This window comes from Neofelis nebulosa, chromosome 6 (assembly GCF_028018385.1).
Source record: "Neofelis nebulosa isolate mNeoNeb1 chromosome 6, mNeoNeb1.pri, whole genome shotgun sequence".
Taxonomy (NCBI): Eukaryota; Metazoa; Chordata; class Mammalia; order Carnivora; family Felidae; genus Neofelis; species Neofelis nebulosa.
In genome coordinates, this window is record NC_080787.1 from 22,055,128 (window position 1) to 22,631,843 (window position 576,716).

Sequence of the window (576,716 nt, forward strand, 5' to 3'; positions counted from 1 at the left end):
ACGCACACACACTCTCAAAATAAATGAACATAATGAAAACATTAAAAAATAAAATTAGATAAGCATTTTCTTTTGAGTTATCGGGGCCACTGCTTGACCTACTCAAGTATGGTGATAATTACCTCCTACATGTTCCAACTATGTGCTTTTTGGGACCGTAGAGATACCTTGGCTATTCTTTAGGTTGGGAAGAAAGTCTTGGAAAAGAAGAAATGAGAAGGCTTGGTGGGGGGTGGGTCTCAAGCCAATTAGTAGACTGTACATGAACTCAGAGTAGAATGATGTAACAAACAAAGCCTCAAACATTAATCTTAGGTAGAACATAGGCTTAGATGCTTAATTTTCTCTGCTTTCTTAGATAGTTTGGTCTTACAGGCTCTGATATTCTGGGTGCTGGGATTCTTTGCCTTTTCTTCTTACTCATTTCCAGAATACCTCTGGGTTGAGCCGTGCTATAGCTTTGCGTTCCAAATGTCAGATCCTTCTGGGAGGGGCCAGTTCTGGGTGGTTCTCAGTTCTTTTTTTTCTGCCAGGTTTTCAAACCAGCTCAATTTCCAGCTTACTTTTCATCCCACATTTAATGGGGTAATGGCATTGAGTTCTTGGGCTTTTTCACCTTAGCCTGAGGGGCCTCCTGCCTGAGAATTTAAATCTCTAGTGAGCTTCTCACTGTAGCTCTAATGAGATGATCAAGAACCACCTGAGGCCACATCCTAAATTATGGACTACTGATGGGAAAGGCCTGTCAGTTGGCCAGGCCAGGGGACACCCTACCTGGCACCTTTTTAACGTTTTACAAAGCTGATTGGTGCGACCTACCTCTAATTAGCATTTAACTACTTGCAGTTGAACTATAGGCGAGCTGACGGTACATAAATATGCACACAGGCAGAGCTTAGGGAAAGATTGAAGCTTTTTGAAAACTGTTTTAAAAATTCACCTTGTACCTTGAAATGACTTGGACCTTGGAACCCTGGTTTTCACTCCCATGACTTCGGCCTTTTCTCTCTCCCGATGCATCTGACAATGAAGTTTTGTTGGTAAAATAAATGAAGGCAATTCACTTGGATTCTTTCCATCTTTTCAGGCTTCTTATCAGGGCTTTTGGTGGTCTCAAGTCCCCCCGCCACCAGGATGGGAGTAGTGACTCAACCGAGGGAGCGGAGTGGGTCACAGGACAGCCCCTTACCTCTCCAAGACCAAGACTACTTGGGAGTCTAACATCACTGTTTTCTTTTAAAAAAGTTTTTGGAAAATGTTTATTTATTTAGAGAGAGACAGAGAGTGTGAGCGGGGAAGGGGCAGAGAGAGAGGGAGAGAGAGAATCCCACTGTTAGTGCAGAGCCTAATGCGGGCCTCGATCCCACGAACCACGAGAGCCATGAGATCATGACCTGAGCCCAAATCAAAAGTCAGACACTTAACCAACAGAGCCACCCAGGAGCCCCTCTTTTATTTTTTATTAAAAAAAATTTTAATGCTTATTTATTTTTGAGAGAGACGGGGGCGGGGGGGAGGGGCAGAGAAAGAGGGAGACCCAGAATCTGAAGCAGGCTCCAGGCTCCGAGCTGTCAGCATAGAGCCCAATGCGGGGCTTGAACCCACGAACTGTGAGATCATGACCTGAGCCGAAGTCAGATGCTTAACGGATTAAGCCACCCAGGCGCCTGTCATTTGTTTTTTTAGATTTCACATATAAGCTTATTATTCAGTGAAAAATAGTAAGATCATTCTCTAACTCAATTTAGCACTTCTAAGATGGCCCCGATCTTTAGATGCATTTACTCTGCTTTACTTTGGGTTTTTTTTTTTTATTTTGTAATTTTTTTTTAATGTTTACTTATTTTTGAGAGAGAGAGAGAGACAGTGTGCCAGCAGGGAGGGGCAGAGACAGAGAGGGAGACACAGAATCTGAAGCAGGCTCCAGGCTCCAAGCTGTCAGCTCAGAGCCCGATGAGGGGCTCAAACTCACAAACCATGAGATCATGACTTGAGTCTAAGTCGGATGCTTAACCAACTGAGCCACCCAGGCACCCCCCTACTTTGGGGTTTTTAATGTCATGTCCTCTCAGATAAGCCTCAGCCCGTGGGCTTCTATGAACAGTGTCAAAGGGGAAGAAGTGAATCTCCCATCAAGTCCTAGATACTGGGAAGTGTGTTTGGCTGTTCTGATATTGCTTCTGTGTTGATCCTTGTCTGCCAGCCCCTTCCAGTCCCTTTGCTGGACATCTGAAAGATGTCCACAGAACGTCTTGGTGTTCGTGTTGAAGGCAGAGACCAGAGAAGAGGAGAGGAAAAAAAGGGAGTGGAGCAGAGTCCCTTAAAGGAAGAATGGGATCTGCCAGGAGGTGGGGTCAGGAACCCTGAGGCTTGTTCACCACCTGGGAAGAGGGGTTTCCCTCGAGGGCCCTTTGGAGGCTGCTTGGAAGTTGATGCTGACCTTAGCCTTGAGTAGGAACCCACTTAGAGGTGATGAGCACCGTAATCTCTCCTTTTCTCTCTCTCTTTTTCCAGCCCCATCCCTGCCAACAGAGCCCTGGAGCTGAAAGGGACGCGGATGTGGAAGAAAGGGTAGGGAATGAACAAGGCAGGGCTGATGCCTTGGGCTGATGATAAACCGAAGCAAAGACACTCTGGGGAGATAGGGTGGGGGAGAGTAGGGACCAAGGGTTCATCTGTCCTCTCCCCCCTTGGAGATCTCCAAGCTCTTGAGGTCCCTGTGGGCCTATGACTGGAGGTCTCTCCCCCAGGCCTGTGAGGAAGGCACTGGCACTCTCTTAGGTCAAACCCACACTGCACACGGTAGATGTTAAGAAAGTATCTGGACCAAAAAAAAATAAACAAAAACAAAAAACAAAAAACAAAACCCCCAAAACGAAAAAACAACCACAATTTTTTTAAGCAACAATAAAATTGGAAGGGAAGGATGAGAAAATCTTTTCCTTCTTTATCGAACAGAAATATTTACCTAGAGAACAGGTTTTAGTTTCTTTTCAAAGACTCCAGAAAAAAAAAAAGAGTAACTCATACAAAAATGCTTTGTGAAACTTACAAAAAAACCCCACAACGTATTTGGTGAGGAAGTTCCTCTTCGTGCAAAATATATGGATGTGGACTCCTTCTAAATTTCTGAAAGGATGATTGAAAAAATGAGGTTTTCTCAAGCAATGAAGTAAATCTGAATCGCTCGTTTAAAATCGGGGGGAAGAATAGAAACGTCAGCAATAATGAAATGAGTAAAATAGCTCTTAATCCTTATTCACTGAAGAGAAAGGAATATGTTGCTTTCCCTTCACCCCTGTCTTTGGAAGCGGCTAAAGTCATAGACTTTATGACTTTTGAATGAATTTCCTTACCACAAAAGACATCCATTCAAAGAAGGGCATATTTTTAAAGGAAAGGCATACAAGCAGAGAGAAGACAGGTAGGGCCCAATGCCTTCTGCTTCTTATGGTATACTTAAGAAGCCTGAGATCAGATCACCTCTTATCACGGGCTTCCGCTGAAATTAGTGTTCCACGTACAGTCACCGTGAGGGGCACCCAGCTTCGTGTGACGAAGGAGCAGCCACCTTCTGGAACACATCCAGCAAGGACGCCCTGACTTGAATATGGGGGCAGGTTTTCCATTGTAATGGAGCATCTGTCGTAATCAACAGATGTACTAGAGAGGTTTCTGCTGTAGGAAATGTATCATTATTTATATTATCCCTAAATAGACCAAACAAAACCAGAATAAATGCGAAAAAGATAAATCCACTCTGTGTCTAAGAAAAGGTGGAAGGAAGCAGCTTAGGGTTATGTGTCTTGCAGCCCTGACTTTCGGTCTGGTCTCACACGGGAAGGTCATGAAGGCAACATTCCTCCTCTTTTGTCCAGAAAAGTACCAAAGATTTGTTCATGCCCCTGGCAAAACTGAGTGAACCGGGTCTAGAAGTTTCAGGTAAGTTAAGTGATGTCTTCCCAAGAAGGCCAGGGAAAGGAAACGGTTTATGATGGTGGCCGGACTGTGCCTTTTCTCTCTCTGTGCTGTCCTTTCTGTCTCAGTGTCAGAGTGTCTTATATTGGAGTCAATTTTATTTGATTAACATCATTTTGAATCTACATAGGAGTTGTCCACCAAAATTATTAGTGGTGCAGAAAAGAGTTTGCTCTGGCTTTCTTTTCTTCTCTTTGTTCTCTCTTCCTTCCTTCCTCCTTCCCTGCCTTCCCTCCTCTCCCTTCCCCCCCTTCCCTCCTCTTTTTCTTCCTTCCTTCCTTCCTTCCTTCCTTCCTTCCTTCCTTTCTTTTTCTTTCTTTCCTTCCTTCTTTTTTCCTTCCTTCCTTCCTTCCTTCCTTCCTTCCTTCCTTCCTTCCTCTTTCTTTCTTTCTTTCTTTCTTTCTTTCTTTCTTTCTTTCTTTCTTTCTCTTATTTTTGGCTACTTTGCTCTGTCCTTTGAGTGACTGTATTTTATTGGAGTCCCTGCTTATGTGCATGGTTTGCTCTGAGCATGTGGTCTGGTGCATAATCTGTGTCCTTCTCTGTCTCTGGTAGCCACCCGACTTTCCCGAAGTTCTGTCGCCTTCAGCTCCTGTCTGTGAATAATGGTGTTTGTTGACAACCTATGTCAAAGAGAAGTTGTGAAAAAAATGTGCAGGGTACTTACAGAGCACTCTGGGCGTCTTGGAAGAGACGCACAATGTAAATACAAGGGAGCCTTAGCTTGGAACCAGTCTCTGAGCACTGCTCAGGCCTCACATATAATTTTATCTCTCCATCTAGGGCCAGAGTGCTTGGCAGGACAGTGAAAGACAGTTTCTGGATTGCATATTCCAGATGGTGTGTGTGTGGTGCTATTGTGTGAAAGGGTGTGCCTTCACGTACGGCCTCCTCATGACTTAGTCATGGAAGTCCTCATAGAGGAGGGTTTTTAGGAAGCCTTTTATTTATTTACTTATTTATTTATTTATAATTTTTTTTCAATGTTTATTATTTTTGAGAGAGAGAGACAGAGAGCAAGCAGGGAAGGGGCAGAGAGAGAGGGAGACACAGAATCGGAAGCAGGCTCCAGGCTCTGAGCCATCAGCCCAGAGCCCGACGCGGGGCTCGAACTCACAGACTGCGAGATCATGACCTGAGCCGTAGTTGGCCGCCCAACCGACTGAGCCCCCAGGCGCCCCTAGGAAGCCTTTTAAAGATGAGAGGAAGAAAGGTGTGCAGTGAATGCAGGATGGAAGGGACGCTTTGCGAATGTCAGGCGGGATTCTAAAAGCGGGGACAGAAGAAATGGGGATCACTGTGTATTAAAGGAATGAAAGTGAATTGTATTCACTTAGGAAGATGAATTTTAACATCCTTCCAGGAATCTGATCTGGGAGGGAGGCTTCTTCTAACCTCAGAGCTGTGAAAATGATCATTACTCCTTTGGGTGATTCTGAGAAGGAAAACCCCAATTTACAACTACAGGCAGGTGTTGTGGCAAGTTTATAATATATTCCAGACAGTTTTGCTTTTAACTTGGAGGATGATTATCAGTTACGACTTATGGGAAGTGAATCACCCTAAAATAAAAACTGCAGCCCAGACCTCTACAGTCCTGAACATATCTAACCTTTCATACGTTTTTGGTTAATCAAACGAGTACGTAAGTAACTGTGTGACACAGAGGCTGCTTGTGACCTTGTTTGATGAAAATGGTTATAAAAAATTAAAGACAACAAAAACCTACAAAGTGGAATTGGCATTTTGCTCTGCCTTAAGGCCGGTCCTGAATCTAAGGGATGAAAGAAAGAAGACAATGATGGATTCACAGAGTGTGACAAAGAGCCAACTTTGTCACCAACACGAATTCCGTGGCAGAGCACACCCCCCCCCCCCGCCCACTCTCAGGCCAGTTTGGTTAAATTCCCGGGCCCGAAGGTGGAGGTGTCTCCCGAGCAGGGGCTCAGGCTGGCCCTGCACCATCACCAGGCCAGAGAGGCTAAGGAAAAGTGGAGAATTTTCAGCGCAAAATGGAACTTGCCGTCTGAAAGCAGAAGATCTGTGTTTACATCTAGAGCCACCATTTATTAGCCAGGGTGAGTGTCATTTTTAAAATCCAAGCCTCACTTACCACACCTGCAAAAGGTAGACAGTTTCTCACCAGGGTTATTGTAAAGATGAAACAAAAAAGTAGGTTTGAAGGGCCCCTGGGTGGCTCAGTTGGTTGAGCATCTGACTCGACTTCAGCTCAGGTCATGATCCCAGGGTCATGGGATCAAGCCCGGTGTCGGGCTCTGTGCTGAGCGTGTAGCCTGCTTGAAATTCTCTTTCTCTCCCTCTGCCCCTCTCCCCCACTTGCATACGTATTCTCTCTCTGTCTAAAATAAAAAAAAAAAAGTGAAAATGGAAACTTTTTTTTTTAAACAGAAACAAAACACAAATTTTTGCTTGACTTAGTGACTAGAAGTGTAGGCCAATATTATCCTTGTTTTGAGTTAAGATACAGAGCCAAGGGCTCTGTATTTAAGGTCCAAAAACGAGACATAATTAGAAATCCTTTGAAAGAGGGATCTTGGGAAAAAAAAAAGGTATGGTATCAATACAAGTATTTCATCAAAAATCTATTATTTTGGCAAAATGTTGGGTTGAATTCTGGAAAGGCTCCTCTGGTTTTTTTTCTGAAGGGCCCCCCCCCCCCCTACCATTCCCAGCCGTGGTGAAACTGGGCATAATCGCTCCATTATGACACATGCTTTCCTGCTACATTAAAGCAAAAATGAGTTTGCCAAGAAAAAGCAGCTTTTCTCAGAGGGCGTAGCACATGTTGTGGGAAAACTAGTCTGGCTGGTTCTACCTCTGCTCAATCTTTGAGTGCAATTTTTGCTGTCAGCCATAGCAAGGAATATTGGAGCAACCGTTGTCGTGATGCCAGTTCCTCATTTGGGAAAACACACACAAACACACACACACACACACACACACACACACTCATTCTCAGAGTCACTGGAAAATTATAAATTGACATAACTTTCTAGATGGCCCGAGGACTTCAGAGAGTTAGAGAAGCATCAATCAGATAAAACCTGTGTGTGTCACCTATGTTTTAAAATGTTACAGTCATGTTTAAATAGCTAGCAGGTCAGTCTTTTGTAAAAAAATTCTTTTTCTTTCTTTTCTTTTCTTTCTTTTTTTTTTTTGAGTATGCAGCAACATAGGCTTTGATACACTGGAGAAATACACTTCGTTTCCTCTGTTCGTTTTGTTTTGTTTTGTTTTAATTTTTTGCTGCTTTCGTTTATCCTGGAGGTGGTCCCAGTCTGGTCTGTCACCAGACCCAGCGTACTGGGCGGGGAGACAGGCCGCCCAGGAGGGAATAACTGGGGCAGCTAGGTAGGTAACTGCGGCAGATTTTTCTCTCCCATCCCCTGCTCTGTGCCCGAAGGCCGTGAACACGACCTTCAGCACACCTTGTCATAGGAGGAACTTTCTGGAAGCCAGCCAGCTGAAAGGCCCAAGGTCAAGCAACAAGCATGACTATCGGCCACGAGAGGAACCTGGGGGGACCCAGGGAGGTGACGGCAGGTGGAAAGGCAGTTAGTGAGCCCCGCCAAGCTGCTCGCTCGCTGCTGTGGCTCAGTCGACGGCAGCGGCTGCTGTGACCGCTGGGAAGGTTTTATCTACTGATCAACACGGTGTGCCAGAGGGTTGATGGGAGAGCCCGCTTTGGCAGAGGGTTCCAGTTGTAGCCTGCAACCAGGCGGCAGAAGGAAAAGCGGGGGGGGGGGGGGGGGGTTCGGGAATTCCAACAAGAGACCATCAGGATCATTTCTTTGGAGCACAGACACCGGGTCCGGGCTTTGCCTGCTCCATCCGGGCTTTTGCAGCCACGACTGCCTGCTTGCATTAATTAATTACCTCTGGTTCCCAGACACATTTACTCCAAACTACCTTTAGGGTTCAAAGTGCAGGAACAGAACGACTTGGGTGGAAAGCAATTAACAAACAGGTCATTTTAAATTAACAGACACTTTTACCAGCTGACCCAAATAGCTGGTTTACATATGTCATGGCACAGCCCAGCGATGCCATATATCTGGTGAATGAATGAATGAATGAGTCATGTGCTCTCCAGTCAGGTACAGTGAGTTTATGTGGGGATTTAAATATTTCATCCAGACATAGTTGCCAGAAAGCTAAACCAAAGCGGGGGGGGGGGGGGGGGTAGAAAATAAAAGTAAAAGCTTACACAAATTTTAATATCAGTCACCTTTATTTGGATATAAAAAGTATGTTTGAATTTCTGTAAAAATGCATTATTCATTTGCTGTCAGTTTTTTTTCCCACTGTGAATTTTTCTAGTATCCCTAGAATAGTCGTTATAATTTTTGGAGTATATCCCTTTTCCCCTGCATGATAGGTATCTATGGCTTTTTACTCCTATTTTGAAAAGAGGCACTCTGTTTTATATTGCCTCGATGATAGTGGGGATTTAACAACGTTGAATGAAACAAAAAATGAATTGTATATATTCCCGGAATTCAAAATAAATGACTACAGAGAAAACCGCAGAATTTTATACCAAATTTCAGTAAGTTAATAATAAGCTACCTATTGCTTCGTAAAAGGGTTCTTCATTGGATAATGGGTTCCTTGACAGCATTTAACATTATTTGATTTACGTGCAACTTTTCAGGAACAGTTAACAACATAAAGTGGGAGAATGCCCATTGGGTTATTGTGGGTGGTAATGACACCTGGGAAGTAGCTGTGTTTTCATGTAATTTACAGCAGCAGTAAACGCATATTGATTAAAATATATCCACACGTGCAACCTGTTCTTCAATCTATTATTTAGATAGAATAAGTAGAGGTGATGCTCCTTTTGGTGTTTTGTGTAGTGCCTAGAGCACTGTTAACACTCATTAAAAGTTAAGGATAGTAACGTCTGGCTAGCACGCGACACAAATTTTCCATTTTACAAAACATTGAACAGAAATGGCAAGGCATGAAATGCCAGGCAAAATGCACAAGAGATACTATAGTGTCTTTAGCCTGCTAAAGACAAGTTGAGTATATTTGGTAGACTTTTCTCACCCAAGGTTTACCACTCAATACCGACCCCTTATCACAAAGGACCAAGAGAAAAGGCTGACGGGGTCCTATGTTAAGGTAGATTAAACAGGCACCTCCAAAAAAACTGAATAATTCAGGGGTCAAAAGTAGTAGACTGAACTAAAGAATTGAAATGTAGTAAATAAAATAAGACATGAGGACTGGTTCTAACCAAATTATTATTTATGTCTTTTTAAATTTTATTGTAGCCAGATTTTTAAAGTGGGATATCCTGAATTTGTTATGAACCAAGTTCACTACTAATGAATTTTGAATTTTATTTTCCCTATGGAAATCTCACTGGGGAAATTCAGGCACTTAGGGAAATGCACTGAATTCTTCCTGTATAAAAAAAAAAATTGGCATCCTGGGGGGACAACCTTCTAAGATAAAGCCTTGGAATGAGAAGACCTAGGCTCTGGCTCGGTGCTGTTGTTAATAACTATCTGACATTGATAAAGTGTTGTAGTCGTTTGTACTAGTTTACTTTGGTTACTTCCTCTGTAGGTGAACAGCACTTTCCTGCAATGAAACTTCTTAGGCCTGATGGCCTGTGATGCTAAATAAGCAACTTTCTACCAGGAAGTCATTGCGTTCAACCGACAGATGGCCAAGATCACCAGAAAAATGTATGGATAATCCTAAAACTAGTACGAAGAGCCCTGGAGTAGGAGGTTAGGAGACTTGCAGTGTGCTTCTGCCTTGCTTTCTGCCTGTATTTCATTTTCCACTTTAAAATATGAAGCAGAGGACAACCCTTACCTAATTTGCCTGGGTGCTATAAAAAAAATATGCAATTTCCTATATTAAAAAAAACCTTATTTTTTGAGAAATACAATATAATAATTATACACATATAATATATAGTAGATACATATACATATATAATATATAGTATATACATATATAGTATAGTATATAGTATATACATATATAATATATAGTATATAAAATTATTATATTGTATTATATAGTGTATATAGTATTGTATATTGTATATATTGTGTGTATATTGTATATATAGTATATGTAAATATAATATTGTACATTATATATAGTGTATATGATTATTATACTGAATTATATGTTGTATATTATATATAGTATCTATAACTATAATAGTGTACATTATATATAGTATATATGATTAGTATACTGAATTATATATTACATAGTGTACATAATATATAGTTTATATGATTATTATACTAAATTATATATATTACATATTATACATTATATATAGTATATATGATTATTATACAGAATTATATATCTTACATATTGTACATTATGTAGTGTATATATGATTATTATACAGAATTATATATATTACATATTGCACATTATATAGTGTATATAATTATTACATTGAATTATATATAAATATTATACATATTATACAAAAATTTTACCTAAGTTTCAGTCCTGTGGGGCACCTGATGTTGCAGTTATTTGCTTCCAAAACACACCGAATTTCCTTTAGTTGTCCTATGTTTTCTAGAGTGTAATACCTTTAGAATTCTAAACTCAATAAAAACAATGTCTCCGAGTCAGCCCCTGATTTTTAAAAGTTCCATGAACAGACTTCCAATCAGTAGGACATGATTGTTTTCCCTTGTTTCAGATAAATAGAAAGCCAGTACACTGATTGAAATACAGCCAGAAATAAAATAAATAAAATCCACCTTTCATCAATTCATTTCAATGTTTTTATTTATGTGACAATATTATTAAAAAGCATCTCAATAACTTAAGCAAACAGGCTGGAGTGGTTGAAATACCACGACTTTTGAAAGGGAATCACATCTTTACAGGGGACTTTCCACATCTGTCCTACACAAGATACCAGTTGACTTCAGAGCAATGTCTTCCAACATAGGGGAAAGGAAAACAGAAGCCACAACAATGAAAGAAATGAACAGTCAAGTGAGCCAAGTGCCCGGATAGTGGGGAAACTGAGGCCGGATATATCACTTTCTCAAAGTCAAACAGCTAGGAAGGGCCAGTCTTGGAGCTGAATCTTAGCTTCCAGATCCTGGGCTCTTTCCACCGCCCCTGCTAGTCCGGACACAGCTCTGTTGCCCCAAGAGAGAAGGAAACTGGCCGGGGATGGGGGAAGAGGTCAGCACGTGTTCTACTCTCCAGATAATGCAGCTCCTCGCACAGTCTGTTGGCGAACCTCCAAGTTTTACCAGTTTGCTCTGCAGATTTTGTGCTGTTCCTTCCCACTGTGCATCAGCTCCAACTGCTACACCCTTGCCCATCCTTTTCCAGGTATGATGTGGCTTCGGGAAACGGAACAAATGCTTTCATCCTGGGACACGTTTGGAAATTCCTGCTTTGCATACTTGCAGCCTTGCTCTCTATTCTGATCAAGCAGGAAACACATCCTAATATCAGCAAAATCTATTCTAATTTTCACAGGGGCCCCTCCCGCCTAGAGACTCACCACAGCACTTTTCACCTCCAGGAATCCGATAATAAATACAGTACCCTCCCTTTTTCATCCAGGGCTCGTTCCGTAATGACAATAACAACATTCACTCTTCCCTGTTCTAAAGAGGCCGCGTGTATGGTCAGTTCCCTGTGCTATCCACCTGGCTGGGGGCTTGGAGGGCTTCATTCCCACATTCCAGTCTCTAGGGGACACCTGTCTTATTCCAGGACCCTTGCGTTTTCTTAAAGACAACGTATTGTAAATCCACTCTGCTTAAGCAAACCCAAGACTTGTAAGAGTGAAAAGGTTGAGTCTCTCCTTCTGCCACCTTGAGCAATAGTCCATTCTGGGCAATCAGTTGTCCGATTCCGTTCAGAGTGTTTAAGATATTTTTTATTTATTTACTTTCCATCTATTTATTTATTATACTTCGGAGGACTCCAAGAAACAAAGAACTGTTGGTGTTTTATAAGAATATAAAAAGAGGAAACCATTAAGTAATTTTATAAAAATTAGAATTCCAACATTCTAGTTCAATGTTGTTAGTACTTCTGAACATTCTCCTTTTCTTTTAATTTTTTAAAATGTTTATTTTTAAGAGAGAGAGAGAGAGAGAGAGTGTGTGAGCAGGGAGGTGATGGGTAGAGAGAGGGAGAGACACAGAATCTGAAGCAGGCTCCAGGCTCTGAGCTGGCAGCACAGAGTTCGATGGGGGTCTCAAACCCACAAACCAGGAGATCATGATCTGAGCTGAAGTCACACGCTTAACCGACTGAGCCACCCAGGCGCCCCCTGAACATTCTCCTTCTAAGTATCAGTAGGTGGTGCTGAGATTAGCAACCACAAGACTGCAAATTACTAATACTTTGTGCTGGAAATGTCAACTATGAAATTAATTTGGCTGGTATTAAAAACGTCGGTGCTAATTGTAGGCTCAGTAGGCACAATACGTTTTATCAGCACAAGTCACACTATTGTGTAATTATTATTTACTCCTGATCATCCTATCAGTTTGCCAGAATTGTTTCTCCTCTGCAATTTTTTTTCCTATTACTCATTAATATCACTATAGTAGCTGAGCCATAAGCAAAATGATGTGTTTGAGAAGCGTAAATGAGGAGGTAAAAACAATTGCAACTTTTTTTTTTTTTTTTAATTTTTTTTTTTCAACGTTTTTTATTTATTTTTGGGACAGAGAGAGACAGAGCATGAACGGGGGAGGGGCAGAGAGAGAGGGAGACACAGAATCGGAAACAGGCTCCAGGCTCCGAGCCATCAGCCCAGAGCCTGACGCGGGGCTCGAACTCACGGACCGCGAGATCGTGACCTGGCTGAAGTCGGACGCTTAACCGACTGCGCCACCCAGGCGCCCCCAATTGCAACTTTTAAATGATGAGTTTTGTGCTCTAGACTTAATGCCAGAAATCACAACTTTGAGGGATCACTGATAGAATTTAAAAATCATCAGATTTTGAGACTGATTTTGGAGGATAGTTGCTCTACACCTTGACTGAGGGAGGCTGAAACTGCAGCATATAAAATAGAAAGTGGTCTGGGCTGCGCTGTACTGTGAAAACATCCTAGGCTTGTTTCCCACCACTGTCAGGATCAGATGGGGTGAGCTTTAGAACTTGGTTCTCTAAACAAGCCTCTCACAGTTTTGTCAGGGTGAGTAGCAAGGAGGCTTCAAAGGAAGGAGGTTGCCACGAAAGACAGCAGAAGAGAAGTAAGTTCTAACTGATCTAAAAAAGCTGGGCTAGAGAGCCATTTTATAGGCCGGCTTTCAACAAAACGCAAGTTTCAAGGATCGAAGGGTTTAATAACCAAACTTGTTTGATTTTGCTGAGGACGGAATGCGTCTTACGAACTGCACCTGAAAGCAAACACTATGACTCTTAGAAGTAGAAATACAGAGTTCCAGGATGGGTCTGAGGACAAACAGCGTCAGGAAGTGCCCAAGTTGTCAATTTCAAGACAAATACCTTCAAGTAATAGAGTTCAAAGACGCGGCTGGTTTTGAACATTTTGCAACTCAACCAATATGGTAAGTTCTCTTATTCACGTGTGTATTGACTTGAAGGCAAACATAAAAATGTTTTTCTAGAAGACCCTATAGGTTTTACGTATGTATGTATGAATTTTACGGCATGATTCACACATAACCCTATACTCGTTTTGGATGTACCCCACAATGGTTTGATATTTGTATCTATTGCAAAACGATCACTACAGTAAATCTAGTTAACAGGGGGTTATAGCTTTTAACTTTGAACCAGTGGGAGTAGTGGTTGCTTTTATTTTTAAAAAAAATTTTAATGTTTATTTATTTTTGAGAGAGAGATAGAGTGTGTGGGGGAGGGGGCAGAGAGAGAGGGAGACCCAGAATCCAAAGCAGACTGTCAGCACAGAGTCTGACACGGGTCTCGAACTCACGAACGGTGAGATGATGACCTGAGCCGACACTTAACCCACCAAGCTACCCAGGCGCCCAGCATGGTTACTCTTTAATTACTTCGGTAACTATGGGAGATAAAATTGGAAGGAACCGTAAAGATTTCTAGTTCCTAATCTAGCCTTTCTGGACTTAGATGATGAAAATTAATGATCAGGAAATAATTTTTCAGTAGTAGAGGTCTCAAAGTAAGTAATTCTTATTTCTATCACAATACGCAGGTCAAAAAAATACAATATACGGAATTACTTGTATAATTTCCTACTTGCAAAGCATAATTTCTCTTCTTCCTTCCTTCCTCCCCCCCCCACCTACTCCCCCCACCTCCACCTCCCCTTCCCACCTACTTTATACGCAAGTCAGCTCTCCCTTTTCGATGCACAATGGACTGCCCATGTACTTTTCAGTAACCGTCTCTATTCTCTTGCCTCCAACAAGGCCGTGAGAGTCTTAACTATCACAGCAGGACATAAAGATAAGGGCCAAGGTTGGGCACAGAAGAGGTGCTGGCTGATGTTTTATTATAAAGCTGCCTCTCTGACAGGGGCTATGATAGATAAATATGGAACATGATCTGTTTGAACATGGAAAAGGAAAACATCCATTTGAACAGTGAAGACCTATTATCTACACATACCTTAATTTAATAGTTTATTTCTTTGTGTCTATCAGATTTACAGCTGAACATATATTACATACACTTATCTAATATATACGAATGTAAACCTAAGGCAACATTTTATTGAGAATCTCGGGAATTCCCTTTTCTAATGGGGTAAGAATGGCCCAAATGATGGCCTAAATTCTTACCAAACCTGAAAATCGAGTCACTGCAATTTTACTGAGGTAGGTGCTAAAATTCGCATTTTTTGCAATCCGGTTTCTTTGTGGTAGGTCAAAGATTGTCTTTGGTTGAGGGAAAAAAAGCTTGGAGAGAGAGAAGATTCCCCCTATCAGTTTGAACAACTGACTCTCTAAGAGTCAAGCTGGAAAATGCCTCACGGTGTTGTCAGAATCAAATGGAAACATTTGTTATATAAGGCCTAAAAAAAAATCTTGTGAAAATTACTGCAACTTCCCTACTGGATTCATAGATACAGATTTTTGAAACAGGTAAAGTCCACAGGTGTGGGATAAAGGCTCAGTCTATACAATAAAATAAAACGTTTAAATGTATAGGTAAAATTTGAACTTACTGTTTTTTATCTGCCCTCAGCTTCAGATAGTGGCGTCTAGTTCATGAATTTCATATTTAGGGGCCACTCTGAAAGCTTAAATTGTGAGTTTTTTTGGAAAACCTTAAAAATCCATAAAACCTTTAAGAGATACAAAGGTGTATTATTATGTTGGCTAATTTCTATTTGGTAGTAGCTTCATCCTTTATAATGTGAGTATTTATTAAAGTGCTTCTATACTTTATTGAAAACTTTTTTTTAATGTTTACTATTTATTTTTGAGAGAGAGAGACAGACACAGCATGAGCAGGGGAAGGGCAGAGAGAGAGGGGGACACAGAATCCGAAGCAGGCTCCAGGCTCTGAGCTGTCAGTGCAGAGCCCAACGCAGGGCTTGAACCCAGGAACCACAGAGAGAAAGACAGAGCATGAGTGGGGGGAGGGGCAGAGCGAGAGGGAAAGGGAGACACAGAATCCAAAGCGGGCTCCAGGCTCTGAGCTGTCAGCGCAGAGCCCGACGCGGGGCTTGAACACACGAACCGTGAGATCACGACCTGAGCAGAAGTCAGACGCTTAACAGACTGAACCACCCAGGTGCCTTGAAAGTGCTTCTATACTTTAATAAGGAAAAAGTTTGTCTGCTTATTATTCCTTTAAAAGACACCTTTGAAAGGGGTATATTTGCTCTCTTTTCTTCATTTTAATACTTGGGTGAATATATTCTTTCCTAAATTAAAGATAGTAAGTGGTATAAAATTTGATAATCTTCTTCCAGAAATAAGCTGAGATACTCTGAAGCAGACCTCTCTGACATACTCACACATGTTTGTAAATTCAGACAAATCATGGAAACAGCTTGCAATACTCATGTATTACCTTTTGATGAACTGATACTTTTCAGCGTTGTGTGTTTTATATGGTCCCCACCCAGGAAGGCACGTTGTTGGCTTACTTCGTCAAGCCTCTCTTTATTTAAATATTCACTTTCTTTTTGAAATGACGTAATTCCATTTGGTGTTCACTATGCGTGCCGAATGCCTCTCTTTCTGGGGAGGAGGAACGGAAGGGGTGGGTGGGAAGAAAGAACCATGATTTCTTCATGAACTGTCTTCCTATATTCCAATTACCAGCTTGTTCCTCTGTAACCACATTGATCACTGCCTGTCTTTTTTTTTTTTTTTTTTTTTAAGTTAATTTATTTATTTTGAGGCGGTGGGGGAGAGGGGCAGAGAGAGAGGAGAGATAGAATCCCAAGCGGGCTCCTAGACTCAGGGCTCGATCTCAGAAACCATGAGATCATGACCTGAGCCGAACTCAAGAGTCGGATGCTTAACAGAATGAGCCACCCAGGCGTCCCTATCACTGCCTGTCTTGTGTTATTTATGTGTCTGTTTCTTCACTCGGAAGAGTTTGGTTGAACTCTGATAAGCAGCCCTCGCTGGATCTTCTAGGTTTCTCTCTTTTTCTCTGGATGCTCCTGTGTTTATGAGCATCACAGGCTCCTGACTTCTCTGGAACCATTGCTTTCCTTGTCCAGGATTAGGGTTACTGCCTAAAAGCTGGCCGAAACTCATCCCATCATTAACATTTCTCAGAGAATTCTTGGGCCAACGGGCTTGGGAACAGAGAGTAAGAGAGGAAACCCCTGGGAGAGAGATTTCTGCTTTAGTTCGGGACAAATGGGTGTCAGGATGAGGCCATAGCCCATTCCACAGACGGTGTCCTGCACAAATTCTATAGCCGTAGGCATCCCGGTCTTGCCTGGATTTCTCAAACCTCATTTATATCAGGTTGTGAGTAGGTTGAGTGTTCAAACGAAGAGGCCCCTGAGGCTTCCAGAAACTTTCCATTCCTAGAATGTCAGCTTGATGTTTCCTGGTATCTTGAACCAAGCCTACCTTTTAATCAGGAGCCAGTGTGGAATATGATGCAAGAGTACAGGCTCAGATCCCAGGTCCAGTGCCAACCTTGTAACCTTGTTGTTTAACGTCTCTGTGCCTCAGTCTCCTCCTCTGCTACGCGGGTGTACTCATAGCGTCCATCTCACACAGCTGTCACAAGCATTAAATGACTTAACACACGTAAAACATTGAAAACAATGACTGATATCTCTGACATCTAGAAAGCCTGGATTTTTAATCTAGCTGCATTTAGTATTTATTAGTTTTATTACTGTGTGGCTTCTTTGCTTTCAAAGTTTTTTGACTTTTCCTTCCACTCCAAGAGGTTAATCGAATGCTGCAAATGACTCATACTCCCATGTTCCTTAAGGATACAGATACTGACCGGTCATGAGGTGAACAGGAAGAAACAAAACAATAACGTTGCTTTTCATGATGGTGCCTGTGGATACCTCTGTTCTTGATGACCTAAGGCCCCTAAAGTCTCTCACCTGTCTACTTTGAATTCCTACCAAAAAAACTAAAACAAATAGTACCCCCCCGCAAAAACAAACAAACAAACAAACAAAAAACCCCTCTATTCCAAGACCTTATTTTGTCTTAGAGACCTGCCTTCAGGCAAAAAATTGAGAAACCCTATAGCGGTAGCACATGAGGTAAAATATCTCTGCTGTGGTCAGTTTTTAAGGTCAAAAAGGTGAGATAAATATTTTTTTCATGTGCCTTTCTGGACTGAGTAGTTTAGCCAGGAGGAAAACGTGTGTATTTACACACATGCATACATGTATACGTGTGCACACACATACACACATTAGAGTAGTGAAGACAATGAGACAGTTATAAGACAAAACAAAACAAAATTCCAAGGGTGCCTGCCTGGCTCTGTGGGTTTAGTGTCCGACTCTTGATTTCGGCTCAGGTTAGGATCTCACGGTTCACGGGCCCGAGCTCCGAGATGGGCTCTGTGCTGACAGTGTGGAGCCTGCTTGGGATTCTCTCCCTCCCTCTCTGTCTCTGTCCCTCCCCCCCTCCCATGTGAGCACTCTCTCTCTTTCTCTCAAAAATAAAAAGATAAAATAAATAAAACCTTAAAAAAGTTTCCGAGAATAGGCGAGTCACCAGATGGTCACATATTTGAGAAGAGGAAGAAGCACATTTGGCTACTTTATTTATTTATTTATTTATTTATTTATTTATTTAATTTTTATTATTTTTTTAAATCTTTCTTTATTTTTGAGAGGGAGACAGCGTGTGAGCAGGGCAGGAGCAGAGAGAGAGAGAGAGACAGAGAAGGAGACACAGAATCCGACGCAGGTTCCAGGCTCTGAGCTGTCAGCACCTAGCCCGACGCGGGCCTCAAACTCACAAACTGTGAGATCATGACCTGAGCCGAAGTTGAACGCTTAACCGACTGAGTCACCCAGGCGCCCCAATTGGCTGCTTTAATAATTGTCTCCACGTACGTTTTTTTTTTTTGTTTTCTTTTACAAAATCACCATGAAACTCTCCAAGTGCCTTCATCTAACAACCCAGCTTCCCGGGGGCTGTTCTACAGGCAGTGAAGCCTCCAAGTCATCTCGGCAGGCACGGCGTCCTGCCCGGTGGCTGGGGGACATAGACAAGACCAGCCAGACCAGGATAGCAATCATTGCGGTGGGACCAGAGGACCAGAACGTGTAATCCACTGATTGTGTGAAATTGGGCCATCCAAACAGCCTCTCCCTGCCTCTGTTTACTCCTTGTTAACCAAAAGAATTGCGCTAAATGACCTTAAATGTCTTTTCTGCATCCAAGATAGAAATATAAGAGGCAAGGTTTCCTTCATAGACATTGGCCAAAAACCTACCTACAGAGCAAGATAATTGCGTGCCTCCCCCAAGATTTCCCTTTTGCTTGTTTTTCATGGGTTTTGACCATTTTGTCATCTATTATTCCCGACTCTGAGAGATGGACCAGTCAAGTGGGAGAATGATTGAATGAGCCAAGCCATCACTTATATATTTATCCTTGAGGGCAGCTGTTGGATGGTTCTTATGGGTGAGGTGGTTTATCCCACTGATTGGTTTATTGATATATTTTCTTCTTCTAACCCTTTGGATCCCTTTACCACTAGCAGTAGAGAATAAAGAATATCTCACATTTCATATGTGTGTCCTTTTATTACACACGCACATGAAACACATACACTATGAACAATTCTAAGAATGAAGGTAGATAGAGTGCTTTTCAGCCAGGTTGTTTACATGCACAATAAAAAAGGGAACAGCGTATAATAAATTTTTAAATCAGTTTTTTGTTTTTGTTTTTGTTTTTTTTGGTAGGGGAATCTAAAGTCCCCTCCCCTCAGTCGCTAATGCATTAAAACTGAAAAGCAAGTTGTCATTAAATGACAAGTAATTGACTCATGATGACACTTGGCTTCTCCTCTCCTAATGGCTATTATTGTTGCAGGATGGGCTCATTAGTTCCTAGGTGTGGTTTTCCAACCGGGGCCAGATCAGTTTATCAGAGACCAAATAAGCACATGGGATATAATTAGAGATGTGTGAAGGGCCAAAGCATCCACTCTTCCCATTTAGAAGAAAAATACTCACTTTTTCTTGGCAGCCACACCTTCTAATTACTTGCAAATGTTTAAGAGTCATTATCTTCAAAGTTTGGGGCAAGACAGGAAAAGAGGGGAAAAGCACTGATAGTGGAAACACCGGAGGATCAAAGGCCTTGGTTAACCACCAACTGGGTTTTCTTTTGGGCGACGCAGAAGCCCCACCAGAGGGGACCAGTTGACAGCGAGTTGGCCGAGCTGGCTGTCCAGGTGGCCTGGAGAACTGTGTGCAGTCTCCCTGCCCATGAGCTACCCTTTCCACCCATCTCCTTTGAAGCCCTTCCGTTGAGCAAGAGGTGGTGACGGTGGTGGTAGGGGGGGGAAGGATGGGTTCGAGTTTCCAGGGGTGAAGCGGTTAAATACTGCCACCTTTCTTTCCCTCTGCCACCCCACCTCTAGCTCCCCGCTGGGCAGGGTTGAGATGACCTTCTTTACCTTCAGACCTTGGCATTTCTCCCTGGGAGTCTGTTTGGTTATTGAAGGTCATCACTACAGGGGCCTGTAGTAGGGGCCTCCCTGCTAAGGGAGGGCCTGACGAGAAATTTTACTTCCACTGCTGGCATGGCCCTGGGCTTCATTATACCTCTGTTTAGGCATTTTCTATAATTTCTGCAAACCGTAAGAGCTACCTAGTTTCTCCCTGTTGAGTGTTCAGCAAATGGGAGGCAGATTAAGACTTCAAAAAGGGATAGCGTCAGGGCACCTGGGTGGCTCAGTTAATCGTCCGAAGTCGGCTCAGCTCATGATCTCCCGGTTCGAGCCTGGCGTCGGGCTCTGTGCTGACAGCTCAGAGCCTGGAGCTTGCTTCAGAGTCTGTCTCCCTCTCATTCTGTCCCGCCCCCACTTACTCTCTCTCTCTCTCTCTCTCTTTCAAAAATAAATAAATATTTAAAAAATTAAAAAAAATAAGTAAAAAGGGATAGTGTCCATGTGGGGCTCAAACCCACAAACCCTGAGATCATGACCTGAGCTGAAACCAAGAGTTGGGTGCTTAACCAACAGAGCCATCCAGGCACCTCCTAAGGGCAAATCTTAAATCTCCTTGAAGGTGTTTGGCCTTTGGACAAGAATACCACAGAACTTCTTTGACTATGGTAGTCCATTCAATTATGGAAATGCTTCTGGAAGTTTCATGAATGAATTAAGATGACCTAAGAATGAAGGAAGCATATACTTTGGTCTGGAGTTAATTCATAGATACAATGTTTCTTTTCTTCCTTTTTGTTTCTTTGCTCCCTCTCTTCCTCCCTCTTTTCCTTCCTTCCTTCCTTCCTTCCTGCGCTACCACAATCACGCACCCTTTTCTACTTGTAAACTATTCGAGAAAATATTTTCTCAGTCATTCAAATAAATCCTGGTGGTTTCTCTTTCAATCTTCCATTCTTTAAGGAGCATAATAAAATTCAGAAAATGCTGCACAATTTTGAATTACTTTAGAGAGAAATATTTCCAAGTAGTTTCCTCTGTCTCAGGAATTTTTGTGTTCAGGATTATCTTGTAAAAGCTGCCATTTTGCCACTTAACGTTCAGTCAGCCATATCCAGCTTTTACTAGAAGATGCTCTAATTAACCAAACAGTGCCTCCATTTCTTTGAATTTTTATGCCACTTAAAACCCTTTAAAAGGGACTGGATTTTTAAACGTCTTCTCTCTTAAAGTTGAAAAACATTTTTAGTATCTGTTAAGTGTTCATGTTGTGCTCAGCACTTAACCGGTGCTATAAATGTTGGACTATATGAGAACCATATGATACAGAGTCTCTGCTAGAGGTTTTGATATCCTGAAAGAGAGCAAGGGACTCATTGCATGTGTGTATGTGTCCCTATGTTGAGTATATATGGTATTTGTACATCCACATATATTTCTCATATATATGGACATAGACACGCATACACACACGCCTATTTTTTTTTTAAATTTTTTAACGTTTATTTATTTTTGAGACAGAGAGAGACAAAGCATGAACGGGGGAGGGTCAGAAAGAGGGAGACACAGAATCTGAAACAGGCTCCAGGCTCTGAGCTGTCAGCACAGAGCCCGACGTGGGGCTCGAACTCACGGACCGCGAAATCATGACCTGAGCCGAAGTCGGCCGCTTAACCGACTGAGCCACCCAGGCGCCCCACACACATGCCTATGTTTTAAACCAATGCGATGCACATGCATGCATCCAAAGACGCACAGACAGAGCAGTCCCTTCCCAAATCCGAAGTCCTTGAGACCAGAGGAAAAATATATGGTTGAGGGACTGAAGTCAAAAGTGACTTTTAGGGGCGCCTGGGTGGCGCAGTCGGTTAAGCGTCCGACTTCAGCCAGGTCACGATCTCGCGGTCCGTGAGTTCGAGCCCCGCGTCAGGCTCTGGGCTGATGGCTCGGAGCCTGGAGCCTGTTTCCGATTCTGTGTCTCCCTCTCTCTCTGCCCCTCCCCCGTTCATGCTCTGTCTCTCTCTGTCCCAAAAATAAAAAAAAAAAAAAAAAAAAAAAAAAAAAGTGACTTTTAAAATGCTATGGAGGTCATTAATATAAATAAACACCAACGTGACATAAAGCCCAAAGCAGTGATATTCTGCAGTACAGGATGTGGTATTGTGCATTTCACTTGCTATCCTTTGCTTACTGAGAAACTGCTCAGCAGCCCCCTTCACTGAATTTCTAGTGAATCCGGGATGAGTGAATCGCTTTGTTCAAATCGGTATGGTGCTGAGCCTAGTCTGCCCCGCCACCCCAGTGTCTCGTGCCTTCCTGGCTTTGTGCGTCTTTCCTCTGAGTCTCTTTTAGGGTCCGACTGAAGCCTTGTGATGTCCAGCCTTTTGGCTGCCCACGAAAATCTCCCACCGACACCTGAGCCATTTATCCCTCTATACGTCTCTCAGCTCCCTCGTTTCTGACTGAACGTAAGGAGAGATGCTCAAAACCACAGTCTTCCCCCCACCCCCCATCTTCTTTTATCTCCTCCAGACTTCATTTCAAAAGCCAGCGCTCCTCTTTTTCATTTACCCACTTTTTTATTATTATTATTATTATTATTATTAACATTTGGTGAGTTGCACATAGAGCTCCGCATATATTCTGTTTTGGTGGCTATAACACATTTAAGAAAATACGAGCTACCATGTCATACTTATTATTTAGTCCTTTCGCAAAGACCAGCCATGTGTCAGACACACTGAAGCATTGAAGGAGGAACAAGGCGGGTATGGTTCTCATCGGCATGGAGCTGTGTGCCAGGCGTTGTGCTAAATGCGTCGGTACACACTCCCTTCTTGTATCAACTTTACAAAAGAAATCTGCCCATTTTATGAGGGAGAACACTGAAGCCAAGTGGTAGAGTTACGAGTCAAGCTGAACAGTCTATCTGAGGCCAAACTCACTTTATTTGAAACACTACATGGCGTTGCTTTCACCTTATTCTACTCCAGATCTCTGGCTCTTGCCACTGGGTAAGCAGAAGAGAGGTAGTGTGACCCTGGAGGTAACCACAAAAGAGCAGATGATGGAGACTACGTCTTGGGCAGAACTCCAAGATGGCTCCCAAGATTTCCCTGGTGGGTATACGGTGTGTGGTTCCCTCCACTTGAACGAGCACAGAATCTGTGACTACGATGAGATGTCCACCCTTGTGGTTAGGTTACATTATATGATGGATGCATGGCAAAGGTGAAAGGATTTTGTAGATGAGTTGACTTTGAGTTCATTCAAAGGGATATGATTCTGGGTGACACTCCATCAGTTGAGTCCCCAAGAGTAGAGATTCTCTGATGTAAATATTCTGCTATGAGATGGACTATAAGCTGGGAGAATCTAGGGACTGAGAGCCACCCACAGCCAGCAGTCAGCAAGGAAATGGTGACCTCAGTCCCACATCTGCAAGGCAATCAATTCTGGTTGCAACCAACCAGTGAACTTGGAAGAGGACAATGAGCCCCAGACGAGGTCAAGCCCCCACCAACAATTTGATTTCAACCTGGTGAGACCTAGAGCCCATATCCATAAAAATTGTGAGATAATACATCTTTGGTGTTTTAAGCCCCTAATTTTATAGTGATTTGTTGCCCAGCAATAGAAAACAAATATAACACAGGGTGCCTAGGTGGCTCAGTTGGTTAAGCGTCCGACTCTCGATCTCAGCTCAGGTCTTAATCTCAGGGTCTTGAGTTCACCACACCTTGGGCTTCGTGCTGGGTGTGAAAAAAAAATACGACATGCAGGAAACATTAAGAAGGAATAAAGATCAGAAGTTGCCTTCTTCCCAATAAAAAACAAGAAAGTTGGTAAATCTCACTTAAACTTCAACTCTAATCACACTTTTTTCCTTTTTCTCCTTATACTGCTTATTTCTCCTGAAGTATGTTCACTAACTTGGGTGTTTTTTTTTTAAATAAAACTTCATTTATTATGAACTTGACCACAATTGTATTAAACTAGGGATGAGTCTAATCCCTTTAGAGGGATGCCAAAATTCACTAGACTATAATAAGTCTCACTAGGATATGAATGCCACAAGAATGTGGGCTTCCTCCTGGCCAGGATTTTTGTCTGGCCCATAGTAGACACTAAATAAATATTTGATCAGTGATTCATGGAAACTCGTTTTGTCCACCTTAGCTCTCTGCTGCAGTTTGCTGAAGATTTACTTATCTCCTAGTTTCAGAGTCTGAACTCCTTGCTGATCTGCCCACCAACAACCATTCCTTGATTGAAGCATCCAGTCTTACTTCTCTGGGTTTTTCTAGGTGACACATCCAAAAAAAATTTTTTTTTTTTTCAAAAGAACCCTCCGGAAACCCACTGCTGTGGATTTAAAATACAGAAATACCTTCCTGTGCAGTCATAATAATTGATCACCTTTGATCCAAGAGCCCATGTGTTCTAAGTGAGCATTTCCAATTTATAAAATCAGAAAGGAACTGGAAATATTCAGACATGCCCTAAATCTGGAAAGGAAGACATATACACTGGATAATAGTTAAATGAACACGGTAGACTTTACACTATTGGTGAGAAGACGTTATTCGAGCAGCTTGATTTTTCTTTTTTCTGTGTTTCATAGATTAATGCAAGGTAATCAGTATCAGGCATTCTAGTGTCTTTTTTCCCTCAGTGCAAGCACATTTTCATTCATTGAAACAATATGCATGCATCAAAAATGCACCTTGGAAACCCATTTGTAATGAGTATTCAACAATTACTGTGCCTGTAAAGGAATCTACTATTATCAGAACTCCAAACTCTTGGGAATTTATTGGGCACGGAAGAATAATTTTTTTTACTGTAGATAAAATGGCAAAATGGAAGTTTTAGAAAAAAAGCTTTTCTCCCTGTAATCACTATTTCTTTCTGACAGCTATCTCTTTGGAGAAAACTATCTAATGGCCTCTCTTTACCAATCAGATCATTATAGTAATGGGTTCATGTCCTAAAGACATCACATTAAAGAAGGAGCAGTAGCTGAGCTCACAGATTTCATGGAATATGAATTTAGACATTTCTCTGTTTCATGCAGAAGGTTTTAAAATAAAAAGAGAGCATCAAAGCATCAAGAAAAGGTGCTGTTTTATTCATGTAGATCAAACTTTTCATTTTTCCTTTTTTATATGTTTTTTTTTCATAGTCATACACACATACACACACTTAAAAATTTTAATTAAAAAGTTTTTTTAATGTTTATTTATTTTCGAGAGAGAGAGAGAGAGACAGAAAAAGTGAGAGAGAGCGTGAGTGGGGGAGGTGCGAGAGAGAGGGAGACACAGAATCAGAAGCAGGCTCCAAGCTCTGAGCTGTTAGCACAGAGCCCGACACAGGGCTCGAACTTATAGACTGTGAGATCATGACCTGAGCCGAAGTTGGACGCTCAACCAACCGAGCCTCCTAGGTGCCCCTAAAAAATTTTTTTTAATGTTTATTTCTTTATTTTGAGACAGAATGCATGTGGAAGGGAAGAGAGAGAGGGAGAAAATCTGAGGCAGGCTCCAGGCTCCGAGCTGTCAGTACAGAGCCTGATGCAGGGCTCGAACCTAGGAATCGTGAGATCATGACCTGAGTTGAAGTTGGACGCTTAACCCACTGAGCCACCCAGGCGCCTCATCACTCACCTTTCTTGATCATGATATTTCTATGTGAGGCAAATGAATTTCTTGTTCAAAATGCCTCTAATTCATTACCATTCATCCTTTCAAATGGTTCAACTTGTAAGCACAGGAAAAATGCAGGACAAGAATCATAGGTCTGTGTAAGCAGTTTCATAGGCGGCCGATCAGGACAAAATGAGGGGCTTGCTCTGCCCGGGATGCAACAGGGATGTGGTTTGGAAACGTTTAGGAGCCTTGCAACCTTGTGAGAGAGGGAAGGGAAAAACAAGAGAGAGTAAGTTTGCTCCTGCAGCATCTCTGTAACTTCTGTCTAAAACATGTGACGTCAGAAGCTTGAGCTGAGGCTCAGTACATTTTTGTTGGGTACCTGGGGCTGCCTGACAGCTGATACCTATCAGTCACGAGAGGCAATGTGCTCAAAGGTGGAGAGAAGAACCACTCTCTGAAAGACCACTTTCCATCTTTATTATACACAAGCGAGCCATTCTGGTTTGAAGCTTCCCCTCACTGTGACGAATGGACCAATTCAGAGTTCATTTTGCTGAATCAGCTTGCTAGAGCAGTCCCATTTTGCCATTAAGAAGCCAGTGTCTGCACCTGAAGAATCAATTGGTTCCTTCATGGAATGAAAACCAACTGTTGTTTTCAAATAGATCATGGCAATTGGCAAGAGAGATTGTACTACACTATATGTGTATAGTGAGACTATACACATATATATGTATATATACATATACATATATGTACACACATATGTGGGTATATACATATATCTATATATGCATACCTACATGCCTAGGTATACATGTGCACATACATGCACACATCGCAGTGGTTACCTCCCGATGATTGTGGTTTCAAGATCGACCCGGGACCACAAACAAACCAAAAGCAAAAAATACAGTCTCAGCTTAGGAACTTGGCCAAAATGGCTTTTCGTTCAACCTAAGTTTTGTCATCAAAACCACTTCCCCACAGAAGTATTCATCCTAAAATGAAATAAAATCTCTCAATCTTTTTTAAAAAAAAATTTTTTTTTTAACGTTTATTTATTTTTGAGACAGAGACAGAGCATGAACGGGGGAGGGTCAGAGAGAGAGGGAGACACAGAATCTGAAACAGGCTCCAGGCTCTGAGCGGTCAGCACAGAGCTCGACACGGGGCTCGAACTCGAACTCACGGACTGTGAGATCGTGACCTGAGCCGAAGTCGGCCGCTCAACTGACTGAGCCACCCAGGCGCCCCAAAATCTCTCAATCTTTTAAAACTTGGTCATGCTCGAGTTCAGAGATGCTGCCATAGTTCTAGATACAAGCAAGTGTGTGTGTGTGTGAGATCGGCATCATCGACAAAAATAAATCCATTGAAAATGCAGAAAGGAAGAAACAAATGTTGGCGAGGATGTGGAGAAACGGGAACCCTCTTGCACTGTTGGTGGGAATGCAAACCGGGGCAGCCACTTTGGAAAACAGTGTGGAGGTTCCTCAAAAACTTAAAAATAGACCTACCCTATGACCCAGCAATAGCACTACTGGGTCTTTACCCAAAGGGTACAAAAACCCTAATTCAAAGAGATACGCACACTCCTATGTTTATTGCAGCCTTTATTTATTTATTTCATAGTTGGAAAGCAATCCAACTATGAAAGCAACTATGAAAGCAATCCAAGCGCTCATCGATAGATGAATGGGAGGCTTAAAAAAGAATGAAATCTTGCCATTCCCGACAACACGGATGGCGCTGGAGAGTATAATGCTAAGCAAAATAAGTCAGTCAGAGAAAGACAAACACCATGTGGAATTTAAGAAACAAAACAAACAAGCAAAGAAAAAAGAGAGACAGAGAGACAGAGAGAGAGAGAGAGAGAGAGAGAGGCCAAGAAACAGACTCTTAAATATAGAGAACACACGGGGCACCTGGGTGGCTCAGTTGGTTAAGCGTCTGACTTTGGCTCAGGTCATGATCTCACAGTTTGTGGGTTCGAGCCGCGGGTCGGGCTCTGTGCTGACAGCTCGGAGCCTGCTTCGGATTCTATGTCTCCCTCTCTCTCTGCCCCTCCCCCATTCATGCTCTGTCTCTCTCAAAAAAATAAGTAAATGTTAAAAAAAAAAGTAAAAAAATATATAGAGAACAAACTGGTCCTTACCAAAGGGGAGGTGAAACAAGTGATGGAAATTAAAGAGTACACTTACCATGATTGAAAAAAAAAAACTGAATTAAAAAATGCAAAAGTACACAGGACTAATGATACAAGTTACTGAAAATATCTGACTTACAGATAACAATTCTTTGCAAATGGATTAAGAGAATGTGGAGAATCTAATATTTTGACCCATGTATCTCCCTTTGTTTGGACACATCATAAAATGATAATCTTAACATTCACAGGCCAGAGGGAAGTCAGTGAAGCAGAAACACACTGAGAATTGCAGGGAGAATTCAGGACACTCAGGCACAACCCAAAGAAATGTCTCAATTATATAAGTATTCAGTGCTCTCCCCCATGCAAATTTGCCTTGTCCATGGCGCTTGGGTGGCTCAGTTGGTTAAGCCTCCCACTTCAGCTCAGGTCCTGAGCTCGAGTTTCATGGGTTCTAGCCCTGCTTTGGGCTCTGTGCTGATGGGTCAGAGCCTAGAGCCTGCTTCAGATTCTGTCTCCCTCTCTCTCTCTCCCTCCCCTGCTCACACCCTGTCTCTTTCTCTCAAAAATAAAATAAACGTTAAAAAAATTAAAAAAAAAGTTTGCCGTGTCCAAATTCAGAATACCTGGTACTCCATAAGCAGTAAATCTCATAAAATTTAACTTATTTTTCTGCCCCTTCTCCTCCTCCCAGGTAGGACACTTGAAAGAATCTAATTTTGCTATAGCTGAAAAAAAGAAAAAAGAAACAATATGAGCTGGGTGCTATCTCTGAATTGATCCTATAGAATTAAAAAAAAAATCGCCATCAGTGTAATTCTTGCTGTGAACTGAATCGTTTCCCCCCCAAATTCATATGTTAAACCCCTGACCCCTAATGTGGCCATTTTGGAATAAGGAGGTAATTAAGGTTAAGTGAAGTCCTAAGGGTGGGGTCCTGATCCTGTAAGGTTGGTGCCCTCACAGGAAGAGGAAGAGACACCAGAACTCTCTTCTCTTCCCTATTTGTGAGGTCACAGTGAGAAGGCAGCTGAATGCTAGCCAGGCAGAGAGCCCTCACCGGGACCCGAATCAGCCGACACCTTGATCTTGGAATTTTTGGCTTTTCAGAACCGTGAGAAATAGCCCTTCAAATAGCCCTTCGATAGCCCTCCAAAAAGATCATCAGTTTCCTCTTATAATAATTCTGAGACTGTCCCCATATTGAGACAACAGAGGTACATAGCTGTTAATTAAATGATTGCTCAAAGGCATAGCCCAGGCATCTGGATGTTCTTTCAGAGTACCCAGCATTCCGGGGCTTCCGGGGGACCACACTGGTCATGGGGGCTGGGCAGATGACCCTGCTGTCCTGCCCCGTCCTACAGTGTCCCAACCCAAGTCACCCACTGCTGGCGAGTGAGATCTGCCATGTCCTTTAGGCAGAAAAGGCCTTTGAGAAGCGTTGAGGTATCCCTGGAAGTATTAGTTTTAGGGCGCTTGTCATGGAAAAGGAAGGTTGCCCTTCATTTTCTTCCTGCTTGAAAGCCAGGGGTAAATACTAAATACTACCGTATCCCCTGACTAGCTCTGTTTCCCTGCCTCCTCGGACAGAGCCCACAGACATGAAGCACCCTTTCCTGATGCCTCCTGAAGATCAGCAGGTGTACTCATTGTTACAGAGTTCTAGAACCGTAGTGGTTCCAGAGAGAGAGATTTGTTGGGCTGTTTCTATAGTGAATGAAACCAGACAGCCTTTTGTTGTTTTTATTTTTACCCATGCCAGCAATAGGTTTAGAAATTTTTAAGCACTTTCTTTGTCTTAATTAGATGGCATTATGATACTCATTATAATAGATAATAGTTGACGTTAATCAAAACAACCAACTTTCTAATTGAATTGATAAACCAATCAGTCCCCTAAGGCACTTTATAGCATACTATGTGGCGTGAGAATAATTAGATGTATTTGTACAATATGGTGAAAATTAAAAGTAATATATATATATATATATATATATATGATTTGTAACTGTAATTTAAAGTGTTGATTTTTTTTTTCTCAATAATAATTATCATCAGTGGTTCTCCAGGGAAATTGCTAGTGAAATTCATTTGGACTTTTATGATCTGAAGAGCCTAAGCCCCAAATTAAGCGAACACATACGTATCTATTTTTAAAAGAAAACAGGCACATTTGCTTATTTACTTAAACTGGATTTTCTTTTCTCATCCAAGCAATAGAAAGACACACTTTGAGGGGGGCTTATGCCGGCAAGAAATCCACATCTCCCTCAGATGCCCAGATTTTAGTCTGTTTGATCTTTTGAAACTTAGTCTTTTATATCATGAGGTGAACAGAGAGTTCTGAGCAAGTGTTGATGTGGAAAGTGGGGTGTAGTTAAGGGAAATGATTTGTCAGCCTTGGAGAGCTGAGGAGACTTGTGTTATCACTTCTGGGACTCGGGTGTCCGTGTGGGCTCAGGTTACTGTTAAAATACAGCTTCCTGTGGAAGGCGAGTTTCGGTAGTACAGTGATTCCCAACCAGAGTCCCATGGAGGGCTTGCCTGGGGGGGGCCGCATCCCCAGAGTTTCTGCAGGTCGTGGGGTAGGGCTAAGGATTTGCCTGGCTGACAAGTTCCTCATATCGCTGCTGGCTGCTGGTCTAGGAGTGACACCTTTAGAACCACTCCTATGGTGCTGTGTAATACAATTTAATAAAATGTATAAGTGGGGTCCTCTATATTTTCCAAGGTCAAGTAAAACCCTGTAATGGGCAGTCCTTTGGTAAGCACAAGAAGGCCGGTTGCCATAATACCCTCTAAGAGATCACACAAAATATGCCTGAGTACAATTTATAAGGTCTTAGGACAAGCCTCTCAAATTTTAAAGCTTTCCAAAGCAAGTATCCTTTGCTTTACAAAAACATATGTGTTTGCAGGTATGTTTGTGTATCTAGGAAGTTAGATGCCTTTCCACTAGTTTCCCTGCTTTGTAAACTTATTTGTTGAAAAAATGTTCAAGGATGAGCCCCCAGTGACCCTGGTCTCATCATGGTCCAAAGTAGAAGACTGGTCAAGAAGAATAAATAAGGTATTTTTTAAAGTCATACAGAAGGAGATCTAAGAATGGAATCTAAATTTCTTATTATGAGTCTCATTTTTCATATGTATTCCAGAAGAATCTTGGGAAAAATAATTATACTTACTGTAGTCCCTGAAATCAAGGGTCTTAACTTAGGGTTTTTGTGTATCTAGGAACTTCATAGGTAGGCAAAGAGGTCTTTTAACTTTTCTGAAATTGTACATGCAATATCATATACATGTAAATTGTACATTTTCCAGAAAATATTTTGTACATTACTTCTAAGAGCTTCCCAAAGCTATACAGATTTTTTATATATATATATATATATATATACATATATATGTATACATATGTGTATATATATGTATACATATATGTATACATATATATGTATATATATGTATATATGTATATATATGTATATATGTATATATATGTATATATGTATATATGTGTATATATACACATATATATGTGTGTATATATATATGTATTAGAAAGAAAATATATACCTATAATATACAAGAAATATTTACTTGCTAATTCTGGCTATCTTTAAAATCACAATATTTATTAAAATTATTTATTTAAACTATTCACCTGGACATATTCTGGACTGTATCTCACAAATGAATCAAAGAGTGGTAGTTGCTAACTTACTTTTCAAAATCAATGTGGAAAAAAATAAAAGATCATAGGATATATGGTTGACACTATAAACAACGGCCCAGTTCAGAAACCATGCCAATATCTAAGACATTTGCATTAGAGACAATGGCACCACTGTATTTTTTATTTTTATTTTTTTGCAGTGAGGGAAGAGGCAGGCATGTTGCGTGCTCAGACAGAGTTATGTTGGGTAGAAATCAATACGCCATTTCCAGTTTGTCAAGATGGCTTCATAGAGATTGTGAGTCTTCTTCATTCCTCCTACCTGTTTCATGACCGAGATCTCAGCTTAGTCTTGAAAATGGTTCAGAGGGTGATTATGTTCAAATAACACACATTTAAGGGCATCTGGGTGGCTCAGTCAGTTAAGTGTCTGACTCTTGATCTCAGCTCAGGTCTTGATCTCAGGGTCGTGAGTTCAAGCCTGGTGTTGGGCTCCACGCCCAGCGCCCACTTAAGAAAAAAAGAATAACAGTCATTTAAATGTTTACATTTTATGCAGTGACGTCTTTGATTGATTTTTCAAATAGAAAATAGGTCGGCCATAGGCTTTAAGTGGGGTCACAACCAACTTACCTTCATGCGGAAACAGACTGGGTCTTATGTGGTGGGCCTTTGCTATTGTCACATTGTCATGTACTGAATGGAACTCAAGACCAAGTGATGGGGACTAAAGATTCTAAAAGGATACTATTATAAAAGAGATATTTATCAGGCAAGTTCCACAGCATCACATTCACCCAGGGAGGGGGGCATTCACTCACTGGATGGTGAGTTGGCCTGGCTTTTAGAATCTACCAGAACTCTGAAAGGGTCACTCCTTTCCGTCGGCACAAGGTGCCGCCTGCGAATTCTACGCAACCATAGTAGATTCGCCTTATGTGACTTCCAAACTTCAGAATAAAGTCTTCAAACTTTAAAGCTCTCTAAGGCAACTGTCTTCTGATAGAAAAAAATTAATGAATGTGATGCCTTCTCTCTGCTTTCTCCTTTGTAAGGCAACATTGCAGTTACATCACACAAAAATGGTGGCTTATCCTACCCTCCACTTCGTAGCTCCTTGAAAAGAAAAAGACAGTGACCTAATCTAAGCCTCAACCGGTTTCTTTTTCTTTCTCAAGGATTTCAAAAATGGCACTCAAGTGAAACTCCTTTACGTTTTAGTCTGAATCACACTGTGGTAGTATCGATGGATGAAATATTTAGTGACTTTAATTCAAATATTGTTTCTCATTTCAGGAAATCATCTACCTGTCAGTGTATTACGCATGGATTAAAAAGATAGCACTATTATAAAGGAGAGGTTTTTTTTTAGAAATTATATTGTCTTTATAAGTATTGAAATGTAATACATTTCAAAAAAAAAATAAACAGGGAATAGGTGTCATTGTTTAGTGTTTTGTGGGCTGGGATATTATTCCTAATTTGAAATCATTGGAGTGGGATGCTATTCCTTAGATTGGAGATTAGCCTCCAGGGGATATTTGTACACTCTCATGTTTGGGGGAATATGTTATTTACCACCTGTAAGTTGCCTATCTTGTTATTTTTGTTGGGAGTAAAAGCTGTAGCCTTTACCTCCATTAGGTAGTGTAGTTTGGTTAATGGATGGGTAACAGGAAAGAGTGTAAAGGGAAGCCAATGTTAATGTGAACTCCTGCCGTTTTTATTATAGTGGCACCCGCAATAGTTAAGGTTGAGCAGCTGTTTCCATTATGAACTCCTATTTCAGGGGTTTATAACTGAGCTGTAAAAATTTGCTCTAGGCGAAAACTCCGCTCATCGGGTCTTAGCCTGGGAGAAATTTTTTTCCCCTACCATTTTTTTGAAAAGAAGAAATCAATTTAGCCATTTAAAATAAATAATCTAAAAACATGGTAATTTCAAAAGTGTTGAGTTTTTATCCTGTTAATTCCAGATGTTGGGATTGACGGTAATTACATTCATGCTACTTCTAACAAGAAGTAAGTCTCAAAATCATACCTTTCAGACGTACACTTCAAATGTCTAATGCAGACTGATGTAGCAATTTACCAAGACAAGCAATTTCTTAAGCCATAAAGCTAGTCATTATGCGTTAAAAGTATACCAATAGGCTTCTTATCTTAACAGTATTAATTTCCTTATTAATCAGATCTGGCTATAGAAATTGGGGTAACTATTTCTAGAACTTTAAATTCCTTTGCATTTTAACAGATCAATACAATGACATGTGAGGCTGATGTAGGGTTATTGAAGGCATTGGTGACATTTTTATTCCTATGTTTAAAAGTTCTTGACAGATATAGGAGGCTTTTACCTACCTGGCCAGAGCAGGCTTTGTATACACATGATGACAATAGGAATCTCTATGATCGACAGAAAGACTACAGATATTGACATCACAGCATGTTTTAAAACATAGGTTTCATTACTATTCGAATATGGTGAGACCAATAGATCAGGAGACAACTGCCATTTGAAGACATTGCTTGTTATACTCTTAGATCTCAAGAGAAGGGGCACACCATAGCTTGGAGGGCCACACAAGGAAGCACCAGGAGTTTGAGGTGGCAGAGGGAGAGGGAGAAATTTGTGGAAGAGGTTTTATTGCGGTTTCAGTGGGAAGGAACAGAAAAGGCAGAATAAGCACGTTTAGGATTGTCTAATCTGAATAATTTCAGCAGGCTCTGGGGGCATAAGGGTCCTCCCTAACTGGTACTTGACCCTATGGATCCCCGGGCAGGTGGATAGTGATCCGGCAAGTGAGAGCATGACAAAAGAGGTGGCTGGGGATATGGGCTCTGGATTGGTTGGATTGTACTTGAGAGGTGCACTCATTGGCCAGTTTACTCTTTCTAGGAATTGGCTCATCTTGCGAGGAGCAGTCCCTCTAGGGTCAGCAAAGCCCAGATGTCAACATTTTTAGCAGAGGAATTACTAAAGAGTAGATAGAGTCCGTGAGACATGTTTCCCTATTGCTTTCCAAAATCACGTGTTGTCATCAGTGATGCATAAATATTACAACTTCTGTTTTAGTCTAGACCAGCCATGAGTACAAGCTATGTGCTCTGGGGCAAGTTACTAACCATCTCTGTTTTGTAGTTTGCTCATCTTTAAGATGTTGAGAATAAAATTGTCTATGTCGTAGGGTTGCTGTGAATATAAAATGAAACCATCCATGCAAAACAATCAACACAGCCTGACACATTGCAAACCCTAAATAAATGGTAGTTTTGCCATAAAGGTAATTTCCTTGGAAGCCAACTCTCCATTGCACAAGCCTATGGACTTGGAGTCTAATGATTTTGAAAAACTGTTCTGAATCTAGTGGTGTAGAGAGAAAAAGCATTCTTGTTCTTGTTATGCATTGGCTATTATGTTAGCGTTGTTGTCACCTTTAAGGATAACTAAATATGAGAAAGAGAGCTCCAGTGAGTCCCCAGGCTGCTCAAAGCAATGGCAAGATATGTGGATACCCCAATGGGGGTTGATAAACAGATGATCGTGCTTATTGTTCTTCCACCATTGTCCTCCTTGGTCTATCTAGCTCCGTCATTGACTGTAGAGGTCACTGATGAGGATCCAAATTCTTCCTACCCATGGCTAACATGGCCACTTAGAACCAACATGATAACTCTTATCCTTGTAGGCTGGACAACAGGTAGTTCTTGTTGCTGTTTTTAAACACTTTGTTTTGGAAGAAACACAACTTCACTTGCTACCTTCCTTCTCCTCAAAACAAACCCTTAAACCTCCAAGAGAGAGTAGCAAACCCTAGCCAAGAACAGAGTAATGTACAATCCTACCATCATTTTCTTCAGTCATCATGGGACTTCTTACACACATTTTTCTCATAGGGAACAATAACCACCGATGCAAAATATGTTTTTCATGTAACACACAACATATGTGACGGTGGATCTATTATGTCTTTCCCAAATTTATCTGGAGTTATGTGATTCAATTATTTTTTTAAAAAATGTTATGTGTTGGCTTTCATAGGGATGTGGGTATTTGAAGTTAATAGAAAAAATAGGTACTTTTTCTTTTGGGTGAAGGAAACAAATTCTTCCAATAGTTGTGGTTCACGCAAAGACTCCTACAATCAAACAAGGATATGCCAGTTGTATTGAAGGAATCCTTTCCCAAATTGTGTTCCTAGTGTCCCAGGAGATATTAACAGATTGATATTCCTAGTGTCCCATAGACAGTAAGAGATTGGTCAGAAATCAGTAAGAATTTCTGACAGTCTCAGAAATTGTTGAGTTAAAATAAATCTATGGTAAAGAGTGTTGTAACATGAAATATTTTTCATTGTATTTAGCTTCTAACCACATCACTTTTTAAGGATGCTCATGTACACAGTGAGGATCATTAGTATTCCACCGATCAGTGTTTGAGAAATATGAAAATTGAACTAAAGAGCCCCACGATTATTAGATCATTGCCTCATTCTTTGCATGGACTTATGTGATAGTTTCGGTCTACTTCTGTCCTTTGGAAGTGTTCATGGATTCATTTAGCTTCCTGGATGCCCAGTAGCATACCAATAAAACTAACCTACACTGCCGGTACTTTGTATTTTTAAAGTATTTAATATCAAAGATGTCATATTCTAATTGTTTTCTTTCCCATTTATCTATTAATTCACACATCCAATTACTAAAAATTTTTAGAGTGCATTAAATTCTTGATATTAGTTTATTTTCTCAACTACACTTTCTTTTTCTAGTAAAAGTTTAGCATCTATTTCGATAGATTTAAAAATGAAAATGCTTATCTCTATCAAAATACCGCCAGCATTTTTTCACAGAGCTAGAACAAACAATCCTAAAATTTGTATGGAGCTGCAAAAGAATAGCCAAAGCAATCCTGAAACAGAAAAGCAAAACTGGAGGTATCACGATTCCGGATTTCAAGCTATATTGCAAAGCTGTAATCATTGAGACAGTATGGTACTGGCACGCGCGCACACACACACACACACACACACACAAAGATCAACGGAACAGAATAGAAAACCTAGAAATGGACCCACAACAATATGGTCAACTAATCATCAAAACAGCAGGAAAGAGTATCCAACCGAGAAAAAAACAGTCTTCAACAAATGGTGTTGGAAAAACTGGACAACGACATGCAGAAAAATGAAACTGGACCACTTTCTTATACACAAAAATAAATTCAAAATGGATGAAAGATAAAAAAAAGGATGAAAGACCTAAATTTGAGATGGGAAACCATCAAAATCCTAGAGGAGAACACAGGCAGCAACCTCTTTGACCTTGACCGGAGCAACTTCTTACTAGACACATTGCCAAAGGCAAGGGAAACAAAAGCAAACAAGAACTATTGGGACTTCATCAAGATAAAAATCTTCTGTACAGAGAAGGAAACAATCAGTAAAACTAAAAGGCAGCTTACAGAATGGGAGAAGATATTTGTAAACAACATATCTGATAAAGAGTTAGTATCCAAAATCTGTAAAGAACTTATCAAACTCAATACCCAAAAAACAAATAACCCAGTTAAGAAATGGGCAGAAGACATGAATAGACACTTTTCCAAAGAAGACCTCCAGATGGCTAACACACACATGAAAAATTGCTCAACATCACTCATCATCAGAGAAATACAAATCAAAACCATGATGAGATACCACCCCATACCTGTTAGAATGGCTAAAATTTACAACACAAGAAACTAAGTATTGGTAGGATGCAGAGAAACGGAAAATCTCTTGCACTGTTGGTGGGAATGCAAACTGGTGCAGCCACTATGGAGAATAAAATGGAGGATCTTCAAAAAACTAAAAGTATAACTACCCTATGATCCAGCAATTGTACTGTTAGGTATTTACCCAAAGGATACAAAAATACAGATTTGAAGGACTACGTTCACCCCAATGTTGATAGCAGCATTATGTACAACAGCGAAACTATGGAGTGAGCCCAAGTATCCTTCAACTGGTGAATGGATAAAGACGAGGTGGTATATATATAAAATGGAATATTATTTAGCCATCAAAAAGAATGAAATCTTGCCCTTTGCAATGATGTGGTTATAGCTAGAATGTATTATGATAAGCAAAATAAGTCAATTAGAGAAAGACAAATACCATATGATTTCACTCATATGTGGAATTTAAGAAACAAAACAGATTAACATATGGGAAGAGGGTGGGAAGAGAAGAGAGAGGAAACAAACCACAAGAGACTCCTAATGATAGAAAACAAACTGAGCGTTTGGGTACCTTTGGGTACGAAGGAGGGCACTTGTGATGAGCACTGGGCATTGTGTGTGAGTGATGAACCACTGAATTCTACTCCTAAAACCAATATTGCACTGTATATTAACTAACAAAAATTTACATTAAAAAAAGGGAAAAAATAAAAATAAATATTCTTGAGAATAAGAAACTAATAAGGGCAGTTAAGAATCATGGCTACTTTTCTAGAAAATAGAAAACAAAGTGATCTCCAAGATCAGTTTTGAGAATGATTTTCACAAAATCCTTTTTTATTTATTTTTTAAGTTTATTTCTTTATTTTTGAGAGAGAGAGAGAGAGCACGTGAGCATGTGTGCAAGTGGGGGAGAGTAAGAGAGAGGGAGAGAGAATCCTAAGCAGGCTCTGCACTGTCAGTGCAGAACCCAATGCGGGGCTCGAACTCATGAACTTGAACCATGAGATCATGACATTAGCTGAAGTCGGATGCTTAACTGACTGAGACACCTCGGTGCCCCACCAAATCTCTTTTTAAATTACATGGTAGAATCTTCAAGTGTTTGAGGACCATGGAATTAATACTGAGCAAAGCAATGCCCCATCAACAGCAATAGATAGCACAAGTTTTGTGTGGCTAAAAACAACAACTTTATATGTGTAAATTTAACTTTATACTTGCAAATGTGTATTATTATTAAAATGTAATTTATGTAGTCACATTTGTTACACAAATATCATAGCCACATGAATGGATTTCTACACAAAGAAAAGACAAAAAAAAATCTTAACCTTAATGCCCAAACAAGTTTAGTCAATAGGAGTCTGAGGTTTTTCTCCCCAGGCATATCCTTAAGTGTACATAATTTCTACATATATTATATATGTGTATATATATTTATAATTACTTATTATACACATTTATATATAATATATATAATTTATATATTATATAATATATATTATATGTATTATATATAATATATATTATATTATATTATATATAAATATATATATACAGAACGATATATATATTGTTCTGTACATATATATACATATATATGTGTATGTATATGTATATATACATACACATATATATGTATATATATGTATATATGTATATGTATACATATACATATGTATATATATATACAAATATACATATATATATATATATATATATATATATATATATACAGAACAATACTTGTTCTGAGTTTAACAAAATATATAAACTCAGAACAAGTATTGTCTTACTACAAGCCTTCAAAATTATCTTTTTAATGTCTTATATTTCCTAAGTGTACTCTGATTTGTTGAACTACTCATCTACGGAATTATTTCCAAGTATTTGTAAATAATTCTGGACTAAACATTTTTTTGTATGTAGTTTTTCCCCATGTGTTGGTTTAGGCAACATTTTCAGCTGTGGAATTACTATACCCAAGAGTAGAAACACTTTTCCAGTGCTTGAGCCATGTTTCCATATTGAATTCCCAATCCATGCTGGGTTGCACAGTTATCAATGATGCATAAATATTACAATTTCTATTCTAGTCTACTCTAGTGATGAACATGAAAACAAAATAAAATTTTGCTTATTTATTTGATATAACATATTTTGGTGTTGGGCTAATTTGTATTTCATTTCATTTCATATTTTATTTTATTTTATTTTGAGTGAAAGAGGGGGTGAGAGGGGCAGAGGGAGAAGAGGGAATCTTAAGCAAGGTCTATGCTCAGTATGGAGCCCAACATAGGGCTCGATCCCAAGACCCTGGGATCATGACCTGGGTTGAAAACAAGAGTTGGATGCTCATCCCACTGAGCCGTCCAGGCGCTCCTAATTTGTATTTATTAAACTCTCAGGTTAGGCCTTTCTTTTTATGTTTCTTTATTTATAAATTGTCCTTCAAGTAGTTAAGGTGTTTGGTAATTTCCTATTGTGGTCTTAATATTTCTTTTACAAACTTGTATGTGCTCTTTAGGTGCTTCGGTGTTAACTAATTATAACAAAAACATTTAATCTCCAATTTCTCTTTTTATGTCAGTTATTCACCCATTTTGTTACCCAGAAGTCTCTACTAAATTTCAACATGAGAGAAATAAAGGTATTGTGGGTTTCATTGCTCACCATTGGGATTATTCCAAGGAAGAAGATTTTGACCTTACACTAAGTTTTCCATGTTGTCTCTATCAGAAAGTGAGTTCTGGTTTAATAAATCCAGCATAACAATTATGTTCTTCCTCTTATCTTCTCATAATGAAAAAACAATTATGTTCTTCCTCTTATCTTCCCATAATGCAAAAATTCATGCCTTCCTGGGTAAACAAAAAGACTCAGTTACTGTCAGTCCTGATTCCCCCCTCTTCTTTCTTCTTTCTTGTTAGGTCTGCTCATTATAGGAGCTCTTCTGTGCTAGTCCAATTCTTGCCTCTGGTGCTCATTGGTTCCCACTCTGGTTCTTTTCAATTGTCTTTATTGCTTTTTATCATCTATCTCCTCCCTGGTTTACGCTGTGAGTGAGAAGTCATCCTCTATTGTACCCTGTGTTTCAGTGTAAGGCAAAGAAATCTGATTCATCAGAATTCCTCTTAGGGACAATCACTTTAGTTACTGTAATGACTGTGTAGTCAGACATTTGGGTTAAAAACCTAGACCAGTCTTGAGTGTGTCTGTCACCTACGTTTCTGAGAAAAAAGGATGCTGGTAGTGGTAACACTGTTATTTATTAGAATAGGAGATGTGGGAGCTGGTCCGGATTTGGGAGTGGGGGAGGAGGCAGAATTCTGGTAGAGAAAAGGATGCTGGTTATTTATTGTGACCCCTCCTTATAATTTGAGAACATTTTATTAACATTCACTTAATACTTTGTGTGACATTAAACGGAAGAAGAATTAAACTGGGAAGAATTTTGTGCCTAGGAATATGTGAAGCCAAATAGAGTCCTCTCATGTGGGAGAAGGGGCTGGGGGTAAAGGAAAAGGTCGTGGCCCTCTTGGTCACATCCAAATTCACAGAATTCTACAGTTACCTGCTCAGCACTCAAAGTCAAGTCTTTTCAAATTTACCCCATAAAAAAATGATCAATCATACAATTTCTCTGCATTTTATAGATATTTGTTTAAAATTTAGATACCCAGATCTTTTCACCTGCTCAGTGACTTTTACCTTAAAGAAATTAACTTATTTGATAGCACAGATTATTTGGGGGCCAATAACTTGTGATTTTACTCTATTTTGAGACTTGGTTCTTGTACTTCTACATACAAAATTCCATGCATAAAGTAGGCTTTCAGCAATCAAGAGCTCTTAGAGGTCTTTAAAAGAATGGTCATTCATAGCAGCATTATTCCCAGTAGCTGGAAACAGTTCATCAAAGGATGAATGGATAAACAAATTGTGGTATATCTATACAATGGAACATTATTCAGCCATAAAAGGGAATAAAGTACTGATACATGGTACAACATAGATGAATCTCAAAAGAAAAGAAACCAGATATAAAAGGTCACATATTGTATGATTCTATTTATGTGAAACATCCAGAATAGGCAAGTCCATAGAGACGGAAGGTAGATTGGTGGTTGCCAGAGGCTAGCAGGGGGCAGAAAAGGAAAGCAGCTGTTAAATACATATAGGTCTTTTTGGAGTGATGAAAATGTTTTAGAACTAGGTAGTGGTAGTAGGGGTACAATATCGTAAATATACTTTGCTACTAAAATAGTTTTCACTTTACTTCACTAAGTAGATTCTTCACTTTAAAATAGTAACTTGGTTTCTTTTTTATTTTTTTCAATTTACATCCAAATTAGTTAGCATCTCATGCAACCATGATTTCAGGAGTAGATTCCTTAGTGCCTCTGACCCATTTAGCCCATGCCCCCTCCCACAACCCCTCTGGCAACCCTCAGTTTGTTCTCCATATTTATGAGTCTCTTCTGTTTTGTCCCCCTCCCTGTTTTTATATTATTTTTGTTTCCCTTCCCTTATGTTCATCTGTTTTGTCTCTTAAAATCCTCCTATGAGTGAAGTCATACGACTTTTGTCTTTCTCTGATTGACTAATTTCACTCAGCATAATACCCTCCAGTTCCATCCACGTGGTTGCAAATGGCAAGATTTCATTCTTTTTGCTTGCCGAGTAATACTCCATTGTATATATATATACCACATCTTCTTTATCCATTCATCCATCAATGGACATTTGGGCTCTTTCCGTACTTTGGCTATTGTCGATAGTGCTGCTATAAACATGGGGGTGCATGTGTCCCTTTGAAACAGCACACCTGTATCCCTTGGATAAATGCCTAGTAGTGCAATGGCTGGGTTGTAGGGTAGTTCTACTTTTAGTTTTTTGAGGAACTTCCATACTGTTTTCCAGAGTGGCTGCACCAGCTTGCATTCCCATAAAATAGTTACTTTTATGTTCTATGCATTTCACCTCAATAAAAGAAACAAGAATTAAAGAATGTGCTGGAGACGCATTGACCCTGGTTCTGATCCTAGCTCTTCCATTCACTTGTTGATTGACCTTGGATGAGTTACTTCACCTCTCTGAAACTCGGATTCATTTTCTGAATAAAAGTACCTACTTTACAGGATAGGTAACTGGCAAATGTTAATCCTTTGTCTCCAATAATATCTGAGTTCAGCTACCTAATTCCATTGAAACCATTAGAATCAATTACTTAGAAAGAATGTATTCCTTTGTCTTTTAATGATAGAGGTACATACATCTTACAGAAAATATGAAAACTAAATGAGTGGAAAGAATAAAATAAAAATGACCTGTGACAACACAACTTCAAAATAAACACTACTGATAAATTTAAAAATATTTCCTGTGTCTTTCGCTCTTTGTATGCCCCAATCCCTACTCCTTTTTCTTCATACTGTCTCATCATCACCCTTTTCTTTCTCCTTCCTCCTTTTCCTTTTAATTAGATAATAATATAACTCTAACTTCCTCATGCTTTTCTCGTCCATTGATCATTATATTATAAGCAAGTCTCTATGTCCTTGATATGCTTCCAAATATATTTTTATGATTACATAATATCATTTGTAGATTCTCCATCATAATTTATATATTGCTTCTCCTATAGCTTCACATTTAGATTATTTAAAAGTTTCTAATATAAATATTGCCACAAAAAAAGTCATATGTCACATTTTTTAGAACATAAGCTATGAGATCAGAGTGATTTTGGTTACTTAACTTTTCCACTTTCAGAATTTTCATGTCATAAATAGGCATAATTATATTTACTTCTGTTTTAAAAACATATTTATTATGTAAAGAAAGAGAGAGCATGAGTGAAGGAGGAGCAGAGAGAGAGGAGAGAGAGAATCCCAAGCAGGCCCCGTGCTGTCAGTACGGAGCCTGACACGAGGCTCAATCCCGTGAGCTGTGAGATCATGACCTGAGCCAAATCAAGAGTGGAATGCTTAATTGACTGAGCCACCCAGACACCCCAATATTTACTTCTTAAGATTGCAGGATCAAATGAGATATTTAATGTAAAACAATTAGCTTAACGATGTAAGATGAATTTGAAGACGACTGTCGTGTTTCCTCCACAAAAACAAAACAACAACCTTATTGGCATTTGAATTCAATTTCATTAAAAACCAAATTGTTAGGAAGAATTGACATTTTTATTAATTCATAGACTTCATTCTTCTCCTTGCACTGTGGTCATCTTTTAAAACCCAGATGATAGGCTCCTGGGGGGCTTAGTTGGTTAAGTATCTGACTCTTGATTTCAGCTCAGGTCATGATCTCACAGTTCATGAGTTCAAGCCCCTTGGAGCCTGCTTGGGATTCTCTCTCTCTCTCTCTCTCTCTCTCTCTCTCCTTCTCTCCCTCTCTCTTATAATAAATAAATAAACAAACTTTTAAAAGATTAAAAAAATAAAATCCAAATAAAATGCTGTCACTTCTCCATGCAAATTCTTCACTGGCTTGACATCTTTTAGTATAAGGCCTTCTTCTTCTTTTTTTTTTAAAGGGGCTTTGCAGATGTGACTAAAATCATGGCCCTTTAAAATGTTTATTTAGTTATTTTTTGAGAGAGAGTGCGAGCAAGCAGGGGAGGTGCAGAGAGAGGGAGAGAGAGAGAATCCCAAGCAGGCTCTGCACTGTCTGTGCAGAACGAGATTCAAACCGTGAACTGTGAGATCACAGCCTGAGACAAAACCAAGAGTCAGACGCTTAACCGACTAAACCACCCGGGCGCCTCATCTTTTAGCCCATGTTCTTGCAATTGACTTGTAAATCCACTTTTCTGGTAAAATGCCCATTAGATTCTTCCTGAATTGCAGTGTCCATAATTACCTACCACTCCATAAAGATATGAGGTCTTTTCGGTCCCTCTGTCCTTATTGGGGAAATACTGTGTCCTTTCCCTGCACTGCCTTTCCTCAAATTGTTTATCTGCCAAATTATTATTTGGTTTTTAAACTTATATACAAAATTTACATCACTATAAAGTCACCCCTGATCACTTTTCCAGTCCGACCATTCTGCTTCTATAATGTAATTACTCCTTTTGTTTATATATCTTTCTCTTCCATTAGCTTTTTGGCCCTTGGTAACCGGGACTGTTTATTTTTTAAAATCTCCTGATTCCCTGGATCTAGAGTAGAACCCGAACATGAAAGGATCTCATAAAAATTCACGAATTTTGATGATGGTATGGACCCTGTTCTAGAATATTGGCACACTTTCATGTTTCTAACCATGAGAAAATTTATCAAATAGTAAGTTTATAATACTAACTAATCACTTTAGAATGATATACATATTGAAATAAAGAAATAGCATTCCCGGTCTTGTGTGAGAAATGTTATAGTTTACCAGCTGTATTCAAATATATGCAATCTTTGAAGAGTCTATTTTTCCAACATAAACTTTATGTCAACAAGGAAACCCTCTGGAAACCCTGAAAAATCTTTTTAACATGTTAAAAAAAAAAACCTTTTTTTTTATAATCCATGGCAGTACTTACTGTGTTTGATAACCTCATGACGTTAAATATGTTACGGGCATAATCAGCGTACTAGGTTCTGAAACCACTAGCCAGTTTCTTGAGTATAATTTCACTGTGTGCTCAGTTAAATGAATCTGTGTTGATGGCATTCCCTTTCATGTCACATTAGATTAAGCAATTAAATTAGATATTTGAATTGTTCTGCAAGGAGTTTGCAGCAGGCAATTCTACTTGTACTTTGAGTTTGTCCTCAGTAAAAACAGAAGAAACACAAAGTGCCGCTTTCAAAGTTTATGCTTTTTCTGTATCCGAAAAATTATAGATCAATCTCCTCTCGTAGGGACTTAGGAAATAAGACATGTAAAATATTTTTTTTCTGACCTGCATAGAAAGGGAAATGTGTGTATTATCGTTCATACACCCTACGTAGGAGTTCAAAGCTTTGGTGTTTTCTAGAGGAGTAGTTTTCTCAGTTTTTTCCATGACCACACCTAGAAGAAATGACACTTATCTGATACACGTGGTCTCTGATGCAGATAAGATTAGCTTCCGTGTTTCCCCCTGCGAGTCCCTGCGAGTTTACTGTTGCTCAACATTTCTTTTCCCCTCAAGAAAGCATATTCACAATCAATGAGACAGACCTTAATTAAGAGCTTGAATAAAGAATGAACTCATTTGTAAACTATTATCAATAGTGGGTTATATCCAATCAAATGTGTTCTGTACACTGAATGGGAGTGTGGGGGGGGGGGGAAGCCAAAAATCTACCCAATAGTTTAACAAATTATGGAAATAGTTGAGAAGCTTAAAAGGCATTTTTGCCTTTAAAAGAGAAGCGTAATTCTGAAGGAAATGCTAGAAATTTTTGGATAAATTGTGATTATAGGAAAAGAAAGGTTGTAAATTTCATAGAACGTAGGAACTCAGCCTTTATAAGGCTGTTATTTCATCTATTATGTGAGTCTACTCTAAAATTAACATTCCACTGGACTATGGAAAGAGAATAATGGATTAATGGCTTTTAGGGCCTAATGTTTTTAAAGTCTTGATTAAATTATGTTATAAAAAATACTTTACATTAGTGGTTAATGAAAGAGCAGACTCTATATGTTCCTGCTTTCGTGTGATTACACATTTCTTTCTGGAATGTCCCTCAGTCTCTGTATATTACAATCTTATATATGCTTTAGAACTCATCTCACTGCTCAAATAACTTTAGCCTTGGTCTACCCTGAGGGCTCTTAATCTGTATTAGTCAGCCATCCGTTCTTATCTCTACATGGTTGTCTCAAAGGCAGCTCGAACTCAACAGGTTCAAAACCAAAGACGTAGCCTATCTTCTCTCCCTGACAACCCGGTCCTTGTCCACTGTCCCTGTGGGCCATCCATGCCATTCTGTGCTGGAGTGTCATTGTCGAGTCCTTTTTATCTCAGGGACATTTTCCATTACCTCTGATGTGGACCAAGTCATTGCCTTTTTATTCAGGCCACATGTGTCCTCTGTTCTTTCTCCACGTCCCAGTCAGCGTGATTGAATTGAAGCGCAAATATAATCATGTCCAATGTACAATGGGAGAGTGTCCACATGGGCATACACACACAGACACTAACCTAAAACTTTCAGTGACACTCCCTGACTTCCCTGCTGGCCTGACCTGGACTTGCTTTGGGTCATTTCCCCTCAGCTGTGTGTGTTCCAGCCTCACGAACTTTCTCTCGGACACGTCATACTCCTCCTGGCTTTTGCCATCACAGATACTTTGCCCTCAACCGTACTGTCCCCATTGCTTCCACTGTCATGCTCCCCAGTTAACCCTTTGTTGGCTGACTCCTACTCCCCCTTTCAAGCCCAACTCAATATCACTTCCTTAGCTAAGTCTTCCCTGACCCTGTAACCTAGTTTACGGTGCATTGCAGTCTCCTACACTATTCTCACTTGACCCTGTACCATTAACAGATACACATTTGGAGTAACATCTGTCTCCCAGACTTGACTGTGAAGTTGAGGCCCTTATATTTTTCCCTCGTAATTTTATTCCCTCAATATTTATTCAGGTCAGCATCACCCAATCATACTCAAACGCAAGTCTGATTTTCAGAATGATAGTTTTTATTTCAGTTATTTAACTGAGGTGGATTTAGTCTTGGAATGGTATCGGCAACGAACAGCTTCAAAAACATTTTAACTTGGCATTCATTTTGCTCATTTTTGCTGAAGATAATGTCTTAAAACCATACCGGATGCCAAGATGGACAAAAACACAGCATTGGGATATAAATGCACTGTTTGGAGATGACACATTCTCGCCCCTGCTCAGGTAGGAAAAAAGTAGGACTCAATTCACCCCAATGAACAACTATAATAATAATGGTGGTATTATTCTTTCGTCTCCCCCTTTGCAGCTGCTAATGGGCTTTGACAGTTAGCTTTGCTCTTTTATGAACTCTCCACCAGCTGTAATCAGACATGGGGAAGTCAGGCAGCAAAATTTGCATGTGCCAATTCTCACCCTAGCTTTCGGAAAAAAAAAAAAAAGAGCATTTGAATGTAGAAAACATTTTTGAATGAGAGTTTTTCCAATGTTCCAATGTAGAATTCCATCTTTCGATATCATACTGCAGGCTTTGATTGTAACGTTAGTTTTCACCTCAGGACAAATGGGTGCTCTGCTCTTTCTAGAAGGGAAATAATGGCACTTTTAAAGAAATAAAGATTTGCAATACAATGCCAGATGACCAATTGACTTGTGGACACATAAAAAACATGCATACAAAGGCTTACTGTTGCTGCTCAAGAATTTAGCCATGTTGACATTATGCACATTCTGATGAGAAGCCAAGTGGGAAAATAATATTTTAGTGAATTCTGCTAGCACTCACTCAGGCTCACATTTATTTGCTCTGATGTTCGGTATTAAAACCTGGGCAACTAGTGGCTTATTTGAAAGCTGATGACGAGAATGGAAGTTTCCTTGAAGAAAAAAGCTATAAGGGAGGTCAAGACCTCACTGTGACCTCAAATGTAACTATTACCCTACTGGTTAGTTGAAATTGGAGATCAAAGCCTGAATGTGCTAAATGTATGGGGCTGTGAACGGTTTCTTGAAAAAGGTAAAAGGAAGTACTTGATGGCGTGGCATTTGTTTTTATTTGGGGGAGTGGGGAAATGTATTTGCCCTCTTTTAAAACTAGAATTGTGCACAGTGTAAGAAAGGAATACTTCATAAAACATGCACTGCTTGATCTTTTTCATTCTTTGGAAGTGAAATGATCTGCACAGATTCTATGAAAATTGATTTTTAATGTACACAAGAGGCGGATTACGTTTACCTGAGTTTTTGTCACATTTTTGGTTCTTACGTATAGTTTTAAGGAGTTTAGATTGGGGGGGAGGGAAGAGAAAAAAAATCTCTTAATATGTAACATTTTACTTTCATCTCTCTCTTTCTCCGTGTCTGGGAAAAACATACCCATCCTATGTGTTTCTCTTAGTCTTTCAGTACATTTGATATCAGCTGTTTGGGTTCTCCATACATCAAGCAATTCTCCGTGACACCAGCTGGGTGTCCCATAATTCCATTCAGTTATGACACTATCTGCCTGGAGATAGTGTCAGATCCCGCAGGTGGTGAAGGGCTCAGTCCCACAAGACTGTCCCCGCCTCGGATGCCCATCCCAGGTCCCAGGCGGTCACCTGTATTTCTGACTCACTGGCTGTCAATCAGTGTTCCCAGAATCCCCTCTTTGGGCTCAATAATTTGTAGGAGTTTCTCACAGAACTCAGGGAAATATGTTTACTGTTTATTAGGATATAATGAAGGAGTCAGAAGAACAGCTAAAGAGACACATAGGACAAAGGACTAAGGGAAGGGTTTCACGGCTTCCATGTTCTCTCCAGGTATATCTCTCTCAGCACCTGTACCAACCCGGAAGCTTTCTGAACCCCATACTTTTGGAATTTTTATGGAGCCTTCATCAGGTAGGCTTGATCGATCATTAACTCAGTCTCCAGTCCCTCTCTCCTTCCGGAGGATGAGGGGAGGGGTGGAAATTTCCAAGCTTCTAATCATGGCTTGATCTTTCTAGTGACTGGTTCCCCATCCTGACCAAGACCCCAGCAACAGCTGCCTCATTAGAACAAAAGACACTCCCATTACCTAGAGAATTCTGAGGGATTTAGGAACCCTGTATCAGGGATGGGGTCAAAGACCAAGTATTAGAAATTAGAACAGAAGAGGTTCCTACGGTTCTTATCAGTTAGGAAATTACCAGGATGTTAGAAGCTCTGTGCTGGGAACAGGGGGTGGAGAGAGAGAAATATGTACTTTTTCTATCATTCCGTACTCCCCTTCTCATTTCCTCTCTTCCTTTCCAGTAATGGGTCGTTTTACTGTAGAACATACTTTTCAAGCTATAGTCATAAGATTACCTGGATCAGAATCATCACCTAAAAAAAAAAAAAAAAAAAATCCAGATCCCTGAGCTTCACTGAAGATGTGTTCCATCGGCATTTCTGGGGGAGACTTTGAAATCCAATATTTAACTAGCTCCCCAGGTGACTCTTATACACCCTTAAACTTTAGAACCACTGTGGTAGAAGATGCTAAAAAAAATAGGATGAAAGGTAACATAATCTTAGCGGTTAGCCCTATTCCTCTGCAATTCCTGATCCCTGTAAAAATAAATGCTGACGTCTTTCCAGTAAACCATTTGCCTCTCTCTCGCACCCCGCACTCATTTGGTCTATGTCTTATTCTGTATCCTGCTGACCATGGCCTTGGTTCCAGCAGATGGGGACAGATGGCTATCCAGCAAGTCAAGAAGGAGCCCCATCCTTAGGTAGGTTCCCATTTTTCTTCTTTTTCACTTTTGCTTGTTCCTCGTTTTGCTCCATTTCTGTTCGGTTCTATTTTTGCTCTTAGAGGTTCTGGAGGAGTATGGCGTTCAAAGCCAATCTTTGCCATTCTTTTATGAACGAACACAGAGAACACGGCAAAGACTGGTCAGACGATGATATCAACGAGAAAGCTAATATTGCCTGGTTGCAGGCGGCCGGTAGAGTTTTAACTGTGAACAAAAGGGCACAAACAAAAACGCTTTCTGCGGGAGAGAGAGTGACTTTTGAGTGGGCAGTATTCAACTCAGATGTTTTTCTTTTCTCTCCCTGAAAGCAGGGGAAGTGTTTAAAGACCCGTCTTAGTGCAAGCAACCCAGAAGACATTAGCCTGCAGGCACTTGCAGACACATTCACAAACAACGGTGTTCATTATGCAGCTAGGAAATAAGATCGGAGATAGCAGAATTTCAGGTAGGTACCTGGGTCTGTGTATTTTAAAAAATGAAAGTGTTGGGGTGCCTGAGTGGCCGTTGGTTGGGCGCGTCTGACTCTTGATTTCAGCTCAGGTCACGATCTCTCAGTTCTTGGGATAGAGCCCCATGTTGGGCTCTGCCCTGACAGTGTGGAGCCTGCTTGGGATTCTCTCTCCCTCCGCCTCCCTCTGCTTCTCCCCCACTCATGCACGTATGCTTTCTCTCAAAACAAATAAATAAACCTTAAAAAAAATGGGTGTGTGAACGACTGCAACCTAAGAAACTTATTTGAGAATAGTGTTTCACTTCTGATGCAAGGGAGATTTCAGAAACGCCCAAGGAGAGTTTGGAAATAGAAGTTAGTCAGGAGACAAACAGGAAATTGATGAGAGAGGAGGAGGAATTAGAACCAATCAGAGATATTTCCCTGACATTCCTTTTTAAGGGCTTCATCCGTACCTTGGCTGGGATGGAAGAAACTGGTTAGAGTCACAGCCACACACAGCCTGTCAAGGAAGAGTCCGTGGTTTTTCTCAACATACCTTTTTTTTTTTTTTTTTTTTTTTTTTTGTCTTTACAGATTTTCACATCAAACGAACCCTTCAGGCATCAGGTAAAGGGAAAGGGAAAGGTCCAAGTGACATGGATGGTCCTGATTTTGATCCTCAGAACTGAAAAGCCTGAGTAGCAGGATCTGTAGAACTGTGTCTGAGGAAGGACAATTCTGGTTTGGGTTACTCGCCTCGTCCAACGGCATTTCGTCACATTTAAAGTCGTTGGAGGAGAAGGAGAGTAGAAGTGAAAAAGGACTGGCCTCTGGTCTGTCTGGCAGGGAGAGACCCGGTAAGACCTTGGAGCCTCCGCTGTTGCTGTTTGGAGTGAAGGATGGCGGGCGGCAAGGAGACCATTGCACAATGATGCTGAGCGAACCTGTTCTCAAAGGTCCCTTCCAGCCCTCAAATTCTTTTAAATCCTTTCATTTCCTTAGGTGTTCTATAAATAAAAATTTTAAAGGTTAGCGCTGTTCCTTCTCTTTCCAGTTCTTTGCCTTAAGAGTTTTGATGGAGTGCCACGGTTCATACCTGGTGTTTTTAACTCTGCTCCCACCTGGATATGGCCAAGAGAGGGGCTGGAATTCATTGCCTCAGTACCCGCATGTGCCCCACCAGACTGTGGGCTGCTATAAATCATTTTACTAGGTCCTATTTCCTGAATATTTCTTTTAGGTAGTGGGGGAAGGGCGGGCTGTAGAATTCAAAACAGATTTATTGCAAAGTCTTTGGAGAATAAACTGCGAGGGATGACCCAGCCTTTGCTGCTCCTGCATAACACGGTAAGGGACTCCCAGCGACAAAGACAAGTAATTAGTTTCATTTGTAGGTGAAAGAGGGTCTTTGAAGACGTCTGGCATTAATTATAATGGTGGTCACTGTGGCTGGTTCCAAATCCTGCTTTTTAAGATCGTGCACTGTCAGTTTAGAGAGGAGTCTGGGGAGGAAGGGAGTCATTAATGGAGCACAAATGGTAGACGTCTGAGACAGATCGCATGGGCAAGGGGAAATGACGTACCATGTCCCCTCCTTGGAAAACCCATTCCTGAAAGTTGAGTGAAAGGCTCTGTTTTTTCTGTATCCTAGGGACTTTGCCCTCTGTCTCAAGAAATAAGCCACCATTCCAAATGTTGCCACACTGCAAACGGACCTCAGCCAGCTCTTGTACTCGGTCATTGACCCAACATATCCCTGATTTCTTACCACCTGGTGGATCTCACATGCTTTTGTGCAAACCCCACACAATCCTAATTTCCATCCTTCTCAGGATACCATTGGAATCACTACTGAACTCTGAACTCACGCTTTGTGGGATGAGCAACTCCAGAGACTCTACCGAGTGCCTTTCCTGGCCGCTAGGTTATCTCCGGGTCCTACAGATCCTGGGGTCCACGGATCTCAGAACCTTCTGTGACTCTCCAGGCTCCTCCGGGTCCTGCAACTTTAACATACGGTGGGTTCCGGAACCCAACAGCACTCCAAGTGTTATTCTCACAAATCCTCGTTCTATTCTGTCCGTGTTCTCCTACGGTTCTACTGCTACCCCTGCTAATTGTAGGCACTGGCATTTGTTGACCTTTTGGTATATGGTATCATTTTTAATCCTCACAAGAATGTTGTGAAATTCTTTAATATTTGCATTTTACACATGAGGAAACTGAGGCACAAACATGCAAAATCATCTGCAGATGTTACACAGCAAACATCAGAGCTGGAGGTTTAACCCAGGAGGTCCTGATTCCGAGGCTTGGCTCATCACCACAAGTACCGCCAGCCATGGGGCGCCCCGGGAAGCCATAATCCAGTGTTCTCTTCGCCTTCTGAGCTTGAAAAATGTCCTGCTTCTCTGTGTGTTGAGCAAGGCCCCAATTATGGGACCTTAATTTATTTGCCCTATTTCTAAGAATCAAAGGCTCTGACAAGCACATAGATTGGTTGTCTATTGCTGTACAATGAATTACCCCAAAACTTAGCGGCTTGCAGCAATCATTTATTATCTCATAGTTTCAGAGGCTCAAGAATTCAGGAGTAGCTTAGTGGGGTCCTCCTGGCTCAGGGTCTCTCATGAGGTGTAGGCAGGATATAAACCGAGGCTGTGCAATCTGATGTTTGACTACATCTCCTGAAAACGTTCACTCACCCAGCTCTTGGCCTCAGTTCCTCTCAAGAGTCTCTCCACAAGTTTTCCTGGGTGTCCTTAGGGAAAGGCAGTTAGTTTCTCCCAGAGTGAGTGACCAAAGAAAGAGCCACAGTCTTTTCATAACCTAATTTCAGAAGTGATGGGTTTTCATTTCTGCGTGTCCTATTTGTTAGAGGCAACTAACGAAACCCCGCCCACTCTCCGGGAGAGGGGACTCCAACCCCACCTCTCAAGGGAAGAAGTATCATAGAATTTATGGAAATATTTTTACAACCGTCACATGCAGGTACTTGAGAAGTTACTTCATGCAAGGTCCTATTTACTGCAGTCCCGAACTTCATTGTTTTAGGCACCTGTGGTACAAAAGAATCTTCTGCTCTCAGCCATGTCAGATTGTTCCAATCCGAGCCTGATCGGGTACGAGGTGTAGGAGCTTGGGTGCTAGCTAGTACCTCAGTTTCCAAACCTGAAGAGTGGAGATAATAGTCCTTACTTCATATTTGTGTTATTATGAGAATTTAAAACTTAGGATTTCTGTGAAAGGCCTGTGGGAAAAAAAAAACTATGCAAATAGAAAGAATTTTTGAATAATTTTGAATATTAGAAAGCTCAACATTGTGTTTGTTTTTTAATGTTTATTTATTTTGAGAGAATGAGGGAGAAAGAGACAGAGAGAGAGAACACAAATGGGGGAGGGGCTGAGAGGGAGAGACAATCTCAAGCAGGCTCTGGGCTGACAGCCAACTTGGGGCTTGAACCTATGAACCATGAGATCATGGTCTGAATAAAATCAAGAGTCAGATACTTAACTGACTGAGCCACCCAGGCGCCCCTCAACATTGTGTTTATACCTCCTGGATAATATGGAAATTATAATTTTGGAGCCAGGAATATATCTAAAATTCTCCCATTCTTCTTCATTTTGCAGAGCATTTGTGAAGTTAGTAAAACAGTTAAAGTTAGCTTTCTAATAAACTCATGGCATAAGCTCCACTGGATGGAAGAAAAAGAATATTATTGAGTGTATAACAATGCACACATTTTGATCAAGATAAAAACAAATAAACAGAGTCATTAAGACAACAAAAAATGAGCCAGCTTATAGAGTATAGTTGCGTGTTTGACTCTTTAGAGGGAAGACAGACATCAATACTAATTAACAAATTATGAAACTCACACAGTGTTAAGGACAATTTTGTGACACCTATTTCTTGTTATAAGAATACTGCTAACAACAGTTCCTGCCACCAAATATTAATTAAAACTTCCCCCCGTCCCCGTCTACAAAGTAACGTCAACAGCAGAAAAAAAGAAAAGTTGTGACTGTAAGGATGTTATTTGGAATCCCAACCACAGTGAAATTTGCATAAATTCTAATAAAGCAAAATTAAAATCCATTAACACTTGTCTCTGGTAATTAACATAAGCTTGCTGTTTTAAATGACTCTGTTTCAGACATATGGAGGGAAGGAAGGATGGGACAATGTGGAGCCATGGAAAAAATATGAAGATTATAAACTAAGAATAATGTTGCTTAGAAAGTCCCCAATTTTAGGGAGGAAATAAAAGTTATTTAGGCTTTTAGGAAACATTGAAAAATGCTTTCCCTTGTATAATGTATAGATTCACTCAGGAATTTCACCAGATGTTTGTTTTACAAGATACATATGACACTTACATTTATGTACATTAATGATAATTTACTACTCAGTTCTAATTACTACCCTCTGGAGAAAACAGAAATGTTGACAAATATTGATTATTTAAGACAAACTACAGAAAACCCGTATTTTCTGATCTCAAAACACAAGAGAATTTAAATTTTTCTTTTTCATGGATTCTCAAATATTTGAAGAGAATTAAGCCATAATGCATTGAAAGTGAATACTTCAAGCTCTATATTTTGGCTTATTGATTTGAGACGAAATACTTTCTGCTAAAGTGGAAAATAAGTTTCTCTGGAAAAAAGATAAATGATAAACTTTCCTCAAAAACAGCTTGTTGAGGATCATCGGTTGTAGTTGCTCCTAGACTGGAAGAAAAGAGAGTGAAAGGACAGAAAGACGGAAGGAAAAAAAAAAGGTGCATCTTAGTATTATGATGGTGATGGTGGTGATAATGATGGAGACGATGCACTGAGGTTTTTTTTGAGTGCAGACTGGATACCATGCAGTGGGTTAATGTGGATTATATTATTTTCTACTTGCAATAATTTACCTACACTAGTGAGAGTAAAATAATGACAATTACAATTTATCTAACATCTGTCATGCATCAATGTTTGGATGTTGTGCCAGGCGCTTCACCGAACCTATTTCTAATCCTTCCTAATCTAATCCTCCCTAATCTAATCCTTGTAAGAGAAGTATGATAGTAATTGTTTCTCATGAGAGGAAGTTGAAGCTCAGATAACAAAAGTACAGTGTTCGAGTCGCACATTTCGTAAGTGTGCGAATCAGAGTTCCAACACAGATCTGTCGAGTTCCTTAGCCTTTTTTTATTCTACCACTCTGAAAGGGCATGTTCTCCTAGAGTAATGACAATATTAATAACAGTGACGGTAGTAACACCACCACCACCGCTACCAATAACAATCTGTACCTATAAAGTGTTTTCCAATTTACAAAGTCCTTGGGGTGGGCAATTGTCATCCGATAGAAGGGTTGAGCTTTCTGTGAGATGAAATCTGTTTACTTTCACCTTTTGTTTTGAAATTGAAAAAAAAAAAAAACTATGGTAGAAAACATGTCACATAAAATTTACCATTGCAACCATTTGAAAATATATAGCTCAGTGCTGTTAAGTGCATTCATATTGTGCCACCATCATCAGCGTCCATTTCCAGAACTCCTCATCTTGCAAAACTGGAACTTTATAAGAGTTCCTCATTCCTCCTTCCCCCTGGTCCCTGGAGCAACCATTCTGCCTTCTGTGTCTATGAATTTGACTACTCTGGGTACCTCACATAAGTGGAATTATACAGTACTGTAATTTTGTGAATGTCTTATTTCACTTAGCAAAATGTCTTAAGGTTCAATCACATTGTGGCACGTAACAGAATTTCCTTCCTTTTAAAAGCTGGATAATATCCCATAGTATGCTTAAACAACATTTCATTTGTTTATTCATTCACCCGTCAATGGCTTATTAATTTCATATTTGCTAAATTATTGACAAATCCAATGTTGTAAAAAATTTTACTCTGAGTTTTCTTCAAGGATTTTGTGTATTTACCTCTTGCATTTAGATCTTTGATCTGTTTTGTGTTTGTTTTTGTAAAGGGAGTTAAGTAAGGATCCAACTTCATTCTTTTCCATGTGGATATCCAGTTTTCCCAGCACCATTTATTGAAAAGACTGTCTTTCTGCCACTGAATGGTCTTGGCACCCCTGTCAAAAATTTTTGACCATATATGTGAGAATGTATTTCTGGGATCTCTATTCTATTGGTCTATGTAAGTACTAAGTCGTTTTGATTACCGTAGCTTTGTAGTTAGTTTGGAAATCAAGAAGTGCGAGTTGTCCAATTTTTTTAATCTCAAGATTGTTTTGGCTAATTGGAACCTCTTGAGATTCCATATGAATTTAAGATAGATTTTTCAATTTCTGCAATAAAAGTTGGGATTTTGACAGGGACTGCATTGACTTTGCAGATCCTTTGACTTGTATTGACATTGTAATAACATTAAGCCATCCCAGGCCATGAATAGGAAATGTATTTCCATTTACTTAAGTCTTCTTTCATTTTTTAAGCAGTGTTTTGTAGTTTCCATTGTACAAGTTTTTCACTTCCTTGGTTAATTCTTAAGTATTGTATTTGATGCTATTGTAAGTGGAAATGCATTTTAAATTTCCTTTTCAGATACTTATGATTAGTGTATAAAAATGCCACTCACTTTTGTGTGTTGATTTTATATCTTACTGCTTTGCTGAATTTCTTCTTTTTGTGTGTGGAATCTTTAGGATTTGCTACATATAAGATCATATCATCTGCAAACAGAGATACTTTTATTTCTTCAGTTCCAATTTATAAGCTTTTTATTTCCTTTTCTTGTCTAATTGCTTTGTCTGGAACTTCCAGTACTAGGTTGAATAGAAGCTGCTCTAGGAACACATGCAGGGCTGCCTGCCTGGGCTAGAGGGCAGGATGTGGGAAGCTGCTACTGTGCTAAGAGCTTGCATTGACCAAAAAGAAGCACAATTTACTACTGAAGCCTTTCTGGAAATTACAAGTCTTTGAATAGACTTGAGAGTTCCCAAATAGTTACATCAGACGGATTGTGCCACTAATTGTGAGTTAGTTGGGTAGATAGATTCCTGGTGATTCCTCTTTTGTCATCTTTCCCAAATTGTCCTTTTATTTTTAGATGAGGGTGAGACATCAGCTGATTGATAAGTACAGAAATTTTCTATGTAATATTTGGTGAAGTCGTCATTCACATGGTAATTTTCTGCAATTTAATGACCTATAGACTCTGGAATAAAACAAGAGACGAATGAATGCACACACATTACATAAATCAAGGGGGTGTGCTCAATTTCTTCCTTTCTATGTTTTTCAGTTTGCTGTTGTTCTTTCTCTCCCCACCCCCCCCCCACCCCCCCCACCCCCACTTAGAAAAGCTGATAATGAAACAAGACTCCACTCCAAGGGGATGAATATGGTTTCTGCCTTTTTTGTGTATAATAACGAAAGGAATCATTCATGAATCCAATGTGAGTTAGAATTTCAGAGGATCTGGATTCTCACTCACCTACATATTCTTTTTTGGAGGGAAAAAAATGAGTTAAAACAAATGTTAAGTGCTGAGCCTAATTCTTAACAGCAGCTGTGCTTATGGTCAAATTTTGTGGCCGTTTCATAGATCTGGACTTGTTTATCTCATGATGGCTGGGTTTGAGGCTTTGTACTTCAGAAGCTCATGGTCCACATTCTACAAATTGTTATTTCTGCACCTGTGGCCAGCTTTAAGATTTTCTTCTGCCTTGCAGGTGTCTTAAGAGCTGGCTTCAAAAGTCACAACAGGTACCAAAGTGGTAATTTTCTTTCCAGAAACTATCCCATAAGTTGTGTTTCAGATTGGAAATTGCATTACATAAAACGTATTTTTGTTAGTGCTGAAATACCAGAGTCCCCGAAGGATCATGTGAATATGGAAGAGAGTCTCAGGCAATATTTAAGATATACCCATAGTTTTGAAATGTGATCCAGATATTTAGAAAGAATACCTAGGGTGCTGTAATATTTAGGAAAACATACATTTTGAAATCTGTACTTATACTCTCTCATTTTATTTATACAATGACAATCAATTAGGAATCTTTCAAATTTGAAATAGGGAGCAGTCAATAAAATATGCCATCCATACAACGAAGAACTAAGAAAATAAAGACATAAAAGAATCATATTTATGTCAACATGCAGGCTTGTATACACACATATGCATATACTTCCAATAGTTTACTTGGTATCTCATGAATTGATATTCCAAGATTTAAGATTTGCTGTTTTGAGGCACCTGGGTGGCTCAGTTGGTTAAGTGTCCGACTTTGGCTCACGTCATGATCTCACAGTGTGAGTTTGAACCCTGTGTCGGGCTCCGTGCTGACAGCTCAGAGCCTGGAGCCTGCTTTGGATTCTTTGTCTCCTTCTATCTCTGCCCCTCCCTCACATGTGCTCTGTCTCTCAAAAATAAATAAATGTCAAACAAATTTAATAAAAAATATTTGCTGTTTTGCCAATTTGACTTTCTTTCCATCCAAGTTAGGGAGTTAGATTTTGTAACATAACATTAAAAATCACTTATTTTTCTAAAAAACAAGTGTAGCTTCAACTACAAAAATTTCATTGAGCAGAATGAACGATATTTGGAATTCTTCTAATCATATTTTCCTGATTTTGTGTTTCTTTATGAGCTTATCAAAAGTAGAAAATTGGTTGCTTTATTTGCAGGCCCCTTCTAATGTTGTTCTTTAGTGGCCGAGTTAGCATCAATGACAAAGAAGCCATTGTCAATCACAAATATTATCTGACCATTATGCTTTCTCCAGGCACTGTACTTGGTCCAGGTGAAGGGATAGATATGGCTCCTGCCTGCTTGAAGCTTGGGGAGGATAAATAAACACATGAGAAATGAATAAGCGAATGCACACACAATACATAAATCAAGGAGGCGTGCTCAATTTCTTCCTTTCTAGGTTTTTCGGTTTGCTGTTCTTTCTCTTTCTCTGCCCCCCACCCCCCTTAGAAAAGCTGGTCATGACACAAGATTCCACTCCAAAGGAATGAATATGGTTTCTTCCTTTGGAGAATCACAACCCCATTACCGACGATAGTGACCCTGTAGACAGGAGAATTTCGGGATGTGAGGGAATAGATGGGTTCCAACTGACTTAAACAGTCACTTGTGAAGAGAGTTTGCATGAACTCATTCTTTCTACAAGTACTTACGGAGTACCCACTATGGGCCAGGCATTTGTTATTTCCTTTGGGTACGACTCTGAACGAAATACCTGCCTTCAAGGGCCTCAGCACACGGTGTAGAGGACAGAATTGTATGAGATAGTGTGGGGATTGCTACATCAGGAATAAGTACGGTGAATTATTGGGATACAGAGGAGAACATATAACTCACTATGATGGGGTGGGTGCCAGCAAAGGCTGCTGGAGGAAATAATGCCTAGGTTGAGAATAAGCATGGCTAGACATCAAAGCAAGGTGAATGAGAACACTTTAAGAACAAAGAAACAGAACATTCCTGGAGATCATGTCTAGAAGCTTAGGTGGCTTCGTTTTTAAAAATACTTTTAGGGGCGCCTGGATGGCTCAGTTGGTTGAGTGTCTGACTTCAGCTCAGGTCATGATCTCACCGCCTGTGAGTTCGAGCCCCACGTCGGGCTCTGTGCTGACAGCTCAGAGCCTGGACCCTGCTTTGGATTCTATGTCTCCCTCTCTCTCTGCCCCTCCCCTGCTCATGCTCTGTCTCTCTCTCTCTCTGTCATAAATAAATAAACATTTAAAAAAATTAAAAAAAAATTTTTTTAAATATTTCTTTTGAGAAAAAGAGAGAGTGCAAGCAAGGGAGGGGCAAAGAGAGAGGGAGAGAGAGAATACAAAGCAGGCTTTGCACTGTCAGCACGCTGCCCGACGTGGGGCTTGAACCCATGAAGTGTGAGATCATGACAGTAGCCGAAATCAAGAGTCAGACACTGAACCGACTGAGCCATCCAGGTGCCCCAAGAAGCTTAGGTGGCTTCTTAGCTGATGTGGGACAGTGGATAGGTCTGTGTGTGTGTGTGTGTGTGTGTGTGTGTGTGCGTGTGTGCGTTCTATGGTAAGATGCATACTGGACATCACAGAACTAATTCATGAAAGCCCTTGTTAATCATGTTAGGTTTTAACTTTTATGTTAGTTTTATCTTGCAAGTTTGAAGCTTGGATGAATGTGCATCTAATTTGTTTCTTACTTGATCCAGTGATAAAAAGCTACTCCATCAAAGTTATTACGTATTTTATCATAAATTAACACATTTTACCCAGAAAATTAGACAGGAAAGCATAAAGAAAAATGTAAAAAACCTATAAATCACATTAACATTTCATTTTTTCCCCTCCACTCATACCAGTTAGGTGTTACCTGGAACTCTTTCACTTTGCATTGTATTAGGAATATTTTACTCTGTCGGTGAGTTTACTAATTTTTTTTTTTTTTTATGGTAGCACAAGTCAGGAGATGTCTGTTTTTTTAGGTGCCAGTCTGCCAGGGATATTGGCAGAGATAAAGTGAGGCTTAAATGGGGACAGCAGAGGGGTGCCTGGGTGGCTCAGTCGGTTGGGCGACCAACTTCGGCTCAGGTCTGGATCTCGCGGTCCGTGAGTTCAAGCCCCGCATCGGGCTCTGGGCTGACGGCTCAGAGCCCGGAGCCTGTTTCAGATTCTGTGTCTCCCTCTCTCTCTGCCCCTCCCCCGTTCATGCTCTCTCTCTGTCTCAAAAATAAATAAACAGTAAAAAAAAAAAATAAAAACAAAAAAAATGGGGACAGCGGAAAACACTGTTTGGGCAAGGAAGAATTTTAGGATCTCGGGAGGCTACAGTTGGAAATAATCCTACTATCCCTATGCAAACAAATTACGACCTTCTGTCTTCATTTCACCCTCCAGTAGCAACTTGAGAGACCTTAAGTGAGTGCAAACCCTTCTGTTTACTATGAAAGAAACTGGAGTTTGGGAACATTAAGTAATAGCCAGGTAGAAGCAGATATAGAACCAAGATCTAGAGTGATGCTTTTTCCATTGCCCTTGGTTCTCCAAAAAAACAAAAAACAAAAAACAAAAAAAACCAAAAAAAACCCAATCAGAATGACAAAAACTTTCTCTCCCCTTGTTCATAGGCCTTCGTTTTTACCTTAAGTTTGCCCAGCTAAAAGGAAAACTCGCTTTGGAGAAGTCTATTTGTTCTGTATCATTTCTAGAACTGAACTCAATGCTATTTTCAAATATCTGCTTGAACTTTGGGATGGTTAAAGAATGCTCTACAAAAATTTTTAATGTTTGAGACACCTGGGTGGCTCAGTCCGTTGAGCATCTGACTCTTGATCTCGGCTCAGGTCATGATCCCAGGGTCGTGGGACTGAGCCTCGCATCAGGCTCCTCACTGAATGTGGAACTTACTGAAGATTCTCTCTCTTTCCCTCTGCCCCTCTCCCCAGCTCCTGTGTTCTCTGTCTCTCTCTAAAAATAAGTAATTTTTGAAGCTGGGCATTCCTTTCAAATATATTGTAAAGGTAAATAATCCTTTGAGATTTAAGATATTTTTATTGGGCTTTGATTTGTTACTAAAATGTATAATTTTCCCATCTAATTTTAGTCTTTAATTTTCTATGAGTGGTAATTAGAATAAAGTGCTATGTCAGGCATTTGGGGGAATACAGAAGAGAGAAACCAAAATATTTAAGTTGGAATTACTTTATAATAATAAGCTACACAAACATTTGTTCTAAACCTCAATTCTTCTATTGTCATAATTGGAAGCAGCTAGGAAAGTCTTCCTTTTGTTTGTCTTTGACATGTAATGAAGTTGAAATATAACTATTTATAGTGACTAAATCAATAATCCACTTCTCCAAATACGATATTTCCATAAAGTTTACATTTTCTCAACAGTAGACAAATCTTGATCATAAATATTATTTTTTCCCTCAGGAAAGAAATCAAAATCCATTTTTAAGGACCAGTTGAATGACTAGAGATTTCAACATGCCTAAAACTGAAGAAATATTTTGTGAAATACGAATCCATTGTCACTACCTGTCACCCAGACCCCTTCCCCCACAGCACTTAAAAATTTCAGCAGGAAGCTTTCAACCAACAGAACACAGTGATCGATACCACAAGCAGGGACTCACAGAGTCAACGGCATGAAACATTAATTGTCATTCTGACAGTTCAGGTTTTGAGACATGATACTCTAGTTGAGACGAGTCAATGCATCGGGGTGCTTGGGTGGCTCAGATGGGTTCACTGTCCAACTCTTTGTTTTGACTCAGGTCATGATCTCATAGTTTGTGAGTTAGAGCCCCCTGTTGGGCTCTGCGCTGACAGTGTGGAGCCTGCTTGGGATTCGCCCTCTCTCCCTCTCTCTCTGCCCCTCCCCTACACTCTCTCTCTCTCTCTTTTTCTCTCAAAAAAAAAAAAAAGACTAGCCAATGCATCAAGTATCATCAACCAGGCTGCTTCATACAGCTGCTCAGGATGTGCACTGCACACTTCCAGGGGGAGCCATAAAACAAAAACAAAAACAAAACAACAAACAGACAAAAAACACCCGTTGCCTTCTGTAGCAAACCAACACCAAGTATTTAAGAAGTACTGCTTTAAATAAATTAGTGAGTTTTTATTGCTGTTTCGAGAGTGTTTCATTTTATTGTAATTTTAACTGAATGTGTCCCCTGAAGCAGGTTGGTAAAGGGCCATTTCCAAAGGTGGAAAAATAAGTAAGTGGCATGACCAGGCATGGGGAGATGTGATTGCTGTTTCAAACCCTTCCGCTGGTTTGCCAGCGGATGTTGAACATGTTGTTTCGACACTCCTTCCCTCCATTTACTCTTCAAGAAGACACGGCTGGCGATGTTTGCTTCATATTTCAGATGGGATGCTTGACAATATGTGCCACGCCTTTTGCCATTCTCAGACAAAATGGGACACCCTAAATATCTTTAGCCTTTAATATCGGCAAAGTTAACACATCCCCCGGGCCTGCTGCGGACGACAGGAAGTACATTGAGCAAGTGAGCGTAAATCCACAGATCCCCTTAAAGGCAGGGGCAAGGGAAGGACGAGAGTTAGGGCTGGAAAGATTTAAGCTAAGTGCTTACCTGTCCTTCTGCGAGGGTTCAGCATTAGTGCATTCTGTCTTCCTTACTCTGTCCCCCTGTTCCACATGGGGGGACCTTTAATTACAAAATGGATTCGTGATGCTTTGAAATTGAGGGGGTGGGTGGGGGAAAGGAGACAAGCAAAGGCCTGCCGGAAATTAGAGATCACTGCACACCTTTCCATGCTTCACCTCCCTTGACCTGGGACTTTGCACTTAGGGCGAGGGGAAGGGTACTGACAAAACAGAGGTGCCAGTGAACCTATGTTTTGTTATTCTACTGAAAATGGTAGGTCCTTAATAAAGGCTAATACATTTCATCGTGCTTAGTATTGAGGATCCTTTGCTATACAAGTGAAAGGCGAAAAACGCTATTCAGGATACATTCTCGTGGTTTTCATATTTTCCAAAGACTGGTGACCTTTTCAGAGTGCAGAATCAGGTTGGCAACATTATGTTGTGACGATGTACAGATGGAGGTGTGAATACGTTACAATTCACAAGATTTTTCAGAGCCCATGGTGAAATTCCAGGCAGAGGGAAAAAAATATCCAAAAGACTAGCCCTGTTGACTTTTCTTGTAAAGCTTCCACAAGTTTTAAGGATGTAAAAGTTTTGTGTGTGTGCGTGTGCGCGTGTGTTTGAGTGTGTGTGTGTGTGTGTGTGTGTGTGTTTGAGAGTGTGTGTGTGTGCGATTGAGTGTGGGTAAGAGTTCCTGCCTGCTACTCTGAGTTCCATGAAGAATTTGCTTGTAGAAACAGGCCTTCTCTCCATACAATGTTAACATGTTGTTAAGTCTAATACAAAGGCAATGACTTAGGATATAATGACAAATCAATCTGAAGCATCAAATGAGGGCTTTTTAAGGACTTTACTCTGTCAAATAAATATCCGGCTTTGCATTAAAATCTGATTGAAAGAAATCACTGTAAGGGCCACATACCTCCACCTGCTAAGATGAACACAGAATGAAACCTTTGTCCCACACGCCCAACATTTTTCTTTTCTACTGGGCTATTATTTCACGTTTGTTGCCCCAGCTCTGGGCAGTGCATGCTGTCTGTGTTAAATTCAGGACTTTTGTTTATGGAATTCACCAGCACCTCCAAGAGGTACCCTTTTAGTTTCTTTTTAAAAATTTTTTAACGTTCATTTTTATTTTTTGGAGAGAGAGCGAGCGAGCGCGCGCACGTGCATGTGTGCGAGTGAGTCGGGGAGGGGCGGGCAGCAGACAGCCTGATCCGGGGCTCGAACTCATGAACTGTGAGGTCATGACCTGAGCCAAAGTCGGAGGCTTCACTGACTGACCCACCCAGGCGCCGCAAGAGGTGCCCTTTCAGTTAGTGAATTGCAGGACCTGTGCCCTGGGAGCACCCTAGCGCGTGCTGCTTTGTTTTGTAAGCAAAACCCACAAAGGGTAAACTCACTTGATACAGAGACTTCTCTCATCTGCCCCTTCAAATGTTCTTCTTCCCCTCGATGTTCTCCCACCCCACTCACTTCCTTGGAAATGTCTTTTTTTTTTCCAACTACTTGACTAAAAGTCAGAAAATGCAGAGTTTGGCACTGATGTTTTTTTCCTCCCGTCACCGGTAAGCCTTGGAACAGCGTTGACTGCAAGTGTTTTCGAAAGCAGATTTTCACGCCTTTATTATTCAGCAGTCGTACCTGACAGGTAAGTTCACTCATGTGTCACGTTTCTTACTTCTTTCAGTTTTCAGAGCATCATTTATGGCACAGAAGGAGGAAAAGGAAGTGGAGGAGGAGACAGAGTGGTTTTTGTTGGTGTTCCTGATTTATTCAACATCATTATCGCACACGTCAAGGTAAGTCTGTTTTGTTTTTTTTTTCTGGAGATAGACAACAATATCTGAATGTGTTCCTTTCAGGGAGTCAGCTGAGGTAGAGATGCTAATTTCTTTATTGATCATGATCGCGGTTCCTTCTTTTCCTTTTTCTTCCTCTTTCTCTCTTTTTAAAAAATATTTATTTGGGGGAGAGTACAAATGGGGGAGGGGCACAGAGGGGGGGACAGAGGATCTGAAGTGGGCTCTGTGCTGACCGCAGAGAGCCCGGTGTGGGGCTCGAACTTATGAACCTTGAGATCATGATCTGAGCCAAAGTCAGACGCTCAACAGACTGTGCCACCCAGGCGACCCTCTCTTTCTCTCTTTTTAATAAATTACCCCCTTAATGCTTCACTTATGATTTCCAGCTTATATTTCTTTAAAGTGGAATGTGATAAGTACAGACATTATCTAGATTTTATTTATTTTTTCTGATTTTTGTTGTTTTCTCCATCTTCACAATCTTTTCATCTGTATCTATTTTGACAGTTTTTCTTCCCCCTAATGACTTGCCTTGATTTGAACAAAGTACTCATCTCAGTTCTCTTTGAAAGCACTTTCTCTTTTTGCACTCATATTTAGTTCAATAAATACGTAAATCCGATCGTCTCATGGTAAGTATAGCACAAGTGACAGGGGCGCCTGGGTGGCGCAGTTGGTTAAGCGTCCGACTTCAGCCAGGTCACGATCTCGCGGTCCGTGAGTTCGAGCCCCGCGTCAGGCTCTGGGCTGATGGCTCGGAGCCTGGAGCCTGTTTCCGATTCTGTGTCTCCCTCTCTCTCTGCCCCTCCCCCGTTCATGCTCTGTCTCTCTCTGTCTCAAAAATAAATAAAAAACGTTGAAAAAAAAAATTTAAAAAAAAAAAAAAAAAAAAAAGCACAAGTGACAGGAGCAGATTTGAGGACTCTTAAGGAGCCAACCATTGACCTGGTGGGATCAAAGCCATGTTGGTGACTAGAGAGGGGCCGGGGGTATCTGGAGGGTCTAGTTTGAAGATCAGTGAGGGGAACTGGTATGACATTCTTGGGGACAGCCGCCACACAGAAAGCACCAGTTATAATTCATTGGGATATTGGGGTACTTGGTGAGAGACACAAGGAGACAAGCAGCAACGTGAAAGAAAAAAACAAAACGAAAAGATATGGGTATGGGGAGCTTCAGTGCCTTGATTCCCAAACCTGGATACATTTAAAATTTTTTCAAATGTTTTTGTTTATTTTTGAGAGAGAGAGAGAACAGGCAAGGGGCAAAGGGAGAGGGAGGCAGAAGATGTCAAGGAGGCTCCATGCTGAGACCAGAAAGCCCATACAAAGGCTTGGACTCACAAACTACGAGATCATGACCTGAGCTGAAGTTAGATGCTTAACCAACTGAGTCACCCAGACGCCCCATACCCGGGTGCATTTAAAATCACTGAGGAAGCTTTTAAAAGTACTGATGTGTTAGTTAGCATCACCCAGGCCATCAACTAGAATCTCCGGGGCTGGGACCCGGACATCAGTATTTTTAAGAAACTCCACACCCAGTAGCCTCCCATACAGACAGGATTGAGACCTCAGCTTTAGTATAAATGATTGGTTTAAGTAAAAAAAAAACACAAAAAAGATGATTCTCACGCAATTATCTTCGAGTGTTTCCTCCCAGCAGATGAAGGGAAAGGACCGTTTTGTTCTACCTTCAAAGTCCTGGAATCACTGTTGGCTGAACTTGACGAGGAAAGTCTGCTTGTCGCAAATGGGGTGATCTCACAATGGCCGGAAATGGGAGCCAAACCCTGTTAGGCAGAAAGCAGCCGGTCACGCTCGTGTATTAATCTGCGTGGACTTTAGCTCCTTCCCGACTTCTAGGAAGAAACAGTCTGCCACTCAACAGCAACAAGAATTTGTAAGTGTGTCTGTGGTGAGTACTTGTCCTTAGTGCATTTGCTTTTTTCTCTTTAATTTTTTAAAATGTTTATTTGTTTTTGAGAGAGAGACAGAATGCGAGTGGGGAAGGGGGAGAGAGAGAGAGGGAGACACAGAATCGGAGTCGGGCTCTAGGCTCCGAGCTGTCAGTACAGAGCCTGACGCAGGGCTCGATCTCACGAACCATGAGATCATGACCTGAGCCAAACTCTGATGCTTAATCAGCGACTGAGCCACCCAGGCCCCCCTCGTGTTTTTGCTTTTAATGAATACACTTTTAAGTATCCATTTCGCTATTGGCTTCCCTGGATGTATTCATTCCATCCTTAATTTTTTTTTTTTTTTTGTTAAATGTTTTATGCTATTTCCCAAAGAATGTTAAATCCCAAATATACACAGTGGAGGACTCAGAAGGGGTTCTTCTCGTTGAGGTGTTTTCTTTCATGAATTTTTATGCCCTTTTCCCAATTAATTTTTAACAAGTGTAATTTATCTCTTGTCCCTGATTCTCATTCATTTTTGGATTCTCCCCGATTGCTAAGAACTTGTAACCGTTTTACAATTTATGAAAGGAACTCGATCAAAGTTGAGCTATGCATGTAAAAAGCTAGAATTAGGATACAAATTTATTTCTGGCCTTTGAGTTTGACGTTGTTATATGTATGTGTACATACATTCCTATATAGATACATACATGTTTGTTTGACAAACAAACAAACAAAAAAAGCATAAAAACATTCTAAACAGTGAATGGTACCAGGTAGAAAATTTTTGCTGCTTCTCCAGAGTGAAACACTTTGTTTACATCAAGTCAGCTTTGCTGGTAAGTGTATATATGTGTGTGTGTGTGTGTGTGTGTGTGTGTGTGTGTTCATGTATTCTTACTGATTCATTTCATTGTTCTGACCAAATTATTTCCTTGACAATTTTATTTTTGCTTAAATCACCTATGATTTTTTCACTTAGCTAGCAATGGGTAGAGATGCAACTCAACCTTTGGAATCTCTCACTGAAAACCCTCCATGTTTCATGCTACAACATGGATAAGCCTTGAGGACATACGGTAAGTGAAAGAAGCCAGGCACAAAATGACGAGTACTGTATGATTTCACTTACGCGAAATCCCTAGAAGAGTCAAATTCATGGAGATAGAAGGTAGAAGAGGGGCTGCCAGAGGCTGGGGGTTTGAGAAATGGGGAGTTATTTTTTAATGGATACAGAGTTTTGGTTGAGGAAGATGAAAATGTGCTGGAGATGGATGGTGATGGTGATTGCACCACAGTGTGACTATGTTTAAAACCACGGAACTGTGTGCTCAAAACATGGTTAAAGTGGCGAATTTTATATTATGTATATTTAGTCACAATTTAAAAAACGAGGACATAAACCCATGTGTTTTCCAATTTAGCAAGCCTTTCATTTTATTTATTACAGATAATACATCGTTAATTTTTATTTTAACGTAGTCAATTTTAAAGATCTCTGACAATACGTCAGTAGTTTAATTCGTGAGAATGGCCTGAAATTGAAATAATTCCTGAAGAGAGGTGATTCTTGAAAATGATGATTGCCATTTGATTGGAAACTACATATATTATTTTTTTAAACTTTTTTTTTTAACATTCATTTATTTTTGAAAGACAGAGAGAGATAGAGCGCAAACGGGGGAGGGCCAGAGAGAGAGGGAGACACGGAATCCGAGGCAGGCTCCAGGCTCTGAACTGTCAGCACAGAGCCCAACGCGGGGCTCGAACTCACGGACCTTGAGATCGTGACCTGAGCCGAAGTCGGCTGCCCAACCGACTGAGCCACCCAGGTGCCCCAGAAACTACATATATTCTTAAATAAAAGATCCCTTAGTGTTTTCTTACATGTGAATAGGGTTGCACAGTTTACAAAATGCTTTTAGATATAAATTTATTTCTTTTTTAATTCTCAGGACCAACTTATAAGCATTATCCACATTTGACAGATTAGAGAATTAAGGTGAAGAGAAAATATCCCATAGAGATAAGTCACCAACTCCATGCTAATAGCTCCCGTAAGGAAACTTTACCAGTAGAAGCACCACACCCGAATTGCCACCTCTTTAGGGAATGTGACTCCTCACATGAAGGCAGACTAAAGACATTTGCAGGACAAGGGGTCAGGGAATGGAAGGGCAGAAAAGACAGAGGATGGGGATTGTGAGGAGCTGTATACAGGGTCAGTCCATAGCAATTTGGGTATTTGGTGCTTCCATTTTTGCAAATCTCCGTATTTCTGCTGTGAGGCACAGCAACACCTGAGAGAGTGTATTACATGTAATATTGGAACCTTAAATTAATAACCAGCAAACTCTGCTTCCTTCCCCTGGTTCCTTAAACCCTTAGTGTTTGTGATTTGCTTCTCATTCTTCACACACACACACACACACACACACACACACCTCTAAAGTAGACAACAAAAGCTAAGAACCCCCAAACACAACTAACATAAAACAAACCCTCCCTTTCTTGTTCGGATGGAATGTCTCCCATTTCGGTGTGGGTCTGTTGTCTTTGTGTTAGAATGTGAGTGCCCAGTGGGCGGGGACCCTGTCACTCTGGATTAACTCTCCCACGGGTTTAGTGAATCACTGCAGGCCGAGGTGTGCTTATTAAACTTGAATGACTGATAAGACAAGTAATTGCGCCAGAAGAAATGCTAATTTTAAAATGTCTCTAAATTCCTGAACTTCACACGTGGGAAGTCCAGTGACCTGGGGTAGCTCTTGGGAATTAGTAATCCGATACAGAATCTTTCCCCTTTGTGTCACCTGTTACAATTTGGCTTCCCTTTGCTGGGACTGAAAATCATTACCAGCTGACAGCTCTGTGAAGCCTGATGTCTGCAACCAAAGCGACGTGTAGAATGTTGCTGACGCCAGGCAGGTAAGGACCTTGATCCATACGTTTGTCTGGATTGCTTAGATAATCCAGATCACTCTGCGGAGTTCTGGAAGTCCGTTTCGATGGATATTTACTTTAGTAGGTTGCCAACTGAGTCTGAGGACAACAAATCTTGATTTTATCTGAAGCTGGGTCTAGAATTGTTGACTTTGCCTTTTACTAACGTTATAGGAAGAGGAAATGCCTATTTTGATTAATTGAATAGCCGTGGAGTGGAAAAAGATCTATTTGCGAACACAGCAGACTGACTAGTACTTAGAATGAAAAGAGAGTGGATCCAGACGAAACCAGGATCTCCCGGATCACACCATTCACACGGCAGCAGATTTTGGAAACCACATTGACTTTTTTGGCTGCACTCAAGTGATATCAACTAAGAGGTATGTAAGTTGCAAAACAAAACAAAATAGAGCTTAAGTGCGTATTGCTGGACTCCCACTAAAACACGGGACAAACCTTTGCTTACATAGAGATGCTATGGTGTCATGGAAAAATGGACGGGCTTGGAATTAGAAAAGCTGGTTCTGCAAGCTAGCTCTACTAGCTGTGTGGTTGGTCAGTGTGAGCCCAGTCCTCAGCTAAACAAAGGGAAACCGTTGTATGCCATTTATATTTTAAGTAATTAATTTGTTAATTAACTTTAAAGTTTTCCTTATTTATTTAGAGAGAGAGAAGGGCAGAGAGAGAGAGAGAGAGAGAGAGAGAGAGAGAGAGAGAAGCCCATTCTGCACTGACAGCACAGAGCCTGATGTGGTGCTCAGTCTCATGAACCGTGAGATCATGACCCGAGCCGATATCAAGAGTTGCTCGCTCAACCACCTGAGCCACGCACGTACCCCTTGTATGTGCTTTTAAAAGTGGTTGTCTGCAAAAGTTCCAAATACCGAATGAAGATACACCCCTTCTCCAGGAGTTAGAGCTTAATTTTTCTCCCTTTGGAGATGGACTGTATTTAATGACTTGCTTCCAGTGAAGCATAAGGAAAAGGGAAATTTGTACCCGTATTGTGCAGAAAAGCGGCAAATATGAGCTTAACCAAGTGATTAAGGCCAACATTACCAGTGATAAGTAACGTCCATAGTATATACCCAGTGAGATTATGTCATGAGTCGGGCACTTTGCTCTGGTGTTCTTCCCCACCAAACCATAACCCTAGTCTTGACATTGAACACAAATTAAGGGTCATTCTATAAACTGCCTAATCCATACTCTTCAAAAGATATTAACCTCTACAGGGAGCCGGGTGAAGGGTCTATGGGGACTCTCTGTGCTATCTCGGTGACTTTTCTGAAAATCCAAATTTATTCCAAAAGAAAAAGAAAAAGAAAACAGTGGTCATGATAATTGAGCTGATGTACATGACGGGAATTTGTGGACACACAGGATTCTAAAAATGTAGAGAGTATTATTATTATTAGAATAACTACATTTAATGCTTAGTGATCCACAAAGTATATTAATAGTCAAGTACTGGGCTGATAACTGATGTTTGGGGTTCTAGATGACCAGCACCCTCAAAGTACTGAGGATTTTTCAGGAAGAATTGAATTACTATCCATATAATCTACTTGTAGATGGCTCAGATCATGATTTGTGTATCAATAACCAAATAACTGATAGAGTACATAAATATGTTAATTTCACTTATACAAACTTGGATGAAATTGGGCAGCAAATTAGAAATTCAAAATCTCGAAGATGCCTATAAAGATTAAGGTAATTTTCCATTTCCTCCAGAATTGGCAGCACTAAGTAAAGCGAGATCAATATTAATTAAGAAACCTAGGGAGAAGAATAATAAATTATCGAAATTGGTTGGTTAACTGAAGTTGTTATGTCATTCAGAAGTTAGAATTACAGAATTAGACTTAAAAGGAATTTTAGAGATCAGTTGCTCAAATCCTTTTATTTTAAGGGGAAAGGAAGAATATTTAATTTGGAGATGCTGTAAAGCTTTTTCAAGATCTTCCCCTTGGTTGGCAAAGGCACAGAACGTGGATTTCAATCATTTCCCTCAGAGGCAGGGGCTCTTTTGCGGGGCATGAGCCTCTGGGATCTCTCGACCCCTGCAATTATATGCAAAAACTTACCTGTGTGTGCACATTTGAATTTTTCTGAAAGAAGTTCATAACAGCTTTCATCAGAGCCTTAACGGAGCCTTAACCTCCAGAAGGATAAGAGGAGCCACTGTTTAGAATTCAAAATATTACTCATTACAACTGCCCTTGGAACATTGCTAGAATAATTTTAATGTTTCTACAGCTTGCATCGTATATTTTTAATTTTTAATTTTTAAAAAATTTTTTTAGTGTTTTTATATATATATATATTTTTTTAATTTTTTCAACGTTTTTTTATTTATTTTTGGGACAGAGAGAGACAGAGCATGAACGGGGGAGGGGCAGAGAGAGAGGGAGACACAGAATCGCAGAATCAGAAACAGGCTCCAGGCTCCGAGCCATCAGCCCAGAGCCTGACGCGGGGCTCGAACTCACGGACCGCGAGATCGTGACCTGGCTGAAGTCGGACGCTTAACCGACTGCGCCACCCAGGCGCCCCAAGTGTTTTTATATATTTTTGAGAGAGAGAGAGGGAGAGAGAGAGAGAAAGAGAGAAAGTGGGGGAGGGGCAGAGAGAGAGAGAGAGAGAGAGAGAGAGAGAGAGAGAGGGACAGGGCATCTGAAGCAAGTTTTGTGCTGACAGGGAAGAGCCCGATGCAGAGCTCCAACTTGCGAACCGTGTGATCATGACCTGAGCCCAAGTTGGATGCTTAACCAACTGAGCCACCCAGGCACCCCAGCTTGCGTCATATTTCAAATAAAGAGTAGCTGGGTCCTGGTTCCCAGAAGTTATCACATTCTTTGGCAAAACCAGATGATACGATTTCATCTGGACATGTTATCCTTTCTTCTGCGAACAAGGTAGGCTTTTGTCAACTAGGTAAAAGGTAAATGATGTATGGAGCACCTCTGATGTGCTGATCTCTAACTATATTAGTCTAATATTAATACTAATATTCCATTTTACAAACGAGGAAACGAAGACACGAAGTAACTTAGTAGTTGGTAACTTGTCTGAAAGTGACAAAGCTGGTAACTGGTAAAACCATGCTTTTTGAAGCCAGATACCAGGGCTTGTACTCATAAACACCACAATGCACGTCTTTGCTTCTGATGTATTAAATAATTCCATGGTGCATTGGATGAGCAAGCTTATCATTGTGCTTTGTGGAGATTCTTAATTGGCAACAGTAAAGGCAGCAGAATGTGGAGAAAGAGGTATGGGCTCGGTAGGTTAAGATAATACAAACGTGAGGAGTTCGGTTTCCACTTCCTTCTAGCTCACCTTGGACAAGCAACGTGACCACCCTAAGTCTTGGTTGTCTTATCTCTAAAATGGGGATAATAATAGTATTTACCTCATAGGGTTGTCCCGATGATGCAATGAGATAATGCATGCAAAACACTTAACATTGCTCATGCCAAAGAGTCTATGCTCTTTAAATGTTAGCAATTATTCATATAACCGGATGTGCTAATTCTTCTTCACTTCATAATATGGTTTTCGTCAACCAGGAAAAGAGGAGCAAAAAGGTTGCCACATATAGTTAAACCTTAACATGGTTTAAATGAATTCCCTAAAATTTCAATTTATCCCGACACCGACTTTACCAATCTCTAAAAATAGCCAAATGAAATGCCATCCTGGCTGTGTGCAAATCTGTGGATACTCTAAAATCTACTGAATAGTACAGTTTAACATGGGCGATTTGTACCGTATGTGAAATATATCTCAATAAAGCAGATATATATTTTCAAAGTTATCATGGCTGACACAAGACACAGAGAAAACCCACTAAATCTAACCAAGCAGTTAATGAAGGATAGACACTTAATTTTTAGAATCGAGTGATGTCAAATGCCAGTAACTGCTCGTTGCCTGATGCTTTGATTCTTCTAGAAGTTGTAGAACTTGTTTTCCGTGTACTAATAGACTTCATTGTACTCATCTGGTGGCCTGAAATACAACAGTAAAAATGGCATGCAGCATATGATCAAGGGGTACCTTAATCAAAAGGAGTCTGTGCCTCAATGCGTCCAAGTAGGTAGGAGATATCAATATGTTACAGGTAGATAAATGATTTCTGTGGCACGTTTTATACATAAACATCATGAGTTATGGTACTTCTGTTGATACACATTCATATTCTAACATGGTATTCAGTGGGACTCGTCTATAAATTGCATGGAAATCCTGATTTATAAAACAGTGCTCCTCAGGGCTTCCCTCCGTTCATTTTTGCTTTTGCTTTTCGGTTACTATAACATTTTGCAGAGGATCAAAGAAACATTCATACAGAGTATCAATGCATGTCAGTGGCTTGGATTTGTAGATGTGCAGAATAATGGCATCTTGTTAAAAAAAAAAAAAGGTGTGTCCTCGGGAAAGGTGTTGAAAAGACATTGAAATCCACGATGTCAGTCTTTTTATGGATCCAGTTGTATTTTGAACAGACAAAATGCCCTCCAACTTTAGCATCTTGATGGCTGTTTTGATGCTGAGTGATTCCAGCTTCACAATTCAAAGGAAACGAAGGAAACATTACACGACCTATGCAAATTCTTCCTCACACATTTACTCCTAATATACTTCTTTGAGGTGAGACGTTGTGCCCAAGTTGAAAGTCTAAAAGCTGGAGAGAGCTATCGGCTTTCTGTCTGGGATCTACTGTGCAATCAAATGGGACATTTTTGATCTGGATTAGCTGTCATAGTCTCCTCACTTTTACAGTGTGAGTCAGAAGTGCACATTCATGAGACAATGGAACTTCACATTTTAGTGTAAGACTAACGTCTCATGTCCTAGACCTTCTCGTTCCTTATGAATTAACAGCATTAGATGATGTGGCCACGAAGAGTGTCAGCTATCAGTCGTGCCTTATCGAAGTAATATCAGGCGAGATCATCAAAAGTACTTCATTTGTTTTTAAAGTTTATTTATTTTGAGAGACAGAGAGAGACAGCATGAGCAGGGAAGGGGCCGAGAGAGGGGGAGAGTAGGAGAATCCTAAGAGGGCTCTGCACCATCAGAGAAGAGCCCCACCTCAGGCTCGAACGCACGAACGGTGACATCATGACCTGAGCCAAAATCAAGAGTCAGACACTTAACCAACTGAGTCACCCAGATGCTCCAAAAGTATTTCATTTTAAAAACTGTCTGTTGGGGCGCCTGGGTGGCTCGGCCAGTTAAGCGTCCAACTTCGGCTCAGGTCATGATCTCACGGTTTGTGGGTTCGAGCCCCAAATCGGGCTCTGCGCTGACAGCTCAGAGCTTGGAGCCTGCTTCGGATTCAGTCTCTTTCTCTCTCTCTGCCCCTCCCCCGCTCGTGCTCTGTCTCACTCTGTTTCTCAAAAACAAATAAACGTTGAAAAAAGTTTAAAAACTGTCTCTGTTATCGAACCATTGACTCTAGGTGAACCTAAACCAAAGGAAGAATTTGCAGTTTGAAATGTTTAGCGTGTCTTTTTCACTTAAAGCAAGGAGCTCTGAAGGCCCTAGCGGTCTGGGGGCTGGGGTGGGGGTGCGGGGGGAAGGGATTGTTCAAAGTCCTCTGTATTCTCTGAATTTAGTTTTTCAGACAGAAAGCTCTGTGTGCAGCACAAGTTTTCAGTGAGTCAGAGTCCAGAGGAAATCAGGCCTTTGGCAGAAAGTCCTGCGCAGGGGGTGGTGGTGGGGGGCTGTTCCTCAGGGGAAATTGCCACCTCTTTTCCAATTAGTCAGAAGCTTCGTGGAGGAAATCAGGCTTCAGAAGCTGTTTGAATGATGGCAGCAAGAGAATTTAGGACTAAGTGGGGCCAGTGGACGGCGCCAGGTGCTAAGTGCAGCTTGGGAAAAGCTTGCAAGGGGATATGGCGATGTGATCAAATGCTTCGACGGAATAAGAGACGCAGAGAACGCACACCACGTTGGTGAGCGTGTTCTGCAAGTGGCACCACGTGACGCGTGCTGCTTGTCACCCGCACGAGACTCCGCTCTACCCAAATCCAGTTTTCGGGCACACCGCCTCCTTCGGGCACAAGTACTAAGCCCATGCTTCCGGTATTGGAATCACGCACACCGGCTGGCCCTGAAAGCCGCTTCCGCCGTGATTTTGGGGGGATGCCGGAGATCTAGTTCGCAGGTTGAGGTTTTTTTTCCCTTTCATTGAGTCATTGAGTAACTCAATGAAAAATTCACATTTACCGAGAGGCAGTTACTGTGCTAGAGATATGGGACCAGACGGAGCGAGGTCCTGTCCCCTTAACTCTGCGGGACGGGCTGATGTCGAAGCTGGCAGTGGGCTCCGGGCACAGAGGTACCCACCCCCGACCCCCGGGGGGTAGTCAGCAGACCCGGAAGAGACGCCCAGAGAAAGTGGCAGGTGGAAATTCAGCCGCTCCTCCTGGGATGAGTGCCAGTTCGCTACAAAGTACAGACAACAGCGAAGGACCGATGGATATAAAAGGGCTGAGAATTTAAAAAAATCATGTACGAGGTACAGGCTGTCCCCGTGCGAGACGGTGGTGAACCCCAAACATCGCAGTTTTGTGGCTGGACAGGTGGCACTCGGGTGACACGATCTATACATTCGGCGGAGCTGAGCACAGTGGTGGGATATGGAAGGAAGATGAAAAGCATTGTCTTGGATGATGCACTTTTTGATCGCTAGTAAGCTAGAGGGCTAATCGCTATGTCTCAGATACTGTTAAAGTAATAGTTAATGGTTATTATTGTCTTACAGCATTTGAATCTAGCTTAAAAGAGAAGTGTGTGCTTGGAGCTAAATATGAAAGCTCATCACAACCACATGAGATGAAAACAGAAATTTCTATGACTATTGATAGCCGTGGATGACAGAGATGATATTTATTACCGCAGACAGCTAAATCTCTATGTATATCAGAGGGGAGGGGGAGGAAACTTTTGGAAATCAAATGCACTGACAGGAAATGCCCAAGTAAAAAAAAACCACGTCGGTTCAGAGAGGCGACCTTTATCTTTCACTCTCACGATTAAACACATAAGCAGCCTCCTTTGGGCCGGATTTGTGAGTGTCCCTCTCTAGTGTTAATTTCCACTGGTGTGTATTTGTTAATAAGAATCTATTCATATTTCTCAGGGGTAGAGTTCATTACTTCGGGAACATTACTTACGGAGATTTCCCATAATCGGAAATCTCCATAGCTCTTGTAAAAATCTTTTGCTTTTCTTTAAATGTGGACACCAGTTTAGAAAGATCAGCCACCGATAACTCAGGAAGCTTTAAAGTGTAACAAGTGGAAAAAGATTAATTAGCCTTGACTGAGTTTGATGATAACACAAAACAGGAATACTGCATATTCAAGGTTATATGGCAGGATAAGAGATTAGAACATGTTACGTTAAACTTTACTATGATTCATCTGCAGAACTTCTGGAACACCTAAGTATGTCTCACCCTGGGGTCAGGGACCATGTTACTGATTGTCTTTCTAATCCCCCTTAATACTCCCTGATAAAGGAGATCCTCAGCACTCTTGAGGAAATATTTTTAGGGAAATCCATGAAAAGCGTGTGATATGAAGAAGTGTTAATAATTGGAGGATGACTATTGCAGGGTCACATAAGAATAGAAGCATTTAATTATTTCTATTTTTTTGTGGTAAGAGGTACATGTGTATGTAATAATGCATTCAAACAGCATGGCACTCACAGAAACTGCTGACTGTCCAAAATTCCTTACTTTATAAAAAAACGTTTATTTATTTATTTTGAGAGAGAGAGTGCAAGCAGGGGAAGGGCAGAGAGAGAGAGGAGACACAGAATCTCAAGCGGGCTCTGCACTGTCAGCACAGAGACTGATGCGGGACTCGAAGTCCTGAGTAAGATCATGACCTGAGCTGAAATCAAGAATTGGATGCTTAACTGACGCCCCTGTCACTTAAAAAAAAAAAAAAAAAAAGTTTATTTATTTTTTTTTTGAGAGAGAGAGAGAGAGAGAGAGAGTGCGAGTGGAGGGGAGGGGCAGACACTAAATCCAAAGCAGGCTCCAGGCTCCGAGCTGTCAGCACAGAGCCTGTCATGGGGCTTGAACTCACAAACCGTGAGATCGTGATCTGAGCTGAAGTTGGACACTTTAGCCACTCAGGCGCCCCAACTTTTAATTTTTTAAAACAAGCTTACTATCTTTCAAGTCCTGGGGATCTCTTACAAATTCCTTTTTTATTCTTTGATCAAAAATGCTATCAACAGATTACCTTTGATTTCAGCTCGCTGTTAATCTAGCAGATTAAATCTAGCTGTAAATCTAGCAGATTCCGCTCGCTGTGAATGACTAATAGGAAATATCCACCAATGGGTATTTGCTCCTGAAAATGTGCATATTTTTAACCAGATCAAGTCTTAACGGGTAGAATGTTTTGAGGTTTTTGTTTTTGTTTTTTATTGTCAGGGAGGTTGCTTAAGGTGCTGCCCATGCCATTTGTTGTCTTACGCTCTTACCTCTAAACCTATTTATTTCCCTTGTTTAAAAAGTCTGTCAGGGAATAAAAGTCATATAGTAAACACTGTTTAGCAATAAGAATTGCATATACAACTTTATTCCCCTTTGTCAACAATGATGTAATTTTTTAAAAGAGAAAAATATCATCTCGTGATTTAACCTTGAGTAATTTTAATCACGTGACTTGTCTTCCATTCTTGGTTTATAGTCAGAGACGCATTTTGACATGGCTGCAGTCTGAACATAGGATGAGCTGTGTTGGAGAATTCAGTGAGGTGATGCTTGTAAGATGCAGCCACAGTATTTTGTTTTAATCTTTTTTAATGTTTTTATTTATTTTTGAAGGAGAGAGAGAGCATGAGCTGGGGAAGAGCAGGGAGAGAGGGAGGCACAGAATTCGAAGCAGGCTCCAGGCTTCGAGCTATCAGCACAGAGGCCGATTTGGGGCTCGAACTAACCAACTGTGAGATCATTACCTGAGCTGAAGTCAGACGCTTAACTGACTGAGCCACCCAGGCACCCCTAAATTCTTTGCCTGCATTTTAAAATTTCATCCTCACAAAGGCCCAGTGAAGCTGACGGAATCATTGCTCTCATTTTCCATTGAGGGAACTGGTGCAGTGAGGTTAAGTGACCTGGTCAAGGTTACTCAACTGGTAGGATGTGAAATCAGGCAGATCAGATCATCCTAAGGCTTGTTATTGTTATTAAAATGCCATGTGGTGATTTTTCACAACAGTGTGAGCACCGGGCATAATCATTAAGTGTTTTAAAGTTATTAGGTGAAAAGGTAGCTGTTTGCATCTTACAATCGCATCTGGCAATTGTTACTAACGAAGTTAACTTTTTTCCTTTTTTGTTTATGACTCCTGCTCTCTTACTTGTATAAACTGTAGGTTTACAAACGTTGTAAGCAACAAATAACATCTCTGGACAGATTGTCGTGGGTTTACGCAAAGTCAGGACAGTATGCCATTGTTTTCGCTTCGTGGCTTGATTCTACGACACGAAATGAAAAGATTCTACCTAAGAGAATTCCAGTCATATGGTCTGACATGTTCACAGTGGTTTAAATAGCCGTGCACTTAGCACGGAGAGAGAGAGAGAGAGACAAAATATGCGATTTAATTACAATTGCCGCGATGAATTCCGAGTTGATCTTGCTTCTCCCACATGAGTTGACCACAATTTTAAGCTTGGCATCGTCTGAAAGCTTGAGGAATGTATTTCCAGTAATTGCCAGGCCACTTCATTGTTCCTCTGTATACATAAACACTAGGCTGTGATCAGAGTCGTCATGCTTGAGCTGTGATCTGAAATTCACTTTTGCTATAAGGATTGACTAATCTGGTTCCTACTGACAGCAGTTTCCATTTACTGTATTAGCTCTCTCACTTCAGTGCCACGCAGCTCCAGTTAGGGAGAGGAAAGCAAAAACTGTTAAAAGTAGTAGACGTGTTAGTCATCACATATCAAATTGCTCAAACATCCGATGTCGTTGCGATCAGTGTCCCCCCCCTCCCCCCTCCCCCCGGCAAGTTAAAAAAAAAAAAGTTCAACAATCTCCACTTGTTGGAGACACAATGCCGCTCTGCGCTGAACAGGTTAAATGAGGGGGCTGCAAATTAATGATTCAATGGGAAATAGCGCATGCTGCAGAACTCTTGCAACAGCTTCCCCTTTTCTCCCCCGTGCTTCATCACTCTTGCATGGCTTGGCCTTTCTACCCTTCACCCCTGCCCTGTCATTATCTGCAGATGTTATCTGCCCAGCATATGTTGTAACCTATGAGATTCTGGGACTTGTTCCCACCCTGCTGCACTCCCCCTCCCTCACCCCTCTGTGCTGGGGCCCTGGTCCTTCCAAAGGGAGCCCTTGAGACTAGGAGAGACGGACGGACAGGCAAAAGGGAAGGAAAAAGAAGTAGATCTCTTACGTTAGCGTGAGCTACAGACTGTGCTTTATTGCCACCCCTATTTGATGAGAGCTGTTGCGACACAGTTGAAAAAGTAAATATTTATCTTATGAGTCTTAAGGAATTTGATTCCAGGCAGTGGACTGAAAGACACTTTTTTTCCCCCCTGTGTCAAGTGCACTCGTGTTTTATAAAATGAGACATCTCTGAGAAGAGAATAATGTGGCATTCTAGTGAGAGTACTAATTGAAAGGCCGTTTCATTTGCCTTCGTGCTTGTATTTATTGCTTCATCGAATTAATTTTGATTATTTTACATTTTCCTAAATATAGACAAAATAAACCAAGAGACAATGTAAAAAAGTAAAATTAGGTATCAAGATATACTTTTTAAAAATCCATATAAAATGGCCTGTCCATGTCTGACCTGATCTTCCCCGTTCGAGCTCAATTTTGTCTGTAGGAGGAAAATCTCTGCTACATCTCAGATGGTTCCACCATCACATATCAGCAATGATGGGTTTTATAAACCATTGGCCACGTCTCACCTTCTTCCCACGTCCACTGTATCGTGTTTATGGGGCAGTTGGGACTGAGGCAACTTCAGACTCCAGAAGCAATCCACTAGGGTCGCTCTAGAGAAAATCTAAGTTGGATTAATCTAAAATACCATTTGAGACTTTTCTGTTCCGTCCAGGCAACCGCGACAGTTTTGCTAAAGGCCCATAAAATACAGCGAATTGTTAAATAATATTCCCTTGGCTAAAACCAAATCGTCCTGAGAAATCTTTGGAACTATTTCTACCATATGTCTCTTAGATAAGATCACAAGTGTTAAGTAATGTAACTTTTAGCAGGTTAACAACCACAGCTTCAGTGTCATAAGATCTCTGGGTAACTGTCATGACCCAGAATCAAAGTCTTTGGTATTTGCTTTCACATACTTTCAAACAGTCAGCTCCATTAGCCATCTTCTCGGATAGTCTCAAGGAGTTTCATATTTGCAAGTGGTGATCAATGTTGTAAAAACATACATTAGCCATTAAATTGATATTTCCCTTTGGGAACCATTTTCATAAACATTTACATTTTCTCAAATAAAAGACCTGAGCTCTTTTATCATAATATTGTGGAGGGCCATTAATTGTGAAGCCAGAAAAAAACAAAAAACTAAATGAAAGTTGGAATTTGGGCTTTAACATATATCACTTAATGGGACTATTCTGGTTGCTGAAAATAAGGCTCTATATGATACTGGGCAAATGTCGTTCTTAAGGATTTATCATTTTATATTTATACTGTGTCCCACTTTATTATTTCTGGGCCTCATTTCTTCTTTATCTTCCCAGCTCTGTCACTAACAGGCCATGTGATTTGGGGTATTTAGCCAAATCTTGGCTTGATGTTGGAGTAATTGACCACTTGGTTGCTAAGATCTTTTCTAGCCTTGAGAGCCTTTGACACCGTGGTCTGTATCTTGTAGTAGTCCATCTGTTCCTAGACACAATCAGGGGACACTTCGATAGGAGACAGTACAAGTGTCGCCACCTATAGGTGGAAAATATACTTACAATAGCGAAAGAGAAGGACCATATCCTGGTCAAGAACACCCTAAAAAAAGAATAGGAATTCATTTTAATCCCTACAAATGCCCAACTCCACCTACCACCATATTCCTAAATGTTTCTCTTTTCTTTTTCTCCTTCTACTATTACTGCAGGTTTCAATCTATGTTATCACTACACAGTTAGCTTTAGTTTCCTTCCGTATGCTGTAAAAGCTTGACCGATGGATCTAGATTTTGAGATTTTTACCATGTCTGAAAAATTTCATGACTTCAGTATTATTAAAGACTTCTATTAACCACACGGCTTCAACTCTTCATGTTGAACCAAATTTCAGGTTAGGTACCCAGGGGAAAAAAGGATGAGTACAAACCACCTGGAGGAAAGTTTGAGTCACTTCGTAATTGAAGATGTTGTTGTGGCTTTATGGATTCAATTTTTAATGAAAATGAAATAAAACCATTGTAGTGTTGGTAGCATGAAGATACAGTAGATAAATTGAAACTCAGCTTCGACTTATTTCCCTCTTACGGGTAAGGGGAAATCTTCCCTCAAAGAAAAATGAACAATTAGAAGAAGAAGAAGAAGAAAAAAAAAACCTTGATAAATTAAGAAACCATCTACCAGTTAAACTGACACTCCATATGCAGAGGAAACAATTTCCATGCATGTTATAAAAAATGTGTTAAATCAACTAACATTGATATAACTTCAAGCAATTAGGAGAATGCTAATAATGATATGAGTCTTCAGCTGTAAATAATTATGCTGCCCCAAGGCTATGCTTTAATTCTGGCTTGCTGTATCTATAAACAATAATCAAACTGCAAAGCAAGTTGTGTTGTTTTTGTTCACAGTTTGTGAAATGATTTCTATACCCTACAGTGATGCTGATGGCTATTTTGACCTTCAAGAACTCCGGCCTGTGAGGCTAAGAGCTAATGTGCACTTTCATCGATGTGAGTTGGAGACACACAGCGGGTTGTAGTGCCTGTTTTCCATGAGTATAAAAGCTGCTCTCGTCAATCAGTGTGTGTTGTGAAAAGGGGGCTTGCCGCTGTGACTCAATAAATGGGGACATTAGGAGGAAATGTTCTAATTGCTGCTACCCACATCTTGTTAATGAGTAATGTACAGTGAGACTCCATGCCATTGCGGCTAAACTGTTTCTACAATTTATTCTTATGTTGCAACTAACATTTAACATAATGAAGTATCATAATTGCAACCATTAAAGTCAAGATTAAGATTTGTTTAATTAGAATTAAGAAAATGTAAAACAGAAAACTACTTTCCAGTGGTGGGTATACAGGATGGATTCAGGGAGACGCAGGGGAGACAGCTCGCGGGGTGCCCGTTGCAGACATTGCATATAGAAAATTGTTCACTGGAGGTCTCTTCCTTGGAATTTGTTGTTGTTGTTGTTGTTGTTGTTAATGCTCCAGTCACAAGTATAGAGAAAACAAAGTATACACGGCATTAACTTGGCCACGTATAAAGATAGTGTGTTATTATTCAGATCGTTAGAGTTGTAGCTTTTAAATTTCAGAATTTACATTACCCCTAGGCTAAACAAATAATATCTTAAAACACACAACTCACATTACCATCAGTGCAAGTTATCAAATGAATTAGGGAGGAAATAAGCCCCTGACTTTGTATAGGAAATGTCATAACTTTGTAAAGCCAAATGGACACTAAACCTCTATTTTAATTATCTACATGTCCAAACACAGGCGCTTATATAATATGATATTTTTACATAAGCGAAGGGACGAAACACGGTTAATGGAATGCTTTGAGGAAATATGCCTTGTCCAAATTCATTAAGTGAGACCGGTTTCATTTGGGTCACGTCGTGTTTTTCTTCCCCTCACGACTTTGTTAAATGCTTAAAGGTTCTAAGGTGCTACCAGCGATAGAATTTTGGATTTTCTCTCTCTGAGAACTGCTCTTCACCCTCTTCTAACACTCTCTTTCTAGACAACTCAAAAACTCCAGTCCCCCCCCCCCCCCCCCGCCCCCACCCTAGGTCTACATTTTATTATCAAGGTTCTTTACTTTGGGAAAGAAGTTCTCCTTTTGTCGCCGTGAAATCTACCAATAGCAGACTCTGCCATAAAGGGAGCCCCCTGGGGAAAGAGTACTAGGTTTGGGGAGAGACCTGGGTTCTATAAATCCTTGTCTGTCTTAAGCCAGTCAGCTGAAATCTTGTGCCTTCATTTTTCCCTAGACAGATGGGGTTAACTCTCTCTGTCCTATCCTCGCAAAAGTTTTGAGAGCATGTAATAAAGGCACACTGAAACTTGAATGTGTCCAAAAAAATGCAGCTTGGGGTTCACTTCATGGAGGTTGACCTATACTGATTTCACTGATTGTATTGATTAATTACCTTGAAAGGAGATAAGAAGGGGGGGGGCGACATTTCACTACTTCCAAAAGAAACTATCTTCTTTTCTTCTTTTTCTTGTATCTTATATGCATCACATTGAAGAGGTTCTCAGTATGAATCAAGTGACCAATTCCATAAAATAATATCAAGTTCTTTTTTTATGAACTTTAAGCTAAATTTAAACAAGCACTGCAAATTATCTGAAAAACAGAGATCAGGATGCCTTCTCACTTATTCTTTAACAAAGCTGTAAAATATTATGTGTACAAACTAAGCAAGGATCTGATTTTCATAGCAATATATTCGAAGATAATGGTGTTTGAGAACCCTATCTGATTGGCTGGCCGTTACAGTGTGCTAAGCAATTGTTGATATCAGATTTCTTGGCTTACTATGGAATTTATTTTTGTAGTCTTTTCCCTTCCTCTCCATTATTAATTTAAAATGACAGCTTAGCTTTTGTATATACTTAAAACTTTGGGGGTGCCTGGGTGACTCAGTTGGTTAAGTGTCCGACTTCGGCTCAGGTCACGATCTCGCGGTTTGTGAGTTCGAGCCCCGTGTTGGACTCTGTGCCGGCAGCTCAGAGCCTGGAGCCTGCTTTGGATTCTGTGTCTCCCTCTCTGCCCCTCCCCCACTTGTGCTCTCTCTCTCAAAAGTAAACATTAAAAAAAATTTATACTTAAAACTTTTGTATAAAATTCGAGTTTACCAATTTGTAGAAATGCTTAAGAACTTCAGCTTACAAATGCAATTACATTCATTTAATCCATGTATTTAATCATTCAATATTTATTGAGAATCCTATATGTATCCGTTGGTGGGCGGGACACTACTTATAAAGAACCACAAGGAGGAACAGGGTGATTTGGGAGGAGGGAGAGATAATGACTTGCACTTTGGACATAGTACTTTGGCTTTCTGGGGAACTTCCAGAAGCGTTGGGTCAATTGGTGGCGTTCAGAATGATCCTTGACTGATAATATGTTAAGATCTAGTGCCTTTCGTAAGAGTTTAGAACTTACACTTTCTATGCAATTGTGGAAAAAATTGACAGTGTTCAGTATGTGAATTTACAATGTTAGTTGACTCCTGCTGTTATGTAGGTAATTCAAAAACAGTTGACAATTATGTTTAACTTGATGATAAAGGAAAAATTGTGGTTGCTTGAAATAGGATATTCACATATATTCTAAACTTTCACCAGATCTGCACTAAATGATTATATGAGTGAAGGAATTTGTGTTAGCCTAATTCTTCTAGTGTTTAAAGCAAGAACTTCCCTTCCCTCCTTTCTTCCCCCCCCACCTCCCCCTTCTCACGGTGAATCATCTATGCCCTCACTAAGATGGCAACCACTGGCCACCTTTGAGTATCCTGCACCTAAAATGTAACTAGTGAGACTGAGGAACTAAATTTTAAATTGTATTTAGTTTTAATTCATCCAAGCTTAATATTTATTTATTTATTTATTTATTTGTTTGTTTATTTATTTTTGAGAGATAGAGACAGAGTGCGAGTAGAGGAGGGGCAGAGAGAGAGGGAGATAAAGAATCCGAAGCAGGCTCCAGATTCTGAGCTGTCAGCACGGAGCCCAACACTGGGCTCGAACTCACAAACCTCGAGATCATGACCTGAGCCGAAGTTAGACGCTTAACCGACTGAGCCACCCAGGCACCCCAATCTTAATTTTTGAAAAAGTGAAGCAGATTAGAATACTCTCTGCTAAACACAACGCTATTGTTTGGCAGGACTCCGTTTCTCTTCAACTGCTGAACTGCGTGAGATCTCAGTATTGCACTGTAATGAGTATTTGGGGCACAGGGGTTGTTTCAGTATCACTCAGAGCCACGTGATCAATCTAGTCAATGTCAATGGATGGATTCAATTTGATTTTTTTCCCCTTAGTCACCTAAGTAATGTTGCATTGTATTTATTTGAATATTTTATGAAGACAGCACCAATTACAGTGATAATGATGTAAATCATAACTGGTAATCACATGGATATACTTATTATTTAATTATCTCATAACAAAGTATGTTACCATTAAAAATTGAAGTATGGGCGCGTTTTGAGATTCAAAGCAGTGGCCTACCACTGATGCAGAATTGAGTGGAGATGTGAGAAGACTGAAATAGCAGATGAAAAAAGAGGTCAGAAGAAGATGTCATGGATTTTACCAGGAACAGCAAATACGGTTTACTGCAGCAGAGCAAATTGGAGATGCTGGTTTGTTTGCTGCGCAAACAAATTTTTAAGATGATGAAGTTGGCAACGTAAAAGGGCCGTTTTCTGAAATACACGGTGAATTGCTAATGAAATACATGGTGAAATACATGGTGAAATACACGATGAATTGCTCAATGGTCAAAAAGAATTGATGAAATTAGGTGCCTGAAAGCAAAATTAAATGTCCAGAAAACTATTTTTAGTTTTCTAACACCCTTTGAGCTTGGAAAATTGGCAAGCTATAAAACAGCTTGGATTCTCACACACACAGAGAAAACTCTCCATTTTTAGCTGGAGAGATGATAAAAGAATGTGTTATTTTAGTTACAAAAATTTTGTTAGAAAATGATGAGGGTAAGGCTAAACAATATCTTATACAAAGTAAAAGATCTTTAGTTAAGCTATCAAATAAATGCCTGTAAAGTATAAGACCTTGTTAACAATATTAGAGATCAATTTGTTCAAAATTAAAATTTTTTTTTTAACATTTATTTATTTTTGAGACAGAGAGAGACAGAGCATGAATGGGGGAGGGGCAGAGAGAGAGGGAGACACAGAATCGGAAACAGGCTCCAGGCTCTGAGCCATCAGCCCAGAGCCTGACGCGGGGCTCGAACTCACAGACCGCGAGATCGTGACCTGAGCCGAAGTCAGACGCTCAACCGACTGAGCCACCCAGGCGCCCCAATTTGTTCAAAATTTAAACAAAAATCTGTAAGTACTATTTTTAAGCTTTCACTGAGATGTGAGGAAGGAGATGCTGCCCTTTCAATACTTTGGGAGTAATTTGTCTCAAAGACTTCCAAATTTCTGAAGAAATGTTGTCAATTCATGGCTTAAAGAAAATCCAACTGATGATACAGATAGTTTTGAATGCTACATCTGTCAAAGACTTTCACTTAGATATAAAAAGTTTCGTTTTTATAATGATGGAGAGTGTTCTAGCAATGTTAGACCAAAAAACAAGTGTTGTTGGAATTTTAAAACAAGAGATTGATGTTTCTCTTATTTCTTTGTTTCATTGTATAACACATAGAAAATATTTGTGCAGGGGCACCTGAGTGGCTCAATCGGTTAAGCGTCCCACTTCGGCTCAGGTCATGATCTTGTCATTTGTGAGTTTGAGCCCCGCGTCAGGCTCTGTGCTGACAGCTCGGAGCCCGGTGCCTGCTTCGGATTCTGTGTCTCCTTCTCTCTCTGCCCCTGCCCTACTTGTGCTCTGTCTCTGTCTATCAAAAATAAATAAATGTAAAAAAAAATTTAAAAAAAGAAAATATTTGTGTAGGATTTTCCAAAACAGATTCTATGAAAAAATTGCATGGATATCGTTATTAAAATCATTCCCTGTAGATATGCAAATGTCATGAATTAACTCTAGTATGTAGAAATGCCGAAAGAAATGGAAGGCAGTAAATTTAATGATTTTTATGTTCTTCCAATGCTTACTGGTAGAGTCACAGAAGAGTTTTACAAATGTTTCCTGCATTGTTAGCTCCAACATCAAGAACACTCGGTGTATTCAATACTCAACAAAAATAGCAAAAATAGCAATGCAGTGTATGTTTTCTCACCAAAAATGCACAGCATAAAAATGAGCCAAATTTGGGGTGCCCGGGTGGCTCATTGGCTGAGTGTCTGACTCTTGGTTTCAGCGCAGGTCGTGATCTCACAATTCATGGGACAGAGCCCTGCGTTGGGCTCTGTACTGCCAGCACAGAGCCTGCTTGGGATTCTCCCTCTCTCCCTCTCTCTGTCCCTCCCTTGCTCATGTGTGTGGACTTGTGCTCTGTCTCTCTCTCTTAAAATAAATAAATAATTTTTAAAAATGAACCAAATTTGATTCCTTTCCAAAGAAAAGAAAGCTTATTTGTGACTTTGGTAGGCAAGTACAAGAATTTATGTCGAAATCAGTAATAATTATTTTATGATCAATTATAATGATTTTATACATTTCTTCCAAAAGAATCAATATGCAGAATACCTTAGCTGTAATCAACAGCATTGTATGAATTGGCTGAAGCAACTACAAAAAATTGAGGAATGCTTTGTTGATATTGACTAAAGTTGCTTTTCAGTTTGTATCTTTTTGAATTCAATGTTAGTAATACTAAGTTGACACAAGAACTGGTGGGTTTACTTCACTTGACAGATATAATTTTAAATTAATGTGCTTTTGATTTCAGTTAGATAAGCCCTTCCAAAAGAGCTGAACCAGACCACGTTTGTTAACGTAGACTTGAATGCTATAGGAAAATGATCTTTTTTTTGGTAGTCGATTCAGTTATTGGGAAATTTTTAAGTATGTTTGGAACAAAGGGATTATGTGACTCTACCCCAATTGTAAATTTTATGAAATCTAAATACAGTTCAAGTATTATCTATGGAAAGTAACATGCGATAGAAGTGTAAATCACATATCTGATTTTGAAGATTTTTGTACGAAACAAGGATGTTAAACAGCTTGTTATTTTTAAGTATTTATTCCATGCTGCAATGGTAATACTTTGGAAATATTGGGGAGATGAAATGTCTTACTAAAATTACTTGACCTATTTCCTTATACTTTTATTTAATGTGGCCACTAGAAAATTTAAAGTTATATTTGTGATTTACATCTCGCTTCTGGTAGACAGTACTGATCTAAGTACATCTTACCGTTCTTCATTCGTCTTTGCTTACATTGATGTCTAGGGTTGGTTTCATGAAAAAATCATCCCTCCTTTTTCAATGAAGAAGACATCCCAGGGGTCTTTCACACGGTATTCAGGCTGCAAAAATTACCTAATCCATTCTTAATCAGCTTAACCCATGTATTACAGGTGCCAACGAGATTCCTAATATACCCATACATCTGTTCTTGCTCTTTTTTATTTTATACCATATTAGTGCTTTTAGGTAGACTACCAAACCTGTAAAACTTTTTTAATATCGTGGTCGTGTTTGAACACTGAAATGACGTAGATGGTAAGCATCACTGGTGAGTTTTGTCTTTGATGAGTATATCTAGACCTGGTTCAGTGCTTGACTGCATTATTTAAACTCTATCCCTCTCTACTTAGTTGAGTGATTGAATGTAAGTATAATTTCATCTCTATCACGGTAAATGGAAAGGTCATTTGTGATTTGTAATAGATTCACCTTGACCACCTATCATTTCTCGATTTACCATAAATTCTCAACTATTCAGTTTTCCGTGTGTCTTCTGTGTAGTGTTAGCCAAAAATGGTTGACAGGGCTTGCTTCTAGGTCTATGATCAATAGTCTGAAGGGGAGTTTGTAGATCATTTGTAGAGATTATTGCACTGGGGTTTGGGAAAGTCTTGGAAATGAGAGATCTATGCTTGGTTTGTCTCTGAGTTCAGTCTCTCACTCTGTTTAGATTGTGGGTAGACAACCTTTGTTGTCCTTGCTAGAGTTAGGATGAACCCCGATGAATAGATGACATTCCTTGAACACATGTTTTCTTAATGTTTTATGTTCTCTGCCAACTGACCAATGAAACTACAGATGGAAAACTTGGGATAGTCTTTTTTCTTTTTCTTTTTAGTGGAGGGAATTAGTAGGCTGATTACACATCTTGATTAATGGGGTACTTGGGTGGTTTAGTTGGTTAAGAGGCCAACTCTTGATTTTGGTTCCGGTCGTGATCTTGTGGTTCATGGGATTGAGCCCTGTGTCAGGCTCTGTCCTGTAAACATGGAGCCTGCTTGGGATACTCTCTCTCTCTCTCTCTCTCTCTGCCCCTCTCCCACACTCTCTCTCAAAATAAATACATGTAAAAAAAGATTAAAATGGAAGTACTAGGAATGACAGTGAGCTCAGAGTACCAGAATCTGCCAATCATAAAGTGGGCAGGATCAGCAGAGGGAGAAAATGAAACTTAACGCGATGCCATAAGAGTACCTCTGTACAGTGAATTGGGTCTTTGTGAAAGGATCTGCATTTGTTTAGAGGTCACCCTGCTGTTGACTGGGGTTGAAGACCACAGTGTCACAAGAGAAAAAGATAACAATTGTAGCAAACGACCTGCAGCTCCTATACAATTGTCTATAAATTTTTGATTGTGAATGACCAATGCAAGTAGGAGTACACTTTTCTTTTTGTGTGCATGTCTCAGGATGGAGGTTGCATTTTAGGACTTCATTTTCTCCTTGAGATTCCTGTGGGTAATTTAAACCTGACTTAATCTCACAAAGATGTGCTGTGGGGAGAAGGCAAGACCTATACACCTCTAAATTTATGGGAATGTTCTTGGATGATGTCTGCTTTGACAACTCACTAGTCTTGGTGATAGCTACATTGTCTTTGCCCTCGAGGGACTTAGTGAAATGGAGAAGACACATGAAAACCCACAAATACAGTAATACTACAGGTGTTATGATTACTGTGTTCACGAAATGATGGTGGGCACATGTGAAAAGAAATGGTCATTCTGCCCGAAGAAGACAAGTGCCACATCAATAAGGACTTGATGTCTGAAGAGTCTAAAATGATGGCCAGGAGTCTGCCAAGCATACAAGGTAGGTGAGCACAATCTAGGATGAAGGAATAACATGGGCAGAGGTTTAAAAAATCACAATTTCAAGAGATAGAGAGTAGCCAGAACCTGAGATATGTGGCAGGGAAGGGTGGGAGAGGAAGCTTGAAAGGCAGGCCTGGGTCATTGAAGGGCCTTATGAACCATGCCAAGGAGTGGGGTCTTGTATATATAGGTGGGGAGCAACACTGTAAGATTTTAAGCAGAGGAGATCATAGCTTGGAGAAGCTATGGAGAGTTAATTGGAGGGGCAGGCAAGGGACGTGGGTAGACTGTAAACAGGGGCCATTTGGTCTGGCTGGGTATCACTATCCGTGAAAGCAGTGGTACACTGCACTAAATGGGCAACACCTTGCGTCCACAAGAAAAGAAAAAGCTCTGACTTGTAGCATTTGTTAATTTCTATGGTGCAAATGTTCTCACCGTAGTCTATTTGAAGCTATGGACACGGTATCACTGAACACACAGTAAATGATCTCAAGAGCAAAGACAAGGAGGTGTATCTGAGTCAAGGTGATGAGCATTCTGGGCAGAACAGCATGGTTGGAGGCTAAGGGAACTGAAGAAAATGAAAGACATTTGGCATAACTGTGGATTAGATTTCAAGGGATCAAGCATTTGGAGCTCAAAGATGAGAAATGAGCTTGATCACAGTATCATGTAGGGCGTAGGAGCTAAGACATTTGGATTTTATCCTAAGGGTAATAGGCAGCCATGTGGGTGTTTTAAGTGCAGGAGTAACATTTGGCCCATCCTGGGGAGACCACACTGGGCAGGGGGTTGAGGCATGATTAGTGGAGAGTGTAGGGGGGTGGCCAGTAGCGTAGGCAGGAGGTAATGGGGGATAATGCAGGAAACTGACCAAGGAGAGAGGAAAGTACAAAGATTTGAGAGACAGATAACATGTGGAAGTGACAGGTATTGGAAACTGATTGGAGTTAAAGATGAGTGAGAAGGATTTCGGGGTGCTTCTGTATAGAATATCTGTGCAGACATTTTTCTAGGGGAAGATGAAACCATGGGTCAGGAGTTCCACAGACAAGTTATGTGTAGACATACAGGTTTGAGTGTCCACAGGAATGGTGTTTGACGCCAGAATTATGGGTAAAGTCCTTCTTGGGGAGTGTGTGGTGGGAAAAAAAAAACAGACCATGGGAGGAAATTTGAAAAGCTTAGGAAACACTAGCATTTAAAGGCAGACCATCTGATTGGTGTTGTGCCAGGGAAGACCAAGTGAATATAAGGATATTAAACATCTATTCAGAACACTTCATTGCTGATTTCTCTCTCTTCACCCTGATCTGTATGAATGAGATAAAGTACAATAATTGCCTGAAGTCATCCCTGAGTTGCTTTTGTTTTTTTTTATTGTTTGAAAAACATTTTAAAATTTATTCTTATTTTTTAAAAAATTTATTGTCAACTTAGCTAACATACAGTGTGTGCAGTGTAGTCTTGGCTTCAGGAGTAGATTCCCATGATTCATCATTTACATGCAACACCCGGTGCTCGTCCCAACAAGTGCCCTCCTCAATGCCCAGTTTGTTCTCTGTATTTAAGAGAGTCTGTATTGGTTTGCCTCCCTCTCTATAACTTATTTTTACTTCCTTTCCCCTATGGTCTTCTGTTAAGTTTCTCAAATTACATTTATGACTTCAAACCATATGATATCTGTATTTTCTGGCTGACTTATTTCATTTAGCATAATACCCTCCAAATTCCATACACATAGTTGCAAATGGCAAGATTTCATTCTTTTTCATCACTGAATAGTGGTCCAGTGTGTGTGTGTGTGTGTGTGTGTGTGTGTGTGTGTATTCCATTATGTGCATATATATATATATATATATATATTCCATTGTGTGTATGCATATATATATATATATATATATATATATATATGCACATCTTCTTTGTCCATTCATCAGTTGATGGACATTTGGGCTCCTTCCATAATTTGGCTATCGTTGAAAGTGCTGCTATAAACATTGGGGTACATGTGCCCCTACGAACCAGCACTCCTGTATCCTTTGGATAAATTCCTAGTAGTGCTTTTCCTGGGTTGTAGGGTAGTTCTATTTTTAGTTCTTTGAGGAACCTCCACACTGTTTTCCACAGTGGGTGCAGCAGCTTGCATTCCCACCAACAGTACAAGAAGGTCCTGGAATTGCTTTTAATATGCTGACCATTACATTCTTATCAACAATAATATTTCCCTATATGTTCAGATAGGCATGATTGATTTTTAAAAACCTTAATTGAACACCTACTATATGCTGAGCTCTGTGTTGGAGAGAGCACATAAGTCAAGTTTCGGTAGCCATTTAGTTCCACGTACAGACTCTAGAGTTGCACTCTGAACCAACGTTACACTATAAAGTCTATTGTGCTATTCATGAAATTTGGTGCCATCAGTGTGACCATTAACATTTTGGAAGATCTGCTTCACGTAATTCTATAAGAAGGGGAACTTCCTAATTAGTTCTCATTGGGTCACATCTCCCTTATTTTCTTTTTTCTATTTCTTAATCTTCATCTTTTGCCCTTTTTTAAAACAATCATCTCAGGGTTCTCATACATACTTACACTGTGGAGAAAATGAAAGTTTTTTGTCAAATCACATAATATTGAAATTACTCCCCGTTAGACTCAACAACCTTCTTTCAGTTAAGAGGAAACTGTTGATCTAATGCTCACAAGGAGGGAGCACTAAGTAGACAATCTATGCGTTGTGTTGAGTACCAGCTCTCGATTCAAAACTGATTGTTTAAAGACCCTTTTACTTACAAGGATACTGAAATTATTTAAAAACATTGCTTTCAATAGGAGTTCTTTATTAAGATTCACATTTCTAGGGAAGGATGTCTCGTGTTTGATTTGTTAAAGGAGCTTCGCGGTGAGCTATTCCTTCTCTTGTGTTAGACATGAGAAAGCCATGGGTGGAGAGGGGGCCCGTGTCCCACCCCTGACACCTGATACCAACTTGCTATCTTTGCTGCAACGAAGAGACCTTATTATTATCACATATCTATTGCATGTCTCAAACAGGTTTGAAATCAAACAGGTTTGAACTCTTACAAGAGTTGCAAACACATACCTGTACCAAAACAAATAATGCCGAGTAACTGGATGGCAGCGTTGAAATCCTAAGTGTTCTCACACGTATTTACCTTATGTGTCGTGACAACAATCTTGTGAATTACTCGTCAGGTTTATGGTCCCCATTTTGCAGATGGGTAAATTAAGGCGGAGACTGGTTGTCACACGTAAAAGAGTGAGAGAGCCAATGAACAGGATTAGAGCTTGTACCTCCCACTGTGACTCAGAAGTGTGGGAAGACTTAAATCAGATAAGAAAGTGGGATTCATAGACAAGTGCAGGCACGTGCAGGTGATAGGATTGTAACTGTGTTACTTAATTATGGCTGAATTAATTTTAAAAAACTGCAAGGGTTTTGAGTCCCTCTGAATTTTCTTTTTTTAAAAAAATTCTTTTTAAGTTTACCTATTTATTTTGAGAGAGAGAGAGAGGGAAGGAGAGAGGCAGGGAGGGGCAGTGAGAGAGGGAGAGGGAGAGAGAATCCCAAGGACGCTTTGCACTCTCAGCACAGAGCCCGAATCGGGGCTTGAACTCACAAACCGTGAGGTGATGACCTGAGCGGAAACGAAGAGTCCGACGGTTAACCCACGGAGCCACCCAGGCGCCCCAAGTCCCCTCAAGTTTTCTATTCATGCGAATGTTGTCCGTGGCTAAGAAAGGTGGCCACAAAGAGTTAACGTAAAAACAAAAAGAAAACAAAAGTCCCTGAAATATTGAACCAAGGGTATAGAAACAATGTCCAGAGAAGAGCAATTTTGAAATTCCAGAGGGCAGATGACAACTGACTCATGAAATTGTTGTATACTAATTAAGCATTTTCTCGTTTTAATAGCCTCCTTCTGAGGCAAAATTCTGTGGCTGCTGGATTTGAAGCGAGTCCACACCAATCAATATCAATCTGCTGACAAATGTTATTAAATATCTCTCTGATACCTATTTACAACTAAGAAAATAATTTCACTGCCACGGGATTGTAAATGTGTGAAAAGAGCCCCTGACAGCTTACCTCACTCACTGTCTCCAGTCCCGCGTCTGGGCGCTAAAGCCAGGAGGAAGGACATAATTAAGGAAACATATGAAGGCTAGCACTGGGTTTGAGATTAATTAGCTGTGCGTCAATAATCTCATCAATATCCGATTAACAAATGACACATTGCCCAATGAAACATATTGATTCATGCACACTCCTCACTGCTAATAAATTGAAGCTGCTTGGCTAAATGAGAAAGCTGACAAAATAATAGGGGCTGATACGGCCCCTGCTATCGTGATAAAAAAAAACACAGAAAATTAGCCTGAAGTATACAGTACTTAATTTAGGAGGGCTGTCAGTCCGTTTCTGAAGCGGTGTTAACGAATGACTAGAAAAGGGAAAAGAATTTTATGGATAAGTTACTCAACAGGACCAGGAGAATTTCCCAAGGGCAGGCATTTGAAAAGTGGAATATGCGTACCGATGGCCCCGGGCTTGAATGCTTTTGTTAGCTGCTTTGCAGGAAGAAAGTTTTGTCGTTGCCCTTGTCTGGAGTATAGCGTTTTAATGGCAATACGCTTGTCTTAAATTTTGGAAGTAAGCCTTTACTGTTTATCCCTGGGAAATCATGTCGTTCATAACAAGGAATCCCTGGGTTCTCTGCCATGGAAGATTATGTAATGGAGTAAAAAGCAACCGGTTTCAAGCAACCTGATCGCATGTCAGTGTATGTGATGTGGTGTCTGTGCCTGTGTGAGTGCTTCCTGTGCAAACCGTTGGCCAGTAATTACTTTCTCTGCCCCTTGGGATCATCGTTGATGGTCCCCATCTGTAACGCAGGCTGATAGTGTTCTCCTTTTCTTACCTGTGGACACTTGCTTTTTTCTGGGCTCTCTTTCGAGGCGGGTAGTTTTCAAACCAGGCAGGACCTTCACACTGTTGTGAAGACTAGAGCAGTTACAATTTAGTTTTCATTCTAGCCCGTGACCAAGAAGTGGCGATAGGGTTGAGGAGGTGGGGATCCAAGTGCTAATGGCAAAGGTGAGCACGCAATGCATGTTGAGGAAAGCAAAGAACCCTGCAGGTGGGTGAGAAGAGAAGGGCTCTGCTAACGAGGGGGTGCCCGCACCCCTGCACGCCGTGGAAACCACGGCTTCTGCCCCTGAGACTCTCATGGCACCCCCTCCCCCCCCAGGAGCCCTGGCGTAGGAAGGACCCCCTCTGAGGAGGAAGTGGTTAAGAGTAGGAGACACCTGCTTGCAGAAAATGTTTTCTCAACACATAGTCCCCAGAAAGCGCAAGGAAGAAAGGCATTGGGAGTGTATTAACTGGTACGGGTCGTCAGGGCATTACCATAGAGTAAAGCCAGAAAGAAGGAGAAGTTTACTACCTGGACTCTCCATGGGACCCGATTCCCCCCTCCCTCTCCCGTTCTCTTCACTTTTAGGAGGAAGAGACAAACAAGAATGTAAACAGATGGCTGTCAGAGAATTAGTATATAACCTGGGCATTTCAGACTGAACGTAGTCCCTGGTCACATCTGTCCTGAACTCCTGAACACATGTTCATAATCCAGATGCCTAACCGGAAACCAAAGGCTTTTCAACAATTAGGGATCTTTAAAGAAAAACCAAAGCAGGAACACGATATAGGTAGCATGAGGAAACTTGAATTCGGACTGTTTCCTCGGCTATGACACAGCTGTGTGAGCTCCCACAATTGTTGGGCTTCAGCCTTCTTGGCCATAAATGAGCGATTGGAGTAGGTATTCTTTTTTTTTTTTTTAATTAATGTTTATTTATTTTTGAGAGAGAGAGAGAGACAGAGAGCGCACAAGCAGCCAAGGCGCAGAAGGAGAGGGGGAGACACAGAATCCAAAGCAGGCTCCAGGCTCCAAGCTGTCAGCACAGAGGCCCACATGGGGCTCGAACTCACAAACGATGGGATCATGACCTGAGTCGAAGTCGGATGCTTAACTGACTGAGCCACCCAGGAGCCCCTGGAGTGGGTATTCTTTGAAGTTCCTTGGAGCACTACGATTTAGGGGGCATCACTAAGATATATGTGCATATCCTCTGTGTTTAATAAGGTAGAAGTTATTTTCAGTATAACAACAATTGAAAAAAATAAAATAGCCCTCCTGTAATCAACTCACCAGAGTTCCCTATTTCCTCAGTGATTCTAGTGTTCGGGGCATGGATATTTAGTCTCTTGAATAGTGTGCCCTTTCTTACCATGGTGTCCAGAATGAGCATATGTGGCTCCTTAGGGTGTCCCTACCATGATAAGTAGTTTTGAGAGAAGCTGGGTCATTAAGTTGCATTAACTCTAATTAGTGATCAGAAGGGAATATAAATCAATAATTTTCATTAGACATCATGAGATATGTCGAAGCCCATTCCTTAAAGTCCAAGCTTTTCCTCTGGAACAAAGTAATGTGTTTGGGAATGAAATTTCTTTTTGTTAGGTCTCTGCAATGCAAATGAGCTGATTTTTTAATTTGAGGTCCACAGAAGAGAGGTTTATCTTGTGTGAATGAATTCTTAAGGACTTACATATTTTCAAAAGATGAAAAAAGGGAGCAGCTAAGTTTAGAACTTAGTGTCAGCAGGTTGACATCGTTGAGATCGTTTTACGCAGGAGACACCCTTGATTTTGTCCCACTGTATTCCTAAAACCAGTCTTGACTGTGTGACTGTTTAAATGTGAAAATGCTATCTATCTAATACCTTACATTATTGAGCTCTTTGAACATAGCAGGCACTTTTTATCCACTAGGTTAATCAACTCACACAGCAATGCCATGTGTTTAAAATAATATCCACTTGGGTGGCTCAGTAGGTTGAGCGTCCGACTTTGGCTCAGGTCATGATCTCGTGGTTCATGAGTTCTCGCATTGAGCTCAGTGCTGACAGTGCAATGGCTGCTTGGGATTTTCTGTCTCCCTCTTTCCCTGCCCCTCCCCCACTTGCGCGCCAGCGCACGCCCAACACACACACACACACACACACACACACTCACTCTCTCTCAAAATAAATAAATTTTTAAGAAAGAAATTCTCCCTCTGCGCCCCTCACTCTCCCCTGCTATCTCTCTATCTCTCTAAAAAATGAGAATAAAAAAATATGCAACCGTAGATCAGAGAGGTTAAGTAACTTACCCAGGGTCACCCAGAGATAATTGTTAGACCTGCGTCTATCCTAGACTGATTCCAAGGCCTGTGATTTTAAGCACTGTGGTATTCTGTCTTCAGTATATAATGGTTGCCCAGACCTGGAAGGGACTCCTGCAGAAGTAGGCACTAACCACAGGTAGTTTGGGAAGGTGGCAATCTTCAGATTTTCAGTGGGTCACCAAACTTCACTAAGGAACATTCTCTCTCATCGCTAACACAATGAGTTAGTGTATAAAAAGAATAACTCACTGTGCCAACAGGATGTCATGAAATCTACTATCGGGAGAAAAATACCTGGGCTCTCGTTTCACTTTGAGAAACTACGAGGACACACAAATTAGGACAATTCATTGCAGTGTGTGGTGAGAGCCGAGGTGACTCGAGTTCTGTGGAGCATCTGCTAGGTTAACGTGGGCCCATGTTTCATCCCACGTCAATTTCAGTCACTGGATGTGGGTTATTCAAGGGGTTCACAGGCAGCTGCTCTGTTGGCCGGCTCCAATATAACTTGTGCTGGTGAGTCAGATTTCATGCCCAATTAGGACACAAGGGGAAAGCTTCCCTTGTGTAAAGGACACAGCTGCTCTAGAATAGCAGCTTCAAGATGCTCAGAACAGTCTCCTAAATCTGGCTTCCTTACCCCTTTCTGCAGGCACAGACAGAAGTAAGGAAATCAATTCTTTACTCCTTGGCCTTGAGTCTATGCAATTTTTAACATGTATATTAATATGGTATATACATTAGTTTAAGATAATTAAGTTAGTTATAATAATACATAGAAGCACATATATGTACACATATATCTTAAACTAATGTATGTACCATATAAATATACATATTAGCTTACATACTGTGTACATGTGTGCATATGTATATTTGTATGTATGTATATATCTATGTATATACCTATTCATGGTTGTTACTGCTTTACTGTTGTACTCAAGAAACTCAAAGGCAACTCATGAATATACATATATATTTTAGACAATATATGCACACCATATAAATATATATAGTGTCGCTGTTGGTCTATACAGTAGGTGTGTGTGTGTGTGAGTGTGTGTATTATTGTGGTACTCATACAAATACATTAAATACCTTCCACAAGAGGTAAATGAAGGGAGGATCAAAGTGAAGAATACTGAACTCTTGTAAAACATGGTGGGGATGTTGGGTCTTCATTTTTTTACCTCATCTCAAAATCCAGAAGCCACATACAAAATTTTTCAGATAAATTACTGCCCTTGCCCACTCTATAATCCCAGAAATGGTGGACAGCAAATGGCTTAGTATCCAAATTATGCATGTTACTGATGTTGATGAAATTCGCCCAATTGCAACATTTTACTTCCCATCTCATATCCTCCATGGGGGCATGGTCAATTCTTTACTTTTGTGCCAGGTTTCGACATGCGTTTGTTTTTTGTTTTTCCCTTTGTTGAACTGCCTTCTGTTTCTATTCTTGTTTCAACTTGCCCCATGGTCATTCTAGTGACACTCCATGATTTTGTTTCTATTTTTTCATTGTTGCGACAACCCACATCCAGTTGGTTGTCAAGTCCCTTCCTCTAGATCTCTGAGATGTTTCTGAAGCCCTTGGTGATTTGCTACCCTTTTACTGCCATTTTCCTGGTTTAGTCGCTCCCCACCTCTGGCCAGGACGATGACTGTTTCCAGGACACTTTGCTTTACCTTCCCTCTCCTTGAGAACAAGCCCCCCTCTTGTAGCCAACTCACATTGAAGTGTCATTTGCTGGGCACCTACTAATTTATATAATTTAATCCTCAAAGCCTCGTTGTGAATCTGATTTCACATGTGGGGAAATGGGCCTCAGGGGAAGCTGGTCCCTTGATTCCAAAAGCAGTGTTTTTTCGTCTTTACGACGTATTTCTAAAACATCCACAGCATGGATGTAATCCGCGCCTGTTTACAAATGTTGGTGCCTCCCTCTTGCTTGTACGACACGCTCGATTCCTCAGAATGCTTTGCAAGACTTTTACAACCTGCCTTCGTGGTTCCTTCAGAACTTCTCTTCCTCACCATTGCTCACTCCATGCCCTAGGTGTACTTGTTCGTTGACTTTACTAAAATGTTCATGTACTTTAACGTGTCTGTAATTTTGTTCAACCTGTTTCCTTTGCTTGCAATGCCCTTGCCTGCCTGGTCTATACATGAAATTTTTGTCTAACAAGCCACCACCTTGTTAAAGCTGCCTTTTACTCTCCCAGATAGAATTAGGTGCCTCTTTATCTGTGTTCATATCATCAGTTATGACTTGCCTAAGGGTCCTGTCACATTGTTTTCCCATTTAATAATAGGAAAATGGTTGAATAAACAATCACATGTGCATTGAATAGTGGTGTGTGCATACGTTAAAAGTATGTTTTTCAAAGCATATTGTATGATTGTATGATTTTGGAAAATACAGTATAATGTTAGGTAAAAAAGCAGAATGCAAAATTGAATTATAGAAAGATGCCATATAGTATATATATGTTGTATATATGTGTATATATATATAACAAATTTATATGTACACATATATATACTATATGGCATCTTTATATATATATATATATATATATGCACGCACACATATATATACTATGTGAGAAGGAACATATATATAATAATTTACCAAAATTGACATTATCTCCAGATATCTCTTTCTCTCTCTCTCTCTCTCTCTATATATATATATATATATATATACACCATATATATATATATATATACATATATATATATATATACTATATGAGAAGGAACATATATACAATAATTTACCAAAACTGTCATTATCTCCAGAAGGTGGCATTAATGATGCTTAAGTAAGTTATTTTGCATTTTCTACTTTTTCTTTATGACCAGGATTATTTTTTAACAAGGAAGAATTATTATTTTTTTCACTCGAGTAGATTCTTCTTGTTTTAGATGGCTAGCAAAATAATAGTATCTAAAATGGTTGTTTAGTGCAGGGTGTAAAGAAAGCAAAGGATTGACTGGGTATATCTAAATCTACACCACATTTTAAAAACTAGCATTTTGGTATAAAAATAAAAAAAACATAAAAATAATAACAATAAACATTTTCAGGTAGTTTGAAAAAGTAAAAAGGGGGAAAGGAACGTTTTCCTACTTCTCTCCTCCTTCACATCTAGATCCACACACCATTTGTATGTGAGGTTTTTGTTTGTATCAGTCAGCTAAGTAATGCTGTGTAACAGACAATCCCTGGCTCTCGGTGACTTGCAAACACAAGGTTTATTTTTGCTTGCATATGGCTATTGCAGGTGGGCTGTAGATTTCCACTACACCTTCATTCCAGAACTCTGCCTAGAGGGAATTACAGCCAGAAACTTCCAGAACTGGGACCTCTGAAGAGTTAGGTGTAGGGCACTGCTTGCCTGATTCTAAGGGCGGTGTTGCATTTATCTTTACCGTAAATACATATGCAACCAATTACAAAAACTGTATTGTGGGACCCGATTCCATTTCGTTTCACCAGAAACTTGAAGATTTTTAACTAATGTAGCTTAAAGGGATTGTCTTGCTTCAGGTTTCCATCCTTTCAGCTTCTAAGTTCTTTCTGCTGACACTTTATCAAATTTGTCCCAGCTGACGTTTCCTGTGTCTCTTTGGTCTGTGCTGAGATGGCCACTTCCTTCTCTTCAGCCTCCTGTCAGTGTTTATGGGGCATTGTTACACTCTGCAGCTGCAATTGCTCAAAGCCCAGTTTTCAATTAAGATGCCCTCATCAACCCTACGTAAAAAAGGCTGCAGTTTTCGCGTTAACTGCTGTCAGTTATCGCCTTTGGAAAGCAGCTTTGTTTCCTTTGGATTGGGTGGTGTCTCTGCTTCAGCTTCTCCTGCTCTGCCCCACGTGCTGGTAAAAATTTTGGTTTAGGATCTTGATTTATTTTGGCAGATAGGACAGAGTCCAGATTTGGGCTGACCTTCAAAATGCTCCTCCGCAGGGAGAGCAACGCGTTTGGTAACACTTCCTGCGCACTACTATTAAATATGCTGTGGATCTTATTGCCCCACCAGTTTGGCAAGGCAGCCCAGTGTTAACGAGTGGAAGCATGAATTCTGAAACCAGACTGTCTGAGGTTAGAGCATGGTGTGCTATAAACTGGCCACATGTATTTATTTAATCTCTATTCCTGAATTTTTTCTCTCTCTCTTTTTTAAAGTTTATTTTATTTATTTTGAGAGAGAGACAGAGGGAGACAGAGAGAGAGAGAGAGAGAGAGAGAGAGAGAGAGAGAAAATCCCAAGCATGTTCCACACTGCCAGCATGGAGCTCGATGTAGGGCTTGAACTCATGCATCATGAGATCATCGCCTGAGCCGAAATCAAGAGTCAGATGCTTGAGCAACTGAGCCCCCCAGGTGCCCCCTGAGTTTTCTCAATGGCAAAATGGGAATGATAGTCACAGTTCCTTTATGCAGTTGTCTGAGAATTAAGTAATCAGATATAGGTAAAATAGTACAGTACTTGGTATAAGTAAGCATTCAATAATGTGAAATTTTCTTAGTGTTTCTTGTCCATTGTGTTGGCTGCTATTTTAGGACAGTTCAACTTATGATGTTTGGCTAAAGAGAATTGATGAATAGATATTGGGGGGTGGGTGGGATGTGAGTTTGGTATAAAAACATATTTTCTTACAATGAGAGCTAGCAAATAATGAAACGAGTCACCCCTCAAGATAGTGGACATGGTGATTGAACGTGTTCAGGAAGAGTTTGAGCCGTGATGTTCTATGAAACAAGGTCTTAAACCAACAAAATGCAATAATTATTTGCTAAGTAAGTGGTTATTGATAGTGTGGTTTTATTATGCTTCTCAATATTCTCCTTTAATGCCATAATTTAGAAATATTCATGTATGGGACTCAATTTTCGTCTTTGTTCATTGCTTCTTTGGCCTAAGTAGTGTGTTTTCTATATTGACATAGGAGTCAAATAACATCAAGGTGTAAATTTAGGTTAAAGAGAGAAACTGTGGCTAAGAAAAATAAGGCGGAAATTAGATTTGTATTTGTATCACTGAAGTTAAGTTACACAGCACTGGTTTCAGTTAGTTTTCCTGAATGAGGCTCATACTTCTGGAGGTTGCTTCAGATGATACATTTTAAAACAGAAAGGCTCAACTTAGGGGTACCTGGGTGGCTCAGCGTTGGTTAAGCGTCCAGCTCTTGATTTCGGCTCAGGTCATGATCTCACAGTTTGTGAGATTGGGCCCCATATTGGACTCTATGCTCGTAGCACTCTATATCTCAAAATAAATGAGCAAACATTAAAAAATAAAAGCCCAATTTATTGTCATGATATATAAACGTGTGTGTATATATTTGTGTGTATATGTATATATATATATATATATATATAGTCATATATAAAATATAAATCTTTCCACTTTTCACTAAAATTGGTGTAAAGTTTAAAAAAAACATACCCTTTAGGGGTGCCTGGGTGGCTCAGTAAGTTAAGTGTCTGACTTTGGCTCAGGTCATGATCTTGTAGTTCATGAGTTCGAGCCCCATGTCAGGCTCTGTGCTGACAGCTCAGAGCCTGGAGCCTACTTTGGATTCTGTATCTCCCTCTCTCTCTGCCCCTCCCCTGCTCGTGATCTCTCTGTATCTCAAAAAATGAATATATATTAAAAAATTAAAAAAGAAAATATACACTTGATAAACAGCTTGACTCGATATTAATTTCTGCCCCTTTATTTCTGTAGGTCATATCCCCTCAGCATTGAGATACCTATTTTTTACAATATTATTTTGCATATACTGTTTTATGATTATTCTTTGTGACTGATGGATGTGTAGAAGACGTCTAGAACTAAGCTATGAGGTCTTGGAGAGTAGAGAATACATCTTCTGCTTCTTTATGACTCCTTAATCTCCTTGTCCCCGTCACCATCTCAATGCACTTCATCTCTTGTCAGCCATAAATCAATAAATAAGAAATCAATAAATGCTTACCAAGTGGTTAAATTAGCAAACAAATTATCAAATGGCAACTAAAATTTAAAAAAGCTAATAGTCTATAAAATTCTTCCAGCTACCTGTTATTTAAACCTGTTTGTTTCCATTACCCTCAGAAGACTATGCATATACCATCGGGCTAATTGGTAGAGAGATCAAAGGTAAATAATTAATGAAAATCCCATTTTCCTACACTGCTAAGTCCACAGCGAATTATTCCCTGAGTCGTTTGGTTCCATGAGGTAGTTTAATTTTGATAATTGGTTTAAAGAATCTCCCTACTTGCTCACTTCTACAAAATCACAGCATAAATTCAATGTTAAAAATCATATAGACTAGATGCACACACGGGGCATGGTAATGAAAAGATCATTTTAGAATATGAGTTTAACCACAGGCATGCCACTGAAAGTAAGGCTAGAGATCTATCTGTATTGTTTATGACAGTTTGGAATAATGTTTTGTTTTGTTTTGTTTTTAACGGGTTCGACTGGTTGAATATGAACTTATACTGAGTGGTGTATTTACTGCAAAATTTAGCTGAGCACGTGCTATGTTATCAGGCACTGTTTTGAGTTTTTGCCTTTACGGTATCATCGGAAATTGATCCAGTAATGGAAAATACCATGATGTGTGAATGTGATCTCATAACGACCATCTGAGGTAGGAATGGTTAATGTACTCTTTTTACAGAAAATGAGACATCGAGAAATTAAATAACTTGCCCTGGGGCGCCCACTTAAGAGAGGGATGGAATTAGAATTTGAAGCAAGGCAACCAGATTCCAAAGCCTGTGCTTTTGCTCTGGACATCTTTTTATACAATCATCCCCTTTATAGATTGTTTCATAAAACCAAAGAGTCTTTAAAAGGTCAAAATTAGTCTCTTTGACTCAAATGTGCTATTCTTGCACATTTGAAAATTGCATTTCAATTTTTTAAATTTATTTATCTATTATTATTATTTTTTAACGTTTATTTATTTTTGAGAAGAGAAATAAATGCATGAGTGGGGGAGGAGCATGAGTGGGGGAGGAGAGAGAAAGAGGGAGCATGAGTGGGGGAGGAGAGAGAAAGAGGGAGACACAGAATCTGAAACAGGCTCCAGGCTCTGAGCTGTCAGCACAGAGCCCGACTCGGGGCTCGAACTCACGGACCGTGAGATCATGACCTGAGCTGAAGTTGGACGCTTAACCGACTGAGCCACCCAGGTGCCCCTCTTCCATTGCATTTTTAGCAGGATGACTGATTTACTTTTGGTACACTCCAAAGTACCAAGAAGATCCAGTTTCATTATTTTTCATAGCTATTATAATATTCCTTACAAGCCCCACCCTATAAGTAGTGGAGAAAATGAAATTAAATTCCATTTGGTAAACTTAGCAAAACTTGAAACGACCTCTTGGATAGCCAGTCGCTTTGGGATAACTTAGTTTTTCGCATGCTCTTCCCTTCCTCTTGTTCATCTTTAATCTGGGTTTAGGGTTTTTGGAGAGATGGTGTGATCTCAGGGTCTCTAGGGGTCCGGGAGCTGGTATCCACTGCGGTGTAGTTTGTCTGGTTGCATTCCTGAGTCTTCTTCAAGTTGCCTCCCGCTGTCTATTGTGGCTCGTGGCCTCTCTTCCCGACTTGGTCAAGACTAGGGTGCTTGGCTGATGTGGCTCCAGGTCAACTCCCCTGTGACTGTGCTGTCTTACTGTGCCATACCCTGTCCCCCATTTATTGCTGATTGATCACCCATGTCCACAGGGCCCCTTTACCCCATTACTAAGGCACTCCACCCCCAGAAGGTACAATCAGAAATTTCAGGGTGTGTGCACACCTCCTGAGAACCGAGTCTGACCCAGGAAGTCAGAATTAAGCTAAATTAAGCTTTCTCTATGCCTAATGATGGCTTCTCTAAGTTGTTGAGGTAACACTAGGCAGGTGGGTTATTGTCCTCTAGAGCTCCAAACAGGAAGGGGAGTAAACAGCTTTCTGCTTTTCTCTTTTCTCTCACCCTATATGAAATTCCTCTCCTTTCCAAGATTTTGGATCCAGTATGATACAGGGTTTTCCTACATCTCTGGCCTCTTTCCTCTAGAAAGGGTGAACTTTACCCTTCATGTTTTGGCTGGGGTGGACCAGTTGCCTACATCACAGCTGCCTTGTCCTCTCCCTTTTCCCCTGTGGCTACAGTTTATTTAACAAATGTTGAAGGGTAGGCCAGTCTTCTGGGCACTTACAAATATGAGCTCCTTTTGTTGAATTCACATAATCCTTCTAACATCTCTGTGAGATAAGTAGTACCACCCTTCCTCTGTAGAAGAGGAAACTGAGGAACAGGAAGTTAAGCAACTTGCCCAAAACCACACAGCTGCTATGTGTTAGAGCCAAGACTTAAACCTTGGCAGACCCAGCGTCCAGGCTTCCAGGCGCCATGCTACATTGACTCTCACGTAAAATCATGGCAGTTGGGGTTTGGGCAGAGAGGAACCGGATTACTGATAAGGAAATAGAGACTTGGAATGACGTCAAAAACATTACATCCATGACACGTTCATAAGTTTGAATTGGGCTCACCTGGAAAAATAGGTCTGAAAGGAACAAAGATCACTCAGAGAACACTTGAGTTAAGTACTTTAACGGCCAGCAATCATTCTGGATTTCAGGTGAAAAAGAAGTGATCTCTAGAGCTATGTGTCTGAATAACGTTGCTGTATAGGCTTATTAGTATTTGTGGCAAAGTTTTTTATTTTATTTTATTTTATTATTTTATTCTTTTCTTTTCTTTTTATAGGTATGTGGGGTAGAGAGTTTGTCTGTGTGTACGGTTTTGGTGTAAGTAGTCCTGGAAGGCCCATCTATCCCTAAGTATTTCCCTCATGGACTAAATTCCTTTACTTTATCTGAGCTCCTCTACATAAGATTTCACTTGGAGTGGGTGAAAGCTGATTTTGGAGTATGAAGGATTTGAAGGGGAGCAAACCAGTGTGATTTCATGCAGCTGGGCTCTCGGGGTCTGGACTGTAGAAAGGCGGTTGGCACCTGGGGCTGGGAAAGAGCACCAGAAAGATCAAGGTTGAATCCTATAAAATTGTCGTATTCACTCTTTTTGACCCACAAAAATGTCAGTCTCTTATCGTTCAACCCAAAGAGGGAATTGGATATTTAAATTATTTTGAAATTTTGCCTAGGATTATCCTAGACTCCATCTATACTCTTATTGTCCCCAGTCCTAACCTGTTCTATCCTAACCCTTGCATAAAAGCGAAAAATGACCTTAGGCAAATATTTATTTTTAACTTTTTAACTTCACTGGTCGATAAAAACCTCCTGGTGCCTCCTTGCATTTTTTTTTTTTTAACTTTCATTTTGAATCTGCTGTAGGATGCTTGTGGGCTATCTAGCGTTGATGGGTTGCATTTTCTAAATCTGTATCGTGCAATAAAGGCCATAATATACCTATTTTAAGACCGGAGTAATTAAGACCTAAGTAATGATATGACTGCAATGTTCTCAGCAAAAGGTGAGAGAAAGGCTTTGCTTGTATCTTATCTTTTCTAAGGCTATCAATTGCAAAAAGAAATGAAATGTGACTTTGAGTTTTGGGGGAAGTGGGTGTTGGGATAGTATTGCTTCGTGTGTATCCGAAAGCATATGATGCAAGAGTTTTGTTTGATTCTAGAAAGAACCCCAAAGAACTAAGCTTCTTAAGGTTAAGCAGATATCTTCTTTAAGATCAGAAACAAATTCAAGAATAATATGGATCTTTTTTTTTATGAATTAAATGTGGAAAGAATTTACCATGTTGACTTTGCAGTCTGAAGTATTTGAAGGCAAGCCAGGCCTTCAAAAATGTGTGGGTTTCTGGACTACAGTGAGGTTAACTTTTTCTAAGTTGTGTGGATTCTTATATAGCGTTTTCAGCAAGTGCATGATAATGGCCAATTCTCTTTATCTGCTTTTCCTACAAATTGTTTTCCACTAATGTTAGCATACTGTCAGAATATTTCAGTAAATTTCAGCTATCTTAAATATATCAAATAGAGACTTATTTCAGTTGTTAAACTGTGCCTTTGATTCTCCCAGAGTTTACATATCTAATAAAATTTTAATTAAAAACTAGGTCATCAGGATGGTTTCTCATATATTTAGAGAGGAATTGCTTTTACACTTTATTCAGATCTGCTAACGGGACTCCAATCACTCTTGAGTACCCAACAGTAGATAAAGCAATAACATTATAGTTCCCTTGACCCGAGGCTTTACTCAAATCTTCATTCTCAAGGCAAACAAGAAGTTGCTCTCATTTTGAACCTCTGTACTCAGTATTAATAATGTAAATTTAAAAATCTACTTGTATTCAGAATTACAGCATTGCTAATTTCTATTTAATCATTGAGACAAAAGTTCAGGTTTAAATTTGGTTCCAAAAAGGGGTGCCCGGGGGGCTCAGTTGGTTGAACGTCCGACTTCGGCTCAGGGCATGATCTCACGCTCCATGAGTTCGAGCCACGCATTGGGCTCTGTGCTGACAGCTCGGAGCCCGGAGCCGGCCTCGGATTCTGTGTCTCCCCCTTCTCTCCGCCCCTCCCCTGCTCATGCTCTGTCTCTCTCTTTCTCAAAAATAAATAAATAAATAAAACATTTAAATTTGGTTCCAAATGTATCATAGTCAATACATAGAGAACTCATTTCAATGGTTTTCTAGTTAAATAAGAAGAGCATTTGTGGAAGGTTTATAGTTAGTGCTATTCAGAATCCACTGCACATGTTAACTCATCTGATCCTCCCCACAATGTTATGAGGTAAGAAATTTTTATTATCCTCATTTTACTCATGACAAAACTGAGGTCCCTGGGATTAAATCAAGGCCATACTGCCAAAGAGTCACAGAACCAGGGTCTGAATTTTGGAAGTCTGGAACCAGAGTTTGTGCTATTACCTACTACCCTGTTTTGTTTTATTTGAAATAAATATTTTATAATAGTCACACAAAAATAGAGACCTGTATGTTTTCCTGAGACGGAGTCAAGTTCTTGTTCCTTGGTAGATGTCTATTGAATCGGTTTTGTTTTTGAATTTCATGGAAGACCAAAGATGTCTACATAAGCTGGTGTGTTTTAATGTTGGATTAAGTTAGACACTATTGATAATATTAGACATTTAAAATAAATTCCCAGTTGGCTCAGTCGGTTAAGCGTCCGACTTCGGCTCAGGTCATGATCTCGCGGACCGTGAGTTCGAGCCCCGTGTCGGGTTCTGTGCTGACAGCTCAGAGCCTGGAGCCTGTTTCAGATTCTGTGTCTCCCTCTCTCTCTGACCCTCCCCCGTTCATGCTCTGTCTCTCTCTGTCTCAAAAATAAATAAACATTAAAAAAAATTTTAAATAAATTCCGAGCAATATGGAAAGTGATAAGCCATCTTAGATGATCACTTCTTAAGCACTTAACTTGTGTTGGGCACTCTGCTGTGCAAATTTTATACTTTATTTCACTTAAACCTCACTACCGTCATTTGAGATAGGCAATATTATTTATGGATGAGAAAATGGACTCAGGGTGACTTGCCTGAAGACAAGAAATGGTCATACTGTGCTTTTAACGGGAACTACCACACTCCGAAGCATTAACCCAGTATTTGCAAATTGTAGTCAGATGTCCAGCTGCATCAAAATCATCAAGAGTAGAATTAAAAATATCTCTTGAGTTAAAATTTCTGGGGAGCAAGTCTCATTGAATCAGAGTTATTAATGTGCATCTAGTGATCTTTATGGCACACCCAGAATTTGAGAACTGTACTAGGGCCAAAGTTTCTCAAATTTAGCAGGCAAGGGCCTCACCTATAGGATCTGTTATGACACAGATCGCTGGTCCCAGAGTTTCTCATCCAGGGAGTCTAGGGTGGAGACTGAGAATTCACACTTACAACAGGGTCTCATGTGATGTTGACTTTGCTAGTCCAGGGGCCACACTTTGAGAAACACTGTGCCAGGCAATGCTGCTATAGGGTGATGGGCACAAAGAATATGTCATTTTTAGGTTAAAATAATTTCCATAACATCCTTGCATTCTTTTGCCTTTTTAATTTCATTATACGTTCTCTTTACGTGCAGATAATTTTAATCATATCTATTTTATTTTTACCTACAACGTTCTGGTTGCTTCTGCGTGTGTGTGTGCGTGTGTGTGTTTTACTGACATATCCACCTATTATATATTTAAAAGTGTGAAGGTGTGAACCTTTTCTTTGAGTCCTAAGCTGCACAAATAATGCTTGTTACCGCTTTGCTTAGATTAAAAAACGAGGTAAACAATTACTGAGCCTTCTAATCATTTAGGAAGTCGAGAGATAGCACTTTTCAAATGAAAAGCAACATAATCTAAAATCACATGCATCTTCTGGCTGTCACTCCAGCCCCCACGGACTCCCTATCCCCGTCAATGGATGGTTGCTTGAGCATAAAGCCAGGTACAGTAAAATGCTTTGACTGGAGTATGTAGCAATTATTCTGTGAGTCGGTAAAGTCCTGCCTCACCGGAGAAAGCCAGCTGACGCAATTCTGCCTGAAGGGCTTTTCAGCAGAGCATCTGTTTTTTTGATACACTTTGCCTATTAATTTTTATCTCCAATGTGTTGGAACTGAGAAAAAAAAATTCTCCTCCTTGATGCCTGTCTCTGCTCATTTCTCATGTAGGTAGTGTTGATGTTTCTGTAGTGCATATTCCCAGGAAGCAAGAAGTGTTCTTTTTTTGCTTTAACATTCTCTTTGCTTAACTGTGTATTTGTCAACAGCAGATTAGATAATCTTGAAGACATCTCCCAACCTTTTGTTTCTAAAATACTACCTCATGTGTATGCATATATATATATATATATATATTTATATAATATTTATATATATAATTTATATATGTATACATATACATATATAATGTCTATTGACATATATATAATTTGGGCGGAAAGGAGGGTTTATTCCTTCAAGAGAAACATAACTTATATTCAAATGTATTCTAAACTTTTTTTCCCTAAGTCATACCTATTTTCATTTCCTGCAAGGTATAATTAGGGACATAATTTTCAAAGATCATCTGTTTCTTTCATGTCACAGGACCCTATCAGGCTTGAAGTGCATTGCCACAGTGAAGCTACTTCCGCTTCTATTGAAAACACCATCTCACGATGAAACTCAAACCCAATTGTCACTATGGAAACCACAGTAAAGATAGGGATACAGTTTCAAAACGAAAACTCTGCCTGGAACTGGGAGACAGGTAGGATTTTTCTACAACTCTTCTGTCATAAATTAAACTTTGGTGATGGTGAGGAATTTTTAAGAATCGTTTTTGAACCTGCCTAGGGGTAGAAGAAATTAAACTTTGACACTTTTCTGAATTGCTTATATTACCTAATTCCCCTGGGGTTTTCAGAAAGGATTATACTATGTTAGATCTTGTTGAAGATGGCATTTTACAAGCCACCGAGATCAGCAAGTAGCACTAACATTGCATTGAAGTTGAAAAAAATCTCGATTTTGCAATTCTGTATGCAGGAAACCAGTCATTTAATCATTAGGTTTGTTATGAAGGGACAAGTAGTCATTCTCCTTAAATATTTTAGATTATATGGTGTTATGTCGCCTGTTTTATTATCAGTTGCATCTTGCCTTCTTTCTAATAACCTTTTTTTTTTTTTTTTGAGAAAGCCATGGTGATCGTGAGACTCTGAATCTTAAGTAATCGTTATATTCTTTTGTTTATCAAATGTCATGCTTTTAGGTTGGTTCAGTGTAGTGCTGAGGAAGTAAAACAGTATCTACTATCTCTGTCTACCTAAACTAAATAATCTATGAATTACTGAACAGCCTAAGTAAAGGGAGAGCGTAATGAAGAAAGGCAAACACAGAAACTGCTCTCGCATGGCATGCCATGCCACTCAACCTCATCAAAATCAGTAGGTATCACTTTCTTTTGCGTTATCAACACAGTATGGAACCCACCTAGAAGGATGGCGTTAGACAAGCAAAGACACAGAGCAAATTACCTACCATTCAGTCTTATTCTTTCCTCCCTCCTTGCCTTCACTTACTTAGAGTTCAAACAGAAGACGATGTAATTTACATACTGTTGATGCCCAAACGAATTTTGGCTTCAAATAGTTTCCCATGTCTCATCCTAGAGTAAATAGTTGATTTATGTGTTCATTGAAATAAATGGGCAAAGAAATTATTAATGATTAGTGAGTTATTGTGGAGTATCGCCCAAGGGAAGAGAGAACAGGATCAGAGAGCTCTAGTCCCTCCGTTCTACAAGAGCTTCTGATGAAAAGCTCTTGGCATTGTTGACTCTTTATAGCCTTTTTTTGGGGCTATTCATGCATTTTATTACTAAAAGAAATTGGAAATAGCACAATTTGCAATAAATGGAATTTTAGCGCAGTAGAGCCTTGAGCACTGAATTCTGGAGTTAATTTTATTGGCATGAGTCACATTTCTCACTAGAACCCACTTCTAAGAAGCACTGTGCCTGCAGATCAAATCTTACCTTGGACTTATTTGACTTGGTGTTGTTTCATTGCTTATTACTAACTCTCAATTACAAACACCACAACAGTAAAATCTGGCTTCCATAAATGCCTGCTAGAGAAATGAAACTGGAATAGTGTTTCTAATTTGGGGTACATGCTTCTTTGAACATTTATGGAATTTTAAATGGTTTGGCGGATATTGGAATAAAGAGAAGTCAGCACTGTGAGGAAGTGTGGAAGAAACTCTTTTGTTTGAGTTTGCAAAGCTGAGATATCTGATGGATAGGAATGGACTCACTGACTCATCATCTGACTTTGGTCAGATGCTTTCCTGACGGAAAACACATAACATAAGCTGATACACACCCTAGGAATTTCAACTAGAAATATGCCATCAAGTTCTCATATGTTTCTATGAGTGTGTGATGTTAAAAACAATTAAGTTTATGAGTTGATATAAACCATTCAATTTCAAGTAGGCACAATTCATCAAGTTCTCATATGTTTTCATAAATGTACTGTGAAAAAGATCAAATTTATGAATTAATGTGATTCATCCAATTGATATATTAAAAGCAAGAAGGAGTTTTTATTAATTCTTACAGATGGCCTCCTACTAATGAATTTTGTATAAAACCAAAGAGGAAGATACACTGACTGCCTTAACCATCTTCAGGAAAACAAATTGAATTAAAGAATTATTGAATGAATGAATACATGAATGGCATAGGATTTAGATCATTGGTACTTGGAGTGCAAGGAGCTGGACATAATAATTCTTTTAGCGTGAAGGGACATTTGGAAAAACTTGCACCATAATGCCCTGATAGATAGCTCAGCATTTCCATTTGTAGATGCTCAAATTCAAGTTGAAAAATAATTTTTTAATAGAATAATTGTCTGGTGTTGACTGTTGCCAGTTGCTGCCCACTTGTCTCTTCCTTTTACCAGGAAATCCAGGGCATTTAACACAGTGCCTGATACACACACACACACACACACACACACACACACATATATATATAGAGAGAGAGAGAACAAATGGATAAATAAATGAGCATAAATAAGTAAATATATACCCATGCTGGCAGTCTTGTTTTCTACTTAAATTGCATGCTCTGGACAATGGCACAATGTATCTCTTAGAGATGCCACATTCAAGTGTCCTAGGAGCCTTCTCCCAAACTCCTCCCTTCTTCTAAAATGAGCCCTCCCATGCTGTCTTGCTTCCTGCTGATCTCAGTTGCATTTTTCTTGTCTCAGGGAATTGTCTTCAATTTTTCAAAGGCACGCAGTATTTCTCAGAGGCCCTGTGTGCTGTGAAGGGCTATAATAGTGACCTCCTATAAAAAATGGTAAGTCTTTTCGCAGATTATGATCACTTGATTAGGAAAATGTTGGACCATGACTGCTCCAACATAATTTACTAGTTTTATCATTCTTGCTCACAGGTAAAACATTTGTGGGGCTTTCCTGTCCTGTGTGCTTGGTTCTGCGTCTAGCCGGGAAAGAGTAGGCACACATTTTGGACTTCTTCCTTTGCCAAGTGACCGTGATTACAATTATGCTTAAAAGAAATTGAGGCAACAGTGATTCTAATTTTCTGAGTTAAGCCAGCAAATTAACTCAGTTGATCTCGACTTTAGTGCCCATGAAACACACTCAAATCTGAGTTAAGAAAGCAAATTAACTCAGTTGATCTTAAGCGAGTGCCCATGAGGCATCCTGGCCCATTATGCAAATCAAACACGCAGAGAAAAGCCAGGGACTTGCGTCAAACCCAACAGATTGCAGGAGTGTCCACAAAAGGAAATCGAAAGTGACAGAGAACGTAAAGGAAAATGTTTTTCTTTTCTCAACATGCTATTAATTAAATTATTATACAAAGTAATGCCTTTTGAGGCCCCCATTTGTTTCTGTTTTCCCTTCAAACAACGCTGGCTTTATTGTCTTAAAAGGTGTCTGGAAAGTGTTTTCTTTGGAATCTGATTTTTATCTCTACAATAATTATAGAAGAAACACACTGTCCTGTTAGGGACATATATATCTTGTGACTAAAAACTATTTGGGGATCAGGAGCGATAGGTTGTATTTAATAGGTTCTGGCATTGCAATTGGAAGAGTGGTTTTAGGTGATTTATCTCCGGAGCTCCTCCTTTTCTATCTGTAAGACGAAATGACACCATTTCACATAAATGAACTTAACTCAGATAGATGTAGCCAAAAGCAACTAATGCAATCCTAGGCACACACAGTGGACATTCTTTAAATACTGGTGGGTTAATGAGGAACAAAAGTACTTCACACACCAAGCGCTTTGGCTTCCTGGAACAGCACAGACCAACAGAAATATAATGCAAGCCATAGCTGTAACTTCGAATTCCCTCCGAGCCATGTTAAAAAAGTGGAAAGAAAATTGGACTGGATTATAATGATATATTTTATTTAACCTAATATATCCAAAATATGTTCATGTCAACATGTAATCAATGTAAAACTTTCAGTGAGATGCCTAACAATTTTTGTTTTATCAAAGTCTTTGGAGTTTTGTATTTGTTTCACACTCCTAACACATCTCAGTTCAGACTAGCCATGTGTCAAGTGCCGATAGCCACATGGAGCTGGTGGCTACCATATTGAGAAGCACGATCCTAGAAAGCAGGTGGGTATTGCTATAGATATAGAAATGGTCATCACTCATGACTTCAAGTACATGCGGGGACTCGGCCACCAAATTGGTTGAGTTTTTACCAATAGTTCTCGACGGAGGCTACTTTCCAAGAGGACACTTGGCAATATCTGGGATATTTTTGGTTGTCATCACTGGGGAAGGGGGTTACTACTGTCATCTAGAAGTCAAGGATGTAGCAAAACACCCTATAGTTTATTTATTTTTGAGAGAGAGAGAGAGAGAGTAAGCAGGGGAGGGGCAGAGAGAGAGAGGGAGACACAGAAACCGAAGGGTTCCAGGCTCCTAGCTGTCATCCCAGAGTCCAACGTGGGGCTCGAACGCATGAGCTGTGAGATCATGACCTGAGCAGAAGTTGGGCACTTAACCGATTGAGCCACCCAGGTGCCCCTGAATTATTCAGCTTTCAATATCAGTAGTGCCAATGTTGAGAAACTAGTTTATACAGAATTGAGTGTTAGATGGTAAATTCTGTGACACAGGGTTTCTATGGAGCTGTGTTTTATCTTCTTTAGTGGAAATTTCTTGAAAGACGATGAGTATCTATATTCTGTGATGGTTTCCCTGCAGTCCTTTGAAGACCAAAGACTAGAAAAGATCTCGAGTTCTTTTCTGCCTCATAAATATTTTAGATGCTTTGATAAATATTATACTTCTTTTAAAAATGAGAAACAGATTATCCAGTTACCCACTGAGCCCAAGTGACACATGTAAAATCAAAAGACAGAGAACGTGTCAGTGAAATCCTTAAGAAGCTTTGACTCACAGTACAAAGTACTGTATTTGGAGAACCAAGTAGTTGAACCAAGTAGTCTTTTGGTCAGGTTTGTGGATTCTGTGGGTAGCTGGCTTTAAGACTCTAAAAGGAGTTCAGAGGAAGCTACCAAGTTCATAGTTCTGACTTTTTAGGCTAATGGAATGTCTGTAAGGTTTAGCCATATACATTTCTCTTTCTTTCATAACTTCCACCTTCGTAAGTCAAGGGGATTTCGTAATTCTTTGTAAGCGATTTTGTGAGGAGCAAAGGCCTTTATTGACTGGTGGACTCAGAATGAGTCCCAGCTAAAAGCAAGTTGCCTGAGCTCTGCAGTAGGAGTTTTTGGGGGGCTACCTTTGAGCATGCATCATGTGACTTAATAATGTTATCTCTCTAGTTCACGTGATATTAATCTCTATACTAATCCATTAAAGTCAGAAAATAATGATCATTTATGCTAAGAACACATAAGAGGAAGCGTCGTTGTAAGCAGATTAGTAAAAATAAAATCAGGAAAAAGAAATAAGCCTCCTTGTGTTAAAGATTGTGCTTTAGTTTTCTATTCTTGTGTAACAAATTACCACAGGTAGAGTGCAGTAAGGCAACTCACACTTAATATCTCATGGTTTCTATGGGTCAGGAGTCTGGGCACGGGTACCTGGATTCTCTACTCAACATCCCAAAAGAATGCACTCAAGGTGTTCACTGGGGCTGCAATCTCATCAGAGGCTCAATATCCTCTTCCAAGCTCACTGGTCGTGGGCAGACCAGTGATTCCTTGTGGTTGTTACATTGAGGCACTCGGCTCCTGGAGGTCATTGGCTGTTCCCTGCCACAGGGCCCTCTCAACAACATGGAAGTTTGCTTCATCAAGGCCAATGGGAGAATATCTTCTGCTGCTTCAGCTCTTTCTGATTTCTCCTGTGACACCTCTAGGCTGTCTTTTAAAGCCAACATGATTATGTTCGTCCAACCCAGGATAATCTCCTTTTGGATTTTCATTAACTCAGCTGGTTAGGGACTGTAATTACCTGCAGATCCCTTATCCCTTGCCATATAACTTAACCTATCTGTAAAAGTGAGGACTCATTAGGGTCACAGGTCTCTCACACAAGGGAGTAGGGAATTTTTGGTGCCATTTTTGGATTCTGCTTACCAAAGATAGAATAATTTAGTTTCTGTGTGTGTTAGGTGTTTTAAACTTCCAAATGCCATTGGAGTTTATAAATAGAAACAAATATTTTAATATAGAATATTCTCTATTTTTTCCTTTTCCTAGGATTTCTTGTCCAAAATTCTTTCTTCAAATTTCTAATATAGTCAGATTCCTAACTGAGCTCAATCATCTCTACCCATCTTTTTGGGGGATTTCAATCTGTTTACATTTAAGTTTATTATCCTTCATTTAAATTTAAATTTTTTCATTTAAATTTTTTTTATTGTTATCTTTTACTAAATGTTTTACTTATGTCATTTTTATAATGGATATTAAATTCTTCATTTCCCTTTAGGTCAAAAATTAATTTTATTTTTAAACACATTTAAAAATGTTTATGTATTTTAATACACCTGTTGTATTTATATATATATGTATATATATACATATATATATATATATATTTGCAATAAATATTAGCAAGTAAGTGAACTTGAAATTCCACACAAAATCACACATCTATATGCACATGTGAAATCTAGTCTCTGGATTGAAAGATCTCCTTCTCTATAAAGCCTCTCTGAAGCACTCTCCAAAGTTGGTAAATTTCACTTTGGTTCCACTACTGGGTTCCTTATTTTGAAACCATGATTTTAGCAAAAATGTGTTTGCTTAAAAACTCTGAAGACGGAGACAAATTATTATTCACCCCTGTATCTTTAACAGAGTGCCTAACCTATAATAGATTCCTAACAAATGTTTATCTCATTAATTGAAAGCACCGGTAGAAACAAGATGTTATGCCACAGGGTATCAATGTAGGTTTATCAATGGGAACAAATGTCCCATTCTGGTGGGGGGTGCTGATAATGAGGGAGGCGGTATATGTGTGGGGGCAGGGAGTCTATGGGAACTTTCTATACTCTCCTCTTAACTTTTGCTGTGAACCTAATACTGCACTAAAGAAGCCTTTAAAAATAATAATAAAGTAAAAATGATAAAGTAATAAATTAATACAATAGCAAGAAATTTCAAATAAGTGCTATGAACCAAAGAAAGGGGACGAGGGTGGTAATGTGTCTTGAGGGCACTTCAGTTTGGGTAACCAAAACCAACCTTGATAAGAGGTGAACTTGAGTTGAGGTCTGGATAAAGAGGGGTCAATCATGGGAAGGTCTGAGAGAAGAGTGGAAGAATCAACAAATTCAAGGCTTTGAGTGGCAAGAGAGCTTACCGTGGTCAAGACAAGAAGAAAACTGGGAAAAGGGCAAAGGAAAAGAGTCATGGGATGGAATGAAAAATGAGTAGGGCAAAATGCATGTGACACGAGGTGATTTATGGAATGCTCTGGTCCTCTGTTGCATGTAGCACACAGTTTTTGTCAATTTATGTTAATCTCTGATTGACATAAGCATTTAAAGTTATACCATTAAGGGTGCCTGGATGGCTCAGTTGGTTAAGCGTCTGACTTTGGCTCAGGTCATGATCTCACAGTTTGCGGGTTCAAGCCTCGCGCCGGGCTCTGTGCCAACAGCTCAGAGCCTGGACCCTGCTTCGGATTCTGTGTCTCCCTCTCTCTCTCTGGCCCTCCCCCCTCACTTGCTCTCTCTTTCTCTCTCTCTCAAAAATAAAAAAAATTAAAAAATTAAAGTTATATCATTACCTTTCCTTTTGTTAATGTCCTAAACATCTCTTATTTGTCTTAAAGAATTTTCATGTATCCTCAGATGTCCATTCATCTTTGCTGCTGCGGGTTTGCTATTGTTTTCCATTGTTTCGCATTGGGCTTAGAAGGAAAGAGTTGCCCCTGTGCTTACAGAGATGTCCTTCCTCAGTCACTGTTCTTGTGGCCTTACCTCCAGTTCTCTTGGCTTTCTTTTCATAGCTCTCAGCGAATAAATTCCACGTTACTTTTATTTTTTAATTCTTAAGGCTTTCCCTCTTATTGGCGGCTGATAAGATTTTTATCCTTTAGGTTAAAAAATTGGCAAAAAGGTGATGCCTTCCTTTTGGAATTGTTCTTGGGTGGATTTCTGGACCATCTCTTACAGTATTGCAACTGTCTTTCAATTTGGAAAAATAGGTTTTAATTTTATTTCAGGTCCCTTCCATTTCATGTAATGTGTCTGTTAGGAATCACTTTAATCAAGTAAATCATTGTGGGTTATTTAGAATCATTTTCTCAGTTTCCCTTGCATGATTACTACCACTTTTGCAAATACTTGTGATGTAAGGATGTGGTGCTTTAAATGTCTTTAGCATAACTAACAGGTTACTCCATTGTGTTATTTTTTCCTCATCATAGCTCTGAATTAAGTTTATGATAACATCTAAAAATTATTGTATTTACAATGTTTCTTGCTCTATGTGAAGGGCTCAATCAGCATTATCTCACTTAATTCATATGGTAATAGTCCTTTTGCCGTGTTGTGTTTTTTCCATTTAACAGGGGAAATGGAAACAGAGCAGAGGTCAAGGACTTGGCCAAGATCACAGAGCTAGAAAGTTATAAAACAAGTATCTCTCTACTGCTTCATGATGTGTGGATGTGTCCACGTGTGTGTATGTGTATTTAAAATACAGTATGTTCCTTACTTTGGCTATCATTACTACAATTTAAAAAATAGAGTGAATTTATTTGTATTTGTTCAGACTCTTGGTATTTGTACTTCTATCTTTATTTAGTCTACTTGCATCTGGACCACTTGCTTTTTAAATATTTATTTATTTATTTACAAAAAAATTACTTTGTTAACATACAGTGCAATATTGCTTTTAGGAGTAGAATTCAGTGATTCATCATTTACATACAACACCCAGTGCTCATCGCAACAAGTGCCCTCCTTTTTTTTTTTTTTTTTTTCAACGTTTTTTATTTATTTTTGGGACAGAGAGAGACAGAGCATGAACGGGGGAGGGGCAGAGAGAGAGGGAGACACAGAAGCGGAAACAGGCTCCAGGCTCCGAGCCATCAGCCCAGAGCCTGACGCGGGGCTCGAACTCACGGACCGCGAGATCGTGACCTGGCTGAAGTCGGACGCTTAACCGACTGCGCCACCCAGGCGCCCCAATAAGTGCCCTCCTTAATGCCCATCACCCCTCTAGCCCATGTCCCGCCCACCTCCCTCCGCCAACCCTCTGTTTGTTCTTTATAATTAAGAGTCTCTTGTGGTTTGCTTCTTTCTTTTCTTCCCCCCACCACGTTTCCCCTTTTGCCATCTGTTTTGTTTCTTAAATTCCATATATAAAATCATATTGTATTTGTCTTTCTATGATTGACTTATTTTATTTATCATAATACATTCTGGCTCCATCCATGTCATCGCAAATGATGTTCTTTTTGATGAATGAGTAATATTCATACACACACACACACACACACACACACAGGCAATATCTTCTTTACCCATCTATCTCCATAGTTGGGCTATTGTTGATAATGCTGCTATAAACGTTGATGTGCATGTGCCCTTTCAAATAAGCATTTTTGTATCCTTTGGGTGAATACCTAATAGTGATATTGATAGATTGTAGGGTCTATTTTTAGTTTTTTTTTAAGGAACCTCCATACTGTTCTCCAGAATGGCTGCACCCGTTGGCATCTCCACCAGCAGTGCAAGAGGGTTCCCCTTCCTCCACCTCCTCGCCAACACCTGTTGTTACTTGTGGGGTTAATTTTAGACATTCTGACAGGTGTGAGGTGGTATCTCATTATGGTTTTTATTTGTGTTTCCCTGATGATAACTGATGTTGAGCAATTTTTCATGTGTGTTGGCCATCTGGATGTCTTCTTTGGCAAAGTGCCCATTCATGTCTTCTGCTCATTTCTTAACCGGGTTGTTTTCTGGGTGTTGAATTTGATAAGTTCTTTACAGATTTTGGATACTAACCTTTTATCAGATATGCCATTTGCAAACATCTTCTCCCATTCTGTAGGCTGCCTTTTAGTTTTGTTCAGTGTTTCTTTCACTGTGCAGAAGTTTTTTATCTTGATGAAGTCCCAATAGTTTGTGTTTGCTTTTGTTTCCCTTGCCTTTGGCGACGTGTCTAGTAAGAAGTTGCTGCAGCCGAGGTCAAAGAGGTTGCTACGTGTGTTCTCCTCTAGGATTTTGATGGTTTCCTATCTCACATTTAGGTCATTCATCCATTTTGAATTTATATTTGTGTATGGCGTAAGAAAGTGGTCCAATTTCATTCTTCTGCTGGTTCCCATCCAGTTTTCCCAACACCATTTGTTGAAGAGACTGTCTTTTCTCCATGGGATATTCTTTCCTGCTTTGTCAAAGATGAGTTGCCCATATAGTTGTGGGTTTGTTTCTGGGTTTTCTATTCTGTTCGATTGATCTATGTGTTTTTGTGCCAGTTTCATGCTGTCTTAATGACTATACCTCTGTAATGTAGCTTGAAATCCAGATTTATGATGCCTCCAGTTTTGTTTTTCTTTTTCAGGATTGCTTTGGCTATTCAGGGTCTTTTGTGGTTCCATACACATTTTAGGATTTGTTTGTTCTAGTTCTGTGAAAAATTCTGGTGGTATGTTGATGAGGATTGCATTAAATGTGCAGATCGCATTGGGTGATATAGACACTTTAACAGCGTTTGTTTTTCCAATCCATGAGCAAGCGTTTTAAATTTAGTTTTCCATTAAGTTTATCTTGGTTCTTATTTGCTTGTGTATTATGTTTCTTTCTCCCTCATTTTGACCTGTCTTATTTCTCTTGCTTCATTTTGCTTCCTAGATGCTAACTCCCATTCTGAATTATAACATTATTTGCATCAAGGCATTAACTGGTCTTGGAGTGAAAAATAAAAATGGCAAAATGTCTTTGAATATATATTACAACAATAATTACAACAACAATGACAACAATAATATATATTGTTTTGAATATATATGGCCAGGTGTAGTATAACTCAGCTTTTGAAGAAAGAGCCTAAGATCGTATCAGAATCAGGCCGCTCACGCTAAATCCGTGTGACGTCTAATTTGTGACATAATAATATATAACTTACCATTCTTAGAGAGAAGCGAAGGGACGCACAAAATGCGATTGTGAACCACAGAATTATAGTCAAATATTTTCCGAGCTCAAAGATGCAATTCATCTAACCTATACATTCAAGTCCTACAGATGGGTTTTTCTTCAGGAAAAGGAAAGATGCTCAAAGTGATCAAATATCAGAGAGAGACATACATGTGATCTCTTGGTTATTAATTAGTCTTTTTTGTGTGACTCAGATAATATTCTATGCACGTATTCTTTGACTTTGCTTAAAGATGTGATACTTCACCTAACGTACACCTAACCAAGTTAATACCACTTTGTATCGGTTTGGGGTTTTCCTTTCGTAAAACATAAAAACACAGAATTTGCCTCACTTATGCACTTCCAAGAATTTTATACTTTTGTAGCATTTGGTATTTGTTGAAGCATCAATACAAATACCAACACAAATAGTTGATAAGTACAGATGGTATCGTGTATTTAAATAAGGTTAGCTAGGGGAGCCTGGGTGGCTCAGTCGGTTGAGCGTCCGACTTCGGCTCGGGTCATGATCTCACGGTTCATGAGTTCGAGCCCCGCGTCGGGCTCTGTGCTGACAGCTTGGAGCCTGGAGCCTGCTTCCGATTCTGTGTCCCCCTCTCTCTCCGCCCCACCCCTGCTTGTGCTCTGTCTCTCTCTGTCTTTCAAAAACGAATAAACATACAAAAAATTAAAAAAAAAATTAAAAAAATAAATAAGGTTAGCTATTTTTTTTTTGAGCCAAAGAATGACAGCAAGATGATAGCCTTGAATAAAGAAAGGATGACGGAATGAAATAATTGTAATGCAGCAACTCTGCTTTGTAACATGGTTGTGTGGTGAGTAAGAGTGCCTGTGTGCCTGTGTGTATGCATGTATTATTTTAAATTCTGTCCCGAAAGGCAAGATATACTAGTTAGACTGGTTCCTAAGTACTATCATGTCATGGATTTGCTGTTAATGCAACATATAACTTTACCAAAATTGTCTTCAGTAGTCACTACACTACTAAGGTCATTAGCTGGGGGTTGAATTTTATCTTCCGTCGCAGGTTCTGCTAGGTAGATACAACTTTGTATTTTCCTACAATGTGTTTCTTCCCCCCTATTTTATTCATCTATAATTGAAGTCCCATAAACTACACCTAATTGAAGTTTTCAGTATCAGCACTTTTGACATAGGCACACACCCTTGAAGTCATCGTCACGATTAGGGTAGCACAAGTTTCCTCTCCATATTGCTGTTCCCACCAACCTCAGGAAACGCTGACTCGCTTCCCAGCACTACAGAGTAGTCTGCGTGTTCTAGAATTTCAAACGAATGGAATCGTACAGCACGTAATCTTTCTTGACTGTCCCTTTTCACTTAATGTAATGATTTTGAGATGTATCCATGGTATTGCGTATATTGACAGTTTCCTCCTTTTTGTCGCTGGGCGTTACCCTCTATGGAGAGGTCGTAATTTGGGGCTGTTTCCAGTGTCTGGTGTTTGGAAATAAAGCTGCTATACCCAGAAACGTAAAAGTCTTTGGACACGAAGACTTTTTGTTTGTTTGTCTGCTTGTTGTTTGTTTCTCATGGGTCGGTGGCTAGGATTGGAATGGCTCTGTCACGTGGTAGACTTGCTCAAGCTTGACATTTTAGGAAATGACCACGTTGTTTTCCAAAGTGCTTGTCCCATTCTCCTATTAGCACTATCTGAGAGTTGCAGTTCCTCTACGTCCTTGCCAACACTTTGGATGGTCAATTTTCAAAATTTCAGGCAATCTAACGCATGTGTAGTGCTATTTCCTGGTGACCGTAGCACCGCATCTCATATGTTTTTCCACATTTTACCTACAAATATTTGAGGGACAAAGGTTTCCCTTAATATTCAATATCTTTCAAGTGTGTCACTGCTCCCAGCATGCTTTTGTGTCATCAGGACATGCTCTGTGGCGAATGACTTATCGGTGGTGGAACTCAAAGGGCAGGACGCCACGATCAGCTACATGAGAGACGTTATTGGTAATATTTATTGAGGCAATTCTTTCACACTCAGTGGGAGAACAATCTGCTCTTGAGTTTCTTCTATGACTGAAGGAAGTTTGGAACATTTCTCAGCACACTGAGTAATTAAGAAAAAATAGAACTTGGAGGCACAGAAAAAAAAAAGCCTACTTCCTTTAAGTCTGTGGTTCTCAGTGGGGAGAAAGGCTGATTTAGAAGCCCAGGGAGGCAGTGCAGGGGACATAATCGGTCCTCACCAATGGCATCTAGTGGGTATAGGGCAGGATGCTGCAATATATCCGAGCATGTGAGAGTTCCCCTCCTTCCCTCCCCCATATCAAGGAGCTACCTTAGCTCAAATTTTAACAGTGCTGCTGTTGAGAAACCCTACTCTAAGCATCCGATACTTAGATCCAAATCTGGCCCAGAAAGTATTCTATCCCTCCACTGCCTCTAACACTTAAGTGACTAGACATGAGATGGCCTTATGATTTCTTTTGAACGAGATGGCATTTGTTCCTGAGAAAATCTTTGTCACTATTTTCATCTATGACCCCCTGGGGATCCTACGTTTAATTGGTCACCTATGAGGTGTGTATAGAGGACTAGATCTGGGTTAAGGGACGGACTCCATTTATCCCTCCATCACTTTCAAGATACATTTGATGTAAAATGACCAGATGGTTTGCATCTAGGCTGCCTCTGTCACATACTGGCCTCATGTTGTTGGAAAGCCTCTCAAATTTGCTGAGTTTCAAAGAGGAATTTAAAATAAAAAAAAGAGGGGCACCTGGGTGGCTCAGTCGTTTAAGCTTCCAACTTCAGCTCAGGTCACGATCTCGCGGTCCGTGAGTTCCAGCCCCGCGTCGGGCTCCGTGCCGACCGCTCGGAGCCTGGAGCCCGTTTCGGATTCTGTGTCTCCCTCTCTCTCTGCCCCTCCCCCGTTCATGCTCTGCCTCTCTCTGTCTCAAAAATAAAAACAAACGTTAAAAAAATAAAATAAAATAAAGAATATTTAAATAATTTAAATATTGACAAATAATTTAAAACTGAGCTTTAAAGTGGGAATAACCTCATGCGCTGTCGTGAGGACCAACTGAGATAAATCCCTCGTCATAGTGCTTTTATGATGTGATATTTGTGATTAGTACTCAACCATGTTCAGTGCAAACCCTGGGTGCCACTGGGCGTGAATCTTGCAAACTTTTTGGTTCTTCCCGTGGTTCTGAAGGATCACAGTTTGATTTAATAAACGCCACTCGTGAGGGGCTTCTGATGTCGAAAATAAAAAGGGGTGGCATTCATTTGCCACATGTTAGAATAAAAGCTTAGGGCTTTCATAACTTGGGATGTTTTATTTATGTATTTGCAAGCTCATTAATGCAAGTCTGTGATGAAGTAACTCTTAGAAAAAAAAGCAAACAAACCTACAAACAATTGTAACGCTTGCTCACTCTGTGGACACTTCTAACTAATTTATTTTGTTGTGGAAAATGTTACTGCACTTGGGAGAAGTCAGTGCACCCCTGGGGAACCTCATAAACGTTCTGATTCCAGACTTGGCAGCTGGTGACGTTTCTTTTGTCGCCCTTTTTCTCCTAACCGGTCATTACCTGTCCTCGCCCTACAGTCAGCTAGTTCGAGGACTGGGATACCTCGAAGTAGTTGATTTAACTGGCAACTCAAAAATAATATTTGTGAAAATACTCATCACCCAGGGTCAAAAGAGCTAGAGAAATTCAGGGAGAAAACCAGCAGGATTTGGTACCGTGAGTGCATTTTGAGCGTTTTGATGCTGATACGCGATGCGTCAGCAACAAACGTTTAAATGTTAATTTTTTAAGGTGCTATTGTCTGGGGACAGGGAAAAAAATTCCCTGCTACCTCCTAAGGTAGTGTAGCGGGGAGTGACACCCCCCATGACGGTGGAATATTCCCCGATGCAGGGGTTTGGTATGGATTCAGACACTGGAGATTTGAGAGGTTGGAAAGATCATTCTAATGCCATTAGGTCCCCACTGCCTCCTCAACTTATCTGATCCTTTTCAGAGTAAGGTCACCCCCCTTAGTGGTCCCCAACTGTTTAGACTGCAGCTGTGAAGACTTGGCATAGAAGGAAGTGAAAATTCTCCCAAATAAGCACAGAGGGCAGTGCGCTGAACATTCCCAAAGGTTTCTTTCTTCTGCCTTATACCCTCCTTTCTGGTTGCCTCTGATTATTTTGTTGTTCGTTTCTTCATCAGGACACCACGGAGCTTTAAGAAGGGAAAGAGAGACTTTCCTTTAGTATAGTTTGCCGAAATTACCGCACTGGATAAGAAACATGCGGCATGTTTACTGCAGTTGAATTGGTATTTCTTGTAGTTCAATTCAGTAAACAATTCACTTGTGAGCCTCACTGTGGGAAGGCGAGGAACTGGTTCTCATCAGTCTTTCACACACAGCTCGGTTTCAGTGTTGTAGGTAAGAGGTCTCAATCCCATAGGTAAACTCCGTGTGTGTGTGCGCAATGTGCTTGTGTGTGTGAGTGTGTAAAAATGAGGCGGGCACTCAGAGGCGGCCCTGTGAGTGGAAAGAATTCTGGATTTGGAGCCAGAAAATCTAGGCATACGCTAGGACTTGGTCTTACGGTTGAACTGTGCAGCCTTGAAAGTATCCGTGGACTTTCATTTCTTTGTCCAAGAAGTGGAAATACATTGAACTCGCATTTACTGATTGTGTTCTGTGTATCGAGCGTGCACTGAGGTAACAGCAACGATGTTTTGCCACTGGCATCGCTGAATGGTTAAAATGATAAAGGGGACGTGGTATGTTCGTGAGACTTGCAATCTCTAGGAAGTTTTCTAACGGACTTAATTATATGACAAGTTTGACTAGCGAGGCAATTATGTGCCACCTAATTGAAAGGCACAACCGCAAACAAAGATACACTCGAGGTGCGGTGGGAATGTGAAGGAGCTAACGAGGCAAGATTTTTCTGGATGAGTAGAAGCTGATCTAGATGTTGACGGATGGCTAGACCACACATAAGCAGGAAGCTGGGTAGAGAGAAGAACACGTGTCCCTCTGATTCTCTTTGGCAAGTCGGAGTCCTATTCTCTGGAAACCGAATCGTTTATTGATTCACCAGGGACTGCTTTGTGCTGCAACGCGAGTGCTGATTGCATTATGGTTGAAGTTTTCATTTTATTTCGTAGGTTGGCTGCTCGTGTTTTCCTCAGTGATATCCTGGTCTGTGGGGTCAACGCTTCACTTGGTCATAAAGGGGGGGCTTGTGTCCCCTGGACACTTTCTGCCTTCGCTGTCAGCCCTTGACTGTTTCTGAGCCCCTTCCCTAGGCCGGTATCCATCCGAGCCACTTGTCTCCAGCAAGTTTGAAGGTCGTGAGGTGGATCTCCACATTCTTGTGAATAACTGAGCAGTAGGTACAGACTCAAAGCTGCAGCAGCTGTTTTGTGTTTTTGCCTTGCAGTCTGGTGTCTTAACTGGAACCTTTTATGTCAGGACATTATCCACTTGAAAAAGTTTCCATTGATGTCATGAATCAGAAACTCGATCGCTCTTTACAATATACAGACAGACCTTTTGAGGTGCTTCTTCAGACAATAGGCTTTTTCCCCGGTGAAGAAAGTGGAACAGTGATCCTTTTACGCTTCTCATGAAATATTCACTCTTCGTATGGCTGTGAAAAAAATATAATTGGCAAGTTTTGTCTCCACTGTATTCACAGCATATAGTATTATTATATATCAAATGTGGTACTGAGGTATATCTTACAGGTTAGGTTTAAAATATGTGTGCTATGTGTATAAAATGGGTTATAACACACACACACACACACACACACACACACACACACAATCTAAGAGGACAGAGGGATGCCTGGGTGGCTCAGCTGGTTGAGCATCTAACTTTGGCTCAGGTCATGATCTCACAGCCTGTGAGTTCAAGCCCCACATCAGGCTCTGTGCTGACAGCTCGGAGCCTGGAGCCTGCTTCCGATTCTGTGTCTCGCCCTTTCTCTGCTCCTCTCCCACTTGCTCTCTGTCTTTCTCTCAAAAATAAGTAAACATTAAAAAAAAAAAATTAAAAAAAAAAAAAAAGAGGACAGAGAGTCTCCGAAAAAGTCCGTGCCTGGTGGTTTTAAGTTTAATGACTCCATGACTCATATCCTGACCATTGGGAAAAGTCATTGGGTTGTTTGAATCAATGGCGCACCACTTTGTCCCACCTCAATTCTTTTCTTCCTCCTCCGCGTTTCCTGGCTATATGAAGTCCACATCTTTTTCTAATCCATATCAACATCTACAAGCACCTATCTGTATCTGCCCAGACCTCACCAGTGGTCTGCTTCCTTGTCCTTTCTGCACTGGCTGGTTTTTAGGGATTCCTGAAGCAAAAGCAGATCCAGAAGAACCATGGATCATGCTCACACCACACAAAGGGCATCCCGTCCCTCTGTGACACAGAGACAATAGAATTGTCATCAGCACGAGGTGATGAACGCTGTTTTCACTAATTGGGTGAGCGGAGGACAAATAAGGGGGCCACTTGGCCTCATTCCTCAGCAATCCAGGCTTCAGGAAGCTTCCTTTTGGACTGAGGCTAGCTGCTGAACTCGGGGGAAATAAACACGTATCTCTCTTAGTTTTTAGCTTTGGTGATATTGCTTCTTGAAGTGACAATAAAACTCAAACGTGAAAAATATGGTTGCTGCAATAAGAAATTTCATGAATACTTTAGCAGTAACTAAACAGAGCCAAAGAGACAATTAGTAACCATGAAGATAAACATGAAGAAATATTGGGATGAGCACTGGGCGTTGTATGTAAGCCAACTTGACAATAAATTATACTTGAAAAAAACATGAAGAAATGAACTCCGGTAGAGCAAGGAGATTGACAATATAAATTGAGACTAAGAGACATGGAACATATCATGGGAAGATGTAGCATTTCAAATTGGAGTTCTGGAAAAAGATAATAAAGAGAATGAGGAGAGGAAATATGTAGATAGGTAGTGACTGATATATTTTTGATGTTGATTATACACTTGAATCATCAGAGACTAGAAGCACACATGATTCCGAGCAAGAAAAATAAAAAAAGAAATCTATACCCCTATGCACATTGTAGCACCAAAGACAGAGAAGATCTTCAAATGATTCAGGGGGAAAAGAGAGGACCAATAGTTAGACTGATAACAACCATGGATGCCGTGTTGAGATTTAGTTGTCAATCCTAAATTGTTCAGCCTGTGAAACTGTATTTCAAACACCAAAATCAAGACATACTTTTAGATAAACAAAAACTGAGAGTTTACCATCATAAGGCTCTACCCAAACTTCTAAAAACTATACTCCCATGCAAGAATAAAAATGACTCCAGAAGGCATGTTTGAGCTACAAGAAGATGCACAAAGAAATTAATAAACATATAGCTAAACCTAATCACTGACAGCAAAAAAAAAAAAATACTAACTATGTGTACTTTGTGGGGAAAAACAAGACAGAACTAAAATACTGAGTGACAATGGCTTCTAAGTCTGGGGGGATGGGTGACAAGAGTGAAAACATTCTATGGTTCCTGCCTTGTTTAGTTGGACAGTTAAGACAATGTGTTAAGACTTGTGACTTTGATATGGTATGCTAAAATTCCAAGGTCAGAATAGGTACGAATTCTGTTAGAGCAGTAGAGAAAATTTGAACTAAAAATTACTGTAAGATAGAGGGAAGAAAAAAGAGGAGACAAATAGAATGTACAGAAGAACAGAACAGAAATGAATGAAAATATACCACACAGTAAATGTAAATGGACCAATTTCGTCAGCAACAAGATGGATTGTCAGACTGGATAAATATAAGACATGGTTCTTGCTTTTTACAAGAAATACATCTAAACCATATGGAACTTGTACATGTTCACTGGGAGACAGCTGCAAAAATGTTCCCGGAAGCATTGTTTCTTCTAGAAACAAAGCAAAAAATAAAAAATAAAATAAAATAATAAAATAAAATAAAATAAAATAAATGAAATGAAACGAAACGAAATAAAAAACAAGAAAACTGCACACAACCCAGATACCCTTCAATAGGAAAATGTATAAATTCATTTCAAATACAAATGAATTAGTTGGCACAATGTAGGTAATGGAAAGAAACGACAACACAGATCAATGTGAACGAATCTTAAAAAACACGATGTTGTACATAAGGCATGTTTATAAACTTCAAACATACAAAAATAGAACATACTTAATGCCTGTGTAGTAAAGCCTCCTGAAACTATGGGATTCATATCTGGAAAATTTAGTGTAGTGATTTCTCTGTGTGGGTGGTTATAGATGAGTTTTCAAGGCCAGTTTTATGGACCTGTGACTAGTGTTGCTGCGCCGGTACCCACGTTTAGAAGGCCTTATGCTTGATCTCACCGTCTTGAAATTTTTGATAAATTTGGACAAGAGACCTTGCATTTTCAGTTTCCGTTGGGTTCCTCAAACCATGTAACCAGTCCTAAGGGTAGCAATGTAAGGGGTTGCCCAGGAACGCTTGAGTTGTACTGGTCATGTTCTTTCTCAATCTGGGTGATGAGTACTCATCATTTGTTTTATATACTTTATGTACCGCGTTACACATATTTACACATATGAAACATTTCATTTTACAAATTAATTTTAAATGTTACCTCCAGAGCCAACGGGTTTATAATACTCTCATCTGGAATACCTAGGCAAAAGAGTCACATAATCACTGCCTAGGTGGAATTGATATCTTATTTATATGGCTGCGATGTGGAAATTGGTCTGAGTTGTTGAGTAATTATACTTAAGCATATGCTTTCGACTCTATAAAACCCGGGTGAGTAATATCAGTTTGAGGGAAAAGAAGAGCCCTCTGTATTTCTTTACACAGTTGGATAACCAGCTGCTCTTGTTTTCATATTGCAAGTGCATTTCCTTTGCAAACTTGTTAGCTCCTGCATTATTTGGAGGCTCTGCCTTTTAAAAGCAGGCAGCACTTAAAAACTACAGGGCAGAACCTATCTGATTCGATTGCTGTCACCAGCAGCTGGTGCACCCAGCGTCCTCTGAGGAAGTGAGCTGCCCTCTAGCCACTGTGGATATTGTCAGACCCAGCACATCTGCTGTCGTCGGTGGCTCACTGCTCTTGGTGCCACTGTAGGGGCCAACGTGCCATTCATGTGCAGTTTGGCAGCGTCGAAACCCACACATAGAGACAGCTGGTGAAATAGTTTGCTAAGTGGTGCGCCCCCCTTTCATCTAGCCACCTGGATGATTCTGAGAGGCACAATGTGACCATCACTCTTTAATGCATTGGCCAAACTTCTTGGGAGTTTTCAAAAGCAATACAACATGCTCAGTGTTTCAGTACAGCTCCCAAAGCACTCTTGCTTGTTTCAGCTTAATTGTATCTCTTAAGTGCCTCTTGACTCTGACCTTCAATCCCCTCTTACCGTCTATCATTATGCTTCTGCTCTCTCAAGGGCAACGACGTTCAGGGACTCTGGTATTATGCATCCATTCCTTCAGTCACTCAATAACAGTTCATAGAATGTCTTAAACCTTAACTCTCACTCACAGATTTTCAAGTTTTGGTTTCCTTTCCCTCATCTATCTTTCTTTCTTTCTTTCTTTCTTTCTTTCCTTTCTTTTCTAGCGGCTCTGATTTATGGGTTGAAGGGCCTATGCTTCCTGGGTTTATTCTTTTTTTTTTGGGGGGGGGTAAGTTTATTTACTTATTCTGAGAGAGAGAAAGAGAGAGAGAGAGAGAAGCAGAAAGAGAGGGGGAGCGAGAATCCCAAGCAGGCTCCACCGTCAGCTCGGAGCCTGACACAGGGCTCCATCCCATGATCATGAGATCATGACCTGAGCTAAAATCAAGAGTCAGGTGCTTAAGTGACTGAGCTACACAGGCATTTATTCTTTATGGCAATGTTTTTCAAGCTCCGAACCACTCCCTTCTTTACACCAATCCATCCGTGATCTTTTCTGTTTTGTGGTGGATTCTGGAAGCTGCTGTGCTCCTTAGAGGTTCCTTGATGAATTCTCAGATGGCAGAAATTAAAACGAAATACAAAAAAAAAAAAAATACAACCTTTGGAAACCATAATTTATATAAAAGCAAGCCTCACCTGTACCTGTTGCTCTCAAATACAGTGATCGACCTACAAGGTAACTTCAAAAGTAATGAACACTTTTAGCTGAAAATGTGAGCTGCATTGCCAAAATATTACCAAAATGTTACCTGGTTGCCCAGGTAACTAGAACCACTTTCTAGTTCTTACTCGTTGGTCAAATTTGGTGAGTCTAGATAATCTTAGTGGCAGAAGTCTTGCCACGAATTAAACCAACAATGAGTTGAGTACTTATTTTGTGCAAGGCATTATGGGACATACAGGAGGTGCAAGATACAGTTGCCTCTTTTGAGGAACTTAAATCTCTTAGTAGAGATTTATGTATATAAAAGGATATTTATAACACGAGTGGCCGATGAATCATCCAGGTATTAAGTGCAGTAGGAAAGCAGAAAAAAAGAATGATGATTGGTGGCTGGGATCATCAGAGAAACATAGAGGCAAGGGCCATTTCTCCATACTAAATTAGACTCTTTAAAGTCAGGTAGGCTTATTATTTCTGCAGATAGTTCACTCTATACAGAGAAAACACTAGATTCCTCTATTCTTTACTTGTTCATTGCTTGAGACAGATTTATTTTGAATTATTGTTGGATGTCTTCCTCTTTTGTTTCTTTTAAATTGAGTGCACGTTTGCGGATTTAATTGCTTACTTGTTTCCTTGGAAGGTTAGGTCAATGAAATTTCTTCTAAGAATGGAGTCCTTATTTGGGGTTATGTGTTCTTTTTTACTGTTAATAATGAGTTTGATTCACTGTAAGCTAATTATACCTACGGGAGTTATTGAATGTCAGGGCATTGGTGGTGACAGGACCCCATGTCTTAGAAACAGATGGGCCAGAGTTTGTATCCAACTTCTGCTCACCCTAGTATTTATTCAATTTATTTAGTCTCTTAGCCTCAGTTTCTTTATCTGATGAATGAGGGAACATCTCATTGAATATTTATTTTATAGGATCACAGAGGATGATATATATACGATACTTCTGTTTGATTCGTATAGGGTGTCCTATATACACTAGCAACTATCGTTATTATTTTCCTTTTCTAGTTATCCCAATTCATTTCATATATGCGAGGGGGCTTCTGCTGAACACACAAAAGAAGTCTGTAATTTTAGGAAATATTTTGAGTTCGCTGGATTAAACTAAAGCCTTTTTAAAGTTAATGCTTTCAACAATTGTACTGGCTAGAGAACGCCTTTTTTTTTTTTTTTTCATGTTGTTTAGATCTTAAGGGTACTTCGTGGGTGGTCTGCCAATTGAGTTTCTTCTTGATTTTTTTTTTCTTTTTAAGCAGAGTATCTATAATGCCTAAAATGGGTATTTTGCCAATTTTCACATGCCTTGTTTTCTCTTCTCAAATCAACATGTCTCTGTATTTATACAATTCAGAGTTCAAACAACATTCATTACACTGCTGTCACTGTACATAAAGACAATCCAAACTTGTTATGCCCGAATAGAAAACACGATCCAACTAAGTGAGCAGATGTGTTATAGGAGAAAAGCCTCACCATGTTGTTCCTATTTATTCTCTGCCTGGTTTGGAGGGCGTGCCTGGTGCCGTGAGGTGGTGGTTAAAGGGTCTTGCCAATTGAGCTCATTTAATGAAACGTTTTATGCACATTTTGTTTCTCTGTTCTGTTGCACTGCCCTTGGGTGACAGAATGGTTTTTAGGAAGTTTGGCGAAACTTGTCCAGCCTTTGAAAGGACTTTAGAAAATGTTTTATAGTTACACAAATGAATTGTGTTTATTTCAGAAAACAAGACATGCTTTCCTAATTTTGCAGCTAAGACCGTGAGCTTTCAAAATGCAGGATGTTCCTGTGCGATCCCCTCCAGGTTTCAAAATTTACACCACGTTTTCCTCATGGTATTATACTTATCTTCTGTGTCTTTTTTTACACCGTTCCCTTATCACAGAATGAGAAAATACAAGCACTTGTCTGTGGAAAGGAGTCCCAGAATCCCTTGTCAGACAGAAGTCTTCATGAAAATGAAATTCAAATAATATGAGCCTTCTCCTTAGGCTCTTTCTGTGGTTAGTATTACTTCTCGGGATCAGGGGAAGGCAGGGGAGACTGTCCATCAGCACTAAGCCTAAGGAGTTCATGCTGCGGTCCTGCCCCAGTTCTCAAGTGTTGCTTGCTGATATTTCCAGGGTGTGCGCTAGGATTTTGAAGGAAGACGTCAGTTGTTCCGGTGTTTGTTAATACTTCATAATAACATTGAAAAGAATACCTGGTAATGATTGGCATTTGAGAAAGGAATGATTTCCAAATTCTGCATCCCTCCAGCCAGGTTCTGTTTGGAAAAACAGTCCCTTCCCCTCTGATTATTTGTTACAATATTGTTAGGAATTACTGTCCTGAGTCCCTCTCTTTTTCCGTCTTTCTGATTTTCCATTGGCCTGGGGTATGTTTCTGAACTCCTGACCAAAGACTGTTTACACTCATCAATATTTATTTGATGGGCACTACCCCCATGACAGGGGCTCCGGGAAGTGCAAAGAGCTTACACACGGAGTGAACAGCTTGCATTCACCCTCTGATTCTCTATTCATTCCCTGTGGCGATAGAGAAGGATGTCAGCCTCTTCTGATTTGTGATTCTTTACCTGAGCACACGGGGATACCTGCCATTTAGCACCTTCCTCCAAGGCCTGTGTTTTAGGACAACAGCGAAGTTATCAGCTGCCTCCTCCCTATGTAATGGGTCTTGCTTAACTTAAAAACAAACAAACAAACAAACAAACAAACAAATATGACAATGAACGTTCTAAGACGCAATGAGACAGACAACAGTCAAAGGATTGGGGGTGTTTGTTTCAAAGTGCCTGTGAAATACAGTATTACTCACTCTGCCTTCAGTCCCTTGGCAAAATGTGATTCTTCCTGTCTTGGGCGGGGAAAGACACCTACAAGGGCCCACTGGGTGGCCATGGTGGCCCCCGGGGAGTTTGTCTGCAGCACACAGGCACGCTCTATGGTGAAGTCCAGGATTTAGAAGATTTGCTCTTCCTGGGAATGAAGCCCAGAGTGCGAACCCTTGGTGACATCTAACTAACTTCAGGATCAGAGCTGACATCCAAACACAGCTAGCTCTCCTGATGCAGAAAACTGCAGGGCAAAGGTTGGCTTTTCCTTTTAATTCCTTAATTGACCCATGACAAAGGAGGCAAGTAAAATTTCACAATTTCTGGACAAGGAGGCTAAAGCCAGAGACACTGCAGGGATGCACGTTTTTCTCGAACCTTGCCGCAAGTGATTAGTTTGGTCATGGGACATAGGTATCTTGCTTCGCTTTGCTTAAGGGTTCTCCCTTGTATTAGCCCTGCATGTTTTGCATGAGGATATAAAAGGGTGTGGTTAGTGTTAAATGAGATTAACAACATTTAGCATGGTGTCTGGTCCTGAGTAGACTTAATAAATGTAAATAAAGACCCCTAGCCTCACTACCTCTTCCCACCACAACAGAGCTGCTGTTTAAATACCACTAGCAGTGGGTTCTCAAGCTTTCTATCTGCTGTTTTTCCCTGTTGCCTTTATGGAATCCTTCTTTTTTCACTTTGCTACTTCCCATATGGCTGATTATGCCACCGCGGCCACCGAATAAATATTCTGTGTATAACACCTGCTCCAAACCACCTTGTCTGGGCTGTGGTGGAGAGGGAAGCTTTAAACCCATTGAGTGTTCTTTATTTTTATTCTGTTTTTTAAACCCATTTGGTTTTAGACAAGGAGCAAAAATTAGTTTAAGAATGACGTGTACTACTCTCCCCTGTTTCTAAGACTCTGTTACCGTTTAATTCCTTCTCTCTACCTCCCTCCCTGACGGTGCCTGGTTAAAGGCTTCCTGTTTAATCATGTCATGTTTACTTCTACATGAGCTTATATGAATTATGTAGGTCACCAGTGTCGTCACTCTGCAGGATGAAGAGATATTTGGTTTGGGAAAGGATCCCCAAGACAACCTCGTTCCTGGGTCTCCCCACCACCCATCCCCAAGCAAATGCCGGTGTGTAATGAGACTTTCTTTGGACACCAGCGTTTCCCCTTAAAAGTGATTAAAGGCTACAGGCCTTCACCGCAGAGCTGGTTGATATAACATGACGTAGCAGAGCATTTTGAGTTTATACAATGTTATGTTTGAAATGAAAGGAGAAGATTGATTCTTAGTTCTTATTTGAGCTCTGGGGGTGTGTGCACGCGAGCGCGCATGTGTGCACACGCCTGGTCAGTCCAGTTCCCGAAAGCCTGGTCACCCTCGATGTGGATCAGGACCACACTCACCTATCTCAGAGAGGCCTGTGCGGCCACAATCGTACTTGTCAAGACCCAGCATGCATCCTCTGGCTGTTCAAGGTAGAACCCATCTCCTTCAGATCTGCAGGCACCCCAGGGAGGCCAAACCAGGAGGTGACCTCACGTGTTGGCTGTTTTTCCCCTGGATTACTAGTCTGTGTGAAGACCAATTTACTCAGAGCAACAAACAAACGAAACTTGTTTGCAGCCCCACCCTGACAACTAGAAAGACAGCCCCTAATCGGACAGCTCGCATCCAAAATACATACAGTATTTTGTTTTAAAAATTTTTTTTTCAACGTTTTTTATTTATTTTTTTGGGGACAGAGAGAGACAGAGCATGAACGGGGAAGGGGCAGAGAGAGAGGGAGACACAGAATCGGAAACAGGCTGCAGGCTCCGAGCCATCAGCCCAGAGCCTGACGCGGGGCTCGAACTCACGGACCGCGAGATTGTGACCTGGCTGAAGTCGGACGCTTAACCGACTGCGCCACCCAGGCGCCCCAATACATACAGTATTTTGAGACACAGATGATCAATTAAATGAATAGGCATGCATTTGCAGAATTTTCTGGATCGGATTGAACAGAATTTCTATATACCAAAACAAGTGGAAAGGCTGCCCTAAGTTAGCAAATCCAGTAGTCTTGATGAACATATCAATCATCGTAACTGCAGAATATAAACTGATTCTTTGGGGGAAGAAGAAAGAAGATAGTAATTCTATTTCTTTTCTTGAAAACCTACTTGGTCATGTATCTAATCGCTTGAAAAACAGTACGCATGCAAGGTCAAATGTTTTAAGAAGGTGGATATCTGCTGGATGCCCTGAAAGAATCAGTGCATTTATAAAGGAAATAAGGCCAAAATTGATCTCATACTTTGGGCCAAGGGAGTGGGGATAGAGAAACATACCGGTTGAAACCAACTCAAGAAGGTACAGAGCCTGAAGGCTAACCATTTCATGATGATTGTGTGGAAGATTTAGCACTGGAATATTTATTTTCTATTCCATACAACTTTTATGTTCCAGGTATGGTGTAAGCCTAGGTCTAGAAAAGACATCTACCTTCACTCAAATGGTTTACATCCTTGAAGGGGAGGAAAACAAACGAAGGATATGGAGCCATGCGGTGTTAAAACAACTGAAGGAAGATAGCTTGGGAAGAAGTAAGCATTAAGAGAGGGAAGAAAAGGATTCATAGACAATACAAAGGGAAATCTAATGGGATGTAACCTTCAGGAAACCAGCCAAGAGATTTGTATATAAAAACTCTACGTATTAGACACTAATCTTAAGCAAATAAGGTAGAAGGGGCTCTGAGTGTTTCTGAGTCATGTCCTAGTAATATTCACTGGGAATACCATAAAATGGGATTCAGATATCAGCCAACAATATTGGAGGATAATCGGGACAATCTGATAATCTGGGAAATTTGATCATGAGTATTTAGATTTCAGAGATTGAGATTGGCCAAAAGATAAGATTTCATATGAGAAACTCCCTGGAGATTATTCAGAATAATGATTCTCAGCCCCAGTTGTATATTTTAGAGTCACCTGGGGAGATTTTATGAGACCATTTTCATAATGGAAACTTCTAGAGATTCAAGGGAGGGGCATAAGCATATTATAAGTGACTCCAGTGTGCAATCAGATAAAATCACTGATCTAGAGTAGTTGGTCAGAAGTATAAAAAGGGGAGCAAGGAAGATCCCCCAACATAGAGTCTAGGTCAGTATTTTTCAAATTCAAGCATACGTCAACATAATTTGGATATTATAATGCAGGCTTGCTCTCCCTACCTTCAGAATTTCTGATTTATTAGATCTGGGGCGTAAGTTCTGAGAATTTGAATTCCTCACTCGTTTCCAGGTGATATTGATGTTCTTGGTCCAAGGACCACATTTTATTTTATTTTATTTTATTTTATTTTTTTAAAATTTTTTTTAAGTTTTATTTATTTATTTTTGAGAGAGAGACAGAGAGAGTGAGTGGGGGAGGGGCAGAGAGAGGGAGAGAGAGAGAATCCCAAGCAGGCTCTGTGCTGTCAGCACGGAGCCCGACGCGGGGCTTGAACTCACACACTGTGAGATCATGACCTGAGCCGAAACCAAGAGTCAGACTCTTAACCGACTGAGCCCCCCAGGCGCCCCAGCAAGGACCACATTTTAAGTACCACTAGACTAGGTACACCATAGAAGAGGAAGGTGGATTTACAATTGGGGGTAGTACAGGCATAATTGGCTCACTAGTTAGACCTTAGGTTCAAATGATGTTGTGACAACTTGGGGAATAGCCGTTGTGGTCAGTGCTATGATCTAGAATCTTGCTTGTCAAACTGGTGTCTTCAGGCAAACAACACAGAGTCACCTGAATGCTTGTTAGAAATGTAGACTCTAAGGGGTGCCCGGGTGGCTCAGTTGGTTAAACGTCTAACTCTTGATTTCAGCTCAGGCCATGATCTCACGGTTCATGGATTCGAGGCTCACGTCAGGCTCTGCACTGATGGCACGAAGCCTGTTTGCACTATTCTCTCTACCCCTTTCTCTGTCTCTCCCATGCTCACACTCTCTGTCTCTCTTTCTACAAATAAATACATAAAATAAACTTAAAAAAAAAAAAACAACGTAGAATCTCAGGCCTCACTCTAGAGCCAAAACTTTTATTGCAATAAGATCTTCAGATTATTTACATGCATTCTAAAGTTGGAGAATCATCCTCATGGTTCTTAGTCTTGGTTTCGTATTCCAGTTTTCCATGGTGTCTCACATCATAGTAATAAAATCAGATTCTCTAGGAGTGGAGCCCATTGTTAGTACTAGTATTTTCAGTACTAGTTATTTTCAGTAATTTTAAATATTAGTACTAGTCCTCGTATTTTTGAAGAGCTCCCTGGATGAGTCCAGTATGCAGAAGACTCTGATAACCACTGATCCAGAATTTAACTTGCAACAGTATACTCAGGCTTATTACTTTTCTTGGCTTGGGTTGCCATGACTCAGGAAATAGGAAGGCGTTGGAGCTGCACATCGTGGACATCAGGACACCCATAGTGGACATTAGTGTATCCAGTTGGGAGGTGAAGAGACGGCAGAAGCAGGGAAGATGATGCAGGGCATGACAGAACCGTATCCATCCCGCTTCCTTCACTCGAACATGCGCATCGCCAAGCTGAACATGCAGAACCAGTCAGCTGGCATTCTGCCGGGTTTTCCTAGGCCTCTTCCGAGCTACAGTCTCCTTATCTCACCGAGGTTAAATGGACCCCTTACTTGTACCCTCATGCATATAGATATAGATGTTTCCAGTACACAAATCTATCGTAGAACCTCCTGACGTCAAGTTTTGTTTCATTTAGTTTTGTGTTTTTCTTCACTCAGCAGATCATAAGCCTTTTAAGTGCAGGAAGACATCTTGTTTGTGTCACTCACACCTGGAACTGAAATCTATACACAAAAATATCCATACATACAGATGCACTCAGAGATAAAGCAAATATGGCAAAATATTAACAGTTGCTTAGTCTGGGCAAATGGAATCAGGTAGTTTATTGTCATATGGCTTCCCCTGCTCTCTAGATTTGAATATTTAAAATGTAAACATTATGAAAAAAGACATCTGAAATAGGCTTTGAGTTATTTTTTTTTAAGTTTATTTATTTATTTTGAGAGAGACCTCACGTGGGAGCATGGTTGGGGGGGGGGGCAGAGAGAGAGGAAGAGAGAGAATCCCAAGCAGGCTCCGAGCTGTCAGCACAGAGCCCAACATGGGGGGCTCCATCCCATGAACCGAACAGTGAGATCATGACCTGCGTGGAAATCAAGAGCTGGAGGCTTAACCAACTGAGCCACACAGGCTCCCTGAATTATTTATTTCAATTGACGGTTGTTACTTTGAATAAGTGTTAAAATAATAAAATTCACATTGCTATCGTTTGTATACATTTTGCAGAATATAATTTACTTCCCTTAGATATACTTTGATTTCTGAAGACACTTAGGATGGGTTTATACCAACCAAGATTATTTGAAACCTAAAGACATAACTGTACCTTACTGGTTAAAAGCTATTTTCTTATGAGAGAAATGTTGGTTTGGCAGAATTATTCAGATTGCCTATTTATGCTTATTTACTTATCTGAATCTGAATTTCCACATTAATTTCACTCAAAAAAGAAGGCCATATATAATCTTGGAAATTCATTTTGGTTTTCTTAATTTTTCATTTGATTATTTGTAATTCTTTAAAATGGCAATTTAGATGATAATTGATGTTATTAATTTATCTTTCTGTCGTATGAGGCCTATTCATCACCAGCCTGATAATAGTTGATGCAGAATTTCTCCTTTTTAGCCTAGAGAATGGCTGCTAAAATCAAAGCATTTCTGTTGATATTTTTGTTCTTTTTGAGCATTTAGAATATTTGCAGGGAGAATCTTTGTATGTGTCTCTGGAATCTCAACTGGGGACTTCCTAAGTACATTAAGGTAAGGAATTTTGTAGTTGTTATTTGATTTCTATGTAATTAGAAAAGTGATCTCCCCCTCATCCTAAAAATAGGTGAATAATCAGTGCATTTGAACTGGCCATTTAGTTTTTTTGGGACAGGCTGTTTTCAAGAATTCAGGCTTAAAATACAATGCCATAAATACTGTTAAGCCCCACCCTGACAGGACTGATGAAAATCCTCGAATCGTGAAGTTGTAACCCCACTGAGTCAGTGACATCCTTTTGGAAAAGAGAGGTAGGTAAGTAGCAGAGGTCTCGTAGAAATATGTGCCCAATGTCTAGTTTTCATTACAAATAGAGGTTAAGGGGACTTCTGGGTGGCTCAGTTGGGGAAGCTTCCGACTTGATGTTGGCTGAGGTCATGATCACGGTTCGTGAGATCAAGGCCCACGTCAGGCTCTGTGCTCACAGCACTAATTCTCTCTCTCCCTCTCTCTCTGCCCCTCTCCTGCTCACTCTCTATCTCTCAAAATAAATGAATAAATGTTTTTTTTAAAAAATAGAAGTGAGGATTTTACTCCATGTTGCTTGTTATTTTTTTCTTTCTAGCTGATTCCTAACCAATGAAGCCCTATTGTCTCTCAAAAAGCACCTGGATAATCAAAAGAAGCTTCCTTCAAGTAGCTTATTTTAATAGTTTTGTTCTCCCTTACTATCTAAAAAGCTTTTCCTTAATTTTTTATTTTCTTTTTATACATTCCTCTTATTTCTTGTTTTCTCTCTCATGGAGGATAACCAGCCAACTTCGTTCTCATATTAACTTCCGTTGACTTAAAAATGGTTCCTTTCTTCAGTATTTATTGAGACCTTGTAATATGCCAGGTACTGTTCTTGATACATTAGGGAGACATCAAAGATGCCTGTTTTCCTGGTGCGTGAGTACCTATGAGGGGGAAGACAGATGACAGGCATGGATAATCATGGTTAAAAGTAAATTATCTGGCATGGTCGGAGGGAATAAGTGCTGTGGGGGACACAAAAGCAATATAAATGGAATTACTAATGTAAGTATGTGTGTGTGTGCGTGTGTGTGTGTGTTGAAGAACACCTTACAATTTTTAAATAGGTTGGTTAGGGTGGGTCTCATTGAGGTGGTGACATTTGAGCAACAGCCTTGTGGCAGAGGTGGGACATTCCTGGCGTGTTCCAGGAACGTGACCGGCCAATGTGACACGGGAGCAGGAGAGATAGATGGTCTTTTATCCGGAATCAAATGTGCTGCCATTGGATAGCTTAAAAGGACAACAGTGGCAGCTTGTTCAAGAATAGCCTGGAGAGGGGTCAAGAGAGAAGTAGGGAGACTGTTTAGTTTTATTACCCCCCGGGGGGAGACGGCAGTGGGTTGGACTGGAGTATCGACAGTGGAAGTGGTGAGAAGTTTTGGGATGTTGATGTATTTTGAAGATAGAGCCAACAAGGATCTTCTGATGGACAGAGTGGGAGGTGTAAGTGCAAGAGAGGAATCGAGAAAAATTCTAGTGTAATTAAAAAAAAATTTTTTTTGGCTTTTCTTCTGGGTGCCTGAAATTACCCCAGCAAATTCTTCCTACACCTGTAGAAAAATGTTTCCATGTCTTTCATATTTCCTATGGCTGTTTCCTGAAAATCTTCATATTTTTCTTCTTTTTTTTTCTTACATTCTATTAAAATGTTTACAGTAAGTGTAGGGACACAAATCTGATAAAGGTCTTACCCAAGGGTAATCCGTGGGAAACTGCTTTCCATGTTTGAAAGTTTGGAAAGAGATAAGCACCGTGTTCTCTGATAGGTAACTGAGGAGAAGAAAAGGGGGAGACTTTGTTGAAAACTGGAGATTTCATGGACATGGTTCTGTATCACTGAACACCATCAGAAACTATCTCAGGCAACATTGTCACAGCCTTGATAAATACTTGGGTTGGCACCTTCCTTTGAAGACAGTCCAGGGTATCCCTTCCATTCTCATCTATGCTGTTGACTAATTGTACTAAAATCATGACTCTCTTGGGTCATTTCCCATCTAATTGACGTCACTTCTAAATGTATCCAATCCCATCTGTGAGAAACTATGGGAGATTTCCAATATTCTACATCTGGTAGTAACTCTAACATCAAAGTTTAGTAACTTTGTAGTTACTAACTACAACTCTAGTAACTCTAACATCGAAGCTTTAATACTTACCCTCAAGAGTACAATCGTCTTGGGGTGCCTGGGTGGCTTAGTGGGTAAAGCGTCAGACTCTTGATTTTGGCTCAGGTCATGATCGCGCGGTTCATGAGTTCGAGCCCCACATTGGGCTCCCTGCTGATGTCACTGAACCTGCTTGGGATTCTCTCTCTCCTTCTCTCTGCCTTTCCTCTGCTTGTGTGTGCGCACAAGCCCTCTGTTACTCTCTCTCAAAATAAATAAGTAAACCTAAAAGAAGAAAAGAGTACAATTGTCTTGCTAAACACTTGTTTTGGAATGAATGATAAATTAGGGAATTGAATGTGAGTAAGTCAGGGGATGATTTGAATACAGAGTGAATTTTGAGTTTGCTCATGCACATTTCTTCTGCAACGAAGTCACATAGAAATACACAGAACACACAGGTGCACCCACCTCAAATATCTTCCAGCTAGCATTATCCTTGAAAGTTAGTTATCTTTTCCTATTCTTTCACATTTGTAACATTCTTCTACATTAAAGCAAAAGAAAAGCCCACCTCATTCAACATCCCAGAAAAATCTAAACGTTCTGGTTCAAATTGCCAAGCAGTGCACACAACAGGAAAACACGATTTGTATTCAAAGACCTTAAGCAGAAATTGTCTAATTCTGCAGAAGTGATCCCTTTAGATGCCAGTGGTGGCTTGGTATAGTGGTTTTAAATGTCATTACAATTTCCAAAGCCCTCAGAAGTTAGGCAAAGTTGTGAGTGCAGATGACAAAGCCAGCCAAGAATTTCCAGCAGTGATATAGAAGTTGATTGAGGAAGGAGCCTACACATTGGATCCGATTTTCAATTTTGATGAACAGGTTTCTGTTATAATTGCATGTCTTGAAGGACCAACATCTCAGATTCAGGAAAACATGTCCCAGGGTTTAAGGCTGCTGAACTGAATTGTGATGTTCATGCTGACGCTCAATGGAGAACGAGGACCCACATGTACCCACATCTGCTGTTACAGCTTCCTGCCTATTTTCAAATCACTTTTTTTCCCTTTGCTTTGCAATAACTCACAAGCTGCAACTCTTCCCAGCCCATTTCCACAGCAAAATTCCAGTCTTTTTCAAGGTAACGTGCCACATCATTTGTACGTATTTATGTGTTTCTTAACCAGTGAACAGGTATGAAGCTCTGCCACTGTTTTTATTATGTTCCTATCTTTTTTCCCCCCTCTGAGTCCCTGATGACATTTTTGAGTGTTGCATTCCTAATCCCACTTTCCCCATAAGTCATGTTTTGTTTTGGTTTTCTCACAATTTAGCATAGTGTGATGATTTTCAGGAACACATATATGGCATTATTGCAGAGCTGACAGTGTGGGGTAATAGCATATATATATATATATATATATATATATATATATATATATATTTTTTTTTTTTTTTGTCTTGAAACACATGACTGTATTAGCTGTTAAGATCTGAACTCTCAAATTGTTTTGTATGCCCAGTAGAGTAGACTCTAACTTCTGGGTCAGGTGCAGAATTGTAACATGCTATGAGATTTTTATAATTATTTCAGTATATCATTTAATGGGGGAATGGAGTCTCAGAGAAGTCAAATGAATTTTCTAGGGTCACACAGCAAGCCAATGGTGGCAGGTCGAGAATCAAAGGCTGTGTCTCTTGACTCTTAGCCCAACACTCTTTCTCATTCAGATTGGTTTACAACTGGCTCTCATATGCTAGTCCTTGAACTTGCAGCACTAATATCATCTTCAAACTTGTTAGTAATGTCAATTCCGTGGGCTGGCCCAATGGCTCTCTGGGCGATTTGGATGCATACTAACATTTGAAAACCACTGGCTTAGAATAAACAGCCAATATCTGTGACGCAGGAGACACCAACACAATAGAAAGTGGGTGTAAAATATTAAGCACAGTTGGAGAAGGTTACATTGTTACATTATTCTTATGATTTTCATTGATTCAAAAAAGTAAGATATATATACAATATATATACATATATACAATTAGATATACAATATATGCAGTATACAATATATACAATTCTAAGATCTTGGTTGTATCCATTGATATAAGTAGATAATACAGCACAAAACAAAAATATCCCTTTAGATATATTCAGACAATAATATCCCTTTAGATAGTATTCAGAGGATAGAAAAATGCTACTTTTCCCTCACCATGATTGTTAACAGCAAGCCACCAAAAAACTACACATATGTGTGAAAAATCTATATATGTGAAAATCTATTTGTGTGTGTATAGTTATAATCTTGGGAATAACAAAATAGCAACCAAAGAAACAGTTTAATCAAACTGAATATTTTATAGTTGGAGAACTAGAAAGAGACAGTTTAAATAGCTGTGAACTGCCTTTCCTGTTTTCCCAGTTGGCTGCTGGAATACAAAGTTATGTGAGCCAGGAAGATCTGGAAACTTCCTTAAGTTCCTTACAATCCATGGAATTCTCAGTGGCTAATTTTAGTGAATACATACAATGTCTGGGGCCAGTTCAGAACTTTTACTGGGGAACTTAGAAACATGCATATTAGTCAAAATTCACTCGGGAATCAATGTAAGAGGTTTTAGATCTCCGTCAGTTATATAGAAGGATGACAATACGTTTTGCAGTCCTAACAAGCTTTTCATTTTTTTTTTTTCTTCCCATCTCATTTGGAGCAACGATAGGCTTTGATGCCAGTCAAAGACCAGAAGCGATGGGAGAGCCACTCAGCTAAGAGTTTAGTCTAGGCAGTTGGCTCTCTGCTTACTGGGTGGCTTTGGACATGTTACCCAACCTCTTGGAGCTCCAATTTCTTCATCTGTAAAATGGGGCTATAATATAGCCCTGCTCATGGGTTGTGGTAAGGATGAAATGATATCATATATGCAAAACCTCCGTCCCTAGTCATTCACCATGATGTTGATACATACCCTTCCAATGAGTTTCCTTTTTTTTTTTTTTTTTTCCGTGCCTCGGTCAAATTTTAGGCTTTGGTCAATTTCTCAGTAGTCTCTTGGTGATGAACTGTGCCAATTTTATCTCATCAGTTATGCTTTTCTATTTGATATTCCTGTCTTTTGTGTACCAGTCATTTCCTTATCTTAGTCTGTAATTGCCTTAGGGACAGGGATCCCCGTCACCCACTGCACTTAAAACTGTGTCTTTCATATGGTAGGTGCTCAATAAACATGTGTTGAATGATTGAGAGACTAGACAAGTCAGTGTGGACCTTGGAAATAAATGTAGCATATCCCAGCAATTAACTTGCTGGCTGAGAACATTTGTGCTTAGAGCAACAGTTCAGGTAGGGGGCACACTGAATAAGTCATAATGTGTGTTTCTTTTGGTAACAAAAATATCCGTTCATGACGTTAACTTCCCTTTACTTGTGAATCAACCTGTGTTTTGTTCCCAGACACCTGACAAAGAAATGTAAACCCACACTGATGTGTGTATTGATATGTATAGCCAGTGTCAAGTTGAATGTGAAGTAAAATGAAGGATAGAAATGTGACCATATAAACAAATAGCCCCTGTTGTTTCTTGCGAACCCATATGTGACACTAATCCAGAAATGCATGCCACGGGCAGTTGAAATATGCTTTGAATTACTGGCTGTGATGTTTCTGAAACCGTGCATATGGCATGATTTATACCCCAATGTTCTCAATCAGATTCTAGGGATCGATTAATCACGCTATCAATAACAAAGTAACAGGTGTGTTTTCTAAAGTCCTGTGCTTGCTAAAGGCAATTATTTCCCCCCTATTGGTGCTACCTCATAAACGCAGTTTGGAACTGCCCTTCTGTCCGGTGCTAGGAAAATTGCAAGTTGCATTTTTGCTTGGATAAAGCAGGGAACGGGATTCTATTCAGTGACCCTAACATTATGCTTCAGTCACAAACCAGACCGTCAGCGTAACGCTCCGTAGTTTGCGTTAGCCGAAGTTCATTTTAAGGATCAAAATGGCAAAGCTGAGCGCTGGTGAGAGCAGCTGATTGCCCCCGAAGAGGCACTTGACGGGACCTTTGCTGCTCTGGGTAGAACAGATTTTAGTGCTCCATTTACATTAGCTGGTGAATTAGACAGCCATTGATTAAGATCATTCTACGAGTTTTCAGTTCAGGCTGTATGTTTTTCCATATTTCTCTTGAGTTTTTATTAAAAGGCTAGTAAAAGACCAATAAAGCCATGTAGGATGAGGGGCCTGTGTGGCCCAGTCGATTAAATCGGTTAAGTTGGTTTAGCTCAGGTCATGATCTCATGGTGTGTGAGTTCAAGCCCCATGTCCGCATGGAGGCTGTCAGCGCAGAGCCTGCTTGAGATTTTCTCTTTTTCTCTCTGCCCCTCCCGTGCTCACACTCTCTCTGTCTCTCAAAATAAACAAAGTTAAAACAAACAAACAAACACGTAGGATGAGAGGGAAGGTGTCCACTGATAAAAGCTGACCACAAATGTTTGGAAAATAAAAAATAGTTGAACTAAGACTGGTCGATGAAGGAGGATAACTAAAGCGATAGCTCGGGAGGCACGGGCAGGGGAAAGGGCGCCCGGAGACCCAGCACAACCCTGGAGAGCTGGCCAGTAGAACAGGGCGGTGCAGATACAAGGCTTATTTCAAAGTTGAGAACAAAACCAGACGTCCCTCCCACCGCGGCCACCACACGCAAGACATCATTCTTACAGATAAAGGAGAAGGGAGGTTTTCAGGCACAGATGGCTTTAAAGTAATTAATTTCCAGATCCTCCTCTTCTATGTGTACTGTTTTTCTAAGGCTGATCTGTCTTAGAACCCACTGGGTGTCCTTTCCATCTCTGCGTTCACACCCGCTTCTCAGAAGCCAGGTCTCCCTCTCCCGTCCCCATCCTTACCGTAGCCACTTGTCCTGGTGCTAAATATCATCAGGAAGACCAGCAGCAGCAACAATTCTGAGGGGCCACACGTAGGTTATTAAAGTAATTTGATGATTCTGGGGCGCCCGGGTGGCTCCCCATTTAAGCGTCTGGCTTTGGCTCAGGTTATGATCTCACGGTCTGTGGGTTCGAGCCCTGTGTCAGGCTCTGTGCTGACAGCTCAGAGCCTAGAGCCTGCTTCGGATTCTGTGTCTCCCTCTCTCTCTGCCCCTCCCCTGCTCACGCTCTGTCTCTCTCTGTCTCTCAATGACAAATAAAAAAAAAAAAAAGTTAAAAAAAAGTGCACAAATTCAGATTGGTTTATAAGTGAGTTCTTCCAGTCCTTCAAAGAAAGATAATTCTTATGTATAAACCCTTTCCAGACATAGGAAAATATCCAAGGCTCCCCACTCATTTAACAGGGATAAGTATCAGTAGGTATGAAATGAATAAGGGTAACAGAATGAAAGGAGGGTTGGGGAAGAACAGAGGCTGCATGTTAGGGGTTTTGTTTGACCCACATTATTGGCTCTACTTACGAATTTTAACTCGTTGAATTTGTTGCCAACATTTAAAACCTGGGACATTTTTTCATAAATATTAGATTGAAATAAGACATATGCAATAGAGGGGTGCCTGGGCGGCACAGTCAGTTCAGCGTCTGATTTCGGCTCAGGTCATGATCTCACAGTTCATGAGTTTGAGCCCCGTGTCAGGCTCTGTGCTGACAGCTTGGAGCCCGGAGCCTGCTTCGGATTCTGTGTCTCCCTCTCTCTCTGCCCCTCCCCTGCTCATGCTCTGCATCCTTCTCTCTCTCCAAAATAAATAAACATAGAAAAAATTAAAAAATAAATAAAAAATAAAAAAAGACTGTTACAAATGATCAACAGTAACGAAGAGCTAGGGCATATATTTTGAAAATGGAAAATAGAAGTATCAAATACTTACTTACGAATTTAACTGCATTTAACTTTCACTAGATATATTTACAAGAGGAACAGTGATGTGAAAGGATTAACTAAAATTAAAGTATTTACAAATCATGCTTGTAGCCACTGTGTATAATAGAACATTTTGCATGTCAACTCAAAGTCATGTAAAGATAGATTATTTTTCAAATTTCTTTTTGGGGGGATATGTGAACAAAAAATAATTAAAAATCTTAGAATGACCAAGAGCCAGGCGTTTACCAAAAGGCAAAAACTGAGGAGATTCTTATTTAAAAATTTTGAAACAACTGTCTGAGACCATTTAGGCACATATTATGGATTCCAGTGCTTTCTTCTCACAGGGAGGAGGACAGGTTAGCAGGTGATTTCTCTTCTTCTCAACCTGGAATGAGACCTTTCCACCCTAAAAAGAAGACTCCCTCATATACACAAGAGTTCGCTAGCCTTTCGATACTCTTATGGTTAAATACGAATGGTCAATGGAGGATCATCAAATATTTGAGGAAAAACAGAAACGTGATATAGAAAGACCGTGGTAAGCAAACTGAAAAACGGACTCTGGGGAAATGGAGGTATTTAAGATAGCAGGGAAATTATAACAAAACAAATAAAAACTCAAACTCCTCTTGGAGAAATTAAAGAACGTATGACATCCCTAAAGCAATAATAAGGTGCCAAAAAAGGAAACATCAGATGGCAAAAAAGAACTCTTAGAAATTAAAAGTCTAACTGCAAAGACGTTTTTTAAGTCAATGAAAGAGTTAGAAGACAAAGTTAAAGAAATGTTCCAGAATGTAGGAAAAAAATGTCAAAGGTTCAGAAGATACGAGAGAGTTAAATGAAGTAGAGATTTGACCCAGGGAATCAAACATTTGATGAGCTGACTTTCCACTGAGAAAGAAGAAAGAAAATTGATGAAAGGGCCATTTAACCTTGATTTTCACTCAAGGTTCATTCAATGAAGCTTGGTTCATTCTCATTTAAATACCACAACGGCCATGGCACTGAAATAAGGAGAAAAAGAACTTAGCAAACTACATGTGTGTTCTTGCCATAAGTTTTATTAATATGTCATAACTATAAAGCTGTTCTCAGGCTTTCGTTGTTAGAATCAGTTTACAGACAAGGCACAAAATGTTTATAATTATTATAACAACATGTATATTTTTAAGCTTGAAAATTAAAAGAAGAGTAGGGGTACGGTTGATAGAGATTTGGAGACAGAAGATGGGAAGAAAGATGTGGGAAGAGTGTGGACCCTAAATGTTCATCTTAAAAAAAGTAGGAAGTGAGAAGATTCTTTCTGTAGGTTATGAAATAATAGATGTTCAATATTATTTAATACAACCATTAGAATGTATGACAAGGGTGATATCCAATTAAAGTTCCAGTTGGAGGTGATGAAGAGAGAAGGGAAAAAGCCGAATAGAATAAATGAGATTAATCATGTGCCGTGTATGGTTTACTAGGATTGTCATAACAAAGTACCATATATTGGGTGAGTACGTTCTAAGGGCTGGGGGTGGGGTGTGGAGGGAGAATATGTTCTTTCTTTTCTTCTAGCTTCCGGTAGCTTTGGGTGTTCCTTGGCACATCCTCCTGACTCTGTGTGTATCTCTCTTTGTGTCCAAATTTCCCTTTTAGATGAATTTGCCAGTCATATTGGATCAAGGTCCTATTTTCAGATAAGCCCATATTAATAGTTACGGGGAATTGGAATGTTAACCTTTTTATCTTAAGTTTATTTATTTTGAAAGAGAGAGAGTGGGGGGGGGGGGAGAGGGAGAGAGAGAATTCCAAGCAGGCGATAGCCTCTCTATCAGCTCAGAGCCTGATGTGGAGCTCGATCCCAGGAACTGTTAGATTATGACCTGAGCCGAGATCAAGAGTCGGTTGTTCAACCGACTGAGCCACCCAGATGCCCAGAATGTTAACATTTTTTGAGGGGATACACTTCAACCCATAACACATGGTGAGATTAAGAAAACAACATAAAGAGGGGTACCTGGGTGGCTCAGTTGTTTAAGCATCAGACTTTCGATCAGGTCATGATCTCACGGTTTGTGAGTTCGAGCCCCACATTGGGCTCTGTGCTGACAGCTCAGAGCCTGGAGCCTGCTTTGGATTCTGTGTCTCCCTCTGTCTCTGCTCCTCCCCTGGTCGTGCTCTGTCTCAGTCTCTCACAAATGAATAAATGTCAAAAAATAAAAGAAAAACAACATGGAGAAACATATAATTAATTTCAATACCTTGTTACTCTTTAATATTCATATAATATATATAAATATGCTATCAATTATAAATGAGATCAAGCGTCAGTCACTTAACTGACTGAGCCACCCAGGTGCCCCGGTGTTTCTCGTTTAAATTAAGATATAATTGATATGTAATAAAATTCACCCTTTCTAGAAAGTGTAAAGTTTTGTGAGTTTTGACAAATGCATATATTTAACTATAACTACAATCAATAGCTTAACCTATGATCTATCCTGAAATATATTTTATGTATGTTTGGGAAGAATGTGTATTCTGCTTCTGTTAAATAAAATGCTATATACATGTCTGTTAGGTTCATTTGGCCCACAGTGGTGCTCAATCCACTGTTCTCATATTCTGTCTGAACGATTTAGCTAGCATTGAGAGGGAGTATTAAAGTCCTCAACTATTATTGTATTGATGTTTATTTTTCCTTTCAGTTCAGTTAGTCTTTGCTTCATATTTAGGTGCCCTGATGTTGGCTGCATAAATATATTTTTTATATCTTCTTGATGAATTGATTGTCTGATCTCTTTGTCTTTTGTGGCGATTTTTAGCTTAATGGCTACTTTTTTTTTGTCTGATATAAGTATAGCTACCCTGACTTCCTATTGGTACCATTTTCTTTTTCCTTCTTTTAATTTTTGGTTTTATTTATTTATTTTGAGAGAGACAGAGACAGCGTGAGTGGAGGAGGAGCAGAGAGAGAGAGACAATACCAAGTAGGCCCCACACTGCCAGTGCACAGCCCCAGGTGGGGCTTGAACTCACCTAACTGCAAGATCATGACCTGAGCCAAAACCAAGAGTCGATGCTTAACCAACTGACCCACCCAGGCACCCTGTTTACCAATTTCTTGGAATATCTTTTTCCATCCCTTTACTTTCAAATCAATGTCTGTCCTTCAAACTAAATTGAGTTTCTTGTGGGTAGCAGGATATGGGATCTTATTTTTTTAAATCCACTTACCCACTCTATATCTGTGGATTATGGAATTTAATCCATTTATGTTAAATTTTATTTTTGAGGGGTAAGGACTTACTATTGCCATTTTGTTCATTGTTATTTTTGAACTGTTTTGTAGATCCTTTGTTTCTTCCTTCCTCCCTAGCTGACTTCCTTTGTGATTGATGACTTTTTATGGTGGTATTCTTTGACTCCATCATTATAATTTTTTATGTGTCAACTACAGATTTTTCTTTTGCAATTGGCATGAGGCTCATATAAAATATGTCACAGTTATAGTATCTTATTTTAAGCTAGAAACAACTTAACTTTGATAGAATACAGAAACTTTACATTTTTATTTTCCCTCTCACATTTTAGGTTTTTGGCGTTCCAGTTTATGTAATTGTTATCATTGTGGTATCCAATAATACATTATTATAGCTTTGGTAATTATTAATACGTCAATTTTTAACTTTTAAACTAGAGCTGTGACCTATGTATCCCCATTGCAATATTAGAAAACCTGATTTCAGCTATAACCTTATTATGAGCTTTATATATTCATGTTGTATGATGTAATTAACATATTTCCATTTCAGTTTATAGAATACCCTTTAACATTTCCTTGATTGGAGATCTAGTAGTAATGAACTCTCCAGTTTTTGTTTTTATAGAAATGTTTTTATCTCTCCTTCATATCTAAAGGATAGCTCCTCCAGGTATAGTATTCTTGGCTGACAGGCTTTACTTTCATTTAAATATTTTGAGTATTTCATCCTGCTCTCTGCTGGCCTGCAAGGTTTTTGCTGAGAAATTGTGCAGTAGTTTTAGGGGGGTTCCCTCTCAGATGATGTCTTATTTTTTTTTCCTTGTTGTTTCAAAACTGTCACAGTCTTTTGGCAATTTCATAATAATGTGTCACAGTGTAGCCTTTTCAACTTATTTGGGATCTTTTGAGCCTCATGAATCTGGATGTCGATTTACTTCCCCATGTTTAAGTGTTTCTCCATTATTTCTTTAAATAAACTGTCCTTTTCTGTTCTCCTTCATGATTTCCATAATGAGTCCATGGCTCCTTGTGCTGGTTTCTCATTAGCCCTACAGGCTTTCTTCACTCTTTCATTCTTTTTTCTTTTTGCTCCTTTAACTGGATAATTTCAAATGGTCAGTCTTGGAGTTCACCAGTTCCTTATTCCGCTTGGTAGAGTTTGCTGTTGTAGCTTTCCATCGAACTCTTCAGTGCAGTCATATTTTTGAGCTCTAGGATTTCTGTTTGTTTGGTTGGTTTTGATGGTTTCTACTTCTTTGTTGTAGTTCTCATTTTATTCATGCACTGTTTTCCTAATTTCAGTTAGTTGTCTGTGTACTATTGTAGTCTCCCTAAACTTCTTTTAGAAGAACATTCTGAATTCTTTAACAGTTCGTACATCTCTATTTCTTTAGGGTCAGTTATTGACGTTTTTTAAGTTTCCTTTGGTGGCACGACGTTTACCTGATTCTCCAAGATCTTTTTATTTTTGCGTTAGTATCTGCATATTTGATAAACGAGTCTCTTCTTCCAGACTTTACAGGTTTATTTTAGTAGGGAAAGATCTTCACCTGTTACCTCAGCTTGGGGTACTAGGCTGGTCAGCTGCTAGCGTACATGGGCATGCAAGCCTTACTATTTGGGTTTTTAGTTCGGCAAGCCTACTGTCCGTACTCTGAGGTGGGGGGTGGAGGAGGGGCGCCGCTGGCTGGGTTTCATGGGTTGAGCTCTGTGTTCAAGCCAGGCTACTTGGTGGGTCACTGGTTGGATGTAGCTGCTAGCTATTTCTATAGTAAGGCGGGGCCCCTACCTGGCTCTGCATTCCCTCTGATTGGGTTGGTTACAGGCTCTAATCCCTTATAGGGTAGTGCAACCGGTTGGAATCCAAGACTAGGCAAGGCTGTGGGTTGTGCTCCAACGTCTTGGTTGTGTAGAGCCTCAGGCTATGCTTTTCTACTGAATGGGACCACGGGTACTCTGTTCAGACAGGGTCATAGGTCAGGCTTTACGGTTGGATGGTGCCTCAGGCAGTGTTCTGTGATCAGCTGGGCCCACCCACTGTACTCTGGAGTTAGGCGTGGCTACAAGCTGGGCTTTGTGATCAAGCAGGCCCCTGGCTGTACTTTGCTGTTGGGCATGGTTGCTGGTCAGTTTCTCCGGTCAGATGGAACCTCCAGTTATGCCGGGCTGGAGACTGTACTCTACAGTTGGGCAAGGTCACTGTCTGCGATGCCTGGTTGGGTAGGCCCACAGGTGTTTCTCTGTGATTGGCCAGGGTCATTGCCTGGACTCTGCCTGGCTAAGGTCACAGTTCGTATTCAACAATCAAGTGGAACCATATGCTGGGCTTCACTGTTGGGTGAGACTGTAGCCTGGGTTCTGTGGCTGGGTATTACTGTAGGTTGGGATCTCGACTTCTTGGGGGTACTGTTCAGGCTTCTTGATTATGCAGGGCCAGAAGCAATGTCACCCCAATGTTTATAGCAGCACTTTCAACAATAGCCAAATTATGGAAAGAGCCTAAATGTCCATCAACTGATAAAGAAATTGTGGTTTATATACACAATGGAATACTACTTGGCAATGAGAAAGAATGAAATATGGCCCTTTGTAGGAACGTGGATGGAACTGGATAGTGTGATGCTAAGTGAAATAAGCCATACAGAGAAAGACAGATACCATATGTTTTCACTCTTATGTGGATCCTGAGAAACTTAACAGAAGACCATGGAGGAGGGGAAGGAAAAAAAAAGTTAGAGAGGGAGGGAGCCAAGCCATAAGAGACTCTTAAAAACTGAGAATAAACTGAGGGTTGATGGGGCGGGGGTGGTGATGGACATTGAGGAGGGCACCTGTGGGGATGAGCTCTGGGTGTTGTATGGAAACCAATTTGACAATAAATTTCATATTAAAAAAATAAAAATTGGGTAAGGCTGCTGGCTTGGCTTCCTGCCCAGGCAGGTCCTAGAATGTGATTTGCTCCTTCTAGACATCTGTGGCCATGCTTCCCTGTGGGGCAGAACTGGAGGCTTTGCTCAGCAGTTGGGTGGGCCTGCAAGTTTGCATCCTTGCCCGGTTGGGCCAGAGGATATGCCCCATGGCAGCACAGCCTTTTGGCTGGGGATTCAAATCAGGCAGACCTGCCAACTGAGATCCCTGGGCAGGTGGAGCCACAGGGATCCACAACATACAACAGGGATCCAACAACATTCAACAACTGACACAGTCCACTGATACCTGAGCAATGGTGACGATAAGCCTCACCCCCTTCTCCATCTCTGTCTGATTTCCCCAGCTTTTGAGCTCCACAGATTCCCCCAGGGATGCTCTTTAGGTGAGACCTAAGTGAGCCTCCCAGGAAGCATCCCTCAATGCTTGAAAAGTTGATGTCCACCGTGGTTCTCTTTTTCCCACTGGAGAAACTGCAGGCCCAGGAAATCCCTGTCTGTTAGACATTAGGCTGACCTGGGGGAGGGTTGATGAAGTCAATGAAATTACTCCTCTTATTTTTTTTTAAATACTTATTTAGTTTTGAGAGAGAAAGAGAGAGAGAGAGAGAGCTTGGGGGAGGGGCACAGAGAGGGGGGAACAGAGGATCCAAAGCAGGCTCTGCACTGACAGCAAGGAGCCCCACGTGGGGCTTGAACTCATGAACTGGGGGATTACGACCTAAGCCAAAGTCGGACGCTTAACCGTCTCAGCCACCCAGGCGCCCCTCTTATTTTTCTAATGGCATCCTTGGGCTCTGTTGTCTGGGGTGTACTTTGGCCTCACCCCCTGGGTTTTAAGATTTTCACAATGGTGTCTTGCCTACGGAGGTTGCTGGTTGTTCTTTTCCTGAGGGGGACTGAAGTCAGGGATGACCCATGTTGCCATCTCAGTGACGTCACTTTATCCAATTATTTTACATTTTTTTTAATGTTTATTTATTTTTGAGACAGAGAGAGACAGAGCATGAGCAGGGAAGGGGCAGAGGGAGAGGGAGACACAGAATCTGAAGCAGACTCCAGGCTCTGAGCTGTCAGTACAGAGCCCGAGGCGGGGCTCGAACTGACGAACTGTGAGATCATGACCTGAGCCGAAGTCGGACGCTTAACCGACTGAGCCACCCAGGTGCCCCGATCCAATTATTTTAAATTCTCTATCTGACAGATCCCACATCTTGGTTGTGTCTGAGTCCATTTTTTTATTGATCATTTTATCTTTTGGACAGAAGTGTTTTATCTTATTTTCCCTCGCTTCTCTGTTTGCCACCTAACGTTACTTGAAAGTAGGTCATCCTGGGCGGGACGGTAGAGAGTGAGGCAGATGTTATTCACAGCCAGCAACGGCCTGTCTTTTATTTTGCTGGTCTTTCCATGTGGGAGGCTTGGTCGGTCTAGCCAGCACTTGAACTAGGTTTGCATTTTTTTTTGTCGTTATGGTTATATCATCAGCGCCCCACAGGCTTGGGATTCCTCTGGCCTTAACTTATGCTTAGAATGGTTGGTGGTTTTTGAAATTTGCTCAGTGTCTCCTCCAGCTTCAAGTCGAAGTCTTTCCCTTGTGACTGCACGCGAGGGAGCATCTCTATTCATATCCTTTCTCGTCTCCCCACGGTGCTTTGATGTTACCTGCGGCTCAACGCCAGGTCACCTGATGGTCGGGGTGGGGGGGGGTGAGTAGTCCCCCCTGGAAGCTGCTGTGTCTCTGGGTCCCAAGGGTGGGGCCATCTCAGATCCTGTCCCTCTTTCTGCAATAGGACACTTCTAGTAGTTTGGGCCAGGATGTTTTCTTGCCCCCATCCCAGGGCAAGAGGGTATTTTTGTGTTCTCTTCTCCCAGCTGCAATGGGTCATAACCTTGTTGGGAGGTGGGGGGGCAAAAGCGTTTGCTGCTGTTTCCCAGAAAGTAAGGCTTTTGTGTCTGAGAGGAGAAAAAGGTGGAGTATCCAGGTGGGGCTTAGTGCTTTTCTGCAGTGGCCTCTTTCCATAACAAAGGAGAATTTCTCGGGACCAGTGGTTCTCAACTGCAGTTTTGGATTGGGTAGTTCTTTGTAATAGGGTGCTAGTCTACGCACAGCCAATGGTTAGCAACATTCCTGGCGTCTAACCACAGGGTACAAAGAGCACCCCCCCTCCCAGATATGTCAGTTAAAAATGTTGGGACGCCTGGGTGGCTCAGTCGGGTAAGCATCAGACTTTGGCTCAGGTCATGATCTCATGGTTTGTGGGTTTGAGCCCCATGTTGGGCTCTGTGCTGACAGCTCAGGCCTGGAGCCTGCTTGGGATTCTGTGTCTCCCTCTTGCTCTCTACTCCTTTCCCACTTGGACTCTCTCTTTCTTTCTCTCAAAATAAATAAATGAACTTTAAAAAATGTCTCCAGATGTTGCCTAATTTCCTCTTGGAGGTATAATTGCTCCCCGTTTAGCACCACTGCTCTGAACTCTTGCCTTGTTCCCAGTCTTTCTTCTAAGAACCCAGGAGGTCCATGGAGGAGTGTCTGTGAATGGGTGTGAATGCCCCTTGTATTTGATGATCCCTCAATCCCTTGAGTTCTATATTCTCACACTTGGTCACATTCAGACTTTAGAGACTTGTTTGCCATTGGCAGCTGAATTTTTACCGGCTTCTGTGGGGGCCTTGCATGTGCCTCAGTAAGCACATACCCGCATCCTGTTACTCCTTCGGAACACCTGCCTTTGCCTAGATTTGGGGTTAGGAGAGTATGCCATGACTTCAGCTCTCTGGTGGGTTTCAGAAAAGTTGTCAATTGGTAGATATTCAGGATATATCCTGCTTTATGTTTGGGAGCAACACCTTTCCAGCTTTCTATACCCTAAGTGGCAGCCAGAAGTCTGACATGCATAGTTTTTAAATTTTCTCAACCATTATGCAGAGTAATTGGAGACTTTTCGAGGTTAAGCACCTTCCCCAAGAGCAAGAAAGCTGAACCAATGCCTTTCGAGCTGTAAACACAAGTTCGTGCCACACTGTTATGCTATTTAAAGCAATAGTGTGTTTTAAGTTTCGTGACTTTCCAAGGAAGGTTTTGTATTCCACTTTTGATTTATTCTCTAACATAGATGTAGGCTGTGGTGCAGAACCTACTGAGCAGGATGAGGGGAGAATGTGGTAAGAGCAGCTTGGTATCATGGGTGGGAGACCTACTCCTATCTCTGTTCCAGAAGTTTCAAATCCAGATGCCTGCAGGCGCCAGACCAAGAAATATAAATGAGTGAAGTGTGCTGGGTCTGTGTTCACTCTCATTTGCCCTGATGCTTGTGGCCCTACTTTTTTGATAGTAGCAGGGATACAGAGAAATATTTCTTTATAAGAAAAACAGCAGGGCGAGCAGAATGATAGGCAGGTAGTTTGTCTCTTTCTGCCTGAGCACTGGCAGAATTTATTTGACCTGCAGAGATTAAAAAAAAAAAAATCTTTTTAATATTTATTTATTTTTGAGACAGAGAGAGACAGAGCATGAGTGGGGGAAGGGCAGAGAGAGGGGGAGACACAGAATCCCAAGCAGGCTCCAGGCTCTGAGCCATCAGCACAGAGCCTGATGTGGGGCTTTAGCCCACAAGCTGTGAGATCATGACCTGAGCTGAAGTTGGACGCTCAACCAACTGAGCCACCCAGGCGCCCCAATGACATGCATATATTTTTTAGATAATTTTTTTTAATGTTTATTTGTTAGATAGAGAGAGAAAGAGAGACAGAGTATGAGCAGGGGAGGGGCAGAGAGAGAGGGAGACAAGGAACCCGAAAGAGGCTCCGGACTCCGAGCTGTCAGCGCAGAGCTCGACGTGGGGCTCGAACTCACGAACTGTGAGATCAAGACCTGAACCAAAGTCAGATGCTTAACCGACTGAGTCACCCAGGTGCCCCCACAGATTTTTGTTTTTAACTGAGACATGTATTGTGACAATTCCCGGACATGCCCATTGTCTTTTTAAAAATTAGTTAACTATTATTATTTTTTTGTTTTTTTGAAAGAGAGTGTGAGCAGAGGAGAGGGACACAGGGAGAGAGAGAGAGAGAGAGAGAGAGAGAGAGAGAGAGAATCTCAAGCAGGTTCCATGCTCAGTGAGGAGCCTCATGCAGGACTCACTGCCCCGACCCTGGGATTGTGACCTGAGCCGAAATCGAGAGCAGGACACTTAACTGACTGAGCCACCCAGGTGCCCGTAGGAACATGCTTATCATTTTAATGCCACCCATTCAAGTTACCTGTGTGTCCAGAGATCATTTCATCCGACATTAAATATTTCTCGAGCACGCACTACTTGCCAGGCTCTATTCTAGGTTCTGAGGATGTAACAATGAATTAAATAAGTTCTGACCCTACGGAACTTACATTTTGGTTTGTGGGTTACAATAGGGAGAACGTGGACTGTAGACCAGGAGAGCACTGCCTAGAGAGCATGCTTCCATGGCTCACCATGGACGTTGACCCTCGCTTGCCAAATTTTTTAATTTTCCAGAGAAGCCAGGAGTCAGATTTTTACGGCAGTTTTCTTATTTTTAAATAGAGGCTCAATATGTTTTAAATCACTGTGGAGGTCAAACAAGACACGTTTGCAGACAGAATCTGGCTTGCGACCTGTGTCTAACACCATCTTTGCCCTTGCTGGTCTGCTTGAGAAGAAAAATGCAGTGGAATGACAGCTGTAGCCATGTTAATTCCCTTCTCTGGAAGCAATGAACCAGTTGTCAGAGATTTGGCAATTCCAGGATTTAATCTGCAATACAAGGTCAACAATTTCAGGGAAAGCCATTTTAAAATTGGCACTTAAACAAACGAACAACAACAACAAAAAACACCAGTGACTGTCCAAATTAGCAGGTGGTTATTAACCTAGGCTCAACAGAAGGTGGCCAACAGGTTCCTTATAAGCAGGTGATAGTGCAGTTATAAACCTGCTTGCAAGTTTGAGCCTGGCTTTTAAATCGATGGCCACGGTCGTTCACTTGGGTTGCAACTGACATGCTACACCGTGGTCCAGATTTGTAGTCACAGTGAGAAGTTTGTAATGGCGTCCATTAGTTCATTAAATCCAACGCCCCTGAAAGGCCTAAACCAAGGTTTTTGGGAAATGCCTAGTATTTATAACTGTTATTTATTCTCTTTTCCTCTTAAGAAGGAAGCTGTTTTGGGCTGTTCCTGAAAATGTAGATATACAGACAGTTCAGCAAATACATCAGTTCTTTGATTGCCTCCATTTTTTGCCACTTATACGAGTGATCAATTTTTTAGAGGGTGTGGTGGCGACTCAGGAATTACTAACTTGTTGAAATGATCATTTGCTGACAGATTCTACTCGCTGTTCTACGAACTTATTCTCACTTTCGTTTACCATTCTGTGCTCATAGTGTTTTTCCAACTCTCTTTTTCTATTTAACTCCTAATCCTGCCTGTTCCTCAGAGTCCGTTATTGCTGCCTGAGCATCTTTCTCACTGATTCAGCATCTGGGGCCCCTAGAACTTGCCTCACGCCTAGTTCTTCATTCACCAGCCCCCCCCCCCCCCGCCCACCCCCCCCCACCCCCACCCCACCTTTGCCACAGCACTTAGGAACCGACCTTTGGACAATTCCTTCCCATCTTGGAGGCCTGCGAGTTAAATTCTTAGAAATTGCACTGGGAACATGCATTTGTGTGTCAGTATTTAGCAAAGACACCTTGCCCACATCATTGTTATGTCCTACCGTCTGGTCACATGTTCACTGATAGGTCTCTGGTGCGGGGCGGGGGGGTGGGGTATGGGGGTGGGGAGGGGGTGACGATTGTTCTTCAATGCCTCTATTCTGCAGGTTGTAAGGGATCTGACCCAGTTGTGAGGGATCTGACTCCCACATTCCAGCTCGTGGATACACAGAGACTGAGACTCTTTATTGCAAATCATGCTTGATCTAAGCTCCCAGAGATTCCCAAGCAGAGAGGAATGCCAGGCCACACCCTTTTCTCATGAGACAGGGGAATATACAGTTTTACTTCTCCAGAGAGAGCTGCTTTTTACATGACACACGACTTGGTCCTATCAAACCACTTTCCAGGTTTAACGTCATAATTTTACATGAGACAATGTAAAGATTCTGACCTCGTTTCATGATGTTACTGACTCGTACTGTATTCTATCGCATTCTAAGTATCTGTGCATAGAGATGTCTAAAATGCAGCCTGCTGTGAAGGGAGAGAAGTGGTTTGCCTTACTTGAAAGTTTCCTGAGCACTATCTTGACGTGAGTAGAGGCACCTTGTGTTTTTTTGGCTCGTACAGTTTGGATTGTATGCCTGCAAGATACATTTATGATGACAATAACATGAGACAATTTACAAATCACAGGTATCTTAAAGACAAATCTTAACCCTTAGAATAACAGTGCTACTCCACATATGTTCTCGGAAATATGTGCTTTTGAATACACTTCGGTCCCTGTGCGGTGGCAAAAATAAGCAAATCAAACTCCAACTTCTGCTATTTGGCTAAAATTTCCTCATTTTGATGCGGACTCTTTTCCTTTAAAAACTTTTATACGCACTTCCCTCATTTTAGGACGTAGTCAATATAATCTTTGAATCTTTTATGTTACTCAGACATAAACGAGTACGTTTTACAATTAACACTGGAAGGACTGAAATCTTTCATTTTTCAACATTGTTAGCCATGGAAGAGCTCATACGCACACTGTGAAGTGACTTTTTAAAACTACGATTGAGAGCTCTCCAAATTAAAAAAAAAAACAAAATGTGTCCCCTGTATCATTCATACATGATGTACTCTGTTTTACTGCCAAATACTGATAACCATTTTGAAAGGGCAAATTCCAAGTTTAAACAGCTCTTTCGGCGAATGCTTATGATAATCTAATAAATGTTGGGACTACATTGCTCGTTAAAAAAATTCTCACTTATTATTATTTCCATGTATTTTTATAATCATCTGGTCCCAGACTGTGTTCTAGGGCAGTATTTTTCTCAACTGACACAATATCAAATGTAATCTCTGGCAGATTAAACCTGATAATTTATCCCACACTGCCTTTCACGAAAATTTGTGCACCCATCTTTGGTGGATGAAGTTCTCAGAATTTAATCTGCTTGGTCCTTAAGTGCACATACTTATCATGGACTTTATCAGACGTTATCTATTTATGACAGTTGCGACCCTGGATCCTGTTTTTTAAAGAGATACCGTAGTACAGCTAACGAAAGCCTCAACAGCACATTTTTAGCATAATTTCAGGGCAGTCTGAGTTAGTCACCTCTTGGCATACAACAGGAAGGTTGGACTGTCTTAATCAAGTCTGAATTTTTCCCACGCATTACCTTCATAAACCGTTTCGTGAATATTCACTGACTCTCAGTTTAGTAGAAGTCTGGAACAACAATAAAAACAGGACCCCAAATCAAAATCTGTTGGCTCGACACGGAGTGTTTAAGGGACCATTAAGTAACATCCTAGCTCTCCAGCCCCAAATTGCTTCATATCCCTCCTGGTCAGACCAATTTATTTTACTTAAAAAAAATATTTTTTCTTTTTAATGTTTACTTATTTTCGAGAGAGAGAGAGAGAGACAGAGTGTGGCGGGGGGGGGGGGGGGGGGCAGAGAGAGGGAGACACAGAATCGGAAGCAGGCTCCAGGCTCCGAGCCATCAGCTCAGAGCCCGACGCGGGGCTCGGTCTCATGGACCACGAGATCATGACCTGAGCTGAAGTCGGACGCCCAACTGACTGAGCCACCCAGGCGCCCCTATTCTACTTTTTAAATATTATTTGTCTTTTTTAGGGGAACTTGATTTAAATCTGTGCATCGCCAAGGGCAAGGGGCCGAGAACATGGATAGAGAGGTAAGATGGCTATAACCGTAGTTCCCTCTTCTGATTTTTTCCTTTAAAAGCAGCCTTTCAAGCTTTATTTTTCATAATATCATCCATGGACTTGAAAAGTACAGGAGGAGTGAGCAGAAATTTAGCCTCCTTGGTAGCACTCACGAGTAAAGAGGATGATTAACGAAGTGTAGCAGACAATGTAATAGCAAAAGAGAGTCTACGGAAGTCAAACAAAAGTGCCTTCAGAATTTCCAGGGATTCCCATGATCCATAATAGGACCTCACTGAGCCCGTCCACTGTTTCTATTTTTGATTAGATTTATAAACACAGCAGCACATATTTTCATGTGGCTTATCGCCCAGGGGCAGAATTAGGTTGACTGCCCTGAAAATGTGAGGCTTGTGAGTTTGGGGCAAGGGCTAGAGCGAAATAAGTAGTGTAATTGTTTTTGTGGCGAGACCGTGGGACCTCCTCTGTTCTGAATTACACATGGCTCAACCCTTTGACCTGACCAGACTCGGCCATGGCTGACAGAACTCCTAAAGTCGCATGAGAGGGTCCATCGCTGACGAGCTGGGACGTTATCTGTCAGGCAAGATGTGGGCCAGCAGCCACAGTAAACTATAGAAGTTATGAGTGAGACAATATTTGTGACCACCTTGGCTTCATTAAGCTTGTCGCCGTAGCAGTTAGCACTGTAACAGAAGGTGCCAATGTGAGGGATTTCTGGAATCCAAATGTCACACAAATATATCTATCTATCTATCTATCTATACACACACATATTATATATATATATATATATATATATATATATATATATATAATGTATATATATATCCTGTTATTCTGTTTCAATATATTTTCAATATATATTCTATATATATATATGTCTGTGTGGATATATATATATAGTTTATATATATTTAGCATATTACATTGTTCTCATATATATTCAGTATATATTCTGTGTATGTGTATATATGTGCATGTATATATTTAATTTATACATATACAGATTTTACTAAATTTTGGATAGTCTTCAAGGATATTTTGGAAAATTATCTGAACATTATTATTATGATTTAAAAAAAAATATCCACAAGGTTTGGGAATATGTCATAAGCCTTACTTCAAGTTCTTTCACTTAATTTACATTCTTTAAAAATAGATGGTGGCTCACTGATATAACTCCTCAGAGCTAAGGGGGCTGCAGAGGACTTCCAGAAAAGGTTGGAGAGAATCATGGGCTGGCACTTTTGTATTTGTGGAGAATGTGCTCTGTGATTTGCATGATGATATCACATATACATCTATCTAGGTATGATTTGGAACTCAGTCATTTGAATTTTTATTTTCCATCCAGTCAATTAAAAGTTCAAAGATAATACAAGCAGAGAGCGTTGGTTCACTTTCAGACACTCAGTATTATTTCCCAAACCAGTCCTTCTCCTGTAACATCCCCTAATTTTTTTTATCACCTTTTTTTTTCATGGCCAATTTTATAAATTAAGGGTCTCTCTAGGTATTTTGTGCTTACAACAATTTGGAAATAACCTAGCGTTTAAAGTTTTTCTCTCTCATCTGAGACAATTGAATGCTGATTTAATTCTTAGTTACATGACATTTAAATTTTCCTTTAAAGAATACACAACTTCACTGCATTTTTTCTGAGTTGCATTTTTTTTTACTCTAGGAATTCTAAAACACGAGAATATGGTGGTCCCTATCAAATTATTTAGAAAAGGGGAGAAAGCCCACTAAAATATCCTCTAGGTCTCCCAACAAAATTGCATTCAGCCTTACCCAGTCTTGTTCTCATTAGCAATGAAGAGTTTGCTCTCTATATAATCCAACATGGAATGTTCAGAGCAGACAGGTGCAAATTGCAAGCTGTTTCACTTTGGCTGTTATCCCTTAAATAGACAAAGTAATAGACAAAAAGGGTTCCAGCTCAAGCTGCATAAATGAAAGTCTTAACAGGGACCGACCAGCTGGCTAGGAGAACTCGGTGTAGTGAATACTAAATGTTACCTTTATGCCACTTGCCCAGGAAAATGGCTTCAATGACAGCCCCTGCTTTTTATGATTGAGATGCCATTCCTTCAAGACAGTCTTTTGCTTTATCGTAAAGGCAACAATGTGGCCCAAGTGGATGAGAACAGAAGCCAACATACCTGTTCCTGTTTACCATCATTACACTCCTCCCAGCAATTCAGGCATGATTAGGTTCCTGGAGGTGGACCAGATCGACAGTATTTCTATCCATGTCTTTTTTTTTTTTTTTTTTTTTGGTTTTGTTTTCTGGCTGATCCAAGCAAAGCCCCACAGCAGTGAAACAACTAAAACAATCTCCACCACTCCCTCCTCCCCAACAAGATGAATCTGCTGAGCTAGTCTGCTGGAAAACACAAAACAAAACAACAACAACAATGAAAAAACGCAGTTGTTCATGTCAGGAACACCTAAATTAATTTCATGGAAGAGACGTGCCCTGCCAGAATGTGTAGGAATCTAAGGCATGTTTCTGAAAGGAGGCCCTGACTCTGTCATTCCTAAGTGGCCTCACGTTGTGACTTGCCGGTCGTGCTCTGGAACCGCTGTCCGGAAGATGGAACTGTTTGGTGCGCGCAGAGGCCCCTGGCGAGGTCTGACTGTGAGGTCTCCCCGCGCACGCGAGGGGAGGCCGACAACCCCCAGCCGGCCTTGTTTACAGCCGGACAGAGGAAAACAGCTAGACGCAAATGAGGGCTGACGGTTTCATCACGCACGATCGGTTGATCCCAGATGCAATCTGACTGCCCTGAACCGAGCGATGATCTGTGCAGTATGCAGTATTCACTTTCTTGCTGGTCTGTGCCCACCAGGCTGGCCGCGCCCCTCGGCCATGGCTTTGACTGCAAGCCGAGCTGAGCGCTGCGCTGGGGGGGACCCCATTCCTCCCGACGACAATCACATTCTTTTAAAAACTTCCTACGTTTGGCTCGCCACTGGTTATAAATGAGTTTGTTGTTGTTCGTGTTCTCGACTCTGTCGCGGTATTATTACAATTATTATTTTTTCAAGTTGACCATGTTGCATGAAAAGGCATTTGTTGTTTTTTTGGACGAAGAGGATGTGTATTGTCCAAAACAATGTCAGATCTTACCAATTCCAGGCATTGGTATTTTTTTTTTTTCCTTCTTTTTTTTCTTTTCCCCTCTGTTCAAATCACAAAGTATTTCTTGCTTTCTTCCACAGTATGTATTCCATATTTAGGGGGATAACCTTAACAAAAAATGTTTGAAAGACCGGATTCAGCACTATTTAAGCACACACGCAAAATAAACGTGTTCCCAGAAACTGCTTGCTTTGATTTGATGTAGAGTTAGGTTATAGCAATGAAATAGCAACGTAAAGGGCGGAAAAAAAAAAAAAGACATCAGGCCTATCTGTGTTGGTTTGGTCAAGATTTCTAAACATTCTGCTTTTCTTCAGGACTAAGTAGGTATCAGTGAGAAGCAGGAAGGTACTGATGATCAAATTTTGTTTCTCGATTTAATTTTTGAAATGCCATATACATATTTAATAGGTTGATGTGAGCTTATTAAAAATAATAAAAAGTTCCATAAATAAGCTAACTTAACCAGTGGCAAAGAATGAAGGCATTAATGTGAAATAGAAGCAAAGGATTTGTTTGCAGGAGCTGAGGAGAGAAAATCTCATCAGGAAGGAGGGCATCTGAATCGAGGTGGGGTAGTTGAAGGTGCAATTTACCCCCTTTAAAGGTGCCCATGTGTAGAGAGGAAAGCGGAAAGGAATTGGCCAAGGAGAGCACTGGGAAATCACTGCCCGTTTCCTCTCGAACATGTGTTAGTAGTAAAGAGGTCACAAAATACAATCCCTCACTTGCTAATCCCCTCCAAGAATTTATCTCTGGTGTGTACAATCAGACTTGGCCTTCCTTTTAAATATGTGAACTCGTGAAAAAAAATATCTTTGAGACCTTTTTAAACATTCGAGAGAAAGCACATAATTTCATTTGAAGCCCTTAGTAAGGAAATGAGGTCTATTAATAGGCCACATCCATCTACTTAAAAGCGTGTTTAACTGGATCTGAAAGGAGTTGAAGTCGCAGGGTTACTGAACCACGTCAAGAAGACTCCTATCTGCTGCCACTTTAGATGGAAGCTGTGAAAAAAAAATCATACTTCACCCCCTGTCTTCCTAAATGTGGGAACAGTCTTGCAGTTCTGAACTACTGTTTGTAAAAGTTTATCGAGTTTTTAGTGCCTTTCGTCTTCTGCGTTTAATTTAAAAGTTGAGAAGGGATGTAAATTAGTGAAATGTATTGTCTCTTGTGATTCAGATGTCTCTTGTACATTTTCATTCTCGACCCTAATACTACACATCTTAGGATTTCTATCAGGCTGTGATGCTATTTTTATCTTTTAAATAGAGCAATTGCACAGAATACATCACGCTACTTTGACAGCGGATGTTAAAAAGAAATATCAGAATTCCTGAAAGCAAGAAAAAAGTCTTTACAATTACTGGACTTTTCTCTAAATAAGAGTTATTATGCATTTCCTTTAAAAGAAAATCTCGAAATACTAGCAATTTTTTTTTTTTTTGGTGGGGGGGATTGTGATTTTTCCCCCTGCGGGGCTCTCTTCACCACCTTTTTAGAAAAAAGATCTCTGGAGTACATGTTTTTCCTTGATTTCGTTTACAGTCACGTTAAATACATTTTGTTTTAAACGTATCGCACACTATTTGCCTTATGTTTCAAAGAGGAGATTCTCAGAAAAACAGGTCCTGCATTTGGGTTGGCTACGTGGACTATTTGCTCCTAAATCTTTAACATGCTTTTATGATACCAGGCTATTTATGCAACCTGTTGTATTGCGATTTAATTGCTTTATGATATTTATAAGAATAAGGAAAGAGGTTTTTAAAAAGAAGTCAGGTTTTTTCTAAACACAGTAACGCAAAATGGCAATGTTAGAAGCTCCAGGAGATCTGGTAAAAGCAATGACACAGGGTTGTAAAATGGACACGACATTTTGTTATTCTGAATCCAGTCATCAGAAACTTGATTTAATGCGTTGTCTGATACACCACCTTTACATGTAACCGTGGCTTGCTCATTTCTACATGCTTTATCTTTCTGGCTCTTTGGCTTAGGCTAACCTAAATTTTATAATTTAATCTGAAACTTGAGCATTTCCACCATGGATATTTTTAAAATTTAGTCTGACAGTTATCAAGGATTCATTTGGAACTTGTAGGAGTCTGAGGACTCTAATAATATTTCTGGCTATTCATTTTCATTTTTGAACATTTATTATGCATTCTCATATTAATGGCTTTCCCAGTCACGTAATGAATTCTGGTTTTCAGTGAGGTGGCATTTTATGAAATTTGTGTAAGTCCCAGGAGACTATGAAACTCTTGGCATTTCACATCATTTTGACTTTTGCTGAAATTTTGGATCAGATTTATCCCTGGTTAGATTTCAAGAAGGAATTAATTCACACGCTGGAACTTAGCGGTTTAAAACAAATATGGACACAAACAAGCACCAACCCTGGGCACGTTTTCTACAAGATCATTCTATCTCGCCGAAATGAAATGGCATCATAGCACTGTCCGAATTCCTGTCAATCCTGCAGTGCAAGCTCCTCTGTGCAAATTGGCTAGTGTCCTTAATTTGTTGAGGGCCCTTTGCATTAATTAAAAATGATAAAAACAAAGTATTTGAACGCGACCTTCATTTGGCATTTGTATTAACTTTTCTTATCCTCTTTTATTTAATTCTTCCACTTCTGTTGTTCAATTAGTGTTTGACCCCTTTAGGAGAGATGTAAATTAAATGACATTTCAATGCCATCCCATATTTAAAATCCTGTGTTAGTTGTGGATCACAAATGATGATCTTCATTCTTTAGCTAATTTATTCATTTAACAATTTCCCTCCAGAAGTTTCGGCAGAAGGCTCTGAAGCAAACTAAGCAGAAGAAATCCAAGTCGGCTGAATTTCTGATGGGTGAGCCTTGCTTGATGAGTTATTGCTCATAATTTGTGTAAGGATTAATTAACTAATTACAGACAAATGGCTGTGGGCGAAATTTTGCTCTTGCTTGTCAGGGTGCAATTTGTAATTATTTTAATCATTTATTCTTTTTTTTTTTTAAGAGTTAATTTTAACCTAATTCTGTTTTGGTGACATTTGAGGATGATACACTTGAGTCTTTCCGCACAAGAATTACGGGGAGGAATTTTCTGCTTGTCATTGGAATACATTTTGCTTTAGAATGATCTTCTGACCTCCTTGTTTTGCTCTAGTTAAAGAAGATAGAGAGGCTACGGAAGGCATTGGGAACCCAGCTTTTAACGTGAGCAGCCCGGATCTCTTAACACATCAGACTTCAGACAGGAAAGTTATTAGACGTGACACGCTGGATCGTACCCTTGCAGCTCACCAACAAAAATTCAGGCTGCTGGCCTCTGCTGAACCAAAAGGTGTGACTTCAGTCCTGATTATCTTCATACTCGCTGACAGTTGCCGTGCTTCTGATCTAACCTGGGCATCCTGGAGCCGGCATCAGGCATTCCATCCCAGCGTGTCTGCACAGGCTTCCTGAGAGGCTCTGGATGCCACGCGGAGGGCACACGTAGGATCTGTTTTGCCATTGGTATGCAGGCCATAATCTCATATGTGAAGGTTGCTGAGCAGTGAATCCAGTCCTGTCTCGGGGTGCTGAGATGGAACGGGTTCAATCTCAGGACATCATACTCTGGGGCAGATAGGGGATGAAATGCTGACACTCCCATTTATAGGATGCCATTGTGCCAGTATGTTCGTAAACGATGCGGGCCTCTCACTCTGGGGCCTTAAGACCTTAATGGCCCCTTCCTTTGGAAAAGGACGGTTTCTCTATAGGTTGAGACATCTGTGCTAGGAGCTTCACTTAACATCTGCTAAATGCAGAAAGCATGCCTTAGTAGTTAGGATTTATCTGCAGGAATCCACATTCACCCACAGTTTCCTCCGTTTTCTGGCATAGGGCTATTTCCAATAGTTAACTATTTAAAAGATTCTGCCCAAGCAAGGGGAATGCGTACATACTTAGCATCGGGCTGATACAAGATGGCAGACTCCTAGAGAGAGAGAGAGAGAGAGAGAGAGAGAGAGACAGCTCTTCTTCTAAGCTTGAGCCTCTTTGCTGCCAAGAGGGAAAGATTGTTTATTCTGTACCTATCGAGAAGGAAGTCATTAAAACTTGCTGTCTTTGCTCTCGTCTTCATCCATCGAACAGGACAAAAGACATCAGAATTGAATGACCAGATAGCTTTTTGAAAGGGAGCTGTCTGAAGTAATGAAGCATGAGCTGGCACAGATGTGTTTCTCTGCTGGTCCCACTTAGCAGCCTCATCGTGATTTCCACCTGTACAGAGCAGGCAATCCAGATCCCCATGGGTTAGCACGGTGTACAGAGCATTTATCGTACCAATTTTGATTCCTAAGGCTCGGGGGAAATTCTACCGGCCTCTAGATTTCTGCATTCTACGTCGTATCATGCGTGTTCTAATCCGTGAATTTGGCTTGGCTTATTCTCCTTGCATGTGTCTGTGTGCATTTTTCTGGAAGTCTGTAAAAAGTGGCTAGATGTAGGGCTATCGCTTATGAAAATAAAAGCCTCCGTTTGCAAGTGCTTAGTATCAGTTCGTCACTATGCTAAGCATTTTCTGTGCACTCTCTTCTCTCATTTTGTACTTCCTTGGGCATATTGGGATACATATCAGTTAATGCAATAGAAGCCTCAATAACAGAGGCTTAGACTGGCTCTAGTACCTTCTGTTTCATTGCTTTGGATTCCTTAAGCTTGTTCCCATCTGCATGATCCAACATGATTTGATATCAGCTCCATGTTCCAAGCTCTGGAAGGAAGCTGAAGGTCACAGACCCAGAATTACATGTATTGTTCCTGTTTATAACCCTCTTGCTGGAAACCGGTCACCTGACAAGTCTAGTCACAGAGACCGGAAAATGTTGTTACCTGGGAGTCAAGTTTCCAGCTGCAATTGGGGGGTTCGTGAATGTATATTGTATCCAACCGGTAGAGTCTACATCCAGTGTATTTTATTACTCTCCTCATTTTATAGACGAGGAAATCTAGGTTTTAACTTGACTGAAGTAAGAAAGAGAATAAATGGTGGAATAAGGGATTTAAGCCAAGTCTTGTTTGACTCCGTGATCTCCACATCTCACCCCACTGCCATATACCTTCCCTTTTTTTTTTTTTTTTTTTTTTTTTTTTTTTTTTTTATGGGACATGCCACAGGGCATTGTGCAGGAAGATCAAGACAACATCTTGAGAGGCTGCTGACATATTCAGAAGGGAGACTCTAGAGCTGGGTCAGACATTCAAGATCAGCGACCTCCCAAGCTGGCAAAGAAAATTCTGGCAGAGCGACAGATGTTCAGCAGCATGAAGGAGACTTAGGGACCCATGGCATTCGTCTGGCTTCTTCTTGTTCAACCCTGGACTCTGAAGGAAAACTTCTGGTACCTTCAGTGCAAAGATTTTTTTTTTAGGTCTTTGGTTCCTGTGGTGGGAAATTAGTCTTTCTTATGGAGCTAGGGTGTTTCACCGCAAGAGAGAGGTGTGTTCCTTAGCACAAATGAAGGCTGGAGCAGGCTTTTGTTTTGTTTTGTTTTACAAATTTATATTCAACAGAGGTGTTCAGGTTTTTTCAGTAGGAATTCTTATTCTCCGTGATCCCAGAAGACTAGAAGCCTACGTGGAAACCTTGAATTTTAAGTTTTTTGATGAATATTCAGAGCTGGAGTACCAACTTGATGGCTTGGCTGTTAGAAGCTGAATAAAGCCAGTCATGGAGAATAATTACATTTATGGTACAGTAAGTGTTGGTGAGAGAGGATAGGATGAGGTCTATGAAAAGGATGACATTTGTGATAAGTGTTGGGGCGGAAGTAATTATGGGTAAGTGTTATAAAGTAGGAATATAATGCGAGCCACACACATAACCTTACATTTTCTAATAGTTCACATTAATGAAAAGAAACTAGTGAACTAATTTTAATAATACATTTTATTTAAAACAATAGCTACAAATATCTACAAATATTATTATTTCAAGTTATAATCAATATAAACATTTAAAGATACTTCACTTTTTGGGGGGGTATGAAGTCTTTGAAATCTGTGTGTGTTTTACATTGACAACAAATCCAACGTGGGCTAGCCTTATTTCAAGTACTCCATAGGTGAATGTGGCTGGTGTCTCGTACTAAGCAATGTGATTGTAGCTAACTACTTCTGGAAGTTTAGCTGTGCAAATCTGCATGGTAGATTTTCAAGAACTCTTAGAGAGCTGTAACATCGCAACACCCCAAATGCCGCTTAACCAATATTGACCCACAATATAATATTCCCAACATGGTCTCAATTGTACTTGTTGTTTCTAATATCAGTTCTATGATATTAAAGAAGTCTGAACACAAAGGGTATTCCCGGACATAGGCTGAGTAAGTTCTGCGTGCCAGGAAATAGTAGCTTCTCCATGATTTTAAAGAAGGCCTATACCAAAGGCCAACTTCCTTGATGCTGGTTTTGTATGTAGGAGTTTCCACGAGAAGAGTATAATTGCTTAGGTAAACATATATTGCTTTATCACTTTTACATATGCCTAAAAATGGAATTTATGTTCCTCTGTTAGTGTTTATCAACCCTGGCTATATATGAGAATTATCTAGAAGTGAGAGACTCTTTGGCAGTCATAACCTTCAGGATGGTTGTTGGGTAGGTTTACATTCCAAGTTTTCTACAAGGCATTTTGATGGACAGCGTGGGTTGAGACCTGCCACTATGGGCCTCTTCCCATATCTGGGAGATAGAAGGTAGTAATTGTCATGAGTGACAGTTAGTTGGCCTGGTTCTGGAAGATGGAAGGAGAGAGAAAATTTTGTGACTCAAAGGTAGAGAGAGCAGAGTGGAAGGAACAAAAAGAAGAAACTTTAGATGGAAAATCCAGAAATGATTTACTATCATCCTGACACAATCAGCCAGACATTACATAGGTAAGGGTTATACCATCTGTCTTCTGGAACATGGTCAACATTTAGAAAATAAATTATTTGCAGGGTGCCTGGGTGGCTCAGTCTGGTAAGCGTCTGACTCTGAGTTTTGGCTCAGATCATGATCTCACAGTTTCATGAGTTCAAGCTCTGTGTCAGGCTCTGCTCTGACAGCAGGGAGCCTGCTTGGGATTCTCTTTCTCCTTTCTCTCTGCCCCTCGCCTGCTCACGCTGTCTCTGGCTCTCTCAAAAATAAATAAATAAATCAATAATTTTAAAAATTAAAAAAACAAAGAAACAAATTATTTGCTACATCTCTATTCAAACCCACCCTGTTTGCCTGCCTTTGAGAGACCCTCCAAAAAAAGATTCAATTGCGAATGAAATGTACAATTTTACGGTCGGTGAATGAAGAAGAAATATGTGATTTTAGAAACTTGAGATATTATAGAACACAGTGTTTCTTGTTAATATTAAAAAAAGAAAATTTTATATGATCTACCCATGTGATTACTTAGGCAAGAGGGTAATTAGATATTTCCCCCACGGTATTATTACAATGAGCATAAATTATCATCCCATAAGTAAATATCAGTATATTTCCACCTTTTAGATGCTTAACAAAAAAGCATTAGTAAGAATTATGGGATTTTTTTTGGTCACATGTCCTCTGTTCCATCATGCCCAGAACTTGTGCTTTGTGTATGTGGACTGCTTTTCCAATCCCAGCTCATCCTCTCTGTTCATTGCCAGCTATACACTGATCTGATGATGATGAGCCCGTGGAAATTCAGAATTATAGTACTTGCAAAGGGAGCGCCTGGGTGGCTCAGTTGGTTTAGTGTCCAACCCTTGATTTCAACTCAGGTCATGATCTCAGGTAGTGGGATCGAGCCCCACATTTGGCTCTGTGCTGACATTGTGGAGCCTGCTTGGGATTCTTTATCTCTCTCCCTCTCTGCCCCTTGACCATCCCCCTAAATAGTCATTGAAGAGTGAGAGTGGCAGAGAACCACTCAGTGTGTGTGTGTGTGTGTGTGTGTGTGTGTGTGTGTAGAATCCCAGTTTAGCTGATTCAAGTATGTTCAGTCTAGGACTCAGTGCATGTCTGAGGATTTGTGGTTTAAAGGAGCCCAAAATGAACATAGCTTTTAGTGACAAAACTGATACAGAAGTTTAGGTTTTCTGATAGGTCAGTGATTTGGTCAATATCTTAGCAGTTGGACAGAAATGCCATTTTTTAAAAACCTAGTTTCCTTTAAATATTGGGTGGAAATTTAAAAAATACTTTCTAGCCATCAGATTAAAGAGTTATACTCTATCAATGAAATTCCATATTAAATTCAAACGTTGCTAAGCTTTTCTTAGCTGCCATTTGGCCAGCTCATTTATTGCATTTCCATTTAAGAAAAAAGTAAGATGACTCCTAGGAAAGGGTTAATTCCAAGTAAGAGACAGTCAGGCACACAAGCTTGATGTCATGCCAACAGCTCAGGACCAGAGAGGAAGGGAAATTTTTTTTTTTTTTGATTTGACTTTGTCTTTTATTTTTTAAAATTTACATCCAAATTAGTTAGTATATAGTGAAGCAATGATTTCAGTAGATTCCTTAATGCCCCTTCCCCATTTAGCCCATCCCCCTTCCCACAACCCCTCCAGCAATCCTCAGTTTGTTCTCCATATTTATGAGTCTCTTCTGTTGTCCCCCTCCCTGTTTTTATATTATTTTTGTTTCCCTTCCCTTATGTTCATCTGTTTTGTCTCTTAAAGTCCTCATATGAGTAAATCATATGATTTTTGTCTTTCTCTGACTGACTAATTTCACTTAGCATAATACACTCCAGTTCTATCCACGTAGTTGCAAATGGCAAGATTTCATTCTTTTTGATTGCTGAGTAATACTCCATTGTATATATAAACCACATCTTCTTTATCCATTCATCCATCTATGGATATTCGGGTTCTTTCCATACATTGGCTATTGTTGATAGTACTGCTATAAACATGGGGGTGCATGTGTCCCTTCAAAACAGCACACCTGTATCCCTTGGATAAATGCCTAGTAGTGCAATTGCTGGGTCCTAGGGTAGTTCTATTTTTAGTTTTTTGAGGAACCTCCATACTGTTTTCCAGAGTGGCTGCACCAGCTTGCATTCCCACCAACGATGCAAAAGAGATTCTCTTTCTCTGCACCCTCGCCAACATCTGTTGTTGCCTGAGTTGTTAATGTTGCCATTCCGGCAACTGTCTCATTGTGGTTTTGATGTGTGTTTCCCTGATGATGAGTGATGTTGAGCATTTTTTCATGTGTCAGTTGGCCATCTGGATGTCTTCTTTGGAGAAGTGTCTATTCATGTCTTTTGCCCATTTCTTCACTGGATTATTTGTTTTTTGGGTGTTGAGTTTGATAAGTTCTTTGTACATTTTGGATACTAACTCTTTATCTGATATGTCATTTGCAAATATCTTCTCCCATTCTGTCAGTTGCCTTTTAGTTTCGCTGATTGTTTCCTTCGCTGTGCAGAAGCTTTTTATTTTGATGACGTCCCAGTAGTTCATTTTTGCTTTTGTTTCCCTTGCCTCCAGAGATGTGTTGAGTAAGAAATTGCTGCGGGCAAGATCCAAGAGGTTTTTGCCTGCTTTCTCCTAGAGGATTTTGATGGCTTCCTGTCTTACATTGAGGTCTTTCATCTACTTTGAGTTTATTTTTGTGTATGGTATAAGAAACTGGTCCAGGTTCATTCTTCTGCATGTCGCTGTCCAGTTTTCCCAGCACCACTTGCTGAAGAGACTGTCCTTATTCCATTGGATATCCTTTCCTGCTTTGTCAAAGGTTAGTTGCCCATACGTTTGTGGGTCCATTTCTGGGTTCTCTATTCTACACCATTGATCTGAGTGTCTGTTCTTCTGCCAGTACCATAATGTCTTGATGGTTACAGCTTTGTAGTATAAGTCTGCGATTGTGACGCCTCCTGCTTTGGTTTTCTTTTTCAAGATTGCTTTGGCTATTTGGGGTCTTTTCTGGTTCCATACAAATTTTAGGATTATTTGTTCTAGCTCTGTGAAGAATGCTGGTGTTACTTTGATAGGGATCGTGTTGAATATGTAGATTGCTTTGGGTAGTATCAACATTTTAACAATATTTGTTCTTTCTATCCAGGAACATGGAATCTTTTTCCATTTCTTTGTGTCTTCTTCAATTTATTTCACCAGCTTTCTATAGTTTTCAGTGTATAGATTTTTCACCTCTTTGGTTAGATTTATTCCTAGGTGTTTTATGGTTTTTGGTGCAACTGTAAATGGGATCGATTCCTTGATTTCTCTTTCTGTCTCTTGATGTCTCTTTCTGGTGTACAGGAATGCAACCAATTTCTGTGCATTGATTTTATATCCTGCAACTTTGCTGAATTCATGAATCAGTTCTAGCAGTTTTTTGGTGGAATCTTTTGGGTTTTCCATACAGAGTATCATGTCATCTGCGAAGAGTGAAAGTTTGACCTTCTCCTGGCTGATTTGGATGTCTTTTATTTCTTTGTGTTGTCTGATTCCAGAGGCTAAGACTTCCAATACTATGTTGAATAACAGTGGTGAGAGTGGAAATCCCTGTCTTAGCGTTGGGTCACTTGTATATGGCTTTTATCATCTCGAGGTATGATCCTTCTATCCCTACTTTCTTGAGGGTTTGTATCAAGAAAGGATGCTGTATTTTGTCAAATGTTTTCTCTGCATCTATTGAGAGGATCAGATGGTTCTTGTCCTTTCTTTTATTGATGTGATGAATCACGTTAACTGTTTTGCAGATATTGAACTAGCCCTGCATCCCAGGTATAAACCCCACTTGGTTGTGGTGAATAATTTTTTTAATGTATTGTTGGATCCAGTTGGCTAATATCTTGTTGAGGATTTTTGCATCCATGTTCATCAGGGAAATTGGTCTATAGTTTTCCTTTTTAGTGGGGTCTCTGTCTGGTTTTGGAATCAGGGTAATGCTGGCTTCATAGAAAGAGCTTGAAAGTTTTCCTTCCATTTCTATTTTTTGGAACAGTTTCAACTCTTCCTTAAATGTTTGGTAGAATTCCCCTGGAAAGCCATCTGGCCCTGGACTCTTGTTTTTTGGCAGATTTTTGATTACTAATTCGATTTCCTTACTGGTTATGGGTCTGTTCAAATTTTCTATTTCTTCCTTTTTCAGTTTTGGTAGTGAATATGTTTCTATGAATTTGTCCATTTCTTCCAGACTGCCCATTTTGTTGGCATATAATTGCTCATAATATTCTCTTATTATTGTTTTTATTTCTGTTGTGTTGGTTGTGATTTCTCCTCTTTCATTCTTGATTTTACTTCTTTGGGTCCTTTCCTTTTTCTTCTTGATCAAACTGGCTAGTGGTTTATCAATTTTGTTAATTCTTTCAAAGAACCAGCTTCTGGGTTCATTGATCTGTTCTACTGTTTTTGTGGTTTTGATAGCATTAATTTCTGCTTTAATCTTTATTATTTCCTGTCTTCTGCTGGTTTGGGGTTTTATTTCCTGTTCTTTTTCCAGCTCGTTAAGGCGTAAGGTTAGGTTGTGTATCTGAGATATTTCTTCCTTCTTTAGGAAGGCTTGGATTGCTAGATACTTTCCTCTTATGATTGCCTTTGCTGTGTCCCAGAGGTTTTGGGTTGTGGTGCTATCATTTTCATTGACTTCCATACACTTTTTTTTTTTTTTTAATTTTTTTTTTTTTCAACGTTTATTTATTTTTGGGACAGAGAGAGACAGAGCATGAACGGGGGAGGGGCAGAGAGAGAGGGAGACACAGAATCGGAAACAGGCTCCAGGCTCTGAGCCATCAGCCCAGAGCCTGACGCGGGGCTCGAACTCACGGACCGCGAGATCGTGACCTGGCTGAAGTCGGACGCCCAACCGACTGCGCCACCCAGGCGCCCCATATACTTTTTAATTTCTCCTTTAACAGCTTGGTTAGCTCATTCATTCTTTAGTAGGATGTTCTTCAGTTTCCACGTATTTGTTACCTTTCCAAATTCTTTCTTGTGGTTGATTTCGAGTTTCATAGCATTGTGGTCTGAAAATATACATGGTATGATCTTGATCTTTTTGTACTTACTTAGGGATGATTTGTGTCCCAGTATATGGTCTATTATGGAGAACGTTCCATGTGCACTGGGGAAGAATACATATTCTGCTGCTTTAGGATGAAATGTTTTGAATATATCTGTTAAGTCCATCTGGTCCAATGTGTCATTCAAAGCCATTGTTTCCTTGTTGATTTTTGGATTAGATGGTCTGTCCATTGCTGTGAGTGGGGTGTGGAAATTTTGATTACAGTAGCGTTTGCCAATCATCTTGTCCCATAATCTAATCCCCAGGCATTTCTTCCTGGTTTTTTGGGAGAGGGTCTTGGAATAAGAACTGAGATCTCTGTCAGTTGTTGAAGAACCACAATGGTTCTACCTGCTAACTTGTGTAATGTGGAGGAGTACCTTGTGGGCAAAGACTATGTATATCCCTTCACTTGACATTGCCAATGGCACATGGGATGGATGGAGGCACGAGTCTAAGGTCTGATCAGAACAAGAGAAGATGTTGGAGAGAATGTGCCATAGCCTAGAATGGGTACCAGCAAATATTAGTATTGGAGGCAACAGTGGTCACTGGAGGTGGCCCCAACGGCAGCTCTGGAATTGACAACAAGTGGTTTTCCTGTGGCTTCCTAGAATGGAGGTGCCACCATTGATTCCATGATAAGAATGGTTTGAAAAACTCCTCTGTTAGTAGAAAAACCTTTACATAAGCAGCAGCAAAGCAGAAGGCGGAGCAGTAGAGAAAGAAAATGGCAAATGTTCTAAAGACACTGAGGGAAATTAGTTTGGGCATATATGATCTAAGGCCTTAGATCCTTCCAGCAGAGATGAGGGGTAATTTGAAATAAGGGTAGGAGATCCATAATAGTTGTGCCTGAGCCAAAGAAATCATGGATTACAGTTATAAATGTGACTCTAAATCGAATTTCAGATTGGTGTAGCCATTAAAGTTACACCTGCACAAAAATTTGTAATAAAAATAACTTGTAGTGCACATGTAAATTGCATAATTCAAATTGTCTGAGCAAATATGTGATGAGAATTGTTTCTCCCCATAGTGCACATAGCCTAGGTTATTTTAGAAGTCATGTTGTATAAAACTGTTTACATCACTCTCACTTGTGGCTATTTTCCCCTTAAGATGGGAAACAAGTGTTATATGAAATTTATAGAACATTTAAAATTTTTTAATGTTTATTTATTTTTGAGAGAGAGAGACAGAGTGTGAGTGGGGTTGGGGCAGAGACAGAGGGAGACACAGAATCCAAAGCAGTTTCCAGGCTCCAAGCTGTCAGCACAGAGCCCGACTCGAGGCTCGAACTCACAAACTGTGAGATCACGACCTGAGCTGAAGCCAGACGCTCAACCGACTGAGCTACCCAGGCACCCCTAAATTTATAGAACATTAAAAAATATATATTATTTTTGCTTTAAGACATTTCAACTGTTATTAAGATGAAGGAAATAGACAGGCAAATCATTTGCTTTAGGTTTATTGAACTGACCTGGATTTGTGTCTGTAGACCCCATTTGGCTCCTAAGTGAGTTGAACCTCCTTCATTGACCTCAAAGCTAAAAATAAACACTCAGGAATGTATCCTTCTTTCTGAAATGAAGAAATATTTTATGGAGATACATGAAAGATAAAATATTTGGTCAGTTTACACAAATAAACACACATCAATTTAAGTTTACTTTCCTGGTTTTTTTTTTTTTTGTTTTTTTTTTTTTTAAATGGAGTAAGAGTTCTAGAACAACATTCAGTTTGGGAAAGAGCATTTTAATCAGATATTTGAGTTTTGAGAATTTCAATAGAATAAGAAAAGTTTCATTTATTGTCCTCTCAGAAAGAACTGCCTCCTTACAGTTAATCAGACAGATTTGCCCAGGAAATTAGGAGAACGTCTATTTGTGTTATCTTTTCCTGTTTCTGTTAATGCTAAAATTGAAATCATTGGTAACACTTTTTACCAACCATTCAGCACAATTATTTTCTGTGTTGTCTTCAAGTTGATGTTAGCAAAACCCCCTAATGGATAACTGTGTTCATAAGATAATATTTTATAAAATCATTCGTATATCGTTGGTTGGAGTAAGAATTCTTTTAAGAATGATTTTAACATTGAGAGATGTTGCGTTGCTACTCTGGTTCATGGATGAGAAATGGGCTCACACAGTTCAACCACTGGATCTATTTATACGCCGGTGAAATTTATATAGCTTTAACATAAAAATGTGAACATAAGAATGTATACGAGGGTGGAAAGGATGGTTAAAAATCTTAGAATCGTGGAAATGCTAGACCGGAAATCACAAATCTGGTATTGCAGAAGTCCAAGTCTTTTCCTAATATAAACAGCTGCACACTAAAAGGACAGAACAAAATGTGACAGAACAATGTTTTCTGCCACATTAGCGATGCGATCATCGTCTTAGCAGCAGGACGTGTTACTGGATTGTTTACCCACATCCTCTAAAATAGATGGTGAAATTTTTAAAGACATAACTTCCTATCAGAATAAGAAGTTACACCATACCAATGCAGTTTCATATACATTCAAACTTTGCAAGCCATGATGTTGACTAGAGTCAATGGTTGCATTTCCATTTTAAGAACAATTTTGTTAGAAAAGTTGTTCGTGACCTTAGTATTTTATGCTCTTAAATATAAATAAGTCCTTCATCTCCAAATAACTCCATTTAGAGTTTCTTTCAGATCACTTTTGTTTTCTATTAGAGAGAATTTAACAGCAAATTGACCAAAAACCTTATTTAAAAAAAACCCAGGGGAAGTCCTGAACCCTTTGCTTTAGGAGATAAAGTGTAGTTGTCTACAAATTTCCAGAGTTTTCAGAGAGAGGATTATTAATTAAGATTATTTAAACTAAATCTAATAATCCATGGTATTGATTGCTTCCATATTGAAATGTGCTGCACTGTGATGAAATCATTACTACCTGGGCAGCCTGGGTGGCTCAGTCATTAAGGTTCCGACTTCAGCTTAGGTTATGATCTCAGAGTTTGTGAGCTCGAGCCCTGCATGGGGCTCTGTGCTGACAGCCTGGAGCCTGCTTTAGATTCTGTGTCTCCCTCTCTCTCTACTTCTTGCCTGCTCACACTCTGTCTGTCTCTCTCTCAAAAATAAATAAACATCAAAAAAAAATTAAGAAAACATTACTACCTAAATGAAGTCTTAAACATAGTGCATAAATACAAGTAACCTTAGATCCATGAGGAAGACGTATTATTAAATGAATGATGGCGCAATAAAAAAGGTTAGGGTGGGGCTCTTGGGTGGCTCAGTGAGTTGAGCGTCCCACTCTTGATTTCGGCACAAGTCATGATCCCTGGGTCGTGGGAACGAGCTTCGTGTTAGGCTCTGCACTGACAATGCAAGCTTGCCTGGCATTCTTTCTCTGCCTCTGCCCCCCTTCCCTCTCCCCTGCTCACTTTCTCTCTCCCTATCTCTCTCTCTTAAAAAAGAAAAAAAGATTAGAGGGTGATTGATGTTTAATTTCAGGTAGGTCCTAATTTGAAAGGCAATATTGCACGCTATATACATCAATTTATTTACATGTAGAATCATGCTGCCAGGCTTCAAGCTAGAAAAAAAAAAAAAAGGAAATCCACCTTGATATTTTTGGAAGGACTTTGAAATATGTGTAAAAAAAATAGTATATTTATACTTCACCTTTGAATTATCGCCATTACTTAAGTAATGGAAAGATCTTCCAGTTTAGGAGCTAGCTACTTAGGGACACACTCTACCGCTGCGGATTTGAGGTCCAGGGGAGCACAGGATGCATTAATGCCTCGAGGTGCTTTGGGATAATGCCCTGCAGGAATTATGCACTCAACGGCACTATGGTGGTTTGAAAGTTAAGATGCCTCATAATCTACCACGAGGGAGGGCCTTCGGGGAAGAAAGAATATGGCTCAATTAATTAGTACTTGTTAGCAAACTTCTACTGTTACCCTATTTAGATTTTCAAATCACTGATATCTCAAATACCCACAAGATGTGGAAAGGAAGTAAGAATAAGCAGTTGAGAAGGCGAATTTGCCCAACAGGGCACCCGTTCTGGAATACAGGGTTAGTGGTCAAGTAATTGGCACAGGCTAGCTTTTCTGTAAAGATGAAAAAAGAACTATTATCCATTTGCTGTTTTCAACCCGGCTGTTAAAGAAATTCATGCCTTTCAGTTTGAATTTCTGAGTAAGACGAATACTCTTGATGACGACCAACGGACTCCTATGCAAAATCTAATATAAATAATTTAATTTTTGAGAGCGCTCTGGAGCTTTTCTGGGTGTTCCTTTTCTTAAAAAAAATTTTGTTTTAACGTTTATTCGTTGAGAGTGACAAAGAGACAAAGTGTGGGGGGGAGGGGCAGAGAGAAAGGGAGACCCAGAATCTGAAGCACGCTCCAGGCTCGGTGCTATCCGCACAGAGCTCGATGTGGGGCTCGAACCCACAAACCATGAGGTCATGACCTGAGCTGAAGTTGGATGCTTAACCCACTGAGCCACCCAGGTGCCCCTGGGTGTTGCTTTTCTATTCTCATTTTGTCTTCTAAGTGCCTATTGTTGGTATTTAGAAAAGTTAATGATTCTTGACGATTACCTGGTTATTTTCAAGCTATTGTGTCAATAATATCTCCTTTGTTCTAAAAGTTTTTTTGTTACATCTCTTATGTTTTCATGGTAGGGAAGCATGTCATCTTCAAATAATAATTGCATAAGATATAATGATTTTCAATAGTTTGAGCTCATCTATTGTTCTAACTGCTTTGGCCAAGATTTCTAAGAGAGTGCTGAATAATAGTATTGATAGTGAACATCTGAATCGTACTTTGAGTTCTTGTCATTAACTTTTATTTTTGGATGTTTATTTGGGTTGTGTTGTTCTGTTTAAATATTTAGCATAATACTATGCTTTATCACAGTAAGACGTATTCTTGTATCTTTAGTTGCCTTTAAGTTAAATGTAAAATATGTTTGGGGGTGCCTGTGTGACTGTTGATTAAGTATCTGACTCTTTTTTTTATTTTAAATTTTTTTTAAGTTTATTTACTCTTCAGAGAGAGAGAGAGAGAGAGAGAGAGAGACAGAGTGCGAGCAGGGAGCGAGAGGAGGGAGACACAGAATCCAAAGCAGGCTCCAGGCTCTGAGCTGTCAGCACAGGGCCCGATGGGGGGCTCAAAATAACGAACTGCGAGATCATGACCTGAGCCGAAGTCGGACACTCAACGGACTGAGCCACCCAGGTGCCCCAAGCATCTGACTCTTGATCTCAGCTCAGGCATTGATCTCAGCCCAGGCATTGATCTCAGCCCCACGTTGGGCTCTGTGCTGGGCATGAACCCTATTTAAAAAAAAAAATATATATATACACACATATATTTTATATTTTATTATATTATTCATTATATACATAATATATATTATAATATTGTATTTATATATTACAATATTAGATATTATATATTTACTTACATTTATTATTTATATTATATATATTACAAACATAATATATATGTGTGTGTGTATATATACACATATATGTATGTATATATATACATATATGTGTATATATATATAAAATGTTTGTAAATCAACCTTATAAAACAGTATTTGGATTGATTTAGTATGGTAAGGCATGTGTAAGTTTGACATCGTTTTCACTTTCTATATTCTATTACAGCCCCTGATTTCCACATATGTATATGTAAACTGGCATTGTGGACATTTAAACCTGAGTTCTTCATACTGGATTTTCAAAGAGGGGAAAATAGGAAGGTTTCCCAAATGTATTCATAAAGTGCATAGCAATTCAGTTTCATTATACTTACGTAGCCTTCATGCCTTTAAAAGGAATAGTGTTTGGGAGAATATCCTAGTTTGTAAAACGTTGGTGCATGGCTAGCATCATAGAATGTAAACCGTTTAGTTAGTGATTTAGTTTGCATGCAGTTCTCCTATTTTTATTTCACTGACAGTATATCACAGAAAACATGATGGTTGGTGATAAAAGGCTGAGCTGAAACAGGTGGATTCACAGGAAAAGGACAAGAATGGAGTCGATAAAAACCTCCCAAGGAACAGATAGATGCCTTCAGATTTTCTTCCTCGGGAGCTAATGGAGCTGATTTGAAAGGAAGTGATTGCCTCGTTGAGCCAAGACACTGCCATGATTCACGCTAACCTTCCTCTGGTGGGCAATTTCGTTCTCGCTCTTACAGCCCCCAAGGAACTGCATGGGTGCACACTGGAGTATTTCCTGACCAAAGTTCATGTACACTGTAATTTAAGTAAAAGCCCTGATTACATTCTGTGCTGCTCTGAGTTAAATGATAGGAAAACCTGATATGTGTGGAAGGGCAGAGGCAAGTACATATGTTCTCCACCCCCAGTTCAGTAAAAAAAATAGCACAAGAAATGAATCAACTGAGGCTGATTCTAAACATTGAATGGCTAATTCTAGGAAGTTGGAAACAAAAATAGAGTACCAAGAGTACCTGTTAGACCAGTGTCCTGCTTTATTAATTTATGTATCACATCCAATTGCTTCAATGCATCCTGTAAGATATATATTTACACGTGGGGCTGTCAGATTATTCATCTGAATATAACAAACAGTTAAATGCCAGAGAAATTAGAATCTGTTGTATGTATGTTGCTAGATGCCCTACTTTGAATTTCTCAGTGGGTCTATTAATTTTCCTGTGAGATGATTTTAGATATATCCAAATGCATATTCTGAATGACTAGGGCACTTTCAGAAATTTATCCTATTAGCAACCTACCTTCTGGTAATTTACACCCTATTCAAAAGCCATCCTACTTTATTATAGCCTCACACTGTCCAATGAAACTTGAGCAAAGGAGCTAGTAGTGTTAGGAGGAAGTCTGTTGTTTCCGAATGTATCATAGGTTTGCTGTGCTTTACTGTCTTAGACTACTGGATTTAGCCTATTGTATTCAGGTTAGTGGTTTATCAGGGCAGGACATAACCATAAAGAGGAGGAATTGTTCTGCCATTTGAGTGTAGGTTCTTATCTGACTCATAGGCTGATTTATTGTATAGCAAGAACTTGGCAAAATCATAAGACATTATAAATAATAGGTTATAAGTACTGCAGTATGGCTTCACTATCTCTATAGTCTTGAGAATATAGTGATTTGATCTTGAGTGTAATTCTTAGTGTGAAACAAAGGCATATGCAAAACACGTGACCCTTACTCGTCCTTGAGTTGCATCATCATCCTTATCTGGCTCTCATTTTTTCCCACGACACTTATCACCATCAAAAAAAAAAAACCCACAAAACCTATAAAATATACATATTTGTTTGCCTTGATTCTTCCACTCCCAGAATGTAAGCTCTGGGAGGGGAAGGATATTTGAGCATTTTACTTTACTGACATATTCACATAAAAAGCACTCAATAAATACTGGTCGAATGAATAGATAGGAAACATCATACCAGCAGAAAGTGCAAAAACGTAATAATCATTTGAACAAAAACATGAGTTAAACTCCATTCTGGGACTAGTGAGGAAGTCTGGACGCCATTACTTACTTTACAATATTGTAACTTCAGGGGACTGAGCAAAATCGAACAGCATCTGCTAATGAAACATGCTTCTTTTGTCTTTACGCTCTTTGCATCTTTTCGCCTTTGCCCATGCTTCCCCTTCCATGAAAAATTCCTTTCCCCGGTAGTTTTAGATTTGGCTAATTCCTGATCACATTTTGAAACTTAACGTCAGGTAGCAATTTCTCCGGGAGTCTTCTCTAAGTCCCCAGTATTATGGGTTAGATGTTCCTGCTATGTGCTAGAACAGAACTCCTTTACCACAGTATTAAATCTTACCAGATTGCATAGTTTCCCTTCCTTGTTCTCTGAGCTCATTGTGCTCTGAAGGCAGAGGCCATGGTGCTTTGTTTGTTCCTTGTTAAAATCCACAAACATAATATTTTGTTCCTAGAAAGCACTTAGTTAAAGAGCAAAGGGAAGAGGGATCTTGGAGGAAAAGATAGAGGGGGTGGGGAATAGAAAGGAAGAGACGAATAAAGAGTGGGAAAAAAGTCGTTCAGTTAATCAAGACAAATCATCTCAGACAGGGAAGAATTTGCAGTAGGTTTCCGAGAAGGGTTGATTTAACAAATGAATTCAGATGTTATGAGTACCTCTGTGTGCCAAGCACACTTCTAGACCCCGAGGGGGCTGCAGTAAACAAAGAGATAATGTCATTGTCCCCATGGAACAATTTTATTTTAGGTTAGTCTGAAAACATGTTTTTTAGGTTTTGATTTTTTTTTTTTTTTAGTAAGGGAGACAGACAATAAACAAACATAATATTATATATCAAGTATAATATATGTTATATATTATATTGTATATGTAACACAATGTACAACATGATGTAAAATATAGTGGAAAATACACAAATTGTAAAAATATATGAATTATACAACATATATGAATTTTACAAAGACATATGAATTAAGATATATGAATTATATAAAAAATGAATTATATAAATATATGAAATAGAAATAATGAATTCTATAAAATATATAAAATACATGAAATATATATTCATAAAATATATGAATTACATAAAATATAAGAAAAAATATATGAATTATATAAAATATATGAAATACAAAAAATATATGAGTTACATAAAATATGTGGATTATATGAAGGTATATGAATTATATAAAAATATATGAAGTTATGAAATATACAAAAATATACGAATTACATAAATTATATGAACTACATAATGATATATAAATTATATAAAGATATGAATTATATAAACGATATGAATTCCATAAAATTAATATAACAAGATAACATAAGATAAGAAAGATAAGATAAGCTAAACTTTGGGGATGCTAAAAGGGAACCCGTGGATTGCCTGTCTTACTTTGTAACGATTCCTTATTAGCGTTTACCTGTCCTCTCCCTGAATGCAGAGCACAACATAAATCACTCCAGGCATGGCATTTATAACTTACATGTGTGCCTCTGCCCAGAATGAATGTGGGAGGAACGATTTGCATAGATGTCAAAACCATACGTGGACCTTTGAGGGGCCCACCTCCCAGGGGCTTGTGGAAGCACCCAGCCTTGAGGGGACACTCGGGGGGGGGGGCTGGAGTCTCCCAGCAATCCCAGGGGGGCAGGCCCCCTTGCACAGCTGGGCGGGACCCTCATTTCTCCACTGACAGCAGGGATTGAAAAATGGTTACGAACCAAATAAATTTGGCTAATACATTTGGTTACAAAGCAAATCAACTTCTCCAGACTTCTGGTTAAAAATGACTTCCCTCTGTTTCTTTCTCCAAGGTCTTGATTCTCTCGGTGTTATTTACTAAGTCGTTTCAGGAGACAAAGAATTGAGTTTTGTACTTGATGGGGGGAGATTGCAGGATCTGGGCACCGATTGTTGACGGCTGTCGCTTCCGTTAATAGTAAGAAATAGACCACCCCTTGCGCTTTCATATAGGCGAGTTATTTTGCGAGCATATGGAAGACTGAGCTTAGGGTACCACAGTGCTTTGTAGTAGAGGGGGAAAAAAACCAAAAACAATCACAGTGAATGAGGGAGAACGGCTGTGTTATTGCAGTACACAAGACTTTGATTACATACTGCCAAGATTCATACCAGCCTAGTGGTTGTTGACAGATAAAGTAACAAAAATGAAACTCATTTATTTATTTTTTTCCTTTATTGAGACCTCAAGGAAAAGCAGATTTTCAGTTCTTGTACTTACTACGTTGATGGAACAGAGACTGACAGCAAAAATGTGCCGGTCCAGAAATATAAATTAAACCTCGGTTCATATCAAAATTCCATTTAGTCTTGGAAAAGGAAACGCTGGTTGGATTATTTTTGATCCTAAATCAAATATACCGTGGAGTATCACCGTGTGCCTAGTATATGTTAACCCTTTCCTGTGAACAATACTTTCAAAAGTACTATTGTTTTCAGACTACGATGCTTTATTTCTTGGACAGTGTTGGAGGCCACTTGAATTATCGTCAGAGTAGGTTATATTTTACTGAGTTCAAATTACTAGCAACGGACATGTACATTTCGGTCTGCAGGAAGTAAGAAACTAGATTTGGAAAATTGATAACAGGCCCTTTTCTCTCTTACAAAGTCATATTTGATGCTGCAGGTTGATTATCGAGATAAGGACAAAGGTAAGTGGGAAACATAAAGTGAGAGTTTTTGGTTAGTTTGTTGAGAGCGTTGATGTGTTTTGACCAAATTTCTGACTGCATCATTGGTACCTTCCCTTCATGTAACTTAACTTGACAGAACAAAAAAGACCTATAAGCAATACCATCTCTCACTTTCTTTTTTTTTTCTCTGTCTCTCTCCCTCTTCCTTCCTTCCTTCCTTCCTTTCCTTCCTTCCCTCCTTTTCTGCTTCCTTTCTCTCTTCCTCCCTTCCTTCCTTCCTTCCTTCCTTCCTTCCTTCCTTCCTTCCTTCCTTTCCTTCCCTCCTTTCCTCCTTCCTTCCTCCCTTCCTTCCTTCCCTTCCTTCATTCTTTCCTTCTTTTCCTCCTTCCTTCCCTTCCTTCCTTCCTTCCTTCCTCCTCTCTCTCTCTCTCTCTCTCTCTCTGTCTCTATTTTCTCTCTCTCTCTCTTTTTATTCAACTGTCAACATGGAAATTTTCTACAGTTTCTCATAATGAAGGTACTAGTAAGTCGATGACAGAATTCTGGAAACAACAACACTGTTTACTTTGGGAATGATATACAAGCAGGCAAACACAACGATCGGTGAACTTGAAACATCACTGTAATCCAACAGTGTCCATTTTTTGAGTCTATCCTAAACATAATTTTGCTTCAGTTTTTTATATTATTATTCTAAAGTCTACATTTGATAATTTTCTCATTAATTTTTTAGCAACCGAAAGATAGCATGAACTTGTTTCTTGAATTACCTTTTCTGACCTTTTGCAAGATGATAATTACAAAAAAGGAGGCCTGGAAGGACTTGTACAAAAATTAAGCTTATAAAGTAGCTAAAATGGCCCTTCTGTGCTGGTGTCGATTTCAAAATTAACATTTTGGTTCATGTGCTTCTAATAATCACTGACCCTTACTTCGTGTACTTTCCACAGGAAATGAATACAGCAGAAATTACTTTGACCCACTGATGGATGAGGAAATAAACCCAAGGCAGTGTGGGATGGAGGTCAGCAGAGAGGGTGAGCTAGAATTAAGTATGTAATTTTTGTGTCAGAATATTCTTTTCCATTCATGAAAATGAGGTGACAAAGATCACACATGCAGTTCCGTTTAGATTTTGCAGCTTACAATTTAAATGGTAAGTTTTAACCACTAACAACGTGATGGGCAGCAAAGGTAATTTTTGATCAAGGACAGCCAGCTGGTCAGATAGAAGCAGCAAGAATTTGCTTTCATTTGACACGGGGCCTTAAGCAGTTTGGTGTCATTATAAGGCCTGTGTTATGTATTTGAGGTGCATCATTCCTTTCCAAATGCCGCCTCTGCTCCTTGAGCTTAAAATGAGCATTCTTGGATGCAGTGCAAAATTCATCTAGCAAATGGAGCTTCCGTGCCTAGTGACTACTGAATTCCTTTCATTGGAACGCATGGAACCACCACTTAAGTTTTGAACCACAAGGTGCAGTGATATGACTTCTTCTTATTTCTTCTTCTGTAACCTTGAGTCTGGTTGCAGTTGTAAAATAACAAAGACCGTATTTCACCGTTGGGCGCCAGTCACAGAATCTGCACTTTTTAGTGAAAGAGAGGGGTAAATCCTCCGATAAAAGGGATCAAACACAGTGCAACATTTTTTGAAAAGACAGTTTTCAGTAACTATGCCTAATTTTAGACGATACAGAATCCACGGGTATCATCAAAAGAGACATGTACAAGAGAAGGCGAGGACTTACTCTCAGGATAGTTTTTAGCAGTAGCCCAAAGCAAGGTGAACTGAAAACTAAAAAAAAAATCCCAGCCTTTTATTTGCCCAATACACTTGGGGGATGAAAGGTAATCCCAGTGAATTCTGGAGAGGACTTATTGGTTGGATTCTTCTTGAAGTCTGTTTTAATTCCTCGGAGATCACAATATATAGTTGCATTGGGGGAATTTTTGTAATGTAAGGACGAAAGGACTTAATAAGATGTTCGGTAAGATATGAATGGCTCTACCCATGGACAAGTAAGTGTAATGGAATAAAATATTGTGGGTCACTCTCCCTTAGTCCGCAGTGATTGTCCAATGCCTATACTTCCCTCTGGGTCCTACATTTTCAAGCAGGTGGCCATCTTTACATCCAGTTTGCCGTCTATCTTCACCCTGGTTCAGCTTTGTTCTCATATTCATTTGTTTATCATTTGCTTTTTTCCCCCCCGAGTCAATACAGCTTTTATCGCATCTTGAAAATATCACAGATATGTCTGAAAAAAATCACCGGCATCTTGCTGTTTCTGTAGCTGGACGACTTAGATCTTACTCATCAGCCCTGGTGAACTGTTCCTTTCTCAGAAACATAGATAACATTCCCAAATTTTCTGACATCCTTGTTTTTAACGGTTGTAGCTTACCTAGTCAAAGCAACTGAGTTCAATCCAAGTTCAATGTCGTTTCCTTCAAGAATTCACTCATCTTTCTGGGCTTGAGAGATTGAACAAACAATGTCGGGCCTCATCGAAACCCAGCAGATGTATTTCTCACCCAAGAAATTCCGGATTCCAACAGGAGAACCATTCTCCTGAATAGCAATGTTGATGGGGAAGTGAGCATCCATAGACCTGATCTTGTAACGGAAGCCCAGTGTAACGCCCTTGACTGTGGTCTGTATGTGACTATGGATGCTGCAAACAGTAGCCAGTTTTTTCTTTTTTAAAAATTTTTAAAAAATATTTATTTTATTTTTGAGAGAGAGAGAGAGACATAGTGTGAGCAGGAAAGGAGCAGAGAGAGAGGGAAACACGGAATCCAAAACAGGCTCCAAGCTCTGAGCTGTCAGCACATAGCTCTACACGGGGCTCGAACCCACGAACTGTGAGATCATGACCTGAGCCGAAGTTGGACGCCCAACAGACTGAGCCACCCAGGTGCCCTGCCAGTTCTTTTCTGTTTCCCACCATTTGTCAAGTCAGAACCTCTTCCTTTTCTTTCCAAAGAGACTGAGCTCTGTATTGACCTGATTTAAGTCCCTTCACAGGATTCCTCCGGGGCCCTTCACGAGAACAGTGCTTCCCTTCAGAGTGATGTCGACATTTTCTGGAAGGTTGTCAGTCTCATTGCTGAGAATCGTCTTGATTCTTGCAGTAGGTGTGGCAAAGCTATTTATAATTTGTTCTCTACTTACTTCCAAAACAGTTTGAGGCAACGTATAATAGAAATGTAAATGTATGTGGTGAAAGCAGAGTTCAAATATAGATGAAAGAGGGATTTGGGGGCACCAAAAAAGGGAGAAGTAAATGTATGAGAAATAGAGGACGGTATTATACCTATACTCAAGCACTTATCTTACTTTGTGCTTCCTGGAATTTAAATATAAAGGGACATATGTTAGACAACGTTCAATGTTTCGTAGAATTTATGACTCTTTTTCAGTGTCAACAATCTACCAACACCACCACCATTTTCTCTCTTTAGCAATAAGTCCTGGCAGGATAGTATGTTAATTTTTATGTAACAAAGATTGTAGAAACAATGGACAATTGGTTCTTGGCTCTTGGTAAATACACTTTACTTAATATGGACTTCAGATCTCAGTGCTTCTATATAACATCCACTCCAAAGCTGCACAGCGTTTTATTATTTTACAATTGTGTATATGATTTGATGTAGGTAATATTAGCTTACGTGTCAGGGGTCTCCAAAGAAACAGAGCACAGAACCAATAAATAGGCTCTCTTTTTGTTTGTATGTATTACATAATAATAATATACATGTATATAATACATATATTTTATGTATATATATATGTGTGTGCATACACACACACACACACACACACACACACATACAGAGGGAGAGATAAAGAGTGACAAAAAGAAAGGGAGATTTATTTTTATTTTCCGCAATTGGCTCATGTGACTGTGGGGGCTGGCAAGTCGATCTGCAGGGCAGTAGGGCAGGCTGGTAGGATGGAGATTCGGGTAAAAGTTGATGTGAAATTCAGGCAAACATTGATATGCAGTCTTGAGACTGAATTCATCAGGGCAACAGACTGGAACGGAGGCATAGTTTCTATCTTGCCGTGTTGAGGAGAATGACTTCTTTGGGAAACCTGCATTTTCCCGTATGTCTTCAACTGATCGGATGAGGCCCACCCACATTATGTAGAGTAATTCGCTTTACTCAAAGTGTATCAACGTAAATGTCAATCGCATCTAAGAAATACTGTCACAGCAGTATCAAGACTGACGTTTGACCAAACCACTGGGCCCCACAGCTTACCCCAGTTGACACATCAAGTTAACCATCACATGTTGAATTTATTTAATAATAACTAACTAATTCATAATAATACCTTACAGAGTGTTGAGGCCCATGGATTTGACACACGAAATGTGTTTTCCCTGATCACCAGACTTTAATTATGCTTCTCTTTCTCTCATCACTCTTTTTTTTTCCTTTGACATGCATCCTAGTTATTATTTACATATTTATCGCTATACTTATTTCTTTAGCAGCTTTCTTTTCCACTAAACCTTAAAGGTCCTTAGACTCCAGCGTAATGTTTGGCTCATAAGATACATGAGATCTCGTTCTTTGTTGCCTCTCAGCATCTCTGCTGTTCCTACCCAGTCTCGAGTGAACACCAGCTCCTATCTGGAGTATTTTGGACTGCTTTTGTCCACATCCGTGCCTTCTCTCCTTTAATCTGTTGTCCACACAGCGTCTCGCCACTCCCTCATTGATGCTCTCTTATTGTTGCCTATTGCCTTCAAGGTAAAGACCAATATACTGTCCTTCTTCATCTCAGGTTCCTGCCACGTGCTCACTGCGCTCTGGCCACGTGGGACTTCTTTTTGTTCCTTATATTCATGGAGCTCTTTCTGGACACCAGACACTCACAGGTGCTGGGGCAGCCTCCTTACTGGCCATTGGACTCTCTTCCCGAAGTTTTGGCTTAAATGTCAATTTTCAACTCCTTTGACTAACCAAGGTGATGTTTCCCTGTATACCTGCTTTATCACACTCATACGGAATGATCACCAATCTCTTTATTAGTGAGGTTATCTGTGATATGTATTTCTCCCCATATTCTGAACACAGAGGGCAGAGATATTGCTTACCTTGTTCACTGATGAACTTTTTTAAGTTTATTTTTTTTTATTTTGAGAGAGACAGAGTCAGCGTGAGGGGAGGTGCAGAGAGAGAGGGAGACAGAGAATCCCAAGCAAGCTCTGCCCTGCCAGCACAGAGCTAGACAAGGGGCTTGAACTCACGAAACTGTGAGATCGTGACCTGAGCTGAAACCAAGAGTCGGACACTTAACCGACTGAGCCACCCAGGTGCCCCATGCTGATGAATTTTTAAATCTTACCGCAGCAGATGGCATAGAACATGAGCCGACTTGAGGAATATTTGTTGAGTTCATGTATAAATGACGAAACAAACGTGAAGTGCTAAGCATAATATCCAAAACCTGGCAAGTCTTCTGTAAACATTGGTTATTATGACTTACTGAGTGCTCAAGGGATGTCTTCAGGTGGGTATAGTAGCTCTGACCCACCAATGCAAAATCACCCAAAGTAGTTGTTATTATTTCCACTTTTAAGATGAAGAAACAAGCTTAGGAAGATTTAGTATTTTTCTTAAGATCACAGAGATCTGGCAAGCATGGAGGGGACCCCCATCTTTGGCTCTCTCTGTTCTCTTTCCCCTCAGGAGTTACATTTGTGCTGTTGGCTTTCTCTACCTTTCCCTTTGGGAAAATTTCTGGAGGGGAAAATAAGCAGATTCATCCAAATTGCTGAATTTGAGTTTGAAGGGGACATTCTCTTGTTTTCAGTTTCTGTCTTATGTAACCCGTTTGACTCTCCAGGGTTTTATTGGGGCATCACTGAGGGGGTTTCCCTACCGGGTCTGCCTGGTAAGGAAAGAAACCAGAACCTCTATAACAATTATTGGTTAGGGGTCTCTTATTCAGGTTTCTCTCATACAACACCCCAAAAGTGGTCTAGAATTCATTACTTCAGAGTGAAAACACAAACACTAATTCAGAATCACAGAATCTAAACTATTGAAAAAGTATGCACTTCATACACTTGCTAAATGGTTAACAAACAAGTAAAGGGGGTGGCTGCCCTTTACTAGGTACTACTCTATGCCAGGAATGAAGCGAGGTGCTTTACGTGTGTTATCTTCTTAACCCTCACAACCACTTCATCTTTGGGGCAAGGAGATTCGAGTTCAGGGACTCTAAGAATCTGCCTCAGGTTACAGAGCGAGTAAGTGGCAGAGTTGGGATCTGGACGTAGGTTTGCCTCTCTCTAAAGATATTATCTCTGTATTGATCCCATTTACCTTTTGGCTTTCCGTTCGTTTTAACATCCAAACGTATGTTCATTTATTCTTGTCTGTGACCCCCATCGGTGTGTCAGGACCACCAAGTCCTTATATTGAAGCTTTTATTACATCTGTAGGTATCTCCCCATCTATGCCTTTGCTAACTTCCAAATTGTTAACTTCCAAATAAGATTCTTTTATGAGCCATATATCAGCTTTGTAAGTTTTGTAACTGTTCCACTAAGAGTTATAAAGATCCAGGCAATGCTGGAATGCAAGTTCATGCTTCCCTGATGCAAAATTTGCAAAATGGCTTCCAGAAATGGCCCCTCTCCATTTTCCCAAAGTGTTGGGGTGGTAGGAGGTTTGTGCTGGCCCTTGTCAGGAAAAGAACGCTTGCAGGTCAACTGCTACTTGGGAAAGCCATCTGCAGGATTCAATGAGCAGAAGCTACTAACTTTAAAGACCTTTTTAGGTTGCCCTTTCAACCATTCTATCTGGCTCCAGCAACCTAAGCCTATGAGTATAGGCTACACTGGATTTTTTTCCCAACACTAGTGTTCAAAAGATCATAAGCATGGATAGAAAGGGGAGACCTGGAATTTTCAGGAGCTTCTAACTGGCTCAGTGAAGACCCCTCAAGGCTCTTCTAGACCACTTGGTGGTAGAGTTTCAGGTGTGAGTTCCAGAATTAATGACCATCTTCAGCATTGGCTCACCCATGGAGTGCAAAGAGAGAGATAAGTAGTAGGAATACTTGGGCTGGATTAAAACTACTACTGTAAAAGTGCAACCACAGTTTAGCTGGTTCACTTGCTTTCTATAGGAAGGGGAACATATTTGATGTATGTATGTATATTCGAATTCTAAGACTGGGGTGGTCATCCACATTGGCATCGTTTATGTTTGGTTCTTTCCAGCAGCAAATCTACCTGGATGATTCTTTAAACCCTCTTCCAGTGTCATGTTTTTATGATTATGTGTTTTTTTTCTTTGATTCTTTGGTTGTTTGTGTTTTTTGTACTGACATAACCTTTTTACTTTAGGTTCACAAAAGAACTAAGTAGCATTTGTATTTGCTATTATATTGCATTAGCATATATATGGGAATCTAAGACCACCTAACACCACCCAAGTTTGTTGTTTCTTATATACATTCAGTAAAAAATAAGTTATACGGCGAGTATTAGTAGAAAATGTTCATTTTGCTTAAATATTCTTTTCTGTGATTTGACAAACCATAATGGCTTGTTCTGAAATGACTCTTGTGTAGTATATATCATATTCCATTGAATATTAGATCACTTTTAATGGAGAAGAAGTCCTATTATGAATAGCCTGTGATATACATTTAAAAGTCCTTGTTCCAGTTATCATTGATTTACTAAAGGTTTTTTTTTTTTTTTTTTTTTTTTTAAATTTTTTTTTCAACGTTTTTTATTTATTTTTGGGACAGAGAGAGACAGAGCATGAACAGGGGAGGTGCAGAGAGAGGGAGACACAGAATCGGAAACAGGCTCCAGGCTCCGAGCCATCAGCCCAGAGCCTGACGCGGGGCTCAAACTCACGGACCGCGAGATCGTGACCTGGCTGAAGTCGGACGCTTAACCGACTGCGCCACCCAGGCGCCCCAAGGTTTTTTTTTTTTTAATTTCAGAACAAGGCAGCATATTGGATAGAATTTGTGTCTATGACCTATAAATAACTAAATAGCCATAATGGTTGATAATTTCTTTTTGTAATTAAATTAACTGATGAGAAAGTTACCATAAATATGTTCTTTTAGCACCCCTGCAAGTTGATACTAGAATTCTCAATGATCGATTAATGAAGCTGTTTGAGGAGAGAGGACAAGGAGAAGCCCAAGGTAAGAGACTAATTATTTTCAACCTTTTGTATTAACATTAGTTGCAAATTCATTAAGACGGTTTCTTGCAAAAGCTAATCTGTATTAAATATAACCATTGATTGGTGACCTATGTGTGCTTCTGATGGCTGAAAATCCCTAAATATAGCTAAAGTTGGGGGGAAAGCTAAACATGGCCCAATTTTCTATAAGTACATAGAATTTATAACCCTAAATGGCAAAAATGATTTACTTACTATTGCGGGATCTTACAATGGCATATGGCATATTTGGATTCTCTAATATGAAGCCATTCTTTTTAAAGAGTGTGTTTTAGCTTTTAAATAAGTGCTTTGGGTGATAGAAGACAAGTAGTATATTGTCTTCAATCTTAGCATGGGAGTTCATATTTATGAATGTTAGGCTCTTTAAGTAAATAATTCTCATGTGTATTAATCTAGGAATTTAAAGGTAATCCCTTAAAAACTAAAATCTAAATTCTTAGGTTAACACATACAAATTCATGCCAGAACCACACTGGAGTTTTTACCAAAGCATTAAGTGTCAGTTGTATACACATGCATTCAAATTCATGGGGAAAAATTCTATTTTTTTTCTTTAGTGTTTGCTTAGTTCTTCTCAAATGATCATTTTGTCTTTCTTATTTATTTAAAAAAATTTTTTTAACGTTTATTTATTTTTGAGACAGATAGAGACAGAGCATGAACGGGAGAGGGTCAGAGAGAGGCAGACACAGAATCTGAAGCAGGCTCCAGGCTCTGAGCTGTCAGCACAGAGCCCGATGTGGGGCTCGAACTCACGGACTGCGAGATCGTGACCTGAGCCGAAGTCGGCCGCTTAACCGACTGAGCCACCCAGGCGCCCCTTGTCTTTCTTATTTAAATAATTCTTTAAAATTCATGTGAGGAGGCAGGACTCATGGTTAAGCCCTCTATATTTTATGGTATTTTTCTATTGACTTTATGTTTAATCTTCACCATTTACCAACTGTGTGACCTTGGGCCAATTTCTTAACGTTTCTTTGCCATTTCTGTCAAAGGGACATATCATACTTGCCACAACAGGGTAGCTACGGGGATTAAATTATTAATTATTATGTGGTTAGACATCATAAGCACATACAGGTAATAATGAAGATAACTGATGATAACTGATAATTGATGAAATGATGGTGAAGATAATTGATGCTAATGAAAATATTAACACCAGCTAAACATTTACTGAGTTCTTACTAGGTGCCTGGCACTGTCTTAGGACCATTCTATTCTAAATAGTGTAAATATTAATTTATTTAAATGTCATAACAATTCTAAAGGTTAGGCCCCATATTTATTTATTTATTTATTTATTTTTTTTTAACGTTTATTTATTTTTGAGACAGAGAGAGACAGAGCATGAATGGGGGAGGGGCAGAGAGAGAGGGAGACACAGAATCGGAAGCAGGCTGCAGGCTCTGAGCCGTCAGCCCAGAGCCCCACGCCGGGCTCCAACTCACTGACCGCGAGATCGTGACCTGAGCTGAAGTCGGACGCTTAACCGACTGAGCCACCCAGGCGCCCCTAGGCCCCGTTTTTAAATCCCCATTTACAGAATAGCATCCCCTAAAAATTTTATTCCTGCCTAGATACATCTCCCCTTTGCTTTTTAATTATCAGATTGTGTAACTTTTTATTTCATTTTGTCTTTATAAACCAAACAAACTCATTTTTCAAGCCAGCTTGATCCCTTGTTTTGAGAAATTCTAACTTGAATAATCAATTAGTCAGGACTCCCCCGGAAAGCAGAATGCAGTAGAACCAATAGAAAGAGAGAGTTATGGGGGCTGGCAAGTCTGAAATCCTTAGGACACACTGGTAGGGTGGGGCTTCAGGTAAGAGTTGATATGAAATTCAGGCAGGAGTTGAAGGCTTGAGTCATAATCTCACAGGACAGCTGGCTGGAGATTCAAGTAAGATAGAGTTACAGTCATGAGATGGAAATCCACAGAGCAGACCAGCAGGCCAAGAACTCAGGCCACGTTTCCTAGCTTGCAGTCTTGAGACTCAAGTCCTTCCTTTTTGGGACACCCCAATCTTTTAGTCTTAGGGCTTTCAGATGACTGGCTGAGGCCCACCCACATCATGAAGGGTGATGTATGTTGCTCAAAGTCTACTGACCTTTTAAATGTTAATCACACCTAAAAATCACATTGGATGGCAACATCTAGACCCGAATGTGAACAAAGAACACACGCCACAGCCCAGCCAAGTGGACACATAAAATTAAACATCATAAATGGTTATGTTTGAGTAAGTGAGACTTCTATATTTTTAGTCTAATATCTGAGTCAGCAAATAGATATTGAATACCTTTTTGTGTGTGTGTGCTAAACATTGAGCAATGCACGTTTGTATCGATCATGTCCCTTCGATTCTGACACGTCTTTGCAACTTGGATCCTGGAAGCCACCCAGGTACACGTTTACAGGTAGCACCTAACAGGCTTTCGAAATCATTTGTGAGCTTACAAAAGGCTTATGGAACTTGCACAGTGAATAGTCAGGCTGCTTATCGGTTATATTATACACGAGGATATAATTGAGCTCTAGAAGGTTTAAAGACTCGTGCAAGGCAAGACAGTGTATCCGTGAACAAGGACGAAAGGCCAACAGGACTCTGGACACTGTAGTCCAGTGCTCTTCAGTTCCCCGCCTCACATCTTGCTGGAAACCAAGCTCTCTTCCTTTGGTTAAAAGTGCCTAGATTTGGGGCACCTGGGTGGCTCAGTCGGTTAAGCGTCCGACTTCGGCTCAGGTCACGATCTCACAGTCCGTGATTTCGAGCCCCGCGTCGGGCTCTGGGCTGATGGCTCAGAGCCTGGAGCCTGCTTCCGATTCTGTGTCTCCCTCTCTCTCTGCCCCTCCCCCGTTCATGCTCTGTCTCTCTCTGTCTCAAAAATAATAAAATAAACATAAAAAAAATTAAAAAAAAAAGTGCCTAGATTTTTGTTAAAATTCTAACTTTGGAAGGCGTGGAAAATCCCATATTTTATCTTCTGGCATTTCCGAGCCTGGAAGAGAGACGTTTGTTTTATATTTACAGTGTCCATCCAGCTAGATGAAGAAATGCATTTTGTAGATGCTACCGTTTTCAGATGATCGAGAGAGAAATAACGTACATGCAGCGTTTATAGGCATGCAGACATTTCTATGCAAATAAACAAGGCAACCCAAATAAAGCCCCTCTGTGTTTGCATAGCTTGGAAACTGTTCTCAGCGTTCCCCACTTGAAAAATGAACCCGGGGCGCCTGGGTGGCTCGGTTGGTTAAGTGTCTGACTTTGGCTCAGGTTCGTGAGTTCAAGCCCCACATAGGGCTCTGTGCTGACAGCTCAGAGCCTGGAGCCTGCTTCGGATTCTGTGTCCCCCCCTCTCCCTGCCCCTCCCCCACTCATGCTCCGTCTGTGTCTCTCTCTCAAAAATAAAGAAACATTAAAAGAAAAGAAAAATGAACCCAAGTGCACTGGCCTCTTCTGAACCTCTTCATGTCCTAAGTTGGTTTTAACAAAACAACAAGAACTGGTAGATGTTGTGGTAAACAACATGTAATATTAAGGCATAGAAACACAGAGTATCTACACTTCAGGATCTATATGGTAAGTGGGAAAAAAGGCTGGAATGCGGAACCTGTGCTTTACCCACTTTGTGAGCATCACAGGAAGAGGAACAAAAGTTGTTGGCGTTGTGGTTGTGTTTTAATCTTAAAACTTGCCCCGGGCTTTAGCGATTTCCTGGTACATTAGACAGAAAATAATTTGCTTAAACTGTAGATTACGGAAAACCAAGCTTTATCCCCTATAAGACAAAAAAGTGGTTAGATTACTGTGTGTTCAGCCAACGTTAAATTGACATAGAGAAAGTCAAGTTTCGTGTGATCCTTTTGGGGTAAATAGATGGGAGCTGCCAGGAGGAGATTTTGGATTCTGAAGAGACAGTGAATTCCAGAAAGAGACCGGAATCCCACAAAGAGGGCAGCAAGGCATCTGAAGGATATGTTCAGAAAAATACAATTCTGCGTGGAAGTTCTTCTTTGGAACAGGTCAGCATTCAAATATACATCGATAAATGTTAAAATAATCGCTCTCCTTTTTAAAAAATATTTATGTATTTTGGGGAAAGCACAAGTGGGGGAGGGGCAGAGACAGGGGGACAGAGAATCTGAAGTGGGCTCCGTGCTGATAGGCTGACAGAAGAGAACCCCATGTGGGGCTCGAACTCAGGAGCCCCGAGATCATGACCTGGGCCAAAGTCCCACACTCAATTGACTAAGCCACCCAGGTGCCCCAAGATCATCTTTTTCTAAGATAAAAGTTGAAATGTCGGTCCTGCCCATTGTCTCTTGATTTTCCCAACCCATGCCTGTCTAGAACGCATGATTCATGACTCACCCAAATCTTTTCCCTCATTTTTTGTGCACGTTGTATCATGCAGAACTCATGCTGTTTCTCAATTATCAATCCCAGCCCTCACACAATTTAGTTTTACTTCATCCGGTTTTACTTCATGCTAAGCTTGCTCACAGGTAGCATATTATGAACGGTCTGTAATGAAATCTGAAAACAGCATCAACATACTTGGATACAATTAAGAAAGTCCTTGGATCTGTTTTGCATGACACGTGAATAATCCGGTATTTGGGAAGTCACCGTTTAAAAGGGAACTTGGACATTTTAACTGTTGTGACTCATGCCCCACAAGGCCGTCTGTAGCCCATGGATTGTGTTTCCTTTGGAAACACTTTCCTGTTTTCTGTATGTGTTTCTGTTGATCCATGATGTGACATTATGTGCTCAGATCCACCAAAGAGAGAAGCGTTACACATGGGTAGTTCCAGAGGGGTGTGTGTGTGAGTGTGTGAGTGTGTGTGTGTGTGTTGTTGTTTGTGAAAGGTAAGCTGATTCAGGCCAAAAAGGAAAAAAATATCACGAGGGACAAGTTATATCCCCAGAAGGAGATGACTCATACATAAAATATCCAACACAAAGGAGGTACTCCTTAAATGGCAGGAAAGAAAGAATGGCGTTCTTCCCAGGGGAAAACCTAGTTATCTGCAACTGATTAAGAACAGGTACATCATATACAATAAATGATAAGAAATGTCCAGGAAGAGAGTTTAAAGATAAAATTATTTTATTTTTCATTCAATACTTATTGGAAAAACAAGGTATTGTTGCGCCCCTGAATTTCTTCTGTGATCAAGTTTGTTAAAGCTATGCACCTAATTGATTGGTTTTGTTTCTGGCTGGGTCATTCTCAGACCTAAGTCATTTCATGCCTTTCCTACAAGCTTTCTAATGTCTAGGAGATAGAAAACGTCTTCATAAAAATTCGTAGGGTTAGTTTATTCAATTAAGTCACCAGGCTTTTGGGAGGTTTTAAGACACGATTTATGTGTAATATGCCATAATAAGGAAAATTATTTTAAGTTTTTGTCTTGATTTTACAAATAAAATGTTGGATTTGGTGTAGTGGAGGAATAATATGCTAGTTTGAACCAGGCATCTTCCAGGGGCACATTCTAAAAAGCTTACCAGTGTGTAAGGTGCCTGGGTGGCTCAGTTGGTTAAGCATCTGACTTCTTGATTTCGGCTCAGGTCATGATCTCAGGTTCCTGGGATCGAGCCCTGTGTCAGACTCTCCAATGACAGTGTAGAGACTGCTTATGACTTTTCCTCCCTCTCTCTCTGTCCTTCACCTACTAGGGTGCTCTCTTTCTCTCTCTCAAAATAAATAAACATTAAAAAAAGCTTATCAGGGTGTATTAGCTACCCTTACTTTTTTAAATCCTTTTTTTTTTTTTTAAGTTTATTGACTTATTTTGAGAGAGGGGAGAGAGGCCGAGAGAGAGAGGGAGACTCTCAAGTAGCCTCTTCCCTCTCAGCACACAGCCTGACACAGGGCTGGAAATCACAAAAGTGTGAGATCAGGACCTGAGCTGAAATCAAGAGTGGGATGCTCAACCCACTGAGCCACCCCCTTTTCTAAATTCTTTACAACTGACTGGCATTTGGCAATGGGACTGAATCAAATCTAGTATTCTGCATGAGTGAAAGTCACATCTGAACCCTCATTCCCCAAATACGAGCAAAAGTGTAGAAGTGTAAAATCCATAATGAAATCTCCATAAATAAAAGACGGATTTCATAAGACACTTTAACAGATTAACCAGTATATTTTCTGTAGGCCGGACTGTACTTACCTCTGTGGTTAATATGGAAAAAGTTTTGGAGATGAAATGGATTTTTATTTTTATTTATTTAAAATAATTTTTTTAGATGTTTATTCATTTTTGAAAGACAGAGAGAAATAGAGCACAAGCAGGGGTGGGGCAGAGAGTTGGGGGGGGGGGACACAGACTCTGAAGCAGGCTCCAGGCTCTGAGCTGTCAGCACAGAGCCCAATGTGGGGCTCGAACTCATGAACTGTGAGATCATGACCGGAGCCAAAGTCGGCCTCTCAACCGACTGCGCCACCCAGGCGCCCCTGAAATGGATTTTTATAAATCGCTAAGGACATTTACATGAGCTCAACTTCTACATGATTACTTGAACCAATACAGTCGCTTCTGTATCACTCCTTAAATATTATATTAAATATAAATTAAGATATCATGAATAAAATTATAAAGATAAACAGAACAACAGCACAAACATCATATCATGGTGAGAAAAAAAAAAGCAGTGGTGACTTTCCACACGTTAATTCAAGGGATTGGTTAAATCTACATAAGAAAAATTTACTGTCCAATTTATGGCACTCACGTTTCCTTCTTTAGCCTCCATTGTAGGTATTTAGTTTTCTTCCTCATTAGTTACCTGGCATACGTTTTTGAACATCCCAGGAAACAAAAGGTTTCAGATGGGGGCATTCTTGTCAAAGCTGACTGGCATTGAAGGAGAAACAGGTTACCATGCAGAATGAGTAAACACATTCCACTGATGTCATCTTTGCTCTGAAAAATCTTTATCTAATGCAGTCACAATCAATTGTTGATTTACTTACTGTCAGTTCACATTCCATCAGCACCTCCAAGTGAAAAGAGATTTGCAAAATGAAAACATGTTATTAGTTGTTACTTTTTCTTCATTGAGATTTCATATATTACCTTTTTTTTTTTTTGCTGTGATTGATAGTATTTTAGTTTTAGTTCCTACTAAAAGATAAAATTGTTTCCATCTTTTCTTTCCTCCTTTCCAATAGTAGGATCTATTAGGCAAGTGGGGTCACTGGAGAAATTTATGTCATTAAAAAACTTGTGGACACGTAGCAGAACAGCAACCTGAGAGTGACAAAGAAAACTAATTCTGCAATCAGGCAAAATTGGACAATCCGAGCATCTATCTCAGGTGTTGGACATGGTCTAAGGATATCTAGAGACTGAGTAGGCTGGTCATTCTTCAAAAAAAATCCCCATTAACATAATTTCTTAGAAATGAAAATTTAGCATCTCTAAACTCCCAGAAAGGTTGAGGTTCTGTATGGTATACAGATCTAAAGTGCAAAATTCTTTATTTCAGATCCATTTCTTTTAGTATTCAAGTAAGTCATAGGGTATGGTTTATGTGCTCCTATGAAAATCCAGGAGCCTACTAGGACATGCTCCAGAACAGGAAGCCACTCCACTTCTGTATGGAATTGAGTCATGGAAGGAGAAAGTGCCGTGATTTGGAGTACAGGTTCATATGTGCTGATACAACTATATGTACATAGGAAAAGACAAAGTAGGAGAGCTGAATAATCTTTGGTAGGTTGCCACGTTCTATGAATCTTCTAGATCCTTTTCTACATTCGCATATTTAAAATTGTAGTAAAGTGGTTCCTGACATCTCTAGCCTTTGTCTTTTATTAATATATAGTCCACCACCAATAACAATCAGGCTTCCTCAGAGTTCAAGGCAAGTTCCAAGTGGCTGTATTAGCATTTTGACCAGATATCCTTTTACCTGTAGTAAAACAGATCAACATTTCTGAAACAAAGTTATTGAGGCAAATCAATCACAAAACATGATTTTTTTAATGTATATTTTTAAAACAAAATAGGATCAGTTTGACACATTATTTAATAATTCTATTCTTTTCTTTGCCCAACTCTCCCCATTCTCATGTAAAGTTCCTTGTCTAACCAAATTTCCTTCAGAAACTCAGCCTTCAATTATATATCAGCAAATGAAAATTTGTGCTGAATGAGACAGAAATGAGAATAGTACATTATGTTCAAAGGAAAGGAACCCCATACATGATATTTAACACTGAAAATAGTACTTCAACAAATACGTCAAGATATGCTTTATTCCATGATCTCCTGTACAGAAAGGGTCATTTTTTTCTAATCTTCAAAACCAAGTACAGAGCCTGGCAGAAAACATAAATTATAGTCTTGTTAAAAATTTTTTTAAATGTATTTATTTGTGTGTGTGTGTGTGTGTGTGAGAGAGAGAGAGAGAGAGAGAGAGAGAGAGAGAGAGAGAGAGAAAGCTGTCAGCATAGAGCCTGATGCAGGGCTTGAACTCACAAACCATGAGATCATGACCTGAGCCAAAGTCAGAAGTTAACCAAGTGAGCCACCCACGGGCCCCAGTATACTCTTATTTTTAAATGAATGAATGAATAAATGAGTGAGTGCTGTCGATAACTAATAGGGCAAAATTATCATGGATATCATTAGCATAGAGATGTTCTCTGATATTAATTTTCTCTAATACAGTCTAATGTCATTATGTGGACATTATGTTAGGATTCGGTACTTTCATGCATATCATCTCAATTATATTGAAAAATATTTGTGTCGTAGGATAAAGAAAAATAGTTTTTATGTCTTATGAGCTTATTGAGGTATAGTTGAAAAATGAAATTGTAGTATATTTAAAGTGTGTACTGTAATGATTTGGTATACTTTTTGTTTGTTTTCATGAGAGTGCTTAAGATCTACTGTCTTAGCAAACTTCAAATGTACAATATACTATTAACGATAGTCACGATGATGCACATTAGACCTTTAGAACTTACTCAACGTACAACTGGAAATTTGTGCCTTTGAGCAACATTTCCCCACTTCTCATATTCCCCACCCCTGGCAATTACCATTCTATTCTGTTTCTATGAATTTGACAATTTGTTTTTGTTTTTGTTTTTTTAGATTCCGCATATAAGGGATACCATACACTATTTGTCCTTTTCTGTCTGGCATATTTCACTTATCATAAAAATCTGCACAAATTAGGTATAAAGAAATGTGTATCAACATGATAAAAACCATCTGTGACAAGCCCACAGCTATCATCACACTCCATGGTGAAAAGCTGAAAGCTTATTCTCTAAGATTAGAAACAAGACACAAATGCCACTTCCATGCAACATAGTACTGGAAGTCCTAGCCAGAGCGATTAGATAAGAAAAAGAAATAAAAGGCATCCAAATCAGAAAAAAGTTCTTAAATAATACAATAGTGAACATTCATTGCATACCTACTGATTCTATTCTAAACACTGCATAATTTAACCTTGTAACTGCCTTAAGAACAAATTATCATTTTCATTTTATAGAAGACCAACGTGAGGCACAGAGAGGCTAACACGTTTCTCAAGTTAAAGTTTTGCAGCTAAGTTGCTGAGTCAGGATTCAAACTTCAACAATTTTAACCATTACATTATGCTTTTAGTGGCAGTTCACAGTATTCAAAGAATATGGCTCTTTTACATAAAATGTTCTGTCATTTATCTGGTATTTTTGGAGGAAGGGACATTCTAGACCAATTAACTGCTTTTCATATCCTTTAAATTATTCCGTAGGGAATATACACCGATATATTTTGTGAAGTGAGTGATAACACTTTCATCTTGTACTTGGTAAAACCAAGAAAAACCAAGTTGAGGCATGTTTAGAATAGCTTAAAGGCTCAGTGACATTCTTTGCGGTGAAACTGGTAAAATAATGTCCAATAAAGAATGAATTACAAAATAATCATTCCATTATTTTTGAAAATACAGAGCATTAAAAATGGCTCACATCTTTACCCTACCTACCATTGAATTCATACACTTTCTTTCACCTTAAAAAAGGCCTTTCATTCCCCAAATATATACTGCACTAAAAATAAAATTCTTCTCCACTGTGTGGCCAGTTACATTCTACTGCCATTATCTTTTTTTTTTTTTTCAACGTTTTTTATTTATTTTTGGGACAGAGAGAGACAGAGCATGAACGGGGGAGGGGCAGAGAGAGAGGGAGACACAGAATCGGAAACAGGCTCCAGGCTCCGAGCCATCAGCCCAGAGCCTGACGCGGGGCTCGAACTCACGGACCGCGAGATCGTGACCTGGCTGAAGTCGGACGCCTAACCGACTGCGCCACCCAGGCGCCCCTCTACTGCCATTATCTTTAGGGAACCCAGTCTCTCCCTTTTCTTTACATTTTACCTTGTATTCTCTGAGTAAGTGCCATATCTCTATCATGTTCTCCTCACCTTGAAGTTAGGAGCTTTATCCTTTTGTGTTGTCTTTCTATCCAACACCCATCTTGGAGTTCAGTCTTTACTCATTAGATATTTGTTGAATGGGCATTTGATACATAGCATATTGGATAAAGGAATTATTGCAGACACGTCTGAACCATTCACCTCCTAACTTGTATCTTTATAAGGTCATGAATCCAATTAGAATTTTTATATGTTAAGACTAAACAAAGTCATTACAGCCTGTTGCTACTGTTCTTTGTATTCTTCAATTCTAGCTGCCATAACAAAATACCACAGACTGGGTGGCTTAAACAACAGGTGTTTTGTTTTCCCACTGTTCTGGAGGCTGCAAGTCTGAGATCAGGGTGCCAGAATGGTTGGTTTCTGGAGAGATTCCCCTCTCTTGATTGTAGGTGGCTGCCTTCCCCTGTATCCTCACATGGTGGGGAAAGAGTGAGAGAGAGGGTGAGAGAGCAAATCTTCGGCTCTCTTTATGAGGGCAGTTACCCCATCACGAAGGTTCTACCCTCACCACCTCATCTAAATCTAATTATCTCCCAAAGGCACCATCTCAACGAGAGTCACATTGGGATTAAGGTTTAAACAGATGGATTTTGCTGGAACACAATTCAGTCCGTAGAACTCTTCCTTAAAAAATAGGAGATTTTCATGAAAACTTTTCTGCATAGATCTTAGCTCATGAAAAATTCATTTACCCTGAGTACTGAAGAATGGACTTGTTTCAGCTGAAGTGCTTCTAGTGGCTGAGTGCTTTGTTTATTTTAGAATAGAGCTATGCATGGGAGAGAGGCCTCAGGCTGAGAAAGAAGGCTGCTGGGAGACAGGTGGATTGCCCAGGCTCCAAGAAGTTGTACTCCTTCTTGCCCATCAGAGACCCAAAGTGCTTCTAAATATTCCTGGAAGAAGATTTTTGACATGCGCTTTTAGGAGGGACAAAGTAAAATAAAATTGCCTACTTTCTCCCTAATATTTATAAGCTTTTCTTCAATCTTTTGAAGTCTGATTTGTACCATAATGACTCTGTGCCATCTATCCATTTTGAAAGGGTGAAATCTTTTCAAACAGGTGCTGAATATGTACCTTTTTTTTTTTTTTTTGCTATTCCAATTGCTCACTTTGAGTGTTTAATGGGTTAGAATATAGACAGTGAAACATGGTTTGAGAAGAAGCAGAAAACGCATTTATATTCCTGTGATTGAAAATTTCCAGCAAAACCAATGATTTGACTCTTAGGTTTTTTTTTTAATTTTATTTTTTTAATTTACATCCAAATTAGCATATAGTGCAACAATGATTTCAGGAGTAGATTCCTTAATGCCCCTTACCCATTTAGCCCATATCCCCTCCCACAACCCCTCCAGTAGCCCTCAGTTTGTTCTCCGTATTTCAGAGTCTCTTATATTTTGTTCCCCCTCCCTGTTTTGATATTTTTTTGCTTCCCTTCCCTCATGTGCATCCATTCTGTGTCTTAAAGTCCTCATATAAGTCAAGTCATATGATATTTGTCTTTCTCTGACTGGACCACGTTCTTACACCATACACAAAAATAAACTCAAAATGGATGAAACACCTAAATGTAAGACAGGAAGCCATCAAAATCCTCGAGGAGAAAGCAAGCAAAGACTCTTAGTTTCTTTAAATGAAAAATTGGATTACCTAATTTCCAAAGAAAACTGAAGTGAGTGTGTGTGTGCATGCGTGTGTGAGTGTGCATGTGCGTGTGTGTGTGTGTGCGAGAGAGAGAGAGAGAGAGAGAGAGAGAGAAGAATTGATTAAGGATCATTAAAATGAAAAAAAGGGGGTATAGAAGAAAATAACCTTAAATTTTTTTTTAATTTAAATTCAGATTAGTTAATATACAGTGTAGTCTTGCAGGAGTAGAACCCAGTGATTCATCTCTTACATATGACACCCAGTGCTCATCCCAACAAGTGCCCTCCTTAATGCCTATCACCCATTTAACCCATCCCCCCCACCTACCTTCCCCCGCCCCCCCCCCCAGCAACCTCCAGTTTGTTCTCTGTACTTAAGAGTCTCTTATGGTTTGTCTCCCTCTCTGTTTTTAATCTTAATGAGAACTTTTGATGCTGAGCCTTTTGTACCAAATCGGTTGAAATGTGAGTTCTTTGTAGAATTTGCACACATCCAAGAAAAACTCCCAATATGTGAAACCCTCTAAACCCAGGGTAGGTATATTTGCAAAGACTTCCCAACCAGAACCGTGAGACTACAGGAAGCCCATTTCCAATATGTCTGCATAACAGCAATTAATATTAACAAGAATTATATCTGAATATGGAGAGAAACAGCCTTCTTAACTTTTACCTCCTTTTTTCTCCCTAATAAGTTATTGCTGACCACAATGCTCATTAGTGGCACAATAAAAAGGACCTAGTGGTAAATAATAACAATTCTTTGTAGTTATACAGTGCCTTTGATCAGAACAGCTCAAAGCCTTCGTGACTCATTAATTTTTGAAATACCTCCGTGAAGTATGAGGGTGTCAAGGATTACTACCTTCATTTCATAAACAGAGAAAACTGACTTTTGCTAGAAACTATCCCAAGGTCATTCAATGATTTGGTGACAGTAGCAGGGATATAATCTATAAGCCAGAGATAATTAGAGCAAAGACCAACAGTGCTCAACAGAAACCAGCAGCTTCTGAGAGATTGCAGAGAAACTTTATGTAACGCTTGGAAATAATACTGCTTTTAGAAACATATTTCTTTTATTTGGCTTTTATTTGAATCACATCTTCTGTTAATAATGGAGAGCTCTCCACAGTTTCACATTTAGATCACTTAGTTTGGGGATATTTCCTTGGGGCTTTTCTGTATTTTTATTTCTTCTATTTGAAGAAAGAGTGTACATTTTCTTCAAAACCATTCAGATTAATTACTAGTAGAAAAAAAGAAGAAAATAACTATGTATATACACACACCTATGTATGCTTAGTCAAATGTTAATCTATTTCATCCATTGATTTTGAAAAACATAAAAAAATACCTTGCGCTCTGCTTCATTGTAATTCTTATCTGGGTGGAGTTTAAGATGCATTATTATCATTATTATTTTTCAAAAACACACTTCTCAGTTTCAATTGGAAATGACACTCAAAGGATGACAGATCATATTTTCTTTAAAACTTGTCTCAAAACCCCCTCCTTGTGTGGTTTATCGGAAGAATAAAAATTTATCTTTTACACGATTGCTTTTTCATTGCTCCTTTGCTCTGCTATGGTAATTCAAGCTTTCAAAGACTTGTGCCTAAGGATGCTTGTGGAGTGGCAGAGTCTATAAGAACAGGTATTATCTTGTTTGTACACACACACACACACACACACACGGGATTTTGTATTTTATGTTTTTGTCCCCACTCCCAGATTCCTAAGTATATCACAGTTTTATACATAGTAGACCTTCAAGATTGTCCATTGATTTCCTTGTCATTTGGCTGAGGGTTTACTTTTTTCATATTATCCATTTTGTTTTTATGACACACCAAGCCTCTCTTATTATTATCTCTTCTGGTCTTCAGAGGAAACTCAGTATTACTGTTTGTTTAAATGTGGTCAACCGACCTCTCTCAGGATACCTGAGGTGCTAACTAGAATGCATATTCTTGAGAACCAATACAGACTTACTGTCTCAAAATCTCTGTGACAGGACCCTTAGATTGTCTAGTTTAATGCAGACCTTCTAGAAGGTTCTATACACATTAAATGAAAGGTCTTGTCCTATCTTATAATCATACATAATTCTTCCATAGCACTCACTCTGTATCAAGCATTTTGCGGTGTTATGATTTTAAAAAAAAAGGTATCGTGCTAAGAACATAAATTCCTACTCTCCATATAAATTTGTAATGTATTAATCACATGTGAGATGACAAGACTTTTAAGATACGAGGTAGAATTTCAGATTTAATTGGCAATAAGTCATAAAATTAGTATAGAAAAGTCTTGACTGCCCTTCATTCAAATTGAGTTGCTTTTTAAAAAATTATCTTTGTTTTTTTTTTCTTCCCCTCCCCCATGGAAAGGAGGTTAGAGTGGGAGAGAGCCAAAGCATAAGAGACTCTTTAAAACTGAGAACAAATTGAGGGTGGATGGGGGGTGGGAGGGAGGGGAGGGTGGGTGATGGGTATTGAGGAGGGCATCTGTTGGGATGAGCACTGGGCGTTGTATGGAAACCAATTTGACAATCAACTTCATATATTGAAAAAAAATTATCTTTGGAGTGGCAATTTGATTTCATCAAGATCTTCTTTTTCTATGGTAGAGTGGTTTTATTCTATCTTTAGGTCTCAGTCATAGATAATGAGACATTTTTAGGAAAGTTTTGGACTTTATCATCATCCTTCCATTGTCAGTTTTTGTTCTTAGGTTCTTAAATTTTTCTCACAAATAAACTATCTCCAAGAAACCATTTTTTTTCAGGAATATTTTTGGGGCAACTGAGGAAGTTTGGCTATAGAAAGGATATTAGAAGATATGAAAAAAATTAGCTGCCACAGTACTCATGACAGTGTGGAATTGGTGAGAGAATGGACAAATGGATCAATGTAAATAAAAAGAAGCCCAGAAATAGGCTCACACAAATATAGTCAACTGAGTTTTGATAGAAGAGCAAAAAATTTGGTGGAGAAAGTCTTTTCTATGAACAGTGCTGGAACATGTGGACATCCACATGCCAAAAAATAAAAAAAATAAAAATAAAAATAAGAACAGAACCTAGACACAAACCTTATACCCTTTGCAAAAGTTAACCCGAAATTGATCATAGACTTAAATGTAAAATACGAAACTATAAAATTTCTAGAAGACAGCATAAGAGACATTTTAGATGACTTCAGGAACATTGATAACTTTTTAGATACAACACCAAAGGCATGATCCAGGCAAGAAATAATTTACGAGCTGAACTTGATTAAAGACTTCTGGTCTGTGAAAGACAGTATTAAGAGAATAAAGAGACAAGCCAGAGACTGGGAGAAAATATTTCCAGACACATCTGAAAAAGGACTGCTATTCATACTATGCAAAGAACTCTTAAAACTCAACAAGAAGAAAATGAACGACATGTTGGGCCTGTTAAGAGATGCTGAATGTCCTATGTCACTAGGGGCATGCAAATTAAAACAACAGTGAGGTACGACTACAAGCCTATTAGAATGGCCGAAACTCAAAACAGTGACAACATCAAATGCTGGTGAGGAATTGGAACAATAAGAACTCTCATTCCTTGCTGGCTGGAATGCAAAATGGCACAGCCACTTTGCAAGACAGTTTAACAATTTCTTACTAAACTAAACGTACTCTTACCGCACGATCCAGCAATCACTCTCCTCGATATTAACCCAGATGAGTTGGAAACTTATGTTTTCACAGAAATTTGCATATGGATGTTTATAGCAGTTTTACTCATAATTGCCAAAACTTGGAAACAACCAAGATGTCCTTCAATAGGTAAATGGATAAGTAAACTGTGGAACATTCTGACAACAGAATATCATTTAGTACTAGAAAGAAATGAGCTATCAAGCCTTTTCGTGAAAAGATATGGAGAAACCTTACATGAATATTACTAAGTTAAAGAAGCCAATCTGAAGAGGTTACATAATGATTCTCACTACATGATATTCTGGAAAAGGTAAGATAGGGAGGCAATAAAAACATCAGGGATTAGGTGGGAGGGAAGGATGATTAGGCAGAGGAGAGAGAATTTTTTGGGCAATGAAGCTATTTGGTATGATACTGTAATGGTAGATACATGTGACTATACATTTGTCAAAATCCATAGAATGTACAACAGCAAGAGTGAACCACAATATAGACTATGGACTTTGGGTGATAAAGATACGGCAATGTGGATTCGTTGGTTTTAACAAATATACCACTCAGGTGTGAGATGTTGACCATGTGTGTGTGGGGGGGTGTGAATCTGTCGGGGCAAGGGGAGTTTGGGAACGCTCTGTATTTTCTGCTCATTTTTACTGCAAACCTAAAACTACTCTAAAAATAGTCTATTTAAAAAATAGTGTTAATTTCGTATGGTGTCATAATGATATGGTTATGAAGAAAATGCACCCTTTCAGATGGATACTAAAATATTTAATGGCGAAATGTCAAAATGTTTTTGATTTACTTTAAAGGTTTTCAATTTGTGTGTGTGTGTGTGTGTGTGTGTGTGTGTGTGTGTGTGTAAAGCAAATATGGCAAGAATTAATCATTAGTAAATCTAGATAATGGGGATATGTTAAATTCATTATGTAATTATTTCTACCACTTTTATATATATTCAACATTCATAATTAAAAGTAAAAATAAACACTTTATCCAATTAACATATGTTAATTTTTAAAAATGTTAGATTGGTTCATGTTGATTTGTTTGACTAATGTGCCATCCACTGGGGCAGGAATTTTTGTTACCTCATTAGTTTTTCTGCACACAACCACAGAGAGATGTGTGATGATTGCCATGTTTCAGGTGCAGAAATTGCAGCTGAGATCTTCTTATCCTCTCCCGATTTTTCATCTGGAATTCCCAGATACCCCTTTGCTCTTGACTTCTCAGAGTTTCTTCCATTCCATTCTGTGAAGTGGATACTGTAGCCTTTTGTTGTAGGAGGTCATGTAAATATTCTTTCCCATCTTTGTATCTGTGGATTCTTACATTCCTCATGCCTTTCCCTTAGGGTCATTAAAACTCAAGCCTCACGATTGATGGAATTGACTAAAGTATATTTAAGCAGCATGTCATTCAAATTATTTTTCTTAAAAAAGCAATTTTCTACTGTTGATTTAGAGACCAAGAGATCTTCTTTAGCCTGCATAATTTCTGATTAACTAATTTCATCTGTACAAAATTACATAAGCAAACCTGAAACAAGCCTCCATCATTTTTTTTTTTTTTTTGCCTTTGGATTTAACAGTATTTTCAAAAGTGAACCAAATAGAGCAAATAACCCCCAGGCAGAGCAAATGACTCTAATGGCGATCTCCTACACATTGTTTTGGTGGAAAGACTGAAAATGAAGATAAAAATGTGACAGCCCAAAGGGTGAAGAACCTCCATGTGTTCTATTAAATAACAGTTTTGAATGTGAATATGTAGGATTATCTTTTCAGGAGTTCAGAAAGGGAAGAGAATTGAGAAGTCTTTTCTTTGGGCTGTCAAAACCTCTCTTCTGACGGACCATGTGATTTCCAGCAGTGCTTGGTGGTCTAAAGTTGCATGGAGAGACTTTTGTTTTTCAGTTTCTTTAATTAATTAAGTTTTTATTTGGTTTCAATTCCATTATTTGTGGTAGCATAAGATCACAAATAAAACATTATAATTGTAGTTGATGGGAATTAACCTTTTATGTGTCGGAGGTGTGAGTTCTGGGTCCCGAAGCTCGGACTAGCTCTGCATTACTTGGGTGAAACAGTCAAAAAATCTGGACCTTGGTTTTCATATTTGCACAATTCAACGGCATTTGATCACTTGTAAGTTTCTTTTTCAGTTCTAAAATATTAATGGTGCTACCTTACGTTTAAGTACAATAGTCATTAAAAAGATAGCAGGTAATCCCAAATTCATGAAATGTTGAGTATTTTCTTCTTTCTGGGTCGATTAAACTTCACATTAATACTTCTAAAATTTTTGTGAGCATTAAGGCCACCTGAGGTGCATGCTGAGGTGTGGGTTCTTTGTTGGTTTTGGAGTACGACCAGGAAAGGACATTTTCAATAATTCCTCGAAATGATTCTGCTGCACATTGTGCTCAGGTGGTATTTGGGTAACTGTGCATTATAAGTCGTGCTTGGGGACGGTGCTCACACTTTTCTGTCTAACGATCGTATGGAAACTGATTTCCTGACTGTTAACAGAAGCTCCCTTCTGAACTGATTCTTACCCAGGGAGAGGGCTTTGCCGGTGAGGATGTGGCAGAGTGATAAATATAAAAGCAGGGAAGCATGGTTTGAATAGCCTTCTAGGTGATTCGCAAATATTGCTTTGACAGGGCTGGCATGGTGGTGGCAGAAAACTTGACTCTGTCCACAATCTTGGCAGTTAAGAACACTGATTGAAATAACATGAGTACATATATGAAGCACTGTATAACTTGCTTAAAAATATTTTGACTTGGGGCCCCTGGATGGCTCAGTTGGTTAAACATCGGACTCTTGATCTCAGGTCAGGTGTTGATCTCAGGGTCATGAGTTCAAGCCCCGTGTTGGGCTCCATGCTGGGTGTGAAGCCTACTTAAAAAATTTATATATTTGACTGAATGTGTATATTATACTGTAAAGCATTCACAGAGAAAAAGGCAAATCAAAGAAGTTTTTTCAATGGAAGAAGAATCCCTGATCCTAATTCATTTTTCTTTACTGTGGGCCATAGCTCTCCAAATCCCCAGCTCTGAAGATCCCCAACTTCCCCCATATTCCATTCTAAGTTATTCCCTTTTCCTCATCTTCATGATCTCAAAAACTAATTTTTTACCTTTTGGGTTTTGTCTGTTATTTGTTCATTTTCTATGTAATTGATTTCTTCCCTTATATTCGTTATTCCTTATTGTATTACCCACAGATGTGCAATGGACCCCCACCCCCAAATCTGTCAGATATTGAGATTGATGGTTTCACATACACACAACCAAGAGGGCATGAAAAGATTTATTACTCGTCTTTTTTTAAATGTTTATTTATTTTTGAGAGAGAGGGAGAGAGAGAGAGAGAGAGAGAGAGAGAGAGAGAGAGAGACTGAATACGAACAGGGGAGGGGCAGAGGGAGAGGGAGACACAGAATCCATGAAGCAGGCCCCAGGCACAGAGCCTGACACGGGGCTTGAACCCGTGAACCACGAGATCATGACTTGAGCCAAAGTTGGACGCTTAACCGACTGAGCCACACAGGCGCCCTGGTCTAATACTCATCTAATGAGGCTTTCTGGGAGAACAGGACAGGTTTGCAAGTGGACCTAAGAATGGCTTGAGAGAGCGGAGAGAGGAGGTGCCTTGGCCTTTATCACTGTTAGGTGGTGGGGCTGGGGTGAAGACGTTCTATGCAGCATGTGCTAGCCTGGTTTGAACTCCCCACGGACACCAAAGTAGAGAGTACCTAAGCTTTCTTAATAGCTTGCCCACAGACGGAAGAGAGTGGGAGGAGAGAGGCTGAAAACTATCAACAATCAAACATCAAAAAAAAAAAAAAAAAAGAGTGAGATTTTTTATCACACCTCCATCTGCTTACTTCGGAGTTAATTTGCTTTTTAAACTTTTTTTTTTTAAAGGTTTAAGGTGAAAACATACATCGTTGATTTTATACTTTATACCTCTCTCTTACAATGTAGAATTTAAAAGCTATAGATTTTCTTCTATGACCTTCTTTGCTTCATTCCACTGATTTGACATGTTATACTTTAGCTGCCTAATTCATCATATTTTATTTTATTTTATTTTATTTATTTATTTATTTATTTATTTTTTTAACGTATATTTACTTTTGAGACAGAGAGAGAGAGCATGAACAGGGGAGGGTCAGAGAAAGAGGGAGACACAGAATCTGAAACAGGCTCCAGGCTCTGAGCTGTCAGCACAGAGCCGACGCGGGGCTCGAACCCATAGACCGTGAGATCGTGACCTGAGCCGAAGTCGGACGCTTAACCGACCGAACCACTCAGGCACCCCTAGTTCATCATATTTTAAAATTTCTCTTTTGTCCTCTGGGTTCTTTTAGAAGCATCCTGTTTAATTTCCAAATATTTGGGAAAATTTTCTAGACATCTTGTTATTGATTGCTAATTTAACACAGTGTGATTAGAGAAAGTGTATTACGTTAATTTTTTGAAATTTATTGCAACTTATTTTAAGACCCAGCGTATGGCTTAACTTATTAAATGTTCCACCTGCACTTGGGAAGAGTGTATATTATGCTGTTCTGTGTAGTGTTCTATAAATGTCAAATAGGTCAAATTGTTTGATGGTGTTGTTAAATTTTCTACATTTTTATTGATTTTTTTTGTGTGTGTATGTCTTTTTCCATGAGTTACTGAAAGGTATTACATTCTCCAAGTATGATTATGGATTGGTCGATCTCTCCCTTTAGTCCTGTCAAGTGCTGTTTCATATGTTTGGAAGCTTTATTATTACATGTCTGTACCTTTAAGTTTATTACTTTTCCTTTTATCATTATGAAATACCCCTCTTTACTTCTGGTCATACTCTTCATCTGGAGCTCTGCTTTGTCTGATGTTAATATAGACATATCTGATTCCTCGTGCATAGCATTTGCATGGTTTACATTTTTTTGTTCCTTTACTTTCAGATTTTTATGTTAAATGTATGTTTCATGTTAACAGCATATACTCTGGTTTTGGAGTTCTATTTAGTACAATAATCTCTGCCTTTGTATAAAGCATATTTAGACTATTCACAGTTAATGCAGTCACTGATATGTACGAGTTTAAATACATCGTCTTGTTATTTGATATCTATTTATCTTGTCTGATCTTTGTTCCTCTGTTTCTTTTTTCTTGCCTTTTTGGAGGGTGTGTGTGTGTGTGTGTGTGTGTGTGTGTGATCCATTTGATCTATTCTATTGATGTTTTATCATGCCTCCTTAAGGTATTTTTTTCTTTAATGGTGTTTTTGAGGTTACTAAATGCATCTTTAACTTATCCCAGTCTGCCTTCAAAAAATATTTTACTGCAGAGGCGCCTGGATGACTCAGTCAGTTAAATAAATGTCAGACTCTTGGCCTCAGCTCAGGTCTTGATCTCAGGGTCATGAGTTCAAGCTCCGTGTTGGGCTCCACACTAGGCATGGGGTCTACTTAAAAAAATATTTTGCTGTTTCACAAAACATTTAGGAACTTTCCAATAGCCTATTTCCAATTGTGAACCTCCCATGCTTTGTGCTCCTGGTCATACATATTCCATTTCTATAAATAAATGCTATAACCTCCAAAGCATTCTTATTATAATTTTGCCTCAGAAAGTTAATAGGCTCTTCAATGGATATTTAAAAATATGAATGGTAATATATTGTAAAGGCCTTTTTTAAATTTACTATCATATTTTATTTCTGGTGTTTTTTATTCTTTCCTGCAAAACTGGATTTTCTTCTGAGATTTCTAGTCAGACTAAGGAACTTCAGTTAGTAACTCTTTTAGTGCTGTAAGTGAATTCTTTCTGTTTTCATCTGGTTGCAAATATCTCTATTTTGCCTTTACTTTGAAGGATATTTTTGTGGAATACAGACTTCTCGATTGACGGTTTTTTCTTGAAGTGCTAACATATGCTATTCCATAGTCTTCTGGCCTCTGTTGTCTCATTTGTGAAATTGGCTTTCATTCTTACTGTTGTTTCCTTACATGAGATCCAGTTGATTGTCATTATTCATAGATTCCTGATTTGCAAATTCACTTGCTTGCCAAAATTTGTTGGTGACTTCCAAATCAATCATTGTGGCACTTTTGCTGTGATTCATGAACACATGCAGCGTGGTAAAAATGTTTGAGCTGGCTAATGTGCAAGTTGCTAGGTGCGATTGAATGAGGCAACACGCTACTTCCTTCTTTAGCTCTCATATTTAAACATGGGTTCTTTTTGGGGTCTATTTAATGCCTCATTTATTTTGTATTTCTTTCCCTTACTTTTGGTGATTTCACTATTTCAAGTGGTCCCCACATGTAGTTAAGTCTGTCCAGTGTTCCTAAGCACAAGGCTGTACCTTATGGAAAAAAATACATATATTAGATAAGCTTCATTCAGGTGTGAGCTGTGTGCCATTGGCTGTGAGTTGAATATTAATGAATCAGAAATACAGTACATCCAGAAAAAGGAAGAGGAAATTCACCTACGCTGCATGAGTCTGCTCCAGAGAGTGCTAAAGTGACTCATCTACTGTGTAGTGAAGCTATGGAAAAGATGGAAAAGTGACTAAATTTGTGGATTCGTGGGATGACCACTAATTTAAAAAGCATAATGGGCAGTATTTTTCTGCGACTGAAAGCCTGATGCATTTGTGGTCATGTTTCCGAGGTTCAAGAAAATGTTAAACCTATTGCAGGAAGTGCTCCCCTACTCTTGCGTTTCAAAAGGTGATACAGTATGAAAAATGTTAAACTAGCAGACAAGGCAGGCTCTATAGATCAGGAGGCTGTGGAAGAATTTTAGAAATACCAGCGACATTTTACATGAGGAAAGGTTATGTGGTGAAGGAGGGTTGCGTAATGAGACAGGCTTGTTTTATATGGATGTTGGCAATGAATATATGAAACAGGTTGTGTCTCTATTGATGAAATGTGGCTAGAGGTTCATAGGCACCCAACCCTGCATGTCCCCTAGGAACAATAGTTCAGTATTTACTAATTCAGTGTTTGCAGTGACTTTCTTGAACATAATGACCCTAAGTATCAAGAATTAGCTATATGTCGGGGCGCCTGGGTGGCGCAGTCGGTTGAGCGGCCGACTTCAGCCAGGTCACGATCTCGCGTCTGTGAGTTCGAGCCCCGCGTCGGGCTCTGTGCTGACAGCTCGGAGCCTGGAGCCTGTTTCCAATTCTGTGTCTCCCTCTCTCTCTGCCCCTCCCCCGTTCATGCTCTGTGTCTCTCTGTCCCAAAAATAAATAAAAAACATTGAAAAAAAAAATTAAAAAAAAAAAAAAAAAAAGAATTAGCTATATGTCTTTTCACCTGGGTATGTTCAAGATTTTTCTCTTTATTTGATTTCCATTGTTTTGATTATGATGGTTTTTAGATTAGATTTTTTTTTTTTTGTATATTTACCGAATGAAGTTTGCTGAATTTCTTGGGTCTGTGGTTTTGGTCTTTTATTAATTACGTAAAAGTCTCAGCCATTACCTCTTCAAATATTTCTTCTGCTCCATTCTTGTTTTTCTGGGACTCTTTGTGTGTTAGGCCATAAGATAACTATTTCATAGATCTTGGAGTTGACTGACTTTATTTTAACTTTTTTTCCTCCTTGAATTTTAGTTTGCATTTATATTAACTTGTCTTTAGTTTTACTGATTTTTCCCCTCAGCCCCATTCAGACTGCTAAGTCCACTGAAAGAGTTTTTGATCATTGCTATCTTATTTATTTTTTTAAGTGTCCACTTGACATTTAAATTCTTTGTAGTTTTCATCATCTGCTCATGAACACTGTTCATCTTTTTTTTTAACAGGACCCATTAACTTATTTCTTTTATCCTTATTATACAGGTCCCCATCTGATAATTTCAACATTTGGTAGATTTAGCTCACCACAGTGCTCAAATTATCTGATAATAAAACCAGAGCCTTCCTTTAAGTGGGGCTTCGGATCTGAATGCTGGAGTTTTTGTCTGTTTTCCTGCCCTCATTTGTCTGCCAAGAGCCTCTGTACTTGCAACGTGGGGGAGGTGGTCTCTCTAAGCATGTCTGTCCCTTCTCGGACCACTCAATGAAGGTTCTCAAATAGTTGTTGACTCCTCTCATTCTGGGTATTCTGTAGCTTTTGTGTCTTATGTTTGGGGCATAGGGTGTCTCAGCTTTCCTGTCCTGCTGCTTATCTCTCTTGTGACTACTCAGTAGGGACTCACGGAAAAGAGTTGGTGAGTGGATGTAGATTTTGTTTGTTTGTTTGAAGCTCCAAGGTCTTCTAAATCTTCATGCCAGCTCACTCTGGCTTTGTAAAATTAGGGAAATAGTTGTTTTCCTTCCCATGTCGATGGTAGCTTCCTCCTCCTATCCTTGCTCTGTGAGGACAAAAGGAGATATGGGACTCTTCCAGGAGAGAATCATAATTTTTCTGGATTTCACTGGATTATGTTTCTTTGTGACTTCAGCTCTCAAATAGGCTCAGAAAAAAAACTTATTGTTTTGTAGATTGTGCTGCTTTTTTTAATTTTTAATTTTTTAGGAAGGGAGAGACATTCTTCTGAGACTTTTTATGTCTCAAATGGAAGCAAAGTCTCTCTTGTATCTTTCAACTCTTCTTTTCCTTTGATTTTTCTCTTTATCATACTATTACTTCAAATCCTCCTCGGTTTAAAAACAAACAGGAAAGTCCCAGTAAGCTAATGGATAAGGCACTGGCCTCCACGACTCTTCCTTGACCATACATCCTTTTTTCCCCCTAAGGCCATCAATATTTATTCTCTTCTCCCCCAAACTAGAAATAACTTCCCCTTGCTTTCTCCATTTCTTTTGCCTTCTAGTCTTTTCTCAACTTACTGATGTTTAATTTCAAATGACTGTTTCTGTGACTTCCAATTACCAAGGCAACCACTTTTCAATTTGTATTTTATTTTGACCTATCTGCACTCAAAACATTTGAACTGTTTTTTTTTTGAAACTGCGTTATTGCCTGGTTTTACACCTCGGAAAAGTCCTCCTTCTCAGTGTATCTTCAGCATGCTGTTTTTCTAGAGTTCTTCCAACGAGTTCCTTTCACGCACTACACATTTCCTGTGGGTCATCTCATCTGTGCCCATCAGCTTCAGCTTTTCAGTGAAGACTCAACTTGTATCTCCAACTCAGATCTGCATCCTGCCCTCCAGTGTTGTATATTAAACTGCTTTCAATCATCAGATGCTCCTGCTATCGTATTGAAAACCACACTGTCCTCTATGTGGTTTTCCCAACTAGGAAACTGGAAATCATCCTCAGTTCTTACCTTTTCGTTAATCAAATCAATCACCTGGTCCTGTTCGTTCACCGCCCAAGCATTCCTCTAACCTCGTTCTCTTCTCTGGCCCCATTGCCAGCTCTCTAAAGCTACTGCACCTGACCCCTCGCTGTGGTTATACCTTCTTTACTGGTCTCCCTGTGTTGTGACCAGCCCTCCACTCTGCTGCCAGAGATACTTTCTAAAATGACAATCTGATTAGATTTCCCCTCTTTGAAACCTGTGATTGTTTCCTGTTCATCTATAATGCTTAGCACATAAGAGACCTTCAATAGTTTTGAAAGAATGAAAGGTAAAACTCAAAAATTATACTGAAGTGTATTCAATGTCTTGCTCTCTGATTCTTGTCCATTTTTCCAACTCTCCCCTCTATTTTTCTGCCCTTAGCCCTCCGTACTCTGGCAATGATCAAATCTTTTATAGTTTCAGGATTAAGCTTCTTTGCTGTTGACATGTTGTTCCTTTTTTTCCTGATACTTGCCTTGTTGACTGTCCCCAGGAAAACCAGGTGGTGTTTTCCTTCAGTTCTAATGAGCTTTGGTGAAATCTCCACCCTACCAATTCCTTATTGATTTGCTTATAGATTAGATTCCCATAAATGATACGCTCCTAAAAGGGGAACTTTGCCTTTCCTATTTAGTATCTCAGCATCTAGTAAATTGTCTGGCACATGATCAGAGCTCAAAAAAGTAGCAAGAATGGGTGTCAATTCAACTGAGGTTATGACATACTAAACCAGGAACAGGCTGTGACATGCCAGAGCCTGCCGTTGGCTTATGTATTATTTATTAAGGATACTTTTCTTTGATCGGAAGGAAATCATTTAAGACTGGAAAAATATTTAGGAAAGCAGTGATGAGGGGCGAAGATGATAGGGACATAATAATTGTTTTCTATTTTTATTTTGTGTTTCCTTTGCAGAAGAGGTAATGAATAAAGAAAGCATTGGAGAAAAATAGTTTTGAGACTTTTTTTTTTTTTTTTCCAGAATAGTTATATGGTGAGGGTTGAGCAGACAGGAGAAAATCTCACAGGTCCATCATTAATGTAGTTTAGGCAGCAGGAGGAAGTTTTGCTGATTTTAGAGCTTGCCAGAGGGTTTGGACGGTCTAGGTCAGATCAACAGCTGGGGGCAACGTAGGTAAAGAAAGTGCAGGGAATTGTAAGAGTAGAGAGAAAAGTCAAGGATATGTCAGCAATAACACAGTTGCAGCTGACTTGATGAGATAAGGTACTTTTCATGGCTCTTTAAATTTTGCTTCGTTTTATAACTTGATGCGTTTGTGAAACAGAGTAATCAGAACACCTTAATGATTGACTTTGTGGTTTTAATGAGGAGTTAAGTTTTTTTTTATGAAACACGTTTACAGATGCATTGTGGACCTCAGTTCTTGTGTGGTCTGTTTTCTCGGATGATATTGTTGTTCTGTTTTTATCCATCTGCAGGGTCATACCTGAGGCAATGATGGGAGGTATCCCAGGCTTGGCTCCTGGAAGGGAATGGCTTGTCTTTGGGAGGCTGCCCTCGTATTTCTGGATTAAAGAAAGATGTGGATTAACCAGAAAAATAAGAAAGCATGTGGGAATCAGTCATAATATCTTTAGGTAAAACAACTAAAGACATTTTGCCTGTTGTTTTCAAAACGAGAAACCAGCCCCAGCGGGCTCTCCACCATGTGATAAAAACAAGAGAAAAAATTTTTATCAAGTTACAAAATGTAACAACAATGTAGCAGGGATTCCTGCTGCATTGTGCTCCACTATGTGAGTCTTAAGTGAGTCTTAAGCACATAAGACTTAAGCACATGAGCACTCAGGATGTGAGTCTTAAGGTCTTGCTTGATGTCTCCGTAGCCTAGTGTTCTTGTCTGTAAAACAATAGGAATGACACTTGCCCTTCTTACTTCATAATGTTGTGAAAGGTAAATTTGATACAGTATCTGAAAGTATTTTTGAATAATTTAAAGTGTTACATGAAAGTAAGTTATTATTCTTGGGTCATTATATTATATTATATTATATTATATTATATTATATTATACTTTATTTATGGTCTAGATTCTGGTCTCACCCAACTTTCTTAGGTGGAGTTCTCTAGTTGCAAGACATGGAATAGGAAATTGGAGGCATGCCATGTAGATGAGATCACTAGCTTGAGGTCGGAGTCGGGGACAGGAGAGTTTGAACTCCAAGTATACAGTTTCATATTGGGTGACATTGGCCAATTGGCTTTTCTATGCCTCAGTTTTTTGTTTTTATTCTGTAAAATGGAAATAATAATAGAGCCCACCTCATAAGTTGGTGTGAGGCTTATATTAAAACATAAAATAATACATGAGATAACTTGGATGAACTCTTAATAGAGTGCCTGGGTCATTGTAGGCATGTGATAAAGATTAGCTTCAGGAAGGAAGATATCTCAACTACTCTGGATAAATGGCCGCAACCTTGGCAATGAGCTCTGGAAAGAATTGTTGCAGTGGTGAATATAAATTTTATAAAGCCAGGCAAGTGCTTCTTCTTCTTCTTTTTTTTTTTTTTAAGACTGGTAGATCCATCAAAAGCCTTTATTAAGATCTTTTCCCTCAATGGTTGTTATTTTCCAAACTGAAGACCCTGTCAGATCCTGAACGTAATTGTTCCTTAGTTAGGATTAGCCCAGAAAGCACAAGTGGACAACATGATATTATGTTCAGTAGGCATTGTGATTAGGGGAAAGACTTTATTCATTCATTCATAACCCTCTACTCATCTTACCATGTGAAAACAAGGAAAATAAATCGAGTAACAACAACAGAAGAGCCTACACACACACACACACACACACACACACACACACATACACACACATAAATATATATATGTATATTACATATAATATATATATACCTATACATACACATATACCCACATATATATCTCATACATATACGTAATCTTTTAAATATAAGTATATATGTATTCATGTGTATTTATATATGTAAATATACATTTACGGAGCACCCAATATTACCAAGTGTTACAGACAATATAGTGATGATGAATAACTAAATTAGACATAGATTTTTTTTTATTTACAAAGTGTTATGACCTATTCTGAGTATTTTATATATCTTAACTGATTTATTGCTCATATTATAAGGCAGATAAATGTTACCATTCACACGTTACAGGTGAGGAAACTAAGGCTCAGAGATATTCAGGAACTTGGTCACACAAATCATAAGAGTGGACTGGAATTTGAACTTAGCTGACCTAGGTATGGTGCCCACTCTATGAAGCAATAGAACTAATAGCTAGTTGTTAGCGAAAAGTAAGTGATGCAACAAATTCATATTGAGACGGAGAAGAATAGAACATCTGCTCAACCCAAATCTCTATCAAGTGAGATCTCTGACAGCTTAACAAACCAAGATTAATGGGAGGAGAATGTGAATTTTTGTTTTAAATGTTAATGTACTCAGTGTCCCCAGTGGATGATTAATAAAGTTGAATTAATTATTCCTGGAAAAACAAATATAGACATCCCATTTTCTATAACTCTACTGCTCTAGATCAAATGGAATTATCACATAGAGAATTGGAATAAAGGAATACATTGTTGTGCATTTTGCATGTTAATTTGCTTATTTATTTATTTATTTATTTATTACTGTTTATTTTTTGAGAGAGAGAGACAGAGCATGAGCATGGGAGGGGCAGAGAGAGACACACACACAGAATCTGAAGCGGGCTTAAGTATCCAAGCTGACAGCACAGAGCCCCACGCAGGGCTCGAACCCACAAACCGTGTGATCATGGCCTGAGCCGAAGTCAGACGCTGAACCCACTGAGCCACCCAGGTGCCCCTCATGTTAATTTGTTTTAATGCTTTCAGTTTAGATTATTCAAATATACATACCCAGGCATGTAGAGTTTAAAGAAATGTGAGAATTGGGATGCCTGGGTGGCTCAGTCGGTTCAGCATCTGACTTCGGCTCAGGCCATGATCTCTCGGTTTGTGGGTTTGGCCCCACGCTGGGCTCTGTGCTGACAGCTCAGAGCCTGGAACCTGCTTCGGATTCTGTGTCTTCCTCTCTCTCTTCCCCTTCCCCACTCGCAGTCTGCCTCTCTGTCTCTCTCAAAAGTAAATAAACATTAAAAAAAATAGAGAAATATGAGAATTGATAAGGACACAACATCCTGCTGTAAGTTTATGTGGGGTTATCCATAATCTCATCCACTTGAAGAAGACCTCACCTCATGGCTTGGAGAAATATATTAATTAAGGAGCAGAAACTAAAGGTAGTTTATCCATTTTGTGTGTGCGTGTGTGTGTGCGTGTGTGTGTGTACGTGTGTGTGTGTGTGTAACCCAAAATACATAGCAAATCTTGGAAGATATTTTATTTTTCTGAAGGGAAGGGTAAAACTTTAAAATTAAGTATTATGGAATCCAAGGTGGAACAAAAAATAAAGGAGAAATCAAATATGGCCAGGGCTGTAGAACTGAGGCATTCTGGTTGCACAGAGCATGGGTCTCTCTCCTTACAGGGTGGATGTCCTCTGTAGTAATCGCCTCACTGCAGTTGGGTCAAGAGAAATCAGAAGAGTTGAGCCACCCAGGACCTTTTATAATTCTCCGAGCCTGTTTTAATCTGTTTATTTGCCTCAAGGTCATATTCCAACATAATTTAGCACTCAATGTCAAACAATGGACAGACACTGCCATTGTCATTGAATGAAGAAATAAAAAGATTGCCTTTAGTCTGCTAAAATTCGTATGCGAGGTTTTTTTTTTTTTTTTTTTTTTTTTTTCTTTACTCAATGTTTCAAATGCCTTGTACTTCCATCTGATTGGACATTGTAGGCCTTGTGTTTGATCTCTGAATCCTCAGTGGGCTCCGACCTGAGATCATGTTGATTGGCTCAGTCCTGGATCAGATGTCCCAGCCTAGGAGTGGGCGGGCTTGGCCTCAGCTTCCTGAACCTGAAGGCTCCTGTGGGCAGCTGGGAAATATTCATATTTTAAGAACACTAATCCACCTCTTGTAATTTTCTAGAGATATTTATTTCCAATCTATGGTCCAATCTATGGACTAAAATAGTTTTTCAGCTTTCCTTGTGGGGAATGGTTTTTTGATTTGTGTGGTTTTTTATTATTATTATTATTATTATTATTATTTTAATGTTTATTTTTGAGAAAGATAGAGACAGAGCACGAGAGGGGAGGAGCAGAGAGAGAGGGAGACACAGAATCTGAAACAGGCTCCAGGCTCCGAGCTGTTAGCACAGAGCCCGATGTGGGGCTTGAACCCACCAGCCGTGAGATCATGACCTGAGCCAAAGTGGGACACTTAAGCAACTGAGCCACCTGGTGCACCCCTTCTTGTGTGGAATGGTTTTATTCCTTACGTTCTTTTTCTCCCTTCTCCCTAAAAATGTCATTTTACCTCTTCTTTTAGCATGTATTGTGATCATAGCTACTTGTAAAAATTTTGAGTGATTTGAGATACCATAATTTTTGCATGAATATATAATTTTTGAAGGACTGTTTGATGAAGGGTGGGGACTAGAAATGCATGATTGTTAAGAATGAGAAAGGGTGGGACAGGATGTGGAGGAAGGAAAAAAAATGTGAATTCTGTTCTAAAACCCATGCTGTTTGGACTCGCCTGAAATTACCGAAATTACTGAAATTACAGAAGATACTGTTTTCCTAAAACTCTTAACTAAGATAGAGATATGTAAATATCTGTTTTTTTCCAGTTACTTCCCCTCCCCAAGTGATTAAAAGAAAACATCATAATTCGGCATAAATACATTTTTTTAAATATAACACTTTCATTCCTTGCTGAACAGTTGTGCAAACATTAGCAAAAGGCTTCTTACTAAAGTACATAAGGCACTTTAACAAAAGCTTAGCTGTTCTCCTGGCTTCTCTTCTCTCTTTGCTCCTATCCATTCCAGAATTAGTGCTTAAGGTATAACTGATCATTTCACTTCCTTGGTCAAAAGCCTTAACTAGTTTCTCACAGGTGTCCCTGTCCAGTTAATTATATTTTGAGGGAGGCATCATGGGATGGTGGACAAACTTGTGTTTTGGAGTCAAAGAGTAATGGGCTCAAATAGCCTCCAAGTCTTACATCATATGTGGTCTTAGACAAGTCATTGAAACTCTCAGGGTATCAGTGTCAGTAATTCACATCATACCATGTTGTCACAACTATTATGTGTAACAAAAATATTAGCTATGAAATCGTATATAAATCATTCAGTATCTTTATTCGTTAGGAATGTCCCATTTTATCTGTTTTTGATCTTACAGTACGTTGTACCATTATTCAAATGTATTTTATTGCAAACTTAATCGCAATTTTCTTATGGACAAGGACTTTTTCTTATAGCCTCTACATGATAGGAACTTAGAAATATATGTTAACTTAATATTTTTTGAAAAAAATCTTATTTTGAGAGAGAGAGAAAAAGAGAGAGTGTGTGTGCACAGTGGTGGAGGGGCAAAGAGAGAGGAAGAGAGAGAGAAAATCCCAAGCGGTCTCTGTGCTCAGTGTGGAGACCCGGGCACGATGTGGGGTTTGTTGTAGGGCTTGATCCCATGACTGTGAGATATTGAGCTAAGCCAAAGTCAAGAGCCTGATGTTTAACTGGTTGTGCTATTTAGGCACCCTAACTTAAAATTAAAGAATACTTGTTTAGCTCCTAAAATGTAAATGTCATTTTATGTGAAATTAAGGCATTGAAAGAGCAGAACATACGTGTGTGTGTGTGTGCGCATGTGTGTGTCTGTGTATGTGTAAAATGTCTCACCATTGTTTCAAGTGATTCTTGTTTATTTGGTACAGATACCAGAGGGTCCTATTAAGATTTAACCTGGCTTGGGCACCTGGGTGGCTCAGTCAGTTAAGCATCTGACTCTTGGTTTTGGCTCAGGTCATGATCTCACAGTTTGTGTCCTTGAGCCCTGTGTCAGACTCTGTGCTGACAGTGCAGAGCCTGCTTGGGATTCTCTCTCTCTCTCCCTTTCTCTCTGCCCCTCCCTTGTTTGTGCTCTCTCTCTCAAAATAAATAAATAAATAAGCTTAAAAAAATTAAAGATTTTATCTGTTTCTATAAAAAACCTGCAAAAGAATGAACCTCACACAAAAATAAATTCAAAATGGATGAGAGACCTAAATGTGAGACAGGAGACCATCAAAGTCCTAGAGGAGAAAACAGGGCACAACCTCTTTGACCTCAGCTGCAGCAACTTCTTTCTAGATATGTCTTCAGAAGCAAGGGAAGTAAAAACAAAAAATGAACTATTGAGACCTCATCAAGATAAAAAGCTTCTGCATAGTGAAGGAAAAAAATCAAGAAAACTAAAAGATAACCTGTGGAATGGGAGAAGATATTTGCAAATGACATATCGGATAAAGGGTTGGTATCCAAAATCTATAAAAAACTTAACAAACTCAACACCCAAGAAACAAATAATCCAGTGAAGAAATGGGCAGAAGACATGAATAGATGTTTTCGAAAGAAGACATCCAGATGACCAACAGGTTCATGAAAATGTGCTCACTCATCATCAGAGAAATACAAATCAAAACGATAATGAGATGCCACCTCAGACCTGTCAACATGCCGAAAATTAACAATTGAGGAAACAACAGATGTTGGCGAGGATGAGAAATCCTGCACTGTTGGTGGGAATGCAAACTGGTGCAGCCACTCTGGAAAACAGTATGGAGATTCCTAAAAAAGCTAAAAATAGATCTACCCTATGACCCAGCAATTGCACTACAAGGTATTTATCCAAAGGATACAAAAATGCTGATTTGAAGGAGCACATGCATCCCAATGTTTATAGCAGCACTATCAACAATAGCCAATCCAGGGGCGCCTGGGTGGCTCAGTCGGTTGAGTGACGGACTTCATCTCAGGTCATGATCTCGCAGTTCGTGAGTTCAAGCCCCGCATCCGGCTCTGTGCTGACAGCTCAGAACCTGGAGCCTGCTTCGGATTCTGTGTCTCCCTTTCTCTCTCTGTCCCTCCCTTATTCGCACTCGGTCTCTGTCTCTCTCAAAATGAATAAACATCAAAATAAAATAAAAACAATAGCCAATCACAACGGAATACTATTTGGCAATCAAAAATAATGAAATCTCACCATTTGCAACAACGTGGATGGAGTGTATTATGTCACAGCGAAATAAGTCAGCCAGAGAACAAACAGACGGTTGCTGGAGGGTAGGTGAGGGGGGATGGGCTAAATGGGGGATGGGCCTTACGGAGGCCACTTTTCAGGATGACGACTGGGTGTTCTATGTGAGTGATGAATCACTGGGCTCTACTCCTGACACTAGTAATTCATTGTATGCTAACTAACCAGAATTTAAATAACTAAATTGAAAAACATAAAGATTTTACCTGGTTCTATAAAATAACTTATAAATTATCTCTGTGTATGCTTTTGAGGAATCTGTTTTTTTATTCTTGTGTTCACCTTGCTCCATAGTTTAGTTCTATTACTTCATTGAAAAGCTCTCCGTACTTGAAGCTTCTCAGTGATTCTCCTTGTTCTGTGATAAGTCCCCCCATGTTGGACTGTCCACCTGCTCATTCCCAGGGAACATCAAGCATTCGTTAACTGTTGATGAAAGTAATGTAAAATATTAAGAAGGCCTTAAGGTGAATGACATCCGTGCAAAAGGGGAGACAGATAGAGTGCCCCAAATAATCCGTACGTTTGAAAATGCCCACATAAATTTAATACTGGTGGAAAAATTGTATAACTGTTAAAGAAAGCTCCTCAGAATGCTTTCTTTCCCCCATTTATATTAAGTGGCTTTATTTTAGAAAATATAATTTTTTATAGTGGAAAAACCACCTGGAGATTTTTTTTATCACTTTTTTTTTTCCTATTGCTGCTACTTCCTAACTCCAGTGTCCCTAAGGTAATTAGTGGGCTGAAATTTACATCATCGGCTTTGAGATTCTGTGAATATGAAGGAATAGCATTGTATGGTGACATATTGTGATGAGCATAGCAAAGCATATAAACTTGTGGAGTCACTATGCTGTGCACCCGAAAGTAATGTCACATTGTGTGTCAACTGTACTCGGATAAAAAAAAAATTATTTTAACTATTAATGATGTGATTTTGGGTCGCTCAGTCAGTTAAGTGTCCCACTTCGGCTCAGGTCATGATCTTGTGCACTGGTTCAAGCCCCGGGTCAGGCTCTGTGCTGACAGCTCAGAGCCCGGAGGCTGCTTCAGATTCTGTGTCTCCCTCTCTCTCTGCCCCTCCCCACTCGCACTCTGTCTCTCTCTCAAAAATGAATAAACATTAAAAAAAATTAAAAAAAAAATTTTTAACGTTTATTTATTTTTGAGACAGAGAGAGACAGAGCATGAACAGGGGAGGGGCAGAGAGAGAGGGAGACACAGAATCTGAAACAGGCTCCAGGCTCTGAGCTGTCAGCACAGAGCCCGACGCGGGGCTCGAACTCACGGACCGTGAGATCGTGACCTGAGCCAAAGTCGGATGCTTAACCGACCGAGCCACCCAGGCACCCCAACATTAAAAATTTTTTTAAAAAAGATGTGATTTTTTAATGACAAGTTTTTGTCGAGTCCCAATTCTTACTGTACTGCCACAATTTCCAACAAAATTTTGGAGATTTATGCAGATGATGGGATTATTTGGGGGATGATGCTTTAAATACACATATATTTATATATATGTGTATATATGTATAACATATATACACATATATGTATAAACATAAACGTTAAATATATATATGTGTATATATATTTAACGTTTATGTTTATTTATTTCTGAGAGAGAGAGAGACAGAGTGCAAGCAGGGGAGGGGCAGAGAGAGAGGGAGACACAGAATCGGAAGCAGGCTCCAGGCTCTGAGCTGACAGATATTCCAACATTATGGAAGTTGTTCTAAAAGTGATGGTTGAGTGCAAGATGAATATCTTTGACTGGAGTACATCAGAGACAATACGGTGAAGTCCGTATTTTGCTATATCTAGAGATGAATAATATCTGGTCATTGATTGCTTCATTTTTGATGCTAAAATTGGTTGTTGGTTTATGGTGATGGTATCTTGACTCATCTGTGATTTTCCCTTTGAAATTAAAAAGTCTGTGTGATTACTTGGGTATCAAACAGCATTCACTTCCTCATCAACCAGTCACGTTTGACGGCTTTATGTCAATTGATAATCCTTGCCAGAAATAATTCATTAAGAATGGCAAGATGATGGCTTTATATTCTACCATTTTGTCTAAATTCATTAGCCGTAATTCTTCCATAAATAGAACTTGCTTTGACCAACTGCACTTATTTTCTTATCTTGAATAGCTTCTTCTAAATGACAGGGTACACGTAGAAACAGTTTTCACCGTATTATGTCATTGGTAGACACTTTCCTCTACTTGAAAAGCCAAAGGCATGATTTTATTTATTTTATTATTTTAGTTTTTAAAGGCATGATTTTACATTTAACATCAGAACCATTTTTCCCTCACAACTCTAAAATACATCTCAATAACACAGTTATTAAAAATACTTTGAAAATTAAATAAATTTAGGAAACTGGTATGTTAGGAAAGTTTTCATGAGTTTGTAAAGTGATGCATTGCTCCTCAGCTACTTCTCAATATCTTCCTTACTCTGGATCATACCAAATACTTCTTGCATATTTGATTTTATGTTTCTTAGAAATTTAAATTTAAATGTTCTTTCTTTCTCAACTCACGTCTCCAAAATTTTTATATTCCCCTACGTATTAATAGAAAACCCATTCTTTTTTTAATTTTTTTAAAATGTTTTATTTATTTTTGACACAGATGGAGACAGAGTGTGAGCAGGGGAGGGGCAGAGACAGAGGGAGACACAGAATCCAAAACAGGCTCCAGGCTCCGAGCTGTCAGCGCAGAGCCTGACTCGGGGCTCAAACTCGCAAACCGTGAGATCATGACCTGAGCCGAAGTCGGATGCTTAACAGACTGAGGCGCCCCTAGAAAACCCATTCTTATAAGGGTCTGGGATCTGACTCCCAAGAGCTTTAAGTAGAAGATGTGAAGAATGGAAAGACAAAGACAACTTTCATTGTTTCTTGATCAAATGTTGTACATGACCTTCACTTCTATATTTGTACATGTTGTACATGACCACAGATTTTTTTTCTTATTTTGTTTCTTTTTGGAGATTTTTATGTTTTCTGTCTTTTTAAGTAGCAGATGTAAAAGTTAAAAAGGCGTAACTCTTGTAGCCAATATGGAGCAGATAGTCCATATCCCAGTGTGTCAAGCTCCTCAAGGATGCTCTGTATTTGGAGAAAGGCTTCCGGGAGTTTTTTGTTTGTTTGTTTTGTTAACCATAGTGTATCCTCACTCTTCACTCTGATATTTGAGAAACATAATACAGAGTTTAAAGTACTTAAATGTTATTATGAGTTTCATCTGGCAAGATTAAGCTATTTAAGTTTTCCAAGGCATTATTTTTATTAAATTTTTAAAAATGTTTTATTTTTGAGACAGAGAGAGACAGAGCATGAATGGAGGGGGGCAGAGAGAGAGGGAGACACAGAATCCAAAGCAGGCTCCAAGCTCTGAGCTGTCAGCACAGGGCCTGACGCAGGGCTGGAACTCACAAACTGTGAGATCATGACCTGAGCTGAAGTCGGACGCTTACCTGACTGAGCCACCCAGGCACCCCAAGTTTTCCGAGGCATTATTGCCTATTATTCTTTAGTAATTCTTGCCAAACTGTTCCCTGTGTAATCCCCAATTATAACAAACCATCCCTTGTTCAGACTAGTAGGATATGGTGGACAGTCTGGGTGGCAAAATATTTTGAAACAAATTCTACACACACACACACACACACACACGAATTATTTTTCTCTAAAAGCAGATATATGACTAAAGCGGCAAGAAATAATTGTTACATAATAAAGTTGGGGGTAAAATCTTCCTTAATGAAGTGATACCTTTTAATTAGCTCACCGTTAATAAATCGTCCGCGCTTCCGGAGTCCTTGAGAGGATTTGAAAATAGTTGGCTCCGTGAGGGAATTCATCATCTTTGCAAACCATGCTTGCCCTGTTTGATCTTTTTTGGAAAATGGTTGGTGCAAAGGAAAATTTCCTAAGTTTTAATAAAGTATTACTGTTTAGCTCTCTGCACGCCTTTCCAAAGGACCATACACATCCATCGATGCAAGCCTTAATTGTTGGCACAAGGATGTTGATTTGATCATGGGGTAATAATAGAAACTATATGGAGTGAAGTGAGTGAAAAAACTGTCACCCTGTGCATGTAACGTCTAAAAAGGCAATGTGACTCTGTGCAGGGCCAATTACGTGGATTAAGATGGGTCTTTGTTGGGGCGCCTGGGTGGCTCTGTCAGTTAAGCGACTGACTCGGGCTCAGGTCATGATCTCACGGTTCCCAGGCTGGAGCCCCTGTGGGGCTCTGTGCTGCCAGTGTGGAGCCTGGAGCCTGCTTTGGACTCTGTGTCTCCCTCTCTCTCTGCCCCTCCCCCACTCTCACTCTCTCTCAAAAATAAATAAACATTTAAAAAAGAAAAAAAAGACTGAGCTCTGGAACCACAGAGAGCTGTCTCCAGTCTCCACCGGGTACCGGAATCTCAAGGTCTCTGAGCCTCAGTTTACCCATCTGCAAAATAAGTGTGACGCTCAGAGTGCATGCATTATAGGGCTGTTGCAAGAATCAAATGACGTAATGCCTACAAACGTGCTTAGAAGTGCCTCGCCAGGTGGCTTCATTAACTCCCATCACCTAAACTCCATCGTCTTGCTGGTGAGAACCAGAAGCTCTGATCTCTTCTGTTACTGTCAGACTCACGTAGTTCACTCCTATTTACCGTTGCCACGCGGGTATCACAAAAACACTGCACATTTAACAGGTGCAACCTGGAAGCTTGTATTTCGTTCCTCAAAACTGCGTTTGCATTTCCTGCCCCACCTTTCCTTTCTCAGTAAATGGCACCACAGACCATTGATTTGCTTAGGCCAGAAATCTCAAATTGGTTTTTCGTTTTTCATTTCCCCTCATCTTCCTCATTCAGTTCATCAGCAAGGCTTCATAGCTGAGTCAAGTGGTTCGCCCTGTGTAGGTTGCTCTACATACACCGTTTGCTCCTTGGTAAACTTGCGAGTCTAAATCTGCCACGTTTTCTGTCACACAAGACTAAAGTGTGAGGCCACACCTGTAGGGCTCCTGTACCCTATGCTTCTGGTTGCTTTCCATCAATGGGGAGTCTTGTTAAGGGTTAAGAAGGAGAGAAGAGAGAACTCATATAATAGTTCCTCCCTCCTCCTTGTGAGGTCAAGGCTGCCTTGAGCTGGCTCTGTCCCTCCACCCAGGGTCACTGTTCTACTCAAGAGAGATGACTTTATATGACTCTCCTTCCAGTGTCTGGTGATGGCTGTGTGTCCTCATCCCTTCACGCCTGATGGTAGAATCAGCCTGCTCCTAAATCCATAGCTCTTGATAAAACATTTGTCATCATCTCATTTTGAGAATGCCCGTATTTCTACTGGGACTTTTTCTGATACAGACCCTAAGCTTGGGCTTTCTTGGTGATTAACCACAGCAAAATTCCCATTTTGCGTATTGTGGTTAACTGGTTAACTAGCCTTACGCCCGCCATGTTGGAACATGGGGTTCATGTGTCTCAGAATTTTAACTGAAAGTCTGGCATGACCCTTCAGTTCCTTGGTTTCTCCTCAAATTGTCACAGACTTCTGCAGTTCCTGCAGGATTTCTGCCTTGGAGAGGAGGGGATGAGGTGGGAGGAAGCCACCATACGTGCACGTTTGGCTGCTTGATTTCCTTAATTTTACCTCCTTCTTCAGTTCCCACTCCACTTGGAGCAAAAGGGGGGAAGAGTCCCCACTGCCTCTTGCTTTCTGGTTGTGACTTCCTTTTGATGTTCTCCATCTTGAGAAGACATTTCTCCTCTCCAATTATCTGAAGCTGAATGTTACCATAGCTGAACTTTGCTGAGAATTGTGATCTATTGGAGGGAGGAATAAATAAACACACATCTAATAGTTTCAAAATTTCATCACTGGTTATACATAGGTCAGATAATTATAACTTATTTACTTAAACCTTCTAATGGCTTCCTAGTTGCATATAATATGTAGATTGGTTAACATCACCTGCATGTCCAGCAAGGTCTGGCTCCTATTTATATTTCTAACCCAAGTTCCCAGTATTCTCCTCTGGGGCGATACTTAGGTCACAGCCAAACTTCTTTCCTTTCCTTTCCTTTCCTTTCCTTTCCTTTCCTTTCCTTTCCTTTCTATAAAGCTATGTCCTACCTCAGGACCTTTGTACATGCTGTTCTTTCTGCCTGGAACAATTAATTTCTTTTGCTCTTTGCATGGCTAAAAATTTTTTTACTAGTCTCATTAAAAAAAATTTCTATCTTTCCTAACCTTCCCCCACAAACTTGTCCCTTAAAATTCTTCTCTATACTATTCTTTGGGTTCTTCTCTGCATTTTCCATTCTTATCATACTTGCCATTGTTTTATTCATTTCTCAAGTTTGTTTTATTTATCATGTCCAGTAGAAAGATGGTTTTATAATGTCAAGTATAATGTATATATTTGTATACCACTGTATTTCTGGCTTCTAGCACAGTGTCTGGCATAAAGCAAAACCATAATAAATATCTGTAGAATAAGAGGCTGAACAAAGTACAGGGCCTAGTACAATGAGTATCAATGCTCAATAAATGCACATTAGCATTGCTATTATGAAATTCCTTCTAATTACTATGTGATAAACGTGAGAAGATTTACTTACTATAATTTACTTACTAGAAGATTTACTTACTAGAATCACAATATATGACATGGCATCCTTTCAGTGGAAACATGTGGTAGGGAAGGTCTTCTCTTGAAGAGATTTGTGGGTTTGGTTTTTGTCTAACCAAGTGGACTCCACTAAGATTCACTGAAGACCTACACAGTTTTAAATGGAATTAGATAAGCAGACAAAGCACCTGCTTGGATTGAAAGAGACTGAGAGAGGGGCACCTGGGTGGCTCAGTCAGTTAAGTGTCTGACTTCAGCTCAGGTCATGATCTCATGGTTTGTGAGTTCGAACCCTGCGTCGGGCTCTCTGCTGTCAGTACAGAGCCCGCTTTGGATCTTCTGTTCCTTTCTCTGTGCCCCTCTCCAGCTTGTGTGCCACCCCTCCCCTCAAAAATAAATAAACATTTTTAAAAAAGAAAGAGACTGAGAGAGAACAAAATAAAGATGTCTTTGGACTCCCAAATTCTACCGGCAGAAAACAGGTTGAGAACACTATGTAGCTGCAAACGTGGGTTACCTTTCATTAAAAAAAAAAGCAGGGAAGATCCAAAGAGTGGAACCAGGCATCTAGAGGACAGAGCTGAGAGCCACAGAGAAGCATTCCAACCTTGAGACTTAATCAAGGAACTGCCAACATTTGCTTGTTTGGATTTCATCATTGTTGGGGACTCAGGATCCTGGCCTCCTTTTAGCAGCTTTTCATAGTTCCATCCCGCACTGTCTCAGGATTCATCTGTGTGGCCAATAGGCTGTAGCAGAAGTGCTGCTCTGTCATTTCCAAGGTTAGGTTGCAAAGGACAGCAGCTTCCATTCTGAGATCTTTCTCCTTCTTTCATTTCCTCATCATTCACTTTCACTAAATATGTTGATATTTGTCCATATGATACCCTTTCAGAACATCTGGATCAGTATTCTTAGAAGGGTTGCTGCGTGTTATATTTTGCATGGCGCAATCCTGAGTTATGCCTGTTTGTCCTAGAATAATTGTTTCCTCATTGACTACCCAAGTGTTCTGGATTGGATGATAAATTACACGATCACAATTATTATTAACATCTCTAGCATCCTACACATTCAGCCATATGTCCATTTACATTTTGTTAAACCGTACCATTGTGTGGTGTGTATGCAGGCACGTGTGTGTGTGTGAGTGTGTGTGTGTGTGTGTGTGTGTGTGTGTGAGAGAGAGAGAGAGAGAGAGAGAGAGAAGCAGAGACAAAGAAAGCTGGGTTTGCAGGGCACGTGGGTGGCTCAGTTGGTTAAGCGTCTGACTTCAGCTCAGTTCACGATCTTGCAGTTCGTGAGTTCATTCCCTGCATCGGGCTCTGTTCTGATGGCTCAGAACCTGGAGCCTGCTTCACATTCTGTGTCTCCCTCTCTCTCTGCCTTTCCCCCATTTGCACTCTGTCTCTCTCAAAAATAAATAAACATTAAAAAAAGCTGGCTTTGCATCTCTCAATTATTTCTCCTCCTTTTTAAATGTTTTTATAATTCTCTCCACCTTCCTGGCCAAAAGTAACTAAGCAGAGTTAGGAAAGTCATAGTCTATAAAAGGTGGCTGCAAAAGGTGTAAGTCCCATGTTCTCATTTGTCTCCTGGAACCTCAACCCTTATAGTAGCATATCCAGGTCTTACAAAAACCAACTTCTATATATAATGCTTCAAGTGTTTTTTTGACCAATTTTATTTCATTTCTTTTTTCTTCCATGCAGGACCTGAAATGTGGAGGGGAAGGACTCAGTCAGTACATTCCTATGTCATGTTTAAACACTGACAAAACATTTGACAAGTACGTTCCTTCATGGTGGATTGAATGCATTTTATTTTATTTTGTTTGTTTCACTCTAGGTTAAATATGGGGCAATTATAGGCACCAAGCAGCCCGAGTTTGATTCACCTTAAGGATCAGGTTTGTGGGAGACATGACCTCCCTTCCTCCTGAAATTTATCTGTGCCCTTCCATTCCTATTTGACTGTTGGGGATGGGGCCATCATAGTAATGGAAGTATAGCTTGGAACCACGCCTTACTTACCTCTCAGGAAGTATCTAAATTCTTGATCCAGTGTAGGAGCTTCCAAGATCAGGCTGTGGCACCTGCTGTTTCTCTGTGCCAGGAGAGGAAGTGCAGTAGTGGTGGCTGTGGGTTCAGAGGGGCTCTCAGGGTAGATGGTCTCCCTTTGAATCTCAGGCTTTTATGCCTTATGACCATGTGACCTCAAATAAGATGGTCAACATTCCCCAGCATTGGTTCATCAGTGAAGTAGAAATAATAATACCTCATTGGATTATCTGAAGGGTTAAATGAAATAATAGATATAATGTTTTCAAAAGAGTACCTTGAACATGCTAGGCATCCCATAAATGTTAGTTAATACTCTATATCAGTGGTTCTCAACAGGGATCAGTTTTGGCCTCAAGAGACATTTGGCAATGTCTGGAGACTTTTTAAAAAAAATGTTTTTATTTATTTTTGAGACAGAGAGAGACAGAGCATGAGCAGGGGAGGGGCAGAGAGAGAGGGAGACATAGAATCCAAAGCAGGCTCCACGCACGGAGTTGTCAGCACAGATCCCAACGCGGGGCTCGAACTCACGGACTGTGAGATCATGACCTGAGCTGAAGTTGGACGCTCAACCGACTGAGCCACCCAGGCGCCCCTGGAGACATTTTTTATTTATTATTATTATCATGACTGGGACTAGGGAAGGGTCTGTTAATGGCATCTGGTGGTCGGGGGCCAGGGATCTTGCTAAACATTCTACAATGCACAGGCCAGCCTCTACAACAAAGGATTATGGGGTTCAAAATGTCAATAGTGCAGAGGTTGAGAAATCCTGTTGTATATATCAATGCTGTTTGCTCATTGTAATTTTACTTAATTTCCAATCTGACTAGCAGAGAAAATAAGGTATCAGCTGGAGTGGGGCCTGTCTCTCTGCGAAGACAATTCAGTGCCTCAGGGAACATGCCAAGCAGGCAAGATTGTATTTTGCTGAGATGTCATTCAGTGCTCAAGGTGGTATCACGGAGGTATAGGGTAGCATGTTCCCAGCGCCCAACTTTTCTGTGTTAGGACTTCAGACCAGGAAAATGGCCAGGGATGTCTGCAGGACATTATATGCAAGGGAGTTAATTACAGACTCATTTACAGTAGTGAGAGTTGGAACAAACCTAAATATCCAACAATAAAAGATTATGCCATGGGGAAAAAAATCGAGCCACATGGAAAATGCCTATAATGTACAAAGTGGTAAATATGGGTTACAAAATAGTATTTACATCATCAGTCTTATTTTGTAAAGAATAAAAAGGTATATTTTGCTACCTGGCTATGAGGAACGGACCTCAGTATTTCATCAGTGTTTATATCAGGGGCGTGGACTAATGGATGACTATTGTGGGGCTTTTTATACAATTAAATTTTGCGTAATGTGCAAACATAAGCATATATTTCTATAATCACAAAAGTAATAAGTATTGTATATGAGGGGAAACAGAGAGTAATAATATGCCACAGGACCTAATTCAAAATGAGCTCATGTCTGGTCTGGTTCCTGGTCTAGGTAGGGTCTGACTACTCACTCCAAGGGGACACCAATCTCTAGACTTACCTCTACGTACCTGATAAGGTGTTAAAACTGTGTATTAACCTTTTGATGTGCATTGTGTTTCTTTTTAACTAAGGGAGGTATTCTTAGGAAACCTTTAATTACAAAGAACTACGATTGTAACTAAGGACCTTCCCCCCACCTTTAGGGTGATAATCATGAATTCAGCATCTAATTATTTAGATTAAGTTTTTAAGATATTTCATGAGTGCCTTACAATGCTTATCAAAAGAACAAAGAAAGAAACTGAGGAAACCATCTCACTGTGGTTAACACATCATGTTTGATGTTTACTAATGAAATCTGTTTACCTTCATAACTGTATAATAGGGCCATTAAAGACAATAGATACAGTAGTTTAAAAGTAATAAAATTTACAACAAAGTGTATTTAATTTGAAATTGAATTGCCAGCAAATGGTGTCCTAATGAACCCTTGTGTCAATGGAGCTCTAACCAAATTAAGGGAAATCATTTCTATCACAAGAAACTAAATCAGCTGTGAGATCCAAAAAGGCCATTCCTCTGGTGGGGGTACAGTCATTGTCACAGATGGCTCTGCTGATGGAATTAAGCTTAAGTTAGGAGAAATGAAATACAAGATCCTTCTTAATTCAAATGAATTTGGGAACGCAGGCAAATGTTAGAAGCTCAAAATTAAATAAATGAATGAATGAATGAATGAATGAATAAATAAATAAATAAGTGAGTCATAAAAAAGAACCTCAAATAAAGGCAGTAAATGTTAACAGGAGGAAAAAAAAAGCCTGGGGAACATTTTTGAAGGTAGAAATAGATCTTGATTTCTGGCCATTGCATTAAAAAAATAAAAAAGTTTATGTCATATCACCTATTCAGCTATTTGAACGATTCCTCTACTTCCAAGTTTCTTCATCAGTTTATAAGATTGAAGGAGTGGGGGGCTGAAAATGAAGTGGCAAAATGTCTTACCAAATATTTGATCTTCGGTAATTTCTGAAACGAGCCACATTTTAATTACTGGGAGATCAGTATTGACTACAGGGAGTCTTGAATTTTATAGAGATCACATTTCAAAAGCTACTCATCTCCCCAACTTTAATCAACGGTAGTTGTGTGGTATTTATCTAATTCTCAGTTAATCTGACACGATGTTTAAGGAAAACATCAAATTGTGTTGTGGTTCCAAAGGCAAACCTTTTCATTATCCCCATTGTCAATTTCTCTTCCTTTTATCTCCCCTCCTCTTGTACCCACTGCAGAGTGCCAAGTCAACCATTAATTGCACATCGAGATGTCTGGAAAGAAAACAGGCCAGCCAAGCTCTGTACTCTCACAGACGTAACTCACGAATCAAAGGCAGCAGCAGCAGGACCTTGCTGGAAGGTGAGACTCTCATGACTGACTTTTTCTCGGATGCAAAAATGTGAAATGATGAGATCAACAGTTCTTGGCTCGCTGTGCTGGTTGGCTTTTCCTCCTGCTGGGACCCTCTAGAGAAACAGAGTTTCAACAGGACTTGGTAAATATTTTTGAGGAGAATTCTACGCTCAAATAGAAGGGCTAAAATTCTCGACTGTAAAGCATTGGGAATTCCTCAAGAATGGTGTGCACAGTGCCAGGCTGGGTTCCCACTAGACAATGAGGCAGGACTGTCTCCATGCAAATGAGACAGGTTTGAGATTTGATGAATCTTCTGTCTTCTGTCCCTACTCATCTGACACTCGCTTTGAGGAAGGTTGTAAATGCAAGAGAGATTGTGGTATAATTCCTCAGACTGGCATTTCTGCCCCCTAGTCACCATTCGATTATCTTCCAAATTGCTGTGTTTCAGAGAGATAAAGATTTTTTATGGCTTGCTGACTTGAAACAACCACAAGAGCCAGCAAAGAAATGACTAAGCGGCCATGCATAGTAATTCCATTGGTAAATGACAAAATCTTTGTTTGTATGACATTTCCAAAATTACTACAGAAGATGGATCTAAAATACAAAATGTCACATTTGGCATGCAAAACTATCACAATATATTTCAGTATAAAATTCATAGAGGCGTTTAATTTAGAATGTGTTTAATAACTCGGTCTGCCTGCATCAGTAATCCTGCCTTGAGGTTTAAAGAGCTTGTGTTATTTATTCACATGGCGTTAATTTTTAAAAAAAAATATTTTTGGAAACCAACATATTAAGGTTAAGTCTTTATTGTTAATTAAGATTTTCTAATTAAGGCAAAAATAATTGTTATTCTGATTGGTTTTTAAGTATGACTTCTGTGAGAAAACAAAAGAAGTTTAGCAACTTCCACTGTTTATTTAGCTGTGATTTGATTCCAGAAGCATACTATCTATATGGAAATATATATTATCGCTCACAAAATAAAGTCTAGGCAGGATTAAAAGGTACTTAACCGTTGGCTGCAGATTAATGGGTAGCTACTAACTCCAGGAGCCAAGAGAGTACAGTAAACTGCTTCGAAGAACGGCATTATTTTTTGCTTAAAGCACAATGTAATAGAGAATTCTTTGAGGTCAAATGATTCCAAAGACTATTTGGGACTTGTGAGTATAGAAAACATGACTTAATGACATTTGAGTTATTAATAATCCCAGTTTAATTTTTGTTTAATCTGAAACAAGTCCATTAAAAAAATCTTATCCATTTGGATAAACTTTCCAGCACTTACTAAAAATGAAAATGGCCTATTCCTGTGAGTGGAAGGTAAGCAATGAAGTTCAAATGCCCCATAAAATATTCTTGACTCCTGTTCTTTAGTTACATACAATGTATGCTAAGTTTTAGGTTAAAGCACACACAAATGCTACTCCGTCCTTTAGGTTTTTTTTTTTTCTCTCCTTGGAAGCCCATGGGGTAAGTTGACCTCATGCTTAAATTGAATAAAAGTATCTATCAGGTGAAGGGTTTGTCTGACCTACTTTGTACTTGACTCATCAAGGTGGTATAGGGAACAAGGGCACGCTGCCCAAAATGTACCACAAGGGCACACGGACTATTTTGAATTGAAGCTACTTGAGAGACAGCCAGTGCAAGACCACTCAGATCCTCCTCCGTCCCCCTGAAAATAGGAAATAAATCTCCCATATGAAAGGTACCCTCCCTTTACTAAGAAGTGAAAAGACATCCTTATCACCAGAGGTTGGAACTTTGAAGCGAAGAACGCTGTAGAAAGCTTGTTATTATTATTTTTTTTACTGATCTACAATCTCAGCCCAGATTTTGCTTGGAATTACTTCCTAATTAAAACTCTTAAACACCCATTTTCTTTATCCTGTCTCTTTCTCGCAACATTATTTTGTTTCTTCCTAAAATGTCTAAAAACTGCTTTCCTTGGTCATTTCTTTATGTCTCGTTTTCATTATTGGGCCTCCTTGTGCGTGTCAAAAAACGTTGGCTTCTTTCTCCAGTTCATCTGTTCACGTAAACTTAATTTTCAGTCCAGCAAAGACCTGGAGGGGTAGAGAAAAAAGCATTTTCCTCTCCTACGGCATCCTGTGGTCTGTAATTAGTGTCAGAGGTAAGGGTTTTTGCCTTCCAAACTCTTGAGTTTGAAACTCACGGCCCATACTCGCCCTCCCAGATACCTCGAAGAGGCACGATGTGTGGTTTTCAGAAGTGTTGGTATCCTGTTAATTCTATCTTATTATAATAGATGAATGGTTTCTGATGTCACAGATCATTAACATACCATGCTTAAAAATTGGCTAACCTTTCCCCTGGCGTAATTGGCAGGCTTGCCTTTTGACCTCCTAATTATATATCGTGTGTCCTCCTCTGTTATCATTGCTAATACCTGACAATTACAGGTTGAGCGAAAATAATTGTCTATTTCCCCCCACCCCCAAGAAGTGCATTGTGGCTAATTGTGTGGTTTCATCCAGTTCCTGCGTATTTCAGGAGACCTGCCTTGTCTTTAGGTTGAGCGCGGCCAGGCACCTCAGCATCTTCAAGTACGGATGAAATGTGCAAGAGGCCTCAAGAACAAGGCTCCCCGAGGCTCCTACCGCCTCAGGGTGTCCTTGCTTGGTCGACCAGGTGGCTGTGTCTTCCAGTGGCAGCAAACGGAGCAGCTGAAGACCAGAACACACCCAGTGAGGCATGATGGAAATTTTTATGATCTGGGGCTCTATTTCCACGAAAGCCTTTATGTGGTAAGCTGGCCTTTTTGCACACATGTCCCTTTTTATGTAGCTTCCTCACTCTTCCTATCTATCCATCTTTTCGTCTCTACTCATTTGGCTTGAGATACTCAACTTTGCGGAGTGAACAGAAAGGGTTGCATTCATTCATTCGTTCCTTCAGCCAATACCCAATGAGCCCCCACTATGCACCAAGCATGTGTTGGGGACCATAAAGGGACACCCTAAGCCCCGTGTAAAATGGAAATGCTGTCTTTATTTAGCAACCACATATATGGTGGATGCTTGGTCTAGTTCTCCTCCTTTTTAGGATTTACATGCTGAGTGATTAATGATGTACTACATGGGCGTGTACTACATGGATAAGCGTGTAAGCAGCCAGGGATGCTGATTTTAGGTGAGAACCAAGCTTGAGGCCAGAAGAGAAGTTGGAAGGATTGTTCAGAAAATATATTATGGATATAGGGAGGGGTTCTAGAAGAGACAGTGCTGAGTAAAGGAGGAAGAAGGTGGGTAAGGTTAACCAGTGACCCTGGATGCAGGGATGAGAAACAGGCTGGAGACCATCAAGTTCCCTTTGGAAGCAGAGAGAAGGCTCAGCCTCGTCTGGGGCATGTTCCATGAAACTCTAGCCCTCCCCCACCCCACAAAAAAAAGAAAGGAGGGTGGGAAGGGGCATCTGGGGGCTCAGTAGGTTGTGTCTGGCTTCAGCTCAGGTCATGATCTCATGGTTCGTGGCTTTGAGCCCCTTGTCGGGCTCTGTGCTGACAGCTGGGAGCCTGGAGTCTGCTTCGGATTCCGTGTCTCCCTCTCTCTCTGCCCCTCCCGTGCTTGCGCTCTGTCTCTCTCTGTCTCTCAAAGGTGAATAAATATTAACAAAATAAAATAATAATAATAATAATAATAATAATAATAAAGGAGGGTGGGTTAGTCCTGGGATACTTACCACATGCTGGTGCATTGACGTTGAGCATGAGCACAGACTGTTCACAAATACAGAATTGCCTTTTACACTATTAATTTGAAAGAGTAAAACACACATCTTGAGGGTCAATATAGGTATCGCAGAGTGATATTTAAGAGAAAAGCTAATTTCTCTCTAAAATAGATAGGAGTGTGTTCTCTTTCTCCATTTCCCCTTAGGTTTTGTGCTAAAAGGTATCCTTTTAATTAATTTTAGCATGTGGTGTTTCATTAAGGGTTGTAATCCATTATTCACATGAATATACTCTGCAGATAATGTCTTGTATTTATTCTGACCAACTGAAAAAATGAAAATAAGAGGCAAGACTGTAAAAAATGAGCCATTCTGTATGGTAGATCTATAAACTCCACACGTAGGCTGTCATTATTTACTTGTTCTGAGAAGAGAATTATCAACCTTCATTTTTTTGCCACCTTTACTTTCTAGATATCTAAGACCCTTGAGGATAGTGTTTTTTTTGTTGTTGGTTGGTTGGTTGGTTTTTGTCTTCTGTTTTTTTCTTTTTAATGGTCAACAACTCTGTAGTGAATTTTAAAAATAGAAAACATATGGGGCGCCTGGGTGGCTCAGTCGGTTGAGTGTCTGACTTTGGCTCAGGTCATGATCTCATGGCTGGTGGGTTCGAGTCCTGTGTCGGGCTCTGTGCTGACACCCCAGAGCCTGGAGCCTGCTTCGGATGCTGTGTCTCCTTCTCTCTCTGCCCCTTCCCCATTTGTGCTCTGTCTCTGTCTCTTAAAAATAAATAAATGTTAATTAAAAAAAAAAAAAGAATAGAAAACCTATAGCATCCATAAAAGCCATGCCGTTGAATAATGAGTGCAAAGTCTCAGGTGACCTCTGTGTTTAGAAGTTGATGGGGCTTCAAAAACAAAGAAAACAAAGCCTGCTTACCACTGGGAGCCTAATAGACAAAATAGACATTTGGTGAAAGTCACAGCTTCATCCCAAGGTGTATCCACAGTCCACTTCAGACAGGATTTGTAGAATTGGCTGTGTTGATGGTGGTGAGAACACCAGAGGTCTCTTTCAAACAAGAGACCAGAACTCTTCCTGGGAAAGAATTCTTCCTGAGAGAAAAGGAATCCCCACTGAAAAACATTCACTGGGGAGTCAACTCTCAGTTGGCTCATCTGTGAGATGAGGTTAAAAATATGTGCCTCTCAGATGCATCGTGAGAAATGATGGAGATAATACTTGGGGAAATACATAGAATTCAGAGGCTTCTTTTATTATTGCTATCATCATTCTGTTTCTTTAATAGTGGAGCCCGTAAATGTTTCCCCAGTGGACTTTCATTTGAATATCTATGACATGTTCATATTTCAAGTAACTTTCAAACTAACCTTTGCTTGAGAACAATGTCGGTTAACGGTTTTTTTTCCTTTAATGACTGATCCCAAAGGCTTTGTGAAGAAATGTGGGATACTCGTGAGAGGAGTTAGTCTAGGGTGGGTAGGGAGAGGACATTTTCCCTGGGGGAACCCACTGTCTCTGTGGAACCAGACTTTGAGGACGTGTTCTAAGAAAGCAGCAAGCATAATTTAACCCCTGAGCTGAGGTCTTGGTTCCTACCTATCACCTCAGAGGAATTTCAGAAATGTGGTGTTACCCAAAATTTCAGCATATTATACAATTAATATTAATATTTATTTAGAGGATCTTAAGCAGGTCCACGATCAGCAAGGAGCCTGATGTGGGGCTCGATCCTATGACGCTGGGATCATGACCTGAGCTCATGACTGACCCTCAACTGACTGAACCACCTAGGGGTCCCTAAAAGACAGTGCGTGAGTGGGGGGAGGGTTAGAGAGAGAGAGAAACACAGAATCTGAAGGAGGCTCCAGGCTCAGAGCTGGCAGCACAGAGCCCGACACGGAACTCGAACCCTTGAACTGTGAGATCATGACTTGAGCCGAAGTCAGATGTTTAACTGAATTGGCCACCCAGAGCCCCAAAATGTGACTATTTTTTTTTTTAAAGAGTTCAATCAACACCTAACAGGCAGGTACATTCTTTTTGTGCCTTTTAATTAAGTATCTGAAAATGTAAAGCATGGAGATAGGTTACAAAACATATTATTCAGTTTGCTTTCTAGAGCCATCTTCATTAAGAACTGTTTTATGAGGCACCTGGGTGGCTCAGTCGGTTAAGCGTCTGACTTCGGCTCAGGTCACGATCTCACGGTTCTTGGGTTCAAGCCCCGCGTTGGGCTCTGTGCTGACAGCTCAGAGCCTGGAGCCTGCTTCAGATTCTGTGTCTCCCTCTCTCTCTCTGCCCCTCCCCCACTCACACTCTGTCTCTGTCTCAAAAATAAATAAATATTAAAAAAAAAAAAAAGAACTGTTTTCTGGTACGGGCACCTGGGTGGTTCTGTCGGTTGGGTGTCTGACTTCGGCTCAGGTCATGATCTCACAGCTCGTGGGTTCGAGCCCCGCATCTGGCTCTGTGCTGACAGCTCAGAGCCTGGATGGAGCCTGCTTCCGATTCTGTGTCTCCCTCTCTCTCTGCCCCTCTCCTGCTCATGCTCTGTCTCTCTCTCTCTCTCAAAAATAAATAGACATTTAAAAAAAATTTTAAAAAAATAATAAAAAGAACTGTTTTATGGTAAAAGGAGATATGAGCGTTTTTATCATTGTTATTATTGGTTTAGATGCCCATCCCGTCTGCCACCATCAAAGCATGAACTCTGAGTGCAGAAGCCACATATATTGCTGTGTTTGCTTTGGGAATATTCCATGCACGCTGTTGGAGGTTTCTAACAGAGTGTGCTACAGCTCAAATGCCAGGAGGGACTAGAAGATGAAGAGGTGCCCCAAGGACGCCTTCAGGGAGAAGGGCAAAACCACTATACGATTCATGTTGCAAGATCATTTACAGTGTTGGGGTGTCTGGGTGGCTCAGTCACTTAAGTGTTCGACTCTTGGTTTCGGCTCAGGTCAAGATCACGGGGTTGGGAGATCGAGCCCTGTGTTGCGCTCTGTGCTGACAACTCCGGAGCGTGCCTGAGATTCTCTTTCTCTCTCTCTCTGCCCCTCCCTCTGCCCCCTTCCCCCAAATAAATAAACAAACTTAAAAAATATTCACAGGGCTAAAAAGTACATTAAGTCTGCAGGGGAAATCAGAGCCTGGTCCTTCTTTCAATAGTAAAATGCATTTTTCCCTTCCTGCCAAAAAGAACAAAAAGTATCTTGGAATCGCCGAAGTAACAACCCCAAATTTTCTTCCCCTGTGTCAGAAGCAAACAAACAAAAATAATTACCTCCTGCCACAGCCAAGGAAAATTTACTCTTTAACAGCCTGACAAAATGTCACAGAATTACATCCATCCCTTGGTATCACCTAACAAAATCCTGGATCCCCAAAGAAATACACCAGGCTATTTCACATTCAGTGTATATAAGAAAAGTACACAGTTCAGGACAAAACCAACGCAAGAAAAGCACCAAAACCTCCAGAACTTGACAGGAAAGAGAAGTCATCGGAGGCTGTTTGATTTCAGAATAAAAATTCTGCTGCTCAAAGTCCTGTTCATTCCACTGGGCTCTACCCAATAACAGCAAATTTTTCACTAACCACACAATTCTGCCTGCCAGTCGCTCTGTTAGCAGTGTGTGGGAGACTGACAGTTAAAACAGCAAGTTTTCCAGAAATATAATACTTTTAATAATAGGAATACACATACGGGAATGCATAAATGTGCATTGTGTATGTAATTGATATAGCGACACTTAAGACATTTTTGTCCCTACTTTTAAAATGCAAGTCTAGGGGCGCCTGGGTGGCGCAGTCGGTTAAGCGCCCGACTTCAGCCAGGTCACGATCTCGCGGTCAGTGAGTTCGAGCCCCGCGTCAGGCTCTGGGCTGAAGGCTTGAAGCCTGTTTCCGATTCTGTGTCTCCCTCTCTCTCTGCCCCTCCCCCATTCATGCTCTGTCTCTCTCTGTCCCAAAAATAAATAAATAAATAAAAAAAACGTTGAAAAAAAATTTTTTTTAATTCAAGTCTAAGGGGCTCCTGGGTGGCTCAGTCGGTGAAGCGTCCGACTCTTGCTTTCGGTTCAGGTCGTGATCTCACGGTTCTTGAGTTAGAGCTCCGCATCAGGCTCTGCACTGACGGTGCGGAGCCTGCTTGGGATTCTCTCTCTCTCCCTCGCTCTCTGCCCCTTCTCCTAGTCACTCTCTCTGTCTCTCAAAATAAGTCAATAGACTTCAAAAAAGCAATACAATAAAATGGAAGTCTAAGACAGGGTCATCTCTATTGTAACTCCACGAACAGGAGAAATTGGCTTCATAAGGTCATTTGGGAGGGCAGGGTACCTTATAAATGCTAACTGGGGAGGGGGGGGGGGAGGAGTGGTCCCTTATTCCCATGCAGAAAGGAGGGACTGAGAAGGCATTGCCCCGAAAGGAGGGTAAATTACAGAAGCACCTAGTCTGCTGAGGAAATATCTGCATTACCCTCTTGTAAGGTTACACGGTTAATGGATATTGGAATGAGGGTACAATGTTACACATCACAGTTGGCTTCCCTTTCGGTGTCAGGCTGTGCCAGGAGGCAAATATTTGCAGGTTAAGGTGAAAAGGTTGCTCGTAGGGTTGGAGAAGTCTCCCGAGGGAGGTAGTGGACACATTGGCAAGCCCAAAGGTAGTATCACCCCCAAGCTCCCAAAATATGACTTCCAGATACCGTCACTCGGATTTTGTTTAAATAAATTTACATCTTAACATTGATTTTCTCCTTTTGCAGAGCGGAGGTGGTCAAAAATGATGAGTTAACTGACAAGTGTGAGCTCCAGTCCCCTCGTGTAAAATGTTTGAATACTCTAAATTATGGATTTTAAATGTGGGTTCGTTTTCTTTGAAGAGTTTGAATAATTCCTTGGTAGAGACGTTTGGAACCTGCTTGTCCTTTGACACTTATCCTGGAAATTTTTCATATAGAAAACATCGCCTTCTTTGTGGATCGTGGTCATTGACGACAAACAGGCTAGGGTCTTTGAGAAGATATATGCCAAAAAAATATGCCTTTTGTCTTTCAGTTTTGGCAAGGTGATAAACCAAGTTAAATAAGCAGATTATCTTTGTGTACTGTTCTGCCAGACATGGTTTGTTTTCAGATTAGGTTCTATGAACACCTGGAAATTCTAGATGTGATAAGAGCAAATAGCTCTGAGATGCACAGATAAACACCTAAGAGAGAAAAATGATTTCCTTGGTTATCAGAAATGAAGAGGAAATTGAAAATCAGAGAGGGAAGTGAGTAATCCGAGGTTATGGCTGCCTTGGATGGGGCAGGGGGGAAAGAGAGTATCAATCTTGGGTATCTAAAGTTTTAGGTTTCAGTGACCATTCAGGAGGTAAGGCCTTGGGCCCATTAGCTATGGAGTGTTGAAAGTCTCCTGCATAAATCAAGGATGTTCAAGACTGGTCTGAAAAGGACTAGACCAAGAAAAAAGTCTGCTCTCAATAGGGAAATAAGAAACTCCTCTTTCTCTAGGCTCTGCTGAAAATTTTATTTCTCCAGGGGTGCCAGGTGCCTGGTGCCTGAGTGGCTCGGTTGGTTAAGCATCCAATGCTTAGTTTTGGCTCAGTTTCATCATGATGAGATGGTTCATGAGTTCGAGCCCTGTGTCGGGCTCAGTGCTGACAGCATGGAGCCTGCTTAGGATTCCCTCTCTCTCCCTCTCTCTCTCTCAGAATGAATAAACTTAAAAAAATATTTTTCCTGTTAATCTAACAATAGAATTCCTATGATGGAAAATATATAGTAGTTGAAATGAAACACTCAAAAGGTATATAATATAGATTAGACCTTCTGAGGAGAGAGCTAATGGCAAGCTAAGACCTTGCTTGGACTGCACCACTAAGGGATAAAGAGATGGAAAAAGTGAAGTGATTTGGGAGAAGGTCTCACGTGCCTCTTATAATATTTCCGGGAGCAGAAAACAGAGAGAAAGAGGGAATAAACATTACATGAGTTAATTTCTCAGCGAAGTATTAATTTCCCGGACTTGCTGGAAAACCCAAGCTCTCAGATTCAAGGAGCAAAAGTCTGTGAGCAGGAGAAAATACAATCAATCACAGGTGGACACATTGTGATGAACGAGCAGACGGCAATATACAAGTCTGAGGACAATTGAACAACGTATTCAGTGCCGTGGGAGAAAATTTAAGAAGATGGTTACCTAACTTACCCTTCAAGAGTTAGGGTAGGGAATGGTCCAAATGAAGAGAAACACTGTTGCCTAAGAATACTGTATTAGCATCCTAAAGCTGCCTTAACAAAAGGCTGTAACCTTAGTGGCTTAAAAAAAAAAAAAAAGAATTTTACTGTCTTACAGTGCTGGAGGCGAGAAGTTTGAAGGCAGGATGTCAGCAGGGCCCTGCTCTCTCAGTCTGTGCTAGAGAAGAATTGTCCTATGCTTCTCTTCTCGCTGCTGGTAGCCCCAGGTGCTCCTTGGCCTGTGGAGGGACCACCCCAATCGCCTGTCTTCACATGACCCTCTCCCTGTGTGTCTTTACATCATCTTCCCTCTGTGTGCATTTGTCTTTGTGTCCAAATTTCCCCTTTTTATAATGACACCAGTCGTAATAAGTTAGGCCCCACCCTAATGACCTCATCTTAACTTGGTTAAACTTGCAAAGATCCTATTCCCAAATCAGATCACATTCTGAGATTCTGCGGGTTAGATTTCAATATAGCTTCTTTGGGGGGGACTTCGTTCAATCCAGAACCCATGTATCCTTCATAGAACCTTGCTAAAATAACTAACAAGGAATATCTCTCAAGAACAAGGAAGAAAGAAAGAACTGATGTCATCTTGTACTATTCTTTTGAATCCTCTATATTTGAAACGTTTTGTGATTTTCCAAAGGAATACTAAATAAACAGTATGCCTTTACTATTCAGTTCTGATAAACTATTAGGCAATTAAGAGCTTTTGGATAGCAGAGGAAGGAATAAATGATTGTATCATTTGTATAGTTACATGATTATTTCTCCAACTAATGAACTCAAAGTTAAATCAAGAGTTGTGGCTAAGACATCTCTACTTGCACAATAAGTACACCAAATTTGGAAAGCACTGATTTCAACCACTCATATATGCATGGAAATTCATTTTGTTTACAGCTACAAAGATGAGAAGCTATAGGAAATGGTACTATAGAAAACCACTACGTAAGGAAAATCTTATTCTAAGAAAATTGGACTGATCCTTTGAAAACTTGGTGAAAGATTTTACTGTCTTCTGTTGTACTTGGTTTCTAATCTTCTAATCTATATGGGTAAATAAACATGGAATCTTCAGAGCTGTAGGGAAAATTGAAGGAGAAGAGGAATCAAAGTACTTTGTAAAAATCTAAAGTCATAAATTAAGAATTGCAATGACTATGAGAAGCATTTTGCATTGTCACTTAAAGTATTATCACTATTTAAATATATTTAAATATGACAAAAACATTACTGTTGCACTTTAGCAACAGTATCTGAGCTGAAAGAACATTTTGTTAATTATTCAATAAAACTGCTATGCTTATAATTCTCATTTTCATTGGGTACAGGCATTGGCCAACTTAAACAAATGATACAGGGTTGCCCAAGTGACCCAGTCCATTGAACTTCTGACTCTTCATTTTGGTTCAGATCATGATCCCAGGGTTGTGGGATTGAGTCCCGCTGGCATTGGGCTCTGCTCCGAGTGTGGGACCTGCTTGTGATTCTCTCTTTCTCTCTCTGTCCCTTTGTGCCTCTCCCACTCAAGCACTCTCTCTCTCTCTCTAAAATAAAATGTAAAAAAATGATATAGATGGTAGGTTAAAGAAACAAAACCAGCAGAATTGAGGCAAAGAACATTGATTAATGAATTAAAAAACAATTCTGAAAGGTCATGTTCTCAAGTTGGGCTAAGCCTTCAGGCAGCTCTAACAAACGTGACCAGGCTGTCTGTATGGAGCAGGTAACCCATGCTGACTCCGAATTTGCTGACATTACAGGGTTATTATTTCTAGAAGGATGTAGCATTCTGGAACAATTTCTCTAATGATTCCATTAAGACCATGGTTTCCTTCAATTTGGGCTTCCATATTTCATTTTTCACATTACCCGACACCACAAAGAAAATAAAACCGGGTCTTGGGTAGAGTGTCTGTGTCACCAAGGGGGGAAAGAAATCACTCAATTTTGACGGTACTTAACCCCATTTTATTTGATAAGCACATCTGTTGTTTGAATCACATGTCAGCGTGTGCATGATGAAATTCTATGAATGCTAGTTTAAAGGCAAAAAAGTAATGTGCCTTACGGTAAGTTGTGGCAATCGGAGGATTTAAGAAAGAAGCCAGACACACGCCATCCTTTGATTGGATAGTATTTAAAAGCACACCACAGCAAAGAAGCTACAGGAAAAGAAATATCTAGAATAGAATGTGAGGACCACACAGGCTTCCACCTGACAGAATCGCAGTGAGCAGGCGATTATTAGTCTCTTACTTTCAAGAGGATCTGCTCTGTACTAATTTGTGACCGAATGAGGCTTTTTCTATGGATGAAGGTAAGGACAATACCTCTTAATTCCTCGAAAAGAATCTTTCGGAAATACTTCCAGAGAAAATTTTCTTGTATATTCAAATGTGAAGAATAAATAAAGGGAACCAGAACATGGTAAGGTGGTGGATAAGTGTGCGCTCTTTACCTGGAATTGAATTTTGGTTTCCAAAATCTGCTTAGCGATGAGACTTAGAGCAGGTGCCCAATCTCAGTTGGTTAAGCGTCCAACTTCGGCCTGGGTCATGATCTTCTCAGTCCCGAGTTTGAGCCCCGTGTCGGTCTCTGTGCTGACAGCTCAGAGCCTGAAGCCTGCTTCAGATTCTGTATCTCCCTCTCTTTCCTCCTCCCCCGCTCACACTCTGTCTCTCTCTCTCAAAAATAAATGAACATTTTTAAAAAACTTAAAAGGATAAACAATTGTGTACAATATTTGTATCTTAAGTCCACTCTTTCTAAAACCAGTAAAGTGTTTTATTTTTTTATTATTTTAAAAATGTTTATTTCTTTTTGAGAGAGACAGAGAGAGTGTGAGTGCGGGAGGGGCAGAGAGGGAGGGAGAGAGAAAATGCCAAGCAAGCTTTGTTGCTGTCACAAACCATGAGACCATGACCTGCACTGAAGTCAGGAATCGGACCCTCAACCTACTGAGCCACCCAGGTGCCCCCAGTAAGGTGTTTTAGACCAAGATAGAATTTTCTGTTTTCACTAATATTATGGTGTGTAACCTCAAAAGAAATAAGTGAGATAAACATAATATTTCTATTTCATAAATGAGAAACTGCATTTTGGAGAAATGATGCTAGTTACCCAAGATCTTATAGCTTAGTAAGGAAATGTTGGCAATGAAACCCTTGCTCTGTACCTCTGGCTACTCAACTACCTTCTGCCTCTAAAAAGGGCTTTCCACTAACCCCAGGGGCATGATCAATGTTCCTTTGGTCGTCATTAGGAAAAGCGGTCTTTCCATCACCTCACTCTAGCACATTCCTTTTAACACATAGGTTGACTTCCCATTACTCTTAAGATAAATCAAAGTCTTTGCCATGGATTCAAAGACACTGGTAATATGGCCTCAGCTTCTGTCCACAGTCTGATTACCCTCATTAATCAGAGCCAACTTCCCATTATGAGGCCAGGCACACTCTTAGCTCGGGCTATACTCAAGTTCTATATATCCTACAAGTTTGGTGTGCCATTGGGCATTTGTCCCCAATGGTAACTCCTACATATCCTTCAAATCCCAGACTCAATTACTTTTGTTATCATTTATACGCATGAATGAGCTCCAACAAGATTTCAGGTGTTTGAGGGCAGTGGGCGTATCATATTCTTGTGTCTTTTGAAGCATACAGTATTTGTACATAGATATTCTGTTTTTAGAAAAAAATTAATGTCTATTTTTGAGACGGTGAGAGACAGAGCATGAACGGGGGAGGGGCAGAGAGAGAGGGAGACACAGAATCCGAAGCAGGCTCCAGGCTCTGAGCAGTCACCACAGAGCCTGATGCGGTGCTCGAACCCATGGACCGTGAGATCACAACCTGAGCTAAGTCGGATGCTCAACTGACTGAGCCACCCCAGCGCCCCCATAGTATCAATAGATACTTCTAAAATACAAAATAAAATGAAATGTGAAACTCTGGTTATAGAGATGCAGCAAGGTTTATTGTAAACTCAGTTTGCCAAAAATGAGTACAAGGAAAGGTCAAGATAATCTTAAGAGTCAAATCTTGGTAACAGTAGCTTCTGAAATGAAAATAGACCTGGCTGAGAAGACCCATCAATTCAGAGAAAGAGATACTATTTTCACATTACCTATAAATGGGGAGCCCATCACTGGTAATGAATAAGAAAATACATATCAATGTTTTATGATTTTATAATTTTATGTTTATTTTTTATTTTCTCCCTTCTTTAATATTCAAAAGCAGTATTTTAGGCAAACCTTTTCTTTTTTTTAAAAAAATTAATATTTATTTACTTTTGAGATATATATAGAGAGAGACAGAATGTGAGTGGGGAGGGGCAGAGAGAAAGGGAGACAGAATCTGAAGCAGGGTCCAGGCTCTGAGCTGTCAGCACAGGGCCCTAGGCGGGGCTTGAACACTCCCACAGCAAGATCATGACCTGAGCCAAGGTCAGACACTTAACTGACTGAGCCACCCTGGCGCCCCATTAGGTAAAACTTTTCTAAAGAGAGAAGTGAGCTTAGAAACTCCCTTCCTTGAAGTATGGCCAAATTGGACAAAGCTCATTCTCAAGTAGAATGCCTTCTAAGAATTCCCAGGGTACATAGGCATGCATGGGGACCTCCACAAATGCATCTGTTTTCTGTTATAGTAACTGCAAACTTGGTTATTTTAAAGACCAAGTACACAGTTCTCCAGATTATTTTTGATATTTCTAAATGAAAATAGCTATATCGGCCTTTCTAATTATAGAATGCCACTATAAGCTCTTTATTAAGAAAATCATAGAATTTAAAAACTATATGTAAAAGTCTAGTTCTCAGAAAGCATGTGTGTCTATTCTGCAGCCATATTAAATGCATACACACTCACCTTCCTTTTATTAATCATTGCCATCTAACCTAAGTTGCTTAAATTATTCATTCACTGTAGAAATGAAAAATAGATTTAGTAAATAAATAGAGCAGCACTTCAAACTTGGGAGAAAATATACATAATAAAAGAGTTAAAAAAAATTGAAAACCTGGCAAGTAGTATTCTTGAAGTCACATTAGCTTACTTGAGTTACTGGAAATCTTTCATGTGCTGTTAATTCAGATGGAAGTTGCTGGGTTAGTCAAAGATCACTGCAATGTACACGGCCAAATAGATTAATTTTATTTGTATTGCATAATATATTTTGCATATTGTCGTTCATTCAATTACCAATAACCTGTTGTGGTAGATTAAAGATGGCTGTAACTTTTTTGCTGTTCCCCCCGCTGAAAAGTGAACTCCATGTTTTCTCCCCTTCAGTCTGAGAGGTGGGGGGAGAAGTCTGTGACTGCTTAATCGATAGAATATTATGGAAGAGATGCTCTCATTTTCTAGGTGTAAGTTCTGGTTTTAAAAGACTTGAAAGGACAGGTAGCTTCACTTCCTGTCTTACTGGAAACCATGCTCGTAGAGCCCTGAGGTGCTACATAAAAAAATTCCTAAGAGGCTACCTTGCTAGAGAGGAAGGAGAGGCCTTGTTAACAACAGGAGAGAGAGAGAGCCCCTGAACTGGGTCTACCTTTCCCTTTGTCTTTGCCAATGTGCTTGGCTTGTGAGAGAAGCCATCTTGGACCCTCCGGTTCAGGTCAGCCACCAGATAAATACCACCCAGTGGCCCCAGCTGATGCTGTGTGGAGCAGATGAGTCACTTTGCTGAATCATGCCTCTTTTCTTGATCCACAGAATTGGCAGATATGGGAAAATATTATTTCAAGTCACTAATTTTTGCATTAATTTTTGTAGCTGAAGAAATTATTTCTTTAGCCCCTTATATGATCAAGTATAAAAGACCAAGTATATCAAGAGCTGGAGGAATAAAGTCAGGACGTTCTCTGTAAATTGGCTATTACACACTGAAACTTGTGTGCTTAAAGGGAAAAAATCATTTTATTTCTAAGTTCAGCTTTGGATCCCCCAAAAGGCATTTGGATCTTGGCTAGTCCTTTAGTTATGCTATCTACACATAAAAAGGTAGGTGTAGAAGATGAAAGTGGATAGAGAGGGGGTCGTTATGGACTGAATTATATCTCCTGAATTGTGGCTGTATTTGGAGAAAGCGTCTTTAAAGTGGTAATTAAGTTAAAACAAGGTCTTTAGTGTGAGCCTTAATCCAATATGGCTGCTGTCCTATAGGAAGAGGAGTTTAAGACGCAGACACACACCCTGGAAGACCATGTGAGGGAGACTAACTAAAATTAACCCTGTCAACACCTTGACCTTGAGCTTCTAGTCTCCAGAACTGCCAGAAAATAAATTGCTGCTGTTTAAGTCACTCAGCCTCTGGTACTTTGCTATGACAGCCCAAGAAAATGAATACAGGAGCTCATGAACAACCGGTGACAGTGAATTATCCTTTTTTTTTTTTCCCAGTTGGAAAGAAGAAGTAATGATAGATTTTAACCTTTTAGAATTCTATGTGTAAATCCGGCATCATTGAAATAGGGTCTGGCTCTCCTATTCCTTTGGCATAGCCACATTATATGTAGGTAAGTTTTGGCTAATTGTAGGGCACAAATACTTACCTCAGAAATTCCACAGAAAACCTGACTTAGATTTACTGTACTATCAGATTATTTCATGTATCTATAGAATTTTAAGAAGTCTATCAACCAGTTAATATTTATACATCAGTGTGGCAAGGTATCATTATTATAGTGGTAGATGGGCACCATTTTTGTTTTACTGGAGGGAAATCCAATATGAATAAAATAGCAACTTTTCAAACATGACATTTAATCCATGCATGTAAATCAAACTGAGAATCTATTATTCATTATTAAAAGGGTGGCATATTTTTATTACATTGAGAATGAAACACAAATACTGTGAAAAATTTAGTGCCTCTTCTTGAAATTTTAAGACACTTATCATGTAGTCAGCTAACCGATACTGGCACTCGTTTTAAAATATAGCCATGAAATTAATAAGTTTGATGTTTTATGCCTGAAAAGAGGATGCTCAATTTCAGTGAACTAGGCAAATTTATTTTTTATTTAAAGCTTCCTAAATACTTAAGATGGTAAAGTACTTCAGTAACGTTCTGATTCCAATACGTATATGAAGAATATAGTTCATATTCTTGTCATTATTAGTCACGGCCACAGTGTTCTTCCCTGAAGTGCTTTCTGAAAACTGCATATATCAGAAACTGATTAAAATGACCTAAAGTATTAATTCTTAAAATATGATGAACCCAACATTTTGCAAGAGGTTATTTTCTGTGTGACATTTAATACCAAAAAAATAAAATGATTTTAGTAACTCATAAGATGGGGCAGTCTTAGGACACCTAGAGCCTGAGCATCATTGCTTTTATTGATTATTGATTATTACCATTAGTAACGAATAATCCTGGAGTATAGCATGCAGCTTTAGAAAGTTTTCCATTATATCAGTTGGAGGAAGGCTTTTTTCTCGTCAATTCTTGGACAGGTCACTTCTGTTGGTCAAGAGGGCCCCCAGATTTGTGGGAACGGAATTTGCAGATGGTTTTTCCCATATGGTGTGGTTGGTCGTGGGGCATCCTGCTCTTGTCCAAGGTCTGGCTCTTCTACTTACTAGTGCTCAGCACTTTAGGAAAACACTTAATCTCGCTGGCCTCAGTTCCCTCATGTGTACAATGGGAATCTAATACCCAATTCATAGGGGTTTTGTGAGCATTAAATAATAGGGTGCACAAATCGCTTAGTGTAGTGGGTTACATGTAGGAAATAATTGGTTGCTCTAATTATTTTTATCATTATGATAATAATCTGCCACGTAGAACGTTCTCTGTTTCCCTCTGAGTTAGGTTTCTGCGGCTCTTCCCTTCAAGAAGTATTAGTTAATCCATCCTTGATTTATTTAAGACAACTCAATTTTCGTTACATTTATTTGATGCTCTTTTGCCTCTGCTCCTTGCTACTAAGTAGTGTGCGGGGTTCAAGGCCATTAGTGTAGAAGGTCACTTTATCACTGTGCCTCATATCCTCTCGCAGAGAGGAAGAGTAAGTATAACTGAGTACCTACAGTGTGTCAGTTTCTTCACCGTATGCTTAATATACACTATCAATGCAAACTTCACATCACCCAATCTATTGTTAAACCCATTTTGCAGGTAAGAGAAACTGAGGTTTTGGACACGAGGATTTGCCCATACGTTTGAAGCTGAGATTGAAACCCAGGTGTGAATAACCCCACAGAGTAAACACCGAGGTTCACAATCCACCCTAAAGGAAGCAGCAAGAACTGATATATTGGTTTTTCTATCTCTCTAAATTGCTCATCAATGCCCATTATATTTCTTTTTTGCTTTTACCAGACTTATTTCTATTTCTAATGCCAAAACTCTCTCTCTCTTTTGAGTCTCTTCCCTGTACTTTTGGAGGACAGATCTTGTATCATGTAATAAACTAACATTTGGGAACGAGGCTGTTACAGTACATGCTAAGATCTTAAGAATATTTGATAACACTGGAACGGAAACCTTTTGGGAGTAGGAGTTGAGTCTATTTTGTTCACTGCTGTATCTAGCACCTAGAAATGTGGCTGTCTCAAATATTTCTTTTTTTAAAAAATTTTTAATGTTTTTATTTATTTTTGAGACAGAGAGAGACAGAGCATGAGCAGGGGAGGGGCAGAAAGAGAGAGGGAGACACAGAATCCGAAGCAGGCTCCAGGCTCTGAGCTGTCGGCACAGAGCCTGACGCGGGGCTCGAACTCACGGACTGTGAGATCATGACCTGAGCCTAAGTGGGACACTTAACTGACTGAGCCACCCAGGTGCCCCTCAAATATTTCTAAAATGAGCAAATCTAAAAAGTTCAGAGTCTCAGTGCAGACTTTAAATAGTCAGCTATTGCCTGCCTTTTAGTTGAAACGTTTTTAACTTTAAAACTGTTTTTGGTGTTTTATGCAGCTTCACATTCTTTATTTTATTGGAAATGATTCTGACGTGCCATAAATCCAGCCTTGCCCTTTGTGTCTGTTCTCTATATCTGTTCACATTTGCTGTATTCAGAGTTAAGAATGCCCTAGTTACAAAATAGTAGTTCTTCTCCACGTTGCATGCCATTCAACAATCAAATCATTCTGAATTCTCTAAAGAGGAGAAACTTGCTTCTATATTTGAACTCACTCACATTCAGAGGGGATATGTTTTAATGTTTCAACATCTACACAAAATGCTTTACAATTACTTTTAAGGCCCTAATTCTCATATGAACACCGAGTGGAGCCACAAAGGGCTGAGAAAAGTTAAGGAATTTCTCCAAGGTCGCATGTCCTGTTAAGTGTGAAGAAAAGGGCCAGTGATCTTTTCCTAGATCTTTTCCCCACTAGTCAGTGACTTTTCAACTGATGGGTCTCTGAAAGCTCATGGTGGGAGCAGGGAAATGATTTCTGGTCAAACAAAATCATCATTGGAACTCAAGGGCCAGTAAGGATCTATTTAGTAAACTGCAAATCAGATCATGGCAAGCCTTTGCTTAAGATCTCCCGGGGGCGCCTGGGTGGCTCAGTCGGTTAAGCGTCCGACTTCGGCTCAGGTCATGATCTCGCGGTCCGTGGGTTCGAGCCCCGCGTCGGGTTCTGTGCTGACAGCTCAGAGCCTGGAGCCTGTTTCAGATTCTGTGTCTCCCTCTTTCTCTGACCTTCCCCTGTTCATGCCTTCTCTCTGTCTCAAAAATAATAAATAAATGTTAAAAAAAAAAAAAAAAAAGATCTCCCAGTGGCTCTCCATTACATTTAGAATAAAATCCAAGTTCCTTGTGGGTTTCACTCCAGCCTCACTTTCCATTCTCTGAACACAACCAGCTCATTCTTGTCATAGAGCCACTGAATTAGTGGTGGCTTCCTACCTACTAGGGTTCCTCCTTCAACTGTGACATGGCTGGTTTCAGGTTAAGTATCACTGTCTTAGACTAGATTTTCTTAACAGATTTATTCCTTCTCTGCTCATTTTCTAGTGCATCACAATTTTATCTTTGTTATTTCAATATCAGTAGTGGTAAATTAGAGCATTTATTGCTATTAAAATGGTCTGATGTGTTATCGATTATCCCTTCCCGCATCAGATTATAGATTAACGAGAACTAGAAGCTTCTTTGTCTTTATTCAATTATTTTTATTCTCAGTGCCAAAAATGGTGCTTAAGTGCAGTATGAACATTTAACAAAATGTGTGTGAATGAATGAATGAATGAATGGAAAGAAATAGTGAAGTTGGATTATCATTTTTGATATAGTCAAATCAACAATTTAGTACCTGAGAAAACATGAGCCAATCATTACTTTCCTAAATCTTTTTTTCCCCATCACCTGTGAAATGGGCTAATATCAATTATATAAAAGGATTGACGTGATCAGATGTGATAATATGCCTTTAAGAACTTTGTAACATAGAAAATGTGGCATAGGTATGACTATTATTACTAGATGTCTTTGGTACAAAGTGGTTGCCCAAAGGAAAAATGTTGATAAGCAATTATTGCCAAAAGTTTTCTCCTTTCCAAATGATGCATTTGTCTGCTCCTTTGTAAAACCATTTGTGGTTAATTTGTTGGTCTTTGATCTAATCATGCTGCAGATGTTCAGAAATGCCATCTTTTTGTGCATTGAGGCTCAGTCACTGGGGTTTGTAAAAGTAATGGGCTGTGCCCAATTTTTCCCCAATGTGTTCAACTCTCAGGGACAATGAGGGGGAAATTTATCTTTTGCCTAACAAGGAGAAACTGAAAAGAAAATTCAACTTTTTGTTTTCACAGTCAGAAAAACGGGGGGGGGGGGTGTGGAAATCCCAGAACTGAATTTCCTAAATTAAAATATTCAATTAGATTTTGCCATCTCCCTGGAGTGAAATATTCTTAGTTGAACATTTGAGTAGCATGTAGAGATGAGTTATGACACATTGAGGTTGAGGTCAGGTAATGGAATTTCGATATAATGAGATGGCATGCCATATATTTCTTTTTGGTTTCAGTCACGTGTGATGGGAAATGGAGGAAATGTCATATTTTTTAGCCTGTAATTATTCAGGTCTGAATCAGTTTGATTTTTAAGAGAAAGGTGGTTGCCCTACGTTGTGTAAGTCACGCGATCAAGGACACACAAATCTGTCTTATCTTTGTGTCCATATTAGATGGTGATACTCAAAGTGTGGTCTGAAGGACCACCTGAATCACCTTACCTTGGCATGCTTGTTAAAATTCACATTCCTGAGACTCACCCCAACCTTATTGATTCAAGATGAGAACAAGGCCTGGAAATCTGCATTTTTCATCAGCACCCTTGGGTAATTCTTAAACAAATTAAATTTGGGGGACTGCTAGTCTAGAGCCTTGAGGATGTCATTGTATGATTGCTGATGTTTCTCAGATGATTACAGTTTGTTGTTGAGAAGTCAAAAAATTAGATCCGGGACTGGAGGTTTTGAGAGATCATAGAATTGTGACCCCGTTTCAGGAAGATTTTTGTTCAGAATTACTATTTTGTACGTTATCTGGTGAATCTAGCCCTTCAGAAAGAACTCATTCTTTAATTAAGGATCCTGCACAATGGGGTTTTATTGAAATAAAAAATGTTTTTTCTCGGTCAGTCCCATGTGTACTTTCAATGCCTGACCTCAAAGTGAACCATTTAAGAGAGAACAGGCCGAACCACGTGGAGAAAGAGCCCCAGCTCCTCAGTTTGTAGGAATCACGAAGAGAAGTAAATAGGACAGAGAAGAATCCCCTTGAGCCTTTTCTCCGTGAATCCAAGGCAGGCTTTTTGCTGTAGCACCTCCTCCATCAGGAAGCATATCCTGAATGGCCCTGCCGTAGACTGCCAAAAGTCAGATACTAGCCCTACCGTCGACATCTATTGTCTGTGTGACCTTGAACTCAATCTCTTTGTCTCATTTGTGTCCTTCACAAAATGGAGCTAAGAATAAAATCCTCTTCTTAGAATTATTGTGGTGATGGAGTTGACAAGGGCAAAGTGATTTAAAGGGTTCCTTGCATTTCATCAACTTCTGATAAATGTCAACTATTGACATACTACCTTTGAAGGAAAACCAAAGGAAATCAATTTTCTAAAACAGGGAACTAGAAATACTACAGTTGCACCTGAGAGCGCGTGGTTTTCCAGGGGTGTAGGAAGGAAGATTTTCTCTCGGAAACTATTATAGCTGTTACCACCCTCCGTCCTTGATCCCTAGTCCAAGAAAAGTTTCCAAGAGTCATTACTTTATTTTATCCCACAGCAGAAAGACTGGGGATTAGAACTAATGTGCCTATTTATTTATCTTGGCTGAGGGACTGGAAAGGAAAATAATGGTACTATAACACTTTCACTGGATCACCTAGGTTACCCTGGGCTGTGGCATCAGTTCCCAATCATCTGTCCAGAGTTGTCTGCCTCAGAAAGAACATGTTGCTATTTCTACTGCAAATTAAGTGTATTTCTTTACCTCCTGGACTCCCTTATTCTTTGAATGTTAGTCCTAGAAGACGCTGTTTAGTTCACTTCCCAGTCTGTGTAGCTGCCACCTTCCCTTTATCACCACTGTCCTCCCTCGTCTTCCACTACTAAATGCTACTATGGCCAGCATTTAATAAATGGCAAAATCAAGATCCTGAGATAGTAGGTTACCTATGTAAGTGATCAGTTGGTATTTGATCTCATGTTTGTTTGAGGCCAAAGCCCATGATTTTAACCACTAAGATATGTAGCTTCTCTTTTAAAGTTGGAAAGCACTTAAACGGAATGGGTTTGAACAATGAGGACTGAAGTAATCCATGTTTAGGGTCAAGTTAAAGTCAATGCACCTAAATGAACCATTTAAGGTGCATTTAGAAGAATTGGAAGCAAAGAAATGTGCAGATAGCCCCATTGTCGACCTACCTTGAACAACATAAGCATTATTGAGTATTCTGCTTCTCTACGGAGGTACACATTATATGAGTATCTGCATGTTCCTCAGCTATTGACTCGGTCATGAACCTGACAAAAACCACTACATCCCTGACTTTATCTTTGGTGACTGAGACTGGTGGCTCGAAGCTCTTTGGTCATAATAATCATCTTGATAGAACAGTGAAGACTGAACTTGAGTCAATACAAAGCAGGCCAATGAATCAGTGTACATCAGCTTGGTTATTCTACAGAAACAAACAAAAAACCCTCAAAACATCTCAGTGGCTTAATACAATAGAACTTATTTTTCACCTAAACTCCATGTCCACTTTAGGAAAGCTGGGGGTTCTGTTTTAGCCATTCTCATTCTGAGTCAAAGACTGATTGAAAGATCGCTGTCTGGAACGTCATTTGTCATTGTGGCAAAGGACAGAACAAGAGAACTCTGGAGGGTCTAGAACCAACAATAAACGCTCTGGCCTAGAAGCGATACTTGTTATGTTCACTCACAGATCATTGGACAGAACTAGTTCAAGGGCCCACCCACCCACAAAGGAGCTAAGAAGCGCAACCCTACCACATGTTTAGAAATATTTGATGAACAGAAAATATTAGAAATATTTGACAAACAGCATTAATGACAATATGGCTTCTTAGGAGTGATCGGAGCTTCCTAACAGTTAGAACTATTCCCGCAGGCATTAATTTACCTCATGAATTGGCAAACCTTCCCATCAGCCAGTGTAGGGTTCACATGGAGAATGAGCAACTGTCTTGCATGTTATACAACAGATTTCTAACGGAGCAACGGGTCGAATATAACACGGTTTCTCAATTTTTGTGTTGTATCTGCCACCTGTGCCTTTATTAGATTACCTGTATTCCTCAACAAAATTTCTAAAAATGCCCTTTTCTGAAGTCATTGTGTATTTGTCCCTCTTTTCTTATTATTGTTATTATTTCCTTTACATTTAGGGACTTTAAAATTCTGAGAACATCTTAGTAATTGTTATGAAAATGTGTAAGGCTACTAGCCCATGTCCGGGCCATCTCTGCCTGTACTTCTGCTTGAGAACCTGTAGATTAGAAATTGTTACCTCAAAGGTATTGTTCAAGATACTTTGGTTATAATGAGCAAAACTTGGGAGAGGAAGAAGGATTGCCTGACAAAAGGGTGTTGTGAGAAGATAACAGACTGTGTGTGTGTGTGTGTGTGTTTGTGTGTGTGTGATGGGCAGACATCTGAGAAAATAATTTTGACTATACTTTATTTGTATATATTTGATATTTTAATTATATTATTATTTAATTATATTTAATTAAAATAATATATGTTTATTGTGAAACAATGCTAGAAAGTTAGATTGCGGTGAGGGTGCATTAGGGCTTTTAATATGATGCTAAGGAACTACAAGTTATACGATAAATGTAAGTTGACAAAAAGATGTCAATTAGGTAAGAACCAGCCTACCCAAGAAGCAAAAAGTGGAGCTTATTCTTAACAGAAGTTTCTGCAAATTTTTTGTTTAGTGCCAGAGACCAAAGTAACTTTACATGACCAGACTACAGAACAACAACAAAATGAAAGTAGAATTTTCCATATGATATAAATATTTTTATTTTTATTTATTTATTTATTTATTTATTTAAAAAAAATTTTTTTTGACATTTATTTATTTTTGAGACAGAGAGAGACAGAGCATGAATAGGGGAGGGTCAGAGAGAGGGAGACACAGAATCTGAAACAGGCTCCAGGCTCTGAGCTTTCAGCACAGAGCCTGACGCAGGGCTCAAACCCACGGACTGTGAGATCATGACCTGAGCCGAAGTCGGCCGCTTAACCGACTGAGCCACCCAGGCGCCCCGATATAAATATTTTTATATGACATCCAGGAGTTCACAATGAGGGAATAAGGATACTTGACCATACTTCGCCCTTTGACAGCCAGTAATAAACTTTTCTGTTACATATCATAGATGACCCTACATTTTTAAGACTTTTATCTCTGATTTTCATCAGCTTGACTCTGATAAGCTAGGTATTATTTCCTTCTTTTATTTTGTCTTCTTGGGGTTTTCTGAGCTTTTTGGTTTTGTGGGTTGATGTCTTTCATCAATTTTGGAAAATCCTCAGCCACCGTCTCTTCAAAATTGTTCTCTGCACCATTGTCTTTCTCTTTTTCTTTCAGGACTCCGATTCCATGTGTTCATTATTATCCCCCGGGTCTTACATGCCCTGATCTGGTAATTTCTTTTTTTCTTTTTTCATTCTTTTTTTCTTTGTGCTTCAGTTGGGATATTTTTTTGATCTCTCTTAGAATTCATCCATCCTTTTCCTGCTATGTCCATTTCTACTGTGAAGTCCACTCAATAAACTTTTCATTTCAAAGTACTTTATTGTTTTTAAAGGAAATTATTATTAAAAAAGTAATTATTATTATTATTATTATTATTAATTATTATGTTACAGAACTTTTAAAAAGTTCCCTCTTGGAGTTTCTTCCTCCTCACGGTTTACTTCTATCTTTTCCTTTATTTCTTTATCCTAATTATGATTGTTTAATGTCTTTGTTAATTTTAGCAGCTGGGTCAGCTGTAGGTCGGTCTCCATTGGCTGTTATCTTTTATCCAGACATCACATGTTCCTGTTTCTGTGGCTGTATCTTGTGCCAAACATAGTGTATAAATGAACTGTAAAGACTGAAGTAGAAGATATTTATCCCCCACTAAAAAGCTGTCTCTGTCAGGCAGCTGTGGTGAGGGGATGATGTCTCTGGTTAGAATTAAGCTAAGTTGGGGTTAAGTTGTAGCTTTGGTTAGTGTTAATTCATTCTTGGTTTTCAAAAGTTTTGAGGTGTAAAAAATCCCTCCTTCTCGTCGGGTTTGGTTTCCAAGCACCATGCAACTATAGGCTTCTGCCCTGCTCCCTCGCCCTGCCTGAAAATGTCTGGGCCACTGGAGATCTCCCTTTGGCTCTCACCCTGGGCCCAATTACTCACAGGCGGCCGAGTGCTGGATACAAGTGCTAAGGTTGAGAATTGGTAGATGATGAGGACTCGTGCTGTGTCTGGGGCTCCTATGTGTTCAGTATTCCACATTAGGCCAAGATGGCTAAACATTCAGCTAGATTCTCCATTTACTCGCGAAGCCTCCTACCCAGTGACAAGTCTGCTTCTTCATCTATTTCCTAAGATTAAAAGCCACCTCTAGTCCAAGGTCATATATGAAGGGCTTACCCCTCTCTGAGGTTTAGTTTTCCCTAAATTTCTTTGTGCCCTAGTTCCCCAGAGGGTTCAATAATATGCATAATTTTGTAATTTAGCCGGCATTTTTTCTGTGTTATAGTGAGAATTATTGTCATTTCTGACCACCCTCCTCATAAAGCAGAAGCAGCACTTTGAAGGTCTTCTTTTGGTGAAATTACTTTGTTAATTTTTTTTCTAATCGTAAAAATAACAATCCTTCTCAAAATTTCAGAAAGTCCAGAAAATTGAAGAATACTTTATCGATATGCATTTTCATCATTTTGTAAGGCTTACCCTAATCCTCTCTGAGTTGCTTCAATCTCCAGGTATCTGGTGTCCAAGAATTTTACTTTCTCTTCCAATTTTCCATGTAGGCTTCAGCCTTCAAAATTCTTGTTTTCTTCTTGGATTTTGCTTGTTCTCTACTCTCCTTTCACATGTACCTTCTATCACATGGAAGGTGAAATGCATCACCTTTATGCTATACAGTGAACTTTAGGTCTGTAGTGTGTTTTCCTTCAAAAAATAGGCCCTTCTTGGTACTCAGAAAATAAAGGTATTATTCCAAGGACATTATGACCCCCAACCACCGGGACTGATGAGATGGCATTGGTGGATGACAGAGACCCATGCATTTATTTCCCTCATTTTATAGTACTCATGAAGCTATTGTAAAATACTCATGGAACTATCACACCATAAGATAGCTGTGGAAATATCCAGGTTCGTGGAGAGGATCCTCTGAGAGATACAATGAAATTTGGTGATCCTTTCTTGCTGAAGAGGAAAAGAATGAGTCCCAAGCTACACATTACAGAGCAACAGATCTCTCCTGTGATACAGGGCGAGGGAAAGAGACTACAAGAATAAATAAGATAAGACAACTGTTGTCAGATAAATTCCTTTATTTGATAACATATAGCTCTTTTCCTCCTTTTCAGTCAATATCAGTGACTAGATTTTTGTTCATATATTTATTTTTTTAGGGCTGTCAAGGTAGCTGCATGTGACTCTTCTATCTTGTAAAATAGGCTGCCATGGAATTTCCTTTCGTGCATGAGGACTGGCTTCTCATGGACACATGCTGCCTGGCGTTATTAGGTTTTGTTTAGCGGCCTTGAACTGTCGTTCCTCACGCAGAATGATACTGGTGTTTTACAAGGTTACAGATGAATTTCAACCTCGATAGGTTCTTTTCTTCTCTATTAAATACACTGTAATCTGATTCGTCTTAGAGATAATTAAAATAAAGTCTTAAAATAATAATAATACTAGTTATGTGCATTTCATGTTTTTATGACCTTTTTTTTTGTATTTATTGTCCAACCCAATGGTTGTATCAATTTACTGAGGAAGATGCTTATACCCTTGTCTTTTATTGAGGAGGAAACTTGAGTGCATGGAAACCTTGATTTAAAAAAAAAAAAAAGTGACTAGCCCAACACCACAGAAACTTAATGATAGAATTGGGTCAGTACTGGTCAAATTCTTACTTTATCTATTTTGGATGTATAGCTGAGTAAGATCAGGTTAGTAGTAGAGGGGCATTTTAAAGGCACCGATACGAGTAGAAGAAATTATTATAATGGCATCAGTTCAGCTTTATTTTTAAATGATGATTCAAAACAGGTTTCTGACTCCATTTCTCCTCCTCCTCCTTCTCAGTTAGCTTTGATTCTCTTATCACAAAGGTTACTCACAGCCAACTAGCCAAATGAAAAGTATGGCTTGATTAAGAATCTCTTTTGTCAGTAATTTGTGTCTAATGTTTTTAGCTTTCCCATGGGCTGTTGTAGAAAATGGTAAATCTGGTTTAAATGAAACCTGATCCTGTTAATGGTTTAATAGCAGCTGCCACAGGGTTATGGTATTTTTCAACAGATGCTTCTGTTTCATTTTAAACATAAACTGAGTCTTGGAATATTTACATAAATCATATAAAATATGCCTACACACTTTTGGCTAAATATATTGCTATAAAATAGTCTTAGGCAAGTCCCTATCTTTGTCCATTTACAATTATTCACATAGAATTTGAAAAAGAAACCCAAGCCTATGCTCTATTAAAAAAAAAAAATTATTCACTTTCCTGAAATTCTTTTTTAAAAGGCCAAAGGGCAAGCTCCATCTCTACATCTGGGGACCTGAACAATGATTTGGTCAATCGGATCATTTCATCCATCTTTATGCCTAACACTATTTATTTAGCATGGACAAATTGCTTATACAGTGGCGTGCAATACAGTTTCAACTGAAATAAACAGGAAAGTCACATAATTAAATGGGACACTATTTTTCCTTGAAGAGGTAGATGTAATAGTAATTTAAGCTATCATTATACCTAGGATTAGTTTCTCTGGAGTGCGATAGCTCAACCATTTTGTATCTATTTTATTTTTTTAAATGTTTATTTATTTATTTGGAGAGGGGAGAGCGAGGGAGGGGGGGAGAGAGAGAGAGAGAGAGAGAGAGAGAGAGAGACAGAGAATCCCAAGCAGGCTCTTCGCTATCAGTGCAGACCCCAACATGGGGTCGATTCCATGAACCGTGAAATCATGACCTGAGCAGAAATCAAGAGTTGGATGCTTAACCAGCTAAGCTGCCCAGGCACCCAAGTTCAACCATTTTTTTAAAGCATTTCTTCTGTGTAAAGGACTCGTTTGGGGTACGTGAAGACTACAAAGCTGAGTGGCAGGCAAGTAAAACGATGATGGTGACAACTGATAGAAATAGTTATATTATAGAAGCAGCAGCTCAAGCAAAAAGAACCGGAAGTTCAGTATACCATGTTAGGTAACTTATGAAGCGCAGAATCTTGAATGGGCAGGTTCAAGTTTGTTGCTTGGGTCACATTTTCATGCTGGCATGTTGCTCGATTAATTTGGGCTGGAAAGGTTATGCATGCAAATACATCCAACAGTGAATTTTTCTTCAATTTTTTTTTTTTTTTGATTTGGGTGTAATTGACACACAATGTTTCATCCGTTTCACGTGTATAACGTAGTGAACCAAGTTTACACCTGACGCTATGCTCCCCACACATGTAGGTACCATTTGTCCCCATACGCCCCTATTACAGTATCACTGACTACATTCCTTATGCTGTATCTTTTATTCCAATGACTCATGCAGTCTGTAACTGGAAGTCTGTATCTCACTCTCTCCTTCACCCATTTTGTTCATCCCCACCAGCCGCCTCCCCTCTGGCAGCCATCAGTTTGTTCTCTGTGTTTCCTCATCTGATTCTGCTTTTTGTTTGTTTATTTCTATGTTTTTTTTTTTCAGAGTCCATGCACATGTGAACTCATATAGTATTTGTCTTTGTCAGTCTGACTTACTCTCTAGTCTAGGTTCATCCGTATTGTTGCAAATAGTATGATCCCATCCTTTTTTATTCCTGTGTGATATTCCTACACACACACACACACACACACACACACACACACACCCCAAGTCCCCCTTATCCATTTGTCCGTCAATGGGCTCTTAGGTTGCTTCCATATCTTGGCTATAATAAATAATGATGCTGTGCAAAATAGTATGGAGTTTCCTCAAAAAAGTAGAAATACCATGGGATCTCATAATTCCACCACTGGATATTAATCAAAGAAACAAAAACACTAATTTGGAAGGATATATGCACCCCTACATTTATTGCAACATTATTGACAATAGTGAATTTTTAAGGGCAACCAATGGAAGTAAAACCCAACTCCGTCCTTAATTCTAAATTATATATAGGGGCCCTTGAATGTAGCACGTTTCTGTGTACAAGCATCCCGATCTCCCCTTGCCTTGGTATCCTTCCCTAGGCACTCCCTCCCAAGAAAGATGTGAAACCTGGCATGGCGTTCTTGTTTGAACTCTGTCTCCTTCGTGGGAAATATGCTTCTTTTGACTGGGTTGTGGGCTGGGCAGCCTTCCCTGTGTGTGATAACAACTTCGATGTAGTGGACGGGAAATTCAAGTGTCCCCTTCTCCGAGGTCATTATGACCAGAAATTCGACAGCTTCAGGAAAATGGAAGATTTGATGTGCCGGGATTTGGACCACTGGCTGTGCAATCTCTACTTTCAGGTTTGTAATATGATTTTTTCCAAATGTTTTATTTATTTTTGAGAGAGGAAAAGTGGGGGAGGGGCAGAGAGAGAGAGGGACAGAGGATCTGAAGCAGGCTGACAGCAGCGAGGCCCATGTGGGGCTTGAACTCACGAACTGCGAGATCATGACCTGAGCCGAAGTCGGATGGACACTCAACCGACTGAGCCACACAGATGTGCCTGTGATATGATTTTGTAAGTAAAGAACTTAATTTTTTTCCGAAACCAGGGCGCCTGGGTGACTCAGTCATTTAAGCGTCCGACTTTAGCTCAGGTCATGATCTCGTGGTCTGTGAGTTTGAGTCCCGCATCCGGCTCTGTGCTGACAGCTCAGAGCCTGGAGCCTGCTTTGAATTCTGTGCCTCCCTCTCTCTCTGCACCTTCCCTGCTTGCACTCTGTCTCTCTCTGTCTCTGTCTCTGTCTCTGTCTCTCTCTCAAAAATAAACATTATTATTTTTTCTAAAACTGCTTATTTCTAGCGTTTAGCTGACTTTCGTGCTGTTGAAAATTTCAGTATGTATCATAAATCTGTGAAAGCATTTACATCTTAATGCTTTCTTAATGCTGATTAAATTGATGTCTACAAATAAGGAATAAAATTCCAGAATTAGCAGGAAATTTAAAGATAATTTAACCCAAACTTCTATGTCATGAGCAGGCTGAGAAGGGCACCCAAATCCTTCAGTTCTCTGTTTATAATCTGCTGCTGCCGGATCTGATCTGTCTCATCAACTTGGGTATAAGGCGATGGTGTTTCCTTATCCAATGTACTAATTGAGCTACTACTTTGTGTTGGGCATTGCTTGTTCTAGAAATACAAAAGAAATGAGATAGAGTCTGTGCCTTCCTGATGTTCGCCACTCATTTGATGAGACAAGCATGTGTTCATACATAAAATAATTAATGACCCACATTTCCACGGGATGAAAATGGTCTTCACCAAACTCCCTTTGCCATACATATCACTTCAAAGCATGCTGTCTTAATTACCTCAAGAATTAAAAACGAAACACACTCCTAAAAAACCCTTGGGTGAACACCATTTATTTGTACATATTTGGAAATTTATTTTCTAACCAAGTCTTTTAGCAGAAATGTCATTGCAGAAATTCATTCTAGGAAGACACCACGGAAGATCAAAAAAAAAAAAAAATGACAGCATACCTTAAGTGTAAAGCATTCCAGCAGAATTTTAGTTTATTTCAGTCCTCTATGTGAAAATTTATTCTTTCTGATTATGATGGTTTTCCACAGCGCCTGTATCAGAAAATGCTATGATTTTTTTTTTCTTCCTTTCCTGAGTGTTTGACATTTCCCTGTCTGTTTGTCTGTCTGTCTATCTAGCTAACTAGCTAGGTTGCTATCAATCTAATCTAATGTATGTATGTATGTACATGTACATATATATGTATTATGTGTGTATGTATGTATCATCTATCTATCACTGTCATCTACCCACCTAAGTGATGGAACTATTAAATACGGACATTTCCAGGAAACACATGTAGTTTTGGCTTAAAAATCAGCAGCTATATATCCTTCTTATGTGATGGTCTTCCCGTTTCCTGTGTATTTTATGTTGAATCAACCGGCATGTTTCCCCCTCTTAGCGAATACCATTATAATGTTTTGCTGAAATATATTTTTGAGATATTATGGGTTGCTGTTAAGAAAACAAATATAAATATAAATATGTACCTTTCTACTCATTTTAAAAATAGTCACCATTCTGGGACAAATCTGACTGTATATTGGAATTATGTAGGAAACTTTAGAAATAGTCCAAATCTTCTTCTCAGAGATTTTGATTCAATTGTTTTGAGGTGGGGTATCAGGATCCGGAGTTTATAAAACCTTCTATGGTTTAGAAATGCTGATATAAATACATTTGAAAAGGGAGACCATTAGAAATGAATTCAAAGGAGTTATTGAAAAATCCCTCAAATTTTGAAGTGAGCTAACCCAAACAAAATATTTTAACCCAAAACAAAATATTTTATAAGTGGATGATTTGAATACCGAATTAAAAAATCAAAATGAAATAAAATACAGTTATAAAAGCAAATAAATTTTGATATAGGTTTACTAGTGAATGTGAAAGGCATCTATGATTTTTTTTACTATTTGTTCCCTAAAATTCAGTGTTGTGTTAACTATGGCAAGGAAATCCAACACCAATTTTATTTCATAAAGGTCATTTCGGTAGTGCTGGTATTGATTATAAAGACATAAGTATGTTATATTTAAGATAAATCAAGAAGTGATGTTTAAAATTTATAAGGTCAAGAAAAGTAGCTATTTGCAAAAGAACATTAGAAAGCTTGATTTCACTAAAATTTACTTGATTCGAACACATTACTAAAATTTTCCTTTTTCTTTTCTGACTCCCTTAAAAAAATGGTGAAATGTAGTATTATGGCTTATCTGTAGAGCCCACTGGTCATTATTCATTACAGATGATTGTAATTGTCCACTGACTTTCTTATTTGTTAATAAATGTTTTTTCTCTGTATATTTCATGGGGGGGCCGTGAGTCTTATCAAGGAGAATAGTGTCATTATTTAAGATAGGATTTTCTGATTGTCAGGCAGCATAAGTAGGAATGTATTTGCTTCTTTTTCATGAGGATGAAAATGAAATATTTTTATCTTGAAATCCGATTTTCCTCTTATGTGAAATTCTTAAATATTAGGAATTTTCCAATGTGAGTCTTCTCAAATGCAATTTTTGAACAAGTAAATGTAATTTTTGAGTACTCCTTTTGGAGTTTCTCAGGAAAAAAAAAGTAACTTGGATTAGAGAAGAGAAAAGATAGGTAAATGGGATACTAGAACAGGAAAGTCATTTCTGTAATGCAGCCTTAGGAGATATTAAAGGAAATAAGTCAGATAAATTATGATCATTTCCCTCCTGTGTTTGTGAGTGGAAAAAAATATCACACTCAAAGAAATTGTGGCCAACCCAGAGCACGTAGCTAATCCATGACCTCACACGTTCTACCATGTTGCTTTTAGGGATAGAATTCAGGCTCACGGTCCGAGTGTGGAGACTGGGGAACAGGTCTGATTCGTCCCCCTAGGGTATGTGAAAAAATACAAGGGGAGAAATTATGCAAGCAAAATAACCTTTAACTTTTCCCTGGCCAAAGTTCCTCACTTTCTTAAATATTTCACTTCCAATGTCATGGAGTTTTTCCACCAAGCACTTTATTATTAAATTTGTAAACATAGAGAGATGTTAAAAAAATTGCACAGTGAAACCCATACAGTCACCCCTAGAGTCTACAATTTTGTCTTTTATTTTTGGACTAAAAACGTTGTTTCTTGGAGATAGTAAATACAGAATGAATATTTGCTAACTTGATCCCAGTGTAAGTATCAGATAGTGTTATTTGCAAGGAGATATTAAGGAAAATTATAAGGTAAAACAGAGGAAAAACTAAGAACTAAATAGAGCAATGAAAATATCTAAAGCAATTATGTAAATCGTTACTACAACAAAAGCATACTTTGTAAAACTGCCAAACAAAAGCAATTATAAGGTTCGGAAAATTGATTCGCCATTGACCTTTTAGAGTTTGCAAATTGTATCATTGTTCTAGGGTAAAATTCACTGTGTGTGAAATATTTTCAACAGTTTAGATAAGAGATTTATCTCTTAATAGGTTATTAAACTTCCTCTGTGCTTGGATGATCAAACAACCTATGAAAGGCAGACTCAGCTTCCTCCCGAATTTCCAGTTTCTTTAATGGCTGGAGCAGAGACAGCAGAATCAGGCGTGGAGAATACGGCTGGCCTTTCAGAGAAACAAACAGAAGAAAACATTTGTTCATCCCTGGATGGTAAGGCTAAAATCCTCCCTACGCTCTTCTCAGGGTTAGTTGACTGTCTTCAGCATTCTATTACTAATATTTCAAGTTGTGTTATATTGTAGAAAACTGAGAAAGAAATTTTAATTATTAATGTAGTTATTTCTATGCCATGATGTTTAAAGAGAATGTAATCATTGACAAGAATATTAGTTTCCATACTGCATAATTATTTACTAATTGTAATCAACTGTAGAATTACTTCATTGAAACACAGGTCTTTCTCCACGGACTTGTGGCTTAAAGTAAAGCTCTAGAACTTTCTTGCTTGCTCACAAGAGTGGTAACCAACAAATGGCTATGAAAGAGAACATACTCTCGTAAAGCAGTCTTCAGCTAATATAGTTTATTTCATAAAGCTGTTTTCAAAGACTGGCTTAATCAAGCACTAAATAAGCAAATAACATTCTCTGAACTAGTTAATGTACAGCTTACAGGAGGTATATACTAGCGATTACTATTATTTTTTGCGAAAGAATTATTTCCTTTACCAAAAGATGTACAAGATTCTTTAACAGGTTGTATCTTCCAGCAGTAATAGTATCAGGAGCAAGAGTATGGGCTGAACTGGTATACAACTAATATTAGAAGACTTACCAGTAATAATAAGTACATGTGATACATGTTTTTCCTGTGCCAGGCACTATAGTAAGGACTTTATTTTTTAGTTCGGAAATTAGCAAATATTTCAAACATATGGTTCAGCAAATAACATATACCAGTAATAGTAACCAGCTGTGTCCATTCTTGCTACTTTGCCATCTTTGCTCTACGCCTTTTCTTTTAAAAAGTAACATTTTAGGGGAACCTGGGTGGCTGTCTGTTGGGCGCCAGACTCTTGATTTTGCCTCAGGTCATGATCTTGGGGTTCGTGAATTTGAGCCCCGCATTGGGCTCTGAGCTGGTGGCACGGAGCCTGCTTAGGATTCTCTCTCCTTCTCTCTCTGTCCCTCCCCCACTTGCATGAGCATGCATAAGAGTGCATTCTCTCTCTCTCTCTCAAAATAAATAAACATTTTTTTTAAAGTAACATTTTACATGTGATTCAGGTCACCTGTGAACTGCTTGCTACTTATGTTCCAACCCTCTTAGACTTCCTATTGATAGTTTCCGTGTATGTTTCAATACATTTCCTACAGATATATGTAATTATCAGCAATGTATAATGTCTTTTCTATGTTTTTAAAGGTTATGTAAGTAACCATGCTTTATACCTACTTCTGCAACTTTATTTTCTGTCAGCATTATCCTTGAGATTTACACAGCTCATACACACACACTTATATATATTTTGGTTTATTGATTCCTTTGCCGTATAATTGCATACATAGCAATGTGCATGATTTTAACAAAATGTGTTTATTTTAATTTTTATGTTGTTTCAAGTTTGGCTCAATTGTAAACAAGATTACAGTGTTTATTCTTGGACATGTTCTCCTTAAGCACATAGGTGCAAATTTCACTAGCATCTATCTACCTAGGAGAGGAATCACTGAATCACAGGGCACACACTTAACTGCCATCAAAATTGTTGTATCAATTTGCCCTTCTAACAGATGTCTAGGATCTTGTTTGGCTCACATCCTATCAATCTTTGTTACAGTCAGTTTTGCCAATTCAGTTGCAATGAAATATCTCTTTGCTTGAGTTAGAATATTCCTGAATATGACTAAGTTTGACCATTTTTTCCAAATGTTTCTTTGACCATTTGGTTTTTATCTTCTGTGAACTCTCTATACCTATATTTTGTTCACTTTTCCTCTGGGTCATCTTTTTCTTTTCTTTTTTATTTTTTTTTTAATTTTTTTTTAACGTTTATTTATTTTTGAGACAGAGAGAGACACAGCATGAACAGGGGAGGGGCAGAGAGAGGGAGACACAGAATCGGAAGCAAGCTCCAGGCTCTGAGCCATCAGCCCAGAGCCCGAGGCGGGGCTCGAACTCGCGGACCGCAAGATTGTGACCTGAGCTGAAGTCGGACGCTTAACCGACTGAGCCACCCAGGCGCCCCTTCTTTTCTTTTTTAAAAAAATTGTTTTAACGCTCATTTATTTCTGAGAGAGAGAACATGAGTGGGAGAGGGGCAGAGAGAGAGGGAGACACAGAATCTGAAGCAGGCTCCAGGCTCTGAGCTGTCAGCACAGAGCCCGACAAGGAGCTTGAACCCACAAGCTGTGAGATTATGACCTCGGCTGAAGTCAGACACTTAACCGACTGAGCCACCAAGGTGCCCCTAAAACTTTTTCTTATTAATCTGTAAGAGTTCTGGACTTTTCTTTTTTTAATGTGAAATGAGTCATGGGAAGTACTTGATTTCTAATTCAATCTTTGATTGTTACTGATTATTCACTCATTCTATTTAATTCATTTAAAAAATCAATTGAATTAACTTAGCCATAGTATTATTGCGCATATAATCTATAGTAATACTATGACTATATATGATTATATATAATGTATAATATACGTATATAATTTAGATTATATTATATACATATGTACATAATACATGTTATTATACATACAAGTATTAAGTCTATAATATATGTTATACATTATACCCATGATATATGTATATTACATTTGTATTCGTAGTTTATTATCTTTAAAGTTTATTTCCTTTTGTTCCAGTTTTCTTGACTAGGGAATACACTCAGATTGCTCAAAATAAAATCTGCCTCCCACTGGAACCTAGTTCTTCTCCTTGAAGGAAACCAATGTTTTCTGAGTATTACTCCATAGATATTTTATGTTTCTATAGGAAAATACATAAAAATACTATTGTAATTTTTCAATACCACTAAATTTGTAATTACAGTCTTCTTTTCATTATTCATATTGGTTAATATATGCCTTCTTCGCTTTTCTTTATGAGTTTTGGTTGGGTTTTATCTTTTTATTCATGTTTTTAAACATTTACAACTGCTTATCTATCTCCACCGAGACTCCCTCTCCGTTGATCTTTTGTTTTCCATGTATTTATACTTAGCTTTATTATTTCTGTACTCCTATTTTCTTCAGGTTTGGGGGAAGAGTTACTTTTCAGTCCTGATTTGAAAGCTTGAGTTATTTATCTTCAGTTTTGTTTATATGGTAGATATGGGTGAAATCACCAATTCTGACCTACATCTGTGCATTTGTCCTTACAGTGCTATCAATATTGTGTTATATATTTTAGATGTGTTGTTAAATGCATGCAATTTTGTGATTATTAGTTTATATGTAATTATTTCTCTCGTACAGATGTAGTCTTTCTCTATGTGCCTATTAATGCTTCAATTTTTATTGTATTTCTTCTGCTGTTAACACTACCACCTAACTTTTTTTGATAAATGTTTTATGGCATATGTTGTTTTTCTAATATTTATTTAGAAAAATAAAATTCGAGGCAACTGGGTGGCTCAGTCAGTTAAGCATCTGACTTTGGCTTGGGTCATGATCTCGTGGTTGGTGAGTTCGAGCCCTGCATTGGGATCTGTGCTGACAGCTCAGAGCCTGGAGCCTGCTTCGGATTCTGCATCTCCCTGTCTCTTTGCCCCTCCCTCACTTGCACTCAGTCTCTCTCTCTCTTCCTCTCAAAAATAAATAAACATTAATAAAAATTAAAAAAAAATACAGCCCATCTTTAAAAAAATAAATTAATTAAAAATTAAATTAATTAAAATAAAATTTTAAAATTTTAATTTAAAATTAAAATAATTAAAAATTAAAATTCATCTGTGGTGTTCTTTTGAGTATGGCTTAGCAGCATGAATCTAGATTTTAGTTTTGTATTCAAGACAAGTAGTTAATATGTGTCTTTTAATAGATGAGTTTAATTTTTTGTAATTATTGTTATTGCTGTTACATTTGTACTTGCTGATAACATTTTTTTTTGCAATTTAGTTTTGCCACCTTATTTGTTTGCTTTTAAAAAATACTTTATTTCCTGCATTTCTCTTTCACCACAAATAATTTTATTTTGTTTCTCCTCTGCTGTTTATTATCTATAGATTTTATTAATTATTTCAGATGTCATCCTGAATTTTCTTATCTACATTTTTAACTAAAAGTTGTTTTTTTTTTTAAGTTTATTCATTTTGAGAGAGAGTGAGTGAGCATGAATGGGGGACGAGCAGAGAAAGAGGGAGAGAGAAAATCTCGAGCAGGCCCTGCACTGCCAGTGGGAAACCGGACTAGGGGACTAAATTCACAAAGTGTAAGAGCATGACTAGAGTCAAAATCAAGAGTTGTATGCTTAACTGACTGAGCCACCCAGGCACCCCTAAAAATTGTTTTACAAAATCTAACTCCATCTGGTTTTTCTCTTCTCTTCCTGAACATGACAAGGACTTTTGGTATATTTTGCCTACCTATTAAACACCTCCATGTACTCTCATATTATTCTTGGCTATGCTTTCAGTTCACTCTTTCATTAAACAGAAAACTCAGTTATTTTTTTTTTACTCTCAAGAGAAAATTAATTTACTGACACATTTCGTCAATATTTGTGCTTCATAGGCTTTTTATATAGTTTGTCTTCACTCTGGTTCCATTTTCCTTCTTGTTGAAAAAAATCTTTTGTAATTCATTTACAGTTTGGGTCTATAAGTAGCAAACTCTCTTAGCCATTGTATATCTGAAAAAGTCTTTATTCTTTCTGACTTTTCCTCTTTTTCACCATTTATCCATGTATTCATTCTAGAATAGTAATAACTTTCCCTCACTATTTTCTCCAGTGTCTTTTTGTGTCTGTTGAAGCTGATGAGAAGTTGGTATTAAGTGGGTAGCAACGGAAGGATCTTAAGAAGAGAAGTGATGTATTTCAATTTCCATTTTAGACAGTTCCCGCTGGTAATTTTTAGGAGGATTTATTTGAAGAGGGCATGTCTAAAATCAGATGAGTTAACAAAAATTTAGAATAATGCCAGCCACAGAAGAGGTCTGAATTAAGGCAGCAATAGTAAGTTGGAGAAGAGAGTATAAATGTATTAAGTATTAAAAAAGTGCAAGAGAATAACTATAGGACTAAGAAAAGAATGTCCCTGTTGATTGATTAAATATTGATGGTAAGGAATAATTAAGGATGATTCCTCATATTTTAGCACGGGTAGACATGAATATTAACCAGCAGATAGTATTAAATAAAGGAAAAGGGACAAGATTAGAAGGAAAAAAAAACCAGGAGCTTGATTTTGGAGCTACTGAGTTTGAGATCCCCATGTTGTATCCAAGTAGAAATGTTTAGGAGATCTTTGGGAAAATGCACATGGAGCTCAGGAGAGAGATGGAAAGTAAGGGAGAAGAATGTGTCCATTAGAGAGGCATAAACACAAAGACCCTACCTGAAACTGCTAAGTGGTTGAGTTCCACCACGGAGAGTGCGTAGAGTAAGGTGGCGTTGGGTTGAAGGCATAGGTCAGGGAAACAGCAGTGTTTCCTGGGAAGTGATATTGGATCTCTGCCATAATGGCCAGATCGAAAGCCTGCAGTATTTGATTTCCTAATAGCATCTGCCTTCTTGGCTTGTTCTGCCTATCAGCTGGGCAACACAGAGCTTCATACTCAACTTCTGATAAATGTTTCTTGTGTCTGGAGTTTCCCAAAGCCCTTGGAGATTTTGCTTTGCTGAGCCGAGTAGGACTCCACTGATTGCTGGACTCAATTTCTAGAACCCACTGCTTTCTTCACTAAGAGGTGGGTCCAGTACAAGCCCTCGGCTTCCATAGCCATACCTGACCTGTTTGCTTATGAGGAAACCATTATCATCAGCTGGTGATTACTAAATTACCAACCACCTCCAGACAAACAAATGTCCCTTTATAGAGTTACATATAACTGGGAAGGTTATGTTGAAATTTTATATACATAATTTATATATATCTAATGACATCACTTGGCTTTAAACAAATATTTGTGAAAATAAATTAGATATGAGATACTGTAGTCCTCCCTGATCAGCAGGGAATACGTTCCAAGACCCCCAATGGACATCTGAAATTGCTGATAGTAGTGAACCCTAGAAATATTATACTATGTTTTTTCCTATACATACATAGCTATGATGAAGTTTAAATTATAAATTAGGCACAGTAAGAGATTAACAGCACTAACTAATCGTAAAGTAGGACAATTATAACAAAGTACCGTACTTAGAGTTATGTGGATGTAGTCTCTCTTTTTCTCTCTCATAGTATCTTATTGTAGATGTGACATCATAAAATGCTTATGTGATGAGATGCAGTGAGGTGAACGACAGGCACTGTGCCGTAGCGTCAGGCTACTGCTGATCTGACGATATGTCAGAAGGAAAATCTTTTGGTTTCTGCCATGCAGTTGAATGCGGATAACTGAAACCATGAAAAACAAAGCCCCAGATAGGGAGACTACTGTATATACTGAACCTAGGTTGTCAGTGCCAACACTATCAAGCAAGTTGATGAAGGTGTATTGTTTCCCACATTTGAGAACTTGGATTTGTTCTACTTGTAGCCAGAGAAGATGGGTGACTGACGTCATGGTCTAGTTTTGCAGGATAATGAGTAGAGCTGATTGTCCTCAAAATGCACAGGTTTAAGTTGAGTTTAAGCATTCTGTGTTGGAGCTCAATAAGTTTAAGACTTTAATTTTTTTTATTTTAGGTAGATAACAATGCTATTGTCAATATGCTTGGTGTGATAAGGGGAGGATGGAATGGTGGGGTACATAGAATGAGCCTAAGGCACTGGCAGTGTAAGAAAAAACAGTGCCATAAAAAGCCAGCCGATGCCAGACTTAGCCTCTTTCCAAATTGGTGGGGCAGTTCTATTGAGGACATGGGTGGCCACTGTGGTTGAGACTTACTGTGTGTCTATAGGAGAATGACTTCAGCCCAATGTCTCTTCTTTATACTGAATCAGATGGTCAGGCCTTCCAACAGGAGGGTCAGGGATGCCTTTATTCTGTGAAAACAAATTACTTCAACATTTGAATATTACCTGTGTAATTTGGGAGTCTTAGATATAGAAAAGGAAATAAATGTCTAAATCTTTTCTGATGGTTGAAGATCAAGAATTAACAAATCAAGAAATGTAGAAGAAATGATTATAATTTCATTAGATAAAAAGAAAACATTGCAGTTGATTTTTTGTTTAAATTCCAAGTTCAAATGTCCAGTCAATTCAAGCCACTGTGGGGTACTAAAAAATGTGTATGTGTAATGTAGATTTCCTTCCTTCTTTCCTTCCTTCCTTCCTTCCTTCCTTCCTTCCTTCCTTCTTTCCTTCCTTCCTTCCCCTCCCCTCTCCTCCCCCTTCCTTCCTTCCCCTCCCCCTCCCCCTTCCTTCCTTCCCCTCCCCCTTCCCCTTCCTTCCTTCCTTCCTTCTTTCTTTTTCTTTTTCCTTTCTTTTCTTTCTTTCTTTCTTTCTTTCTTTCTTTCTTTTTTCTTTCTTTCTTTCCTTCTTTCTTTTTTCTTTCTTTTTTCCTTCCTTTCTTTTTTCCCTCCTTCTTTCTGTTTCTTTCTTTTTCTTTCTTCCTTGTTTTTTTTCCTCCCAACATTTTAGGATTAAGCATGGAACCAAAAATCTTATTTTAGAATTTTCAACTTTTGGGAAAATAGGTTCTGCCTTAACAGTAATAATATTTCAGTGATACTGACATTTTAGCCTAGTTTTAGGATACTGAGCTGAAGACGCAAAGCAATTACTCTCAGACTCTTTGTCACCAGATCATTTTTGCTTTCTAGTTTTTCCTCGGGGGACTGTGGCTATATTTTCCACACCTTCTGCACCATGCTCGGAACTTAGCTTTTAGAACGCTGCCCTCAGTTCCCCTAAAAGGAAGACAGGTGGTATTCCAAGAAACAGAAATACTGACATGATCAATAGAACACTGTGTACCGTGAGAGGAAGAATCTTTTATGCTTGAAGAAAATGCTTGGAAAAGGCTGATTTGCATCTGCTGTGCTCTCAGCTCAGAGACGGATTTGAGCTGTATAGTCCAAGACTGCGCGGGGATGTTTTGCTCCCATTCAGAATAGATTTATACAAAAACGGAACATAACAACCTCTTCAAATACGTGTCTCTGCTACATTGGTTATATTTATTTATTTTTCTTAGAGGCTTCCTAAACATATTATTAGCAGTTAATATCCCCCATGGGTTTGTTTTCTAATATATCAGGGCTGTGCTACAGTATGCTGTTTCTGCCACTGATATGTTGCTAAGAGATTTAATAATGGGTAAACAAACACAACATGTGGTAATTCATTTCAAATTAAAAGTTTATTAAACTCTGGCTTGATGGCTTTCTGGCTATTTACAATTAAAGGAGCAAACCTTAGGGAAGGGGTGGCCACGTGATGTGTTCATGGCTGCAACGTTTCTATCTGAAAAATATGTTTATGATCTCTCACAAGCTGTCTCACATTGACAGACTCCAGACAGAATCTGCTGAATCCACTCTACCCCCCAAATCATGAAAAAGTGACTTTAAGATTCACTTGCAAACACTTTAAAATTCACTTGCAAATCATGAAAAAAGTGACTTTAAGATTCACTTGCAAACACACAGACACACACACACAGACACACACAGGCACTCTTGAGAGGATTCTGAATTTAACCCCACGGCCAGTATTTTGAGCGGTGATCAGCCTTGCAAATAGGTGGATGCCTGAGGCCAGAACGTATTTATGAAAGGCTAGAAGAAAAGAGCCATGATAATTTTTGCATTATTACCATCTTTTAGGCTGTTTTACTTTTTAGGGGGCAGGCTAGGGAAATATTTGTTGCGCTTGATAATTTTGTTTTGTGTGTACCTACATGGCATACACAATGGTCTCTGGCAACATCTATACATGTTTTTTGATGCAACATTCAATTCGGGCAAGTTTTATTGTGTAACCAGCGTCAACAAAGAAGGCCGCCAAATTCTCTGGGAATGCAAACCAAAACAGCATGCAATCCTCACCCTGCAGGGGCTTACTTGAGCCCAAGCATACTCCTCCGCTGAGAAATACACACACGTGCGCGCGCGCGCGTGTTGGATACATGACGGGAAGGTCTATCAGCACTCTATTCACAATTCAGGACCATCAAGCTTTTCTGGAACGAACTTCAAACTTGGAGGAGTGAAGCAGATGCAACTGGCTGAATAAGAAAGACGTAGTTAGAGGAGTTAGGTGGGAAATGTACCCTGTTAATCAGATGTGTTCTCTGGTTCAGTCATCTCATAGTGGGATTCCCAGGGAGAGGGGGACCACACGGAAAGAGCAACCTGCTGAAAGAGAGAAACTCCTCAATGGAATTATGGGAGACATGGGAGTTTACAATACAGTATAGTACATGCTACCTTGTGACGCATTGGGTTGTGTTATATGCATATACTGTGTTCCCTATACTATAATTCTGTAATCCGAGGTGTCACAGAGCCCGCTGTGGGACAAGATAAGTAAGCAGACTGTGAGTTGTGAGTTCATGTGAAACCCTCGGATGGACTCTCAGAAACAAACAAGTGAGCTTTTGGAGGCGGGTGACATTCTCATGAACTCTTTTTAATGCAATCCCGTTTTAAATCCTATATCGGTGTGATCTGGAAAATGTGTGTTAACTTCACAATTTTGTCCTGGGGTGAAAACGGTAGTTTGGAATTCACTGGTGGAAATGCTTTTGGATAAAAGAAGAGCCACGAGAGAAGTTAAGAAGTCAGAATGGTACAGAGTATATTGGAAGAACTATAACGAACTGTAGGATTCCAGCACACGTATGGGGATAGATTTGGGCAAAGGAGTAAGTGAAGGTGAGAAATCCAGTAAGAAGGCCATCGCATCAGCCCAAAGAAGAAGAGATGGTAAGGGCTCGGCATAGGATACTGGCAGCGAGATGCAATCAACAGGGTTTCCTCAAGAGAATTGTTAAAGTCGAGTCAACCGGATTTGGCAGATGAAAAGTTGTGCCATAAAGAGAAATGAGAAAATTATAGCTCGGGTATCTAGGAAGATTGTCTTGCTTTTACAAGAGGTGAGGTACCTAAAGGGGCTGATTTCAGATACAAGGTGACCAATTGGTCTTGATCAAATTGAGTATAAATTTTTTAAAGTTTGTGTGTTATTTGTTTATTTATTTATAGAGAGAGGAAGGGAGAAAGACCAAGAGAGAGAGGGAGAGAGAAAATCTCAAGCAGGCTCTGCACTGTCAGCCCAGAGCTGGATGCGGGGCTCAACTCGCAAACTGTGAGAACATGACCCGAGCCAAAATCAAGAGGCGGACGCTGAATGGACTGAGCCACCCAGGCGCCCCTTGATCAAATTGAGTTTAAGGTATTGGGGAAATTAGTAAGACTGTGACCAGCTTGGAGTTGAAAAAAAAAAATGGATTTAAATTCAGGAGGGACATATGGGTGTCATCCTAATAGAGATGGGGCCTAAATCACAAAAAGAAGAGTGGGAAAACTATAGGAAAACCTTAATTTAAGGGACAGAAGAAAGAAAAGGGTAGAGTCAACTGAAAAGGAGCAATCTGAAGACATAGAGGGGCGCCTGGTGGCTCAGTTGTTTGACTTTGGCTCAGGTCATGATCTCGCAGTTCATGGGTTTGAGCCCCACCTTGGGCTTTCTGAGGTCTCCACTCTCAGTGCAGAGGGCAGAACCCGCTTCACATCCTCTGTCTTCTTCTCTGTCTGCCCCTCCCTCTCTCTTTTTCTCAAAAATAAATACACACTTTTTAAAAAATGAAGTAGAAGGACCAGAATGTGTGGTATCATGAAGGCTATGGAATTTTAAGCATCTCAAGAAAGGAGCAGGGGGGTGGGTCACATCAGTAAATTACTCTGTTGAAGTACTACTCAAATTTTTTTTTTTTAACGTTTATTTATTTTTGAGACAGAGAGAGACACAGCATGAACGGGGGACGGGCAGAGAGAGAGGGAAACACAGAATCGGAAGCAGGCTCCAGACTCTGAGCCATCAGCCCAGAGCCCTACGCGGGGCTCGAACCTGCAGACCGCGAGATCGTGACCTGAGCCGAAGTCGGACGCTTAACCGACTGAGCCACCCAGGCGCCCCACTACTCAAATTTTAAATGCATACAAATCACTCAAGGATCTAGTTAAAATGCAAGTTCTGATCCGGTAGGTCTGAATCCGGCTTTAGACTTTGCAGCTCCTACATGATACATGATACATTCCTCATCCTTGAGGAATGACGAAACCATGGTTTGCTTTGCAAATCAAGTACATTTTGATGCCTTTTTAAAGGATAGGTAAGAAATGAGGCGCAAACCAGACTGCAATGACCAGAGGAGGGAACAAACAAGAAGAAATGAAGGCAGTGGATATAGAAGACACTCTTGAAAATGAGGTGAAGGAGTTTCAAGAGAGGTGAAGGGTTGAGAGAAGATTGTACTTGTGTGTGTGTGTGTGTGTGTGTGTTTTAATGGATGAATATTTACCCCTCTCTTAATAAATGATGGGAAAATATCTGGAGGAGGAAAAATCAAGAGTGTAACGGTCTGTTGGGGAGAATTCCCATCACAAGCAAGATAGATGGGAGAGGTTAGTCCTGGAAAGCAGAAAGGATAATTCTTCCTCTGAGGTAAAGGAGAAAAGGGAAAAAAAAAAAAAAAAAAGCAGAGTAGTTTAAAAAACAATTCTTTGATACTTTCTATTAAGAAAAATAAAAAAACTAACAGCAGCAATAACAGTCTTTAAAGAAAAAAAATTTTTGCTTGTGAAATTTAGGAAATGTAATAAATCACCAAGGAACAATAATGTTACTTGGAATTCTAATTTTTAAGTGTCTTAATCTTATTAAGTACTTTCCCTTCTGGGCCCTCTCAAGATAAGCTACTGTTTTCAAAATTGCTGTAGGTTTTGGCCTGAGGACAAAATAAGGATGAACAGGGCTCTGATACCTTCTGGAAAGGCTGAGCCACACAAGTGTAGAGAAGTACTTTCTTAGAGAACATGAGATTACTATGACACTCACTTTTATCCAGCATTATTAAGATATATTGGGACTGTTATACTGTGAGATGGGTCAAGGATATAGGGGTCAGAAATATGCCCTCCGTGGGTGGGGGGGCATGAGACTAGAACCATGTATCCAGGAAGTCCATCTCAAAGAACCTTTGAAATAATATTATAGCTCTATCCTGATTCCCTAATTATTTTTTGCTTCAGCCTGTGATCCCGTGTGGGTGCTACATGAATGCCATGTTCCTTTGCAAATAGGCATTTCATCCATCTTTGAAAGTATATTTCTTTGGGAGTCCATGGTCTCCTTCTTACTAGATTTCTCTCATCAATGACCATAACGTAAGTACTGTCATATATAAGAGGAAACAAAGAGTCCCTATTTATTCTTGTGTCATGTGCCACATATATTGAAATCGATTAATATGATGTGAGTTTGTTAGTACAAAGCAGACCACTCGAACTTGACTAAAGATAAAAAAAAATTAAGACCCACTTGAAATTAACCAGAATGTGGATGAATTCCAAAAGAAGTCTATTCACACTTAAACATAAATTTGCCTGGAATCTGTGGTTCAACAAACCTAATAAAAACAGTGCTTTCTAAACTATGCCTATACATCGAATCTTCTGTGGGGCTTTAAACAAATACTCTTGTCTGGGCTCTGCCCCAGAACAAATGTATCAAATTCTCAGGGGGCAGGACCTGGACATCGCTATCCTTACAAAACTCCTTCTGGTGATCCGAATGTGCAGCCAGAGTTGAGAAGCACTGATGTGCAGCTGTTGATTGCTCTGGTTTTCTTCAATTCCTACAAATAAAGCAACGTGATTTCCACCTGCGGGTATTCTTTCATGCTATTTCCTGTATCAAGAAGAGCCTTTAACTGCCACTCTTTTTTCATCCTTCATAATCTAGTTTAAGACTTCCTTCCCAAAGAGGCCCTATTCAGTGCCTCCACTGAGTTACCCCAGGGTTCTTTCCTTTCATGACAATTGTGCCTTCATCTGTATGTCTCCTGATCTAGACCACAAGCCTCTTGAGGATAGGCCCTGGGTCTACATCTTCCATCGCTGTACTTGGCCGTCAACAATTGCTCAATCCAGATTGGTTAAATAAATGAGTGAATTAATGTACTTCTTAGGTAATTCTGGATTCCCAAACCCGAGAGGTACGAAGGAATGATTTTCACTTGGCCGTGACACTATGGTACAGGGGAAAGTAATATGGACCCAGAGTCTGAAAACCAGTGTGAATCACAAGTTTACTGCTCCGTATTCATGAAAGCTTTGTGAGATCGTTTCCTTATGTACATGAAATAAGGATAGTAGTGGCTGAATTTTTGATTTTCAAGTTTGTGGAGAGAATCAAATAAAATAGTAAACATTCTGGTGATTCATTAATCTTTTAATTGGGTTTGATTATATTGTGTTACCTGAAACTGCTCTCTGTGACAGAGCAGAAATTCTTGAGTCCTCTCTAGTTTTGGTTCCTGAAGATGAGAACAAGGGTGGGAGGTGGCCTAAGTATGGTAGGCGTTGCAGCCGTGCTGGGGATGATACACTCTGAGAAGGGACTTTGAAACAGATGTACTCTTTTTTTTCAAGTTTATTTAAGAGAGAGAGAGAGAGAGAGAAAGTGTGAGTGGGGGAGGAGCAGTGAGCGAGAGAGAGGGAGGGAGAGAATCCCAAGTAGGCTCTGCACTGTCAGCCCTGACGCCTCAAACCCAAGAATCGTGTGATCATGACTGGAGCAGAAACCAAGAGTTGGACGCTCAACCCACTGAGCCACCCAAGTGGCCAGAGACAGACATACTTTTAGATATAAGGCCTCCCTCATCTCTCGAGATGAAGCGTTGAGCTCCTTCTGAAAGCACTGGCTCCATTTCATCTTCAAGCCCCTATTTACTTGACTATATCTTAGAAAAGTCAACGTAAGGAGGTGTTGCTGGACTGCAGACTCTGTGAGGAGGGCTGGGATCTTCGTTTTGTTGATTCGTGTACCCATTGTTTACAGCAATATTTAGCACATCACAGATTCGCAGTAAATATTTGTTGAATTAATAAGAGCATAGGTTCTGAATGCTATCTGACCTTACGGTTCCTTTCTATGGAAATAAGTCAAGTGATATATATATATATATATATATATATATATAATATATTTTATTATAAATATAATATATAAATATATATATATAATTTATATTAGATATATATAATATAATTTATATATAAAATATATAAAATATATTTTATTTTTAAAATCAACATACAATAAAATTTACTTTTTTTGGAGTGCTAATGTAATTTAGCACCTATCCAGATTTGTGTGATTAGCACTGCAATCAGGATAAAGGACGATTCTATTACCCAAACACTTTCCTTTTTCTTTCTGCTATCTGCTGTGGGCACCCCCCCCCACCCCTTACTCCATCGCTCCCACCCCTGCCAGTAAGCATTGGTACTCACTGATCTCTTTACCATCACTAAAGTTTTGTACTTTCAAAATTGTTGTAGAGTACAGTAATTTTTTGTTGACAATGCCTCCTTTTAGCCAACATAGTGCCTTCGAGACTCATCTGAATCATATGTATCAACAGCTCATTCCTACTCCTGGCGGGGTAACATGCATCCTTTAACTATTCACTTATTAAAGGACACAGCGATTGTTTCCATATTTTGGCGATTTTGAATAGAGTTGCTATAAATATTCACATACAAATTTTTGTGTGAGTATAGTATTTATTTTTCTAAGAGATATACCTAAGAGTAGAATTGCTGGGTTGGAGGCTATGTATATTCTTAACTTTATAAGGAACTTCCCCTTGTACAGAGTGGCTGTACAATTTTGCATTTCTGCAAGGAGCACATGAGATTTTCAGTTGCTCTGCACCCTTGTCTACACTTAGTATTGTCGGTTTTTTCCAAAAGTTTTTCTAATTCACATTCAGATTAAATTTGAAATCACAATTTCAATTTGTGTTCTTTTAGTGGCTAATTTTATTAACCATCTTCATATATGCTTACTGGCCATTTATATTAATATCTGCTAAAGTATCTGTTCAAGTATTTTGCCTATTTTGGATTGGGTTGTTGGTTTTTCTGTTGTTGAATTTTGAGAGTTCTTTATACATTCTGGATACAAATCCTTTGTTGGATACGTGGTTTGCAAATGCCTTTTCTGTGTCTGTAGCTTGCCTTTATTTCTTGCTTTCTTGCTTTCTTTCCTTCTTTGTATTTATTTGTTTACTTTTGAAAGAGAGAGAGAGTGAGAACAAGTGGGGGAGGGGCAGAGAAAGAGGGGGACAGAGGATCTGAAGTGGGCTCTACATGGACAGCAGAGAGCCTGAAGTGGGGATCAAACTCATGAACAATGAGATCATGACCTGGGTTGAAGGCAGATGCCTAACCGACTGAGCCACCCAGGTCCTCCTGACTTTTTATTTTCTTAAAATGTCTTTCTCAGCACAAAAGTTTTGAATTTTGATTTATCATTTTTTTAACGGATTGCACTTTTGAAATCGTATCTATGAACTCTCTTCACCTAATCCTAGGGCACAAGATTTTCTCTTATGTTTTTCCTTTGGGAAGAGGTAGAATTTACATTTTATGTTTAGATTGATGATCCAATTTGGAGTTAGTTTTTGAATAAAGTGTGAAGTGAACATTGAAGTTTTTTTTTTATTACTATTTTTTTCTTTTTATAGATGTGAATGTCTAGCTGTTCCAACAGCATTTGTTGAAAAGACTATTTTTTTGCCACTGAGTTGCCTTTAGCCCTTTGTCAAAACTCAGCTGGCCATGCATATGTCTTTCTATTTTAGTGATGTATTAGGTGGCTTGGTGGGAGGCCTCTGCCCAGCGTGTACCATTGTGTTCAATCTAAGCCACGAAGTAGAGGCATAATGGAGGGAAAATTAATTAGCCACCATGGGAACAGAAGCATAGATAGAAAGTAGCTGAAGGACCATAATACTGGAACTCAGAACAGGGAACCATGGACAAGCTGGTCACTAGAGCTCAGTTAGTATATTCATTAGCATATATCATTATATAATATTTTATGTATTATTATATAAGAGGACTTCCGTGTGGATGTCAGAGCTCCAGTATGCGTGGCCAGTTTTAGACAATTCTCCACATGTTCCCCAAAGTCCTTAGGCCACCTTTCTCTCATGTGTAAGAAAAGGAAAGCAATTTTCAGGCACTGTTAATTATCCCAGACCATAGTGGCATATACTTTTAGTTAGTAATTTGAAAGTCCATTGTTACCTTGTTTCTATGGAAGAGTTATGAATCTGATATTTGAAAATGGTATATATATGACTTCTTTGCTTTTGACAGTTGGAGTTGGGTTTGTGGAGACACTGCCCCCCAACAATTTCCTGTTAGGTGTATTTCTACTCACTCAGCTAGCTTTTAAGGAATGAGTGCATCTATAAAATGCATCCTAGATTTCAAGAACTTGGAATGGTCACTTCAGAATCACCACTTGGTGAGATATTGAGGCACTTTTTAGATACGACATTTGTTCTTTTGGGCTTCTTGATTTTCAAAAAAAAAATTTTTACGTTTATTTATTTTTGAGAGACAGAGCACAGGTAGGGGAGGGGCAGAGAGAGAGAGAAGGAGACACAGAATCCGAAGCAGGCTCCAGGCTCTGAGCTGTCAGCACAGAGCCCGGCATGGGGCTCGAACTCACAGACTGTGAGATCATGACCTGAGTCGAAGTCGGCCGCTTAACCGACTAAGCCACCCAGGCGCTCCAAGTTTCTTGATTTTCAAATAGCATAAGTGAGTATGAGTTGATTATAATGCATGCAAAATTGAACCTCAGGGAACCACCACAGTATGTTTCCAAGTGATTAATAGGCACAAAAACTAATTACCTGCAATTTGAAGATGTTTTTACTTAATATATCAGGGAAATTCATGAAATTATTTTAAATCAGAAAAATCTTTTGAAGTATTTTAAGTAATTAAAAACTGTTAAAGTGTCAAGTGGTCAAAATCAGTCAATCTTTCTTTCTCTTTCCCCTTCCTCCCTTCCACCCTCCTTTTCCTTCCTTCCTTCTTTCCTTCCTTCCTCCTTCCTTCCTTCCTTCCTTCCTTCCTTCCTTCCTTCCTTCCATCCATCCTTCCTTTGATCCTTCCTTCAGATCAATGAAATTGTCATTTTGTAACTTTATTTATAAACTAAATACAATTTCCAATAGGTGCAACACTAAACTCCCTAAATTGGGCTCAGCTAGGAAATTTCCCCAGATGTGTTAATTGGAGGTGTAGTAAGGATTTCTTTCTCTCCCTCTCTCTCTCTCCCTCTCTCGCTCTTTCTCTCCCTCATATATATATATATACATATATATATTTATATATTTATAAAATATATATTTATAAAATATTTCGAAATATGTATATATTTATAAAATATATATTTATATTTTATAAGTATAAAAATTTTATAAATATAAATATATTATATAATATATTTATATTATATAATATATTTATAAATATAAATATTTATAAAATATATTATAAAATATATTTATTTATTTTATAAATACATATTTTATAAATATATAGTTTTATAAATATATATTTTTATAAATATATTTTTATAAATATATATTATATATATTTATGTCTACATTTGTTTTAAGCTTTGCCTTATTGCGTGAGTTTTTTCACCATCCACTGCAGTTAATTACAGCAGTGGTTTCTGGTCTGATCCACTGCAATGTCAAAGTCATTTCAGAAAACTGCCGGAATCGAAAAAGCTTTAAACAGTCATGCAGGTCTTTAATTGTAAATTAGTTTTGACAGAACTCCGACGCAGAGTCTTGCCTGGTTCCAGAGCGATGCTAGCTGACAACCTCTCACTGCTCCAGGAGCAAAGGAACATGTGGAAGGAATTGTTCTTTTACATTTCACAGCTTGTCATTTCCTCCGCAGGGCAGCCCCTGACCCCTCTGAGAGATCCCGACACCCATAAGGGAAGTGTTCCCACTGATGTAAAGGAAGTAGAGACGCACTTTAACGCCAAGGAGGGAGGGAGAAGGGTGTGTCAAAGGGATCTGGGGAGCAGAGAGAGGAGATGGGCTTAAAACGTTTCCAGCAGGTTAGAATCCTGGCTGTGTTGCTTCCTTTCATGAGGGAAGGATGAAACATTATTTGGAAGGGTTCAAGAAATTCTGGAGGGTTTCAGGCTGCCTCTTTAAAATTCTTGTTTTGAGTGGAAATGGCAATAAAAATGAATGTGTCACGTGTGAACGATCGGAATAAAGGTTTGAGGGAAAAGTACAAATACGTGCTTGCTGCCCTATTCCAATATGTTTCTAATTACAGAGTGTGTGTGTATGAGACTGACAACCGCAGATTATAATTTGTGCTTTCGGGACATTTTACACCATCAAGGTTTTATTTGCTCTCATATATTCATCACGCTCGGTTTTTCCTCTGTACCTGGGCTGTTAAATAGCTTGGCGAGGAAACATAAAAAAAAAAGGCAATTCACTTGTGTTATCATTCAAACTGGTTTGTCATTCTTCCCACTCAGTTGACTTGGGCCATTTCAAAACTCTTCAAGTTATTGATATTTTAAGAATCACTAATAAAGTCATTTTTGGAAACACTTTTTGTACTTTTTGAAATAATTGAAAGGATACTTACTTTCCTGAATGTGGTTGTTCATGCAGAGGTAATAAGTACAGACTCCTCCCTCCACACACACACTGTTTTGTGTATGTGTGTGTGTGTGTGTGTGTGTATGTGTGTGTGTGTGCGCGCGTTTGTGTTTTGTAGTCTATGGGTTGACAAATGCAAGCATGCCTTGTCTGTTCAGCAACTGCTCAAACAAATGAACTATCCATGAAAATAATCTGATTTTTCCTTGATGAAATCTCTCTTATTTAATCTGTGGATACTCAGTGCCTCAGTATTAGACAAATACCCTTGTAAAACGATATCACAGGAATGCATGTTGATGACAAATACTGTCATAGTTCTGGACTAAATATGAACCACCACCATCGACCTAGCTGTTTGGGAAATTTTGAACCTTTCCAGAGAGGCTTTGGAGCATTTTTTAAGGAAGGAAGGGTCGCTGTAGACCTGGGATAAAACAAACTTGTCTTTGGCCCCACTCTTCAACTGAGCATTCCAGAAGTACCCAACGCTAAATGCACAGTTTGGACAAGTTGGAAATAAGGACCTGTGGGGATAACATGTACTAAATGAATTATCAAAGAAACCATGGCCGAGGAGAATTTGCACCTCAGACATGACAAAGCAGCGGGCTTTCCGACATGACTTTACAACTGCTCTACTTGACAGGACTGATTGTAACCACAGCCTCTTTCATTTTTCTTTTTTTCAGTATTATTTTATGGTGGTCACAATATAACATGAGATGCACCCTCTTAACCAATGTTTAAGTGTGCAATACGGTATTGTTAATCATGTGGCTGATGTACTATAGCAAACTTCTAGAATGTACTAATCTTGCATAATTGAAACTTTCTGCCCATTGATGAAGGGCCCCCTATTTTCCCTTCCCTCCCCAGCCCCTGGCATCTACTCTGATTCCCTGAGTTTGACAACTTGCAACTCTTCCTGGGAGTGCAATCATGAGTAGACATTTTTCCAAAGAAGACGTACTATAGGCTCTTTCTCTAAGTACTCTGCAGGGAGCACTGCCTTTGGTCTAGTACTGAGCTTTTCAAACTGGTAAGACCACATATGAAAATGAAAAGTAAACACTATTGTCAGTCATCCCAGGAATAAATGAGTTCATTAACTCTTTCTAAACGTGAGTCTGGCTTTGAACACTTTAATGGTCTGACTCATTTAGTGCACCTTGTTCCAGTGTCTAACTTCTTATGACCATACAGTTGACTTCGTTCCAAGTGGAAATAAGTTAGAATAAAAAAGGCCAGAAAGTGGAAGTAATTAATTTTATCCAGAATGTTCCACTCGGTCTAATTAGATGATCCATATGGAATAAGAAACAGGAAATAAAAATTAGAAAATAGGATTTTGAGTGAAACAATATTTCCCTCAGCCAGTCTTTTGGAAGTCTCCTTATTTCTTAGAGAAATCAGTCTGTTCTTGAATGCGGACACCTTGGCAATGAGTGATAGAACTTGGCACTTTGTAACACCATACTTAACACGTGGTCTTTGAGTGTTTTGCATTACTAGAAGCCAGCAAGTTTGACCCACTTTTATTTGCAAAACCTTTTTTTGGTTAAGATTATTTGCCATAACTTGTTAAATGACCACTAGACCTTAACTATTTCAGTAGGGCCTTGAGCAGTTAGAAGTTGGTAGGTTTGAAGCTCTCGTGAAAAAAAAAAAAAATCCTGCAATGGTTTCGACATGCATAGACATAAACATAGAGAAGGCACGATGCTAGTTTTAAAGGCACTGATGGTTCCTGGAGTGCAGTGAAGAGACATAGGTTGTGAAAACATGATTTAGTGAAAAGCAATGCAGAGCCCAAACCACAAATATCTTTGCCCATTTTATCCACCCTGTCTTTTCAAACGAATTCTCTTTAGTTAGTTTCCTTATGGTTAGGCCGGTGTATTGTTTTTATCAGCAAGCATGTCTTCTCCGGCGTTAAGATGTTATCAATCACACATGCGCATACACATGCATGCGTAAATTCACATAAAACTTCCTAAGGTCAAGTATTTAAAAAGTGTCATCATTTTTTTTTTAAACACTATAGCATTTTTTAAACCATAATTAATAACATTTCCTTTACCTCACACAGACTTATACTAAGACATCTTTTTTTTTCACCTTTTCAGACTTGCAGAAATTAAGCATCATGTGTGTGAATAATTACCATCAAATAAAGTTTTAACGAAGTGTAGTGAGTTAGTCATTGGAGAGACGAGGAGTTCGTCATTTTCCCCCCGTAACACATGTCATGCTGGAGAAAACCAACAGTTCTTGAATATGTGGTTTGCAAACACATCCTCTCGGTCTGCACCTTGCCTTTTCAGCCTCTCAACAGGGTCTTTCATTAAGTAGAGACTTTGAATCTTAATGAAGTTCAATTTATCAATCTCCTTTTATGGTTCAGCCTTTTAGTGTCAAGTCTAAGAACTCCGTGTCTAGCTTAAGACCCTAGATATTTTCTCCGTTTTTTTTTTTCAAAAAGATGATCTATTTTAAGTTATTTTTAATATAAGGAATGGGGTTTAGGTCAATTTTTATTTTATTTTATTTTATAATAATTATTATTATTTTTGGAATAGATATTTAATTTCTTCAACACCATTTGTCAAAAAGGATATCTTTCCTCCAATGAGGTGGTTTTGCACCTTTCTTAAAAATCAACCATGGAGAGGCACCTGGGTGGCTCAGTTGGTTAAGCGTCCCACTTTGGCTCAGGTCATGATCTCACAGTCCATGGGTTTGAGCCCTGAGTCAGGTTCTGTGTTGATAGTTCAGACCCTGGAGCCCTGCTTTGGATCCTGTGTCTCCCTCTCTTTCTGTTCCTCCTTCTCTCTCAAAAATAAATAAATATTTAAAAAAATCAGCCATTGAGCATATTTCTTGAACTTTTTCTTCCTTCTCTATTCTAGTCCATTGATTTATGTGCTTATCTCAAGGCCGCACAGAAATGAATACTGTAGCCATATAGAAAAGCTATGGAATTGTTTTCACACACTGTTGGATTCAATCTACTAATAGTTTGTTGAGGAGTTTTTAAGCTTCTGAGAGATATTGGTCTGTACTTTTGTTCTTATGCACTTTGTCTTGTTTTGGTGTCAGGGTTCAAATGGCCTCATTACATGATTAGAAAGTGTTCGCTCCTCTATTTTCTAGAAGAGATTAAATAAAATTTGTGTTAATTCTCCTGTATATTTTTGTAGGATTGTACAGGGAAACTATCTGGGCCTAGAGTTTCAAAATTGTGAATTCAGTTAATTTAATGGTTACAGGACTATTCAGATGATCTCTTTCACCTGGAATGAATTTTGGTTACTTTTAGTAATTGAGGAGTTGATCTATTTCTTCTAAGTTGTTGGACGTATGAACATTAGTTATTCAAAGCATTTCTTTTTCTTTTTTGTGACTGCAGTATCTGTAATAATATTCTGCTTAATTTCTAATATTAGTGAGTTGTTTCTTCTCTCTGTCTTTGCCAGGTTTGCTAGAGGTATATTAATTTAATCAATTTTTTTTTGAAATTCAATTCAGTTTCACTGCTTTCTATTCTAATCATTATTATTTTCTTCCATCAACTTGTTTTGATTTTATTTTGTTCTTGTTTTTTTCTAGGTTCTTGAGATAAGATCTTAGATTATTGATTTTTCCTTTTCCTGATGTAAGCATTTAGGGCTATAGATTTCCCTCTCAGTATTACTTTAGCTGAACCTCACAAATGTTGATCTTCATTTTTATTCAGTTCTATTTTTTATTGCCTCTGAGGTTTCTTCTTTGACCCACAGATAATTTAGAAGTGTGTTCAATTTCCAAGGGCTTAAAGGTTTCCTCTTGTCTTTCTGTTATTGACCACTGGTCTGATTTCATGATGATCAGAAAAATTATTCTACATGATTGCAGTTATTTTCAGTTTGATGAAGTTTCTTTTATGGCCCAGGATATATTTGTGAATGACCCATAGGCACCCGAAAAAAATGTATATTGAGCTGTTGTTGGGTATAGCGTACATGTTTCAGTTGATATTGTGTGTTGATTGTGTGGGTCCGATTTTCTATATCCTTGTTGAGTTTATGTCTAGCGGTGCTATCATTTGATGAGAGGGGAGTGTTGAAATCCTTAACTATAATTGGGAAGTTTTCTATTTCTTTTTCAGCTCTGTCAGTTTTCACTTCACATATTTTGCATTTTGCTGTTTGGTGCACGTGTATTTAAGTGTTATATTTTATAAGTAGATTGATCATTTAATTATTATATAATCCTCCTCTCTGGCAATTGTCTTTGCAGTGAGCTCTGTTTTCTCTGATATTTTATCTGATATTAATTATCTATTTTATATGATATTAAGATAGCCAATCTCATTTTTTAAAAATTAATGTCTGCATGATATGTTTTTTTCATTTTTCTTTTTGCTTTTAATCTACGTCATTGAATTTGAAGTACTTTTTTTTGTAAATAGCATATAATTTGTCATGTTTTTAAATTTAGTTTCTCAATATCTGCCTTTTTATTGATATAGTTAGACCATTTATATTTAACGTAATTGTTGATATGGTAAGGCTTAAGTCTGCCACTTTAAGATGTATTTTCACATTATCTTTGTTTCTTATTTTTCTGTTCCTTTTTACTTCCTTCCTGTGTATTACTCGAATGCTTTTTGGGATTCTGTCTTGATTTGTTTATAGTTTTTGAATATATTTTTTTGTGTAGTTTTCAAAGTAGTTTCTCTATAGGTAGCCATGTAAATATGTGACTTATCACAGTTTCCTGGTATCGGTATTTTACCTGTTTGAGTCAAGTGCAGACACCTTACTCACATTTAAGTCCCTTTACCTTCCACACTTTTAAATATAATCGTCTTGAATAACACATGGTGTTATAAGTATTGTCTTAATCACTAAATATGATTTATAACACTCACAAGGGAAAGAAGAGTGTATACTCTCATTTGGTGATCACTCCATTTTCCTTTTTTTCCTTCCAGATGCTTCAAGATTCCTTCTTTTATCATGTCATTTATCATTTCATGTTTGCAGAACTTCCTTCAGCCATTCTTTAAGGATATGTCTTCTGGTGACCGATTCTTTTAGCTTTCCTTCCTGCATCTGAAAGTGTATTTTCTTTCATTCCTGAAGTGTAGTCACTGAATATAGAATTTGTGGTTGGTAGTATGTATTTCTCTATCAGCCCTTGAAAAATGCTGTGTTGTTTTGGTGTGCACTATTTCAGTTTGTGCATCTGGGGCTCCCACCGGACCCTGCCAGTAACCTCTGAGAGGACAGAAGGAGCTTCCCCAGGCCTGGCCACCCGGTGCTCTGGGTGGGGAAGGGAGTCTCCTGCCTCAGGATGTTAAGAGGCTTCCTCGCCTAGCCACTAGTAGCAACAGGATCCACTTGCTACTGCCACTCAGCTACCTGTTGTGTCTTGGTCGGGAGGGCTGTCTCAAGCTGCAGGGGAGGAGAACGTATCCCCTGGATGCTCATTCCAGTCTGGCTGCTGGTTTACCCTCCTCTCCAATGCTACCGGACCCACTTGATGGTGTTGGAGGGACTTCTTTCTGAAAGGTAAGTAAATGAGTTTACCTTCACCGCTATCTGCTGTTAGGACGGCTTTGAAGATGCTGGGTCTGGGTCTTCTGTTGGATGGTTGGTGGATGGGATTAAGTTGCCTTGTCCTACATTGGTGCTCTGATTCCGGGGTCTGTAATCACTTCTCCTTCCTCAGTATACTTTCAGAATTCTCCCTTGTCTGCTTCTTACATTATTTCCGGAATCTACAGTTACATTTAGAAAGAAGGGGAAGGGAGAGATGAGTCTAAGCCCTCTGGTTCTAAACAGAAGTCTCTTCTTATTGTTTAAGGTCCCAGAGCATTTAAAAAAGTTTCTTAGCATTTCATTTAGGTTTTGAAAAATATGGAAGTAGAAAAATGTTTTTAATTGTGGTAAAAATAGAGATCGCAGGAAATTTACCCTTTTAACCACTTACGAAGTGTAGACCTCAGTGACATTTAGTACATGGGCAGTGTTCCACAACCACCACCACCATCCATCTCTAGAAATTTGTCATCTTCCCAAACTGCAACTCTGTCCCCATTAAATACTAACTCCCCTTTTCTTCCCTCTCCCAGCTCTGGGCAAGCACCATACTAATTTCTGTGCCTACGAATTCGACTATTAGGTCTCTCACATAAGTAGAATTGTAAAGTATTTGTTCTTTTGTGACTCGTTAAATATACCTAGCATAATGCCCTCATAAAAAGCGGCAAAATTTGAATTGGCAAAATGTATTAGTCATTGAAATGTTTTAAAACATTGAGGAGGAAAGTTTTAAATTCGTAGCTAACTTGGGACTTTGAAACCTGTAAAGTCTGAGATGTAGTATGAACTCAACAGTGTGGCTATCACTATTATTTTCTTCAGTATTTTGTTGTTCCTTTCCTCCTTAGCATGAATAACTAAAAGTCAGCAGTTAGGGTGTGGAGTCAAAGCTCTGTTTTTGTTCTTTTTTGAGACAACTAGCCATAATCCCTATTACCAGAAATGCACCAATGAAGGAATCAGTAGAATTCAGATCAGTGCAGATTTAGTGGGGGGGGGGGGGGGGCGGGGGCGGGGATAGACCTTCAATATGGGAGTCAGAGAGGCTTAAAGTCATACCTTGACTCTGACATTTAATGTCCTTTGTCAAATTCCTTAAACTCTGAATCTTTGTATCTTCACCTTTAAAGGGGAGGTAACAGGCCCTATTTGGAGATTAGTGAAAATTCTTGGTAAGAGTTATATACATATAATAGGTGCTCACAAAATCACCCCTGTTTTGTTGAGTTGATTATCATAATATTAGATACATCCTTGAGTACGTCTATATCCTGCTTAATTGTGGTATTGGGCAATGACTTTACTCTCCCCTGTAATTTTCATTCAGCACTAGAGACTTACTAATGGGCAAAATAATTTACTCTTCTAAATAAATTTGGATGTTCTAAGTTCAACGAAAGTGTTCATTGATGATAACCAAAGAACACTCATGAGAAACATATTAAAATATGTCTGAACTCTTTCACTGTGCTTAAGGTGTTGAGTTTCGTATTTTTAAGAGTAATGAAAAAAAGATGCTTCCATGAAAAAGGTAAAATCTTCTCTTTGTTTAATGTTTATTTATTTGTGAGAGAGACAGGGACAGAATGCGAGTGGGTTAGGGGCAGAGAGAGAGGGAGACACAGAAGCACAAGCAGGCTCCAGGCTCTAAGCTGTCAGCACAGAGCCCGATGTGGGGCTCCAACCCACAAGCCTCAAGATCATGACCTGAGCCGAAGTCAGACGCTCAACCGACTGAGCCACCCAGGCGCCCCAAAAGGTAAAATCTTCTTAAGCATGGCAGAAATGGGTGATGCTTAAACATTGTTCTTAGAAAGAATAGCCAAATGTCTACCTGCTCTTACATTACGATAATATTTTATCAGGCAAGGCCTGCGTGCATCAATCTATTTTTATCCTGCAAGGGCAAAATACTCAGAGATTTCTGCTGGATGGATACTGTGGCAGAAATATTTGCAGTTCTGTGCCAGCAATAAAGTTAATCAAATAGCTTGAATTAAATAAGTAGCATATGCAAATCTGTTTTTATAAACTGAAAAATAATGGATAAAGCATAACGTGTTATTGCCAGTCAACTAATTGCTGAGTTTCAGAAGGAGTACCCAAGTGTCATGTGGTTCCCTGTGGACAGATTGTGGTTTAATGGTTTGGACAGAAGTGAAAGTAAGGATAGTTTTGTTGCATTTCTGCTGCCAATAATGTCAAAACATCCCCAAATATGAAACCATTAAGCTTCTTAACACTTGTAAGAAACCAATTCATAACATATTAGGTACCCGTCACCTGTTACCAAGCACTTTGGACTTTGGAGGGAATAATCCCGGCCAAACCTAAGCTCCAATTTTTTGATACTTGCCCTTTGTCAGCGCTCAGATTTAAAGATCCATGTGTCCGTTAGTTCTTCCTGTGAAGAAAAGATAAGAGAATTTCTTGTGTCTTGACATGATGACAAACATTTGTTTATTCATGTCTGCGGCATCCAAGAAGTCACTGCTTCTAGGTTTAAACCATGCTGCTGGCAGAGAACGTTGTCAACTCATTCCCTGAACTTATGTAATTCCTGGTTTGTTCGTTGTATCCTCCAATAGATATTAGACTATCACTCTAAAAGTGGTTGAAACATTTCTGTTTCCTAACTGGAACCTAGATATTAAAAAATCACATTTCAAAAATTGGGGGCATCAATTTCTAATGTAGAAACACAATGCTAAGGCCATGGTCTATGGCTGCAGCCAGGGTCACTGCAACACGTCATCGAGAATTCATACTTTGGTGCTTATTTTGGCCTTTAGACTGTTCATTGGTACTATGAACTAGATTATGTGCTTTTAACTGTCAGTTCTCTGAATGCATTTCAAGTCCATTTACTAAAATAGTCACTGTTAAGCGGTGTATTTGGACAGAGTTGACACCTTTGACATTTTCTAAAATGGCAAAAATAACTGTATTTAAGGGTATGATTTATGAATGTCGTGTGCCTACAGAACTTTCACCTGATTATGGTTTTCACGTAAGCTTCTGGGACTCTTTCTACAAACTGCTGAAAGACAACTAATTAATGCCGTGTGATCAGATATTGAACACAGACAGACACACGTACAGAAACACATAAAAACATGATATCAGTCCAAAACCTATGATCTTGTTGCTTCTTAGAATTGCCTTTGTCTAACAAGAGAATGATTGAGGCCACAGCAGAGACAGAAGAAGGAAAGGAGAGAGAGGGGGAGATTGATAGTTATAGAACTGCCTTTATGAAACACATATGCTTTGGTATAAATAAGGAAAGCAACTTGCAATGATTAAAAAGTATTTCGAATCCTTAGTTGTCTTCTAGATTGCTGGCCTCTATTAAAAACTTCTTAAAATAATAGATAGCTTTAATTCTTCAAGCCAAAGAAAAATTATATCATCTTAAAGATTTTCTATACTTATTACATAGATGTGACTTGACTATGGGGGGAAAAAAAGCAAAAATCTCTTGTATTGCAAGTTTTAAATGTACCAGGCTAAGGTTTACTTAATTAGAACCTCGAGGCAATAAAGGAGCCCTTTTAAAAATTCTGTGATTCTTAATATGCTAAATAATGCAAAGCTTCGACTCTTCAAGCATGAGACACACATCTGGCAGCTTACCATTTAAATTACAGGGGGAAAATATTCCTCACTTCAGTAGTAATTTTCTCCAAGAAAAGAATAGAAAATGTATTATAACTAAATTTAATTTCTTTTTAGATTTCCATCCGGTCTAATTGCAGACATCTTTCTAGTTTTTTTGCATTTATATTTTTTTACCCATATTTCCTGTACATTTTATTAATGTTTAATTTGAGATGCTTCTCGCTGTTAGAGCTCTTGAAAAATTGGGGTGTATTTTACTTAGTAAATTGTTTTGAGAAATCTATCTGATCTCAAGTAATTAAGACAATGGTCTAGAAAATAAAAGGGATTGGAATTTCAGAGACACACAAAAATATTACTGACAAAAAGGCAACATTTTTCAGTTAGTTCCACTTTCAAGCTTTAATTTTTTTAGTATTAATGTTTTCTCTGTTTTGTCATTTTCTGGCTGTTTGTCATGCAAAAGTTATTACAAGCAGCATTCTTTCTTTGTATTTCTCCAAAGGATAGTGTCAGATCCTTGATTAATTTTACAAAGGTCATTTGGAAAAACCATTAAAAATATGCCAAGTAAAAAAGATTAGTGCAACAGGGAAAACACACTTTTATAAACATATGCATTTATATATAGATAGGGTACCGTAACATACAGTTTTGACAAGTGTTTTTTTCCCTTTGTGCACCTCATACATTATTAAAAAATATGCCTGTTCCATTTATTTTTTTCTAGGTGATCCCAGCTGACACATTCCAAAGGCATCAGCAGGTTACTATTACTTGTAAATATTTTGTCTTTTTTCTCAATGTAAGAGGATCTGATAATTAAGTTGAGTGGCAGTTCCATAAAATAAAGTGAACTTTTTAAATAATTAACCTGTGTTTGTATTACGAAAACATAAGCGTGGGTGCTAGCTTGCCCGTGACAATAAATATATCCAGTTATACTTTTTAATTAAAAACTTAAACAATATTCAAACTTCCAATTTTGGCTCTGACAGAGTAGTTGGTATCAGACTAGCTCTTCTGTTAGAATCAATTATTAAACTGGAGAGAATGTATGAAACAACTGTTCTGGGCATTGGCCATCAGGAAGCGCCAGACTTCCTGATCCTTGAGAGAAGAGAACATTTTAAGGCAAACTCTGGATTTCTACCTGGGCTCAGTGTCCTGACAGTACAGCAGGGAGATAGAATCCCAGCAGAGTCTCCCTGAGCTGAGGAGACAGAGCTTGGCATGCAGGACAGCGGAAGCAGCTGGGGTCTGCAAAGTAGAACACAGAACAGAGAGATTTGCAGAAGGGAACTAAGAATTCAGTATAGGAAATCCACCATGAATCCTTGTTTCAGGGAGACTAACTAGGGCTTTGCTAGGTGAGCCTGAAAATGGAACAAAGATACTAGAGCTGGAACAGAGATGGAATTCAAACCAGGAGAGGCATGTTAATGCCTCATTATTGATTTGACAGCAAATGGAGATGCTCAAAGTCTATACAGTGGGAAAGAAGAACATTTACAATTGCACACACACACACACACACACACACGAGTAAAATACCTAGGAATAAACTTAACCAGAGAGGTGAAAGACCTGTACTCGGAACACTATCCAACACTGATGAAAGAGATTGAAGATGACCCAGACAAGTGAAAACATGTTCCATGCTCATGGATTGGATGAATTCGTGCTGTCAAAATGTTCATATTACCCCAATCTACAGATTCAACGCAATCATTATTAAAATACCAAAGGCATTTTTCACAGAACTAGAACAAACGATACTAAAATTTGTATGAAACCACAGAAGACCCCGAATAGCTGAAACAATCCTAAGAAGAACAAAACTGGAGGTATCACAATGCCAGCAAGATAGGTTACAAAGCTGTAGTAATCAAAACAGTATGGTATAAAGAAAAAATAGAAACATAGATTAATGGAACAGGGTAGATACCCTAGATATAAACCCACATTTAAAAGGTCAATTAATCTATGACAAAGGAGATAAGAATATGCAATGGGGAAAAGATTCTTTTCAATAAATGGCGCTGGGAAAACTGGACAGCTACATGTAAAATAATGAAACCGGACCACTTTCTTACACCATATACAAAAATAAACTCGAAATGGATTAAAGACCTAAATGTGAGACCTGAAACCATAAAAATCCTAGAAGAGAGCACAGGCAGTAATTTTTTCTGACATCAGCCATAGCTAACAGTTCTCTAAATATGTCTCCTCAGGCAAAGGAAAAATATGAAAAATAAACTAATAGAACTACATCAAAAAAAGAAAAAAAAACTTTAGAACAGCAAAGGAAACCATCAACAACAAAAAAGATAAATTACTGAATGGGAAAAGATATTTGCAAATGATATTATCTGATAAGGAGTAAATGCCTAAACTATATAAAGAACTCATACAACTCAACACCAGAACCACAAACAATCCAGTTAAAAAATGAACAGAAGAACTGAATAGACATTTTTTCAGGGCAGACATACAGATGGATAACAGACACATGAAGACATGTTGAATATCACCAACTACCAGAGAAAGGCAAATCAAAACCACAAATTAAGCATCACCTTACACCAGTTAGGGTGGCTAAAGTCAAGAAGTCAATAAACAACAATTGTTGACAGGGATGTGGAGAAAAAGAAACCCACATGCATAGTTGGTAGGAATTCAAATTGGTACAGCTACTGTGGAAAACAGTATGGAGGTTCCTTTAAAAATGAAAAATAGGAATATCATATGATCCAAAAATTCTAGTACTGGGTATTTACCCAAAGGAAATGAAAACTCTATTTCTAAAATGTATATAAACTCTTATGCTTTGCAGCATTATTTACAATAGCCAAGATATGAAAGCAACCCAAGTGTCCATTGACAGATGAGTAGATACACACATACACACACACACACACACACACACACACACACACAAAGCCATAAAAAAGGATGAGATCTTGCTATTTGTGACAAAATGGATGGATCGAGAGGGTATTATGCTAAGTGAAACTGGTCAGACTGAGAAGGACAAATACCGTATGATTTCGTGCATTATGTGGAATCTAAAAAACAAAACAAATGAACTAACAAACAGCAGAATCTGACCTATAAATATAGAGAACTGGTGATTCCCAGAGGGAAGGGAGATAGGGGGATGGATAAAATGGGTGAAAGGGAGTGGGAGATACAGGCTTCCAGTTAAGGAATGAATAGGTCATGGGAATAAGAGGAACAGCATAGAAAATATTGTCAGTGATATTGTAATACCCTAACATGGTGACAGATGGTAGCTACACTTGGTGTGACTGTAATACAACATAGAGAGAAGTTGAATCGCTATGTTGTACACCTGAAACTAATGGAGCATTGTGTGCCAACTATACTTGAATTTTTAAAGTCCTATATATATTAAAAAAATCATATGCTCTAAGTGGCATACTCTGAGTCTGCCCTGAGGAAAACCTGCCACCATGCTTCAGGAAGATCATCAGAGGATTTATGGTTTTGAGGTTGAGTTCTGATAAGTTCATGTGGCTTGAAAACCCTTGGTTTTTCACAGATAGGTTGTAACTAAATGTACATTCAAGCCTACGGAAGTTTAATGGGATTTGCCAGTAATCGAACTGTTAACTAAAAAAAAAAAAAATCAACACTTTCTCAAGGCAGATAACAGAATCCAGAGTCTTCTCTGGAGTACATTATATGATCTGCAATTATGATGTATGCAAAGATCAAGGGAATATAAATCTTAGACAAAAGAAAATAGTGAATAAAATAACTCCAAGATGATTCAAATATTAAACTTAGCAGGAAAAGCCATTAAAACATCTCATTGTAAGTATGTTCATGAATTTAAGGAAATTAATTTCTGACAAGTAAAGGAAAATAGGGTCTTAATGAATGGTTAGATCATCCCAGCAGAGATCTGGAAACTATAATCAACAAACCAAATGGAAGTTATGGAACTGAAAGTCCAAGAATTAAAATGAATTAGCCAATCTGAAGTACAGAAAAGAAAAAGCCAAGACAGAAATGAAGAAAGACTCAAGAGACCCATGGGGAAATATCATATAGTTTTACATACATGTAATGCAAATCTTAGAAGGAAAGGAGGGTCATAAAATGGAAGAAATATGTATTAAAAGAGTAATGACTGGAAATTTCCCAAATTTGATGGAATATATTGAATTATAAGTTGAATATCATCAGTGAACCCCAAAAGAATGTATAAAAGGGACACCTGTATTAGGAATATTGTAGCTGGGATGCCTGGCTGGCTCAGTCAGTGGAGCCTGCAACTCTTAATCTCAGGGTCATAGGTTTGAGCCCCATGTTGGGTGTAAAGTTTACTTAAACAAATAAAATTTTAGGGGCATCTGGGTGGCTCAGTAGGTTAAGTGTCCGACTTTGGCTCAGGTAACGATCTCACAGTTTGTGAGTTCAAGCCCTGTGTTGGGCTGTATGCTGACAGTGTGGAACCTGGATCCCATTTTGAGTTCTGTCTCTCTCTCTCTCTCTCTCAAAAATAAACATTAAAAAAATAAAACAAATAAAATCTTTAAAAAGTAGTATCAGAGTCAAACTGTAGAACACCAAAGTTAAAGTGAAAATTCTGAAAAGAGACAGAAGGAGAAAAAAGCCTTTATATGGAAGTGAATAATGGTATGAAAAATGGCTAACATTATCATTAGAAATGGTGGAGACCAGAAATCAATGTAATGACATATTCGAAGTGCTGAGGAAATGTCATTCCAGAATTCGTATCTGGCAAAAAACATCCTTCAAAAATTGAGGCTGGTATGAGGACATTTTCAGATGAAGGAAAGCTGAACAAATATTTCTACAGCAGACCAGCACTACAAACAAACCATCAGAACTAGAGAATGTTCTTCAGGCTGGAGGGAAAATGCTACAAGATGATTGACACAGGAGAGTGGAGAAGAACCAAAATGGCACATATAGAGGTAAATACTAAAGACTAATTTTTCTGATACTTTTCTTAAAATGTAACTTACTATTTAAAAAAATAAAATGGCATTCTGTGGTGGAGTTGTAAACCATGTACTGTTAAAAGACATGATTGTGGTTTATATACACAATGGAATACTACGTGGCAATGAGAAAGAATGAAATATGGCCTTTTGTAGCAACGTGGATGGAACTGGAGAGTGTGATGCTAAGTGAAATAAGCCATACAGAGAAAGACAGATACCATATGGTTTCACTCTTATGTGGATCCTGAGAAACTTAGCAGAAACCCATGGGGGAGGGGAAGGAAAAAAAAAAAAAGAGAGGTTAGAGTGGGAGAGAGCCAAAGCATAAGAGACTGTTAAAAACTGAGAACAAACTGAGGGTTGATGGGGGGTGGGAGGGAGAGGAGGGTGGGTGATGGGTATTGAGGAGGGCACCTTTTGGGATGAGCACTGGGTGTTGTATGGAAACCAATTTGACAATAAATTTCATATATTAAAAAAAAAAGACATGATTGTTATCATGGGTGGGGGGTAGGAAATAGAATCAAATTGTGAGCTTATTACATTTGTGAAATGAGAAGCATGAGGCAGACAGTGTGAACTGTCAGGTGTGAAGTGTGAAATTATACAACATTGATGATAACCAGACGTGGATTTAAAAATTTGAATTTAAAAATTCAAATCCATGCTATTAGTCTTGGGTTGAATAGTAGAACCGCCTCAAAGATGTAGAAATAATAGAAAGTAATAGAGGAAAGTGTAGAAACAATAGAGAAAATAAGATATAATAATAAAAACACATGTAAGATACCAAGAAGAAGGCAGGAGAAGTTCAACGTGAAGAGAAAAGAAGCAAAAAACACAACAGCAAGATGGTAGACAAACTCAACCATATGAATAATGGCATAAAATGTCGACTAAATAATTAAATTAAAAAGCTGGGACTGTCGATCTAAATGAAAAGGCAAGACTCCATTATATGCAGTCTATGAGACATGCCCTGTAAATCTGAAGACAAAAGTTTAACTTGGGGCAGCCTGGGTGGCTCAGTCGGTTAAGTGTCTGACTTTGGTTTGAGCCCCACATCAGGCTCTGTGCTGCCAGCTCAGAGCCTGGACCCTGCTTCGGATTCTGTGTCTCCCTCTCTCTTTGCCCCTCCTCTGCACATGTTTTGTCTCTCTCTCTCTCTCTCCTTCAAAAATAAATAAACATTAAAAAAATTTTAAAAAGAAGTTTAACTTGAAGACGAAAGGACAGAAAAACAGAAACCATGGAACTGCTACACAAGAGAAAGCTGATGTGGCCCCATTAATATCTCATATGAGAAATCTAAGAGTAGACTTGGAGACGAATATAAAAGGGACAATTTACCAGGGAGATATAACAATCCTAAATGTGTGCTGAATGACAGAGATGAAACAGCCTTGGAACATCCTGAAACCATAAAATTTCTCAAAGAATATACAGGAGGTGAATTGTTTGATGTTAGTCTTGATGACTGTTTTTGGATTTGGTACCAAAAGCAAAGGAAATAAGCAAAACAAGTCAACAAAACAGAAACAAACAAGTGGGATTACATTGAACTAAATAAGCTTCTACACAACAAAGGTAACCACCAGTGAAATGAAATGAAGATAATCTACCAAATGCGAGAACGATTTGCAAATCATATATTTGATAGAGGAATATATCCAAAATATATGAATAACTTATACAAGTCGATAACAAAAAAAAAATCATGGAAGCTGATTAAGAAATGGGCAGAGGATCTGAATAGACATTTTCCAAGGAAGATATATGGATGACCAGCAGGTAAGATGCAAAGATGCTCAATATGACTCATCATCAGAGAAATGCAAAGAGATGAAAAAGAAATCAGGAAGGATATACAAGATCTGAATGACACTACCAACCAGCCTGATTGAATTGATTTTACAAAACACTTTACCTAAAAACAGCAAAATACACCTTCTTTTCGAGGAAACAGAAGGCATGATAGATCATATATTGGGTAATAAATTAGATCCTAATATATTTTAAAGACTTGAATAGTACAGCATACATTTCTCTGGCTTAATGGAGAAATGTTCAATGTTTCCTTTTATAAATCAGGAACGAGGCAAGGATGTCTAGTGTCATCACTTTATATGCTAGAAGTCATAGCCAGGGCAACAAAACTTTTAGAAGAAAACATAGGAGAAATCTTCATAATCTTGGCAGTTTTCTTAAACAGGAGACAGAAATGACTTACTTTAAAAGAAAAATAAATGATCCATTGGGTTTCAACAAAATTATACTTTTTGTAAGCAAGTTGCCATTGGGAAAAATAAAAAGGCAAGTTAGAAACTGAGGGAAACCAATTGCAGTACATGTATCTAAAAAATGGTTTGTACCCAGACGATATAGAGAACTTTTACATTCACTAATAAGAAGAAAATAACGTACTTTTAAAAAATTATACTTAGAAGTTTCAGAAAAGAATAGATGAAATATGCAGTTAGTTTATATCACCTAAGAATCTTTAGTCATCAGGAAACGCAAGTTAAAACCATGTGTTACTACTTCACGATTACTAATATGCTAACATATATAAAAAAGAAACTACCAAGCATTAATGGTGACTTGGAGGAAACTTTCATACTTTGCTGGTGTGGTACAACCACTTTGGAAAACTGACAGTTTTTTGTTAAATGAAATAAACACCTACAAAAGACCCAGTGATTCCACTGCTATTACAAACAAAAATGAAAAGATGTCCACAAAGAGATTTCAGCATGAATGTTCATAGAAACTTGGTCACAACAGTCAAAACTTTGTAACATCCAAATATCTATTAATAGATGAATTAATAGAGGAGTTCTGGAAGATGGCGGCGTAGGAGGACGCTGGGCTCACCGCGCGTCCTGCTAATCACTTAGATTCCACCTACACCTGCCTAAAGAACCCAGAAAACCGCCAGAGGATTAGCAGAACGGAGTCTCCGGAGCCAAGCGCAGACGAGAGGCCCACGGAAGAGGGTAGGAAGGGCGGCGAGGCGGTGCGCGCTCCACGGACTGGCGGGAGGGAGCCGGGGCGGAGGGGCAGCTCGCCGGCCAAGCAGAGCCCCCGAGTCGGGCTGGCAAAAGCGGAGGGGCCGGACGGACTGTGTTCCGACAGCAAGCGCGACTTAGCGTCTGGGAGGTCAGAAGTTAACAGCTCTGCTCAGAAAGCGGGAAGGCTGGAGGACAAAGGGAGGGAGAGCTGCTGAGCCCCCGGGCGGCAGAGCTCAGCTTGGCGGGGAACAAAGGCGCTCGCCAGCGCCATCTCCCCCGCCCATCCCCCAGCCAAAATCCCAAAGAGAACCAGTTCCTGCCAGGGAACTTGCTCGCTCCGCGCAAACACCCAGCTCTGTGCTTCTGCGGAGCCAAACCTCCGGCAGCGGATCTGACTCCCTCCCGCTGCCACAGGGCCCCTCCTGAAGTGGATCACCTAAGGAGAAGCGAGCTAAGCCTGCCCCTCCCGCCCCCGTGCACCTTGCCTACCCACCCCAGCTAATACGCCAGCTCCCCAGCACCACAAGCCTGGCAGTGTGCAAGTAGACCAGACGGGCCACACCACCCCACAGTGAATCCCACCCCTAGGAGAGGGGAAGAGAAGGCACACACCAGTCTGACTGTGGCCCCAGCGGTGGGCTGGGGGCAGACATCAGGTCGGACTGCGGCCCCGCCCACCAACTCCAGTTATACACCACAGCACGGGGGAAGTGCCCTGCGGGTCCTCACCACTCCAGGGACTGTCCAAAATGACCAAACGGAAGAATTCCCCTCAGAAGAATCTCCAGGAAATAACAACAGCTAATGAACTGATCAAAAAGGATTTAAATAATATAACAGAAAGTGAATTTAGAATAATAGTCATAAAATTAATCGCTGGGCTTGAAAACAGTATACAGGACAGCAGAGAATCTCTTGCTACAGAGATCAAGGGACTAAGGAACAGTCACGAGGAGCTGAAAAACGCTTTAAACGAAATGCAAAACAAAATGGAAACCACGACGGCTCGGATTGAAGAGGCAGAGGAGAGAATAGGTGAACTAGAAGATAAAGTTATGGAGAAAGAGGAAGCTGAAAGAAAGAGAGATAAAAAAATCCAGGAGTATGAGGGGAAAATTAGAGAACTAAGTGATACACTAAAAAGAAATAATATACGCATAATTGGTATCCCAGAGGAGGAAGAGAGAGGGAAAGGTGCTGAAGGGGTACTTGAAGAAATTATAGCTGAGAACTTCCCTGAACTGGGGAAGGAAAAAGGCATTGAAATCCAAGAGGCACAGAGAACTCCCTTCAGACGTAACTTGAATCGATCTTCTGCACAACATATCATAGTGAAACTGGCAAAATACAAGGATAAAGAGAAAATTCTGAAAGCAGCAAGGGATAAACGTGCCCTCACATATAAAGGGAGACCTATAAGACTCGTGACTGATCTCTCCTTTGAAACTTGGCAGGCCAGAAAGGCTTGGCACGATATCTTCAGTGTGCTAAACAGAAAAAATATGCAGCCGAGAATCCTTTATCCAGCAAGTCTGTCATTTAGAATAGAAGGAGAGATAAAGGTCTTCCCAAACAAACAAAAACTGAAGGAATTTGTCACCACGAAACCAGCCCTACAAGAGATCCTAAGGGGGATCCTGTGAGACAAAGTACCAGAGACATCACTACAAGCATAAAACATACAGACATCACAATGACTCTAAACCCGTATCTTTCTATAATAACACTGAATGTAAATGGATTAAATGCGCCAACCAAAAGACATAGGGTATCAGAATGGATAAAAAAACAAGACCCATCTATTTGCTGTCTACAAGAGACTCATTTGAGATCTGAGGACACCTTTAGATTGAGAGTGAGGGGATGGAGAACTATTTATCATGCTACTGGAAGCCAGAAGAAAGCTGGAGTAGCCATACTTATATCAGACAAACTAGACTTTAAATTAAAGGCTGTAACAAGAGATGAAGAAGGGCATTATATAATAATTACAGGGTCTATCCATCAGGAAGAGCTAACAATTATAAATGTCTATGCGCCAAATACTGGAGCCCCCAGATATATAAAACAGTTACTCATAAACATAAGCAACCTTATTGATAAGAATGTGGTCATTGCAGGGGACTTTAACACCCCACTTACAGAAATGGATAGATCATCTAGACACACAGTCAATAAAGAAACAAGGGCCCTGAATGATACATTGGATCAGATGGACTTGACAGATATATTTAGAACTCTGCATCCCAAAGCAACAGAATATACTTTCTTCTCGAGTGCACATGGAACATTCTCCAAGATAGATCATATACTGGGTCACAAAACAGCCCTTCATAAGTTTACAAGAATTGAAATTATACCATGCATACTTTCAGACCACAATGCTATGAAGCTTGAAATCAACCACAGGAAAAAGTCTGGAAAACCTCCAAAAGCATGGAGGTTAAAGAACACCCTACTAACGAATGAGTGGGTCAACCAGGCAATTAGAGAAGAAATTAAAAAATATATGGAAACAAACGAAAACGAAAATACAACAATCCAAACTCTTTGGGACGCAGCGAAGGCAGTCCTGAGAGGAAAATACATTGCAATCCAGGCCTATCTCAAGAAACAAGAAAAATCCCAAATACAAAATCTAACAGCACACCTAAAGGAAATAGAAGCAGAACAGCAAAGGCAGCCTAAACCCAGCAGAAGAAGAGAAATCATAAAGATCAGAGCAGAAATAAACAATATAGAATCTAAAAAAACTGTAGAGCAGATCAACGAAACCAAGAGTTGGTTTTTTGAAAAAATAAACAAAATTGACAAACCTCTAGCCAGGCTTCTCAAAAAGAAAAGGGAGATGACCCAAATAGATAAAATCATGAATGAAAATGGAATTATTACAACCAATCCCTCAGAGATACAAACAATTATCAGGGAATACTATGAAAAATTATATGCCAACAAATTGGACAACCTTGAAGAAATGGACAAATTCCTAAACACCCACACTCTTCCAAAACTCAATCAGGAGGAAATAGAAAGCTTGAACAGACCCATAACCAGTGAAGAAATTGAATCGGTTATCAAAAATCTCCCAACAAATAAGAGTCCAGGACCAGATGGCTTCCCAGGGGAGTTCTACCAGACGTTTAAAGCAGAGATAATACCTATCCTTCTCAAGCTATTCCAAGAAATAGAAAGGGAAGGAAAACTTCCAGACTCATTCTATGAAGCCAGTATTACTTTGATTCCTAAACCAGACAGAGACCCAGTAAAAAAAGAGAACTACAGGCCAATATCCCTGATGAATATGGATGCAAAAATTCTCAATAAGATACTAGCAAATCGAATTCAACAGCATATAAAAAGAATTATTCACCATGATCAAGTGGGATTCATTCCTGGGATGCAGGGCTGGTTCAACATTCGCAAATCGATCAACGTGATACATCACATTAACAAAAAAAAAGAGAAGAACCATATGATCCTGTCAATCGATGCAGAAAAGGCCTTTGACAAAATCCAGCACCCTTTCTTAATAAAAACCCTTGAGAAAGTCGGGATAGAAGGAACATACTTAAAGATCATAAAAGCCATTTATGAAAAGCCCACAGCTAACATCATCCTCAATGGGGAAAAACTGAGAGCTTTTTCCCTGAGATCAGGAACACGACAGGGATGCCCACTCTCACCGCTGTTGTTTAATATAGTGCTGGAAGTTCTAGCATCAGCAATCAGACAACAAAAGGAAATCAAAGGCATCCAAATTGGCAAAGATGAAGTCAAGCTTTCGCTTTTTGCAGATGACATGATATTATACATGGAAAATCCGATAGACTCCACCAAAAGTCTGCTAGAACTGATACATGAATTCAGCAAAGTTGCAGGATACAAAATCAATGTACAGAAATCAGTTGCATTCTTATACACTAACAATGAAGCAACAGAAAGACAAATAAAGAAACTGATCCCATTCACAATTGCACCAAGAAGCATAAAATACCTAGGAATAAATCTAACCAAAGATGTAAAAGATCTGTATGCTGAAAACTATAGAAAGCTTATGCAGGTAATTGAAGAAGATATAAAGAAATGGAAAGACATTCCCTGCTCATGGATTGGAAGAATAAATATTGTCAAAATGTCAATACTACCCAAAGCTATCTACACATTCAATGCAATCCCAATCAAAATTGCACCAGCATTCTTCTTGAAACTAGAACAAGCAATCCTAAAATTCATATGGAACCACAAAAGGCCCCGAATAGCCAAAGTAATTTTGAAGAAGAAGACCAAAGCAGGAGGCATCACAATCCCAGACTTTAGCCTCTACTACAAAGCTGTCATCATCAAGACAGCATGGTATTGGCATAAAAACAGACACATAGACCAATGGAATCGAATAGAAACCCCAGAACTAGACCCACAAACGTATGGCCAACTCATTTTTGACAAAGCAGGAAAGAACATCCAATGGAAAAAAGACAGTCTCTTTAACAAATGGTGCTGGGAGAACTGGACAGCAACATGCAGAAGGTTGAAACTAGACCACTTTCTCACACCATTCACAAAAATAAACTCAAAATGGATAAAGGACCTGAATGTGAGACAGGAAACCATCAAAACCTTAGAGGAGAAAGCAGGAAAAGACCTCTCTGACCTCAGCCGTAGCAATCTCTTACTCAGCACATCCCCAAAGGCAAGGGAATTAAAAGCAAAAGTGAATTACTGGGACCTTATGAAGATAAAAAGCTTCTGCACAGCAAAGGAAACAACCAACAAAACTAAAAGGCAACCAACGGAATGGGAAAAGATATTTGCAAATGACACATCGGACAAAGGGCTAGTATCCAAAATCTATAAAGAGCTCATCAAACTCCACACCCGAAAAACAAATAACCCAGTGAAGAAATGGGCAGAAAACATGAATAGACACTTCTCTAAAGAAGACATCCGGATGGCCAACAGGCACATGAAAAGATGTTCAACGTCGCTCCTCATCAGGGAAATACAAATCAAAACCACACTCAGATACCACCTCACGCCAGTCAGAGTGGCCAAAATGAAGAAATCAGGAGACTATAGATGCTGGAGAGGATGTGGAGAAACGGGAACCCTCTTGCACTGTTGGTGGGAATGCAAATTGGTGCAGCCGCTCTGGAAAGCAGGGTGGAGGTTCCTCAGAAAATTAAAAATAGACTACCCTATGACCCAGCAATAGCACTGCTAGGAATTTATCCAAGGGATACAGGAGTACTGATGCATAGGGGCACTTGTACCCCAATGTTTATAGCAGCACTCTCAACAATAGCCAAATTATGGAAAGAGCCTAAATGTCCATCAACTGATGAATGGATAAAGAAATTGTGGTTTATATACACAATGGAATACTACGTGGCAATGAGAAAAAATGAAATATGGCCTTTTGTAGCAACGTGGATGGAACTGGAGAGTGTGATGCTAAGTGAAATAAGCCATACAGAGAAAGACAGATACCATATGGTTTCACTCTTATGTGGATCCTGAGAAACGTAACAGAAACCCATGGGGGAGGGGAAGGGAAAAAAAAAAAAAGAGGTTAGAGTGGGAGAGAGCCAAAGCATAAGAGACTGTTAAAAACTGAGAACAAACTGAGGGTTGATGGGGGGTGGGAGGGAGGGCAGGGTGGGTGATGGGTATTGAGGAGGGCACCTTTTGGGATGAGCACTGGGTGTTGTATGGAAACCAATTTGACAGTAAATTTCATATATTAAAAAATAAAAAAAAAATAGATGAATTAATAAATAAATTGCAGTACAATCATAAGAAGGATGGTTACTCATAATAAAAAAGTGATGAGTATCAAAATATTGTTCTGGGTAGAAGGAGTCTGAGACAAAAGAGTAGATACTATATCATTCCATATGTATGAATGTTAAACATAGTTCTAATCTATAATGGTAGAAATCAGATAAGTGGTCGCCAGGAGTGAGGGAGTGAGTGTGAGTGTGTGTGCGTGTGTGTGTGTGTGTGTGTGTGTGCGTGTGTGTTGGCGATGGAAGGATTGACTGCAAAGGACATGGGGGGATTTTGGGAGGTGATGCTAAATGCATTATATTTTACTTGTGGTGGGAATAAATGGGTGCATATGTTTGTCAATTGAATATGTATATTTTATTGGATATAAATTATCACCCGGCACTTTGATTTTAAAAATAACAGGACTGGATTCAGCGATTGTGGATTTAGCCAGGGAAAATACAGAGTGTGTGGTCGCAAAGTTGCCAGTAACATTATCATCTGATTCAAGTGTTAACAGGTGCAAGAATAAGGGGGTCCTCGCCTTCTACCACAAACGTAGCAGGTGGAGTTAGCGTATGAGGTGGGTACCTGTATGAAGGAAGTCTGTGGTGATCCAATATTCCTCCTTTGATCTTATTACCACTCCTGCCTCCAGTCTGAATTCACTGGTTCATATGCCTAGTTGGGCTAGTAACAAAAAAATGTTTCAACATCTTTTAAAGGCTTCACCCAGCCTCCAGTTTACTTCAGACTGGCCCTAAATATTGAGAAGTGCAGGCAGAACTTGGGTGTATCCTTTTCTAGTTTTGAGTATTATGCTTCTACCCCTTCTCTCCATCTTGTGAATTGTGGTTATTGAGTCCTTTGTGATCTAACCAGGAACAGGACAGAGCTGAAGGCAGAGAAGGGCTTATTTCTTTGGTGTTGTCAAATGGCAGAAACTGTTAGGTTTTTAAAACATGTCCTATTCTCTCATGGGACACTTTTATGCTTTCTTTAGACATACACTTCCATATCTTTCCCTTTGCCAGGGGTCTCTCACTTTGCGCTTTTTTTTTTTTTTTTTTTTTTTTACCGCTCCTTTATTAGACCAGACACTGTGTGGTGCACTTCTAACTTTGTCCTTTTTGCCTATGCCTACACTCTGGAGAAAGTAATCATAATTGAATAGGGTAGCACATACAGTAAGGAAGGAAATACCAAGATAAATGAATATCATCCTACGCCAATCAGCAACACAAAGAAAAGGAGGGAGTAGAAAAGTAAAATGAATAAAAAAGAAATAAAATAAAACATATAATATTTTAATAATGTGATAATTTCCCCATTAAAAGATCTGTCTAAGTGAATTAGAAAGAAAGCCCCAACTATACAGTACTTACAGTAAACAAGCATAACATAGTTAAAGAAATGTTGAACACCTATGGATGAACTGATACCAGAAAATTCGAACAAAAATAAAGCTGTCCCAGGAAACAATGTCCATATCAGGAAAGTTGACATTTGAGGTTTAAACAGGTCTAAACAGTAAAAGAACATTTTATAATGATAAGAGGTATCATTTATGAAAAAGATATAATATGACACAATTTATATGCATCAAATAACACAACAGTTGAGAATAAAATGTAACCTAATCTTGTTAGGTTTTGTATCTATGACAGACATATGTGAAATACAATAATAGAGGCCACTGTCTCTTATCATCATAGAATAATGTTATGAATTAGTAATTCAGAGGTGATCTACTGGTGGCAAGGATTTAGAAAAATAGATTTTCTTATAAATTGTTATGGAAATATATACATATATGTATATATGTACATATATATATATGCTTATATATTTACATATGTAAATACATATGCAAGCTTTTGGAAAGCAATCTGACAACATCTATTAGCATTTAAAATATGAGCACTCATTGACCCAGCAATCTCACCTTGGAAACCCATCCACAGGAATAAAAGCACTTGTAATGGATTTTACTGTCACATTCTTTTTGGTAAGAATATAAAAATAAAGGCACCTGGGTGGCTCAGACAGCTGAGCATCCAACTCTTGATTTCGGCTCAGGTCATGATCTTAGGGTCATGGGACTGAGTCCTGCTTCAGGCTCTACATTGAGTGTGGGTCCTGCTTTCAATTCTCTCTCTCTTTCTGCCCCTCCCCCATTCACACACACACTCTCTCTCTCTTAAATAAATAAATAAATAAATAAATAAATATCAAAATGAAGAAAAATGAATGTCATCAGTAGGGAATGGTTAAATAAGTCAAGCGACATCTGCAGTGTTAATATATTATGTAGCCATCGAATATAATAAATTAGAGCTCTAATAATTGAAGGGAATTCCATCAGATACTGCTGAGAAAGGGTATAGGCAGGTATATACAATATATAAAATGCTTTTTGTGTAACAATGAATATCACCTCTATCAATGTATTGTCCCTGTGTTCACATATGTGTGTGCATGTATAGATCTGGTTAAATGAGCACAGAGAGGATAAAACGTGTTATGTGGAGCGGGTGGGATGGAAAGGTGTTAGGGGACTGTGGATGGAAGATATGAAGGAGGATCAAGGGGAAAATTTCATTTAAAAAAATTTTTTTTAACGTTTATTCACTTTTTGAGAGACAGAGACAGAGTGTGAGCAGGGCAGGGGGCAGAGAGAGAGAGAGAGAGAGAGAGACAGGAAAACACAGAATCGGAAGTAGGCTCCAGGCTCCGAGCTGTCATCACAGAGCCCGACGGGGGCCTTGAAGTCACAAACTGTGAGATCATGACCTGAGCTGAAGTCAGACACTTAACCGACTGAGCCCCCCAGGCACCCCGGGAAAAATTCATTTTAAGTAACATACTGTTAGACGTGTATTTTATGACTCATAGAGATGACCATGATTTCTTATTATATGAAAAAAAAAAAACACTTGTGGACAAAAGTATACGGCATGATTCTGTTTCAGTTAAAACTCACCACTTCTCTGTGTATCTGTCCGTCTATCGATTTGCTTATACATTTGCATTTGGGAAAGTGATGAAACATATGGATGAAAAGAGGAAGGAATGGCTATAAAATCTTCTTAACAAGGTAGAAGACAGTGGCAAATGATTAGCTGTGAGTCACAGTAGGGAAGGAAAAGTCATGGAGGAGATTTTGAGTCTGGGTGGCTTAGCGAAGTGGTGAAAAGAAATAGGAAACAAAGGGAAGGAGTCCTTTGAGAGAAATGATTTTTGGTTTTGTTTGTATGTCTAACCCTGGGGTGGAAGGAGGACTCCCTAGTGTCACCATTGTTTACCCGAATGGCAGTGGGGGAGTATGAAAGACAATCATGCCCAGAACCTCACGAGTTCCTTATTTACTTACAGTTTGTTTCTATGCACTTCATTTGACTATATAGTGTGGAAAAAATTTGTAAGCTTATAAGCAAAAAGAGAAGCAATAAAGCAAAACATTGATACTCATGATTATATAAGATTGAAAACCACCTCATACGCGCGCACACACACACACACACACACACACACACACACCTGTCAAAGAAATTAGCAGGCAAACTACGAACAGAAAAAATATTTGAGCCAGTGTGCCAGGCAAAGATAAATATGATGTGGAAAGATAAAAATTCTAAAGAAAATGTTAAATACTCCAGCTGAAAAAAAATGAAGGAAGAGTACGTTACAACACAAAAGGCATACATGCTCAACAAGCATAAAATAATTCACATTTTTTTTTTAGAATTAGAAATTGCAAATTAAAATAACAATGAGGGGTGCCTGGGTGGATCTGTCGGTTAAGCATCCGACTTTGGCTCAGGTCATGATCTCACGGTTTGTGAGTTCCATCCCCGCGTGGGGCTCTGTGCTGACAGCTCAGAGCCTGGAGCCTGCTTCCGATTCTGTGTCTCCCTCTTTCTCTGCCCCCTCCCCTGCTTGTGCTCTGTGTCTATTTCTCTCAAAAATAAATAAATATTAAAAAAAACTATAAAAAATAAAATAAAATAACAACGAAATGTTTTTGTCTACCAAGTAGGCAAAACTGGAAAATATGGTGGGAGTCCGTTTTGGCAAGCATGTGAGTAAATTGGACACTCTCATCCATTGCTGGCTGCAGTTAGAATATTGACAGTTCTTACTGTGAATCCTGTGTTTGATTTAGTATTCCTGATCTTAGATACTCACCTGTGAAAATAAGCACAGAGAAGTGTAAAGATTTTTTGTGAAATGTGTTCAATATGATGTGAATATACAACCAAGGGGTGGTTGGCTTAAGTGAAAAAAAAAATGACATATTGCTGCAGAGCGATTAAAAATCAGGCTTGAAAGAATATTTAATAACAAGAAACAATGGAGAATGGTATATACACGATGATCATAATCTTATAAAAATTATATTATGTACATATTTATAAAATGTATAACATTTGTTACATAAGGTGTACAATTACATGAAGTGTACATTGATGATTATTAATGTATACGTATTTACTATATACGTCTTTACAAATAGGAAGGTAGGTTATAGAACAAAAAACATTTTACATAAAAACAAAGGAATTGTTTAATTAAGACTTTTAGGAGACTGTCTCTTTGGTAGGGACTTTATCACCTGGACACACACAGTATTACTACATTTTAACATACAGCAATACAAATTCCGTTACATCAGAAATTGTTCCTGGTTGGCAGAATTTTTAAGATGGTTTCCCAAAAATGTCCAAGGACTCATCCCCAGAAGCTGATCATCAGGAGGGAGACGACCTGGGTGAACCGAACCTAATTACACGAACCTTTAAAGGACAGAACTTTCTCAGGTGGGTAAGCAGAAGAGGAAGCCGAAGGAGAAGCTGGAGACATTCAAAGTGTCAGGATGCATCCTGTGGTTGTTGGCTCAGAGGAAACTTCGAGGAATGCGTGAGAAGGAAAAAAAAACCTCTACCAGCAAGCAGCAAGCTCACAACAGGATCCCAAGACCCAGATGAGAACTGCAGCCCTGCCTGATAACATTGATTTTGACCTGGTAAGATTTGAAGAAGCAGAACCAGCTGGGCCGTGCTATGCTCGGATTTCTGACCTGCAAAAGATGTAAGCGAATATATGAATAGTAAGTCGCGAAGTTGTGGAAATGTGTTCCAGCAGCAATAAAAAATGCATGTATTATTCAATGTTTAAAAAAGTGTAGAGGTAGAAAATGGGGTGCGGTTCTCCCACAAGGTGTGAAACGGGTAAATGCGTGGGCTTTGAGAACAAATAGAATTGGACCTAGGTTTCAGACTTTTTACTGGCTAGCTGTCTGATTTGTGCAAGTTCTTTGATCTGAGTCTCAGTTTCCAAGTCTGTAACACTTTTGTGTGAGTGTGTGTGTGTGTGTGTGTGTGTGTGTGTGTGTCTGTGGTAAACATCATAATATATATGAAGCTCTTCAAAAATGCTAAAAGTTTATTCTATTATTTCATATTTTTATATTCCACCCACCAACTGTGCACTGCGAATTTAGATTATAAGCCTTTGAAAGTAATGATGTATTTGGGACATGTGGCTGGCTCAGTCATTTGAGGGTCTGATCCTCGGTGGCACCTCATATCATGATCTCAAGGTGGTGGGATTGAGCCTGGTATCGGGCTCCACACTGAGCTTGGAGCCTGCTTAAGACTCTCTCTCTCTCTCTCTCTCTCTCTCTCTCTCTCTCTCCCCCTCTGCCCTTCCCCCCTCAAATAAAAAATATAATTAAAAAATAAAATAACAATATATTTAAAGTGTGAAACCATTTCCTTGCTTTCTGTCTTTCTTATATTGATTTTGACCACACCAACCACACTATCAATGAATTCTGTTTAGAAACAAAATAAGGAAGTTCTTTTAAAGGTTTACATGACCCTCATCTCAATAGACTAAAGTGCCAGGCTTCTGACACAAGGGGCCCTTAACCATTTGACTCTCCCTGAAGAAGGACGTTTTTTGGTATCTGCCTTCAGTTTAGCATCGTGTACTGGGAGCAGAGTCAGAAAATACAGTACAAACTTGCTGTTCAAAAATGCATGGGCCACAAAGACCTTGACTGGGGAGAAGAGGCCGGCTGGGTCATCTTTAGGGAGAAGAAAGTTTTTTTTTAAAGCATGCAGACACGGAGATGATGTCCAAAAATATTTGCACTATGGAAATCTCCTTAAAAAAATGTCCACAAGGGCAACTCCAAAGGCCAGGATGAAAATATTTAGTCCCTGGAATGGGAGAGGAGGACAAGCAGTAATCCTTTGGCTGCTTATGGTGTATGATGCGTGTATACTCAAAAAAAGTTGTTGGGTCAACCTTATGGGAATGATCGGTAATTTAAGAAATAGTCTCCAACTCACACTCTTTCAGATCCTGTGTTAAACACTGCAGAAGAAACAAGATGAACGAGGCACATTGTCTGCAGAGTTTTATTGTTGTTGTCGTTGTTGTTACTTTGGTTTGTTTGCGAAGAGTTATGGTTCTGGAGCAGTAGTTCTCAACTGGTGATGTCTTGCTCCCCAGGAAGCATTCGGCAACGCCCGGAGACATTTTTGGTTGCAGCAAGTGGGGGAGGGGTGGAGGAGTGGAAGGTACTGCCGGCAGCCCGTGGGGTAGAGGCCAGAAATGCTGCTAAACAGTTTAGAAAACACGGGGCAGCCCCCATAACGAAGAATGATCCAATCCAAAATGTCAACAGTGCTGAGGTTGAGAAACTCCAGGATAAGTCACGCATCATATGAGAAAGTTAGCTCACGTGGCAAATCCTGGGTACAGACGGGAACAGAACTTTTTAGCCTCAAGGTTTTATATTAGAACACTGGTATGAGGTGCAGAGGAGTGTCTTTGAAAACTCGATCCCAGAAAAACTAGCTGATAATGGAGAATCCTACCCGGATGTGGGTAGGAAAGCGGATCGGACTGCTGCTTGTAAATTGCATCCCCCGTGGGGTGGCCACTGGTAGAGTTCTACTTGAGGTTCATACATCGACTGCATTAAAATTGGGAGGATAGAACATCTTAGAGCCTCCTTACAGTTCTTGGATTTATCCCCATTTGTCGGGCTTTACATACATTCTTAGATTACAGTAGTATAAGCTTACATGGCCTCTGAAGTGAAAATCTGTGATACATTTTCCCACCTTTTGTTTTTAACCCTAGGAAGCATTTCTAATAAATTTGGTCCCTGCCCTACGGACTGTGATCTCAATCTCTTAAAAGAAGACCGTGAATTACACAAGAAGGTAAGATGAAAGCCGTAGAGTTGGCTTTGGAAAGACCATGAAAACAGCAGCCCCTGATTATTAACTATGATTTCTTAAAATATATTTACAGGTAGAAAGTAATTTGGTCTTCAAAGCAGGGTTTGAAGTGTGGGACATGCTAAAGCAGCTGACGTTTGTGAAATCAGTAATGCCAATAAATTTTTATTACATCCGAATCAGACTTCTTTAAGCTGTTGAAGACTTTAGTTAATCAGTCTACAAGACTCTTTCCAGCTCTGGCAGGGTGATTAGAAAACGTGCTGATTGTACTGCATTTTATTTGGCCTGATCAAGGCTGCCATGAAGTCTGTTCAGAAACTGTCTTGATGCATTTATATAAATTACGTAGCCTGGGTTTTCTAATGTTGACGAAATGAATTTTACCAGCGTCACTGAATCCAGTTTTTAGATAATCAGCCGTTTTCAAAGTCCATATCTGCATACAGCAAGTGACTTTGGGTTTTAAGTATTCAGACAACTTGGCCCCAGCTAGGAAAGGGAAATGAAGAGATTGTCCTCCAACCCTGCCTTTTCCCATATGAATTACTTGCATCATCTTAATTTTCCACTTTCCTGACTAAATAGATATAGGTCTATAGAATCAACTTGCTGCCTTACTCTCAAGACTGACTTTAAAGTCAGTTTTCATTTCTAAATAGTGGACCACCATCTAACCAAATGAATGGCTAAGTTTTTAATGTTTAGATGAATACCACAACATTCACAACTGCTATTGTTTTTTTTTAAATTTTATTTTACTTTTTCCTTATTTATTTTTTTAAGTTTATTTGAGAAAGAGAGAGAAAGAGAGAGAGAGAGAGGAGAGAGAGAGAGAGAGAGAGGGAGAGAGAGAGAGAGAGAGAGAGAGAGAGGAAGGGGCAGAAAGATAGAATCCCAAGAAGGCTTAGCCCTGTCAGTGCAGAGCCTGATGCGGGGCTCAATCTCATGAACTGTGAGATCATGACCTGAGCCGAAATCAAGAGTTGGAGGCTTAAATGACTGAGCCACCCAGGCACCCCTAAATTTTATTTTGGAGACAGAAGAGAGAGAGAGAGAGAGCACAAGCTGGGGAGAGGGGCAAAGGGAGAGAGAGAGAATTTTAAACAGGCTCCACACAGTGCAGGGCCCGATGAGCCAGATGGGGGCTTGATCCCACGACCCTGAAGTCAAGAGTCAGACACTCAACTGACTGAACCACCCAGGCGCCCACCCCAACAATCACTATTGTTTCTATCACGGTCTATATTTTAAAAGGAAGCTTAGGAATCAAAAATTTAGTGAAATTTGTAACGATGACATTTGAACTGAAGTATTTACTGAGTGCTTGCAAATTACCGGGTTCCAGGAAATGTTCTCAGTCCTCTGGATGGAAGGGCTCATCTTGTTCTCACAACAAACTAATGGGATAGATGCTACCATTATCATCATTTTCCCTGTTTTATCGGTGAGGCAAATAAGGAGATGGAGTGAATTAGCCTAAATAACATTGCCAGTAAGTGCACAGCTTTGAATCCAGACTGTTTCTGGCATCCATATTTGTATCCATCATGAAATAATACTTCAGAAAAGTTGTGAATTTTTTTCTCCTTTCAGCCAGGTATACATGTTCTACTTCTGGGGTCTTATGCCTTATTTGAAAGCCTGGAATAAGGAAACAAAGGACAATTTCCTAGGAAGGAAAAAAGCTCATGTCCTTTTACACATATTACATATTAGGTACTATTACACATTTGTATGTACACTTTTTGGAAAGATCAAAAAAGGATATGCCCATGAGGCTTCTAGGATATTGTGGATCAAATATTAGTCTCTTAAGTATTTTTGTGAATTTTCATACTACTTACTGAATTTAAACCTTGGGATGAGAAGAAAGGCTGAAATAGATAAGGTGAGAAAGATTACAATCATCCAGAAAACCTGAAGCTCGTCTGTATATTTTCTGAGTTTGCATGTTCAATTAAGGAATTTTTTTTTCATCTTATTTTTAATATTATATTCCAAAATTTGTGAGTCAATTGCTTGGGATATTATGCTCTTCCCTGGGGTCAGGCACTTTGAGAAGGTGTCTTAACTGAATTGCTTTAGGAAGGAGTTTGTTCTTGTCGGGAATATGTCTAAGTGAAGTCAGTGCTGTGAAATGACAGAGCCAGATACACACGGGCCACCCAGAAACAAGTGATCGAGTGCTGTGGACAAGGGCGATTAAACCTCCTACTAAACCTAAATCTAAAACTCCCTACTCCAAGTTAAGTGTTTTCCTTTTTTTCTCATCTCGGCATGGTTATTAAAGATTAATTTAGATCTTCAACTGACGTTAAAGATCCAACCTAGGCAATTTACCGGGTGGCTGTGGGCCAATGAGGTTCATGTTCAACTTCACGTGGGAAACATCGGTTTTCCAAATACCACGTGCCCAGAAAACAATCAGAATTTGTGGTCTCAAGTGGCCAGAAATGTTAGTTGTCCTCTGGGGGTGGGGGGGGGGGAGGAAGAACCTAGGGGGTTGGTTACTCAATTTAGAGTTTTCTCTAGATAAATTCTACCCACCCAAGGATAGCTTATTTCTCCCTGGGCATTGCTAATGGAAAGCCTGTCTTGAAAAATTCTCTGGTCATCCCAAAAGGTGCCCTCCTCAATACCCATCACCCACCCTCCCCTCCCTCCCACCCCCCATCAACCCTCAGTTTGTTCTCAGTTTTTTTTTTTTTTTTTTTTTTTTTTTTTTTAAATTTTTTTTCAACGTTTATTTATTTTTGGGACAGAGAGAGACAGAGCATGAACGGGGGAGGGGCAGAGAGAGGGAGACACAGAATCGGAAACAGGCTCCAGGCTCTGAGCCATCAGCCCAGAGCCTGACGCGGGGCTCGAACTCACGGACCGTGAGATCGTGACCTGGCTGAAGTTGGACGCCCAACCGACTGCGCCACCCAGGCGGCCCAGTTTGTTCTCAGTTTTTAACAGTCTCTTATGCTTTGGCTCTCTCCCACTCTAACCTCTTTTTTTTTTTTTTTTTCTTCCCCTCCCCCATGGGTCTCTGTTAAGTTTCTCAGGATCCACATAAGAGTGAAACCATATGGTATCTGTCTTTCTCTGTATGGCTTATTTCACTTAGCATCACACTCTCCAGTTCCATCCACGTTGCTACAAAAGGCCATATTTCATTCTTTCTCATTGCCACGTAGTATTCCATTGTGTATATAAACCACAATTTCTTTATCCATTCATCAGTTGATGGACATTTAGGCTCTTTCCATAATTTGGCTATTGTTGAGAATGCTGCTATAAACATTGGGGTACAAGTGCCCCTATACATCAGTACTCCTGTATCCCTTGGATAAATTCCTAGCAGTGCTATTGCTGGGTCATAGGGTAGGTCTATTTTTAATTTTCTGAGGAACCTCCACCCTGCTTTCCAGAGCGGCTGCACCAATTTGCATTCCCACCAACAGTGCAAGAAGGTTCCCGTTTCTCCACATCCTCTCCAGCATCTATAGTCTCCTGATTTATTCATTTTGGCCACTCTCACTGGCGTGAGGTGATATCTGAGTGTGGTTTTGATTTGTATTTCCCTGACGAGGAGCGACGTTGAACTGGGTGTTGTATGGAAACCAATTTGACAATAAATTTCATATCTTAAATAAATAAATAAATAAATAAATAAATAAAAAGCGTGAAACTCAAAAAAAACAAAAAAAGAAAAATTCTCTGGTACACACAGCAGATATGAATTAAAGAAAGAGGAAAGAGTATTCTTGATGGATGGTCTCAGGATTTAGGCGGGTTTAATTTGGAGCTATGATTTTTCCTTTTGGATGATAACAGCAAAGACGGAGTTGAACATGATGTCACGTTTATTTGCTTTGATATTTCAGATGCACCTGGTGTTTGTTGTTGTTATCTCTGACTTGCAATTCTGTGATCTTATTAACACAAGCCTCTTAGCAGAGTACCTGCACCCCAAATCTTCCTCCACTGCCTTCTTAAAAAAAAATGATACACCTCATGGGGCAGGCATTAAAGCATCCACCAGTGCTCACTTCTGATCTTCCCAGGGCAGTTCAAAAGCATTTGTAATCCTCAGGATTCAGCCTTTTATTCACTACTTCCTCTTTCTAAGACTCTGTCTTTTGATGAAACAATCCCCTCGCTCTTCATCTGGCCAGATGGGAGTGCTCCCTGGAGTCGCGCACAAAGACCCCGTAAAGAGTTTGGGGGAGAAAAAGCTGCCGCTAAGTGGAGCTTAATTGTGCTAGAACCGTAATGCCTTTCCAAGCACCGGTGCTGCTGGCCTGTGAGCCGCAAGCTCCCTTTCTCCACACAGGCTTAACCACCTCTCGGGCTCCATCTTGGCCACCTTCTCCACCAGCTGATCAGGCCATGGACGGAATTATGGCTAAGGGGCAAAACCTCTGAACCACAAGATAGTGACCCTGGGCTTTGCTTCCTATCGTGTAACAACTTAATGAGCTTATCATGTCATGAGCTTTGAGATTTAATATAAATCTTCCCGTAACATTTTTGAGTTAACTGCTTCATAGAAATGCTATAATAAATGCCAAAGAAAGGATGTGAAGTGTCCTATTGATCACCTGTGCTATGTAGTGCATTGTGCCAGATGCTACTTATGTCCTTAATAATCGAAAGCATTTTAAATGCTATCCTCCCCGCGCCCAGAGGAATTTTATGGATATTATCTCAAGAATCCTGTGCTCTATGTAGGACAAATATTATCTCTGTTTCTCAGATTAAAAATCTTAAACTCGCGAACTCTAGATAATCTAAGTTTCCAAACAAGTGAGAAGACTTGAATGTGGGTCTCCTTGACCATCACTCGCTGACCCTTTGCACTACGCTACGCACTTGAATTTTTCAAAATTCTTTAAAACACTCTTGGCTATCATTTTGTGTTGTGTTTGAAAGAATGTTCATTCGCTGCTTCCTAAACAATGTTGCATTTGAGTGACAATCCCCACAAACCAAATATTTAGTTCTTGAACTTGAAAATCATATTCTGAATTTCAGTAATTTATGTTTCAATATTTGCTGTTGATTTGTGATGGATTAGGGTGTGGGTAGCCATATACAAAATACATAATATGTGATGTTTCAGAACAAATTTGCATCAGTGATGTCTTATGATGTGTTACAGTATAGATATTCATCTTCCTAAAGACATTGCTGTTGGAATATTTTTTTTTTTTAGTGATGATGTTCTTTGGTTTCAGGGTACATGCAGGATCTATTTTCTGTCTTTTCAATGTTGATGATATGCTAATTAAAGCATTATTTCTCCGGTATAGATTCAAGATATAAATCTGTGGTTGGTGGATGGTTTTGATTCCTCTGTATAAGTAGGCTCACACATCCTGGTACTTACCTGGGGACTTCCCTGCACACACTTACCTACTTTTTGTATTCAAAACTCTTATTTATTTGTGTTTTTGTTCCTTTTGTGCTTCATTTCTTTGGACATAAACTAATTTCCACAACTTTATATCTTCTAAAATACTGATTTGAAGGAATTTTTAGCACATTAACTTAGATTTCTTTGTTTGTTTTAAATAGGATCCATGCCCAGGGTGGAGTCCAATTCTGGGCTTGAACTCACAACCCTAAGATCAAGACCTGAGCTCAGATCAAGAGTGGGAAGCTTAATTGACTGAGCCATCCAGCCCCCTCGCCAACATAGTTATCCTTTAAAAGAAATCCAAGGGCTCCTGGGTGGCTCAGTCAGTTCAGCATCTGACTCTTGATTTTGGGTCAGGTCATGATCTTGGGGTTCTGAAACTGAGCCCTGCATCAGGCTCTGTGCTGACAGCATGGAGCCTGCTTGGTATTCTCTCTCTCCCTCTCTCTCTGCCTCTCCATCTCTCAAAATAAATAAATACACATTAAAAAATACTGTTACTGACACAGGAATTACAGAGGCTGAGAAAGATGAAAGGACCACAGTGATTGACTGATTTTTAGGGGCTTTATTTCTTCTTTAAAAAAAAAATTTGTTGGGGCGCCTGGGTGGCGCAGTCGGTTAAGCGTCCGACTTCAGCCAGGTCACGATCTCACGGTCCGTGAGTTCGAGCCCCGCGTCAGGCTCTGGGCTGATGGCTCAGAGCCTGGAGCCTGTTTCAGATTCTGTGTCTCCCTCTCTCTCTGTCCCTCCCCGGTTCATGCTCTGTCTCTCTCTGTCCCAAAAATAAATAAACGTTGAAAAAAAAAATTAAAAAAAAAATTTGTTGAGGTATAATTGACATAGTATATTATAATAAGTTTCACAATATAGTGATTTGAAATCCGTTTATGTTACAAAATGGCTACCACAACAAGTCTAGTCCCCATCTGTCACCATACGAAATTGATACAGTATTGACTATATTCCAACTGCTGTACATTAAATCCCTACAACATATTTATTTTATACCTGAAGTTTGTACTTTTTAATCCCTTCAGCTATTTCACTCTTCCACCCCTACCACTGGCAACCAACAATCTGTTTTCTGTATCTATGAGTCTGGGTTTTGTTTTGTTGGATTCAACATATAAGTGAAACCAATGCAATATCTCTCTTTCTCTGTCTGACTTATTTTACTAAACATAATACCATCAGGATCCATCTATGTCGTTGTCAGTGGCGATGATTTCATTCTTTTTATGGCTGAGTAATATTCCATTGTATACACATGTACACTGCGTCTTCTTTATTCATTCACCCATTGATGGACACTTAGGTTGTTTCCATATTTTTGCTAATGTAAATAATGCTACAACAAACATAGGGGTAAATATCTTTTCAAATTGGTGTTTTTGCTTTCTTCAGATAGAGACCCAGTAGTGCAACTGGTGGATTATATGATAGCTCTATTTTTATTTTTTTAAGTTTATTTATTTTTAAGAGAGAGAGACAGAGAGAGAGAACAGAGGAGGGGCAGAGAGAGGGAGAGAGAATGAATCCCAAGTAGGTTCTGTGCTGACAGCACGGAGATTTGAACCCACGAACTGCAAGATCATGACCTGAGCCAAAATCAACAATCAGTCATGCAACTGACTGAGCCACCCAGACACCCCAAGATGGCTCCATTTTTTTTATTCTTTGAGGGAGGTTTATATTGTTTTGTATAGTGGCTGCACCAGTTTACGTTCCCACCAGCAATGAATGAGGGGTTTCCTTTCTTCACATCCTGCCAATACTTTTTGTTTCTTGATTTTTTTAATAAAGTTGTTCTGACAGCTGTGTGGTAGTATCTCCTTGTGATGAATTTCCCTGATTATGAGTGACGTTGAGCATCTTTCCATTATTTGTTATCCATCTGTATGTTTTCTTTGTGAAAACATCTATTCAGATCTGCTGCCCATCTTTTAATTGAATTTTTGTCCTTGTTATTGAGTTATACAAATTGTTTTTATACTTTGGATATTAATCCCTTACCACATATGTAATTTACAAATATCTTCTCCCATTTAGTAGGTTGCTTTTTCATTTTGTTGATTGTTTCCTTCTCTGTGCAGAAACATTTTTAGTTTGATGTGGTGTCATTTGCTTATTTTGCTTCTGTTTCCCTTGCCTTTAGAGTCAGATCCAAAAAGAGAAAAAATTGCTAAGAACACTGTCAAGGCACCTATCACCTATATTTTCTTCTAGAAATTTTATGCTTTCTGGTCTAGCATTCAAGTTTTTACTCCACTTTGAGTTAATTTTTGCATGGTGTAAGAAAGTGGTCCAGTTTCAATCTTTTGCAGGTAGCTCTTCAGTTTTCGCAACACCATTTATTAAAGAGATCATTCTTTCCTCATTGCATATTCTTGTCTCTTTTGTTGTAAATTAACTGACCACATATGTGTGGGTTTATTTCTGGGTTATTTTGTTCTATTGATCTATATGTCTGTCGTTATGGCAATACCATACTGCTTTAATTACTATAGCTTTGTAGTATAGTTTGAAATCAGGGAGAACGATACCTCTGGTTTTGTTCTTCTTTCTCCAGATTGTTTTGGCTGTCTGGGGTTTTTGTGATTACATACAAATTTTAGAATTATTTGTTCTAGTTGTGTGAAAAATGTCATTGGAATTTTAATAGAATTTGCACTGAATCTATAAATTGTTTTGGGTAGTATGAGCATTTTAACAATATTAAATCTTCCAATCCATGTGCATGGAATATCTTTACATTTGTGTCATTTTCAATTTTTTTCATCAATGACTTATAGTTTATACTGTATGAGCAGTACGTTGATCTCTCTCTCTGTCTTTTCACCCCATTAGTCCATTTACATTTAAAGTAATTATTGACATATATGTATTTATTGCTATTCTGTTCATTATTTTCTGGATGTTTTTGTAGTTACTCTGTGTTCTTTTCTATTTTTTCTCAGTTTCCTTGTTGTTTGATAATTTTCTTTAGTGTTATGTTCAGATTCCTTTGTTCTTCTCTGTTGTGTTTTTACTGTAAGTTTTTACTTTGTTGTTACCATGACATTCACATTATTACCTTAGGTATGTGACAGTCAATTTTGTTGATAGCAGCTTAAATTTGAACACATTCCCAAACTCTACATTTTTACTGGTTGCTCCTCAACATTTTATATTTTTGTTGTCACTTTTAATATATTTTTATTTTATATATTTCTGAACTAATTTATTGTAGTTTTAGTTAATTTTACTACTTTTGACTTTTAATCTTAGTAGCTTTATAAGTGATTAATCTCTTACCTTTGTTATATATTTACCTTTTCCAGTGACATTTTTACTGTCATATACTTTCTTATTCTTAAGTAGTGCTGTGTCTTTTCAGCTTAAAGAAATCCCTTTAACACTTGCTGCAAGGTCAATTTAGTGGAGATAAAGTACTTTAGCTTTTGCTTATCTGAAAAACTCTTTATCTCTTCTTCAAACCTGAATGATAACCTTGCTGGGTAGCATATACTTGGTTGGAAATTTTTTTTTTTTTGAGTTCTTTGAATATGTCATGCCCTCCCTTCTAAGCTTGCAAAATTTTTGCTGAGAAATATTCTTATAGCTTTGTGGAGTTACCCTTTTAAATAACAATCTGGTTTTCTTTTGCTGCTTGTAAGATTCTCTTTTTATCTTTAACTCTGGACATTTTAATTATAATGTGCCTTGGTGTGGTTCTCTTTGGATTCATTTTATTTGGAAATTTTGGGATACTTGGATCTGTTACCCTCCTTAGGTTAGGCAAGTTTTCGGCTATTGTTTCTTTACTTAACTTTTCTGCCCCTCTTCTTTCTCTCCCCGCCTTCTGGGACCCCTATATTGTGAATATTCTGCTTCATGTTGTCTCAGAGATCCCTTAATTATCCCCATTAAAAAAATTCTTTTATTTTCTTTTTGCTGCTCCATCCAGGTGAGTTCCATTGCTTTCTCTTCCAGCTTTTTGACCCATTCTTTTACTTCATCCAGTCTGCTGTTAAATATATTTTTCAGTTCAGTTCAATATTCTTTATCTCTGTGAGTTTTGTTTAGTACTGTATTGTTTCCTCTCATCGTTGAAGTACTCACTGCGTTCATCCTTTCTTCTCCAGAATTCAGTGAGCATCTTTATGACTATTACCTTAAATTCTTTATCAGGTGAATTACTTCTCTCTGTGTTATTAAGGCTTTTTCTGAGGTTTTTTTCTTGTTCTTTTGTTTGGAACACATTTCTCTGTTTTCTTTTTTTGCTTGATTCTCTGTTTGTATCTACGTATTAGGTAAAACAGCTACTTCTCTCAGTCTTGAAGGAGTGCCTTGATGTAGGTGATTGTCTTTCTCATTAAACCTTGCCCTAGTTTGTGGTTGTCTCTAGACAGTTGCTTTTAAAACATGCAAGTATGTACAGTCCTTTGGGGCCACAATTATAATCTCTGCTGACCTCCAGACCAGGAGATCTGGAGGTGTGCCCTGGGCAACAGTTACAAAAAATCAGGGCCCTAGACAACTGTATAACTAGTTTTTGGGAATTCTTATCAAGATGTAGTGAGGCCACAAAGGTGGGCAAGAATGGTCTCCATGGTTATTTTCCCTGGGAGTGCCTCCTTAGCCTTGTTTGATAGGTGGGAAACCTGAAACTTATCCCTCAAGCTGAAGCTCCAGGCTAAGCAAATTGGACTCTTTTCACAGGAAGATCTGGGTTGTGTTTCAGCCCTCTGTGTTTCAGTGCCCTAGGGATGGTGACATGGCAGGAATAGCCATTACTTTACATTGATGGCTGTCATTCCTGGATTTTGTTCTTAACGCAATCAAACCACCCAATTTCATATTAAAATAAGTAGCTTTGTTGAGCTCACTAGAGATTTGCTGATGCATCTTCTTCACCTCGGTTTCATTCTGTTTGTCCTGGTTACTGCAACCTGAGAATTCAAAGCAACATTTTGAAATTGCAAAAATATTTTAACTACAGAGTTGTGCAAAAACTTGTATAAACTGATTTCAGGGATAGCAGGTAGCTGGCCTCTTACAAATGACAACTGAATATGTTTGAAAAGAGTCTAAAGCAAAAAAAAAAAAAAGACTTTTAATGGAACTATCTTATGAATGCAGTCATGCCTACTTTCATTTTCCCATAGACCAGTAGTTTTCAAATGAATTCTTATTTGCAGAATTTTGCAATAAAACCTTACAAAAGACCGCAATATATAAACCAATGGAAATCAAACTATTTTGAATAGCGACTAAGGGAGGAGGGGCGCACAGATTAACTGCCACTCCCCATCATGATGGGGCTCCTAAGAATGCTTGGTTGAACTACAGGACTCAGTTTCTCCAAAGGGACAGTCTGTTTGCTGGATCCATCATCATGGGTCACACAATTCTCTGAAGTTGTACTAAATTAATTGCACAGACACAGTATGGTCCTGAATTTAAATATGTTGTTGAGAGTCATTAGCTACGGAACTAAGAAGCTGTTGGTGGCAAGGCTAGAAGGAAGTAGCCTGCTGAAGCAGAGAGCAGACAAGAAGAAAGGGTCCTGGTGGCCTTTGATTCATTTGCTACCATATTCCTAAAATCCAACTGTTTCCTTCCTTCTTCTCCATGAGCTGATTGTTCCAACTTTCCTTCAAATTCTTTTTTGCTGAAAGCTAGCTTAAACTGCATTTTCTTTACTTGCCACCAATAGTCCTGATTTATTACAAATACCATGACCATGGTTGTTGTATTTATTTATTTATTTATTTATTTATTTATTTATTTAATTCCAGCAACATTTGTAGAGGCTGCTCCAGGGGAAATAATGCAAAAAAAATGAACATGACAGTCTTCCAGTAGAAACATGATGATTTAGTGAGAGAACATGGAATGTAAAATAATAATTTCAATGCAAAAACCATGACTGATTATGCTTCTATAAGATCAATGATTCTACAAATCATTCTGAGGAAAATGTCACTGAACCAGGTGAGCTTTCTATCTGATATCTACTAAAATACTTTATTTTTTTATTTCTATAATTTCATGGATAAGAGAGAAAGCCTGATAAATTACTCAGTGAAGGAAAAATCAGCTGCTTGGAGAACTGGAGAACTTGAGGATTATTCAGAGGATGTATCTTACTTGGAGGAACTGGAGAAACACAGATTTTCAGTTTGGTGAGTAACTTACCCTGTCTTTCTTTTTTCAAATTGAAATTCATTGAATTAAACATGTCTTTATTCATTCCATTCTTTTATTATTCATTTATTCAACAAATATTGATTGCAGGCCTATTACAGGCTATATGATATGTTCCCTGACTTTGGAAAGCTCATAGTCCAATAAAATATATGGATGCTTAAAAACATCAATGTAATGTGATAGTGCTGTTAAAAAAAAAAGGCACAAAGTGCCACATACACACATGGAGAAGCTGATGGCTAAGTTTGCTTGATAATAGAGAAGCGTTCTTAGAAAAAGTTTGAGCCAAATCTTGCGGAGAGGAATCCGTGGAGAAATGGTGACAGTTAGTTGTGCATTGCATCAGTAGACAGAATTGAGAGGGTGGCCGGGAAGGACACGTGCTTTAACCTTAGTTTACTTAAGATTTAAGCAGATAGTTATTGCCCTCTTTACCTGGTGGTGCATATACAGGTATATCTGTCTATGCAAGCATATATAGAATAAATATTTTAAAAAGTATGTATAAGAAAGAGCAATGGAACTTCTTAGTGGTAATGATGATAGACCTTTGCATTGGCAGGATTCGTCAAGGGTCGGGGAATGAACAGCAGTAAGTGACAGCGTGATACATAGAGTAACCTAGGAAACAAGAAGAGACAGAGTTCAAAGTCATCCATTCCAAACTACTGCTTCCTTGCCCACCTCAAGATCCATGCCCTGAATGGTTTTCCCAATGGGCAATTATCTACCATATGACTGAGTTCCCAACAAGTGTTCCCTTACTCTCCCATCCTGGAACCACCATCAGGAAAACATAGTATCAGCTCAGATTTCGCTTATCCAGTCACATTTTTAATAAGTTCCACTGGTTTTAGTTGAATTTAAAAGTTGGGGTACCTGGCTTGGCTCAGTCAAAGGAACATGTGACTCTTGATCTCAAGGTTGTGAGTTTGAGCCTCACGTTGGGTGTAGATATTACTTAAATGGATTTAGAAAACAAAAGGTTTAAATACTTTCACCAGTGCTTTCCTGAAGCAGCTGAAGTGTGGTCTCCAGGCTTGTGAGTATTCTCTGAATCAAGAGATGCAAGTCTCTGCTTTAGAAACAGGAATGGGAACCAAGGAGTCCAGAAGATGGGAATAAGAATACTTCTTCTAGAAAGAAAAATAATATATAAGAAACACTGTAAGTCTAGGCTAGGGATTTGCCAGTACAGCTCCAAGGCCAAATTCTGTTCTCCATCTGTTTTTTGTTAAAAACAAAAACAAACAAACAAACAAAAGTCTACCTGGAACCAAGAAACATCAGTTTGGTTACATATGGTCTTTGACTATTTTTCTCTACAATGGCAAACTGAGTAGTTGAGGCAAAAGCACTGTGACCCATAAAGTCTAGAGTATTTACTATCTAGCTCTTTACCAAAAGTTTTTCGCCCTTGCTCTACACTGGTGTAAATTATTTCTCTGTTGTTCTCTCATGACACTTACCCTATTTTAAAGATATTTTTATGTTTATATTTTCACCAGGCTGGGGGTCTTTGGTGTTTTGGTTTTCTATTGCTGCATGATGAATCTCTGAAGGTTTAGTGCCTTGCATTAACAGCCATTTTATTTGTTTGCAATTCTTTGGGTTGAGAATTCAGTCAGGGTCACATTATAGAAGGCTTGTCTGTGTTCCGCCATGTCTAAGGCTTCAGCTGAGGCAGCTCAGACAGCTGGGGTCTGGTTTGAATACTTCAGTTGGGACCATGTGTCTGGGATCGTGGTTCCTGCTCTCACCTGAGGTCCTCACTTTTCCACACTGACCTCTCTCCACTGATGCTTGGGCTTCTTCTCAGCATGGTGCCTGGGGTTCAAGTGGCATCTTTCCAAGCAGAGAAGGTGGAAACTGCGGATTATCTCAAGGCCAAGCCGTCAAAGTTACACAGTGACTCCCACCATACCCTATTGGTTGAAGCAAGTCACAAGGCCAGGCAGAGGGAGAATAGATTCCACTTCTTGATGTGAGAGCAGAAAGGCGACATTGTTGGGATGGCAGACAGTGTGTGGCCATCTTTGGAAGCATAACCTACCTCATTTTGCTTCATTTATTTCTGTGTGGACAGCTCCTAGTGTCGGGCTTAACAAATATTTGTTGAACAAAAAAAACGAATTAAAGAAATGAAAGAGTGTAGCCTTTATGGATAAACCTGAGTATGAATTCCAGTTTTTCCCCTGCTTGTAGCCTTAAACAATTGACTTCACCCCTCAGAGACTATTTTATCCTGTATGAAACCAGAATAATAATACCTATACTATAGGAGGCTATGGTTATAGTGAAAGTTGAAAGAAAACGTATAAAAATCTAAAATGTATTTTTCATAAAGGCAACTAATATTACTAATATTAGTAATAGTGAAATTTGAGGAAAATGTCTTTTTTTTTTTAATTTTTTTAACGTTTATTTATTTTTGAGACAGAGAGAGACAGAGCATGAACGGGGGAGGGTCAGAGAGAGAGAGGGAGACGCAGAATCTGAAACAGGCTCCAGGCTCTGAGCTGTCAGCACAGAGCCTGATGCGGGGCTTGAACTCACGAACCGCGTGATCATGACCCGAGCTGAAGTCGGACGCTTAACCGACTGAGCCACCCAGGCGCCCCGGAAAATGTCTTTTTGAGAGGTTAACATAGAGGCCAAGATCACACAGATGATGTTTCATTTCTCACATCCGTCTTCCTTTCTGTTCTTCAATATCGAGCTCATTACCACATCATGGACTTCACACTTGATGCTTCCTTTGTCTGGAATGTTCTCTCAGCTCTTAGTAGTATGGTCAGCTGTGGATGCTGCAGGCCCCAGCATCTATTTTACCTCTCTGGTGAGGCCTTTCCTTAGTGCCCCATGTAAAGAGGTACCCACCCCTCTTCTGATTATTTACTTTCTCTTAACCTTGTTTTCCTCTTTTTTTCTTAAGTGTATTTATTTATTTTGAGAAAGAGAGAGAGAGAGGGGGAGAGAGAGAGAGAGACAATCTCAAGCAGGCTCTGCACTGTCAGCACAGAGACCAATGTGGCTCGAACCCACAAACTTTGAGATCATGACCTGACTGGAAACCACGAGTCAGAGTCTTAGCCTACTGAGCCCCTCAGGTGTCCTCTTTGTTTTCCTCTTTAAGGTACTTATCACAGTTTAAATTAATATTTTCTAGTTATTTCATTTATTTACTTCTTTTTTTTTTTTTTTCCACTAAACAGAAGCTGTAGGTAGGAAGGAACCCTTCTTATCTGGTCACTCCTGGGTTTTCAGGCCCTGGTTCTTGAATACCTGGTTTGTAACAGACAATCAGTAAATATTTACTGAATGGTGAATAAAAGGTGAATAAAAAGCTTCTCTCTATCTCCCAACTCCTTTGGTTGGCATATCTACTTATTTACTTTCAATCTCTCCCTTCTTTTGAAATTGCTACCATTAAAAAAAAAAGTAATATGGGATAATTAACCACTATAAACATTTCTTTGTAAACCAGGATTGAGGATATGGGGGCTGCCGAGACCTCTATAAACTTGTGTTTTAAATGGTCTGAGATACAATCTGAACAATTTCCTTGATGTTTTATTAGAGCTGGTAAATCATTTATTGGGGCAGCCTTTACCTAAATCCTCTCCAAATCCCCATAAAATGCATTTAACACAGAGTACTGTACTACCCAGATTCAAAGATACATATGACATTGTGTAAGAGGTATTTGCTTCAGTGCAGCAAGATTAAATGTATGCATTTTCTTTCTTTATTTCTTATATGGCCTATCTTGCTCCCTTCCACCCTTCCTCTGTGCCTTATTTGAACATGCTGATTTGGGGAAACTTGGTAGATTGTTAGGGTTTCAGTAATTCACAGCTTCCAATTAAAAAAATTTTTTTAAAATATTTATTTATTTTTGAAAGAGAGAGAGATAGAGTACGAGTGGGAGAGAGGCAGAAAGACAAGATGACACAGAATCTGAAGCAGGCTCTACACTGTCAGCACAGAGCCCAACTTGGGGCTGAAACCCACGAACCATGAGATCATGACCTGAACCAAAGTCCGATGCTTAACCAGCTGAGCCACCCAGGCTCCCCACTGCCAATTTTTCAAAAATGTAGAGGACCTTTAGCTAGTCAAATGCAAGTTTATCTTATTTGTAGATGTATATAATTTTTTCAAGTTTATTTATTTCGAGGGGGGGTGGGACAGTGAGGAGGGAGAGAGAGAGAATCCCAAGCAGGCTCGCATTGTCAGTGCAGAGCCTGACGCAAAGCTCAATCCCACCAACTGTGAGATCATGACCTGAGTAGAAATCAAGAGTCAGATGCTCAACCTACTGAGCCACCCACACACTTCTATAATATTTTTTTTTTAGAAAGCTTCCAAATATGAGACTGTAGCATCTTCTCAACCAGAAAGCTACTGAACTAAGTTGTCTCTGAGTGTGTAAAATCGGGAGTGTTATTTCAGCATGCTGCAACCCCAGTGGGCCTGTTGTCGGCAGGGTCAGGTGATCATAGGTGAGAGTCATCTGGGCTGCTCCTGGCGGAGTTTGTGTCTCCGCCATCTTTCCTGGCCTACAAGGTCTATCCTGGAAAGAAATTTACATTTTTGAGATACAGGCTGCATGTGATGGGATGACTGTCTTTGGTCATATTTTCGATATCACTCCGTACTTCTGTTGTACATGATTTATTTTCATTGTCACTCATTGGGGTGCACAGTGGTTGGCTCTGTTATTGCTCCCCTAACACCGTGCACATCTTCTTTGTGCCACTGAGCACATGGTGAGCAGGTGTTCTATAGTCTGTCTCTCTCATTAGACTAGAAGTTTAACAAATTTCACAGGGGTGGTCGTGGTAAGTCTGTCATGTTAAGTGTTGTGTTCTTTCTGGTCTAGCCACATGACTGATAAACTGCAAGCACTTAATAAATATCTGTTGAATTATTACATGAAAAATAAGAGTGACATCATAAATTGACATTTCCAGAAGGAAGTTCTGGCAGAAAGGCCAATGGCACAAAACTTGACTTTATATGCTCTGGGCCAATTTGTCTGTGGTGGCTGTTGTTTCTACCTGATGAGCATGTTTTTTCCCCAAGAATTCTTTCACTCACTCTCCTTTATGATAACAGTAACCCCTCCACCCACCGAAATATATGACTATATACCCCAAGGGGTCAGTCTATGATGTGTATCATGTGCCTGTGACCACTATGATTGGTTCATGGGTGGGCATGTGATCTGAACAAGGCCACCCAAGCCCTTAATCAGGATTTTACATTTTGTTGCTTGGCAACAGCAGTTCCTTCTCTTCTTCAAGGTCTTAAGTTGGAATGATTTAAATCTGACACTCCCCGTGGCCATGGCCATCTTTCCCTCTACCGCCTCTCGTTAATTTTTGTCATTTATAGCCTGTTTGAAATCAGTAGATGTAGGAGCCTCACTGATGACATATACATATAGGTGTATACATAGGTGACATATACATATACTGTTTTATACCAAGGCAAACTAGAAATTAACGTAGTTTTCAGAATTATCTAACTTCCAACTGGGAACAAGGTTCCAGAATGAGACAATCTAAAAATGTTTCCATTGCTATTCAGATACGAGTAGGTGGGTAAGTGACCAGAGAATTACATACTTTTAGAGCAGAAAGGGGTCTTGGGGATTATTCAGTTCAGCCCTGTCAGTTTATACAAGTATAAAGCCGAGACCTAGAGAAGTTAAGTGACTTGCCTTAGGTCATACAGCTAATAAATAATGGAAATGGGACTAGAACCTACTTCCTTTCCATCTTAATCCAGTCCCAATTATAAAAAAATAAATTCTCCCTAGAACTTTGCGAGTTGTTTTATAGTTTCCTGTTTCTATCAATTGCGAGCTGCTGTGATATTCATCAACGCGTTGAATAGAAGGCACTAATTCTGGGGAAAATGCACGTAATGGATTATTGCTAGTTTTCTTCCACCATGGGGGTGGGGAGTAGGCAGATGCCGCCGTGTCTGTCAAAGGCACATGTTACCGGCCACACAGAGTGTTCTCAGTGAGTCATTTATGTGCCTGACCTGAACGTGTTGCTCAGGGAAGGTCTGAGTTAACTGTAGACATCACAACAGGAAAGTTATTCTTTAATAAAAGTGATCCACTTTCCTTTTTTTTTTTATAACACACATGTGATTTGACATTGAAATAAAATGCAGATGCTACTTTGATTGGCGTATTCCCTATTGTGCTTTTCCAAAACACCTTCACATATGGCCTGCCTCATTCCTGAGAAATGACTTGTTGTTTATGTCATACAAACAGAACAGATTGATTTTACAGTGAGTAAGGAGGATGATGAATTGTACGTTGGAGAGAAATCCTTGTCTCAGCTAAACACTTGAAAATAAATGTTGCCTTTTGGAAAAGGCTCTCATGATACACCCATGATCCTGGTGTTTCATGCCCCCTTTTCTAGGGGTTAAATAATCGCACACATGCAATCTCAGCAAATAGAAAGGGTAGTTACAATAACCTCAAGATATAATTTTTCTTTTCACCATTTAAGCATACTGTGAGACCTAACAGGTCAAAAAACGGCAGAGTTGTCCCAAAGAACCAACTCCAAACATCTATTTCAATATTGTATCTGTACTTTGACTGGAAGAAAACATTTCTCATCGTGGTGGGAGAGTGGTATCATTTCTTTATTTGTCAAATCAATTTTACATATGAAATTTTCATGACAGGAAGCTTTCTTAGAAGTCTCCAACTTTTATCCCATCAGGATTATTCTGCACCAGGAAGTTAAAATAATGTTATGTCCTCACTCCTCAGACTATAGGCTAACCCCATCCATTTTGCAGAATATTACTGTTTATCAATCCCTTAATCTTATTCCCATAGTTTTTAAAATTCAGTGTGCAAGACAGCCTTGTGAGATAATATTATTCATCCCATTTTAAAGATTATATAATGGAAGTCTAGAGACCTCAGGTGGTTTATTTACCGGCACCTAACTAGCTGGTCTGTATCCCTATTCTCTTTTCTTTCCACTATGGCCTGACCTCTAGCATGTTTCTACCATAGCGCTTCCTGACTAGCCTCAGTTTCTTTTTATTAAACTAACAACAAGTTCATTTTTTTAATGTGTATTTTTGAGAGAGAAAGCATGAGCTGGGGATGGGCAAAGAGAAAGGGGGTCAGAGGATCCGAAGCAGGCTCCGCATGCAGGGCTTGAACTCATGAACTGTGACACCATGACCTGAGCACAAGTTGGATACTCAACTGACTGAACCACCCAAGTGTCTGAGTAACCTCAGTTTCATGTGTAGATTTCACTTTGTGTGTTTTGAAGGTAATAATGTTTTAAGTTCTCATCTATTGGCTTGTCCCACAGAGTTGGGTGAATGTGGGGTAAAGGTAAAATGCCATGGAGAAAAGCGTTGCTAACTAAGTCAGTTCTAGAAAGGCCCATCAGGGGCAAATCTCTATGGGGATACATTCCTGATAGTATTTTATCAATGACCCACATACAATTAGGTATTTATTGACTGATTTCTTTATCTTATTAGATGTGGCTAAAGCATGACTATGTATTCCTATTGAAAAGGAATAGATCTTAATGCCTAGGAACACGGTTTCTGGAACCGTAATACCTAAACTCAAGCAAATTAGCTTTACAGCTAGTTAAGTTGAGTAGTTGAGTAGAGTAAACTTAGACAAGTCTTTCTGTACTTCCATTTCTGTGAAAAAAGTTACAGGTTTTCCCTGCCATCAGAAAGTAGAGTGTTCCTATGAAAGCTTTTGTAAGCCAAAATGGCATAATGCAAAAACATAAATGCCATTAATTTATATGGAAACATTTTTAAGCATTCCAAAACACCAAAAAGTACCTCTCTTAGGCTTTTCTGATGCTTTAGCATCTTGCTAATGGATGCACAAAATAAATCGAGATAAATCACAGGTGCCCACAGACACAGTTCAAAGGTCTGGTGGCTGAAGGCTGAGCACAGTTCAGTGAAGGAGCTGGTGGTGCCACTCTTGCTATTCTGCGGTGGCCCCGCCTCCATAGTGGCTCACGATAAAACAAATGCTTAATGCTATTTTCAATTTTTTTCCTTTTATCATAAAAGTAAAAATATTCTTCGGATTTCTTTTGGTTTGCGAAAGCAGGACCTAATGTAGGTCTTCTGCAAAATCCCTTCACCCTTCTCATTTTCTTTTGGCTCGAAGCAAGTCCTTGGTCTCTTCCATGCTTGAGGAGGGGATTACAGAGAGCATGGACTCAGGGGGCTGGAATTGTGGGGGCCCTCTCATGGTGTTCTCATCTGTCTGTGCATATAGGAGGGTGATAGGACAGCTGTGGCTCTTTATAGTCCTGGGCAGTTGTCTCCATACTCAAAATGAAATAAAGCCCTGCGTCTGGAAGATTCCAATCCAGTTTGCATTTTTGTCAATAGTTGTGTCTGCCTTTTTCCTGTGTGTGCCTGAGGCTGAGAAGACCCGTATCCACAGGTGGTTCCCAGCAGTCTACTACGCGCTGTATGCTACCTTCTTCCTCTCAGAAGACTTTTCAGCTGCTGTACTTTCTTTATGTCTTGGTAATGTGAGGTGAACCATTCTTTCCCCCTCTGGTCCCTCTTCTGCTTGTACCCACAACCGCTCATATAAGTTGATTCTAGTTATATTTTTCTGAATAGTGTTTTCTTTTGGTTTAAGTTTCATATCTACTTATTGTAGTGCAGTCGGTGCTCAATGAACTCATTTTAAAGGCTAAAGGTTATTCACTAACAGGATTTCTCCCTGTTCATTTTGCATATATATGTGTGTGTATATATATATATATATATAATCTGTGTGTATATATATATATATATAAATTTATATATATATATATAAAATAAAATCTTATTTCTTGGACTCTATCTGTAATTCACTAGATTCACATTATATATATATAAATATATATATATAAATGTGTGTGTGTATATATATATATATATATATATATATATATATATATATATTGGTCTTATTTCCTGGACTCTATAGTTCACTAGACTCATATTTTATATATATATATATATATATATATATATATATATATATATGTATGTGTTATATGCGTGTATATATATATATATATAATACGTATTATGTGTGTGTATATATATATAATATGCATGTGTGTGTATATATATATATATATATGTGTGTGTGTGTGTGTGTGTGTGTGTGTATGGTCTTATTTCCTGGGCTCTGTAGTTCACTAGATTCCTAGACTGGTAAGAAATACCATATCATCTTTATCCTCATCTATATCTACATAAGCAAAATAGCAAAGCAAAATTTACTTTTCATTGACATCTACTAGGGTACTTTGAGGCTTTGACCTTTCTGACTTGCCTTCATATACAAGCAGAGTTATATGTTGTGTTAGGCACTGTTGGCTGCACCCAGAAACCCGTCTTCTAGCCTGTCTTTCTAACCAGTGATGCTGCCTCCAAAGACTAAAAATGGTCTTTGGACCACTGGCACTTTCCTAAGTGGTCATGGACCCACTTCTGGCCATTGAGATACAAGAAGGTTGCAGCTTGGGCTTCCTTCCATTTAAGAGGGAAGCGAGTAAGAAAGGACCCTTTTGGCCACTGTCTCATTTCTTCCCACTGGAGTCTGTTGCTATATGGATGTGATGCTGGAAGTTTCTGGAGACGTTTTGTGGCATGAGGAAGAAAATGGGAGAGAAACCAACCCAGCACCCAGTTATTTTGAGCCTTTGCTTATGACCTTCTTTTACTTATCTCAAGCTTTTCACATGAGGTAATTAAAGGTACTTATTGCTCAATACCCTTGGATGAACATTCTGTTGTTCATAGCTGAAAGCAATCTTACTGAGACAATGAACCTGCCTGAGTGTGGCTGTGATACACTGAAGAGCAGGTGTTCTTTCTTTCATTTACTATTTATCAGGTTTACATGGTGCCCTAAATTGTGGACATATAGTATTAGAATCCTTTTGTATAGCCTGGGATCCACCAAAGCATAGTGTGTAACCAGTTGCTTTTTAGCTTTGTACAATTTGGAAAATGGGCACAGCGTGGTGCAGGAGATTCTTCTCCATGGATACCACATTGATTCAGTTGGGAAGGTGGAGAATGAGGTGAGTAGAATTAATTTAGCCAACTGTCTGGAAACCTAACATGATGTCAGTGATAAGATTTAAACATCTAAGAGCTTCAGATCATGAGTCAGTCCGAATTCAAGCTGCTTGATTTAAATGATGAAAGGAAAAAATTGGGCATGAAGCAATGTAGGGATTTATTTGATGCAAAAACTCAAATGACCAGTAAAATAGATAATGTTCTGTTGTACTCTTTTGCAAGCAGCATCAAGAAAGCAATTGAGTGGGTGCATTTTGAGCTTCAAGCACTGTAAATTCTTTGACTCTCATATACTTTATGCCTTCTTTAATAAACTGGAGAATCTTGGGCCAGCCTCATTGGTGACGGTGGGTGGTCATTCATTTCACAATCCACTAACTTTCATGATTATTCAGTATTTTATGTTACCTAAACTGCTCTGGATTTTGTCTTACTCAAATTGCAATATGGCAGTAGCTGATATTATTCCAGAATTATTAATCCAATTGGGGTTGTCAGCAAATGGGAGTTACACTCTTACCTCTCCAGAAATGAATAGGAACTCAAGGGCCTTAAATATGCTGAAGGTATATAAATTTGTTTTTGAAATATCGATCAGTGGTCTGCTAACCTAGTATGTCCTGTTGAAAAGAGGCAGAACCCAGAGAAAATTCCTAGGAAGGAAAAAAAATTGATACCAATTATAGTCTAATCTCACCTTCAATATACACATGTGTATTTACCTTAAATTTACTTCTACCTTAACAACTGAATTCTAACATAACATGGAACAAATGGTGATAATGATCAGGCTATTTACTATTTTAAGAATTTTTCCTCTTTGTATAATGTTTTAAAGGAATTTTCAGGAATACATTAAAAGGGTTCCTAGTATTATGTTCCTTCTCTTTGCCTTGTCTTTCTGCTGTATCCCTCCCTGCCTAAAATTAGATGCTTACTGACAGCTTTCTGCTGATTGTCATAAAACATGTGCTAATACTTTAAGGGTTGGGCCACTTATATATTTTAAGGCCACTCAATTAATTTGGGTCATTTTGATAATTAAAAAGTTTTTCGTAATGTTGAGTTAAATTCCATGTCCTTCTTTTTTAAATTGTTAGCACCACTTTGATGCATTAAAACCCCAGGTCAAAAGCCAATCTACTTATTACCATTTATTTATCTTCTATGTATGTATGTAACTGTGTGTGTATGTATGTATGTATCTACCTACTTATCAACTTATCTTTGCATTTCTTTATCTCGGGATTTAATGATTTGTTAGATATCACTTAGATCAATTATTTATCAGATTATCACATCTCAGTTTCAATATCCCTCACCATCTTCTTAGCTAATTACTCACCTCCAATAGTGTTAAGGAATTTACCACTAAGTGAAAAGAGCTCTGTATAAGTGCTTTGGATAAACCCCTTGGGTGTAGGTGTAGTTTCCACCTCTTAGGAGCACAAAGAACACAGAGTATACACTTTTCATTTATGGACTAAAAGAATAGTATAGTTTATGGTTTAGTCTACTTGTGGATTTCATAGACATTGCTCTCTGATACTTGGTTCTCTTCTTCCAGGTACATAGAAAACTACATTCTCTGGTTTCCTTGTAGCTGAGCAAGTTCATTTGAATTATTCTGGTGAACTGGTTAGGAACAGAGAGGGTGTATGTCCTTCTGGTGCAAATATTGCATTGTTAATGTGAGACCTGATCCCTTCTTTGCCCTGCAAAATGTTGTAGGGGAGGCCTTGTGTGGAGATGACAGGATGAACAGATCAAAGCAGCTTGGATCACAGACTTTTTAAATGGAAGAAAACCACACTGAAGCATCCTCCTATAGCAAAAACCTTTCATGAATAAGAACTAAACTTCTGTTGTGTTAAGACATAGACATGTGAAAGTTGCTACCATAGTCTAAGTAGTCTACATGAACTAGCACAGTGGTCAACTCTAAAGGTCTGCATCCACCAGACACTTGCAAGTTTCTTGAGAAACTATTTGAAAATCACTTGTGATGGGACTGAAATATGGGGCTGAGTCTCAGCTAGTGATGAATGAGCTTATTCAGACTGCTCTCTACCTAATAGGTGATCTATTTCATCTTCAAAACATCAGGATGGAGTTGTTAATATAATATCCATGTTACAAATGTGGAAACGATACAATTTTCCATGGAAGTGTTTCTAAATTGGGAAAATCCCAAAGGCTTCCGAATGTATAATTCAAGAATGTCCAAGTTTATTTTGCAGTAAGAGGGAAATAATGGATACATATGAGAGTAACATTTATCAACCGTTAGTCTATTGTCCACTTAATGTATATATTCAAAATCCATACCCCTCTGGTATGTTTTGGAAGCATAGCAGTCATTTCACTCCTGTTCTTGAGTTATCATCTACAGTGATACTTTTCCAAGACAACCATACTCCCCTTAGAGCTTCCCAAGTCCCTTTGGATCTCATTCATTCTGCTCAAGCTAATCACTACCTGGACCCTTGGATCACTACCTTCCTGAGTTGAAATACTTCTGTGTTGGCCTCCATGGTTGAATGAGGTGGTTCAGACCACATCCTTCTTCTCTTTACTGCTTTTTTCATAAATTACCCATAATGCAGTCACAGCAGCTTATGAATATAATCAAGTCACTCTAAGGTTGGTGTGCCTAAAGAGAATACAATGTAGAAGAATCAATTAAAAGCTTAATGCTAAATGTAACTAGTCTCAGAGTTCAAGGGAAAAGAATTGAACTTAAGATGAAACCATTTCCACAATATTCCTTGATGGATATTCCTTACTTATGAATCATGACCTTGGTCATAGAGTCTGTCCTTCCTCCTTATTTCTGAGACCTTCTCCACTATCAACTTTTACTGTGTCTATATCCAGTCTCCTTTATGAAACTCTACACTCTATATGCAGAGTTTGCCTTATGACCAGTTGTCTCTCTCCATTTGGTTAATCCTGAGTCCCCATAGACTTCAGCGGCAGGTATCCCAAGGATGATGTTAACATGGAATTGAATGAGAGTCCAGTGTGGGCTTTGACCTTTCCACATGAATTCCTCTCCTTGGATTCTGTCAGCTTTGAGAGACAGCTTTGTCCCCTATTGTTCTTGATATTTAGGAGATGGATACCATATAAAACACATACAAAACACATATGTGCACGTACACGTATGCATTTGTTTCAAAGACAACTCAAAAAATTTTCAGAGACAATCAGTCTATATTTACATTAAGGAAAAGAAACATTTTCTTAGCTACAATATCACCTTCACTAATTTCCTGCCCTTGAGGATGTTCGTAGTTGGTTCTACGAGACGTGACAATAGCAGTTTCCAGAGACAGCTCTTCATCTTCTTTTAAACTTAGTTCCGGAGTTCTCAGTGTTCAAGAAATGTGGCCTGTTAGCAGGCCAGCCTCCCACTGATGTTCAGTTTTTATCTATATCAAAACCCAGATGTGATGTCGTAGCTTCTGTTTACCTTATATCAGAAGCATTCTCAGGCCATCTTTCTCACTTCCCTGTACAGACTATGAGCCGGAATTTGGGGAAAAAGTTGGTCTTCCAAACCCATTAGAAAACTGACATTATTTCACTTAGCATCACACTCTCCAGTTCCATCCACGTTGCTACAAAAGGCCATATTTCATTTTTCTCATTGCCACGTAGTATTCCATTGTGTATATAAACCACAATTTCTTTATCCATTCATCAGTTGATGGACATTTAGGCTCTTTCCATAATTTGGCTATTGTTAAGCCATACAGAGAAAGACAGATACCATATGGTTTCACTCTTATGTGGATCCTGAGAAACGTAACAGAAACCCATGGGGGAGGGGAAGGGAAAAAAAAAAAAAAGAGGTTAGAGTGGGAGAGAGCCAAAGCATAAGAGACTGTTAAAAACTGAGAACAAACTGAGGGTTGATGGGGGGTGGGAGGGAGGGCAGGGTGGGTGATGGGTATTGAGGAGGGCACCTTTTGGGATGAGCACTGGGTGTTGTATGGAAACCAATTTGACAGTAAATTTCATATATTAAAAAATAAATAAATAAATAAATAAAAAAAAAAAAAAAGAAAACTGACATTAGTTTTAAAACAATTGGCATACTTTTCTCGTGTCAACAAGGAACTGATATGTGTGCTTCTCCGTATTTTCCCATTATTTCATGGTAGTCCATAAAATTCTATAAATGCCTCAATGCACACGAATTTGGGGCGATTACCTTTTCTGTTTGACTATAATGGGAGGCATCCTGACATCAACCCATTCCCTAAGTAAAAATAAAGTTCTGGGGCACTGGGTGTCTCAGTCAGTTGAGCGTCCCGCTCTTGATTTTGGCTCAGGTCATGATCCCAGGGTCGAGGGATCGAGTCCTGAGTTGGGCTCTGTGCTAAGCTTGGAGCCCGCTTAAGATTCTCTCTCTTTCTGTCCCTTTCTCTCTCCTTCTGCCTATGCCCCTTTCCCCTTCACTCATGCTCTTTCTGTTTCTCTAAAATAAAATTGAAACAAAAATAAATTCTTGTTCTTGTCCTCCTGATCACCATAGTTCTGCCATTACATTATCATTCTCCCTAGCACACTGTTTTGAATTTGAGATAGCAATGGGCATCCCACCCCACACCCTTTGGCTCCCATAGGCACACATATCTGTGCCTAAACAGTCTATATCCTTTCCTTGTGACATCTGTAGCCAACATCCCCTTTCTTCGTTTCTTTTTTTTATGGCTAAATTATTATGATATTCTCTCTTCCAATCCCCCTCCTTCCAAAAACTCCATCCAATCCTGCATTCTAGGAACTATCTAGAATGAAGGATTTTCTTTTTACACATGAATTTCTTCATGCCTTCCTCTGATGTCAGTAATTACTAACTCTTAGCCAATATTCTCTCTATGTGGGCACTATTCCAACTGCTTTGTATCATTTCTCAAGTCCTCAACAATTCTACAAGGTAGGTAATTTTACTATCCCCATTTTAGAGAGGAGGAAGCAAAAGCACAGAGAAGTTAACTAATATTGTCACGGTCACATAGGTGGCAAGTAGTAGAACTGGGATTCACACCCAGGCAATATGAACTCTCAGCCTGAATCACGATGCTGTGCTGCCTCCAATCACAAATGAAAATAAAAAACCACCTACTTCAATAACATCCTTTCATCCAGCAGATAGCATGTTAAAACTATCTAGCAGGCATGGATTCCCAGTGTCGGATAAGTACAGCTCTTGGACATGGCCAGTGAGTCATGTGGCATAAACCTGCCTAGGAGAAAAACCATGAGTCATGTCAGGCTTTTAGAAATGTGGTCTTTCCTACAAGAGCACAGGTGGGGGAGTTGGTTTTCTTCTTGTTCTTTTTTTTTTCTTCTTCTTTTTACCACTCTGGGAGAAACATTTGTTGCACCCTGTGGATCTAGAACAGGAGAATTGGGTTCAATAATAGTAAATCTCAAATTTATTCTTATCTTGGGTACCTTTCTGATTCTGGCTGATAGCAGATTGGAATCAAGGGAATAACTTAAGAACAGCAGTTCTCAGGATATTTTAAATTAAAGTTGAGGATTTATCAGTCCTCGGCAGTCTCCTCTAGATAATTCAGTTTATGGATTTCGGAATAGCGATTTTTATTCTTATTTTTAATTTGATTTCTGACCTTTCTGCTCTCCTCTCCCCACTCTCTCTCCTTCTTTCTCCTCAGATATATCAATTTTAAGGCAGTCCTTCAATAGTTAAAGCAAATAATAGGGCAAAAGGTTTGAAACAAATGGCTTGGCTTATTTTGGGGTTTTGCCCAAAATTGAGACTTAACTTAGTCTTTCTTACTCTCTGTGAACCTCTCTTACTACCATATCCCTCTCATACCATCCCACCTCACCCCTCCCCCTACACATATGAGTCAATAATTCTCCACTTTTTACTGACCAGTTCTCATTTGCTATCAAACATACTTCATCCTCCACCATCTGATACTATTGTAATCATATGTCTGTAATATTTTATTCCATTGCTCCCATAGTTGCTACTTTACTTCTCTACCTTTCACCTCTATCATCTATTGGCAAGTGACATTTAAATCTAAATACTTCTGTTCTGGACATATATCTCTTGCTAGCTCATTAACTGACACTACTTCAAAAGCTGCAAAGTGCTGACGTGAAGTCACCAACCTTCTCCATCAACCAGATCTCTCTCCTCATCTAAGAAGCAGATAACTTCTTAAAATGGTCTCTAATGGGTGTCCCCCTTCAAAGGTTTGGAATCTCTTTCCATTTTCCCTACTTTGTTCTCTGAATTGAATTCCTGATTTACTCAGAAAACATTTATTGGGCACAAACCATGGTGCTTGGTTCCATAGATACAAAGTTGACGAGAATGATTATTGGACCATCATAATGTGCTTGATGTGTGTTTTTGAATTTTGTATATCATTATAAAGCATGCACTGTTGTTCTGTATGGATTTGCTTAAAAGGTATTGGGCTATAGATTATTCTATTCTATTCTATTCTATTCTATTCTATTCTATTCTATTCTTTCTATTCCATTCTGTAGATATTCTATTCTATGTCTATTAATTAGCCTTATGTCTTTCAGATCTCTTCAGGTTGTTGTGTATAATATACTAATAGCTAAGATAATCTTCTAACAGAGTCTAATAGCTGTGTACTGTGTCATATGATACATTCCTATTTTTGTGGGGAGGACTATTTCCAATCCCACTTATCATCAATAATATTGAAGTAAATGCGTGACATTCTGAGAAATACGCTTAGGGGTGGATTTCTGGGCCATAGTGTACAATTGCACTTGTACACACAAGTCTTATCCACCAAGAGAGCCTGAGCACTCTGTTTTCCATCATATCCTTCTACAGGTGGCATTATGGCAATTTCAAATGGTACCTCATTGTTGTTTTAATCTGCTTTTTTTCTAATTACAAAAAAGTTTAAATGTTTTTTTCATATACTTATTTACATCTTCGTTTCTACTTCTGTGAATAGCTTGTTCACATTGTCCATTTTATACTGAGTTTTCTGTATTTTTCTTGTTAATTTGTGGAGCATTCTAGTAAATTCTAGATATGCATGCCTTCGTGGTGTTATATATTGCCAATACCTTTCCTCAATCAGTTATCTGTCAATATTTTTCTGCTGGTCCTGACTAAATTAAAATCCTTCATTGTAATCTGACTTTTTTTTTTACCTTATGGTTTGTGCTTTTTTTAATGCTATGTTTTAAAAAAATGTTCTTCTTCACCCTAGATGAAAAAGATAATCCCTTACTTTTCCTCTTCTAGGGTTATAATTTACTATTTTCATTAACATCTCAATTTGTTTCGAGTTCACTACACTCTGTTTATTTTAAATTCATAGCAATATGGTTTTCCCTTTTCTGTCTACTGAAGGGTATGTCTCTTATTTATGACATAGGTCAGGAAACTGAGGCTTGGCTATTTAAATAATTTGTCTTGTGAAAGAAATAATTAAGAGTCAGGCTGTGACTCTCACGTAGGTTTCTTAACCTCAAAGTTCACAAATACCCTTTCCCCTCTCCTTTCTATGGAAGTCCCCTCCTATATACTTCAATTTCCTTGAAGGCAGTGGCTGTGAATTGTCATGTGTTTGTGCCCAGTATCCTGGGAGTACAACTGGAACACCAATCACTCAGTAAGTATTTGTTGGAGTTGCAGCATTTCATTCTATCACTCTCTCTGTCCTTTTACCCTCTGTAGATTATCATAAAAAGTTGGAGAATTGGCTCTTCATCCAATCTACTGACAAACTCTTTCCCCATAGTGCTGTCTTTTGATGAGCTTGGCCTCAGCCTGCGAAGGCTGGACACACTCCAGGGCTCACTGGTGGAGATTTGACGTGAAGAGTAGTACTTTGGTGGCACTAGTGGACTTTGTCCAGTAACTAATGGGAACGTCAATGATGAATTCAAATTTGGGACACATTAAGGTAATTGTGCAGATACCACTGCTCTGGAGACATGAATTCTCATCTGTATCTTGATTCCTCACTGACACCACGTCCTGACTGACAAGCGTCCCAACGATGCACTTACAGGCCAAATGAGGGCTGCTATCTCCTTATCCAACTGTTCATTGTTGGAGGGGGTAGTATGGAGGAAATTCAGTTCCAGTCTTTGGTTTTCTGCCATGGACGACAGTATTTGGATGCCTGTGTGGTTTTTCCAGGTGTTGGCCATGTCTGACCTAATTTTCTGCCAGCTCATAATGATGTGGCTCTCTGCTAAGGAAAATATCAGCTCGTCTCTGAGCCTGTTTGCTCCTGTATATCAGCACCACCATCAGCGATGGTCTGGAGGATTGCCTCAGAGGTTTTAGTGGTGGCTGACTGTCTAATGGGAAAAGAAGAAGTGTCCGTGAGAACGTAATTTAATTTTTATGGTCATGTTTTGAGTTTTGTTTGTGTTACTAGTTCAGCATAATGCAGGAAAACAAAACAAGCAAACAGAAAATATGAGATTAAGTCTTCAGTATGCCATGCTAACCTTGTCAGATGGAACCCAACATTGATTTAGTTCTAGAAGTCAGAGTGTAACTGGGAATTAGGAATGAGGAGCCAATGGGATATGACAGACTGGGAGAATCTGGAACTTTGTTTTAGGAGGAACTAAAGAATCAACAGGAAGATCATTTATTCATTTTTCATGAATGGATACAGCACACACTTATGAACACTGATCACGGACTGGGTGCTCAGGATACAAAAATGTATCGGACCCCAGCCTGTGCCGGCAAAGCGTTAACAGCTTACACAGGGCCACTAAGTACATTATTATGGGTAACACTATCTTGTGTTGTAGCAACTAAAAGTTAAGGAAGTTAAGTAACTCATGAAAACATACTCAGCTAGTAACTATCAAATCTAAGCATTAAATCTTGGTGTTCTAAGTCACATACTGTTTGCACAATGATGCAGCTACCCAGGTAGCAGTGACTTAATCGTAAATAAATTGAACGAATAGGTAAGGAACTGCATGCACTGTAAATGAGGCTTCAAGAGAGGATCCTAAAAGGGGCACCTGGGTGGCTCAGTCGGTTGAGCATCCGACTTTGGCTCTGGTCATGATCTCGCAGTCTGTGAGTTCGAGCCCCGCATCGGGCTCTGTGCTGACAGCTCAGAGCCTGGAGCCTGCTTCGGATTCTGTGTCTCCCTCTCTCTCTGCCCCTCCCCCACTCATGCTCTGTCTCTCTCTGTCAAAAATAAATAAACATTAAAAAAAAAAGATTTTAAAGAGAGGATCACGAGGAACCGGAGGATTGAGTTTTGCCTCGTGGGAAACAATTTCTAGAGAAGTAGGTACCAAGGGCAGATAGAGCCCATAGCAACAATTCTGGATGCCAAGCCAGGGGACATCTTTTATCAATTTTTTAAAATGTTAATTTATTTAGTTAGAGAGAGAGAGAGAGAGAGAGAGAGAGAGAGAGAGAATGAGAATGAGCAGGGAAGGGGAAGAGAGAGAGGGAGAGAGAATCCCAAGCAGGCTCCACAGTCAGTGCACAGCCCAATGTAGGGCTCAGTTTTGTGACCATGAGATTTCATGATTCCATGAGCCAAAATCAAGAGTCAGATGCTTAACTGACTGAGCCACCTAGGTTCCCCATTGATATTTTAATATGTCTCTTCATGGGGTCAAGGCGGGTTTTGGGTTGGCAGTGGGGCTGATGATGAGCCAGGAGACAGAACTTAAGGAGGCTCAGCTACTATATTTGGAAGGCTAGGTTTAGAAAGCATGGAACAATCTAGATCGTTTCATTTTTTACCTAATTTGTTTTGAATAAATGTATTTTTAAATGACTCCCTCAAAGTACTTAGATGCAGATTTTACAAAATAAGTACTGTTATTAAATCAACATGCCCTATTTCCCTTTAAGAACTAAAAGCGTCATCCAACCTCAGAGTTGAAAAGAATACTTTGCCAACTAAACATTTGCAACCACAAGTTGAGCAAAACATATTACACTTCACATAGACTAACTGTAATTATGCAAAATAAAAGTTTAGCTCACAATTGCCATTGATTTGAAGTGGTTTTATTCCTCTGTACTTTTGTGGGATGTCTCTTGGAGACATCTTAATCTAGAAATATAGCTTAGTTTAGTGGTTGAGAGCACAAGGCATGCGATTTACTACTTGGCTTTATCAATTAATACTGTCCTACTGTAAGCTTAACCTCTTTGTGCCTCAGTTTCCTGAGGCATAAAGACAGGGTCTCTCTCACAGGGATATGGTAATGATTAAATGAGTCCATACAAACAAACCACTTACAGTGGTGCTTGGCATATAATAAGTGTCTCAGTAATACTGAATCTTATTGCCATAGGCTGATCCAAATTCTTTGTGATACCTTCTCCACTTGCAAAAAAAAAAAATGTCAATTTGAAGATTTAAAGTTTTTCTACCATTCTAATCATTTAATTATCTATTGCCTTGTGCCAGAAGACAGGAACAATTCCTCTTCCATACCCCAATGGGCTCAGTAATACAAGGGAGCGTATCATTATCTCTTTTCTATGGTCAAGCTTAAGAATCTTGGCTTCTATGGTAGGTAGGCTTCTATGGCTTCTTCATAGCTAATAAATATATACATATATATTATCTTTGCCAACTAATTCCACACAAACCAGGAGCACCCAGCACCTGTGGTGCTGGCTTGAAGCCAAGTGTCTACTCTTCCCACTCAATTCTTCTCTGAAGATTGCTTGTCCCTATTATCAGAGGCAAGAGAGGAAGGACCACCCATTTCTTTTCTGTCCTAGTGCCAGTGCTGAGATCTATCCCCCTGGCACCTACATCAAAGATAGCCCACTGAAGGGGAACATGCATTGCCAGGTGTCTGGGGCTCTCCTTGGTCACTAATGTAGGCAAATACGTAAGCTGTTCTGATGGATGTTAGGCTGGTCTTCGTGGGATGAAGTTGCTGGGGTTGTATGGTGGCCAAATGAAGTGGCTTGCAGCTCTTCTGTGCATGGTAGGACTAGTCTTCTTTGCACCCTGAGATGTAAAAGGGCAGATCCTGCATGTACATGATGTACATCAATACAAACGAAACATTGTAAGAAACGTCAATGAATCACTTTGTTCCTTTGACCTGTACCAAGCAAAATACTCATTTTGCTATGGATTTTGCACTCTGTAGACATGCATAATTTCTGGTTTCTCAGCTTATATAGGTTTTCAGTTGAGCCCAAGAAAACATATCATGCGGCTATACATGTCCATTGACTTGTAGAAACTCCAGCGAAGTAATTTGGGTGTGAGGTGCCACAGATAATGTTGGATATTGTTTTCTAGATTTTGAGAAAGGTCTATTCTCTTTCACCTTTCTAAGTATTATAGAACCATACTATGTATTTATTCCCCTTGGATAAACGTGTTTGAAATTTCTCTACACAACAGCATTTGTGAACTTTCTTTGATTATCTGTGATAATACCGCTCTGTGTCTTTTACTTTGCACAATGTTTACCTATTGAGAAATATGGCAGTTGTTTACTAATCAATTAATTTGACAAGTATTTACTGAGTACATACTATGAGCCAGGCACCATTGTTGAAACTAGGGGTAGAGAAGTAAAATGTCTTTGGCTGCCCCAAACAACATTGGAATGCTAATAGACTCAATCACTACTTGTTGGTTGAATTAACCCAGAGAAGAGAAGAATCCATCTTTCTTCTTCATATGCACTGTTTATTTTTCTTCAGTAAAACAAACCGATTAACAGTAGGTTTAATCTAAAAAGTAACAAAAGTGACAAGTCATGGCTAATTCCATCACGTATCCATCCTTGGTTTCCCCTCTTCCTATGTTCACGCCAACCCCAACCATGCAACGTACATTTCCACGTATCTGGCTACAAGGTATTCTCCTAATGAGTTTGTGGAATTGCATTGGTTCTTTGGACAGAATTACTGGCTAATATTTTCTCCTTTTGCCCAATAGGAAAAGGACAAATAAAGGGAATAAAGGAGTTAACAATGTTATTCTCCAAATGCACAAGCATTTGTTCGCAAAGTACTTGGCACTTTCTGTCCACCATATAAATTCCTCAGTGTATTCCCACACCAGTCAAGGTTCTCTAATTCCTCCTGTGTAAATTCTTATTTAATGTAAAAATTAACCAAGGGCAACATTTACCAAACCTTTGGGCTTACCTTTCTCTTGAAAGACCAAGGATTTCACGACCTGTGCTGGGTTTCTTTTTTTTTTTTTTTTTTCCTCTTGTATCTAGGAAGGTAAATATATTTAAGACGGAATTCTTAAGTCATATATTATGGTCTTGAGGTTGTGACCTTCATTTGAACTTACCAAGAGTTTCTTGTCATATTTGTAAATTTTGCATATAAACAAGAAGTTAATTTGGGGGTGGGGGTGCAGACAAGTTTACTTGTATCTTAAAAAAATTTTTTTTAATCTGTTTTGTGAATCAGCATTTTAATATCTCAGAAGTTCTTGACTAATCCTATTATTTAAAGATACAGGATAAACTATTTTTACAGTGCTTTTAACTAGCTACTGATGTAATTTGTTATGCATTATTTTCCAGCTAATCCTTAAATTATTCTTATCTTTGAAGTTTTGTTTCAATAAATGAATACATTTTTGACTTCACATTGCCAATATGCCATGTTTTTAAAGAGAAATGCCGAAAGTGAATGACTATATTATTTCTCTACTTAGCCTGACAGTCTCAATTCATATTTATTACAGTTTTACAAAAATTTAAAGGCAAAATTTATAAGGCTTTCTGAAATAGATTCTCACTCTTGGTAGCCTCTTCAGCCCTAGAAAGACATTTACATGTATTTATAAATGAGTTTAAAATTTTACTACACGCATATGGGTGATGTATGGAATTGTTGAATCCCTGTATTGTACACCTGAAACTAATAAAACATTGTATGTTTAAATGATAAAAAAAATACATTAAGGTATTTGGGGAAAAATGAAAATCAAATTATATGACAATTTTCAAAAAGATTAAAGTCAAAATCCGAAGGCTTTGTGAAATAGATCGCTGTTTTTAAAATGGTCTCCATTTCCAAAATCCTTCTCTTGTTCTTGCAACTGAGTTTAAGATCATTACCGAACATCTCAAAAGAATTAACAAATGGGGTTGAGGAGGGTCATGGGTGATGCTAAGAAAGAAGAAGCTATACGTCTTTCTCTCCAGAGTCACATGTGCTTTACAAACACGTCTTTCACTTTGCATCCAGTAGTACCACAATACACAGCGAGAGAGACAGGCTTTTTCTCTTCTTAACTCACATAACCTGACGAGTAAGTAGGTTTCTATCCAAGGACTAGGAGGGAGTACTTTGAGTATTAGTCATTCTCAACGAGGATGACTTTTTTTTTCCCTAAGAGTCATCATCTCAGAGAGTCATAATTCTGGTGAGAACATTCATTTTGTGCATCGACTGGCTTACAGACAATTGTGTTGCTCTCCCTGTACTCCTTAAGAATCTCCCTGATGCATTGTAAAACTTCAGCAGTAAAAAAAAAAAATTCTAAAATGAGAGAAGCTGCATGGGAATGCTCCTCGATGATTAATGATTAGGTGTCTGCAGTAACACCATTAAAAGCCAACTTTTAATAACCCTAGAAACAGGTGAGTTTAAAATGATTTCCCGAGTTACATCAGGTGTAGTTGATTCTATGTCAACACTGTGTGGGAGTACATTTAATAAAGATAAAGATGGGAGTGAGAATGTTGATGTTTCTATTAAAGGTATGTAGTGATTATATAACACTTTATAGTTAGGCTACTATATTCATGTATGTTGTTCAATCTCTTAAACAACTCATGGGGGAGGGCATTTTAATTTTTATCTAGCAGGTAAGAAATTGTAGTGCAGAGATTATTGGTTATGTGCCTTATTCCAACTGGGCATTTTTTTGTTTCCACAAAGCTTCCATAAAGGGCTTATTATTCATGGTATGCTTAACTCTTGACTGTAGAAGACTACTGTACTTCGATTAGATAAATGCTTCCTCAGAACTTGTTCTTTGTTCTTCTTCTCCCTTTAGCATGAAAGGTTCTAAGTTCCTTTGAACAACTAGTCTAGTCAGGAATCTGTGATGCCAACTCCTCTTCATAAGCTCCAAAAAATACCTTAGGAAACCACCTTTCTGGTTTTTCAAACCAACTCTCTTCATATTATAACTATCCTTCTGAATGAGCTAATTCATTCACAAGAGGCCCGTGGACACCCCTTAAATCATCAGGCAGAAGGTATTTCTCAGAGGTGTCATCTGGAGCATTTACAGCTGAGTTTCCAAAATCTTCTCTGCAATCACTAAAATAATGACAAAGCACCATATGGTAATTACTTTTGTCAACGGATAAAAATATCTGGGTCGATTTCCAGCTTTCACTTGTCAAGGTTGAGTGCATAAGTTTGAAATGGTATTGTTAATATGCAATACATTTAGGCATTTTTCCTTGTACATTCCAAAACGTGTGTCACTTCTTGGTTTCTAATCACGATCACTTAAACACAATATGGCAACATTTCCAGTAGATTCTGAAGGTCATATTTTGTCAAGGTGGTCCTCCCTTGTGTATAATCTGAACCTTCTGTGATTGAATTTGAGCCCCACACTTTGGTATAAATCCTGACCTTCTGGGGGATGTTGATGTCCTCAGACACAATCTGTGGATAGTCTTTTTCATAATTGGCAAGAGTTCTCTTTCTTGTTTTAACATACAGAATGCTGATTTCTGTGACATATTTCCATTTAGTCTCATTGATGAAGACATTTCTGTTGGTTGTTGTAAACATTATATTAGAATCTCATCAACAATCACTAAAGGGTTTTATGTGGACTGTCAATTTCTACATACAATGTAATTTGTCCAAAACAAATTCACAAACCAAACTGTTAGAACAAATAATGCAGTTCCTCCTTATGACAGTGATTTAATGTTTATGAAATTATGTCTCTGAGTAACATTTCTAAGTTATATCTTGTGAGCTCTTAAAATATCCTTTTCTTCTAGTAAATACTAGGTTGGTGAATAATATTTTGGTAAACGACTAAGCTTAGTCTATATTCAGGGGTCCAGGATTCTTCTCTTCAGGGATCCCGGATTATTTTTTTTTTTACTTTAACATGGAAGAAATCAATTCTTTAAAAATGTGATTTCCTAATTCTAGAAATTAATTTAAAGAAATCAATTCTTTAAAAATGTGATTTCCTAATTCTAGAAATTAGGAAAATGGGCATCTGTTCTTTGCTTTGCTTCAAAATAGTACTTTTGAGCATGAGGCTCGTTCAAGGTTTAAGACTGAGAAGGTCTAATGGAAGTACTTAAGGATAGATTTAACTGCCTGATGATGTTTAGATTTCTTTCAAAATATCATAGTATTTATATTCCTCTGGGACCTCCCTGCCACCTAGGTATGTGTTCCTATGCTTAGAAATTCTTCCTTCTGGGCGCCTGGGTGGCGCAGTCGGTTAAGCGTCCGACTTCAGCCAGGTCACGATCTCGCGGTCCGTGAGTTCGAGTCCCGCGTCAGGCTCTGGGCTGATGGCTCGGAGCCTGGAGCCTGTTTCCGATTCTGTGTCTCCCTCTCTCTCTGCCCCTCCCCCGTTCATGCTCTGTCTCTCTCTGTCCCAAAAAAAATAAATAAAAAACGTTGAAAAAAAAATTAAAAAAAAAAAAAAAAAGAAATTCTTCCTTCTCCTTTACTTATTCTTTAGATGAGTGTCTTCCCTAAATCCCTATTTTGATTCTCATAATACCCTATATTTCACCTTCCTAACATATACCATCGGTGCAATTGACTTTTATTTGTAATTTATTTTATTAATATTTCTTTACTCTTATTGGACTGAAAACTCAGTGGTGGAAGGGACTGCATTTTTTTCTTACTGTTATACTCTACCACTAGCCCACTGACCCCAGAGTTATAAACATGTAAATACACAGGCTTAGGAGATGTATCAGTTACCCGGTGGAAACAATCTGTGCCTCTCCAGTCACAGTTATTCATATTCCCTTCTACGTACACTTCCATATTCCTTTTGATAGACACTCACCTTCTTCTTAAAAGTCTTATTCCATTATGACATCAGGATCAAATCATCCTGGATTTCATCCTGTAAGTCAGGACTAGATTTAAATCAGTCTTCTCAGATATAGCTACTTAGATATGGGACCAGGGAACAAAAAGGACGAGAAATCTGCATGTGACCCCCATCCCTTGCCCTCCCCACCCACCATCATAGACATTCTTTTCAAAAGGAGAGGAGCAAAGCTCATATCCATAACTGGTTCCTAGCAATTCTGAAACCCAGGTGAGTGTGTGTTGTTGTCAGGTCTCCTATTCCAGAGGCAGGGGGATATATCTTGAGGAGAGTTCAGTTCCATTCCCTGCAAACACTTCCCTATGCCAGTGCTCTCTTTTTCTCTTAACCACCCTGTTGGGCTGTGGGCTACATGCTCTGAAATAGCTCTCATGTTTGGTGAGAAGTTACCCACGTTTGCAATTGGATATCCTTCCCACCCTGCTTCCTGCCCACTGAAAGCTGCCCATGTTTATTCTGAAGAGTCTTTCTTCCATGCTTTTACCATGCTGATGAAAGTCCATTCCATTCAACTCCTATATGAAAGCCCCAACTACCATTCTTTTTGAAACCATCCTGTTATACTTTGGATGGCAGGTCAGGATGCTGTGGTACAACATCTTTAAACTTCTTAGAGAACTTTTATCCTGAGGAGGATAGCACTGCCTTTGATGGTTTTCAGGTCTTGACAAAGGGTCTTGCAGTACACTTTTGGTTTAATCTCTACTCTGGAGCCATTCCTTGACTGGGGGACTGTTTTGCTGGCTGAAGAGACAGAAGATGAGAAACACTTTCATCCGTCATCCCAGGAAGTCTTGGGCCTCTGTATTTCCCAAAGGAAAAGTTCTTTCCTCAGCTCCTATCTCGCTTGACATGCTTTGTTACACACAGCTAGAAGCGCCAAAGGTAATGGCTGTTGCTCTGACCAGTCTTCACATCCTCACCCTGCCCAGTGACCAGTGTTGCCCTCCATCCCCAGTGGTGGCCTGGGCACAAGGGCCAGACTGAATCGACTTCCCTGCCACCAACCAGGCTTCAGTCTATTGGTCCAGCAGAGCCAGAAGGAGGGAGAGAGAGAATCTGGCAGCCAACGGACCTGTGTGTGTACAAGATGCACCATGCATCAGAGTCCCTGGGAGCCTAGGTGAGTCTGCACCAGGCCAGAGAGTGTCTCTACATCCATAGAAGTGAGACTTTAAATAACAAAGTAAAAATTACACGCTGAGAGAGAAAGATGGCAGAAGAATTATATTATATTTTAGCACCTATACCAAGACTTTCTTTTTCCTGCTATTTGTACAAGGATCTGTTATGGGCAGAACTGTGTCCCTCAGAATTCGTATATTGAAGCCCTACCCTCTAGTATCTCAGACTAAGACTATAGTTGGAGATGAGGTCTTTAAAGAAGTGACTCAGTTAAAATGAGCTCCTTAGGGTGGGCGTTAATTCTGTATTACTGGTATCCTTATAAGAACAGGACACTGGACACACAAATAGACATCAGGGATGCATACACACACAGAAGAAAGACCACATGAGGAGATAGAGAGAAGGCAGCCATTTGCAAGCCAAGGAGAGAGGCTTCAGAAGACACCAATATTGCTGACACCTTGACCTTGGATTCCAATCTCCGCAACTGTGAGAATATACATTTCTGTTGTTTTAGGCTCGAGGTCTATAGCATTTTGTTATGGCAGCCCTTGCAAACGAATACAAGCCCCCATGTTTTCGTTTTGCACTGGTCTCTGCAAATCGTGTAGCCAGTTTGGACTTTTTAATGGATAAACTGACCCTGCTTCTGATTGATTTCTTTTTTTTTTTTTTTTTTTTAAATTTTTTTTTTTCAACATTTTTTATTTATTTTTGGGACAGAGAGAGACAGAGCATGAACAGGGGAGGGGCAGAGAGAGAGGGAGACACAGAATCGGAAACAGGCTCCAGGCTCCGAGCCATCGGCCCAGAGCCTGACGCGGGGCTCGAACTCACGGACCGCGAGATCGTGACCTGGCTGAAGTCGGACGCTTAACCGACTGCGCCACCCAGGCGCCCCTCTTCTGATTGATTTCTAACCCAAAAGTATAAAGGGAAGGAGATTCTAGGAAACATAGCTCCCAGCTTTCCAGATTTCCCAGTTGGCAATCGCATACAGGAAAGCATGAAAAGAGTCTTAGAAAAGCAAATCCATGCTTTTCCATGCCAAGGCAACAGTATTTGTGGAATGCTTATTGCATATTTAATACTTCCCTGGGCACGAGGCACGTAGGTGTCTGGAGACATGCGTATTGCTGAAATGAATTTCTCTTTACCTGTACCTGTTCAAGGTATAAAATTTGATAGAGAACCTGAACGTCATAAGTGTCTTTAATTTAAATTGCATTTTGACATTTCCCCTTTGAGTCTTATAGAAAAACATTTTCTTGCTCTATAACCATGAACCTTCTGAACTTCTATAGGATTTGACACATATGCTCCTTGTTGCCAGGGTCTATATATGAAGCAGCCATGACATCCCAGCCACAAATGCATATTCGTTCTTTTTTTAAAAAATGTTTCCTTCTTGAGGCCCCTGGGTGGCTCAGTCAATTAAGCCTTTGACTCTTGATCTCAGCGCAGGTCACAATCTCAAGGTTCATGAGGTCAAGCCCCACATCAGGCTTTGCACTGTCAGCCAAAGCTGGGATTCTCTCCCTCTCTCTCTACCCATCCCCTGCATGCACTTTCTCTCTCTCAAAATAAATAAACTTAAAAAATGTTTTCTTATTTATTTTGAGAGAGAGAGAGAGAGAGAGAGCACTCACATGTGCAGTGGAGGGGCAGAGAGAAGGAGAGAGAGAATCTCAAGCAGGCTCCACTCTGTCAGCTCAGAGCCAGACATGGGGTTCAGTCTCAGGAACCGTGAAATCATGACCTGAGCTGAAATCAAGAGCTGGTCGCTTAACCAATGGAGCCACCCAGGCACCCCACATTCTCTTATTTTACCCTTAACCTTTGCTTCAACGCACTCAAAACAAGATGATATCATCTAGAGCTGTGTTTAACATTATTTTAACGGAAACGTTGTGGCCGGAAGCACTGTATCAGACATTAGACTTTTTTAGTGATTCATTTATTGTTGACTTATTCATCCCTCTTGTATATAGAGGCAGTGTCACTGCAGTGTGTCTTCCTAGTCCTGGATGCAGGTGCCAACGTTCAGGGCATGCTCCTTGGCAAGTTACCGGCCTAGGATTGGCTATGCTGGCATTAGGGCCTGGTGGCGTTTGGCCTCCTGCTTTTCATTAACTAGGAAGAGACAGAAGACGACAGCAATATTCTGACTTCTTGATGGAAACAATTTCCGAATATTTCGGGACAGAAAATAGCTAATTGAAACAGACCTCAGGCCCCAACTTCCCAAGGAAACGACATTGCTTTAATGTATACTTGGGGCACTATTCTCATCTTCCAGTAAATGCTGAAGCCCTTGCTCTGAGTTAGGCAATTTCTAGGAGAGAAAATAAGCAGTGTGCTTCCTAAAATACTTAGACGTCCTCGAAACAACCTAAAAGTCATTATTTAAAACACCCTGGTTTTAAAAAATGTAATTTTCATGGATCTTTTGTTAGTGTCTAAGACATGCCAACCAGGTAAAGAGTTTTATGACATATTTTTTTAATATTGAGTATTGAGCAGAGTAGAAGTATGATCCCAGAGTATCCTGATTCCCTGACCGATTCTATAGACCTCGCTTCTTCATCATACAACAACATTTGAAAGGAATTGGATCTTGGTTTAAATAAATGCATACATAATTCTTTCTCTCAATATTAACATTCACAGCAGTTACAATAAAATAATCTTGGTGTATGTTGCAATTGCCTTATTTTCTCTGTTTAATAATTAAAATGGCATCCTTTTTTATATGTGGCTCTAGAAAAGAAGCTGACGGAATGTTTTATGCTTACATCGGGTTATTAATATTGTTGCGACCACTTTTAATGTTTCCCCTTTTCCTCATTAATCAGGTAATTTTCTCATGAAAGTCTTCCCATATTAGAAATTAGTCGAAAAATCGTGCAAAAAAGGGCCCTGAGAGGTACCCAGGAGGGGATTGGGTCATCTCAATTCTTCCATGGGCGGGAGCCTATGGATACAGCAAGGGCCTTGCTTGTCTAGTATCAGAAAGCCACCTTGTAACCACTCTCACTTCTTTGCATTCTTCCTACATTGTGGGTGATCAGTCAATGTTTATGAAATAGGTGGCTAAATACTGCTTAATTATTTTACTGTTAGGGTAGCTTGGAGTCAGCATGGTTATTTGTTTTCCAGACCTTTCTCACCAAAAACTCAAGTGTGTGTGTGTACGTGTGTGTGTTTTGTGTGTGTGTGTGTGTGTGTGAGAGAGAGAGAGAGAGAGAGAGAGTGTATTTTCAAGTGGAGGAAGTTGCTTTTCAGAAGGCTAAGTGATCTGCCCACTCGTGCTAAAGGGATAGCTGCTTTGCACCCTGGTTCTGACTGGAGCTAAAAATCCATGATCTTTTCCATTATGGAAAAGACAGCCCCATCCATTGCATTTTCTTACTGGTTTGAAATCCATCCCAGGTAGATCGTGTGCACACCAAGTGATGCCACTCGTGGCGTGTCACATATTTTCACTTCACTGCAATTTGGGGCGGTTTCCAGTTAGCTCACTGGTAAGCATTGTTGCGGGAAGTGGTTCCGCACCTGTCGCTCATTTCTGTATGGCCCCAGTGATGGTTAAATGCAGATACTGCCCTCTGGGATCAGCATTTGGTAGATTCGAAATGTTGGATTTGTCTGTTTGTTTATTAAATCAAACTCTGCAAAGAAAATATTAACTTTAAAGGAGGATAGATTTTCCTTCAAGGTGGTAAACTTAGAAGCTGTTCACAGTGAGCTCTCCTGGGTATATAAATTCTGAGAGAAAAAAATCAGAATAATTTGGCACAATATAAAACATGATGTTTAAAATTTGTATTTTAGTTTTTTTTAATGTCTATTTATTTATTTAGGAGAGACAGAGGGAGAGAGAGAGAGCTAATGGTGGAGGGGCAGAGAGGGGCAGAGAGAGAGTCTCCAGCAGGCTCCCGGCTGTCAGTGCAGAACTCAACGTGGGGCTCGAACCCACGAACTGTGTGATGGTGACCTGAGCTGATATCAAGAGTCGGTCGCTTAACTGACCGAGCCACCCAGACTCCCCAAAACATGATTTTTTTAAAAAGCAGAAAGAGGGGCGCCTGGGTGTCTCGGTCAGTTAAGCGTCATGACTCAGGTCATGATCTCAGGTCATGATCTCGCGGTCCGTGAGTTCGAGCCCCACGTCAGGCTCTGTGCTGACAGCTCAGAGCCTGGAGCCTGTTTCAGATTCTGTGTCTCCCTCTCTCTCTGCCCCTCCCCCACTCATGCTCTGTCTCTCTCTGTCTCAAAAATAAATAAACGTTAAAAAAAAATAAAAAATAAATAAAAAAAATAAAAAGCAGAAAGAATAGATCATCTTGCTTCTCTTTATTTTCTTTGTAAGAAATATATAATTCAGAATATTAAAAACACAGAACAAATGGATCTTTTTAAAAATTTACTTAATACTTAACACTTTTTTAGGGGAAAGATATTTCCTCTCTCTGGGAAGAAAGGTGAGAGGCACTTAGGCTTCTCTTTTTCACCCTAGCACTTGCCCTCTTCTCAGATTCTGCTTTTATATGGTTACAATTCTCCAACTCTTACCCTTTGGCCAACACAAATGCTCCCACTCCCTCAAAGTCCTCCTCATGAACCATTTTCTTTTTTTTTTCTTTTTTTTTTTTTAACGTTTATTTATTTTTGAGACGGAGAGAGACAGAGCATGAACGGGGGAGGGTCAGAGAGAGAGGGAGACGCAGAATCTGAAACAGGCTTCAGGCTCTAAGCTGTCAGCATAGAGCCCGATGCGGGGCTCGAACTCACGGACCGCGAGATCATGACCTGAGCCAAAGTCGGCCGCTTAACCGACTGAGCCACCCAGGCGCCCCTCATGAACCATTTTCTCAGGAGATGTCCCCTGAACATTCCTGGCTACACTGACCTCTTATCCTTTCCAGACTTCTAGAACTTTCCAGTTAGAGAAGCGGCAGTTTGTAGGTGGCACATCTTGTCTCCCCAGGGAAGGGAGAAGAAACAGGGACGGTGGGATCTCTGCTCTGTTGTTCTCAGTGCCTTTACTAGTGTTGGTTGAACCATAGATGGTGAATAAAAGGATAACCAACATTTCCAAGTAGACTCTGGTTGACAGGGCAAGAATTGTCCCTTTCCACAGTTTTGAGGTTAGATATAACTTCCTGCTTTGTGGTATTAGTGCCCAGGTGGCATGGCTTGCAGGATGGAAAAACTGCCACCGTTGAATCACCGAGGGCTTTAGGCTCGCTTGGGGGCCTTGGGGATTCGAAAGGAAGTAAGAACCCATATTGGAGACAAGGGGAGACATTACCAACAGTGGCAATGTAAGCAAATGACACTTGTTATTTGTTAATCCTGTACAATTAACAGTGACATGGGGAAAATATGGTTTGCAGGACTACAATGTAATCACAACATATCCCAGGAAATCGTGTAGGATTTAACAGAGGCAGGTGTGAAATTAACCAATGCTATTTCCATAAACGCTATAATTAACCAGATTTCCAGGAAGAGGTCTTTAAGTTTTCCTAGAATTCTCTGTAGTCACCTCTCCCTATGCATTTGCTTCTGAAACCGTAGGTGTACCCCTAGACAAGTTTTCTGCATGTGTCTTTGAACTGATCCTAATTCTAAGCCAAGTGGCAAATGTCAGAACTGTGTTTATCTACAGCTCTTCCTCTTTTGTTCCCTGTGTTTTAAAATGTGTGTTGCAGGTTTTGGTTAATGTTTAATTTTGCTTCCAGTAAAAACAATCTCCATATTCGGCTCTGTTGTCTTTGCCACTTAAGAATGCAGAATTTATTATTATGTGCTTAAAGCAATCATTTAACACTGACATTTTAAGTATGACAATAATCCAAGTAATTGTCACCCATTCACTTAACTGAAAATATCTTTACTTCCTGAGACAACTAATTATAATGCCGTATTACTATCTTTTAATTGTAGACATGTTTGTTTTTGTGTTTATTTTGGTTTGGGCTGTCTTCAAGGACATCCTTAGTCTCAAACTTGGCAATCTGCCCTTGTTCTCTCTCTGTCGTTTTCTGAAAATAAACGAAAACACTATAGCAACAATCTTGAAGGAAAGCAAAGAGGATTTTTATATTTCACAAGCTTTGATCATGACTTCAGGATGTTGGATTATGAATTCTTTCTTAAAGCAATCTGATCAACTGTTATATAAATGGCGATTAATTTCCAAACATACTCAAAGATTCTAGAAGCTGAGTTGAGATATCTCAGGTACTGTTCTCCTACGTGGCTCTCTACCGTCAGAGAAAGATGGTGTTGCCCTCTGGGTTTCTTAAAGATTTGGGTTTGGATTTCCTGTGTGGCTTGTATCCTACATGGGAGCTCTATTATGATTTGTCTTACACGGGGATTATTGCCCTGTCCCTTCATTTTGAAAATCCCCTAAATCCTGGAATTTATAACTTTCTGAGTTAGTACTGGATGTTTCCATTCAGAGCAGTCAGGCATTCCACCCACTTTTATCACAACATAACATAACCTTCTTTTTATTTTATACATTGTACGCCTAAATTACCTATTTAATGGGTATTTGCGTTCTCTACCAAGTTGGACCTAATAATTAATGTCATAGTTATGAGGAATAGTACAGGAAATGTAACATTTCACATAATCTATTTTCTCCATGTTTCTAAACTTATTGTGTGTGTATGTCTGGTGATTGTCCCCAGGGAGATGCAATCTCAGGGCTGTGAATTGCTTCTGAACACACACACACACACACACACACACTCAGATGCTCAGCTTGGCAAATGTTGCGTTAGGAAATATCATAGCAACCTCTCTAAATGGTACTTGCTTCTCATGATATGTGCAGTGCAGGCATTTAATAATCATCCTGCTGCCTATAAAATATGTACACACATACCAGCAGCCACAGCTCTCACATCTAAATCAATACATACTTCAATTATTGTTGTTTTTTTTTTTTTACCTTTGTCATTCAATGAAGTATTTATGGAATATTTAAAAACCAAGCTAGCAAAAACTTAGGCACTTTGCTTTTCTGGCTTTTAGTGACTTGAGTGACATCATGAAGGCAAACGAAATGGTGTGTTTTGCTTCTTGTGATATTTTTTAATTCCCTTTCATCGTCCATTTTTATTCACTGCCCGTTCCTCTTGGAGGTTTCACAAGATTTTAGAAATTAAATGTACTGCCTGGTCAGTATCAGCAAAGAACGCTTTAAAATTACTAATAAAGGAAAAACCAAGTACCAAAGGCCCACACAACGGGTTCACTCTTTTTCACTTAAAAGGAGTAGGTAAGAAGGCAGTTGCTGATATTGTTTCAGTAGCTTATCTAAGGAAGGATTCTGGCTCAGCTTCTCCGTGATTCTTTCTTTCTGGCCCTCCTAATTTCAAGTGCTCTAAATATCAAGGTCACATTCAAAGGCAGAAAGAAGGGCCAGTGGAGAGGGAGCTTCCTACTTATTCTTTCTCTCCTAGTAGGGAGATTATTAGCATGCTCAGAATCCCTTCAGCAACCTTCTCGAGTTGCACGTTATTGTCCAGAACTGGGTCAGATAGCCATTCAGTGGGTGAGGGGGAGTTAAGAGAAGGAAACATCTAAATGTTTCTTGCCTTTACAGGTGGAGGTGGGCAAGGGACATTTTTGGATTGGAAAGTGCTTCTGGATGGCCAACTGATCATTGTTGTGTGGTCCATAAGAACCTAACAATGATTTTAATTAGCTGTGTTTATTAATTCACAGAAAAGAGGTTTCCCCTCACTCCCCACCCCATCCCCAGCTCCTGAACATGGCATATGAAAAAAAGTAGGTGTGAATAGAGGTAGAAGATAGAAAGTAGACCTGGCCCACTGGCTGGCTGGCCTCAGGGATAGCTTGACCCAAGGACACAATCGCTCTGTCTAATCTGATAGGGAAAGAGCTGGTTTCATCTCATTCAGATCTCATCAATGCCACCTTCACAGATAATCACATTCTATTGCATTATCCTCATTTGTCCTTTTCATAGCACTTATCAGTTTCTCAGATGATCTTAATTTAAAGTAAGCTGCATGAATAGATGCATGATTCTTACCACTGGTGCATTGGAGGCCCTGGTTTCCAAAAGGTGAACATTTCCATCTGTGAACGCACACCTTCTAGCCATAGACACCACCAGGTCACACCAGGTTCCTCATGCTGGGAGACCAGCAAGGAAAGAAAGGAGTCATCACGACCGGCCTGGTTAATCACTCCTTATCATTAGGAGAGGTGGATATGCTAATATACAAAGGGGGTGGAGAAGAATAGGTTTGTTTTTCAGGTGATCCATTTGAGGTCTTTAACTGAGAATAGATACCACCTAAGAGGAGCATACCTTCTAGAAGTTTGGACACATCAGGAGTCCCCATTTAGACTATGCCACCAGGCAAGATCAAGCCATCTAGACCTGCAGAGGTGCAGATCAGGATGAGGGGAATCTGCGATGGTGGAGGAGAGTGATGAAGAGTTTCATTACAACATCGATGTCAGCTACACAGCCGAGTTGTCCTCACCAACCCTTCTCCACTAAGTTTCCCAGAAAACAAGACTGACCATAAGCCTGGAGGAACAGTTCCTAGATGGTATGAATTTACCGTAGAAGCAAATGGGTCTGAGCATCAGAAGGGGTGGACTGTGATAGATACTATGGTGTTTCACCTACTTCCCTCAGGGTTAAACCCACACCCCTCAGTTGCTGAGAATATTGCCTGCTTATGGCTCAGACCAGAGTCCGTCTATGGGAACTTTCCTCGGCCACAGGAAACATCCTCATCCAGATCATGCCCCTCCCAGAGGACAATTTGTTGTCACTAACTGACTGATGTGGAAATACAGAAGCCTTCTCCCCTCCTTTCTTTTTGAAACAGCCCCCAAGGACGAACTCCAGATCATCAGCTAAAGCCTCTGTTACAACCTGTGTGGGGGTCAGGGTTTCCTTGTGCTTGGTTATACTTCCTTGACTTCAGTACAGACGAAGTGGTCAAGATGTCTTCTCAGTGGGTTCTGGATGCACCTCTGCCCTAGAATGGAAGGCAGCTACTTAGTGGTAGACAACTGAACACTTCTGTTACTTATGTCTACCTTGCTGTTTTAATTAACATTCTGTTTCCAGATGTCCCCATTGAAAATGTGTGCTTTGGCATTGGGAAGATGAAGAAACTCTCACTTTTATACGCGAGAGCTTCACTTAACAAAACTTGTGCATTCCTTGAAATATAGGAGTATAATATATACACAGCATTCACTCAGCAAAGTATTTTGCAAATTGTGGTCATATTTTTTGTTTCAGGATGACATCCTGGAATTATTATGCCAGATGTGCCTTTCTTGTAATGCTTTTATAAATACGTGTATGAGCTCCATTTTGAAAATATTCAGGCAAATTATTTATGAAAGTATCACTTATATATGTGTGATGATGCAAAACTATTTATAGAAATGGGGGCATTATTTAAATGTTTTATAAGTTACTTATTATTTTTGAACTTAAGATAGCAAAAACTTTCTCAAGATCCTCCATAGATAGTAAGTTCACAACAAATAGGTCAGTTTCTCATTACCTCCCTTCCCTATCTTGATCACATTTTCTGACATTCTAGTTCAGCCATACCCAGGTGCATAATCTATGATTCCTTTGGAAATATGGCTTAAAGGTTAGGTGTGTTTGCCCAGAGGAAATGGTTAGTCAGAGCAGACATCATGGAAGGTCAATTTCCAGAAACATCTAGCAGTATTTATCCATTCATGGATGTTTAAATATGTGTGCATGCACACAGATGAACATACACACTTAACATGTATATATTGACACAGAGACTCAGGAATTACTCAGAAAAAATTTAATTAGCTCTTTAATTTCTAGATTTCCTCAGAGCTATCAACACAAATTACTTTTTATAATAGGTGGCTAAATAAAACAACACAGAATTAAATTGGAAAGAAAAAGAGTTAATATATTGTATTATGTATTTTTTTGTACTAAATTATAAGATATAGGTCCCTCCATTTTTAGGTATTTATTTAGAAGTTTTAAAAGAAGGTATGGATTAATAATTACTAAAAATTTTCTGGACATAATTGGAAGGCTTGAAATTTTATTTTTACAGCAGGCATTCTTCCCTGTAAGAAATCAGGGAGAAGAGAGAGAAACTTAAGTTATTTTCATTATTATTTATTTAGAAAATATTATCATTGTTATTGATGGTGTTAAACAATTCTGTTGACTAACATTAATTTGGCACTTATTATGAGACAAAAATTACATTTTCTCTCTAGATTTCTTTATAAACATTTGGAATAAGTATTGTAAGTATCTTAAAGGCATTATATTAAAGAGATTAAATGTTTTACTTAGATTCACACAAGCATGTTGTGAAAGAGCTGATAACCAGTCCCAGCTCCATCTGATTTTAAAAATTCATTCTATTAGGGGTGTCATTGTGGCTCAGTAGGCTGAATGTCTGACTTCTGCTCAGGTCATGATCTCAAGGTTTGTGAGTTTGAGCCCTGCATCGGGCTCTGTGCTGACAGCTCAGAGCCCGGAGCCTGTATCGGATTCTATGTCTCTCCCTATCTCTGCCCCTCCCCAACTTGTGCTCTGTCTCTCTCTCTCTCTCTCTCTCTAATAAATAAATATTAAAAAATTCATACTTTTAAAACTATGCTATAAATTTTCTTTTGATACATATCAAATATATATGTATATATTATGACACACTGTTATGTAAAGCTCATTTATTATGCTATGTGCATTTTTCAATTCAACTCAACTCAAAACTCAACTCAACTCAACTCAACTCAACTCAATTCAGTTGTACAGAACTTGAACATGAGTAAAAGCTACCCGTTGCTCCAGAGACTAGACAAAAGGGGAGAGATGACACCCTCAGACCTCTTGTCAACATTTGGCCATCACTTTTTCCTAAATTGTCTTCATCTTCATTTTAACTTGATTACTTGATTTATATCTGAATTAGGCCATCGTGTTGGGGTGAGATGACGTGAGACTCACAGTGTATTTGCCATGTGCCCACATTTTGCTAAAAACAGTAAAATTAAACTCTATCCCACAACAAAATCTGAGCATGTTATAGTACTCTTACACATAATAATAGTTTATCAAGCTTCTGTTTAAACTCTTCTGCACATTGCAAGAATATTCTCTCTTTCCTACTTTCAGCCTATCTGCTATTGTCAATAATTTGGGTTGCATTTCCCTTTATGGACTTATTACTGCAACAAAACAAAACAAAACAACAACAAAAAACAAACAAAACAAAACAAAACAAAACAAAAACTATTTATCTAATACATGCTATCCAAACTATGATTTGGAAGAAAAGGGTCTAAAGATATATCTTTGCTTTTCAATTTAAATGTCTGAGATGCCATTGGTTGAATCACAATGTAATTCTTCCTGAATGTTTTTCCATTGCGCACAATAGTGGAATCAAAATTAGAAGTCGATTTTGTGAAATGGCTTTCTTGGTCTTGAGTGACGTTCCAGCTTTGTATTATAAAATAATCCCTCTCTAAAAGTGGCAAGCACCTTCCTGGAAATCTGACATCTTCTCTCATTTAATCCTCAGAACTCAAAAAGGGAGACATTCCAAACCCCCATATTAGACGAAGTTTCTGAGGCCCAGAGATTAGATAACCCACAAAATATCATCAGACTAGTAAACAGAAGAACAAAGACTTAAAATGGGTTCTGTGCTGTCAGCCTGTATACGGATCTGCCTCTCTCCAATCTGCATCTATATATAGCCCGATAAATTGTGAAGCCTCCTGATATTCTTATGGCTAAGCTGTGAAGTATCTTTTTTCTTATGCTGCCCTGCTTATGCATTATCATGCAGTTCATTAATGTGACTGTTTGCAAAGCTGATTTTACGTTATTGTTCCAGCCATTAATGAAGCTTCCATTATGCATAAAGTATTTAGCGATTTTCACGTTGGAAGCATTTTGTACACATTTTTAACTCATTAGGCCAAGCAAATACTGGCAAGGTAGGTGTTCTCCTTCTTACTAACAGATTAGCTGCAAAGGTAAGTGATTTCCTAAAGCCCTTCACAAAGCCGCAATAAACACTTTAACCAAACTCTGTTTCTACTCCCCACTCTGGTGGTGGTGTTTGGTCAGGAGCTCTGCCACTAGGTCTAACTAATTACATATTTACTGATTCTTGGCTCTAAGTGACTTTCTCTTGGAAAAATAGATGCATTCTAGTATTACATCCAGTATTTATTGGTGCGGACTAGTCACGAAAATGTTGTCAATGGCAAAAATTGACATTGTAAAACAGAAACCCATGCATACTGAAATGAGAGTATTTTAGGAAGGCAAAGCAGACCTTGTTCACCTTTGCTCAAAGTGGTGACTTTGTGTTTCAAGTTTGCTTTCATTGCCTTCTTAGGCTCTGGGTTGAGTGTCGTCTGTCCCTGCCCCAGCTCCCGGTCCCATTCTGAGACAGTCACTGGAAATAACAGCCTAAAGAGTTTGGGAGTCTCTTTGGACTCCTTCAACATACTTCAATCCCTGTTTTCTCATTAGAACATTCATACTTTTGTGCCTCAGTGGGAATGATCAATTATTTCAATGTCAGTCGTGGTAATATTACCCCGAAGATTTAGCAATTTTCAAAGATCTTTTAACTTAATTAGAGGCATTTGTTATAAATTGAATTAAATCTGGTAAAAGTGCAATGTGTTATATTAAAAGTATAATACCCAAATTGGCCAAGGAGATACAATTTTAGGGCGGGGGGGATCTAGTTTAAAAATGCTAACATCAAGATAAACTTGTGAAGTTTTCCTCCTCATAACGTTTTGAAAAAGTTGAAAGAATGGAGCACAATTTTACCCAGAACATGTTGGTGAATCTGTATATGCACAGATACTTCTGTGAAGGTATTTTTCCAAATATTTGACATAATGACAAGGCAATATCAGATTTGAGCATTTTAATAACTTTGGTTAAAAATAAAACTGATACTGATGTCATTTACCAGATATATATATATATCAACCCAATAATCATCATATGATAATAGTATTGTAGCAATTCATTTTTTTAATTGACAACTTTCAAATATGCATTTCAATGTTATTGACTATGGTCACCGTGCTACCTGTTATATCCCCATGATTTGTTTATTTTATAGCTGAAAGTTTACACCTCTGAACTCCCTTCACCCATTCCGCCCACCTCTCCAGCTCCCCTCCCTCTGTAATAATTCATTTGGGTTAATTATATCTCTTTCCAAATAAGTGTTTCCTTACCTTGATGTATTTTACTTCATTTTCTTTTAAATATGGTACCACAGAGAACTTGCCCAAGAGTCCCTACCAGCCAAATCATTTAATAATATACTGCTGTGAATTTATGAGACTTTTCTCAGCTACCATTTTAATGGTGGTTTTTTATTTTCTTAAGCACCGAACAATTAACTGTATGAATGGACTGTCTGAATGGACTATATGAATCTTGAAAGGTTAAGTTAAAGGGGCAGATCAAACTTCTGAAGCAGATCATAGTTTTTACCTAAACCATTTAGAAAATGACACATTTAAAAAATTATTTATTTAACAAATGCTTGTTTTTAAGCACCTACTATGTACACAGCATGGTGCTTGGGCCTGGGGATAAGGCCCTGAACAAGACAGTTCCTGCCTTCATTGAGTGAATAGCGTCACTAATATCTATATCTTTATATCTCTATCTCTATCTCTATATCTCTATAATGTATACCATGTAGATATAGGATATAGATATAGATAAATGTTTATTTATATATACATATATATCTATATATAGATATACATTTATACATATAGATATAGATATAGATACACATATATATACATATACATATACATACATATACATATATAGATATACAGATGTATACAGATGTATACATATATAGATATACATATATATACACATATATACATATACATATGTATACATATATACATATATATGTATATATGTGTATATATATATATAAACAAACATTTATCTATATCTATATATATATATCTATAGATAGATGTTTATTTATTTTGAGAGAGAGAAATAGAGAGTGAGCAGGGGAAGGGTAGAGAGAAAGGGAGACAGAGAATCCCAAGCAGGCTCCGCACTGCCAGCACAGAGCCCAATGCAGGGCTCGAACCCATGAACTGTGAAATCATGACCCGAGCTGAAAGCAAGAGTCAGACGCTTAACCAACTGAGCCGCCCATGCACCCCAAGCCTCACTAAATATATTAATATTAATTTCATAATGCATTTTTACTGAGCTGCAGTATAAGTTCTTGGTACATGTAAATGAATTGTGAACGTTCTTCCTGCCAGCCCCGTCGGCCCCCATGCACTTGGCCACACGGGTCGTGGAAACACAAGCTGTGATATCACACTAACATTAAATTCAAATCTAGATGCTTGTTTCGTTCTGTCTCCTAATAGCTGTATGATCTAGAGCAAGTAATTTGAACTTTCTCAGTTCTCATTTCCCCATCTGTAAAATGTGTATAGAAACACCTGTCTTCCAAAGTGGCTCTGTAAATTAAATATAGTATACACATATTATATACTGTGTATATTTTTATTGTATCAGTTTTTATTGTCTATGCCAAAAATTCTCACTTACCTTAAAAACCCTTATCCATAAACTATTTTTCAGGGACGTGAATGAAGGAGGAGGGTTTTGCCTAGATTAAGTGGGTTTGCAGCTGTAAACCAACATATGGGAAAAGAGTATCTTCAAAGAGTACTTGAGTTTATATTGTTCAAGCTTGTGATAGCTGATTCCATTCGAAGAGAATATTTATATTAATCTGAGGGACAAGCACCTGTATATATATTTTTTAGTTTTTACATCATTTCCACATACTGGGTATTGACAATGTGTCTCAATCATTCTAATGGCTTATTACCATGTTGGTGACTTCATCAAACTGTTTTCCAGTTCTGATATGTCTTGAACCTCACTTCCGTAAGTATGACAGACTATTGGGCAAATTTTCATGGATTTTTCATGAGCATTTCCATATGTGGGTCAATATGAGCTTATTGTTTCCTTATTTTCCCTTCTTCATCACTAAATGCTTTTCTCTAATATGGCAAGCCGCTCTTTGGATGAGCTACCCGAGCCAGAAACTTTGGAACCATTTTAGATTCTTTTCTTCGGGATCCCGAATTCAGACAGTCTCCAAGTCCTGTTCATCTTAGTCAACTGTCTCTCAAATCCATCTCTTTGTCCCTGTCCTACACCCCTCTAATTCCCTTTTCCTCTAAAAGGGCTGCTGTTGGCAAATGCTATTGGCATTTGGGGTGTTAAAAGTTGAACTGTTGTCCTTCAATAATGTGTTGAAGTTGTAGGACTTAGTACCTCAACAGGGTTTCTGTAAAGGTAAGCTAAAACGTGATCGTACTAGAGTAGAGTGGGCCCTTAATCCAATATGGCTGATATCTTTATTTGTGAAGACACAGATGAACAAAGGAAAGACAGCCATGTAAAACTGGAGACAGAGATTGGATTTTTGCTGCCACTAGGCAAGGAATGCTTGAGGCTACCAGAAGCTGAAGAATCTTTCCTTCTCCACCTCCCCATCCCCTGGAAACTTCAGAGAAAGCATGGCCCTGCCAACACCTTGATTTAGGACTTTTAGACTCCAGAACTGTGAGAGAATACATTTATGTTGTTTAAAACCACCCAATTCGTGGTGATAGTAGCCCTCGGGAACTAACGTAGGGGTCAGGAGAAATCTTTATCAGATGAGACTCTCAAGCACATTTCATGAAGCTTTGTGCCTTTTCCACCCTTCAAGTTATTGTGACAGCAAAGAACACCCATGCCCATACTTCTGAAAGGTCTACAGTTGTGCTCATCATTGAGCAGTACTAATCAGTCATCATCTAAGTCATAATCTGTTCTCCCCTTTGGTCTGAACCTACCCAAACTATTTCCCCCCTGCAGCTAGAGCAGTATTTCTAAAACACAAACATGCCATCCCCCCATCTTCTTCCCCTTTAGTTACTCCAAGGGCTACTAAGAGTGCCAGAGTGGAGTGAACACTCTGCAGCATGGCATCCATTAATCAGGCTTCCACCAACAGACCCCTTCACCTACTTGGACTTTCTCCACCCTATGCAACTTATATTCAGCTTTAGAAATAGAACTCTCTTGTCCTGAGCAGTGCATGTGTGATGGAATGCCCTCCTAGCTTTCCCATATACCTCTTCCTCTCATTTGTCTGATTCCTCTTTACCTCATAGGTCTCGGGGGGAAGCCTTCTTTGGCCCAGTTGGAGATAGGTGTCCATCCTATGTTTTCTCACAGCATTCTGTATGTCACTGTAACACTTCTCACCCTGGATTTTGTCCCTGGATTTTATTTGTCTTTTCACTGATCTGTCTCTTCCAATAGAATGAAATTGCTGTGGGTGAGTGACAATGTTGCTCATCTGTGAAAACCCAGAACCTGTATCTATATTAGTGTTTTGGTGCTGCTTAAAGCAACACAAGTTTATTATTGTACAGTTCTGGAGGTCAGAAGTCTGAAATGGGCCTCACTGAGCTGAACTTAGGGGCCAGCAGAACTACATGTTTTATTTTCTGGATTCTAGGGAGAATGATTCCTTGCTTGTTCCAGCTCCTAGAAGCTGGTCTTATCCCTTGCCTCATGGCTCCCTTCTTCCATCTTCAAAGCCAAGACATTTGAGACAAGTCTTTCGCACACTGCCATTCTTCTGGTTCTCCTTCTTGTTGTCTCCCTCTCTCTTCTGCTTTCCCCTCTCACTTTTTAAGGACCCTTGTGAATTCACTGAGCTCACCCAAATAACCCATAATAATCTACTTTAAACTCAATTGCTTAGCAAACTTAATTCTGTACACTACCTTAATTGTCCTTTGCCATATAATTTAACATAATTGCAGGTTACAAGGATTGGGGTGTGGGCATATTTGGGGGAGGCCATTATTCTGCTTACTACATCATCCCAGGGCCTGACATTTACATTTATTTAATGACGATCTGCTGAATGAATGAGTTGTGTCCAATTAAACCAACTTCCATAAAAGAAGAACCCTTTCCTTCTCTCAGGTTTTGATAAAGGGTCTCTCTTTCAAGCAGGCTACACTTTCTTGTCTTGTTAAACTGATGGACAGCTCCTAATGGCAAGTCTGGATACAGTGGTTAGAAAACTCTTACCCGTTGTATAAAGTTGGGCAAATCACTTAACTGATTGGGGCTTTAGTTCCGCTTTTGAAAAAGTCTGAGGGAATCTGATGAGGCCTTCTCCAACATTAACACAGTATAACCTATCCCTGTTTCTTTGATACCCTCATTAGAATGATTCCCTGAAATGCTGAATATTAAGTCTTAGAAAAAGCTTCACAATCACCGAGGGTTCTATGTTCAAAAACTTGATAAATGGAGCACAGTGAAAAAAGAAATGAGAAATACCCCCACAAGAAGAATTACAAAAAAAATTAAAAAAAACCAAACAAACTTGATTTTTAAAAATGTTATGTTTATGGGGCACCTGGGTGGCTCAGTCAGTACAGCATCTGACTTTGACTCAGGTCATGATCTCACGGCTCCTGAGTTCGAGCCCTACGTGGGGCTCTGTGCTGACAACTCATGCCTGGAACCTGCTTTGGATTCTGGGTCTCCCTCTCTCTCTGCCCCTCCCCGCTGGTGTTCTCTTTCTCTCTCAAAAATAAATAAGCATTAATTTTTTTTCAGTGCTACACTTAGTGTATGGTTAGTCATACAGAAGAAAGGAATATGGAAATTTTAGTGCCATTTATTGATAGTCACTTCTTAAAAGGATTATTATGCACAGCTGATAAATGGTGGGTTTGGGTTGTATACAAATCCCTAAGGACTCCTATTCACTGTTCGATGTAAAAGAATGCATTCCATGCTTTTTTTTTTTTTTTTCCCATAAGGCAACTTGGGTCTTTTTTTTTTTATTATTATTACACTGATGGATCATAGAAATCTTGTTTGATATCAGGTCTCTATAAGGACTGGGCATGGAAAGGGGGATATATGTGTGTCATATGAAATGTGGCTGAAGTTCAGAGAAATAGGTTTCATTTAATAGCTGAATACTGGATGACCTGACCATTCTTCTCAGCCTCTGGCAGCTCACCCTGTGAGCGATAGAGGATTCGCCTGCATGAACCGAGGAGTAGTTGCTGGCCTCAATGTGATTTTGCAGTGATCTGTGTGCTCTCCGGCTTCCTTCATAACCAACAAATCAATTCCCACTATACGTATTACACACCCCAGTGGCAGAGGCCATTTATTATCCTTTTGATGGTCATACTCTTTGTACATAACCAAGAAAGATTACAGGGGAAGGAGAGAACAGTGGAAATGTGGATGAAGATATTGTACAATGGCCCTGCATCTTATACTATGCCTTGCATGTGTACGAGAATAAAAGAGAGGCTTGCTTTCAAGAAAATGTTGAAACATGGATGCAGAGTTTTCTTTTGAATGAAATCTCTTTCAGGAACAACGGATCGAGAGAGGGTTGTGGATGTAATTCTCCGTCGGTACACCCTTGGATTTCAGGTGCAAATTCGAAATGATTAAGAGAAACAGACAGTCACTGTGATATGAGAATTGTCTGTAAGGCTCTCCTTGATGAGTTTTGTTCACCTGATAAGCTTGTTGATAACTTCTTTTTATTTGGCATCATTTGGCATCAACTAATTCCTTTATTAATTTCTAACTCTGAAGTCTGTAATTGTTCAAACTCTAAATGATGGATTCCAGGTTTTTCCTAATTCTTTGGTTCCCGATGTTCGAGTTACCACTGTTAAATGAACAAGTAAAATCAAATATTGAAGTGTGTTAAGCAGGTACAAAGCAATTGAGTATTTTGAGTTAGATATAAATGCTCCACGATGATGTTTTAGTATTATTTGTCCTAACTCACATGCCCCAGAAACCAATATGTGTATCTGAATGTGAATGGGAAACATAGATCAGTGAAACTCATGGCAAAAATATGACTTTATAGTGGGTTCTGTGAATAAACACTTAAACTGCTTAGTCATTTGTCTCAGTGGGTATGAAAAGAACAGTGGAAATTTTCAAAGGTCAAATAGGCTACCGTCTCTTCTGTTTTGCATCATTTGAGATTTTCTGGTGTTTTGCAAACAACACAATGCCAAATCTGTATTTGATTTTCTCTTCTCTTTGAAGGGGCAAAACAGCAACAGAATAATTAACTGAAGAGGAGCGGGCACAGACTATTTTGCTTTAGGAGGGTAGAAAGTTCTGGGTTTCATTTCACATGATGATAAATGTAGCAAGGTATTCTGGAATCCTCCTATGAGGACTCTGTTACCAATGGTAAACCCAAACCTCTCAGGGGCCTGTTTCCTGTTTAGCTGTTCCTCGTTTGTATAGTTGAAAAGCATCCTCAGTACAGACTCTGCACGGAGTTCTGGGTTAGACGATGGTCTACATCTTCATGGCAAAATACAGACCCGAACAACAAAGGAACGGTCGATGTCAAATTCAGTGCCTCCTTAGTCCGGTGCAGACCAGAAGGCTAAAGTCTTGGGTTGGAATTCTGAGAACAATATGGTTTATTTTGTTTGTTTGTGTGTTTTGTTTTTTACTTTCTGTTGTCGTCCGTTTGTTCTTTGTTCCCCCAAGGACTCTTAGTTCTATTATTTATCTTCTCCTTTTCATGGTGCAATTATCATCGTATTTAACAGTCTTCAGAGAGAGATGAGCTTTTGCATATACAATCTTGTGTATCTCTCTATGAATCCCATTTCTTTTATGTTCTCACGCTGCCTCGACTTGCTTTGGTTTTATCATTGTTACTGAACTACTTTGTATCATACTAGCTTCTTCTTTGGTATGATGTTTTTAATCCGGACCATTTTTGGTTGAGGAATTTCCCAAATTATTCTAGAAACATATTCTAGAGCAGAATCAGACAGGCTAGGGTTCCAAGACAGGACTTGGAACCTAGTTATTATAAAGATCAATTACTGATTCAACAAAACCAACATTTTATTAAGCTGGTGATGGTATATACCGATGATATTTACTGCTTGAGTTAAGTAACATGTGCATCTCCTGTTTATATCTCTTTAAAATGAAAGGAATCATATCAACTGCTATGTTTCTTAGGCTTGATGGAAGGCCAGCCTATTTCAAAGCAGCTCTGGTAAATATTGGAAGAGGGGAAAGAGGGTGAAAGCGTGGATTGAGTATTTACTCTTTTGTGATGACAGTGCAGATTCACACTGTTCAAAATGTTTTACATCTGTTAATTTGGTCATTATACTGACCCTGGCTTATGGGGTACTATCACTACTCCCCTTTTCCATATGAGCAAACTGAGGCATAGATAGGAATTCTATGTAGACATTGAGGCTTTGGGCATTTGAGTCCAGAGTTTGTATTTCTAGTCGATAAGCTATGGGAATCCTACTGTATACTCCTTGCACATTTTCTTGGGATTAGGAGGGGAACAAGTTCTGCCTCGACAGTTGTTTTCAAATACTTCTTCATCTTCTTTCCTGCAAAAGCTCTAATTTTATAAACTTTGAAAACATCGCTTTATCCCAATACCAAACAGAGAGAGGAAACTGAAGCTAAGTCAGAACACCTTGCATGTAATTATTTTACATTTAGTTTCAACTGAAAATGTCAGTATAGTGTTAAAGAATAAAAGACTTTTTAAGCTTCAAATTTTCATTACCATAGTTTTAGTGATATATTAACAATGCGTTTCAATTTTTAAAATAAGATAGTTAAGGGACACGTGTAATCCAATGTTTATAGCGGCGCTTTCGACAATAGCCAAATTATGGAAAGAGCCTACATGTCCATCAACCGATGAATGGATAAAGAAGAGTGGTTTATGTATACAATGGAATACTACTTGGCAATGAGAATGAAATCATGCCATTTGCAGCAACATGGATGGAACTGGAAGGTGTCATGCTAAGTGAAATAAGTCAGTCAGAGAAAGATAATGTATGTTTTCACTCATATGTGGAACTTGAGAAACTTAACAGAAGACCATGGGGGAAGGGGAGGGGGAAAAATAGTTACAAACAGAGAAGGAGGGAGGCAAACCATAAGAGACTCTTAAATACAGAGAACAAACTGAGGGTTGATGAGGGGCGGGTGGCAGAGAGGGAAAAATGGGTGACGGGCATTGAGGAGGGCACTTGTTGGGAGGAGTACTGGGTGTTGTATGTAAGCGATGAACCATGGCAATCCGCCCCCAAAACCAAGAGCACACTTTACACACTGTATGTTAGCCAATTTGACAATAAATTATATTAGAATATAAAATAAAATAAGTAAAATAAAATAAAAATAAATAAAATAAGATAGTCAACTTTATATTTTTAATTAAAAAAAAAATAAACTATTTTTTGAGAGCGTCAGGGAAGGGCGGAGAGAGCGGGAGACAGAGGATCTGAAACAAGGTCTGTGTGGACAGTGGAGAGCCTGATGCAGGGCTGGAACTCACAAACCTTGAGATCGTGACCTGAGCTGAAATCAACAGTTGGATACTTAACCACCTGAGCCTCCCAGCACCCCCGAAATAGTTAAATGTTTAACAGGTTATAACCAAAAATTAAATCTCATTTTAATAAAGAAGGATCATCGTGGGTAGGTGAGATAAGCAGGGGTATATTACAGATTTTATTTTATTTATTTATTTATTTTTTCAACATTTTTTAATTTATTTTTGGGACAGAGAGAGACAGAGCATGAACGGGGGAGGGGCAGAGAGAGAGGGAGACACAGAATCGGAAACAGGCTCCAGGCTCCGAGCCATCAGCCCAGAGCCTGACGCGGGGCTCGAACTCACGGACCGCGAGATCGTGACCTGGCTGAAGTCGGACGCTTAACCGACTGCGCCACCCAGATTTTAAAGATTTTTTAAATTAAGCTTATTCTTTATAATAGTTCCTTTTCATATTTCTTTTAACATTTTGTATTGTTGTAAAAATACACATAACATAAAATTTATCATCGTCACCATTTTGAAGTACCGTTCAGCAATGCTAAGTGCATTCACATCATCATGCAGCCGATCTCCACAATTTCCTCATCTTGCAGAACTGAAACTTTATACCATCAACCCCCGCGCCTGACCCCAGACCCGGGAAAACTGCATTCTGCATTCTGCTTTCTATCTTTGTGAATTTGAGTATTCTAGCTCCCACACGTAAGTTAGCCCTACAGTATTTGTCTCTTTGTGACTGGCTTGATTCACTTAGCGTAATGTCCTCTGGATCGAGCCACGTGGCAGCACGTGCTAGTTTCCTTTCTTCTTAAGGCTGAATAATTCATTGGGTGGACACTTGGGTGGCTTCTGCCTTTTGGCTGTAGTGAATAATGCTATGCACACGGGTGTGCAAATATCGGTGCAAGATTCTGCTTTGCATCCTTTTGGCTACCTACCCAGGAGGGGTATTGCTGGATCATATGTTAATTCTCATTTTCATTGTTTGAGGGCCTGCCATGCGTTCTGTGTTCCCTAGCAAGGCTCCATTTTATGTTCTTACCGACAGGGCACAAGAGTTCCTATTTTTTCACATCCTCATCAACACTTGCTATTTTATGGCCTTCTTTTTCTTTTCCTCCTTTCTTCTTTTTCCTCTTCTTCCTCTTCGTCTTCTTCTCCTCCTTTGCCTCCTTCTCCTCTTCTCCTCCTTCTTCTGCACTTTTTTTTTATTTTTGACAGTAGTCGTCCTAATAGGTGTGAGGCGATATCTCACCGTGATTTTGATTTCCATTCCTGGGTGCATGCTTCTTTCCATGTTCCCTGGGGATCCTCCATCAGAGCCGAAAGAAATAGAGATCACTTGAGCCCAAGTATTTCAGGAATAGTCTCATTCAATTTTACTTTCACAATGTCTTTATTATCATTTCAAAATATTTTACTGCTGGTTGTCCTGGAAGCTCGGGATTCATCATTTCTTTGTTTGTAGGTGTTCCTCGGTTGCTGATGGTTCTGGATCTAGAGAATTCTTCAAGCACCTTCATTTCGGGATGGTGTCGGCGTTCTCGGAACTTCAATTCGCTGAGTGGCGAAGCCAGGGCTTCTGGTACATCATCCTACTGATGGCATCTCTCTGGTTCCTGAGGCTCTACCTCCATTACCTTAGTCAGTGGCTTTTCCTCCAGGCCATTTCAATTCCTGTTGCAAAGTGAGTGCCTTCCCTTGAAAGTTAAAGCGATGCATTTTCGTCTTGATAGGCCAAATGAAAGTACAAAACTCCTCTCCGTCCATGTAGCGCAAGACCTAAAATGCAGCACAAACCCGGGATTTGGAAAGACAAAAAATGTCTTTATCTCAGAGCAGGAACGTCTATTGCATTCACATCTTCTGGGCCTTGATTTACAAATACGTAACTGGCACATCGATATTTATTTCAAATTGAACAGAGTCAAGTATGTCCTAATATCTGAGCAGAATCCAAAAAGGAGTTTAGCAACAGTGTTTTATTCTGTTTTGATTTTATCATAGTGACTCTGGCTGAGAGTAGTTTAGAAGTAATGTAAGTATGATTTATCACCTACACGCACAGAGGCAAAGATTGCTTCTTCTGCAAAGTGATTGAATTCAAACAATTACCAAACTCAAGCCCAGGCAGCTTTCTGGGCCATTATACCCTGGAAAAAGATGATACTTTACAGGTTATCTCTCCATAAACATGATTCCATAGCTGGTATAGATAAACAAACAGATAGAAATCAATATAAGTAAAATTCATTTTCCCAAATGTAGATGTTCCAGATAAAAGTAAAGATGTGTGTATATTTTCTTTCTTTTTTTTTTTTTTAACATTTATTTATTATTGAGAGACAGAGAGAGACTGCATGAGCAGGGCAGGGGCAAAGAGAGAGGGAGACACAGTATCTGAAGCAGGCTCCAGGCTCTGAGCTGTCAGCACAGAGCCCAACGCGGGGCTCAAACCCACAAACGCGAGATCATGACCTGAGCCGAAGTTGGATGCTTAACCGACGGAGCCACTCAGGCGCCCCCTTTTTTTTTTTTAATTTTTTTGAGATATGTGCATATTTTCAACTAAGAGGACTGCATACAACTTTAAGACACTATGAAAAAGAATGTGTGTGTATACTATATACACACACATGTGGTTTTTTGTCATGTTTTGAAATTAAGTCACAAATACATGAATGCTCTAGAATATGCACATTTACATATAATAAATTACTGTAGCTTCACGGGAGAATTTTTACCTAGCTATTATTTTTCTTCCTTTCTTCTCTTTTTTTTTTCCCCTCTCTCCCTTTTTCCCTTTCTTCCGTGTGAGGGCTTCCAAAGCAGAAGGGACAAATGTTGTATGCTCGAGCTAGTTGCTTTTTGCTAACGGCTCTTTTACTTCTTCAATTAAAAAAAAAATAGCTTTATCTTTATTGGCTGCTAGTAAAATGGGACTGTGAGAAAAATATCTGGGCAGCCTAGTTGATCTGATTTCTTAAGCATCAGAAGACCCAAGATATGATAGGATATTTTGTCTAGATCTGTAGGCTCGAATCCTGAATTAGCTCTACATCCAACTGTAGTTGTGAGACAAGACAATAACTACAGCCACCATGAGCATTTCTCCTGCTCTGACTCTATGTTGGGCCCTCTGCTAAGAAATCTACGCACATTGCTTCATTTGATATTCACAACTGCATAGGAAGGAAGCATAAAGCTTCCGTCAAAGCAAAGGTCAGGGAGTAGATAAAATGAAGAACTCTTTTTAGTAGAGAGCTGCTAAGTAGGATACACAAGCAGAATTACAAAGGCTGCAATGCAGGGGAGGGAAAATTTAGAGCACGGTGAAGTCTCACTTTGCATGGAAAAAAGGTGCCAAGGCCTGGGTCAGTCTGTACTGGGCCAGCCTTGGATTCAACCCTTAGGTTTTTAGGTTGTGTCACACTGTCCCTTTTAGAACAACTAAGAGATGCCCTATTTTTGTTGTTAGTAGAACAGCGTTGTTTTGTATTTAAGGGTGTATCTAGAGGAATCACAGGAAAACTAATCACGTACGCCAAAGCTCAGAAGAGTTATTAGACTGATTTGTATTTCTGGTCCCTATCAGAGGTTGACCCATGGCTAGGTACACTGATATATTTTGCATTTCAAATAGCCTACCTGTCAGTATGTGTTACTCGCAGGGCAGTTTTTATAGAATATAGAATGCTCTGCTCAGTGGATAGAATTGATATTCTTTCTATTGTTGCCTATGATACAAGAGCCACGGACAAGCTAGAAATAGCCTTTTACTGGAAAGTGAACTGTTGGGGTGGTACTTTGGGGTAGGGAAAGGTGAAGTTTCCTAACACCCGATTTGGGGGTAGTATTAAGTGTCATTGTTTGTATATTAAAAAAAAGAAAATGTGTCATTTAAAAATTATTTTGTGTGCCTGGCATCTTGTATAATTTCTCTTGTTTACATGTGTGTGTTTGCTTTGTTCTCCTGCAGATTCCAGTTTTCCCCTTTCACGGTTGAGCTTTGCTACCCATCTTCCTCACTTGCCATCAAAGAAGAGTTGCTCGTAGTTGTGGTGGGTCCTTTAATGCTGAATGCAATGATACTTCCTTTGGTTCTGATCAGATGGGGCTGTCAGCTACTGTTTGCCTCCTGCCCTGATGTCTTGTCAAAATTAATCATTACCATGGGACTATGGACAGTTCTAGACCCATTGGCCGTGTTTATAGTGGATACTGTCCTCGGGGTAAGTCAAGTAAAATAATCGGGATATGAGTTCTTGACATAGAATTTAGCTTCAGTGCATGAATCAGCTGACATGAGAGGTTTCAAGAATCATGAGCAATTCACTATGTATCTTAAATTGAAGTTATTAAGCTTTCCACATCATAAAAAAATTCTGGATGTCTGTTATTATCCATTGACGTGTTTTTAGCGTCTTAAATGAACATTTGCAAAATAAGCAAGAAATAATGTTGGAGATCAGATCCAAACTAATTTTGGTGCATTTTCAAAAATAAAAAAAACTATTACAGCAAAGTCTTATTTGTAACTTTTTGTTGGTAACTTACTTTTTAGTACTAAGGATTTTCACTGCCAAACTTTATTTAAAAAGTAATCATACAGTGGTTCCTTCAATTGGTTAGATTATTTATTTGCTTTGTGATCAACGACTCTTCTGTAATAAACACACTCAAGAAGAAGAAGAGCTTTTTAGACAATTCTAGGTAATAAATAAAATATAAAGCCTTCGTCCATAGGCATTTATTTTGACTTTTGTGATGCTAATAAAAGGACAGGAAATCTGAATTTTAACTAAATTTTTGTATTGTAGATCTGGCTATGAAATATAGCCCCAAGCAAGAGAGCGAACGGATACTATAAATAAATCAATATGATCAAATATTCATTTAAAAATTATCTTACTTTATCGAATAATATTCTACAATGGGTATATTTCTCCTATCAGGAAGAAAAAGGAAGGTTTCCCGATGGGTTTACATAGGTCGAGACTGTATTCATTGTGCCAAGCAGATCAAAGAGGTGGGGCATTTTGATGGACTCTACTTGTTAAGTGTTTGAAATGTGCTTTTAGAACTAAAGACCAAATTGGTGTTCAAACTGCATCGTGAAGATAGTGTCCTGGGTGCTGTGGTAGACAGCTAGGATGGGCAAAGCCAGTCACGGTTTTGTTTCTGTCTCTCAGGTCGCACAATGCTGCAGCAGGTTTTCTCAAGGATCCTGGGCTTGCATCACTTGGGGGTCTTATTAAATGCAAATTCTGATTCGGCGGCTGGAGTGTGGGATTCTGCATTTTAACAGATTCCTAGGCGACACCAGAGATGTTGGCCCCATGGGCCAGACAGGGTGCCGGATGTTTTACTGAGAAGGCCTCTCTCCCTTTCCTTTGTTTGCTAGGTGGGGCTTTCACTTCTTCTGGGTTCCTGGGTTGTTCTCAACAAGACCGGGACCTAGGTGCACTGAGTCCCTTAATGGGTTGTTAGGCTTTGTGTGGGCATTCTGCCTGCGTATTTTGCATTAGAATGACCTCTGCTAGAAAGGCTTAGAACCTGCAGATAAGTGCAGTAGTTGACCCTGCGACCATGTAGATCATTTAACATTATTAAAATGAATTAAAATCAATGCACATTGAACCTACCAATGTATCTAGTTTCTGGTCCCACTGCTGAGGATTCCGGGAAGAGCCACATACCAAGGACAGTTGATCAGTGTTTGGAAGGCCCGATTGTTTCCACGTTCAAACCTGCAACTACCCTCTTAAGCCTCAATACCGTCTAACACCTTGATGACAGGTCCGAAGAGGTTGTGTTTTCAACCCCATCTCTAAGTGTTTCCACCCTGATCATTGGCCGCATTTCTGATTCTGAGTGGATTGAGCTGGAGCCAGTTGGACTTTGTCCACATTCCCACTTTCCTCAGACCCCAGGTGAGAGAGGACGAGACCACGCCCTCAAGGTTGGTTGAGCAGGAAGTGTAGAGAAACATGCTGTGGACATTCTGGTAGCATCATGTTCCATGGCATCTCACAATGCCTTCCAGAGGCCTGAGGTGCATATTGAGCAGATGGGGCGCCGGTGTGATCCGCGACACCACATGTGAAGCCATTTGGAGAGGATGAGCGGCTATGTCTATGATCTTCTGAGATCTCCTCGTACAGAATGTCTGCAGCCCTCTCGGAATGGCTTTCTGTATTCCAGTCGAGTCCTCTAGAGAGATTAATAGCTGAAGGGTCCACTGTATCAAAGGCAGCTGACACAACGAGCAGTCTTAATATACTCTGGGGCCTCTGATGTAATCTATAGGAAAGTAGCCTCCAGCAGGGCCATCTCAGAACCAGTTCAGAGGTCTGTAACCCGATGGAAGCTGACTTGGACTCTAATAGATGAGTATGACACCCATATCCTTCTCCACTTGGAAAGAAAAGCTGAAGGCTCGTTCCCCATCTGCACAATTATTGATTCTCCAATTAGAATCCATCATGCTTCATTGCAGATGACATCTAATTTTTCTGTCTTAAGGAAAAAAAAAAAGTTTAAAGCTGCATGTAACCCACAGAGCAGCAGCACTGGAGTCTACACATGGACACTCCCAATAATTAAATCTAAATACCCTTTTTAACATGCTCTCCAGGGGCGCCTGGGTGGCTCAGTCGGTTGAGCGTCCGACTTCGGCTCAGGTCATGATCTCATGCTTCATGGGTTTGAGCCCTGCGTCGGGCTCTGTGCTGACAGCTCAGAGCCTGGAGCCTGCTTCGGATTCTGTGTCTCCCTCTCTCTCTGACCCTCTTCTGTTCGCGCTTTTTCTCGCTCTCAAAAATAAATATACGTTAAAGAAATTTTTAAACAAACAAACAAAAAACCAGAAAACAAGCTCTCCGGTGATGGAACAGTGCACCAAGTTTTCGAGGTGCTTCTCTAAAGCAGTGGTTCACAAAAAGGGGTCACTGGACCAATGGCATCAGTTTTACCAGGGAACTTAACTGCAGTGCAAATTGAAATGTAAAATCTGGGGCGCCTGGGTGGCGCAGTCGGTTAAGCGTCCGACTTCAGCCAGGTCACGATCTCGCGGTCCGTGAGTTCGAGCCCCGCGTCAGGCTCTGGGCTGATGGCTCGGAGCCTGGAGCCTGTTTCCGATTCTGTGTCTCCCTCTCTCTCTGCCCCTCCCCCGTTCATGCTCTGTCTCTCTCGTCCCAAAAAAAAAAAAAAAAAAAAAAAAAAGTTGAAAAAAAAAATTTGAAATGTAAAATCTCAGGCCCTGCACCAAGTCTGTGGAGTCAGAAAGTCTGGGAAGGAGCCCAGCCTCTGAGAAGGGGTTACTGTGTTTTAACAAGTCTTCCAGATGATTCTCATGCTCATTAGAGAACTACTGTTCCACATGCCTTCATAGTTATCACAGACTGAATGTCACTCATGAGGCTGGAGTTGTCTCAGTTCATCCTTCCAGTTCTTTGAGCCCTTCTTTTTAGCAGATTAGCCCAGGGATCACTTGTATTGGATCCTGGTAGGCCCGCCAAGAGAGAGGCTACCTTATTTTCCTGATAGGTTTTGTTCTGGGTCAATTTTTTTTTATGGCAATCTAAAAGGAGATGTGGCAGAGGCATTGAGTGGCTGTTGATGGTGCTAATAACATTTTGTTAGTCTCTCAGTTTGCTGGTTCAGAAGTTGACAATGAATTCCCAGACCCCCGCTGATGATACAACAGTTCCACTGAGTTCACGAATTCTTTCCGTGCCTAAGCCCCAATCTAGATAAAAAGTAGAGGAAGCATTTGCTATTGAATGTTTTAATTGATCAGCATGTATTTATTGACTATATAATCTCTGCCCGGGATTTTCTTTTTCTTTTAAGTTTATTCATTTATGTGGGGGTGGAGGGGAAAGGGCAAAGGGAGAGAAAGGGAGGGAGAGAGAATCCCAAGCAAGCTCCGAGTTGCCAATGCAGAGCCCACCGCAGGGCTGGAACTCGCAAAACCGTGAGATCCTGACCTGAGCCGAAACCAAGAGTCTGATGCTGAACCGACTGAGCCACCCAGGTGTCCCTCTCTGCGCAGGATTTTAAAAGAAACAGAATAAGTTTGAGGTTGTTTCGGCCCTCCGTGTAGATAGTGAGAAAAGAATAGCACATAAGAACCAAGATCAAACAAAAGGCAGAATACAAGTGTCTTCATTCAGCCAATCATTCTTGAAAATCCATCAGAAATGATCATGGTGTCATAGGAAGAGCATGGTCATAGAGCGATTTCCAAGGGGAAATTGGGTTCTGGTCCCAGCTCTGCCATTTGTCAGCCAGATGACGTTGGATAAGTCAGTTAACCTCGTCAGTCTTCAACTTCTTCATATGTATCACAAAAAAAGTAGTAACACCTACAAATAGCGACACCTACCATACTCGTTTCACAGTATTGTTGGGACAGCCAGCTGAAAATACACTTTGAAAAATGTAAGGCACCACACATCAAAGATGAAAAGAATGAGGATAAAGATTGTAATGAAGTGATACGATTTACGCTGTGTATACAACATCAGGTAGAACAGCCGTGGCCCCAGTGATCCAGGCAGGAACTTACAACCTAACTGGAGAATCGCACACAAAGAGGAAGTATGGGCAGTGTGTTCTGAGTGCCTTCTGGTAGGCCTATCATCATTCCTTTATATCCTTTATTTTTTTTATTTTTATTTTTTTTTAATTTTTTTAATGTTTATTTATTATTGAGAGACAGAGAGGCACAGAGTGTGAGCAGGGGAGGGGACAGAGAGAGGGAGAAACACAGAATCCAAAGCAGGCTCCAGGTTCTGAGCTGTAAGCACAGAACCTGACGCGGGGCTCGAACTCACAAACTGTGAGATCATGACCTGAGCCGAAGTCGGTCGCCTAACCAACTGAACCACCCAGGCGCCCCCCTTATATCCTTTAAATCTTTGTTCAAATGGCACCTTTTCTGACTGCAGTATTTAATAATACACCCCCATCCCTCCTACACTTTTTTTCTGCTTTACGTTTTTCTTCGAGATTCTATCTTCTTATATGCCATATGTATCACTTAATCTTACTTACATGCTTACTATCACTTCCTTCCCCTCTCCCCAACCCCCAACTTAAAAGTAAGCTCCAAAAACAGGGCTTTCGTCCAATTTTATTCACTGTCTTACCTCCAGAGCTTAGTGACACATGATGGGCATTCACAACAATGTGTGTGGATCAAATGAGTGATCAATATCTATTGATTAGATTATGTTATTGGCATCAAATATATGCCAATATATTTTTTTTTTTCAGCAGTGAATACTGCATCTATTTCTCTTCCTTTAAGAAATAGTAGAAAGATAAGATCTAGAAGAGGAGAGGTATACGGCAACACTTACAGATCTTCTGCCTAAAGTCCAAGTGACGGTTCTGTGTTCTGCAAGGTGGACTGAGTGACAAGTACAGAATATAAAAATCAAAGTTTTGGCATGACAGTGAAAGAAGAGACAGTTGGGAGTCAGAAGATCTGACTTCTAGTCATTGCCCAAATGTTAAAGGATACTTTGGTAAAGGGAAAATATAGATTAACCTCTCTAGGCTTCTGATTTTATCTATACATATGTGATATGGATTAGTTTTGAACATGCCCCTTTTAAGCTATACTTACATAGTTTCCTGTTTCAAAAGTGAAGAAATTCTTCCTCCTTTCTTACATTGAAGAAAACATACCTTATTTACATTTATATTGCATATTACTTCCACCTGATATCAGAGTCATAATTACAGAACATTTATGTTTTATAAAACTCAAAGGTCAAAGATGTCAAATGACAATGTTCTAGGTCCTCAACATTTAATATTGTTTTTAAAGACCTCATTGCCTTGTATTTATTTCAAACTCAGTAGAGGATATGCTTTTCCTTGTCTCTAATAAGGACTTATTGTTAAATTGACCTAATGTAAACTTTGGTTTCCAAGCTCACATTAAATAGCCTGATAACTTTTTTATAAGTTTCTAAAATAAGCCATCTATTTTATGCATAGCACAAATTAAATTCCTTTCAAATCTGCTTCAGAGAGAAAGGGATCTTTCCACCATCATATTTAATTTCTTCATATCTTGTGCTCATTAAATTCAGAAGTTAATAGTACATAAATAATATATGGCTTTCACTTTATGAATTGCATGTAGAGTGTACACATTTAAAAGCTTATAGGGAAAACGAGGAGAAAAAAAAAAAACCTAGCAAACCAGCCATGCAAGCCAAGGGGTTTTCTTTTCCTTTACAGCTGAAGATCTGGTGGTCTTTACTACCCTGAAAATTCAATTTAAAAACAAATTGTGGTATCATATGGTTTTTGTGTATAAAATTAATCTCGCTTGATGATCAGTGTTTCCATCCTAATTTTTTTTTTTAATTTGTATTTTTTTCCCTCAGCGGCTTACACAGAATGGGGAGACTCCCGTAGCTGACGCAGCAAAGCTGTATTGGGTGTTTGTAAGAACCATGCAGTCGGGAATTCTCGGTGTCATGCTCACAGTGCTAATTTACATCCTCCTGTTCATCATTTCTTCTTTGATTTTGTATTTGTACTGTCTCAGGTAAGGTGCTTCAATCTTTTTTGGGTCTTTAGAGTGTTCAGTCTTGTTCTGCAGTCAGGCTGTGAGACTGTGGTTGAAGAAGAGAAGTTAGAATCACATCTACCCATCTAAGATAGAAATGTCCTTGGTTGTTTGTAACAACTGTCATGAAAATCAGCTGAGAAATTAATTGACTTTTGGGGGAAAATTTCTCCATAATGGAGAGATCACATTTTTCTGCAAATCATTATACTTAGCGCTTCCAACTAGGGGCCAACAAGAAACAAGGAGTAATCCCGTGATACCCAAAATATTCTGGTAAGTTTCTTGGGCAGCTCATGTAAAATTCTTTTTTTCTCCTCCTTCCAACCCACTCTCTTTCCATTCTTCCTGCCCCTGCCAGAATCACCAATAGAAGAATCATCCTGCAGCTTTTATCCTGAATGTCATAGGGTCTGGCTTTCCAGTTTGCTCATTTGGCAAGCAATGTATGTGAATGAAAAAGATGAGAGAAGCAACAAATTTGAGGCAGCACGAAAAGGGCTAGGAACACATTTCACTCTGTTGATGGTGTCCTTTGTTGTGTAGAAGCTTTCGAGTTGGAAATAGTCCCACTTACTCAATTTTGCCTTATTTGCCTGTATTTTCAAAAGCTATTTTCATATCCGTGTAATCGTTGTCAAATACAATGTCATGAAGCTGGATATCCATTTGCATATGGATATCCAGTTTTCACAGCACCATTTGTTGAAAAGATCATCCATTACCCACTGTATATTCTTGGCATCCTTGTTGAAGATTGGTTGACTGTATATACGTGGATTTATTTCTGGGATCTTTAGTTTGTTCTATTGGTCTAAATGTCTGTATTTATGCCATCACCACACTGTCTTAATTACTGTATCTTTGTAACATAATCCAGCAACTCCACTTCTAGAGATTTATCCAAAAGAAATACAATCAGGATCTCAAAGAGATATTAGCACTCCCATGTTCATTGCAGCATTATCCACAATTGCCAAGATAGAAAAACAACCTAAATGTTCAACAGCAAATGAATGGATAAAGAAAATATTGTGGAGGGGTGCCTGGGTGGCTCAGTCAGTTGAGTGTCTGACTTCAGCTCAGGTCATGATTTCATGGTTCATGGGTTCGAGCCCCACATCAGGCTCTGTGCTGACAGTTTGCTCAGAGCCTGGAGCTTGCTTTGGCTTCTGTGTCTCCTTCTCTCTCTGCTCCTTCCCCACTTGTGCTTTGCCTCTCTTAAAAATAAATAAATGTTAAAAAAATAAGAAAAAAAGAAAACGTTGTGGACACACACAATGGAATATTATTCAGCTTTGGAAAAGAAGGACATCTTGCAATATGTGACAATGTGGAAGAACCTTGAGAACATTATGCTAAATGAAATAAGCCAGTCACAAGAAGACAAATACTGTATGATTCCACTTATATGAAGCATCTAAAATAGTCAAAGTCATAGAAGCATAGAGTGGAATGGTGATTGTTAGGGTCTAATGGGGAGGGGGAAATAGAGAATTGCTTTACAGCAGACATAAAGTTTCACTTCCGCAAGATGATTTAGTTTTGAGATCTGTTGTACGACATCAGGCCTATAATTAACAATACTCTATTATACACTTAAAGATTATTAAGAAAGTATATTTCATGTTAAGTGTTCTTACCATAATTAACAAAGAAAAAAGTGCTAGGAGGAGGTCAACACAAGTGTCTCTGAAAGCATACATAGAGCAAAGGAACCAAGACAGGTCTGGAAGAGGATTGGGGCAGAAACCAAAGACATCAGTGGAAATATAACCCTTGAGTAATTTTCACAGGTTTCATATAATTTGGCTGGAGAAAAACAGAAGAAAACACATTCACGGGCAAAGGAAAGATGTGTGAACCCACGTGATCATGAGAAAGTATGACATATTTGGCCACTCCAAAGTTTTTTAATATGGCTGGAGTACAAGATAAGGGACGATGGCAGTTGGCTGAGATAAGATTAGAAATGTAGTCAGGGACTAGATGATAAAATTATTGAATATCAGGGTGCCTGGGTGGCGCCCAGTCAGTGGAGCATCCAACTCTTGATTTTGGCTCTGGTCACGATCCCAGGGTTGTGAGAACGAGCCCTGCATTGGACTCTGCATAGGCCCTGAGTCAGGCCCTGTGCTGAGCATGGAGCCTACTTAAGATTCTCTCTCTCTCTCTCTCTCTCTCTCTCTACCCATTTGCCCCTTTCCTGCATGCTCTCTCTCTCTCTCAAAAAAATATTAAATATCATGTTGTGGAGTTTGAATTTGTTCTAATGGTAAGGTGAAAAGAATGGAAGATTTTAAATAACTTTAATTTTAGGGCAATGACTCTACTAGGAGAAAGGAAAGTGGATTTAATAGTGGTCAGGTTGAACTAAGGGAAATCTAATGAGAAAGCTGTGAGTATCAAGAGCCTTAACTAAAGAGAACGACATGGGAAGTGGACCGTTGTGGCATATTGAAGAAATAGGTGACACACAATAGGACCTTTGACCTTGTTGGAAGTTGAAGATGAAGGAAAGGATGGCATTTAGCATAACCTTGGGTTTTGGAGTTGGGTAGAAAGGTGGATGGTGAGCATTCTCAGAGACAAAGATTACAGAGAGTAAACATTTGGAGGAGGTAGACGGTAAGTTCAATTTTTATTCATATTGACCTTAAGGTATCTTGGCTATTGTCAAGGGAAAAAAAAAACATCATAAGAAGTCAGATCGATGAGTGTAGAGCTCAGGGAAAAAAATAATGACCGTGAATTCATGTGGAGGACGTCTTGAGTGTCATTGCTTGTAGGGTAGATGCTTGATTGCAGTAGGCTGAGTGAAGAATAAGGACACAGAGTCAGGATTTGCTGACTATGTTTGTTTGTTTGTTTTATTTTTAATACAAAGCTATGCTGTAAATGGAAAATGTGGAAAATGGTCGGAAAAAGATATTTTTTTATAAAAGAATGGTTTTTAACATGGGTGTGGTCTGAATATATTTATATGCATATATGAAAATTCTACAAGGAGGAAAAATATTGCAAATGCTTAAGCAAGGGAGAGTGACTGAGGAAGTCTCTGAAGACAGGAGGTTGAGCACATACGGAGACAAACCCGGGACTTTATGAAATGAATCTTGTCACTCGATGTGATAAGGGAAGAGATAAGGGTGAATGCAATGGCATGGGGGTTCCTGGAAGGGCACTGAAGGAATTCACATATGATAGCCATTGTAATTTTCTGTGAAATGGGAGACGGGCACACCCCTCCATTCTTCCTTTCTTAGATCAACAACATAGCTGCCTTAACGTTGTACGTCCCTGGGGGAGGGAAGACAGTCTTCCCTGATCATTCACTTCCCATTTGACTACTAACTTGTCCTATGGCCCCAGGCAAGGATGTTCATTTGCTAGATTTCTGGCATTTTCTTGTGTAACTTGTTAAGGATGACACATATGTGTAGCTATTACAAGAGGCTCCACACGAAGCATTACTCTATTATTTAAAATGACTAGGGTCTCCTAGAGAAGTTGCAGAAATCAAATAGTGTATCGTACAGTTTAGACTTTCAGAGGATTAAAAACTTATCAGATAATGTTATGTACCATTTATTACCATATCAGTATACTCTTCTCACTTATAGGAAGGTGGATGTTTACAACCAAGCATTTCTTTGTCCGAGGTTCACATTAAAAAATTTTTTTTTAATGTTTATTTGTTTTTGAAGGGGAGAGAGAGACAGAGCATGAGGTGGGGAGGGGCAGAGAGAGAGGGAGACACAGAATCTGAAGCGGGCTCCAGGCTCTGAGCTGTCAGCCCAGAGCCTGACGTGGGGCTTGAACTCACGTAAGGTTCACATTGTTATTATCAAGATTGCTTGTGAAGTATGGAAAAATAAGCATCGAATTTATGCACCAAATAGCTAGGATTTAATATTTTGCTGCCTCAGACCAAGAGTTGTTTGCTTTAAAATAAAACAGAAGGGTTACCCCCTGGGAACGTGTGTATAGGAAGGGTGGGAAGCCCTGTGATGGATGGATAAATGATTAGGGAAAAACAAAGGTAAACGAAGTGTATGGACATCATAGAGAGTGAGCCTGAAAAAGTCCAGGAGGAATAAACAAGTTTTATTCACTCTCTCGACCTTAGCCTCTCACTGCCTTCCATGCCGATCCTATTCTATCAGAACCAGGCATGCTCGGTAACCCCCAGGTTTTGCTTGTGTTTAGAAGCAGGTGCCCTCAAAATATCTCTACATGGTGATAAAGATAACAGTAATCTCCTACAGGGAAAATACCTGTATTCTTCGTAGGCATAAAGTTGCTCTTATACGTCAGCTGAAAGAGCTCTCTTTACTGATGTTTGCACAACGTCTCTCTCTAAAACGCTAAATAGCTGAGTGGCGCTGTTCATCTACACAGCAAACGCTGCCACCAGTGGAGGCATCTGGTCAATGAAGCAGGGTCTGCTGTGGCCTAAAAGTAGACAAAATGACACGAAATCACAAGAACTCATCTTGTGCCAGTCTGGATTTGTGCATGTTGACTGATGTAGGTTAGCATTCTTAATCCAAATATTAAGGCAATGATCCTAAATCTTCTGGGCTTTTGGATCAGTCCTGTCAAAACATGCGATAACGTGGCTAGTATTACAGGAACATAGAGGAGATCAAGTTTGTTGCGTAGGCTGTGAACAGAGAATTTTGTCTAGCTCTGTAGACGCTCTACATTATAAATGTAGAGTAAATGTAGAGGCTCTAGATTGGACCCTATTGAGTTTGGCTTTGGATCTTATTCCTCCAAGAGCCTGAGTAATTTATTGCTGAAGGGGTTCTACTAGAAAATTCTCACTCGTCATAGTTCTAGTGGGAGAGTTGACCTGTACGAGGACGTTCTGGACCTGAGTGTGGTTATTTGAACTGGATTTTATAACTATAAAAAAGCATTAATATTTTTAAGTTATTTTTTCCCTATTATAGGAAGACTGTGTTATTTAGGAAAAAAATTGACACTACAGAAGAGAATCAAAACATAAATTTTAAAAACACCAATAATGTCACCATCTAGACAAAGTGGTGTTAATCTTTTGGCAAATTTATTTCAATTTTTTCCCCCTATATATTGATTTCTACAAAGCTGAAGTTATTCTGTAAGAATAATTACATATGTTGATTTTACCCTTAATATTCTATGATAAATATTTTCATATTCTTTACTTACTTCATGAACATTTAATGCCCACACATTTTTTTATAGCATATAAGCAGTATAAAATATTTAAATATTTATTTATTCCTGGACAACAGATTATTTCTCATTTTTTTTTTTTTGCATCTTATGAATAATTCTGATGAACATCTTAAGACTCGGGGTCTTGTTCACATTTTAGATTATTCTTTGAAGAGTGTCCTAGAGACCCAGAAACACTCTTCCAGACAGTATGATGTTTATAAGACACTTGATATAGTTTCAAAATTGTGTTTTAGAGACTTTGTATGCATTTATACACGCCAGAAGCACATGGGGATCTTACCAAATCACATTCACATCATGTATTAACTTTTTTTAACCTAATAGAAGAAATGGGATCTCATCTTTTTCTACATATGCTCTCCTTTGTTTCTAGTTACTAAATATTCTTAGTAGGCTTAACGCTCAGTTGTATTTTTTCTTTGTGAATTGCCTTTTAAATGTCCCTTTGCCTCTGCCTTTCTTTCTAAAGAGTATCCAAATGTTTTCTTTACTGAGTTATATGAGTTTTATACATATGACAGAATTAACTCTTTTGTCATATTTTAACATATTTAACACATTTTAGCATATTTTAATTCTCCATTTGACAATTAACTTTTAAATGTATTTTTGATAGTTTAGAAAAATAGCTATTATAATTAATATGCAGTAGAGCCTTTTGATCATTATTAGACTTATCTAAATGTATCTTAAGGTAAAAGAATCCTTCCTCATTCAGAAATTCTGCAACTATTTATTTCTATTTTTGTAAAATTTGTATTTTGTTCATTGAACCCTTTACCATAAGCCATGTGGAGTTCATTTGATACAGATAGTGTCAAGATTTAAACAAGACACCTTTTATTTTATTTTACTGGTCTTTTCTATAAGTTGGTATTATCTCTAATTAGCTGTTGTGCTATTTTGTTTTACTTTGAGAAATTTTAATTGTCAGCTTATGTTTCCAGTGTGATAAATGGAGCTCCTCCTTGGTAGAGCCTCTTTAAAAAAAATTTACATTAAAAATGTTTATTTATTTTGAGAAAAAAGAGAGTGGGAGGAGGGACAGAGAGAGGAGAGGGAGAGAATCGCAAGCAGGCTCCAAGCTGTCAGTGCAGAGCCTGACGTGGGGCTCGAACTCATGAACTGTGAGATCATGACCTGAGTCAAAATCAAGGGTTGGATGCTCAACTGACTGAGCCACCAAGCGCCCCTAAAAAATTTACATTTTGACAAACTTTAGATGGCCATCTTATAGGCATTGGCATGATGAAACACTGACGACCGTCTACACCTCACAGGATGCTTGCTTCATTTGCATCACTGTGCGTCCCACATAACCCTTCTGAGGAAAGCCTTTGTTGATATTATATGGATCCCTCTTCTTGATCTTATATGGATCTGTCTCCTCTAAATCCCTTATTGGAGTCATCCAGAAGACCTACAGGCTGCTTACATATTTGTTTATAACATTCAGAGAATGAGAAATCACAATTTAAATGTCAGATTTGTTTAAGCTTTTATATTCTTGGGAGCTGTACACAAATCGGAAAGACTGGTACTCAAGTTAATTAGTTTTTGGGGTGTGGATGTGTCTTCCTAATTATTGACTTAATAGTTCCAAATAGCCTGATAAATTTTAGCTGCGGACACTTATTACTTAGGAAAATTAATTTGGATGAAAATAATTTAAAGGTAGGTTTTGATGAGGATATTATGAGCATATTCATTGTCTAGGGAATACATATAAGATAATCAAAGATTTTCCACTTTCCGAATCAATCTTCTTTAAAATAAAAGCAAAATATTATTTATCATGTAGGGAAAAAATTCTAAAAATTCTCTAACTACTGTAGAGCTAAACAATTTTCATACCTCCTGAACTTGCCACCTCGTGACGGGCACTCAGTGCCCTGCTTGTATAGGAATATATCTATTTAAAAGATTTGTACGCTACATTGTGTCAGCTCCAGCAAACTGAATGATTATAACCAAATTAGTTCATTGCTGTGGGTCCAGATAATTCATTGATCGTTCATTATTCAAAAGCCCATCAGTATCTCCACTCTGTGCCTTAGGCCCTAAGCTCTTCGGTGTGGGCAGCTGAGTTCCTGCTATATGCTGATTCCCCTTCTGTCTTTTTTCAGCAAGTAGAAGGATCTATTTCTACCCCAACTAACCCCATCTGTAGCTGCAAGAAGCTGGGTCGGAGATAAACTGAACATTTTTTGATGTAATATTCTCTTGTAAATATATAATAAAAGTGGCTCAGTTAAATCTAAATCATTCATCAGTCACTTGATAAATTGGCTTTTGGTAAATTGACCTTCTTCTGATACCTCTAAGATAAAAGAAACTAAAATAGTCTACCACAATTTTTTTTTAATTTTTTTTTTTAACGTTTTATTTATTTTTGAGAGAGAGAGAGAGACAGAGCATGAACGGGGCAGGGGCAGAGAGAGAGGGAGACACAGAATCGGAAGCAGGCTCCAGGCTCTGAGCCATCAGCCCAGAGCCTGACGCGGGGCTCAAACTCATGGACCGCGAGATCGTGACCTGAGCTGAAGTCGGACGCTCAACCGACTGAGCCACCCAGGTGCCCCTACCACAATTTTTATTTTCATCCCGAACTCGCAGGAAACTGGGTATGTGAGTCTTGACCAATGGCAAGCAAGTGTCAAAAAGGTATGTGTACCTGGGTAAAGTGACAATGTACACACTCTCTTTTTGGCACAGTCCATATCTCTGGCATGGGCTTCTTTTGGGCCACTGGAATGAGAAATGTCCTTTCCTACTTCTATGTAAGTATCTCCATCTGATAGTGTAGGTCACGTGCACGAACCAGCGTCATTCCCTCCTTCTCTCTGTCATATCTTGTATAATCCATAAAACTCTCTGTGAAGGATTTTTATTTTATCACTAAAATCATTGAACAAACAAGTGATCAAACACAAAGAACAACTGTTTTGCTTTGCTTCTACAAAATAATGAGGACTACATGTGCGTCAAATGGCAGGTTACACTCTCAAACCATGTATCTAAAATGTTACATAAGTAGGTCAGAATCAAAAAGAAATCTAGTGGCAAAATGACATGGAACTAGGACTGCAAAGGGCAAAGGTGTTGACTGTAGAATTCACCATTGTCTTCTCTGTACCCAGAAAAGTGTTTAGAACACAATAGACACCCAACAAATATTGGTTGCAATGAAAACACGAATAAAGGAATGCATTTTCTTAATATTGAAGACGTGCCCCTTTCAATAAAATATGGTTCACAGACTGTAAGTTCAAATGACTCTAGTCCCCAACTGCTTTTCATTTTTAACTCTTCACTGGAATATAATGAAGAGGTGTGAAAAAGACATACACACAGCTCTCAGGTGTGTTAATCTGACTTATCCAAGTGATAAAAAGAATAGATTTTAAATTTGAATTCTCTGGCAACATCCAACTTCAAAAAATTACAGCGCAATGTGCAAAGAGGAGTCGAAAAGGAGTTGCAATGGTGCCCACAGCAGAGTAAATGAAAAGCATTTATAGGCATTGTATGCAAAAAGTCCAGAGGACCCAGGGGAGGGCTGAACATGTCATAGACACAGAGTGCTTTGTAACTCCCTTCTTGGCGGTTCTCAGCTATGATTTGGTGTCTCCAAAGCTCGATTCCGTTTGGCCCAATCTTCGTCCTCTACCACTCTCTCCAACTCATTTTTTCTCTTTATTCATCTGGTGAGTAGGTTCATATGAGGCTTGCTTAGATGCTCAGAACTGCGGATGGATTCTTAGTGATTTTGGTCACATTTGTAAAGGAGCCATCGTTCTGCAAGGACACAAATGGTTGAAGGTGCCTCAGCCTTTAGTTTGACTTAAGTGCTTAGGCAGCAATTTTTTTTTTTTTTTTTTTGTCATTAATAGTGATCATGAGTCAGGACCTCTCACGAGCCCTGTGCTTTCCCAGTGGTCAAGGCCACACAGCTGAATTGATTTGAGAAAATGCCACTGCAGTTCTTCTGGTTCACCCCACTCTTTAAACTTTGGGTTTTCCTGTAAAAATGATCTGCCTACAGTAGCACCCGGGTGGCTTAGTGGGTTGAGCGTCCAACTTCAGCTCAGGTCATGATCTCATGGTTTGTGAGTTCAAGCCCCGTGTCAGGCTTGCTGCTGTCAGTGCAGAGCCCGCTTCAGATCCTCTGTCCCCCCCTCTCTTTGCCCCCGCCCCCCGCTGGCGCTGTCTCAAAACTAAATCAACATTAAAAAATAATTGATCTGCCTGCATCACCTGAGTCAGCACCCTCACGGGAATAGAAGACAATATGAACTGGACCTCGTGGTCATTAGAATGAACCACTGAACCAGCAATAATAGAATTCTAACTCTAATATATAGTGAAAAATTCAGGACCTGCTAACATCATTTCCTTTTCAAAGATGAGGAAACCAAGCCTTAGTGACTTTATGTAATTTGCCTAAGGCTGCACAGGAGGCCAGTGGCTCAGCTGATGTCCACACGCAGCCTTCAGACGTCCGGAACCTGCAATACTAATTGTCCCTCGTATTTCTTACTTTTTCTACATAATGAGAAGACTTAAATTTCATATTTGTGGTTAATTTTCACCTAATGAATGAATACAATGTCGTGGTCTGATACCCGGATTGAAGACTGTTAGGCCTGGCTTGAATCTTGGCTTGTGTGTCTTTGGCAAGGGTTTTACCTCTATGATTCTTTAAAATGTGGACAGTAAATAAAGAGTAAAACTTTGTTTTTTAGAGTCCACATATGAGTGAAATCGTGTGATGTGTGTCTTTCTCAGTCTGACTTATTTCACTTAACATCATAGCCTCTAGATCCGTCCATGTTGTTGCAGAGGCACAGTTTCGTCCTTTATTTTATGGCTGGGTAACATACACACACACCCACACATACACCACACTCTTTTTTCCTTCCATTCACCTATGGGTGGACCCTTGTGTTGCTTTCATATATTGGCCATTGTAAATAATGCTGCAGTAAACATAGGGGCACATGTATCTTATCAAATTAGTGTTTTCATTTTCTTCGGGTAAATACCCAGTAGTGGAGTTATAGGATCAACCAAATAAATTAATAAACAACAACAACAAAAACCAGAATTAGACCTGTAAGTACAGAGAATAAACTGATGGTTGTCGGAGGGAAGGGGTTGGCAGGATGGGCAAAACGGGTGAACAGGAGTAAGAGACACAGACTTCCTGTTATGGAAGGAATAAGTCCTGGGAATAAAGGGCACAGCACAGGGAATATAGTCAATAATATTGTAACAATGTTGCATGGTGACAAATGGTGGCTACACTTGTGGTGAGTGTAGCATAAAATATAAAGAAGTCGAGGGGCTCCTGGGTGGCTCAGTCGGTTAAGCATCCAACCTTGGCCCAGGTCATAATTTGGGTCATAATCTCACCGTTGGTGGGTTTGAGCCCCACATCGGGCTCTGTGCTGACAGCTCAGAGCCTGGAGCCTGCTTCAGATTCTGTGTCTCCTTCTCTGTCTGTCCCTCCCCTGCTCCCACTCTGTGTCTCTCTCTTTCTCTCAAAAATAAATAAACATTAAAAAATTTAAAAAAAGTAAAGAATTTGAATCTCTATATTGTACACCTGAAACTAAGGTAACATTGTGTGACATCCGTACTCAATTTTTTTCTTTAGAAAAAAAGAGTAAAACTTTGATCTGCTCCTTGGGAGTGACTTAATTGATTTAAATAGTATATTTCTAACAGATCTGTAATTTAGGCAGGTCAGTTTAGTTCTAAAATTCAGTTCTTTCAAGATATACATGAATCTAGTCCAACGATTTAGAACTTTCAATTAACTTTGACAATTCCACATATATATGTCAATAGGACTTCAAAACTGACATTCTGAAAAGAAATTAATTGTCTTCTACTCCAAATCACTTCATCTAGGGTTCCCTGTCTCAGTAAGTGACAAGATCACCAATCCAATTCTGAGAAAGAAAGAAAGAAGAAAGAGAAAGAAAGAAAGAAAGAGAAAAAAAGAAAGAAAGAAAAAAGAAAGAAAGAAAGAAAGAAAGAAAGAAAGAAAGGAAAAGAAGAGAAGAGAAGAGAAAAGAAAAGAAAAGAAAGAGAAAGAAGGAGGGAGGAAAGGAAGGAGGAAGGAACTTGGGGTCTGTCCTCAAACTCTTCCTCTCTCTCACCCTCCACTCATCCTCTCTAGGTTCTGACAATTCCTTAACTCTTGAACTTGTCCATCGTGTTCTATCTATAGGCTCCTTTCCTTCTCCAATATGCCCTGATCTCTCCCTTGACTTACCATAACATTAGTCTCTTTGACTAGTCTCTTTATATTCCTTTTTGTGCCTTTTAATCTATTCTCTTCATTAGAACCAGAATGATTTTTTTTTTTTTAATTTTTTTTTTCAACATTTTTTATTTATTTTTGGGACAGAGAGAGACAGAGCATGACCGGGGGAGGGGCAGAGAGAGAGGGAGACACAGAATCGGAAACAGGCTCCAGGCTCCGAGCCATCAGCCCAGAGCCCGACGCGGGGCTCGAACTCACGGACCGTGAGATCGTGACCTGGCTGAAGTCGGACGCTTAACCGACTGCGCCACCCAGGCGCCCCACCAGAATGATTTTTAATTAAAAAGTATTATATCAAGGCTTGCCTTAAATCCACATAATGGCTGCCTATTGCTATCACAATAAGAGCTCTCTTGACCTGGGCCCTGCCTACCCTATGTTATACTACCCTAATACTCTGTACTTTGTTCATCACTCTGCCATTTTCTTGCAGCTTTCAGGGCCCCACACAGGGTCCTCTCCACCCACTTCCTGGGATACTCCCCTACCCCCTTCCTTACTGCTTGCACTTACCAAGTATTTGATGTTTGGTAGGCATATGTGAATGTTTGTTGATTAAGGTAGTAAATTAATGAGGAGTGAATGAAGAGGATGATTGTCCCCTTAAAAACATGAGACCACTCATATTTTGAAGGTTATAGAACTCATAAACCTGTGATAGAGCTATCTCTGGAAATGGGGGTGGAAGGGGGTTGACAACTTCCCATTGTGTGCACATTTTCATTTTCTCAATTTCTTTTCTCTTTTTCTAAAAGTATTTTCCCCTTTTTTATTTTCTCTTTTTTATTCTTTTTTTTGTATTTCTCTTTTTCGCTATTTAGTATGATTTCAAACCAAAGCCGTTTGAATTTCAATTAGTGTTAACAGAATGGTGAGCTTTCAAGTGTTTCCAGAAAGCCAACAACAGCTTCCTCCATACATATAAAAACATTAATGTCATACACCTCATTTAAAATATTCAACAGGGGCGCCTGGGTGGCTCAGTCGGTTGAGTGGCCGACTTCGGCTCAGGTCATGATCTCGCGGTCCGTGAGTTCGAGCCCTGCGTCGGGTTCTGTGCTGACAGCTCAGAGCCTGGAGCCTGTTTCAGATTCTGTGTCTCCCTCTCTCTGACCCTCCCCCGTTCATGCTCTCTCTGTCTCAAAAATAAATAAACGTTAAAAAAAATATTCAACAAGTCTCCTAAAGAATATGTGAGCCGGGGGGCGCCTGGGTGGTGCAGTCGGTTAAGCGTCCGACTTCAGCCAGGTCACGATCTCGCGGTCCGTGAGTTCGAGCCCCGCGTCGGGCTCTGGGCTGATGGCTCGGAGCCTGGAGCCTGTTTCCGATTCTGTGTCTCCCTCTCTCTGCCCCTCCCCCGTTCATGCTCTGTCTGTCTCTCTCTGTCCCAAAAATAAATAAAAAACATTGGAAAAAAAAATTAAAAAAAAAAAAAAAAGAATATGTGAGCCGGGACACCTGGGTGGGTCAGTTGGTTGAGCATCCAACTCTTGATTTCGGCTCAGGTCATGATCACAGGGTTCTTGGGATCAAGCCGTGCATTGTGCTCTGCATTGAAAATGCCAACCGTGTTTGGGATTCTCTCTTCCTCTCTGTCTGACCCTCCCCCACCTCTCTCTCTCTCTCTCTCTCTTTCTTTCAAAATGAATAAATAAACATTTATAAAAAAGAATATGTGAAATCTGTTCATATATTCTTTTTTATAATTAAAAGAATAAGAATAAATTTTGGCAAGCACATGCTATTCAGAGCTATACCTGAAGCATTCTAATGTACTTACACCAGTAGATAAGTAGTTTTATGAGTAAATTGACTACAGTATTTATAAAGCCATACTGCTGAACTCATTTGTAACTTTTGGAGTTAAAAGGAAGCAATCGTATTTGATTCTTTTAAATTTATATATACATATATATGTGTATATATATATATGTATATACACACACACACACACACACACACACACACACATATATGTATTTTCTTTTAGAGCTGGTTTAAGTTACAGACTCCATCCTTTTTCATGACCCTTAAAATACTACATTAGCTAAATGTTCACACTTGTCCTTTTTAGCTTTAAAAGAAATGTCACATCCTAGGTTTCTGTAAATGACCCACATTCAGATGTGAACCAAACATAATAGCTTCTGCCATTCACCAGGCAATGAATTGCTTCAAATGTAGGACACAGGGCAGAGGACTTTGTAAATTACTTTGTTTCATTGGCCATCATCAGAACCTGTGGCATAATATGTGACCTATTTCTATAAACAATAATGCCTAAGGCTTTATGGACAGGTGGAATACCGTTTCTCTTTTAATTACATTTTGAAGAAATAATTTAAAAATGTAAAATTTTCAGACACTTTGAATAGTTGTATTGTTAAAAGAAACCCGAATTTGTAACCATCATCATGTAATGATATAGACTATCATAAAATATTAGCTTTTTATTAAAGAGTAACTCAAACCTATAAAAATTGCTAAAACAATACAATGAACTTTCATATTCTTTTTCTAATTGCACTACTTAAAATTTTTCCATGTTTGTTTTTCCTTTTCTCTTCTCTCATCTACTATGATTTAGTATCTTCAATTTTATATAATTCAACCTGATTTTTATACACACATGCCTACAATGGCAGAAAATGCATGGAACTAAATGTGCATCTGTGTGTGCGTGTGTGTGTGTGTGTGTGTGTGTGTGTGTGTTGTTTCTGACCCATTTGAGAATAACAAACTTTCATAATTAAACAGGATCCTGGAAAATTTAAACTCCATATTTCATTGACTGTCTCCAATGTTGTTTAGACAGAGAAATTAGTCTGTTGCTCTCTCTCATCAATGTCTCCCAATGCCTAGTTTATTTATGCAGTTGAAACTGTTTAGGCATTGAATGTCTTTATAGAAATTTACTTAACATTTACTTGGACTCTAACTTTCTAAAAAGAACTGGAGAAGTGAAAGTTTGAGATATGCACCACTTTTGATCAGTACGGCCTGTGTAAATATCCAAATGGATAAAATAACTCACTTTTAGGTAAATGTTATATCGCTTGACTGATTATATTATCAAATGAATTATATAATATTCAACACTCGCTTTATTTTTAAAATTTTGCACATATAACTACAGACTATTTTTTTTCCTTTTTTGTGAGAACTTGCTCTACAGACCTGGAAACTATGCTAAACACTAGTAATGGTTGGTAAGTTGACTGATTCACAACCCATCACAAAGCTTTTTCACTGGAAAATGCCACTCAACATAGCAAGCAAAAAATGTAAAAGTAAAACTAAAACGCGATTAATCTTTGTACAGCTTTCCACACTCGAATGTGCCAGTTTGTTCTCTGTTCAAACATTTGTGTACCATCCTGTAGATCCCTGCTTGGATGTTTACATAATTATTCTTTCACACAGAATGAAGGAGATATAAAGAGACGACAGACATTTTCTGGGCAAAAGGAACAGAAGTTAGCAGAAACAGGACTGTGATTCCTAATTAATTCAAAGTTAATTGCGTTGTTGATAATCTTGCACTTAAAATCTTCATACAGAAAATGTTTATGGCAGCAAATTGACAGTAATTTAAGTACATTAAATCTTACTACCATTAAAAGAAAAAGATGAATGTTACATTAAGCAAGCTTAAGAGAATGGTAAAGACTAGTTCTTGTTTAACAAGACAACCAGCAAATCATTCAAATGGCCAACCTAGAATCTCAAAGCACAATAAGAGTAGTAGTTGAATTTCAAGATGGTACCAAGCCATATGGCCTGTCTTGGGCCATCAGTGACACTGGCTGGCAGTTTTGGTTTTATTGCCACTCTGTAATGAACGCAAAATAGGGGGAAAATAAAAGACACATAGATCTTATTTGGCAGGTAGGGTCAACAAATCTATTTTTACTATTTTGGAAAGAATCAAGATAGAGTTCGTTAAATGAAGATATGCATTGTATTGGTTACTTTCACTGAAGAGTCAGATGGTGGAATGAAATGAACCTTGGCATTAGCTCTGGGTTTAAATGCTGTCTTTGTTACTTATAAACAGCAAGACTAATTTTTTTTTAATTTTAGTGTTGTATTATGTAAAAGACAGGATTAAAGGAAGGCTAGATAAAACAATGGATGTGAAAGACCACCATTATAATGGGAACTCAATAAATTTTAGTTTTAGGGGCGCCTGGGTGGCGCAGTCGGTTAAGCGTCCGACTTCAGCCAGGTCACGATCTCGCGGTCCGTGAGTTCGAGCCCCGCGTCGGGCTCTGGGCTGATGGCTCGGAGCCTGGAGCCTGTTTCCGATTCTGTGTCTCCCTCTCTCTGCCCCTCCCCTGTTCATGCTCTGTCTCTCTCTGTCCCAAAAATAAATAAAAAACGTTGAAAAAAAAATTTTTAGTTTTAATCATCTACCCTATTTAAACCAAATAGAATTATCCTGATCATTGAAATTAAATACTTACAGATCTCTACTTTGTACAGAAAGGCATTTCCATGTAATGCTTAACTATCTTGGTACTCTAATTCATAACTTGGGCATTTTGTAATAACTTTCCAAATGGGTAGTTTATTGATACTGTGATGCATTGGGTTTCTTGACTTGGCCTGAGACTGTTAGTAGAAAAATGTGTGCTGCTTAAACTAGGTCCAGGTATACATGGTGAGCCAAGAGTACACTAAGTCACAGGATGAATACGATATTTCTCTAGAGTTTCAATTTTGTTCAAAGTTTTATAAGACAAAGCATACGATATTAAAGTAAACATACTGCTCAATCAGGAATAGAATACATATTTTCTCTTTTCGGAACTTAAGCATATTTAGTGGAAAAATGTTATAAGCATTGGCCTAATTGGTATTTATAATACTCACCTCAATGTTACTAAAGAAGTATTAATGTTTTTCAGTAAGATACTTTGTTGTTACTTTACTAGTGTCACAAGAAACGCAGTGCATTTCTAAATTAATATCTGGAGCTGTTTGGGGAAGTTGGAGACAATCAAGTAAACCGTTTATCTGTTTAGGTGCCTCACTAAAGCTATCCATTTATCATTCATGTTGGAAAACAACCAATTCAGCGAAACCTCTGTGCCAATGGAGCTGGTCCAGTGGGGTTTCTACCAAAGGGGGACTCAAACCAACTCAGTGAGAAAGAAAGAAATCCAAATTTAAGTTTCCTTTGCCAAGTCCCTCATGTTCGAATTAATGTGGATATCCATAATACAAATTAATGGCTAAATATTTCTTAATTTTCTACAGCCTCTTGCTTAGGCATCAAAAATCAGAAATAGTAGGTTTATGGGAGATAATGGCAAAAAAAACAAAAAACAACCAAGATTATTCTTTGATGTTTAGTGGAGGAAGTTATTAAATTATTTCTGGACTCTTAGTCAAATAATTTCTGAAAAATAAATGGGAATGATGAACTAGAATAGAATACATAGAAATTGATAGAAGAAACATAAATTGTTTAATGCTTTTGGAAGAAAAAAAGTTTACAATATTTGGGGAACAAAAATAACAGGTAGTTTTGTTCTTAGATTGCACAATGATTCTTGGATATTGGATGTATTTCAACGCATCCATAGTGAAGAAACCAAGTTTTTCATACCGTATGATTTGGAGATTTCCAATCAGGAGCTCAGTTACATAGTGAAAAGGTCTGAGCAGTGGAGAGGAATCAACGGTGACAGAAGGAAGGTGAGTTGGTTTGAAGTAGATTTGTTTTTTGACTGCGCAAGAGAAACTCATTCTGTTGGCATATCAGTAAGTTGTTAAGTTTCCTCACATTGTTCTTGAAGCCATTTATTATTGAATTTGACTGCCACCACTATACAAATCTTGCAACTCAACTGTATATTGATTATTTTTTATGAGTTGAAATGAGGAAACATGGCCAGGTGGTTCTTAGAGTGCCGCAGTGTTATTTTCTTACAGAAATATTTATTGATACCTGCTGTATATATATTGGGCCAAATTACACAAGGGTGGTGAAGAATATAAAAGAATCGAGGGACAGACTTCCCATATGTGACATAACTGTTGGCTTCAGTGTCATCTTGGGAGAACAGGAGGAAGAGAATATTATTTCTGCTTTTCTCCTTTGATGCCTTTGTTAGTCAGTCCTCTTGTTTTTCTTCCCTCTTTCAATAATCTCCTTTACAGACTTCTTCACTCCCTCCATCAGCCTCTTCTGTGGTAGTATCTCCCGGGGCTCTGTACTTGATTTATTTCTCTTCTTACTCTACACACTATCCTTGTGTTAACCCCCTTTGAAACGGATCTTCCAGTCTTTCGAAGATTATTATGTGCGTATCTCAAGGCTACACCTCTCTTCTGAGTTCTAAAGTAATATAATCCAGCAACCTATTTGATATCTTCTGGTGCACACCCCAAAGACACCTAAAACCCAGTATGTTCCAAGCAAAATTGACTTAACACATATTGTTAATTGGCAAATGCATTTCACTTGTCTCACAAAACCATAGCATTTACACATCCGTAATGCACATGGCATTTTCATCTGTTCTGAATCCTAAATATCGCAAACTCCTGAGTTTTTTCTAGACTTTTGTTTCCGAGTTTTTTTTTCCAGTTTGATCATCCAGTTAGTTCTACTGATTTTACTTTCTTAATATTGACTCTTCTCTATTTCATTTGCTTCTGTGTATCTGTGACCTCGATACCCAACTTCTGAAGACCAGCAATTCTTTGCTAACTGCTTTATCTTCAATCTCACGCTGCACTTGCCACATCACCATACCGGCCATGAATTTATTCTCTAGAACGTTTCCAAAGTGCAAATCTGACCCTGCATTTCCCTGTCATAAACCCATTGCCTGAAGAATAAAAGCCAAAATTCATACTATTGTGTTTTTGACATTTGATGTGATTCTCCAGTGATGTCTCTTGTATCCACATTCCTCCCCTCCCTTCTCAGCCATCCTCTTGCCTGATGCCTCTTACTAAAATATCATTAGTCCGTATAAAAATAAGGATAACTTGCTACATATGTTATACTCTTTTATATTACCCTCCATTCCTCGGTCTTTGCAGAAGCGTCCTCCCAGCTCCTCAGATACGACCTGGCAAACTATCTCTTCTTCCAGGCTGAGCTTGAGTGTTGCTTCTATGGGGTGTCCCCAGAGAGGACCAACTCCTTTTTGCCAAAACCTGGTTTACCTGACCCTTCTAACACATAAATTAACAATTATCTGCCTGTGTTTCCCTCTTCTTTTTTAAACTAAGATCTTCTTGTGCGATAGAGTGTCTTCTCCATTTTGTGTTCTTGATCTTCAATAATGTCTGTAGAACACAGTACATTTTTGCTATCTATTCGTTTAGTACATAAATGAATGCATGCATGAATGATTGAATAATTGAACATATTTAATTTGTCCATATAATGAACATATAATCTACCTCATTCCATTCTATGTCTTATAGAAACCTAAAAATTAGCTTTAAAAAAATTCCACATAGATTTACTATTAATATATGCAATATGTTTTGAATTCTGTTGACAGATAAATATAACATTCCAGTAGACATTTTGATGACCACTGTCTCTGACTTGAAATAAAACACATTTCACTTTACCACATTCATCTGGGTTTCTTCTTCAAAAATCCTTGGCAACAGCATAATTTTTAAAAGGCCCAAATCGTTGTGGCACCCAGCTGGCTCCGTTGATAGAGCATGCAATTCTGGATCTCAGGGTTGTGAGTTTGAGTCCCACGTTGGGTGTAGAGATTACTTAAAAAATAAACAGAATTTTAAAAGGCCCAAATTGTTTAAATAATCCTGAAAGTTAAGCAAAGAACACTTTCTTTGTAGGATAACGTCAAAGTGACTGGGGTAGGTAGAGTATATTTATTTCACTGTTTTGTTTCACAACATGGAAGTTTAGGAATTTGGAAGCAACCCAAAGTTGAGTACCAAAATGATTTCAGTTGAACAACAGGGGGAGAGGAGTGGGGATAAAAAATGGGAGAAAAAATGAATGTTTAGGTGCTAGAAGGAAAATTAATGGAGATTGTGAAATTCCTTAATTCTTTAAAATTAATATTTATCCCCTTCTTTATAAAATGGCTTAGCTGACCCATGATGGATAACCATAGAACTCAGGAAAAGAGTGGATACACTGTATGCACATTGAGATGGATCAAAGAAAAGACGATTCGTTTAAATGCAGCGAAAGTAAATAATTTTATCAAAGGCATTTGTGTCTTAAGTAAAATATTTTGGCTTAGATTCTTTGGGGCCATTAACAGAAATTAATATACCCAGATAAATTGCTGTTGTCTCTTCCCCAGTATGTATAGACTCAGCATCCATCAGTGATGAGATTCAGAGATGTTTATGCAAATCATCTGAACATCTGTAGAGCACCTGTTATTTCTTGTTGGGGGGTGCTGTTTATTAAGCATACAGAAACATTCCTACACTTAAGTGAATAGACATACATATTTTATTTGTTGTGTCTCTTCATGACCTGGTATTTATACTGTGAAAACTTCCTCTTACTGATGATTAATTTTTTAATGTTCTTCTTCTTACCCTGTTTCCTGTTTGTTTGTTCAGTTTATTTCAATAGGGAAGCAAGGTAGTCCTGTTGAATCATTGATGTACTAATTTCAAGATACAATGCTAGTTTAATTTAGAATAATCATCTAGAATCTAAAATGCTAAACTAAGAGTGGAACAGACACTTTAATATCAAAGCATTTCAAGTAAGTAGTCTAGAATTTTTGCACTTTAAAAATTTGATCTAGATCGTTGCCACAGTAGCAGCTATTAAGCACATGCTTCTCATTTTTATGCTCTGGATTAAAAATTGCCACACAAATGGACACTTTATAATATGCTTAATTTCCTTTTATTAAATTGATAAATGCAAAAGCACAGAACACATTTACACTATGATGAGAATTTAGGATTATTGCATTTTGTAATTTTTACATTGTTCATACATGTAATTTGTCATTTGTGCAAAGACAGCCACATGATAATTTCAAAGTATTTTAACCATTTTTTTGAAAAAGAAAAGGTCACTTTCAGTAGTCAGTAAAGACATTATTCTATTAAACTAATTTGCCTACATGCAAATTTTGTCATTTTTACCTCATTAACTATTTATCATGAGTAAAAATATATATATTCATGAAGGGGCAGCTCACAGCCTGATGGAATTGGAACTAATATTTTGCAACTCTAATGATTTTTTGCATCCTTAATTAGATAGCATAAGGTTGATATGATTAGGTCAGGATGTAGTGTTTTTCATTAAAATACATTTTAGAAGCTGTATTCATAATCTGCCCTTGCAATTAAATAATGAGCCTATGAATTTAATATTATCGACCCAATTATTATCCCATGCAAACGTATACCTTTAATAAATTTGTGCCGTAGGACCTTCATTAGCAACAGAAGAAATGATATTTCTAGGTACATAGATTGAATGGCTATGGTTAAACTTATGTAATGGTTTGAAACATATCAGGAAGCAAAGCTTCAATACTTAGGAACCTAATTCCAAAATGTGCCTTACTATTTGTTGAAGACTAATTTACATTGTAATTATTTTCTTAAAGAAACTACCACTTTAAAAGGGGCTATTGAAGCTCATAAAAATAGTGGGATGTTAGGCAGAGAAGAAGGGTTGGAGAAAGTTGTGCCTCGTGGGACAGTGGACCGTAAAGTTAGAGATCCATTCAAGTAGCATAATTGGAAAGCATAAAACCTAAAATGTCTATTTCTCACGTGTATGCCTTATCTGGGAACTACCAGATGCAATTAATGAAGATTATTATTTTTGTTGTTGTGTGTTAGAATAGTTTTTATTAATAGGTGGCCAGACAATGGGATTGTATCAGCGACTCTTATCATGAATGTATACAGGGGAAACATAGATACATACCCTGCTTTCTCTTCTTTGTATAGGTGTTGCTACTTATGTGCACTTGGCTAGTGACTGTAACAATGTTTGAGTTCTTGAGTTCATTCTTTTTTTTTTTTTTTAACGTTTTTTTTTTTTTGGGGGGGGACAGAGAGAGACAGAGCATGAACAGGGGAGGGGCAGAGAGAGAGGGAGACACAGAATCGGAAACAGGCTCCAGGCTCCGAGCCATCAGCCCAGAGCCTGACGCGGGGCTCGAACTCACAGACCGCGAGATCGTGACCTGGCTGAAGTCGGACGCTTAACCGACTGCGCCACCCCGACGCCCCTTGAGTTCATTCTTGATGAAATTCTGTTATGAAGGTTATATACAATCTATAATTTTTAATAAAAGGAGGCAATTAACAAAAGCTGAATTTACATTTAGTGATGAATTATACAGCAAGGTAAACCAGTGAGTAGAAGTACAGAAGCAGGAAATGCCAGGGCAAGTTTGAAGACTGAAAGCAATTTGTTTGGGCTGGAACAAAGGACAGAGGGTGGAAGAAAGTGAAAGATCAGCCTGGAGAAGGAGTTTAGAAACTGGAAATGTGCACAATAGTGGGGGCTATATATTTATTATAGGCAATGGAAAGCCATTGGAAGCTTTAGTAAAAAGAGGGAACTCATTCAGTTAAGAATTTGGGTTGCCTTTGCACTGAATTCTATAATTTGCTTACTTTAAAGTTCTGATATTTTAATGCACTTTGTTTAATAGTACGTAGTTCAATTTTCCACCATTAAGAGTTGTTTATTCAGCGAATGTCCAAATTATCCATGGCACTTCTTACCTATTCAATTCAACTCAACCCCACAATCCCTTATAGGTTGTATTTTACATGCCACCAAGGATTCATCACCCTGATCTGCAGTGCAAGGATAGGTCTGTTTCTCAAGTGTCTGTATTGTCTGGGAACTACCAGCTGCAACTATGTTTGTCGTTGTATGTTAGAATAATTTTTATTAATAGATGGCCATGCTGTGGAATTACATAAGGGACACATCATAAATGTGCATAGGGAAAAACAAGCTTGCAAGCTTGATGGGGACTTGAAAGAAGGTGAAGATAAGTAACAAGCTACATTGGACCTAGCCAAATTTGAAATCAGGAACGGAACGGGGAACCAAGTGGAAATGGAAACCAGGAGTCAAACTGAATTCAAAATGGTAGGTGGTAGAATGGTGACTACGGCGTGTAGCACCCTTGACTCTTGTCAATTCAGAGGGGACATGGGCTGCTCTGATTACAGGAGGTGGGAAGCAGGGGCCTCATTTAGTAAGAGCTAAGGAACCTTTTAAACTCCTTACATCAAGAGAACAAAAGGGGAGCGCTCAAAGCATCTACATGTAACACTTCTTGGCCCCTGAATGTGATTCCAGTGACTTACAGACGCACAGGATTGACCTGTGGAGGCTCCACTTCCAAAATGATGGAAAAGCCTTTTACGCTGTCAGCCACAAGAATAAGTACCCACCGTAATTAGTAAGCATCTTGGACATCAGAACAGATCCTTAGTGAAAGACACATTCGCATCAATTTAGGAATGTGAATGAACAGGTCTTCCTTGGGAAGTTAATAGACTAAATACTAAAACACAGACTTTGCTGCATTGAAAAAAGAACATCAAATTTTTGTTGTTCCTGCTAGTAAAGAACACATCTTAGGGACCCGGGTGAATACATCCTAAAAGTATGCCTCAATTGTCTGAAACATAGGGGTTTCTGCTCAGTAATCAAATACATATTCTAATCTCCATATCTAGTGTTACTTTCTTCTTGCACTGAACAAATTCCCAATTCTACAGAGGCATGAAGACATTTATCTTTTAAAGGTTTTTATATGAGGGGCGCCTGGGTGGCTCAGTCGGTTAAGAGTCCGACTTCAGCTCAGGTCATGATCTCATGGTTTGTGAGTTCGGGCCCCGCGTTGGGCTCTGTGCAACATTCCGAAGACTGGAGACCGCTTCGGATTCTGTGTCTGCCCCTACCTTGCTCACACTCTGTCTCTCTCTCTCTCTCTCAAAAATGAATAAATATTGAAAGGTTTTTATGTGAATGTGGACTGTACTTAGAGCTGCTAGCATAGAGTTTCCAATTTTTGCGTAATGAAGACATTGATATTGAGCCAACTAATTTGAACGTACACATCTTAGCCATAATTTTAAAAATACAGATAAAAGAGGATGATTTAAGAAGGTGTATGACTGCCGACATTTCTCTTTCGTTTTGTTTTTTTAAATCACGTTGAGCAAGGGGTAGAGGAAAATGTTTTGCGTTGGCATGGTGGTTTTGGTTAATTGATACATATTTCTCCCCTGATGTTTTTTATCCCTGAACTTCTGGGATGTCTGTTTGTAACTTACTCAGTATATTGTTAAACGTTTGAAAGGTCATTCGGCCTCGGAGACATTGATCTTCTCTATAAAATGAAAATGGTAGGTCACTGCTAAGGAAAGGAATAACTTAGAGCCTTCTGAAGACACCATAAATGCTTGGGTTTTAAAGATTGACAAAGACTTACATTTTGCTAAGTACTCTCCCCGTTGATTCTAAAATCATTTCTATTTGAAGTGAAGTGTAATCCATATGTTTTTGATTCATTAACACTTAATTTGTCAGCATCTCTTTACTGGAGTGCCATATAGCAGCCTTTTCATCTTTTTTATAAGCTTATTTTCCTCAGACACAGGAAATCAAGTTTTTCTAAGAGTAAACAAACTTAAACGCAAAGAGACAGGGGAGAGTTTTGCTTGTAACAAAGCACCTATTAGCTTTGAACTACTTCTGTACTCGGTATGCAAATTTCCTCTTTAGTGTTCCCTAAGATTCAGATATATTTGTAATTAACTGAGGCACAATACACAGCTTTCTGTTTTATTATTTATTGAATTTTCCTACTATCTTACTCTAATTTCTCTTCATGATAAAACAGCCAACTGCTAACGTATTCATGAACAAGTCATTAATGATAGTTATTTAATTGCCCTCTTATTATTTATTCTTATTAATAATGCAGAAGCGACTTATCTTTTAATAATTATGTGGTGGGAAATGGAATTTCATGTAAAGCATTAAACAGTGTTCTTCCCCCCCTGCTTTGGAAGTACAATGTTCTTTAACGCAAAGAATGAAAGTCAGACTCCTTTCCATATTTGACTGTTTATGAAGCACAAGTCCCCCAGCATTATTTGCATTTGGATAGGCTTCCATGAGATGAAAATACAACTCTAAGGAATGCTAGCTCTACTATTACCCCTTGTCCCTTTTAGCTTATCTGATTTCTATAGGGTGTTCTTTGGGCTTTTAACAGTCACAAAGCCTGAATAAATCAGAATTGCAAAACTGTTACCATAATATTGCTACCTGTTCAGGGAAACCCTTTGCTTGGCTCTTAGCATTCACATTTCTTGATAGATAGGTCAAAGGGAATTTTTAAAAGGAGCTTAGAAGTTAAGTAATATTGTCTTAAGAACAAAGCGGGGAAGTAAGCAACTCTTACTGTGGGTCAGTCACTGGGTTAAGCAATGTATATGTTGGTTCATTTAATTCTCAAAGCAAATATATGTGGCGGGTAGTATTTCCATTTTCAGGTGAGGAAACTGGGGCTCAGAGATATGAAACAACTTCATTTATCCATCTATTCGTTTATTGGCCACTTATTTATGGATCATCTAATGTGAAGTCGGCACTTTTTTCTTAGATGCACGTGAAAGTAAAACAAAACAGTATCTCTTCCTTTATTGTACAGTAAGGAAGTTAAATAGCTGTGGCTATAACACCAGCACAGTAGGGGTGCCTGGGTGGCTCAGTTGGTTAATCGGCTGGCTTCCGCCCAGGTCATGATCTCTCCGTCTGTGAGTTCGAGCCCCGCACAGAGCTCTGTGCTGACAGCTCAGAGCCTGGAGCCTGCTTTGGATTCTGTGTCTCCCTCTCGCTCTGCCCCTCCCCTGCTCATGCTCTGTCTCTCTCTCTCTCTCTCTGTCAAAAATAAGTAAACATCAAAAAAAAATTTATCATACCAGCACAGTAATTAATAGGGCAATGCGCTGGGCAGTAGGGTGGTAGCTTGAACAAAGATAGTAGTGTTAAAGTAAATTTGAAGATCTAATTGGCTTTATTAAGCAATTCAGGCATTGGGCAGCGTCCCATCTGGCACGTAGAGGGCAGCTCTGAGGAGTTGTACGAGAATGGAAGGTTTTCCTAGGAAAGAGGTGAGGCAACAACGTTAGCCTGCAAAAAGAAAGGATTATTTCAGACACACTCACTCTCCTTTAGTGAAAGGGCTGAGGGTCTTATCATGCAGATGATCTCCTCTTCCTTTGGGGCCCTGGAGGAGATGGAGAGAACCCTCGTGACAGATGACCTCACTGGTGTTGCTTCACCAGTTGCTCTCGACTGACTGGTGAAGACTACATTTCTGGGGGAGTTTGGAACCGTAGTTAGGTTGGGTAATGAGCGAGCCCCAGTTTGGTGACTTGGCCCCAGTGACTTCATTTGGGGCCCTGTGCTTTTCTTTTTTTGGACAAGTTAATATTTTATGAGTAGATTTTATGGGAAATTTCAATTTTTTTTTTCTTTTTTAACAATATATCCATTGGAAGATGACATGATTGGAGTGTCAGAGTCCTTTACATCAAAGTTTTAGTTCGTTTTTCTTTTTGTGTGTGTGTGGTTTTCTTTTTAACGGTCTTAACTAACCCATTGGAAAGGGCCATGGAAGATCGGACACAGGAGAAGATTATTGTGATAGGTATTCAAGATGAAGACGAAGAGCAGTCCAAGGGTAAATTGGGCACCAAAAGATTGGGCACTCCAAGCAGAGGATGAAATATGGTATTTCGGAGAACAGAAAAGAATTTAGGGTGGCTGGACCATGCCCAACGTTAAGGCAATAGGACACACTAAGGCTGGCTAAATAGACAAGAAATGATTCATATTAGTATCTCACTTTCGGTGTGCTTTCCAAAACCATGGTTCCCGGTAATGCAAAATGAATCGGTATAAAAATGACCCATGAAAGACTGTAAAGTCAGAAGTTACAAAGACATACATAGAATTTTCACATGGCTAATAGCTTCCTTTGATGGAGGAGGAGGGGAAATTTAGCTTCTCCTCTTCATGCTTTTCTAAATTTCCTACAAATTTTCATGATGAACACACATTATCTTCATATTTGGAAAAAAAGACCTCTGAACGTGTTTTGGTAAGGAAGACGTACCAAGCCCCGTATAAAATCCTTTGCAAGCCACCGTCACATGACATCCAGGAGCATCCAATCTATAGAAAGAACCGGACAGCTAAAAGTAGCAATTCATGCTCTGCTCACAAATAGGTGTGTGAGTCATGACAGTCTGTGTGCTACGTAATGGCCTCGTGATCTATCTTCAGACACAGAGGAAAGAAAATCACGGACAGTATTAATGTTGTAAGGATGTCCTGGCCAACCTTGCCATGGTGTCTCCCCTTATCCGTTCTGATCACCTTGCACGTTTGATGGAAGGTGCACCTTTCTTAATTGGGCAGCAGAGCCCGTGTTTCCTGATGAGATTTAGTTGGTTGTTTCTCTTTGTTCACATTTCCTCCTTTTGAATTAGAAATGCGGTTTGGTTTCCACTGTCCCCAGCAACAGTAGCAGTTGTGGTTTATGCCTCGATTAGGTCCTAACACACAGCGAAGCTGCTGTATATTTGGCAGGAACAGAGTCACCATGCAGCGCTCCAAGTGACACACACACACCGCCATCTACATTTAGCTCCTGGTTTCCAGGCTGGTCCCTTGGCTTCTTCTCAGGCAAGCTGTTGGAAAAGCTCTCATCGTCCCTCTACAGCCTGTCACCAGGTCAGGCTATGACTCATTTGTCCTCGTGTTTTAGATTCTTGCTTGTTTTTAATTTCTTGATATAAAAAGTGGGTTTCTGGATTTGGGGGTACATTTTTATCAAGAAAAGTCTTGCCCTCTCCAAAAGTTTGATCTTCCAGATTGTTTTAAAACCATTTTTATTTTATTTGTATTTTTTTAAATTTATTTATTTATTTATTTATTTATTTATTTATTTATTTATTTTTTAACAGTTGGCTGATTGATACTCCTTTCCTGGGTCTTTTTTTCCCCCTTAAATGAGTAGCAGACAAAGATTACTAGAGTATAAGATCAGAAAGTAAGAATAGTATGAAAGCTGTCTTTACCAAGACGGGCATTCAAAAGTGAATACCCTCCTGGGTCTTTTCTAATTGTCTTAGTCACATATAAAACTTAAAAATTGTGGGCAATAAGCTTAATTTTGTTCTTAGGATAGGATGGGCTATGCCAATAAGTGTTTTTGTTTTAAACAAAGAGCACAGTTCTTTCAAAGTAAATGGTCAGATTCTTTAAAAATATATATGATGCTTTTAGATATTGCAAGATATCTAAAGGATATTTAGATATCTAAAGGATAGGTCAAAAGAATCTTAAGTAGAGGGAGTTTACTTCCCTTGATCAAGAGGCACTCGACGTCAAACTCTAGGCCCTCTAAGTGGGAAAATAGTCACAATCTAATCAGGGATAGAGATACTGATACAAAATGTGCATTGGTTCACATCTTACCGTTTCTTTATATCATATATCACCAAAGGAATTTTTAATTAAACAAATTGTTCCTATTGCCAATTTCTTTTAACGTCTATCTCCTACTTTTAAAACCTCTAATTCATTTCTTAATGTCCCATATATCCTAGAAATAAGCTAAACCTCCTTTTAAAGGGATCTTTGAGCCTCCCTGAAAGTATAATTAAAAACTTCAGAAGAGTCAGTAGCCCCTTAACATTGAATTAAGTGATAAAGGTCTTATTTTATTACTTTAAAACACCTTTGCCTCTTTAAAATGGGTAAAATACTTTAACAACTTTGTTAAGAGATAATTTACAACTATAACGTCAACCCATTTGAAGTGCCCAGTTCAGTGGTCTTTATCATGTTTCCACGGTTCTGCAATCATCACCATAATTTAATTTTAGAATATTTTCATCACCTCAAATTTTATCATGGAAATGGAAATTTAATCTCCAAATGAAAATTCTAGAACTTGCAATTGTGGAGAACCCACCTTTTATTATTTATTTACTTATTATTTATTTATTTGTTTGTTTAATGGTTATTTATTTATTTTGAGAAAGAGAGAATGAGGAGGGGAGGGGCAAAGAGTGGAGGGGGGAAAGAATACCAAACAGGCTCCATGCTGTCAGCCCACAGCCTGATATGGGTCTCGATCCCACAAACCATGAGATCACGACCTGAGCTGAAATCAAGAGTCAGAAGCTTAACCCATTGAGCCTCCCAGAAGTCCCTGTGGAGAACACATTTTTAAATCCCAGTTTAAGGAACATGCTTCAGATACTTCAGAGATCTGTGACAAACCCAAGTTGATTTTAAAATGTTCAAGCCAGAAGGATCTAAGCAATCTTTTTTATTTTTTTACTAAGATTTTTAAAAGGGATTTTAGAACAGTAGAGCCCAAAGAATTTGGACCCAACGCTCAATTATAAATGCCAGGGGAAAAAAGTTATTAATAGTTTGAGGGTTTTTTTTTTCTCTTGAGCCTCATGATAGCTCCTATGATGTTCTGTTTTTGCCTACCATAAAATTATGTAAAAGGAAATGGTACCAAAGATCATGGAGATCAAAAAGAATGGGTTCTCTTCTGATAATAGTACTATTCTGAGGCTCTCATTTTATTTGCCTTAACTTCAAGGTCATTGAAAATACCTACTACAGTTTTTACTTAAAACACCCAAATTTTGGGGGCCCTGGGCGGCTCAGTCGGTTGAGCATCGGACTCTTGTTTCGGTTCAGGTCATGATCTCATGGTTTCTGTTTGAGCCATGTACCGGGGACCCCGTGCTGATAGTGTGGAGCCTGCTTGGGATTCTCTCTCTCTCTCCCTCTCTCTCTGCCTCTCTCCCCCTCACTCTCTGTGTCTCTCTCTCAAAATAAATAAATACACTTAAAAAAAAAACACCCAGATTTTCTTAGTATTTTTTTTCTCTTCCAAAAAGAATATAGAAAGATTTCAATCCTGAAACAGACATATTAAGTATGTGTAAGCAGTGGTGGAGATCGACCTAATTAACTGTTTACTATCATCTCCTTTATTACCATACCTGGAAGGGAGTTGTTATTTTCTGAGGTATCTAAACACATAGGCAAACTGTTGCTCCTGAGTCCAGGAAGAATCACGTAAGAACAGTGCACTTTACTGAAATTTACAACAACTCAAGAAGAGCTTCATTGAACAAACGGATGCATTGATGGCCTTCAAGATGATTTTATGGCAGTGGCCAGCAAAAGCTGCCTTTCCTTTTTGCTTTCCATTTTTCTCATCTTCTCCAAGATCATTTGTGTCCATGAGGCCAACTGCTAAAAATTCACTGAAGGAAGGTCCGCCATCAAGGGCTGGCATAAATCAGAGAGAGCACTCGGGGTTTCTGTCCTATTTGCAGGGCCAAATATTTTTGATTCGTCTGGGAAGAACATGCTCCATATGCTATCTTGTGTAACTTGAAATTTGATTCATTCTATCATTTAAGACATTTGCCTATTATTCACCAAGAATAACTAATATCAGATCCAAGCTCTACAAATAAGATGTGACATTTGGTTGTCCCAAAAAGTGGCATATCTATACCATATATTCCTTGAGTTTGGTTTCTTTTGTTTCAGGGTCAGGATCCCATATCCAGTATAATTTTTGTTGTCACCTCTCCTTATGAGTCAATATTAGAGAAAAATTTAGTTTTTAACACTAAATGGTAATGAACCAATGGTAATTGGTTTAGTTTAGCTTTTAACAATACATGGTAATGACTGAACCAAGTCACCTACTAGCTTAGGTAGTAGTATCCTTCCTTCTTTCCTTTCGCCTTTCTCCATCACTTTTTTCCTTCCTTCCTCCCTCCCTTCCTTCCTTCCTTTCTTCCTTTCTTCCTACCTTCCTTTCTTCCTACCTTCCTTCCTCCCTTCCTTCCTTCCTTCCTTCCTTCCTTCCTTCCTTCCTTCCTTCCTTCTTTCCTTCCTTTCTCCCTCTCTTCTTTCCTTCCTTTTTTAATTCTTCGATCAATTCTGTGCATAACAACTTTATTGTTGTTGAGCACAAATCAAAGATCTAATACATAATCCTATGTTCAAGGACTATTTAAAAAACCATTCTACTATGATGATGTTGGCAATGGCTCTTCATTCTTTGAAATGATCCTATCAGCCACTGGTATTTCCCATTTTTGGTAATCAGGAAATTTGCCACTAATGACAATTTTTAAGAGGAGTATTATGAGGAAACACAATGACAGCTGAACAATTGAATTGAAGCTTCTTTTGTTAATAGTGTGTTTCAACCTCCAGATTTAGCTAATCCTGACATTTCTAAATAGGAATATAATGGTGGAAGAGGTTTGTGTGTTTAGATTTTTCCGAAGCCTAATCATTATACATTTATTGGCTTGACAAATTATTTCTGTATAGTGCAAACAGACACATGGGTTTTTCATTAATAGATATGTCAAAGGGGTACAAATATGATTTTCACATGTTACTACAAAACAGGAACAGTCATCAAATGTTTCTTTGTGTAATTCTCCCATGTTGCTTCTGATAAAAACTTGCCCAGCACTAACTAAATTTGTAAATTGCTTTGCAATGAGTGGTGAAGTATAGAAAGTTATGCTGTGTGTGATTACAGTGCAAGGAAATGCTTATTCCTGCCTTGATTTCTGGCGAAGAATCACCTTATATTGCAGGACTGGTACATAAACCTAGAGATGTGAACCTCTGTATGTTGTAACCTATAGGATGTAACCTTGCTTAACAAGTCATAGGATTGAAAGATGATCATAAGAAAATGGAACCTCTAGGGGCACCTGGGTGGCTCAGTCCCTTGAGCGTCTGACTCCTGGGTTAGGCTCAGGTTATGAACGTGCAGTCTGGTTCATGGAATCCGGCTTTGAGTTGAGAGTATGGAGCCTGCTTGGGATTACCTGTCTCCCTCTCTTTCTGCCCCTCCCCCCCTCACGCACGAGCACTCTCTCTCTCATTCTTTTTTTTTTTTTTTTTTTTCAAACTACATAAATAAGCTTCAGGGGCTCCTGGATAGCTCAGTTGGTTAGGTGTCTGACTTCAGCTCAGGTCATGGCCTTGCACTCTGTGAGTTTGAGCCCCGATTCGGGCTCTGTGCTGACAGTTCAGAGCCTGGAGCCCACTTCAGATTCTGTGTCTCCCTCTCTCTCTGCCCCTCCTTTGTTCATGCTCTGTCCCTCTCTCTCTTTCTGTCTCACACAAAAAAAATAAAAATAAAAAATAAATACATAAATGAACATTAGAAAATTTTTAAAAAATTATTTAAAAAATGAATAAGTTTAAAAAATATAAAAAGGAACTTCTTTAGAGAAGGGTAGGGTCTTTTCCTTGTCTTCTTTCTAAATTTTAAATCTCAAAGGTTTTGCTTTTATCTTCTAACAAACGGTTATTGGAATATTTCATGGAAATGCAATCTATTTTTAGATTTTAATTTAAAACACTGAAAGGAATAATAGTATCTTACATTAATATCACACATTGGAGTCTTCAACATGTTGTCAACATAATTCTATTTGTTCCTTAGAGAAATCTTGAGGTAATCAGGTCAGGAATTTCACAGGTGAGGGAAATTAGTGAGATTCAGAAAGTTGACTTGCCCGGCAACATAAATGTCACAGCCAGGACTAAAATCTAGGACATTTTGCCAGGCAGGATCTTTGCACATGTCACAGTATTTCAGGAAAAGGATAAAAACCTCCCGAGCAAGAACAGTTTTGCCTTTAATTGTGTGGTTTTTAGTAAATCATGTGCAAGTAGGTTATATGGCATTTTGCCCTCAATTCGAAACCTCAAAATGATGAATGGTAGAATGGCTTCGGCTAGATGTTCAACCCAGGAATCTCAGCTTGTCTGTCAAAACATCAAAAGTCAAATGTGAGGAAGTGGGCTTTCCAGTTTTTTTTTTTTTTTTTTATTCCAGGTCAAGTTGGGATTTTAATATTGCTCTCAAAACACTGGTCAGGAGCTGAGCCTGCTCCCGTGGTAAGATCCAGTAAGGGAATGCTTGGAAAACCTTGATGAGGGTCCTACGGGTAGGGAGATTTTCCCAAACCTTAGGAGACCACTTTAAAGAACCAGAGTACCATATTTTACCTGAATCCTATAACTTTAACGGAGGAAGAGTTCAAAGTCATGTTAATCCTGTAGGTGTCTCAACAGAGGTGAATAATAATAGTAATAAAATATTATCTTCCTGGAACAAAAAGTCCCTACGCAGTAGATTAATAACCACGTTAGTTTCTTCAGGCACAAAAAGCTGAAAAAATAAGACTGAGACTCAATATTAAAATAGTGGCCAACTCTGTGCAAAGAAAACAAATCAACAAACGGTTCTTTGGGTTTACTGTTGTCATTCAGGTGCCGTCCCTGTGCGACTGGAAGTCAAGACATTTCATAAAATGGACTTGGGAATTGGGAGAGTAGAACTTTAGAGGCTTTCAGTCCTGCCTCTGCTCTCAGGAGTATAAGGAGCTAGGGTGTTGGCCTCGAAGCCCAAAAACCAAATAACTCATTTAAATGCATGAAATCAGCTAGTACATCTGTCTTCAGTCCCTTAAAATACAGAAAAAGGGTGGTCCCCGGGTGGCTCAGTCAAGTGGGACATCTGACTTGGGCTCAGGTCATGATCTCACGGTTCCTGAGTTTGAGCCTGGAATCGGGCTCACTGCTGTCAGCACAGAGCTGGCTTCACATCCTCCATCCCCCGCTCTCTCTGCCTCTCCCCACCCCACTCAAAAAAAAAAAAAACATTAAAAAAAGTTAAAAAGTCAAATATAAGTAAATAAAAATTAAAATTAAAATATGCAGAAGATCTTTTAATTCTGGGGTAATGTGACCTCTTCCCAATAATCTCCACTAACCTCTCACCTCCAAACAGCCCCCCAAAATGTGTAACCTAACTTAAAACTGCTGGCAGATTCAAAATAAATACCCTAACCCACTTCCAACCTGAAGATGCCACCTCTTCCCCGTTATGTCTATAGAAAATCTGCAGCTACTACTCCCTGAGTGTTTTCCTTTGCCCTGTACTGCTCTTGGGTTTTAGCATATTTACAGATGCCACATGATTTTTTTTTTTTTTTTGCCTCAGTCAAGTGGTTTTCTGGCCAGAGATCTCCAAGCGTCTTTCTTCTGAATCTTGTGATTCATCACAGTATTTCTTTCTATGATAACACATCACACACACACACACACACACACACACACACACACCCTTCTTGAGTGTTCTTTTTCTCCTCCATTTTATACCATTTCCTTAATTCCATTAGATATAAATCACTGCGTCAACTACAGGTCTGAAGTCCTGGGAGCTCCAAACTCCTGCCGTTTAGCACAGGTTTATAGACTTGTTATTTTCATTACTGCTTTATAAACGACAGCGTTTGAAGCAATGTGTAGGTTAAGTAAAAGAACGCTGAGGATTTCAGTCGCTTGGATGTGTGGAAGCTATGATCTTGAAAAGTACACTGGTACTTTTGTATGCAAAACTGCCAGACTTGAAACAGTCTGAGCACTGCCTTCAAGATTCGGTTTTAGTTTAAGAAAGGAAGCTTCATTGCAAGCGTAGATGACTCTTTTTAGGAGCTGCACGTTACTGACTTTTGAACCACAACTGACATAGGATGTGGAATAGGTCTGACCCATTGGAGGAGAAAAAGACATTTCCAGTCTTAGTTTAGAGATTTTTTTTTTTCAATTTTATCCTTAGCTTTCACTAAATAAGACACCGATCTATTTTCTTTTACTAAATGGCGATGCCCTCTTAAAGGAAGAAAGAAAAGTACTTGATTTTTAGAATTTATAATTTGTAGGGACCCTCATGCCCACATCCTTTTTAAGCTGTTTGATATGATTGAATGTGACTATAAATATTCCAGTTTATATTATAAGATACATCCAGGGTGTATTATATTACTTCCTTTTATAAAGTTTACTGCTTGACTTAAAATGCTTTTATGCCCTCCTGTTAAAGAACATCTTCTCCTGCTAAACTTATAAAAGCACTTTCCTAGATCCTGCTCTAATTATCCTGCTGCTACTGCCTCTGTTACCACGAGTAATTTAATCAAACATGTTCACACATATAATTTCGATAAAATGACATAACTTTAAGGCACAGCTTTTATTTTTCTACCTAACAGTAAAAGAAGACATCAGAGCGGCTCTAAGGTTTGGACAAAGTTTGTAGTAAAAGGCAAAGCCTGGACTGAAATTTGGGATTTTGGACCCCAACACCTGTGTTCTTTCTGTTTCCTCCACAGCTGTTTGAATTTTGTAATAACACATAAGGCAACATTCAGGGGTATTTCACAAAAGAATGGGGAACGAAGGTCACGAGTTTGTTGAATGTGATATCATTTAAACTATTAGTTCGAAGCTGTTAGGCACGAAAATAATTTTTAAAAATCTAGGTTACAACCGCTTTTAAACGAGGTTGAACGTGCACATCACACACCACAGGATGAGAAAATAGTAAATGTTGAGTCACATTCCTATCCTCAAAGGACACACCATTCTATGAGGGTAGATAGAAACTATAAGCATTTTAAGAAATGGAAAACAATTTGAGGCAATTATTAGTGTGACAATGAGTCAGGTCCATAGGAGTTGAAATGTCAGGGACCACATCAGAGAGGCGTGGTATAAAAGAAATTGTTTCCTTCTTAAAAGTCACGCAGAAAACCCCGATGATTTTACCATAAAAATACTAATCTTCAGACATGGACGGTGGTCGATCGTGTCCCACCTTGGTGCCGTTTCCCTTTGGGGATTCCTTCAGTAGCATTGCTGCTCCTGATGGCTGAGGCAGACTTGTCTTCCTCCCGTTCTCAAACTCCAATAGAAGGGTGGACAAGCTTTCCCCTCCTCGGGTATTTCAACGTAGCCCGAGTAGGACTTACAAAAGAACTGGCTAAATATCAGGAACGACAGGGACACAAGATGGAAATGTAAAAAGTTGCAGCTTACAAACCAGGCTGTGACCCTGCCAGAGCTGATCTACTCCCTGGGAAGACCTGGCCCAATTAAACATCAAGTGACACACCTTTACTCTGAAGTGCCTGTTGAAAGTTTTAGGAACGTCCTGGTTCCTTGTTTTTTCACTCTCGGTTGGCTGCTAAACAAAGGAAACTTTTTACAACCTGTAAGATTGGAAATGATCTCCTCGGGTCCTTGAGGGTAGCAAACTAGGATCTTTATGGAGTTCTGTTTCCTGGTCTGAGGACACATTTTCCCCGCCCCCCCAGGTGATTCACACAAGTTGTGGTGACCGACAGGATGACTTTCTTTCTTTCTTTCTTTCTTTCTTTCTTTCTTTCTTTCTTTCTTTCTTTCTTTCTTTCTTTCTTTCTTCTTCTTTCTCTCTCTTCCTTTCTTTCTTTCTCTTTCTCTTTCTTTCTTTTTCTTTCTTTCTTTCTTTCTTTCTTTCTTTCTTTCTTTCTTTCTTTCTTTTTCTCTCTCTCTCTCTTCCTTCCTTCCTTCCTTCCTTCCTTCCTTCCTTCCTTCCTTCCTTCCTTTCCTTCTTTCTCTCTCTCTCTTTCTTTCTTTCTTTCTTTCTTTCTTTCTTTCTTTCTTTCTTTCTTTCTTTCTTTCTTTCTTCTTCTTTCTTTCTCGGTATAGCATTATCCCATGACCAGCTCAGTGATATAGCAATATCATATCATCCAAGTAATTATGACATTCCTATAGCAAAAATGCTATATTTATATACCAGGAAACAGGGAGTGGTAAGAGTTTCCCTACAGTTGGGCTCTCGTAAGGGAGTGACTTGAAGAAATGGAAGGTTTCTATGTGCTACCTGAAGGAGGGGGTATTCAGAATTAACATGACACGTTGAGCCTGCTAGATTTCTTAAAATAGCCTTATTTTTCCAAGATTAGGAAATGTGCCTGCTAACGACCCTTTCATTAGCAGGCTTCTTAATTAAAAGAATATGAAGAGAGGAAAGGAAGTGGGAGGCGCTTTTAGTCAGGTGATCCCCTCACCACAAAAGGCATCTTGTTGCTTACAACATCAATAAACTTTCTTCTTGATAAGAATTATTTAGTCTGCAAGCGGCAAATAAAATTTTATTTTGTCCTCACACGTCAAACTTGTTCCAGACAGACCACCAGCCTGTCGTTAAAAAATAAACACCAAAATAAAACAAAAAACACAACCAAAAAACCTCAGGGTTTATTTGATGTGAGAGACCAGAATATTAAAAGTCACATAGGGGAAGAAGATTATTCCAGAAAGGGGAAGCCCGTATATTCCCATTACTTGTATTTATTATTTGGAGATTTTAAGACATAGATGTTTATTAAGGCATCTTTGCAGGTACTAGATGTTTGACAAAATCTCTCAAAGGATCAATCCTACATAGAGTTATCCCAAAGCAGAGGCCATATGATTAAGAACAGGAAGTAGAAATTTGAACCGTTATTATATAGAAGTCAGATATCAGAAGCTTAGGTACAGTACAGATTCTCCAGCCAAACCTTCATCAGCCTTTTGGTCAATTAGCAAATCATTATTAAATGCCTCCTAGGTTTTCAGAATGACTATTAATGGTAGCTAACAATCAGTGTCTACTCTGTGTTAAGCCATGCACAAGCATTTTTCATCGATTGTTTAGTTCTAGAGTCATACTGTTACCATTACAGTATAGCTGTGTGCCATTACAGATGAGACACCTGAGGCACAGAGAGCTTTGGTAACGTGCCGAAGGTCACACAGCTGGCAAGAAGAGAGCTGGGAGGGGCACCTGGGTGGCTCAGTCAGTTAAGCATCTGACTCTTAATTGCCAGTCGGGTCATGATCTCACAGTTCCCAAGCCCCGAGTTGGGCTCTGTGTAGACAGAGCCTACTTGGGATTCTCTCTCTCCCTCTCTCTCTGTCTCTCCCCTGCTCTCTCTCTCTCAAAATAAATAAATGTTAAAAGAAAAATGAACACACGAACAAGAATAGAGCTGGGATATGAGTCCAAAGACCTTACCCTGTCCTAAGACCTATCACTTTAAGTTTATCATACAACCCAGAAGTTCCGCTTCTGTATGTCTATCCAAAAACACAGCAATCAAAAAATATCTTTGTGCATGAATTTTTATAGCCCTGCTGTACTATTCATAATAGCCAAAAAATAGAAACAAAATTAAAAATTTGCTCAACTTGTGGTGGGTAAGCAAAATTCAGTATATCCAAACAATGGGATACTGTTCACCAATAAAAAGAGAACGACTAATACATATACCATAAATAAACCTCAAAAGCATTAAGCCAAGTGAAAAAAGTCCCTTGCAAATATCACTCTGGTAAGAATAATTTTTTTTTTAATGGGTATTTATTTTGAGAGAGACTAAGCGTGTGCACACAAGCAGAGGAGGGGCAAAGACAGAGGGAGAGAGAGAATCCCAAGCAGGCTCCACTCTATCAGCACAGAGCCTGACTCAGGGCTCGATCCCTCAAACTGTGAGCTCATGACCAGAGTGAAACACAGAATCAGACGCTTAACCAACTGAGCCTCCCAGGCGCACGATGGTAGGCAGAATTCTACATGGCTGCCCAGATTCCACCCCCTGGTGTAAACACCCTGTGTGATCCCCCAGCATGGAAGGCAAGATGAACCTGTGATGAGTCACCCCTGTGACTAGGTTAGTTATGTTCCAAGGTGAAGGGATTATGTAGATATAAAGGAGTTCCAAATGGCATGGCTCTGAATTAATGAGAAGGGAGATGATTTGGGGTGGGCCAGACTTAATTGGATGAGTGCTTTAAAATTCATTCCAGACCTGTATGAGAGACTCAAAGTGATAGTCTTTCATTAGCCTTAAAGAAACATCGTGAGCTACCTATGGAGGGGGCCATGTGTCAAGGTCCTGAGTTACTGGAAGCAATCCCTCAGTGTCAGCTGTCTGGAACACATGGACTGCAGTCTTACAGCCACAGGTAATTCAATTCTGCTGAAAACATGAATGGGCATGGAAATGGAGTCTTCCTACTCAAGCCCCAGATGAGACCACAGCCTGGCTGATATCTTAATGGTAGCCTGGGATGACCTTCACCAAGAGGACCCAACTAGCCTGGACTCCTGACCTACAGAAACTGTAAAATCAAAATGGATATTGTCTTGAGATGCAAAGTTTGTGGTAATTTGTTACACAGGGGTAAAAAATATATATATTTATACGAAATATCCAAAAGAGGCACCTAAAACCCTGACATGAAATCTCAACAATGCAAAATATTTGAAATGCCTGCTACCGTAGCTTCCTTAATGCATATGCTGACTTCTCTTTCCCAAACCCAATCCAGATACAGCACAGGTTTGGGTGTCAGAACTGGGATGGAAGAAGATATTATTTAGAGTATATAAAAGTTTGAAGGTTGTCCCTTGTTCCTTGGGAGCTGGCAGGGAGGAGTGACAGGTATAGAATTAGGAGTGACAGAGGCAGATTCTAAGATCTGTAGTTCCCATCCTTACATTCTAGTCTTTGGGCTAAGAAAAGGAGGTGATGCAAAGTAGCTGATGGAAACTTGAAGTATAGCCTCTATGCTCCACCAAAACTGTAGTGTTTGAAGCTAACACTAAAAGTGTAGGGCACAAAGCATATGGTAGAGGTGTGATTCCCTATTCCTGGGAACATGGGGACAAACCTGAAAAGATGGAAGAAGCTGGAAGCACAACTGAGTGGCGAGGCAGTCAATACCGCCATGGCGCCTTGATGGCGGCCCTCGTTGGCCATCCCACAGCCTCAGCTGCAGGATAAAGCAGCCTGGTCAAGGGTTGTATGGAAGTAATGACAGAAGATGTCACAGAAGCCTCAGTAAGATCTGAGGGGTGGCCGAATCATCCAGGGGCCACCATTGGGCCCTGACCAGGCAGAAGGCCTTATCATGAGTTACATCAGCTGCCAACCTCAGTGGAACAAGCAGTGACCAGGCAATAAGGAAGATTGCCTCAATGAACACGGGGCATGGAAAGATGCCAAGAAGAGCCGATGACCCTTTGTTCTCACCCCACCACATTGCCTAAAACCTCCTGCCACTCTTTGGAGTATCTCTTCTGACTCTTCAGATTGGAGCAGAGTAACAGGAGAGAAAATTTTCAAACGAATAAATGAATGAGCTATTAGAAAAGGTTTCTGTGAAGTCACTCTGATGGATTGGCTGGATGGGGAACGTGAAGAACAGGAAATGGAAGGTGACACCCAGATGTTAAGTCTGAGCAATTGAGGGATGCTTCAGTGCCACAGACTGGTGAAGGCAGATGCCAGAGACTCCCTTTTCTAGGGAACAGGGTGGGGTGAAAAGCCATCTTCTATTCCAGCTTTGTGGAATTTGAGATGCCTGCCAGGTGCACTTGTGCAGATGTCCAACATTCAATTGGACACACGTCTGTAGATCAGGGGAGAAGTCTGGAAAAGCAACCTAAATCTGAGCATCGTCCACACGTTGGTAATATTCAAATCAGGAAGAGCGTGTCAAGAGAGGGTTGAGACTTGGCCGGCAGGAAGCCACAGTCCTGGAGACAATGCGGGTGGGGGGATTGAAAAGGATAGAGAACGAGCAAAAAAGATTGCATGATGGTGGAGCCACAATCGGTGTCTCTTCCCTAAGACAGGATTTTAAGTGCTCGAGGTATTTATCGCAGTCTGAGGGCCACGCGTAGCCTCACTGGAGGTAAGAATTCCACGGAACTGAGAAGATGGAGAGCATTTTGGACTTCAGTGGTAGTTTGGACATAGTGAAGAGAAGAAACGAAGGCCGTGTGTTCAGACAAACCGCAAGGATCCGACGTCCCCCTTTCGTTTATTTCCACCAGAACTTGATGACTCTGGGACAACGGCTTCCAAATCGAACAGCTGGAATGTGATCTCCATCACATACGCTGTGGAAGCTGGAGCTCCCATAGCTTTTTATCCTGTGTATTAATAAGTCGTGGGGATGCAAAAGGAGAAAATTTAGTTGGGATAATGTCGTGTTCTTCTGTGTGGGATTATGAATCCTTAATGTTATTGTCTCTGCTGATGTTTGTTGCACGAGGAAAAGGCAGCTGGCTCTCTGCGGTTTTCACAGGAAGACATCCACCTCACCAGGCTCTCACAGTGAGAAAAATTTTAAATGCGTAAATGAAGATCGATCATTTTCCCAGTCCCATTGCTTCCCTTTGTGGTGTTTTTTGCCCCGAGATTATACAAACGGATGGTTTTATGGCCACTGCACATCGCACAGCTGTAAATGCAGTATATAATCCTACCAGAAATTATTCAGAAGTGGGGAGGTGGGTATGGAAACACTGGGTAATGCCGTCAAGTTCAAAATCTGCGTGTGTCACCCTACCCCAGGTAGCTCATATTGGTCACGTAAGTTAGAAATAACCTAAAGCTGAATTTAAATCGTAGGCATGGCTCCTTGGAGCGTTGCTGGCATTGTGCTTTCTCCTTTTATCTTTTTCTTTTTTAATGTGGGTTGTGCCAAATGCAAAAAAAAAAAAAAAAAAAAAAGTAAGGAGAGAAAGAAAAAAAGTTTTATCTTTGTCGTTCTCTGCAGATCTGTTTTTTTTTTTTTTCTTGAAAGGAGGGCAAACTTAGCCTGCCCGATGTGAGCTGTGGCCCCCAGTATACCAGGGTCACCAAAGGTGCTATTTTCCTTGCAATGCGCTAATTTTCAAAACAATAGCGTTTTACAGTCATTCATGGGGAAGCCCCAGGAGCGGAAAACAATATTGAAATTAAGCTTAGTGTGTGAAAAACATTATGTACTTTTCTTCCCACTCCTCTGCCTTGATGTCTCTTTTTTCTGAGCGATAACATCGCCATAAAACCTCACAGCCACGCTGGAGCGCGTCACTTTGCTGATACCTAGGGGGGGTGAGGCCCTCGCGAATCTTGGCTCTTCCACGGCTAGAAGCTGATTAAAACGCGCTGGCTTGAGCTCTGTTCCTTCCCGGGCTTCCTCCGTCCTTGCCAACTACCAGCGGTCACCGACAGGGCTCCCCGGTCTGCCTCTGCCAAGCGAGAGGTTTTGAAATTAAAAATCCGAAGAAACGGTGCCGGGAGCTCTTGATCACGTGGCTTCTCCTTAGGAAACCGCTTAATGAGGCAACTTTCGGCACAACCTCCCAGGGGCGCCCCCCTCCCCCCCCCCCCCCCCCCCGGCCGCAGAACGCGGATTTAAAGACACAGGATTTCTTTCCCACACCAGACACAGGCGCTCGAGCGCCTCAGGGTGCAGACCTCCGTCTTCTTGAGAGACAGGGTGACTTTTGCATGCCGTGTGGGGCGTTGGCCGGTGGCCGGTGTAGTCCGTGCGCGTTCCAGGAGAAATTGGCGAGCGGACCAAAAGCATCAGGAGAAAAGGAGAATGAGGCACAGTTTTCAAATCTCAGCAGAATTTAGGTCACACTGGGCGCCTGGGTGGCTCAGTCGTTCGAGCGTCCGACCTCGGCTCAGGTCAGGATCTCGCGCCCCGTGAGTTCGAGCCCCGCGTCGGGCTCCATGCAGACAGCTCAGAGCCTGAAGCCAGCTTCGGACTCCGTGTCTCCCTCTCGCTCTGGCCCCCCCCCTCCCCCCGTTCATGCTCTGTCTCTGTCTCAAAAATAAATAAATGTTAAAAAAAATTTAAAAAAAGTTTAAGGTCAAACTGTATGCATGTCTCACTCTGCTTAAAACATTTTCCCGAGTCCTTAACGGTTCTATGGAACTATGATGCTCATATTTATTTCTATAGTAGACCTTTGCATAAGGGTACCAATATTGATCTAATTTATTTTCCTTTATTTATTTATTTATTTATTTATTTGAGAGAGAGAGTGTGCATGAGTCGGGAAGAGGGACAGAGGAAGAGAGAGTAAGCATTATTCACGCTCAGTGTGGAGCCCACTGGGGGGCTCAATCTCGGGAACCATGAGAACGTGACCTGAGCAGAAATCAAGAGTCAGATGTTCAAGCCACTGGGCCACCCAGGTGCCCTCATTTTCTACCGTAGCAGGATTCTCCCACAGAGAGTCATGACACCGAGGCTTTTTAATTTCCAGGAAGCAACTTTATTTGTGCCCACACCGCCTAGTTGGGTCCGTACCCCAAGAACTGAGCCCGCACGACATGTGCCATGGTTTTTTTAATACATTTTCTAGTTCTTTGTCCCCCATTTATAGTAACACACACAAAGGTGTAGTCTGATTAAGTAGTCTCAGTTTACAAGGTCATGAGGGATGTTGTCACGTGCGCACATAGCCAGGTCACCTTGACGTTTTCTCCTCCTTTTTTCTCTCTCCTTGGGGAGGGGACCCTCCCACACTATTATTTAGCATTTAAGTAGTTCCTCCCCTCTCCCCCTAATTTTACAGTATTATGAATAATAATGAACATTGTTATACAGAAATCTTGGTCCACATATGTGATAATTGTCTTAGGCTCATTTCCTAGCAGTATAATTACCAAATCAAAAGATATAAAACTTTAAAAGACCTGTTAACAAATTACTCTCTAGAAATGTAATAACTTAAATTATCACCAGTGGTTCAGGGCAGTATACATTCCAACCCATCATTACCATCACTGATTGTCATTCTTAAAAATAGAAAGAGAGAAAGAAAGAGAGAGAGAGAGAGAGAGAGAAAGGAAGGAAGGGAGGAAGGAAGGAAGGAGGGAGGGAAGTAGGGAAGGAAAGAAGGAAGGAAGAAGAAAGGAAGGAAAGAGAGAAAGAAAGAAAGAGAGAAAGAAAGGGAAAGAAAAAGAAAGAAAGAAAGAGAAAGAAAGAAAGAAAGAAAGAAAGAAAGAAAGAAAGAAAGAAAGAAAGAAAGAAAGAAAGAAAGAGGAAGAAAGAAAAAGGAAGGAAGGAAGGAAGGAAGGAAGGAAGGAAGGAAGGAAGGAAGGAAGGAATCAAGAAAGGCTTTGCCAGTGTGAAAAAGAATTTCATCATCTTAATTTTTATTTCTTTGCTAATGACTCTGAAGTTGTTCATATGTTTAATGTCTATTTACATTTCTTCTGTGAGCTGTTCACTTAGGACATTTGCTATTTTTCTGTTGGGATGTTAGCGATTTCTTTTTTAATTTGTCAGAACTCATTACTGATTATAGCTATACTGTTTTACTTTTGGTCACCATTCTTTTTATTATTATTATTATTATTATTACAAACATGTTTCCACTTTGTCATTAGCCTTTTAATAATGACCATTTTTTTTAAAGCTTTAATTCTTAGTGATGTAAGTTTTTCTTTCTGAGTACTTGCATTGCTTTGATGGCTTCTGAATCTTTCTAACTCCAAATTAGTTGGTCTAAGGCTTAAGGTCACTGTGGGGTGACTGGGTGGCTCAGTGGGTTGAGTGTCAGACTTTGGCTCAGGTCATGATCTCGCAGTTCATGAGTTCAAGCCCCGCGTCAGGCTCTGTGCTGACAGCTCAGAACCTGGAGCCTATTTCTGATTCTGTGTCCCCTTCTGTCTCTGCCCCTCTCTCACTTGAGCTCTGTCTCTCTCTCTCAAAAATAAGCATTAAATTTTTTTTGAAAAAGATGTGGCAATAAGGTCACTGCTCATATTTTTAAAATAATTTTACTTTAAACATGTAAAACTTTGATGCACCTGGGAATTTATTTTGGTCCAATAAAAAATCTATCACTTTCTTAACTATCAAATTTCCCTTAACTATTAAAGACATGCATGCACTGGGACTTATTTGGGGACAAAATATTCTATTACATTCATTATTAATTCTTGTAGACCATAGTATTTTAATTGTTCCTTATGAATTCTCATATCTGATCACACAATTTTATTCTCGTCTTTCTGCCATTGCAAACTTGTTACATATGCTTGCGTATTTATTCTTTTAGATGAACATTAGAAACATCTTGTCAAAGTTAGAAAGAAAAATGTCATCAGGATTGTACCAAACTGCTTTAAAATTACAGACAGTTCTCACTGAGCATAATTAACTGGAATTCATACCACGTGAGTGTGCAAAACAAGGCGTCTGTCCAATATACACATATTTTCGTTAACACAGTACCAAGCAAGGTGAGAACTGCCTGAAAAAATTAGTGAATATATTTTAACCATAGTCTTCTTATACAGGAACATGATGCATCCTGTGTAAATACCCTGTGAAAATATTTATAGCTTGGAATCTATATTCCAGGCATATAAATTAATCCACTAATTATGCCACATTTTCATTTTAAAATCTCTAAGGAAAACATTAGAGTGTTCTTCTTCTAGGTTGAATACATTGCAAGGTACTTCCTCCTTATTTTAAATTTATTTTAAGTTAAACCTCCTCCTCCCACCTTTTTTTTCTTTTTCTTTTTGACAGTAACTTTTAACTACTTATGCTCTTAAATAGCAAAGTTACTGACTTAATAAAATATTTATCTTGTGTCTGATTTTTGTATTCCCCTATTAATCTAAAAAGAGACCTTTTTTTTTTCCTATTTATTCTCTTCAGAGTTTTGGAATAGTAAGGTAACTCTTACCCACTTCTTATTCTCTGATTACATTTTTTCTTTTCTTTTCTTTTCTTTTCTTTTCTTTTCTTTTCTTTTCTTTTCTTTTCTTTTCTTTTCTTTTCTTCTTCTTCTTCTTCTTCTTCTTCTTCTTCTTCTTCTTCTTTCCCTTTTTTTGTATTCCTTGCTTTCAATTCATATCTTATTGATTTGAAGTTATCTATAATTGCAGAACAAGTTTAAGTAGCCCTAGTGATGGGGCGCCTGGGTGGCTCAGTTGAGCATTCAACTTCATCTCAGGTCATGATCTCGCAGTCCGTGAGTTCAAGCCCCTCATCAGGCTCTGTGCTGACCGCTGGGAGCCTGGAGTTGCTTCAGATTCTGTGTCTCCCTCTCTCTGCCCCTCCCCTGCTCATGCTCTATCTCTCTCTGTCTCAAAAATAAATAAAAACCTCTAAAAAATTTTAAAAAATAGCCCTAGTGATAACAGATAACACTTAACTGTTTTTTGTTTGTTTGTATAATTTAAATTGGTCTGCCTCTTGTGTTTCATTGTTGGGAATTATGTTGACTCTCAGTTTAAGGTAAATAATCTTTTTTTTTATATTAAATAATCCTTTTTCTAATTTTCTTAGAATTTTATCAGAAATATATTCTGAATATCATTCAAACTTTTAAACTTTTAGTAGGGTTTTAGAATATGTTTCTTTTGAAACTTGTTAATGTAATATGGTAATATATTTACCAACACTGAAATAATTTTGTGTCTTGAAGAGAAACCTTACTTAGTTGAGGGAGATAATTTTTTATTACACTAATGAATAACTTCCCTCAGAATTATTAAGATTTTTAAATCATATATTAATAAGTGATTTTGAGTTATTTCTTTTTTTACACTTTATGTTTTTTTGATTTATGATTATGATAGTTTAATAAAAATTACCTTTTTTTGGTCTGAAAACATGTATTTATGTATGTATGTTTCAACATTTTTTAAATGTTTATTATTTATTTTTGAGAGAGAGAAAGAGAGAGAACGTGAGCAGGGGAAGGAGAGAGAGAGAGGGAGACACAGAATCCGAAGCAGGTTTCAGGCTCTGAGCTGTCAGCACAGAGCCCGATGTGGGTCTTGAACCCACGAACCGTGAGGTCATGACCCGAGCTGAAGTTGGACACTTCATCAACTGAGCCTCCCGGGTACCTCTATATGTACGTATTTTTTCAGTTTTACTTATATTTACATACTCTGCATCCAATATGGGGCTTGAACTCACAACCCTGAGATCAAGAGTTGCAAGGTCTTCCAACTGAGCTGGTTAGGTACCCCCGGTCTGAAAGAGTTTAAATAGCATTAGAATAATTCCAGTTTTGAAAAATGTTTCTAGTGTTGTGTTCACAAATAAGGTGCTCTAGCATTAAGCCCGTTTTGAAATAATTTTTTGATAATGCATTTATTTTCTTTCTGGGTTATTGATGTTTTCCTCTTATTGCTTCTTTGGCTTATTGTGGAGGATCTGCGATTTTCCCAGAAAGCTTTCATCTTTATTGAGACTTACCAATCTGTTTACAAAGTTGTGTGCCATTATGTTAATATAAAATATGTCCATTTTCAGCAGCTGCCTCTGGCGCATACCCTCTTACCGTACAAACTCCCTTCCCTGAAGCCACCAACTGTTATTCCTGTGTGTTCTCAGGGAGGCCCGGGTGTTCAAATACAAGTCCTGTCAACTCAAGCACCTGACGTTATCCCCTGCCTTCCTTGATCTTCTGGGGCTTCCAGGTGTGTAGACAGCTGTTTCTTTCCATGGAGTACCACGTCTGCAAAACCTAGTAAATTCCCTTGGGCCGTAGGCACCTCTGTTTCTACTGGCCCCCACCCTATCTCCTCGGTACTGCTGCTAACTCCCTCTTCCTTAAGGTAGATTCGTAAGTTCCTGTCTCCTCAAGGCGCATAACCACTAGTGGAACTCTAGTTCCGTCAAGAAGTAACTTTCTATGCTCTGTTGCTATACTCCCCCACAAGGATACTCAGGTATCAGCAAAGGAGAATCTGACGCAAGGTGTGTAGGATGGGATCCTCCGTGTTCTGCTTGGTTAACATGTCCTCAAAACGTACCTGAAGCACCTTATGAATGTTTACTTGGAATTGGCAAAAGGCTGGAGTTGAAGACAAGTCATGGTGAAAAAGACCATGGTGCTCCCAGCACCAGTTCTCTCTGTTGCCCGAGGCTTTGTTGATGGGGAAGCCTTGTTTCCCTTGACCACGAGTACTTCCTAAAGAGACTCTGCAGCTCTTCCTATAAATAGATGGCAGCAACCAAGCATGGCTATTTGCTAAAGAGGAAAACATGGAACTTAGCGGAGAGCTTGGGTTCTTCTACTGTATGTTTATTCATTTTATTCAATTTTTTGAATGTTTCTTTTGAGAGAGAGAAGGAGAGAGAGAGAGGGTGCACACACATGCACAAGCAGGGGAAAGGCTGAGAGAGAGGGAGAGAGAGAAACCGCTGCAGCTCAGAGCCCCACACGGGGCTTGATCTCATGAACCCTGAGCTCATGACCTGAAGCGAAATCAAGAGTCAGACGCTTAACCAACTGGGCCACCCCGGTGTCCCTTATTTATTTATTTTCTTAATAACACATTTTATTTGCTAAGAAGCTAACAGCTTTGGCTTAGTTCAAAGCTGATCGGTTGAAAAAGCTTACAAGAACAGGAAGATAAGTTAAAGGATGGGCAAAATGATTTTAGAAGTTTAATATTACAAAATAGCTATTTCATGCACATATATCGAAACACAAGGATGGATAAATCAACATCATGCAAACACAGGAAATAAAAAAGCTTTCATCATGCATTTCATTTTCTCGATCCTTGCTCTATCCCTGTTTTGACTTGTTATGCTTTGAGAATTCAAAATGTTCATTTGTATCTATTTTTTCTATCTTGCCTAGATTAGATAAGGATTATTATCTGTTTTGCTTTGTTCTGCTCAAATGTGTAGCTGAGGGGTTTATGAATCAATTTGATTTATTTAATTTTCACTTTAGTATTTATTTATGTTTTATTGAAACATTTCCCCTAACTTTTTTATTGGATTATTTTATTAGGCATTTGAAGCATTTGTTTGTGTCTGTGAATCTGTCTTTAAGTGTTTACAGATTTGGTTGCATTATCTTATATTTAATTATGTTATCCTATTTTTATTTTCTGAAATGTAGTTAATTGTAGTTTTTATTTCTTTTCTGACCTAATATGTATTTAAAAGATGCTATTTGTTTTTGTTTTTGTTTTTTATTTATTTATTTATTTATTTTTTAATATATGAAATTTACTGTCAAATTGGTTTCCATACAACACCCAGTGCTCATCCCAAAAGGTGCCCTCCTCAATACCCATCACCCACCCTGCCCTCCCTCCCACCCCCCATCAACCCTCAGTTTGTTCTCAGTTTTTAACAGTCTCTTATGCTTTGGCTCTCTCCCACTCTAACCTCTTTTTTTTTTTTTTTTTTTTCCCTTCCCCTCCCCCATGGGTTTCTGTTACGTTTCTCAGGATCCACATAAGAGTGAAACCATATGGTATCTGTCTTTCTCTGTATGGCTTATTTCACTTAGCATCACACTCTCCAGTTCCATCCACGTTGCTACAAAAGGCCATATTTCATTTTTTCTCATTGCCACGTAGTATTCCATTGTGTATATAAACCACAATTTCTTTATCCATTCATCAGTTGATGGACATTTAGGCTCTTTCCATAATTTGGCTATTGTTGAGAGTGCTGCTATAAACATTGGGGTACAAGTGCCCCTATGCATCAGTACTCCTGTATCCCTTGGATAAATTCCTAGCAGTGCTATTGCTGGGTCATAGGGTAGTCTATTTTTAATTTTCTGAGGAACCTCCACCCTGCTTTCCAGAGCGGCTGCACCAATTTGCATTCCCACCAACAGTGCAAGAGGGTTCCCGTCTCTCCACATCCTCTCCAGCATCTATAGTCTCCTGATTTCTTCATTTTGGCCACTCTGACTGGCGTGAGGTGGTATCTGAGTGTGGTTTTGATTTGTATTTCCCTGATGAGGAGCGACGTTGAACATCTTTTCATGTGCCTGTTGGCCATCCGGATGTCTTCTTTAGAGAAGTGTCTATTCATGTTTTCTGCCCATTTCTTCACTGGGTTATTTGTTTTTCGGGTGTGGAGTTTGATGAGCTCTTTATAGATTTTGGATACTAGCCCTTTGTCCGATGTGTCATTTGCAAATATCTTTTCCCATTCCGTTGGTTGCCTTTTAGTTTTGTTGGTTGTTTCCTTTGCTGTGCAGAAGCTTTTTATCTTCATAAGGTCCCAGTAATTCACTTTTGCTTTTAATTCCCTTGCCTTTGGGGATGTGCCGAGTAAGAGATTGCTACGGCTGAGGTCAGAGAGGTCTTTTCCTGCTTTCTCCTCTAAGGTTTTGATGGTTTCCTGTCTCACATTCAGGTCCTTTATCCATTTTGAGTTTATTTTTGTGAATGGTGTGAGAAAGTGGTCTAGTTTCAACCTTCTGCATGTTGCTGTCCAGTTCTCCCAGCACCATTTGTTAAAGAGACTGTCTTTTTTCCATTGGATGTTCTTTCCTGCTTTGTCAAAGATGAGTTGGCCATACGTTTGTGGGTCTAGTTCTGGGGTTTCTATTCGATTCCATTGGTCTATGTGTCTGTTTTTATGCCAATACCATGCTGTCTTGATGATGACAGCTTTGTAGTAGAGGCTAAAGTCTGGGATTGTGATGCCTCCTGCTTTGGTCTTCTTCTTCAAAATTACTTTGGCTATTCGGGGCCTTTTGTGGTTCCATATGAATTTTAGGATTGCTTGTTCTAGTTTCAAGAAGAATGCTGGTGCCATTTTGATTGGGATTGCATTGAATGTGTAGATAGCTTTGGGTAGTATTGACATTTTGACAATATTTATTCTTCCAATCCATGAGCAGGGAATGTCTTTCCATTTCTTTATATCTTCTTCAATTACCTGCATAAGCTTTCTATAGTTTTCAGCATACAGATCTTTTACATCTTTGGTTAGATTTATTCCTAGGTATTTTATGCTTCTTGGTGCAATTGTGAATGGGATCAGTTTCTTTATTTGTCTTTCTGTTGCTTCATTGTTAGTGTATAAGAATGCAACTGATTTCTGTACATTGATTTTGTATCCTGCAACTTTGCTGAATTCATGTATCAGTTCTAGCAGACTTTTGGTGGAGTCTATCGGATTTTCCATGTATAATATCATGTCATCTGCAAAAAGCGAAAGCTTGACTTCATCTTTGCCAATTTGGATGCCTTTGATTTCCTTTTGTTGTCTGATTGCTGATGCTAGAACTTCCAGCACTATATTAAACAACAGCGGTGAGAGTGGGCATCCCTGTCGTGTTCCTGATCTCAGGGAAAAAGCTCTCAGTTTTTCCCCATTGAGGATGATGTTAGCTGTGGGCTTTTCATAAATGGCTTTTATGATCTTTAAGTATGTTCCTTCTATCCCGACTTTCTCAAGGGTTTTTATTAAGAAAGGGTGCTGGATTTTGTCAAAGGCCTTTTCTGCATCGATTGACAGGATCATATGGTTCTTCTCTTTTTTTTTGTTAATGTGATGTATCACGTTGATCGATTTGCGAATGTTGAACCAGCCCTGCATCCCAGGAATGAATCCCACTTGATCATGGTGAATAATTCTTTTTATATGCTGTTGAATTCGATTTGCTAGTATCTTATTGAGAATTTTTGCATCCATATTCATCAGGGATATTGGCCTGTAGTTCTCTTTTTTTACTGGGTCTCTGTCTGGTTTAGGAATCAAAGTAATACTGGCTTCATAGAATGAGTCTGGAAGTTTTCCTTCCCTCTCTATTTCTTGGAATAGCTTGAGAAGGATAGGTATTATCTCTGCTTTAAACGTCTGGTAGAACTCCCCTGGGAAGCCATCTGGTCCTGGACTCTTATTTGTTGGGAGATTTTTGATAACCGATTCAATTTCTTCACTGGTTATGGGTCTGTTCAAGCTTTCTATTTCCTCCTGATTGAGTTTTGGAAGAGTGTGGGTGTTTAGGAATTTGTCCATTTCTTCAAGGTTGTCCAATTTGTTGGCATATAATTTTTCATAGTATTCCCTGATAATTGTTTGTATCTCTGAGGGATTGGTTGTAATAATTCCATTTTCATTCATGATTTTATCTATTTGGGTCATCTCCCTTTTCTTTTTGAGAAGCCTGGCTAGAGGTTTGTCAATTTTGTTTATTTTTTCAAAAAACCAACTCTTGGTTTCGTTGATCTGCTCTACAGTTTTTTTAGATTCTATATTGTTTATTTCTGCTCTGATCTTTATGATTTCTCTTCTTCTGCTGGGTTTAGGCTGCCTTTGCTGTTCTGCTTCTATTTCCTTTAGGTGTGCTGTTAGATTTTGTATTTGGGATTTTTCTTGTTTCTTGAGATAGGCCTGGATTGCAATGTATTTTCCTCTCAGGACTGCCTTCGCTGCGTCCCAAAGAGTTTGGATTGTTGTATTTTCGTTTTCGTTTGTTTCCATATATTTTTTAATTTCTTCTCTAATTGCCTGGTTGACCCACTCATTCGTTAGTAGGGTGTTCTTTAACCTCCATGCTTTTGGAGGTTTTCCAGACTTTTTCCTGTGGTTGATTTCAAGCTTCATAGCATTGTGGTCTGAAAGTATGCATGGTATAATTTCAATTCTTGTAAACTTATGAAGGGCTGTTTTGTGACCCAGTATATGATCTATCTTGGAGAATGTTCCATGTGCACTCGAGAAGAAAGTATATTCTGTTGCTTTGGGATGCAGAGTTCTAAATATATCTGTCAAGTCCATCTGATCCAGTGTATCATTCAGGGCCCTTGTTTCTTTATTGACTGTGTGTCTAGATGATCTATCCATTTCTGTAAGTGGGGTGTTACAGTCCCCTGCAATGACCACATTCTTATCAATAAGGTTGCTTATGTTTATGAGTAACTGATTTATATATCTGGGGGCTCCGGTATTTGGCGCATAGACATTTATAATTGTTAGCTCTTCCTGATGGATAGACCCTGTAATTATTATATAATGCCCTTCTTCATCTCTTGTTACAGCCTTTAATTTAAAGTCTAGTTTGTCTGATATAAGTATGGCTACTCCAGCTTTCTTCTGGCTTCCAGTAGCATGATAAATAGTTCTCCATCCCCTCACTCTCAATCTAAAGGTGTCCTCAGATCTCAAATGAGTCTCTTGTAGACAGCAAATAGATGGGTCTTGTTTTTTTATCCATTCTGATACCCTATGTCTTTTGGTTGGCGCATTTAATCCATTTACATTCAGTGTTATTATAGAAAGATACGGGTTTAGAGTCATTGTGATGTCTGTATGTTTTATGCTTGTAGTGATGTCTCTGGTACTTTGTCTCACAGGATCCCCCTTAGGATCTCTTGTAGGGCTGGTTTCGTGGTGACAAATTCCTTCAGTTTTTGTTTGTTTGGGAAGACCTTTATCTCTCCTTCTATTCTAAATGACAGACTTGCTGGATAAAGGATTCTCGGCTGCATATTTTTTCTGTTTAGCACACTGAAGATATCGTGCCAAGCCTTTCTGGCCTGCCAAGTTTCAAAGGAGAGATCAGTCACGAGTCTTATAGGTCTCCCTTTATATGTGAGGGCACGTTTATCCCTTGCTGCTTTCAGAATCTTCTCTTTATCCTTGTATTTTGCCAGTTTCACTATGATATGTCGTGCAGAAGATCGATTCAAGTTACGTCTGAAGGGAGTTCTCTGTGCCTCTTGGATTTCAATGCCTTTTTCCTTCCCCAGTTCAGGGAAGTTCTCAGCTATAATTTCTTCAAGTACCCCTTCAGCACCTTTCCCTCTCTCTTCCTCCTCTGGGATACCAATTATGCGTATATTATTTCTTTTTAGTGTATCACTTAGTTCTCTAATTTTCCCCTCATACTCCTGGATTTTTTTATCTCTCTTTCTTTCAGCTTCCTCTTTCTCCATAACTTTATCTTCTAGTTCACCTATTCTCTCCTCTGCCTCTTCAATCCGAGCCGTGGTGGTTTCCATTTTGTTTTGCATTTCGTTTAAAGCGTTTTTCAGCTCCTCGTGACTGTTCCTTAGTCCCTTGATCTCTGTAGCAAGAGATTCTCTGCTGTCCTGTATACTGTTTTCAAGCCCAGCGATTAATTTTATGACTATTATTCTAAATTCACTTTCTGTTATATTATTTAAATCCTTTTTGATCAGTTCATTAGCTGTTGTTATTTCCTGGAGATTCTTCTGAGGGGAATTCTTCCGTTTGGTCATTTTGGATAGTCCCTGGAGCGGTGAGGACCTGCAGGGCACTTCCCCTGTGCTGTGGTGTATAACTGGAGTTGGTGGGCAGGGCCGCAGACCGACCTGATGTCTGCCCCCAGCCCACCGCTGGGGCCATAGTCAGACTGGTGAGTGCCTTCTCTTCCCCTCTCCTAGGGGCGGGATTCACTGTGGGGTGGCGTGGCCCGTCTGGGCTACTTGCACACTGCCAGGCTTGTGGTGCTGGGGAGCTGGCGTATTAGCTGGGGTGGGTAGGCAAGGTGCACGGGGGCGGGAGGGGCAGGCTTAGCTCGCTTCTTAGGTGATCCACTTCAGGAGGGGCCCTGTGGCAGCGGGAGGGAGTCAGATCCGCTGCCGGAGGTTTGGCTCCGCAGAAGCACAGAGTTGGGTGTTTGCGCGGAGCGAGCAAGTTCCCTGGCAGGAACTGGTTCTCTTTGGGATTTTGGCTGGGGGATGGGCGGGGGAGATGGCGCTGGCAAGCGCCTTTGTTCCCCGCCAAGCTGAGCTCTGCCGTCCGTCCGGGGGCTCAGCAGCTCTCCCTCCCTTTGTCCTCCAGCCTTCCCGCTTTCTGAGCAGAGCTGTTAACTTCTGACCTCCCAGACGCTAAGTCGCACTTGCTGTCGGAACACAGTCCGTCCGGCCCCTCCGCTTTTGCCAGCCCGACTCGGGGGCTCTGCTTGGCCGGCGAGCCGCCCCTCCGCCCCGGCTCCCTCCCGCCAGTCCGTGGAGCGCGCACCGCCTCGCCGCCCTTCCTACCCTCTTCCGTGGGCCTCTCGTCTGCGCTTGGCTCCGGAGACTCCGTTCTGCTAATCCTCTGGCGGTTTTCTGGGTTCTTTAGGCAGGTGTAGGTGGAATCTAAGTGATCAGCAGGACGCGCGGTGAGCCCAGCGTCCTCCTACGCCGCCATCTTCCGGAACTCCAAAAGATGCTATTTGTTGATATAATGTTAAGTTTTAAGTTTCCAAATGTTTTAGAAATTTATACGATTTATATGCTTCATACGATTCTGGGGGCCCCTGGGTGGCTTAGTCGGTTGAGCGTACGACTCTTGGTTTTGGCTCAAATCATGATCTCACCTTTCATGAGTTTGAGCCCCATCTTGGGTTCTGTGCTGAGTTTGAGCCCCATGTTGGAGCCTGCTTGGGTCTCTCTCTCCCTCTCTCTCTGCCCCTCCCCTGCTCACTGTGTCTATCCCTCTCTCAAAATGAATAAACATTTAGAAAACAAAATAAACTTACATGATCCCACTTAAATTTACAAGATTAGTTCCTAGCTATTGTAATATATTCTGAGAATGTGTATAGCTTGTATATTTTTTCACTGAAAACTCTATTGAGGTTTAGTGTACCCTTGAAAAAAAAAGATTATTCTCCTTTTGTATTTACAGTTTGATATGTCTTTTTCCAGAGCGCCCATTAATTCAAACCGTCTTTATTAGTGTATTAAAATACCTTATGTCTTTGTTTTGCACACCTGACTTAGCAAAAACTCAAATGACATTACAGTTATTACAGCTCTCTTATACCTCTGAGAACTTTGGATTTATATTTCTATAGCTGATCAATCATGGCCATGGTTTGACCTTTTAGGGTATGAAATGAATCTTTTTTTTTTTCTTTTACCTTAAATGCTTATATGGTATATAATTGGTATTTTCCACAATACTGTATTTATACTTTAGTGAATCTTTCTTAGTATAGTATATACTTGCTGTAAGTGTAGATTTCGAAACACCAGCAGAGTTTAAATTCTGATTCTGCCTCCTTAGTACTCTGTCCATTTCCTCATTTATAAAATGAGTTATTTCCGTTAGGATCATCTAGCTGATCTCCAATTCAAATCAGTTTGGTGTCATTCTTCCTCATTTCTTTGAAATGCCCTCTGCTGCGCATCTTCTGGGTGTTAGTTTCACTCTCAGGCTGGCCTTGCACACGGTTGTAAGAGGGTTGCTGCAGTGATAAGCTTCACATCCACTGACCATGATGCTTCACGTCCAAGAACTTGGAACCTTTTTTCACCAGCTCCTCTTTACCTCTCATTGGTCTCAGGAGACCGATGGAAGCTGGAGGCCTGGTCAGATTTGTTTCTGAGCAAGGCTGAAGGGGAAGGCTAACCACTTGATAAAAATTGGATCTATTAGGGTGGAAAGGGCCGCTGAGGGGGCTCAGTCAGTTAAACGTCGGCTTCGTCGTCGAGTCACTTCGGCTCAGGTCATGATCTCGCCGTTCGTGTGTTTGCACCCTGCGTCAGACTCTGCTGACAGCTCGGATTAGAGCCTGCTTTGGATTCTGTGTCTCCCTCTCTCTCTCTGCCCCTTCCCCACTTACGCTCTGTCTCTCTCTCTCTCTCAAAATTAAACATTAGGGGCGCCTGGGTGGCTCAGTCGGTTAAATGTCCGACTTAGGCTCAGGTCATGATCTCGCAGTTCGTGGGTTTGAGCCCCGCGTCAGGCTCTGTGCTGACAGCTCCGAGCCTGGAGCCTGTTTCAGATTCTGTGTCTCCCTCTCTGACCCTCCCCCGTTCATGCTGTGTCTCTCTGTCTCAAAAATAAATAAACGTTAAAAAAATTAAAAAAAAAATAAACATTAAAAGATTATTAGGATGGAAAGAGTAGAAATCCATAATGGATGACAATAATAGCATTACCTCATATTGGATGAAGGTGTCTCAGTAAAGCAATGAAAAGTGTGTGGCACATTGCAAGCACTTAATAAATAAAAATGCTATTATTATTAATCTTTTCATATTGCTTTGTATTTCCTCATGAGCAGCTTGTATTTCAGTTTTTAAAATCTAGTTTGGATCCTGCTCCTCAATGAGAGAACTTATACCATTTTGTACATTCCCAGAATTTCCATTTGCTAATTGGTTCTGCCATCTTGTCTTACAAACTATTGGATATTCTATTTTCCTTTAAATTGCCTTGATTCTGTGTCTTTTGCTCTCTGAAATGTATACATTTTCTCACTCCTCAGTGGTTTCTTAAGTATAACTTATTTTTAATTTCATAATTGGTTACATTTAAAATTAAAAATTGCTTGAGCCTATGAGTTTTTTTCTAATCTCTTTAAGATCAGTGTAGGAAAACGTGCTTTTATTTCCCTAATTCCCTGACATTTGTCCATATGATTCTGGTTAACAGAAACAAATTATTAGTTCGTTTGTTTGAATGTAGTTTAGTTTCTTCTTCAAGAATTCACAAAACCAGAACCTTCTCATGTATCCCTTTGGCTGTATCTTCCCGGTGCCCTGTTCACACTAGTATTTTTTCTCCATAGGGAGTGTCCTGTGCAAATTTCTGAGATAGTCTACAGTGTACTATCTCACTGCCATGAAACTCAAGAAAAGAAAATAGAACAGGTTTCCGGGAGGAAACAGTCTGGAAAATGCACTGTACACAGTGGAGACAACAGTTTATATCATTATGCTCAGCAGTGTTTTTAGAGTTTTTCAGAAGTCTCGATTCCAAACAGAATCATACTTTCCCTTTCAATAAGCAAACAGTCCAGGTAAATGATTTCCCCAAGACGAAATAGCAGTCTTGTTTTTAATTTGAATTGAAATGTACACATTAAGAGAAATACAGACATGATATTTAGCCTTGAAATGTAGTATTCCTTCTCATTGTGTCCACTTAAAAGTGTGGATGTGTGGTCTTGGGGCGCCTGGGTGGCTCAGTCAGTTAAGCATCCAACTCTTGGTTTTGGCTCAGGTTATGGTCTCATGGTTTATGAGTTCAGGACCTGTGTCGGGCTCTGTGCTGATAGTGCTGAGCTTGCTTGGGATTCTTTCTCTCTCTCTCTCTCTCTCTCTCTCTCTCCCTCTCTCTCTTCCCCTCCCCCACCTGAGCACCCATGCACACACTCTCTCTCTTTCAAAATAAATAAGTAAACTTAAAAAAATGATTTGAAAAAAGGCGTGGGTGTGCAGTCTCAAATATAATACCCTGTTAAAGGGGCAAGGGTCTGAGATTAAAGAAATCATCAAAGATGGCTTCCTTTATCGTCATCTGATACCTGCCAAAGTCCTGAAACCTAGTGAATGTTATGAGATATGTCCCTTAGAAGCCTACCTCACAGTAAGTGGGATGAGACGTGAAGGCAATGGCTTCTATTTCCAAATTCCTTTAGAATGGCACAGGTGTGGGAAGACATCAAAGAAATAGAAGAGGTCAGATCTTTTTGACGTGACCAACTTGACGAGCATTAAGCAGAATGTGTGTGTGTATATATATATATATATATATATATATATATTATGAGAGCTTATTTAAATCTGACTTGGAATTAGTCACCCTGCTTCCTAGAAGAGGCAGGGGTTAGGCAGGTGACATAGAACAAGTAACACCACCGCCTCTACTATCCTTTCATGCCACTAAATGAAGAGCCACTGAGAGTAGGTGGCCTTTTGTGTCGGAGAAGCACATCAAAGACCTTTGGTGTACCAATGTGGGACCCAAGACAAATAGCCTCCAACAAAGGGAAACCAGAGTTCAGCATGCAACTAAAAATATAGAACCGAACGTAAAGAAACATGTGGTCTTGAAATACATATTTAGAATAAATGTACATAGAAGTGACCATGGCCTTAAGAGCCATACACCCAAGATCCACTATAAAAAGATCACAGGTCAATTCCAGTGGAGTAATGATTTTCAGATTGTTTTGGTGGAGGCTACTTAGAAAAAAAATAATCGGCTTATAAATATCACTTTGTTATATTTAAATTATTTTGCGAAGACAATTGCAAGTGAAATGTCGTGCAGTTTGAATGTTTACATCTTGAGAAGCCAATGGATTATTAAAAACATGTTCACTTTCTTAATTACTTGACTATGATCTAGTTCCTAACAAACAGTGATGATCATTTAAAATAACAATAGTAATCGTAATAATGATAAAACATAGACTTAATCTCACTTGCTTTGTCATATGTCATATTTTTATAAGCCTGAAAAGGAAGCTGTAAGCTTCTCATTTTCCTAATGGAGAAATTAAAGCTCAGATGGCTTAAAGCAAGCGACTGACATAACATTCAAACTTTGACTGTCCTGGTCTGAGTCCAATAGCTATTCTTTTTTACTATATTATACCTACTGTTGTCAAAATAGTTCAATGAAAATGATTTGCTTTTCTTAGGAACACACTCCTTCCAATATCCATTAGAATCAAACACACCAGCTATGCATAAATAATCACACATCCCCTGGGTCCAGGCAGTACTGATCACTCACATGACAGAAAAAGCAGGGAGTAAAATTATTTAGAAAATCCAAGCTACAGTGTCTCATGATATAGCAATGTCTGAACAGGGCCCCTCAATAATCATGACTGAAAAATGGACGCAAGTCCAGGTATGATCTGTTGTGAACTGATAGAAATGCTAGTCCAAATTTCGCCCTCTCGTGTCTGATGTGTGTTGCAGTGACCATGAATTCTTCAGGGTTACGTTGACCACTCGGTTGATGTCGCTGGAAGTTGTGTTTTGAATGTGCAATTTTGGCCCATTAACGAAGGAGCTTCTGCAGGCCATTGCAAGGGAGGGATGACACTAAAATACTACTAATAAGACATCACAGAGCTATGAACCTGCTTGAATCTTTAAAACTCATTCAAAGTGCCAAATATCCTTGACAGTGAGTGTGGCATTTATGGAGCACTGCTCTGTCCAACGCTGCAGTAAATACTTTGGAGGATATAAAGACATATAAAGTATGTAGTAAAGGAGCTTACTAGCCAGAAGTGTAGGACAGAAATTAAACACATAAAACAATCAGTGAGCAAAAAGTTGCCGCTGTAATTAATTGCTCCATTGTTTGGTGTGATTTTGATGTGTATATACACCCCGTAAGGAAATATGTGTGCCTGTATGATCGGAGGCATATCTACATATCAAAAAGTTTCAGAGGTAACATCACTTCGCAAAGAGTTTGTTTATATCAGAGAATTTATTTGCCTCCAAACGAATCAGTTTTATTATCACCTGCGGAACTGTTGGAAGCAAATAGTCCTTAGAATCGAGGCCAATAAAAAGAGCACACTGATAAATTTTTTCTCGCCCTTTGGCACAGCTGTTCTGCCTCTGTGATATGTGATCAACACAACTCAAGACTGCACACCAAATCACTCCTCTGCATCGACAGGCAAACTAGTACATGGGTGGAGGCGGAGGCGGGCGGGGGGGCGTCTATCCTCTGAAAGACATGAGGTTTCTTGTTGGGTCCCCAAATCAAACATCATGGAAATAAAACACATGTTTTGAAGAAACTTTTCTTTTCATGGACTCTGTCCTTATTTGCAAAACATGCTTTGGGGATGTGTCTGAAATATGATGGAATGTTCAATCGATATGATATAGTTGAGACAATACATACTAGTAAATGGCATCACGTTATTTCTGGTAATGTCTGCAGATGGGTAGGTACGATTCAAAGAAAGGCAGAGATAAAATATAGCAACTTGGTTTTTTGAAAGTCATTAAAGTACGGGAGGTTGCTATTGAGGAAACACTGTGAGCTGATAATTTGTAGAATTTTAACTTTTACGTCAAAAGGACATGCAGACTTATGATTTCAAAATGGAAATAACCGTTTGTCACTTAACTAGCACAACATCCTGGATATCTTTGGTCTTTGGATATCTTATTGGTCAGAGTTATGGGTTGTGGAGAACAGAACCCCCCTGGCCAGTTTCAGAAGACATGACTGTATAAAGGGGGCTTGGGGTTTAAAAGGAATCTGATTAATGTTGTCTTAGGTTTTTCTCCACCTATAATGGGTCTGGAGTGTATGTTGAGTGAGCCAGTCTGCTGGATCTGGTACAGAGCTCCAAGCAATATACTCAATTGACCTAAATTTAGGTTAATTAAAATCTTGATGTCTAAGAATCATTTATGGGTCTTTTAAAGCATTTTTCTGTAAGGTTTGCTTTTGCTAACATATCCAATAGCAAAAATAAATACATGAATTTTTGCTCTGTAGGACACCCATGGAACTAATAATACATACTAGGCAAGTATGTAACTTGGGTGATTTGGGAGGAAACAAAGAGGGATCAAATAAACTCTCTGCCTTTAAGATTCTTCTGCAGGGCAAGTGTTGAAGTTTGAACACTTTACACTTTGATAATTAGTCTTATGTAGCTTTATAGTTGACAGTTATGAACTCTGTGACATTCTATTCATATATGGTGTCCTTATTTTGAGAGAGAGTAGAATTCTTCCCATTGACCATGTGATTTTGGATTTTAAACCTGGTGCAGATGTTTTGGAGGAAAAACAAGGATCATTTTCCTCGAAAATAGGTAGGCAGACTCTATGTCTTTGATAATACTGGGCGAAAAGTGAAGTGATGAATCATTGTATAGTTTATGGGTTGCCTGACTGAATTACTACTCACTAAATTCCCAGTTATCATTCACTGCTTGAATGTTAAAAAACTGATTAAAAGGAAATCTGTCAAGTTTGGAAATGAACTCATTCCTGTTCTTGGCTCTAAAACTAACTCCAGATGAAGTTCACCTGACAGTAATCAGATTCAGGGTCTCCGGCCAACATATATTACAATCTAGAACATATACTCGGCCAACTGGGCCATTCTGGGTGGCAGAACGTAGCAGGAAAAAACCCGTAAGCAATGGGGCCTGCCACACAGAGTGCTAAACTGTCAGGTTTTTTTTTTTTTTTTTTTTTTTTTTTTTTTTCAGATTCTGTGGCTCAGGCACCCGCCAAGCAGGAGATTTGTGATGAATAGCGCCCATATTGATTTTTCCATAATGGAGTGTAAAAGAAAAATGGACAGGTTTTGTTGCAGGTACTTTCATGGGGCACTAAATTGGAGGATTAGTTGCAAACAGCAGTACTGATAAAGTCTGCTGTCCATCTTGATGGTTGGGTCTTTCTATTAAAATGACACATAAATAACCTATTATATCCCCCACCCATGGAAATTCAAATGCACCTGTCAACTTGATAAAGCACTTGCCTGGAGGGAAGCATTGTTTACATTTTTACTCTATTCTCCGGAAAAAAGTGAGATTCTAATTATTTCTCCCACTGTAAATTAATGCTGACTGTGATGGTTAGCACATCTCTGTATTGTTACATCTTTTGGAAAGTTAAATAATAGAACTGATCCATCATGTATTATACAACGTGTATTTTATGACAGCCTTCCCTAAGCTCTTTCCATCTTCTCTCTATAAATGCTCATTTCGTCTCTAACTTGGGCGCTTTCGGAGTCTTTCTTTTTCTATCCCATGAGGACTCTTTGTTGATACCCAGTTAATTCCCAAACTCTCAACTTCCACCCTCTGTAGCCTGCCTTATTTCTTTCCCTTTTGGAAAGACATATACGATTTTCAGCCCACGACTACTTGTTTTTAACCATCTAATGTCACTTTTAGCCTCCGCCTGGGATTTTTTTTCCCCGTTAGATGTATCGTGTTTGAAGACAACTCATTTGACTACATTCAGAATGTCCACTTCGTAAATAATTGGGTTGATTTTTCTTCAGAATAAATTCACCTTTTCTTTGTTCTTGTTGTTAACTTTCGGTTGATATTTGTCACAATAGTCACGCTCAATAATGCCTACAGTAATAAGCTCTTCATTTCCCCCGACTTATGCCATAAATTTCTACCTCAACTTCTCCTTCCTCATCCTTCCCACACACTAATTCCTATAAAAAAAAAATTGTTTCTTCATGGGAAGAAAGCACATAAGGACACATAGTCTCTATGAATTCCTATAACAACTCAACAACAGTTACCTAAAGTAACCTTAAGTTTAAGATTATAAAGTACCACGGGGTGCCTGGGTGGCTCAGTCAGTTGAGCGTCCGACTTCGGCTCAGGTCATGATCTTAGGGCCCGTGAGTTCGAGCCGCGTGTCAGGCTCTGTGCTGACAGCTCAGAGCCTGGAGCCTGCTTCCCATTCTGTGTCTCCCTCTCTCTCTCTGCCCCTAAACCACTCGCATCCTGTCTCTGTCTCTCTCAAAAATAAATAGATATTGAAAAAAGAAGAGTATAAAGTACCTTCTAATCCTGAATCTAGTGTTTTCTATTGTTTCCTGTTCACAGACACTCACCAAGAGCGCTGTGTTTCTTAAACTCTAGGTAGCCTGTAGGTGACCTCGGAATTAAAAGCCCCTGAAAGGTAAAGATTCAAGAGATGAAGTGCAGCTAAGTATTTGAAGATGTCTGTACAGATATTTCTAGAATTATGGTGGAGACAGAATGTCATGCCTCATGCACTCTGTATACAGCCTGCACAGGATTTTCTTGAAGTATCTCCAGGGGTGAATTGATTCTTTCCTTGCTTTTTTTCTCCAGTTTGTGAATCTCAAGCCGATCTCTAATACCTGTATGTTCCATCAGTAAATTCCTGCCTGAATTCAAGATATTACCCCACAAAATCACTGGCAAACTTCAATTGGGCATCTGTAGCATAAACAATTTAAAAATTTGTAAATACCCTCCACTGAGCCAATTTAACAAAAGCTAAATTAGTGACAATCAAAACCTTTTAGCTGAAATAGTCAGGCAATGTGAATAACTTCATTAATTTGAACTTTTTTTTGTTTTAAAATTAGTTTTTAAGAATCAACTTATGTGTCTTTAAAATCTCTTCAATTTTCCCATCACTCAAGAGATATTGATATATTCTTATGGTCTCCAAGTAATTATGCCCAGTGTTTTAGAAAAACATGGCAGTGTATTATCGGTCAGTTATTATTTTGTTTACATTCTTTTTTACATTATCTTGAAAATGATATGTTGGAATGAGAATTTGGACATGAATTTTATTTCCTCTATGCCTCCTTTCTTAGGAAATGGGTAGACTAAATGTCTTATGTGAGAGTTTTGGTTCTCTTAAGAGACTGAAGAGAAAAATAAAGGATGTCAGAGAATTGAAACCTAATCTGATAGCCGGACAAAACGCAGCTGCTGGTCAGCTGTCAATAAAAATAAAGCTGTAGTTTTGACAGAGATAGTAATAAACTGTATTTAAAAGATTACAAAAGGTGTTCACTAAAAAAATTCCTTCAGTCTGACATTGCTTAAAATCTCGATTAGAACCTTTTTTTTTTTAAATTTATTTTTAACGTTTATTCATTATTGAGAGATAGAGAAAGACTGAGCATGAGCAGGGGCGGGGCAGAGAGAGGGGGAGACCCAGAATCCGAGGCAGGCTCCAGGCTCCGAGCTGTCAGCACAGAGCCCAAGGCGGGGCTCGAACTCACAAACTGTGAGATCATGAGCTGAGCTGAAGTCGGACGCCTAACCCACTGAGCCACCCAGGTGCCCCAGAACCTTTTTTAATTACCCAGAAAATAGAGGTGCTTGGTTTCGTGTGTGTGTGTGTGTGAGTGCGTGCATGTGTGTGTTTATAAGAGAGACAGAAACAGAGAGATACACACAGAGGCAAAGAGCACAAGTGAACACTGATGTCCTCCTCTTAACTAACCACTCATCCATTTTCCAGTCTCACGTCAAGTAAACTGAGTAAACAAGAGAAACTGGTAAACATGTCACCACATGCTACCTGAAATAAACAATTCACAAATTCACTCCTCCATTTTATTGATATACAGGGAGATGCTAATCTGCCTGGTGTATAGCTGGTAGAATTTCATAGCAGATGAGTTTCGTGCTAAATTTTAACTAAAATCTTGGAAATATTTATTTCCTCTGGTCTCTTAAGTGAGAAATGCATGGTAATCATTGTCCTGTGTCTTGAATTTCCAGTTCCTAAGACGGATAGATCAATGGATAACATTTATGTATTTTGGCCTTGTACTCTTTCAGATTATAGCAAAGTTGAAGAAAACAGTTCTGTTAACAAATAAGTTTATCGTGATTTGCTGATCTCTAGAAACTTGAGAAAGTGAAAACACTGACGTATGGCCCTCAGTCTTGGATTTCTTATGTATTCTCAACCTAATGCACATTATCACTCTAATATCTTACTACATTTCAGAGGTTGAAATTCTCTTAGAAATTACTGAGTTCAATAACTCCATTTTACCACTGAGGAAAATGAGAAATCAAGAGTTTTGCCCAAATGATAAGAATACAAATCCAGGGGCGCCTGGGTGGCTCAGTCGGTTAAGCAACTGACTTCAGCTCAGGGCATGATCTCACGGTTTGTCAGTTTGAGCCCCGCGTCAGACTCTCTGCTGTCGGCACTCAGCCTGCTTCAAATACTCTTTCTTCCTCGCTCTCTGCCCCTCCCCTGCTACACCACTCATGTTCTCTTTCTCTCAAAAATAAACACGCATTAAAAAAAAGAATACAAATCTAAAATTTTGTTCTCATGCCTACTGGAGAAGACTGCTTTCCAGAGACAAGAAAGGATGATAAGCCAAAAACATAGGCAAAAATCAATGGTCTATTAATATTTAAAACAAATATTAAAATGATATAATCTGCATTTACAGGTTTTGTGAACACAGAGCATAATCAAACAATCCAAAGTTTGCATTTTTGCAGTGCCCGGGTAGCTCAGTCCGTTAAGCGTCTGACTCTTGGTTTCGGCTCAGGTCATGATCTCACGGATTCATGGGTTTGAGCCCCACATCGGGCTCTGCACTGGCAGCACAGAACCTGGTTGGGATTCTCTCTCCCTCTCTCTCTCTGCCCTTCCCCCACTCTCACTGTCTCTGTCTCTCTCAAATGAAGTAATAAAAAAAATAAATAAATAAAGTGTTCTGGGTTTGTCCTTGGTCCAAGAAAAGAACTGAAGGGAAACATTTGTTCAATATTTACTTATTTACTTTTTAAAAAAATTTTAATGTAAACTCAAATTAGGGAACCCCAATAAGAATAAATAACAAATATGTATAATTTTTAAAAAAATTCTTCCCTTTATTTTTGAGAGAGAAAGAGAGACGGAGAGAGACAGAGTGGGGAAGGGGCAGAGAGAGGAGACACGGAATCCGAAGCAGGCTCCAGGCTCTGAGCCATCAGCACAGAGCCCGATGCGGGGCTTGAACTCACCAACCGTGAGATCATGACCTGAGCCGAAGTCGGGTGCTTAACCGACTGAGCACCCAGGTGCTCCCAAAACGTATAAAATTTTATATTACTGATAGGGTCGATCTCTTAGAAATCAAGAGATACCGCATCATCAGTTTCTATTAGCCACATTAACAATTCTAAGCATTCTGTTTCATGGATTATGCAGTTGCAACATGAATGCACTGATAAGCTAAGTTTCTATAATGCAGTGACCCTTCAGTCTTATGTGAGTATTGTCTTCAACAGGAGGTGTTTTTCACCTCTAAAAAGGAATTGACGTAAAATTTACACAAGGACAAAAAAGTTAAGAAAACAAAATATACAACTCTTAGACCTGGAAGATGCCTTAGAAAATACTTAATCCAATTTTCTCATTTTATGAGTAAAGAAACCGAGACCCAGAGTTCACTGATGGCAGGGTACAGTGTAGGTTCCCAGGGTATTATTCTTCATCAAGGTAAACAAGGCAAGAAGACAGGATATTTCTTTACAGCCAAGTCCCCTCCAAACACTTGTTCCCCATCATTCAATTTCAATAATAAAGAGCACAGATATAACTATTTGATATATATGGTTTAAAGTGAATATAATTTCCTAGCTTCATTGCAGCTAGGGCACTTTGGCAACAATATTTTCCATATGCTTTACAGTTTTAATGTGTGTCCATTAGGGGCACCTGGGTGGCTCAGTCGGTTAAGCATCAGACTCTTGATTTCACTCTTGATTTCAGCTCAAGTCATGATCTCATGGTTTGGGAGTTTGAACCCTGTGATGGGCTCCACACTGAACGTGGAGACCGCTTGAGATTTTCTGTCTCCCCAGCTCATGTGCACTCTCTCTCTCTCTCTCTCTCAAAAATAAATAAATATTTAAAAATAAAAATAAAATAAAATAAAATAAAATGTGTCCTTTAGAGACAAAGTAGACACAGAGTTTAAAAGCCTAGGTTCTGGAGTCAGATGTCCTTGCAGCCATACTTTGGCTTTACCGTTTACTAATTCATCCCAGGTAAGTTAGTTGACCGCCCCCCTCCTTTCCTTCATTTTCTTTACCTGAGATTTGGGGTAATGATAACCACCTAGGTTTACGATGAGGATTAAATGCAATAATTCATGTAAAGCGGATCATTGTCTGTGTTAGTTTCTTGGGGCTGTCATTTCAGAGTGCCACACATGTGGCAGCTTAAACAACAGGAATGTGTTGTCTCATGCTCTGGGGGCTAGAAGTCCAAGGTTAAGGTGTTGGCTGGATTGAATCCTTCTGACAGTTTTGAGGAAAGATCTGTTCCATGCCTCTATCCTGGATTCTAGCAATTTTCTGGTCAACTTTGGCATTCTTTGGCTTGTAGATGAATCACTTCAATGTCTGCCTTCATATTTATATGACATTCTCCCTGTGTGTTCACGTCTCTCTCTGTGTCCAAATTCCCCCTCCCTTTTTTTAAAATAATTTTTAAATGTTTGTTTATATTTGAGACAGAAAAAGCAAGGGGGGAGGGGTAGTGGGGGAAGGGCAGAGAGAGAGAGACAGAGACAGGCTCTGAGGCTCTGAAGCTCCAGGCTCTGAGCTGTCAGCACAGACCCCAACCTGGGGCTTGAACTCACGAGCTGTGAGATCATGACCTGAGCTGAAGTCGGACACTTAACCTACCGAGTCACCCAGGTGCCCCAAATTCCCCATTTTTATAAAGACACAGTCATACTGGATTAGGGCTCATGCTACTGAGCTTGTATTGATGGAATGCAAAGACTATTCCCAAATAAGTTCACAGTCATAGGTACTGGGATTTAAGACTTCAATATACTTTAAGGGAACAGGATTCAATCCATAGCATTTTCCCCATCCTGAGTTATTCCTTCAGTGTCAGCCAGAGTGATTCCTTCTCTATAATGTCATAGATGTTTCTCCTCTGTTCACAAATGCTCGATGGTTTCTCAATCCAGTTAGCATAAAAGCCATCATTCTTTAGGGGTCTACACATCCCTGAAGACTTGGCTTCTCACCACGGACTCCCACCACTTCGATCTGACCTCCTATTTCTCCCCTTTCTCACTTTGTTTCAGTTCTTTTGGTTTCTTTGCTTTTTCTTGAACATAAGGCAAGTGTGCTCTACTCACAGCCATTGTACTTGCCGTTTCTTTGTCTTACGCTATCCATGACTGACACACCTTCCCTTCATTCACATTTATTCAACTGTCTGCTTCCCAGAGAGCCTTTCCCCAAATGAAATAAAAGCTCTGAATAAAAAAAAAAAATTGCAAGAAGTAGCTCTACCTTCCCCACTCCACCCCACTGCCTCATCCCTTACCCTGTTTCCTTTTCCTCCATAGCATGTATGATACGTTCAGTTACGTACCCAATGTTTCTCTTCCCTGGCACGCCATTTGAGTAGAGCAAGGACTTGGTCTTATTCGTTCAGTTCCATGTGTCCATATTGCCCTGGTAGGAGGTAGATTTGAGTACATAGATTTTGAGTGGAAGGTTGAATAAATGAACTAATGAATGAATGTGCTTTGAACAGAGCCTTTCATTTTATTTTATTTTATTATTTTATTTATTTGTTTATTTTTAAAATATAACTTATTGTCAAATTGGTTTCCTTACAGCATCCAGGGCTCATCCCAACAAGTGTCCTCCTCAATTCCCATCACCCACTTTCCCCTCTCCCCAACCCGCCATCAACCCTGTTTGTTCTCAGTATTTAAAAGTCTCTTATGGTTTGCCTCTCTCCCTCTCTATAACTATTTTTTCCCCCTTCCCTTCCTCCATGGTCTTCGAACAGAGCCTTTTATATGAGTCCTAAATAAGTATTATTTATAATTCTTATACTTAATTGATCTTTTCCCAAATAGTTACTGCTGTGATCAATTTTCAATTTGCTGTTTTCCTTTTTTATTTTATTCTGCCCTGGAAAATTCATGCTCAAAGAGAGAACTACATTAAAAAAGGGGGTGGGGGAGGACGGTTAAGTATGATGATGAAATCAGCAATTGACGAAAATCTCGTGAAATCTCAAAAGGTGTTAATATTCTGGAAACTTAGACTCACTAGAAGTCATTAAACTAGAAGTTTGGTTGAAAGATGAGTGCCAATTTCTCCCAGTCTTTTATTTTTCAAGACAAAATTCTGTATCTTTCCATATATAGCCTTTCTCTTCCTTCTAAATCTCAGCCTAGGGGAGATTTCCAGAATGAGTCATTTATTTCCATCACTTCCAGACATGATTTATGCCTCCTCAATTTTTTTTAGAATTTTTAATCTCTCATAGAGCATTTAAAACTTCTTAGTTGTAGGCCACGTGGATGACTTAATCAATTAAGCTCCCGACTTTTGATTTCGGCTCAGGTCATGATCTCACCATCATGGGATTGAGCCCTTAGATGGGCTCGATCCTGACTGTTGAGCCTGCTAGGGATTTGCTCTCTCCCTCTCTCTCTGCCCTTCCCCTGCTCATACACACTCTCTCTCAAAATCAATAAATAAACTTAAAAAAAAAAAACTTCATTGTAAATGGGAATTATTTATATATGTGTCTCACTTCCCTTAGTAAATTGTAAATTTCGTGGAACCCAAGATGATATAATTTAACCTGTATATCTCACAACATCTGGCTTGAACGAGGGACTCAAAAACATTGTTGAATGATGAAAAAGGACCTAGTTTTAAAGCACAAATGATACCCACCGATTTCTTTTATGATTGTGAAAAATAATTGGGAAACATTCCCTGGTCCTGTAAGAGGAAGATATTAAATTAAATGGAGTCCCTTTTTCATGCCATTAAACCATTATTAGTCCAGTCAAAATAATATTTCTTTACTTGTTGAGCTGTTTAATAAGACAATTAATTATCATATAATAGCTTTGGAGTAAAGGTTTATATGCGTGCAAAGGGGTATTATTCCAGGAGAGTTATGACATAGGCAATCTTTGGCTTGTGGGTGGAGTGGGTGGATGATATGATAAGATAGCAGCTGAAAAAACTTCGGTAAATTAGGAAATAAAGAATTACAACTTGCATTGTGGGAAGCTGGTGGGGAGTTCACCTTGCCGACACTTCTGATGGAGTGGTCTTAGAATTTATTTTTTTTTTTAATTACATACGAGAGCTGTTGTTTTGCATATCCATTTTGGAGCTGGCCAAAATGAATCAATTTCAGCAGCTTCAAAGAGCTAAAGAGGCGTGTTTAGGCATGGTAAAAACAAAACAAAAACCGGGTGCCTTCAACACTGAACCGATTCAAATCACTTAATTCATGTACGTGTTCCTTCAACAGATACATCTGTGGGGCCCCTTCTGAACCAGGTTCTATTCCCTTTTTCTCACAAAGCTTACATTTGGGTGCAGGAAGACAAGAAACAAGTAAATCTAGAGTGTGGTTGCTAGTAATACTTTCAGTAAGTGTGGTGCTGAAAATAAAGCACAGGGTATGGCTGAGGATACAAATGTCATTTCATACGGGGCGAGGTCAGGAGAGATGCACTGATAAGGTGCCGTGTGAGTCGCATTTTAAAGGAATGGAGTGTGCTACTAGGTATCTTGGAAAGATTCACGCAACAGCCATTGCAAAAACTCATGCAGGAGCATGCTCAGTGTTTGGTAAGTTCACCCTAGCCGCTGCTAATTCTCCTTCCTAGATTTTCAGCCAATTTATACTCCCTAACTAAGGTTTAGGGGAAAAAAATTGTTAGGATATAAGAAAAATGATAATTTGTATAGTTTTGTTCATTTCAGTTAAGGCAAAAATGTTTGAGCAACTGAACTTTGGGGGTTACTTACCCTGAATATAAAGTAAAACACTCAAACATACACACACATACATGCACATACAGACAACTTCTCCCTCTATCGTTTGCTTGCCTTACGCTTTGGTATTTTTCTACTGTTGGAGAAAATGAAGCTAAAAGTATGGGATAAGAACCAAGTCTGAGTCACCAGTATGGTGGTGGTGATTTTAGATGAGTATTTGCTGATAGAGAGCTCACAGCACATCAAAGCAAAGGTAGGGGTGTTGGTGGAATAAATATTTTAGAAAGAAAGAGCAAGTCATTTCTTGGTGGCATTGAAGGGAAGAAAAAAAGGCTCCTTTTAAATTTGAAGATCTGGGTATATTGTGCAATTCCTTGGCCACGGTTTATATATTTTATGAAATCTAACTATAAAATTAAGGTTTTTTTTTCTTTCTGTATCTATAAAGAGGGAATCACATGAATGGAAAATACTGCTGGCCACTTCATTATGAGTGCTTTCCTCTTCAACAAATGCATTTGCCACCTGTAGGATTTATCTCCAAAAGCAGCTGGCGGCTGGAGCAAAGTTTAGGTTTTTTCCCTTCCCTTTCTCCTTTCTGTCATCTTTTGAATCTCATCTCCGCTCCTGATGTCAGATTTGTAGTGAAATGTTTTCACCTTATAGTCCTCTCTTCCTATGCCAGCGGTTCCCATGCACAGTGCAAAGACAGGAGTGTTGGGGGGGGGTGGGGACGGGGACTGGAGACGGGGAGGCGGGAGGGGGTAGGGGGAGCTGCTCCATGCTTGCACGCTCTCTGAAACAAATCTGTAGTTGTTCCCAAGTAGGTGCATCTGTGCTATTATCAATATTGGCATACATATGTACAGAAACCTTGGGAACACTGCTAAGACCTGGGACCTTCTGCTTGCATGAAATGACCTGTAACTCTTTCTTTCATTTACTTCCACTCCCAAGGCCTTTGAAACATGTCAGAACCAGAAGTTCTTTGTGGCCTCCTCGCGCCTTACTTAAGAATTTTGCAGCAGTGCTATGAAAAGCACATATATCTGCGAATAGATACGAGATATAAAATTGTGGGGGTTACTAACATTAGAGATATTCCCAACAGCAAAACTGATTATCTAATGTGTATACAGGCACATAAAGATATACATTAGCTTTCCCAAATTGCATAATTTCTACCTAAATTAAGCACAGGTAATTTTGTTCAGAAGTATGGCTTTCTGGCAATGCAACATAGTTTATTACCTTTCTCTAAATTGATTCAAATTTACTTAAGTGCTCCTTCTATACTCCTAATGGTCGTGTTAAAGAAAGAAACAACAAAGGCATAATCGTCTTGCTTACCTAATTTATTTATGGGTAATCTTCTATTAATTTTTGCCCTTTTATTTCAGAGCAACATACAAAATGAAGAAAGTTGCAAAATTGCTGAGATCTATAGTTTGCATGGAAATAAAAAGATCTTGATGAAAATTGAAAACATTATCAAATGTGTAATATTTGCTTCCAAAACTTCTGATAGTATCTCAGTGTTTAGTGTTTAAGCCAAGGTCATAGGTGAGATTTTTATGGGAGCCAAGTATGTCTCTGTCCAGAAAGTGGAAATTACGGATGAATCAAGGAAAAATGTTAATCCATTTTTATATTTGGAAAACCAAACTAAGTCCTGCCGTGTTTTTTCCATCCTGTGAACAAGAATTACTATTTTTTACTAGACCCAAATCTTGGAAATGTTGCCATTTTTTAAAATCTACGCTGGAATACATGATATTGTGGTACTACAGACACATTTAGTCATACATTTGCATTCATTGATTCTAAAGAAAAGTGTTGCTTTCTAAGACAACACAAAACACGCATCTTACTGAGACCTAGTTTTTTAGTGACATAGTCTCTCCCAATGAAATGGTGAATAAAATCACCATCAACAAGACACAACTTATTTGGAGTTCTAAGCTTTAAATACCCAAGAGACCAAATGGATTATCCAGTATGACCTAATTTCCTGACCCTGGTTCCCTCTTGACGACTTTCCTCACTTGTAAATAGAGTGCAAATTCCAGTGAGGAAAGAAAAGAAATCCACCCCCAAGAGCCGGCCTCTTAAAAATGTATCTATGCAGTAAATGTATGTACCACTGTGTAATTATAATAACATAAACAAATCCACTATAAGGACATTCACATCAGACCTAATTTCATGCTGAACTATTATAATGCAATTAACAGCCTCATAGTCCTATTTTAATTAAGCTCTGTTGTGAAATATGCAGCATTTGAACCTGTTCCGGCCTGTTTCGTCTATCATTGAATTACCACCCTTAACTTGTTTTTCTGCTGAACGATGAGTTTCATTTAAGGATTACAGTTTGTGGGTCTGGCATTTTGTGGGTTCTTCTAAGCCACCGTGTGTCCAGATTGAGCTCTTCAGAGGCGTACTTCCTGGGCTGTCCTTGAAGGGAAGGGACGGAGTCGATTGGTTTTATGAAAGAGATTTCAGATGACAGGAGAGTTCACTTCAGACTCAGTAGGGCACAGTAGCTGTCTTCTGGCCTATCATTTCCAGAAATACTGAGTGAACTCCAATTTTCCAGGGATATTACTCAGACTGCCAAATAGTTTAACCATTCCTCACTAGGAAATGGAAAACAAAGGCATCTATAGAAAATGCACTTTATAGAAAAATCATATCCTGCTTCCTTCCTTTTATCCCTCACCTACCCTAGGCAAGAATGTCTAGGTTGTCTGGTATTTGCCTTAACAAATCTTTCCCTTCCTCTATTTGGATTGCCTTCATGGTCTGAAAAAAAAATCAAATGAGAAATATTGCACGTGAATATTTATCAACTATCAAAAGGCATTTTGCTGAGAAGCTTGTTACTCTACAGCTAGTTTTAAAGAAATAGAGCGAAAAGTCAAAGAGGACATAGTCGCCAAGAATCACGTTCACTCACGTAGGTTATTCAGGCTTGAGCCAAAGGACCAAAGAAAAATTGAATGGTGATTTCCTCATCACTCCTCACCTCTGTGTCCATCCATCTGATCTGCCTTTCTTCAGATTTAGTTCCCGTTGTAAAAATCCATGTTCTTCTTCTTTTTTTAATTTTTTTTTTTTTACCTTGCCCTACTTTCTTAACCCTAGGGAGGATTTTAAGAAGGTTTCAAAGCTAAGCATCCCCAACTGCTTCAGGCTGTCTTTGGTTGTAAGTCAGAATATAAAGCAATTACCCGTAGGGTAGGATGCGTTCATGGCCAATGGGAGAATGTTCAATATATCAGCAGGTAACCGAAAATATTCTCTTCTGCGTGAACATCTGGTTCAGATTCTTAACCATTTCTAGTGAGGTTTTATGGGTCTCTTTCCCTCACCTCTGCTGTGCTCTGTCTTCTTTTCCATAAGGAGCGTGTACCCATACAGCAAAATAATGGGGTTTAACCTGATCCACATGCTTTGCTGTTGACAGGTATTCGATTATCCTATCTTAAGAACCGCTAGCTAGAAATCCTAAAAACGACCCCATTTGCTTTAGTGTTACAATTTTATGGTCCAAAAGAGGGGAGAATAACACACCCTGGTATTTTTTCTGGTTGATCTTCGATTCAAAGAACCTCAAGACAGTTCCACGGGGTATAGTAGACTTAGTGTCAGCAGTGCTTTTGTTAAAATTGTTGTAATGTTTGTTTATTTCTGAGAGCCAGAGAGAGACGGGACATGAGCGGGGGAGGGGCACAGAGGGGGGGGATGCCCGCAGTGCTCTTGACACTGCCTCTGTTCCTGGTTTTCGTGACCACCTGTGCCACACTCTTTTTGAGTCAAAAAAGGGTGTTTATAGAGTTCCCACCCAGGATAAAACAAAAACAAAACAAAAACAAAAACAACCAAAAAAATTAAAAAAAAAAAAGCAAAACCGAAAACCAACCTCCTTCGGATTCTTCCAGACGAGCACCTAACTCAAGGGAAAACTCCGCGTCCATGGTCATGTTCGGACACATCCCCATTCTGCAGCCACATGCGAACACACCAAGATAATAATGTATTACGTGATCAAACGGTGTAATCAGAGGTGCATGGGCTTCGGAGTGAGACCAACCTGGGTTCAAATATCAGAGTGACTTGATTATTGTTGGGGTCTCATGTCTTTTTCCCATCTGAGCTATGTGAGAAATTTAAGGAAACCCAGGAACCAAACCGAAGGCCACAAACATGCCAGCCTCATCACTGATAAAGCCATTTGGAAGATACGGGTCTAGATCAGCTGCCAGGTGGGCTTGTTAATGCATCACCCCATAAGGAAGGAGACTCGACAAGAGACAGAGTTGGAAGGCAAGGTCGATCTCAGAAGAGGATCCTCTTGTTAAACCTAGACTATGGACGGGCAGAGAATATGAGTGCTTCCTAGAGGCAGCTTGGATGTAACAGAACGAAAGGGACGGGACGGGGTGGGGGGGGCGGCGGGGGGCGGTATTCTGATTTCTTGTTCCGAGTTCACCAGGGAGAGAATAAGTAAAGTTGTGGAGAGAAGCCAGGAGCGTAGGGCTAACTGAGGTGAATAAGGATGATGAATAAGGATTATCTCTTAGTAAATATCATCACATCACTGTGTCTCCAGACAAGTTGCTTAACATTACTGAGCCTTAGTTTCCTAATCTAGAAAAAGGGAATAATACACCAATTTGGCAGACTTGCAACGTTAAATAAAAATATACATACAAACGTGTGTGTGCGTGTGTGGTGTGTGTTAACCGCCCATGTTAAGATCTGCCACTAAATATTGTTGACTTACTTTCAAGTCCACCTACCTCTTTCTTCCTAGACACTTAGATCAAAGATGTCTCGGGGCAGAGAGCAACTTATGCTCTCTTCCCTAGGATTAGAAATGGTTAAAAAGGAGAGGACCAAGGAAGTGCGTCATCCAAGTGAATAAAAACTATTTAAGAAATCTCCTCGGTACGTTTTCCTGCCCAGATCCTGAAGATCACTTACCATTTGAAATGAGTCGGCTTCCAAAGTAGGAGTTGCTGCTCCGCAGACAAATGTGTACATCTTCATAGACCTGTAGGCGGACAAACGGTGTCCAGGACTGCCACACGGGTTCGTTTCATATTGCATTTCCAAGGCAGAGAGGCTCTCATCTATCAAGGCTCCAATCTAACTCCCGTATCACCCGGTACTTTGTGGAAGGTGCGGAGGCTCTGTGGGTCTCCCGGACATGCCATGCTTGTTCCCGTCTCATTCATTGTATTCTGCTTTTCCCGAAGCTTCATCTTTTACATCCAGAGGCTGGGAAACATCAGTGAATGGGCGCCTTTAAAGAAGAGAAGGAGAGATGTATGTAATACCTGGCCTGGAGCTGTGGGCGCAGGGCGGAGAGCTAGGTGGCCTCGATTCTGAACCTGCACAGACTTCTTGGGGGCCTGAAGGGCCGGCTCTCATGGTTCCTGTCCTGATTTTTCCCTGGGTGTGTGTGGTGTGGCTTACCATCCTCACCAGACGACCAAGCACATTTAAGAATGAATTACAGGGGCGCCTGGGTGGCTCAGTCGGTTGAGCGTCCGACTTCAGCTCAGGTCACTATCTCACCGACCGTGAGTTCGAGCCCCGCGTCAGGCTCTGGGCTGATGGCTCAGAGCCTGGAGCCTGCTTCCGATTCTGTGTCTCCCTCTCTCTCTGCCCCTCCCCCGTTCATGCTCTGTCTCTCTCTGTCTCAAAAATAAATAAATGTTAAAAAAAAATTTTAAAAAAAGAATGAATTATAAAAATTGATTTGTGTTTGCATAGTTGCTACCACAGTTGTGACATAGTTTCATAAATTTCTCATACATTTTGAGATAGTCAGTGAATTGATTATTGCCCCCCACCAAAGCTGCACTACGTGCTCACTCACCGTAGCCCCATTTCAGTGGGGTCACTGGCCAGTGGGGTCTCAGGCTTTGAGGCCTCTCTTTCACTCACACCTCTGTGTCTACCTAGCGACCAAACTCTGGCGGTTCTACCTCTGGAAAAGAAATCATGGACTCTGTCTCCAATCCAACCCAAGTGCCAGCCCTCATCATCTATCTTGGGTGGGAAGATCTCCAATCTCTTGTCCTTCTGGTCTACCTTTCCCGATGCTTTCAGCTCTATTCCTGTAAAATACAAGTCAAATCAGGCCTCTCCCCTGTTCCAAAAACTCCCCCCTTTATGAATTACAATCAAAATATGTTAGCACAGCGTCTGACAGCTTTGCAATCCCAGATGATGTTTCCAGCCTCATATCCTGGCCCTCACACCCCTGCTACAATCCAATCCACGGGACCATTCATCGGCCCTTGAGTCCAACGTGCACGTTTGCATATCAGTACCATTAGGACTACTGCTCCTTTGCGAGAAACACCTATGGTTCTTTTCACACCTACTGAAATCCTGCGAGGGTCTTGAGATACAATTCAAATCTTACTTCCTCCATAAGGTTCCTTCTGTGTACTCATCACAGCTAAAGTTGAGTTAAATGTATGCTTACCATGAATTCCTGCTAGACTGTTAGCTCCTAAAACATATTTCGATTTTCTCAGAAACCTTAGAATGGATCCTCAGTAAACTCCTGTTTCTAATTATAATAGACCTTGATCTTTTCTCATTCAAGCCATTTCAAGACATTTACCACTTCTGTACCTGTTCATCCAGATTTCAATCTTGCCTTTTTAGTTTCAAAGAAAAAAGAATCACTAGACTTGAAGTAATGAGTAATTGGCCAGAACTTTCTTTCAGTTTGCTATATCTTTACATATTTCTGAGGGTTTAAAGTATTTGTGAAACGTATTAGGAGGAGTTAACTTTGGAGCACACGTTTGATATGGACTTTCTGCAAAAAACAGATAAATGTTTCCTGCCTCAGAAAAAAAACCAGTGAGGAAAGAAATCCATTGACTACTTTCCTCTGTCTACTTCTGAAACTACGGCATCTACAGATATGAAAATTGGAAATTATAGAAAGCATGTATATAGCTCAATGGGTGTAGGAAATGACAAGATATCTGGAGACTAGAAGGTTTATCAGCCACAAACAAATGTTATAATGGTACAGTCTAATCTTCATCAACAATATTTTAAAGTTTTTAAAAAAGAGAGGGGGCAGACAGAGGAGACAGAGAATCCCACGCAGGCTCCGCGTCATCAGCGCGGAGACTGATACAGGGCTCGAACTCACAAACTGCAAGTTCATGCCCTGAGCCAAAGTCAAGAGTCAGAGATGCTCAACCAACTGAGCTACCCTGGCTCCCCTTCATCACCGATATTTTACACAAGCAATAAAACAGTGTCTTTTCCACTCATTCCTAATTCAATTAATATTAATGAAGGCCCCACAGGCACATCATATCAGAAAATAGAATTGTTACCTGAGAAATCCTACCAGAAAAAAAAAGTCCAGTAAGTACAACAGTTGGAATCATTACAAAGGCAAAATAGTAGGTAAATGTGCAAAGTAGGCAAAAATCCTGCCCTGTGCAGTTCAGCAAAACACATCTTTAATTTATCTTGTCCACTGTTTTGATGATGCCGAGACTTAGCACTTAGCACAGTGGGAACAAGGAAAAATGAGCAAGGATTTCTTTTGGATGAGAATGCACAAACACCTATTCGTAACGCCATTAGTAAGCATTTTTTTTTTAATCAACATTGTCATTGTCACATCCCGCTTGATCTTCCTACTTTGGGTTAATATGGGAGCCAATTACAGCTTCATCTGTTTAGAATTAACTTTATGGAGCACACACCGGGGATTTGTCTATCTTCACTATTTAGATACATGTCATAAAAATATGCATGGAATGGAGTGCAGGCATTGCAGATGGCAGAGACCTACAGATTTATTGTAAAATCATTTAAAATTGGTTATGCTCTTGTCAGAAGTTAATTAATTTTTTTCTCTTCATTTCTGGGGCTGGGGGGGCTGGGGGGGGGCTCTGTGTCTCACTAGGTGGCAGTGTATGATTATATCTGGAAAAACCATGGCTTCAAGTCCAGAATCTCCAGCGGTGACCTCCAAAAGCAAAATGAAATTTCTGTGTCTGCACTTGGTCCAGGAGATATTATTTCTCATGTATCTATATACACCGTGTATCCCAGTGGATTCCAAGAGCTGTACCGCCATTTTCTCAGACTCCCCAGTGGTGCCATTGTTGAGGTACGTACATATGAAAATATTTTAATGCAAATGCTGTGTACTTTTAGTGCATGAATGTATATGTTTGTGTGTGTGTTAAAACTTGATTTCAAGGGCTGCAAAATTATGTTGCAAGCATATTGTAATTAATGTTTTTTTTGAATACCCCAAATAGACTTGATGATCTATTTCAGTGTTTTCCTTTAGAAATAAAGGCACTATGTAAGAAATAAACTGTTTCTGCACATATTTGTGTGGGAGAGAGATGGAAACAAATCAAGTGAAATAATTCAGGATTCAGCCTATGCCAACTTTGATTCAGTTAACATTCGTAAATATCAGCAGGTTGATAAAGAGGGGCTCTCTGAGTCCATGGACACTTCAATTTCTCAGGAAAGTACACAGTCCCTGGCTGAAATTCTCTCACACAAAATAAATGAAATGGTGGCATTTCATACTATTTCCATGAGAAAATTCTTAAAACATTAAGTGCTCACCCTTAAATTTTAAGAAACGTTCAAGTAACACGTAGCAAAGGTCTTGAAGTCATGTTTTCTCTTAAAAAGTCAGAGCCTTTAGGTGAGCTAACTTGAGTTTAAAAAAGAAATCTCTCACATTGCACCACATTCTTAAAATCCAAATTTCATGGCACGTTTAAACCTGAGGCTCAGCCCTATTTGCTTCAGTGTTACTGAATTCCGAAGTCAGAATGAAGGTTATTTCCCATTATATGGTGGAGATAAAGGGTACAGGAGAAGGAAAATTTAGATACATTTCATGTCTGGTTCCCTGGACGTGTTGGCATGCGAATCACTTAACAGTGTCACACTATTAATTGGTAAGAATTTGCAGAATATTTCTGTTCCCACCACCCTTTCCCTATGGACTTTGGCCATTGTTTTTATTATAAAGTTGATGAAGGCCTGTCCTCATAAAATTCGTTTGAATATAACCTTGAGGAAATTTCACGTGGCTTGGAGAGCAGTCTTGCAGATAGGGAGCCTCTCGTGTCTACAGTCCCAACCCAGGACAGCGTTTGGGTACTTGAGCGACTCACATAGAGACTGTACTTGGAAAAAGCACAGGATTCTTGATCGCTTCACCTCCTCACTCCCTTACTGAGGTGGGAAATGACAGAACTGTGCCTATTGTAGCAAAGCAACAGGTAGGGAGATTCTGAATGTATGTGATAGAATTCTTTGTGGGTTTGGGTCAAGGGCTGCTGTAGGGTCCTTTTTAGACTTCTGAAGCATTTGCTTTAGAAATCTCCATACTGAGCAAAACTGCCCTGGTTTAATTGGGGTTTTTTTGGTGTTTTCTTGTTTTGTTTTGTTTTTCTTGTTTTGCTTGTTTTTATTTTGCACAGGTGTGTGCTTAGATGCGTGCATACACCGTGCACTGAAAGACCTAAAGAAGCCAGGACACCAGGGGTGTCTGTGCTTCTGTTACAAACCATCTTGTGGCAACTTGCAGGCCTTGGGACCTGAGTGGGAAGGCCCTGCACGAGATGACGTGTTCTCACTAGCCGAGCAATCATCAGGACCCTTTGATTCACTCACTTCTGCATTTGCTCCAGAGCCCTGCCTTCGTCATTCCCCACTCCTCTCTGCCTACATTCTTATCTGTAAAACTGGGTTCATGTATACGTCTGCTCCCTCCCTCATAGAGGTTTGGGGCAGATGAATGGGATCACATTTGCAAGGTACCTTTAGCTCTTTTTCTTAAAAAAGTATAAAATAAAGATGCCGAAGTATGATGGATCATGCAGTATTAAATTCATTCAACTGGTCAACATTGTCTCCCCAAGTACTAATAGCAACATTATGCTAAAAAAGAAGTCACTTTCTGGAAGGATTGAATCGTGAGGCAATAGGGCTCATGGGCACATCTGACTCTCTTAGCCTGTGTTTTTGCCACTATTGCATTATGTGATGGTAATGGTAGAGTGGCATGGGTGATGCAAAAGTCCACCCTGGCATTTGCCAACCTGTGCCCAGCAGAGATTCTAGCAAATGCTGAACCAGCTCTCCCTCTTTTGCAGAAGCCAGGAAAAGAGTGCAGATGCAGGAAAAGAATGCACAAGGTCCTGCTTACTCGTGGGTCTGCAGTCTAGACAGTCCCCACTTATTTCTTCATGCTTTGCTTTTCCTGCTTTTTGCTCTATGCAATCTATTGAAACCCATTTCAAACTGACCTATCCCCTTGCACCTTCTCTAACACTTAGCACGAGTACTAGATTTTATTTAGCTTTTCTAAACTTGTTTCCAGGATGAAATTTTGTCTTCTAAGAGGACAGGAATCGTAAAACAGTACAAGTGTGGAGCAACTTGAATATTAGGCAAATTTTCTTTCAGCCACATGGCCGGCTATTGACAATCGTCTTAGTTTCCTCCTTACCTCTCTTCACCCTCACCAGGTTACTTCCAGGTGTGTTATTGGCCTTGTGAGCTATAAAACCTGAAACTGGAGGGCATTTGAGACTGGTCTTTTGTAACCTCAGTGAGAGATGAAATTAGTGTATTTCTTTCCCAAAGATGTATGCATTGAAAATAAATTTCAAAAATCAACATCTAGGTAGATGATGTTTTCTGGATTAAAGAAAAATCTATTTGACTTTTGAAATTATGGTTTATAAGTGGTCACCTACTCAGATAAAGTTAACTTCTACCCTTGAGCTCCCTATCTCTATACTAAGTGTGGTATTGATGCTCTAGGAAATCTACTAAATTGCATTGACTTCCTGGATGCCAAACGGTTCTCCAAGGTTCATAAGTGGGCACCATGGTATCCTTTCCATTAACGCCCACGTTATGTGGATTGAGAGAATTTCTATTTAGGAAATGACTTAGACCCACTTGGAAATACCTGTGAGATCCAAACCACATTTTTAATGGATACTCTGCTATGGGAAGAAAAAGGTAGCTGTGTCTGAGCCTCATTTATTTCGAAATCCAGATGTGGCAAAAAACAAAATAAAAATGGATGAAATTTTGCTTCAGCCTTCTAGCCTGAACATGAGTCTTAAAGGTTTTATGGTGGATTTTATTTTATTTTTTATTTTTTTTTGACGTTTATTCATCTTTGAGAGACAGAGAGAGACGGAGCATGAGCAGGGAAGGGGCAGAGAGGGGGAGACACAAAATCAGAAGCAGGCTCAGGCTCCGAGCTGTCAGCACAGAGCCCGACGCAGGGCTTGAACTCACTAACTGTGAGATCATGAGCTGGGCCGAAGTCGGACGCTCAACCGACAGAGCCACCCAGGCACCCCTATGGTGCATTTTAAATAGAATTTCTAGTTCCGTAAGATCCTTTTGCATTTAACACAGCTCCAACTGGTGATAAGAGTGATTTCAAAGCCTCTCCTTATCCTGATATGAAATATAGGTCATATGTTAACGTTTTTCTTTCTCTCAATAAAACCCTAGTAATTTGGGTTTGAACAAATTATCTTCAAGATTTTATTTTTATGGAAAGTCATGTTTTTGGAACAGAATGGGTTCTACATTAAAGAGGTCAGATTTCACACATCTGAAACAGAAGTTACATTACCAAAGATCTTTGCAATGGATTTGTGCTCACCATTTTGTTTTTCATCCAGACCTGTCACCCATAAGGACATGCCTCTTACTGTGTTCTACATATTTTGCTTTAAGGAGTAAAGTGCCCTCCCACACACACACTTGTGCAGAAGGTCATTGCTCTGTCTGTCGATGAGCACCTCTCTTTAATTCTCTTTTTATATTTACCTCTGAGCTCAGTGATTCCTTAGACTCTCAGAGATCAATGCTTCATCTCTACTCCATAGGTAGGCTATCCTGTGTGTGCATGTTTTTTCTTTTTTTTTTTTTTTAAGTACAAAGTTACTTTAAAGTTTTTAATGCTACAAAACCTAGAAACCCAGGCAAGACTAGTACAGATTCATCAAGTCACAAATAAGCTTCCCGATCCCAGGGTATCCGCTGCAATTAAGAAAGTCCTTGGAGCATTGGTTGGGGTGGGATGGGAAAAGGGTTTTTTGTTTTTTTTTTTTTGTCATTAGAGGCAGTGTCGCCCGGTGGTCTGAGCGGAGAAGTGGGAGTCAGGAACTCGGCGATCTCACAAAGGCTCTGTGAGACCCAGCTGAGCCGCTTCGGGCAAGTCTCTGGGCCTCAGGAGGACGGGCTCACCTACTTTGAATCTCCCATCTGAAGAGCTCCTTACCCAGGGCCAGGAGATACACAGCAGGAAGCCTGATTCCTTGTCTCCAAAATGAGAATATTAATACTTGCCTAAATAACACATTAACCAATTAATGATTGTTAAGTGCTCTGCTGATAGAAAGCAGCAGGAGAAGAAAGGCAAAAAAAGAAAAATGGAAACACAGTTTTGTTACTAGATGAGTTTTACTCAGCTCTGGGCTTTTCTTCTGCTCATGGAGTTCAGTTACCACACAGTGCAAAGAGTAGGTGTTGGGACTGGACCTTTGTTAGTCTCAATGAGAAGATCGCAGATAAGTTGACTGTCCCCTGCAAATCTATATAATGCTTTGAATAGGCAGAGTGGAGGGGTGGGGGAACCACTTGAATTTGGTCCTTGAATCAGTAAATTGCATGCGGGTACATCATTCATATAATTGAGACTTTTTAGTTTTAACTCATATTTTCAAATCTTTCAGGAAAGACTAGTGAATCTCAAAATTCCCACATTCATCAACTACAATGACCAATTTGCAGAGTGTATGAGATAGAGAAATATACACACTAATGTGGAAAAGAAATCAATAGGAAAATACAGAAAATTGGGGGGTCTCTGGAATATATTCGTTAAATGTATAAATTGTTGATGATAGCTTTCATTTTCAGGGGGATTTCTTCCATCCATGTTTTTATTTTGTTGAAAGGCATTGCACATGGGAAGGAAAAAAGAAAACATTCGTGCGGTTTGTTGTTTTTATTGTGTACAGTTTTAGATTCACCTAAAGAAATATTAAAATTAATTTATGCATGCAAATGGGAGAAAGTCATGTTTTCATTCCCTAAATTTGGACCACTTTATATTTTTTGCACAACACTTGAATAAAAAGATGCAGTTAGTCTTTGGGCACATTTGCTTATGTGACAATATTGAAAATGTACCTTAAAATGAAATAATAATAGCAATAGGCTAATAATAATAGCCATAAGGCTTTGCATGAAATATTGTTCAAAATGTCAAGGACACTAATGTCTTTTATTTCTGTTTTTCAAATTCAAACTTAAGAGTCTCCACTTAGAATTTTTTTAAAAATTGGGTCCGGATACTTGTCTTTTTCTTTCTCCAAGAAGGATTGGCTATTTTTGTAAACTGTAGAGGGTCATCATTTTGTAGCATCTAAAACTTAGACCCTATTATAAGAAACATACTAAAAAAGAATCAGGATGTAAAAGCAAAGAGGAAATAAAAAATCAGACTAGTATTAGAATATAATATTATTTATAAGACATTTTCCTGTCCTAATTAATTAATACTAAAAGTCTTGAGTAGGCACATTTACTAATCTTTTAATATATATATATGAATTGTATTATTTGAAAAATGTGATAAAGTTATTATTCCCATATGTGTGTGTCAAAATAAGTGATTTTTGTCCATAATAATTGGGGGAGTATAAATTGCTATGAGGTTTTTTGTTTTTCACAAATATATATTTGTGGTTACCTGGTTACCTGTAAGAGAAAAAAAACATTTTTTAATTGGCACATTATAAATTTTAAATAAATACAGCAGATTTCAATACAATACATTACAGATATAGTAGATTTGTAAAAAGCTATTTCAATAATAAGGTCAAAATATTAACTTTTTGTAACTAAATTAATGCTAGTATAGCCATGTTTGGTTTCCACAGAAAATCATGAAGAACTGTTCTGATTCTATTTATTGTATATCAAGATGATATTTAGAAACATTTTAGAGATTCTCCATGTCTTTTCTGAAATAACCACTCTTGCCCTATCTTATAAACTATCAAATTTCCTATATTTTATTTATACTTATAATTTGAGACCATCATTTATTAACAATTTCTGTTTTTTACAGACCTCATATTTTTTGTGTATATAAGAAAAAAATATCAGATACATATTTCTGAAAATACACATATAATTATTTTCAGCATCTTTGATCTCCTTTGACTCTTCAAACTATTAGAACTTCTAAAAGCCATAGAAAAGATGTATTCTATTATTATATTCATATATCTTTCAGAAATAATACATCTGACATACTGGAGAAAAAAATCCCCAGGATTCTAAATCATAGGAAATGTTTTAGAACACATATTAAGTATAAAGAATCAGTGTTAAAAATAAGCCTTAACATATTAATTAATAAACTGGTTAAATGTCTAGAAAGACAAAGAATTAAATCTTTATTGCACACTTGATAACAATTGAATGTTTTGTCTTCCATAAAAATATATTCACCTTTACTTCTGAATATTTTTCTCTCTTATTCAATTGGATTTGAAAAACCATATCTTGAAGGGGGAAATGTGAAAAAAATTATACTTCTCTTTATTTCTGAATCCTGTTACCATGTTTGGAAGCGAATTGAGTTTTGCATTAAAAATACATTTTAAATCCATGCAAACAAAAGTCAGTGCTTGAGAGGAGCATTTTTAGACTATGCCATGATACTACTAGTCAGTGATTTTTATCTTGACTCCATTTGGTAAGGTTAATACTAATTAACTATTTCAAGATAATCCACTCATGGAAAAAAAAAAAACCTCAAAACAGTCAACATAATTATTTTTCCTTATATCTATATACAGAAATATTATGAAAATATTTTGGTGCGTCTTGTAATTGTGTCAATATTAACCTAAAAACTATCTACAAATGTTCTGATCTCTAAGAAGGCATCGATATAGAAGTATTATGGTTTCTCATATATAGCTTATGTGACAAATTCTTCTGTAATTCCCTGAAACAATTACCTAACGATCATATGCTAAAATGGTGTGAAAAAACCAGTGGCGTAGCATCAGTTATCTTTACATGTTTGTATCCAATAAATTATTTTCAGTCTCACATTTTCTAAACACTGACATAAAATCATATACGCTTATTTTATGTGCAAAATCACATATAGTATGCTGAATGACACCTAAAAGAAATGAAACAGTAACAGTAGCTTATTTTCTGAAGCAATTCTGACACTAATACTAAATTACAACTTGGAAACATCTAGCATTTTTACCTTTATGAGAAAAGGCTTTTTACATATTTAACATAATTCCAGGGAAAATAAACTGGAATTATGTATAAAGGTATGTATACTGTAACCAAAGGGCATTTATATTCCCCTGTAGAATACTTACAATGATTTTATTGCCATTTTGTGTCATTTTCTAAAGGATATAAAATACAGCCAGTAAACAAACTAGACTTTAGATTTAAGATGACAGCTGCTCCTTCAGAAGCAATATTCAGATATTTAATCTTAACAACATTGAATATTTTGCAACCAAGTAAAGTACCCTCTTGCAAAAATGAAAGGAGCCTGTGCTTTGGCTTATAATTTTCACAGCTGTGGTGACCAACAGGGTCATCATTGCTAAGTCCCAGAGAATATATCCCCTGTCAGCCTTTAGTAAACTGCTTGGGAAAGTAACATCAACGTTCTCCTTCTTCAAAATGCAAAACATCCTTTCTCTACAACAATGCTGATTCACCCTATTACTTATTACAGAGCGTCCTATTATTGCTATTCTATTTTTGAAGTCTACAGTTGTAATCGATTTTAATAGGCCCCTTACCCCTAGTTCAGCTTGCTGCTCTCCAAGTAGAGCAATCTGAATTCTACTGGAGAAAAAATTGTATTTCAGTACAGAACCATAATAGGTTTAACTAGGCCTCCAAATATTGCTGTGTTGCTTCAGTCGGTGAATTACTGCTCTGCATACATGAGTCCTGCGTTAAGGGGGCAAATTAAATCAAAACCTATCTGGGAATTTTGTATCTAGGTTATTATTCCTCGGCTTCGTCTTCCTTACTATATTTCTGATGGCCTCTCACTGAAGCTTTATCGGTGCGTTTTTTGGCAGCTAGGTATGACCCATTCCACCAGCCATGTTGCCAATAAACTTGACCTCATTTGTCCAGTTGGACACTTGAAGATATATCTACCCTTGTTAGCAGATAATTTACTATCTCTTTCTTTCGGCCTGGTTTATCCACACATTTTTAAAAGAAATCCAGGGACTTCTTTATACCAAAAAGGGCCCGTCATGTCTCAAACACAAGACGGAAGGAACTCACATGTGCCATTGTCTGCACACTCACGGGCATCACTGTGGAGCGCTAGCTCCGTGAGGCCTGAGACATCCTCGTCTGTCTCTGCAGAAACCCTCTGTCAGCCACACCGCCCAGCAATGGCACCGAGATGTCCCATGTTTGAACACCGCTTGTTCACGTCAGAAATTTCTAACACCCGGGGGTGGGGGCCCGAGTGGTTAGTCAAGTCCTTAATAGCTTCAACCTCAGCCACATAGTTTACCAGAAATTGGTTTTATCCAATTCTGACAGTGGAGCTACTAGGCCGAAAACATGACAATTTAAAAGGATAGACATTTATGTGTATATTTGCTATCGATTTAGATAGATAGATAGATAGATAGATCGATCCCGATTGCCCTCCAGAAAAGATGAAAAAAAATACCCACAATTATACGGAATGAAGTTTGTCCAACATTTTGGTAATCTTTTCGGCCGTAGTGACACAAATTTCACTTTCTATAACTTAGTGAGATAGTGTTATGTTTGAAATAAGAGATCACATGGGTACCACAGCTCAGGGTCACTTTCCGCCTTTGAAAAATGATACGTGACTAGCATGTATTTTCAAAGCATGGCACATTTCAATACTGGTTTGTTATGAGATTGCACTTGTTTGTAATATCTATTTTGTAGCAATGTTTCTTCCCAGTAATCAATGAAGCCATGAAATAAAATACGGATGATTATATTCTTAACTTATTTTTCTAGAACAAACACTTGAAATAAATGGCTCTATACAGATGGATACAAATTAAAAATATCCTAAAACCACTCTAAAATCACATTGCAGCAATTGGAAAGACACCTGTCTTGCACGCCAGTTAACTCAGAAGTGACAACAAACAGGTTTCTTTAGCAATATATTCAAGGCTAACTATCTTCTTATTCCCTTTTCCCCAACCTCTCAGGCCAAAGCATATTTGTTAATTTGATGTATATTCACACAATACATACAACTCATTTAAAGAGGTAGATCTGGATACTTCCATGATGAGTACAAAGAAAACTATTAAAATTGTAGGAGCACGTGAGAAGGACCAATACGAGCTAGAAATCTACCTGCTGCTGGTAGATGGTCCTGCCCATTGTGCAGCAGGATAGAGAGATACTTCCAGATAATTGGTCCAGATGATAACTGGAGACATTCCTCAAATCTCCGGAAAACAAAACCCCTCCTACACACATGTCCCTTCTTACCCACGTGCTCTGGACTCTTTAAGGAATTCCTATGGCTGGAGCCATACCACTGAATACAGAGATGTCCCAAGAATTCATTCCTTAGAAGACAAAGTGATGATTGAGGTTGTTTCTCTGAATCTAATTCTCATCCACAAAGAAAGATTGTAAATTATAGGAAACTTAGAAGAGAGGGACCTTGTCGTTTTGTTATTCCTGATTCTGGTGGAGGCTGAATGCCCCCCCCCCCCAATTTGATATTAGGAATGTGCCTTTCAGAAGTTCTAACAACAATTGGCATCATCCACCAAATGAAGATCTAAAAGGGAAGATATCTCAAGAAACATGGACAAAGCTTTCTAATGGTGATTCTGACTTGTATTTTGAAACAGTCTTGAAAAGAAAGAAAATATGCCATGTCGATAGGCGCTGTTGTGATGCCAAATATTTCCCAAGAAATTCAGGTTTCTAAAGATCATCTACAAAGAAGTAGAAAGAAAGATGTAGAATAAAGAATAAATATAAGAGATGGTTAACAAGGGTGATGAAGAAACAAATAATGGAAAATGACCACAAAAGTTTAGGTACCAATGCGGAAAGTGGACTCTAAGAAGGTCTGCAAGAGAGACTCAACAAGACAGGAAAAATCAAGGTGTCCAAAGATATCTATTTTTCTTAACCTGTTTAGTTGTATATGTCAAACACCTAACTATTTCTGCTTAATCACAAAAGGTACTAATTAACTCACATAAGTGGGAATTACAGTAGATATTCTAATGGAATGGCTGAATTCGAGAGTTCAAAGGATGTTATCAGATCTCTCTATCTCTCTCTCGTTCTCTTTCTTCTCTCCCTTTCTGTCTTTCCCTTATTTCTGCCTATGTTGGCTTCATTCTTGATTCTGTCTTTTTTGTATGGTAGCATAACTCTAGGTTCTGATCATTCTTAATACTTCTTATCTTGGAAGGTAATTTTCTTGCCCTGGTTTCCCCTCTATACCCCATCTGTGTGCCCATTTCTGGAAAACAGCTTTCTGATTGGCTTGCTATATGATTTATAGTCTCCTTAGGATTTGGAAGAGTAGTTCTAGAGTAGTTACTGGTAGTAACTAGTAGTTCTAGCTAAGAGAGAAAAATGGCTTCTGTAACCAGAATAAGAGCTTGTCAAATAAGCAGATATCCTCTTTGTTATCTAGAGATATGCATCCATTTAGCCAAGGTAGATGTAGAGGTGGCTCTCTGCCTTTCTAACCAGGATAGCCTTTGGTTCAAGAGGCCGTTAGTTCTAAGGGAAACCGATCATTCAGTGGAATGCCTGGAAATGCTAGATACCTTCAGGATGTAGGAAAGACATATGAAGTCAGTGAAATTGATGATTATTATAAACAGCCCAGGAATAAACCCAAACTGTGTATGACAAGTGAAACAGGATGTTGGCATGCTTTCTAGTCTTGTATATACAGAAAGTTTCTCTAGGGACAATGAGTTCCTATTAAAAAGAATGTTGTCATGTGTTTTCCCCCATTCAAAAACAGTTTTGTTTTTGATCCACTTCATCACACAAAAGTTATTAAAGGCGAAAGAAAGAAAAAGAAAGAAAGAAAGAAAGAAAGAAAAAATGAAGAAAGAGAAAGAAAATCTCTGTCTTGTATTTGATTTTGGCACTTTTGGCTTTCATAGAATTAAGATAATCCACCTTCCAAATGTGCTTTAATCACTAATTATGACCTCGTGCTCTATATTAACAAATGTTATACAAATTTTAATTGACATTTTTGTGTGTTATACAATGATTGCTGAAGTCAGAAGTGAAGCTGAATGATAAAACCTAAATTGTAAGCTTCTGTTAAAACTGTGGAGTTAGGTTAACAATATGGCATTTCAGGGGATTTCCAGGCTGTAACCTTGGGGGTTAAGGGGGTAAGAAGGAAGTCGCAGCATGTGCTCATTCCTACTAAATATTTCTTTTAAACATGATAGGTTAATATGTGCCATTTTATCACCACTTCTCAGGTGTTTGGTGACATCAGTGGCCTAAGGTTTATCCCCACGGAAGTGGCCACAGCAATTCAGGAGCATATAAGTGAAATGGATGGTACATCGGAAGACTCCTTTGATATTACATCAAGAGAAGTGAAAAGAATCCATTAAAATTAAAAGGTATTATTTGCCAACTGATTAGATCTTTAACTCTGCTGTATGTGAGTGTATCAACTAAGTAGAAGTCACCGAGCACTGTTTTGTTCTTGTTTTCCTAAAGCTTCTTGGTGGCGCACAAGCCAGACTTGTCCACCTTCCTTTTCAACCTGCTGCCTGATAACACGTACTTTACTGTAAGTCAGTAGTCAGTACTGGTAACCACAACCAGAAGTCATGATCATCTCGACTATGTTTTTCGGAGAGTGCAGAATCTTGCCAGTCTTTGATAGTTTAGAAAAAAAAAATACTTGGCTACTGTGGAATTTGCAGAGTGCTAGGATACCATTGTTTACTTTCTTTTATAAGTGGTACTCTTTCATTTGGAGGGAATAAGGGGAGTGGCTAGAACATGATATAACCAACTCTCAATAAATGCCCTTTCCTTTTCATGTAGCTGAAACATTTCGTATTTTTTAAGAAGGAACTTCAAGAAAAAAAAAATGGAAAAAATAAATAATAAAAATAAATTCCCTTAAGTGAGTAGGCTTGCAGAGCATATATTTTGTGTTCTAAGATAACAACAACCAATCCCCAAATGGCTGGCTCAGATGTGGGTTCCCTGCATGTACCTCAGCTCTTTCTAATGGGATCAAGGAGCACAGGAACTTTTCAGTTCTTATGTTAGCGCTTTTCTTTTTGCTCGGTTACCTTTCTCTCTTGCAACTGAAGATTTGGAGTGGGATTTATGATCACAAATGGACAATGAACCATCAGAGGGTAGATGGGCCATAAAAAGTCCTGCATCGTGCGGAATCTTTGGCCTCACCATAGACCAATACATACAGTGGACGGCTAGCTCTGATCTTTCTCTGCACCTTTAACGTAGGGTGAACAGGTATTTAAAAGCCACTTCTGTCAAACAGGAAGCAATGTTATAGAGGTATCAAAACTAATTCTTATAAGTAGGAAACATGAACACATCTGGTGCTGGTGATTTCCAATTCTGGGCTTTAATCATTGTCTAATATGATGGTATCTTCAGTCTCACACAAGCTGACTGCATTAAGGATTACACAAGGTGTTCCCTCTATCAGCTGAAATTAGCATATGCATATACTCTTTATATTTTTCATCCTCTTTGGCTATTACTGAAGGCAGATCAACCAACATAATATCGTATTATTGAATAAAGATTCTAAACACCTTTTAATAGCTCAAATTAACACACACGCACACCTCAGGCAGTTCAACTCGCCTTTTAAGATGAGACTTGAATGTCACAATCAATGATTTTTTTTCCTTCCTCGCCTCCATTTTTCCAACTATAATTCGTTAGAGTTTTGATCACCAGGACCTTCCCTCTGCTTTCACTCAACAGTTTTATATTCTAATTGCATACTTCTACATTCCCCATTACAACATGGCTTACCTGTACACCGAGAATTTTTCCTGCGTACCTTCCTGTTAACAGAAGTTGGAAGGGGGCTGGGCACAATTCAGGAGCTCAGTAAATATTTGCTGTTGAAAACATGGTGTGAAAGAGAATGGGGGTGTGGTGGTGATGAAGGCCAGGTCTCTATGGTGTTGTCAGTTATAGTATAAAGAAGGCCAGAAAAAAGGGGGGGGCAGCTCAGTAAAATAAATTCTATGAAAGACTTGTATGAGCACAAAATATACTGAAGAGGAATAAATGTATACAATTAGATTTCTGCGTCTTAAGCTACATTTCATTAGATCCTTAGTTCAAGTTGATAACTCAAATATAGTTGAACAAATGACATGGTAATTTTTTTTAATTTAGCTGTCATTCACTTGACTGAATTAATAAAAATCCTTACTAATTTTTTTTTTTAGCTTTCTGATTTTTTTAAGCCTGCCACTTTTATTTATACTCCCTTCACTAAAATGTAAGCTTTATGAGGGCAGGAATCATTGTTTCCTTTATTTACTTTTGCCCTCCCCAGTCCGTAATACTATACTTTGAACTACTAAGTGCTCAGTAAGTTTTTCTTGGATGAAAGAATAAAGTGATCGGTCAAGTTTCACTTAACTTTGTATTTAATATGCTGTTATGACAGTGAATTGAATAAACAATACAGAGACCAGCAAAAACAAAAACACAAAAACTCGCTTTTCTTTGTTGTGTGTTTCCTTTAGGAATTGGTGGTCCCAATGAAAGAAGTGGCATCATTAAGAGAAGCAATATTTTCTGGCCCCTGAAAGATGCCCATATCCACAGTGTATTTCTTAATCCAAGGAGTCTCTCACTACATTATTTCAGCATATAAGTTGTTCAGTATTTTTAAATGGAAGTCTGTAGTGTTTTGTTGCTCTCATTGCTTCATATATGTTTTCCTTGACATTGAACTTATCTTACTGAGCAGTAAGCATTAAGTAATAGATTCAACATACGAGTCATTCTAACACTTATATAACATGATGTGTATGTTTGCACGCTCGTGCATGTGTGTCTGTGTGTGTGAGTGTGTGTGTGCTTATGTGTTGAGTAGAGATTGACTAACATGTTTTTCAGGAGTTTTCTTTTGTTGCTGAATATTCATGGTCTCAGTGATATAATTCAATCCAACACTCAAGAATTTGGTACTATCTTACCTCTGAAGTAAATATCACATTTGCATTGGCATTGAGATGACCTCTTTAATTTAGATTTGTTTTTTTTTGCATGTACAGGTATGGTTGGGTACTTAATAGAAAAATGGAGAAAAAGAAAATAAAGGAACTTGTTATTTTTAGAATCGATTCCGCTCATCTTTTGTGAATTATGAACTCACAAAAATTCATCTTTATGAATTATAAATGATAATTCCATGGAGTGGTCATTGTAAATAGATGGTCTACCAGAACAGTGTTCTAACATATGACACCCTAGTATAATATCCCCTTAACAAGGTATACATATTTATACACAGGGCAAAGTGTAATGTTAAAATTCAAGATTCTGGGGATCTATCTATCTATCTATTTATCGATCTATCTATATCATCTATCATCTATGAATCCAGCCATCATTTTCCTCAGTATATTGAGGATAATTTATAATTTTCATAATTATTTTTCAAGAATCTGTTAGTAAAACAAGCTTTGCTTTATCTATAAATTCATGCCTATTTGCTTAATAATTTCATTGGTAACTTTATTTCAAGTATTATAGTTACTAATTAATGTGTGTCAGCTACATTGATATTTTTCACGTATAGAAATAATACACAATACAAAATATGCGTATAATTGAAAACTGTGAATTAAAAAATCCTTTTAGTAGATTTTGTTTTTGTTAGTACCTACTGTGTTCTTATTACCTAAACAGATTTTCCATTTGAAGTTAAATTCTTTTAAGGAATGAAAATATACATGAGAAGAAATTAAAAATTTAAGTGCTTGCTGTACATTTGAAAGTGAGAGCTATAAAATGTTCCTGGTAGTAAAGCTCAGTGACAATAAATAGATTACACCAAGTGTCACTTAAGCAAGTGGATAAAAAATGAGTGATTTTCATCCTTCAGTTAAATATGGTGCTAAGTGGTAAGTGCTAGCATTAAAAGCAAATTACTTATCACTTCAGCAATCACAGCATGAGAGCATCCTATTGGAAGTTGTATCTCCAGTCCTTCTTGGTCCTCAGCTTTATTAAATACATCAATTGATAATGCTTGGATAAGCAGAGGAAAAAAAGCCTTGATGACATTATGGCATTTCCTTTTTATGAGTGCTTATTCAAGATGTCTCCAAAATGGCCATTTCTATATATTTCAGTCAGTGTGGATACACACACACGTACACACACACACACACAATTTCATCTGGCTCAGCCACCTATGGGAAGCACAAATACCAAATGCGACCTCACTTCCAGTTGGCCATCTAACTTAATCTTAAATTATCTTGAGGAATGGGAAAAAATCACCACTTTAGATGAGAATGCTTACTGCAGGAATACCTTCCAGAAGCTGGAGAAGAGCTCTTGCTGGGTCTGAGATCTTTGTGAAAACCTGCTAAATATAATAGCTCAGGGCCTTGACAACTGGTAGGTCCTAACTCAACAGTTACTGACTGAGTGAGGTAAAGTAAGCCTCATGGTTTTTTAAATCCAAATTCTTTTCTTTTAAAGACAGTACATGTGTATTTACATAGATTTTCCTTTTTATGACTGATAAGGAGGAGAGGTGGGAGAAAAGCAGATATACTCCAAGGTGGAGAAGTTAACCCTGGGTACTCCCTCCAGGGTTCCAGTAAAAGTTCAATTCTCACCACCACACACAAATTAACTTCTTAACTATTCCATCCATGCCTCAAATGCTTTGTCTCAAAGGGCCACATATTTATATTATGCAGTGAGACGCTGGCCTTGTGGGGTTGAACAACAGAAAGTCTGGCTAGGGACTTGGCTTGATCTTGGACAATGAGGACATTTGTAGCTCTAGGATAGATTGGAATTTAGAAGCCCTTCTCTTACTGATTTTCTTGATCTGTTGAAATCCTGGAAGGAGCAGAGGTTCATTCCTAAAATGGCATAAATTCCTTAAGGATAACCTCTCCAAGATCTAGGTCATAATAGGAACTCAGTAACTATATTAAGTGTGTTGGTGAATGATACAGTATAGCATATTGGCTAAGAGCTGGCACTTTAGGGGCGCCTGGATAGCTCAGTTTGTTAACCGTCTGATCTTGGTCTCGGCTCAGATCACGATCTCATGGTTTGTGAGTTCGAGCCTCACGTTAGGCTTCACACTGCTGCTGTGGAGCCTGCTTGAGATTCTCTCTCTCCTTCTTTCTCTTTTCCTTCTTCTTTCCTCTCTCTCTTTCAAAATAAATAAATAAACTTAAAAAAATAAACTTAAAAATGAAAGAGTTCTGAGTTAGATCCAGGTTGAAATCCTGCTCTATAACTTTCTAGCTATGCAACATTGAATGCGCTACTCAACTTATTGTAATACATCAAAGAGTATCTGCTAATCCAGTGACATAATTTGTATACATGTTTTTCAGATCACATGATTAGAGACAATATCTATAATATGTGAATATCTGATGCACTCTGTCCACCTGAGTCCTGGAAAAAAAACTACTTCACAATTGGGATCACCAGGTCCTAGGCTGACCACATGGGGTGTAAGAGCTGCTTGTTTAGGAAGAGAGTTTGAATAGGTATCAACAGACGCTCCAAGACACATTATCAACTAATGCACCAAAAGTTTCTTGTCTTCTGAAGCTGACTGTGTACTTTCAGCTCAGCCTCTCCTTGAATGGCCTTGGTTGTGTTGCTTTAGTTCAATCAGTCCTACGCTCAATGTGAGTGTGGCATGATTTTCTTAACAGTTCTCTTTGTGAAGGTACCAAATTAGTTCCAACAAACCTCTCATTTTGGGCTTTTTCAGTGTCCACTTTACAAGGGGGTTGCAAGGAAGAACAGGGATGATAAAGGAAGTGTATTAGCCATGATGGTGGTGAGGCAAATTAATGAGAGAAAGAAGAGGAGGAGAGAAAGAAACAGACAAAAAGAAGAATGGGATAAGGAAAGAAGAAATACGAGAAGAATCGAAGGAAAGAAGGATGAAAAGAAAAACTAAATTTCTAAAAGTAAGATTGGTTAAATCAATGGGTACCACATTTAAAATTTCAATATAGAATAATTTTTATTTCAGAAATATTTTCTTAATTTCCATTTCAACCACAAATGGTAATTGAGATAACCTCTTTCTCCAGAGTATTGCTAGTAATTGATGTTAGTAGTAAAAGTATTTTCTTAACTGAAAAGGTAAAAAAAAAATATTTCATTAGAGAAGTGATTTATTTTATTATTTTTTGATGTTTATTTATATTTTGAGAGAGAGATAGAGACAGAGACAGAGTGTGAGTTAGGGAGGGGGAAGAGAGAGAGAGAGGGAGACACAGAATCTGAAGCAGGCTCCAGGCTCTGAGCTGTCAGCACAGAGCCTAACGTGGGGCTCAAACTGACGAGCCATGAGATCATGACCTGAACCAAAGTCAGATGCTCAGCTGACTGAGCCATCCAGGCGCTCCTAGAAATGCTATTTATTTTAGATGATTAATAAAAATGTAAAGTTTGACTATGGAACTCATTTATTGTTATTGATTTATAATAGCTCTTTGTATATTAAGTGCTGTATATTAAGTGCTGCAAAACTTTGCATATAGGATGTCACCAAAATATGCCAAAGTTGTAAGTTGTTCAGTTTGCTTCAATATATGTTTTGGCATAAAGAAGTTCTACATTTCTATGTAGTTTAATCTGTAAGTTTCTTTCTTTTTTGTTTTAACATGGCATATTACGTAGTTTATCATTTTCCTTATGTTTTGATATGCCACTTTCATTGTATAATAAGCACATATAGGTTATGTAGTTTTGACCTGGAGAGTGTTGTTGTTCCACTGTTTTATTGTCTATTCTCATGCTAGTATCTGACTCCATTGATTAATGTAGCTCATAGATGAATCAGGAGCATCCTGAGGCCAAGCTGCACAGCACTGTGAAAGATTTGCTGGCAGCAGGGGAAGAAGGAGAGTGGAGAGAACATGACATGAGAAGAATATTGGACCTATGTAATAAATACATACGTTCAGTAGATACTATTTTCTTCTAGTTTTGTATGCTTGAAATTTTTCATAGTAATAAATTAGGTAGGTTATAGAACAGAATACACATGGAGGAAGTATAACATAATATTATATACCCATGAAAGTACATTCAAATAATAAATAATAATGAGGAAATGTTAAAAATATAATGTGGAGCATACGCAGTACTTTGATCCGATGGTAGAAAACACATATTGCATAAGAGGAATCTGAAAACACACACAAAGAGATGTTGATAACGGTTATCTGTGGGTGTTGAGATAACACATTATCTCATTTTAGTTTTTCTAATATCATTCTATATTTTCCTCATACCTTTCTAGGAGCCCAAGTGGCTCTTAATCCATGCCGAAACTATGAAGAATTTTAACCACTAAAACCACTGAAGAAATAATTTTAAAATATGTGATAGCACCCATAAAACAAAAAGTTATCTCTATCAGCATTATCTGCCCAAAAGGGTGGCCCAAAAGTTGCATTCTGAAAACATTGTAGAAGATAAGCTTCTATGAAATAGGAACACAATCTATAAATAGTGGACAAGTTTAGGAGAAGATACAGCAGAATGAAATAAAAAAGATGAATGCGCTAAAGGAAGATTAAAGAAAATTAAAAATGCAATAGCCAAGTTGGGGTGCCTGGGTGGCTCAGTCAGTTAAGCGTCAGACTTCGGCTCAGGCCGTGATCTCACAGTTGGTGAGTTTCAGCCCCACATTGGGCTCTGTGCTAATGCTGCGGAGCCTGCTTGGGATTCTCTCTCTCTCTCTCTCTCTCTCTCTCTCTCTGCCTCTGTCTCTCTTTCTCTCAAATAAATAAACTTAAAAAATGCAATAGCAAACTTAAGAGACATTCCAGAGGCTTGAAAGGGCAGAGATGATGCTGCAGAAAATTAAATCATAATGTCAATTCCACGCATGCCCCTTACTGCTTACTACCTCCTGTCTTTCCAACTCACCTACTCTAGAATTCGACTCTAACAATCCATCCCCAACACGCAAATCCAGACTCTATCACCTTTCCTCTGATTTCAACCCTTTTGTTCTCTTTCCTCCTTAAACCGCTTAAATTCCATAGTCACGTGTTCCCTTTGAATATACCCTCTGCTTAAATCCTCATATAAAAAACTATAGCCCTAGTTGAACCCACCTGCACCTCATGTACGCCTATCCACCTATGCAGTTACATGCAATTGGCAAAAAATATACTTTGGTAGCAGCTAATCCTACTTTAAATTCATAACCGTGGGTCTCAAGTGGTGGTTTAACACTATCTGGTAATCCTATTATGCTTTCTATTTCATTTGCTCTCTCACTGTCCTGCACGACTCTATCACATTTTACTGTCTCTTTTCAAACCTGCAACCTATTCTTCCCCAGGCTCACTCTCAACTGATAAATTGGTTTTCTACTTCACTGGGAAATTGAAGCAATCAGAAGAGAACCACCACCACCAATTCTTGCCACAAATTCTTGTCGGTTAGATAACTAACCGACTGACACCTGTCCCCAGATATGCTTCCTTTCAGCCTTAAGCAAAGATGAAGACACCGTGCTCTTCTAAAGTTGAGCTCTCTCCTTAGGCATTGATCACATCCTCTGTCAAGGGCACCACTCCAACAGCCTTTTTCCTTTTTTCTAAATTATCATTTTAAACTCCGTATTCAATAATACAAATCTATTGTTTCTCCATTCTGGAAAAAAAAATTACTTCTCCAGACTCCACTCTCCTTATGATTTACCGCCTCACATCTTTGCTACCTCCTTGGAAGAAATTTCTCTTCTTGCTATCACTAATTCCTCCAATGCTTGCCGAAACCCACTCTACTCATTATTTCACACCTGTACTCCATGGAAACTACTTTCACCAAGGCCAACAATCACCCACCCCATCCCCATGTTCTTAAATCCAGTGGTCAATTCTCAATCCACATCTTACCTGATTCAGAAGAAATGTTTTTCATAATTGAACACGTTCATTCTTTGTACACTTTCTTTACTTGGCTGCCAGGCCACTGCCCTCTTAGTTTTCCTCCTGCATCTTGGTTACAGCTCTCAGTTCCCTTTACTGTAGCCTCTTCTTTTCTCTTACCTCTTAGTGTGAAATGCTCTGGGACTCAGTTCTTGTTTTCTCTTCTCTTTGCTCTCTCCTTTCACTATTGATCTCAGTTACTAGATCATATCATTCCCAAATTTACAGCTCTAGCTCAAATCTATCTTACACATGTCAGACATTCATATCCAAATGCCTACCAGACATCTCCACTTGAGTGAACACCTAACATGGTATGCGCCCAACCTATGATGTTCCCCTTTAACCCTGATTCTCCACATCTTTATACATCTCGGTTGATGGCGAGATCAACCTTCAATTTTCTCAAGCCCAAAGTTTGAAGTTATCCTTGACTCATATTATTCAGGATATTATAATGCAGTAACAAACGCTACTCATCCACAGTGGCTTATAGCATCAAAGTTTCCTAGTTATGCAACATTTCCACTTGGGGTTGCCAGTGTTGGGACCAGAAGGATTTGGTCTGTGTCATTGTCATCTGCCTTCTGGACCCAGGCGAATGGAGAAACCATTATATGGAAAAATTGCCAGTTATTAAAACAGAGGGGAAAGATATATATTCGTTGGTAAATCTCTACTTGTATATTATCTATCAGGTATATTTACATGTCATTCGTCAAAGCAGTCACCAAATTACTCCCTATTTCAACTGGGGGAGAAGTAGAATTCTACCATACCCAGAGAGAAAATAAAAAAAAAAATTGTTAATACCTCTAATGACTACAACAGTTGACCATTTTAGTCAACTAAACTTCATCAACCAAATGTTTGGTTCACTAATCATTCGGTATGTAAAATACACTTACAGACTCTCAAAGTCATAATATCCATAGCACAAGATCTCTGGATAATGTACAGTGGTTTTTACCACTGTGAAGGAAGGGGTGATGCCAAGTATCCTCTATATTAGGTGTGAATGTAGCTCTCCTTGATTCAGAAACCTATGAACACAAAGTAAAGTTACTAACTACCCCATGTACTCAATATACGACATAAGAGCAGAGATAGAGGCATAGTAGATACTTCCATTCAAAAAGAGGTGGCAATCATTGGTCCAGAACCATTCTTTTTTTTTTTTTTTCAACATTTTTAATTTATTTTTGGGACAGAGAGAGACAGAGCATGAACGGGGGAGGGGCAGAGAGAGAGGGAGACACAGAATCGGAAACAGGCTCCAGGCTCCGAGCCATCAGCCCAGAGCCTGACGCGGGGCTCGAACTCACGGACCGCGAGATCGTGACCTGGCTGAAGTCGGACGCTTAACCGACTGCGCCACCCAGGCGCCCCCTGGTCCAGAACCATTCTAAAACCCCATAGGCAGTCGAAAAGGTCTGCTCCTTTGGTTGCAGGGAATGATTATTGATTAGACTTCATTCCTGCTTCATGGGATAAGTTCCCCCAGTTCATTGTTCTCTGTGACTCCTGGATCCACTTTCTGGGAGTTCCTTTCTGTGCCATTATCCTGTTTAGTTATATCTGAAGTGAGCTTTAGAGCATATGCCCTCCTTGGAGGCTGAGCAGCTTTGTCAAACTGCTTCCTGATCCTTGGGGCCTCAGGGTTCTTTATGGTCTGAAATGATTACAGTGTCTTAATTTAGGCTAGCAACTTTTTTTTTGGCAGTACAACTGTCTCAAAAACTTAGGCAGCTTTTTATTTATTTAATTCCAATCAGTTTCATGTACCAATAACCATACTTACGGTTCTTTTTTTAATATATTTTTTAATGCTTATTAATTTTTGAGAAAGAGAAAGAGAAAGACAGAATGTGAATGGGAGAGGGGAAGATACAGAGTCCGAAACAGGCTCCAGGCTCTGAGCTGTCAGCAAAGAGCCTGACGTGGGGCTCAAACTCACAGACCGTGAGATCATGACCTGAGTTGAAGCTGGATGCTTAACCGACTGAGCCACCCAGGTGCCCCACTTACAGTTCTTTTTTGACACAGGACTTAATTGCAGGTGCCCTGAATTCATTAAGCCTTGATGGGAAAGTGACATCTTTTTCCTGAGTCATTTTCTGCTACATGAACTGAGCATCACTGTAATCTACCCACAGATATGAAGAATGGGAATGAAGGGTTTCCATTGATTTGATCCTTGCCAAAAGGCTTCCTTTGCTCAAAGACATTCTCAAGTTTACTTTGTACTGATGGAAAGCAGTTACCTGTTCCAACCTTGTAAATCTCCAAATTTTCCCATTCTCTTCATCCACTTTGATTTCTGCTTGCTAATCAGTAAATTCTTTTTAAGCTCAGCTCTTCTTGTACATTGTCAAATACAGCCAGTAATACCCAACGCTTGCTACTTACATTCTATTTTTTCCTCATTTTGTCACATCCTAGAATACTCATTAGATATGTTTTATACCTTACAAGTGATTGCTGGTTAACAACTGTTAGCCTAAAAAAGACAGATAATTTCTTGTGCCAGTTATATATCCATTACAGATTCCCTGAGAAATCTACACAGTATTATTATCATTCTCACTCTGTGCCTATATTCATCAAGTACCAACTTTCCAGAACACTGTGGATTGTCATAGCAGAGGGAAAAAGGAGTACGTGGCAGCATGACCAATGCTAAGCTTTCAGAAGACATGAGGTATGTCCCTTCCAACCAGAGGTTCAAAGCAAGTTACATGGTCATGGAAAGCTGGGAGTGCTGTCCTGAGGGCTGGTTCAACTGTAAAGATCTGTACTACCTCTGAGAGCACCTCTTGACTCCGTATCAGAGTCAACTCCGTACCAGAAACTCTATTTGAAAATAACCCCAGAATCTGAGTTCTTATCACATAGTTCCCTTCCATGGTCCCAATCTGAGTCACTGTTATTGCTCTCCTTGGTTTCTCAGTAGTCTCCTTACTAATTTCACGACCTTTACTCTCATTCCACTTTGATCCATTCTCAACACATTAGCTAACATGATCCTTTGAAAATAAGTCAGATTATATGATTCCTTTGCTCAAATTCTCTATTAAGTTGGCATAAAAACCAAAGTTATCATCATGGCCTCAAATCATCCTCAATCACCTCTCCTTATCTCATACCTACACTTGCCTTTATTTCACACTGTTCGATCACCCTGACCTTTTCCTATTTCCCAATAATACCTGTTCTTTCAGCCCAGAAGATAATTCCATGCTTTCCCCTAAAGCTGATACCCATACAGCTAAATTTCCCCAGAGCTCTACATGACTAGTTCTTTCACTTCTTTCTTGTCTTTGCTCAAATGGCATCTTCTCATTGGGGGCACTGACCCTTCTTAAAAACTGTATCTCACAATCACCCACTAGAGAGCCCTCTAAATCTGATGAACACTTTTTTCATATTTCCATAGTCCCTAAATCTTATATAATTCTTAGGCAGATCAGTGAAACTATTTTCATTTACCACAACTCTAGGCTTTAACACATGCACAGCCACTGGAGCATTGACCAGTGAAGAAGCTTTTAAAAGCATTTGCTCACCAAAAATCCTTCCTAGAAGAAAATCTTATATTTGCTACTGGGAAAAAAAATATATGTCCAGATGAAAACAAAAGCAACCAACCAAGCAAAAAACCCAAACTTGATTATGAGCCATGAGGCAAACTTTTAATAAACAATCTGAGAACCAACTCTTAGATATTTTGAGTTAGGAGAGCATTGGTAGTTCGCGGAAATCTATATTTTTAAAAAGCATTGAATGTAATTATAACAAATTTCCAGATATTTACTAATATAGATAACATAAATAATACAATAAACCAGCATAATTTACATAGAAGGATGTTAATGTTTTCTGATGACAATACAAAATCATTTTTATAAGAATATATCATATATTAGAACTTTCCAACAACAACAACAAAAATCACCAAATCACACATACCAGAAGATGTAAAATACATATTCAGGTAAGAGTGTACAGAAACAGTTATAAAGGTATAGAAATTTACATTAAAAGGATACATGTTGAGGAACTTATAAAAGTATTTGTGGGCCAAAAAAAGTACTTTGGGCCAAGAGGAAATAAAGTTGCAATCACAAATTATCAAAAAATTAGTGTTTAAGAAACAACTAGAACACTGCATATGAAAACTTATGAAAGGTGGCCAGAGTTGTATCTAGATAGAAATATTTTTCTATTAAATACATAAATGTAAAGAAACTAGAAAAAATATACCAAATAAACCTTCAAAACTGAAGATAATTCAGAAAATAGGAACATAAATTAACAGTAGCAATCTTTTGGTGATAAACCTCATTATTAATTTCCTCTTCCATTAAGATTAGGAAAGAAAAGAAGAAGATTGCAAACATACAGCATTAGATATCAGAGATGTATGATACATCCCCAGATAAAGAAGAAGTTAAAAATCAGAGTTTAATATACATACCTCTGTGGTGATAAATAAAAACACTTCGCTGGGACAAATAATTTTTTATGAATCATATGTATTTTAGAGGAATTGAATTCCTAAATTAATAAACCCGGAAAACATTTTTAAACTATTTCCGAAAACATCCTTCAGAAAATCATTAAGGCTGGGTGAATTTCTGGTTGATTTTTTTTTCTTTTGGTTGATGTAAATAAAGTCATTAGGGAACTAATACATTGTATGGCATTAAATTATTCTCAATAACTGCAAAGTATGAGCTTTTAACCATTTTATGTCTTTATGACCTGCATGTATGTACAGTAAGACTGATGGCTACCCAACAATGATGATGTGTACGTATGCTCATCCAAACACACAGAGACATATATCTGCAAAGAAGAATTACGGACCTGAGGAAAATGTTAGCAAATTTTGTATAGCACTTAGTCATTGAGCAATGATTCACCATTAAAAATTTACTAGGGCAATGTATAACATTAGTAAGGGAAAGACATTTAAAATGATGTTATTGACAGAATTCATTATCCATTTATTAGCCATTCAATTTTTTTAGTAAGCGAAGAACGATCCAATAAAGTGTTGGGTGGATTTAGAGTAGTGACATCAGCAAAAAGGTAGAAGAGAACTTTTTACCATCGTTGCCCTAAAAGACCCCATTTTAAAAAGTTTATTGAACTATTTTGAGAAAGAGAGAGTCAGTATGAGGAGGGAGGGTCACAGAGACACGGAGAAAGAGAATCCCAAGCAGGTTCCACTCTGTCAGCACAGAGCCCAATGTTGGGCTTGGACTCTTGAACTGTGAGATCATGACCCAAGCCAAAACCAAGAGTCATATTCTTAACTGACTGAGCCTTCCAGCCGCCCCAATAACAACAATTTTGACAACCACCGTCAGACCAGAATATTTTTATGGAAGTCCTAGAGGCCAGTGGAAATGTTCTAGCATACTACTGGATTAAAAAAAAAATCAAGATTAGACCCATGGAAGTGGGTAAGAGGAACAGTTTTGTTTTACCTGGATCAACCGTCCTTCAAGGCATCATAGCCCAGTGCTCTTGGCCCATGATTTTGTCCATGGGGAAAGTGAGAGAGTGCACGTGAGCACCCAGCTTCTGCATCTATGCATGATGCTGCCTACAAGGCCCACTTGTTTCTTACCTCAGACACAATACCGAGGTATGCTACAAAACTGAGGGGCAGAAAAGGGTGGAAAGAATAGCTAGTGCTTAGAGATAATCAACACAGATCCTATTAATTGCTTTGCAGTCTCTATCAGGAATCTTATCCATGAACCACTGAGGACACCTCACCAATGGATCTTTCCACCTATACCATGGGCACCCTCAACGCTCTATGTGTCTCACCCAAACACCCTCCCCCACCACTTCGTGATCTGTGTGCTTTTCAAGGACAAAGAGTAAAAACCTTTGCAGATGGTTAGTGAGCATATGTGAAAAGCTGACCAAATATCAAAGGATTGCAAAAGAGCACACAAATATGAGCATTCAGTAGCACCCTAGGGGAAGCAACCCTAGGGAGAGGCTATTAGGACTTGGCCTGACTTTGCAGGATCAAATGAAGTCATACATCTTAAGAACTCACTCCACCAAAAAAGAATAAAGGTGAAGGCAGGCATATCCAAAGAAGGAATCCAAGAAAGCCTGTCAATTCCTAGCAGGGCTGACAGAAGGTATTTCTCTCCTGAAACCAGTGAGTAAAGATTAAAGGAGGTGACTACTTCTTCAAATCCAAAGACAACAATGGAAGTCTTCGTGGACCATGAAAAATCAAGGAAACATAACACCACCAAGGGAATACAACAGTTTTCCAGGAAATGGCTCCAAAGGAATAAAAATCTGTGATTTGCCTGATAAAAACTCAAAACAGCTGTTCTGAGGAAGCCCACTGATCTACAAGAACACACAAAGACACTTCAATGAAATCAAGAGAAAAGATATGTGAGCAAAATAAGAAGACTGACAGAGAAATAGAAATCATAAAAAGAGCAAAGTAGAAAATTCGTTGCTGAAGAATACAATGAAAGCAACAGAGAGCATCATCATCAGATTTGATCGAACAGAAGAAGAAGAAAGAATCTGTGATGTAGAAGACAGCTCATTTGAAATCATCTGGTTAGGTGAGAACAAAGAAAAAAGAACGAGAAAAATGAAGAAAACCTATGTGAATTATGAGATACCATCAAGTGAAAGTTTCTATGCATACTGTAGTCCCAGAAGAAAGAGACAAAAAGAGGTAGAAAGCTTTACTTGAAGGATGAATGACTAAGGACTTCCCAAATCAGGAAAAGATTCAGATATCCAAGTTTATGAAGTTCATAGTTCTCCCAAAAGATTCAACCCAAAGACATCTTATTCAAGACATATTATATTAAAACTGTCTAACAAAAAAAAAGAGAATTTTATTTAAAAAAATTTTTTTAACGTTTATTTATTTTTTGAGACAGAGAGACACAGAGCATGAATGGGGGAGGGTCAGAGAGAGAGGGAGACACAGAATCCGAAACAAGCCCCAGGCTCTGAGCTGTCAGCACAGAGCCCGACGCGGGGCTCGAACTCACGGACCATGAGATCATGACCTGAGCCAAAGTTGGACGCTTAACCGACCAAGCCACCCAGGCACCCCAAAAGAGAATTTTAAAAGCAGCAAGAGAAAAAAAATTCTCACATTAGGGAATCTGTGTAAGGTTATCAGTAGATTTCTCTGCAGAAGAAACCTTCAGACCAGATGACAGTAGATTATGTATTCAAAGGATATCACTACAGAAAATCATCAATCTATAAAACAAGACAGTAAAAGATGAACAAAGGCACAGAGAACTATAAAACAACTAGAAAACAATAAAGTGGCATTAGTAAATCCTTACCTGTCAATAATTTTGATTAATAATTAGTCAAAAGTAAATGGACTAAATTCTCCAATTAAAAGGCATAGAATTCGTGAATAGATTAAGAAACAGTAACCTACAAGACACTCACTTGAGCTTTAAGGACACACACAGGCTCAAAGCAAAGGGATGGAAAAAGATATTCCATTCCAATAAAAACTAAAAGAGAGGAGGGACAGAAATACTTACATAAGATAAAATAGATTTTAAATAAAAAAAAACTGTAACAAAAGACAAAGAAGGTCAATACATAATTACAGAAGAGTTCCTTCATCAAGAGGATATAACAATGGTAAATATACACGCTCCCCAAATCGGAGCACTTAAATATATTAAGCAACTACTAACAGATCTGAAGAAAGAAGAGACAACAATACCCTAACAGTAAAGAACTTTGACACCCCACTTTCAACAATGGATAGATTGTCCAGACAGAAAATCAATAATGAAACATTGAACTTGAACTATACTTTGGACCAAACGGATCTAACAAACATGTACAGAATGTTCCATCCACAGTAGCAGAATACACAGTTTTCTTAAGCACACACGGAGAAATTTCCAGAAAATGTTAGGTCAAAACAAGTTTTAGCAAACTTAATAAAACTGAATTATACTAAAGCTCTTTTCCAAACACAGTGGTATGAAAATAAAAATCAATAGCAGAAGGAAAATTGGAAAATTCACAAATATGGGGAAACCAAAAACACACTCCTTAAAAGCCAATGGGTCAAAGAAGAATTCAAAAGGGATATTTAAAAAGGTATCTTGAGGGGTACCTGGGTGTCTCAGTTGGTTGAGCATCCAACTGTTGATTTTGGCCCAGGTCTTGATCTCATGGTTCCTGAGAATGAGCCCCGCATCGGGCTCTGTGCTGACAGTGAGAAGCCTAGTTGGGATTCTCTCTCTTAGTTGGGCTATCTCTGTCCTGCTCCCTCTCACTCTCACTGTCTTTCTCTCAAAATAAATTAATAAACATTTAAAAAATATCTTGAACCAAATGAATATCTTGAACACAACATATAAAAACTTATGGGATGCAGAAAAAGCAGTTTTAAGAGGGAATTTTATAGCAGTAAACATCCACATTAAATAAAGAAGAAAGATCACACATAAAAATCCTAACTTAAAATCTCAAGAAGCTGGGGGCGCCTGGGTGGCGCAGTCGGTTAAGCGTCCGACTTCAGCCAGGTCACGATCTCGCGGTCTGTGAGTTCGAGCCCCGCGTCAGGCTCTGGGCTGATGGCTCGGAGCCTGGAGCCTGTTTCCGATTCTGTGTCTCCCTCTCTCTCTGCCTCTCCCCCGTTCATGCTCTGTCTCTCTCTGTCCCAAAAAAAAAAAAAAAAAAAAAAAAAAAAAAAAAAAAAAATTGAAAAAAAAATAAAATCTCAAGAAGCTGGAAATAAAATAACAAACCAAACCCAAAGTTAAAATGAAGGATATAACAAAAATCATAGAAGAAATCAATGAAATAGAGGCTAGGAAAACTAAAGAAAAGACCAATGAAACCAAAAGCTGGTTGTTTTTAAAGGAAAAAAAATCACAAAATTTTAGCTAAACTAAGGAAAACAGAGAAGACAAAATCAGTAATAAAAGAAGGGTCATTATAACTGTTATCACAGAAATACAAAGAATCATGAGACCACAATGAATAATTATGTACCAAAATTCGGACAACCTAGGAGAAATGGGTACTTGTTAGACACACACAACCTACCAAGATTGAATCAAGGAAATAGAAAATCTGAACAGACCAATAATACATAAGGGGATTAAATCAGTAGTCGAAAATCTCCCAATAAAGAAAAACTCAGGATCTAACGGCTTTTCTAGTGAGTTCTACCAAACATTTTTTAAAAATGTTATCTAGTTATTTTGAAAGAGAGAGAGCATGTGCACGTGCAGGTGGGGAGAGGCAGAGAGAGAGGGAGAAAGAGAGTTCCAAGTAGGCTTTGCACTGTTAGTGCAAGACCTGACATAGAGTTTGGTCTCACAAACCATGAGATCATGACCTGAGCTGAAATTAACAGTTGGATGCTTAATCGACTGAGCCACCCAAGCACCCCAAATTCTACCAAACATTTAAAGAAAAATTAATACCAATCTTTCTCAAACTTTTCCAAAGTATTGGAGAGAAGACAAAGAGTAAATTCCAAAGTCATTTATAAGGCCAGCATTAGACTAGGACAGAGCAAAACAAGAATTATGGACCACTATCCCTGATGAACATAGATACAAAAATCTTCAATGAAGTGTTGGCAAACTATATTCAGCAGTACATTAGAAAGATCATACAACATGATCAAGTGGGATTTACCCCTGGCATGAGAGATGGTTTAATGTATGCAAATCAATAAATGTGATACTCTACATTAATAAAATAAAAGAACAAAAATTGTATGGTCATCTCAACAAATGCAGAAAATAAATTCGCAAAACAAAATGCAATGTCCATTCATGGTAAAAACTTAAAAAATAGGGGGCACCTGGGCAGCTCAGCTGGTTAAGTGTCTGACTTCAACTCAGGACATGATCTAACTGCTTATTGAGTTTAAGCCCTGTGTTGACAGGTCGGAGCCTGGAGCCTGCTTAAGATTCTGTCTCCATCTCTCTGCACCTCCCCCGTTCATGCTCTGTCTCTGTCTCTCTCTCCCTCGCTCTCTCAAATATAAACTAAAACAAAAAATTTAAAAATAAATATAGAAGGAATGTACCTGACAAAATAAAGGTCATATGTGACAAGCCCTTAGTTGATATACTCAATGGTAGAAAGCTGAAATCATTTCTTCTAAGATCAGGAACAAGACAAGGATGCCCATTCCTGCTACCTTTATTCAACATAGTTTTAGCCAGAGCAATTAGGCAAGAAAAAGAAATAAAAGCCATCCAAATAAGAAAAAAGGATGTACAATTTTCTGTTTGTAGATGACATGATGCTATATATAGAAAACTCTAAAGATTCCATTGAAATTATTGTAACTAATAAACAAATTCAGTAAAGTTGCAGGATATAAAATCACTGTATGAAGTAAGTTGTGTTTCCATACATTAATAGTGGGCTACATGAAAGAGAAATTAAGAAAACAATATCATTTAAAACAATGCCATTAAAACAATGCCATTTTAATAACAGTGTCATTAAAAACAATGCATAATTAGGAATAAATTTAACCAAGGAGGTGATAGACCCGTACCCTGAACAGCATAAGACACTGATAAAAGAAATTGAAGAAGACACAAATAAATGGAAAGATATTCTATGTTTATGAATTAGAAGAATCAATATTGTTAAAATGTTCATTCTATCCAAAGTGATCTATAGAATCAATGCAATCTCTATTGAAATTCCACTGGCATTTTTCACAGAAATGGAAAAAAATGGTCTAGAACTTGTATAGAACTGTAAAAAACTTCAAGCAACAAAAGTGATCTTGAGAAAGAAAAACAAAGCCAGAATCATCACACTTCCTTCTTTAAGACTATACTACAAGGTATAGAAATGAAGACAGTATGGCAATGGCATAAAAATAGACACATAAATCAATGGAACAGAAAAGAGAGCCTAGATTTAAATACCTGTGGGAAAAGTCAACTAATATTTGACGAGGGAACCAGGAATACCTAAATGGGAAAGGATAGTCTTGTTAACAAATGGTGCTTGTTGGGAAACTGGATAAACCCATGGAGAAAATGAAATCTTATATCACTCACAAAAATTAACTCAAAATAAATTAGTCATAAACGTAAGTTCTGATACCATATAAGTACTGGGAAAAAAGCCATAGAGAAGAAGCTCTTTTTTTTTAACGTTTATTTATTTTTGAGACAGAGAGAGACAGAGCATGAACGGGGGAGGGTCAGAGAGAGAGGGAGACACAGAATCTGAAACAGGCTCCAGGCTCTGAGCCATCAGCACAGAGCCTGACGCAGGGCTTGAACTCACGAACCGCGAGATCATGACCTGAGCCAAAGTCGGACGCTTAACCGACTGAGCCACCCAGGCGCCCTGAGAAGAAGCTCTTCAACACTGATCTTGTGTATGATTCTTTGGATATGAAACCAAAAGCACAAACAAAAAGAGCAAAAAAAAAAAAAAAAAAAAAAAAGAGTAAGACTATATCAAACCTAAAACTCCTGTGCAACAAAGGAAATCATCAAGAAAAGGAAAAGGCAACCTATACATGCAAGCCATATATTTGATAAGGGATTAATATCCAACATATATAAGGAACTCATATAACTCAATGGCAAAAGAAAAAACAACTCAATTAAAAAATGGGCAAAGGACCACGGGGTGCCTGGGTGGCTTAGTCGGTTAAGCGTTCAATTTCAACTCAGGTTATTCATGATCTCATGGTTTGTGAGTTCAAGCCCCGCATTAGAGTCTCTGCTGTCAGCACAGATCCCACTTCAGAGCCCACTGGTTTTCTCTCTCTCAAAAATAAATAAACATTAAAAAAATGGACAGAGGATCTGAATAGATATTTTTCCAAAGAAGACATACAAATAATTAACATGTACATGAAAAAGTGCTCAACATCACTAATCATCAGGAAAATACAAGTCAAAACCACAATGATATATTATCATACACCTGGTAGAATAAAATGGCTTTAATCAAAAAGACAACAGATAATAAGGGTTGGCAAGGAAATAGAAAAAGGGAATCCTGTATACCTTCCGTGAGGCTGTAAATTGGCACAGTCACTATGGAAAACAGTATTGAGGTTCCTCAAGAAATTAAAAGTAGAATTACCATATGGCCCAACAATCTCCTCTTTTTTGGTATGTATCCAAAAGAAATGAAATCAGTATCTCAAAGAAATATCTGTGCTCCCATGTTCATTGCAGCATAATTTACAGCAGTCAAGATATGGGAACAACCTAAGTTTCTGTCAACAGATGAATGGACAAAGAAAATGTGGCATACACACACAGTGGAATATTATTTAGTCATAAAAATGAAGGAAATTTGTCATTGTGACAATATGAATGAACCTAGAGGCCATTATGCTAAGTGAAATTAGCCAGACAGAAGGCAAATACTATATGCTCTCACATATATGTGAAATCTACAACAAATAAACAAATAAAAATTAAAAAGTCAAATTCACAGAAACAGACTATAGAATGGTGGTTACCAGGGGTTGGGGGTGAGGGAAGATGGGGAGATGCTTCAGTTATAAGATGATTAAGTTCTGAGCATCTAATGCACAATATGATCACTATGGTTAATGGTTGTGTGTTGTGTAGTTGAAATTTGCTAAGGGAATAGACCTTAAGTATTCTCAGCACACACACACACAAAGGTCACTCACTGCATGAGGTGATGGATGTGTTAATCAACTTGATTGTGGTAATCATTTCACAAAATATACTTATGTCAAATCTCACTTGTACACTTTAAATATGTACACTTTCATTTGTCAATTATACCTCAAAAAATCGGAACAAAATAAAAGTAATGATGCAATATTTTAAAAAAATGGAATAGTTTTAGATATTCCATGGGATAACTGGATCATTATTTGGTGCAGAAAACATTAAGAAGTGCCTTGTGTGGCTTAGTGGGTTAAGCATCCAACTCTTGATCTCCGCTCAGGTTGTGATCCCGTGGTTCCTGACATTGGAGCCCTGTGTGGGACAGAACCTGCTTCAGATTATTTCAGCCTCTCTTTCTACCCTTCTCCCCATATCCGTCTCAAAATAATTAAATAAACATTTTTAAAAAGCTTAAACAAATCACTACCAAAAAAACCCAAAAAACAAACAAACAAAAACCTGGATATTTAAGCAAATACATTACTAGGTAATTATCTTAAGAAATACTCAAATAGGTATGGAAATAAAATACCTAATACTTTCCATAGTGAGTTATTTATAAATAGGGCATTAGAAATAATATAAGTATTTAAACTATGATAAAGGATTGGTGACATAAATCATTTAGGCTCTTGTAGTGGAATTCTCCACAGTCTTGAAAAATACAGCAGAATATTGAAATCTCACTGACATATATAAAAGCATATTTCTCACTCACGGAAAGTCTTATGTCTTGTATCTATTTTTTATCTGATACTACTTACAGGGAAGAAAAGAGACTTGAAGTTTGCACAGGTATTCTCATGTCAAGACCTTCCAAGTGGCAATGTCAATTCTACTCATATCTCATTGACCAGAGTTGTCGTATGGCCCCAAACACACTGCACAGTAGGAATGTAATCTTCCCAAGAGATACGGTTTAGTGTAGGGGTCTATATTTTTCCTGTAAAGGACCAGGTAAATCTTTTAGGTTTTTTGGCCATATTGTCTCTGTCACAACTCTTCAGCTTTCTTGTGATAGGATAAAATCAGCCATAGACATATGTAAGAGAATCGGTGTTCCTGTGTTCTGGTAAAACTTTATTTAGAAAAACAGGTAGTAAGGGTCGCCTGGTTGCTTCAGTTGGTTAAGCATGAACCTCTTGATTTCAGCTCAGGTCATGATCTCAGGCTCATGAGATCGAGCCCTGCGTTGAGCTAGAGCCCAACGCTGACAGCATGCAGAGCCTGTTTGGGATTCTCTCTCTCCCTCTCTCTGTCCCTCCCCTGCTCTCTCTCTCTCTCTCTCTCTCAAAATAATGGATAAATGTAAAAAGCAAACAAACAAACAAACAAACAGGTGGTGATCTGGATTTGGACTTGAGCCATAATTTTCCAACCCCTTGTTCAGCAAGCACAAAGCATTGTTTCTGCTACTATTTAGTAATTGATTTGGAAGTGCATCTGTAATGTATATTTTTTTAATAAAATATTTTATTTTTAAGTAATCTCTACACCCATTGTGGGGCTCGAACTCACAATCATGAGATCAAGAGTTCTGTGCTCTACGGACTGAGTCAGCGAGGCGCCTTGTAATATATTTTAAAGAAAATGCAAAGTTGTTATTTATAATCTAAATATATTTTTATAAAATCTCTCTCTCTCTCTACATAAATACAGATATATGGATATATTTGCATTAAAATTATAGGAGGATACATGCCAAACGTTGACACTAGTTGTCTGTTGGTATTGGTGTTTTAGGTGATTTTCTTTTCTGTGTATCTACATTTCCAATGTTTTTGCAACAAGCATACAGCACAGGTGTAATTAATAGAGAGAAAAAAAAGAGTGAAGGAAACTTGGAAAAATAACCCTTAAAAGTGTATTTTAAAAACTTCATCAATTATCAAAATATTTTAGAGGCACTGTTATAAGTAGAAAACTCAGTTGAGTTGAATAGAAAGCCTAAAATAGGTACAAGAAAACTGTAAGGATTTTCTTTTTGGTAAAGACCTTTTGTGTCGATGAATACAAATATGCCAAGGCATTTTATCAGATATGTATACGATATACATAAGATCAGATACACATTTCAGATATATTTCTGATAAAGCACCTGGTACACAATGAGTGTTGAATAAATATTCAAGGAATAGATTGAGTTATTAATTAAATGATTAATTCAATCTTGTATACATCAGTTCAATCAATTATACATCGTTTATTTTTTAAGGTATTCATGACTATATTTTAGGCAGAGATTTTTTATTGTCTATGCCATCAATCATACCAGTTTTTCCCTTTCTCTGGTCCCCTTCTCTACACCAAAAATGTGCTCAATCACGAGATCATATTCTCCCCTCAGTGTTCCATGGTTTTATTTCATAGAATTAACACTTTAATTCCTGGAGAATTTAGTTCATGGAGGAAAAATTTGGGCTCATTTTCTTTTCACTTAACCCATTCTCCCCAGACCATTAATTCCTTACCACTTCCTTTCCCAACCAAACTGAAGGGGAATTCAATGAAGGGAATTTAATCTTGCTCCCAACTACCCAAACCAACTACCAGGACTGCCCTCTACGGGTTTATGGCAATAAAAACTCTAACCCCTCAGGTCAGATCATCAGATGTATGATAATTAACTGTATGAGTAATTATTGTGTTATGCAAATAAACAATGCAGATGAGTCATTTCATTAAACAAGCACCATGGGGTCATTAGGGTTTGATCTCTGTCCTAGTCTTTTGGGGGAAAATACTTCCTATGAACTGCTCTCCTGAACCGGCAATAAAACATCACTGGTAGGCTCACATTAAGCTGGATAATATGCAGACTGCTTGATTTGTATTGAATATGTGTCTGGTGGTTGGGGCCCACTGTAATGAACTAGCCCACAAATCACAGCTTAATGGGAATCTACTTTTACATATTGCTTAATTAAAAGTTGTGAGCTTATTAACATGTGTCTTTGGCACTGAGCTTTGGGGATGTAATCTCTGTGCAAATAAGACTAGGCTGTAAAAGTTTTATAGATTGACGATGATATTATAGTCCATACCTTAATAACCCATCATTTCCCCAAAGAATTTTTCATATTACATTCCTCTATCCAGCTATGACAGATTCTTCTGTTTATGTTTTTCAATGTATAGGGCCTACTGCGATAGGTACTGGTAGCGGAAAAGGGTTATATCTTAAATATTTCATCTGAACACCTTTTCATCATTTAATCTTATTAGCAGAGTTATCTGGAAGAAAGTCTCAAAGCCTTCCTTTCATAAGAGGGGCTCCGGGTAGCATAGATCTATTAGGCATGGGTTCCAAGAATTTCCATTATAAATCTCTATTTTCGGGGATTTATAATTCAGCTATAAAAATTTTGCCCTAGGCTTCCACTTGGAATACAAGGTCTTAGCCTGAGAGAGTACATTGTTAACACATAAAAAAAGAAAAAGTCATGTTGTTGTTTTCATCTTACCAAAGTGAAAAAAAGTAATGGCATGTAACCATTTTCAAATACTTTCTGATATGCCACTGTAAGATGGTGTTTAGAGCTTTTTGTTTTGTTTTGTTTTGACATGACGTTTTACAGTATGTTAGTTTGTAATTTTAACCAAGCCATTGGTGGCTTTTTCTAAATGCCAAAATGAAAGATGTCTTCCTTGTGCTGGGGACTACTGTCCTTTGGACTGGATACCTCTGCTCTTCTCTGGTGGACCCTTTGACTGAGAGCATTTCTGGCCTCCTTGCATTGAATTATCTCAGTTTACTAACTCCTATCAATATCTGGAGGAAAAGAAGACTTACTGTTCTATACAATTGAATCTCATTATTATCTCTTTGGACAGTCATAGGTCTAATTTAGTTAAAAATTCAATTTGACAACCCAGGTTAAGAGAATTTCAGTGACCATGATATAATAAAAAGAGCTGTGGAAGAAGCTCCCAGTCCAGGGATGACTATGTGGCCTTGGGAGTTTTACTTGAATGCCTTGAACCTGTGTTTGTATCTGTCAAAAGAGTTTGAGGATAACATGATCTGCAATATTCCTTAGGGATTTGAAATTTTCATACAGCTGCTAATTAATTACACATAGCTTGTCAAGTTCACCAGTGACTTTCATGGCACTGAATGCAATGGACACTTTTTAGTCATAACCTAATCTCTCCATTAAATTAAACAAATGACCCCTCACCACTTATGGCCACGTTAGCTTCTAAGTTATCCTAATGTCAAATATTGGTGGTTCTTTTTTCTTTATTCTTGATACCTCTCCATTATTTCCTTCCCAGGAACGTTCAATTCAATTCAATTCAATTCAATTCAATTCAATTCAGTCATTGAATGTTGACTTGATGGATTTGGTCCGATGAACTCATCTCTCCTGTCCTACTCTCAGACCTTAAGCAAGTGTGTCCTTCCCAGTGGCTTCAAATGCTGCCTGTGTACTTTCTCTCAAATGTAATTTTGAGGTCCAAATCTCTCTTCTCAAGTACAGAGCTCTTAAATCCTAAATGTTTACACAACACTTCCTCTTGAAAGAATGACCATTGTTATTTACAGATTTTTCCACCTCCTTTTTTAAAGCTCCTTCTTCTCTTCCCTATTAAATGTATGGCTCCATCTTTCATCCTGTATTCAAATCTGTGGCTTCATCTTCAAATTATTTCTCCCTCTCCACATCATAAGCCATCAGTCTTTTCATTTGTTCAAATGTACACGTTTATTTTTTTTCCTACCATCTCTTCTTTAGCTTAGTCCGCTAATATTCTCTTTCATGACTAATCCAACCTCTTTCTCTCTCAGCTCCAGTCTTGCACTATTTAATTCAGCTTGGAACTTGCAGCCAGATGGATACTTACAGAAATAAAGAGAGAGAGGAAGTAATTCTAATCTTGTCATTAGTCAGTTTAATGTCATTCAAGAGCTATATACTATGCTTAAGCAAAGGTCTCAGATCGCGGCTACACAAAGCCCTCCATGATCTGGGCCTCCAGTTTTATTCCTAGTGGCACTCCCAGTTACTCTCTCTGTTTCAGTCCTCCTGGATTGCTCCTATTTTCTCAAGAGTATCTTTGCCTTTTCTGCTTCAGGCATGGCATGCTATTCCCTTTGCCTGGAACAGACACCCCTGTGGCTCTCCTATCCTTCTCCCAGGTAACTTTCCCTCACATGTGTGGTGGGGGTGGAAGGAGACAGGGGGTGATTCTTGGGATAGGCTCCCTTTGTCTTTCTGATTTTCCCTCTTCTTCTCTAGAGTCAAATCCTCATGAAGGCAGAGTCCTTTGCTCTATTTCAGGAACCTGATCCAAACTCCACTTCTTACCTGGCACATGGCAGGTGCTTAATGAACTTATTATCGGACAGATCGCTGATACTTCAGTCCAGCAAATGACAGAGGCTGCGGCCAAGTCATAGCAATGTCTGAGATTCTGTGATCAGTGTGGATTACACATTCCAATTATCACTAAGTTACTATGCATTATGCTATATTGTTCCACCGGATGGTAAAAACAATTAAGCAACAGCTGCTGACAATATGATCTGGGCCTTTGGTTTGTAATAACCAGGGTGTATGTGAAGGACTTGCTAGAACTCTCAGTCAGTTCCGAACAGGTATAGACTAGCCTAGCCCTGAAGTGCTAAAGTTTCCATTTACCATTCACTAGTCGCTAGAAGTTTCAGATAGGCACCTTCTTTCCCCAAATTTATCTTTCCCCCCCTTTTTTATTGAGATATAATTGACATATAATATCATATTAGCTTCAGATGTACAACATCCTGATTCAACATTTGTATGCATTGCAAAATGGTCACTATTGTAAGTCTAGTTACTATCTGTCACTTTACAAAGTTAACATGATATTATTGACTATATTCCCCATGTACATTATATCCCCATGACTTATTCATTTTATAGCTTTAAGTTTGTACTTCTTAATCCTTTCTTATACTTTCCTTTGTTGTGATAATTTACATATTGCTGAGACCAGTTATTTCTGTAGGGGAGAAATTTAAAAAATACATATAGAAAATTTCAGCAATTCTATGCATTACACTTTTCCATAGTTACTGCATTTTATATTAAAAAATTAAAGGCTAAGGATTGAAACAATGGAAGATTCTCTAATGGTGGACATTTGAGCCTTTCAGTTTGAATGGAGTGGAAACTGAGACCATGGCAGCCTTCTCTGAATTTCTCAAATCGCAAGTAGATAAGACAGAAGCTGTACTAATTTCTATAACCTAATAGAGAAATTTTATACCTTTTGGAAATCAGAAGTGCTAAAGGTCTTGTAGGGAGCAAAACTCCCTAGTTTCTTGGCTCTTTCCAGGCCTTCTTGCACGGTTTCAGGGCTGAGTTTAAATCAAGGCAGATTTCATTGACCATGGCATGGAAAATGTCATAGACCAAGGGAGTGGAAAAATATAGTTATTTCCTACATATGAACGTAAATGATACCATTAAAAGTTTTCTTACCTCATGAGAACTTGGCAAATATTATGGGGGAGACTCCACAACTACCATGTGGATGAAAGTAAATGGTCCCTGAGTTTCTTTCTAACCCTTGGATTCCATTCATCTAACATTTCTTTTCACAGCACATAGATAACCCTTATCCTTCAAGAGGGGATTCATTTAGCACCTACATCATTGGAAGGAGTGAATATGATTGATTCTATTGACCCGAATGAGGAAAATCCTGTGGAATAGTCTGGAAGGCCATGACCATTGAAACATGGTGCCTTGGCAACATTAAAGAGATTATAAAGAAAGTGTGACTGGTACTTAGACCCGGTGACTACCTGGAAACCCATTCACATCTGAAAATCATTTGAGTCCATTTTCTTTTTCAACAAATTCCCTTTAAATGAGGCGAGAAATGCTGGTTTATGACAAAATGAACAGAAAAAGTTTATTGCAAGGTCTCAGGCCAGTTCTTTTTCCTAGTTGTGTGCATAAAGCTTTAAGAGGAATGCCATAATTTTCATGATGGTGAAAGAAAACACCTTCTATTTTAGTAAAAAGCCTGGGCAAAATGACAGCCAATCACTTTGCTGCCATCTTGGGCATTTTGCGTGTCACAGTTTCCACTTATGTTGATCTTGGTTTCTTTGAAGACAAGTTTTTTTAGGATAGAAAAATTGTTTCTGGGTGCCTGGGTGGCTCTGTCAGTTAATCATCTGAGTCTTGATTCAGCTCAGGTCATGATCTCATGGCTCATGAGATTGATTCCCGCGTCAGGCTCCGTGATGTTAGCACAGAAACTACTTGAGATTCTCTCTCTTTCTCTGCCCCTCTGCCTCTCACACACTCTCTCAAAATAAATAAACATTAAAAAAGAAAAATTGTTTTAAATCTACTAGTAGTGTGAAACAGCTAGAGATATTTAACAGATTTAATCTTCGTTGCATTAAGTTCATTTAATAATCCTGGCCTAAAACTGTTTGGACACTTCTGTAATTGTTCCATAGACAGGCATCAACCAATACTACAATTGTAGTTATTTTGGTAAACTATTTAAATACACAATATTTGTGAACCACATACTACACTCCAAAAATTGTGGTGTACAATTACAAATATGTGTAAACCACGATTTCTACTCTTAAGCAATTATAATCTATTTTTGGAGTCATGATATATGAAAAAATACAATAGATATCATTATATATCTACTGAATGGCATTTGTAAATATAACAGCTAAATTTTAATAGTTGTCAATTGATCAGTGAAGCATAAATGTTTTCTTCGAGGCTGATCTCAAGAATATACATCAAAACAGAAAACACCCTAGGGAAATTATCTGATAAATATGGCATTAGATGTCAAGATCAATCAAATAATGTAGTATTTACTTCCCTTGTTTTTTTGTTCTGTACTTAACTCCTAGCATAGCCAAGTTCAGATTGGCTTTGAGTAGGATCAGATCTACCAAATCATTGCTATACTGACGATCATAGGTTACGCACGGGTACAAGTACTCAGATTTTGAATTGGAATATGGCTTGATCTCAGATACTCAAGCTTGATCTTTAGCTGACCTAGAAGTAGAAGTAGGAGTAGGACTGGAATTTACTACCTATACGTAGCAGAGTAGCTGGTATGTTATTAGTGTTGAGACAAGAGATCCCAACAAGAGTTCTTGGGTTAGGGACCTAGGGAGGAAAGATCCATTAGATACATTTATATTACACAAATCCTCCTCACTATTTACTTGCAAGTGTCTCATCTTGTGAATATGTAATGAAAATCAGGTCTGACATTTATCCGAAAACTTCCCTGAAGCTTCATCCCAGAAAGGATGTTATTGTTGAAATACATATGCCGGAGTGTGCTTAGAATGTTTATTAAGAACTTGTCTCTAGCCTATTGACGTGAACCCTGGGAAGCATGTGTTCTAATTTCTGTCACTTTATACCACATTTCTTTGTCTTTTACCTTCTTTCCTTTCGATTCCATCTCGTTAACCAAGCTCCCTTTAAAAATATTCCGAATCTGGGGCACCTGGGTGGCTAAGTCGGTTAAGTGGCTGACTCTTATTTCTGTTCAAGTCATGATCTCGTGGTTTCCGGAGTTCAAGCCCTGCATCGGGCTCTGTGTTGATGGTGCAGAACCTGCTTGGGATTCTTGTCTCCCTCTCTCTCTGCCTCACCCCTACTTGCACTGTCTCTGTCTCTCTCAAAATAAATAAACTTAAAAAAAATTCAAAAAAAAAATCTGAATCTTAATGATTTCCCCAGTGACCTAGGATATATGTATATCTGATTATAATATGAAAAAAATTTTCTAAGACTCTAACAAGAAACAAATAACTCTCTAAATGGGTCATATTTTATTTGATGAAACTATTTCACTGAGATTTGACAGTTTGATTGTTGTTTTGATGCATTATATCAATATTAATTCGCCTGACTTTTGCATATGTGTGAGATTGTATATGCACTTTATTCTAGGAAGGGACATCATATAAATACACTTTCTGATTAATTGATATTCACATGAAATGTTCTTATTTTAATGGAGTCTGTAGTTGTTCTTTAGGGAGAAATCAGCATTTGTATGTAAAATTAGGTGTATATTGCTTAATCAAGCCTTTTTCAATTTAATTTACTCACAATAAGTATTCATGAGGGTTCACTTTCCAGAGACCCTTTGTTTCATTATAGCTAATAATTTTTGATGCAGTTATAGCTAATTATCAAAGAAAAACTAATGAGGCTTCTCATGACATAGTAGGATAACTATTTCTGTTAAGTAATTTAACTCTGTTGGTATAGTATTTTCAGGAAAGGTCACTAAATATTTAAGATGTTTAAAAATATCATAAGTATATACCTGTTTAACAGGATGAACTCAAAACTGTATTTGACCTCATTTTTTGAACTTTATTGTTTCCTGTGTATGACATTTCCTCCTGTTAAATATGCAGTGGGAAAATTATAATATTAGTCTTGTTATTCTGTTACTTTTAAGCAATTGTGATCTTTTAATGTCTCTCAGAGATGAAATTTTACTAGTGAATCACTAAAATAACTACATAAAGATTTATGAGCACATTCAGAGCGCTTTTGAAAAAAACTGGACGTTAATAATTACTACTTATTTTATAAAATATATTTGGATAGTCATATTCTCTTTGCTTTTAAGTTCTCATATATTTTTCTGGGTAGATAAAAAAGATAAGATTAGAACTTGCAACAATGTGGAAATCAAATTATGAACAGGTTATGTTATATTACTACTATTAATAACTGAAATGTAATTAGATGTCTCATGTGTATAGCCTGGCTAAATCCTTAAATACGCCAATAAGATGGGTGCTAATAGTTTTTCTGTATTTACTAATAAGGAAACTAAGAATGAAATAACCTGCCAAAGTTCACAGGGTTAGAGAGTAGGACAGAGTTAGATGTTGAATTGTGTTCCCCACAATTCATATGCTAAAGTCTTAACCTCTAGTACCTTAGAATATGACTTTATTTGGAAATACAGTCTTTGGAGATGTAAGTAGTTAATTAAGGGGTAGTAATACTCTAGTAAGGTGGCCCCGAATCCAATAGGACTGGTATCCTTACAAAAAGGAGAAATTTGGAGACACACACGGAGATCACAGAGATCGGGATAGCATGTCCACAACCTAGGTATTGCCAACAAACCACCAGAATGTAGGAGAGAGGCATGGGGCAGATGATCTCACATGGCCTTCAGAAGGAACCAACAATGCCAACACCTTAATCTCAGTTCCGGTCTCCTGAACTGTGGAATAATACACTTCTTAAACATGTTTAAGCCACCCAGTATGTATACTTTTTAATGGCAGCCATAGGAAACAGGTAGTCAAGACAATACAAGATGTGTGGATGCTAGGACATTTAATACTTCTTTCATATTCTACCATCCACACATAGCTGAGCCACTCCTCCTCTTACCAACCCTTATTCTAAAAGATGGAATTCAGGGGTGCCTGGGTGGCTCAGTGGGTTAAGCGTCCGACTTCGGCTTAGGTCATGATCTGGCGATCCGTGAGTTCCAGCCCCGCGTTGGGCTCTGTGCTGACAGCTCAGAGCCTGGAGCCTGTTTCAGATTCTGTGTCTCCCTCTTTCTCTGACCCTCCCCCGTTCATGCTCCGTCTCTGTCTCAAAAATAAATAAACATTAAAAAATATTAAAAAAAAAATAAAATATAGAGTGCAGTTCAATATCTATGAGACTCTAAGTCATTGGTTGAAAGGCCATCGTTGGTTGAACTGAAAACGGGATTCATCTACAGGAAATATATGGATATTATGTACATGAGGAACAAACATATAACTTTCAGTTTAAGCTTTGATTTAGAATGTATGTTTTCATTAAAATTTGTTTGAACATATAAAGTAGCATTTCTCTTTGATACTTTAAACATTCTCTGAAACCTTCTCTGAAACACTGAATAAAATCTGTTGACTAGAAAATAGAATACATACATATCTTATTTTAGCAGATATTGACCATTTAGCATAAATATGGGTAGCATTTTATGAATGGTTAATTGAGGCTAAAATGTAAAACAAAGCAAACAAAACTTTCTTAAGCTTGGCATGAGCAAAATGAAAATGAATCATATTATCATATTGAACTTTAAAACATTTCAAATTTCAAAAGACTCCCTGGACTTGGTCAGTAGAAATGTCAATAGTAGAGGATTTGGGTCCTTATTTTCCTTGGTATGACTTTGGCAAGGAAGTTTTCAGAAGCTTCAGAAGCTTCAGAAGGAAGACTCCGGCTGATGACTAAGTCTAATTCACTCAGATATATAGCAGTGCAAGCACCAGCTCAATTATGACAGGTCTTGGAACTCTACTACGAGTCAGGAACTTAATAATTCCTCCTCAAAACAATCACCTGATTAAACACCTCAATTATTTTCCCATCAAAACCATTTGGAGCCTGTGGTGATTCACGGGCCACATTTCGTGCCACATGTTGATTTCACACAACTTCTCAATGTAATTCTTTCTCAGTTGAAAATAGAATCTACCAGCTGCAGTACTGACATAATTTTTTTTCAGCATTTTAGAAAACAGTTCCTGGGATAACTACTAAAAGTTTATGTCTGCCAGGGCCCCTGGGTGGTTCAGTCAGTTAAGTGTCCGACTTCGGTTCAGGTCATGTTCTCACGGTTCGTGAGTTCCAGCCCTGCCTCGGGCTCTGTGTTGACAGCTCGGAGCCTGGAGCTTGCTTTGGGTTCTGTGTCTCCCTCTCTCTCTGCCCCTCCCTGGCTCACACTCTCTCTCTGTCTCTCAAAAATAAATAAATGTTACAAAAAAAGTTTATGTCTGCTAATGGTTGAACAATTTATACATTTCAGGTCATTTTAATGATTTCACTATTAATCACTAAAACTCCCACTATCTCCTTATAAAAACGACTTAAGTTCCTCTTAGATTTTCATTGCCTTTTTACTGGTTCTGGCTCTGTGGGATAGGAACCTGCAATGGACAAAGCTATTTGGCCTCAAGAAGGATCCATCCCACATTAAGAATCATGCAGATTTTGCAGTAATAGGCTTCCTTGTTCATCAGGATGGGACAGAACCGCTTTCCTGAAAACCAGACAATAATCTCAACCATTTTTTTAATATGAAATTTATTGTCAAATTGGTTTCCATACAACACCCAGTGTTCATCCCAACAGGTGCCCTCCTCAATACCTATCACCCACACACCCCTCCCTCCCACCCCCCATAAGCCCTCAGTTTGTTCTCAGTTTTTAGGCGTCTCCTATATTTTGACTCTCTCCCTCTCTAACCATTTTTTTCCTTCCCCTCCCCCATGGTCTTCTGTAAAGTTTCTCAGGATCCACATAGGAGTGAATACATATGGAATCTGTCCTTCTCTGTATGAATTATTTCACTTAGCATAACACTCTCCAGTTCCATCCACGTTGCTACAAAAGGCCAGATTTCATTTTGTCTCATTGCCACGTAGTGTTCCATTTTAAAATGGTCATGTGTATCTCTTTTCCTTTAAACATATTTGCTAACTACATGGACCCACTTTAGGTAAACTGAAGGTTTCTTTTAGAGATGGGTATGAAGATACATAAGTCCACATACGTAAGTCCTCCTCCAGCTCTCTACAAAAATAATGACTTAGTTTTAAAAGTATAAGACAATGCCTCTGTCAACACTGACACTTACTAACATAATAGAACATGCTGACAACTTAGAGGAATTTCTTTGCAGTACAAAGTGGTCAAGAAGTAAAGGATTTCATACAACAACAACAACAGTCTCAAGGGTTGAGGAAAAACTTGGGTCCAAGGTCATGTTTTCTTTCCTTCGCTATTTCATGGAAGTACCCATGGCAACAATAGCCATACCAGACGGGGATCTCACAATATCACTTTGGAGAGAATGTCATGCTAACCCATTACTATAGCTGTCTCATAAAAGGAACAGTTAAATAAGAGAAATAATATGGGCCATATTCTGGGAACTGCCTGGCTGTCACAGCATATATGACAAAAAAAATGGATCTTAAAAGTACAACACCCACTGGGTTGCAGAGAACTATGGCTTCTATCTACTTCCAACAGGTTCTTGGATTTGTGATTAGGCCAAGATCAACTCCAGGGAAAATTTGGTTTATGTAGTTTAAATCTTCCCTGAAAAGTTAGAATAAAGACCTACTAACTCTTTGAGATAATTCCTTCCATGAAATGTGTAACACAGGTCCTCTTACAGATGGACAGCAATTTGAGACATCAGGCCAATCATCTAGGAAAATACTACAGTTCCAATCAAGAGGACTTACCTGACAAATAAAAGAAAAGAACTTCTGAGAAATAAAGTTATTGCCAGGAATAAGCAAAAAAAAAAAAAAAAAAGGAAATTGATATAATTATTGCCTCTATGGGAAAAAAAAATGAAAATAAGCAACCAAAAGAACAGACAAAACTGAAAAGCAAACATAATTTCCAACATAAACAACTATATTGGAGACAATGAATGAGATTTTGATTACTGGCAAAATTTAAAATGGTACAATAAAAGGCAAAGTAAAGAAATGTTGTCCCCCAAATACAGAAAAGAAACCCCAGAAAGATGAATTGATTAAAGTTAAGAAACATGAAGGCAATCTAGGAAGAACATTACAGGAATCCTACAAATTGTAGAAACAGAGAATAGAGTGGATAGAAGGGAATGAACAATTTTCTAATAACAATAATAATTTAAAAAATAAGGACTGATTACATCTCACATTTGCATATTCTAAGGGCTTGTACAATATTTAACGTAATAGAAGTCAAGACCTAGCCATATCCTGGAGAAAGCTTAAAATTAAAAGGGACAAAATTTCTTTGTGCAATCAAGAAGAAAAATCAGATTGCAAAGATAGGAGAAAATTCAAGTTGGCCAAAGTCTTCTCCTCTACAACAATAAGCAATAGTGGAATGTGTCCTCATAGTTCTGTGGTAAAGCATTAGACCTAGAAATTGTTACACCCAGAGAGGCGGTATCTGTATGTAAAGATGACAGAAAGACACTCTTTTATGAGCAAGGGTACATCCCTGCCCTAAAATGATTACTCAAAAAAGTGAAATATTGATAAAAATACGGAAGGCCAAACGAGGAAGCTACTATGTCAAATAATTATGAAAACTAGTGGACACAATCAATAGATACAATCAAAATAAATGATGCACCTCTCAGAATAATTCCTAGCTCTGAAGGTGCATAAGAAAAACAATAACTTAGTAGTAAGATTGTAGAAATGAATCTGAAAAGTGAATAGTGACAGCTTTTGGATAAATGTGGGGGAGTTAAATGTAAATACTTGTCACTGATACCAATAATCGTCTTACTAAATGAAAGTCATTATATATCTAAAGGTGTAAACACGCAAAATAAAACAAATAACAGAATAAATATGAATCACAAAAGCCCAAAATTAGATGGATTCATGTTCAAGTCCTAGAATTATTAAGCAATAGATATCCCTTTGAGAGTAGAGGCTGGAAGGCTTTATACAGAGCAGTTCTACCTCCAGAAGCCCAAACTTACTATATGTAATTAAGACAATGAAATTTGTCCAGCTGAGTACCAGGGGTTTGCTCTCTGAGATGAATGAACCTGACCCAGGGACTCTGGATTTGAGGATACCAGACAAACCACATGCAGGCAGGAGCATTTATTAGATAAATGAAAGAGACTTATTGTTGTATGGCCAAATTCACGAGGCTGCTTCTAATATCTAGCTCTGAGAATACTACCAGCCAAACATACTCCAGGTATAAAATAGTAAAGAAAAGAAAGACAAAAAAATATAAGCATTGGAGTGTCCCTAGTTAAATGACTCAAGCAGATTTCTCTGTGGTAAAGCCTGCCATTTTGAAAGTTCTGTTAACGCACACAATGCTTTCTACCGTCTTGATCTTTGGTACTTCTTTGTTTGGAGTTCTCTGAGCATCATGGTTTCTGTAGTTTCATGTCTTTTATTATTTTGGAAATTCTTGACCATTATTTCTTCAAATATTTCTCCTTTGTTCGTGCTCTCTTTTTCTTATAGGTTTCAAATAACACATATGTTACAGCATGTGATACTGTCTCATAGCTATTAAATTATCTATTCTTTTTTTTTTTATTTAGTTCTTTTATCTTATTGTGTTTCAGTCTGAATAATTTCTGTGGACCTAACTTCAAGTTCATTTGTTCTTTCTTCAGTTGTGTCCAGGGTACTGATGAGCCCTGTTAAATCAGAAACAATGAAATGTTTGAGATTTTATCCTACCGACAATCTAACAAGTTAGTCTACCACTATTGTATATACACATACTGACAGACCACAAAACCTCTGGGTCAGAGAAATACACTATTTACTACTCTCAGCAAAAATAGAAGCCAGAGAAAATTTTTATGATGTTTTGTCCATGCCTCAGTTCCCACACAGTGATCTGAGAGTGGCCAGACATTTACCTGCATGGTGAGATGCACTACAGATGAAGAATTTTGAAACTAGATGATGTTATGCTTTTAGGAAGCTTCTGGCACAATTGCCCAATTGCCAGTCCTCCTCTCCCACTAAAGAGATTACTTATTATCTTGGAATATGAGCCAGTTTTTTTTTTTTTTTTTTTCTGGGGAGAAGTCAAAGTCTTTATCTTTACTATCATGAGATATTGTCAAGTAGGCGAGTCTCTAATTCTTTCTGGAGTGAAAAACTATCTCTAGTATCTCTAGTTTCCAACACTGTTTTCTGTTCAAATAAATCATATCTCTGAAGGCCAAGTCATGCGAGAATTCAAGAAATCCATAGAGAATTGTCTTCCAACATCTCAGTGAAGACATTCTTCATCTCTGTTACTGTGTATCTTTATTTCTAGCAATTGCTCTTGAATTTTCTTACCCTTCTCATCTTTCTTCTGAAATTTCCTATTTTAACAAGAATGCTGTCCAGATTTCTGTTGGCATCTTTAACAAATTAGTCACATAGACTTAAGTTCTCTGTCTGATAATTCCAAGACCCAGGTTATTTTTCATTTTGGTTCTGTTGACTAATTTTTTTATTGACAGCATATTGTTTTTATTTGTTTTTCCGTATGTATTAAAACAGTTCACTGCAGGGGCGCCTGGGTGGCTCAGTCGGTTAAGCGGCCGACTTCGGCTCAGGTCACAATCTCGCGGTCCATGAGTTTGAGCCCCGCGTGGGGCTCTGTGCTGACAGCTTGGAGCCTGGAGCCTGTTTCAGATTCTGTGTCTCCTTCTCTCTGACCCTCCCCCGTTCATGCTCTGTCTCTCTCTGTCTCAAAAATAAATAAAAGTTAAAAAAAAATTAAAAAAAAAACAGTTCACTGCATTCAAGACCTTACTTACAGAACAATATAGCAGAGGTACATAGTGTTTACTCCTGGAAATGGGCACAATATTCTTCTATTGATGTGGGGTGTTGAATCCAAGTGGTGCAACACCTGAGTAATAAAATATTTGTAAATAAAACAAAAGAAAAACAGAGTGAGGGAGCAGAAAATTATCTAAGAAATAATCAGAGAGAATTTGCAAAATTGAATGATGTGAGTTTCTTGCTGGAACTGATACATGAATTCAGTAAAGTCACAGGGTATAAAATCAATGTACAGAAATCGGTTGCATTTTTATACACCAATAATGAAGCAACAGAAAGAGAAATAAAGAAACTGATCCTATTCACAATTGCACCAAGAACCATAAAATACCTAGGAATAAACCTAACCAAAGATGTAAAAGATCTGTATGCTGAAAACTACAGGAAGGTAGTTTTATGAAAGCTTATGAAGGAAATTGAAGAAGACACAAAGAAATGGAAAAGCATTCCATGCTCATGGATTGGGAAAGTAAATATGGTTATAATGTCAATACTACCCAAAGCAATCTACACATTCAATGCAATCTTAATCAAAATTGCACTGGCATTCTTTTCAAAGCTAGAACAGACAATCCTAAAATGTGTATGGAACCACAAAAGACCCCGAATAGCCAAAGTAATACTGAAGAAGAAAACCAAAGCTGGAGGCATCACAATCCCGGACTTCAAGCTGTGTTACAAAGCTGTAATCATCAAGACAGCATGGTATTGGCACAAAAACAGACACATAGACCAATAGATAGAATATAGAACCCAGATTGGACTCACAAATGTATGGCCAACTAATCTTTGACAAAGCAGGAAAGAGTATTCAATGGAAAAAGGCCTCTTTAGCAAATGGTGCTGGGAGAACTGGACAGCAACATGTAGAAGAATGAAACTAGACCAGTTTCTAACACCATTCACAAAAATAAACGCAAAATGGACTAAAGACTTAAATGTGAGACAGGAAGCCATCAAAATCCTAGAGGAGAAAGCAGACAGCAACATCTTTGACCTCAGCCGCAACAATTTCTTACTTGACACATCTCCAAAGGCAAGGAAATTAAAAGAAAAAATAAACTATGGGGACCTCATCAAGATAAAAAGTTCTGCACTGCAAAGGAAACAATCAACAAAACTAAAAGGCAACAGATGGAATGGGAAAAGATACTTGCAAATGACATATCAGATAAAGGGCTAGTATCCAAAATCTATAAAAAACTCACCAAACTCCACACCCATAAAACAAACAATCCAGTGAAGAAATGGGCAGAAGACATGAATAGACACTTTTCCAAAGAAGACATCCAGATGGCCAACAGACACATGAAAAGACGCTCAGCGTCACTATCATCAGGGAAATATAAATCCAAACCACACTCAGATACCACCTCTCACCGGTCAGAGTAGCTAAAATGAACAAATCAGGAAATTATAGATGCTGGCGAGGATGTGGAAAAATGCGAACCCTCTGGCATTGTTGGTGGAGATGCAAACTGGTGCAGCCACTCTGGAAAACAGAGTGGAGTTTCCTCAAATAATTAAAAATAGAACTACCCTATTATCCAGCAATAGCACTGCTAGGAATTTACCCAAGGGATATAGGAGTGCTGATGCATAGGGGCACTTGTACCCCAATGTTTATAGCAGTACTTTCGACAATAGCCAAATTATGGAAAGAGCCTAAATGTCCATCAACTGAGGAATGGATAAATATGTGGTTTATATATACAATGGAATACTACTTGGCAATGAGAAAGAATGAAATCCTGCCATTTGCAGCAATGTGGATGAAACTAGAGGATATTATGCTAAGTGAAATAAGTCAGGCAGAGAAAGACAGATATCATATGTTTTCACTCATTTGTGGATCTTGAGAAACTTAACAGAAGACCATGGGGGAAGGGGAGGGGAAAAAATAGTTACAAACAGAAAGGGAGGGAGCCAAACCATAAGAGACTCTTAAATACAGAGAAAAAAACTGAAGGTTGATGAGGGGTGGAAAAGAGGGGAAAGTGGGTGATGGGCATTGAGGAGGGCACTTGTTGGGATGAGCACTGGGTGTTGTATGTAAGCCAATTTGACAATAAATTATATTTAAAACAAAAAGAAAATTGGGAAAAAAAAGAGCCTATGCCAATAAGTAACAAAGACTTACACATGGCACAGTTTATGATATGAGAGACAAAGAAAGAATCATTAAAATATTCTAGAAAAAGGAATAAAAACAGACCATACATGAACAAACAGGACTCAAAATGATGTCAGATTTTCAGTAGCCATATTTGTAGCTTGAAGTTAATAAAGCAATAAAGCAATGATCCAAAATCCTCAAAAATGATTCGAGTAATGACTTGAAAAATGATGTTCAAATAAAATATCCTAACAAACTATGGATCAAGTAAAAGGGTAGATAGGGACTTCTGAAACATGAACGTTGTAAAAATGATCTTCCATGTATACTAGCTCGGGAACTAAACTGAGAAACAATAAACTATGGCTGGAGAGCCAATACTACAGACAGGTGAAAAGAAAGCCCAGTGAAAACTGTATTGGGGCACCTGGGTGGCTCAGTCAGTTGAGTGACTGACTTCAGCTCATGATCTCGCAGTTCATGAGTTCGAGCCCCCCCGTCAGGCTCTGTGCTGACAGCTCAGAGCCTGGAGCCTGCTTCGGATTCTCTGTCTCCCTCTCTCTCTGCCCCTCCCCCATTCATGCTCTGTCTCTCTCTGTCTCAAAAATAAATAAACATTAAAATTTTTTTTTTTAAAGAAAAGAAAAAGAAAATTATATCACAGGCTTGGTGAATAGCCAACCCAGTGGTGAACTTCAGGAGTGGGGAGATTCTGGAGAGAAGTTCCCAATTAAAAAAAAAAAAAAAGTAATCAGGGGGCAGGGGGACACTGAAAGAATTTCCAGTCTTTAAGAGTACATGGAGGAGATTTATTAACTCAGAGAGTTTGGGGCTGCATAGACTCAGAAAGCTAAATAAATGGGAAAAAATGAGATTATGAGATTATTATCTCCCATAAAATGAAAAGTTTTACACAAAAAACGTAATTATACTACATTGCCTGGTTCAGCTATGTATAATATTTGCAAGTCATAATAATATAAGCAATGGGTATTGATTTAATTATATTTCAACTATTTTATGAGGGTCAGAGGGAGAGAGGAGAGGGGAAATATGTACATGTCTGTGAGGTTGAGGGATGCAATGCAAAGAAAAAGCCATGTCTTTTTTTGCCAATGTTAGTTAAATATTTTCCAAATAACAGCTAAAATAAGGAATCATATAACTAACAGAAGTATGAGCATACTAACTGAAAGAGCTGAATAAAAGTGGTTGATTCTGAGGAGTTGCAATTAAAGTCTTGAATGAGGTATTCTTTCAATAGATTTTAGCTTATAACTTGAAGATGTATTAAATATGTCAAAATAGATCGGTGTATATACATATGCATATATACACTCATATATGTATGCGTGTGTGTGTGTATGTGGGTATATGTAAAGATGATCCAATTATGTTTATGGTATATCATAAACATATAAATGCACTTCATAGATGATAAATATAGTTCACCATCATTTTATTTATTTATTTAAAACATTTTTTTTAACATTTATTTATTTTTGAGAGAGAGACAGAGCATGAGTGGGGGAGGGGCAGAGAGAGGGAGACAGAATCTGAGGCAGGCTTCAGGCTCTGAGCTGTCTGCACAGAGGCCTTCACGGGGCTCGAACTCACCAACTGTGAGATCATAACCTGAGCTGATATTAGGAGTCAGACGCTAACTGACTGAGCCACCCAGGCACCCCTGACGTGAATATTTTAGATGACCTTAGGTTTCTCTAGGTCTTAGTTGCAGCTATAATAATGTTTTGCATTTAAATTCGCTTATTTCACACAATTTTCCTTTCGTCTTCTGACATGTATCTTCAACATGGAAGAATTTATAGTAAATTTTCTCTTGTAAACTATAATGGTCACTCCATTATTGGTGGAAGATTTACATGAGTTTTGAGTGTCTTTATATAAAACACTGAAATGGTTTCTGAAATGATAACAGCCTTTTCGTTCATTGATATTTTTACTTACACGAAAGAAAATACTTTGGAAAAGTTGGCCTTTATTCAAACTCTAAAAGACTGGAGTGGGATTATGAGAATATTCCACAATCTTTCAAATAAATATGGGACTGGCAAGGCTTGAATTTAGAATTCGGGACCTACTTGTTATGATCTTGGAGATGTTACTTCATTTTTTCTGAAAATGAATTTCTGAAAATGAGATTCTTCTTCTATAAAAGGACTACAACAACAATAGTAATACCATCTGAGTTAACTTGTCTAAAGATTGTAGCATTTCAATATTATCACTTTTGAAGGGAAGTTTAAATTTGGACAAATGCTTTACATTCCATTTTGAAGATATCAACACATCTTAAAGAGCTAGACCAATAAATAGACTTTGGTGGTGGAAGAACATATCTACAAGAAATAAGCAAAATATGGGGCGCCTGGGTGGCTTAGTCAGTTAAGTGTCCGACTTCGGCTCACGTCATGATCTCTCACCTCAAGAATTTGAGCCCCGCGTTGGACTCTGTGATGATAGCTCAGATCTTGGAGCCTGTTTTGGGTAACGTGTGTCCCTCTCTCCCTGCCCCTCTCCTGCTCCCACGCTATTTCTCTCTCAATAACCATTAATAAACATTAAAAAAATTAAAAAGGATAAGCAAAATTTGGGGCTCCTGGGTGGCTCAGTGGGTTGAGCGTCCAGCTTCGGCTCAGGGCATGATCTCGCGGTCCGTGAGTTCGAGCCCCACATCCTGCTCTGTGCTGACAGCTCAGAGCCTGGAGCCTGCTTTGGATTCTCTGTCTCCCTCTCTCTCTGACCCTCCCCTGTTCATGCTCTGTCTCTCTCTGTCTCAAAAATAAACATTTAAAAATTAAAAAAAAAAAAGAATAAGCAAAATTTGTTACAAGGGAGGCATTAGCACAACAGATTGGAAGAAGATAGGCACTGTGTGAACAGGTGGAAGCAAGATGGAAAGGAGCAATGAATTCGATATCCTTTGTGCACCAATTCAGAACCCTTTTGACACCCCTCTTACTCTGCCGCTTTATGCAAGATATGAGCTGCTTCATGCAGTATCAGCAGTAGCTGATGGGACATGAAAAAATAAATTTTTTCACCTCTGAGACGGGCAGTTCTGAGACACATTACAAGTCACTGCAGTAGGTCCTGGCAGTATTAGGCATCAGTCTCCTGGAGCAGTGGTCCACTTTTGGAAGTGCCTTCATAGGTTTCTCCCTATGTTCCTTTTTCAGTCCCCTGTTTGTCACATCAGCTCACTGAGATTACGTTACAGACTTGTCAGAGGCTCAGAATATTCAGGTGAATGGAGCCTGTGATCATTGAGATGACACTTCGTAGGAGAAAATAATAGAACTGCTGAGACGACTGCATCAGGACTAATCATGCAAACAGAAGGAGAATCTGGGATCCTCTTTCTAATTACAGTACTGGCCAGACAATGTGCTGACACCCTTCAACCCAAATTCAAGATTTCTAAGTCTACTAGTATCTCACAAACTCCTGATGGCCTTCACTATACTCTGATTTTTCCATTAATTTAAAAAAAGAAACTGTAGCTTGTTTAAATTTCTTTCATGAAGAAGAACTGTGAGTGATACAATGTACTTGGGGATCTGGGAATGGGGAATAAGTTTACTCTCTGGAGTAAAAACTCAGTTAAATTAAATTCTTCTAGTGGTAGGTAGGTTCCACAAGGCTCTCAATTTATTATTATTATTATTATTATTATTATTATTTTAACATTTCTTCATTTTTGAGAGACAGAGAGAGACAGAGCGCTAGTGGGGGAGGAGCAGAGAGAGAAGGAAACACAGAATCTGAAGCAGGCTCCATGCTCTGAGCTGTCAGCACAGAGCCTGATGCAGGGCTTGAACTCACTGACCGTGAGATCATGACCTGAACTGAAGTCAGACACTTGACCAATTGAGCCGCACAGACGCCCCTGCTCCCAATTATTTTCAAAATAGATTTCAAAATTCTCAGTTAAGAATAAGTGTAATCCTGCTTACAGAAACCTTGAAAGGGATGAAATTAAAACAACAGCAACAACAATGGAAATCTTAGAAGGCATTGATGAAAGAAATTCAAAAAGATGAAAATAAATAGAAAGATATTTTGTTCTCATGGATGGGAAGAATTAAAATTGCTATAATGTCCACACCACTTAAAGCAATCAGTAGATTTAATACAATCACTATCAAAACCCCAGTGGCATTTTTCACAGAAATAGATCAAACAATCCTAAAATTTCAATGGAACCGTAAAAGGCCCCAAATAATCAAAGCAATCATGAGAAGGAAGAGCAAAACTAGAGACATTATGCTCCTTGGTTCCTAACTATACTACAAAGCTATAGTAACCAAAACAGTATGACATTGGCGTAAGAACAGACACATGGATCAATGGAACAAGATAGATCGCTCAGAAATAAACCCTCATGTATACGGTCTATTAATTTATGACAAAGGATCCACACATATACAATGGGGAAAGGGCAGTCTCTTCACTAAATGACATTAGGAAAACTGGTTAGTCACATGCAAAAGAATGAAAATGGAACATCTTACACCATACACAAAAGTTAACACAAAATAGATTAAAGACTTGACTGTAAGACTTGACATCATAAAACTCCTAGAACAAAACATAAGCAGTAAGTTCCTTGACACTGGTCTTGGTGGTGATTTTTTTTTTTTTTTTGTATTTGACACCACAAGCAGAGGAAACAAAAGCAAAAATAAACAAGTGGGACTACATCAAATTAAAAAGTTTCTGCACAGCAAAGGAAGCCATCAAAATGAAAAGGCAATGTAATGAGTGGAAGAAAATATTTGCGACTCATATATCTGATAAGTGGTTAATATCCAAAGTATATAAAGAACTCACACAATTTAATAACAAAACAACAACAAACAATCTAATTAAAAACTGGGCAGTGGATCTGAATACACATTTTTCCAAAGAAGACATACAGATGGCCAACAGGTACATCAAAAGATGCTCAATGTCACTAATCATAGGGAACCAAAATCACATATCGCCTCATACATGTTAGAATGGCTGTTAATAAAAGGATAAGAAATAAATATTGGTGAGGATGTGGAGAAAAGGGAACTCCTGTGCCCTGTTAGTGGGAGTATAAATTGGTGCGGCCACTATGGAAACAGTATAGAGGTTCCTCACAAAGTTAAACATAGAGCTATCATATGATCCAATAGTTTTACTTCTTGATATTTATCCCAAAATAATAAAAGCACTAATATGAAAAGGCATACGCACCTTCATGTTCATTGTAGCATTGTTTACAACAGCCAAGATATGGAAATGACCTGTGCTTATAGATGGATGAATGGATAAAGAAAATGTGGTATAGACATCATGTATCTGTATGTATATACTTACATATACAATGGAATATTATTCAGCCACAAAAAATAATGAATTTTTTCTATTTAAGGCAATATGAATAGACCTGGAGGGCATTATGCAAGTGAAGTAAGCAGACAGAGAAAAAAAGAATACTGTATCATGCCACTTATATGCAAAATCTAAAATAAAACAAACAAAAACAAAACAGCAAAAATAAAAACAAGATCATAGAAACAGAACAAGTCAGTGGTTGCTAGAAGTGGGTGCTGTAGTGCGGGCCACGTGGACAAAGGAGTCAAAAGGTACAAACTTCCAGTTATCCAATAAATAAGTCATGGCGAGGTATCCAACATAGTTGACTATTGTAGAAAGTATTGTATCGCAAATTTGAAAGACGCCAAGAAAGTAAGTCCCCATCACAAGGAAAAACATTGTTTTCATGGTAAGAGAAGGTAGCTACACTTATTGTGATTATTTCACAATGTATACAAATGTCAAATCATTATGTTGTACACCTAAAATTAATATAATGTTGCTGACTAGTCAATTATACCATGATTAAAAGAAGAAAAAATTAATGGAAATCTTAAAAGGATATATCTTCCTACAATTTGAAGTATGTCAATGCCATAGAAAAAGGAAGGGTATTAAAATCAACCTACATGTAAAAAGAGGTTTTCTGATGAGTTCATATGTTAAAAGATATTTATAGAAAATACAAAGAAAGTCACAACATCAAGAGTCATAAACCAAGGGTATGACGCAAACTTTGAAGAATTATGTCCACGCTACTAAGGCCCCAAGTAAGCAAACGTGTGTAAACAGGGTTAAAAACAGGAAAACAAGATTACTTATAATCTACGGATGGAGAAAGAAAATGAGGAAGGAAATGGGTTTCTATCTGGAAAATATAAGCGAGATAAATAGATGACACCAAATCAGGAAGGAAATAGTAACATATCCAGAGACTAAAGACAGCCAAATTTAACCAATATGGCAGGGGAAGAAAATTTGCAAAGTCACTTTTGGATATACTTCATTTCCAAAGATTGATTATGTTATTAGCTTCTTCCGGATGATGAAAACTGTTTCTCTGTAAAAATATTTGGTTGTGTGCATGAAATGCAAGACTTGGGGAATTCAAACACATTTATAAAATAAAAATGTCTCTCGTTTTTCCAAGAGTCTGAGGTTGAGAAATAGCATTTTATTTAACTCGCAGAGGTAAACGGAGTTCTTAGAGCTGGCTAACATAGGAATATGGGTACTGTATGTGAAGGCAAATAGAAAACGCACACATATGCATGTACTAACACAAGCAAGTATACTTTAGGTCATAAGAAAATATGGTTTACATGTAAGAGACTAGGAGAGGCAATTTATTGGGGGCAGACAGAAACAGAGCCATGGGATTTCCAAGCCCAGACAGAGGGGTGTGGGAAAAGGTGTCAGGCTTTTCTGGACCATCCAGGAAGTCTTTGTGAAGCAGACAACTTAAGGGATGTTAAAATGTCTACAGATGTGTAAACCTAGTCATTTCAAGCATGTATTTATCCCTGAAATTGAACCCATGTGTGTCAAGTCACCGACTACAGATTTCAAAGGGAAACAGGACTGAACATTTCTGTTCCAGGCAGGTTTTTTTGTAGTAGCAGCTGCATTGATTTTAAGATAAGGGCTTCTTTATCCAGGCAGATGCAGCAGCCATCAGAAGCTAATTTGCTGGGATATTCACATATGCAAATCATGTCACAATGCTGAAATGCAACCACGTAATGACTGGAAAATGTTATACTCATAAATCATACCACCACGATCATCAAAATTTCCACTCAGCCAGGACAAATTCAACAGCATTTATGTCTTTCCAGCTTTTAGCCCATAAAAACTCTGTGTTTTTGGAGAGTGAGTTACACTAGTGATCTTAAAACTCCCAAGTCTGGTATAATGAGTCCTCAAGTGCGTTATAACTTACCAGTAATTACATTTCAACATATCTGCTTTCAGCAGTTAGTGTTTTATTCATAAACATTTAAACACTGAATTAGGCATAAAATAAGAATGTTGGCAACAACCCGGCTTAATTTCATTAACTATTAGGTAAACTTAGTATTTCTTCTTCAAATAATCCTTGGTTTTGAATGCTAAAGATGTAATGAACTTCATGGTTCATAGCATCTGACATTGCTTAATTAATGGGTGCATTTATAGTACATAGGCCTTGGTAATTGATTTATATGCATGATTTGCACATACAGCTGTTAGTTCCTGTAGGAAAGTCATAATTCAAATGTGTGCATATTTTGCAGATATGGGAAAAAGAAAAAAAAATTGAACTTGACAAGTTCCCCCAAAACATGATAGCAAATTAATAGCTCAGAAACAAACCTACAGGATGAAACATTAAAGTTATAGTCTTGAATTTTAACAACATATGCATTTGAAAAATATTGAGAAAATGCTTTTGTTTCTTTTAAAACATTTAGTTCATAAGGAACAGGACTTTGTTTGCGTACCCTTCTGTTCAAATCTACATGTTAGAAGGAAATGTATTTAGATTATCTACTGACTGGGTCAGCGTCATTAAAATGTATCTGAATCTTAAGAGATATTCACTTATGTTATAACTGCTCCTTTCATTGGCACGGAGGTCCAATGACTATGGAAGCAACTTAAAGGTGTTATTCTCTAGATATGAGAGGGCTACACCATTCATAATATTTGATGTTTGAGTAACATGCCATTTACATTCTCTTAGTTGGTTCTCTAAGTTAACAATAATGCTCATTTACAGACAAGCTGCCCTTACGTGAGGGCACAGTTTGAGATGATGAACAGGGAAAAAGTAACAGGTCTAATGAGTAGAAGTGCTTGCTCCCTTATATAAGGAAAGATGTGTGAGATATTGTGAATACTGTATCTATATTTCCTCCATGGCACCCAGGGACCTCTACTATCAGGAATAAACTATGATTTCTCTCTCTTCAAGATCTTGGGTTAAGTCTTCTCCAGACGTAAGACCAATATTTTATGGGCAGGTCCTGTGAATTCCATTTTTCTACATGGCACAATGGATGACTCATGAAAGCCAAAGTTGCAAATTGAGGGAATTGGAACTGAAGGCTAACCTGAGCTGTGAGGACAAGAGTCTTCTGCGGCAGGTAAGAAGTTTGCGGCAGAGAAATGGTTGTTTCTGGATTCCTCATTATCCCAAGGGAAGGGCAGTGTTCTCCGGATACAGTCGTGTTCTGTGTTACGGCCCCATACTGCACCCCATGCCTCTCACTTACTGTGCCATTTGCCAGAGTCATTTAGCACCTTTCCCCACATCATTGATGATGACTAACCCTTTCCCCTTTGTTAGCTGCTGGAGGTATTTCAGTGAGGCTTTCAGGAAACACTTGCAAACATTACCAGTTGGATTTTTTTTTAAGGCAGCTATCAAAGTACTTTATTGTACATTAAAACATTCACAGCCCAGGCAACTTGATGGTTTTCACCATGTTGGCCCCATTTCCTGGCGCTCCAAGGCACTGCTTAGCTTCTCACTTTCTAGCTTCGTGCTCTACATCTGCTATTCTAATGCCTTCATTCATCAGAAGACCGGCAGTTGTAAATTGTTCCAAAGCCCTTCCCACACATGTGCATACACACGCGCACATGCACTCATGCTCACACACAGACACACAGACACACAAGCCCGCACGTGTAAGTAAAGGGTTGCAGGCTTTCCAGCACCCATTGGCACTGGGTGGAAAAGAGCGGCTGTGGACAGCAAATCTATTTGATTTGCTCATTTGTTGATGCCCTCTTAAATCTTTCAGTGGTTACTTGATGCTTTAACTACTCTTTGAAAATCTGGAATGTATAATAAATATACAATCTCCTCGGTGGAGAATTAGTCGGCTTACTCTAGCAAGGCACTCCATTTTCGAGAACGCACGTTCTCGTCTGAGGGTTGTAACAATTTATAACCTATGTAAGAATCAACTTCTACCGGCAGATTAGCATGATGAAAGCTGGAAGCTGATCTGAACTGCTTTGGCTTCTTCTGATAAAGTAGTCTGCAAGATGCTGGCATTTATGGACAATCCCTACCCACCTCCGCCCCCTCACACACCCACCGACACACACACACCCACACACCCACACCCATCCCCCCCCTCCCCACCTATCATATATATATTTATGCCCAAACTCTTGCATCGTCAGGGCTAAAGATGACCAAAATAATAGATGGAATCCATCCATCCTTTCTTTGAAGGAAATCTGAGGCTTGCAACTCATTATTCTCACATATGAAAATGTTGCTTTTGGTCCAAGTTTTTGAATTTTAGAATAAGTCCCAGCTCTTTTCTCTTGCCATCATTAATAATTTACATTTGCTGCTTAATCAAGAGACCCAAAGGGTAACTTGGGTGATATGTTAAGTCCCTATTAGAGAACAATACAAATAATTAATATTAGGTCAGTGTCCTAGAGTCTGGTGAATGACAATTATTTATGTAATTCTGTCAGGTACAAGGTTAATCCTTATACATTGCCTAGGGTCATTATTTTGTGTCTTGGGAAATTATGAATAGCAGTAACAACTACTCTTCTTATGTATAGCACATCCCATTTTAAGAATCATTTCCCCAAGCATTAGCTCATTTGAGCTTCAAAATAATCCTTTGGCACAGGTAGTAATATCCTAACATTATCCCTTTTCTAAGATGACAGAACTGGGGTTGAAAGGGGTAAAGTAAATGGAGCTAATACATACATTTATGTTATTTAAATTCCAAATTATATAACCTTTTCTCTTACAACCAACCGCTATCCATTATCATCTCTGCATGTCACAACTTAATTATATAAAGTGTTTGATTATATGTGTTCATGAATTTTAACCTTTAACTACTTAAACCTCAGAAATAAAATACAGTTCTCTTCTTCATAAAGTAACCCAAGGGATGCCTGTTTGGCTCGGTAGGTTAAGCGTCCGATTCTTGATTTGGGCTCAGGTCATGATCTGACACTTTGTGAGATCGAGCCCAGCATTAGGCTCTGAGCCGACAGTACAGAACCTGCTTGGGATTCTCTCTCTCCCTCTCTCTGCATCTTTCTCTCCCTCTTTCTCTCTCAAAATAAATAAATAAGCATTAAAAAAATAAAGTAACATGAGAACAAAACTTTGGATTTGTTGTCAGCTCCCATGATCGCACCTCCAGGAGAGATAATAAACTCTATAGTGGAACTATGATCTTTCACACACAAAAATTTGGAAAAGATAATCCATTCATTCATTTGTCTGTTCTTCCTTTCTCTTTTCCTTCCTTCAGCACTTAAATGGGTAGCTAAAACAGTGACACTTTGAGAAAACACCGGTGAAACCTTACTCAAGACACCAACAGGGAATGCGGCAAAAAGAACCGTTCTACGAGTTAGTGAGTTATGTTCTAGTTAGAGGTATCATATCTGTCTCGGGTTTTGTTTCGTTTGTTTACTTTTAAGCTAAGAAATAAAAGAATTAGATTAGCTAATATCCAAGAGTGCTGCACCTCCAACATTTTATTAAGTTGAATGTCCCGGGGCACCTGGTTGGCTCAGGCGGTTAAGCACCCAACTCTTGATTTCGGCTCAGGTCATGATCTCACAGTCCCTGATATCGAGTCCCCTGCTGGGCTCTGGGCTGACAGCGTGGAGTCTACTTGGGATTCTCTTTCTCCTTCTCTTTCTACCTCTCCCCCGCTCATGCTCTCTCTCTCTCTCTCTCCCTCTTTCTCTCCCTCTCTCACAATAAATAAATAAAGCAAAAAACAAGTTAAAAATAAATTAATTAATTAATTGAATATCACATAACAAGTTCAGCCTAAAAAGAGCTAAATAGTATGCTTGGGTCTTCATATCTTAGTAAGTGTTCAATAAAATATTGAATGAACCACCGATAGGAATCTAAGAAACTCTGTAAGTTTAAGCATAGCAACATAAACAAGTTTTGATGCCTCTACATGTTAACGATTTCCAAGATAGAGGGTTTCTATTTCAGTGTTTCTAAAATTTATAAATAGCTGGAGTGAAACACTTTTTGCAATTCAAATGAGGCCTTTTATCAAGCTTTAAAAGTTAAACATCTAAATATCAGGAGAGAAGAGTTGACATTTTTTCACCCCAGCTATGTTCTCCCACATCAAATTAGATACTCCGATGTAAGTTAGCTCATTCTGTAGAATGCCTTATGGGCTGCTTATTCAGATTGGTTCCCAGTTACTGGTTGTACAGATTAATTCTTATGGGTGTTGACGGTACTAACCACCCCTCTGTGTTTCCATTTTACTCACGCACACATGCTCTGTCCTAATCAGATCGTTCTCAGTCCGCACATATGCCTCTCCTCCTCTGTCCCGTCTACTCTCTGCCTCTCAATCTCTCCCAGCCCTCATTTCTTCCTGTTCTTTCCTTCTTCAGTACATATTAACCAAACATCTGCTATGTAACACACACTATTCATTTCTGCGGTGGATGCATCAGCGGGCAAAACAAGGTTCCCAGCTTTATATTTTAATTGGAGACGACTGATAGTCACCTAAAGACCTCCTTGTCCGGTCGTTTTAAGCGTGGCGGTGAAAAATAGAGCAGAGCAAGGGCACAGGAGATGACTGTCCTGTCCAGCCTCTGCTGTTCTCTTTACCTTAGTAGAAGGACTATCTCCTCTGCCTCCTGGAATTTTAACTGCACCGCCATGCCCAGCTCAAGCCTCCTCCCTCCATGCAAGCTTGCCCAGCATTTGGGTTCCAGATGCACGTCTTTTTATGTTTCCAAACTCTGCTTTTGCACTTATCGTTAGCATGAGTCGAGGATTTAGATCATGATTATGCTCCAGTTGTTGAAAGTCATGGCCAGGCCACTCAGCTTGATTGCAAAGTCATTGAGAGCAGAGGCAACTACTATTGTACTTCTTAGAGCCTCGCTTAGGACCGTGCACATATCGAGGGCTCAATGGATGCTCATAAGATGATGCACTAGTGCATGTTATAGAAACATGAAGATAGATCTTGTAGAAAATATAAATTTAATAATGAGCTTTAATTAAGCCCTGATGTGCTAGAAGCTGTGTAGAGTGTGAACATATTTTTTTTTTCCACTTAGAAACTAAAATGTCTCAATGATATAAATTTTTATATAACTGGAAGCGGGTTTCTTTTCAATTTTTTTTATGTTTTTAATTATTTTTGAGAGAGAGAGAGAGCATGAATGGGGGAGGGGAAGATAGCAAGAGGGACAGAAGATCTGAAGCGGGCTCTGTGCTGACAGCAGAGAGCCCCATGCGGAGCTTGAACTCACAAACTGTGAGATCATGACCTGAGCCGAAGTCTGACACTTAACTGACTGAGCCACCCAGGCGCCCCGAGGCAGGGTTTCTTAACCCTTCTGGAATCATGGGTTTCTTTGGCAATCTGATGAAGCCTGTGAATCTATTCTCAGACTGACATTTTTAAATGGACAAAATATAGCACAACTAGGAATTTATCCAAAGGATACAGGAGTGCTGGGAGCACATGTACCCCAACGTTTATAGCAGCACTTTCAGCAATAGCCAAATTATGGAAAGAGCCTAAATGTCCATCAACAGATGAATGGATAAAGAAGATGTGGTTTATATATACAATGGAATACTACTTGACAATAAGAAAGAATGAAGTATGGCCTTTTGTAGCAATGTGGATCGAACTGGGGAGTGTTACACTAAGTGAAATAAGTCAGTCAGAGAAAGACAGATACCATATGGTTTCACTCGTAAGTGGATCTTGAGAAACTTAACAGAAGACTCTGGGGGAAGGGAAGGGGAAAAAATAGTTACAAACAGAAAGGGAGGGAGGCAAACCATAAGAGACTCTTAAATACAGAGAACAAACTGAGGGTTGATTGGCGGGGGGTAGAGGGGAAAATGGTGATGGGCATTGAGGAGGGCACTTGTTGGGATGAGCACTGGGTGTTGTATGTAAGTGATGAATCATGGCAATCTACCTCCAAAACCAAGAGCACCCTTTACACACTGTATGCTAGCCCATTTGACATTAAATTATATTTTTTTTAATGTGCAAAATAAAATACTTAAGATTACAAATGAAATTGCTTATACTAAAATAAAGTTCTCAAAATTTAAAAGATTTTGATATAGTGGGACACCTGAATGACTCTGTTGGTTGAGCGTCAGACTTTGGTTCAGGTCATGATCTCATGGTTAGTGGGTTTGAGCCCCACATTGGACTCGTGCTGACAGCTCAGAGCCTGAAGCCTGCTTCCGATTCTGTGTCTCCCTCTCTCTCTGCCACCACCCCCCTCTCGTGCTCTCTCTCTCTCTCTCTCTCTCAAAAATAAGTAAACATTAAAAAAAATTAAGGAATTTAATGTAGTAATACACCTACTTCATCAATTTATTAAATAACAAGACCAAGTGGTGGCTCCAATAACCACCACAATATCCAAGGGGTGATGAGGATGAATCCTATTCCAGAATCTCTGTACCAACGTGATATGAGTATACCTGTGATTTCTTTTTTTTTTTAAATTTTTTTTTAACGTTTATTTATTTTTAAGACAGAGAGAGATAGAGCATGAACAGGGGAGGGGCAGAGAGAAAGGGAGACACAGAATCGGAAGCAGGCTCCAGGCTCTGAGCCATCAGCCCAGAGCCTGACGCGGGGCTCGAACTCACGGACCGCGAGATCGTGACCTTAGCTGAAGTCGGACGCTTAACTGACTGAGCCACCCAGGCGCCCCTACCTGTGATTTCTAATGGTGACAAAATCATGAGTACTGTTAATACTACTAGAGATTTTGACAATATTAAAAAAGGAAAGGAAATACCAAAAATTTTTGTCACATGTTAGTGAAAATAAAGAAGAAATTTTTCCCTTCCAGGTTGACAGACTCCTTGAATCCTGTTCCGGGGATTCTGGGGTTGTGAGTGCAGGTGACTGTAAATGGCAGGTAGAGAATCAGGATCTGTAGTCTTTCATGATGGAGTATCCTTAGAATTCACATCCAAAAACAGCTCAGTTCTTAGGAATGTTTAGTCCACTTTAATCCATGGCATAAGAAGCACAAACACGAATGAGTGAAAACATTTTGATGCACTGAAGGAAAACAAAATTAATCATAGAAATGTATGCTGAAATTAAGCACAGCAGGTAGACAAAGATCCTGTGCAGATTTCAAATGATACCACACATCAGTGCACTGGCTCACGTTGTCTTTCTATTTCTGCCGCAAAGAGGTCTTATTGGAAGCAATTAAATATGCTAATGAGAACTGAGAAATAACGCTGAGGATTCACAGAATATTTGGCCATTTGCTGTTGTATAATATCTATGTAGTTTTTGGTTTCTTAACAGCAGGATCTACCCTGGGTTTGGTCTTGGGGTTTTCAGCGGGTAAGGGGATTACATTTACTTAGTGTGAACAAGGATCTTCCTCAAAATGGGAGAAGTGATCTGTTCTGGAGATTTCTCTAGTTGTGCTTTGAGTCATTCTGGCTACGTGCACACCTTACTATTTATACATAACGTGAGGATCGGGGCTCGGCACGGAAACCTGGAGGATACAAGGATGTGAAGTAAAGGACCAATGAAGAGACTAATAGCAATAAATTTGCGTCATCCATGGTGGTTGGCCAGACTCCTTATCTCACAGGCTTTGGAGACGGCACTGTGTGAATGGAAAGCCTTGAGACTTTATTTTCATTCTGTAGGTAATTCTGCTTGCCTAAGGTGGTTATATGTAGATATATTTTTGGTGAGGAAAAACAGCTTCTCCTTATGTGTCCTGAATGAGGTTGGTAACTTCACAACAAATCCATCTGTTCAAGCCATATTGCTCAGAGAAAGTAAGGAATACACAAAAAGTAGGAAAAAGGGATCATTCACGGGGTGCCTGGGTGGCTCAGTCAATTAATCCTCCAACTCTTGGTTTTTTCAGCTCAGGTCATGATTTCGCAGTTCATGAGGTCTGGCAATGCAGAGCGGGCTTGGGATTCTCTCTCTCCCTTTTCTCTCTGCCCCACTCCTACTCATGCTGTCTCTGTCTCTCTCAAAATAAATAAATAAATAAAAAGTTCATAAAAAAAAAAGGAGGTAAAAACTTAGAAAAAGGGATCATTCATGATAAGCCCACAGTAGATTTTTTTTTGTAGAAGTTGTGTAACTGCACAGTAGGTAGAGGGCTCTGTGCCTCAGAGGGCATTTGAGAAACCTTATCTTCATATGAACTTACAGACAAGAGTCAAGATATTGGATTCAGGGGAAAGCATGTCAATTTCACAATAATCAAGGTGAGACTTGTTTTTAGACAGAGGAAAGATACTTTTCTTTCTTGCTACTGGTTTACTGTATTTTTTTTAATGCTTATTGTTGAGAAAGAGAGAGTGAGCGCATGTGCAGAGGCAGGGAAGGGGTAGAGAGGGAGAGAGAGCCCGAAGCGGGGCTCAAACTCTTGAATTGTGAAATCCTGACCTGAGCTGAATCAAGAGTCAGACTCTTAAATGACTGAGCTCCCCAGATGTCCCTTTTGCTACTAGTTTAATGAATTCAATGAATTATGAGACTACTAAGGTGTTGCCCTGGAAAATAAGACAAAATATGAAAACTCATGAAATTTATTATCATGTGAAAAAAGGGGACTATCAAATTGATTCAATGTGGTCTAGGTAGATACAAAAGATCTAGACAAGGTCTAGAAAGATATCCAAATTAAGTGTTTGAACTGTGATGGTAAGACAATGAGAAAAATTAATTTCGTTGAGTGCACTATTATTATAAAATTAAGTCAGATGCCTGTTTTCTCTTAAATGTTACATATGTGGTGACACTTTCCCCCTAAATCAGAAGAGAGAGAGAGAGAGAGTCTATTATATGAAGCCAGAAGAATTAGTTCTTTTTTTTTAATTATTTTTTTAATGTTTATTCATTTTTGAGAGAGGGAGAGAGACAGAGAGAGACACACACACACACACACAGAGAGAGAGAGAGAGAGAGAGAGAGAGAGAGAAAGAGAGAACAAGCAGGGGAGGGGCAGAGAGAGGGAGACAGAATCCGGAGACACAGAATCCAAACCAGGCTCCAGACTCTCAGCTGTCAGCACAGAGCCCGACGCGGGGCCCAAAGCCCATGAACAGCGAGATCAAGACCTGAGTTCAAGTCGGACACTTAACCGACTGAACCACCCAGGCACCCCAGAGGAATGAGTTCTTAGTACAAATTTGGTATCTGAAATTAGATGGAATTGGTTTCAATACACATGCTATCCAGTATTTGTTTTTTTATGCTGACCAACTCACTTTTTGTTTCTCTGAGCCTTAGTTTTCTTATATTGAAAGCTTTTGTAAAAATAGTTGCTGTAAAGGTGAAATGTACTCAGCACATGTAAAGCTCCATGCCTATAACTTAGTAAATCCTCCAGAATAATGTAGTTTGTATTAAATGATTGTCCAAATTGTGTACTTCAGAAGGCATATGGTCTCGGTAGCCAAAATTCTGACATAAAATCTCTGGCACATGTATTCACAAAGTAATTTCTGCATTCAGCTTATTCAGGGAGACTCGTGGGCTTTATTAGAATATATATATATATATATATATATATATATATATATATATACACACACACACACACACACACATATATACACACATGTTTGTGTATATATGTGTGTATATGTATATATATGTATACATACACATTTACAAGAAGCTTCTCAAATTTTTACTTACACAACAGACAGAAACCAAATATTCTCAGACTTTGTCAGCCTATGGATGTGAAAGATATCACCGCCATTGTTTCACTAAGTATTGCTAGTGGAATGCATCCATTTCCTGATGAAGATATTCAACATCTTTGGGAAATCTCAATAATTATGTCCGGAAGTCCTTAAGGACAGCCTCATCTATGGTCAGAATCATGTGCACACTTTGTAGATTCTTCTCCTCTTTCTTAGTAGGTACGTACCGGGCATGCTCTTTGTTGTCTAAATACATTCTGCTTCTCAATGTTCCCTGGACATTCGTCCGGGACCATGTAACCTGTTCAGGCAGATTCTCTAGGCTTTTCCGAAGGGCAAAGCTGAGCTAAAGGAGGGAGACTGGCCCGATGTCAGTAAAGGTCAGAATTTTTTCTGGGTCCTGATGGGGCAACAGGTGTCTCACTGCTCTGACATGCTCAGCACCCAGGCTCTCTTTTCCGTTTCTTCTTTCCACTCCTTGCCAAACAAAGAAAGAAGAAAACAAAAGAGAATTCAAACATCTCTTCACCAGCTCCTTTTACTCATAGGGTTTCAGGTGATACAACCCATTCCCAGATAAGAACAAGTGGTTCATTGACTTCCTATATAGAATATTATAGAATAGAATAATCTAGGTTCTATAGAATAATCTAGGTTCTCTGTTGGTGTTCTCCAGAACGCCACAGCCAAGTTCCAAGCTGGTGGGCACACTCTAGCTGCAAGGTGGTAGGGCATATTTGTTTAGGATTTTCTTTTCCCTAGTCTGGCTATGCAGAGTGGGTGGTACTTGCTCATTCGTAGAAACCAAATGTCTCATTTTCTAGTCTTGGAAAAAAAATCATTGTCATTTCATTCAGGAGAGTGAGTTAATGTTAAGTCTGTGATTAAAAATAAGGTTCAAGTAAACAGGTTTCTAGGGGAAGAATCCCATGGCTATGCAAAGGAATTACAGTTAATTCTAAAGATGACGTACTTTAAAACTATTATGAGACAGTAATTTTAGCAGTTCTGCAGATGATTAAAAAGCCATTTTCTAAAATATTCTCGCTGGAGTTTCTTTCTTTCTTTCTTTTTTTTTTTTTTTTTAAGGAAAACATTTAATTGTTCCAATCAAGCATAACTATGTTCTGCCTTTGGTGTAATTTGTTTACTCTGATCACACGGTGCGTGGCTATTTGTCATAATTTTATAAGTAGATATTCCCCACTGTAGTGATTGGCTATCATTAATTGTGAATAATTTCCCTCTCATTAAGCTACTTTAAGGAGATCGGGAAACGAAGCCTAGCAAACAAAAGGAAGGTGGGGAGCCTGGTCTGAGTCCTGTCCTCAAGATGCGTATTAAGCTTCCCCAGACTTCATAAACCTCATCTGTTTAGAAGACACTGAAAAATGATATAAACAAGTGACAAAAACCAGCTTATCGAGGCTTCTCAGTGCAAAACTGAGCGTACCTAATGCTTTCTCTGTTTCAGGTAGCAATTATTTTATGTAAGCGGAACAAACTTTACTTTGAAACCTTTAAACCTGCTGCAACCCTTCTCTTCACGTGTAGGTTAAACCATACTGACGGGAAACAGGAAACGACCTAAGGGTTGCCCCAAAGGGACCATTTCAGAATATAGTGATACCATTACCTATTTAGGGAACATCGAATCCTCACTATATACAAACCCTTGGAAGATGAAACATCTGGAAGTAACACCCATCTAAGTAGCTTAGCAAGTGCCTCAATAGGAATAAGTTGTGCAAGGCTAATAAGAATGAAAACATTCCAGGTTTATTTGGAATAGAGCAGATTCAGGACAATGAGAGCTGAGTACTGTGCTAATCATAAACATCAGCAGTCAGCTGGCTGTCATACTTTATCTATTGTCTTGGTATAATAAAAACATCTTACGTATTTAAACGTTACATGGAACTGCCTACTCCCCTGTCCATTGGCCCCATTCCTTTCAGGTGAGGTCTTTTGTCTGTCCTTCCCACTCCCACCTCCATTCTCTGTGCTTTGGGTGTGGCATGCACTCCGGTTCTGCAAATTCTCCCACCCAGTGTTCAGGTGGCTCCAGAATTCCCACCGCTCTCTCCATAAGACCTGAAACAAATCAATCCAGGAGAGCTCACTGCATGTCCTTTAGCTTTCCTGATGAAGCGGTGGGGAGAATGGGAGCAGTTCTGTGACTGGTCCCATGCCATTGACCCAGCTGCCCTTTCAATACCTCACGCCGTAAATGTTCTACTTCTATACGCACTTGGAAAATGTTTGGTAAAATTGATGTTATTTGATAAATATTTATATAAGGTATGCGTTTGTTGACATTTTCCTTATTTATACCTTTGTTGAAACTTTCTTTTTTTTCAAATCAAATCAATAACTCTATACGAGTCCCTTATTATCCATAAGGCACTGCTATCCAAAGCAGTGTTATGTGTTATTAGGTTTACATATAATTTTCCATAGTGTCTTGAGCAAATAGGCTTATATCACAGTTACTGCCTATTGTCCCCAACATCATTCTCAAGTGCCGGTGGCCTACATTTGGATCAGAGAATGAAGGTCACTGAAGGCCCCATATGTTTTTCCAATTCGTCATACATATCTTAACAGAAGCAGGCGATCATAGCTTCTTTCCTGTCTACATTTTCCTTTGTATGTAGGTGCCTGTGCATGCATGTGTGATTCTTCTTTTTTCTATCCAACAGAATAACATGCATTAGCAGCATTCCCTAAATCAATTTCCAAGTGCCCCAACACTATAGGCATTAATTTTTTGACTGTCTCCCCTCATCTGCCCTCTGTATCGTATCATTGCCTTGCCATCGTGTTTACCTGGTTTGAACCTCTTGTTTTGGCTTCTGTTCTTGGTTCTACACTGAGCCTTGGGAATTGACAGATGAGTGTGGTTTCTCTCTGGGTTTAAGTCTCATTTGTCCTTGCACATAGTTGACTCATGTGATCTTGTTCCATTTCTGTCTAGCTGTGTCTTTTCATTCCATAGCCTCATTTACTCGCAGCTCTCAGGGTTCCACATTGGTTAGTCCTGAATTGGAATCCGAAGGAAGCAGAGAGGCAGTGGCAAGACAGCCATTGGCTGCTTGAGGAATAGACAATTTTTATGAACAAAACACAATCATCGTTCCCGAGAATTCATGCTCCAGCTCAAAATATGTATTTGTAACATCGTTAAATAGCATGATAATGCTTTAACAAAACGATGTACAAATGACTGCTCAGGAAAAGATAGTCGTGTCTCAGTAAAGGATAGTTGAAAGTCTTTAATTAAGCAAAAAGGCAAATGTCGTTCAAACAGAGGACGTAACTCAATTCCCTGAGTATTTAAAAGGAAACTGGAAATTTCTATTATAATTATCAGATTGTGCAGTTTCTTCTTCATCAATCTATCTACAAAACATCTTTACTCATATGTGATCTGGAGAGTATCTGTGTTTTGACACAAAGGATCAATATCTAAAAAGTCATTTATTTTTTTTAAGTTTATTTATTTTTGAGAGAGAGGAGAGAGAGGCAAAGAGAGAGGAGACCGAGGATCCCAAGAGGGCTTTGAGCTTACAGCAGACTCAAACTCACAAACTATGAGATCATGACCTTGGCCAAAATCAAGAGATGGATGTTTAACCGACTGAGCCACCCAGGTGCCCCTGAAAAGTCATTTAAAGGATGAGATCTGGTGACAATTTTATGAAAGCTGGATAGAGAGGTAAACACGTTACTATGTGAAGATTCAGGTGGGTTTTTGTTTTTGTTTTTGTTTTTTTTTTTTAAATCTTATTGGTTGGAGTTTTCCCTTACAAGCACTCATGTTTTCTTCTAAGATAACCCGGATTTCACAAAAGTATATGCCATCATGTATAGATATCTGATTATACAAAAGCTTTACAAAATTTATCACTGTTTGGAAAGAAATTCTGTCAAACTACTGGATTCCTCCAGCCAAAACCACTTTTTAAAAAAAAGACAGCTCTAGGGGCACCTGGGTGGCTCAGTCAGCTAAGCATCTTACTTCGGCTCAGGTCACAATCTTGCAGTTCGTGGGTTCGAGCCCCGCCTCTGGCTCTGTGGTGACAGCTCAGAGCCTGGAGCCTGCTTCTCATTCTGTGTCCCTCTCTTTCTGCCCCTCTCCTGCTCACGCTTGTCTCTCTCTGTCTCTCAGAAATAAACATTGAAAAAATTTTTTTAAAAAGTGAGCTCTATACGAACATGGAGGAAGGTGTCTTGGTACCAGGTAGCATTATAGAGAGAAATTGTTGCCTCTAATTATATAACCTGGAAGGATTTAGTGGAAACACAAGTAAGGGTGAAATTCACTGGTTTGTAATGAGTTTGCACAAGTGAACTGATGGGACTGTTTGTCAGTTGAAAGACGTTTATGAAAATTCCTAAAAAGACGTCACAAATGAGTCCTTGCTTAACTGTCTAGTTTGGTTTACATGTCAGTTTTGGAAGACATGGATCTATTGTATTGTGTCCACAAGTCACAAAGACAATGGATTCAGTTGGCTCCACCAAGTTCAGATAATTCTAAGTAATGCTGATCAAGCTCTTTATCTCAGGCTATATCAGTACTATCAAGAGATGGGGTGAACCAACGCCACCTAATTCATGTATGGAATGTTACATAATTAAGGCAGGTACATAAAATATTTCAATTTTGATGTATGCATGCTGTGTAGTGAGAACTCCTCCTTAGGTTATTGTAGGGCCCTTATCTGGAAGTCAGAATTATTGGTTGAGGTTTTGTAGGAGTTCAGGTTCCATTCAATTCATCATACATGTTCCTACCACAACCTTCCATTCTTTAGTTTCATAAAACTTCTACTTTGGTGCCCATTTTGGAAAGCATTCTCAAATGCACAATTATAGGCTCACCATTCTGAGAATACATCAGTACAGATGTTTTTAGTAAATGCCAAGTCCATCCACTGAGATATATTTTTCTTTTTTCTTTTCTTTTTTTTCAAGTGTATTTGTTTATTTTGAGACAGAGACAGCGTGAGTAGGGGAGGGGCAGAGAGAGAGAGGGGAGAGAGAGAGAGAGAGAGAGAGAGAGAGAGAGAGAGAGAGAGAGAATCGTAAGCAGGCTCCACACCATCGGTGCACAGCCCGATGTGGGGATCGAACTCATGAAACCAGGAGATCATGACCTGAGCTGAAACCGAGAGTCGGACGCGTAACCGACTGAGCCACCCAGGTGCCCTTATTTTTCTGATTAACTTCTTCTGCTATTCTTGCCACCGTACATATTTGTTTCTTTGTGAATTGCTCACCTTTGTTGTGGAATTAGTCTTGGAAGCAATCTGCTTTTGTGGCTTCACCTCTCTAGGAGTAGAAGGAGCAAAGCCCAGGGGTTTTATATGAGTGATGAAAGAATTTTAGACTGAAGAAAAGATAGAACTTATCTCTAGGGTATTTTTTAAATGTCTTCATTTGAAGAGAAAATAGGACTTTTTAAGCCTGGATCTGAAGACTTGTAGCTAAGAATTTAGGGAAGTGGTAAAACTAAACTCTATTCAGTTACATGTAATTGCCAAAGAAAAAAGTATTTTATGAATACACCACATCACACACATACAGATCTACCTGTAATGAGTAAGAGAGCTCAATTAGAGTGGAGGGTGCTGGAACTGGGAAAAGTGTGGCCTCCTTCCTCCTATCAAGGTCAATGTCACTTTCCATCTCTTGGCCATGTACTTCATTACCTTCAACCCTCCCTGTATACTAGAGCTTATCTTTCAGAATCTATAGGAAGGTTCAAATACTTCCCAGTTTAAAACAAAGCCAAAGCTATATAAATACTACTATTCCCTTGACCTTGCCTTCCCTCTTACCTGTGCCATTTCTCTGTCCTTCATCTCACCTAAACTTCTCCAACATGAACAGAGGAGGAACTCTTCCTAGGAAAATAACCGTATACATTTGAGATCTGTAATTCCTTGCTTCCCATCTGATAGTCAACACAACATGACTCTGGCCACCACTCCAGGGACACCAGTCTCCTTCAGGTGACCATTTAATTCTCAAATTACATAGGCATTTTTAGCTCCACTCTTGCTAGACTGTGGATTTCATTTACTGTTATTGATTAGTTCTGCTTGGAATTGTTCCCATGATTTTATCATATCGATATGTTTTTATTCTTTTACTTCTTTTACCACTCCTTCCCTGTTTTCTTTGTGACTCTCTTTGCTCATCATTAAATTAATGGAATATAGAATTGAATTTTTCTCCTCCTCCTCCTCCTCCTCCTCCTCCTCCTTCTTTTCCTAAGCCCACTTCTTTTTTTCATTTTTTTTTTTCCTGGACAAACACATGACTAGCTATTATTGACATGTAGATCAAACTTGATTTATACCTTCAAAAGAACCATTCTCTTGAGATATAAACCTTCATAATCAGGTGCCTGCCTGATGTAACTACTTAAAGGATTCTAAGGCATTTTAAAGTAAATAAGTCAAAAATGAAGTAAATCAACTCTCTTCCTCAAAACACGTTATTAATCTTGTGCTCCCATATCAGTTGGTGGTTCGAACAAGGTCACCCAAATAAGAATTTTGGAGTCATTATTGACTCTTACATTCCTAATGCCTAATATTATCAATCAATATTAGTAATCGATTATTTTACTTTAAAAATAATATATAATTTTTTTTTCACTTTCTCTCTGTGCCTATTACCACTGTCTAGCTTAGGCTTTTGAGAACTTTCTGAGACACATTACAGTAGCTTTCTAATTAGTCTCTTTGCATTTATTCTTGGTCCATTTAAATCTATATTTCACAGTCTTTACACAATGACAATGCTTGCACTAAAGTCAAATCTGTCTGACTCATGTCAATAGCTTCCCAGTGTGTAGGGTATGAAATTCAAGTGTCTTAGACTAGTGTAAAAGGCTGTTCTCTATCTGACTGTAGCTATCATTGGTCCTATCATCTGTCATGCCTCACTTCAAACGTAAATTTTAGCTTTCTGGGGCACCTGGGTGGCTCAGTCGGTTAAGCGACTGACTTCAGCTCAGGTCATGATCTCACGGTTTATGGGTTTGAGCCCCGTGTTGGGCTCTGCGCTGACAGCTCAGAGGCCGGAGCCTGCTTCAGATTTTGTGTCCCCCCCCCCCCCACCCCTCTGCCATTCATGCTCTGTCTGTGTCTCTGTCTCTCAAAAATAAATAAACATTAAAAAAATGAAAACATAAAACATGTTTTAGCTTCACTAACCTATTTTTAGATACCTACAAATTCTATAGCTTCTCATTTGTATGCTCTTCTTTCCACCTAGAACATCTTTTACACTCCTTCATTATTTTTCTTTCAGCTAGTTCTTAGTCATGTTCACAAGACCCAACTCTGGAGATGGTTCCTCCACAGAACTCCATGGTTTACCGCAATGGGCTTATCAAGGCAGCCCTTACAGGTTCTTTCTACATTCTAAATGCATTCTACATACAAGCAACTTAAGACTAGGGCCATTTTCAATGACATTTTTCTTGACACTTGGAGAAAGTGAGACTTCCTAAGAAAAGCTATGCAATATCTTTAGACTAAAAGAAGAGTTGAGAATTTTTTTTAATAAAAACGATGTTATGGTGGTGGTATGTGTTTTCTTGTGAAAGATCCAAGATTTGATACAAAAGATCAACATTTTTGGGGCGCCTGGGTGGCGGTTAAGCATCCGACTTCTGCTCAGGTCATGATCTTGCGGTCTGTGAGTTCAAGCCCCGCATTGGGCTCTGTGCTGACAGCTCAGAGCCTGGAGCCTGTTTCAGATTCTGTGTCTCCCTCTCTCTCTAACCCTCCCCCGTTCATGCTCTGTCTCTCTCTGTCTCAAAAATAAATAAACGTTAAAAAAAAAAAAAAGATCAACATTTTTGATGGCCTAAAAACTAAAATGGTTTAAAACTGCAAATTCTTCTTAGAGCAGTTTGGGCCACAAAAATGCAAATTAGTATTGGCTTTCTGTGCTTGATCTAGAAAAAGTTCTGCATAAAATTATAGTATCCCAAAGGTGGATATGATCTTAAAGATTATCAGGCTCCACCAGATAGCAGTGACTCTCTTCAACAAAATCCCCACTTATGTTTATCAACATGTATGCCAACACCCCCCATGCTGAAGCACTTACCAGTCACAAGTTGGAGGAACACTTTCAGGGCACGTTGGGATTTCCTTGAACAAGTCAAAATCTTTATTCCTAAAAAGCTTGCACATTATCCCCAAGGCTCTTCTCCTTACATTCAGCCAGCCTGCTCATTTTCTACTTTACATTCCCTTCTCAAGGAGTCATCTTTATTATTATCATTATTATTATTATTATTTATTTTTTTTTTGAGACAGAGAAAGACAGAGCATGAACAGGGGAGGGTCAGAGAGAGGGAGACACAGAATCTGAAGCAGGCTCCAGGCTCTGAGCTGTCAGCACAGAGCCCGATGCAGGGCTCGAACTCACGGACTGTGAGATCATGACCCCAGCCGAAGTCAGATGCTTAACCCACTGAGCCACCCAGGCGCCCCTCAAGGAATCATCTTATAGACGCCATAGACCATGTCTTCTCCAAGCTTTCTTTTAAGCTTTTTGGGGTGATTCACTGAGTTGATCCTCTTCCAGGATATGTTTCTACTAGTGTGTGTTTCCTAGAGTTAGGTCTGATCCTGTACATGAATCAAGTGCTCCAGGAGCAGCTGATTGCATAGAAAAGCGGGTCACCGCCTCCCCCATTCTAAAAATTTTGTTTAAGTTCTATTTATTTTGAGAGAGACAGAGACAGCATGAGTTGGGGTGGGGGCGGGCTGAGACAGAGCGAGACAGAGAATGCCCAGCGTGTTCTGCATTGATAGTTCAGAGCCTGATGTGGGGGCTCGAACCCACGAAACTGTGAGATCATGACCTGAGCCTAAACGAGGAGTCAGCCACTTGACTGACTGAGCCTCCCAGGCGCCCCTCGCCTATTCTAGATGTTTCACTTCTGTCAATGTCTCAAAGGTATCCATTGGGTCTACATTAGTAGGTAGATCATATTATTGATATCTTAAATAAAATAGTTATTATGAAAGCCGTCTTTTTTTTTCTCTATGAGTAATCACATAGGCCACGGATTATCCTTCATGATGCTTTTGCTGTATTGCCCATGATGTAAAACAGGTTTGTGCTACAAAGAGTACCAATCACGCCCCACACTGCTTCTTTTCCAACCCCTGACTCTTGGACCCCATTCTCGTTGTTCTACCCTATTTCTCCTATCCTTGCCCATTCCTGTGGCATTCTCCTTATTTCTACATCACCCCATTTTTCTTTCTTCTTCATCTACGAATCAAACTCCTCTCTCTGTCTCTACATGCACTACTTTCTACCTTCTCTGACCTCTGTCCTACCATTCAGTCATCTATGTTATTAGTAAATATGCTATGAGTTCTAACAACGTGCTAGGATACTGCTAGCCCACTCTTGCGATAGATTGGATGGATGCCTTTATTTTGGCAAATCAGATCAAGGTTATTCAGCCTACCAAAGATGAATACTTGTTTGGGCACATAGTGAGTCAAGTTGAGGCAAGGATGCCAGTGATTAGAAATACAGAATGCCAAGGGAAGGGAGTGAAGGAATATGATGTAACAGTGTAAGAAGAGAGAAATGAGCCTATAGAAGATGTCACTCTCCTTCATGCAAGGCTCTTAACAAGCAAACAAAAGGTCATGTGAACAGGATAAAGGAGAGAGAGGTTATAAGCACAAACTAAAGGTTAAATATAAATAAAATTTATCTATATATATAATTTGGAATATTATACCATGATTATCAACTTCCTAATATGATCTACTATTCCTAAGAGTACCTTCCCAGTGTACTATAAAGGGGAAAAGTAACTCTAATTATATGACTTGTGGCAAATATAATCTATGAGATTTTATGTTGTTTTCAAACTCAAAAGAGAAAAAAGCAGAAATTAACCAGAATATCAGAATTATAGATAATTATTTCCTCTCTCTCTATTTCTACATTTTTCATATTTTCTACAGTGTAATATACAATGGCTTACTTTTAGGAGAACAGAACAGAAATACTATTAAATATAAAATGGCCCCAGCAATAAACTCAATTAACAGCTAAAAAACAAAGTGAATTATATGTTTCATAGGCTAGGTATCACAAGGATCATAACATGTAAAAATTGCATTCATAATTTAATTTCATGGTTTATGTTCTAGCATATAAAATATTATGGAACGTCAAACATAAATAAATATAAGATGATATGCGAATTTAACATCTATCTTTATGAAGGAAGTACCATTTCCCCCACCGTCTCCCTCTTATAACACAGCCCAATCATTCAAGCATACTTTTAAATAGCATTTCTTGTGTTTGAAAAGTTATTGAGTAATCAAACAGTGACCTTTAGTGCTCTACCAAGAAATGCAATTCAGCCTTGTATGGTATCCAAACTAATCAATATCCTATTATGATCACAGACGAGATTTTTACAACTGAGACACAGCAGCTAGGGTATCAGACACACCTTTGTTTTCTCTAACACCAGAAATTTGGTGGCTTTGCATAAGAAACTATTTTAAGTAAGAACATCAATTCATTTCTCCTTTTCAACAGGACAATGAAGTTTCAGCTTCTAACTTTATCCTGATATTACGAGAATAAGGGAGTATTAGGCATCATTACCTCATACAGACTCACTGCAAAGAATAAAAGTACATAATGCACCTCTTTTTATCCTGTCTCTACTTTCTGAATGGATCTGCAAAAAAATAGTGTGTCTCACACTGCCCGTAATACATCAGACCACAGAAATGCCAAGAGATACTAACACACAGATGATTTGATTATTAGGCTGCACTAACAGGTTATTAACTAGTTATTAAGATAGCTGATTAGTTCATTAGTAATAGCCAAGCCATTTGTAATGACCAAACCCTAGAAATATATCTGAAATGCTTACAGATCATTTGAAAATCTGACATTCAGTCTAGGCAAAGTGTTGTCTGTGGATTTTAGCCCAAATGGGCTTCCAGAGTAAAGTCCGGTTTATTTGAGGTTATGGCACAGACTATCAGTAGGATCATTGATGAATTCCTATCACCATTGAGAGTATCGTAGACAGCTAAATTTAAATACGTATTTGAACATTTATATAACCAAGCATTCATAGGATTTCTTACATTGCTACTTGGATAACACATGTTTTCGGGACTCACTGTCAGTATGCATGTCTCAGAATATTACTTAAGTAGTTCTTTTTGAACAATAAAAATGAATTTTTGATAAATTTACCTCAAAAGATAAATATAAACATCAAGAAAGGAGATAGAGTACTATACCATTATCAACAAGATGGATATTTTAGGAAAACTCTCATGCTATTAGCTAAGTTAACCAAGAAAAGGAATCTACCGAGACTTGACCATCATCACTAGAAACAATGATTGATCTTCACAAAAGCATTAATGGCCCTTCTAGGTTCTAAGTGTTTTGGGGGAAGTCCCTAAAGACTCTATTTATGGCACTTAAAAACACCAGACAGGGGTGTCTGGGTGGCTCAGTTAGATAAGCGTCCGACTTCAGCTCAGGTCATGATCTCATGATCCATGAGTTTGAGTCCCAGGTCAGGCTCTGTGCTGACAGCTCAGAGCCTAGAGCCTGCTTCGGATTCTGTGTCTCCCTCTCTCTCTCTGCCCCTCCTCGACTCATGCTCTCTCTCTCTATCTAAAAAATAAACATTAAAAAAATTTGAAACCAATTATGAAAAAAAAACACAACAAACTAAAAACACCAGACAAAGTAAACAAAGTGCTTTCTATATACTGAAGAGGGGCCCTACTTCTATTGTGTATATTCATTTTCTTAGTATATGTTCCTATAACCTTTCATTACAATAAGCTGTAGATATCTTGGTTTGGAGTTTATTGCCTAAAAGTGACCAAGAAAGTAAATAATAACGTTCTCATGTCACTTTGAATTTGAGGAGGTTTATCTTCTGTTCTGACATCGATTACATCACTAGCATAAGCTCCTTTAAAAGTACTTTGAGCCAATATCTATTCTGTGTAAGGCAGTTGTGTATTTCTCTTAGAGGGTCCTAATAGAGCCTTCCTCATTTGAGTCACTGGGATTAAAAAAGAAATCCTAGGGGAAGGAGTGCAGAATCTTTATTGGGGATTATGTTCTAAAAAAGAGGATTGAGAATAATAATAAGTAATACTGAGTGCTTATTGTAAACACATCTCTGTTCTACCGTCTTTATATGTATTGTTAATTTCAATACTCACAATTACACTGTGGTTAATTATTATTATTATTATTATTATCCTCATATTACAGATGAGGAAACTGGGAACCAGAAAGATTTAATTATTTGCCCACCATTACAAATCCAGGAAGTGCCTGAGCCATGTTTAAACTTGGGCAGTGGGTCTTCAAAGACCACTTTTAACCACCATAATCCCTCTGTCACCCAGAGCATGTTGGTTTCCCTCTGTCCAGGAGCGCTGTAACAAGGAGTAAACCACCTGCTCGTCAGAGTCATTGGCGATTTTAGACAGGAGTAATTCCTCTCTAGAGATAATGACTCAAGGGGAAAATTTTAACAGCAGCAAGTAGGGCTGATTTGACTTCCTTCATCTGCAGGAGTGTGATCTAGTGCCCTCTAGAGGGCAAAAGAGGAGATTATGGGCTACTTAGTTTTTTATGAATATAAGCAGAAAAAAATGCATTAAGAAAATATGAATATAGGTGCTTGAAAAGCCTAGACTCCTACCATTAAACTTCTCTCTCTCTCTCTCTCTCTCTCTCTCTCTCTCTCCCTCTTTCTCCCTGGTAAAGTTACTCATCTTCCTGTAATGTGGAAAGGATGTGTTCTGGATGTTGTGCAAATGAACTGCAGCCAAGATAATATTAAAATAAAGAGCATTAGAAAATACGTAGTAAATATTAACATGTCAAAAAGAATCATTTAGGTAGTACAATTTCACAGCTCTATGATTTGAAGACACCAAAAATTACTTTAAGCATGCTCAAATAAAAAGAAAAGATGATTAGTAAGAAATCCATTGTTCTTTTGCAGGGAGCGTTGGTATCACTCCAATCAACATGAAATCAGGTCATCTGCACAGTGCAGAGAGATACACGCCAAGCACCCAAAACCCGTCCTGGTTTTGAAGAAAGCTGATCTCTCTAGATGTTGGTGTTTCGTGGATGCTGAAAATAAAGAGACTTTTTTTTTTCTCTAAGGCAGAAAAACATATATATATATAATATATATCACTAATATTTTAGATAATTGGTACTATTAAATACTTGACAAATTAGTGAATGAATTCTAGTTCCAGTTATACTATAAAGGTCAAATACTCAAATACTCTTTGATTCTTTTTTTTTTTTTTTATGTATTGTCTAACTTCTCACCCATCTTTGTTGTACTAATGAAATGAAGATATCCATCATGATGTAACTGTGAGCTGGGGGGATCTAAATTACCTTCATCTGGCACCATTCCAATATACTATAAATGAGGTAATTGTCCTTGACTATAAAATTTGCATTTTCAAGACTTAATTGCTATCATTACATCTTTTTGTAATTCTATTAATTTAACTGAATGGAGCGTTTGGTTTTTATGGTTAAAAATTTGCATTAAAACATTGTACATCTAAATAGAATTTTAATATTTTTATCCAAAGCTCTGTACAGTTATCCCAGAGGAGCAAAATAATTTCTCAAGAAAAAGGAGGAAGCTGTCAACACGCAGGTTTTACCTTCAGTGATCATTAACAGACCTTCACGTCACCTGGCAAATGCCTCATTCTGGGATTTGAGAACTCACTGAGGCTGTGCGCTCGCTCCATGAGTCCTCCTGGTTAATCATTAACAGGAAATCTATTAGCCATAGCCAAGGCATGGATGGGTGCCCTTTCCTATGATTGTCCTGGTGTCTGAAGGCATTTCCCTCTTCGCCTTGGTCAATGGGTCTTTCTATGTCTGCACGTGATTGGTCCTGCCGGCAGGTACTGTTCCGACACCCCTCTCCCCTTGTGAGCATGTGTTTACATATACATGTCTGATCTTCTGGCCATGGTTCATTGCACGGACTAGTTAGGAAAATGTTATAATTCTCATGCCTACTGGAGGGTGCAGTTGAGAAAACTTTCTCCCTTAGCCTTTGGCATCATCTGGGTCCCTTTACAACTATGTAGCAATTTCTTAATAAATTTGAAGGTGACAGTGGACTCTTCCTACTGGATTGAAGCACTTTCTTTAAACAAATTTTTTAATGTTTATTTATTTTTGAGAGAGAGAGAGAGAGAGAGAGAGAGAGCATGAGCGGTGGCGGGGGGGAGGGGGGCAGAGAGAGAGAGGGAGACACAGAATCCGAAGCAGACTCCAGGTTCCGAGCTGTCAGCACAGAGCCAGATGCGGGGCTCAAACTCACAAACTGCGAGATCATGACCTGAGCCCAAGTCAGATGCTCAAGTGAACCACCCAGGTGCCCCAACTACAGTACTTTAAGTAAGGTTACATATAACCGCAGTTCATTAAAATGACTTTTTACTTAATAATTCTCCAACCCTATAGACCCTTGAAAATGCCAGCATCTTGGTTGTCAGGACAGCTGAAGTGGGTTACAAATCAGAAGAAGACTGGAGCAAAATTGCAAAATGAAATTTGGAGGGGAAGGGGGATGGAACTCGGAAGCAGACTTTGTTTTGCAGTAGGTGGGGACAGTGGCGGATTCTCCCACACCTCCCTAGTTGGGATGAACATTCTCGCACGTCTTTGTTCACAACTTCATTGACACCACGACAAAATGACCAGTATTTGCAGAAAAGGAGCCGGAAAATGTCATTAGGGACACAGGAACCTAAGGCACACTAAGTCAAGCACTCATTTTGAACATGAAGAACCAGAGCCTGGAAAATCTCTGTGACTTGACCCAGGACTTCCATGTAGTGAAATGACACAGAAGGATCTAGAAGGGAGAATTCTTTTTTTTTTTCTTTTAATGCTTTTATTTTTAGAGAGAGAGAGAGAGACGGAGACAGAGAAAGAGTGTGAATGGGTGAGGGGCAGAGAGAGAGAGGGAGACACAGAATCTGAAGCAGGCTCCAGGTTCCGAGCTGTCAGCACAGAGCCGGATGTGGGGCTCGAACTCACAGATATGAGATCATGACCTGAGCCGCAGTCAGACGCTTAACCGGCTAAACCACCCAGGTACCTCTAGAAGGGAGAATTCTTGACTGTCACCGCCTCATACATCCCCTGTGCTGCCCAAAGGTCTTCTGAGGACCTTCTGAACAGCATTGCGGAATGCGCACAAAGTGCCTCGGAAGGTTTGATGAGAAGCTATCGCTACTAGCCCTGGGTGCCAGGGTTACTTCCTCTTTAACCAACCTTTCTACCTGGTGGATCTTCCTTCTGAATATTCCCAGACCCAACCCCTGAAGCCCCATAAACCGAAGGGTGTGTGTCCCATCAATGACAAAGCTCTGTGTGTCACTGGGTCCCTTCATCCACCACACTGACACACCCATCACTGATTCTATATGTGATGTCAGTTTTAATTCATTCAGAGGCTCTAAATGTGACAACTCCCACCTCAAAATAGATTCAAGGTGCACTCACCAGAAATACAGAGCTGAAACGTATTGAGTACGCCGTAACGCATCTAACCTACTCAGCTGCGGCATCGGATGTGAGCAATATATGAAAACAGCACGTTAATTAGCATATAGAAAACATATAGCTGTGCCTATCCCGGGATATGGTATGGGTGCTTTCCATTGAATTGAACCCATCATTTCAATTATAGAAGTGAAATATATATCTTTTGACTAATTTAATAAAATCAACCAATTATTTATGGATTCATGTTTACAACAAAGATATCTCTTGCTCAGACGGGAAAGTGATATCCTGATCTCTGCCTTTTGGCCCCAGATCCTCCCCCCGACAGCTAATTAGTCATAGCTCAGTATGCACTGTATATCCTTGATGCATGATGATATTTTGAATTTGCCCATTTAGAAAAGGGCACCTAATAATCACAACTTTATTGCCACCACGGGCAAGTCAAAAAACTTTGTGTGACATAAACACACATTTATTTTGGTAAATACACCAAACACCTCAACTTAAAAAAAAAATCCAGGTCAATTTAATCAACATTTATTGAGCTTCTACTATACGAAGTGCTGGAATCTTCTAAATGAATGAAGCCTCTCCCTCTGCCTAAGAGAGACAGTATAGGGAAAGCAAGAGGGGCTTAACTCCTGTAAGGTCACTGGTCAGAGGCAAGGGTTAAAGGTTTCCATATGCTAGGAGACAAATACCTCCTTCTGGAAAAGAGAACAAGTGGCAGATAACAGCCATCAGGGAGTGATGGTTGTGTGAGCAAAATTAGAAGTCACAACGTAAAGCCTGTTTGCATAAATATTTCTATTTTCCAGGAGCCCAAAGTAGGTCGACCATGAAGAAAGGCATCTTGTGGTTGTCTTGGGTCTGCTAAAAAGTAACAACCATAAGATAATGATGGTAGGACTGAAGGGACACTTTCCTACTCCCAGCCCCTCACCCTTTGGCAAAGTGCCTTTATAATCCTTGCAGGCTACCCCTTTGGGAAGTGACTTTCCTCCTTCCTGTCAGCTCCCTTGTATCCAAGCTATTTCTAATAAATTCCACCTGTTTTCTTTCTCTCACGTACAGTGTTCCTTTTTATGACACTGCGACTCAATAACTTGGTCTTGGGGGTGGGATAACAGAAGGAGTATATTTCTCTTGCCTGAATAGCTGTAGTCTTTGTCCCTTACCTGTCCCTTCTTTGCTACTTGGAAGGGTTTTGTTTTTTTTTAATTATATTTTAATTCTTAGCTACTATCTAAGGAAGCTGGGGTTTGAAAGCACACCTTAGTCTTTATACTCTGCCCAGTGTGAGTCTGAATCCTGCTTGGCCTAACTTAGCACTCTTGTCATGGCCTAATTCATAATAGCACCCCTTCTCACTCACCAGTGTGTTCTGCTGTGAATGAAAAATTCTGCCCTCATGACATGGCATTTGACTTGTTGGCTCAGAGACCAAATGACAAAGGCAGGAAAGTTAGAGCTACAGAGACCAAAACCTGTGTTTGATCTTTGCTCCAGCACTAGCCGAAAGGATCCCAGGTTAATCCCTTCAACCCCAGCCTTTAGCCTCCTAATCTACAAGATGGACAGATGACACCAACACCAATGCCTTGGAGTTGTTCTAAGACCAAAGGGTTTCAAATGTTGGAAAGCAACTTGTAAAAGTAAAGCACCATGTAACCATCCTACTAAATAGTTGTGGCTGGTGACGATGTCACAGGCAGCATAAAGACTCCTGGATCTCAGCACTGGAAGTCCACTGAAGGGTCCAGTCTAACCCTACGATTAAGGTCCTCTTTCTCTGAGTCTTACCAAAAAGTTAGCCACATATCGCTGAGTATTAATAAGAGTGGCAATGGAAATGATCTTAGTTTTCGCTCATTGGATCTATCAGAACCTACCAGTCCTACTTTCTATCAGGTGTTACATATGTGCTATTACTAATCGTCATTCCTCTCCCGCCATTTTACATGTAGAGAAACTGAGATTCTGTGGTTGAATAATTTATAATGGGCACAAATAGGAATGGCTGAGTTAGTTTTCAAATAAACACTTCCCACCAATCCCAACTGCCTTTTGCTGTGTACCTGTCCTGGTGGGGAATTCATAGCACAGGTGTAGTAATATAAACGCATGCTTTCACACACACACACACACACACACACACACACACAGTCACATGCATACATCCCTACATACCAAGGAGCTAGATATATAACAAAAGAATATATGTACACACCGTAGGAACAGTGCTCTGTCGAAACGAAAAATTTTAAAGTCTTGCTTTCCTTGAAGATGTCTTTAAACACAAACGTTTTTGAGGGGAGTTGAGGGGGTCTTTCTATAATCACATTTGTAAGATACAAAAAATTGCTTTCTATAAAAGTGTTCCTTTTTAATACTTAATTGTCATATATTTTAAACAATTGTTATTTGTTATTTTAGATGATTTTTTATTTAAATAAACACCAAATAAAATTATAATTTTCAATTCAAAAAAACATATTTCAACTTGCCATTAAACCAGAGAATTACGTATTATTTGTGTGTTTCTATTGTTGTGTTAAGTTCTTGGTCTATATTAATTCCTCCTTTTTTATAATAATACTCATAGCTGTTTGTTCACAATATATTTTATTAGGCAAGAGCAATGTGCTTTCTCCACATTTTGTTTTATTTATTAGGTACTTCAATCACTTTATTTAAATGTTAAAGCCGTCAGCTTTTCATAAAAAAGCATAGAGACACCATAGTAATAATTTACATTCTTCTCTGCATGAAATCACTTTTTCCGACTCTTAAAAAAAATGCAAATTGTTAGCAGTACATCACACAACATTGCACTCTACACACTATTTGAAGAAGAGGGTTCTAAACTACTTGTATTAAAATCATCTGTTTCACTTCTCCCTCAGCAACTGGGCTGTTCCTCAGGTACCAGAACCAATCTGGCCAAAGACAACTCAAGTGTATTTTGCCACGAACAGCTCCCCATGTGCACCAATGCTAGTAACAGGGTTCAGGGAGGGACGATGGCTGTTCATCGTGATGTGCTGAAGGTCAAATACAATACCTGATAAATGCAGCTGTGCTGGTAGGCAGGAGATGCTATGGGACTGTGGATACAGGAGAGGTCTGTGACCCTCCATTGGTCGGGGTGCTGTGGGGTCATCTTACTGAGTATGGTGAGGTAAGCTCAATCTTTATAAAGATGGCTAGAAGACAGGGTCTGAGGCAGGAGACAGACCAAAGTCCAGAAGTGAGAGTGGAAGAGGTTCCAAAGTAGATAAAGTCATTTTGTGTTGTTGGTTTTCTTCTCTCTCTCTCTCTGTCTCTCTCTCTCTGTCTCTCTCTCTCTTTCTGTGTGTGTGTGTGTGTGTGTGTGTGTGTGTGTGTGTGTATTTTAAGGGTAAAATGATCTGAAGGCCTTTCTAGAAATTGTCCACAGATCTGTGTTGCAGAACTATTCTCTCAGGCCTTTTATACTTACTGGTGAGTTCTCAAGAAGTTTGATAACACCTTTGAATGCTCCTCAAAAAAATGAAAATCATCTCTGCTTCTTGCCGTTCAAAACCATGAGGATAAAATGAGGTACTACTACAAATGAAGGAATGGCCCTTGAACAATTCTGCACCAGTCCCTGCGAGAACTGGGAGGAGAAATAAGACCGCAGTCCTACAGGAACTGGCGTAGCAAGGAAGGACTGGAAAAGCAGACAGAATTATTGAAACTCAGCATTTTACAAAACGCCAGAATCCCATTATCTACGCTCGGTGCCAGGCTACCTGCTTCTGTGCCTGGAGAGTCAGCCAGTTCCCTGCTGGGAAGCTTCAGGATTCTACTTGTCCACTGCCTGAAACCCCAAATCTATTACTGTCAAGACCCACACCCGCAAGTTTGACACTGTAGTGTTAATCTATACCATTTTTCTTAGACTGACCTCAAGAGAGATCAAAGGGAGGCAAAAGTTTCAATAAAATGAGAATACCATGAAAATGTTGTACTTAATGAAAGTATCACATACTGTAGTGCTAGGTTAAAAAATCTATTGTGCCTATTTTGATATGAAATATGATTGCTTTTTACACGAGGCAGAATCACATAGCTGCTAGAAATGTGTTTTCTAAAGCCAAGACTAGCGAGGTTTGAATCTTGGGTCCCTCGATTGCTGGCCGAGTGATCTGGAACAAATGATTTAACCTCCCTTTGCGACTGTTCCTTCACCTATAGAATGGGATAATCATAGCATCTACCTCATTGAGTTGGTAGGAAGAATACACGAGGTAATTCACATAAAGCCATCAGAACAATGCCTGGCACATAATAAATGCTCAGTAAGTGCTGGCTAGTATTCTATTCGACACGAGGGTCAAGACAGGTTACCTTATTGGCACTCAATAAAATTTGTGATTGAAACAAATGAATGTTGGACTCGAATAATGACATAACACTTCATATAAGTTCATTTTAATAAAATCGCCTCCCCAAAAGGCATACCTGAAAGCAAATTCAGACATTAATCTGAGTCAAATGGACACACATGAGAATTGCCATATTCAACGGTGAACAGTTTTTTAATGAGGGGAAGTTTCTGTCTGTGGGCTGTTATAACAAGAGCTCAGTAAATACCTTGCCTGTTACAGAGTGAGAAATTGTCACAAAGAGAAACCTTCGAGGTGTCAGAGAACGTTTAAGATATTGAATTGTGAGTGAGACTTTCAAAGAAACAATACCCTCTGCTGTTTTCCACTTGTACTTAAAATACCAGAACAGAATAGCAATGATGAAACTTATTATTTTAATCAAGCTTCCACATTGAAATCCCACCTTTCATCTCTCTGGCCAAATGTCACACCAAGAGTGGTTTTGATATTCTGCCACCAGGTGTGTTGAAAGAGGCCGACGTGAAACGTCACCCCCGCAAACAAAGGTCTGTATATTTGGAAACAGCCAAATGGCTTGCTGAGTCACTGGCTTGCGTCTGCTTATCTGATGTAGATCTATGTGATGATCCACTGACTGAGCCAGTGGTTCAAAGCATCTTTATAGTCGAGACTGGCTACGACAAAAGTAAACAGCCAGCATCCAGAACTTGTTCCAGAAAGTCAACCCGAAGTCAACAGTTCATTTTCAAAGAAAGTATTTTCCCGATTTTACGACGTCTGGAACGCTGTGCTGCTGTCAGTAACGAGTTGCCTCCATCTGCCCCTGTGCGTTCTAGATTTCTCACCCATGTGCTTGTACCATTTTATGTCTTCCACTGGTAGTGAGTGACTCACTTTTTCAATGCTTGGTGTTCTCTCTCTCTCTTTCTTAATTTCAGTATAGTTAACGTCCAGTGTTACTAGCTTCAGGTGTACAATATAATGATTCAACGATTCTATACATGACTCAGTGCTCATCGTGGTAAGCGCACCCTTAATCCCCTTCACCTATTTCACCCATCCCCCCACCCAGCTCTCCTCTGGTAACCATCTGTTTGTTCTCTATAGTTACCAGTCTGTTTTGGGGTTTGTCTCTTTTTTTCCTCCTTTGTTCATTTGCTTTGTTTCTTAAATTCCACATACGTGTGAAATCATATGGTATTTGCCTTTCTCTGACTTATTTCACGTAGCATTATACTCTCTGGATCTATCCATGTTGTTGCAAATGTCAAGATTTCATTCTTTTTTATATTTATTATGTATTATATATATTATATATATATATAATACATATGTGTATATATATTATATATATAAATGTGTGTATAGTCACTTCTTCCTTACCCATTTGTCTATCACTGGATATGGGCTGCTTCCATAATTTGGCTATTGACATGCTCGTTTTAACCTCCTAACTTTGAAAATTAAAGGTCTATTCTTTTAATTTGCAATTTCTTTATGATTGGATTGATCACCTTTTCAAATGGTCATTGACTACTTTGTTTTCTTATTGTTGGAATTGCCTGTTCGCATGCTTTGCTCATTTATATATTGGACAGTTCCTTCCTGTTAGTAATTTATTGAATTTCCTTATGCATAGTAATCCTCTCTTGGTTCCCTGCATTGTTCTCCTTCTCCAATCTGTGGCTACCTCTTTTATTCCCCTTATATTGTCTTTTACATACTTTTATTTGGAAACCATCTCAAATATACAGAAACTTTGTAAGAATAACAGTGCAAAGAAGAATCATGAATATTTTATCCAGTTGTATTTGTCATTAATATTCTGCCCTATTTATATGTATTGATATGTGTGTACATATTCATATGTCTATGTAATATTTTGTTATACAAATATGTTTTAAGGTAGTTTAATTTCTCAGATTTCTTCTCCACGGCTTGTGTTTTGGGGCCTTGTTAAAGAAATGTTCTTTACTGCTAATTTACTCTTTATTATATTTTCTTGTAGAAATGTAAAGCTTTGTTTTTATATTTAAGTCAAGTATCCACTTTTTTTGTGTGTAGTGTGAGGTAAAATTTTAGTTTTTATTTATAAACATACATAATTTATATGTACATATTATATTTATATGTAAATGCATGTACTAGTATGTGTTTCTATAGTTTCTGTTCTGTTCCAGTGGGCTATTTGTTTAATAATTGAGATAATAGGTTAGTGTTTCAAACTATGTCTTCATAAATTTCTCCCACCTTGTAATTCTTCTGGAGTGTTTTTACTGCTTTTGGCCATTTTCGTATCCTGCCACCATCGTATTTTAAATTCTATGAAAACTTTTTGGCATTTTATTGGCTTTAATTTAGAGATGAATTTGGACATTATGATATATTTTCTAATATTGTGTCTCACCATCCATTAACATGGTATATTTTTCATACCATGAAGCTAGGTTTTTGTCTTCCAATAATATTTTATAATTTTCTTCATAGAGATCTTGAGTATTTTGTTAGGCTTATTGCTATGCCCTTTACTGTGTTTTCTTGTTTGTTTGTTTTTGTTTTCCTACTGAGAGTAAGCTAAGCTATCTTTGTTTCCTACTCTATTTCATAACAGATTATTAGGATGCTTAGAAATGCTTATTTTTAGGTTGTTTTTAGCCACCTGTTTAATTTTCCTCTTAGTTCTATGTTCTTCTTAGTTCATTCTTCTTAGTTCTTAGTACGTTTGGAAGTACATTCTCATGGATTTGTATAGCAAAATATGCTACCCGTGGATAATTTTATTTTCTCTTTTCCAGTTACTGTTCTTCCTTTTGCCTTCATTGCACTGATTAGCATCTCCAATACAAAGCTAAAAGGAAGTCTCCTGTGAGTCCTACCTTCAAATATGTCTTTGATAAGCATTTTCCTTGTTGTAGTTTATTTGTAGATGAGTTTTATTACTTCATACATTTCCTTTTCTTCACAAATGTAATGCATTTTTATTATTGATAACTTGTATTTCTGTATCTTTGAGGTGATTGTGGTATTTTCTCCTTAATTTTGTTAATACACTGTATTATTAAAATAGATTCTTTGGAGTTGAGCCACCTTTACATATTGTAGATCAATCTTATTTAATTGCAATACTTTTATTTTCAAGCACCGCCATCTTTAATTTGCTAATATTCTATTACGATTTCTGTGTCAGTCTTTATACCAAAATGATCTGTATGTTTTTCCTTATCCAATTTAGTATCAAAGTTATAATAGTTACTGGCATAATGTTTAAAGCAATCTACTGAATCTATTAACATTTTGTTGCTGTTGTAACAATATCATATACTTGAGATGTTTCCTTTATTTTTTTTTTTCATTTATTGGTGTTGCTTGACATTTATCTGTTGTATTTTTTTTCCACAAAAACAGATGATTACTTACATGGATACTTTCTGTTTCTCATTTTTGTTAATTTTAGTGCTTACCAGTTTTTATTTCATTTTTTCTACTTTCTTTAGTTTCTTTTTTTCATTGCTTTTTGAAAACATCATTCAACTTGTTTCTTTTTTCTGCACTGTTTTCAATTTCTCTTTTTTTAAAATGGAGGTGTTCGAGATACAAAATAAAGGTGAAACTACACTTCTGCTAGAAATCTATTCCCAAGCTTTGCTATGTTTTGCTTTCATTGCTGTTCAGCTCAAAATATGCTGTATCCTGAAAGTTTCACCTTACATATTTATGGTGTTGTTCAAATTTCTTGTTTCTCTACCAATTTTTTAATCTACTTGAACTATAATTTCTGAGAGATGTGTGTTAACATTTTTCACTCTGATTGGAAATTAGTCATTTTGTCAGTTTTGCTTTATATTTTGAAGCCATGTTCTTATGTGTTCACTAGATTGTGATTATTATAACTTCTAGGTAGATTGTTATCTTAATAACTAATTTTTCTATGACTATCAAAGATCTTTCCTTGAATTCCATTTTCTGTAACAATTTTGTTATATGATCTATCTTTAGTTTGGAATTTTTCTGTTTTTTTCTCTTTCATACCTTTATTTTCAGTCTTTATGTAGTTTTATTTTCGGTCTATCTCTACAACATAGAGATCTAGATTATTTTAAATCTGTGATTAAAGCTTTTGTCTTTTTTTTTTTTTTTTTTTAACATTTTTTATTTATTTTTGGGACAGAGAGAGACAGAGCATGAACGGGGGAGGGGCAGAGAGAGAGGGAGACACAGAATCGGAAGCAGGCTCCAGGCTCTGAGCCATCAGCCCAGAGCCCGACGCGGGGCTCGAACTCACGGGCCGCGAGATCATGACCTGGCTGAAGTCGGACGCTTAACCGACTGCGCCACCCAGGCGCCCCAAAGCTTTTGTCTTTTTTAAAAATATTTTTTAATGTTTATTTATTTTTGAGAGAGAGAGAGAGAGAGCTAGCAGGGGAGGGACAGAGACAGAGGGAGACACAGAATCTGAAATAGGCTCCAGGCTCAGAGCTGTCAGCACAGAGCCCGACACAGGACTCGAACTCATAAACAACAAGATCATGACTTGAGCTGAAGTCAGTCGCCTAACTGACTGAGCCACCCAGGTGCCCCAGAGCTTTTGTCTTTAAATAAATGAGTTTAGCTCATTTATGTTTATTTAATGACAAGTGTATTTGGACTTATTTCTCTCATTTTGAATTAATTTTCCCATCAAAACATTTTTTTCATTTTTCTGATTTTTTTAAATAATGGTTCATTTAATTTTTTTAAAATGTTTATTTATTGTGAAAGAGAGATATAGAGAGCAAGTGGGGGAGGGGCAGAGAGAAGGAGACAGAGAATCCCAAACAAACTCTGTGTTGTCAACGCAGAGCCCAACATGGGGCTCAAATTCACAGACGGTGAGATCATGACCTGAGCTGAAACCAAGAATCGGATGCTCAACTGACTGAGTCGCCCAGGTGCCCCTAAATACTGGTTCATTTTAAATATTTTTCTCTATTTGCCATTCCCCAATTATAGATTATATTTTCTTTATTTGAATGATTCATTTTGACTTTAATGTTCAACTTAACCACTAGGTTTTCTACAAAACATTTGGGTTTGCAGTGCCTTTATTCCCTTCAAATCTCAATTTTGTTATTTACAATTTTTCTTTCTTTTTTTCTCACAGTACACAGTTACAGCTGTCAATTCTATCAGCTTGTATGTTCACTATTTTTTTTTAATTTTTTTTTAATGTTTATTTATTTTTGAGACAGAGAGAGACACAGCATGAACGGGGGAGGGGCAGAGAGAGAGGGAGACACAGAATCGGAAGCAGGCTCCAGGCTCTGAGCCATCAGCCCAGAGCCAGACGCGGGGCTCGAACTCACGGACCGCGAGATCGTGACCTGAGCTGAAGTTGGACGCTTAACCGACTGAGCCACCCAGACGCCCCGTTCACTATTTCTTTTAATCCCACACTGTTCACTTTGTTTCTTCAATGAAATGCATTCTTCATTGACGATATGATTATGGTAATCTCTCTCAGTCATTTGATATAATAAATACCAGTGTTGTGTAATAATTAAAAGCCTAGGTTCTCACGACAAATTTGGTTCATATTTGTCTCTGTATTCATTAGCTCTATGACATTGGAAAACGACTTAACATTTATGTATCTTAGTGTAAAATTGTAATAAAAAATTATTTCTGGGTCATAAGGGTTGTGAAAATAAAATAAGAAATAGAATGCCCAGGATTTCATTTTTCTGACCCATTTAAAAGCATGTGGCCAAACTGCTGCCATGACACTTTGGTGTATATTTTTATAAACAGATACTTTTCAACATCTGTTTCTTAAAAACAGATTTTTTTCCAACATGATCAAAATGAAAAAATTAACATTCATATATTACTACTCCAAACCTCAGACCTCATTCAAGTTTTCCTAATTGTTACAAAATGTCCTTTGTAGCAATATATATATATATATATATATATATATATATATATTTTTTTTTTTTTTTTTTTTTCAAAATCATGAGTTTCATTTAAGTTGTCATTTCTTTTAAGTCTTCTTCAATCTGGAACCGTTCTGGACTCTCCTTGATGTTTCTGTCCTTGTCATCTCTGAACCTTATGGGCCAGTTATTCTGATGAATGCTTCCTTCTTTGGGTTTGTCTGTTGTTTCCTCTTTAATAGACTCATGTTACAGATACAGGGATATTTCAGGAGAGATACTGCATTTTATTGCATTTCATCAAGGAGTGCAAAATCTCCATTTATTCTATTACTGATGATGTTCACCATGGTCACTTAATGAAAGTGGTATTGACATATAAAATGACTCCTTTTCCTTTTGTGATCATGATGGATTTTCTACCCCTTCTCCTTAGCGATGATTGAATTTGGGTTCTCAGGATGCTTTGGCTGTATGGTTCTGAGCGAGAACCCCTTACAAGGGGCATCTGATTGAGTTGAAAAGCAGGGAGGTAGTAAGAGCCATGTTTATGTTCAGAGGCTTGGGGAAGTGTCAGCTGCTGTGGCAGTTAAGGCGCATTCTTTAAAATCTGGATGACACGAGGCACCATTAGAATCCACAGCTCCTCCCACTCCTGCTGGAACTACATCACGTGCATGTTGATTTAGCTTTGCGATAAAGGGCATCAGCTTCTCCTACAGGTAAGATTACTTGTCATCAACATTAGAGGCAGTGTGAGACTGACATGGGTGCATCCTCGTGGGTTCCACTTTCTCCTTGCCCTCTCCCCTTCACAACCATGTTTCCTTCCTGCCTTCCTGCCCGCTTTGCCAACATCTGTCCCCGCACCAGAGGCAGAGGCAGTAAATAGCTATGTGTAAACTGCATAACCAGATCTCTTGATAACATAGGGTTAAACCTCTACAATAAATTCCTTATTCTATATCACTCCGGACTCTTCTGTTTCTTTGACCAATCCCTGATAGAAATATAAAAATATTCATACCTAGCAATCTATCTATAGCTCCCATTCAAAGCCAAAATTTTGAGGTTCATTCTTACCTTCCTTTTTCCATGTTTCTAGCTCTTTTCTAATATGAGAAACATACCGTCTATTAGAAATAATGTGTTTACTGTTTGACCAATCCCTCTGAATATAACCAATCGTTCACAGTCCTCCAACACAGATACCTTACTCAACCACTTGGCACTGATATCCCAGACCGGCTCACTTCTGCATGGAGGCCCCCTCTTATTCTGCTTGGCCTCTGACGTACCATGTCAGATGAATCTTCTCACCCTACTAGCATGTTGGTACCTTATTCCTGGGCAGGAGCCCACGATCTCCTCCCCGGCCTCTCATCCATCTCTCCTCATTCTGTTCCATCTCTGACACACTGTGTAACCCCCATTCTCATTCCCAACCCCGTGCCTGGTATAGAGGCCATGTTGCTCAGCCCCATCTAACGATGTTAGGATTTAATTTTTCAGGAGGGAAAAGAGGAGCAAAAGGGCAGTAGAAGAAGAAACCGAAAATCTTGCTCTTATATTCGTATGATAGCTGTCTTGCATACCTTTCTAAGGTAAGAGGTTACTTGTTTGTTTGTTTACACAAAATTTAAAGATCTGCTTCTGTAATTTCTAACTTCTCTGGTTGCTATGTGATATTGATCCTAATTGTCCTCATACTATAGGTAATGTATTTCTCCTTGATTGTTTTAGAATATTAGTTTGTTTTTCTTTCCCTTGTGCTCTTCAATTTGACTACAACATGTCTCTATATAGATTTCTTTATTTATATATTTCCTGTTTTGTACTTATGCAGAATCTTTTGTTCTGAAGACTTCATGTATTTCTTAAATACTGAAAAGAAGTCAATAGTTATGTGAGGTGATAGAGATGTTAACTAATGGTAATGATTTTGTAATATCTAAGTATATCAGATCAGCACATTGTACACCTAAAATTCACACAATATTATATGCCAATTATATATCAATAAAAATTGAAAAAAATAAATTAAAAATAAAATTTTAAATACGTGGCAGTTGTGCACAGAAATAAAACTATTTGCAGAGGTTTTGATTTTTAAGATTAATATTTGATGTATTCAAATTAATATGAAAGCCAAAACAGCAGTTATTTTTAAACACAGTTACACCTTGGTTTGCAAGCATAATTTGTTCCAGAAACATGCTTGTGATCTAAAGCATTTGTCTGTCAAAGTGCATTTCAAGAGCCATTGGCTCCATTGTGATCATGTGACATTGGGCATCATGTACTACTTGTATTACAAGATATTGCTCATTTATCAAGTTAAAATTTATTAGAAATGTCTGCTTGTCTTGCAGAACACTTGCAGAACAGGTTACTCATAATCCAAGGTTTTACCGTATATTGCTTTTCCTGGGGACTTGGATGGCTCAGTCAGTTGAACATCCAATTCTTGATTTCGGCTGAGGTAATAATCTCATGGTTTGTGGGATCGAGCCCCATGTCCAACTCTGTGTTGACAGCACGGAGCCTCCTTGAGATTCTCTCTTTCCTCTATCTCTGCCTCTTGCCCACTTGTGCATTCTCTTTCTCTCTCTCTCTCTCTCTCTCTCTCTCTCTCTGTCTGTCTCTGTCTTTCTCTCACTCCAAAAATAAATAAATAAAACATTTAAAAAATGAAAAAAACATATAAATTGCTTTTCCATCATCTATATACTCTTTTTCTATCTTTCTTATATGACAAATGATAGAAGGTCCCAATTGATCTCACATTTTCTTGCCATTGTGGTATTTTTGTTTTCTTGTTTTTAGTATCTTTTTTTTATTTGTCTTGAGTTGTTTTTGGATTCCTCAGCACTACCTTAAAATTCAGTAATTCTCACTTCTGTTTTGTATAGACAGGAGTCTATCATACCTGTTTTACTGAAAACTTTTTCAAATATTTTATGAATTTTAGACCAGATTGTTCTTCCAAGTACCAGCTGTGTGACCTTGCAGAAATTACTTTGTTGCTATGCCTGTTTTCTCCTATTTAAATAAGAATAATGGTGCTTATTTTATTGTTTCCTTATACTATCATTCTTAGCTGATATTATTACGTTATTATATTAATTGTTCCTGTATTTCAAATTATATCATTATTATGTGTGCCTGTTCTTGTTTAATTTATGCCTGTTTTCATTTCATAATTAAAAAAATAAAAAGAACTCATGTTCTCTTTTTGAACATGCAGAACATATGAAATGCCTTGTCAGATTCATCTATGCAATTATTTTAATCTACAGTGAATTCTTATTCCAACTGATTTTGTTAACTTCCTTTCTTAACTTTCTCAGATTATTCACATGCATTAAAATTTGAGTTCATAGGAATGCTGTGTGGAAGTGTCTCCACAGCATTTACTCTCTCTTTGTTAACTCCTCCCTGTACACCAATTTTATATTTATATTTATGGTCCTAATCCAGAACCAGGTCGAGTCATAGAACCAGTTTCCTGATTCAGAGTATTGCTGGAGAAATCATGTATTTAGCTACAGAAACAGTGGGCAGGTTGATTAGTTTCTGGTAGAAGACATTGCACTTGTGCCCCCTACTAATAATGCTCTAAAAGTCATATCTTCAGACAGAGGTTAGGAATGACTTTTTGTCTGGTTTTCAGGCTTCGTATTGTAAGGAAATCATACATGGAGCACATTTAGTCTCCATGTCCCTTTCAGAAAACAAACTCTCTGCTGCCACTGCCTGTATATGGATTTTTATCTCCGTTACCATTTTATGTTTCTGTTCTCTTTCTTGCCATGGACATGTTTGTTTTGTTTTTGATCCTGCTATGTCCTCATCATTTTATTATTATTAATTGCTAGTTACTTATTTTATTATTGATTATTTTTATCTGCCTTGCATATCTTTGAAATTGGGCTTGCTCACTTAATTTCCAGATAGTTATGTTTCTAATGTCTATACTTTGGTTTAATTCTCCATTTTAAATTTGACATAATTGTCAGAGTATAAGTTGGCTTTTTATATAACAAATAAACATCCAACACACACACACACACACACACACACACACACACACCTAAACATAGTTTACTTACCAGGCTCAGTATTCTGAACACATAGAATACAGATACAATATTAACAAAGTAGTGCCTATATTTTCCCAAGATGTTAGAAGCTAGTTGGAGTTTTATCGTTTTTTCCAAATGACTTCCTGGAACTGTGTAAATGTATTTCAAGTAAAAAAAATGATTTGTAAGGGGAAAAAAATGACATTTGTGATCAGAGTTGACTGACTAGATGGAGATTCTCACCCCTGAAGAAACAACAGAGGCCAGTAACATGTCTTAACATCTAACAAGATATATATAGTCTCTTCTTTTTAATGAAAGCCAGAACCTACTTATGTTTGGTCCAGTTTTTTACTAAGATGAAATAGCATGTTTCAAATACTTTAAAGATGTAGCATGTTGCAATATTGTTTTTGAGAGAGGAAAACAATTGTAAGAAAACAGTGATAATTTTCAAGAAGCAAATCATCATTCCCAAACTACAGTTCTGTTTTGTCAGCCGAAAGCTAGAAAATGTATTGTCACTTCTAAAACTGCTAAGTTGCTATTAATTTTTTCATGATGTTTTAAAATATAATAAAATGCTAAAAGGGAATGATTTTAGCTGTGATTCTGCTTAATAAGCGAGACATGCCAAGTGATATGTGAGGCCATGAAAGTGGGATTTGCAAAAAAAAAAGTGGGAAAACCAATTTTGCAACATTTTTCTGACCCTCAAATTCTGTCATAAAAAAGAAACTGAAAATAATTTTTGGATTGCATCTTGGCTTCTGTGAGTCTTACCTCTTCTCCCAGGTATGGGCTGTTTACATGGGAGAGCTGGCCTAGGATTGTGTTAGATCCTGTTTGAAGAGAGCCTTATAAAGAAACAAAACACAATTGCAGTGCCCCGTGATGAATACTATGATGGCAGTAGGCATGAGATGCTATGGGGCTGTGTACATGGGAAAGGCTCTGATGTAGGCTGTTAGGGTTACCTTATTGAATGTAGTGATTCAAGTTCAGTCTGGAAGGTAATGAGTGTAGGATAAGGTCTGAGGCAGAAAGAGAGCTCAGGGTCCACTGAGAATAGGGGAAGCTGTTCCCACCTTCTGGGGAAGTAGCCAAGTGAACTGCAGGATGGGACGCATTTGCCTAAATCAAGGGAACTGCCCAAGAGGAATCCCCAACAAGGTAGTGGAAGGGACTCAAAACGATCCACGAAATTCCTACAAAATACTCACCAAGTTCTGTGAAAACCAACATGGTTTCACAGAGTACTTATCTAATAGAACCTTTCTCTTTTTTGCCTTCTACCCAACTTTCTCCTGTTTACTGGACTGATCCATCCTGGAGATAGATCATGCTCAGCTGGATGGGTAACAAAAGTAAAAATAAAAAGCTGGCAGGAGGGGACAGCAAACAACCCTTTGGTCACGACAGCCCCAGGAATGGGGGAAGAAAAAGCTCCACAGAATATGTTTTCAAGGATGTGAAAGACCAAAACAAAATTTCTTTATGATTATTCCCCACAAGTTTTGTTTCCTTCATGTAACACTTACACATGTAAAATGGGATTCCCAATAATACTTCATATGGTTGTTGTGAGAATCAAGAGAGGCAATATGTGTTAAAAAAAAAACATGGCACCTCTCATTTAAAAGAAGAGCCTGCTGTGAAATTATTTTAGTACACTTCCTTTTTTTACATTCATCATGACTAGAATAGACAGCTAAATAGATCAGTAAAGGGAGAAGTAAATTATGAAGAGGAAACAGAGATGGAAAATCCCACTGGTCTGCTAATTATGTACATTATATAAGGAAGACCTACCAGATTGGTGGAGGCTGAGAGTGGCAATGGTCTTCTCATCTAGCAGGCCTTCAACTAAAATATCACACAGGCCACCATCTTGGGTCTATATAGTCTTTCACTCATCCTATCTTTTGTTTATTTATTCAGCTACAAATCTTTGATATTTTCCATGCAAGCCTCTGATAGAAAGTCTCAGAAGTCAGAGAAGAGACAATACTCCTGTTAGAAAAATTACTCAACGTCAAGTTAAAATTTCCCCTCAATAGTCTGTTAAGTGACTCACTCTCTGAAGATTCTTTCATGAATATGTGGTATTGAAGGATATGACTCATAGTCCTGGCATATTTGTAGATTTGTCCCATGAAGACAAAAGGGGTGAACTACATGCAAAACAATAAAAGGCCACGACAGCAGAAAAAGGCGTGTGAAATCATGGTGGGACTTCTGTTTCTATGGTAACTCGCCTATGGTTTTGGTGTAGCCAGAGTCTTCTTTTGAGCCAATCATGATAATGTTCTGATCTATAGTTTTCCAAAACATCCAATCAATTTGCTTCATGTTTTGATTTTTTTCTCACATGCATACTTAGTTAACATTTCATTGAATCGATGATTTGGTGTCATTTGGGTACAATCAAGTGTCTATCATGTTCATTAGATTTTTAGTTCAATTACTCAAAAGGACATTTTTTTCTTCAGCATAAACTTGGAAATATGAGACACTCTAGGAAGTAGTCTCATTGTGTTAATTTTAATCTAATGATGTGTTTATAACACTCAGCTTGCCCTTCTGTCAAGAATCAGTGTACTTATTACAAAAGAAAGTTGTTGTTTTTTTCAGTATCCCCTTCTGTATATGGTAGGTGTTACATTTATAACAGCCATCTACAAATAAAGTTTCAGTATTTATGTTTGCTGTTCTGCTATATTGTTGTTATATTGATCTGTTTTCAGGGAGACTGATGGTTAGAGACCTGGGATATTGAGACTATTTTGAACTTCTGTTTACTTTCAATAAATGAAGTAAGGCTTTGAAATTAGTCATGGTTTGAAAAATATGTCCAAGTGGGTTTAGTCAATGTTTAGTCTCATATCCTCATGCAAGAGAAAGCAATCATCTCTAAGAACTTTTATTGAGTCAAGTCAGCATAATCTGAATACAGTAAATATGATAATATTTAAAAGGGAGTGGAGTGGAGCAAATGTTGATACAGACAGACCAAAGACTCTTGTCAGAAATTTAGATGATTGGATAATTGTAAAATAACACGTCTTATTTTTTAAAATGTTTGTTTATTTTACAAGAGACAGAGAGGGCAAGAGACAATCCCAAGCAGGCTCTGTGCTGTGAGCGCAGAGCCTGATGCAGGGCTCAAACTCATGAACTGTGAGGTCGTGCCATGAGCCGAAACCAAGAGCCAGACGCTTAACCGACTGAACCACCCAGGTACCCTGAATATTCTTTATTCCTGTGATTGTGTACATGACTCACTTTACCAATCACAGAATCTAGATTTTTTACTATTTTGTTTCATCTGGTATCCAAAGGAATTGTAGTTCATCATTTCCCTTGAGACGCTGAATTGTATGGATACTAATTTTACTTATGTCCTATGTAAAAACTAACCTCACAAGTAAGTGAACAACGGTTGAGAACCAAATAACTGATATTGCTTATAAATTATGGGGTGGTACTTAAATATGTTGAACTTTCTTATGTAATTTTAATATAGTGTTCCAAACAGGAAGTATCTGAGTAGACTTGAGTAGTCTGATTCATACATTCTGCTTTAGTTTAGATTTCCTATGTCTATATGATGTCAAATAATTTGCTTTGAAAAATGAACTATTTATTTAGTCACTGAGCTAAATGATTTATATGACAATAGTTTGCCTAATGCCAAAAAATAGAAGCTCTCTGCTTATTGTCTGAATATTTAGGCATCTTTTTAAAACCTGAGTAAAATAGGTGATAGGGATTAAAGAGTACACTCGCTGTGATGAACCCCGGGT

The 576,716-nt window shown here is 39.1% G+C and overlaps 1 protein-coding gene, 3 long non-coding RNA genes and 1 pseudogene across 4 annotated transcripts; 3 read left to right on the forward strand and 2 right to left on the reverse strand.

Annotated features, from left to right (window-relative positions):
• The first annotated feature begins 69,616 nt into the window (after window positions 1-69,616).
• Window positions 69,617-396,744, forward strand: LOC131515363 (uncharacterized). Its single transcript, XM_058736129.1, has 26 exons — window positions 69,617-69,846; window positions 70,036-70,244; window positions 111,364-111,526; window positions 127,591-127,814; window positions 163,369-163,429; window positions 169,374-169,440; window positions 169,740-169,916; window positions 189,740-189,826; window positions 196,909-196,989; window positions 200,919-201,064; window positions 238,730-238,806; window positions 241,867-241,990; window positions 244,537-244,770; window positions 270,784-270,909; window positions 271,943-272,206; window positions 275,895-276,072; window positions 324,235-324,408; window positions 324,871-324,953; window positions 329,092-329,231; window positions 344,897-345,153; window positions 382,517-382,578; window positions 383,403-383,551; window positions 386,988-387,206; window positions 389,499-389,751; window positions 395,929-396,092; window positions 396,660-396,744. Exons 5-26 carry the CDS (start codon window positions 163,418-163,420, stop codon window positions 396,742-396,744), a joined length of 3,159 nt encoding a protein of 1,052 aa, XP_058592112.1. The 5' UTR covers window positions 69,617-69,846; window positions 70,036-70,244; window positions 111,364-111,526; window positions 127,591-127,814; window positions 163,369-163,417.
• On the reverse strand, window positions 191,110-192,943 carry LOC131514781 (large ribosomal subunit protein uL6-like; annotated as a pseudogene).
• LOC131513809 (uncharacterized) lies at window positions 288,240-336,545 on the forward strand. The gene is made up of 3 exons (XR_009262808.1): window positions 288,240-288,370; window positions 324,871-324,953; window positions 336,427-336,545. It is a non-coding gene; the product is annotated as an uncharacterized LOC131513809 (long non-coding RNA).
• A 70,840-nt stretch (window positions 396,745-467,584) lies between the features above and the next one.
• Window positions 467,585-471,623, reverse strand: LOC131513417 (uncharacterized). Its single transcript, XR_009262573.1, has 2 exons — window positions 471,237-471,623; window positions 467,585-468,704 (listed from the first exon to the last, which is right to left on the reverse strand). It is a non-coding gene; the product is annotated as an uncharacterized LOC131513417 (long non-coding RNA).
• A 14,279-nt stretch (window positions 471,624-485,902) lies between these two features.
• Window positions 485,903-488,648, forward strand: LOC131513418 (uncharacterized). Its single transcript, XR_009262574.1, has 2 exons — window positions 485,903-486,031; window positions 488,168-488,648. It is a non-coding gene; the product is annotated as an uncharacterized LOC131513418 (long non-coding RNA).
• The last annotated feature ends 88,068 nt before the right edge of the window (window positions 488,649-576,716 follow it).

Excerpts from the sequence above, each read along its gene's own strand:
- LOC131515363 (XM_058736129.1), top strand. Across the intron at positions 272,207-275,894 it reads TGTGCAATCTCTACTTTCAG|GTTATTAAACTTCCTCTGTG; the intron begins GTTTGTAATATG and ends ATCTCTTAATAG. Across the intron at positions 387,207-389,498 it reads ATTTCAATTCCTGTTGCAAA|ATTCCAGTTTTCCCCTTTCA; the intron begins GTGAGTGCCTTC and ends GTTCTCCTGCAG.